At 38.7% G+C, this 576,716-nt stretch overlaps 12 protein-coding genes across 24 annotated transcripts in view; 9 read left to right on the top strand and 3 right to left on the bottom strand.

The window, feature by feature from the left end:
* The window catches only part of plch2a (phospholipase C, eta 2a), a 153,798-nt gene extending 42,440 nt beyond the window's left edge, over window positions 1-111,358 (top strand). The window contains exons 3-23 of the mRNA XM_056246782.1: window positions 66,245-66,391; window positions 69,751-69,994; window positions 70,614-70,743; window positions 76,563-76,733; window positions 79,156-79,249; window positions 79,372-79,575; window positions 79,788-79,908; window positions 81,958-82,129; window positions 87,817-87,924; window positions 88,885-89,037; window positions 90,667-90,765; window positions 91,076-91,176; window positions 91,288-91,373; window positions 92,940-93,125; window positions 93,407-93,514; window positions 94,504-94,628; window positions 95,784-95,868; window positions 96,939-97,085; window positions 98,447-98,526; window positions 102,221-102,551; window positions 109,169-111,358. Of these exons, the coding sequence (XP_056102757.1) occupies window positions 66,245-66,391; window positions 69,751-69,994; window positions 70,614-70,743; window positions 76,563-76,733; window positions 79,156-79,249; window positions 79,372-79,575; window positions 79,788-79,908; window positions 81,958-82,129; window positions 87,817-87,924; window positions 88,885-89,037; window positions 90,667-90,765; window positions 91,076-91,176; window positions 91,288-91,373; window positions 92,940-93,125; window positions 93,407-93,514; window positions 94,504-94,628; window positions 95,784-95,868; window positions 96,939-97,085; window positions 98,447-98,526; window positions 102,221-102,551; window positions 109,169-110,778 (4,502 nt within the window). The 3' untranslated portion in view covers window positions 110,779-111,358. The remainder of the gene's footprint in view (window positions 1-66,244; window positions 66,392-69,750; window positions 69,995-70,613; window positions 70,744-76,562; window positions 76,734-79,155; window positions 79,250-79,371; window positions 79,576-79,787; window positions 79,909-81,957; window positions 82,130-87,816; window positions 87,925-88,884; window positions 89,038-90,666; window positions 90,766-91,075; window positions 91,177-91,287; window positions 91,374-92,939; window positions 93,126-93,406; window positions 93,515-94,503; window positions 94,629-95,783; window positions 95,869-96,938; window positions 97,086-98,446; window positions 98,527-102,220; window positions 102,552-109,168) is intronic.
* A 13,174-nt stretch (window positions 111,359-124,532) lies between these two features.
* si:ch211-251b21.1 (uncharacterized protein LOC571720 homolog) lies at window positions 124,533-155,072 on the top strand. The gene is made up of 9 exons (XM_056246760.1): window positions 124,533-124,617; window positions 132,045-132,076; window positions 132,177-132,356; window positions 141,606-141,832; window positions 141,983-142,080; window positions 147,998-148,215; window positions 148,962-149,181; window positions 149,493-149,737; window positions 154,817-155,072. The coding sequence occupies exons 1-9, from the start codon at window positions 124,557-124,559 to the stop codon at window positions 154,910-154,912; spliced, it is 1,377 nt and encodes a 458-aa protein (XP_056102735.1). The 5' UTR covers window positions 124,533-124,556; the 3' UTR covers window positions 154,913-155,072.
* A 6,385-nt stretch (window positions 155,073-161,457) lies between these two features.
* On the top strand, window positions 161,458-192,431 carry dpp9 (dipeptidyl-peptidase 9). 2 transcript variants are annotated; one of them, XM_056246756.1, is made up of 21 exons: window positions 161,458-161,616; window positions 167,004-167,094; window positions 167,192-167,430; window positions 168,462-168,574; window positions 168,702-168,875; window positions 168,983-169,151; window positions 170,132-170,242; window positions 171,738-171,866; window positions 174,159-174,220; window positions 174,304-174,404; window positions 177,839-178,016; window positions 181,335-181,494; window positions 184,152-184,231; window positions 184,319-184,471; window positions 185,626-185,761; window positions 185,846-185,991; window positions 186,650-186,796; window positions 189,920-190,072; window positions 190,428-190,570; window positions 191,558-191,669; window positions 191,750-192,431. In XM_056246756.1, the coding sequence occupies exons 2-21, from the start codon at window positions 167,039-167,041 to the stop codon at window positions 191,840-191,842; spliced, it is 2,655 nt and encodes an 884-aa protein (XP_056102731.1). In that variant the 5' UTR covers window positions 161,458-161,616; window positions 167,004-167,038; the 3' UTR covers window positions 191,843-192,431. The 2 variants fall into 2 exon arrangements, with proteins under 2 accessions (XP_056102731.1, XP_056102730.1); XM_056246755.1 differs by having other exon boundaries at window positions 161,459-161,616; window positions 168,980-169,151.
* Window positions 192,432-199,463: 7,032 nt separating this feature from the next.
* Window positions 199,464-221,447, bottom strand: kank3 (KN motif and ankyrin repeat domains 3). The gene is made up of 11 exons (XM_056246749.1): window positions 221,239-221,447; window positions 210,946-211,027; window positions 209,236-210,867; window positions 208,718-208,826; window positions 208,217-208,441; window positions 205,740-205,830; window positions 205,394-205,613; window positions 204,080-204,222; window positions 202,569-202,769; window positions 200,254-200,352; window positions 199,464-199,765 (listed from the first exon to the last, which is right to left on the bottom strand). Exons 2-11 carry the CDS (start codon window positions 210,980-210,982, stop codon window positions 199,721-199,723), a joined length of 2,802 nt encoding a protein of 933 aa, XP_056102724.1. The 5' UTR covers window positions 210,983-211,027; window positions 221,239-221,447; the 3' UTR covers window positions 199,464-199,720.
* Window positions 221,448-223,657: 2,210 nt separating this feature from the next.
* On the top strand, window positions 223,658-228,095 carry ndufa7 (NADH:ubiquinone oxidoreductase subunit A7). The gene is made up of 4 exons (XM_056246775.1): window positions 223,658-223,823; window positions 224,161-224,210; window positions 225,895-226,032; window positions 227,972-228,095. Exons 1-4 carry the CDS (start codon window positions 223,773-223,775, stop codon window positions 228,045-228,047), a joined length of 315 nt encoding a protein of 104 aa, XP_056102750.1. The 5' UTR covers window positions 223,658-223,772; the 3' UTR covers window positions 228,048-228,095.
* A 1,135-nt stretch (window positions 228,096-229,230) lies between these two features.
* Window positions 229,231-267,193, top strand: ppih (peptidylprolyl isomerase H (cyclophilin H)). Its single transcript, XM_056246774.1, has 9 exons — window positions 229,231-229,383; window positions 249,947-250,011; window positions 250,203-250,226; window positions 250,483-250,527; window positions 259,317-259,359; window positions 265,262-265,354; window positions 266,118-266,205; window positions 266,293-266,333; window positions 266,672-267,193. Exons 1-9 carry the CDS (start codon window positions 229,318-229,320, stop codon window positions 266,738-266,740), a joined length of 534 nt encoding a protein of 177 aa, XP_056102749.1. The 5' UTR covers window positions 229,231-229,317; the 3' UTR covers window positions 266,741-267,193.
* Window positions 267,194-268,494: 1,301 nt separating this feature from the next.
* On the top strand, window positions 268,495-278,013 carry ybx1 (Y box binding protein 1). Of its 4 annotated transcripts, none has more exons than XM_056246767.1 (8): window positions 268,495-268,757; window positions 271,065-271,128; window positions 271,342-271,375; window positions 271,468-271,557; window positions 272,862-273,185; window positions 273,272-273,369; window positions 276,609-276,876; window positions 277,692-278,013. In XM_056246767.1, exons 1-7 carry the CDS (start codon window positions 268,649-268,651, stop codon window positions 276,844-276,846), a joined length of 957 nt encoding a protein of 318 aa, XP_056102742.1. In that variant the 5' UTR covers window positions 268,495-268,648; the 3' UTR covers window positions 276,847-276,876; window positions 277,692-278,013. The 4 variants fall into 4 exon arrangements, with proteins under 4 accessions (XP_056102742.1, XP_056102741.1, XP_056102744.1 ...); XM_056246766.1 differs by having other exon boundaries at window positions 276,606-276,876; XM_056246769.1 differs by having other exon boundaries at window positions 268,496-268,757; window positions 273,272-273,357.
* Window positions 278,014-278,152: 139 nt separating this feature from the next.
* arhgef16 (Rho guanine nucleotide exchange factor (GEF) 16) lies at window positions 278,153-300,399 on the bottom strand. Its single transcript, XM_056246777.1, has 15 exons — window positions 300,259-300,399; window positions 297,565-298,158; window positions 295,893-295,944; window positions 294,269-294,429; window positions 293,801-293,857; window positions 290,909-291,069; window positions 286,122-286,274; window positions 285,867-285,996; window positions 284,431-284,505; window positions 283,883-283,975; window positions 282,550-282,704; window positions 279,526-279,675; window positions 279,107-279,174; window positions 278,852-278,953; window positions 278,153-278,295 (listed from the first exon to the last, which is right to left on the bottom strand). Exons 2-15 carry the CDS (start codon window positions 298,063-298,065, stop codon window positions 278,156-278,158), a joined length of 1,998 nt encoding a protein of 665 aa, XP_056102752.1. The 5' UTR covers window positions 298,066-298,158; window positions 300,259-300,399; the 3' UTR covers window positions 278,153-278,155.
* Window positions 300,400-303,069: 2,670 nt separating this feature from the next.
* espn (espin) lies at window positions 303,070-384,231 on the bottom strand. Of its 5 annotated transcripts, XM_056246750.1 has the most exons (16): window positions 383,997-384,228; window positions 383,453-383,911; window positions 379,979-380,172; window positions 354,322-354,508; window positions 353,218-353,400; window positions 349,826-349,957; window positions 348,994-349,225; window positions 347,006-347,277; window positions 333,419-333,580; window positions 325,932-326,157; window positions 320,851-320,922; window positions 316,381-316,526; window positions 314,030-314,389; window positions 304,745-304,824; window positions 303,487-303,498; window positions 303,070-303,329 (listed from the first exon to the last, which is right to left on the bottom strand). In XM_056246750.1, the coding sequence occupies exons 2-16, from the start codon at window positions 383,744-383,746 to the stop codon at window positions 303,182-303,184; spliced, it is 2,700 nt and encodes an 899-aa protein (XP_056102725.1). In that variant the 5' UTR covers window positions 383,747-383,911; window positions 383,997-384,228; the 3' UTR covers window positions 303,070-303,181. The 5 variants fall into 5 exon arrangements, with proteins under 5 accessions (XP_056102725.1, XP_056102726.1, XP_056102727.1 ...); XM_056246751.1 differs by lacking the exon at window positions 303,487-303,498 and having other exon boundaries at window positions 383,453-384,227; XM_056246752.1 differs by lacking the exon at window positions 320,851-320,922 and having other exon boundaries at window positions 383,453-384,226.
* A 10,678-nt stretch (window positions 384,232-394,909) lies between these two features.
* Window positions 394,910-396,072, top strand: hes2.1 (hes family bHLH transcription factor 2, tandem duplicate 1). Its single transcript, XM_056246772.1, has 4 exons — window positions 394,910-395,214; window positions 395,327-395,422; window positions 395,535-395,622; window positions 395,738-396,072. Exons 1-4 carry the CDS (start codon window positions 395,011-395,013, stop codon window positions 396,052-396,054), a joined length of 705 nt encoding a protein of 234 aa, XP_056102747.1. The 5' UTR covers window positions 394,910-395,010; the 3' UTR covers window positions 396,055-396,072.
* An 18,348-nt stretch (window positions 396,073-414,420) lies between these two features.
* On the top strand, window positions 414,421-415,379 carry hes2.2 (hes family bHLH transcription factor 2, tandem duplicate 2). Its single transcript, XM_056246773.1, has 3 exons — window positions 414,421-414,668; window positions 414,784-414,871; window positions 414,986-415,379. Exons 1-3 carry the CDS (start codon window positions 414,486-414,488, stop codon window positions 415,303-415,305), a joined length of 591 nt encoding a protein of 196 aa, XP_056102748.1. The 5' UTR covers window positions 414,421-414,485; the 3' UTR covers window positions 415,306-415,379.
* Window positions 415,380-416,750: 1,371 nt separating this feature from the next.
* acot7 (acyl-CoA thioesterase 7) lies at window positions 416,751-546,375 on the top strand. Of its 5 annotated transcripts, none has more exons than XM_056246763.1 (10): window positions 416,751-416,930; window positions 423,652-423,769; window positions 424,670-424,826; window positions 435,432-435,523; window positions 436,540-436,654; window positions 437,101-437,115; window positions 437,312-437,398; window positions 490,267-490,383; window positions 521,471-521,655; window positions 545,996-546,375. In XM_056246763.1, the coding sequence occupies exons 1-10, from the start codon at window positions 416,884-416,886 to the stop codon at window positions 546,092-546,094; spliced, it is 1,032 nt and encodes a 343-aa protein (XP_056102738.1). In that variant the 5' UTR covers window positions 416,751-416,883; the 3' UTR covers window positions 546,095-546,375. The 5 variants fall into 5 exon arrangements, with proteins under 5 accessions (XP_056102738.1, XP_056102739.1, XP_056102736.1 ...); XM_056246761.1 differs by lacking the exon at window positions 416,751-416,930 and adding an exon at window positions 417,649-417,768; XM_056246765.1 differs by lacking the exon at window positions 416,751-416,930 and adding an exon at window positions 422,666-422,824.
* The last annotated feature ends 30,341 nt before the right edge of the window (window positions 546,376-576,716 follow it).

The raw sequence follows: 576,716 nt of genomic DNA, 5'->3' as shown, positions 1-576,716 counted from the left end.
AACTGATTTTAATAATGCTGATCGCACGGATTGAAGCGCCGGATCCGCCAGTTTTGCCCCCAAGTCCCTACTGTTAGACACCAGCTTGCGGGCTCGGGGCCACACGAGAGTCTCTGGCTGGATGGAAACAGTGGTGACGGGACGTGCAGACTTGGGAAGACTGATATGGGATGCAGGCTCGGTGGGGTTGGCGTGGATTTCAGGCTGAATGTCTCCCACGGTGAAAGTTGAGCCGCTCAACCAAAGGGCATGGTCTATGTATTGAGCCAGAGGAAAATGACTCTTCCCACCTGGCAAACAAGACCGGATAGGTTCATTTAAACCTATCCTAAAGAAGTCCTTAAGAGCCACATCATTGAAGTCTACCAGCTGAGAGCGTTCACAAAACTCTCCTACATAATCCTCTATGGTGAGGTCTCCTTGACGCAGGTTCAGGAGAAACAGAACTGCTGGATCCATACCGTCAAATATCTGTTTCCTTTCCTCTTTTGTAATGGTTGGTCGTTCTGTCAGGTTGCTGTAGGCTGCTGAAGACGAGGACACGGAATCTGCGATATAGGTATTTATTTACAAACTTCACTTCTATAAACATACAAGGACAAAGGAAAAGGAACTCCAGGACTTCAAAAACACACAACCGTACATGGACGACGACCAACAAACACTGAGGGAAAACACAGGGCTTAAATGAACAGGGACTAATGGGATGATTAACAGAACACAGGTGAAGGGAATTACTAATCAGACATAGCGGGAAAACTAACAGGACTGAACCAAAAATCACAAAAGACGGGGGAAACAAGATCTCAAAACAGAACTAAACACATTGAAACCGTGACAGTACCTTACTATAGTGGCCTTCTTAGATTTCAATTCAACCGGTGAAGACACTCTATTGCATGTCATGAATTCTCAGAAACTCAAATATAGCCAAGTTTAATTGAATCTTTTTGATGTTGATAAATTCCCGTTCAGCATATTGTTTGGCTTTGACTATATTTGGCAGTCTAAGTGTATTATGTGGGTAATACAGGAGGCTGGTTAGTCAAATGGATATGTCTTTAAAATCAATATATATTGATATATATAATCTATTTACAATAATGCACAGCTCTCTGAAATAGGTCTTGTACCAATGAGCCAAAGTATTTTGACCACCTGCCTAATATGCTGTTGGTCCTCCGTGTGCCTAAACAGCGCCGACCCACCGAGGCATGGACTCTACAAGGTGTCCTGTGGTCTCTGGCACCAAGACGTTAGCAGCAGATCCTTAAATTCCTGTAGGCTGAGAGGTGGATCGAACTTGTTGGTCCCACAGATGATCAATTGGATTGAGATCAGGGGAATTTGAAGGCCTGAGCTACACCTTGAACTTTTCATCATGTTCCTCAAACCATTCCTGAACAATGTGTGCAGTTTGTTGTCAGCGATCATCATCCTGCTGAAAGAGCCCACTTCCACCAGGCAACACCACTGTCATGAAGGGGTGTACCTGTTCTACAACAATGTTTAGGTAGGAGACACGTGTCAAATTTACATCCCAGGGTTCCCCAGAAGAACATTCCCAGAGCATCACACTCCCTTCCACAGTGCATCCTGGTGCATCACTTCCCCAGGTAAACAAGTCAAGTCAAGTCATCCTCATTTATATAGCGCTTTTAACAACGTAGATTGTTTCAAAGCAGCTTTACAGAGATAAACAATTTAAGGTAACAGAGATTGGTTTGGTTTTATTGGGGTTCTTGAATAATGTTATTTTCCAGCTAAAGTTAGTTTTGATTGATTCACTTCCGTCGAAATGATCATTTGTTATTAAATCAGGGGCCGCTAAGACGACACCGTTCTCTCCAAACAGACTTTAAACGCGAACCTGTGATAAATGCTGATGGCGTTCACATGTGCATTAAGAATTGATTCTATAGTTATGTGCGTTTGAATATATGTGCGCAGGTTTGTAATTCCCTACAAACCATGCCTAAACAAACTACTTGTCTTGCCTATAAATTTTGAAACACAATTTTATCACTTGGTACATGAACCAAATCTCCACAATGCTTTATCTGTAGAGTGGTATAGGGATCCTCCATAGGGAGAGGCTAGTTGGCACTTCAGCACTGCGTTGTCATCGGGTCCAGGCGAAGGTCCTTCATCAGATCTGGAAACGGCCTGGATCCGGCAGGCTGCGGGAAAACCTTGGGATAAACAAAGACACTAAAATTAGCGTAGATGCCATTCTTCTTATGATGTAACGAGTACATCAGGATTTAAGGGAAGTGTTCCCAGTTCCAGCTGACCTAATCTATGCTGCCTAAAATTGAATTATAGAAGTCTATATATAGGTAAAAGAGATGTGTTTTTAGTCTAGCTTTGAACTGACAGAGTGTGTCTGCTTCCCGGACAATGTTAGGAAGACTGTTCCAGAGTTTTGGTGCTAAATAGGAAAAGGATCTACCGCCAGCAGTCGATTTTGATATTCTAGGAATTATCAACTGGCCGGAACTTTGAGATCGCAATAGATGTGACGGACTATAATGCTTTAAGAGCTCGCTCAAGTACTGCGGAGCTAAACCATTTAGTGCTTTGTAAGTAATCAGCAATATTTTAAAATTTATACGATGTTTAATAGGGAGCCAATGCAGTGTTGATAGAACCGGGCTAATATGGTCATACTTCCTGGTTCTGGTAAGAACTCGAGCTGCTGCGTTTTGAACTAGCTGTAGTTTGTTTATTAAGCGTGCAGGGCAACCACCCAGTAGAGCATTACAATAATCTAGCCTTGATGTCATGAACGCATGAACTAACTGTTCCGCATTTGTCAATGAGAGCATATGGCGTAATTTAGATATATTTTTAAGATGAAAAAATGCAGTTTTACAGATACTAGACACGTGACTTTCAAATGAGAGATTGGTATCAAAGAGCACACCCAGGTTCCTAACCGACGACGAAGACTTGACAGAGCAGCCATTAAGTGTTAGACAGTATTCTAGGTTATTACGTGTGGACGTTTTTTGTCCAATAATTAGAATCTCTGTTTTTTCAGAATTTAGTAGTAGGAAATTACTAGTCATCCAATTTTTTATATCAGCTATGCATTCAGTTAATTTTGTGAATTGGTAAGTTTCGTTATAGGTTTTGAAGAAATATACAGCTGAGTATAACAGTGAAAGCTAATTCCAGTGCAGTAAACAGTGCACATGTACACTGCAGTCCACGTGATGTAAAAGAAAACGGGACTCAGTGGACCAGGCGAGATTCTTCCACTGCTTCAAGGTCCAGTTTCGACGCTCGCGTGCCCATTGTAGGCACTCTCAACTGTGGGAAGGGATCATAATAGGCACTCTGGTTGGTCTGCGGCTACGCAGCCCCATACACAGCAGAGTGTGATGCACTGTGTGTTGTGGCACATTCCTCCCATAACCATCATTAAAATGTTGTATTCAATGTGTGAAGTGTGGCAGCGATCAAGATTCCTTCACTTGCTGAAAGAGCCCACTTCCACCAGGCAACACCATTGTCATGAAGGGGTGTACCTGTTCTGCAACAATGTTTAGGTAGGATACACATGTCAAATTTACATCCCAGTAGAACATTGCCCAGAACATCACACTCCCTCCACCATCTTGTTGCCATCCCATAGTGCGTCCTGGTGCATCACTTCCTCGGGTAAAACAGTGTACATGTTCACGTGATGTAAAAGATAACAGGACTCAGCGGACCCGGCGACCTTCTTCCACTGCTCCAATTTCCAGTTCCAACGCTTGTAGGTGCTTTCAACTGTGGACAGGGGTCAACATAGGCACTCTAAATTGGTCTGCGCATACACAGCAGAGTGTGATGCACAGTGTGTTGTGACATTCCTCCCATAACCATCATTAAAATGTTGTGTTACTTGTACCACAGTAGACCTTCTGTTGGCTCAGACCAGACGGGATGCTTTAGTTGCCCTCGTGTATCGATGAGCCTCGGGTGCCCAACACCCTATCGCCGGTTTGTCTCCCGGGTCACTGTTAGTAAATTCTCATCACTGCTGACCAGGAGACACCCACAAGCCACTCTGACCCAGTCGCATTGCCATAACAATTTGTCTCACAGTCGCTCAGATCTTTATAACTGCCTTTTTATCCTACATCCAACATATTGATTGCGAAAACTGATTGTTTGCTTACCATCTAATCTACCCAGACCTTAATGCAGTATGTGGCCTTGTTAGGAGATGATCAACGATATCCGCTTGACCTGAGACTGGTTATAATGTTTTGGCTCATCAGTGTAGGTCTCTAATATCAATCTGCATTCTTCAATAAGTTTCATTAGTTAACATTAGTTAATGTATTAACTAACATGAAATAACAATGAGCGATACATTTGCTACAGTATTTATTAATCTTTGTTATTGTTAGTTAATAAAAATCCAGCTGTTCATTGTTTGTTCATGTTAGTTCACAGTGCATTAACTAATGTTAACAAATACAACCTTTGATTTTAATAATGTATTAGTAAATGTTGAAATGAATATCAACTAAGATTAATAAATGCTGTAGAAGTATTGTTCATTCTTAGTTCATTCTTAGGTAACTAATGAACCTTATTGTAAAGTTTTACCAACAAAAATCTACTCAAATGAATACTGTCATGGTGGGTTGCAGAGAGAAAACAAAGGAGTATTCAAATTCTGTCTATATTACAATTTCAGTCATATCCGACTCTTGGTGATTCTATGGCGATCTCTTGCCATACGCGAGAGACTGTCCATGAATTTTCTTGGCATTGATTTTTCTGGGGGTAGGTTACCCGGTTTTTCCCTAATCCTTGTATTCAAAATATACATTCTTTAGTAAATCCAACAAGAACACACTGGAGATTTCAGGAGTAAGAGTATTACAGAGCATAACCGCTACAAATACATTGTGTTGAACTAATGATGTTTTATTAACAAATTTTGTGAGGAGCACGTTCAGATGGGGTGCTCAGAGCCTTCCCCTCGGACAGCATGCCAAATATGAATAACCTTTAATCTATCTGATTAAATGTAAGTGTAAACTCGTAAATTAATTTATTCATTTATTAAGCAGCCATATAATAAGCAGGTTAATATCAGCTTACATTGCATCAATAATTATAGGACTGTGCACCCCGCTTTTGTTATAACAAAAAGCCACAAACCTGCTCAAACTGTTTTCACACAGTGCTTGTCTGAACTCATGTGATATTTGAGTTATATGAGTTGAGTTCATATGGCTGTACAAACAACGCTGTATTCAATTAAAGCCAGCTCAGATGAGTCACTATATTTATTATCCATAAAGTATTTATGAAGCCAAGGCTAATAAGGTTTTAGAGAGCATCTTTGTGGCTTTTGGCCTTTCTGTCAGTGCTGGTTTGCCTCTCTTTATGCTGTTGTTAACCCACACTCAGTGTACAGAAAGGTCAAGGCCTGCACTGCTACAGAAAGGTCACGTGAGCTCTTTGAAGGTTAAAGCTTTGAGTTATAGCATCAACAAGGATGTTACAAGGGAGGACATGGCACTGAAGTCTGAAAGTGGGAAACAGTGGCGGGGAACGGAAACGCTGACTTAGACATTTTGTGTAGATCAAAGTTTTCAAATTTGGGTTGGAAAGTTCCCCAGAAGTTCTAAAAGAATCATTAATGGAATAGATAACATGAGGGTGAGTACATGATTACAGATTTTCCATTTTTTTAGTGAACTATCCCTTTAAATAATGTATGGACATGATTTTTAATGCAATTCCAATTAACCCTTGTAGAAAAGTTGTTCACTTTTGCATGCATCGATTACTTTTTACTGATATAATTTAAAGAATATACTTACTCTAAGTGTGAGCTGAATGTAATGTTTTCTAACATTTAGCTGTATGTTAATTGCTATTAAATTAAAATGTATTATAGTTGAACTAGGGCTGCACGATTTGGGGAAAATGTCATATTGCGATTATTGAGGTCAATATTGCGATATGCGATTGCGATATAATAAACAAATGGTTTCATGAGTCAACTTGCTTGGTTCTAAAGCAAAATGCACACACAGATTAGTGATAATTCTGAAATGTGTATTTCTCAACTCAAACTAGCAACAACAACTAAATGATTGATAACACCTATGATCAATAAGCCATTGATGTCTGGATAAAAAATTATTTAATTTTAATTTAAGTGAACTTCAAACAATCCTCACATAAACCCATAATAAATGTCATATTTACCTGTGCTCTTCCTGTCTAACAGGTATATACAGAAATTGAATAAAGTTATCAAACAGTCTGCGCTGCATAAATGATAAATTATATGGACTAAAATCCTATTTAAAGCTACACAAGTTCTTTGGTCAAGAGCAGTGAGTGTTTTTCTCTGTTTCCTTTGTTCTTTGATTAACTTTACTGACAGAAAGCATTATTGGATGCTGGCCCTTTAAGAGTTGCTGACAGAGACGCGGATCTCACACGCGCCTTATTCTATCACAACTCTTTACGACCATCATAAGACTGCTCTTATGTTATGAAGACACTCGACAAATGATATTTTGGCATAATTGTGTGGCTTTATGCCGAGCGTCACGTGACCAAGCCGGAAAACAGATAACATTGCTTCCGATTCAGGTCTTTTGTATGTGCTTCATGAAATTTTTTGTGGCTTTACTCAAGATAACTTAAAAGGAGCAAGCAAAAATGAGCATAACCAATGTCCCTCGCATGTGCAGATTGATATTTAAAAGTTTTTTAATTTTTCTTCTTCACACTAACGTTTAGATATTTAAATAGCATAAAACACCAATAACAAAGTGAACTTAGTAGGTTAGCTGATTACCTTAAAAATCCATAGATATCGTAGTTAGTTCTTACGGCCGTTAACTCTTTCTCTGACAAGCGGATGCAATGAGACCTGTTTTCCGGTTTGGTCACGTGACGCTCGGCATAAAGCCAATTGTGTGTATTTGTTCGTTCACTTCAAGCGGAAAGAGAACTGTATTCTGGCGCGCGGTCTGTGCACGCGCATGATACTGGCGGGCGTCTTTCAGTCAGGACATTCACAGGCAGCGCGCTCTCTTTTGACTTGTCTCGCTGAATGGTTTAAACTTTAAAGCATTCGCATGAATAAGAGCGGGATCATGTTACACTAGCCAAAGGATGACAAAAAATAACAGATGCTGCGTTAACAGCCCTAATTTGTTTATTTCATATAAAATCGCAGTATTTTGCGTCAACTTTAATGTCATTTATATTGAAACTTGTCATGTATTTAATTTTATTTGGTAATTAATTACACATTTGTAATGATCAAGTTGCAATTTAGTAATTTAAAATATATTAACTTTAAATGTAATATCAAATAACATAGTTCAGTTAAAATTATAATCAGTATAGGCCTACTTTACATGTGCTTTAGTATTGTACTTTAAAGCATAACTTAAAGATTATTAAAACATTGATTTCAATGTAACTTGATTTAAAGTGAAACTTATGGCGCTTTTCCACTGCTGGTACGGCTCGGTTCGGCTCGGTACGGTTCGACTCGGCGCGGAACGGTTCGGCTCGCTTCGCTTTTCCACTGCGTGGTACGACTCGACTCGGTACGCCGCGGTTCGGTTCGCTTTAGCTCGGTTGCTTTTCCACCGCAGTTAGTACCTCTTCAAAGTGGGTGGGACTGATCGTTATTTTGTCCCTACACTTGTAGGTCCGGTGATAGCCGTGTGCGGCTAAGAGCTGAGCTACTTCTTGGAACACTTTTTCATTCCGTTTTGCCCCATCCAGCTCTCGCTGGATCCGCTCCTCGGCAACCAACGAGAGGAACGTCTGCACCTCGTCCACTGACCACGATTCAGCCATTTGTTTTTAAAGTTTAAAAAACAGATGCTACCGCGTTGGCTGTTGTCTACTGGTTATTTAAATCTAGCGGGTTTAGTGTCCAATGACGCTGGTAGTGACGATTCTGTCTGACCAATCAGTGATCTGCAGTGTTTTTACGTCACATTTTAGTACCGGTACGGTACGCAGTTGGAACCTCAACAGACCAGGTACCATTTAAAGCGAGCCGAAGCGAGCCGTACCGTACCGGACCATGCAGTGGAAAAGCACCACAAGTGAGCCGTACCGAACCGGACCGTACCGTACTATGCAGTGGAAAAGTGCCAAAGCGTGCCGTACCGAACCGAACCGTACCGTACTATGCAGTGGAAAAGCGCCATTAATGTGACATTATTACAAAGTGCACTTTTTAAGAAACAGTCATGAACGTGTACTCTCTTTGAGTACACTTAATTGACATTGTATTTCATTGTTATTACATTATCTGTAAATACAGTTTTTAAAAAGATAGCCACTACTAAGATTTAAGAGTATAAGTGCATTTCCTTTAAGGCCTCTAAGACTCTCAATATAACAATCAATAGAATGTTATAAAATATATTGTAAATTCCTATGTGAGAAGTTCTGTGGATATATGTCAGTACACTCAACACCATAGAAAGAGAAACTGCAGTGGTTTCATAGCAGTGAGTTGTTATTTATATAGTGCTTTTTACAATACAGATTGTTTCAAAGCAGCTTTACAGAGATAACAGGAAAATAATGCAACAAACCTTGTTTTGCCTGTACAGCAGATCTAGAAGAAAATAGTGGACCTGACACAATGGTGGACATCTCTGTTAATCAGTCAAGTCAACATTATTGGTGGTGAACAGCGATTATTTAAAAATGGCTAACTATTGGGATGTGTTTCCCGTACAACAACTTACAGTAACTGCTTAACCACTGTAGAACAATCGCACGCATCGTCAGAGAAATTAACTAGCTAGTCACAACTGTCTCTCGAAACCCTAGTAACATGGTCGAACCTCTATCATTTGAACCACATTGGTTCAACAATATGACTTTTGTTAATGACCACAGTTACGTTTTGAGTTTGTTTTTTGATCTGTTTCTCTGTTCTGTTCATGTTTGAGTTTCTTTGTTAATCTTCTAGTCTGTTAATTAGTTCAGGTCTCCTCCGTTCTCTCCCTGTTTGTTTCTATGGTTTCTGATTGATTAGGTTCCAAAAAGTTTGCGATGGTGTTTGCAAATGTTCGTTAAATCTATAGGCTCTGGAAACACTAATCATTGAACTATGTTGGTATAACAACAAAACTTGCAATCATAGTTGAATACATTCATCAGTCGACACATTCAGAAAATACACCCCTGGTCAATATAATGGTCTGTCGTTATATTTAAGAAGGTCTTAATCATGACAATACCTTATCATGAATTCTCACTCTCAACAAAAAAAAAAAAGAGTTTGTAATCAATAGAGCCTTATCTAGATCCTGTACTAATATTATCTGATATTTTCATAATCTGGTTGAGTCTGAAGGGGTGACCTATTGAAAAAAGATGAACAGGAGGAAATGACCTTAGCTGTGGACAAATTTCAGGAACACCTCTGTGTTTTGATGTCCATCTGACTGCAAATAGTCATCAGGAAAGGAAATAATGTCTGTGACACCTTCTGGTGCTGACAGATATCTTGGAATCCTAGACCTAGATTCTCTTCAAGAGAATTGTATTAGGTGCTCTCTATGGATTAGAAGATGAAAAAAAACAGGCTAATGTTTGTTGGAGGTTTCTCTGCAAATTCTGGCTGTTCAAACACATGCTCTCTGCAGCTGTGCTATATTTGAGGTTGATATTTATGCCGGTAAAATTGAAAGCTCATGCTGTGTAATATATTAAGCCTTTGCCTGGTTTGCAGAGAGGCGAGAAAACCAGTTTTAAAGCTGCCGTAGCTGCCTCCAATCCTGCGCTGAAATGGATTTGAGGTTTTGACTCCCGGTGGCAACGCTAATAAGTCCTTGAATAAGGAGTATAATATATTCTCGTTCTCGTAATGATGGAAATTTTGCTTAAATGTGGCTTGCTTGTTTGTGTCGCCTGAAGTCAGTGTATTTTTGCTTACTGATGCATAGCTCATATGAAATGGATATTCCACAATTACTGAATTTGAGCTCTTCTATCTGGTATGATTTTTAACGGTGTTTGTTCAGGCAAGCATCACTAATGCTTATGCATGCTTATGCTTATGCGTTCATACATACAGCAGTTTTATCGCTGGAGGTCGCCAGATAGATACTGTTGGTTGTAGTTGGCGTTTCTACTGCTACTGTACATGTTCTAATGTGATTAGTGCCCTGTGTAACTGGCCTTAGCTTTTGAAATATGATCACTAATGAGAGCAACTGACTGTTAAAATAATCTGATTCCAATTTAAAATAATTGTCACAGTGTCTGGTTTATGTTCCTTGGGTCACCACTAGATGTCCTCCTTCCCCACGGTGTCCATCACACTCTTGAACTACATCCCCCATGATCCTTGTCTTTTCATTGCACTCAGCTGTCTCTTATCACTGATTATTGCACTCAGCCTGTTCCCCATTAGCATTGTCATTTCCCTGTGTATATAACCCTGTCTGTTTCAGTATGTGTCACGGAGTCCTTGTTTGTATCACACCACTTCTTAGGTCGGTTGTTGACTGTGTCTTGTTTTGTTCTTGTGTTGGATTGCTTCTTTGGATTTTGACCTCTGCATGGACTGGATTATGATGTAACGGATTGGCCCACAATAAATATACTGCGCTTGGATCTTCTCTGTCTCCTTGAGTGTGGATCGTGACAGAAGGACTCCGTCACACCTAATCCAGCGGTATGTTTTGTAACATCTCTTCCCCAGCCACCGAGCGGGAGAGAAGGGAGTTTTTTAAGGGGACCCGATTGGTCAAGTTTCGCGGGACCCGTGGAGGTCGCAGTGGAGGAGGTGGTCGAGAGACTGTTCACGTCCCGTCTGCCCAGCCAGAGACTGTTCACGTCCCGTCTGCCCAGCCAGAGACTGTTCACGTCCCGTCTGCCCAGCCAGAGACTGTTCACGTCCCGTCTGCCCAGCCAGAGACTGTTCACGTCCCGTCTGCCCAGCCAGAGACTGTTCACGTCCCGTCTGCCCAGCCAGAGACTGTTCACGTCCCGTCTGCCCAGTCAGAGACTGTTCACGTCCCGTCTGCCCAGTCAGAGACTGTTCACGTCCCGTCTGCCCAGTCAGAGACTGTTCACGTTCCGTCTGCCCAGTCAGAGACTGTTCACGTTCCGTCTGCCCAGTCAGAGACTGTTCATGTTCCGTCTGCCTTCATGGACCTGGATTATCTGGAGCGTCTGGCTCGGATCCTGGACATGCCCGTGTCTGCTGTTCCAGAGCCGGAGCCAGTGTCTCCTGTTCCAGAGCCGGAGCCAGTGTCTGCTGTTCCAGAGCCGGAGGCAGAGCCAATGTCCGTTCCAGAGCTGGAGGCAGAGCCAGTGCCCGCTCATGAGCCGGAGCCAGAGGCAGAGCCAGTGCCTGTTCCAGAGCCAGAGGCAGAGCCATTGCCTGTTCCAGAGCCGGAGGCAGAGCCAGTGCTGTCTGCCTTCATGGACCTGGACTTGGACTATCTGGAGCGTCTGGCTCGGATCCTGGACATGCCTGTGTCTGCCGTTCCAGGGCCGGAGCCAGTGTCTGTTCCAGGGCCGGAGCCAGTGTCTGTTCCAGGGCCGGAGCCAGTGTCTGTTCCAGGGCCGGAGCCAGTGTCTGTTCCAGGGCCGGAGCCAGTGTCTGTTCCAGGGCCGGAGCCAGTGTCTGTTCCAAGGCCGGAGGCAGAGCCAGTGCCCGTTCCAGAGCCTGTTCCAGCGCCAGAGCCGGTGTTTGTTTCTGTGTTTGTTTCTGTTCTTGTGGCTGTTATAGTTTTTGTGTCTGATCCTGAGCCGGTGTCGGTGTCTGATCCTGAGCCGGTGTCGGTGTCTGATCCTGAGCCGGTGTCGGTGTCTGATCCTGAGCCGGTGTCGGTGTCTGATCCTGAGCCGGTATCACTGCCCTGGCCGCCCGAGGGGTCTTCTCCGCCCTGGCCGCCCGATGGGTCGTCTTCACCACCCTGGCCGCCCGATGGGTCGTCTTCACCGCCCTGGCCGCCCAAGGGGTCGTCTTCACCGCCCTGGCCGCCCGATGGGTCGTCTTCACCGCCCTGGCCGCCCGATGGGTCGTCTTCACCGCCGTGGCCGCCAGAGTGGTCGTCTTCGCCCTGGTCGTCCAAAGGACCTGTCCCGTCCCGGCCGCCTGCACTGCCTGATTCGCCCTGGCCGCCAGATGGACTGTCGTTTCCACCCTGGCCGCCTGAAGGGTATTCACCGCCCTGGCCGCCCGAGGGAAAGTCTCCGCCCTGGCCGCCCGAGGGAAAGTCTCCGCCCTGGCCGCCCGAGGGAAAGTCTCCGCCCTGGCCGCCCGAGGGAAATTCTCCGCCCTGGCCGCCCGAGGGAAATTCTCCGCCCTGGCCGCCCGAGGGAAAGTCTCCGCCCTGGCCGCCCGAGGGAAAGTCTCTGTCCTGGCCGCCCGAGGGACTGTCGTCTCCGCCCTGGCCGCCAGATGAACTGTCACTCCCTGTCCCCGTTTCTCTCCATGGACCTGGCCCCCCATCCCTCCCCCTGATCCTCCACCAGTCCACCTCCCGCCTGGACACTTGTTTGTCTGTCACGTCTTGGAGCGTCTGGTAGCCGCTCCGTAGAGGGGGGGTTATGTCACAGTGTCTGGTTTATGTTCCTTGGGTCACCACTAGATGTCCTCCTTCCCCACGGTGTCCATCACACTCTTGAACTACATCCCCCATGATCCTTGTCTTTTCATTGCACTCAGCTGTCTCTTATCACTGATTATTGCACTCAGCCTGTTCCCCATTAGCATTGTCATTTCCCTGTGTATATAACCCTGTCTGTTTCAGTATGTGTCACGGAGTCCTTGTTTGTATCACACCACTTCTTAGGTCGGTTGTTGACTGTGTCTTGTTTTGTTCTTGTGTTGGATTGCTTCTTTGGATTTTGACCTCTGCATGGACTGGATTATGATGTAACGGATTGGCCCTTAATAAATATACTGCGCTTGGATCTTCTCTGTCTCCTTGAGTGTGGATCGTGACAATAATAGTAATATAATTAAAAATAATTGGAATCAGATGTTTGCTGCTACAACACTCTGGAGGGGTTTGGTATAAATTGTTTCCTTGATATGTTTGATATAAATTGATTTGTTTTGATAAATTGCAACATTGCGTCGTTGTTCATTTGCATGATGTATGTCATAATGCTGGACAGTAAGTATTCAAATTTTTGCCAGGCAGATGATAAAATGAGTGGGAAAAAATAACAGATTTACAATGAAGGAGTGACTAGAATGTCCTAGCACCACCTAGCAACCAGCCAGAACAACTTAGCAACTCGCAAGCGGCATCCAAAACCCCCCATTTGAAACAGTAGTGTCTGTAACTTGGATATCTATATAGGATCCTCATCTGTCCAGTTTACTTCTATTGTGTGCAGTAAGTTATTTAAAAAACCACTGAGAACACCGTTTACGCACTTGCTGGATCACCAGGGCAGAAATCTGTGAAAATGAATCAAATGGTTGTGTTTGTTGTGTTCCATCTTAATATTAGTGTATTCTGTCATGTTTGGTGCTTTATCTTTAAGTATTTGCAGTCTTTAGTGTGTGTGTATGTGTGTAGGATGCTGTATCAACAAGCAGTGTTCTCTCCAAAACTCCCTATCTGCCACCTCTTTTCATTTGCTTTTGAAGATACAAAAAGAAGTGTGTATTTTTGGGGGATCACTGATGAATAAGTTACAGCTCCAGTGGAACTTCAGGGCTCCATAAATCATTCACATCCAGCATTAAATTCTGAAAGACTGAAGGCTCTGTGGCGCAGATGTTGATATTGTACGTACATGTGTTCAACTAAAGTCCACCACACACACACACACACAGTATCAGTCTATGCATTTTCTAGAGCTGCCAGCTTTGGTTAGTACGTTTCCTCTAAGCACTAAACCACACTTATTATCTTAGAGCTTTATTTCTCAGTTTCACAGTAATGGGAAATATTGATTTGTAAATTAAATGCATTTTAATTTGTTCGAGCCCCTCACCCACTATTCATTAGGGGCCAAACTGGAGAAGGCCTCTAATGGCACAATACTAAATTTATACTAAATGTGCACAGAAAGGTTAGCCAATTCAGGGATTTGAACATGTCAGTCCTTCCAGTGTTGTCACTGGGATCTCATCCAAATCCTACTACTGACTCCTACATGCGTTTTTTGTGATTAAAAGGGTTCTATTAGCATATGAGTGTTAAAATATGAATATTCATGATTACATTATTAATGCATATAAACAATTCAAAAAGATCTATGCTATCTGATGCTATCTATCTGTCTGTCTGTCTATCTATCTGTCTGTCTGTCTGTCTGTCTGTCTGTCTGTCTGTCTGTGGTAATCAAATATTATTCAAATCAGTTATTGTAACTATAATGTAAACCGAGGTAATTTGGAATTATTCACGATTTATCACCTCTTTCCTCAAAAACAAAATTACATAATAGTATAACTGTGTAATAACCATGTAATAGCTATGTATCAACAGTAAAATGTGTGTCTTAGAGAATGCTATCTTTCCCATGGTACATTTTTTACAATGGTTGGTTTGTCTTAAAGCTGGGCCATGTTCTTCAAATTAATCTTTATCATGTACAGTACAGTACGTTGCGATTTATTTACAACGTACAATAATTTTAAAATGGCAGTGAAAAAAAATGCACTGCAGCTTTAAAAAAGAGAAGTTCATACAAACTAAAATAAATGGCACACCTAAGGCTGAAATTATCTACAAAAAAAAATAGTAATGGAGCAAAATCATGTTAAGCAGTTTGAGCTGAATTAATTGCAGTAAGTTTTGAACAAGAAAAAAAGGAAAAAGAAGAGAGAGGAACTTCAGTGCAGTGCTTCAATATAATGACAAGTTCACAAACACACACACGCACACACACACACACACACACACACACACACACACACACACACACAGAAAACGAGCCATTCATTCCACATTCTCTTATCTGTCTTCGGTCAGGCCTTTAGTTATGTGGGTGACGAGTTACCGACTCTATAGTTTCTGCTAATTGCTCTCATTGAGTATAGCAGCACATTGCAGTATTGCAGATGAATTACACAACCATGACAGAAATGTCTTCTCTCTAGAAACCCTGTTCTACACACCACAGCACTAATGAGACTTCCTCTCATTTCCAATGGTCATCTGTGTAGTGGTTTTGGCATAATGCAGCGGTAATGTGCAGCCGGATGTCAAGTGTTTGCGCTTGCAAATGTTTAGGGGCTGCTGAATTATTTGCTTTCATTTTGTACTGAATTACTAATTGTCCAATTTAGTCAAGGTCTCTTGCACTAAAAAGCGCTAATTTAGTTTTTATCAACCATTTTACAGCTTCTTCCTCTGGTGAGAAGCACCAGACACTATACAAGACATGACACAATTTGACAAAATCAGTCATACTTGCAACGAAATGAATAAGTACCAGGGCTTGGTATCGATACAGATTCAGATTCTCAAGATCTCGATTTGATTCAATATTTTCTATTTGATTCAATGATTACATTTTTACTGGCCCTACCAAAAAAGGTAATAAATTAATACAATAATTTTGTTGTTGTTGTTGTTGACCCATGTATCCTTGTATTTAAATATACTTATTAAAATAAGTAATTATTGGCTTTATATAAGCCAATAATTATAGCCTCCTTATTATTATTATTTAAGCCACCTTACTAGGTTATGACACCAAAATTTTAGATATCAGTGAAATTTAACAATTCTCGATTACAATTTCAATACCACAGCTAAAACTAACTAATATACATTTCAAAGATTATTAAAGCCAAGAAAACAGCCATCAACTACAAGCAATAGCACAAATAAATAAATATAATAGAAAAAATATACAAATGAAATAATCAGTGTTTTTCAAATTTTCCAGGTAGGTCCCACAGTAGTTTTCAGGTAAAGAAATTGAATAGAAAAGTAATCAAATGTAAAATAACACTGCCTATAATCTTCACTGTATAAATTAAATAAAGATTATTCCTTATTAAAGTTACAAACGTTATTCAGTGAAGAGCAGTGAGTGATTTCTTTGTCTCTTTGGTAGTTTGATTAACTTCAGAACAGACAGAACCAGGTAGATTAGGCTGCTGTCACTTTAAGACTAATGCACAGATCCAATATACTGGTACACAAGCATTGTCTTTTTCTACTTTTTAAATTACATTCACTTAAGCCATATCCGACTATGTTTACTAGGATACTCGCATGGAAACCGTGGAAAAGATACCTTTTATTGTGTCGTGCTGTTGCATTGTGTCTGGTAAGGACAAGGTGTCGAATAGGAATAGGATTGCTACTGCAGCTTTAATAATTTAATGTTTTGCATATTCGGAAGAAAACCTGATTGGCATTTTCTCAGAAATGCAAAGTTATGTCATGAATCTCTAGATGGTGCAGGCTGATAGGTCCTTAACTCAATCTGCTTGCAATCAGATCATTCTCTATAGGGTTCCTGCGGTATCAGTAGCCAATGAGCATGTGTCCTCAACCTACAAGTACTTGGTCAGCATTTGCTGTAGAAGTGTAGCACACTTTCAGAAACCCTCCACCGTCCCCAGCTCCACCTGTATAGATCTGCTACGGGTAATTCATGCTATATTGTGCAGCAGCAGCATGTCTTACTTGCTCACAGCAGTGTGTCATGTATGTTGGCAGTAGCAAGTCCTGTACTTGCTCTATAGCAGCAGCAATAACAGCAGTAGCAGCAGCGTAGCAGATCTCTTCTGCCAAGACCAAACATATAACATTGTCATATCTATTACCATGCCAAACAAGCCGAGAGTTGTCATGACAGAACTATGATGCTGTGCAGTTGCATAATGTGTTTCTTGCTTTTGTAGACTGAAGTAGACTGCTGTAGCCAAACCATGTTATTGTGTGCTTAATCTCAGAAAGAATGAGAAGCTATGGACTAGCTATCGAGGCCCATTGGATTTAGTTTTCATTGTGTTTGCTTTAAGTGGGAGCAAGAAAAGACAAACTTTCCCTGAGCCACTGACAGAGGATATTTATATCGTTTAGAAGGCCCCTTGAATGTGCCACACTGAGGGCGGTAATTGTGTAGGCCTGTTAGAGTTGATTACTAATTAATTACCCGGCACTTAAACACAATTGAGAGCCGATAGGATTCAATACCAATACCAAAGGCCTGAAGAGTTAGTCAATAACTGACCCTTGCTTTGTAGCATGCAGTGTGGGTTGGAATGCATTGACCCTTTCCGTACTTCATGCTGTTATGGTTGGCTAATTACTTTGCATGTGAAATTAGTATCGAATAATGAAGAGTTGAAGAATGAAGACGCACAAATATATTTAAACGTGCATACCTATAGACTAAACACGTAATACGCATGTGCACGGCGTCAGCGTTTTCACAGATTTGCGTTTTTGAAGTTTACGCGGAGATAACGTTTTTCAAAAATGTTAAAAAAGTTTACTGTGATAGTGTAGACCAAGTGAAACAGCGCTGCGTTACCTCACAAGTTTAATTCGTCAAATAAACTGACCTGTGTGAGTAGTAATTCTGCACTTGTGGGTAGTTCGGTAGAATGAAATGTCCTCATTCCTTTATATCCACGAGACTCGCGTGTGGCGCTGATATCTGTCTCTCATTAGCAATCGTGCCATGCTTCATACCACAAACATCAATGTATTCACTCATCCATAAACATTATTAGATCCATCAGCATGACGACAAGTTCCATAATTCCGCTTATGCGTCATCAACCTATACGCCTTTGTTATTGTAAGAGGTTAGCAACCCCTAGCGGTGAAAAAAATGACATATTGTAGCTTTAAGATAAAACCACTCAATAGACATTTCACTTCAATTGAACAACTGTCGCGAAATGTGCAAGAAGTAATGAAATATAATTTTGCACAAAAGTCGCCACAGGCACGTTTTTCCAATGAGCCTGTGTTGCTATACTCAGGCAGACAATAATTTGTGTACACAAAATTTTCTCTAAAGAATGATTACAATGAACATTGCATAGCTACATCCTTAATTCTAGCCGAGAACCTCTTACTTAGAAAGGAAGCACAAATTATAGCCTAGTACCTTATAAACACAGCTTTGTTTTCTGTCAGACTGACTCCCCACCATGAAATGTTGGGTGGGTTTAAAACCTGTGCATCATGATGCCATTGTTTAGAGCTTGCCAATCAGATCAGAGTTTTATCATTTTCAGGCCATTTTTGTGTGCTAAATGCATCTGATGATCAGTGAAGGGCCGTGAGCCATTTACAACACGCTTATGCACTTGCTTCCATCACATCCAAAGGCTTTTTGCCCTCCTTGAAACCCTCTCTTTATAAACACTACATGAAAAAGGAGAACTGACAGTTATTTGAAGGACACTTCTCATGCTCTGGCGATTTGCTCAGGGTTATTAGATATCGGATGTATGTTTCTCTCTCAGCAGGCAGAGGTCTGTGGGGATATTTCACAGTCCATTAGTGTTACTGGACCGTAGAGTATGTCCGATCTGACAGCTCATCACTTCGTATTAAAGCATCTATTGAGATGGCCATTTCTGAGATGTCAGCTAATGAGCTGCATCTCTATTCTCATTCACTTCATATGTGCTTTGTGTAAGAGGACGCTGGTGTTCATAAACCTCCACACAGGTCCAGTTTTAATGGCATTCTTGCTTCCTTTTCTCTCTCTATCTCCCTGCCCACCTCCATTTTTAACTTTCTCCACATGTCTTCAGGATAAACAATCATTCCCAAAAAAAGGCTTGGAATTGCCCTGACCATGTAATTTTCTGTATTGGCCCCTCTCTCCGGAGAATAGAGGTGGCCCAAGGTGAGAAAAGACAAAGGAAAAAACAGAAGCAAAGACAGACAGTCTCTTCTCTGTCTTCGGGCCTTTCTCTTTCTCAAATCACCATCAGTTCTTCTGTAATGATTTGACTGTTGACACAAGATCTGTTTCAAAACCTAGTGAGCTGTCTTGCCGTGTAATATTAATAGATCAGTATATCTCCTTAAATTGGCCATTTCGAGATTATTGCATGGTTTAATAACTGTACCCACTTGATCAATTAACCGAAACTTTAACTCTCTCCTGTGTCAGTTCCAAAACCTATTTCAGTGGATAATGAAAAATCTAAGAACATAATGGCCTCAAACATAACATGATTTGGTAGGGAACTGTACAAAACCTAAAAATCGAAATTAGCAAATAGATCTTTCTCTGAAGTATAAAATGCTGTCTAGGTAAGGTAGGCATCTCACTTGTTTTTGGATCAAAGTTAAAATGTAGTTTCTTTCGGTTTTAGCCTGCTGCCTGTAAACTCGATTCCTCATTAATGTTCATTTTAGATGAATGCAGGTAATAAAAGTGAATGTGCGGCCCCAAACCTTCCCAGAAATCTCATTTACAGTAAGTCAGCTTTATTGCGATGTCATGTATGCCTAAAGTGTTTAAAATGCAATTGAGCTCAAACTAATGAGCTTTAAATGGTTGCATTCATATTGCAGTGCTACTAAAGTAATAGGGATGCTGTTTATACATCGCATGGGCCGTGATACCATTAGAATCTTCATAGTAAACAACCTCATTCAGCTCTGTGAATCAGACTGTAATGGCCAATTCACACACCACACTGACAGACGCCAACCAACGGCCACGGACACTTCGTTGGGTTTTGTCGGTTACCACTGTCCAAACCTGTATGACTTTGTTTCTTCAAAAGGAGATGTTTAGAAGAATGTTCAAGCTGCTCTTTTCCATATAGTGACCAAAAATAAAAATGTAAAATGTGAAGCTATACAGATAATATACACAGTAATGCTTGCATCCGAGTTTCTTGTGTTTTGTGTTTTAGACCTGTTGCTTGTTTTTTTGATTGGTTTGGTTTTCAAAATATTGGGCTTGCTTCCAGTTCATCGCGTTATGTTGGTCGTTCTGTTTGTTATTCTGATTGAAAAGTATCCTGAGTATTTTGTTAATCTTTAGTTTGTTAATAAACTTAAACACTTCTGCAATTAACACACAGTTAACACACCTCCCAAGGCATATGCTTTAAGTGCAATACTCCCACTGTTTAGTGCAATATCCTACAACTCAGGTGATACTTATATGTAGATTTATTTATTCATAATATTCAAAACACTGTAATATATGTGATACTTGTGACAACTGTGATACTTTTATTCTCATATATTTATATTTATATTTTTTATTCTTAGAATTTGTAGTATTATGTTTCTTGTTGTATTTGTATTTGTATATGTCCACTGGAAGCCTCAGTACCAAAACAAATTCCTTGTGTGTGCAAGCACACTTGGCAATAAAGCTCTTTCTGATTCTGAAAAAAAAAAAAAATTAGATCCATCTATAACTGTGACAACCATTTGTTGAGACTGTGTTGCCTCTATTCAGACACTATATATTTTTTTCTATTTCGATCTATCATTGTGGTATAATAGCCTGGGCGTAAATTACATAAAACTAGACCTTTTATATGTATAAATTTGTTGTAACATGTCAATCCGACAGGCTTTACCTCTTTAGTGGGTGTTTCTTGGCCAGAATAAGCAGCAGTCAGTACCAGACATTTGGACGCAAGTAGCAATCCAACACCCCACTACTCGCATATATAGCACTGAATAAATTACTACTCAAGCTAGTGTATATCCAAAAGTGTGTTGTGATCATGTGACTTCAAAAGCACTCAGCTGCAGTTAGATGTCTTGTTACATAATATCAATGTCTGGGGCTTTATTTTTTAAATAAGCGAATTGAGGCACAGAAACCTCACTTTTTCTCTTAACCATGAGCAAACTCCGAGATAGATGACACATTGAAGTCAGAACAGTGTCTGTAACTTGGAGATCTATATAGGATCCTCATCTGTCCAGTTTACTTCTATTGTGTGCAGTAAGTTATTCAGCTTTCCTAGCTAAACTTATAACAGATTACATTTGCGGAATGGTTTCTGATTATCATGAAGGAAAATTAATAAATTAATATTTCTTTTAATAATTAATACAATAAATAAACAAAATCATTTCAATTACCAAATCCCATTCGCAAGCTGCATTATGGTGTTAAAGGGGCTCATTTTATTGGTGTTAAAGGTGTCTGCTGTGTGGAATATATCCACACCTCATTATCAGCTCTTTTTTTAACTCAGGATGACAAGCAGGTTGTATCTCGAGCAAATCCTCACGCTAGAGTCTATTTTAAAGCAGCAGTCCTCTAGAGAGAAAGATCCTTGTTTGCCCGCAGCCCATTAGGATGGCAGTGGATTATCCGAAGTACTGTTTGTTTCATTTTACATCAGAAAACATGCAGTTTGCGTAGAGTTTGGAATGTATCTGCGCACCTTATTGTTTCTTGGGACACTTCAGTGACCAGACCATTAAACCATAGCTGACATACAACTGTTTACATTTTCCTTCAGTTCATCTTGTCTATGGGAGGAATGTTTGGAAAAATGACAGTAAAAATGACAGTGAGTCCAAAGGAACAGTATTTAATTGGGGATTTCGCACCGGAGGAATCTTTTCATAGTTCCCAGAACTATTGGCAGAAGTACCCATTTTTTGGGTGTGTTCGCAACTTCGCAACGCAGGTGTAACGATGCGGCAAGGACGAAGCGGAGAGAGAGCATCCACATGCAAGCACTACTTTAATAAAACAAACATGTAATCCAGGGCAAACAACGGAACACGGAACTCAGGACAGAAACATGGAGTAGGAAACAGTATAGCAACAACGACCGACAAACAACAACTAAAAGCACAGAAGTTTAAATACACATGCAAACAAGCTGAACAAGATAACAAGGGGGCGGGGCTAATTAGAAACACCTGGAGAGACTAATAAACATAACGGGGAACTGCTAACATGGGACAAGACAGGGGAACACAGACATGAATCATGACAGCAGGAACTATGAACAATTTTAGTTCTAGGAACTCCTTTTGGAGGAACAAATTTTGCTCCTACTTCAGAGTAGGGTCTAAACCAGCAGTATAGGAACTATCAGTGACGTTAGTGTACGATGATTGTCAGAACACACGCGAAACACCAGCACCCGCCATTTTTATAAAAGCTGTGTACACACACAGATTATAGCCTATATATTTACTCCACAAACTAACTCTACGAACACGGAAAACAGGGATAGATGGACCTCTCAAACTTTACGCTAAGGAGAAAATCCAACGCAACTTTGAGGGCACCAAGAGAAACATGATTATGTATTTCTGCTCAGCTAGCGACACTGGACATCAACCACACGGCATATGCTAATAACGTTTCATTACTGTCTACTCTCTCTATGTATAACATTTCTATCTAATATCGTATTAGACAGGACTGTTAAAAAGATCGTAAACTAATGAACACGGAGAATGCGAGCACTAAGTGCTCAGCCTCTGGCGTTCTCAGCGCAGTCAAAATAAAGGTCCGCAGAGCCGTTAAAAATAAAGGTCACACCAACAAGCGCGGCTAGATCACTTCAGAGTTCCTACGGGCGGAGGGAATGCAATCAGGAAAATGTTCCTTGGGGAACCATTCGTTCTCGGGGCACCACTCGTTCTCAGGGAACCACCCTGGTGGCTAGTTCCTAGAACTAAGTTCCTAGAACTACTCGGTGCGAAAGCCCCTAATAAAGCAATAAGCCACTCGAGGATGTGTGCCAAAGTAATTTTACCAGGGTAAGGGTCTGAAACCCCCTTAACTGTAAAAACACTGTAACACACGGTGAAGATGAAAAATGTACTGTTTAATGTTATTTTTTTAGTATTTTTTTTTACATAAAGGCTTGAGGGGGTGAGGGAGGAGAAACACAGAGAAACCATTTACAGCTGGCATGATGGGGTGAGGGGATAGAGAAATGGGGAACAGAGAAATCTGGAATGAAGACCCGCTCTGTAGCCTTATTCTTATATGCCTGTTTCTCTCGTTTCTCTCCTATGTCTGATACATGTATAACATAATAAATAAGAGATCTCTTGGCAAAATATCTGGTGTAGCTTCCGTGATTCAACAATAAATGGGGAAAAGCATGATTTTCAAATCTACACAGTACACACGGCCTCAAGTGGCCCATTGCTTCTATAAAATGGCAGTACCACTTTTTTTTTTTTTTTAAGAAAATGTGTTAATTTGTCCTATTGACTTTATTAAATTAAGGAAAACTATTCCATGCAATCAGTTTAGGTCAGTAGAGCAAGAACAAGCTTGTTTAAACAAATAATGTTATGTTGAATCAACTTAATAAACTAGTTCCTATTTCAACTAGCAATAGCACATGTTAGTATGCTAAAGTCAAATTTGTTTATTATTATATTAAAGGATGAACAAGTAAGAAGTGTCTGATCTCAGAACTGACTTTAACACAGTTATTGCTCAATGAATGAAGAAACACACGCCATGGTCGTCATTTAACCGGCCACAGCCTAAGCACATGCACCACTCTTCTACACACTGGTAACCGTAAAACGCCAAAAACATCTTTAACATAACTGAATATTAAAAACTAGCAAGTATTTTTCTTTACTGAAAAACCTATAAAATAACACTTAATTTCAAAATCTTCTAATTCAGTCCCATGCAAAGCAACTACAGTTGAGCTGCCCAGTTAGTTATATCAACAAAAATGAATCGTGTAGTCCCAACACAAAATGATTAAGTTAACTTCCATTGTTGACAAGTTATTCTTCCGTAAGCCTGGCTTTACACTGTTTATGGTTTCTACACAACGAAGCAAATTGAAATGTGTGTTTATCTGCATTTTACAGCTTCAAAATGTTGCTCATACAATTAGAATTTACAGTCAGAAGTATGTTACGATGCAAAAGTACCATATTCTATGAATAAACTTAATAAATAAAATAAATTGGTTGTAATTATATTCACCCTCCCCCCACAATGCATTTGTCCCTTAGATTACAAAGAAAAAGGCTTATCTTTTTTTACTGTATTCTTAATTCATTATAATACCACTCATAATGTCAAATAATACAACCGAATTGTTGTATGTCCTCGTAATAATGGCGAGGAACATGAAACATCCACACAATGTATTGATTTGAACTTTCGGGCGTGTAGTTATCTCACCATCTACCAAACAGAGGCTGTTGTAGATGTGTCTCTAGATAAATGAATGCTGTAATAGGATTGAGGCTCGCTAGCTGATATATTCGCTTCTTAATTACATCCCTTACATTGTGGGCTCTGCCTGTACTATCTCAACAAGTATGATTCTGAACTGGATCGAAGTAGCAACACTGGTTTATAAGGAAGAATTCCTGCAAGACAACAATAGTAGTGATTTATGAATTTGATTTCTTTTTCAGTAGTGTTCTGGGAATATTGGCTCATTTTGAACTGGGAGCATTGATATTCTGCAGTAAAATCACCATAAGGCATTTCAATGTTCATTTTTCATATTTATATGTACAGACACAAATATACACACTCAGCTTCTTCAGTTTGCTTCAGTTCAGTTCCAATATTAAATTTATAAAGCATATTAAGCTGAGGAAAAAAATCGTTCCAGTTGCTAATTTGGAAAAGATGATCAGTGAAGCATGGAACATGATGGGACATGCTGATGTGACGGCATTCAGCAGAACGGGATTGTGATAAAGATCCATGACTGGCACAAAATCAAGCAATACTGAACGATGAATGATTAATCACTCAGTCTCACAACACACACACCTAAATGGGGACATACAATATTGTTTTCATGTAAATTATAATAGAGCGTAGCCTAAATCCTAACCCTCAAAGAAAACAAAAAATACTCAAAAAATGTATAAATCACTCGATTTAATTTTCCAACATGACAGTGCATTTATGTTTTAACCAATTAACTCCCTCAGTCACATCATTGGCATTCTAGTTTAGTTTTGATATGTAGTTTTGTCATATTTTGTGATTTTCCAAAGGCTTTTCTGCAATGTTTACAGTATATTGAGTAGAGATTTTCTGACTGATGCAAACTTGGCAAAACAGCATTTTGTGCAGAGCCTCTTTTGTTATGCCTGCACACCCATGAGACTCACTTTAACTCTTATGTAATGCTTGGCTTCTGTGCACATATTTACAATAACATATGGAGTATAAACTATAATATAAAATGTAAATGTGCAGAAAGTCACCTGGATGAACAAATATTTCTGTTATACATTAAATTAAATGCATTACACTTTATAAAGTGTGATTTAAGACATGCAATCACCAAATACATGCAGGCTAAGCTACTTTAGATGAAATGGTGTAAATAAATGTCACAGTTAAGGGCTAATAAGGGCATTAGAGGCAGGGTGAAATAATTAAAAATTACAATTGCTTCATAAAAATAGCATTATTTTATTGCTTGCTTGCTTGCAGTGTTTCGTCATTATAAGGCTATAATGATTATGATTGCTGGACACATTTCCAGTGCTGTATTATACTTTCTGACTGCATGTAAATGCTCAGACACACAGCATGATTCTGCATAATGGCTGAACAGAACACAGCTGGGTTCCTTAAACCTTCTCTGTATTGTTGTGTTTATAACTGCATTATAAAATAATATTTGAGGGCTACTTTATTTTCAGATCTTCTGAATCGTCACATTACATTCTATTATGCAGGACATGTAGCCTACATGTATTTATTGGATTTTTTTTTTTTTTTTTCAAACATGGAAAGCATATTACAAATCATAGTTTTGTTTTATTTTATAAAATTATTAAGTAAATGAAGTGGATAAGTAGTCCTAGTGATGAATTATAGGAATTCAGTAATGTTTTCTGGTATTGGTTTGTTTGTCTCACAAAACATTTCAGCTTGTTAGATACATTTTTTAATCTGTATTTTCACCCATTTCAAAAGATTTTTTTCTAAATAATGTCAATCTGTCAATCTCTTACTGCTCATAATGAATAAAGCTCAAGTGTCTGAGCCTAACCTGAGCATATTTCTGAATATCTGGTATATATTCTCCCTAAAATTACAACACAAATCATTACTATTATTATTAGTAGTAGTTTTGCTGTTGAAAGGGTGTAATAGCCTTACTGTTAATATTTTCACATACTCATTTTTTATTTTAAATAGATGTGTATGGGATTTAATCGCCCTTGTGGACAGCCTTCTCCACCCCATCACTCTTTAAAAATATCTATGTATTACATGTTTCTGTCTTTCCCAAAAAATTACATTCTTGACCATGCAGTTTAAATTTAGATATTCCAAAATAATTGAGTTCAGAATAAAATCTCTGTCAAAGCAAATATTTACACCTCTAATCTTCTATCTAAGAGACTGAAACGCCAGTAAATTCCAGCTGAAGTGTGATAGAGAAGGGAAATCTGTGATTGAAGGTTAAATTGAAGTCATACTGGGATTGTGAATTGGTATGTGAGATATTCAAGGAAATGTGACAATCAAGCTATACCTTATTTTCTCATCCATGTGTCACTAGACACGTTGACTGCAAGCTCTTACTGAGAATTCAACATGGACTGAAAACCTGGCCTTGAAATGTATATGTCTTTCAATAGTCACTGCATGGCCTTTCAATAGAAGAACTGTCGCACTTTGAGTCCTTGAAGAAGACTAGAAGGATGGCAGTTCAAATAACTGCGAAGCTTTACTTAGAATAAATGAGACATCCACTAAACAGTCTGTAGAAAAAAACAATCAACACCAGACAACGAACACAGAGAACGGAAGGTCTTAAATACACCAGATAACAAACTCAAATGATAACAGGTGTGCATTAATTAATAACGTAATGAATAACAATGACAACAAATGATGAGCGGGAACACAGGACACAAAGAAAAGCAAACTAAAAGTCTTTGAAAACGCAGACAAAACAGACTAAACGTGACATGAACAGTCTGGATCCTTCAGTTTCAATGGGTTTTTCACATTCTTTACATCTTTGTTATCATTCCAGGAAAACAATTCACGATAAATTGCTTTTAATTCAAAGTCTATGATAAATGTGGCTTTAGTCAATAAATGAGTGTAAAATTGTGTAGTATTGTAATGTCTCTATAGGTGCAATATACTTATTTTATATAGCCTATATACTGTATATATACATATATATATATATATATATATATATATATATATATATATATATATATATATATATATATATATTGATTTTGCAGACACTTTCACAGCAACTGCAACCAGTTTTATCATGTGAGTTCCTGGAAAATCAAATCAATGACCTTGCGCTACCGAGGTACAATTACTAAAGTAAAATCTCAGCTACTCAAGTCAAATTAAAAAAAGGATGCTGGCATAATGTTAGAATATTACAATATGAATTCAATAAGAATATTGGTAACACTATAATAAGGTTCATTAGTTAACATTAGTTAACAACCTTTTAACATGTACACTGTAAAAAGTGCTACACCCACAAAGTAGGTTTTATATATTTTAAATATTTGTAATCTAGTTTATTTTATTGGTTTTATACAAAAAGAGTATCAAAATACTTCCTCTTTACTTAAAATATATCAGTTTTTATATAACAATATATTTTAAATAAAACCCATGCAATTTATTTGGGTAGTTATTTGTATGTGGTTGTTGTGTACAATAAATGTTATAAAAGTGAGTTGACAATGCACAATTTATTTGAGCAGCTGTCGATGTGACAGGTGTGTTCATCAAACGTAAATATTTTAAATTTTATAAGTTGGCATTATCCCTTTTTCACTGGCGGGGACTGCAGGCAGATGCAATATCTTCCTCGGTACTTCAACTGTTTGGTCGCTGCAGCAGATCTGAATTTCAGGGTCTGATTAACACGGTAAGTTGAGCAAATTTAGCCGAATGACTGGTGATGTAAACTAAAGTCACGCAAAATCGCTTACTCCACTAGGGAGCTGAGTTTAGGTTTGCAAATTGTATAGCTAGCTATCCTGCACACATGGTAAGCTAAGATGGCTGCACAGTGTGGTCGATCGGCAGACAAACAGCAGCAGTGTTTAAAAACACATACAAGTTACGTATGTAATAATTAGTTGCACAAATGCCCTCGGTTATATTTTTAGATTGCACAGATTAAATTTCGGGATCATATGCGATCGAAACGGTCGCAAATTCGAGCCTTCAGGCAATAGTTGTGCGGGCAAATAAGGGAAAGTAAGATGTGGTGTTTTATGGACAACACTTTGTTTTGTGTGTTGTGTGTCTTTGACAGAACTCAGAGATTATGTTATTATACTTTTGCATTACTAAAGCAGATGCACAGATTAGACTGTAGAGATGTATGTTTAGTAGTCTGTCTGATTTTAGAGATTTGATCCACGATATTTTAATGCTGCATTGTCAATTAATGACAGATTTTTGGTCTAGATTTTTAAACTATTTCTAACCTATTACCTAAAGAAGTTTACAACTGATTTTTTTCTAACATCTAACATTTTCCTGGTCTTTAGATACCCAAGCACTTTTGTTACCTGGGGTCTTCGAGCTTCACATCCAGGTAAGACAAACTTCAGAATAGATTCAATTACAATTTGATCAGATTATACGTGTTCTGTAAGTCCAATAGACGTTCAGGGAACCTCCATACAAGGTTAAAAACTAGTTCAGATGTGGACATATTTTATGTAATTTAATGTCTCATTTAGACAATTTAAACTTTTTCTGGACCAAACACTTTCAGGATGCATTAAATTAAAACTCATGTTTATTTCAACGTAATTTCTAATTGCAAAGCAACTCTCAGACAGTGTGTGTTTGTCCAAAAATCATGAAATCATTACTGTCTACTTAGGGCAGGCAGCTTAAGGTCCCTGGTTCGAATCTGATTTCTCTCACGATCCAAATATGTATAAATGACAGATGCTAAACTGTCTAAAGGTGTCAGTGCGTGTTTGTCCAAAAATCATGAAAATAAACTTCACTGTCTGTGAATTGCTTTGCAATTACACATGAAAATTACATTGAAATAAATGTGAGTTTTAATTTAATATATCCTGAGAGTGTTTATTTGGTCTAGAATAAGTATAAATTGTCCAAATGAGACCTTAAATGATGTTGAAAATTGTCCAGATTGTCCACATCTGAACTAGTTTTCAACCTTGAATGGAGCTTCCGTGAACGTTCATCACAGAACACCTCAAAAAAAGTCGTAAAAACTTTCATTCTGGCTCCTCAGTGGACGTCTTTTCAATGTACGTCTTTGTGACAAAGACGTTGAAAAGATGTCTTTTGGACATAATTTTGTCTGTAGCTTAATTAACAGTAATGTGATGACCAATCAGGTACAGGCAAGGACAATTGCATTTGTTTTATTGTAATGCATCCTTTGAACCAGAAAAATACAACACTCATGCTAGAGTAGATCATGATATTTTAGTACCCATGGCATTGTCATGGTAGACTTCACTCTGGTCACATGTTCTAGTCACAGTCTCCATCTTGTATCCACCACCTTTAGCAACAAAAGTACAATTTGGACTTTGTCTCTTATCTCTTCTACCTGTCTGCTAATATTCATCTCATTTCCTATGTGTCTGACCAAACTCTTGTTTCTTTTTTGTCTCCACCAATAGAGTCGGGCTGAAAAAGAGGTGCACGCTGAGCTTGGCAGTTGCCCACTGAAAATTTACATGTGCCATCACCCCGACACGATTGGGATTATCATATAAGGACAGCCCGTGGTCAGAGGTGTGCCAAACCTGTCGAAAGCATGCTGCCTCCTGTTGCTCCTCCTTACCTATGCTCTCGACCTCATGTATCCCTCAAAACTGGTGTATACTTGAGATATATCAGAGGCTTTTTGTAGGATTGGACCCTGTGCGTCCTAAACTATCATCATGTAATTTTTGACATTGCAGTTCCAGTGTGATACAATGTGATGTTATGGCTCACTTTACCTTGATCCAAACATTTCAGATTGGGCAGTTTGGATATTTCACTGTACTGTTCAGAACAGGTTGAAAATACACTTCTACAGTGTTTGTTTTATATTAGAGTGTACATGTGCGGCCACATTTATTTGCTGTTTTGTAGTCACTGTTAAAAGTGACACTGGTTGACATTGAATAAATTATATATTGTCTTCAATTTATCTTCTCATCTTTTTATTCTTCAATTGAATTTGTAATTGTTATTGACAATTAAAAAAATATATTAAAATGTTTATTCACATATGATTAAGTTAATTTTACTAAGAAAATAAAGTTCATAAAACCTAATTAAAATGAGTACAGGTTACTTGTAGCAACCCATAAATAAGTTACCTGTACCAAGAAAAGTAGGTTTATCCAACTGAGTAATACTAATACTATTAGTTAACTCAACTTGATTTTTTTGCGTTTCTATAAAGTAATGTTAAAGTGTTTAATATACTTAAAAAAGGCTGCAAGTTGAATCAACATAAAACATCCAATGCAGCCACTTGCCTCACTTTTTATAAGTTAGATCTAGGTATTACTTTTTACAGTGTACTAAGAATGAACAATACTTCAGCATTTATTAATCTTAGTTAATGTTAATTTCATAATTTCCTAATACATTATTAAAATCAAAGGTTGTATTTGTTAACATTATTTAATGCACTGTAAACTAACATAAACACTCAATGAACAGCTGAATTTTTATTAACTAACATTAACAAAGATTAACTAATACACTAACAAATGTATTGCTCATTGTTACTTCATGTTAGTTAATACATTAACTATGTTAACAAATGAACCTTATTGTAAAGTGTTACCAGAATATTATGTTGTATGTATGTTACAGACCTTTAATTACATAATTTTATTTAATTTCATTGTCTTTTATTTGTATTTTTAGCAGGTTTGAGACTTGGGTGTGGGCTGGTGACCAACCTTTTCATTTTGTCCCGGGCACTTTGAATTTGTAAGTAACTGACTCGCCTTGAAGGGACTGTGATAGAACCACTGTCAAGTTATTGCTATACCTCATTGAATTAGTTCAACCAGGCAAGCTAACACTTAAATGTCTTTGTAATCCATATTATTGATTATATGAATTAGAGAACTAATGAGCATGAAACAGCGACTCGGCAGAACACAATCAATCTGATGAGCCGTAGCGTTGAGCGCTGAGCTCTGTCTTATCAGCTGAACATAACAGCATCACATCACTCTGAGACTCGCTCCAGCCGCTGGCTGATCCTTACGCTAGGGATGTGTGCAAACCCTATTACGCTGACAGACTCACTGTGTGTGGCACCATCCTAAATTAGCCTGTTTTCTCCGTGAGAGAGCAATTACAGTAAACGCCCAAAGGACTTGTGCTACAGGAAGGCCAAGGGGACCTAATTCAAACCTGAAGCACTGCTGCACTCTTCACCCAGTCAGTCCTGTGCATTTGCTCTTGTCGTCACTGTAAATAGCATTACTGATAAACGACTGCTTGAAAAAATGAAAATCAATAGATTTTCACAAAGCTACTGATGTAAAGACCATAATCATAGTTTATTCACCCCCAAGTCAACAAAATACCCAATCTATTTTACATTAATAAAACAGGATGTAAATGGACAGAGCTTGATTTTATGCATCAGGAATTGACTGGATTAATTGGGTTTTTGCCTAACTCATTTCACTCAGCGGCCATCTGACAACAACTTTTGTTTCTAGACACTCAAATCAGGACAGAAAAAGTGCATGTTTCAGGCTGGACCAGCCGTTGCGCATGTTTAGTCATAAGCGCAAGCCTCGAACACTGACTGTTTCTATAGCAACCAGAGCTTCTAAGCCAATTGGCGATTGGCTCTTTAATTTAGAAGGCGGGACTTAAGCCATATTGCACATTGCACTTTCTCCCATTCATAGTTATATTAGTGTACCGTCTCTGTATACCTAAAGTCTTTGGTGTTACCTCCAGAATGGAGCTGAAAATGGGTTGAGAAAAATGAAGGACGGGTGATGTCAGCCTAAAAACAGAAGTCAGTAGTTTCAGCAGCGGAGCGAGTTACAAGTTAAGCAAGGGGTTTATGAAGACCAGTGATGGGAATAACGGCGTTATAAATAATAATAAACATCTGCAACATTTTATAATAATAATTTATTCTATTTAGTGTCCATTTCATTCATTTAACCTATTTAATATTAGGGGCATCCAAGTTATTTGATATCAGCCTGACTTTGTCATACTCATATTCTAGTCAGAATGTGAGTCTGATACTGCTCCATAGGGCTTTGATTATGAGGCGTGTCTTAACCGAACCAGGTAAAAAAAAAAACTCTGCACTCAATTGGATAGACCTACAACCAATCAGAGCAATGCAGTAAGTCAGCTACATAGTTGCATAGCATAGTTTCAACAGAACTCAACTGCACGCACACTGGAAGAAGTAGTAAAATAATGAGTGTTGCTTCTTTTACTTGGTCCTCCATGAGTGCGACCAAAGGAGAAACCACAACGACCACAGGGTTTTCATTGCGTCCCATCTTCTTAGCGACCATCGGAGCCAGCTGATAAATTAAACTTTCGCTGAATCCCGTAGTAAGGACGGCAAACACATCTTTCCGATCGACAGATGCCTCGATTGCAGTTCTCTGTTCGTCTTTTAAAATGAATGCGCTGTCGATTTCTTTTACAACCGACGCGATAGTGGAATCTCTACATCTCAATTCTCCAGCTGCAGTCATCTCTGAGGGAAACCAGTTCAACCCAAGCGCTCTTTGATAACGTGATGATCACGTAACTGCAGATCATCTGTCCATCATCGTATAAAGCCCGCCCTGGCAATTTGATTGGCCCGACTAATTCTGAACCGATCATAATTACTCCTCAATGGATCGAGTCCAGACCGAACTTCCTGACCAAAAAATGTTGTGGGCGGGGTTCGGGCTGGCATCCAGGCTAATTTGACATAGGCCTATTTGAACATTTAAAATAAAGTAACACAATAGTTACTTTCGCTGGTAATTAGTTACTTTTATAATGATTTAACTCAGTTACTATTTGTGAGAAGTAACTAGTAACTATAACTAATTACTTTTTTTTAAGTAACATGCCCAACACTGATGAAGACAAACATTTTTCTTTGGATGAATCATTCAGTATAAGATCAGGAATGTGTATTAGGATTCAAATTTCATGTTGACCTTAATAGTTAGAAGAAGTAGATTCTTGGGGCACACTAACGCTCCCTCTTATTGTATTGCCTTCTTCCTTGTTTCCACAGAGAAACAGGCCAAAGATTGAATTAAAGCAGGAAGATCATGTTCCATTTCTTGCATTTGTGCATTTGTGCACCATGTGGAATAGAATGAGTGCACTCGTTGTTTCTGTGAAAAATGAGACCAGGGCCATTGTCTCATGTTCAAATTCAGGGTTAAGATCACAATCTCTTGAAATGGAGAATTGAAGTGCCTTCTAGGTCACACTGCTTTTTTTAATGTGTGTAGCTGAGAATTTCAGGTGAGACAGTCTCAATTCTATATTTGACTCTCAAAGGAATTATTCATCCCAATATACAAATATTGTCATCATTTTCAACTCCCATGTAATTTTTACACCTGTATAACCTTCTTTTTCTGTAGAACACAGAAGTAGATGTTCGGAAGAATGTTCACGCTACTCTTTTCCCTGTATAGGCTCATTAGAAATAAGTTTAAAACTCCAAAAGCATACCTACTACACTAGTGGCAGTAAAGCACCAATAACCTTTTTTCCTTTTCACACAAATGTTGATTACTGGGCAAATTATCAGGTAATAAAGCCTTATTTTTGTAATAATTATTGTATATTCTTGATTTGAAAACTAAAACATTTTTACTTTTGCATTGCATAAATATGGCTTTCCTGATGTAGTCAACTTGCTCAGTAGTTCCCATTGTACAGAATATAACAATATAACATTACCAGATTCATGTTCAAACAGAACACTCTTTTAGCTCCTCTCTCTGCATATTCCACTTTTGAAAGTGTCACAAAGCATGCAAAAAGCAACGTAATATCATTTTACAGTGTCCAAAGGTATGATTTTCCATTGAGCCTGTGTTGTCCTTTCCGTACAATGAAAGAATATAGTGACCACGGGCTTTCAATATCCAAAAATGACAAAAGCACACAAAAATTGCCATAAAAATAGTCCATACAACACATTTTCTGATGTTTTATGGTAGTTTTGTGTGAGGAACAGATTTATATATGTAATTTGATATTCTTGAAAATTCTCTGTTGTTCCATATCTCTCGAGTCTTATTAACACTTTTACATTTACATTTATTCATTTAGCAGATGCTTTTATCTAAAGCAGCTTTTAACAGACGCTTTTTATCTATTCAGACTTTATACCTGAAGACGAGTCATGGCAGATTTGACATCAATGATGCCAAATTTCACTTGGTGACTCATAACCAATCCCATTTGAGAGTTACAGAAGAGAGTTTTTTTGTCCTTCAGTGACAAAAACTGAACATCCGTTTTTGGGTCATGTGTAAAGAGCTGCTGCTAATGTACCAAATGCCATTTTGCCTACAGACATTAAAGGGTTAGTTCTGTCACTGGTAGCTGGGCTGAATGAGGCGCATGACATGAATAGTCCAAGGAAATAGTATGTTAATAATCAATCCAACACAACCACGTAAATCATAGATGAGAACGGACAGAGACTAAAGGAGAACTCAGAGTTTAAATGCATGGTACAAACAAAGGGAACTAATGAAATGATTAATGAGGTGAACATGATAATTAACTAAGCCAGGGGATACTCTCATGAACACGAACACAGACCAACTGACTGAAACAAAAAAATAATGACACTGAGCATACATGTTACAAGCTCCCAAAAATCATCATTTACTCAACCTCATGTTGATCCAAACCTGTGTGAGTTTCTTTTTTTGTGTGTGTTCAGCAGAAGAAAGAAACTCATACAGGTTTGGATCAACATAAGATTTTTGGGTGAACTATCCCTTTAAACACCACTAGAGGACAAAGAATCTGGAATAATAGGAATTTTGTTGCTCTTCCAAAACAAAAGATTTCAATCTATAGGCTATAACATTGACACTATAACTATGACTATACAAACATTGAGATACAGACAGAGGTAATATGCATACAGAAATCTTAAAGGTCCAGACAGTAGCAAAAACAGCCGTTTTAATTCTAAAAGTAAGAGTGAGGGTGTGAAATGGCAATAAAATGCATATGACCCCTTTATGTCCTCCATGTTTGACTTCTGCTCTAATTCATTTTGTTTCTCAGTTCAACATTCACCTTTCTGAAGCAGAGGTCACGGAACTGTGGGCGTAAATCAATGGTGCTCATAAGTCTTCTCTCCTCCTTTCTCCCCAGAAAAGTATTATTGCAGTGGCAGTTAACCGTGTGTGTATGTGTTTGTGTGTGTTTTGTAATTGCCCAGGTCTTCCCCTGAGTTCCAATTAGCATTTATATCTGTGAAACAGGTATGACCCAGGGGTTTGATAAAAACCGATGATGGTGGCGAGACCACAAACTGGATGCTGTATGCAGAACTAGCAGTATTATCATCACAACCTATTACAGCTTGGTATTATATATTAACTTCATGTTGGAAATAACAGTATCCTCTCCATGAGGTCCGTCTGTTCATGTAGGTGCAGATAATTGCTATCGGATACGGTTTTCGCATTATATATACATTATATATAATGATGATATACTGTATGGTTTTCGCTATTGAAGATGTATATTATGCAGCATCTCTTGCATAATGCATGTGAATACTCATCAGCACTCAACAGAAATTAGTTGCACATCTATGGTGTGAAGGTAACAGTGATTTTAACTAGATTAGAGTACATTTTATGGAGAAAAATTTAGTGACGCTTGGAACACAGGCTCATTGGAAAAACGTACCTGTTTGCAAAACGCAAAATACGTACCAATACGTACATATCACTGCAGTTTCCAACAGAAATGAACACTAGTGGTAGTAAAACACCAAGCACTTTTAATCGTTTTCACACACAATTATGATTACAGGGGCAAATAATGGATTAATAAAGACTTGTTTATAGGCGGCTCCTTGCACAATTATGTTATGACCTTAAAACACTTTTTACCATAGTGTATGATTTGTGTAAACGAATATATATTTTGGAGTTTGCATCACTTAACAAGCTCCATATGTTCTGTTTTACTGGTGTACTAAGCTTGCTCGGTAGCTCAGCTGGTACAGTATTGTACTTGTGATGCGGAGAGCTCGGGTACAAATCCCATGAAAGACCAGTCATGATAAAAGAGCTAGGAAACTAGTTAAAGGAATAATCATCCCAAAAATGACAATGCTGTCATCATTTGCTCACCCTCATGTCGTTCCAAACCTCTACGATTTTCTTTTTTATTTGGAACATAAAAGAAAATATTCTGAGAAAGGTCTCAGTGTTTTTGTCCATCCAGTGGAAGTTAATGGTCACCAAACTATTTGGCTACAAACATTCTTCAAAATTTCTTCTTCAGTGTTCTACAGAAGAAAGCTATATAGGTTTGCAATATCACAAAGGTGAGTAAATGTTGACAAATTCGACATTTTTGGTTGAAATATCCAAATATTATTACTGTAACTAATAACTAGCTTAAACTTGAGATGCATCCAGTGCATCTATCGTATCCATACTTTCTCTGTCCATCTTTCCATCATCCCCTTTTGATCCTCCACGTATTTCTTATCTTTGCTCACCAGGACTAAAACGTTATTCTGTCAGTGCAGATCTTCACAGGTCTGCTAGCTGATCTAAGCTCTATGGCTGTAACTATTCAAGCCCCAGGGGACATTTCTCCCTGAACTCTTGTCCATCAAAGGATGTGCTTGGGCAGAGTAGCGCTGACCAGCCAAACCTCATTATTTTACATGTAATGTTGTCACATATGACCCTTGCCCTACAGTGTGTCTCCGCTCTCTCTGATCATCTTTTGCCTTTGAAAGTAGTTATTTTGAAGAACTAGAATGAATGTGTTCACACTAGGTGGTGCTGCTTGCATTTTAGTTAGTTTTTCTTCTTCTTTTTTAGAATTTTTTCAATTAAAATTTAGATAGAATTTTGAAAGATTTTCTTGTTATTTTCAGTGACTTACTGCCAAAAAGATGCCACATGCCACTGCTTTTTCCAACTGCCAAGTCTCCAAGCCCACATCCAAAATAAAGTGAAAAGTAAACCAATAATAGCTAAACAGGATCATATATTTCCATTATTCATATCTTGTTTCCTTCGTTGTGGATTCTATATGCATAACAAGCATATAAAGAATTGAGGTGAATATGAATGTAAATAACCCGTTTAATTTAACCCCAGTGCCTGGGGATAAGCACTGGGTTATATTGGATCATTCTTATTAATCCAGCACAGTGAGCATATTTTGTCTTCGTCTGTAGTATATCAGCTCTATCAGCTTCCGTGGAACTCCTATAAATATTACAACATAGCCAGCCAGAGGCACTTTAACCGCTCATTATATGATCATGCAGCTTTGAAAAACAATGCCCAGCCTTTCTGTGTTGGGGGAAATGCAGATCAGGTTGTCACCAAATGTGTCTCATTTTGGGTCTTCTAGAAGAGAATCTACTGAATCTAAGCTTAAGATAAAATCGACCTGGTGAAAGACGCTTTTGTTCCCTTTTCATCTCTTCTTTTCACTTTACTTCATCCCTTATCTTCCTTTTGAGGCAGAGAACCTATAGGATCCATCGCCGACAACTTTAGTACACACCAAGGTCTATCATTGATTAAAACCGCATGGAGAGGGTAATACCCAATTCAGGTTTAAAGGATTTAGAAATAGCCTCTGAAATGAGATGAGGATTATGGGAACTCTACAATATTTGAACCGTTTTTTTGACGTGATATTTTAGGAAACTAGATTGTTACACTTTATTCCGATAGTCCACTTTAGACATTTCTACTAACTATAAGTAATATTGTAACAACATGTCAACTAACTCTTATTTGAGTATTAGTAGTCTTTTAGGGTTACGGTTAGTATAGTCTCAGCCTAAGATGTCATTCCTACGGACCGTTGGCTGAACGTCTGTTGCACAAGGCACACAAAATGGGAACCACTTCAGGAGTTTCAAAGTCGTCATCTACAAGATTTCAGGGAGACTTGTGTGTCACATTCTTTAATGGTCCACCTGGAAACAAAGCCTTCGTGATGACAAACCCCCTCATAGAAGAAAGCCGTTTCGTTTACAACTGTGACAGTGAGCGCTTATCAGAATCAACTAAACGCTGGGTTTTCGAAAGTATGTGAATTTCACAGCACCATTGTTGCAGTAAACTTGCATAACGTTCTGGAATTAATTATTTAATAGATGCACGCCAGTCTGTTATCGTAGGGACATCGACTTTACATCTTCACGCCCCTAAACATAATGCGGTTGCTTTGGTTGCTTTACATGTACAGTAGGTCAGAGGTTCTCTTTGGCGGTCCTTGGCCAGTGAAATTTGCGATGGTGTCCAGACCCTATGCCATTTGTTTAAAGGTCTGGCTATGTGAGACTAGGGTAAGTAGAATAAGTTGACATACTTGCAAAGTTACTTATAGTCAGTTGAATTTCTGTTGGGGGACCATCAAAATAAAGTGTTAGCATATTAAGCAGACAGTCTATTAATACTAATGACTGGTAGATGATATGTAGTTGTAAAGTTACTTATAGTAAGTGGACTATCAAAATAAAGTGTTACCAACTACACTGAACAAAATTATAAATGTAACACTTTTGTTTTTGCCCCCCTTTTTCATGAGCTGAACTCCAAAGATCTAAGACTTTTTCTATGTACACAAAAGGCCTATTTCTCTCAAATATTGTTCACAAATCTGTCTAAATCTTTGTTAGTGAGCACTTCTCCTTTGCCGAGATAATCCATCCACCTCACAGGTGTGGCATATCAAGATGCTGATTAGACAGCATGATTATTGCACAGGTGTGCCTTAGGCTGGCCACAATAAAAGGCCACTCTAAAATGTGCAGTTTTATCTCACAGCACAATGCCACAGAAATCGCAAGTTTTGAGTGAGCGTGCAATTGGCAGGAATGTCCACCAGAGCTGTTGCCCGTGAATTGAATGTTCATTTCTCTACCATAAGCCGTCTCCAAAGGCGTTTCAGAGAATTAGGCAGTACATCCAACCGGCTTCACAACCGCAGACCACGTGTAACCACACCAGCCCAGGACCTCCACATCCAGCATCTTCACCTCCAAGATCGTCTGAGACCAGCCACCCGGACAGCTGCTGCAACAATCTGTTTGCATAACCAAACAATTTCTGCACAAACTGTCAGAAACCGTCCCAGGGAAGCTCATCTGCATGCTCGTCGTCCTCATCAGGGTCTCAACCTGACTGCAGTTCATCATCGTAACCGACTTGAGTGGGCAAATGCTCACATTCAATGGTCTATTCACGGATGAATCCCGGTTTTTACTGTACAGGACAGATAGCAGACAGAGTGTGTGGCGTCGTGTGGGTGAGCGGTTTGCTGATGTCAACGTTGTGAATCGAGTGGCCCATGGTGGGGTGATGGTATGGGCAGGCGTATGTTATGGACAACGAACACTGGTGCATTTTATTGATGGCATTTTGAATGCACAGATATACCGTGACGAGATCCTGAGGCCCATTGTTGTGCCATTCATCCACGACCATCACCTCATGTTGCAGCATGATAATGCACGGCCCCATGTTGCAAGGATCTGTACACAATTCCTGGATGCTGAAAACATCCCAGTTCTTGCATGGCCAGCATACTCACCGGACATGTCACCCATTGAGCATGTTTGAGATGCTCTGGATCGGCGTATACGACAGCGTGTTCCAGGTCCTGCCCATATCCAGCAACTTCGCACAGCCATTGAAGAGGAGTGGACCAACATTCCACAGGCCACAATCAACAACCCCCTTTTTTTGGGACCCCCCAATACATTAAAACTGCACATTTTAGAGTGGCCTTTTATTGTGGCCAGCCTAAGGCACACCCGTGCAATAATCATACTGTCTAATCAGCATCTTGATATGCCACACCTGTGAGGTGGATGGATTATCTCGGCAAAGGAGAAGTGCTCACTAACACAGACTACGTTTACATGCAGCCAATAACCCGTTCAAAACCGGGATATTAGCAATAACCCGGTAGCGCACGGCCATGTAAACACCTACAAAAACCCGAATATGCTTATATCCCGGATTTTAAAAACCGGGATATGATACCTGGGATACCCCTTTTCTAACCCGAATTTTTGGTCATGTAAACGCGCATCGGCATAGATATCCCCATAGTGATTTGTGTTCTGCGTATGTTCTATTCGCAAGGAATCTTGGTCTTTTGAGTAGAGGAACTTCACGGCGCATACAGAAACCTGCGTGCAGTATACCGGAAGTAAACATGGCGAGACGCAGCACAGCATACTTTTGGAGCGAGGTCAGTACCAGCACCAAAGCGCAAAGGCGATCGCTATCTGCCCCGAACTATTCATTATCCGCGTGCTGCTATTGTTGTTGTCTTTGGATACAGGAAGAAGAATCGGAAATGACGCATATTGCGTCTTAAGGTTGTCCGTACGTCTTGACGCTAACCGTGCGTCGCCGTTTACATCGGGATATTGCAATTCCATGTATACAGGAGAAACTCTCTCTGCTCACGCATGTAAACGGGTTATTCCTAATGTTTCAGAAACCTGAATAGTGACCCTAACCCGACCATAACCCGAAAATTGGCTGCATGTAAACGTAGTCACAGATTTAGACAGATTTGTGAACAATATTTGAGAGAAATAGGCCTTTTGTGTACATAGAAAAAGTCTTAGATCTTTGAGTTCAGTTCATGAAAAATGGGGGCAAAAACAAAAGTGTTACATTTATAATTTTGTTCAGTGTAGATTTTTACATTTTCCGAAAAGGTCAAAAGTTCCCATCTCTAAGTCTCTGTGAAATTCTTTTCTCTATATATGGCTCAGTTCCATTTTTCACTTTAACAGTATTAAGAGTCCAAACAGTGCCAGTGGTTATGGCTAATCCTGAATCAGCAATAATATTAGTGATTCTTGCCTTAGCAAGCACCACTAATTTTACATTTACCAAGTGCCCTTCTAGTGAATGTACTTTTCATACATTTTCAGATGTTTTGTAATTAAAATATGAATTCGATAATATTAATTTTACTCAGTGCTTTTAGTCAGAACTGTTTGTCATCAGTTGAGTTAACAAAGAGCTATGCAAAGAGGTGTTTTAAATGCACAGATGGTCCAGTTCAGTTCAGTGTGCCTGTTCCTTCCCGTTGGTCTCTTCTGACCTACTTTCTTTGAGCTAAGGGTGATTCCCATAGGCAGACTGCTGGAGCTGTCAGAACCACGGACAGCTCCTGAACGCATCCGCACACTCTCACTGCACTTCTCCTGGGCTTTGGTTTCCATCTTTAGAGTAAACACATCCGATAATTCTGGGTTCGTTTAAAAGCAGAAGCAGTCAAAAGTACCCTCGTTCTGTTCTTGTGTTTAATTGCATCTTGGGGATTTCTGAGTCAATGTCTTGTTCTTGACACCATCCAATACCCGTCTTTGTGTCCTTTTTGTTTCCGGCCCTGTTCTAGTTAAGAGCCATACATATAACATATGGGATCTGTCTTCTGTTTGTGGTTTAGGGTGGATAAAGCTTTGATGATAACATCTCAGAAAGAGGCGAAATAAAGGAATGTTTTTTGACAAGTGCTGTTTGTTAGGTACTCTTTTTCACTATGTGGTTGTCATGATGGGACAAAAGGTGTCAGTGCTATTTCTTTGCTGTCATGCCAGATTTCTGTGGCATGCAGATAACTATTTGTTTTTATTTTGTGTTTTGCAAAACCACAATTGGACTTATAGTTTGAAAAGAACGAACTCTAACACTGTATTTGAAGCTAGTTGTGCATTCTAGAGCTCTATGCCTTAAACTGCACTTTGTAATGTTTAATGCATTTAACATTTTCATAAATAATTACATTCAGTTATAATGCATTATTAATGCATATAATATATAATGCATAATATATTTATTGTGATTTTTTGGGGTGTTGATCATGTGTCATCTGTTATTACACGTTGTAATATGAATCCTAATAGATTACAACTCTTTGCTAGAACACGTGGCTTAATAATATATCAAATAAAAATATATATATACTAATGCATTAAGTAAAGCTTTATTCTGTAGTGGATTACATATACAGGCTTCAAGAAAAAATCTTAATTTTTAAGATGCAGAAAATATGGTTTTAAAAACAGCTCTGTTTAAATACCGAATACAGATTTAATTTCCAATCTACTTTTAAGCTTCTGACATTTAAATAAAATTCTTATCACATCTGATGCAATAAATGTCTCCCCCAAAAAAGGATTAATGTTCCAAACCACTTTAACAATGATATAAAATTACTTTAAAATTCAGTTTGTCTCCATCTTCTGTACAGGAGAGACAGACAACTGGCAGCCTTTGTTGTGTACTTCAACAAATGTGATGGATTATGCAAAATTGTATAAGTGAATTTTTTCTTGTTACCTTGTGTATCATGCCTCATTGCATCATAAGTGCACTGATGTTTAAAAAATTGGAAGTGAGTTTTTTTCCCCCACCATTGTCTGGAAAGCTTTTATATGATGCACCCAACCCATGTATAGCAGACAAAAACACCATTATCATCTCCTAAAGTACTTAAGCGACTCAATGATTCTCATTGTCATGCCATTCAGGGAAAACTTCTTTGATGCACTTTAAAAAGCTCATTCTTTACACACTTTTATCATTTTATGTAGTTTTACCTTGCTTTTATGCAGTTGTTTTTCATTTTCCTAAAAGCAAAATAATTATGTCATCAGTTACTCACCTTGATGTCATTTCAAACCTTATAACTTTTTTTTTTTTTGTGAACTAAAGAATTTTAACTTTAGTTTCAACTGTTCATCACACAAAAGCATTACAAGATTTCAGAACTCTTGGAATATAGTGAATATAGACTGTATGGTGCTTTTTGCTCTTTTTGGAGCTTGACAGACATGGATACTATATGAAGTGTCATTGTATACAACAGAGCAAAAAGGAATCTATAAGGAAGTTCCCCTTTTTCTGTGTTTAACAAAAAAAAAAAAAATCAGCCTACAGCTTTGCAACAACATAAGCAAATACTGACAGAATGTTCTAAAATTCCCTTCATATTCCTTCAATATTCTCTTCTTCCCTCCCTCTTCACATTCTTCTGTGTCACTGGTTTCCCTTCACCTGTGTTTCCGAAGCTTTCTTTCCTTTGCATACGCACCCATTCACTCTCTCTGAGCAGAGCACCACTGAATAAAACATGAGATGGAGACAGAGACACTCCACTTCTGCAAATCACCATCACCTCATGCTACTCCGTCTCTCTTTGTCTTTCTCTCTCTTGCCATTTAAGTTTACTGGTCATCCCTTGGTCTTCTACCTTAAAGTACTCACCAAGAATGTTTAAAGGCACCACTGAACCGGCCACACACGTGGCTCAGCTTTCTGAGCGAGCTCTTCTCGTATACTCTCAGCAGCGTGTGGAGGGAAAGAGCACTGGATGAGAAGGAGGAGGAGGCAGAGAGAGATAAAGCAAGGGAGGGATAATACAATCAAGGCAGAAACACAGGAGCAGGTGCTTTGGTTTCCCATCTTTAGGATGAGACACAAGAATATGAGTATTCTTCCATTCTCATCTAAAAAAGCAGCTCATGGGATTGTTCTCCTGAACAGCAGCACGCATCTCGCCACCTATTGTTAGCACATGGAGGCTTCTCAGTTTGAATTATGGAGGATTTTTGCAATATTAGGAGTCTCAGTCCGGAGAAAGGTAAGCTTTCACACTCTGTTATTTCTTTTGAGAACAAAAAGAGTGTTTTCAAGTGAAGAGGCAAATAAGAAATAAAAAAATGGTGGATTTTTTTTAAAGTAGGAGTTCTTCTGGACACCTCTCTCTTTCTCAAGGGAGAATTTCTGTCTTCAGTGTAATTTCCGATTTTATCTTATGATGTCCCTGTGGTCCACACCATAAAGCCTGTGTAAATATGCTCTAACATTGTGTGTCTGATTTGTATGCACCATTCCATTGCCTCATGCACAGACAAAAAAAAAAATCTGTCCAGGCATTGTAAAAAGTGAACAAGTGCAGCCTTAAAAAAGACTTTGATTAGTGAAACTTGATTGAGTCATATTAACTCATATTTTTAACTCATTTAGATTTGAACACATAAAGCACATTTCTTACTGAAAGAAAGTGGTTTTATATTGTGCAGACATTTGATGACTGTACTGGTTAAAGCATGAGATAAGGCATGAGATGTGCTGTTTTTGCCAAAAGAGGTGATTCTGCAATATCATTTTAATTACATTATTATAGGAATATGAAAAACAAAAGTGCACAGCAAGCCAAGCGAAAATCAGTTTTGGAGAAATAAAAGAATTGATTTATGCTGGGCTTTTCAGAGATAAGTTTAACAAAGCATGCAGTTTTCTAGACAAGCTGAATTTGCAATTACATCACAGGCATCTGTGTGCAACAATGGTCACCTAATGACATCTCAGGTCTTGATTGTATTGGACATGTAAATAAAGTATGACATAATAGCAATTGCAAGTACTGTTTTAAACATAAACGCAATCATAAGCAAAAGCGTAATTATTAACAAAATAATAATCATAAGCACAATTGCAAATATAATCATCAGAATAATCGAAATCATATAAATAATCATAACTGCAATTGGAATTTTTACCATAACAGCAATTGTAATAGCAACAGAAAAAAGTTGTTAACGTAAGCATCGTTAACATCAGTAATCATAAACATAATCTCAAAAATAATCAGAAGGTTAAGTGTAATCTGAATTGGGGACTAGGGATCAGAATTAATGAGTGAATAGGTTAAACATGATATATAATCGCAATTGTATTTATTTATGTATTTATTACCTTGAGAACAAACTAGTTTGAGATCAATGCGACAAAACTGGAGAAAAAAAATCACTCTTGCATGCATTGTTGAAAATAGAGTGTTGATACTGTTAGATTTTCTTGCTCTACTGCAGTGTTGCGACTGCAGTGCTTCACTGTAACCTACCTGTGATGCTCTAATGGTGCACACTATGATCACTAGCTTAAAGAATACTGCAAGCATCATCGCCTTGCACAAAACCAATCCAAAATAGAAGTGCTCTGACATCCTGAAGTTTTGAGCACCCTTCATCCTGTTATCGCATACCCGCTGCTTCACATCCAACTGTCACGCTTTCTCCGGATTCCTTAGCCTGTACCTGTGGCCCTCGCCAGCTTCCTGTCAGCTGCATCTGCACACTGTGGTCATGGCGTGACTCCAGTCTGAAAAACAGAAGCAGCTTATGGACAGTTTCTCCCATTATGTTTCCATTACTTACAGCTTTTCGAAGACTCTGGTGATGCCTGTGTTTTCCCTTTGAGGGTCTATTAAACATAAAATGCGTCATTTTACAGTACAGAGAGTTTACATATCACCGTGGCAGTACATGCAATATTCTCTTTCTTGCTCTTAAGTTTTCCTTTTTAAATAATTGATCACATGGGATTATAGGGCTGTCACAAAAGAGTTTTTGTTGAACACACAAATCAGTCTGATATCATTTATTTGTGGTGAAAGCTGCTTTCTGAACTTGGGTGAGCACCAACAAACCATTTACATGTCTGCTTGAAAAGATGGTGTGGAGTACCTTTCATTTGGGAACCATTACAGTTCACTATTAGTGCACAAGTACTGTAATGTCAGATCTCGTGAAATGGCGTATGTATGACACGCCAATTCGTATTTCCATTTTAGGCATGCTATCAACACGCATAATCGCTTTTCAGCGTGTTTATCAACGCCGTTGACTTAACGTTACATTACTGTATATGTAAATATATGACCTACCCCAACCCCGTCCCTAAACCTACCCGCCACCGGGGTTAATACCATTTATGAGTCTTCCCCTACCATCCTAGGAAAAAAAATATCGCTCCCCAGATGTAGATCTACATTTTGCTTCGTTTCGCTCGGACATTTAACGGCGTGTACATACACGCGGAATCACTCGGACATTTAACGGTGTAGACATAAACGCAAAAGATGACGGTTCGTTTCGGCGTGGACATACACGCGGATAGCTCAAAATGCGTATAGATAACACGCCACTTGACTTGAAAGTGGCGTGTATGTTTACGCAAAGTCATGATGTCATGTTGGTAATGTAGCCTAGCATGCATGTAGCCTAGCATACATTTTGCCTGTTAAAAGCAAGGGAAAATTAACGGCTAGCAGTGTATTCAATTATTTTAATGCACGACGTGGAGGCAAAGAACCTCCGTGAAGCATTGCTGGCATTGAAAACTTAAAGCTGTTATTGATGTTTGCAGCACCATATTTAACCGGAAGGGTAAAATTGACGGTTATTTTCGTCAGTTACGGCTCGTTAGATCTAGCATACTGCCCACTTTGAATCAGACAGAGATAAAGTAGTGTGTACGATTACATGTATTTGAATGAATGAATTATAACATTTATTTGAATTAATTAGCAATTCAGTAGCAAAGCTATTTTATTACTAAAAGTCATGGGGCAGCGTTGATAACAAGCTTCTGTGCTCCTGAATGTTTCTGTGTGTGCGCAGCGACAGTGACATATGTGTGTGCACTTCAATGAAAACAGCGCATTATTATAAAACGGTGATTAAACTGACTTGGAACTACCTGTGCATTCATTTATTGCACAACTTCCAGCCATTCAGAATCGAGTATTCAGACAGACCATGGTATAACACATTTCTCTTTGCTGCATGTCCAAGCACAAACTACCTGTAAGAGAGCAGCTTAAATCCTGAATCTCTCGCAATACATCCACAGCAGACAGAAGCACAAGTTTGTATGTGTTAAGATTTGCTTGTAATACCAAAGGGCCAAAAACATAATTTTAACGGAATGGAATCAATGGAATCAAACTTGAGTTTAAACCAAGCATTTAAGTGTCTGAAAACATCGACAATTCAACAAAACCTTTACCTTTTGTCTGCACTGATATAGCACACTAATATACAGAATCCTCCAAAGCTACAACATATTTAAAGACCTTCTACATCACAAGGTCTTAAGACTAAGCTAGTCTTATCGCTCATTAGATGCAAAGACATTTTGTAAGTGGATAGTAATGTGAAATTGTTGCTGCCACGCTTACTGAGGGCACAGTGAAAATATACGAGGAGCAAAGTTGCTTGCTATTTGGAGATAGTTTTGATTTGTAGACCAAGAAAGGCAGCGCTGTTTCACTAACAACCATTTTGCTATGGGCACTGTATTTAACTCTGAGGTTCAATAGCAAACTGTGAAGCTTAACTTTCATCTCTGAACATCTCTCAGGGGGACTAGTCTCAGCTTTCGATTGCATTCCTATGGTTCGCCCACTGACCATCTACAGACTGCCTGATGCATATTGCACTCAAAAATGGCAAAAGCTTTCTCTAGGTGGCAAGATCCAAACTGATTGGGTGGTGTTACACGTATTTAAGAGTAAAAAAAAAAAATTTGTATCAGCTTTCTAAGAAACAAAGTTGTATTTTAAAAATTTTCTAGCTGCTTCTGAATAAGTGCTTGTCACTGGATTTAACGGTGCTTATCAAAGCTATCAGATATCAAAGATATCTTAGATATCAAATTGTTGTTGTTGATGTTGTTGTTTTTTATTTTAGGTGAGGGGGGGGGCACTTAATATAATTGCAAGTAAACAAGGTGTACTCGAACACTCTTCTAAGTTCTGCTTTAGAGACCTGCTTTTTGTACCAACCGAAATGTTTCTTTCAAAGTGGGAAGGTCTGCTAGAATAAGCTGTGTGGACCAGACTTTGTACTCAGTGTCTGGCTAAGCAAGACAAACAAAGATGGAGCATTAATGGTTTGGCATGTATAAGGTTAGGACACCCTGAAGAGATTTGGACGTTCAAGCTGTTTTCAGGTGAGATCACAGTAATCCAAGGCCTTGCATGGGTGAATGACAGATGTGGTACTTCTACAGACAAAGCAAATTCAGAGTAAACATGGGATCTGATCAAATCCGTAAAAAATTTTAATGTCAAATGCAAAGTCAAAACCATGATGACACCAGGGTTTAAATTAGACTCAGAGCAGCTACCACACATTCATGCTAGACAACAACTCTCACAAAGTATTCTGCTTCCATTTGTTTGTGTGTTTGCCTGTCCTGAGATATTGCTTTTGAAGACTTCATGCAAGTATTTCATTAGAATGTCTCTGAGAGAAATTCATCTGTGCAGAGGATGTCAGGCATTGGCATTTGAAAACTACTTCAGGCATTTTATAGACTGAAAATACCCAGCTGAAGACATGTTAAAGGTGAGAAGCATCACTTAACCAAAAATCATTGCTCAACCTCTTCTGTTGTGCTTTGAGGAGATCAAGCTCTCTTCAGCTTTTCCTGCCTAACATGACATCTCTCTCTGATAGTGAAGAGGAAGAAGGGGCTGTTTTGTACCTGAGCAATGGTGTCAATAAAATTGACTGTGGAGAACAAAGGACTTTTTTTCGGAGGTTTTACCTCTGAATTCTAGTCAATCAAACGTTAATTTTAATCCTGTGCTGCCATTATTGTTAATCTTGTCATCGTAATCATTATTTTAAAATGCGGGATTCCATTATTTTATTTGAAAGGCTTGATACCTCATTGAAACCTCTGTTAAAACTTCTTTTCAGCTCCAAACATAGATTAATTCTGGAAATATAGCAATAATATAATTCTTAATATAGCAATATTGAGAGTACCACTAGGTGCCTGTCTTTGAAACTATGGTATATAGAATTGTACAGGAGATAGCTTTAAAGAAAATTATGGAATTTAGAATTCTAAAAACCCTTTGTGGTTCGCTCCTATGGTGAGATACTGAATGATTTGTGCTTTTTTCCCCTTAAATATGGCAGAAAAGATTGCTCTTGCAGAGACAAAGCTAGCTGTATGTGGGAGGTGTTCTTTTATGCTGAAGACAGTGAAACGCGCTGGTGTGTTTGTGCATGGTTTTTACTCTGTGTTAGTACTGTAAGCTGTAGTCACAGGTAGAAGTGTAGAGTGCAACATTTTGGTTTACTATGACAATTCATAGTCAGGCCTGCACACTTGCCATAAGATCGCAAGCCACAAAGAAGCTGAGTTTATTGCAATGTCCAATTGTCTGTGTGGAAGTGAGCGTTGAAATGTGATGCCTATGCTTTTGGTATCGTGCTTTGAGATCAAATTGGCCTGATTTTGTTCATAGGCCATATAACTAACATATATCATTACCTATGGAGATGTTTAAAATAGCTGAGCCATCATGTGTGGGTTCTTTGTTAGTTCTCTGAACTTTTTGTCTTCCCAAGAGATCCCTAAAGAAAGACAATACAAATTTTGATAGACAGGACATAAATGTTCTGCTTTGTGAAATAAAAGTTAGTCAAATGTAAGAGCGAATTATTTTACAGAAATAGTACATTTATGTTTATTTATCTGGGTTACCATTCGTAGATTATGGATCAAATCCAAGAGCTGCTTAATGGGTGGAAGTGAGTCATGGCACATGTTGAGTCATGGGATTTAACCTGAATCTCAGGGGGACAGTTTGTGCATTTAGATCTCCAATTAAAGAGCACACCAACACTGGGGTCAATGTTTCTCTGGTTGGCTTCAGATAAACCCCTGCTAACTAATGCTGTAACTACCTTGTTATGGTGGCAAAAAGCATCTTTCTTCAATAGCAGCCATTTAGAAGGAGCTGCATGTTCTGATTTCAGCTAATCAGTGTTTTTCATGTAATTTTTCTTCAGCACAGAGTAATTAGTATAGCATTCTTTTCAGCCCAATTTGTTTTTTAGAGCTAGGTCAGTTATGGACTTAGAGATTTGGTGACGTTGATCCAGAAAAACTGGCACTTGGCAAAATTATGGTCACCCTTCACTGTGCCAAAGCAACATTTACGTATTAGTTCAGTGGTTGATTTCTATGCTGTGCACAAACTGTACCTAAATGTATGAGTGCTATCATTAGCATACAACAGACATGGAAGGCTCTAAGTCTTTTGTAAAAAGTAGCTTTCTTTCTTTATAATACAGTAGTAGTAGTAGTAGTAGAGTAAGTGCAACAGGGGTTAGCAGTAAACACAGAATACATATGACAGGGTAAGTTTTTCATTTCAGTCAGTGCGTCCATAGGCACAGGATAAGATAAACCAGTTGAGCTCCCTCCCTTGTCAAGCCTTCACCCTGGGAAAGTTTACCAGCAGGGCACTGTATCCTTTCCCCTGTGTTGCCATCTGTTCATTCAGACTCCCTTTCTCTCCATGCTGGAGACTGCCCTCTCTGTGCCGCTTTTGACGCTTGTGATCCAACCGGAGCGTTTCCTGTGAGGGGTGTGTGTAAGGGGAAGAGCAATGTGATTTCACTTTCATCTGAGATACAATTAGAGATAATTAAAACAGACCTACTTGCTTTTGAAAAGGACAGACCACAATCTCAATACATGCAAATTAAAGTAGAGTTAATCTTTCAACAAAGCACGTATATACTGTACTGTATAAACTATAATATTGAGTCAAAAGTCAAAATCCCTCTAAATGTAATTTTTTTGTGTGAATTCTGATAGTAAAAATATATAGAGCCGTAAAGTACAGTAAAATAACTAGAGTGTGTTGTATACATTACAACACACTTCAGGCGCTGTAGATTTTGACCCTGTATAATTTGACCGATTGTAGAGAAAGAGATTGAGCAATGTAAATGGGTATTTAACATTAAAATTGTCTTTCAATATTATGAATATTTAATCTGTTTAAAATACACTACATGGTTGATAATGGGTTAGCCATGGGATTTTTTTTCCAAAAGGTAAGTACTGATGAAATCCATTTCCTGTGCTGTTTGTTCACTCTAGAGAGTCTTTTCAATAAATGTTCATTGGAAACATGCTTCGACCTACATTTTTGCAAAACTCCAAAAACTTCCATATACTATGATGTACTGCTGTTCCAGCTGAAATTAACACAGTGACAATAAAACGGCAACTATATTAGTATTCGTATAGTTTATATGTAAATAAGTCACTCAATTGCAATAGTTAATCTATTTACGTCAAAGGTTCTATAGCAGTGTGCAACTTCATTTGGATTCTCTAGTAGTTTGTGATTTTGTTTGGCATGGGTAGTGGCCATACATTTACCCAAGAATGTAATCACACATCCAGAAGATGTCATCCCAACATCCCAATCTTGTGTTAATATGCAACAATTGAAGTCAGAATCACTAAAACATCATACAAGTTAATGCTGGCTTCAAGTCTTCTGAACGATCACATTTATGAGATGAACTCACATAAACATCGCATAAACCACAATGTCAATTACTAGTGTGAAACATCTTTTTTTTTTTATAAGCGCAGACTGTTTACATTGGAAACATGCCAATTAAAGAGTCATGCCAGAATATTTATATGTGGTAGAAATACATTTTTGTACGGTTGTTTGCCAGGAAATAAAAGTAATTTCTGATCATTTTCTGCCAGCACAACAATGTACATTGTTAAAGCATCAGTTGCATATGTGCATCTTTTTTCATATTGTTGCAACAGGGCTAAACTATAGTTTCCGGTCTTCGTAAGTGAAATATGAAATTGCCCAAAAAACATTTTTCTTGACTTAAACACATTTCTTCCCAGGATGACTTGAAGGAATAAGACTGAAGCAGACAAAACATCTCATTAGTTTCCTGGTAGGTTAATATTGCTAGTGAAAAACACAAGGCTCACCGAACCCAGATGGTTACTGATGAGGGCTGTCTTTTCCTTTTCACACTTGTTCATTTTGGACAATGTGTGTTCAGATCTTGCACCCAGAATAGAGTAATAGGCGAAGGCGGCATGGTATAGCTTCTGCGTGTGTTGGCAAACAACATTGATTGTTTAACCAGACAACCATATGGCCCATCTGTTGAAGGTGAGCTTCCAAAAGACTAAATCCTTCAAGAGCCTGAAGTCCCACAAAACCATCCTGAGTCTTGACCTTCCACAGAGCACATATTGCCAGCATGTAGAACCTATGAGTGTGGCATTATGACCACTTCTCATCTGTTCATCTTGATGGCAACATGCCAGTTCAAATTTTCAGAGGCACTGAAGCTACTCCTCTAGCCTCTCAGCTTGGTCAGCCTCACAGATTCAGAACAGGGCATTTACTTTTTGTCAGGAGAATTTGCTTTCATGACTTCCACGAGATGTCACCATAGAACAGGGGTGCTCAATCCTGTTCCTGGAGATCTACATTCCTGCAAAGTTTACCTCCAACTATGAACAAACACAACCGAACCAGCTAATTAAGATCTTCAGGAGCACTTGATAATACAGAGAGGTGTGTTGGAGTAGGGTTGGAACTGAACTCTGCAGGTAGATCTCCAGTACCTGAGTATCTTATTATAGGAAACAGGCATCCAGTCCTGTTCCTAGAAGGTATCCAAAAGAGTTTAGCTCTAGCCCTAATTAAACACACCTGAGCCAGCTAATCAAGTCTCTAGGATCACTAGAAACATCCAGGCGGGTGTGTTGGAGCTAAACTCTGGAGGAAAGTGGCCCTCCAGAATTGGACACCTCTGTTATAGGGGAAAGACAGCACAGTCTTATTGGAAAGACGTACCTTTGGCAACATTTCTGCAAAATACGTACCAATGCATACATATCACTGCAGCTTCCAACAGAAATGAACACTAGAGGTAGTAAAACAGCAAGCACTTTTAATCCTTTTCATACAAAATTATAAGGACAGATTATTGATTAATAAAGACTTATTTTCACGCGGCTCCTTGCAAAATATTATATTATGACCTCAAAAATGTTTTTACCATAGTGCATGATTTGTAAACGAATACATTTTGGAGTTTGCATCACATACCAGCTCCATATGTTTGGCTTTTCTGACATTCAAAGCTTGCTCGGTAGCTCAGCTGGTACAGAGTCCCGTGAAACACGAGTTATGACAAAAGAGCTGAAAGACTTCTAGAAACGAGCTAAAATAGCATGGTAACATCATCAGTTTAGGGTTTTGTGTAGGTGTACGTTATTTAAAAATGTGATGGAGCATTAAAGGTTCACCCAAAAATGAAAATTCTGTCAGTAATTACTCATGTTGTTCCAACCCCGTAAGACTTTCGTTCATCTTCGGAACACAAATTAAGATATTTTTGATTAAATCTGAGAGCTGTCACACTCCTCCATAGGCTTCTATGTAATTGAAACTTGCCGGCCCAGAAAGTAAATAAAAACATACCTCAGAGTGAGTTCACTGGTCATGAGTGTGATGCTGGCCAATAGTGAGCCTACGTTCTGACGTACTTCTGGTATGTTCTGACGTACCTACGTTCTGACGTAGCGCTGCGCTGTTACACTACGTGAACTCACTCTGAGGCCCACATAGAAGAAAACGAATAGTTGAATAAAGTCGTTATTTTTGTTGTTTTTTGCGCACAAAAAGTATTCTCGTCGCTTGATAAACTTAAGGTTGAGCCACTGTAGTCACTTGGACTATTTTAACAAAGTTTTTATTTACTTTCTGGGCCGGCAGGTTTAAATTACAATAGAAGCCAACATAAAAAAAAAAAACATTGCCAGATTCACATTCATCTGTTTCGGATAAAACTAAACATGCTTTTTTGCGCCACTCACTGGACATTTCACTTTGAAACTGTTGCGAAACGTAATATACTTTTGTAGAAATGTTGCCACAGGGATGTTTTTCTAATAAGTCTGGACTGGGGGAAAATCCCCTGGAGCATCCTAGAGTTGAATGTCTTGCTCAAGGGCGCAATGGAGATGCCTCATGCCACGGTTCTTGTGGGATCAAACAAGGAACCTCATGGCTTGCAGCCCTGGACCTTACGTGTTTATGTTCAACATCAAATATCTATATACTGTACACATGTCAGCAAGAAACCTCTCTTTTTGTTCAGAGACAGAAAAAAATCTTTAGTTAGGCAAATCTAACAAAGAAACTGTAAAAACCTAGATCTTAATTTGCACCTGGAATTAATTTACATCTGTTTTTTGACCATTCATAGCATTCATGCTAGCATTCATAAGAAAAAAAGTAAAAAAAAAAAACAATGCCCAAATTAATTTGTTGCAGCCAAGTTTATTTGTTTTTTTCTCAAATTATATTTGGTTTAAACCTTACATTTTGATTTAATATTATTCTAAAACTTTTTTTTCATAAAGACAAAAACATGATTGCTGGGTAAAATAATGATTTATTATAAAGACCATATCTTACTTAATCAATATATTTTCTTTAGACTGTGGCCAAAATGTTCATTAATATGTAAACGGCTTGGATTTTCTTTATAAATTAGCTATAATATGATATGTTGTTAGTCAATGTTTAATATAAATATGAATAAAGACAGGAATATTCTCTTTTGAAAAACCTTAATGTTTATTAGTAAACATTTTGCTAAATCTTTTTTGTTATGGACTAATAAATAAATAAATAATTAAATATCTATAACCCATAATAATTTCTGCTGTCAGTAAAGCTAGCAAGTATGTGTTCTAGGGCTGCAACTAACGATTATTTTAATAAATCGATTAATCTGTCGATTATTTTTTCGATTAATCGATGAAATTATTAATTTTCTCATTAATTTCCAACCCTTTGTTCAGAAACAGAAATGAAATTCACAATGCAAAAAAATCTTCAGAAAGTGCACAAACAGGTTGCTCCTTGAACATCCCTGAGCAGTTAAAGGGACCATCAAAATAAAGTGAAACCTAAAAAGGCACTTTAAAGGGGCTATATGTTCATGTAATAATCATTTGTTTATTGCCAAATGATTGTAAACAGCTTCTAATGAAACTTGACAAAATGAGACCTTCCTCGACTTCCTAGGTTGTCTATGAAAGCCTGTAGACTGATTTTATCTGAAGGATTCTGAATGCTGGGAAATCAAAAGGATGTGACAGTTACGCACGCTCCCAAGAGCCTTTCTTCTGTTCAGTGACACATGAAATGAACAAATGCTTATACAATGTTCAGGATAATGCCAAAAGAGCCGTTCTGTACTGTAATGTCAATGTGTCATGCAAAGAAAAGGGATTAATTCAAACTATCGTCTCACATAATCAGATCTAGTCTATAGTCTCATATATACTTTATAATCAAACGATCATAACAGTGTAATTTCAATAAGCCTACCTCATCTGTCGCCATGCTGCTTGTGAATTACAGAGCTGGTGCAAACATATCCACATCTCTACGGTCAGATGCTTAGCTGCTGCTTTCTTACCGCTGTCATTTTTTCTGTGTTTATTTTGTTATTGAGAGGCTAGCGTGCAGCACATATGTACATGCTCGTCGAAACATTGCTCTCAGCAGCATGGACGGCGTTGTGATGTTCGTTATAAGTATATCCAGGGGCGTAGCAGCCATTATAAAAGTGGGGGGGACAAAATGGTGTGGTGATGTGACCCAAAGGTCAGTCCTTCCAGAAAAATGCGGAGTTTTTTTGTGATTGTTGCGGGCAAAAATCCTTGATTATGCGGCGATGGAATATGCAGGATATTTGCAATTTTATGTGATGAAATTGCGGGAACATGTAAAACCTGCGGTTTGATGAAAAAGAGAGAAAAAGTGATTCCCCAACACCCTGTTCTCACTAGGCTCCTACCTTAATGTAAAGAGTCATTTCTTATTACTTCCTATGATAAGCAAACATACTACATCACAGAAAGTGCTGGAATATTTAATCTTGTTTTATTTCAGACCTTAATAAACACATGGCTCAAACTTACAAAACATTGATGAGTCAAACAAGTTCTGTAGCTTTACAAAAGGAATATGCTACAACTTCTGTAAAAATAAATAAATAAAATATGAAAAAAATGTTTCCTGTTTTACAGCTTTTCAATGATGTTCATGTCACGTAATTACGTCACTTCATTACGTTCCCATGGCAACAGGGGGAAACGGCTGCTCTCGTGTGAAGCAAACGCAACATTTTTCAACTTTCTGCTAAGATATATGTGACTTTTTTTGCAACAAAAATGCGGGGATTATGAAATCATATAAGCCCCGCATATTTTGCGTGGAAATCGGCAATTTATACATCAAAAGTGCGGCGTATTTTTTTTAAAAATGCCCCCGCATAAATATGCGGACTTTGGCTGATTATGCATTGAATCATGCGATCGCATAATCACGTTTTTCTGGAGGGACTGAAAGGTGATGTTCATAATAATAAATTCTAGATGGAATAGCAATTGGCATTTTACAGCACCCTAGTGCTAATTTTGGGAACATGCCATGATAGTTTACAGCAACCTATTTTTGTGAAATCATACTCGAAATAAAAAAATATTGCAGGACTTGGGACTTTCAGACAACTGTGGACATCTAAACTTTATTTTTATGAAATAAAGATATTTTATGATATTTACAATATTTCAGTTAAACTACACTTGAACAATAACTTTTATCTTCTTAACAGTTGGACCAAAAAAAAGTGTTCAATGAGTACAGAACAGATTACATCTAGCCTACAGTAATTTTAAACAACAGACAATTTATAAAAATATATCAATAAAACCTAAATCAATGTATTCGGTATTGGACATCAATTTAACATTGACATTAGATGTTGAATTTACATTGAATTTTGGTCACCCGACGTCGCAACCAAAATTTAACCAAATATCAACATCTTATGACGTTGTGTGCCTGCTGGGAATAATCTGTTATGTTTCATTTAACAGACGCTTTTATCCAAAGCAACAAGTAGGAGAGCATTTAACACACACTCGGCACAATCCGGCGCGACGTGACGAGGTCCATACGGGTTCTGTTGTCTTACACGTCTTACAGCGTTACAGTAGGTTAAATCATAACAAGGAAACTTTACGTGTGATTCATGTCATTGCGACATACTGTAACAGTGTGTGTTTGAAAAAAATGATGTAGTCCTCTGCTTTTTTTCTGGGGTGCATTAGACGGCCAAACAGCAAAGCGACTAAACAAACACGAAAATTCGCAAGAGCAACAAAAGATTTGAAGCTCATGGCAGACGCGCCCAATAGATGCTTCGCGCTGTGATTGGCTGAATGTTAGCTCACTCAAGTCTAAGTAACAAATCAGAGAACACGGGCAGAAATATTGGCGCTGAGTCAAAAAAAATGCGGGGGACAGAATCACCTGTTTCTAAAAGTGCGGGGGACGTGTCCCCCCCGCCCCCCCCCGGTTGCTACGCCCCTGAGTATATCACTGCAAAGATATTTCCAACTTATTTTTCAATTCTAAGCAAAGAACAATAAAAGAACTTCGCCGTGAATATATCGGGGCATTGAATCACATTCAGTCTCTTGTATGTTATGTGTGCACGAGTCAGTGGCGGAGCCAGGATTTTTTCATAGGGGTGGCCAGGCAGGGGCCAGCAAACAGTCTGGGGTGGCACATAAATCTTAATTATTTTAACATAATAATTAGTTTAAATAATCTATTGGACTGTTCCTACACAACTGAATACAGTTCATTTGTATTCAATTGTAGCTAATTGAGAGAGTATAGTGAATTAGGAATCATGGAATACTGAGTGAATTTGATTTTTTTTTTAATTATTATTACTTACCACCTCCAGGAATAATAATAAAGGGGACACACACTATAGCTAAAGTTATTTAGTCATATAGTAAACTTGCTCAGTTAGCATGGTTCTGGTTCACAAAAACCCCCAACATTGTTGCACCTTCATGGATGAGACATGCAGATAACTACTGTAGTTCAAAGATTATACCCTTCATTGAATTTTATATAATCAATTAACTCTTCAACTTTCTATATTAGTAGTCAAAATAAAGAATCTAAACCGTTCTATCATACCTAATTAAAAAGGGGGGAAACATCTCTTTTGAATCGCTATGTGCAAGAATGTGAAGTCAACATGCACATAAATGGCAGAATATAAAATTAGTTATTTTATGGATTTAAAAATTATGCATTTTATTTTGTCCTTTACAAATTAACGCAAAATTAACGCCTATCTTCTAGTACAAATGCACAGTGCTCACATTTATTTGTACATTAAAAAAACACATAGCCTGTCAGTTTGTGCCTTAAACATGGCAGAATATTTTAGTCTAGACATATGTGACGCATATATAACAAATACATACATGCATGCAGTTTTGACACAGATTGTATCGCCTTTTTGATTATTTCATGAGTTAATTGACAACAGAACTACGGCTACAGCACGCCACATTTACGCGTGATGTGCAAGTACAGTACAACGTCTGACAGGACAGTAAAAAGTTAGTTTAACTGACATTTGTTGACCTTGCAACATTCATCTTACAGCAGATAGCCAACTGATTCAGGACAACGCGCTTTTCTCCGCATCTGACGGAAGTGTCACAAGCTTTCACACAGATATCTTTCAAAATAAAAGTAGAATCAGAAAAAAAGAGAATTGCGTTGTTGTTTCTTTGACTGGACATATGCGACTCACTCAAAACGGTCTTGCAACTCACCAGTTGAGCAACATCAAATCTATATTTACTATGCTCCGATCACTGCTGAAGCTGATTCGGCACTTGTACATTTCCGCACTCGTTTGACTTGCGCCTGACGCTGAGGTGAAGTTGGAGTGCGCGTTTGAAAAGTCTCACGTTTTTTGTGGTCGTAAGATACGGTTCTGTGTTTTAAAAACGCAATTCTTGTAAAAAAAAAAAGAAAAAAAGAGAGAGAGAGACAGAGACAGAAACGGCAGTTGTGAGAGGGGTGGCCAAAGGGGTGGCCAAGCTTAAGCCAAGGGTGGCCATGGCCACCCCTGGCCACCCCCTGGCTCCGCCACTGGCACGAGTGCGAGCACAAGAAATAAGTTGCTGGCTGCAGTTCACTCAGCGGCCACCGGTGTCGCTAATAATAAGGATTTTTGAATTCTACATGTGCCAGAGAAACAAGCGCGCAGCCATCTCTAGAATTTTGTCTTTGAACGTCCGTTTTTGCGGTAGCTCTGTATATTTCTATGGCATCGCTGTCGGAGAGTATTTAGCTGGTGAAGTGGATTTACTTATTGTAGAGTTAACGAAAGTTATAATGGGCATTGATTTGTTTGAAGCAGATGTCATAACAAATGTCAGTAGACCGGGAAGTTTTTAAAACGAGTGGTTCATTCATTAATCCGTAAAACATTACCTTCATGCTGTGGAAGACAGAACACAACGAGTGCAGCGCTGAAAAGGGGTGGGGCTATAATAAAATGCAACTTTTTGTACATTTCATTGGTTTAAGGAAAATGCTTGAATCAATAAAGCATGTGAAGGTGGTTTGGTGGAAATGTGTTTAAGTATAACCCATTCTTGCCTTTGAAAACAGATTGAGTGCTTTTGTTGACCCCATCTTGTCCTTTATATTGACCGCAGTAGCCTGCAGTGTGCTTGTGGGTGAAAGGGTTTCTCAGGTGCAAGCTGGGGTGGAATTTTTATACATAGCAGGGAATTCAAGCAGCCAGAGCACTGACACTGTGCCTTTCACCAGGCATTTGCTACTGTATCACAGTGTGACCTCTGCCTTTCCTTTAACCCGCAACCTGGTAGAGTCATTTGTACATGCAGAACCATTTAGACATTATACAGCGAATCTTGTTTATTCCTAAACCTACATGTTTTAATGATCTTTTAGCATTTTTTTTCCATCTGTTTGTTAGTCACAGTGTACCCTGACACACATAAAACACTTAAATAATTGTGGATGCTTTCAAGCTTTTTAAAGTGAAAGATAACCTGTGCTACCGTATAATTTCCTCTGCCTGTTTAGACAGTGAGGCAAAGAAGGACTCCTTTCTCCTTAACAGCTATCAGAGAAGCCTGCTATAGGCCATTTCCTTAAATATGTCCAGTGCTTTCATAAAAAACAAAAACAAATCCTTTAAATAATACTTAATTAGACATTAGGTGACGTAGCACACTTTCATTCCGGTACTGTTGTTCCAAACACTGAGCCAGGAAAAACAAAAACCCTTGTTTGACTAATACATGCGTTACCTGAGCTACCTACGCTACCTGGCTCCAAATAAACGCTTGTGAAGTAAAGTTGTGTGAGACTGAGGTGGTAACCATAGCAACAGTACTCAGCTTGAGCGCTTTCCATTAGCATCAGTATGGGACATACAGTAGGTACCGTCATTATTTATTACTTTATTACAGATTTATGCATCACATTTATATTACAAAAACTTTGTTTTTAAAAGGACATTATGTAGATATTATAGATTCTTTAATATCTACATAAAACAATAACATGCTACAGCTCATTTACCTGAAACAAGTTTTATCCCATTTAGCAGTTAACTTTATGCAGTATAAGGTTAAGGTTATGGAATCATTTCTTCTTTGTTGTCTATCAGTTCAGTGGATATTCCAGGTAATATATATAGGCTAAATATTTTATCTTCTGTTAACTTAGTTGAATATCATAAATCTAAACTCTAATAATCAGGGTTAAGGATTGGTTTATATATGAGCAATAGTAACAGCGATGCTTGCTTTAGCAAGAACCACTAAAAACCTGTATGATCTTCCTGTTTATGGGAAAATATAATTACATTACATCATTACTTTGATGTTCAGCTGTTAGAAACAATCATGTAGATGCTTTTATGATTATAGGAAGAGCTGATAAATGGAATAACTCTCTCTCTCTCTCTCTTTCTCTGTCTCTGTACTGTCTCTGTGGTTCTGTGCGCAATAAGCTACCTAAATCCCCCATCCCTGGATTACAGTTCTGAGGGGATTTAAGTGTCAGCTTGACAGGTGTTGGACAGTCAATAAGTTAGCATCTTTACTAGTACGGCACCTCACAGCATGCCATCAGAAAGACAGCTCCACCCTAGACTGCCGATGCTAAAACTGTTCTGATGTCTGCAAGACTGTCCATCAAATCCTGTGGGTTTGGACGTGTAGTTTGTGTTCTTGCCGTCAGATTTTCTCGGGAAACGTTGTTGGATGGAGGTTTGCCTAGGGCTTTGTTTGAAAGAGTGATTGTAGGGATATAAAGGCAGGAAGTCAGAAGAAGCAAAGCACGAGAAAGAAATCAAGGACACGCTTAGTAAGTCGGCAAAAACTCAAGAGCGATGTGCGCCGCTGTCATGCCTGCCAGTTCGGTCACTTCTGCCGGGATGCCCCCAACATTAGCGCTTGAAATGAAGCCAGTGCCTGCCGCTAAGCGGGCAACACCTCTAGCCCGAGTATCAACCCAAGTGGCAGCAATTGCCTGTTCTAAGGCTCTCCACAAGCTGACCCTGTCACGACTCATGGCGGGATTCTTTTGGACTGGGGATAAAACTGTGTATGGATCCAAATGGAAGCTAGGCTTATTCGGTAAGAGATCAATGAAATAATTTGATTATTTCTGCCAGCTTTGTATTTCTTCAAATTATGTATTGAACCGTTTCAGTTTAATGAATCTTGACAGCTTGTGTATTCATGACCTATTTCCTGCATTGGCCCAAGTGTTCAAGTGGGCGTGAAGACTGCAAGTGTGTGTAGAACTTTGCATTACCCAGTAGGACGCACTTACGTCATAGTGTTGTAAAACTGTAAGTAATATTTCTACAGAGCTTTATTTACACATTTTGATTTTCAAAGCACTTTGAAATAAACATCTAAATGTCGGTTCAGTAGTCCCAGACAACACTATTTGTGATGCTTAAGTGATAAAAAGCAGTTGCTGCAACATGCGTTACAAATACATTGTTCAACATGGTGGTTTGGTGGAAGTGTGTGCATAAATACAAATACATACTCAAATCAGCACCAATAAAATGTGCAACACTTTATGTTTTACTACCAAGTTATATGTAATATCTAACTGGAAATTTTCCTCAGAATCGTACAATTTTGGAGCAAATTAACCTGAATAATGGGATACTCTTAGCCTCAAATATTGATTTGAAGGATTTTTTGTCCATTAAGGGCTTTGAACTTTGAACCTTTCCATGCACACACTCTCAAGTGGCCAAAACCACAAGTGTTGGTATTAGGACAGGCCCTTACTAATCCAGCTGTGGGTGTAGAATACACAGAAAAGCTTGGGAAACTGATCTAGCTCATAGAGTGACATCAAAACAGAAGCATCTTGTCCATTCATTCAAATATTTTAATTGATTTTTTTTTTTAAACAGTTTTCCTCTCAAATGAAAACTGCATTAGCAGTTAGCATCATGCTGTCTGAAATCCTCCATTGAAGTCTAAATGTAATTAGTCGCACATTCCACTGTAAAAACTTGCCTTTTTCATTTAATTAAAATGCTGATCACTGACTGTCAATTTTAGTTGAATTTTTATTTTCTTTATAAAGAAACAAGAAATGGCAATATGCTATATGGCTGGAATTTGAACCTGTACATCTATCACAAAATGTATAGTTTTAATATGTTTAATGGTCATGGTCATATGTTATCCTGTTAACTGTCAGTATCCTTGTTGTGGGACACTTGGCACACTTTTTTAACACATGTATTTTATCATCATTCGAAAGCTTAAACAGTCGAGAGAGAAAAAAACGTTTTTAATTGGACATTGCATGACAATGGAAATGGTACTTTATAACCTTTTAGCTGGCTTCATTTTTGTGATATCAACTTCAAATTTGGAAACAACTTGGTTAGAAATATACCTTTGATTTTCGAGCAGTTTTCGAGTCCAACTTATTTTGTAACATATTTATATAAAATGGAATATTTTCAGTACATTAGCTTTACAATAAACTTCTATAACCTTCTTTATCATTATTTAAAGCTGCTTTCACTTCTGCAATATTATAATCTGCTAAATGTTTTCTTTAAAAAAAAACAACCTTAGATGTGTATCCCATAGCATTCATAAATTACAACCATTTAAGTTTAGATATACAGTATGCTCAGAAAGGGTTAGACCAGCATTTGGAGCCTCCTAAAAGAAAGAAAATAATAAAAGAAAGAAAAAATTGAAAAATATAAATAAATAAATAAATAAAACATCACTATACTGAACATTCCAAACCTTGAATTGAATGTCATTGCTGTCTTAAAATATTAGTTCTTTACTTGCTCTCCAAAATTCTGTCCTGGTTGTTTACAACATACCAGTGTGACATTTGGCTCCATCGACGCATCGAGCCGTCAAGAATGCTGATTTCTTTTGTGTGGCATGATGAAAAGGCACCTGTTTGTACATGGAGTGACATATGGGCAATCCCTTTAAGCTTTAATTCCCTGATGGATGGTGCTTGAGAGGTTTACCTTACTTTTCTCTGGCACACATCCTGTAGACAAACCCCTTTGACCTGCTATGTGGCAGCATTAGAGGCTCAACTCTGATAAATGGGCTTACAATGGCACCAATTAGTGCATCTTCTTTTGACATTTTGTTGCCAAATATTTTCTTGAGCCAACTAGAGTGTGTGAGTATTCAAGCTTGTCAATGAACATCATGGCTAGTCTTGTTTTCTTAAATTTCCATTTAGGTTTCTCAAACGTTTCAACCATGAACCTGGTTTCCATAGCAACCATTTCAGACCCACTAGAGGAGTGTTTTTGATGAGGTACCACATGGGAAACGCTTGCGTTAGACTGCTTTTGCACAACATGGGATACATTCACTAAATCACTCTTCTTTGTTTTTGGTATCTACTGTTCTAACAATCAAAAAGCAGTTTGGCTTAACCCCTATTGATTCTTAACTTCCTGCTGTGTGTTCAGCAATAGAGATCGGATCAATTTAAAAGACCACAGCTCTTTGCAAGCATTTTAGGAAAAAAAAAAAAACGGCTGGCTGAATTTATGGTGCATTGAGCTGGCATTATCTCATAGAACTTTTGTTAAAGCAGGCTACATTCTATTTAAGGTTTATCTGGCAAATCAGCCACGAAGGTTGCTGGATCCATTCCACATTTTTAAAATAAATGTTCTTCAACAGTTCTTTGTACCTCTTTGTATCACAAACCATTTTCCGTTGTTCTTGAGTTTAGTTCTTTGATGAAAATAAAAAGCTCTAGATGTTACTGTACATTTCTTCAAATCAGCATTTTTTTTTTTTTTTTTTTTTTTTTTTTTGGGTGGTTTAAACTCTATTTTGACTCTATTAACATTTGTAATGCACATTCCTGGTCTTATAGTAAATGATCCATCAGTGCTCGTTATTTCAAAGAAAATAAATGTTTGTCTTGTTAAACCCCTGAAAAAAAAGAGGCTGAAAAACAGTGCCAAAATTATACTCAGCCATTTTTTTTTCCTATATTAATTTTTTTTTTGCCTATAGTAATAATTCAGTGCAGTTTAACATTAAAGCAGATGACTTGTATTCTGGTCCATTCTGGTATGGAATGGCCACCTTTTTATAATCCGGTATTTCCCAACATATGAAATCAAGCCCCATCCTACATTTTTGCTTCATTAATATCCTTTTTTCACTCAGAGACTTGTCACATTACAAATGTAAAATCCATCCATCGATGTTCCAAACCGCTTGTTTTATGTACAGTCGCAGGGATGCTGGATCCTGGATCGATGGCCAGTCCATCGCAGGAATGCAATTTCATGTTAACCATAAAGAGATAGCCACTTAAAAAAATTCATTTTCTGTCATCGTTTACTCACCCTCATGTTCTTCCAAAGGCGTATGCATTTCTTTCTCCTTTGGAATATATTTTCGGAGGTGAACACTATCCTTTTAAAGCACCTTTACATGGTTTTCTACAGAGCTAGAGATCTCCTATGTATGAGATCAGGCTGTAAAGCATTTCTGGTTCTAATTGGAACTAAAAATTGTGGATTTTTAGTAGTTAAAATACTGACGATACTGGATCTCATTGAGTAACTGGGATCACCGCTTGGCCTTAGACAAGGTACTTTAGCCATGCAATCAGTGTACAGTCATTCTGAATTACACATAAGCGTATACACCAATCACTCAAACCTGGATTTAGCGATCTGCTCAAATCTTCTTATATTACATCCTGTCTGTCGATGCTCCCTGCATAATTGTCAAATAAAGAGCCACCTCAGATGAGCTCTGCCAATATTAATACCGCATTAATACTAAAAGATGGAAACGTAGAGCAATGGCACAGTATTGTGAACACTTCGCTGATTATTATATAATAGTCTCTCAGCTCATCTGCTGTTTATGTAACAGCGGTCTGTTCTCTGAAGAAACTTCTTTATCAAAGCCAGATCTGTGTTGTCTTAAGTGTTACTTCACACTCTTTCTGTTCATAAGTGCATGAATAATGAAAAAACAAAAAGCTTGCAGTCATCTCTGTTCCTGAAGGCAATTTGGTGGAGTAAAGTCGGCTGGGATTTTGTTCTTGTTAGTTTTTTCCCTGCACTGTTATGACACTTTAAGTGCCGTGGTTATAGTATGTTTTAGCACAGTGATGCAATGTAAATGTCAAAGCATCACTGTTCCATGGTACTGCTACCATTTTTTTATTTTTATAAGGAGAACAGTAAATTGGAAATGTTGTTTATGTTGTAACAGTGCTTGGTTATTTCAATAAATTCCACTTTCATCACAGTGTTAAAACATTAGTCCAGCAGGTTTAAACATGTCACATTTCACAAACATTTCATGAGCCATTTGGAGAAAATTTAAGATTGAGAGAATGTGGCAGTTATGTTTCCAACTAGCGGTTGCTTTCATAAATGCAGTATATGAACAGAGAAATGTTCAATCTTGCCAAACAATTGTTGTATTGTGAAGGAAGAGGGATGTTTGAAAATAATTTTGGATTTTTATCAGGTACATAAAGGTCACAGTATTGATTGCTGGCCGTTTCAGGAGCATGTCAGATATTTTGATGGATTGTTAGTCCTCTGGGTAACGTACACATACACAGGAAAAATGCTGAAAAATGCTTGGGTGGGGTTTACCAATAATATCATGAGTAGCAGACAACTTAACCTCTTCCATTTGAAATGATACAAATATCATTGGTGTATGTTTGCTCTCATACACCAAAAACATTAGAACATTATCATGTTTCATTTATAGTTTTGGGGACGGAAAGGGAGTGCAATATACAGCCATCTAATGTTTTGTTATTATTATTGTTTCGTTCATTCATCTGTTTATGAATTCTATTACTATTTTTTCATTGTATTTCTTAATGAAAACAGTATATACTGTACAGTAGACATGCCTGAAATCATCCCTGTCTCTTGTGTCTCTGTTAGTGGAGAAATGCATGAGCTCCATGCAGACGGGCACTCAGATGGTGAAACTGCGTGGAGGATCCAAAGGCCTGGTGCGCTTTTTCTACTTGGACGAACACAAATCCTGCATCCGCTGGCGACCGTCTAGGAAGAATGAGAAAGCCAAAAGTAAGTCTCATTTTTATTGCTGAGGTTATGCCTGTTTTTATTAGCCCTCTCTTTTACGGACCACAATGAAAATCTCAGATGTGGCTCTTCAATAACTCAGAAGACTTGTTGATATGTTCTATGCAAGTATCAATCTTGTCTCAGATGTTGTCTCTGAAGAATAGGGCTATCAAACTAATGTTGCAACACTAAGATAATGGAGATCTCAGTCATATCTCACTTAAAGCTGCAGTCCGTATATTTTCCTCTTTGTCGCCATCTCTCTGTTCGAAATCTGTAACTGCAGTGATTCGCGGAATTATCATCTTTACGTGGGTTGTAAATCGGCATGAAACAGCGCGGATGAACACAGTGCTTTGAGGCGAGTGCTGCTGTCAGTCACCGCGCTGTGTGGATACTGTCATACAGAATCACAGATTCACTTTTTGAAAGTTTGACCAACATAAGAATTTTCATAAGAAAATGTCTTCTGAACAAGTAAGTAAAATCCATTTTTGTTCTGACCAACTAAGGGGGAAAAAGCATTCGACATGATAAGCTTCGTTAGATTTAATCAACGCGATTTACAGCAACCGTGCAAATTATAGCCTACTTTGTTCTCAAATTGTTCATGTTAACAACATCAGCATTGCGTGACTAATGTTAAATTGAATGTGTTTTATGGTTACCTGTGTAGTTCAGAATTCATATTCTCCATAATAGCAAAACGAGAAAGGCACAAGGAAACTCCATAACTGTGTGAATTAAGAAAACGTACTGTTACACGATTGAACTATTGAAATGTCTTACTTGTTCAGCAGAAAAAAGCCGTCTCTTCTTCCGTTTTGAACCCCTTCAAAACACGGAGTTCACGCACTTTTCAAAAGCCCCGCCGACGTTTAAATCCTTGTGTTCGCATGAGACGGTTTCTTTCTCTTTCTCTAGCCACCTTAAATCCGAAGTACGAAGTCTTTTGGGTTTTATAACTGCTGAATCTCCAGTTGACACTGATGATTGTTGTTTGGATCTTTCTGGATGCCATAAGTTTAATTATGTAAAGTGCTGCAGAAAAGCCTATACATCTAAACATCTCGTCACGCGCAGTATAGCCAGCTAGCCGAAACTCCTTCTTTATGTGTACGGGTGTGACGTAATGACGCAAAGACATGCTCGAATTTCCCGCGGAAACCCACCAGTACCACTGGAATTAAAATCATTATTACAAGCTAACCGTTTTGAATCTAGCTATGGCAAGCAGATAGTTTTGACCACTGGCAGAATAAGTTTTTTTTAATATAATTATTTTGGATTATTTTTAACTTAAAAAAGTTACGGACTGGAGCTTTAAGTATCAGCTTTAAATTTGATGAGAACAGTTTGAGTTCATATTGAGATCTGAGAACTATTGAGCACTGTTGAAAGCAGAATTTGAGGTAAATTGCTATGAGGTAAAATGCTATGAGGTAAATCTTAACATAGTTTGAGACATTGTTTGAGATGTCCTCTGAAACTCTAGAGGAGACACATGATAGATTACTCTTTTCTTAAGAGAACAAAAATGAGAAGCGGGATACTTAAGAAAGAAGAGAAACTAATCTACACTACATTGATTTCATTCATTTTTCTTTCTTATGAGGATCATTCAACAATGAATACTTCTATCTATTACAGATGTAATTTGATTGCTCTAACTGCCATGCATAGCGTGTCTGTGTCTTGACCTGCCTCTCTTGCCTTACTATTTCCTGGGGATGTCCTCAACTATCATGAGTTATTGACATTACGCCTCACAGGGGATGGTTACTTCAGTAACAGCCGATGATTCATGTCTAAATGACAGCGCTCATTGTCTCTCACGAGGGGGGATAAAGTTCAGAGTCCCGACATTCCACCGCAGGCTGGGGAATTAATCAGCTTCTTAAGTTGACTCAATTATTCATCAGTCTTAACCGGAAAGATTTCAGTATGCACCAGTTGGTTCATTAAAAAAAATCAAATTCATGTGAGATTCATTAGGTAACTTTGAGTCTTTGAGCCTTTGAGTATATATACTTCAACAATAAGATCATCTGAGATTCTGCTACCACCTCAATCTGCATTATTTAGCAGCCTAGAGGTCTCCTAGTGGAAATCGCACACAGATGGTACTTTTCATGCTTTTTATACTCGTGTTGTATCTGCTAAATTATAGATAAAAAACTCTTATCTGTATACGCAAAGTTTCACTTTAATTTTAAGTATTTAATCCACAAGAAACCTATCCTTTTGAAAACATAGTTGTATAACAACATAAAAACAAAAAGATACTTACTATCTTTAAACTATTTAGGGTATAATATTTTCCAGTATTTTGAATACTGGTTTCACTTTATTTGAAGGTGTAATTGTTACACTGTAATTATACATTTATGTACTGAGCAATATTAAGTAACTACATGTACTTATTATAGGGTTAGGATTAGGGTTTGGTTTAGGGTTAGTTTATAGTTATAGTATAGTAACGATAGTAACATGTTAACATATGTAACAATGACACTGTAAAATAAAGTGTTACCAATATACTTTTAAGATTTAAAGTACACTGCAAGCTAAAAAAACGTGTGATGAACAGCAGCATTTTAATATATATATTCCATCGGGTCTTTCTTGTAGCTTATCTTTCTTAACTGCACTTTCTTGTTGTTTATCCTTCTTTCTTTCTTTCTTTCTTTCTTTCTTTCTTTCTTTCTTTCTTTCTTTCTTTCTTTCTTTCTTTCTTTCTTTCTTTCTTAACTGCATCAACAATTTGTACTGTATAGTACAGTTTACAGTTTAACACACATTAGTATCATTATACAAGAACATGTGAATGAAATATACAGAAAGCCATGACTGACCAATCAGAATCAAGTAATAAACAGATAGGTTGTGGGTTTTTTTCTCTAAAATCTCATCTTGATATGTTACATTTCAAAAATGGGTGCTTGAAAACAAGCATGTGTTGAATCAGATGTCACTCCAGTAGTTGCTAGAATTGCTTTGTTTTGGGGTGGAGGAATGTGCTATTGTAGCATGCTGTTCAGATGTGGCTACTCTCTTGGCAGACATGATCTGGTTTAAATGAGCACGAATTGACGAATTAAGTGTTTCTAGATGTTGTACATTGGCATTGGAGAATGTTTAATTTGAGGTAGCCATCTGCTCTTCTCATTTACATGATCAGTTCTTGAGGGACTTCATTACACACATTCGTAGCATTAGGATGTTGGTGCAGGATGATGTTTCTTTGAGGTTTTTGCAGCTTGACGGAAAGTAGAATGTTAACGAACACCTCAGGATTATAGCATAAATGTCATCTCTTTCTTTAACTACTCAATCCCGTTGTCTTTTTCTCCTCCCAGTCCCAATCGACTCCATTCGGGAGGTGTGTGAGGGGAAGCAGTCTGAGATCTTCCAGCGGTATTCTGACGGTAGTTTTGATCCCAACTGCTGCTTCAGCATCTACTATGGCGAGCACATGGCGTCCCTTGACCTGGTGTCAGGTACAGGAGAAGAAGCTCGCACCTGGATCACTGGCCTTAAGTACCTTATGGCCGGCATCAGCGATGAAGACAGTCTGGCCAAACGACAACGGACTCGTGACCAATATCCTTTCTAAAGGAGTTTCAATGACAGAAACTCGATAAAGATGATGCTATCTACCTTACTATCAATCAGATTTTTAGTAGATTGGGAAATATGAACTTGTTGGAACTGTCAGCAGAGTTAGATTCCCTGTTGAGGAAACTCCAAAACACAAGTTTCTCATAATTTAGTATTTCAAGCTATGCTTTTATAAAAGTAGTTCACTACCGTCAACCTATCCTTATGTGAAGACATAGTTACTGTCAAGCTTTCATAAAAAAGAAGTTAGCTAGAGTCAAGCTACCTGAATCTTCCCAAACTTGTCTTCCTTATCTGGGAGACGTATAATGCAGTTCAGGATCTTCTTCATGGGAATCAAATGAATCAGTGAATAGTGACATAGCCTTTTTTTTATCATGCTACTCTTTAAAAACGAAAAGAAAGGTAGATCGTTACGTGAAAAGATACCCAGTTTTGAAAAAAATCTGAGCTATTGTCATACTACTGGTTTAAACATAGTTTAGCAAACTCGCAACATCAGCAGTTTAAATTCTTGGTATGAAACAGTGCTGAACATAATATTTTGTTGGTTGGGGTGCTTGCCATTCTATGTTCTCAGACCCTTAACTCTTCCCATTACATGGCTGAAGCAGACCTTCGCAGAGGCAGATAAGAATGGAGACGGCTGCCTCAGCATCAGTGAAGTCCTACAGCTCCTGCACAAGCTCAATGTCAACCTGCCCAGACAGAAAGTCAAACAGATGTTTAAGGTAAGCTGACCACCGGGCCATTACGATCAGGAAAATTGGCAGTGATTGATAAAGACAATAGAACCCACTTGCCAAATATTGCCAAATCAACTTTTAAAGGTACAACATCTGCAAAGCTACCACAGGCAGTGAAAACTAACTGACTACTTTTCATGAACCGTCAATATATTTTATGGTTTTTGTTATACTTTTTATATAACTAGTGCAAAATGCCCGTGTAAAATAATTTTTTTGTGTGTGTTTTTAGCAATTGTTGGTTTGGTGTGTTTGAGTGCTCATTGTTACAATTACACAGCAAAAGTTCAATGACATTTTTATTTGTGCATGGTAGAAAGCATACTAATACTGACATAATGATGCATTGGAGGATATATTTAGAGTGGATACAGATACATGCCCGTGAAAGATAGCGATAATGTTAAGCATGACAGTAATATATTTACATGGCCCTGAAAGATAGCGAAAATGTTAAGCGCACCAGAATTAAATAATATATTAAGAAGTAAAAACAGCTACGCTGTTGACTTCTTAATATCTATTTATAGATAGATAGATATTAAGAAGTAAACAGCGTAGGTTTAAAGAAACATATTAAACTTTTACGCAGTTAATCTGTTTTGCAGTTCCTGCCTCTGTTGTTTTCGGTTGCAAATTGCTGTTCACAGGCTTGCAGTGCTTTTGGCCGCATTTGTGCGCAAAAGCCGTGCCAAAAGTATAAGCGCGGAAAAATGAAAGTTTGAAGAATACAGATCCTATTTATTTTGCGGCCGATTTACACCTTTACAAATCTTCTCTTGCACATGCAAATTTAATTTACGCTTGCAATCTTATGTACGCTTTCACAAATCTTACCCTGTGCATGCGATTCTTGATGTCATCATTTTACCTTCATAGATTTGCTGTCACACGATCGGTAAGAGGATTACTATACTCGTTAAGCTCGTTAAAGCCTGCTATATACTGTTGAATAGGCAGGGCAACTATTTACCATAGCATATTAAACATCACATAGTTAACATATACATGCTAACTTCAGCGCGCATGACACATAACGTTAATAGCATTTACTACAAATGATGGCCGTGAAAGAGACTGCGAACGCATTAAATATAATATTAAGAAGTAAACAGCGTAGCTGACTTGCAGATTCAGTTAACAAATGAATAAGCGCGACGATTCAGGGAGCAAATCTGCTTTCTTCGTCCCTCTGTCTCTGGTCCTGCGCTGTGCTCACTCAGTGTGCAGTGTGAGAGGGGGAGTGGCCAGCGGCTAGAGCGGCCAAAACCAATGTGTGCTTCTTTTAGCGATATATTTAGCGATATCTTTTGCATTTCTAATCCAAACAACGTCAAACTCGGCACTGCACTTACTCGTGCCCGTAGCAAGACACCTGTCAAGTTTGAGATCCATCGGACTAACGGTTCGAGAGATATGCGATTAACAGACAGACACACACACACACAGACAGACAGACGTTCCTGTAATTTATAGATAGAAGTCTAGTCACATTGTAGCTTATTCTGGTCAAAAACTCCCACTTCGCCTTCTTAGTCTGACTGACATGTAAAGTGACCAACCACAGTCTACTTTTTAGACTGTTAGGATCCTAACAGCTACTGTACACCAAAACTATTAGATCCTGCTGGTTATGCTACCAACTATGCCAAAAATGTTGCCAAAACTATGCCAAACCACCAGGAATATTGGATCCAATCTCTTCTCCAGATCCCGTCTGAAGATAGCAAAAATGTTAGATCCTTCCAGCTATGCCATGTTGGAATGTTCTGAAATGCCAGAAATCAAATCATCAAATCAACTTTTATTTATATAGCACAATAAAAGCAACAGTAGCTGGCCATTGTGCTGTACAACAGAATAAATATCTAAAATACAAGAAAGACTATTTATAAAGGACGTTTACATCAAAAACACCAATCAGAAAATTCAAGGTTTTTACCTTAGATTTAAAATCAGACTATGTGGATACTAGTCTTAGAGATAGAGGAAGACAATTCCAAAATTTTGGACCAACAATGGAAAAAGTACGGTCACCCCTCGTCTCAAGTCTAGATCTGGGAACCATCAGCAATCTTTATTGAGACGACCTTAATTAATGATCTAGCAGAGTTATTTCATTTCAAAGATCAGAGAGTTTTTCTTTAAGGGCAAATCAATCTGGGTGTCATCAGCATAAAAGTGAAATGAAAACAGAAAATGTTCTAGCATTCAGGTAGGACTTAAACCAATTTAGAGTGCAACCTTCAATACCCACACATTGTTCAAGACGTAAGATTTTATAGTCCACTGTATCAAAAGCAGCACTTAAATCTAAGAGTAAAAGTATCACTCTTAATAAAGAGCCATGGGAGGAGGGCTGTGAAGAGGCTCATGAGAGGAAGGCCTTGAAATATCAGCCTTTAATCCAGGAGTGCAAAGACCAGGGATGGCAGGCATGCAGCAAGGGTGCAGAGGCTTTCCTGGCCTATCCTTGCATGGCTGCTGTTGTCAGCTTTAGGCATGGACGAGAAGACCAAAACGAACGCTACTCATAGAATGGGAGATGAGGCTGAACGAGCTTTTTGCTGGATATGGAGTAAGAGAGAGGAAGACAGCTGGAAGCCAGGAGCAGATGGGCAGTGATTTGGCCACCACTGCCGATCCACCAACTGGAGAGTGTTGTGGTTAAGGGTCGAAACACTCAAGGAAGGTTGGGCTGCTTCTGGCTGAAAGCTACGGTTACCTTAAGGGTAATCGATGAAAGCACACAACAGGTGTATTCCACAATGTAAAAAACAACAACAACAAGCTGACTTGTTAAGTGTGACTTGAAATGTCAGGAATATTGGATCCTATCTGTTCACCATATCCCATCAGAACAAAAGATGCCAAAAATGTTCGGTCCTGCCAGCTACTCCATGTTGGATTGTTCCAAAATGTTAGGAATATTGGATCCATCATTAATATTAGTTTAATATAACCCTGAAAGCAATGTGGTGTGTTGGCACTGTATTACTTAGTACTAGTTGGTATTAAGTGTACCAGTTGGTATTTTCCTCAGCCTAGGAAACTCAAAATCAGCCTAGGAAGAAATTGCAGTAGTTAGAGCTTGGTATTTTGAAAAATCACTTACCATATTTTGAATGTATACACACGAGACAGTCCTGTATTATCATTGGTCGCATATATCTAGACTAGAATTATTCTAACTTGAATATGAAAATACAGATAATTGGTCAGCCCTGAAGATTTTAGCAAAATGCATAATAAACAGTGTTTGACATATCGACATTCCTTGTTTTGTTTTTTTGTTTTTCTCGGCTCCAAAGCATAAAAATGGCCACCTGGATTATTGTGAGTATGTGATCGAGACCTCACCTCAGCTGTTTGCAGGTCACTAAGCTTCACACTTCATCAGCATCCACCCCATCTGCTGTAAATGGACACAGATGGCCTTTAGTGTAAGACACAGTAAACCACAGGGGGGCAATCTGGCCCTGCTATCCAACAACAGAGAGTGATGTCACCTTAAGTCTTTGGCCCTGATTTCTCTGGCTTAACCTCATAAACAACCTGTGTGATTCGCGGCATATTGTGTGCTGAAAATCTGCTGTGTGTTTATAAACTGAAATCAAAATTCGTTTGAAATAATATATATTAATTAGAGAACAATGTTTAGTAATAAGTCAAAAGCCAGTAAGATTTTTTTGAAAGAATATAATACTTATATTCTGCAGGGTTACATTAAATTGATCAAATGTGAAAAAACTCAATTCCAAATAAATGTGCTTTTGAACTTTCTATTCATCAAAGAATCCTGAGAGGACAATATATCACGTTTTTTTATATTTTAAGCAGTATGACCGTTTTTAAATGTGATAATAATTACTACTAATAATTATTCAAATAAAATAAAATAGAAATTACTTGAGCACAAAATTATCATATTAATCAAGTGGCACTGACAGGATTAAATTACATTTTAAAATATATTAAAATAGAAAACAGTTATTTTTAATTGTAATAATATTTTACAATTTGACTTTGACATGTAATCTGCTCCGTTTGTTGTATTGATGTGAATTATACCTCAAACAATTGGACTGGCCTGGCCGATAATTTTTTTTTACATCTAGAGAACAGATTATCATTATGGCTTTTTTGACAGTAAATAACCTACAATCACGAACAACCCTATGGCAATACCCTGATTTTTTTTTAAATGTAAAAATGTAATAATGTTTTACAATTTAATTATAAGTATATTTATTGTATAAAAAGTTCCATTTTTAATTATGTAGTGTATTTATTTGTAAGGTCCATAATTTAGATACCTCAGTCCTGTACTCAGAGGAAGTGATGCCATCTCCTCGGAGGGAGCAGTGTGAATGCGGCTCTTCTCGGCATCTTCAGTGTTTGTGACCTGTTTTCACGCTTCTCACAATAAAGCACCAATTCTCGGGCGCTTAGCTCAGGGTTTATTACATCCTCCACGGCTCGGCTCACCGCAAGCCTTTGTTTGTGTGTTTGACTCAGCAGCTCTCCGGATCAGCGCTGGCGTCTGAGTCTGGGATTCAGTGAGCTGAGAAAACGGTTCTGGGCTCTTATGGGCTGAGAGCTGTAGGAGAGATGTGGAGTCGCTGTTGTTTTTTAGGGGTTTGACTTCTCAGCAAGGCAGGGGTTTAATTGTGATAGTGGGTTGCTGTTATTGAATGATCCATTTCTCCAGTTGATTAAAGAGCTGCTGGTTTATCCTCCATCATAGCCAGTGATCAGTGACTGAAGTCATGCTTTAGGAAGCAAATACCCACAACTGTGCATTACTCTATTTTCACTCAAGAAATGGCACACGAATTAAAATGGTTACAGTTCATAAACCTTTGGATTAGAGGCATATTTGTGGTATTTTCTGTAAGAGGATCCCTGGATGTAGAAAGTGATGAGCAGTTTATTTGCATGAAATACCTTTACAAAAATGTGAAAGCCTGACCATAATCTGTTTCAGATATGAGGAGGCTAACTCTAAAAAATATATATTTTTTAATCAGGAGAATATGCCATATGAATTTTTATAACAAAATTAACAGTATGTAAAAAGTCATCCAAAAAGAATTGTACACTTATTACAGAAACAGAACAGTTATTACAGGTACAAGCAACCAGGGTTTAAATGAATAGTTAATCCAAACATGTATTTTTTCCCCATTATTTACCTAATGCGACTCTTTCATTTGTGGAACACAAGAAGTTGATTGGCAAAATGTTCACATTTGCTCTTTTCCATATAATGAAAGTAAATCGATATGCTCACGGTCAAACTACAAAAATTACAAAAAGGCATAACCTGTACACTACATTCCAAGTCTTCTGAAGCGGTACAATAGCTTTATGTGAGAAACTAAAATAATTGTAGTCGTTATTTACTGCAAATATTCCCCTCCCCCTCACAGTTACGAGGCATGCAAGAACCTTGCTGTTTGGCATCATTAACATGAAAAATGGAATCGTGATATTTGAATATGTAATGCAAGTAAGGTAAGTTGTAATCTGTTTCTCCCACAAAAAGCCTCATAGCATATGACTTCAAAAGATTTGGAACATAGGCTACTTTGATGGTTCCTTCATGGTGGTTTTCCCTGTTTTTCTGAACTTGACAGCCCCTGGACACTATATGCTTTTGTTGTATGGAAAAGAGCAGCATGACATTCTTTTAAACTTCTTTTAAACGTTTTTAAAATTCTTTTATAATGTTACTTCAATGGCAAACAGTTTGATTCACCTTGATGTTCTTTCACTCCAAATTTCTCCATCTCTGATTTTAGGAGGCAGACACTGATGACAACCAAGGCACTTTGGGATTTGAGGAGTTCTGCTCTTTCTATAAGATGATGTCAACGCGGCGCGATCTCTACCTGCTGATGCTCACCTACAGCAACCATAAAGACCACCTGGATACGGATGACCTCAAACGCTTCCTTGAGACTGAACAAAAGGTGAGGCGTGGTTGGCAGGTCAAATCCACTAGTAAGATAGAAATACCCCAAAAAAAATGCAGCAGGCACTGTGAAGCATCTGTCATGCATGTTGTTTTCACGTCTTTTTAGCTCAGGCACTTTTGATAAGCTCAATGAAAATACAATGTGACCTTTCCATGCTAATGTGACCGTTTATAGGCTTTTTCTCAACATTTTGGAAAGACTGTCCTCACACACCCTCAAATCCTTCTCTTTTATGGTCTTAAAGAACAGCACAGAAGTCAATGAAGCTTTGCTAAGGGGGGCAGCTTAAGATTTATTTGAATTTTTATTAGTGGCCTGAAACACTACTTAACACATTAACAGTACATTAACACTACTTAGTACATTAACAGGTTATTCACACTGAAAAACAAAATGTACATTTGCAGTGGTTATGAAATTCTCTGAATTTCATAAATGAGTGACCTTGTTTAAACATAAATATTCAAATTTGAGTCCTCTTTTTGGAATAAGTATGGACCGTCTGCAAATTATGGGCATCTATGCTGTCAAATGATGAATCAATTGATTATAAAAATTTAAATTCTAAAAATATAAAACACTGATTATTGTTAATAAAGAAAGAGTTGCTTTACCAACCGTGCATTATGTGTGACATTGAGAGACTACTTGGTATTATTGAACTCTATTTGAAAAATTATCACCATATCTCCTTTTAAATTTAAGTTGTAAAGGTAATATTATGGTGTTAGGTAAATGCTAAACTGAACTGGGGTGCGTTTCCCATACAACAACATAACTCGCTGCTTTACTGCCATAGTACGATGCATCGTTGAAGAAATCAACTAGCTTGTCACGACTGTTTCCCCAAACCGTATTGTCGCATATTGGAAGTTCAGCCACGTTGGTTAATGATGTCACACAGGTTGTGGAGTAATAACTACTTTTAATGTATATGTTTGAGATTTAATTAATGCTCGATGTTTTGCTATAAATTACGGCTCATTTTTCTCAGTTATTTTGCATTATTTCCAGATTCAATCATAGGCTCATTCTTACGTACTAGAGCACGTTCGCACATGCACACTTCAAAAACAGTGCTTTAAATCTCTTGAAAAACTAAAAGACGGAAATGACATTTATATGTATTCTAAATAAAACATACAGATTTTACAGAATGTCAGCTTGCTTATTTGGTTCAAGATAAGGATTTATTGAGTCCACATGTCATGCAAACAAGAAACTCTGCTTCTTCAACCACACAACTTTGCGATGCTGTTTGCGAATGTTCGTTTGAACGATGGTTTCGGGAAACACAGACTTGTTGAACCGCTGATAACGACGGAACTTGCCATAGTTGGCTAACGATGCTTATGGGAAACGCACCCCAGAATGGTGACAGATAAAGAGATGATGGAAGTGTTATGCCTCAGCTAGCCATTAACATTTTCCCATTTCATAAATTGTTTATAGAAACATTCAGGAAATGATTGTATGTTCACATATCATAATATACAATTGATTGCATGTCATAACTGATTTATGATTTAAATATAATATTACATTCATCTCAAGTGAATTGATATGTTAACAACTATGAATGATAGCTATTTAATTCTATTCTAATGTTCATTAACCTATGGAACCTCATTTGTAAAATCAACTCTAGTGGTACATTTTCATATCACTTCAACTAGCAAATCAAAAATCCACGTGATGTTTGATTCAAGTGGTGTTTCAAGTAAGTGGTTGACAGAACGCTGATGTTTAAGGCGGTCATTAAAATCTCATTAAAAGTTTAAAAGCATTCATGTACGGCATTATAAAGTACTAGAATGCAGTCAAATTGAAATTAAACATACACCATGAACTATATAGAATGAGGAAATTAGCATTTCAAGCAAATGGTATCACTCAGAGTGACCTTTTCTTCATGATAACACTCCACTCTCATTTGTCTCAAGTAGAGGGAAAAAAAAGAAAGAAAAAAAAGTGTCTCTTATCAAACAGCATCGTTAATGGACTGAGCAAAATAGAGCTGAGAATAAAGTAGACCCATCCCTTTAAGTTCCACTAGCAGCTAATCATTCATCAACAATGATGTTGATGTACTGCGCAGTTTACTCCGTATCCACAGCTGGCAGTGTCCCACCATCCTCCACTGCATTAGCTGGAGGAAATATCTAACACTGATTAGCGTGGATGGGAATCTCGTCGACTAATCAGTCCATTTAAACGCCAGCTGTCAGGCGTCACAATCGACTCCAGAGCGGAGATGGGCGAGTTGTGTGAGGATGGCTCCCTGTGGCGTTATTTATCACACATTTGATATATGAATAAAAATTGGCTGTAACTGTATTAAATGCATGCTTTTCGCATTTGTACGTGTTTAATCATTCATTTGTTCATCTTTCTTTTCTGTTTGTTTGTGTTTCAGATGACCAGTGTCTCAAAAGAGCACTGCCTCGAAATTGTGTCCAAGTTTGAGCCTTGTCCTGAAAACCAGACACTGGGTGTCCTGGGGATTGACGGTACGGATGTTTTATTTCTAAAATTCAGTTGCTGAAATGTTACTGAAATGCTGAAATGTTCTTTGTACTGCATCAACTAATGTAGACAGGAATTCACAATCTCCTCTAAATGTACACCACAGGTTTTACAAATTACATGCGCAGTCCTGCTGGGGACATCTTCAACCCTGAGCATTACGAGGTAAACCAGGACATGACGCAGCCACTCAGTAACTACTTCATTGCTTCCTCCCACAACACCTACCTGATGGGCGACCAGCTCATGTCCCAGTCTCGGGTGGATATGTACGCCTGGGTGCTTCAGGCCGGCTGCAGATGTGTGGAAGGTAAGACTGGCCTGATTTTCCTAAAGTGAATGGATTTCCACAGTTTGTGAAACTATTTATGAGAATCAAAGCTCTGTGTGTGATTTGTAAAATATGCTTTAGTTTTCTTGAGAAATACAAAGGAAAAAGTATCAATTACATGTACATTTATTTAACTCATTTAAATGAATCCATTTAATACATTTTAACTTTGTTTTATTATCATCCTTTAGTGGATTGCTGGGATGGGCAGGATGGAGAACCAATCGTACATCATGGCTACACCCTGACTTCCAAAATCCTTTTTAAAGATGTTATTGAGACCATCAACAAATATGCATTCATCAAAACCCAGTAAGAGACATCGGATATATTGGATATTGACTGATTCAGAAGGTTATAGGTAGTGGTTGACAGATATAAACAACTACCAACTTTTTTTAAGCTGAGAAGAGCAAAACAAATGTATGTATAATTATTTTGAGTCAGTCTTTTTGTTATAAAATGCAATTTCTAGTGTACACACATACAAAGTTATTATGATTACGGGCCAAGCACCGATGCTGCGTCTTCCGCCATGAAAGTCTAAGCTAAGGAAGCCCACAGAACCACTTGTGAAAAAGTTGTGAAATTTGGCACACAGATAGAGGAAAGTCTGAACAGGTACCATAGCAAATTGGGAGTCTCTAACTCAAACCCTCAAGCGCCACCAACTGTCCAAATGTTCACTAATGTTTATGCTAATAACTTTTGAAATGTATACGGGCTAGAAACAAAATAGAAAAAAAAATGTTTCCTCTGATTCTTTGGCTCAAGACAGTTCAAACGCAACCTATGATGTCATTTTCCATCATGAAAATTATTCCATAATTTTTAATTTCATGAAAAACCTACTTTTTCAAACTCCTAGACCGCTGCTCCAAATTTCACGAAAATCGTATCAGATCAACTTCAGACCATGCCGACAAAAAGTTATGGAGTTCAAGTTGATTTCGTCAAACCGTTCTTGTTGATGGCTTTTTCTTATTCTATTTAGTTGTACAATTAAATACATATACAATTTTTTTTGTACAATTTCTGTATCTGTGAATAAATTACAATAATGAGATAATTAAACAGAAATCATAAGAAGCTGCTAAAACACTTGAATCAGTTTATTATCTTGCCATATATAATATATGTATGCTTAATATATAGATGTATATACAGTAGATGTATGCTTAAATTCTGCGTCTATATACACACACACACACACACACAAACACATACATATATATTTTGCTTTTCCGGGGTATATACGAGAAACGACAACTATTACTCTGAAGTTTCAGTCCTGAAGGTTTATGTGCCTGACAGCTGGCAGTGAAGGACAATCAATGCTAGCCCACAGTCACGTTGTTTTTGTAATATCCCATTCTCTGAGCCTGATGACAGCACTGTTGAGCAGAGGGTCTAGGGAACGTGTGAACATGTGTGTCCACATGAACATTTCACACTGACAGCTTGTTTCTACATGACTTCCTCCATCGCTATGAGTTTCAGGTGTTGTTGTTGCTAAAGGTCATAATGCAATGAAGCCACACACTGTTAAGGGTTCTTGCAGGTCGCAGTAAACAAAAAGCTATTTTTTGACAATGTCTCACTCATATGTCAGATGTGATATGCATCTGTTATGTGTCTATTTGGCTTGCCATATTAGCATGTTTGTTTATAAATTGCAATGGCAGTAAAAGTACGCATTTACAGCAGTAAAAAATCTGTCAGTTACCAGTCTCTAGGGCTATTTGTTTTCACTTATGGATCTAGGTTTCTTGTACCAAAAATAGTGTTTTCCACAAAGAGAGTAAGAAATAAGACTTGAAATCACTGAAAATAATGATTGCTTAACCACCAGAAGTGTGTTTTTCCACCTCAGATAAGGATACAACTAAATATTAAATGAGCTGTTTAATTTTATATTAAGCCATAAAGAATGTTAATTTGTTTTGAAGATTTCTGCATAAGTTATTTGAAGCTTTGGTCACCTTTTTTTTTATTGTAAGCTGTTGTTTCAAAGGTACATTAAGCGATTTCTGAGAAACACTGTTGTATTTTAAATCAACCCACACACACCCCTCCCTTCATTGCTCCGCCCCCAAACTGCACGAACACACAATGCAAGAGTGGATGTCTCTTTATCATAGCTGAAGCGAGGCAAAATAATGCTTAAATAAAGTGAAGATGACCAAAGAACGACAAGGAAGAAGAAAAAATGAACATATAGTAGATTGACTGTTTTGGTTTCTCAGAAAACGCTTACTGCACCTTTAAGCCTCAAACCTGAAGGACATTTTAAGTCTTTTTATTAGCCTCACTATTATCATAGATCTGTAAATGCTTGTTTTTGGACCATATTTCCTCCAGGTATCCAGTGATTCTGTCCATTGAGAATCACTGCAGTGTCCCTCAGCAAAAGAAGATGGCTCAGTATCTGACTGAAGTGTTTGGTGATAAACTGGACATATCCTCCATCCCCACAGACCCACCTGGACTCCTGCCTTCACCTGAAGACCTAAAAGGCAAAATACTCATCAAGGTAACTGTCTAAACATTTTTTTTGTACAAATGTTCATTCAAAAGCAGCACATTTATGGTCATTTTCAGATGATGACTGCACTCATGATGTAAAACATATACAGTATAATTAACTAAACAACATGAATTAAGCTACTAGAATAGAATATGTAAAAATATGCTTTCAATTCAAAAGTGCATGGTATTAAAAAATTTATATTTTATTGTTTTTGTGCTTAATATGTTACTTATTTTTCTCTGAAAATTGTATCATGTGTAATCTTTTACCAAAGAATAAGAGAAATTTCTGCTGTTGTTGGTCAAACATCTAGCAAAACCGTAGAGTCTTATTGATATAAAATATATTTGCTGAAGTCCAGCCCTCTCCTGTGCTTTTAATAAAGTGTGAGGTTTGGAAATTGGGCCGTAGATAGAGCAGCTCGGCAAGCGAGTTGGCGCTATAATTGGAAGGCAGACTGACGTTCCCACTAGAAAGTGAATACTGAACTGCAAACTGGGCCAGCCGGTCGTATTGACAAATTGCTCGGCACAGGCTGTGAATCATGGAGCACGTGGCTACTGGGAGCCCAGAAAACAGACTGTGTGTTATAATGCACTCTCATCGAAGCTCAATCGTTGAATTTGACTGGAATTTTGCTTTGTTACTGTTGAACAAGGCTATAATAAATATCTAAATGTTTTCAACTCTACCCAAAAATGAAAATTCTGTCACCCCCCTAATTTCGTTTCAAAAATGAAAAATGTTGGTAACGGTTCCCATTGACTTCCTTTTTTATGGACAAAACAATACAATGGAAGTCAACGGGAACCAAAACTCTTTGGCTATCATCATTCTTCAAAATATCTTCTTTTGTGTTACGCAGAAGGAAAAAAATTCATACAGGTTTGGAACAACATAAGGGTGAATAAATTATGAAAGAATTTCCATTTTTGGGTAGAGTATCCCTTTAAGTTTAATTGCTGAATTTTGTTTCATTTTACGTAAAAACAAAGTAGTGCAAAAGGTTACAATACTTTGAATTTAATCCCTGATGATGAAAATCAAAAACTCAAAAAACTTGGGTTGAGAGTTAAATGGATTTTACAGTGTGTTAATGCAACAGCCAATAAAAACAGCAACCAACGGCACACACTAAAACTAATTACATTGTTTGACCCTTTATTGATTTACCCATTTCTGTCTATCTATCACTGGCCTCTTTCTGGTAATGTCCCTGTCTATGTCAGTGCTGCATCTCTGTAGTCAGTACACATAAGTGCTGTTCTGTGCGCTTCAATCATTTTACTGATAAAGCCCTGTAAGAACCGGTATGTCCCCTGGGTTTTAATTGTCTTGTAAGATGCTGTTACTTCTATAACACCCTTGGGCCAGAAACATCCTCTACAGAAATGCAGATAAAAATGCATTTAGTATTGCAAGCAGGCAGTCCCATTATATGTACTTGCATCATGCGTTCGTGCAGTAGCAAAGCTCAGTACTCAAAGGGCCGATAACGTTTCTTTCAAATGCCTGGCTGCTTCCAAAATAGCATAAGTTCTTTTGAATAAGTAATTACTTAGAGACCGCTAAAAAAGTATGTTTTATATAGTATACATGTGTGTTGTCTGAATGTGATCTGGGCACACTACATTCGCCTTGTTATCATTGTCATGTGACCTTCCAGCGTCCAGCGTTACATTGCTTCACTGCCATTCCCATTCCAATTATACATTAGATGCTCACTTCAGAATCTCATCGGAAGTCATCCCAGTATTTTTCTCCTATACTGTTTTATGGATACTATGGGCCCTATCTTGCACCCGGCGCAAATGACTTTGTACACTGACGCATGTATCATTCCTATTTTGCACCTGCGCAAAGCGGACTTTTCCCTCCACAGATACACTTGCGCTCCCTGGGGCGGTTCAGCGCAAAGAGGAGGCATGTTCCGGCGCAAACTTTCCCTCATGCTATTTTGCTGTTCTATAAAACAATTGTGCCACTGACCAGAAAAAAACCTAGTTTAAAGTCAGTGGCGCGTTGCGCGTTGTTCATTATGCTATTTTAAGAGCGCATGCTTGGCCATAATCAATGTAGCGTGTGCACAACGCGCATACACTTTGATTCTCTCATCTAAGCGGCAGTTTTCATTTTTGCAAATCATACATTATTACGATAGATAGATAGATAGATAGATAGATAGATAGATAGATAGATAGATAGATAGATAGATAGATAGATAGATAGATAGATAGATAGATAGACAATTTATTATAAAAGCATACATGTAGCTTACACATTTACTCAAATTATCATACGCCTGTTTAACAGAAGTTAATTTGGGTGGGTTTCTCCATCCCCAATGTCACTTCTCTGTGTTTTACGGCCCTGACGAGAACGTTGCTCTCCTCGGCTGTGAACCGCTCCTGGCGCGCGCCTGGCAAATCCGCCGTTATAATAGGAATCCTCTTTAGAACAAGCGCGCCTCCTCTTAAAGGGAATGTGAGATGACGCTCTGATTGGTTTATTTCACGTTACGCCCAAACCACACCTATGAATAATGAAGCTACTTCAGACCAACCCCTTTTAGATTTGCGCCAGGCGCAAGAGGCATTTATCCCGCCGGGAAAATAGCAACAGCGCCGGGATCCGCCCACAAAGTTACTTGCGCTTTGCGCTTTGACACTTGCGTTTCAGATCGTTAAAATAGGGCCCTATGAATTCAGACATAATACTAAAAAAGTGACATAATAATCTTTATACGTAATAGGAAATCAGACATAATAATCTTTTCACATACTGTTTTTCACCTACTGTATAGTAGGGCAGTTTGCGGGGAATGCAGAAGAGAAAACTAAATAAGAATAAGACAATTCACGTTAATAACTATTATAGCTCCCCTTGTGGTAAAACTGATCATGCAACATGTATTTGGTGTTGGGTTATAAATTGCATCATGATGAACACAAACATGAAATCAAGCTTTGGTAGCTAAAAACATTTGCTTGCAAACATTTGTGTATAGATGCTAGTAGAGATTTTTTTGCTACAAGAAACCAAGGGTCAGATTTACTAACAGCTTGCGCCAGCGCAAACCCTTTTTTGGCGTTAAATAACTACTGTCAGGATTTACTATAGGCACGCAGTGAAAAATTTGCTCTGAAAAGGCGTGGGCACACGCAGCTGACCTTCTTGCATATGCATTTGTAGGAGTTTCCCATTCAGACGCAAAATTTATGGGTGGAGAGTTTTTAAATGTATCATGCAAGGTGATATACTAAGGTTTGCGCTAGTCACTGTTTTTTGCGCCATTATTCACCGCCCGAAGCATGTCTTAAACCAGACGCTAATTTGGGCTGCTCTTGTGTTGGTCATTATGGAAATGATCCGGCTGCGTCTGTGTTCTTTAATTTGTCGTCAGTAGATCGCGTGCAGAACTTTCCATTCCCATCTGCATTTTTTTGGGGTTTTTTTTTTGGAATTGCGCTCTCACACTAATTTGCCCTGTTTTGTATATCTGGCCCCAACTCTTCCTATTACTGCCAATGTGTCCTTACACTGTATTCTAATGTAATCACTCTGGTTCTACTTGCACCACTCAGAGCGGGATTCAAATCAGCATTTCTGGCATGGAAGGCTAGCGTGCTAACAAGGACGCTAAAGACCACAGCGTCTAGAGTCAGACGCTAATTCGCCTCTTGGGGCCAGGGGAGTGAGGTATACTCGCACAGCTCTTACTAGCTAGCCTCTGTTACACTCGCCCCCCTAAACCTCACTCCCATCCGGGTCACGACACCAATGTAACCCCTTCATTTCTACTCGCAACGCTCCAAGCTTGATACCAGCTGCCGTATCTGGCATGGGAGGCGAGCGCGCTAACAAAGACGCTTAAGACCGCAGCCTCTAGAGTCAGTCGCTAGTGCGCCTCTTGAGGCCAGGAGAGTGAGGTTTACTTGCACAGCTCTTTCCAGCTTGCCTCCGTTACACTAACATTTCCTGAATAAAATATTTTTCTATCTGCACTTAAACAAAAAATCAGTTTGAAAATAAACAACAGCCAATCAGGGTTAAAAAAAAAAGAAGATGTGTAACATACAGCTGTGTGGAACACGATTTTGGGCCATGTTTAATTTCTTAAAGGCCACATATGTTGTTCTGCAACATTAGTGTCAAAAAAAGGGATTACAAAAATACTATGTGTGTTCGACTTTGTGCAGCTAATCAGTGTCTAACTTAAAGCTATGCATGGTAGTTAAAATTATGCAGACAGCGCCAAAGCCACGCCAGTGAAAATCTGTTTTCATGTTATAGTCATGTTTATCTAAATAAAACTGATGCAAAATATAGATCCCACTTTATTGGTAAATGGTTATGTTATTGTTGTACATACAGCCTCTGTATTAAAGGGGTCATATAATGCCATTTTTGTACAAGCTAGTATGATTCTTTAGGGTCTAAATTAAAAGTTTGTAATATACTTTAATTACAAATTCTCATTAGTATTGTAAGAAAACACTTATTTTACTTGGTCAAAAACAGCTCTGTTTTCAGCACGCCGTTTCAGTGCATATGACTTTAAATGATAATGAGCTTTGCTCACCCCGCCTCTCTGTTCTGTGCTACACCGTTTGTAACACAATAACACAATAACCATAACGCGTTGTTCAGTATAAACGTGGGATTATGAATTATATTGAGAACGTCGTACATAGAAAACATGCCGTAATGTACCGTGAGTGTAAACCTTAGACGCATTCATTGTGAAGAGTGCAGCTAGCGATTTCCAAAGATTAATATAAATATTAATATAAAGTTTAATAAAACGTTACACTCACTTCAGTTGTTCTAGAGGTTCAGCCGGAACACGAATAGCTGGTACCGATCCTTTTTTCATGAGCAGCTTCTTAGCAAAACCAGCTCATACTGACCCTCGTTTATAAAGCAGTCTGGTGTGTGAAATGATTCGCGCAAACATGAGAGCATTGACGTTGCTCGTGGGGAATATTCCCTTCGAAAACAAACTCAGCCACTGCGTCTTCAGCGGTTCGGATTTAGGAACATTAAAATGACTGCTGTGTTCGTTATTACACCCAAGAACAGAACACCACAATCGCTTAGACGCCATTCTGCTCATAGACAGTGCTCCAGCATATCAACAATGACCGCGCCGGTCCGCGCCGCGCAGACTATGATTGACAGCTGGCTCATGAGCGAGGGCGGGTCTGTGTTGAAACGCTGCTGTCAATCAACAATCGTGGGAGGGGCTTCCGAGCGTGCGACGTCACAAAATCGAACGGCTCAATTTGAGGCAGGGGAAAACAAGGAGATTAAAACAAAAACACTGGATGGATTTTTATCATTTTATGATGGTTGTGTACAGGCACTGCCAACACACATTTCAGAACAATCAACTTGTAAAAGTGCATGTACCATTATATGACCCCTTTAAGCAGTAGCTGCAGTCCTAAATTAAGTTTTGTTGCTACATGTCTGAAACATCTGTTTATTTGAAAAATGTTGCATTTAATTCACTTTATCTGCGATAAAGAAAGCAAACACAGTGCAAGCATCCCTACGGGAAGCAAGCAGAAATTGCCTGACTTATCTGCTCCTTTTTTCAACTCCTCCCCTGACTGCAAGTGTTTATACTGCACTAGTGTTAAATATGAATCAGGACACATTTCACATGTTTTCTATATGTTTCATAGGGTAAGAAACTGGCTGCAAATATAGATGAGAACGCAGAGGAGGGGGATGTGTCTGATGAAGACAGTGCAGATGAGATGGAGGACGACTGCAAGCTGATGAATGGAGATGTAAGTAATGTTAGATGATTATATGGTGTATTTTAAATTATACTTAGTGGAAAAAATGTGTTAACTTTAAGTAATCCGATCAAACGATGAGAGAGTAGCAAATGTTCATTCAACACACTGAAAATAAAAGGGCAAATCGAGTGCATTGTGGGATATAATATTCAATGCTGTCCGCTGTTATATTATATAAACACTGCGTATTTTGGCATATGTAGTAGGTCATTCATATACAGAATATACTATATCATTTATAAATATAAGATGTTAGTATTATGAACTCTGATGAAATATTTCTTTCTTCAAGAACTCTGTTTTTTAACTAAAATACTAATACTACAAAAACTATAGTTATGTTTTCTTATAATTGTCCTTCACAAATGTTTTTTTTCATACTATAGTAATATTTACTTCATATTATAATAAACATTATATAACTATTACTAACAGTTGGTGGAGAGATTTAATGTGTTTATTTATCATGGAAATAATGTCATAAGTCTTCATTTTCTAAATGCTAAATATAATGTTTTATTATTATTGTTTCATTTAGGGTTATAATATCCCCTAGACATATTCTTGAGAGTTTCAATGAGAAACACCCTAATCCTCAATTCTTCAAGTCCTTCTATGTCTGGCATGTTATTTTAGCAGCACATTTCAATTGTACTGCTTGCAAAGGGCTCTTAGAGAAACCTCAAAGGCTCATGCATTTTAGATGAAAGCTCCTCTCTCTTTTAAGTGGCGTAATGTAAAAATAAAGCAGACATTTTTTTAAGTGAATATTTGTCATGAATTTTTCTGTGTGTAAAATTGGGTCAAGGAATTATGTTGAACTGACCTGGATATTTTGATGAATGGTTTTGACCTTGATGTTCTCTGTAGAAAGTTGCAGATGTTAATTTTAAGGCGTCACATGAGGTCCATTCAAATTCAGTTCTCTCTGTGTCTACTCCTTTACAGACATCCATGAACAGGAAGCAGGCGGAAAATGTTGCAAAGAAAAAATTAGATAACCTCATGAAGGAGTCAAAGATTCGTGACCGGGAAGATCCAGACAGCTTTACCATGGCAGCCCTGCCGCCCACGGGAAAACATGACAAATCACCGCAGAAGGTTAATATGCTGTACTTGACCCAAACTGCATTCATGGAGAGGAAATGTTACCACATTTACACACTGCAAAAAAAAAAAAAATCGTTCTTACTCAGTATTTTTGACTTGTTTTCCAGTAAATATCTTAACATTTTTAAATCAAGATGCATTTACTTGAGAAGCAAAAAAATGTAGTCACACAATCAAAATTAAGCGAGTTTATGTCTAAAATAATAACAAATATCTGCCTGTAAGGTAAGAAAAATAATCTTGTATTTTTGAAGTTTATTTTTTTCTTATTTTATTTTATTTTATTCCTTTTTTTTATTTTTATTAATTTTGCTTCTCGAGTAAAATGATCTTTTATTTAAGATTTTTTTTATATTTGTACTGGAAAACAAGACAAAAATACTGAGTAAGAATTTTTATTTATTTTTTTTGGCAGTGCAAACCAATTCACACTATTCACTTTTGTTGCATTACGTTCGATTTTCTATTCTATTTTAATGCACCTGGATCATTGTAGTTTGGTTATTCATTTCTCAGATTTTTTTTTCAATTGAATTAATCATCAATTTATACACTTAATATTAAGAGAAAAAAAGAAAAGAGACTATAACCTAAAAGCCAAATGACATACTGTAAAGCAGCTGATCATTTTTAAAAGTAATCTTTAAAATAATTGACCATGATAATTCAGTTTCAGTTTATTTATAAAGCACATTTAAACACGGCCACTGGCCGACCAAAGTGCTGTACACATAGAGAAAGAAACTAATGCAATTTAGAGACATAAATAATGACAAGCAGTTCAGAGTAGCATGATCATTCTAAGCTAAAAGCGACCGAAAATAGATAGGTTTTAAGACAGGACTTGAACTCAGATAGAGAGGAAGTTGTTCTAATATAAAGTGGGAGCTTGTTCCAGAATGTGGGACCAGCCACCTCAAAAGCTCGGTCTCCGATATATTATATATATATATTATTATAATCATAATTTCTGACAAAATACTGTTGTTAGATCTATTACCTTTTACTCATTTAAACGGTTCAGCGAGTGCTCTAATTAGGTTAGTTCTGCCCTTGTACAGATGTGTATAGTGTGGTTATTTAAGGAGTTACTTGAGGCCTATTTAAATAAGACAACTACACAGAACTGCTACACCGCCGTCCTTGGCGGCCCACGATACCCTCTCCCTGACACTCAGTCTGTTTAAACACTTTAAGTCTTTAAATATAAATGACCTATGTTATAACTAAGTAGCAAAGTTAGTTCACACTGTCATTCATCAAGGTGGACCAATTTTCTAAATACTGAATAATGGGTTTATGTGTAAATGTGGATGATCATATCTTATTTGCAGCTTATTTGTTTTTCATAGACACTGAGATAAATTTATTTTGTTAGTGTGAGAGTATGTCTATAGCACAATCAACCATTTGGAAAGAGCGAGAACAGTCCTGTTTGAATAGGTTGCTACCGCCACCTAGTGATCATTCTGTCCATCCGCGGCAGAAGTGTATCTATTGTTACTGTAACTGCCCACTGTTTAACTGTCATGATATGGTATATACATATAATGTATATTTGGTATATTTAGTGTATACTGTCCAGATTTTCACTGCTATGCATCTATATGTTGAACTCAGGGGAAAGCAGAAGACAGCACTGACACTGGAGATGAGGCCAACGTCGGTGGCAACAAACGTGTGTCTAAATCTTTCATGGGGAGCTTTTCCAAACGCAAGGTACTTATAGATTACTTCGCAAATGCACCCACATTCAACAAAACAATGTTTCTTCCCATAACAACACACTGCACACACTGAAACAGACATCCTCTGCGGCATAGATCAATTATTCATACTGAATGAATGATTAATAGAAATAATAAAATGTGTGTATGCAGCTCTCTGGAATACTTGATTCAGCTGTGTAATAAATGCTTTGTGAGTCCTGATCACCCATTCGAGGTTTATTTTCCAATAGTGTTCGGCTATGTCTTACGTATTGACTTAATTAACACTGCATCACCTCAACTCCATTTGTGCACTGTAGAAAAAGACGAGTAAACTGAAAAAATCCTCCAGTTTTGAGGATACGGACACTGATCAGGAGAGCTCGAGTGGCGCGTCTAAAGCACCAGCGCATCACAGCAGGTACCATGAGAATTGCTCATGTGCGAATTTATACAATATATAGTCAGTTAAATATTTTGTGTGAATATGCTTCAACCTTCATGCAACTGTAACTGTAATCTGTTTTAACAGAAAGAAAAAAACCATGAAGTTGTCAAGAGCACTTTCTGATCTGGTATACACAAAATCTGTCGGCATACCAGACTTTGAGGCACAAGGTGAGAAGAACAGAAAATATATGTGAAAATCTCTTAACATTTGCACACCGAACACTACCTGTGAGATTCAGTATTACAAGGTTGATGAAAAATATATCCTTTATTTAGGCTCTAGAGTGATACTACATTGAACACTTAACCAATCGAAATCCATCAGAAATGTTTATTTTATTAAAGAATTAGTTCACTTCAGAATTAAAATTTCCTGATAATTTACTCACCCCCACGTCATCCAAGATGTTCGTGTTTTTCTTTCTTCAGTCGATAAGAAATTAAGGTTTTTGAGGAAAACATTCCAGGATTTTTCTCCATATAGTGGACTTCAACGGTTATCAACACTTTGAAGGTCCAGATTGCAGTTTCAATGCAGCTTTAAAATCACTACATGATCCCAGCCGAGGAATAAGGGTCTTAAATAGCGAAACGATCAGTCATTTTCTAAAAAAAAATTTAAATACTTTTTAACCACAAATGCTCGTCTTCCACTAGCTCTGCGATGGGCCACGCATTACGTAATCAGGTTGAAAGGTCAAGCGTGATGTAGGCGGAAGTACCGACCTAGTGCTTACAAACCAAACGTGCAAAGACTAAGTCTAACGCCCTTTACAAAATAAATAAATAAAAGGTATAGCAACGATGTCAGATGATTTTGAAGTTGGAGGAGAAAATGAGATTTTTTGCCCTACCCTACATTTTTTAACCGGAACACGCGTGACCTTTCAATGTAATGCGTGGCGCATCGTAGAGCTAGTGCAAGACAAGCAATTGTGGGTAAAAGGTTGCTTTTTTTTATTTTATATATGACCGATCGTTTCTCTAGATAAGACCCTTATTCCTCAGCTGGGATCGAGTAGAGCCTTTGAAGCTGCATTGAAACTGCAATCTGGACCTTCAAACCGTTGAAGTCCACTATATGGAGAAAAATCCTGAATTGTTTTCCTCAAAAACCTTCATTTCTTTTCGGCAGAAGAAAGAAAGACATCAACATTGGATGACGTGGGGATGAGTAAATTATCAGAAAATGTTTAATTCTGAAGTAAACTAATCCTTTAAGGTTATATTAAAATTCAGTTTAAAGTTCATTACACATAGAAATTACACTGAATAAAAAAAATGGTGAAGGATTTACTTTGAAACAATTTTCATTCAGAAATGTCTAGTAGATTTAACAAATAATTACAAAGAAACAGCAAAAAAAAACAAAAAAAAAACATTACATTTAATTAAACATGAAATATTAAAGTGGAAAGACATATAATATTTTAGTAGTATTATTTCTATTTTTAAAATAGTAAAAAGTACTCCAACAATCTTTGTATTATATTTTTATCAAAAAACTCATGTGATCAGCTGTGCAATTTGTAACTCATTTTTAAAATGGAGTAAGAAAAAACACTTGGTAAATATGTCTGTTTATTTTTTGTATTTGTGATTTTATAATTGACTGATATTTGATTACTTCATTATTTTTAAGTAGCACTCATCCTCCAAATTGCTCCAGTTGTTCAGATGGGTGTAGTCCAGTGTTTATATGCCAGCACCTCATGCATGTGGTTTGCTCTGCAGTGAGCAGCTGCAGTTGGCAGGTGTCGTCGATGAGCGAGACCAAGGCCCATCAGTTAATGCAGCAGAAGCCAGTGCAGTTCGTCCGATTCAACCAGCGCCAGCTCTCCCGCATCTACCCCTCCCCTTATCGCGTGGACTCCAGCAACTTCAACCCACAGCCCTTCTGGAACGCTGGCTGCCATCTGGGTACGCCAGTCCACCCACAAACAAATATTTATGTTTATTGGAGAGACCAAGAATAAACCGTATGCCTAAACATACTGGGAACCTGCTGCTCATTATTCAATTGCAGCATTTAAATTTAATACGACAATGGTTCAATTCTTTAAAGACACAACTAGATTTACAGGAATTATTTATAATAAAAAAGGTACATTTTTATTTTAATTTTAATTGCTGGAATGGCCCTACACCACAGATATGCTAGTAAATATAACCGTAATTGTCACTTCTTTTTTTTCTTGCAGTTGCTTTGAACTACCAGTCAGAGGGCAGAGTGCTACAACTCAACAGAGCCAAGTTTAATTGCAACGGCAACTGTGGTTACATCCAGAAACCTGCCTGCATGTGTGAAGGTGAGTTTCTGCATTCCTAGGTTGATAGTTTTAAGTCAGTTGTATTGTGTATGTCTATATGTGTATAATATCTTCCTGATTTTGTTATATTTCACTATAGTGTAGCTGCATTGTAATTTTTTTTTTTTTTCATTATATATTATACAGTCAAACCAAAAATTATTCAGACATCAGATATAATTTTTGATATTTGTTTACTACTAGGTGCAGGACACTATAGTTCATTTATGTAAGTGAGGATAGCAAAATAAAGTAAACTGTGACATATTATACACAACATTTCTACATACGGTGGACTACCAGTAAAAATTATAAAAATTTGTGACCAAAAATTATTCAGACACTTTGACCTGACCATGTTTTGTCTTTAATTGCTAATGTGACCTATTTACACCACAGACTGAACAAAATTAAGCATTGCTTGGTAGTTGGTTGACCTAAATTGGTATTATCTAATTGTGAACTTAAATTTAACAGCTGTCAGCTATTCAACCGAATTCATTTGTGAGACCGTCTAACAGAAGGATGGCCAAAACCAGTGAAATATTGTATTACCATTTTCTAAACTATAGCGAATAAACTGTGATTATGTGAGAAATGTTGAAGGTGTCTGAATGAATTTTGGTTTGACTGTATATTCCATTCAGGAATATTCCATTCAGATTTTACTATTATATTAATCACAAAATCAATATAATACAAAGTTAATGTCAACAAATTACATTTATTGTTATATAAACAAAATAATGCCATTTATTAAAGAAATGAACAAGAAACATATGTCCAATAGAGGCAACAATGGACAACAATGAACTCCATTGACTCAATGAACAATATTCAATAGATCAGTTGATCATTCCATAGACCAAGTCAAAGTTAAGGTTAGCTATTCAAAGCTAAGTAAGCAAGCCAAACTAGGAATCTATTTCTCAATAGAGTTGTTGATGTTCTGAGATATGGAATTTTAAATATGGAATGTTTGGTTGCAGGTTCTTTTAATCCGATGGCCGAGGATCCTTTACCAGGTCGGTTGAAAAAACAATTGGTTCTTAAGGTCATCAGTGGCCAGCAATTACCCAAACCCAAAGACTCCATGCTGGGTGACCGAGGAGAGGTAAATCATGACAGTGCTTAAATAGTCAACTTCAAATGGCCCTCTTAGCATGAACAACAAACATCTTATTGAAGTTGTTTAAAGAAAGCAAGCAGCATGAAGCTGTCTCTCACTGCGAGTTTATGCTGTTTCGTGGGATTTCACTGAGCCTGCTGTTCAGACCGGCCTATAAAAGCAATAGTGAATTCAACCACAATCTCAACCCCATCTACTCTACTGCATTGCAAGCAAGCAACACAACATGTTGCTTATCCTGAAAAATTCTGAATTATGCAACCTATAAGCTTCAGATCTAAAGTTTAGCACACATTTTAAGCACACAAAAGAAGTGAAATATAAAGGCCAATTCACACTGCACTGACAGTCACAGACCAACGTGGACAAGCCACAGATTGCAGTACGTCACTTCTCAGACGTTCCGTGACCCGTCAAATGGCCGAATCAGCATGTTCAATCTGCAATAACAAGCTTCGACAGACACCGACAGAGGTATCACACTGACCCGGAAAATAACCCCGACGAAGTGTCTGTTGCAGTGTGAATTGGCCTTATAACATTCATCAGATTGCTTAAAGTTCACTCATTATGAGCATTACAGATTGGACCGTTGCTGATTCAAATGCCTTTGATTTACCCCTGCAATTCATACACACCATAGAAATATTTATGATTTGTTACAATGCATTTAACTTCCATAATGTGAAGAGTGAAACGGAATATTCAGTGAGGAATAATGCCTTCTATGCATCAGGATTTGAAGGGATTGCGAAACAAAAGCTATGATATCCAAAAACATTTTCAGGAATAATGTGCACTGATAACTAGTTTCATTTATTAAGGAAGAAAATGCAGTCTGTTAGCCTGCATGTAATCAGGCCTTCTCACAGCATGTAATCATTCCCTAAAAATTATACAATCATTAGACCATAGCAAATCACCATAAAGACAAGGTAATAGCCTACAGTATGCTTAAACTCTGTATTTATGTGCAAATCACTACCTACAAATGACACAGGTATGAAGCAAATATGTGTCCCTTAGAAGTTTTGAGGAATATTATCTTGAGATGTTTAAACAGGTACTGTAACAAATAACAATAGTTGCATAGTTTGATTTTGGGTTGTTTTAAATCTTTTTTAAATGCTTCTTCTTTAGATAATTGATCCATTTGTGGAAGTGGAGATTATTGGTCTACCAGTGGATTGCTGCAAAGAGCAAACCAGAGTGGTTGATGACAACGGTGAGAGAGCAATATCCCATGACATATTCTATATTATACACACAAACAACACATTTAACCTTTAATTGTTGGGGGATTGGTCAGTAAAGTGTCATTAAACCGTGAGGCCATTACTTGGAGTGTTCATTTGTATGTGTCTTTGTTTGGAAGAGGTGCAGTATATTTATGCATGATACTTGTACTAGATCTCACCTCAAACTACATCACTCGGCAACCAAACAATTCGATTTACATTTGCATTTGCATTTATTTTCTGATTCACTGTGATTCACAGGTGCATATAAAGCGGTACTGAGATAATTAAAGTTAAAAAAAATAAACTGACTGAGATTTGAAGTGTCATTAAGTGTTATTTGAAAAGTGGAAGTTTGATTTAGTGGTGGTGTATAGCATCATTTGGAAATTGGAACTTGACAGCATTTTGGATGTTGTCAAATGCAGACTATTAAGGGATATGTAGATGCAATCTTGTAAAGAGATAACCTTCTCGGATATGTAGATGCAATCTTGTAAAGAGATAACCTTCTCGGGGTGTCTGTGTGCAATTGAGATTTGGCAATGGGCTGATTTTCTTTATGTTATGGAACTCAAAGTGTCATGAAGGGCCATCATTTTGGAAGGGATTGTTGATTAACTGCTCACTCTTGTCTGGGTTGTTTTTCATAATGACACCAGGTAAAAAAGAGAACAACATTGGCCCAAGAATAGAGCCATGTGGGACCTCAGACTCTATCTATAGGGTACAGGATATTGAAAATGATCTATGTTAGAGCTTTTTGTCTAAGAAGGACTCTATATCTGTTGATTAACTGTGTTAAAAACAATGGACAAGTCCATGACAATACCATTTGAGTGTAACGGTACTCTTGCAAGTTTAAGTTATTCAGCCACTCTGAGGAAAGCGATTTCAGTTAAGTGGCCTATTTTGTCTGGTTTGGGAATGTCAAGCAGGTAATTGTTTGAGTGAAAAAGGTAGGTGAATGTGAATTATCCTCTCATCCTTTCCATTATTTCTGCATAAAATAATCCTATTTAATTCTAATACCCCATCCTCTATCTTTCTCTCTCAGGATTTAATCCTATGTGGGAGGAGACACTCGTCTTCACTCTTCACATGTCAGAGATTGCTCTTATACGCTTTCTGGTTTGGGATCATGACCCGATTGGCCAAGATTTTATTGGCCAGAGGACCATCGCCTTTAACAGCATGATTCCAGGTACCAATTGAATTTTAAATATATATATATACACTCACCGGCCACTTTATTAGGTACCCCATGCTAGTAACGGGTTGGACCCCCTTTTGCCTTCAGAACTGCCTCAATTCTTCGTGGCATAGATTCAACAAGGTGCTGGAAGCATTCCTCAGGGAGTTTGGTCCATATTGACATGATGGCATCACACAGTTGCCGCAGATTTGTCGGCTGCACATCCATGATGCGAATCTCCCGTTCCACCACATCCCAAAGATGCTCTATTGGGTTGAGATCTGGTGACTGTGGAGGCCATTTTAGTACAGTGAACTCATTGTCATGTTCAAGAAACCAATTTGAAATGATTAGAGCTTTGTGACATGGTGGAAGTAGCCATCAGAGGATGGGTACATGGTGGCCATAAAGGGATAGACATGGTCAGAAACAATGCTCAGGTAGGCCGTGGCATTTAAACGATGCCCAATTGGCACTAAGGGGCCTAAAGTGTGCCAGGAAAACATCCCCCACACCATTACACCACCACCACCAGCCTGCACAGTGGTAACAAGGCATGATGGTTCCATGTTCTCATTCTGTTTACGCCAAATTCTGACTCTAACATCTGAATGTCTCAACAGAAATCGAGACTCATCAGACCAGGCAACATTTTTCCAGTCTTCAACTGTTAAATTTTGATGAGCTCTTGCAAATTGTAGCCTCTTTTTCCTATTTGTAGTGGAGATGAGTGGTACCCGGTGGAGTCTTCTGCTGTTGTAGCCCATCCGCCTCAAGGTTGTGCGTGTTGTGGCTTCACAAATGCTTTGCTGCATACCTCGGTTGTAACGAGTGGTTATTTCAGTCACTGTTGCCCTTTTATCAGCTCGAACCAGTCTGGCCATTCTCCTCTGACCTCTGGCATCAACAAGGCATTTCCGCCCACAGAACTGCCGCTCACTGGATGTTTTTTTCTTTTTCGGACCATTCTCTGTAAACCCTAGAGATGGTTGTGCGTGAAAATCCCAGTAGATTAGCAGTTTCTGAAATACTCAGACCAGCCCTTCTGGCACCAACAATCATGCCACGTTCAAAGTCACTCAAATCAACTTTCTTCCCCATACTGATGCTTGGTTTGAACTGCAGGAGATTGTCTTGACCATGTCTACATGCCTAAATGCACTGAGTTGCCGCCATGTGATTGGCTGCTTAGAAATTAAGTGTTAACGAGCAGTTGGACAGGTGTACCTAATAAAGTGGCCGGTGAGTGTATATATATATATATATAAATGCATTAGTCTTTGGCATATATATTTTTGTCAAGTATTGAGTCCATCATTAATTAAAGTGTACTGCTTATGCCTGATTATCTGTCTATATTTGATTGTCAGGTTACCGGCATGTGTATTTGGAAGGCATGGAGGAAGCTTCCATCTTTGTTCATGTTGCAGTGAATGACATCACCAGTAAGGTGGGCACCTCATGTGGTTAACAGAACAAATATTTTGGTGCTGTTGTGTGCCAAGGGCCATATCTGGCATTGTTAATCTGCAATTTAAAAAGACTGTGTTCTGATAATGTGTTAAAAGACTGTGGAAAAAAAAGTCTCTAACTTTCTAATATTTATTCTGGTCATTAGGCATTGCACATTTACAGTAAATATGCCATTTTAATAATTTGTTGAAGATTGTCACAGTAGGTTCTTAACATAGCTAAATGGTATCGTAGACGACTATACTCCATCAAAAACAATTACTTAACCTACTCATTTAAAACACTATTTTTATCAAAGTATTTTTATATATTTATATATTTATAACATCTATATAATACAAAACAGGACCTGAAACTCTTTAAAAAAACAAAGTAACAAATGATCAGTGAAAGGATTTCACAAAATATAGATTATCAACCTCATGAAGTCAAAATAAATATTATATGTTGTTTGCAACTCCGTAACCCAAATTGATGATGATAATCAGATGAAAATCCTGATTTATGTGATTTTACTACTTTCTAGCAATGCATATTAAACAAACACCATAAACATTAAATAGGCAAAAGTTATAAAAAAATATAATAAATATATGATATCAGTAAGTAGGAGCTAGCTATAAATATATATAGTAATATATATAGTAGGAGCTAGCTTTATATATATATATATATATATATATATATAGAGAGAGAGAGAGAGAGAGAGAGAGAGAGAGAGAGAGAGAGAGAGAGAGAGAGAGAGAGAGAGAGAGAGAGAGAGAGAGAGAGAGAGAGACCTATATCTAGTGTCATGATTCCTGTCTTGTATTCCCCTGGTCTTGTGAGTTTTGAGACTCACTCAAAACTCACTTCAGTTTTGAGTGAGTCTGCTTTTACTGTGGGTGTCGTGGAGGATGAATGTGATATTCATGATGTACCTGTCACTCACACTACCCACAGTAAAAGCAGACCCATTCAGCAGCAATGCCAGGTTGATATAAAATCCTAGAGTCCAACTAGGATCCCATAGGGGCATGATCAAGCTGAGCGTCTCAGATAATTTGTAATGGTGGCAGAGGAACAGGTGTAGGATCCAAATGCAGCAAACATTTATTCAAACAAACATAACAAAAGTAAATTCAGGCAAAACTGATAAATACAGACTCAGGCAAGGAAGGCAAACAAAACTGACAACAAGCACGCATAGACGTAAGATCCATAGAAGGACAACACAAGACAAGGAACATGAGGAACCCCCAGTGGTATATATGGTATACATACACAAGGGGTGATTGGCAAAAAGACACACCTAGGAACAATCAAAGAACTAATGAACAATGAAAACTACAAAGGACTACAAAACATGGCACAAAACAGGAAATAACATAAAAGTCCATACAAGACCAGGGGAATACATGATAGGAATCATGACAGCTAGCTCCTACTGACTGATATCAGCAGTGATACCAGCAGTCTGAATCTGCAATCCTGTTACCCATTCCGATATGCGTGTGTTTTTCCAATAAATTGTTTTCCAATTAAATATTGTTTTCTTAATAAGTCAGCTTGGTAACTGGGTTCAATAGTTGTCTTAATTAAAGCAGGCAACACTACAGCTATTTTAATTGTTAATTACCATAATAATTGTTAATAACCATTTAAATGGGAGTGATACAGACCTGTATCTACTACCTATTTTTCATGCTATAGGTTCATTTTATGTTAGATTTATCAAATATATCTATATTTGCACCTCTAATGCTATAAAAAGTAATGAGAAAGTTTGTACCTTATTCATACAAAGTGACACGTGATGTTGTAAACATGCTCACTGCTTACTTATGCCATGCTTTTGTCCATAATTTGTCCCTTTAACATTCGGCGTCAACAACAAATGTTCTTTGTGTAGTTTGTCTGTTTTTTCCCCTCTCTCTCTCTTTCTCTCTTTCTTACTTCTCTTTCTCTTATGTTTGTGATTTCAGTGCACCCATCTTAGCTGTCTATAGAGGCAGGAAATTATTAGGATCCTCGTTCAAAACTCAGGTGTAGTGAGACCCAATCAGCACCCTGCATGCTCCTTGCAAACCCCTCCCGTTCCCCCCAGTGAGCGGTTAAGCCCTGATTCATTTGCTAGCTTTCACCATGCCAACTCATGCAAAATGAGTTGTGACATAATGTCAATGTGACTTCCTTCCTTGGCTGCATTCTCATTGACCCCTAAAGCAGATCCAGTGTCCATGTCCATATAGCAGGCGACAGCGTTCACTCCTATTTCACTTAACTCAGGGCATTTAAGGGCAATGATAGGGCTTTGGATGGCTTGTTCGCAGTAATAGAGCTCTCAAGCAGTAGAGTCCATGAGAGAAATGCGTTGATCTTGGTTTGTGAAGTGCGTTACATATTCTCTATTCCTATCCATGACTATGAGGGTCTACTATGAGAGCTGGAATTTAGCAGGTACTTTTTTACATCCTTTTTTTAGTCAAAAAATATCGTATGTTCTCAAAAGCTAGCTGTCGTAACTGTGTGGATTAGCATAAATGCACTACATTTACTAACAAATGCATGAAGTTATTTGATGCATCATTAGTGAGGAGATCAGATGGCTGAACTCTCACATGGATCTACTTGAACACGGTTCATGAAATGACACTGGGTGTTATGCAGAGAAATGGCTGTTTATTTTGAGAAAAAAATATTATTTAAATATCTCTGTAATTATTAACATAATGTAATAAACATTTCAATACCTTGCTTTTCTATTCCAAACAAGCTAGGCATCACCTACATTGTTTTAAGAGATAATCCAGTGTCATTTTTTTTCATCAGAGATGATTGGACATAAATGTCCTGTCACCTTTCACTTGACATTTATTCACATTTCTCAGTTATTAACGTTACCACTACAATTTCCCAACATTGTCTGCATCTTCGTGTTTAAAGGTCTGTGTTGATCACCCACATTTGTCTGATGATTCTAAATTCTGCTACATCTCTGATAACATTTGTTATTTAAAATGTCACTGCTTTCTAAAGGTAACACATTTAATACAGGAAGTTGTTGCATTATATTATAACAGAATTTAACTGACAATTTGTGTATAAATCTTGGTAAATGAGCATGTTTCTTAAACTAACAAAACTAATCAAATGATGTTGATCATGTAGCAGGTAAGAAAACAAAGTGTTTTGTTATGTTTTTGTGTCTCTATTCTATGCTGTAAAAAGCTTAAACCAACCCAATATGATTAGTTGGCCACCAATCTCGGCTGCGTCATAAGACAAAGTAGATCAAATAAGTCATTGCCTTTTGATGCATTTGGAAATGCAGCCCTCATTTCTACTTGTCAGACTGGTCTGATTTGATGGCTTTAGAAGGAACTTGCCAGCTGGTCAGGGTTGGCTTGGCTGGGTGGCCACCTAAGGACCAGCAAACAGCCTTAAACTGGTTTAAGCTATTTTCCCAGCTGGGCAGAAGTCAAAAGTGGTTTGGTACACATATTTTGTTTGGTTAATAAGTTTGAAGACTTATTATTAATTGTGAACGGGAATAAAAGAGTAGCTCCCCATATGTTTTAAATTGTAAACAATTCAGTGACAGCCTAGTTATTTGTTATAGTGTTTAGATGATTCCATAAGTCATCTATTAGATTCATATTGCCTACCCACTTTCTGATTTCCCATTGCAGGTTCGAGCAGTCAGTGGTATAAAAGGACTGTTTCACAGAAACCCAAAGCAGTCGTCTCTCGACAGCCATGCTGCTGCTCTGCTCAAACGTAAGACTACCTTCGGTGCTCACCTCCTGCGCCGCACAGCCAGTGCCCCCACCAAGGGCCAACCCAAAGTCAAGAGGGGCTTTCCTGATATCTCCATTGACACAAAAGATTGCAGCTCGGAGGGTGCCAGTGAAGAGCGAGAATCGGAAGAGGGGCCACTTGTCCACCACAATGGAGATAGCGCATCTGGCAAATCATGGGGTCATGGCACCAACGGGCAGCTTCACCCTGACGACAGTAAAGGTAAGAGTACTTTCTTTTATCCTGAGCCCCGTGCTACACCTTACAGAAACAGGGGTGCAGTGAGCGAACCTCTGAAGCGAGCCAACAAGTTGCGACTCCAGGATCCACTGGATGAGAAGCCGGGTGTGTTTGCACGTGTTGCTATCAACAGCTACGGGCGGGTTGGGATGACTTCCAATTGCATTAAGTGTGTAATTGGTTCCAAGGAGAGTCCTGAATTGGAGAGGAAGGATACAAGCACCTTCATCCAATGCACTCCTGCTCCCATTAGACCTGAAAGGGCATCTCGGTCTCCAACAGCTTCCAGACAAGTTCAGCCAGAACCCATACTCAAACCACAAGCCTTGGCCCAAACTGACTCAAAGCCCAAATCAGACCCCCATGCTCTACCGAAGCCTGTACCCTTACCTAGATCAAGGGCAAAGCTCCGGCAAACATTGGCTGCACAACCCCTTCACCCCACTGAAGACCTAACTGTCCGAAATGCTCGCTCATGTAGCGTTCCACGTCGATTCTTTCAGTCCCCATGCACCCCACCTCCTCCAATTCCAGACGACAAAACTAGCCTTTGTCGGCAATGCCCTGCCCCACCCAACTATGGCAGCAACTACAGCAAGACTAGATCTGTTAATGACGTAAAGAGATTGTCTGACAGTGACTCTAGCAGCTTTGACAGTTTGACCAGCCTTGATCTACCCACCCTCTTTCCACCACGGGGAATGGAGAACCGGAAACGGGCCGCGGGGACACTGCAGCGTGAGATGAATGCTCTGTTTGCCCAGAAAATGGAGGAGATCCGCAGTAAATCCCCATTGTTTTTTGCTGGTAAGGTCTACACAGTTAGATGGATCTTCAGTTTTAGAATGTCCCAGTGCCTCAGTAATATAGATTTCAGTAGGTTGTGATGGAACCCAACAAATACCCTCCAAAGACCTTGCAGGTGGTGTGGATCTCATTGAAGGCTCATCTCCACTGTGCAATGTCATCAATGAGAACCTATCACAGTATTTTAAGAATTACTGTTGGATATTGTTTTATTGTGCTTTTGCCCACCATTTCCTTTAAGTTTATGTGTCCTTAAATATCCTAAAACCAGATTTGCAGGCAAGACAGTGGGGTCAAAACTGACACAAAAAGGCATACATCAATGTTTCTTTGTGATTTTGAAGTAATTGATTTGTGAAATGATTGTGGAGCACGGTTTTGCCAACATTGGCATTAATTACTGTGATATGTGATCCGTAATTCCCTTCGTAAAACCTCATTAGCTTTTTGACCTGATAACAACATAGAATTCCTTAAAGGGATAGTTCACCCAAAAATAAAAATAAAATTAGCCCATGATTTACTCACCCTCAAGTCATCCAAGGTGTATATGACTTTCTTCTTTCAGACGAATACAATCAGAGTTATATTAAAAAATGTCCTGGATCTTCAAAGCTTTATAATGGTAGTGAATTGCTGTTTCTGTTTTTAAGTCCATAAAAGTGCATCTATCCATCATAAAAGTGCTCCACACGGCTCAGAGGGGCTAATAAAGGCCTTCTGAAGTGAAGCGATCAGTTTGTGTATAAAAAATATCAATATTTAAAACTTTATAAAGTAAGATAACTAGCTTCCGGCCGAACGAACATATAGTACGGATTCCACTTAAGTCTAAGCGCAACTTATGCAAGTAATGCGACATACTGCTGATATTTACGCTACGCCATGATGCACCACGCTACTTCCGACGTCACAAGTTGCGCGCATTAGGTGCAAGTAGACTGCGTATGGCTGTTTGGCTTCACTTCAGCAGGCCTTTATTAACCCTGCGGAGCCATGTGGAGCACTTTTATTATAGATAGATGCCCTTTTATGGACTTAAAAACAGAAACAGCAATTTACTGCCATTATAAAGTTTGGAAGAGCCAGGACATTTTTTAATAGAACTCCGATTGTATTAGTCTGAAAAAAGAATGTCATAAATACCTAGGATGACACGAGGGAGAGTAAATCATAGGCTAATTTAAATTTTTAGGTGAACTATCCCTTTAAAGGTCCCCTGACATGGGGTTATTTTATTATGTTATAATGTTTCCTGGGTTGCCCTTATAATGTTAGTATGTTTTTTAGATCAAAAATAGTCATAATTTAGAAATAAAAGGCATTTTTCCTAGCCTGATTTTAGCCTCTGATTTGAACGCTCTGTTTAAAGGGGCGTGTCTGCTGTGGGATGTAGTGTAACCGGCCACTGCTGTGATTGGCTGACATGCTTGCATATGAAATAGCTATGTATTACATATGAAACTCTCTTGAATACTTTTACTACAGCTATTATAAGTTTTTACTATTACAGCTATCGAGATTAACGAATTGTGAGAAGTTTTTAAAGTATTTAGATCAATTCCCATCACATAAAATGTTGCCGTGATGAGCATTGAGCAAGCAGATGACTGTGTGTTGATCGCGAGAATGAAGATCTTATCTTTGCAACGCAGTTTCTGCACTCTCTCTAATGCTTTCACCAATGCAAACACGATGATGTACATACAGTAAGAACTTCGTTGTGCAGTGTAACGTGCGTCATTGATTTTATAACGAGTTGTCCAGATAAACTTGCGCTGTGTGGAAAGATTGTTCTTTGATCGCTTTCTGTATAATTTGTTCACAATTTAAATAAGATTATTTTCATCCTACTAAAAGAAACGGTGTGAAGTTGATATTTTAGTCACTGGCTTGACTTATGCATGAACAGTATTGAACGATTTTGAGAGAAAGAGTACCTGTCTGAACTTGAACAATTAGGCTACACATCAGAAATTGATGCTTGGTAGCTCGATCGATTTATTTTCAGACGTTCATCGAGGCCAGCTCTGTATTGGCCCAAGTTGAGGAAACAGTCGTCGGTGAAATGTTTGGACCATACAAAACTTTGGGAAGTTGTGTCGGCGCATTTCCAGAAAAAATTTAATTAACCCATTGTTTCTTCAGAGGCTCGGATCAGTCGGATGAAGGAACTAAAAAATACTTTTGTGTTCATTTGTACATCCGAACACTGATCAACTGCCATGGTTCGCTCGTTTGCAAGCCATGATATCTCTCGAGGAAAAACTCAAATCGCGCTCGCATGTTCGTACTTCCTAGCTCATTTTCTCATGGGCGAGCCAAATTCTCGGGCAAAGCAGAGAAAAAGGAGGTTATCTTTCCTCCGTATGACGTCATACGGAGGAGATTCAAGATCAGCTCCTCTGAGCTTTCATTTTCTCAAAGGCAGAGAAAGATAGCCAAAGCTCGGTTTACACCGATTGAAATTTCTAGCCACTGGGAGACCATATAGGCTAGGGGAACTCATATTAATGTTAAAAAACCTCAGAAAGTGAAAATTTCATGTCAGGGGACCTTTAAGGAGGAAAATTTGTTTTTCTTATAATTCAATGAGATTAAATAGAGAGCCATTACTGTAGGAGAACTCCCTAATGTCTCAGATTTGCCAAGATAGCAAAGTCTCCAATCAGTTTGTTTGTTTTGCCTCCAATAGGAAAAATAGGAAAGACAAAGATAATTTGATACTTTAATGACAAATTCGCTAAACATTCTTAGCTATAAAAGAGCAAACTTTGAGCAATAACAATTTTGTCTGGGATCTCACCTTACTGGGCTCCCCAAGGTCATGGTTTATCTCAAAATATAAGGGAGTTTTAAAATGGTGAGTTCCATGCCTGAAAAAGTCTTGGAAACTAATGAAATAAAAATAATAACAACTAAAATTTATATAGTGGATAAAATGAATATATATTTCTGAAATGCCATTTTTGTATATGTAAAATTGAAATTCACTGATCAAAAGATGTGGTAACACTACTGGTAAAACTGTTCATGATTCGTTGTATACATTTATTTCTCTAATAATGCAGCCAAGTAACTGTAGTGCTGTCACAAGACTGTGAGGGTCACAAGAATCTTATATAAGTATGTACACTACATACTTATGTGTTCCTGTCCCACGCACTTGAGCAAACACAAACCAGATGCTTGGTGTTACAACTGGGGCAGGTCTAGAAATGTGGGGAATATTGACTATAGCTATGTTCTTGCATATTGATGTGTGAGTTGGGGGAGTGGGGTTTATCATATGATTTATGAATGAGAGGGTGCAGCTGTGTTTTCTTATTCCTAAAGGTATCACACACATTGTAGGTTCTCAGCTCCTTATGATGTTGGTGCTAACCCTCTTAGTCCTTACAACTTTGCCAAGATAGCAAAGTCTGCAATCAGTTTTTTTTTTTTTTTTTTTTTGCCTCCAATAGGAATAGACAAAGATAATTTGATACTTAAATGACAAATCCGCTAAATATTCTTAGCTATAAAAGAGCAAACTTTGAGCAATAACAATTTTGTCTGGGATCTCACCTTACTGGGCTCCCCAAGGTCATGGTTTATCTCAAAATATAAGGGAGTTTTAAAATGGTGAGTTCCATGCCTGAAAAAGTCTTGGAAACTAATGAAATAAAAATAATAACAACTAAAATTTATATAGTGGATAAAATGAATATATATTTCTGAAATGCCATTTTTGTATATGTAAAATTGAAATTCACTGATCAAAAGATGTGGTAACACTACTGGTAAAACTGTACATGATTCGTTTTATTTCTCTAATAATGCAGCCAAGTAACTGTAGTGCTGTCACAAGACGGTGAGGGTCACAAGAATCTTATATAAGTATGTACACTACATACTTATGTGTTCCTGTCCCACGCACTTGAGCAAACACAAACCAGATGCTTGGTGTTACAACTGGGGCAGGTCTAGAAATGTGGGAAATATTGACTATAGCTATGTTCTTGCATATTGATGTGTGAGTTGGGGGAGTGGGGTTTATCATATGATTTATGAATGAGAGGGTGCAGCTGTGTTTTCTTATTCCTAAAGGTATCACACACATTGTAGGTTCTCAGCTCCTTGTGATGTTGGTGCTAACCCTCTTAGTCCTTACAACTAATTAGATCTCCAAACATTAACCTTACCATGCACTCCTTTATTGTGTATCTATCTATGGGTAACTGACAAAGCATTCATGTTGTGTCAGCGCATTTTCCTGGTGTACCATCTCCTTTACTACACTGAGTCCTTCTGTTTCATTCTGCACTTCTCCTGTTAAAATGCCTGTTTGTTCCTTCCTTCTTGCATGCTTTCTATCCTTAGTGCAAAACTGAGGGGCTGGCCAATTACCAGGTAAAAATACTTTACAGCTTTTTGCTTAAGCAAGTTTGACTTAATGATTTAACATTGTGTTCATCATCATCATGTGTTATATTCATCATACATTGAATTTTAGTGTGAATGATATGACTACTGTATGTGATTGTTATTAATGTGTCATCTTGTTACGCAGCTTCAAATGTGTGCCAAGAACAAATTTCCCTTTAGGGAACAAATAAAGTATTATCATAATTATCATAAATCATACAGCAAACTTTAGCACATAACTCACGTTGTTTACATTAAAGGCATGATGATCAAATCAAGCAACTTGTTGAGGAAAGGTCTGCCATTATTTTATGAAATAGATTGGGCTTTATATATTTGCATTTGGGCTTAAAGATTTTTTGGTAACACTTTGAACTAAGTTTAGTATTGTTACTTTATAAAAAGCATTTATAAATCTTAGTTATTAATATTAATTTCAACATTTAATAATACATTATTAAAATAGTTAATGCACTGTGAACTAATATGAACAAACAATGAACAGCTGTATTTTTATTTACTAATATTAACAAAGATTAATAAATACTGTAACAAATGTATTCAAACAAATTATTATTTAAATGTTGATCATCTATGACAGAGGAATTTGCATGACAAGAAAATTGACTTAATATAAAGCCCAGAAACATTTCCATTTACAAATGCACTGGTCACTTATATTTTGGTTGAACAGTGGAAGTCTGATGTAACTTTCCTGCATGCCCAGCCTTTGTTCTGTATAATAACAATATGTTTTCTTGAGCATTCAATTTTGCATTACCCACACAGTCATATATATACACACCAAATATATATATATATATATATATTTTTTTATTCATGTATTGTTTTGTCAGTTTCTTTTAAATCATTGTATTATATTTTGTTTTTATTTAAATACAAACGTTTGTGTCTAAATATTTGGTTTTGTTGAATTGTGCTTAAAGCTGAAGTGTGTATTTTTTAAATGATAATAGATAATAGAGTTTAATATGCAGAGACAACTTGTAGGTTGATTTCCCCCAAAAGTGCAAATACCATGTCTCTGTGGGTCTATCAAAACATTACTCTTAAACAGCAACATTGGCTCAACCAATTGTGTTAATTTGAGGGCTGGTCTATGTTTTTTCTGACCAATGGCAGACAAAAACACGTGTTACAGAAATTACACACTTCAACTTTCTTTTATTTCTTTCCTTTTTGTTTTGCAGTCAAAAATGTGCATTATTTCATTCATGAGCAAAACCATGTTGTTGGTTTTGTTTGACATTCATGATATATTTTATGCAGTCTCATTGTGTTTTTTCTTTCTTTTCTTATTTCTAACAGCATTTTGAGTGTCCCTATTTGTATCTAATATTTTTCTGCTTGTTATGTGCTTCCAGAAAATTCTGAAGTGCAGAGTCCAACTCCATCTCTAAACGCCTCATGTCTGGAATCCATTACTGCGCAATTTCAGGAGAACACTCCTTTGACCTCAACACAAAGTCCTCTGGATACCTCATCACGTTGTCTCTCCACTACATTGTCTTCACCATCCTCAGCAATAACAACATCTTCCAATGGGGAAAATCGTAGCACTATGAAAAATAATGAGGACATTCTGAAATCATTTGCACTAACCGAGTGTATTGGTCCATACAGCATCAGAGGCAAGGATTCTTGGAACAGCCACATCAACTCTTCACTTTCCACAAATTACCTTGACATTGGATGTGATACGCCCCCTCTACCAGACCAGACAGATGGTGAGGTTGTGCAAAAAGCAGATATTAACCCCAACATCGCTGAAATAAAAAGAGGACAGACTCTAGAGATAGATGCTGTAAAAGCAACAACTGTTATTCAGAGCTCTCAAAGGATTCAGGCGTTGAAGGGGGTGTTTGACAGAGACATTGGACGAAGCCTGCAAACAGGACTGAGGACCCCTGTCAGAAGAACCAAAAGTGAAGGACAAATGAAGGCGGTAAAAAAAGCAGACGGCCCATCAGTGGTCCCCGAAGTCTCTATTGACGCCACATTAAATGACAGGCTCTGGAGCAAACTCGACCCCAGCAGCCATCGGGATAGTGTGTCATCGTCTTCCAGCATTTCATCCAATGACACTGTGATTGATTTGTCCTTGCCCAACCTTTCCAGGAAAAGCCTTACCTGTCTTAGTGCTGCCCGGGACTACTCGGACAACCAGGTATCGTTGCCCAACAGGACCAACCAGCCTCGGTCAACCATTGTGGCATGCAGCGTCTCACGCGTCACCAAGAGCAAGTCCAACCCCAATCTGCGGGATGGTCAGATGTGCGAGCCAGAGGACGAGTTACAGCCTAGGCCTCTGGTGGCCGAGAAAGACCCTAGCCGGCCCATGCAGAGGCGCCACACGTGGAGCAGGTTGTACATGGAGGGCTTAAAGCAGTCATCCACGCTTGCTGCAGCTGTCTCCAAGAGGTCAACCACCCCCTCAACAAAAGACATGGACAGCAACTCAAAATCCAAAAGTCTTGGAGATCTCACTTCAGATGATATTGTCTGTAATTTCGAGAGCAAGTATCGCAGCATTAGTCGCAGTTTCATTGTGAGGCCAAGCCGCCATCAAGGGAAAACTCTAAGAAAACCCCCGAATGACCTAACAGAGCAGCTCAAGCAGCTCACTGATGTGGAACCCCTTACAAGCAAAGACTTTGCTCAGTGCAGGACCGATTCCGAAGTGGGACAGGAGGAAGAAGAGATGCCCTCTTTGCGGAGGAGTTCCTCACGGAGCCAGAGTCGGGTGAGATACATTGCTAACCGTGCCAGGCAGGCCCAAGAGAGGCAGCGGCTACAAAGCCTGACCAGGACATCTGGGAGCCCCATCGAGGAGCGTGGCAATCCTGAAGGAGCTTGTAGTGTACCCCACAGTCCTTGTGCAAGCTTGGATCTTTTGAGCCAGCTTCCACCAGGACCGCCCCAACAAAGCCCCTTGAGCCCAGACAACGAGGTCTTCTTTATGCTTAAGCTGTAAAAGGATGAGAGTGTGTTGAGTGTTTTGTGGGAAGCAAATGGACACAAGGTGGCCACCCCCCACCTCTCAATCGTTCAGATACTCCTGTGGATATGTTGAGCAGTCAAACATTTCTTATGTGCACTTACTGTAACACCTTCCATTTGTGGCTTGAGGAAAAAAGTTAAAAGCACACACTTTTTTTTAATGTCCATTGTTGACCTACTCCCAACCCTGTATAATGAGCCGTTAAATGGGATGCGATGCTAAGCTTTAAACTTTAAATTGGATGCAACCGTTTGCTAGTTTGTACCAATTATTTGTAAATGTGCATGCATTTGTTGAAAAAAAGCCAAAGGTGTAAAACCAGAGGATATTTTTTTCTGGTGTATATAAATATACAAGGTTGCATTTAGAAATGATTACAAAACAGAAACAATCTAAATTTAGATTATGCCTGTGGCATTTGTGGTACTGTAATATTATTTGTTTGTTTGTTTGTTTGTTTTTAAGATGCAACCTAGTGCAGCAATAGATAAAAAATGTAAGCACTACTGATTCACCACAATAATTCCCTGGATTAAAGGGGTCGTAAAATGCAGTTTCAGATGTTTATATTATGTTTCTCTAAGTTAGTTTATAAAGTTTGTCAACTTTTTTTGCACAAAAAAGGTCTAATATTTATAAATGATTTTCTTTCCTCATTTTCACTCTCTGTGAAAAACACTCATTTGTCGTATTATAAAATAATCAACAAGTTTAAAGTCCCCCTGTGGTGGAAATCAAGTTTTTAATGTTGTTTATTTGTCTATGATGTTTTTAATATGATTTAAGACAAACCATGTGCAAATTCATAAGTCAACACCATTGCTGAGTATTTTCTCTTTAAAACTGCAGTGAACCAAAAATGCGGTTTGAAATCGCTGGTGTTTCTGACGTCACAAACTACCTTGTAATTTGATCATCAACGAGTGGATCTCTGAGCTAATTTTTTGCATATTCATAGAACTGTGTATACTAAATGAGGCAAGAATGTAGAGTAACATTCAAGCCATTTTAAGGCATGAAGAAGAAAAAATCAAGAAAAAAACTTTTACATATATAATTTTGGTGATCAAAGATGAGTTTTAAGGGATACAATTATTGACTACAGGGGAACTTTACATTGTTTCTCACTCTTGCCAACTGTTAAGCATTTCATTTAATGGCAAATTTCATTCTTAGTGGCAACACTTTGTCATATTCTGGTCTGATGTAAGATGTATAGTGGCGTACAAACTGCTGAATAGTTGATAACATTTGCACCCCTATGTGTTTACCCCGAGATTTATAACATGCAAACAAAGTAAGAATTCCTCCAAGAACACATTGCACAAAATGAATTAAAGCATTTAAGGTTAATCAAATGGAAAAGCAACATAAATGTAACCAAATATCTATATATAATGTTTAATAATAGCAACGGTAACATACACTATAATAAAATGTATTCAACTCAAGCAAATATTTCTGATTCGAGTACGTACTGATTTTCTTAGCAACACTCAAACAATGTAATGCTTGGAGTCTTAATAGCATTAAATGCTGGTTTGACATTTAACACACTTAACTGTAAGATTAAAAATAAATCTGTTTGCCGGCGTTTCTTCCTTCCTCCTAACATAACAACGTCTGAGTTTGACCGTCTTACTTGACATCTTTATCCAACAGCAGTATTGCGTGATTGATGGACTGAAATGAGTTGTTCAGAACACACCACCTTGTTTACATACGACAATGTAAATGAACGTGTCACATAGAATCGTGACATCACAATTCTCCCGATTTCAAATCCAAATGTTATAGAAGGGTAGAAAAGAATAACTCATATTTTGAACTGGGAAGTTAGTTTTGAGTTCTGAAACGTGCAGTTTTTTTTTTTTATTCTAGAGTAACCACTTATGTGTGTAAATATCAATAACATTTTGATTCTCCATTTCATGACCCCTTTAAAATGTGTATTAGTCTGCAGCCAAATACAAATGCATTTTGTCTGTAGTTAATGGTATGAGAACAAATGTTGTAACCAAGCATGGAATGTATTTGTCACAATAATTTATTGTCCCTTGAAACTATTTTTAAAATAGTTTTAGATTTAGTAACATTAATGACTGCTATGTTCTGTTGTTTTAGTTTTTAATTTAGTAAAATTACAACGTACAGTATGTTCTTTAGTTAATTTAGTTACTAATGAAGTGTAGCTCTAAAATACAGTAATATAAAATTGCATATCTTCACTTTATGTACAGTAGTTTACCTTTTTAAATTTAAAAAAAAATGTCACTTCTCCTTTGGTCTACTGTATTTTTGTTTCAAAGGTTTTATGATTTAAAAATGTACAGTCTATTAGAGTCTAAGTGTGAAGTGTTATTCAATGTCATTGTCCTACTAATACCTTTTATTACTTTTTTAAAGAATGCTACTCAGTTACAGGGAAATAAATTTTTACCAGTTGTATCCTTCTGTCTTTCTTTCTTTCTTTCTTTTGTTTACTGCATTCTGCTATCTGAAGTTAACAAACACTACAGTTTCTCTTTCCAAACTGTGAAGATATATCACTTTTCATACAGTGTATTTCTTAAAATCATTCTATTTGTTAAACAGCTTTAATTTCAAGACTGTATAGTGAAAAGTCACAAATGTATCAGGTTAAAAGGTAATCATGATATTAAGAGCATTCCATCAAATTCAAGTTTCAAGAATATTTATATAGGATATATACTTTATACAATACAGATTGCTTCAAAGCAATATTCTCATGAATCAGTCATTTCAGTTATGATTACAACTATAAAGTGGCTCTACAAAAGATAATATTGTAACATTATTCAGCTTAATTCAATTATGTTATTCGGTGACCTAATTCGATAGTGTCAAATACAGATTAATCAATACATTTTACTGAATATGAATTGTCTTTAAGCCAATTGACAGTGACAGTATGAACAGTGTGATTGATAATTCTAAGATGCAGCACAAGTCAATGTTATTGTAAAATTATGGTACAGTAGTAATCAAAATTATTCAACCCCCATTGCAAATCAGGTTTATTGGCAACATTTACAGACTTTCAGCGGTTTGCAATGAACAAATCAAACAAAAGTAGTTGAAATGGCTCAACACAACAAATGTTTCAAGTGGTTTCCCCAAATTCAACTGAAAATGCAACTTTTAATGACTTCTGCAGTCTCAAAATCATTCAATCCCTTCATGGCAAGCATCTTTAGTACTTAATAGAAGAACCTTTTACTGTTATGACCTGCTGCAAATAAAAACGTTTGAGAATTCTGCTGGCTACTGTATACAGGGCACCATAAAGATTTTATCAAAGAATTTGCTGATCAGAATTAGTATTGGCTGCAGATAAAGTACTAATTGTTGGTGATTTTAATATACATGTAGATAATGAAAAAGATGCATTGGGATTGGCATTTAAAGACATTGTAAACACAATTGGAGTTAGTAAGTAAGTAAGTAAAGTTTATTTCTAAAGCGCTTTTCACAGATAAAATCACAAAGTGCTGTACACGAGAAAGATAGACAACACGTGTCAGGACCTACTCACTGTCGTAATCATACTCTAGATCTAATATCACATGGAATAGATGTTGATGCAGTTGAAATACTGCAGCAGAGCGATGACATCTCAGATCATTATCTAATCTCATGTAAATTACATTTAGTCAAGGCTGCAAAGCCGACTCAGTGTTATAAATTTGTCAGACCCATCACTTCTGCTAAAGATTGCTTTATCAATAATCTCCCTAATCAGTTTCATCATCTTAGCATCCCGGATAGCTTAGAAGAACTTGATATTGCAACAGAAACTTTTAACTCTCTCTTTTCCAGCACTTTAGACACAGTTGCTTTGTTGCGCTTAAAGAAGATTAAAGAAAATAGTCCAATGCCGTGGTACAACGAGCACACCCGGGCCCTTAAGAGAGCAGCCAGCAAAATGGAGCGTAACTGGAAGAAAACTAAACTAGAGGTATTTCGGATTTCATGGAAGGAGAGCTCGATTGCTTACAGAGAGGGTTTAAAAGCTGCTAGATCTGCTTATTTTTCAACCCTATTAGAAGAAAATAAACACAATCCTAGATATTTTTTTGAAAAAGTGGCTAAACTAACGAAAAAGAAAGCTTCAAGCCCAGAAGTTTCCAAGCAACACAGCAGTAGTGGCTTTATGAACTTCTTCACTTATAAGATCGATAATATCAGGGACAAAATTATAACTATCCAACCGTTTATTACAGTATCGCATCAGGGAGTGCATTGTAGTATCCCTGAGGAAAAATTTGATTCATTTGTTGCTATAGGAGAGGAATAATTTTGCAAACTCGTTAAATCATCTAAATCGACAACTTGTATGTTAGACCCTATACCGACTAAGCTACTGAAAGAGATGCTTCCAGAGGTCATAGATCCTCTTCTTAATATCATTAATTTGTCTTTGTCTGTAGGATACGTACCAAAACCCTTTAAAGGGATAGTTCACCCAAAAATGAAAATTAAGTCATTAATTGCTCACCCTCATGCTGTACCAACCCCGTTCATCTTCGGAACACAAATTAAGATATTTTTGATTAAATCTGAGAGGTGGATCACTCCTCCATAGGCTTCCTAAGGGAGTGAAACTTGACGGCCCAGAAAGTCATTGAAGAAAATGTTTAAATAGTCCAAGTGACTACAGTGGCTCCACTATAAGTTTATCAAGCGAAGAGAATACTTTTTGTGCGGAAAAAAACAAAAATAACGACTTTATTCGACTATTCCTTTTCTTCCTTGTGGGCCTGAGACGAGAGTTCAAGAGATTTCCAGGACGCATGCGCGAGAACTGACGTTCTTCTTCTACTACTATGTACAGCGCGCGTCTTACAAGCAGAGGAAGACGCGCGCTGTACATAGTAGTAGAAGAAGAACGTCAGTTCTCGCGAAGTATTCTCGGTTCGGGAGCAACTGAACTCTGACCACCTCCTCCAGGTAGTCTCGGGTTCGGTACCCCAGTGCGCACCTGGGTCCCATGACAGCGTTCACATTAGCGATTTTTCATGCGAACTTTCCGTTCCGAACTAAACTGCCAGTGTGAAAGCCCCCTTAGACTGTACCATAGTACTAAGACTGCTCTCATTAGAGTCACAAATGATTTGCTCTTATCATCCGATCGTGGTTGTATCTCTCTATTAGTGTAGGCCTACTTGATCTTAGTGCTGCATTTGATACCATTGACCACAACATTGTTTTAAATAGACTAGAAAACTATGTTGGCATTAGTGGAATTGCACTAGCATGGTTTAAATCATACTTATCTGACCGTTATCAGTTTGTAGCAGTAAATGAAGAGTTGTCTTGTCGATCACAAGTTCAGTATGAAGTACCACAAGGCTCAGTACTAGGACCGCTGCTGTTCACTCTGTACATGCTACCATTAGGAGATATCATTAGGAAACATGGAATTAGCTTTCACTGTTATGCCGATGATACTCAGCTGTATATTTCTTCAAAACCTAACAAAACTTACCAATTCACAAAATTAACGGAATGCATAGCTGTTATAAAAATTTGGATGACTAGTAATTTCCTACTACTAAATTCTGAAAAAAACAGAGATTCTAATTATTGGACAAAAAAATTCCCTCACGAAATAACCTAGAATACTGTCTAACACTTGATGGCTGCTCTGTTAAGTCTTCGTCGTCGGTTAGGAACCTGGGTGTGCTTTTTGATACCAATCTCTCATTTAAAAGTCAAAATTTTGAAAGTGTCTAGTATCTGTAAAACCGCATTTTTTTAAATCTTAAAAATATATCTAAATTACGCCATATGCTCTCATTGACAAATGCGGAACAATTAGTTCATGCATTCATGACCTCAAGGCTAGATTATTGTAATGCTCTACTGGGTGGTTGCCCTGCACGCTTAATAAACAAACTACAGCTAGTTCAAAACGCAGCAGCTCGAGTTCTTACCAGAACCAGGAAGTATGACCATATTAGCCCGGTTCTATCAACACTGCATTGGCTGCCTATTAAACATCGTATACATTTTAAAAGATTGCTGATTACTTACAAAGCACTAAATGGTTTAGCTCCGCAGTACTTGAGCGAGCTCTTAACGCATTATAGTCTTTCACATCTATTGCGATCTCAAAGTTCCGGCCAGTTGATAATTCCTAGAATATCAAAATCGACTGCTGGCGGTAGATCATTTTCCTATTTAGCACCAAAACTTTGGAACAGTCTTCCTACCATTGTCCGGGAAGCAGACACACTCTGTCAGTTCAAAGCTAGACTAAAAACACATCTCTTTGACCTAGCATTCACATAATACATTATCGACTTCTATAATTCAATTTTAAGCTGCATAGATTAGGTCAGCCGGAACTGGGAACACTTCCCTTAAATCCTGATGTACTCGTTACATCATAAGAAGAATGGCATCTACGCTAATTTTAGTGTCTTTGTTTATCCCGAGGTTTTCCCGCAGCCTGCCGGATCCAGGCCGTTTCCAGATCTGACGAAGGACCTTCGCCTGGACCCGATGACAACGCAGTGCTGAAGTGCCAACTAGCCTCTCCCTATGGAGGATCCCTATACCACTCTACAGATAAAGCGTTGTGGAAATTTCGGTTCGCGTACCTAACCCGAAGTGATAAAATAAAATAAATTCTGTATCAAAATTTATCAGTAGCACCTCATTGCAGTACACGAGATCCAGGGGGCGGAGTTGGATCCAATCTAAGGGGTGGAGATGGGTAGAATTAGGGGTGGTGTTAGGGATCAGGGGGCGGAGATGGGTAGGTTTAGGTATATGTAAGGTGGGAGGAGTTGGATCTGGATCTCTGGATCTGGATGTCGTGTTCTGCAGTGAGGACCATCTCAAATTTATAGGCAAGACAAGTAGTTTGTTTAGGCATGGTTTGTAGGGAATTACAAACCTGCGCTCATATATTCAAACGCACATAACACTAGAATCATTTCTTAATGCGCATGTGAACGCCATCAGAGTTTGTCACAGGTAGCGTTTAAAGTCTGTTTAGAGAGAACGGTGTCGTCTTAGCGGCCCCTGATTTAATAACAAATGATCATTTTGACGGAGGTGAATCGATCAAAACTGACTTTGGCAGGAAAATAACATAACCGCTATAAAGCCAAACCAATCTCTGTTACCTTGAATTATATGTTTCTCTCTGTAAAGCTGCTTTGAAACAGTCTACATTGTTAAAAGTGCTATATAAATGAGGATGACTTGACTTGACTTGACATTGTCCTGTTGGAAGGTCCAATGATGCCCAAGCTTGAACCTACCTTGTCAGAAATCTGGTTGCAGCAATTGATAGCTTCCTTTTTATCCCCTGTCCAGGTAGTTTAACCACTGTTCCTTTAACTTTGAACTTGAGAACTATGCTTTCAACGGTGTCTCTTGGAAAATTTTGTGCCTTCGTTATCTTTTTGTATGAAGGGCGATGGTTCCTTCTCTTAACTTTTTGGACCATTCTTTTGACCTAGGCCATGTCCAAACTAATACGTTTTTGTTTGAAAACGCTTCTTTTTCTCTCCATTTTGGCCTTCCGTCCACACCGAGACTGCGTTTTTATTCATGAAAACTAAGCTTTTTGAAAACGCACTCCAAAGTGGATAAATTTGAAAACGGCGTTTTCGCGTTGTAGTGTGGACTGTGAAGTCGGAGGTATCTGAAAACGATGATGTAAGTTTAGTCACGTGACTCATATTGTACCAATAGATATTCATGTTTATACCGGCAGTATTGTGCCTGTTATTCACTTTCACACAGTTAGCTAAAATATGTTACTTTGCACACTCTTCATATCACAGTTCTTCAAAGATGCCAGAAAGTTTACTCACATTTGCTTTCCTGCGGCAAAACACCTGAAGACGCTAGTGTGGTCGGAGAGCGTTTTTAAGCGAAAACGCCGTTTTCAAATGTATCCGGATTAATGTAGACATATTTCTAACATGTAGTCAAACATGAAACTCAACAAACCTAGCCAGCTCAGATATGTTCTAGCTCAAGCACACCTGGTGCAACTAATGAAGCCCTTGATTAGTTGCATCAGGTGTGCTTGAGACAACACTTGTTATGCAGATTTATTCTGTTGTGATGGATTCTATTCAGGGGGTTGAAACATTAGTTTTTAGCTATTTCATTGTTTGACTTGTTCATTGCAAACAGCTAAAAGTCTTTACATTTTGCCAATACACCTGATTTGCAAATGGGGTTGAATAATTTCGATTACAACTCTATTTCAATTTAAAGCAGCTCTTTCTGCTTGGAGAGGACAGTGATGGACCTGACTGAGATCATTGAGGTAGAGCAAAGTTTCTCGGGGGAACGCAATACATTTGCGAGAGAACGCAATTATATTCCTCATTTTCTAATTATATAGAACTCATATTCCTCCATTTTTCCCTTTAGGGGCTCCATAATATTGTGTTCCTTGTGTTCATGTGTAGTGAGTGTATGACTACTAAGATTATACTGTTAAGAACTTCCTGCAGACTTCAGTTTCCAACCCTGCTCAAACACACCTGCCTGTAATTTTCAAGGGCTGCAAAGTCTTTTGTAATGAAGCATGAATTTAATTTATACAATAATTTGATCTGCTGGATGAGTTTCTTTATTTCATAGAACAAATGCAAACACTTTCCTATTCCTTGTAAAAACCTTGGCAGTCCAATAAAGATAATATTAAGAGAAGCATGGTGAGTCAGAATGTGTGTGGAAAGTAAAGAATATAGAATAGAAATAGAATCAGTTTCCCTTACAGCTGCTTGTAACTAATTACTGAGTAAATCACTGTACCCTTGCAAGTCAAATTTTGCTGTTAAAAACTGCCAAACATGAACACATAATTTCTCTAAAAAAATTCATGAGAAATGAGAAATTAAGGCTATCCCAAGCACTTTTACTGTAAACTGTAAAAGGCTGAGTTTTATACTGACAAAGAAGGAATGGGTAGAGTAAAGTTTGTATGGTAAATGATTATGGATGGATAAATCTATTTAATTCAACATTATACAGCTTGTAAATTTGCTGAAGTTTCATTGTTTGCACTTGAAATAAAATGCACTTAGGTACATAATTCACGTGATTTTCTGGAGGTTTTTTTTTTCAGCATTGTGGGAGATATGTATTTGTTTCAAAGTGAATTTCCTAAGTATTCATAAGAACTATTCCTAACCAAATAGTTTTGAACATGAGGGTGAGTAAAATTATGACCCTTCTCAGTTATTTGGTGAACTTTCATGAAAATGTCATTCTAAGCTAGCTATTGTACATTATATATCATTGTGATTTGGGCACCTACAATCCTTTAAAAATGATATTTTCTACAGCTTTGAAAGGAAGATTCCCCTAAAGCACTTGTGGCAGTTATTGATGAATTCATATATCTGTTTATAAATGCACTATTGAGTGAAATATGAGATACATTTTTTAAATATAACAGAGATATTAAAGTAATTTCATTCGCATTGCATACAATGTTTTTGTCAGATTTTGTCATCTCGGGGGTCGGGGGCTTCCAACTGTTTCTTTGAAACGGGCCTTCGAATTGCAAAGGCCGCCTATGGCTCTATGCCCGACTCTAATTCTCGTTCTCCTGGACACTCTCCACCTGGATATAAAAGCTGCTGACGGTTCATGGATTTTTGATGGACGACCTCGCAGCATGATTGGACTCTTGTGGTATCAAAACTGATAGGATCTTTTTATGGACATTGCCATCTTTGACATTACTTCGGTCATGGTCGATGTAGAAGAGAATACAGGCTTGACTCCTGTTGAACGTTCATACAGACAGTATTCGAGACGTTACTTTAAGCTGTAAGTTGTTGAAACGGGACATTTCGAGAATCACACCTGAAGGTAAATGTGGTTGTCAATCCCAATATCTGACCAAAAATGTACCCTAAGTAAGTATGTTTGTATTTGTTGTCATAGTGATTCATCAGTTGATTTATTAGTCCCCACCTGTGCCTTTTTTCTTCCTCAGTTATCCTGTGTATATATAGTCATTGGTGTCTGTTGTTATTTGTCCGTTCTTGTTGTTGTGTGGTTTGCTTTACGTTCACTGTTTTCTTGATTTTCCTGTGCGTTTGTATTTCAGTGTTTTTTGATTAATAAATAAAACTGCTGAGACTAGATCCTGCCTCAACTCATCCTCCCTGCATACATTGCTGACAGTAGGAGCAGCTTGCGCAAATGTTATCACATTATAGGTGAATGTTATCCTATTAACGATGATATGACCACCATTTATGCAAAATTAAATAAACAGGGCTTCAGTCATGTTGTGTAGATAACTGGTACTGGATGCATGTTTCGGATTGGAACTAAGCACTTATAAAAGGTCTGAACACACAATGTATACAATTGAAAAGTTGTAGTAAATTATAGTTGTTCCTGGTACAGAAAAAAAGGACCGACAGGGCTACCCACTGAGTTACCGTACCGTTCTTAGTGGGTGTCCCAGAAGAGTAACCTCAGGTGTAGCTTATCACATTAACTATGAACATGTTCCACTAATGTCTAACTACAAAGTTGACAACAGTCAATCAATTCCTTCATAATTTCAATCCTACAAACTTCTTTTTGCTAAATATTTTGCTTGTTTATGCTATCTTCCTTAAAAATACATTTGATTTCTAGTGATCATAATGACATAATTCTCCAGATATGCCCATGATATCATAACACTAAATAGATTCAGATTCGGCAATAGTCTTTAAAACCTCTTAACCTTCTCCAGAGCGTCGGCGCACTGAAGCGTTTTTTTTTTTATTTAGTTCAAATATACTATCAGATTTAATGTTATACCTTGACAAACTATACATCATTAAAAAGATATAAGACTCAAGATTCAGTATTTGACCACTATTGTATTCTGAGAAACTTATAGTGACAGTTATGTCTTAATTTGTGTCAGGAGTTATGAAATGAAAAAAATGAGTCGATACCTTTAATATGAATTATGAGCGTCAGCCGGTCCATTCATAAAAAACACTCCGTGCTGTCGTCATGATAGCGATTCACAAAACAACGTCCCTGAGGGCTTTTAGCTCAACAATGTGCAGATGTGGAGAAATATTGATATATTCTCATAGATTCACATCATATTTCTATAGACAGGAATAATATTTATTGAATTTATACCCAAATGCGTCGATGTAATCATAATGATCGCTTCTTACTGAGATGTGCTGTGTTTTCCATTCATACCAATAGCATGGGGGCGCTATTATGTCCAATAAAAGTCCATATATGGATCATGAAGAAGACCCATAGTCATGTGACATTCCAGGACGTCACTGAGTGATACAGAAAGTACAGAGATCGCTGTAACATGCAGATAAAGATGTTTTGAAGACAATAAACATGATTGCAATGATATTTGAGTTACCTGTGTTCTTCAAGCCATGCCAGGTATTTCATAATAATAGATTATATTTATAATGTAATGCTAATCGATATAGATTTCATCATCGTTCAGAACACTAAATAATACATTTTCTGTCTGATTTTTTTTTTATCTGAAGCCAAGTTAGATCACAGAAGATTATTTAAAACACTAGACTTGCGTTATATAGTGAGTTTGGAGCGCAAACATAGTTTTAATCTCATAAATGGTCGTGTATTGATGGTGTGCTAAGCTAACATGCTAGCGAGCCCAGGCGCACCTGCCACGAGCAGTTATTGTTTTATGATTTTTTTCTAAATAGGAATGCTTACTGAAATGTTTCAGTGCATTTGATACCAGTTTCAAATATTTAGTGAGAACTTTGATAAAAGAAATTAGGGTTTGAAACCCTATGAATAGCTTGTGAATAGCCAGTCGTTAGTAGCTATAATGCAGACAAAAGAAATGCATATTTAGAGCCATAAAAACCAGTCTGGAGAGGTGTAAATGTGTGCAGGGGAGACTGAGACTGAATGGGGCACCACAAAACAATAGAGACAATAGACTGAATAGATGACTCAGAAGATGACTAAACATCAGTTTGCTAATAGAGTCTAATCAAAATAAAGTAATTTGACATGATCTTGAAAAACATTGAACTAAATACAGAGCTTTATACTTATCATTTTCAGATTTTAAATATAAAATGGTCAGACATGTGGCTTTAGCTGCAGTGCATTTCTAGATTGCTCCAGGGCCAACTTCAATTTTATTTTCATGAAGATGTTTCATAAAAATAAATTTCTAATAACTTTACAAAACTTTGAAGCTATTTAAAATTGTTTTTTTCATTATGACAATAATTAATTCTACATTTACAATAAACAACCAGGTGTCAGCTTTCAAATGAGATCATACTTGTGCTTTTAGTGCAAAGGGTTCATGAACTGTATCTGTTTTAGTTTGGGTATGTCATTTCTGGGGATTTTTCAAAAGTGGGCTTGAAGCTTAACAGGTTAAAGCTGACATCTAGATAAAGAACAGATGTTTTTCCCTGTGCTGTAATCTTGACCCTTTCTGAGAAGACACACTTGTATTTGCCTTCACTCTTCCCAACCTCTTTAGCCTTGCACAGAGGACTCCCGCTGAGAAAAGATGTCACAGAATAAAGCCTTGCCCCACACTAGATGACCAATTACCTCTCAGGCCTAAACACAATGACATGTTTTCTCACTTTCATGGTGCTAGCTTTTTACTGGAAATGGTTATTGTCAAAAACCAAGATGTTGCAAGGATTAGCCCCCTTTTTTAACCCTTGATGAGTTCATAAACACCATGACCTATTCATCATCACTTATGACTGACGTGTTGTCTAAAAGCTTAGGCATGCCGAGGGCCATGGTTACCAAGACTATAGCTGGTGAAAAGGACCATAGTCAAATCCTTCTGTGCGGCAAAAAAAAAATTCCCTTGGGATTTACATGACACTTTGATTGACAGAGATTGTAGGCTGTTGTCTCTCTTAACAAAAGTTCACTTCATTAGGATTCGAGTGGCAAAGCCGCTCGCTTTGGATGTATTTATCACGGTGGTTTAGTTTCACTTCAGTTTTCAAGTTGCCTCATAGAGCCATTTTAGCTTGTCTATAGTGGAGCCATGCTGCAGAGGTTGAAAAAAACCCTATTCACAATGCCAGAGTCAATTCTTTGAGGTTGTAAATTAGGATTAGGCCATTTTAGAGAGGTAAAAAGAAGTCTAACAATAAAATCCAGCTATTCATTGACTTTTCTTTAAGCAGCTGCAGAGAACCATTTCTGCATGCCCTGTTTATTGAACGGCTCTCAGATCCCTTGTTTACAGGGTCACATGCATCTTAATCTTTGTCCAAATTCCAATCCCCATCATCTATAAATCCTTGTGGATTTGTTATGGTCAGACACAACCACCCCTTTCCCTCCACTCGAGAACGGCCCCTGTTCTCTTATTGGCTGTTTTCACATTCTTGGGTGTATCTGTAAGCTTTATATAGTGTGTTGCCTCATGCACTGAGCAATAATAAGGGGGTGACTGCAGTTTACGGTAAGCTTGCCATGTATTTTCTCATTTCCAGCTGCTTATAGTAAATAATATTGTTTTCTTTGAGCATTTGGATCTTGGTTTTGTCTGTATTGTACTTTTAAATATTGGGCTACTAATACTTAAAAGTGTAAAATTATATCTTTAAATAAATCCGCTGACTTTCAAATTGAAAATTTTACTGTATCTCAAACAGATTCTTGAATAAATCATGTTTTGATAATTGAGCACTATCTGTATCATTCCAGTTCAGGTTATTGGCAGTAAAATGGCTCCATTAGGACTCATCTTGGTCTCATCAGCACTACTGGCTGGGGTCTGGGCAGCAGGTAATATCATTGCATAATGTAATACCAATTGTAGTAAGACTACTATTAGGTCAATGTGTAGCTATAAAAAGAATACTGTTTTTATTATAAAGCTTTTTGCTTAGCCTTATGAATGAACCTTCTCAATTTTATATATTGTTTGTATGCATTTTTTTATCCAATGCCTGATATTTTGTTGCAAATGGAAATTTGACTTTCCATACATGTGGTAGTCCATCATCTTGTTCATCAGATCATCATAAAGTCCTTTTTTGGCTCACCAAGTATGTGTTTAACATAAAAAACTTTTTTTTTTTTTTTATCATCGTAATAGAAACCTAATACAATGAATATTACTTTTGACAAATTAGTTTAATTTGAAGCAGATCACAACGTCCTGGTCGCAAAGTTGAGATTACATGACCATCTATGTCTTGCAATTCAACCGAATTATTAAATTCATATTTAGTAAAAACAGAACATATCTCAAACATTTTTAAGTAAATGTCAACATGTGGACTGGTCAATCTACAATAACATGACATAAACTCCATTAGTGCTCCAGAGCTGGTGGGGGAGGCAGAGAAGTTAATATGTTTATAGGGGTAAAAGGTACGTAAGATTTTTTTATGTTAAAATGCATCTTCTTAAGTTTTTTGATTATTGACAACTATTAGAATGCCATTAATGGGTTTATCTACCCCAAAAGTCTAAACATTGAGCCTCCTAGGCACCATTAAAACAGTCTGCTCAGATCCGTTGATCTCTTACCAGCTCAACCCATAGCGATAGTTTGGTGTGTGGCTGCTGAGGGTGAGACAGATTGTCTTTAGCCAGTGTGGGACCACGGCTGATGTGTTGCATTGGAAAGGACATCCACCTTCGGTTACAGAAATGCAAACCAAAATACCCTTAAAAATTAAACAGGTTCAATACCATACAGCATCATCATGCACCTGTTCAAAAAGTTTATAATGTCTATTCAGCATCAAACAGTTGTGGTGCGTCCTGCCAAAAAATGTGCCCAGTGCAGATACTCATGTAACATGTCAACACAGAAAAAAAGTATTCCTATCAAGTAGCCTACTTTTACCCATTGTACCTGTAAGAGCTGTTTGTGATGATTGAGTTGTGGAGGTGCGATGCACGAAAGGGGTGTTTGCAAGGTTGCTAGTTTTTCATTCTGCTAGGTGCCACTAGTGGTGCAGAAGCTACAGTAGTAATCAAAATTATTCAACCCCCATTGCAAATCAGGTTTATTGGCAAAATACAGACTTTCAGCTGTTTGCAAAGAACAAATCAAACAAAAGTAATTGAAATAGTTCAACACAACATTTTTCAAGTGGTTTCCCCAAATTCAACTGAAAGTGCAACTTTTAATGACTTCTGCAGTCTCAAAATTATTCAACCCCTTCATGGAAAGCATCTTTAGTACTTAGTAGAACACCCTTTTGCTGTTATGACCTGCAGCAAATGAGATGTATAGCCAGACACCAGCTTCTGGCAGCGTTTCTGAGGAATCTCAGCCCATTCCTCATGAGCAATGGCCTCCAGTACAGTAATCTTGGGTCTGCGTGCTGCAACTGCCTTCTTAAAATCCCACCAGAGATTTTCTATCGGGTTCAAGCCATGTGACTGTGATGGCCATCTTCCAGGACTTCTTCTTCAACCAAGCCTTGGTGGAATTTGAGGTATGCTTGGGATCATTGTCCTGTTAGAAGGTCTCATTACGGGATGACGTTTTCTAGAATTGCCTAATACTTCAATGAATTCATCTTGCCTTCCACACACTGCATGTTTCCAGTGCCAGTGGATGTATGTAAAGCAGCCGCAGAGCATCACAGAGCTACAACATGCTTCTGCTGACAGTGTGTTCGTTTTAGCATATGCTTCATTCTTCTTCCTCCAGACATACCTCTGATCCATAGGGCTGAAAAGTTCCAGTTTTGTTTCATCGCTCCACAGAACAGAATCCCAAAACTCTGGTGGCTTATTTATATGATTTTGAGCACTTTTATTGTTCTTTTGGGTCAGTAGTGGTGTACGTCTTGGAGTTCTGGCATGCATTTAGTACGTGATTACTGTGCAAGCCGAAACCTTGCTGCAAAGTCTTGCTGCAGGTCTTTTGCAGTCACTCAAGGGTTTTTCTGAACCTGCCTTCTCAGAAATCTGGTTGCAGCCGTTGATAGCTTCCTTTTTTTGCCCCATGCAAAATTCAAATTCAAAGTTTATTTGTCACATACAAGTTATAAGGTGATAAAACAAGCAGTGAAATGTAAATCTGGCAATTTTCTGTGGACTGTGCCATAAAAACACACACAAATACTTTATATAAAGGATGCGGTAACGCTTCCTTTTACAGTCCTGTTACCCATGTACATACTATGTACTTATTATAGTAATTAATTACTGGTTAATAACTATAACCCTGAACCTACCCCTAAACCTACCCCTAACCCATGTACTTACCTTATATTAGCCAGTACTTTCTAGGTAAGTACACTGTAAGTACACGTAAGTACTGTACTGTAAAAGCAACCGTTACCAAGGATGCAACTAAAATAACCTAGCAGTGTCCGTAAAGTGCAGTGCAGTGTACTAAATAACTTATCACCATCAGTGTCCTTAAAGTGCAATGTTTTTCATGTTAGAGTCTGATGGCCAAGAAGCTCCTGCTGAGCCTCTCAGTTTTAGCCTTCAGACTACGGAGGCGTCTGCCTGATTGCAGCAGGTTAAATAGTGAGTTTCCAGGGTGGGTGGAGTCCTTGAGGATTGACAGCCCTAACTTTGCATCGCCTGATGTGAATGTCGTGCAGAGAAGGGAGAGCGGTTCTAGCTATACGCTGGGCTGCGCGCACCACTCTCTATAGGGCTTTACGATCCAGGGCTGAGCGGTTCTCGTACCACGATGAGATGCGTTGAGTCAAAATACTTTCTATAGCCCCAGTACAGAAAGTTTTTAAGATTGCAGAGGAAACCCTAAATTTCCCCAGTAGTCTCAGAGGGTACAGCCTTTGCCTGGCTTTCTTTACTTGGGCTTGAATGTGATCAGTCCAGGTCAAATCCTCAGAGATGTGCACTCCGAGGTATTTGATAGGACTGGGATGATACACCTATCTCCCGATTCAATACTATCACGATACTTGAGTGCCGATACGATACGTATTGCGATTTTTTTAAGAATTGCGATTCTACAAGTATTGCGATTCGATATTGCAATATATTGTGATTTTTTTTTAACACTAGACCATGGGGAAAAGTTCAATCATACACTTATACAGACTGTACATGATTTATAAGATTTCATATTTACAAAAACAATTCATCACATCTTTCTGACTTTTATTTCAGAAGCATTGACTACATACTACAATGATCCCTACATACTACATTCTCTTGAATAAATGATTCAATAACAAATTAAAATTTTAACAGTCACCTAGTGGCGAAACAATGTAATCGATAAATGTGTTATTTTAAGTGCCAAGTTTCTATCAAAAGTTGATTTACTCTATTTTGACAGTAGACATCTGTGTTTATATTTTAAATTTTAAATTTTATCCAATTACTTCTATGATAATTTGAACTAATGTATCACAGAAATAATGATACTATATGGTTGAAAAGACCTTTTGTGAAGCTGTTACATGACAACTCTCTCTGGGTCAGCGGCAGCGCCAACACAGATTTGAATGTTGCAATATGATTTTGTCAAAGGTTTAATAGACCGATGAAATTGAAGAACATCGCGTGGGTGTTTGAATCGAGATGAGTCTTTTAAAGATTAATCGTCCAGCTCTACTGTCTTATCTCACTCTCAGCACATGAGTAGCGCGAGGGCTTTTCAGTGAATTCAGTCTCACGTCGCTTCCACGCGTCCACTTGAAAGGGATATTACGTCACTCAAAACTCAAAGATAACGACACATTTCATCCTCTGTTGGAACAAAAGTGTCTACTTCTGTCAACTTCGTCTATAAGCAAGGACGAAAATAAAGCAATTTAATTTGAATTAATATCGATTCTGTAATAAAAAAAATTGAGATCGCTAGGTGAATCGATTTTTTTCTCCCAGCCCTAGTATTTTAGGTATTCGAAGTATTCCAGGTAGTTTAACCACTGTTCCTTTAACTTTGAACTTGCAAACTATGCTTCCAACATTGTCTCTAGGAACATTTAGTGCTTTCACTATCTTTTTGTATCCTGTTCCTTGCTTGTGAAGGGTGATGATATCTTCTCTTAACGTTTTGGACCATTCTTTTGACTTAGCCATTTTTACAACATCTGTTTAGCAGATTTGTGCTGTTGAGAGGGTTTCTATTCAGGGGGTTGAATAATTTTGAGACTGCAGAAGTCATTAAACGTTGCATTTTCAGTTGAATTTGGGGAAACCACTTGAAACATTTGTTGTGTTGAGCTATTTCAATTACTTTTGTTCGATTAGTTCATTGCAAACAGCTGAAAGTCTGTACATTTTGCCAATAAACCTGATTTGCAATGGGGTTGAATAATATTCATTACAACTGTACATACATATTTTGTTGATGTTACTGAAAAAGCTTTTCACTCTTGTTGTATTTTATGTACCTTTTATGTAAGTGTTGAGGTCTGCGTGTGACCATTGAAATCATTTCATGAGTCTACTTGTGATGTTGTCATTACAACAAGGATTATAGGGGGCTGAGGTGTTAGGGTTTAATAGGGTTTAATAGCGGCAATAACCAGACGGTCTTTGGACGTGCCGTCTGAGGAAGAGACAAAGCAGGATGTATATAGAGCCAATATTAGTCTGACACGGCATGTTTCAGTCTAAGCCATGGCACTGCGCTGGCCCTGTCTCATGACATCCCGCCAGGCATGGAGCAGCCGGCATTCAAAGCAGAGAACAGTGCTGCTATTCACTATAATGAGTGTGATTAATCAATTAGCCACCACTAACCAAGCAGTCACTAATGTAGGGCAGCCCATGACATGACTTCAGTTTTGATGGCATGTACGTTTTTCATAATTTGAATGGGAGGATGAGGGGTGTCAGTGATATGCTGTGACACTGATGGAGGCCTGCTGTGTGTCCTGCACAGATCAAACTTAAACAGCACATTCTCACCAAAAGCTGGCAGAACTTAATCTAGATTACTCAAGCAGTTTAACTCTAACTTTACCTAGAAAACGTATCTGGTTAGATCCGGTTTCTTCTAAAAATCAAGAATATTGTCAATGACAATCATTTAAAAATATATAAACTATTTTCACTTATGTTACCATCATGTCGCTCCAAACTTTTATGACTTTTTTTTTTCTTAGATCCCAAAAGAAAAAAATCTGAAGTTTTTTTTATTACATTTAATAGCCAAAGGATCCTATTCACAACCCATAATCTGAAAAGAGATCAGACCAACCAAAGAAGTCGATGTTACCATGGTAATGGAAATTGTGCAAAAAAGGCAACAGTGGTCATTCATTTCCATGAAATGTTGTGAATGACGTAACTGAGTATACTGTTAAACATCTAACATATTTGTAAACACTATTATTATTATTCATATGAATGTGTGAATAATTCATTTAAATTACCGAAGACATTTAGGAATGCATGGAATGTCAGATGAAAAGACCATTTAAAATACAGCAATCCATGTATGATTTAAAAAAACTACTCTGATTCTTGATTTGATTCACTCACACACATTCATGCATCTATCAACATGTCTGCTGGTTGATGTGGACTGGTCTGCATGAAACAGGATCAAAACAAAATAGGGAGCAACTTCCAAGTGGACTCAGATGCTGCAGTCAGAAGAGTGGGGCACTTTCCCATCATTTTGTGAGCGCTTTCTTTAGAGAGTAACTGGAACTTTCCCAAACTCCCACCCCATCCGTTCCGCTGCAGGAGGCAGTACACACTCAAAAGCAAGCTTTTGTTTACTTCCAACTATCTCCTTTTAAGTCTCATTTAGTCAAAGTAAGATTAGTGGCCATGAGGCGACCATTTCACCATAGTGCTGTAGCACAAATGGGACATTGTCTACATCTGCTAAATTTGGGAATATTAGTGGGTGCTTGAAGAAGAGTGCAAAGTACATCTCAGCATGACAGAAAGCTTCATTAGCAACCAGGAATGCCATCCAAATGTTCTGCCCTTGTCAAATTGAGACAAGCATTGCTTTTTTTCCTAGTCCTGTTTCTACTCACTGATTTGAAAATTGGATTAGCTCACAAAAAAAACCCTGACATCAAACAACCAATTAGACAAAAAGAATAATCATATTGTGTAATAAAAATGTAGAATAATTAGTGGGGTTTACTAACTCAAGCATCACTTTTTATTACTGCTCATACTTAAGTATGGAATACACTACACAACTTAAAATCCGACTTTCTTGACTTTCATAATTATCTTTTAAATTGAAAAACATCATATGTGTAATTCAGGGGGCACAGTTCAGACGGAATCAAAAGATAAGTTGTCTCTCGCCATTGACTACCATACATATTTTTTCCGAAATAAGGTGCCATGAGCCGGAAGCGGAGGGGAGGGACTTAGGCTCTCTATTGCTTTTAGTTTCAGAAAGTGAAGTCCCACCCACTGATCTGTAATAGGTCTGTAGCGTGAGTGGGTCCCATCCCCTGGGAAAATAAGGAACGAGTGTTTATAGTCTCAGCCCCTCTACCAAGATATGGGACTTCCTGCTTAGAATGACTCAAAATGACAATTTTTACATAATTATAAGCAGGAACTGCAACACTGAAATCCTTATTTCTCTCGTCTCGGGGAAAAATTAGGGAATAATGCACGACCATTCAAAAATATGACTGGGTTTCTAAGGGCCTGCTCACATATCGCTCAAGTTCGTTATTTCAAATGTAGGCACGCGGTATGTGCGCTCATAATGGAAGTGGTGCGACGCGCTCGTTTTTTCCATGCGCGTCCGCGCCGCATCGAGATTAAAACATCTCAACTTTTCAGAATGCCGCGAGCGCACCATAAGCGCACCGTAGGTCACGTGACAAGAACCAACCGGAGCGCAACCGCCCTAACGCTTTGGAAAAAGGAGAATGTGGCGCGCCTAGCATTTTCTACGCGTTTTTAGGCACGAACGCAGCCTAACGATACAAAGCTTAATGCAAATGGGTGAAGTGTCCCTTTAAGGAGAGTTATAATATTACTTTTGTGATCAGATTTATGATTTTCATCTGGCGATTTGGGGTGGGTGGACGCTTTCGACTTGCTAGCAATCACCCAGAAAACCCTAGCAGAATAACAATGCAAAAACACCATTCAGAATGCCTCAGCCACCACATAGAAATGTCCTGGGAACCCTTTTTTTTTTTTTTTTTTTTTTACAATGATTAACCAAGAAATGAGTCATTCCCTGTAGTAATGAATAGTTAGAAAAGGATTCTTATAAATTTGTAACAAGTTGAATGAAATGTTGTTTTATATTTTAGGACCACAAACATTAAGAGTTACAACCATCAAGGTGAGTTAAATTAATTATATCTGGGCTACTTATAAATACATTTTTTGTAATGATTTGTAACTAAATAAATTTTTTGACACTTACCCACAATTCCATGCAGGAAGAACCGTATACAATGTCTAAAGGATCCGAACTGGAGGGCTTTTGCATTGACCTGCTGTCAGCTGTTTCTAAGAAATTAGATTTTAAGTATGATATTCATATTGTGAAGGATGGTCGATATGGCAAAACAGATGACAGCGGCAACTGGAACGGCATGATTGGAGAGGTTGTAAGAGGGGTGAGTATTACAATCTTTGAGTAGACAAAACCTGTTCCATGTCAATGTTTATATGTTCTATTTTACAAATGTTCACACAGAACATTAAAATCTATTAGTTGTTTGAACACCCTTTTATAATTGGGAATGTGGCTGTGTTCAGAATTAACTAATCATCAAGCTAATGTGAAATAGTAAACACCAGTCTTCACCTGAAGTGACTGATTAACTCCAAATAAATCTCAGCTCTTTTTGTAAAAAAAATAATTCGACACCATCTTGATTGCATGCAACTACAAAGAACTTAAAGCATCAACGGGATCTCATTGTGGAAAGGTATCGCTCAGGTGACGGGTGCAAAAAAAATCGTGGAGAAAGTATGGCACAGTAGTGACATTATCAAGAACAGAATGTATCTCCATAATTGACGAAGACAAAAAAAAAAAAAACTGGTCAGAAAGGCTGTCAACAAGCCTACAGCAACATTAAAAGAGTTGATTGCTCCCTACATGTGACAACTACGTCCCGTATTCATGGGGCAGGGTGGCAAGACACAATAATAAAACATACAAACCCAGCTAAAATTTTCAAAAGCAAATATCCGATCTCCCAAAGCCATGTGGTAAAATGTGTTAAAAGAATACTATACACAGTGAATAATGTTGGTGGCAGCATTATGCTTTGGGGCTGCTTTTCTTTGGCTGCAACTGGGGCTTTTGTGAAGGTGGAGGGAACCATGAATAGCTCCATGTGCCAGTCAATTTTGGCACAGAACCTTCTGGTGTCTGCTAGAAAGATGAACATGAAAAGAACTTTTACCTTTAAGCATGGCAATGATCCAAAACACACATTTAAATAAAATAAAAAAATCTGTGGGATGAACTGAAGAGGACCATGCACAGGAAACGCCCTAGCAATTTAATAGATCTGGAACGTTTTGCAAAGAAGATTGGGAAAATATTCTCAAGACAAGATTTGACAAGCTTAATAAAAGCAAAGAGTGCTATTAGGTATTAGTTCAGGGTTGTCCACATTTATGCTGTTATTTATTTATTATTTTAAAACTTTTTTTTTTTTTTTTTTGAAATGTGTCACTTTGGTTTCTAGTGGCATTGCATAGGTTGTAATTTTTACATTAAAGGAATACTTCACCCATAATTTACTCACCCTCAAGCCATCCTATGACTTTCTTCATTCAGCCAAACATAATAGGAGTTCTATCCGACTCCAGTTGGTTAATAAATGCCTTCTGATGCACGGCCATTGTCGGAAGCCAGTCATTATAGTTTATAACGTTTTAAATATGGATATTTTTCTTACAAAAACCCATCGCTTCACTTCAGAAGGCATTTATTAACCCACTGCAGTCGTATGGATTACATTTATGATGGATGGATGAGCTTTTTGGAGCTTCAAAAGCTATTCAATGCTATTACAAAGCTGGGAACGCCCCCATGATATTATTTAATATAACTCTGATTGTGTTCGGCTGAAAAAAGAAAGTCATATACACGATGGCTTGAGGGTGAGTAAATTATGGGATAATTTTTTTATTTTTTAACATCACAAAAACTTTGCATTTTAACTGGGGTGTGTAAACTTCTTATATTCATAAATAGATTTCTATTTCAAATAAATGGTGTTGTTTTCAACTTTCTTTTAAGAAAAACGCACTCTTTGATGGGGAACGGCGGAGCTTGGCCTGCCTTTTATCTAACTGTCAGTGCAGACCAGTGTTACCAATTTAGCAGCTTTTCAGACCCCTTTAGCGACTTTTGTCCAAAAAAAGCACCGAGCGACAAATCTTCCGACTTTTTGGACAACCCTTAGCAACTTTCCAAATGTCACTAGTACTGTCATGCAAGCGCTAGGTATTGCTTTCCCGCTGCAGTCACGCCTCTGTCTGCTTCTGCTCTGTTCAGTGAGTTGCTGAGAGGAGCAGTGCATTTCAATTGACCGAATGGCAGCTGACATAGACGTGAAAGAGCTGTGCATGTGCACGCTGTGTTGTCACAGACCAATCACTTATCAGCTTCTCCATTGTTTTAAATTTTAACTTAATTTCACCATTTATTCTTGTCATGTGCTTATATTACTCACTATCACACTGCAGACACACGTTTCAGAACGTCGGTGAGTACAAGCCGAACAGATTCCATATTGGTAAGAAGTTTAAGGATAAGTTAATCACACGTGCCAAAAGGAGTTGTGGCGACAATGTGCCGTCAGCACCAACCCCTAAGAACTGTAAAACACAAAGTATGACATTAGCTATCTTCCGTTTGGCTTTAACGGTAGCTGGGACCCAGTGTGTTATATGTGCAGATTTCCAGGCAAATTATACCATGAAGCCATGCAAGCTCAAGCGCCATTTAGAAACTAAACACCCGACACTCAAAGACAAACCCTTAGATTTTTTTCAAATTAAAGTTCTTGCCTTGCACAAAAAAAAATGCAACATCAGCAAACACACATCAGTGTCTAACAGGTGTCTAGAAGCATCCTACCACGTCTCGCAACAAGTTGCTAAATTAGGAAAACCTCACACAATTGCTGAGGTGCTAATCTTCCCTGCTGTCTGAGGTATCTGTCAAATCATGTTTGGAGAGAATTTCGCACAACAGATTGGTGACATCCCTCTTTCTAACGACACCGTTAGCCGCTGCATATCTGACATGGCAAGCGACGTTAAGGAGCAATTGCCAGCTAACATCATGCTGATGGTAATATAACCTTTGAGTGTGGCAGAGTATCCTGCTAAAAGGCGCTCTTGTAGAAACTTCAGAACTCAACCAACCAGGCAGTAGACTGGGTCCAAATAATAGCTGTTTGCACCATGAAGCAAAGAGTTGCCATTTCTGGGCATACAATTACCTAAATATAAATTTCATTCACATTAATCAATACTAAATTTCAGAATTAGTAACTTACTTTTCAGTCACGCAACTTCAAGCTCAGGCGATATCCGGCTCATTTTGATCAGTTCATTAAATTAGTGAGTTGTTAACTTGAGAACGTCTGCAATCAGTGTGATTTCAGGTTCATTGGAAAGGATCAGCTCGTTCATGAATCGGACATCGCTATTGTGTTTTGGGACGGGTGTCCATTTCTTCAAAATAATGAGGAACTATATGTTTTTCGGAATTGCAGTGGAGTAAAAGGTACAATATTGTGCTTTGGAATGTAGTAAAGTAAAAGTTTCCCCAAAAATAAAAATACTTTAAAAAAATGTACTTAAAGCTGCAGTCCAGCGTTTTTCCTCTTTGTCGCCATCTCTGTTCGAAATCTGCAATTGCAGTCATTCGCGGAATTATCAACCTTTACGTGAGTTGTACTTCAACACCCTCAACACAACACAGCGCGGATGAACACAATGTTTGAGGAGACTGTGAGGCTGTCAGTCACCGCGCCGATGTGGATACTGTCATTCAGAATCACAGATTATTCTTTTTGGAAGTATGACCAACATAAGAATTTTCACCGGAAAATGTCATCTGAACAAGTAAGAAACATCCAACTTTGTTCTGGTTCTGACATTGCAGTAAATCGCACTGATTAAATTTAACAATCGCTTATAAGTTATCATATCACGCAAAACCGTGCAAATTATACTTTGTTCTCAAATTGTTAATGTTAACAACCAACGTCAGCATTGCGTGACTACATGTAATGTCCTTCCGATTTTTATCCTTGTTTTCGCATGGGTCCGGTTGCAGTCTCTTTTTTTCTGTAACGTTAGCCACTCCGAAGTCCGAATGAAGTCTTTTGCATTTTACAGCGGGTGAATCTCCGGTTGTCACTGGTGATTGTCGTTTGAACCTTTCTGGATCCGCCATCAAATTGATACGTTTAAGTATATCAAGTGCTGTGAGAAAAGGCTATAAATCTCCACCTCCAGCATCCTCACACGCAATATAGCCTACTAGCCGAGACTCCTTCTTTATGTGTACAGATGTGACGTAATGACGCAAAGACATGCTCGAATCTCCCGCGGAAATCCACCAGTACCACTGGAATTAAAAACATTATTACAAGCTTACCGCTTTGAATCGAGCTTAGGCAAGCAGATAGTTTTGAACACTGGCTGGTTATGTATTTTCTCAAACATGTATTTTGGATCATTTTTAACCCCAAAAAAGCTACGGACTGCAACTTTAAGTACAGTAACGAAGTAAAAACTACTGTCAACTACTGATGCCCAAAGGGTGAAACCTCTGCTCTGAGTCACCATAGCAATATGCTTCTACTTAGGCTATAACTGGGCAGCCATTCAAGACCGCACACCAGCCCTGAGGGGAGAATCCGTCACAACACTGGTAACATCAACATGCCCCAAGCGGGGGACCCAAAGTCTACACTGGGGTCATACCACAGAGAAAGGGTACAAATGCCTCAGCGCGTAACTCTTATGACTCGCAATACCCGGACAGAGGAACCTCTACTTTGAGTCACTTTTGCAATATACCTTCTACAGAGGCTATGAGCGAGGTGGTCATCCCAGACCATACCCTAGTCCATGAGGGGGACATCTGTCATAACACTGGTGACAGCAACATCCTACAAGGGTACAAATGCAACTGCGCATATCCCTTGTGACTCACAGAGGGATTCCCGGAGGCCGAAACCCCCGCCTTTGAGCCATCATGAAAGTAGCCCTGAAAAAGGCTAAACAATATGCCCTGGTCTAGCCAGATATCACCTACAGAGGCAAGGATCGGCAAAAACATGCAAGGAATAGATAAGCCAGCATTTTAAATGAAACGGCCAATGACATGGACCATTTGTTTGGTGGCACTGAAGGCTAAATCTGTGGCCCAGCAAAGTTCTTGGGTTAGTCCTTCGCCATTGAATCTAATTCTTTCAGGAGGTCAGCCTGGTATGCCTGCAAACTCCTGTGGTGTGCAGAGATGCACCAGCCTGACCCGCTGCTGAATAAGCTTTGCTAATCAGACCAGGTGTGACTTGACAGGGTCTGGAAGGCAAAGCAGGGCCCCTCCAGGATGATCCCAAAGAAGGGAAAAGATAATTGGATAATGTCTCTTCAACCCTGGGCATTACCCCATCTCCATGCCCATGCAAACCCATGATAGTCAAATAACTCAACATCACAGGACTAAAAACACAGAATTTGATCTCTACCCCTCAGTGTTATTTTCTTTTTTTAAAGAGAAAAATTTCTGTGGGGAGGAGAGAGAGAGATGCTCCTTGAATCAGCCCGCTTCAAATTTACCGGCATTCGGTTCTTCAGAGCAGACTGTGTGCTGCGGCGGTTCGTGTGAAACCAGACTTCATTTGCCCCAATGGAAGGCATATTTACACTGTCTGAATCGTTCCCTATCCCCTATACCAGTGTTTCTCAACCAGGGGGTCGCGACCCACTAGTGGGTCGTTGTTCGTTCTATAGGGGGTCGCGAGACTTTCTCTGTGTTAACCGGCACAGCCAATAAGTGGGCTTCACAAAAGGCTCATTGCAACAGGCTACGTTTACATGCAACCAAATCCAAATAATCCGTTAGTAAACGCATTGACGGTTCAATCGGACTAAAAAGCCTTCATGTAAACACCTTAATCGATCCGATTGAGCTCGATCCGAATAAAATTTCAATTCGATTGAAAGGGGTGGTTTATTCCTTTTCTAATCCAACTGGGAGGACATAAACGCTTGATCGGATTGAAAACCGAAACTAAAGGACTGCGCATAGCATAATGATGTATGACGCGCTGAACGAGCTGTTCTTCCTTTTGAGTAAAGTGTCGTATAAATGAGCGTACCATCATTCTAAAATTCTCCTTTCACTCAGCGTCTGTGAAGTGGAGCAGGACAACATCCCACCAGTCCTTGTTTCAGACTCTCATTCACAGACTGGTTTTGGGTGCTGGGCATTTTTACTGCGTGATAAATAAGCAGCACGGGCACGGCACAACGGTTCATATCCTCATTGTCTCCAAATTATGACCAGCAATGGATAAATATTAAGTCTGCTGTTTAAAACAAATAAAGAACCAATGTAAGAGAATAGTTAGTATGCGCAAACAGCGGGAAACTCTATTCGTGCAGTGTGCGCATGTCAAAAACATATAATTCGATTTGAATCTTGTGACATATAAACGCGCACATTAACCCCAGCACGTTTAGCGTTCATGTAAACACTACATTCAGATTCATCAATCGGAATTAATTCAGTCCGATTGAAACAAAAGTTGTGCATGTATAAACGTAGCCGATCCTCCGACGAATCATAGGCTATTTTCATTGCTTGGATTCAAACCAGAAATTAATATCCACAACTTGCAGATTGTGCAACGAAGTTTCTCTTCCCATTACCACTACTACCGTAAAACTTCAAATAATAGCCGAGTCCCGAATACTGTCTCTTTTACACGCCTGGTGTGGCGACAGGTTTGGGTAAATAAAGGCCGGTCTCAAATAGAAGCCGGGTCTGTTTTTTAGTTTCGGGTTGTATTTAATCTTCTAAAACCCGTCAGAGCGTCCGCTTGCTGCGCTTGACAGTGCATAACGCGCAGAGAGAGAGAGAGAGAGAGAGAGAGAGAGAGAGAGAGAGAGAGAGAGAGAGAGAGAGAGAGAGAGAGAGCGCCCCGGCCGCGCGCGCGCACTCACGTCTTCAAACAACACGAGCGCTGTCTTGCTCTCTATCCCTCGCGCATATTAATCAAAATCAATTGACACGATAGTAAAAGGTTGGAAGACCGCAGTTTCACGTGGAGCATTTGGAGATTTTTAGAGATTAGAGACTCTAGGAACAACATCTCAATGAACAACATCTCAACACTAAATTATAAAGGCCTGTCTCAAATAGGCCTACAAGCCGGTGCAGTTCGACGATTTGGGAAAATAAAAGCCCGGGCTATTATTTAAAGTTTTATGGTCTCTTTGTGAGTCGGGATTTTCAACAGTGACTGCAACGAAAACAAAAAGCAGGAATAGGCTGACAACAGTTTGTGTGCGACACTACGAGTCACACTTTTCCAAATTCCACCAAGTCTGGCCTGATCAGAGCGGCAGTCTCAAGGCTATCACATTAACGTGAGTAAAAAAATCAGTTTGCCTCATAGTCTGCCTAATTATTGAAAATGTTTGTGTGTTTTCGTGATTATCATTAATTATAATAAGCATATAGGCCTGCGTTGTAGCCTATAGATCTAAAGAGGCATTTCAGTGATTCAAGATTTATTTAGTGGGTCATATGACTGGCATACAAAAGAAAAGTGGGTCGCAGTAGGCAAAAGGTTGAGAAACCCTGCCCTATACAGCGCACGTTGTGCCATTTGCCATATAGAAAATAGTAGTTGTGTTAAAGGGGTGGTGAAGTATGATTTCACTTTTCTAACTTTAGTTAGTGTGAAATGTTGCTGTTTGAGCATAAACAACATTATCAAAGTTACAACGCTCAAAGTTCAACGCAAAGGAAGATATTTGCTTTTAAAGAAAAGGACTACAACAAACGGCTGGTAGGGACTACACAACATTCCTCCCGGGTTAGTGACATCACCAACCCTAAAATGTACATAAACCCCGCCCCCGGGAACACTCAGTCCATGTTGAGAAGAGGAAAAGTTGTTGTATAAGAGTACATTTGTGAGTCAGCTCAAACTTTAGCATCCATCTTTTCACATGCAATAGAAAGTCTCTCAGTGTGCATCTCACAAAAGTTCCTATATGAGCGATTTATAGATTACCATGACAGAATATCCTAATTGAAGATAGTTAACTCAACATCAGCAACATAAATTCACCAACTAACCATTCAGAGACGTCCTGTTGCATTCTACATGTTGTCACTTCTTCTTGAGTCTCTCCATCTTTGACTGACTCTGTTTTAAAATTCAAAACAGTTTCTGTCATTTTAGTGTGTCTGCGTGAGGTAATCGCAGCTGCTAACACCATAGACAGTAAAAGAAATGGACACAACGACCCAATAGATTTCAAAGGAGAAAGTTGAAGCGCATTAGAAGCACTCACTTCCTGATAGCCAAGCGCACTGCGCAGGCTCAACCTGAGCTTGACGACTTAGATGTGACGCGAGCAACCGTTCTGACCTTCTAGTAGCTGTGCCGAGACAAATCTGAATTGAAATCTGTTGTTGAAATATTTTGTCCCGTTGCTTTTATGAACTCTCTATCTATGGGCTTCTCCCTTGACTTAATGCCTCCATGTCCACCCGATTGCCTCATAGACAGTAAGATTGCCTACGAGCTTCTCCTTCTGTCTATACGGTAATTTCTCTGTGCGACAGAGTCCTGTGGTTATGACGCAATCGTTAGCCTATTTTTACAAAAACGCCTTCTACGGGGCCATAACGTAAGATACAAAGTAATGAAGCCTTTTATACATTGTCCTGTTTCTTAAGAAATAAATAATGGACAAATGGAGTCTTTGGACGCCTCAGATGTAAAGTTATTCGCTGTCAAAGTGACGCCAAAATGAATGGGAGTCAATGGAATGCTAACAGCAGGTGATGGTCTGCTACAATGGCGGCCCCCAAGCGAAGCTTCAGTTTCCGGCTGGTGGATTACCCCCTTGGCTAACACACACGAGCTCTTGAAACCCTGCCCTCTGCAGCAGCTCATTTGCATTTAAAGGGCCAGGCACAAAACGGTGCGTTTTTGCAAAGCCTCAAAAAGTGACAACTTTAACATGCTATATAAAAATATCTGTGGGGTATTTTGTGCTAAAACTTCACACACACACTCTGGGGACATCAGAGATTTATTTTACATCTTGTGAAAATGGCATTTTAACACCCCTTTAACAAGTGACTGATTTTAGCGCAGCTTCAGAGTCTATTTATAGTGTATGGGGCAGGATGCTTCAGATTCTAGAGAGCATTTCATTGGACAGATAATCTGATCTGATGAGAATCTGAAGTCTACAGTGATATCATCAAAATCATTGATCCATATTGGCAAAACTGAGAGACTAAGTTTTGAATGCTTATATCTTCAAAATGCAGATTTTGTAATTGTTTTGACGCACACTAACTTGATAACAGTAAGGTTAACATATTCATACTAAAAGCCAAAAAACTTCAACTTCTATGATTTCATGGGGATTTTAACCTATATAATTTATTTCTGTGTTCGTCTTATCTGAAAATGTGAAGGTCTGCCTTTCTCATTGAGGCAATACTTTTAAATCTACACTTATAAATCTACACATGTTTCTACAAAGTTTTACCTGTATTATGTAAAAATAGTCCCAAGAAACCTTCCTTGTGTGTGTCTCCATGTGTATGTTGCTGATTTCTACAGGAAGCAGACATCGCTGTGGCGCCACTAACTATTACAGCTAAACGTGAGACAGCTGTGGAGATGAGCAAACCCTTCATGCAGACTGGCCTTAGTTTCATCCTAATAAAAGACTTGGCTTCAGATGACTCGCAGTTCCTGAGCCTTCTTAACCTGTTCTCCACTGAGATGTGGATGGGTATACTGGTCGCCTACCTGTTGACCTCTGTCTGTATCTTCTTTGTGTCACGGTAAGGGTGGGATGGTAATACCATGGCACTTTGTAATGTAGGATGATATATCATATGATATGCCATGGTATTTAGTTGGTGTTCCAAGATCCTTCAAATTATCATGATATCCAAAAAACTGCAAAACCATGCCTATGGTCTGTTTTTCAGGATAAGCCCCAGTGAATGGGAGCAACCAGAGGAAGAAAATAATTGCTTCACGCTCTCACACAGTTTATGGTATACCATGGGAGCACTAACTCTTCAAGGTAGCTTACATAGCATGGATAAGTATGCTTACAAGTATTTACACCCTCACACACTTTACAATACAACAAAACAACTTGGCTAATCGTAGGCTGTTTTTTAAACTGGATTTGGATTTACCTGTATCACATTAAATGGTTAAGAGCCAGTTCATGAATAGACATTGGCAATTGGTGTATGATAAATTGGTATGATTTAATTTTGTTTAATAACATTGCAACAACCATAAAAGCATCATAGGCTCACTGGGGAAACACCGCTATCCTTCAAAAACATACATAGGCTACATACATATGATTCACTACACTGTAAAAAATAATCGTGATTTTAACGGTAAAAGACTGTTAATTGGTTAACAGAAAGTTTCCGTACTATATACGGTAAATAACTGTGATAGATCTAATGGTACATTGGCGGGCGATCGGGAGGAACATGGCTAGCTTGGTCGTGGCTGAACGCCATCTCTGGCTGAACCTCACCAACATCAAGGATTCTGAGAAGTCCAAGTTCCTCGATGCACCGGTCACCAACACCGGTCTCTTCGGCCCAGCGGTGAAGGGGTTCGCGGAGCGATACACCGAGGCACAGAAGGCGTCCCAGGCCATGCGACACTTCCTGCCGAAGCGCTCTAGCTCTGCATCGAGCAAAACTAAACCAGCTCCGTTTACGCCTCAGCCAGCGAAACCGAAACAGCAGGCCTCTCAGCCCCGCCCTGCGGCTGATGCCCAGCGCCAGACAAGAGCTGCGAAGCGCTTCCCAATGCCCCGGCGCCAAGGCCCGCGGCCCAGCGTTGCGCCCGAAGCAGCACCGCCGAAGTCGTCCTAGCACGCAGCATGAAGAAAGAGGGCGAGTGTCCCGCGCCGGCCGGACCACCCTCGAAAATGCCAACGAGACCTCCCACAACCCCCTGTTCAGTTCGGGTGGATGGGGATTTTATTTCTGTAAACAGGCCCGCAGTAAGCGCGTCTTTACAACCAAACGCCGTTTTCACGGCGACCCAAATAAATCACAAAAAGAGCATGTTTCACAATTACAATACACGGGTTCACGGCCCCCCTCAGATAGGGGGCCCCTCCCCTGTGGTAACACTGACTTCCCCACACGCATATGCCTGTACAGTCGGTCAAACATTCAATGTATGCACAAATCACATTATAAGGGTTTCAGATCCCCCTACATTAGGTGGCTCCCCCCTTTCAGTGTGTCAGTCCCTAGCCACACGGGTTCTAGCCTGGCAAGCTATCTCCGGTGTGTCGAGTTGGGTCATAAACATTATAAAGCGAGGCTACTCGCTCCAATTCGCTCGCAGACCCCCAAAGTTTCAGGCGGTTGTCGAGACCTCGGTGAGAAGCGACGTGGGTCACGTGCTTCGCACCGAAGTGCAGAAATTATTAGCAAAAGGGGCGATAGAATTAGTCCCCCCTGCGCTAAAGCACGCGGGTTTTTACAGCGGTTATTTTCTAGTTCCGAAGAAAGACGGCGGTCTCAGACCCATACTAGATTTGAGACATTTGAACAAGGCGCTCATGCGACGTCCCTTCAAAATGTTAACTATCAAACAGATCCTCGCGCAAATTCGCCCGGGGGATTGGTTTGTTACGATGGATCTGAAAGATGCTTACTTTCATATTCAAATAAACCCTCGTCACAGGCCATTCTTGAGATTCGCCTTCGAGGGACAGGCTTATCAGTACACAGTTCTGCCGTTCGGCCTGTCTCTGGCACCTCGCACTTTTACGAAGTGTGTGGATGCAGCGCTCTCTCCTCTGAGACAGAGAGGAGTGCGCGTACTGAATTACCTCGACGACTGGCTGGTGCTAGCGCAGTCGAGAGGCGAACTGATAGCTCACAGAAATCTGATTCTCGGCCATTTGGAATGCTTGGGTCTCACGATCAATGTTTCAAAGAGCAAACTATCAACCTGTCATAGTGTGATCTTTCTGGGCATAGTTTTAGACTCGGTGCCAATGAGAGCGCGGCTCACACCAGAGCGTGCGCTCTCAGTGCGTGCGCTGGCATCCTCGTTCAGAGAGCGAGAGTGTGTGCCTCTGAAGAAATTTCAGAAACTACTGGGTCTTATGGCAGCAGCATCACCAGTGCTTCGCATGGGACTGCTGCGCATGCGCCCGCTGCAGCACTGGCTGAAACGCCGGGTGCCAACGTATGCATGGCAGTCAGGCAGCCTACGCATCAGAGTGAATCACGGTTGTTTAAGGACCCTGGTTCCCTGGCGGGCTCAGGGCTGGTACCAAGAGGGTGTGAAAATGGGGACAATTTCCAGAAGGAAAGTTGTCTTTACGGATGCATCCAACCTGGGTTGGGGGGCATTACACGAGGGCATGCCTGCTTCCGGCCTCTGGTCGAGCGCGGAACGGAGCTTACACATCAACTGTCTGGAAATGAAAGCAGTTGGTCTGGCCCTGAATGCTTTTCTATCGAGCCTCAAAGGTCATCACATCTTAGTCCGCACAGACAACATGTCAGTGGTGGCCTACATAAATCGCCAAGGGGGCGTCAGGTCAGGTGGCCTGCATGCTATGGCAAGGGATCTCCTCTTGTGGGCACAGAGAAATCTGAGCTCTCTGAGGGCTGCACATATCCCGGGCGTCCAGAATCTGGGCGCGGATATGCTCTCACGGGACAACACTCCCCTCGGCGAGTGGTCCCTAAACCCACAGACGGTCAGTCTGATATGGGAAGTGTTTGGCAGGGCCGAGATCGACCTGTTTGCCTCGGAGAACAACACCCATTGCAATCTGTTCTTCTCGAAAGACAGGGATGCATTGGCCCACGCCTGGCCCAACCGCCCCCTGTATGCATTTCCCCCTGTCTCGATGATTCCACAAGTCATCAAGCGGGTCAGGGAGTGCAGGTGCCCGGTCCTTCTGGTGGCTCCTCTTTGGAAGTCCAAGCTGTGGTTTCCGGAGCTGGTTCAGATTTCGGATGCAGCTTCATGGCCTGTCCCGATGAGGAAAGACCTCCTCACGCAGGCAAAGGGGTCGTTGTGGCATCCGCGACCCGACCTGTGGGCCCTACATGTGTGGCCCTTGAACCGGTATCCGGGGACCTTCCTGTGAAGGTGCTGAATACTATATCTGAAGCTAGGGCCCCATCGACTCGGCGCCTTTATGCTTCGAAATGGGTTTTTTTTTCCGGCTGGTGCTCGAAAAACCGTCTGAATCCGGAGTCATGTGACATATCTGTGGTTCTCTCATTCCTACAGGAGCTGTTGGACGCGGATCGCTCCCCGTCCACACTCAAGGTGTATGTGGCAGCTATTGCAGCACACCATGTTCTGGTAGCTGGCCAGTCACTGGGAAGAAACGACCTGGTCGTGAGATTTTTGAAGGGTGCTAGGAGGATTAAACCCCTCCAGACCTCCTTCTGTGCCGTCCTGGGGCCTATCTGTGGTCCTAGGGGCTTTGAAGGGTCCACCTTTTGAACCACTCCAGTCGGTGGATCTTAAACTTCTCTCGCTGAAGACTGCTCTCCTGTTGGCATTGGCATCTATTAAGCGAGTGGGAGATCTGCAGGCTCTTTCTGTGAGCCCGGCATGTTTGGAGTTTGGTCCTGGTGATTCCAGGGTCATCCTCAAGCCCAGGCATGGTTATGTACCCAAAGTGCTCTCAACGCCGTTCAGAGCACAGGTGGTGACATTGTTAGCCCTTACCCCTTCCACGGAGGGTGGGGAGGTTAACTTTCTCTGCCCTGTCAGGGCGCTGAGAATCTATCTGGAGCGTTCTGCATCGTTTAGGCAATCAGAACAGCTTTTTGTCTGCTTTGGTGGTCGATCCAAAGGGGATCCTGTCACTAAACAGAGACTGTCTAGATGGATAGTGGAGGCCATTTCGACGGCTTATACCTCAGCGGGTCAGGTTTTCCCTTTAGGTGTTAAAGCCCATTCGACCAGAGGCATGGCCTCGTCGTGGGCGTGGTCGTCTGGTTTTCCCATCCAAGACATTTGTGAGGCGGCCGGTTGGGCCTCGCCGTCAATATTTATGAAATTCTATAATTTGGAAGTACCCTCCCTACAGGCAGGGGTGCTTTCTGTATGATTAGGGCCTTGACAGTGTCTGGTCTTTCATCATTTGTTCTGTGCATAACCACATTCACATATATATGTATATAAACCCGCTTCTGGCCGGTAAAAATCTTTATATTATAAACCCGCTAAGGCTGGTGGTATTTTCATATTCTTGACCTTATCGAGAAATTCTGATGTATTCACCTGGACCTGACGGTGTCGGCTCTAGTGTATACATATTAAGTGGTTTATAGCTTGTTCTGTATGCTCAGGGTTCCTGAGTTGCAGTGGCAACCAGTTATTCAGTGCGGCGTTTTGCATAGCGTTCCCACTGCGTATAGCTACGCAATACGAAGTGACCGTTCGAAAGGGAACTACTTGGTTACTCACGTAACCTCAGTTCCCTGAGTTAGGGAACGAAGTATTGCGTAGCCGGCCGCACTATTTTAACTGGGTATTTGTCGCTTCAGTCGTATAAACCTGCTATTTTGGCGAGTTCAGGGGCTTATATAGGCTAGGCCTTGTCCCTATGACGGGCTCTGACGTGTGATGACGTGGAGCGATCTCATTGGTCGAACGTCAGGAGCGCCCGCGCCATTGGATGTGCAGTTGCTGCAGCACAGCCTATAAGCGAGCGAGACGCTATATGTGCTAGCTGTGCAGCTGCAAATGCGTTTTACATAAGGTTCAGTAGAATCGAGGAAAAGGAGTTTTCCCACTGCGTATAGCTACGCAATACTTCGTTCCCTAACTCAGGGAACTGAGGTTACGTGAGTAACCAAGTAGTTTTTGAAAGTGAAAAAGAACAACGCATTGTATAATTTACAGTGAAAACCCGTAAATTGACATTCCCACAATTCCCTGTGTGACACTTCACATTTTATGTATTTTTGTTAAAATAACTGTTTCCTCATAGTTTTCTTAGTTTTTTTCTAATCAGTTATGTACATTAGGGTTTTATGTTACATTTAATGTTGTTAAATTAATGTTTATTGCATTTTTTTAATTTCATGTGTGTTACCATGATGGTGTTTAGTGTTTGTGTGAATGACACTGTGCAGCTTCTATATATTAGTATTAACTTTCTTGTGGAAGAGCTGCTTGTTATAAGCTTTGATTCATCATGTGACTCATCACTGCTGTGATGATTGTTGGTTCTCAGTATATTACAATGGTACAAAACAGATATCAATACTTCAATAGGTTGGTAAATAAACATAATATCAGATAATCAAAAATACGGTTTACTACTGTAAATTTTAAGTTAAGTCTGTAAAACCAATAACATTGCTACCGTATTTTTGACGATAAAGTTCTGGCAACCACAGCTGCCGTTTTTTTACCGTAAAGATTACGGTTTTATTTTTTACAGTGTACGGTTTTCAGCTAAAATGAACATCTGGAAACCTAGGTTACAGCGCTTATGATAGGGCAGCATTGCAATTGTTTAGATATGAGTTGGCATTCCTACTGTGAAACACGAGTCATGATAAAAGAGTTTATAGACTAAGCAAGCTAAAATTGCATCTTCAGTAAATGCGTTTTTAATCTATCGCATTATTTAGCATTTGTTAAAACTATTGTTTGGGTTTAGGATCAAGGTGGTAGGCCTAAATTATTCTATTCAAACGCGATTTAGCATTTAGAGTCAAGCACTGGAATTTTATTTTTCGAACTGCCACAATAAGTAGCCTACATCAACCAAGGTAATAAAACATTGCCACATTCATTATGTTTCATTTAAAACTGAACATGCTTTTAGTGCCACTCACTGGACATTTCACTTTAACTTAATATAATTTTGCATAAATTATGCCACAGGCACATATATCCAGTGAGCCTGGGTTGCCAGATTAGTAAGTTTACTAAAAGGTTTGCTATAAATTTTTCCGCAGGTGCTGGTCCTCACCCAAAGGCTCTTTCGGGAAGGGTCATTACAGCTATCTGGTGGCTGTTTTCATTAGTGTTGCTTGCTTGTTACTTTGCCAACCTTAGTTTATGGCTGCATTCAGACAACCAGCAACTGTCAATCAAGAGCTTTGAAGACCTTGCTAATCAAAACTTGATTGAGTATGGTACCATTAAAGATTCTTCTTCTTTTGCATTCTTCAAGGTAAGACAGAATTTATTCAATATAATAATTTCATTTTAGTATATAAAATGATTATTATTATAGTTCATCAGAAAACTGAAAAATCTCAAACTGTCAAATCACTCACCCTCATCTCATCTCATCCCAAACCGATAAAACTTTTGTTCATCTTCTGAACACAAATTACATTTTTAATATTTTTTCAACTATTTTTGTCCAGTAGGCCTATGTAATCAACATTTTTTAACTTCAAAAAGTACATAGTAAAAGTATATGTATTGAGCGGTCTCCTGAATATACAGATATACAGAAACACATTTTCTTTAGGCTTTTATTCACATATAAAAATTAGTCATCAGCAGCTTAGTTTACTTGGTGAACCGAGAACCCGTTCACCATATAAATACAGAAAACTTAGAATAAAACGTTTGATCGGATTACTTTAATGATGTCTTAAATTACCTTTAGAAGCTTGAAAATGTTGATTACAACTTCTAGTTGATTTACAAAAATCGAGAGAAAATATCTTAATTTGTGTTCCAAAGATGAAGTCTTATGGGCTGAAATTGGAACAGCATAAGAGTGAATAAAGGATGAGATTTAGATTTTTGGGTGAAAATATTAAACATACAATACTTTTAAGCTGTGTTTGACCCGATTTAGAGTTGATAAAGATCACTGAGCATGGTAAGTATGCATGACTTTAAGCATTATTTGAAAAACAGCTGCCAACTACTATATGTTTTACTGTTACTCGCCTTTGACAGAACTCAATCAACCCCACATACAACAGAATCTATGAGCACATCAAGAAAGCTCAGAGCTATTCACTCACTGCAGAAGAAGGTTTCCGCAAGGCTCAGAAAGGCAACTATGCTTTCATCGGCGAGTCTGTGTCCCTCGACCTGGCAGTGGCAAGATACTGCAACCTTACACGTGCCCCAGAAATCATCGGCATGAGGGGTTACAGCATTGCTGCTCCTTTAGGTATGCTCTCTGTTCCATAAAACTATAGATTTTTGCATACAGAAAATTAAGTCTCAAAATAATTGAGTAATGCCATGGATGAATGGTTTAATGTTCAATGATATTCCTATAACTACAGTTCATTTACCATATAAAAACCATGGTACTTGAATATTGTAATCAGTAGTGCCATGGTATTAGCATCTACATCTCACCGTGTGTGTGTGTGTGTGTGTGTGTGTGTGTGTGTGTGTGTGTGTGTGTGGGTGTGTGTGTGTGTGTGTGTGTGTGTGTGTGTGTGTGTGTGTGTGTGTGTGTATTAATGTCCTCAGGCTCTCCTCTACTGAAAAACCTAAGTGTTGCCATTCTCCATCTGAGTGAGTCGGGCGAGCTGGAGTACTTCCGCAGTAAGTGGTGGGCTAGCAGTTGTGTGGCTAAAAATGGCAAGAGTGCTCCACTGAAGCCCAGCAGTCTGAAGGGAATCTTCTTATTACTGGCACTCGGTCTGGGACTGGGGCTTTTCTTGGCTTTGATGGAACTGGCTGCCAAATCACGCAAAATCGCTAACACTCAGCAGGTGAGAAGCCCATCTCTCTATCTCTCTCTCTATCTCTCTGTATATGGACAGCGTGATATTGCCAAGTAAAGCCGCCTTCACACTAAGAACGATAACTATAAAGAAAGATAACTATATTAGCATCCACACCAGTGGATGATATTGTTCCTTTTAATCTAAGTCCGTGCTTGTCTGCCACTTTAAATGATTGAGCTCGTTACAGCAGGATGAATTCTGATTGGCTGTCAGTGTTTTTATCGTTCATCAGCTGCAAAAAAAATCGTTCTGAAAGTGATTCCAACAATATTGTTTCTCTGTGCCGTTATTGTTATAGCTGTGGTGTGGACTCTGCTATTCTTTGATATTGAGAACGATTTTTAGAACTATATCTTTATAGTTATCGTCCTTGGTGTGAACAGGCCTTAAGACATTAGTGCAAAAAGACCAACGTTTCGACGCACATGCGTCTTCTTCAGAGTCAAAACGTGTTTTGTGTTTTGACTCTGAAGAAGACGCATGTGCGTCGAAACGTTGGTCTTTTTGCTCTAATAAATTTATTAAAACGTTCTGTGCTCCGGTCCTGCTCCTTGGTCCCATAGACCTTGGGTCCTTTTCTCAAGATTGTTGTGTCCTGTTCCGAGAGCACAGGCTAGGCTGAGGCGCAAGTGATTCCTTTTTACAGGCCTTAAGACATGTTCCTGGATCCTGGAACAACATTCCTGTCTGAAAATTTAGTCCTACTCCTAACCCTGTCCCTATCCTAAACCTAACCTAAAGCCTGATCAGAGGAAAATGATAGGTGAACACTGATGTAGAAGCACCTAACCCTGATTGTAAGCCTAAACATGACATAAACTGTAAAACTTGTCCCTCAAATCTGATTGGTTGAGATTGGAATGCTGTTCCAGGATCAGCAAATATGTTAAAATCATGGTCATCATATCATATATATTTATTTCTAATTCAAAGGCATGTTTTTAGATGTTATTCGATCTGCGTCATCAATGTTTGCGGCGGCCATATTGTTGACATAGAAACCACGGCAACTGTCAGTCTGTCAATTGACAAGCGAGGCAGCGTCGGTATTATCCACTGTATTTTTTTTTTTAAACAGCGTGATGTTGTGTTGTGTAATACACGGCTGTTCTAACAACAGCAAGAACCCCGGAGTTAGTTTTTACGCGATAAGTTACCGACTGTCAGAAAACGTGAAGGGAAGGAGACAGAGTTGAGCCAGCGCAGGAGAGGCGAGCTAGGATAAATAGGCTAAACTTTCAGCCAACTCCCCACAGGAAAGTCTGTTCCCATCATTTTACTACAGGTTTCACACATAATCCGTGTGCAATGCGTGTGCGGTGCGTATATGGTACAGAAGCAGGACGCGCTATAGTGCTTTATATGCTGCGTTTGCAGTGCGTAACTGATCCGCGGCTGTACCACAAACACCCCGGTACTCACTATTTTTATTTTAACACATACTCACTATTTTAACAACATAAGCCAATTATTCCATGCATTACTTCTATATATTAAGTTGCTCAAGCAAGTGGTCAAATATAACCATGTACTACTATTCGCAAACATTTTAAATTAAAACTTTAAATTGACAAAAACAACCGACTCTCATGCCTTTTCTTTTGCATTTACATTTTAATACAACAAATCTTGCATGTCACAAAGAACTTGTTTTTCCACCTCCACGAATGAGACGAGTGTCGTTCATTATGTTGCCTTGTTGAGGTAAATTGTAGTTTGTATACGGATACTGTATGAACGAGATAGTTATAAATATCCGGATAAGTTACGGCTGGCAATAAGGACGGATCTTTACTTAATGCTATTGGGTCTATTTGATGTGGGTCCACACCAATCAAGCTTATCTTCTCTTGATACCGACGAGATGAAGCCATTAGGCTACTGCTCCCCTCAACTCAAATCTGCGCGCGGGCCGGCGCGGCTAGGGGCAGCAGGACAGATGTCATGTCAACAATATGGCCGCGGTTAGCTACTTCCGGTGTTTGCGAATAAGGTCTATAAAAGCTTCTTAAATGTCCTAAATTAACTAAGGCCTAATCCTGGCTAAATCTAAGCCCAGTCTGTGAAACCAGGCCTTATAGCTTTTATAAATGTGCCTTAGAAAAATACATTACTGGTGTGCATCCTGAGATAAAAAAACAATGGCTGACGTATTTTAAGATATGTCAGTGCAAGTTGCTTTCAGTTATAACAGCTCAAACATGCATTTTAGTCTGGGACTGAGTTTAAGCCTCGTCTGTGAGAGCAAGAGCCTAATTTATCTGCCAAAGATTCAAACATTTAAAACAATGTAGGATGATACGTTCATAATTAATTCATTAAATACTATACACTACTAAGAAAAAAATGGACCATGGTATTAAAGGTGCTGTATGTAACTTTTTCACTCTACTAAAGCATAAAAATACCAATATGTTTGCAGGTATTTAGGAAATATCTAAGTGCACATACTTGTTTCTTTGAAAAACACTTCTACAGCCAGTTATTTTACTTTGAAATGTGTGTTTCTGATGGAATGTCTGTTTTTGCTTTGGTCTGTGTAATATCACACACAGTCAGTTTAACCAATAGTATTTCGACACCCCGGGATTCCAGTTGGCAGGAAACACGGCCTATTGCAGCCAGCAAACAAACTGGGTCAGAGATTGCAGATTCTACTCAACCTTAAAAGCCTCAGTATCCATCTAAAAATCAAAAAAACGAGAGCATATTAAAACGCGGATAAATGAACTCATCAAATTAAAAAGTAAGTCTCATCGGCAGTTTCATTGTCAATAGCTGGGTTTCAGTCACGTGATTATGATGACACGGGAAGGCGGGGCGATTTCAGATGGAGGGCAGGAAGTAAACATGAACAGAATACGTCTATGGAGGAAACCGTTGCGGAGAGTCCGTATTCAGTCTAGGGCTGCCCCCGAATATTCGAAAATTCGAATATTCGTTCGGTGGGTTGGTATTCGATTTGAAAATGTAACATTCGAATATTCGTTTTTTTTTGTTTCGTTTTTTTGCACACCTGGCATCCCCCTCGAAACGGTTCTCATTCACGCTTGAATATCTTTTACACTATAAAATCTGGTGAAATATAATACTTAACATATAACTTCGTTATAGCTACTTAATAAATATATTTGCTTCTTCTTGGACTACTAAAAGTGTTCCTGCAACGAGAGTATTCTCTGGCTAGAGCGCAGAACAGCGGAGTTTGTATCATGGACAGAAGTGCCTGAGCTTGTGTTTTTGGGTTAAGCTGCGTTGCTTTGATATTGTGGAAAATAGAATAATAGAAACAAAATGTATTATCCTTTTTACCCGTTATTATCAATCTAAATTAATCTACTGCGAAATATAAATTGAAATTTGTGATGTTGTTATTGAAATTGTTATTGTTATTGCTACCGTGTTCTTTATTTAGGCTATTACAGTTTATTTATTTTTCGTTTTTCTTTATTTAAATTTCGTTTTTCTATATTTAAATTTCGTTTTTATTTATTTAAATTTCGTTTTTATTGATTTAAATCTACCCTACTTTGTCAGTGAGAAAAATATTATAAGACATACCTTATTAAAAATATAGCTTAAGTTAAAAGACGTGTGTGTTTTATATCACGAGTGCGTGCAGTGTCTGTTCTCGGAGCATTTAAGCCTGCTCGCGTGAGGCGCGCCGCTTCTTTAGGCTATTTAAATCTACCCTACTTTGTCAGTAATTTGTTAGTGAGAAAAATATTAGACTACCTTATTAAAAATATTGCTTAAGTTAACAGACCTGTGTGTTTTATATCACTAGTGCGTGCAGTGTCCGTTCTCGGAGCATATAAGCCCTGCTCGCGTGAGGCGCGCCGCTTATTTAAATCTACCCTACTTTTTCAGTAATTTGTTAGTGAGAAAAGCAATATTTTTAATAAGCTAGTCTAATATTTTTCTCACTAACAAATTACTGACAAAGTAGGGTAGATTTAAATAAAGAAGCGGCGCGCCTCACGCGAGCAGGCTTACATGCTCCGAGAACGGACACTGCACTCACTAGTGATATAAAACACACAGGGCTGTTAACTTAAGCAATATTTTTAATAAGGTTGTCTAATATTTAAGTTAACAGACCTGTGTGTGTGTGTGTGTTTTATATCACTAATGCAGTGTCCGTTCTTGGCATATAAGCTCTGCTCGCTTGAGGCGCGCGCGCTTCCCGCTTGCGCTGTTCTGTAGTTTAATAAAAGTTTATTAATTCTGAACGTGTCGCGTCTCGCCTGTCTATCTATATTGCACCAAATACGGCACTGCACTCCTTGTGAAGTCGTTTGGATGAACGGTTCTCGAAATAATCAAATTGCAAACGGACAGACAGACATATAGAGATTCCGAAGCTTCGAATATTCGATGTTCATTACTACCGAAGCTTCGAAGCTCAAAAAATGGTATCGGACCAGCCCTAATTGAGTCTAATTTACCTTGATCATTTAATGTCCCATTCCCACTGATCCCCTGAACGACAACCTAATGCTATATAAACACAGACACAAAAAAACACGTTGGCTAGCTAACATACCGTCGGTGCAGAGACACGGCATTAACAGACTCTGCTCCTCCAAAACCGCAGATGTAACATTACGTTAAAAATCCACTTTTTACAGCGTTGTTCTGTGAGCTTTTTACATTTCTCACCTTTATGAATGACAATCTTTGGTACTCTATAAAAACCCTTTCCCTTTTCTCGATTCGAACGATTGGAGCCGCCGTAAACTACACAAAACATTGATGGCAGATCCTCAGCTATTTCACTTCCTGCCCTCCATCTGAATTTTCGCGCTCTCGCGATGCAGCAGCGTAACGTCACGTGAAACCAACCTATTGCGCTCGCTCCAGTCGCGTGTCCTCAAACTGGCAACCCACGTGAGCGTCGGGAAACAACTATCTCCGATATTTTGGAATTTGGACTGCAGTACCTATTTCGAACACTAGCTGTCATTCTTACAGACTGCACCTTTAAATTGTCCTGAGAGAATGGTACACACACACACACACACACACACACAGAAAGTGAAAATGACCTACTTTTTTTTTCAGAAATCCTGCTGCTCCGTGATGTCAGCGGAACTCACTCAGCGCTTCAGAGGTGGAGAGGTGACGTCACCGGAATCCTCTGAGAAAAGCAAAGCCTAAACCCCATCAAAGCATTGACACATGTATTTTACCACTTAATCTATTAAGTTCACATCAAAGTTATTCACTACTAACTAAACAGGGTGGGTGAAACTCAAAAAAAAAGTTTTTTGTTTTTCACACTTGCATCGAAGAAGAAAATAAATTATTCAGTGCATTGCGATTTTTAAATTCCAGTATTTTTTGTTTTGTTTTTGGTAATGATTCACCATAATAAACATTACCATTATGTAAAAACACTTTTCAGTTTAAATATTATATTATTATGTTTTTATATTACGGTAATGAGAATGAGATTTTTCATATTTCACTTATTTTGGTGTGAAATATGTTTTTGAAAGGTTTCATGAGATTCACCTGGGTAGTCAGCATTGTGTATTTTTATACACAAAATGTGGTTCTATCAATTACTAATCAATTTCATTTATTTTATTAAAAAAAATCTAAGGTTAAGTTTTATTTAGGTTTAGTTGGATGGGAGGATACATCATTATTTTATTAACATCTTATGTTATGTTCTTTCAATACAAGATCAATTACAGCTGTTAAGATATAACATTTATTGGGAGAAAATAAAGATTACCTAAAATTTTGAAAACAGTTGTCATATTCAACCTTTTTATTTCTTGATTACTGAGATCAACCCTTATGCTATTTTAATAGCATAACAATGTGTGCCATGAGTAAAATTGTGATATTTCTAAAAATGAAAGAAGAGATAGCATAAATATTTAAATGTTTTTTTATTCCTATTATAATAAAATGATGCATGCAACATTTCTGCCATGACTAAGCTTTCTCTCTCTCTCTCTCTCTCTCTCTCTCTCTCTCTCTCTCTCTCTCTCTCTCTCTCTCTCTCTCTCTCTCTCTCTCTCTCTCTCTCTCTCTCTCTCTCTCTCTCTATCCATCTATAGTACCCTGTGAATAAATCAGTTCCTTCTTTTATGCACAGTTTTATTTTAGAGAATTTTCTTAACAAAATAAAACGCTGAAATATGCTGTTTGCATATAATTCTTGTTTCCAGTATTATTTTTGCATATTAATAATTATCCACAGATTCTCTATCAGATCCGATTTTGACGTGACTATTGCTATTGCTATTCACCTGTTTTGTTTTTGAGCCACTGCAGTGTTCATTCGGTGAATGGGATCGGCTTCTTTGCATGCTTCAGTTCTGAAACAGAATTAAACAGGGTCTCCTGAAGTATTTCACTATATTTTGCCTCAACCATTCTTCGTTCTGTTTTTAAAAGAAAGTCCAGTCACTAAAGAGGACTCTGGGGTGCAAGTTTAAGATTTGGATTTGGTGTAAAAAGTTCTTGGTCTCATCCAACCACAAAATCTTTTCCCATGAACTAAATCACTGTTTTCTTGGCAAATTCACATGGTTCTTTTTGAGTAATTGCATGTTTGTGCCAGCCTCTCATAGCAGTGTTATTCACAGCTCTTCATTTGGTCAAGTGGGTCACCTTTACTCTGTTTTAGCTATTGAACTACAGCTCTTACAAAGTGAACGATGGCCTCTCTGTGGCTTCTCCCACAAATCTCCTTCTTCAAGTGCTGAGCAATGTTCCCTCTGTTTTTTTTTTTTTTTATTCTCTATTGGGCGGACATTTTGGCCACCTGAGCAAAAACATTCTTTAAACCAGACCCGTACAGCGTAACACACATGAAGTGGTTACATCATGCAGTTGTAACTTTTAACTTTAATATGCTATTTCTATTTTATTTGAACCTTGATGTAACTTAGTGATAATAAATCATATTTTTATTCAATTGTATTTTATTCTATTTAAAAATCATTAAAAAAATATATAATAATATAATATAATAATGAAGCAGTTACTTGAGATTTGGGACAGCCATAATGTGTTATTGTACGGTCAATTATTGGCAATTATAAGTCAGACAGCATTAAACCATCAAAAATAAATGTTTGTTTATTGATTATGAATTTGCAAGATGGTCAGGTTTTTTTTAACTGTTTAATGACAAGGAGCCCTAAACAACCCCCTTGTGCTATCAATTCTTTATTAGGTTTATAATATAATATAATATAATATAATATAATATAATATAATATAATATAATATAATATAATATAATATAATATAATAATTTTGAGTTTGCACGCTATACCTGTGGTGGGTCTGTGATTGTAAATCAGGGTGGTTTGAGGAACCCTGTTGTAAATGTCTCTGAGTTTTGTTACCGTGCTCTATGGCTCTGTGCCCAGCTCTTCTTTAAAACATGATGGCGTTTGGTTTTATCTTACATGTCTTTGTTTTCCGAGTTGTCTCTCGGAGTTATTTATTTGGTCCGCGAATGATTTGGCTCACTGCCGTGCTCATAGACATAATATATCTATGGCCGTGCTACCGTTAACGCGCTCACATCATTCTCTTTCTATGAAACCTGAAAACCGCTTTCACCGTTTCTAACTCAATAGCGACACTAACTCTTTAGCGGTAGACAAGAGCGCTGCAATTATTTCTCATTTAGATTATTTTATTGCGATTTTTACAAACAGGTGACAATAACATACAAACACTCTTTCAAACATTAAACACGTTATGGCTTAATAGTTAACCAGAAAAAGTATATAAAGAATTATTCTAATTAACCTATTCAAAAATATTTCCTAAGAAATTAAAGAGAAAGAAAAAAAGGGTAGGGGACAAAAATGAATAAAAGCATATTAAGAAAAAATTTTAAACATGGCACACATTCTAGATATATATAGCTTTCATATAACAGACATTGAGGTTGTATTTTAAACAAATTTAATTGTTGTTTGAAGATGTTAAAGCGGGTTTTACTTTTTGTATATTTACATTTATGGATATAAAACTTTCCAATAAATAAAAGAAGGTTTATTCAAAAACATGCTTTGAGTAGATTCTTGTCATTAATATAAAAAGAATATACTTCACAGGATAAAATCTGTAAATATTTGTATATATATAAAAGATATTTCTTTAACTTTATTTGTTTTATATTTCTGAGGGAGTGACTCAACATATATGTCACTTAATATCATCAAAAAATGTTCCAATAAGAAATTATTGGTAACAAGGTTCAAAAATAAAGACCTGGTTTTTCAATTGGATTTTTGTACAGAGAAACAAATAGAACGGACAAACAGAAATCTATTATTGTTTCTGAAGAGCAAATACATTTCCAAAGAGATGGCCTTGAAAACTAGATTAAATTGTTTCACAGATGGAAATTAGTGTCTCGGAATAAAATCAGAGTAGCTGAATTAATTACCATCATTTCCAGACAGCTGGTCTACTAACAGCACTCCATTACTGAACCAGTTTTCAACAAACAAGGATTTCCTCTTCCAAATAAATAAATTGTGTGGCGAGAAATTGTGCTTGTAAATAAGTCGCCAAGCCAAAAGTATTTGCTGATGATAATTGGCAAGTTTACTAGGAAGTTTACTAATAGAATAATTGCACATTAAAAGGAAATCTATACCTAATTGAGAAAAGACATGTTGTAGGATTACACTCCTAATTGAAGATTGATTGTGGAGCCAATTTTCTAGGGTATAGTCAACATCAATACAATTTAAGCCGCCCTTGTTTATAATATAACTGATTTTCTAATATAGTGAGTTTTATTTTTCCATGAAATGCAAGCAACATTACATCATTCTACTTGCAAGACCTATCCACAAATAAGGACTGAGCAGCACAGGACATCCTGATGGAGATAGAGTTCTGTCTTTCAGTGATAAATCTCTTATAACCAAATATTTATTTATTTCTGTTTTTCTTTTCTTCGAGAATTGGGTGAAAATTCACCTGACATCTTAATTTAGTAGGCTATTTTTTTTAATTATTTTTTTTATTCCTAAATACATTAAACTTTCTTTAATTTGAATATTACAGAGAGTGTAGCCTATGTTTTTCAATCGGGAGTAATTCATATTATTATTAAACATAAGGCCGCACATGGATTCCTCCACACGTTTTGCGTCTGTCCTCTGACAATGCTCTTGGGAACATTGGAGAGATGTTTTCAAAGCCAACAGTGCCCACCCAAGGACATTAGCCTACAACACTCAGGTATTGTGTTGTACCAAATTTATGAATCCGTTTTGAGTTAAAGTAGCCTAAGGTAAAGTATGAGGGAATAATATGGAAGTCAATGGGGCCCAGAAACTGTTTGCCCAGCCAACAGGGAACGTTCCCATAACTTTCACTTACGTTATGTAAAAGTTATGTAAATGTTAGTAAAAAAAAACGTTCCTAAAATACTGTTTCTGGAACAGTCTTATAAAGTTTTCATAGTTAAAATACATTCACGTACGTTCCGTCACGTGAAAATGTTCTTAGTAGAACAACATTCTTGGAACGTCTTTATGATGTTATTTGTATTTGACTGATGTTCTCATAATATTGAGAGAAAACGGTCTTAGAACAACATCCCCAGATAACAAAATATACGTTCTTAGAATGTTTTGCTAACATTCCCATTAAGATATGAAAACGTTATTTCTGAATGCTTTCTGAACGTTCAAACGTATTAAGAACGTTTTTTTCTTGGTTTATGTGAATGTTAGAGGAACATTCCATTCTATCATTTTGGAAAGGTTATGAAAACGTTATTTCTGAATGTTTTTTAAGCATGTTTTAATGTTTTTTAAGAACGTTTTATCCTCACAATTACATAACTTTTAAAGAACGTTAGTGAACGTTCTGGGAAGGTTCTCTTTAGGTTATAAAATAAAACCTAAAAATAACCTGCAGGGAACTTTCTGGAAAGTTCTCTTTAGGTTATAAAATAATAATCTACAGGGAACGTTCCTAGAACGTTCTTATATGGTTCCCCAAAAAAATAACCAAATGGGAACCATATGGGAACGTTTGGGGAACGTGATTGTTGGGTTCCTTTTTGAACCTATGCATTACACTAATCAATCAGGACTTTGAATTTCCCTTCAGTAACAGCATTTCATCTGATTCTAAACTAAACTCTCTCATTGTCTTTCTATCACTCACAACTCTGCGCATGCGCTCTATTCCACGCCATTTTTAAACCAAACATCCAGCATCTCCAGACAACCGTTACACTGGTCTCTCGCAGCTTGAAGCATCATTGTAAAATGACAATGTTTGAAACTCCATGAAACAATTCATATAGGCTACACAGAACACAATTTTGTGGTTGTTTTTCACATGACTTGTTAGATTTGTTAGATAGAGTTGTATGTTTTAGTTTGTGTTATTTTTCCCCTTGTGGTAGGGTTGTGTTTTTGGTTTAGAAAATGTAATCTTTGCTCTTTACGATGCCATGTTTTGGACTGTGTACTTCCCAGACTCTTACAAAATTTAGTGTACTACTAAAATGTGAATCTTAAAGTTAAGTCTTATCTGTTATTTAATTCAAATATTTTAATGCACTTAGAAACTTTTATAATCTGGAAAAATGTGTCAACACAGTTTTTGGTACTCAAAAATCCTGTAACTTTGGCTGTAAGAAAGTAATATGTAAATAAATATAAACAGGGCAGCACAGTGGCTCAGTGGCACTATCACCTACTCGAGTGTCTGTGTGTGAGCCCGGTGATGGACGTTTGGAGGTGATGGACGATCAGGATGTTTTGAGCGTTCAGCAAACATTCAGAAATAACGCTTTCATAACATTTCCAAGATGATAGAATGGAATGTTCCTCTAACGTCCACATAAACCAAGGAAAAAACGTTCTTAATACATAAAAAAAAAATGGACGTTTTTTAACGTTTTCATAACCTAATGGGAATGTTAGCAAGTTCCCATATATTTATGCATATATTTTCTTAGATATATTTATGCTAAGAACATATTTTTGTTAGCTGGGTGGTTCCCAACATTCTTCAAAATATCTTCTTTTGTGTTCAACAGAACAAAGAAACTCAAGTTTAGATACAATTTAAGAACAACTTGATGGTGAGCAAAGGAAAGGATGACAGAATTTTTATTTTTTGGGTGAACTACATCTTTAACTTTTGGAATGCTCTTTGGTCTGATTTGTATGATATCATTTTTTATTTTTTTATTTTTTTTTATTCACAGAGGCCAATTGTGAAGCTGATATATATTATATATGCTATATAGGCCTATATATATATAACTATACCACTTTTGCTGCACTGGGGCTGTACAGCAAATAATTGACCTTTGGATGGGAATAATTTGTTACATACAGTCACATTAAATTATTTGAGAACAATTATCAGAATTTCAATTCTTTATTCTTTCAATGTTCTTTATTTAAATATTTTATTTTCATAGCAAACAAATAATTTTGTGAGAAATGATAGGACTTTTAAATATATTACATTTTATACTTACAGTAGCCTAAATGGTTATAGTATACAGTTATCTATCTGCCATAAGCGAAAACTCTAATATAATAATGTGATATAATTTTATTCAGTATATAATATGTATATATATGTATGTATGTTTCGGATTCGTGTATTCATTTTGAAAGTGTTTTAATGTAATGTAACTGAATGCGGCTAGACGGAAAGCGGATGTAGGAGTGTGTCGGCGCTTCCGGTGTGTCCGATGATGTTCGGTTGGTTTTCATCAGCACTCATGACTGTCGCTTTGTGCGGTTCTCGCGCTTATGGATTCTGTTTTTACCAGCAAATACGTTTAAGAATTCAACAGGTCACAGATGAGAGTTTGCTTTGAGGGTCTACCTGTAAGTACACACATGCGATGTTGAGCGATCATGAGTTGAAATGATCATGTTCATAACAAAGCGGTTTGCTGTGAGCGGCCCGTCAACAGAGGCCGAGCAGACATGAAATCAGCTGATGATCTCTGACAATCACCCGCACATAACGATTATCATATTTAATAATCTTACGATGAGCTGATGAAGGTGCTTTAGTGTTTGACGGCATAAAGCTCATCGGATAGACCTGGAAAAAGCAGAGAGATATTTATGCTAACATGATATTATCACCTGGTATTATTATTAGCATTACTAGTATTATTAACTGCTGACTCTACGCGAGGTCTGTTGTGTAGAAGACATGATTCACAAGTAATAATACAGTTATATATTAAAAGTGTAATTTTGTGATTGATTTGACTTCCCGTCATCTAGATTTGTAGCAGCTCGGCTAACTGTTAGCACAGGCAACACACACATACAACCGGTCAAACATGTCGTTGACTCATCAGCTGATTCTGACTCCAGTGATCTAAAACATATGATAGCTCACACAAATCACATACAGATCGGTTAAAACATGTCACTTTTCAGTAAATGTGTGTTAGTTGGTAGTATAGGCTGTTCATCTGCGCTAATGGAGTTAAAACATGAATGTGTGTGTCAGTGTGTGACCGTCGTTTGGCTGTCAGAGGGGAGTTCGCTACTTTTTCCATCAAAGAAACGTCCCGACCGCAAGTTACTATAACCGAATAGAAATTGAGAAAACACCCGTTAAGTCCGAACAGTGCTGGGTAGATTAACATTACCTAAAAAATGTAGTCAGTTGCTGATTCCAAATTACAGGACAACAATTGTAGTTATTAGTATTGTAAACCATTACAGCACAAATTTAAGGTAATATAATCTGACTACTTTTAGATTAATTTTAGATTTCTTATGACCTAACTCGTTTATCGCGTTGATTTGAATAGGATAATCTTGAACCATATTAATATAAAAATTCAAATGAAGAGAAAGTATAGTATAGTCCATTCTTTATCAACAAAATGAATTGCATTAAATATTACGTTAAGTCAGGGTTTCCCAGACGGGTTTGTGGTGTAACTGAAGGGGGTTTGTGTGTGGTTCAACGAAAAGCTATTCATTAAATCATACAAAAATTAAATAAATAATTTTAAATTAAAAACTATGAAAATAATACTTGCTAAAAAAAATTTGTTTACATGCATGTCATCTTAACCATTAACCAACATCAGAGAACTGTGAACTTAATTCTATTTATTATTAATATTATTATTATTATTACTGACTTAATTGTATTATTGACCTAACTTATTAAATTAAAATCTAAGGGTGTACTTCAAGTAAACATATTAGGCCAAAGAGGTCCAGCTGACAAAAAAGTTGGGGAATCCCTTGCATTGCATTCAAATATGAAATTATGTGAATTTTAATGTTTGAAAGACAAAAGCCTTCCAAAAACAGTATGCATTGCATGGTTAAATGACTTACTGAGTGATGATTCAAATAATAATTAATGTGTTTGTCAGGATCTGATTAGATATGCAAATGCAATGGTGAGAAAAAACACTTGTTAAAAGTGAAAGTATTTCTGTAAATCCAGTGATCATATGCTGTGTGTGTTTTCAGTGGGCACATCATGACTAGTATCTGGTCTGTGTGTGCAATTCCACAAACCTGGAAAACCTTCTGATAAGTAGGCTTTTTTGGAAAGAAAACATTAAAATATAAAAAAGTAGTAGAGAGAATCAATGAATTATGAATAATATACTGTCATTGTGAGATTAAAAAAGTAATTGTAGTCGAGTAGGGATGTGATGGTGAGGACATTTTCCCACCGGTTAATCTGTGTGACAACACCGTTAATACCGGTACCGTGCACAATTGAACCTTGCACATTTTATTTTCGCTCAGCGTAAATTTTTGGATGGCAATTGCTTGAATGGTTTGTGGGTTCATTATTATTTTAATGAAAAGCACATCAACAAAACAGTACAATCAATGACAAAGTCGCTTATGTTAAACGTAGATCTTTTATTAACAAATAAAGTGCCCCGTTGGGCAAGTGATATAATCGATGTGAAGCTAAACACCGTGTATCACCAACTATCGCAGCAAGCCTAATTACTATGAGTATTTTAAAATGTAATATAATCTAATTACAAGTACTTGATTTTTGGATTCTGATTACGTAATCCAGATTACGTGTTATCAGTTACTACCCAAATCGAATTGCACGTTTGGAACGTGGACCAACCCTTCTGAACTCGCCTGTAGCGGCAGCTTTAGGGATTCCTAAACCTAGTTTTGAAATGCAACAAGTACAACCTGTGGCACTTAAACTGGTTCGACAAGAAACTGCCAAATGACAGTTCGTGACACTGCAAACCCAGGTTTACAGTTGAATAATATTGAGATCAGCTGTTGTTAGATTATGTCTGTAATACAAATCAAGAGCTGCTACCTGTATGAATCTTGTCCTCATACGTGTCTTCAGGAACTCAATGATAAAAGCTCAATTTATTATGTTTTTACAATGCATTGAGCAACACCGTATTTCCGAATAAGAAGAAAGGTTTACAGTCATGTTGGAAACATTGTGTATTTTGTCCTTTACAAGCAGGTTCAAAACCTTTCAAATCGGCTTGATAGGATCATGGATGACTGTTATTTGTATAGCCTAGCTTTTTGTTTGTCAGTCAAATGTTGTATTTTTAATGGGCCATACAGCTAACCAACCCACACACACACTCTCTTTCTTGCAAAACAAAACATTGTTTAGTTTTCCATTACAGATTTCACCCTTTCTCTAACCCTTATAATTAAACAAGCTGTTTTAGCTTCTATACCGTTTGGACTTTTTTATGATTATTGAATCTATTCCCATGTGAAATAAGCAACACTACTAGCTTGCAGGTTGTGGATCCAATTTATAGTTATCTTATCCTTGACAACCTCTTCAACCACATCAACATTTATGGTAAGATAAGCCCTATATAGAGACACCACCTGGAAAAATATTATCAGCATCACCTTTTTTGGAATAATAGCATCTGTCCTACTTCCTCCTCAGTGACATCACTCTTACCAACCTCGGACTCTCTCACATAGAGCCGAGATTAATAACATTCCTCATGCTAATGCTTAGTTAGGCTATCTCTGAAACCTCAGTGGCTTGTATTTCCCTCCTATTGGAAAGTACATACCGACTGCTCATAATTTCTGCAGTAGATTTTGCATACAGTGCTTGCATCTGATTAAATGCAAACTGTATTATGTAATTACTGTATATTACATTTTAAAACGCTCATAATTAGTGACTTTTTTATTACATAATTGCATGTTATTCACAATTTTTTACTTTTTTCTGTCTTTTAAATATTTGCAAAAAATCCTACTGCAGTGCTTTTATACGGGACGGGGCGGGGGGGCTGGAAGGAAGAGATTTACAGTTATCATGTTTACTCAACATTTTTAAAGGGGTCATATAATGCCATTTTTGTACAAGCTAATATGATTCTTTACGGTCTAAATTAAAAGTTTGTAATATACTTTAATTAAAAATTCTCATTAGTATTGTAAGAAAACACTTATTTTACCTGGTCAAAAACAGCTCTTTTTTTCAGCACGCCGTTTCAGTGCATATGACTTTAAATGATAATGAGCTTTGCTCACCCCGCCTCTCTGTTCTGTGCTACACCGTTTGTAACTCAATAACACAATAACCATAATGCGTTGTTCAGTATAAACGTGGGATTATAAATTATATTGAGAACGTCATAGAAAACATGCCGTAATGTACCCTGAGTGTAAACCTTAGACGCATTCATTGTGAAGCGTGCAGCTAGCGATTTGCAAAGATTAATATATTAATATAAAGTTTAATAAAACATTACACTCACTTCCGTTCTTCTGGAGATTCAGCAGGAACACGAATATCTGGTACCGGTCCTTTTTCATGAGCAGCTTCTTAGCAAATCCAGCTTTATACTGACCCTCGTTTATAAAGCAGTCTGGTGTGTGAAATGATTCGCGCAAACATGAGAGCATTGACGTTGCTCGTGGGGAATATTCCCTTCGAAAACAAACACAGCCACTGCGTCTTCAGCGGTTCGGATTTAGGAACATTAAAATGACTGCTGTGTTCGTTATTACACCCAAGAACAGAACACCACAATCGCTTAGACGCCATTCTGCTCATAGACAGTGCTCCAGCATATCAACAATGACCGCGCCGGTCCGCGCCGCGCAGACTATGATTGACAGCTCCCTCATGAGCGAGGGCGGGTCTGTGTTGAGACGCTCCTGTCAATCAACAATCGTGGGAGGGGCGTGCGAGCTTGTGACATCACAGGCTCGAACGGCTCGATTTGAGGCAGGGGAAAACATATAAGGAGATTAAAACAAAAACACTGGATGGATTTTTATCATTATATGATGGTTGTGTACAGGCACTGCCAACACACATTTCAGTACAATCAACTTGTAAAAGTGCATGTACCATTATATGACCCCTTTAAATGAATATCAGCTCCTGAAAAAACACATTGCAAAATTCTTTATATTATGGCTGCGAGTTTTAAAGAGATAGTTCACCCAAAAATGAACATTCTGTCAGTAATTACTCACCCTCATGTTGTTCCAACCCCGTAAGACTTTCATTCATCTTCGGAACACAAATGAAGATATTTTTGATTAAATCTGAGAGCTGGATCACTCCTCCATAAGCTTCTATGTTATTGAAACTTGCCGGCCCAGAAAGTAAGTAAAAACTTAGTTAAAATAGTTTATCATAAAAAAACAAGTTTTATCAAGCGACGAGAATACTTTTTGTGCACAAAAAACCCCCGACTTTATTCAACTATTCATTTTCTTCACTGTTGGCCTCAGAGTTAGTTCACGTAGTGTAACTGGGCAGCGCTTCTGTGTTGTACGTCACACGTAGGCTCACTATTGGCCGACGCTGGTCATGTGTGTGATGCGTGTGACGTACAACACAGAAGCGCTGCGCAGTTACACTACGTGAACTCACTCTGAGGCCCACAGTGAAGAAAATGAATAGTTGAATAAAGTCGTTATTTTTGTTTGTTTTTTGCGCACAAAGTATTCTCGTCGCTTGATAAACTTATGGTTGAGCCACTGTAGTCACTTTAATCAAAAATATCTTAATTTGTGTTCCGAAGATGAACGAAAGTCTTACGGGGTTGAAACAACATGAGGGTGAGTAATTGCTGACAAAATTTTCATTTTTGGGTGAACTATCCCTTTAATCTAATTGCATGACATGCGATTTATTAAATCAAATAAATTGCTTATCAGTTTTTCATGAGAAAAGTCCTTAATGAAAATAATTTAAAGACATTACAATTTTCTTCTCTATCCTGCAGGTTGCCAGATCTTGTTGAGGGTTGTATGCTGGTTAATGCATAGAGGAAAAAGGGTGAAACTTGAAGACGACACTGAAGGTAGTTGGAAAAGGTACGGCAATGTTTTTTTGTTTTTTTTGACATTACCCCATTTGATATAAATCAAATGTGTTTTGAGCGTGTGGCTGATGGGTCGCTCCTGTGCTCAGTTTTGCAGCTGTCAGAATGACCGCGGTAGATGACATCTCGGACAGCACAGAGGTTGTGGAAATGGAAGACGTCCCCTCCCAGTTTTTTGTGGAGAAGCACTCGTGGGATGGCTTGCGTGACATCATTCACGGCAGCCGGAAGTATTCGGGAATGATCATAAACAAGGCACCCCATGACTTCCAGTTCGTTCAGAAGCATGATGAGTCCGGCCCTCACTCGCACCGGCTCTACTACCTTGGTACTCTTTTCTCGTAGTTGTGAACACAATCAAAACTTTTCATGAGAATGCAGCTTCTTGTATCAACATATGCATCAGTTCCTCATTTCATTATTAAAATATAGGTGTTTTTTTTAGCCTGTATGTTTTTAAATGGTTATGCCGTCAGTGGTTAATGATAAAGAAAATGATCAATCTTTTTTTTTTAAACACATACCAAGTTGTTAGAAATGTATCTTTATAAAACAACCTGAAGCAACCTTGGCTTGTCATAAGTCAACTTACCTGATGTAATGACCTAGACACAGTCATGAGGATCTGCAGGGGGCCTCTGATGTCATTTCCTGTTTTGTTTTTCCCCTCATGCATGTTGGTTGGACCACATGACTTTGTTGTTCGCACCACATGACCATATACACTACTGTTCTAAAGTTTGGGGTCTGTAAGATTTATTGTTTTCTAATATTCAGTATACAGTAAAAACAGCAATATTCTGAAATAGTTACAATTTTAAATAACTGTTTTTTAAAATATATTTTGATATATTTTTCCATTTTAATAATTAACTGCTTTCGGATTTGTTACTCCAGTCTTCAGTGCCAAATGATCCTTTCTTATCAGTGTTAAAAAAAAAGAAGATGTGCTGCCTAATATTTTTGTTGAAACTGTGATGCATTTTTTTTCAGGATTCTTTATTGAATAGAAAGTTCCAAAGAACCACATTTATTTGAAATCTAAATCTTTTGTAAGATTAAAATGTCTTTACTGTTACTGTTTTAATCAGTCTAATGATGAATAAAATTCAATCCTTGCTGAATAAAAGTATTAGTTTCTTAAAATTATTAAAAGAATCTTACCGACCCTAAACTTTCGAATGGTAGCGTCTTTTCTAAGAAATAATAAATTATTTGAATCAGACTTTTTTTCTTCATTATGATGTCAGATTAGTTTTCTCACAAACTTTTTTGATGTTTTGATTCTGATGATTCTGTTCAAATTGTTCCAAGTTTCTTTCATTTCTATCATTTTCCTAATGTTTTCATCTTAAATAGGAATGCCCTATGGGAGCAGAGAAAACTCATTATTGTACTCTGAAATCCCAAAGAAGATACGGAAAGAAGCCCTCCTGGTGTTGTCATGGAAACAGATGTTAGATCACTTTCAGGTATAATTTCTTCGTTTTGTTCTAGGAATATGATGCTAACATCAGCATAACGACATATATGAGGGATTATAACATATTCATAACATAAACATATTAATTATATCATTCATTCGTGTTCTTCCTGTAGGCGACCCCGCATCATGGTGTATATTCTCGCGAGGAGGAGCTTCTCCGTGAGAGGAAGCGTCTGGGAGTCTTTGGCATCACGTCCTACGACTATCACCCACAAAGCGGCCTTTTCCTCTTCCAAGCGAGCAACAGCCTTTTCTATTGCCGTGATGGCGGCCGCAACGGATTCATTGTGAGTCTAGCTGTTTTTATTCTGCTTCCCGTGGTTTAATTCTTCTGGGAAATAACTTCATAATGCATGTGTGTCTCTATGCCTGAAACTCATGTGATGTTTAGCAGGCTGCCCCAATGAAGCCTGTGGAAATAAAGACGCAGTGCTCAGGGATTCGCATGGATCCCAAGATCTCGCCCGGTGATCCCAGTTTCATTGCCTTCATAAATAATAACGACCTGTGGGTGACGAATATTGAAACCGGAGAAGAGCGAAGACTTACTTTCTGTCATAAAGGTTTGTTGATCTGTTAATATAAAGCAGCTGTTATGTTGTTTACCAATAAGGGTATAATCTGGGTTATTTTCAATTTAAAGGATTAGTTCAGTTCAGAATTAAAATTTCCTGATAAGTTACTCACCCCCACGTCATCCAAGATGTCCATGTCTTTCTTTCTTCAGTCGAAAAGAAATGAAGGTTTTTGAGGAAAACATTCCAGGATTTTTCTCCATATAGTGGACTTCAATGGGGTTCAACTGTTTGAAGGTCCAGATTGCAGTTTCAATGCAGCTTGAAAGGCTCTACACGATCCCAGTCGAAGAAAAAGGGTCTTATCTAGTGAAACGATTGGTCATTTTCTAAAAAGAAATTAAACATTTATATACTTTTTAACCACAAATGTTCATCATGCACTAGTTCTGCGATGCGCCACGCATTACGTAATCACGTTGAAAGTACCAACCTCGTGTTTACAAAGCGAACATGCAAAGACTAAGTCAAACGCCATTTACTAAATAAATAAATAAAAGGTAAAACAACGATGTTGGAGGAGGAAATTATTTTTTTGCCCTACCCGACCTTTTTGAACCGGAACACACGTGACCTTTCAACGTGATTACATAATGCGTGGCGCATCACAGAGCTAGTGCAAGATGAGCATTTGTGGATAAAAAGTATATATATTTTAATATTTATTTTAGAAAATGAGCAATCGTTTCTCTAGATAAGACCCATATTCCTCGCCTGGGATCATGTAGAGCCGTTGAAGCTGCATTGAAACTACAATTTGGACCTTCAAACCGTTGATAACCGTTGAAGTCCACTATATGGAGAAAAATCCTGGAATGTTTTCTTCAAAAACCTTAATTTCTTTGCGACTGATGAAAGAAAAACATCTTGGATGACGTGGGGGTGAGTGTATTATCAGGGAACTGTAATGTTATGTATTTTCTTAGACAATTTTTCTGAAATCTGATATCACTTCTACACTTGTCCAGGATTGAATAATGTCAAGGAAGACCCGAAGTCTGCTGGTGTCGCAACCTTTGTGATTCAGGAAGAATTTGACCGCTTCACCGGGTACTGGTGGTCTCCGGCTGCTCCTGAAGGTTTGTTGAACACCTAAATCAGTGGCTTTCAGCAAAAAAATTCACTATTTTCATAATATTCACAATCAATTGTGATTAAATGAATTAACCACAGTTTATTTTGCGATTTCCCGAATTTTCAAGAACGGTATGTTCTTCAATAAATACAGTAGTTAGTGAGAACCACTGACCTAGAGAGTTTATGGTGGTTTTATTTAGCTTGCTGAAGCCTTGTTTATACTTGACGCGCTCGCCATTGTACTATTCTTTAAAACGACAGGGGTCGACTTGAAGTAATTGTTCTCTAAACCATCAGGAAGCAGCCATGAGAAGTAAGGTACACACAATGTTTGTTTTTAGTACACTTCACCAAAACCCACACTACAAAAGAATCAAAGAATCGTGTAAAAAAACTTGAGATATTAGAACAAAATCAATGGATATTAGAACATTTGTATAAAACTAAATGAAACGACAATCTCTTAAACATTTTCATTAAAAGAAAAACTTCAGTTGGAAATTGACAATGTCAATGTAAATCCATATTGAATCTGTTATTTACGCATTCGTTCCATTCCATTTGCCATTTTTTGTAAATGTACAAACTATATTAGGTCAATCCAGTACTAAATCAAGGAGTTAATTGTTATTATTTTGAAAATAGATATGACCAGATTGTATAAGCGAGATGCCGCATTAGACATTGAAGACTCACTCATTCATATTTATTGAAAGGGGATGAGAAACCGGTTTGTGATTGTGTAAGAATTTAAGAGTGTAAACCATATTTTAATAGAATGTCCTTTTTTTAAGTATATTAGACAACGTTTTTATTCAGAAAATATATTAATGGACATTTTTAAAAAGATTTCTCCTGGAATAATTTTAGAATTTCTATCAAATATTAAATTGAAAGATTCTATGTAATTGTTATTACTGTTTTTGTTATTGATATATGTCTGATGTTGTATATTGGTTGTTTTTTTAAGACCAAATTGTTAAATTATTGTAATCAATGTATTGAAGTGACTGTAATCATAATTATTTTTTAAAAATGTTATATGGTTGATTGCCATGAATATAGCCATTGCTGCTGATATGCCGTTAAATCATAAATAAATTAAACATTTTCATTTAATTTCCCAAACATCTTTATTTAACATGGACCTTTATTTTCATTAAAAGGGTTTATTTCTGCCACTGTAGGCTAATTTTGTAAATGTAAGCAATTTAGACGAGCGCAAACTGGGTGCCAGAATCGCTTCAAAGTTGTGCACCTTCAGAAGTGGAGAGTTACAAAGTTACAAAAAAATATTGTGCGCACACCACAATGATGTCATTTTTTTCTGCATGCACTTTCGCACTTGTGCCGATGCGGCGGGTATAACCCAGGCTTAAAGTGTTGTTTTTGTTTTGTTTTATTTGGGTCAAAATCTATTTGTACATTAGCTTGATTGGACACAAAATGCATCAAGCACCTGCTGCATACCCTTATTCTGTTTATGTTTGCTTGTAGATGCAGATGGAGGCAGAACGCTCCAGTTGCTGTATGAGGAGGTTGATGAATCAGAAGTAGAGATTATCCATGTGCCCTCACCAGCTTTGGAGGAGCGGAAGGCAGATGTGTACAGATATCCTCGCACCGGTAATCACAAACACAAACTGTTCAAAGCAACACAAACATATGGTTGAGAAACGAGAATCAATTCCATTTAAAAAATCCATTTAAAATAAAAATACTACAAACATACAGTGGAACCAATGGAGTTTGTTTTGTGAACAAATGACTCCTGGGTTGCTAAAGACAACCTATGAATAAGTGAACTGATTTCTTACTGAATCAGTTTCAAAGAGGTTCTTGACTTAACTATTGGACAGCAAGTCATTACTGTCACCATTTCCAACTCCCCTCAACGTCCTCACAGTGTTCATTTTGACAGCAGATTATGATTTAGTTTTAGTCAATCTTTTGACTAAAATGGTAATTAGCTGTAGTCATATTTTAGTCATCTGAATATGTTTTAATAGACTAAATATCATAAGATCTAATAAGTAAATCTAATGGGTTTAGTTAAATTGTAATGCATCAATTAAGCATTTCTCTAAAATGTCCAAACTCATGGAGAAAACATCTCTTAACCTGTTAATATGAATGATAGTAAGGTTTGAACATGCGATAAGAGACTGATTTAACTGCTGTTACATGTCTTTATTTATTTTAAAATTTAAATAAAGCCACTTCTCATAAAGAGACAAGAACATGGTCTTCTTTTTAATTAATGATATGATTCTTTATAACAGTTTGCATGCAACAGTCTTCATTCTTTCAAGCAGACAAATTTATTTGTATAAAGTAAATAATCCTTATTAAAGCTATTCAGTCAAGATCATTGAGTGGTTTTCTGTTTTCTTTTGTTTTTTGATTAACATTAATGACAGACAGCAACAGGTTATTAGACTGCTGTCACTTTAAAGCTGAATGCACGGATCCAATACATTGACACAGATCCGATATTCTCCCAACTGTTTACATTCAATTAAAGGGATAGTTCACTTTGAAATAAATTTTTCGTATGTTTTAGCTTACCTCAAGGGCGTCCAAGATGTAGGTGTCTTTGTTTCCGCAGTAGTTTCAATTTTGATATTGTTAGGTCAAACCGTTCTTGTCTGTCAGTCATATAATGCAGGTCTATGGTCACCACCTCAAAGAGCATGCACAGAGAAGTCCAAATTAAACATGATTTAATGACTCGTAAATGTAAGTACACATTGATGGCCTAAGACACGAAACGAGCAGTTTGTGTGAGAAAATTTACAGTATTTAAACACAACCACGTCCAAGTGATCTGAGGGCGTGGGCGCTTCGGTCTTTTCCGGCAAGCGCTGGAAGTGATCTCTCGCGTGTGTACGTCACTCATTGTTTACACAGAACAGAGATTGTAGGTAAGACGGCTAATTAAAATGGTACTAATTTGCGCTTATCCGGGATGTTTACACCGTCGTAAAAGAAAACAATTAAAAAAATAAAACAATTGTATGAGTGACGTACACGCGCGAGAGATCACTTCCGGCGCTTGCCGGAAAAGACCGAAACGCCCGCGCCCTCAGATCACTTGGACGTGGCTGTGGTTACAAGAGGTAAAAACGATATAAATACTGTTCGTTTTCTCACACAAACCGCTCGTTTCGTGTCTTAGGCCATCAATGTGTACTTACATTTACGAGTCATTAAATCATGTATAATTTGGACTTCTCTGTGCATGCTCTTTGAGGTGGTGACCATAGACCTGCATTATATGACTGACAGACAAGAACGGTTTGACCTAACAATATCAAAATTGAAACTACTGCGGAAACAAAGACACCTACATCTTGGATGCCCTTGAGGTAAGCTAAAACATACCAAAAATTTATTTCAAAGTGAACTATCCCTTTAAGACAAAACCGACTGTGTTTACGTGAATACTCGCCAAAACGGACATTTTGACACAATTTTGTTGCTCAAGCGCAGAAAGACACGAAAGAAAGGTCAAGAGAGGCGGCTTTTTGTTTGCGCACAGAAAAACGGATTGAATTGAGCTCTTTCGCATCTCGTCCCCTAACATTTTCGCCTCGTTTTTATTCGTTGACGTTGGCGTTTTTCGTCATAGTTTTTGTCAATCAAAACTAGTGTTTATTTAGTTATCGTCTCGTTTTCGTCAGTGAAAAAATGTCGTTGACAAATAATTGTGAAACTCGGTTCATCATTAAGTGGAAGTGTAATTGAAGCCAGAATTAATGGCATAAATATGTGGAAGTGCAACACTTAAATTAACACTTTTATTCTTAAAAATACAGGATATTCTTTGCGTCGTTTTGTTTACTATCAATATTTTTTCAATGGAGTTGTGCTTGATGTTAATAATTAATGCTGATGATCCCCTCTCGATGCTTTTAGGAAGTAAGAACCCTCAAATTAGCCTGAAACTAGCAGAGATTCGAACTGACCAGAATGGAAAGGTAGGTACCTGTGCCCAAGCTCACTTTTTCTTTCTTTATATTTGGCTAAAAGGCTTTATAATGATCTCTTATTCTTTTTGTAGATTATTAGCGCACAAAACAAGGAGCTTGTTCTCCCATTCACAACACTCTTTCCTGGGGTTGAGTACATTGCGAGAGCTGGATGGACAAAAGATGGCAAATTGTAAGTAACAACAAATAATTGCTTTAAAGAAATTCACTCTCATGTCTTTCCTTTATACTGATGAGCCAAAACATTTGAACCAATCACAGGTGAGGTGAATATTGATCATCTCCTAACAAGGCCACATATTAAGGTCTGTGTAGATTAGATGGGAAGCAAACAATCAGCTCTCTTAATAAACGTGTGGGATTCAGGAGAAATGGGCAGTAATAAAGATCTGAAAGACTTTGACAAAGGGCCAAAATGTTATGGCAAGGCTTGTGGGTTGAAGAATTTACCAACCGTGGTCCGAGGAGGGACAAACCGGCGATAGGGTGTTGGATGTCCAAGGCTCATCGATGCACGAGGACACAAGGCTATCCTGTCTGGTCCGAGCCAACAGGTCGTCTACTGTGGCTCACAACATTTTAATGATGGTTATAGGAGGAATTTCACAACACACAGTGCATCACACTCTGCTGTGTATGGGGCTGCGTAGCCGCAGACCAACCAGAGTGCCTATTATGATCCCGTGCCACAGTTAAAAGCGCCTACAATGGGCACGCGAGCGTTGAAACTAGACCTTGGAACAGTGGAAGATTTCTCATGGTCCACTGAGTCCCGTTTTCTTTTACATCACGTGGACTGCAATGTACATGTGCACTGTTTACCTGGGGAAGTGATGGCACTGTGGGAGAGTGTGTGATGCCCTAGGCAATGTTGTGCTGGGAAAACCTGAGATGTAAATTTGACACGTGTCTCCTACCTACACATTGTTGTAGAACAGGTACACCCCTTCATGACAGTGGCGTTGCCTGGTGGAAGCACACACACTGCACACATTGTTCAGGAATGGTTTGAGGAACATGATGAAATGTTCAAGGTGTAGCTCAGGCCTTCAAATTCCCCTGATCTCAATCCAATTGATCATCTGTGGGATGTGCTGGACCCAACGAGTTCGATCCACCTCTCAGCCTACAGGAATTTAAGGATCTGCTGCTAACGTCTTGGTGGCAGGGACCACAGGACACCTTGTAGAGTCCATGCCTCGGTGGGTCAGCGCTGTTTTGGCAGCTCGCTGAAGACCAACAGCATATTAGGCAGGTGGTCTTAATGTTTTGGCCCATTGGTGTATAAAAAAAAAAAAAAAATCAATGACTAGATGATAACTACACATAAGCTACATAAATTCATCAACTAACCCTTCAGAAATGCCCTGTTGCATTCTACATGCTGTCACTTCTTCTTGAGTCTCTCCATCTTTGTCCGACTCCGGTTTAAACATAAAAGGCTAAAGGTTTTTGAAATTTTCACACTAGCTCTTGAATCTCCGCCCTCTGTGCCGAGAGCAGCAGCTCATTTGCATTTAAAGGGACAGACACAAAAATGGTGCGTTTTCTCTCTCCCTCAAAAAGTGACGGATTTTAACATGCTATATAAAAATATCTGTGGGGTATTTTGAGCTAAGAGACTTATTTTACATCTTGTGAAATGGGCATTATACCACCACCCCTTTAAGACACTAACAGATTAATGGGGGTAGACAATTAAGGTCACGATTTCAAGAACTTGGGACACTCAAGAGACTTTTCTACTGACTGGGATAAACAGCAGGAGAAAGATGGGTTCCTGATCACCTGTATGAACATGCCATAGGCTGCAGCAGAAGGCATGAGGACTGCAGATGTGACCAGAGCAATAACTGCGATGTCCATAATGAAAGACGCCTAAGACAGAGCTAAAGGAAGGACAGCTGATCGTCCTTGCAGTGCCAAACCACATGTTACCAGATGTGTTTGAGAACTTGCAAGGGCCTTGCTGAAAGATTGGAAAAACATCTCGCAGCAAGAACTGGCAAATCTAGCTCAGTCCGTGAGGATGAGATGCACTATAGCACTGAAAGCAGCTGGTGACCACACCACATCCACTCTGTTATTCCATTTCTGTTCGTCAAATGTCTGTAAAAAAAATTCAGTTTATGTCTTAGTTGCCGAATCTTTTTATGTCCATACAAATATTTACACACTATTTACAGCTTTTAAATTTGCTGGGAAAAAAATTTAAGGGAGAGGATTTTTTTTTTTTTTTTTTTTGGGCTGAGTTAATATCTTAGTATAAAAGGAATACCGTGAAACACAAAAAGACAATTCTCTTTCCCATATAAAAGTGTTAAGTGGTCAGGGACTGAAAAGCTCTGGAAAAACGAAACACAATAAAAACAGTCCATAAAACAAGTCGCCTGAAGTCAGTCTATAGCTTCAGCTGGGTTTGAGCAATAGGTCAAAATTTAAGATATTCATCACTAAAAAATGTGATTAATACTGTGATTAATTCCACTGTGGCATTTAAACCTCATTTGCACATAGAAACTTGGTGTCTTGAATTTGAAACCGGTGCATTTTTAATGCAATATATTAGTTAGTACTGTTAGCATTAGTTAGCATGTTGGCCATTTAATTGCTATGTTTTATATACATGGGTTTATTAACTAAAACTAAGGCCCGGTTTCACAGACAGGGCTTAGATTAAGCCGGAATTATGTCTTGATTCAATTAGGAAATTTAAGGTGTTTTCATACCTAGTTCATTTGAGCCCTCCAAACTCTTTTATACACATGCCGGTAACACTTTACAATAAGGTTCGTTAGTTAACTACATTAGTTAGCATGAACTAATAATGAACTGCACTTATACAGCATTTCTTAATCTTAGTTAATGTTAATTTCAACATTTACTAATACTTTATTAAAATCTTGTTAACATTATTTAATGCACTGTGAACTATCATGAACAAACAATGAACAGCTGTATTTTTATTAACTAACGTTAACGACGATTAACAAATACAGCAACAAATGTATTGCCCATGGTTTGTTCATGTTAGTTACATTAACTAATGTTAACTAATGAACCTTATTGTAAAGTCTTACCAACATGCCTTAGAAAAAAATACATTACTGGTGTGCATCTTGTGATAAAACAATGGCACTGACATATTTTAAGATATTTCAGTGCACATATTTAGTCTGGGACAGGGGTTGTCTGTGAAACCGGGGGTAAAACCATCAAAAACAGTTCCATTACTTAAATTCATTTTACTTCAGTCAAGGTTTATTTTAAGTATATATAAATGTATAATTTATGTAAAAGTATATGTAAATAATGTTGTTTTTTTATTTCAGCTAGTTGCCAAGGAAACATCTTTTTAGTTTATCTTGATGTACTAAAGTAACTTAAACTAAAACTGAAATAAAAACTAATGAAAACTTAATTTGAAACAAAAACTAATAATTTTGTTTTGTCATTTTTTACTAAACTAAATAAAAATAACAAAACAACTAAAATTAAAAATAAAACGGAAAATGTGCAAATAAAAATTAATTCAACATATTAATAACTATAATATTTCAACGATAATAAAATAACTATCATTCGCTTCATTTTCTCTCTTTCCAGTGCTTGGGCAGTGTTACTAGACCGCAGTCAGCAGAAGCTTCAGTTAGTGCTTTTACCACCTGCACTCTTCATACCCGTGAGCGTGGATGATCCGCAGTGGGAGGAGCATGTGGAGGCCATGCCTGAGGGAGTCCAGCCCTTCATCATCTATGAGGAGATCACTGACATTTGGATCAACGTAAGACCCTTCAATAATAAGTGTAGTGGTGCGCTGATATCGAAGTTAACGGACCACAGATTGGCTGATAACCAAAATGATGGTCAATATTTGGCCGGGGGGGGGTTGAGTGAGCTGTAACATTATCTTGCCTAATCAGAATATAGCAGAGTGCAGACCAAAATTAATATTGGTTGATAGTGCTCTAGTCACTGACTAAAGCAAAAGAAACAACCATGAAGCTGTCAACATATCGCGCATATGTATGAAAGATATTTAACACCATGCCATATAGGCTGCGTTCACACTTAATTCCGAATTATGGCTCAGATCAGATTTTTTTTTATAGTTGTTCACATTGTTGTTTTAAATGTGGCCAGTATCAGATTCCAGTGCGAACTGACCCACATGCGCAATAGACCGATAAAAGGCAGCACGCAGCACGCTGTCATACAGAAGTAAAACACATAGGACTTTAAAGTAAGCGATTACGTGTTTGTTTATAGTGCTGCTGAAGCCAGCGAATTTATGCACACAATATAAAAAATAAAAAGACGAGGATGCGGAAAAAGACAGCAGAACTTTGAAACGTTTATGATATGAACCCTCATGTTTTGCTTGTATATAGAGCTGTCATCGTAATACTAATGGGTTACACATCACTGACCTTCCACTGGCTACCTTTCTTGATAACTTCGGGTATGTAAAATCTTTGAAGTGACTCCCATGTGTGCAGAATTGTGACATACCTTGATTTACAGTGATGTAAAAGTCGAATGAATTCCGATATGACCATTGGCAAAACATCTGACCTGTATCGGATTTAGGAGCACATATGGCAGTGGCACAAATCTGTATTGAAAAGATCAGATTCCATGTGGTCTGTGCTGTGTACACTGTCATGACAAAAACAGATCTGAGTCACATATGAGCAAAAAAATGTCTGAACGTAGCCATTTTAAAGTTTGGGGTCCGTAAAAAAAAAAAAGTGAATACTTTTATAAAGAACGCATTAAACTGATCAAAAGTGACATGTTGTAACATTATAAATGTCTTTACTATTTAAAATAAATGCTGTTCTTTTGAATTTTGTGTTCTTTAAAGAATCCTAATAAAAGTGTCAAATCACCATTTCCACAAAAATATTAAGCAGCAAAACTGTTTTCAACATTGATTATAATGAGAACCAAATCAGCATATTACAATGATTCCTGAAGGATCATGTGACACTGAAGACTGGAGTAATGGCTGGTGAATATTCCGTTTAATATTTTATTAATAATAATTAATAATAATAAAAATATTAAAATCAGGGTTCCCGCGGATCCTTAAAAAGTCTTAAAAAGTCTTAAATTAGATTTTTAAAATTTAAGGCCATAAAAAGTCTTATAAAGTCTTATTTTTACTTATGAAAGGTCTTAAATTTTAGATGACACTTTGACTTAGACATATCTAAAAGATTTCCAAATTAAAACCATCTAATTAGCGTACGTATTTTTATTTATTTATTATTCTATCTTTGTGGATTTGCTAGTTCACGTGACATTTCGCGTCACTCGCGAGTCGCGGCAGCATAACTGTCTCCTGCACGCGAGAGGAGAGAAGGAGAAGAAAGGTCGTAACGTTAAATGTCAGTTCAGTTGTAAGTTCATTCTTTATGTGCGTATGGTGTGCGATGTGTATTGTCTATTATGATATTGTAATCATTGTTTTAACGATGTACGAGGCACTGCGAGCTGACATCGCATTTGTCTCGTGCTTTCACTGCGTGATGTGTGCAGTGTAACTGTTATGTCCCCAAATTAGTTTTTGTCTTATATTTATATCATATTATGTTCTTATATTAGAATATCACATCAGAAAGAGTGCCGTTTTCCCATGCACAATTCCAAGTGTGATATTTATGTTGTACAACAGTTAAATTAACAATAAGTTAACATTGAGTTACTTGTTAGACGCAATATTGTCAATATTGTTTGTTTTCCCTTTATTTCGCCGACTATAATTTCAAAATGAAACCGTAGCAGAGTCTCAATGCAACACAGCGATGATTTCTTGACTGAAATCCGCGTTTTGAACGAATCACTTGCTTCTTTCCCGAATGAATCAGCCGTTTGAACGAATCGGTTGAATGAATGACTCCCTCAACTCACTTATTAAGACAGTGATTTGCCGCTGCGGTTTCATATTTAAAGTACCCTTTAAATAAAATTTTAAAATTAGAAATCATTTCATATTTAAATATTGAATATTGATTTAAAAATATATATCTCATAGCTTTTTTTTTATGCAGTTGTAAATGGAGTGTAAATATATTAATGCCACTTCTGATGCCGCTTCTGTCACCTCTGCACTGCAAAGATGGATTTTGATTGAATGATTTAATTTGACAGGTAACAGTGGTACTGTATGATTATTATATAATTAAGTATTATTGTATAATTACTGTATAATTTAATTTGAATGATAGTATTTGACATTAAAGGTGATGCATAACTCTAAATAAGTTTAGAAAAAATGTCCATATATAGGTGAAAATGCCCCTGAAAAAATCAATTTAAGGTGGCAAATATTGCCCCTTAATTAAAATATTAATTTCTGTCACTGCTGTGAACTGACCACTGCATAGAATATGAAAAATTTGAATATCTTCGTGAGTCAGCTGTCAACAACAGACCTAAACCAGCCATGGCACCAGCACAAAAACACAATCAGTAAAATATCATCTAATTATTATCAACAAAACGTTGAAAATATCAAGATATTTTTTTGTCAATACTGCACAGCCCTAATGTATGGTATTAATTTTGATTTCTTCAGGTCTTAAAAAGGTCTTAAAAAGCCTTAAATTTGACTTTCAAAAGTGTGCAGGAACCCTGTATTAATAATAATTTGTATTAATACAAATTTAAAATATGAAGTTGTTTTAAAATGGTAATATTTCAAAATATTACTGTTCAAATGAATGCAGCCTTAATGAGCATTAAATAATAAATCAAAAAATCTAATTGAAAAAAAATCTTACCAACCCCCCCAACTTTTGAACGACAGTCTATGTATTCTGGAATGTTATACTAGAGGATTAGTTACTGCAAACTGCACAAAATACTCAGGGTGAATCTTTTAAAAGCAGGATGTGAAACGGTACACATAATGTGAGCTCATTTTGGGATACATTTTCCATTTTTCCAAATGTAGATGGTCATGAGGGTCTATGCACACAGAACATTTGCGTACTATATCATTCGAAAATAGTATAGGAATGTTATTTCAAACATGACCAAAGTCTTGGTTTATTTTGACTGTTTTGTATTAATTTCTTGCCTTATTTCCCAATAGGTCCATGATATCTTCTATCCCTTCATTCAAACAACTAATGACAAGATCAGCTTCCTGTGGGTGAACGAATCACAAACGGGCTTCTGCCATTTGTACAGAATAACCAGTCTCTTACAGCCAGGCTGCCAGCAGTGGTCCCGAGAATACAGTCCTTCAGAAGGTCAGTGTTAAAGCAACACCATGTGATTTTTCCTCAGCGGTCGCCCTACAGTTTGGAAGCAGAATTGTCCTGCTGTCGTAAATAATTTAGCCTTCCGCAGCCGACTGTCGCACGCGCACGCTCGCTGTTTATCCAGCACCGGCTTTGGAATCAACAATGGCAGACATCCCAACCTGCAAGAAGTCATTTCAGGGAGGTATATCTTGGTGACTGGATTGTTGACGGGGGGGGGGGGGGGGGCGGCTGGTGGCGGGTTGACTAGCTTTCGTGAGGCACACTCGCAAGGTCTCTCGCTCTCTCTCGCCCTGCTCGCGCTATGTATGTTATGCGCGCAGTATGTTCTGTCTCGCATGCGCGCTCTAGATTCCGGCAGATCTGAACTAATTTGCGGGCATCAGGGAGACGCAGGAGACTCCCGGGAGACTTGGGATGTCTGCAATGGCCACAGACAATTTGAGGAAGTGGTGGGGGAAGTGACGTATGCCGTAAAGCAGTCGAATTTTGTAGTTCTTTTTGTGCACGGGTTCCTACCCGAAACCCGAAGTTACATAGTGCCAGTAAAAGCGATACAGACCACGTCAGGCTATGGCAGACGTGTCATTTAACTTATTTTAATTCGATGTACCATCACAAGGGTCTTGGAAATATATTATGAAGGTTGAAAAACTACATAGTGTTACTTTAAACATGCAGTTGTGTATGTCTCTTTGCCCAGATTTGATCAGAAGTGCAAATATGCAGATATGATGCAATGAAAACGACACTGCAAATTAAAAAAAATTGTGAAAATGTTCTGACACCCAGTCAAGAAAATTATACATGATACTAGGGCTGGGTAAAAAATATCGATTTCTCGATATTAATCGATTCTCATTTTTACGAACAGATATCGATTCTTAAATCTCAAGAATCGATTAGTCATCCTGTTTTCATTTGATGAATGAATGGAACATTGTAGCGCGTATCCAATATATCGCAATAATCTTTGTGCTTTGTTACTATTGATACTAAATAAAGTCTCAAATTTCAAATTACGTCCATTTTCTTACGAAATTCAAAAACATAAATACCGTTTTGGCGCTGTGGCGTGAGATCGCTCTGGCTCAGCTCAGCTCAAGAGAAGCAGCAGCGCGGAGCGCACATGATCTCCTCTTCTGCCTTAATAATACCAGTTACAGCGCGAAATAAACATGAATGAACGTCTGAAAGTGTGTTAAAAGATGGAGTACAACTTATCGAAATCCGTATCATGTCACATGGAATCGCTCAATCAGTGTTTCAACCGTGGAAAGACGTCAGTAAAACAACTTGTAAACAATGTCATGTAACGTCACATTTACCTCAGAAAAACCATATGTGACCATAAACTCGTTAGTCAGCTAGAAAAATTAACTCTAAAGAGGAGCATTTTGCTAAATATATGCACCATATTACATATTCATTATAATTCTTAATGTTCTTCGATATTTAATGCATGTTTGAATAAATCTGGCAAGTTTTTATGACAGCCACCATTTAAATGTTTATATTTCATATAACTTTATTATTATAAAAATAAATGAAAGTGTAATTTAAGTGTTTGTATAGCTACAAATCAGTTAATTTTTACCTTCAATATTATAGTAGGCTAATGAAGCCTAGTAGGCTACAACTGACTCCCATAGTATACAGCATTAGTTAAGAGATTTGTTTTCCTTGAGAAAATTTGCCATGTATTGTACATGATATCCAAAATAATCAATATTGAATCGAATCGGAATCGAATCGAATTGCAAGCTTGTGAATCGAAATCGAATCGAATTGTGAAATTTGTGTCAATACCCAGCCCTACATGATACCATTCAAATAAAAAATTTGTAAATTATGTTTTACCCTACACAGAGGCTGCTTTTTTTTGCTTTCCATGCTAGTCAATACATTGAGGAAAAAATGTGGCACCAAGCCATGGCAACCCTGACTGATCACCTTATGAGCATAAATATATTGAAAAAATATTGATTTTCTCAACACCATATTAAAAACTTAATACATCATTATCAAACATTATACAATCCTTAGCCAATCAATTAGTTCATGAAATTTTACTTATAAAAAAATCAGTAATTCAAAAATAGTTTTTAAAATATTATAAAGCATAAAAACAAAATCTGTTTTGTGAATCATATATAACCTACCTCTGTATTTTACAAGCCCTACTAAGGTTAAGTACTGAGTATGGATTGAATATGGATCTGTGATATCAGTAAAAAAAAAAACATACTGTACATCTGTCCAGTTGATCTGCCACATCCTTGTACACAATTCCAATCTATATCACTAGATCTAATGTTTCTATATGTGAGCTCTCAACCACTGGAGCCTCCCTCTTTTCCAGAAATAATAAATAAGAAAAGAATTTCAAAGAATAAAAATAAATACAAGAAAATAAATCAAAATAATAATACAAAATAAATTCAGGATTAATTTTAACAAAAAAAGTATTATTTGTTTTATCAAGTCATTTATTATTTTATGTATTTTCTCATTACATTTACCTATTTATATATTTATTTAAGTATTTATTTTTAATTTCTGCAGGTTTGGGCCTCCATATTTATGTGGTCACGTTTTTGGCCTTGTAATATGAATGACTTACCTTTTTTTTTTATCATTATTAGATGATTTTAAATGCCAGATAGAAGAGGAGGTGACTATTACGAGTGGAGAGTGGGAAGTATTGGCTAGACACGGATCAAAGGTTTGCTGTATTATTCAACAAATTCAAAATACAAATGTCTTGCACAAATTCCCGTTCTTTACATTTTTCTTTCATCTGTATTTGCAGATCTGGGTCAACGAAGACACCAAACTGGTGTACTTCCAGGGCACAAAAGATACTCCGCTTGAGCACCATCTTTATGTTGTGAGATACGAATCTCCTGGAGAAATTGTCAGACTTACTAAGCCGGGCTTCTCTCACAGCTGCTCTGTTAGCCAGGTGTGTGTGTGTGTGTGCGTACCAAATCATTGGTGACAAAATGGCTTTCTGAAACGTACAAAAATAGCAAATGATTTTTTACAAAAAAAGGCTGAAGCTTATTTCTTTCTGGCAAAGAATCCCCTGGAAATACGCTACCGTTCAAAAGTTTGGGGTCAGTGAGAATTTTATTTTTATTTTTTGGAGGAAAGAAATCAATACTTAATTTGATCGAAAGTGACAGTAAAGACATAATGTTACAAAAGATTCTATTTCAAACAAATGCTGTTCTTTTGAACTTCCTATTCATCAAAGAATAAAAAAAATAAAAAAAAACTACAACTGACAGACCAACAACTGTTTCAACATTGATAATAATAATAAATCTTTCTTGAGCATCAAATCCTCATATTATACTGATTTGTGAAGGATCATTTGACACTGAAGACACTGACACTGGTGATGCTGAAAATTCAGCTTTGATCACAGGAATAAATTACACTTTACTATATATTCACACAGAAAACAGCTGATTTACACTGGAATAATATTTAATACTTTAACTGATTTTTGTTGTATTTTTAATCAAATAAGCGCAGCCATGGTTAGCAGAAGAGAATTCTTTTAAAAGTATTTAAAATCGTACCGACCCCAAACTTTTTAACGGTAGTGTATAGCCTGAAGAAAATTGATAGTTAATCTCATATTTTGGCTTAGAATATCCAGAATTTGTAACTTTTTTTTTCCAGTTTTAGTCAAGAGTTTCATGTCGTTGCATCATGGGTTGTATCTTGGGTGGGGAAAAATAGATGTTACAATTCACTAACACATTAGAATACGATTGAAAACTTTGATGTTAGTTAATAATACAGTAGTACTGTGAACTATGAACAATACTATTACAGCATTTATTATTCTTGGTTTGTTAAATTTAATATATATTTTTTTTCAAATTGCATAAACATTAGTGTTAGTTAAACAAGCAAACATTTTTAATTGATAATTGTTCTGGTTATTAAAAACCATACACGTGTCTAAACACTACTGATGCAGATAACTGCAGTATAAAAAAAAAACTGAAGCTTTATTTTGCAATATCTTGCAGAAGCAAACCAAGCAGTGTTCCATGACCGGCAGTCTCACTCTGACTATCTGTTTCTCCTGTTTCAATATAGAACTTTGACATGTTCATCAGCCACTACAGTAACGTGAGCACCCCTCCGTGTGTTCATGTCTACAAACTGACGGGTTCTGACAGTGACCCCATACACAAGGAGCCGGAGTTCTGGGCGAGCATGATGGAGGCTACAGGTGAGGTCAGGTTGATGTTGCACAGCTGTTGGAAAGAATAACACATGCTCTAATAACCTGTTTGCTTTTGTCTTTGGTGTGCAGGTTGTCCAGCTGATTACGTCCCTCCTGAGATATTTAGCTTCCCTGCCAATTCCGGTTTCCGCCTATATGGAATGCTGTACAAACCACACAACCTGAAACCAGGCAAAAAACACCCCACAATCCTGTTTGTGTACGGCGGCCCACAGGTTGGTTTGGCTGAAAAGTATCCCTATAGATTTTTTTTTGAAAACTGCCCATTTAAGATTTAGTAATAGTTTCACCCAAAATGTAAATTGTGACATTTGCTCACCCTTGGGATGTTCCTTTGGCTGGGTCTTTCAAAGCTCCAAAATAATAACAATAAAAAAAAAAGATATATTTGGCCTGTATAACTTGTGCAATATGTGATTTGTTCATGAAACTTAATTGGTTCAGTTAACTGATTAATTGATATGGTTTCAGGCGTTCACAACGCATTGGATGGAAATATTTAAATACAAACTGTTTTTGCTCTGCTTCTCTATGAAAACTGTTGTATTGTTTGGAATGTGGTGCCATTTGTTCTTTGAAAGCTCCACTCACCATTTATTGTAACTGCATGAAAAAAAAGCAACTGGTACATTTTTATTTAAAATATATTTTATATTTTTATATACTGAAGAGGCAAGGGATTCTGACCCTAACCCTACATTTTAAATACAAAAAATGTGAGTGAGTAAGTGACTACACTTTATTTTAGGGTGGGCTATGCCTTCTAAATGCAGTACTGAATTGAATGTCTTTACATTTTGGTTTGTGACACAGCTAAAAGTTGCATTGTAAATTCTTTAATATGTCTATTTAATTCCTTTTCTGTTTTTTCAGGTGCAGTTAGTAAATAACTCCTACAAGGGTGTGAAGTATCTGCGTCTGAACACGTTGGCATCTCTGGGTTATGCAGTGGTGGTCATCGATGGAAGAGGGTCGTGCCAAAGAGGCCTTAAGTTTGAGGGGGCCCTTAAAAACAAAATGGTAACTAGAACTGACAGTCTACAATTGTAGCCAGACATTTGACTCTGAACAACATCATATTAACATATAGTTGCTGTCGAGTGGAAACCTTGTATCTCCAATAAATGCTACTTCTCAGGAAATGGAAAAACAATATTTTTTAAATAATTCAACACCACATTTTCCGAGTTGATATTGTGGCTTTATATATGGCCAGAGACTTATCATTATTTAATTAACATCAAGTAAATGGAGTTACAAGGTTTTTGACAAGTGAATTTCGGACACGTGTGTTTTGTTTGTCATTAAAACGGCGGTCTGAAGGCTCGTACACACCGGGACGAATATCGGCGTGCGTTATTCGCCACCGTTTTTCAACGTGTTTTTTGTGTTCACACCCAAGCGAGCTGACGATGAGCCGAGTGAACATGCCAATTCATTCCCTGACATTAGATGGCGCCCATTTGCTCTGCAATACCACTCCATAACAGTTCTCTTTTATCAAGATTTTTGTAGTCGCTGTCGCGTTTGTCATATAGTTCTTTATGTTCCGACACCAACGAGACCAGCAGCTCTACATTCATCTTGCCTTGCATCTTCCGGCAGTGTAGACGCTACTTGGCGTATATCTTCTTCGCCGTCACGTATGTGTGCTCGGCAAGACCGTTTTGTGTTTGAGCGCCCCCAAGTTGTGTTTTACTGTAACTTCAGAAGCTCCAGACACGTGAGCAAAAGCGCCAATCTCATTGGTCGGATGGTTTTTGACGCGGTGCGTCAAACTATAAAAACGAACCCGAGGCGGTTTTTAAAAAAAGGACCCTTTTACGCGTGGCGTTTTTCGCGTCGGTGTGCACACTCACATTGGCGCCCTTTGTTTAGTCACGAGGCGTTAAACGTCGGCAAATATCGCGCGTGAAATTCGTCCTGGTGTGAACAGGCCTTGAGGCGGTAAATGCATCACATTACGTTTTCATCAACTTACAGGTTATAAAGTTTATTGTAGCTATGCGAGTGCTCAGCTTTTTCTTTCATTTGGCCAAAATCCCATGTTATTAAGATGAAATGCATGCACATTTATTTGAGACTGTTTTGGCTTTCTCAACGACAGATGCTAGACTAAGACACTCCTCGCATTCTAGCTGACAGTCGGCTGTAGTTCTCTCGGTGTGTTCAAGTGTAGCTTTTTACCCCGACAAGAGGCGACAACACAGTCGGCTTTCATCAGCGCTAGTTCGTCTGCGTCGGCTTGGTCTGTTCCAGGCTTAACGCGTAATAATTATTATGGCAAGTGCGCCAGCCAGACGGAATTTCAACTTTTGCTGGAGACCCAAGTTTGATTTGAAGACGGAAAATGTACCAAGTGCAATGTTCTCTCACCATTCCTGATTTCTATCACACACTCACAGAGTTCGGCTGGTCTGAAACGAAAGTTGCAGCACTTAATATTTTTTCTGTTTTCTCCAGGCGCATTCATATGTAAATTATGTGAGCTTATTTTGTCCATCAGAAAGAAAGATCTGAAAAGTCCACACATTTACCTGCCCATAGACCCTCCCCTCGAAGAAATCAGTACAGAAGTGGTTGAAAGTGGACAAGAGGTATTAAAACACCAGGTGTAAACGGCCATGTGTCTCTCTACGCAACTTTTGACTCAATCTACCAAATCGCATCTTAATACCAGGTGTAAACAGGGCCTTAGACACCGTTTACACCTAGCGTCGTCCACTTGTGATCCAATCGGCCATAACACATCTTAATGCCAGTTGTAAACCGTTGCCTCACATTTAACACATTATGGTCTGCTTTTAAAAGGTCAGCCAGCATGTGTTGAAAACCAGTTGCATAAATGCTTTATATAGACACAAATGTGATCATGCTGCAATTTAAGTGGCTGGAATGGTTGGTCAAGAAATGTTAAGGTGTTAAAATGATTACTGAGTGACAGCTCACACTGGTTCTGACATATGATCCCACTTGTTACTCAGTCAAAGACTGAATTAGACACCTTCAGTTATGTCCAACTCATTTCTATCACTGCTCATTAAAGGTTACTTATGTGTGATATGAAGTCAATTTGTATGATGACTTGTATTGGGACATGACTACTGCTTATTAATTACAAGTTAACGTTTTATAAATAAAGGAGAGGCTGATTTGTCTCAGAACAGTAAGAAACCGCCTAACATTCACCCAGAACAAAGCCATCTAGCAACGCTTGTATATACACTATGGTTCAAAACTTCAAATGTTTTTTTTGGAAATGAATACTTTTATTCAGAAATCCATTAATGAAAGGTGATCAAAGACATTTAGAATGTTATAAAATATTTATATTTCAAATAAATTCGGTTCTTTTAAGCTTTCCATTCAGCAAAGAATCCAGAAACAAAGTGTATCATGGGTTTCCAAAAACAAATGTTAAGCAGCAAAACTGTTTTCAAAATTGATGATAAATGTCAGCATATTAGAACCCTAAGGATCATGTGACACTGAAAACTGGAGTAATGCCAGTTGAAAATTCAACTTTAAAATCACAGGAATAAATTCTATTTTAAAATGATTTAAAAAGAGAAAACATTTTTAACTGTAATGTTTCACACAACATTGTTTTACTGTATTTTTGATCAAATTAATGCAGCCTTGGTGAGCATAAGAGACTTCGGTCACACTTTAGATTAGTTTCCAACTCTCACTATTAACTAACTTTTGCCTCAAACTCCTAATTTCTGATTATTAATAGTTAGTAAGGTAGTTGTTACGTTTAGGTATTGGGTAGGAATTGGGTATAGGATTAGATATGTGCAATAAGGTCATGCAGAATAAGGCATTAATATGTGGTTAATTACTAATAAACAGCCAATATCCTAGTAATATGCATGTTAATAAGCAGCTAGTTAATAGTGAGAACTGGACCCTAAACTAAGATTTTTTTTTAAAAAACATTAAATAAATCATTCTAACTACAAACTATTGTAAAAAAAAAAAAAAAAAAATTGGATGTATTTGAAAGAAACATTCAAATTACCTTGAGTATTTCACATGGTTGAAGGTAAAGATAATTGAATGCAGCATGCAGGCTTTAGTATAAAACATGGAATATGGTACTCTTTATTCATATTCCTATTATTTTCTCCTCAACCTCAGGGGCAGGTGGAGATTGAAGATCAAGTGGAGGGGCTTCAGTTTGTGGCAGAGAAGTACAAGTTCATAGACTTGAGTCGGGTTGCCATCCATGGTTGGTCCTACGGTGGATTCCTCTCTCTCATGGGCCTCATTCACAGGCCAAACATCTTCAAGGTGAGATTTACAGCTGCCCCAATGTTGTCACCATCTTAAAATGTCTGTCTTTCTTTCTTTTTTGCTCAACTGTCCCTCAACCCCACCCATTCATGCGCTTTCACCAGCAGGTGGCGTCTCAAATGCACCTTACTAGAGATTGAATTGCTGAACTTTGTTGCTTTTCTGAAATTGTAATCATGGTCAATTAGCTTTTTTATGCTTTTGGAATTACTACAATAGAAAATAAGAGCTGTATATTGGATATAAGGGAAGAAACACTTTCAAACGTGAACTTTGAGACTAAAATTAGTATCTGACATCTGTATGTTTGTTCTGATCATGTGTTAAGCAAGTTACCCATTCTGTGCCCCAGGTGGCCGTAGCAGGAGCTCCTGTGACGGTGTGGATGGCATACGATACTGGCTACACCGAACGCTACATGGACGTGCCTGAAAATAACCAGCAGGGATATGAGGCGGGCTCCGTCGCACTGCACGTCGACAAACTTCCCAACGAGTGAGTTACTGCGGCTCAGGCCAGAGGACGTGCAGCGTTTGTTTCACCCTGATTATGTGTTCTTGGCATACAACTTCATCTCAGTGAATGTGTCCTCTAACCTTAAAAAAAACCCAGCATCTAAAGTTGCTTGGATCTTGTTATAATAGTCTGAATTTTTATAACAAGTTGAAGTTTGAGCGTTTAGACAGGATTTTGCATGGGTTTTTTTGTCGTTGTTGTTGAGTATCATATTTAATATTATTTGAGCCATGAAAGCCTGATGGATGAGATATGAGAATATGGAGGTCATACTTGAGGAGAGAGGGAAAAAAACACCAAAATTTTATTCAGATGTGCCAACTGAGCAAAAATAAGCTGATTGGTGGAGATTCTAAAATGTATATGGCCAAAATTTAAGATGAAATTATAATAGCTTGCAATGTAAACCAATGAGATCTTTATAACAGTATAGCACTACTTGCAAAAAATGCATATAAATATAAGTTGTCACTCTATATCTCCCAATAAGATGATATTTAAATGCTTGGTTTTATGATCAAATCTCTGTAGTTTTTATTGTGGTGGGGGGTTGCGTCGCTTTAAATATAATGCAATGCAATACAATTCAATGATGATTCAAAGATGTATAAGTAAACATTCCTCAAAAGCCTGATGTATTGTATTTGATCAATTTTTTATGTGATTTTTCTTTTTAAAAAAATGTATAAATTATCAATCGAGTTGACGAAAGAAGGCCCGTCGAAGATTTTGTACTACAGGTTTTGATCATGTTGATAGATATGATACAGTAGGCTTTATAGGGTTAAAATACCTTCTCAAAAGTTTCTCCCTATTTTGAATCTAGGTAAATCTCATCTTGAACATATGAATCTCTCCAGTTCGATCAAACCATATAGTTAACTCCTCTCAGAATGTATTATTTGAGCAATTGGTTATCTTTTCACTGTGCTAACTAGACACTACCTTTATTTGTTTAACCCCAAGGCCAAACCGATTACTGATTTTACATGGGTTCCTTGATGAAAACGTGCACTTTTTCCACACCAACTTCCTGGTGTCTCAACTCATCCGTGCAGGAAAGCCATATCAGCTACAGGTTTGAAAACAGAGTATTAAAAATGTTAGTATTTTTTTTTTTCCCTCAACCGAATAATTCATCATACTTTTTCTCCATAGATCTACCCCAATGAGAGACACAGCATTCGCTGTCCTGAGTCCGGAGAGCACTACGAGATCATGCTACTGTACTTCCTCCAACAGCACCTCTGATCAGGGCCTTCTCCAGTCCCACCCTCCTCCACTTCCTTCAGCAGGAATGACTGGTCCCTGAGCCCATCTTATGCTTTCTCGCACTCTTTCTGGAAGGAGTGTCTTTGCAGCAGCCAGAAACAGACTTGTCCCCAAACTTCGTGTAATTTTGCGCATGTCGGCACACTTTTAACAGAAAGGACACGTCTGAGAACGGAGAAGAACCCAGTAGCTCATTAACCCCATTAAACAGATTTTGGATTATGTGCCACACCTAGGTAATGTTTCTTTTCCGGCTCCCTTTGGAACACTGATTATTTTGCCAAATGTGTCTTTATTTTTTAAATTTGTAGTTAGTGGCTTATCAGAATACAGAGACTGGATTTCTACACATACATACAGATATGCTCTTATCACCCCATCCCCCTTTTCCTGTTAACTGCTCATTTAACTTAAGCTTTTTCAGTGCTATGAATGCAGTCGTGTATCGGTCCAACATGAATTCCAGCGTCACTGTTAGCCATGCTCGTGTGGCTCTCACGTAAGGACACCACACTACTACCTGCAGTTCATATTTTAAGTGTGTATTATTAAAGGAACATATTTTTTATGAAGGTGTGCCCATCTGTCTTGTATGCTGTTTTATTCCAAATAGCGTATTTTCATTTCAAGACTTCTGGTATTTGTAGTGTATTTCCAAGGGACTCAACATATTTAATGAGGAAATGTATAGGGTGGGGCTTGATTTTATTCTATCAGGAATTGGTTGGATCTTGAAAGGTGAGTCTAGTCACATTTATTTAAATAGCGCTTTATACAATACAGAAAATAAGTGTTAATGTTGTAAAATTCATGTAAAGCAGCTCTACAGAAGGTAATAGTGTCATTACTCAGCTCAGTTTAATTCAGAGTTTCAGTTCAGTTCAATAACTGTCAGTGAAGTCTGTTTGGCTAGTGATGTCAACTGGGAAGGAATATCACAGGTGGATCAAGATATTATATTCTGACTTTATTTAGATGGTCAGTTCTTCTGTCCACCCATTTATTGAAACTTAAGGGTGAGTAATTGATGACAATTTTTTAATTTTGGGGTAAACTAACCCTTTATGTCGTTCCAAACCCGTAAGACTTTTGTTTATCTTCGAAACACAAATGAAGGTATTTTAAATGAAGTCTGAGATTTCTGTTCCTCCATTGCAGGGGTGGATTACTGACCGGGCCTATGGGGCCAGTGCCCAGGGGCCCTTGACTACCAGAAGCCCGGGGGGGCCCTGGGGTTTAAGGCCACGCAATCCAGTTTGGTTCAGAAAACCCATTAACAATGAAAACAAATATTTATTATGCTGTAATATATGTGTCCCATAGCCTACACAAGGGCTCTTAAACAAGGCTCTTGGACTCTGAGGGCTCCCTGGAACTTACTGTTGGGCCCTATGTGAATATGAAGGCCCCAAATCCTCTTATAGAACCACTCTTTGAGCATATTTTTGTGTGTGAAAAGTATTGGAAAAATAACTATTTATTATTACATTATAACTGCCCATTTTCCCTAAGTTGAAGTGAGACTACATTTTTAAACATTGCCTACTTTTTTATTTGCCTCATTTGCATAATGTTTTATTGCCTAATTATAAATGATCCAACAAAAAGGGCCTAAAGACAGCAATACAGTATGTTTTAGTTATTACATTTGAACTGTAAAAAGTAAAAACGTACACCCTTCACTCCACAGTTGTTTGAACGACTGTAAAAGATGCACCTTCAAAATAAAAAAGTAGATATTCGAATAAATTGCTTGATATTTGATATCCGTTCAATTTGATTTTTCTCAAAAGTGACAGCCCTAATGAGGGGTGGACCTCAGTTCTTCTAGATCCAGGGGCAAGAAAAGTTTTCTACATTTTAAAGTTAAATGCATTAATCTGAACTTTTAGAGTTCAGAAATATAATATAATTATATATAATTTTTATTGTTAATTTTTTTTTTTTTAAAGCATCACAATAAGTGTATTGTGATTCTGAAAACATTTGCTGACCAAACAAAGTTTAGTAACAACATGTAACAATGTTTACATCAATTAATTTGGATAATTATCAGGTAGGCTACCTTATAAAGCTACATGTTAATTTTTCTGAAAGAAAAATCTCTCACTAATGCTGTAAATACATGGAGTTGGTATTATTATTAAAGGTTAAAATTAACAAATCAAATATAATGCGGTTTTTATAATATAATCTTTTAATGATATGAGTAAACTTATAATATGTAATAGTGCATATATTTAGCAAAAATGATCCTCTCTATATGCCTAGTTCATTTTTCTAGCTAGGCTGTGGTCATTAAATGGCTTTTCTGAGGTAAATGTTAATTTACGTGACAGGCTATTGTTCTCCAGTTGTTTTATTGACCTATTTCAGCGGTTGAAGCACTGATTGAGTGATTACATGAGAAATGACACATTTCAGCAAGTTGTAGGCAAGTATCTTCCATAATAGTTCTTTCGAATTGATTTACTAGAAGAGCTTTAGATCAGTTCACAGCACGTGCTGCTTGAACCGAGGTGCTGATCTGGCACGTAATATTAAAGAGCGCCAAAACCGTATTTATTGTTTGAATTTCGTAATAAAATTGACATCATTTGAAAGCTGAGACTTTGTTTCATATAATAAGTAACCTGCCTTATTTTGTCTATCGATGTCAATATCCTCTTTGCCTCAGGATTTTTCATTGCGTGAAAAAAACGGAGAACATCAACACGACGCGCGAGATTTGGCAGCGTCAACACTGTGCTTTATATTTATTAAAAACCGAAAAAAATTGCTGCCCTTGCGAGATTTTATAATCGCACTGGGAGGGGGGCACTGGCGGGGGGGCCTTTGGAGATACCTGGCCCCAGGGCCTTGCAAGTCATAATCCGTCCCTGCTCCATTGACAGTCCATGCAACTACCACTTTGACACTTCAAAAGAGATCGTAAAACTAATCCATATGAATCGAGCGGTTTAGTCCAAATTTTATGTAGAGACTCGATTAATTTTATGAACGGATATGAATTTAGGCTTTTATTCTCATATAAGATCAGCGAACATAAACAGAAGCTCAACTGTAGACTAAAAAAAATCTTAACCGTATGCGCTTGATGCGTAAGGGCAAACCTCATTGGTTCTCATGGAAGCTCATGTGCTGCGTAACACGAGAATGAACGCAGGTCATCCACGCATGATTGAGATTCAGTTTAACATAACTCATGTGTGCTTTGATGAATGTTTATATGTGAATAAAAGCCTAAATTCAATCTGATGATCTCTATGAACTTTTTGAAGCATAAAAATGATTGTGTGGACTGTCAGTGGAGGGACAGAATTCTCTCACATTTCATTCAAATATCTAAATTTGTGTTTCGAAGATGAACGAAAGTCGTATGGGTTTGGAACGACATGAGGGGGAGTAAATAATGAGAATATTTTTATTTTTGGTTGAACTAAACCATTAACTGCAAAACTGATTTGTATTTTTTCATGTTTGTGATGTCACTGTCAATCTGTTAATATTTCCTACAGCTATTATTTACATGCAAAGAGGCTAACGTCTCTGGTTACTCAACATAACCATGGTTCCCTGAGAGTATGGAACGAGACATTGCTGACGCTTTGGGGAAACTCCTTTCACAGAAAATACTGAAGCCTGTTTGAATCGCACTATTGCAACTGCAATAGCCAATGGCGCTCGCGCACTCGAGCGAGGGGCGGAGTCGATATAGTTTGGTGCCGAGCGCCATTGTCTCAGAATCTTTCTACGAGAGAGAGCATACATGCAAAGACACAGGAGATTTTACACGGCAACTTACGCAATATCTTGTTCTCTACTCTCGGTACCATGGTTACATAAAGTAACCTGAGACGTATAAAATCCCTGCCGTTTAAAAAAAAGACAGTCCCCAAATCAAAAAAAAAGAGTTGAAACTGAAAAGAGATAAACACATGACATAGCAGGTGTGGCATAAGCGGGTAAAAGAGTGCCGAGCGCTCCCTAGGTTGGTCACCGGACCTAGTGGAGACACTCAACCAGTCAGTTCGCAATCAGCCAAGACGGCACAGGGTTGAAGCCACGGCGTAAGACCAGTGAAATGCAATGAGAGGAGAATATGCAACAATAACACATTGGTGCATTCATAACACACGATCAACTCAGACGAGCAGATCACTGACTGAACACAGCCCATATAAACATAATACATAAGCACAACATGGGTAAAAATGATAATATCACACACTTTGCGAGGCAGGCAGCCAACAGCTGGAGCCTCGTGAAAATACCAACGCAGAACACTGCAGTTTGTGCGATTCAATATATTTGTTAAAATAATTTAGGATGTATATAGAAAGCCAGCACATCGCGGGACCGAGCAATGATAAGCCAGTTATCGAGAAAATTTGAAATGCGCATCCCAGTCTCAAGTCTCAAGGGGGAAAGGGCTGCATTCACACACTTTGTGAACATGCATTGGGGCCAGAGCCAGCACAAATGGCAGGAGTTTGAACTCTCAGAAAGCGCAGTAATAAGGAGCTATTTGGATGGGAAAATAAGTGTCCTTTAGGTCACGTGTCGTGCTTGTCCGGAGGCTTGATGGGCCCGCCACGCATGCGGCACATTTCTTGCAGAAACATCTTATCATCTTCTCGCCGGATCGCTGCTTCTGCGTCGTCTACTCGGGTCCACAGCAAAGTAGGCTTCAAAGTGAAGGAGAAAGATTCTGCGGCATTGGCTATTGCAATTGCTGGCTTCAGTTTTTACGGTGTAAGGAGTTTCCCCAAAGCGTCAGCTAGTGACGCAATGTCGCGAGACCTACCTCGAAAGGGAACTGATCACAACAGAGCTTATTTATTAGAGTCCTAAATTTACAGGAGGCAACGAGCAGCGAGTTTCACTCAAGAGAGAGGGTGGAAAATGGCCATACAATAAATTCAGGAGGAACTTCAGGAGGAAATGTGCATGACCTCTTGAAGATTTGTTTGTTCTTGAAACATGGCTGTGCTGCCTTTTATTTGCATCCACTGCGGATCTGAATGCAGTTTAGCAATGTGAATGGACTTGTTTCCTTGGGGAAACAAAAGGAATGAATAGCTGGTATGATTCACAGCATTTTCCAAACAGGCTTTCAAAGTGTCTTAATGCAGATTTTTTATTTGTATTCATTGAACTTTTATGGTAGATGTTAATAAATCTTTTTACATTTTAATTATGTTTAAGTTGGCCGCGCTTTATTTCGATAGTCCCATTTAGACATTCTACTAACTATAACTTTGCAATACGTCAACTAACTCTTTTTACATGTCAACTAACTCTCAAAGTATTAGTAGACTGTTATTTTAGGGTTAGAATAATTTGACTTGTACTTGTCTGTTGTGGGACCATCAAAATAGTGTTCGCCGATGTAAAGCAGACAGTCTACTAGTACTTTAATTACTGTTAGTTGTCGTGTCCTAAGTAGAATGTCTAAAGTTGATTATTGAAATATTGTTACCTTTAGATTTAGTGCTGCCCAACACTTTAGCAGTCCTCTACAGTCCAGTTTAGATGGTTCTAATATTGAGAAATGTAGGCGTCATTCTGGTGCTACACTGATTTTAGCAAGAATTGTGCTCATGGTTGTGAACATCTTCCGTACATTTAGCTTATTGCACAAATTTCCACTAAAAGTTCTCATATTTAAACACCATTTTTGTCTTCTAACAGATTTCTGGTGCATATTTGTCATGAACCTACATCTTTGAAGAAGTAGACTGAAGCTACACAGTCAAGACAAGACCTACTAAGCCCCAGATCTCTTAGTCCAAGAAAAAGTTCATTTTAATTGAGTTGAAATGGAGAAAAGGCATACATTTCAAAGACAGAGCCACGCTGAACAGTGGCTAAGCAGCCGTTCAGAACCATGCAATTCTTGAGAATTCTATGTAATGAAGATACCGTGCAGATTAGTGGTTGAGGTAATGATCAACTTTAGTACAGTAGAAACAGACTGTGGTCCAGCCTGAGACCATGAGTTAAGGCCACATTTAGGTGCAAAATCAAGACTCCTAACTATGCCAAAAGGACACAGTATTCTTTAGTTGTGATCAACTATTCTTCAAGCCTATAAAGCAACAGAACTCATTTTTACTATTATTTCGCTAACTGTTCACTACTTTAGTGACATATATTTTGACTGGCTGGTGGCCATACAAATGCAGGTGGGTTCGCCTATTGACGGCAAATGTTAATGTAATGATATTCTTTTTGTATTTAGGTTTCTCATGTTTTAATATGATCCAGGCTTTGATATATAGGTCAATGTGATGTTTTATATAACCAGAATTCACTATTTTAGTGTAGGTGCATTCTCTTAATGAGTAACTGGCATTTAATAGTGTTCCTTTAATTGTACATTTAAAAAATGCTAACTTAAATAGCAAAAGCTGCATAGCATGATACAATCAGTTAAACAAAGCATTGATACCATATAAAATAGACAATAAACAAAAATACTGACAGACCTAAAATGATACAAAACCATACTTAAGTATGGTAAAAAAAAAATAATAGTACAATTGAATACATCAAAATATGTTTAAATGAGCAACTTAAAGACGTTTGCCTGCTTACAGTGTTGCTGGAGCATCTTTGGACAACTTTAAAGATAGTCTGTATTTGAAATCTACAGTAAACATTCTAGTTTAGTTTAAGACTTTTACAGGTATTTAACTCAACACCTGGTTTCTTAATTTGTGTAAAGTGCTGAGTTCAGTTATCAGTGTATTGACGTTAGTGAACCAAGCGAACTCTGACGGACAGCAAATAATTATAAATGGAAAAGAAATCTTACGTAAGTGTCCTAACAGATTAGTTAATCACATTAACTATGTCTATGAATATGTTCTACTAACATTTCACAACCACAAAATATCATGATTTTAAGCTTAACATCTGAAAAGTGCTATTTTTCTTTCAAATTTCACTTGTTTTGATTCGTCTAAATATGTTTTGGAGCTATTCCTGACTGATATCATTTCTTCAGTTTTTAGGTTCAATTCTGTTTAACCCTTCTGTGATTGGTCCATATCTCTCTTTTCAAAAGCCAGACAATGTCCTTTTAGTTCAAAGAACAGATCACAAGGGAAATACCACCATCAAATCTAGACATGACAGATTAATGTTATGGCTGACTCTGAGCTTTATCCAATTAGATTGGAGGATAAAAATAAATGTAGAACTGTGGTAGAAAACAAGGGTGGAGTCCATGTAGGTGTTTTCTGCTGCCCTTTTTCAAACAGCATGTAATTACAGCGGTCACAGGTTGCCCGCATTATGAAGCCACAATGCGTGAGATTAATGATTATTGAGGGGTTGAGTTTCTCAAACGTAGGATGAAGGATTCACCCTAATCTGCTGCAATACCTCGTCCTCATATCTGAACAACAGGACATGAACAACAGGACACGTTATTATGTTATTATGATTTGCACATGAGTATTTCTGAGCAGAGCCAAAGTTAAACCATTAATCAAATCAAATGTTCAGTTTGTGACCTATGTAATCACATTACCATTACAGCTAAGCTGTGATCATCCCAGATACCTTGTTTGCTTATTTAAACACGATATCATGGTAGAACAATACATTTACTATAGTAAATACACCTGTTGCAAATTAAAAGTAAGTCAAATTCTTGATCTTACGTACATTAATGTTTACATAATATTTTACATAGTAATGTTGCGGTATAGAGCATAAAACGTGGATAAAAAAAGTATTCAGTGAATAAATACAAACTTGTTACATAGACATTATTAATCTTCTATAGTATGGCTGGTTAATCTTATTTTTATATCCTTTTTGTACTTAATGTGTCCATACAGTATGTCACTCTGAGGGCCATGTTTTTCTAGGACTGGCTTTAGGTGATACCTAAACAAAGAACAAACACAAAAGTTATGTTAGTTACCACAATGCACCACAATGGTAACCTTCATATTTCTCACCAGAATTATACAATTTGAATTATTACATTTTAAATGAATGTACTAATTTTTCAGCACATCCAATTTTAATAGTACATGAAATCTGAATGCACACTATTTACATTCTGAAATGACTATCCTTTTAATCTGATGTCAATTAGGTTGCATGGACTGTTGGGTAATGTTAACCAGTAATCAAACAACTATTTAGGCATTGCTTCAACAAACTCCCATTCACATCTGGCTCCATTTTGGTGTGTAGCATTCATGACACAATCAATCCCAAACTGCTCAAATCAAGTCTCGCCCTACATTTTACTGAATTAATATCTTTATTTTACTTACATCACTTTAACAAGTTTTGTAAAGTGACCATTAAAAGTAATTAAACTGCTTGTTCTACTTAACATAAATGGTCAGTGGGAGAGGACTTACTTCCGCCTGCGTTTTAGAGTAGTTCATGTGGGCATACAGTAGAACTGCAATGTCATTGTGGGATGCCTCCAGGGCAATGGAGAGAGCATTACTGCCATCCTAAAGGAAAGGGCATACATTTAACCATAATGCATTATTGGGTAGAATGCTTTAACACTGGATACCAGGACCCACAACATTAAGGGTGTGACTTATTCTGTGACATAATTTTCTGGAAAACATACAGTAAAATATCCTACTATAACGGAACAAGCGACTGCACTGGATTTCAAACATACACAATTACTTTGGGCCCCACATACTGTATATGGCCAACAGGAAATGACTTTAGAACAAAAAAATCAAAATCTTAAAATACACACCATCAATCTTCTTCTTATGGAAGCTTGTTTCCGCCACAGAATAAAAAATGACAAAAAGTCATTTTTAGCAAAGTACAGTAAAGACTTTTTATCTCACAATTCTGACTTTTTTCTCACAATTTGATATAAAGTCACAATTGCGTGTTTTAAAGTCAGAATTGCGTGGTATAAAGTCGCAATTGCGTGTTATAAAGGTCAGGGGTCTCATTTATAAAACTGTGCGTAGGATCCTTACTAAAAGTGTACGTGCGTCCGAAAGCCAAAAATGGCATACGCAAACAAATATTCTGACTTATAAAACCGTGCGTACGCCAGAACCTGCGCAGAATTCACTTTATAAATCCCAGTCAGCGGAAGATTGTGCGCACATGCGTCTCCTCCCGGAAATAACCATATGTGGAGCTTACAACACCTAGTTTTACTATGCATATCCTCATCTGCATATCATTTGCATATGATTATTCATCCACGTGATAACATGTTTAACGGTACAAGACATTTGGAAAATATGAAATACGGATGTGCCGTCACATTAGTTACATTAATAAAAAATTATTTAGTAGCCTATATCCTTGCGTTGTTTTTGAATAAATAAATCAAGTGTAAAATACATTTCAGAGAAAGTTTTTCTCAATCTTTTCCACTGGCCAAAGAGTATTTTTAATTGATTTATATTTTTAATGGAAACAGATAGACCTTGTATAGTGCATTATTTGCACAAAACTATTTTCTCAGACAATCTGCTATTATCATGATGATAAGCAATTATCTCTGTAGTTAAAACATTAAAACACAGCATGCCAGAGGAAAAGTGTTTGAAAGCATTGCATCCACAGCAAATATTTCTATTTATTGAACATACATTTTTTTTGTAACTTCTCAGTAATGATTTCATGTACTTTCATATACAAGTGTCTAACTCCATTAATCAGAATGGCATATTTAATCTAAATGTTTATATCAGAAGTAAAACATAGTTTTAATTATTTAAACTGTTATTGTGAACATATTTCACAGAACACTGTATTTATGATTATAATGAAGATTTACGGTTTTAGATAGGCTGCGTCAGTTTCACTTAAGAACAAAGGGATGGATATTTAACAAAGGGATGGACATTTAAAAAGGGATGGATGTTTGCTTCATGTGATAGGCTTGGTGAGTGAAATTATATTTGTATTATCTTTCTGTATACTGTATGTATAATTTTCTTTAGATTTTCGATCTAAAAGTGACCAAAAAGACATTTAGCTCCAGCTCACCATCGGTGTCGCCAAACTGCTCCGTCTTCAAAACGTGCGTATAGATCACAACCTTTGCGTGGAAACTGGCGTACGTACGTTTCCAGCCCCGTTTTGTGCGTACGCACGCTTTATAAATGAGACCCCAGATTTGTAAGATATAAACTTTTATTTTATTTTTTATTCTGATGCAGAAACAAGCTTCTATAGCATTCAATTATAATATTGAAAATAAAAATGATTATTATGCATTTTTAACCCAAAGTCTTGTTGGTTCAATCAAGTAAGACAAGCTCAAGGTGGCTTTATAATAAGAATATAACACTGAAACATTAGTCATAAGGAACGAAAAATAATCATGGCTAAAATTTCTTTCTCTTTATTTGTCACACTAGAATTGGAAGGTCAAGCTAAGCTCATTGCATTGTGGAATAAAGTATTTCAAATGTACTAGGTCATCCATGTTTTCACTTCAGAAATAGTGTGTTCACCTTCATTTGAATGTTAGTGTGACCAACAATTTAATTAATTATCCCAGACAGCAACATAGTGTCGGCCAACATCTTGTACACGTGGATTCCACAAGGCCCGGATCTGGGCCGACACTATGTTGTTGTCTAGGATGGCTTTATTTTAGGATACAGTATTATGCCGAAAGTGTGTCATGTACAAATACATCATGGTTGTATGAAGGTATTTGTGGTGAACTCACATTGTCCACAACCGAAATGTCACACCCCGGCTGCTCCAGCAGCAAGGACACGATCTCAGCTCGACCGTGTTCACTTGCACACATCAGAGCAGTGGAGCCCTCGTCATCTTGGATGTTCACGTTTGCACCACACTCAAGCAGCGCTCGCACCATCTCCTGCCGCCCATGACTCACGGCCAGCATCAAAGCCGTCTGTCCTGCCTAACCACACACAGGCCGAAAGATAAGAGCGTTTAACTATAGGGTTTTTTGTCTGGCAATCAATGCATCCCTTTCATTAACTTACACTCTAAAAATGCAGTAATCTGTTTTTTTTTGTTGTTTTTTTTACTCTTTTTATGCACAAAAACTGATATATAGTAGCCCCTAAAGATTATAAGCCAGACTGAATGTAATATCTGAATTTCATTGCATTACATACAATATATCAAACCAAGTGGCAAATGTTCCAAATCTGCAAATGTTCTCAGAACTTAGCTTTTCTGAGCCATTTTGCCTGTGATTAACTTTCTTTAAAATGAATTCCACTTGTTTTTTTGTTTTTTTTTATCTAATGAAATGACAATGACATCTATACATTTTTAAGTGTATAAGACTTGAGAGTCCAAACTGTTGCCTGATATCAGAAAAAACTTTTGAATGGCACACTACCGTTTGAAAGTTTGGGGTTGGTACGCTTTTTTAAAGTTTTTGAAAGAAGTCTCTTATGCTCATCAATGCTGCATTTGTTTGTTCAAACATATAGTAGTATTGTGAAATATAAAATATGTTTTAATATATTGTAAAATGTAATTTATTCCTGTTAAGGCAAAGCAGAATTTTTCAGTCTTCAGTAAATGATCCATTCAGAAATCATTCTAATATGCTGATTTGATGCTTAAAAAGCATTTCTTATTATTATCAATGCTGAAAACATTTGTGCTGCTTTTATTTGTGTGGAAACATTAGGATGCTTTGCAGAATAGAAAGTTCAGAAGTACAGTATTTACTGAAATAGAAATCTTTTTAAACATGTCTTTACTGTCACTTTTGATCAATTAAATAAAAGTATTAATATCCTAAAAACAAAATCTTATTGACCCCAAACTTTTCAACGGTTGTGTACATGTATTTCATATTGAATGGAGAGCATTCTGTTACCGTTTTATCTCCTTTAGCAAATCTTTCCACCAAATGAGTTTAGAAATCTACAAAAATGGAAGCCGGCCACTTCAAAAATAAAAGTTCAAAAAAGGGGTTTTCAAAGTGATGCCATAGAAGAACCATTTTAGGCTCCCCAAATCTTTCAGTGAATAGTCCTTAAAAGAACATTTTCATATTCTGAAGAACCTTTTTCCACTAAAAAACAACCTTTCTGCAATGGAAAGAATCCATGGATTCTAGATTCTTAATGGAACAATAGTTAAACCCAATAATAAACCTTCATTTTTAGGAACGTAACTTGAAATGTCATTCTCAAATTAGCAGAGGATATAATGGCAGATGAATATCTAATTAACCGGGTGACTTACTTGGCTCGCCTTGGCATTGACGTTGCCCAGACGGAAGAGTTTCTGGACGACTGCCATGTCGTCCTCTTCCTTCACCGCTGAAAGGGCTGCCAGCATCACAGCTGTATATCCGGCTTTATTCTGCTGATCAACATTGCACATGCCTGCACATGAACACACACAAAGCTGAATATGCATTGAAGTTGCCTGTATTGTAACAATGTCCCAAACATTGGACAACTCAGAACAGCTCAATACCATATAGTGTATAAAGATGCTAAAAGATTATGTGTATTTCAGTTATCTTTAGTCAGATGCATTTACTTTATTACAGTGCCAAAGATGCTATCAATTGAAACTGTGTCTGTAAAGGTGTGAACCAAAAAGCCCATACAAGACGGTATGGCCCATAGAAACTGATAGGTGAATCAATTGACCTATACCGCCAGACAGTACGTCCAAATGGCCCATAGAATTAGAATATCTAATGGGTGTATTGCAGGATCTCCTGTGGAAGGTCCTAACAGCATTGTATCTATTGTTTGTAGCAGGTATAAAGTTCTAGCCTGGTTAAAACCAGACCATTCTCAGTTGTAACTAAGTTATGGTCTGGCAAAGCGTCATAGACAAATCATTTCCAGAGGGGCGTCACCAACAGACGTCGCGGATAGACCTAAACCCAATCAGAGCGATGAAGGAGATGACATATGCAGAGCGGGGGGAGAAACATCTCCGAGTGTTGTTCTTTGCTCGGTTTTTAACAAAAAGGAAACGTTCAAATCGCTTAAAACAGACGCGATAGCTGATTCGAACGGGTGATGTTCGACGGCGGCATCCATCTTTGTAATGTAGGCTACAAAATCTGCTTCAAAATCCCAGCGCTGTCGTCATAATGTAAAGCCCACCCCAACGTTTCTGATTGGTGCCTCGATTTGGACGGATTGGAAATGGGTTTGAATGAGCTCTTTGCCAGACTAACTTTCAGAGCAAATCTAAATTTGCCGGAAGTTGTCTGGGTTTTCCCAGACTAATAAAGTTCAGTTCCACAGACAGAACTTTGGGTTAAGATTCTTCGAAGGCCAACATGCTAACATTGTTAACACATCGATTTTTTGAACTATCTCTTTATCATTATCATTATAGTTATTGTCCTTGGCACAAACGGGCCTTTATTCAACTGTGCTAGCTGTATATTTTAAGGACACCAAAAGTTGATGAATTCTCAAACTTACATTAATTTACTACATTACTTCCTTTGCAAAAGAATGAATTCAGGAACACTATTAGGTACTGGTTGTTATAATCTCATGTTATTCTGAAAAAAATTCTATTAACCTGTGTCAAGCAGCAAGTCCACAACAGTGAAGTTGGAATGGGAGACGCTGTAGTGTAAAGCAGTGTTGCCGTTGCCGTCGGTCATGTTGACTATGTGTTCCAGAAGGATGGGGGAGACCTCTGAGAAAGCCATCAGGTAATTTGACACACGTAATGGCTGGATCATCTTTGCACTGGAAACTCGGAACCACTCCAGCTGAACGGTATGAGTGCTGGACAACTGTGGACGTTAACAAAGCAACAATAAACTTAATAGTTCATTGTCAAGTTTGACTGGAATGAATTGATTCGTTTGGAATGATAACCACAATGTGAATAAAATGTAATATGTGTAATTTGATCCTACCACTTCTTTACTCTTCACTGTTTTGGCTCCATCATTAAGGTGGTTCTTCACAATTAGACAAGCCTCACGCATTTTGGCACTTAGTTCAAACCTGTAAGATAATGTCCATTTAGTATATACTATATATAGACATATATATATACACTCACCGGCCACTTTATTAGGTACACCTGTCCAACTGCTCGTTAACACTTAATTTCTAAGCAGCCAATCACATGGCGGCAACTCAGTGCATTTAGGCATGTAGACATGGTCAAGACAATCTCCTGCAGTTCAAACCGAGCATCAGTATGGGGAAGAAAGTTGATTTGAGTGACTTTGAACGTGGCATGATTGTTGGTGCCAGAAGGGCTGGTCTGAGTATTTCAGAAACTGCTAATCTACTGGGATTTTCACGCACAACCATCTCTAGGGTTTACAGAGAATGGTCCGAAAAAGAAAAAACATCCAGTGAGCGGCAGTTCTGTGGGCGGAAATGCCTTGTTGATGCCAGAGGTCAGAGGAGAATGGCCAGACTGGTTCGAGCTGATAGAAGGGCAACAGTGACTGAAATAACCACTCGTTACAACCGAGGTATGCAGCAAAGCATTTGTGAAGCCACAACACGCACAACCTTGAGGCGGATGGGCTACAACAGCAGAAGACTCCACCGGGTACCACTCATCTCCACTACAAATAGGAAAAAGAGGCTACAATTTGCAAGAGCTCACCAAAATTGAACAGTTGAAGACTGGAAAAATGTTGCCTGGTCTGATGAGTCTCGATTTCTGTTGAGACATTCAGATGTTAGAGTCAGAATTTGGCGTAAACAGAATGAGAACATGGAACCATCATGCCTTGTTACCACTGTGCAGGCTGGTGGTGGTGGTGTAATGGTGTGGGGGATGTTTTCCTGGCACACTTTAGGCCCCTTAGTGCCAATTGGGCATCGTTTAAATGCCACGGCCTACCTGAGCATTGTTTCTGACCATGTCCATCCCTTTATGGCCACCATGTACCCATCCTCTGATGGCTACTTCCACCATGTCACAAAGCTCTAATCATTTCAAATTGGTTTCTTGAACATGACAATGAGTTCACTGTACTAAAATGGCCTCCACAGTCACCAGATCTCAACCCAATAGAGCATCTTTGGGATGTGGTGGAACGGGAGATTCGCATCATGGATGTGCAGCCGACAAATCTGCGGCAACTGTGTGATGCCATCATGTCAATATGGACCAAACTCCCTGAGGAATGCTTCCAGCACCTTGTTGAATCTATGCCACGAAGAATTGAGGCAGTTCTGAAGGCAAAAGGGGGTCCAACCCGTTACTAGCATGGGGTACCTAATAAAGTGGCCGGTGAGTGTATATATATATATATATGTCTATACATAGGCTATAGGGTTTCTCTGAAATTGCTTACTGCACATTTAAGACAAACTACTTTTTTATTGATATTTTTTGCTATTGAATTAAGTATATTTCTTCATCCACCATCTTGGATATAAAAAATAAAATCACTGAATTCAACATAAAACATTCTTAAATTGCTTTTTTCAGGACACATTTGATGCTCATTACTTTTTTTTAAATTGCCAATAGGCTTTAATTATTTCATAGCACTGACTGATGATTAAAAAAAAATCTGTAGTAAAAGATGAGTCATCAATATTTTAGGACCTCGTTTTTTTGCTTAAAATTAATTTTTAGGAGTGAGCTAGCAAAGAGATTAATTTAAAGCCGAGACATGTGGACTAGACAAGGGGGTAATCCATCGACCGGAAGTTGAAGCCGGCCGGGTGCCGCCATCTTGTAGCAGAACTTCACTTGCGTTAGCATTTCCATTGACTCCCATTCATTTTGGCGTCACTTTGACAGCGAATAACTTTACATCTGAGGCGTTTAAAGACTCCATTTGTCCATTATTTATTTCTAAAGAAACACGACAATGTATAAAAGGCTCCATTACTTTGTATCTTACGTTTTGGCCCCGTAGAAGCAGTTTTTTAAAAACTAGGCTAACGATTGCGTCATAACACGCGACTCTCTGGCGCACAGTAGAGAAAATTACCGTATAGACAGAAGTAGAAACTCACGCGCAATCGGGGGGACGTGGAGGCATAAAGTCAAGGGAGAAGCCCATAGAGAGTTGTAAAGTTGCTCCTGCTGCGAGCTCATGGACAGCTAATACTCACGATCTCCGGCTCTGCAAGTTTCGGAAGGGAATGATTCAGATTCCTCTTTGCACAGCCACTAGAATATTTACGTCTGTCAGACAGGTTGCTCACGTCATTAAGCTTAGTTTGAGTCGGTTTGAGTCTGCGCGTCAGAAACGGAAGTGCTCAAAAATCGCTAAAAATGGGCTTCAACTGTCTCAACCGAGTTCCAATGAGATAGATCTGTCCATTTCTTATACTGTCTATGGGACTAGAAGACAAAACTGTTTTGTGATATGTGACATCTCTGTCATCACAAAAATCTACATGAACTTACTTTTCCTTCACTTTGTCTGCCTGATCCTTTAAATCTTCAGTCCCAGCTGGCATGTTTTCATCACTATCAGTTTCATCCACATTTATATTCATCTCTTCCTCAGATGTATCCTCTAGAGCTGCCTCTTCTTCCACGCTGCTGTCTGAACATGCACCAGCCTCACTTCCATCAGAGGAACTCTCTTCATCCTCTTCTTCATCTTCTTCACTAGAGGTCGACTCATACCTGCAAGAATTTAGGTGGAGAAATTCAGTATAGTATCATCAAGCTGGAAGAGCCAAGTTGAAAGCCAATGATATACATCCATTTGTTACTTGGCATAATAATTCTTTATTATAATTCATAAAAGTAATTGTCTTTTATCATATTGCTATTGTTGCCATTTTATAAAAGCAATAAGCCGTGAGATGCAGTCGGTGACTTTGATGTTATTATAGTAAAGGCATTTTGTATCATGCCTAACAATATTTCATTATTTAAAAATCTGTTCCAGCAACTCACCCTCCATTTAGAATTCCAACGAACTTCAAGCTCTTTTTGCCACCACTGGAAGCTGCACCAGCACCACTCCCATCCTTCCTCTTCATGATAGATTTCAGAGGGCCTGCAACTTTATTGCAAAGAAATCACTCTTGAAGGGGTTTTCCAGATTTATTTAAATCAACTAGAAACATTCCCAATACTTTTGAGATAAATGATATTACACAAGTAATAAATGTATGGTTGGATTTGATTTTATCCATTCTAAATTGACTGGATTGTGCCGTGACTTGTTGTGATTGTGATTGTGATTACATGAATGCCAAGAGGCTTTAAATTATTGCTGTTTATTACTGCGTTAACTACTGGCAACATGTTAGAGAGGCTGCATTACCTACAACAGTACAGTAGCACTGCAAAAGCGGAGCAATTATCTTAACAAGGCAATTTTTTTTCTTTGGAATAACTGTGCATATGAACATAAACAAGCTTTAAGAAATTAAAAAATTCTGTTGACATTTAAAAATAACAATGCTTACTCTCTGCAGAAGTTGTCTGTTCTTCACTGTCTTGTGTATCAGTGACGTAGAGACATTCCCACTGGATACCAATGCTTACTAACTCCACAGTTTTTTCCTTTGAAGATTCCACAGGATCTGTTTGAATGCTTTGGTCATTTTTTGAAATGTACTCCGGGTCAGTCACATCTGGAAACAACACTCCGACTGAACAAACTTCAGCAGGACATGTTTGCATTTGGGTATTGACTGTCTCTGGTTTTGCTATTGTCTCTTTGTCCAACATAATCTTGGACGTCCTCTCAAGTTCCTGAGCCCTTAAAGTTTCAAGATCTTGGCTAGTCTGAGTTAATCTTGTCTCAAGAACCTGGATTGACTCTTGTTGAAATTTGATTGTGTGTTGCAGGGTATCAATTTCTTGTTCTGTCTCACTTTTTAGCCCTAGAAATGACTCTGTTACCCAGACTGCCACATCTTCTGTATCCACTCCAGTCTGAATTCCCTCATCATGCATGACAGTAGCCTCAGTCGCAATAGCTGCATGACAAACATCAATAGTAGTTTCGACAGCAGCATCCTTGAGTGCTTGACGATTGAAGACTACCACAGTCTCAAGAGGAATGTCACTACCTACTGCTATGGATATTTTTTCTACAGGAGAGCTGGTTTGCTTGTTATCTTGTTCATCACTTTTGCTTTCTGGCCTTTTATTCCAAAGGGAAGGCGATGGTAGGGATCCTGGTTTAAAGGCTTCGACTACTGCATCAGTGGAGACTTGTAGTTTGAGCGTTGAATCAAGTTCTTCTGTTTTCTTTCGAAGTTCCAGAGCCAACCTTTCCTTTTCTGCACGGAGCATGGCAACTTCTCTTTCTAGAGCTGCTACTCCTTTCACTCTCTCTTCCATCTCTCTCAGCTGCCGAAGGGCTGTGGCCATCTGTTCCCGCACTGTCTGAAGCTGCACAGGAGGCAAAGTTCCTGAGTTGGAGGCTGGAGTGCTCCTTCCAGATGTCTGAGGACTTGCTCTGGTCCAGATCCCAGAAAGGGGGGTCTGCACAACAGGGGATATCTGTAGCAAGTGAGCATCTGAAGCAAGCTGGGTAGAAGCTACGGAGAAGTCCCTATTAGATCCACTGGCTTTGGAACTCACTTTGGAAAGGTCGGACAAATTGGAGCCTAAACCATTTGAAAACTGACTCTGCTCCTGTTGCAGACGGAGGCTAGTTTCAAGAAGTGTTCTCTCTACCCTTGGGTTGCGTGGTGGAGGTGGTGGTGGCACTTTGGACCAAGTAGTTTGACTGGGACTGACAACTGGTAATGGAGAAAGTGGTTGGGATTTACTAGGTGATGTAATTGTGCTCTGGAGAAAAGGTTGGTTAGTCTGGCCATTCTCACTGGTTGTTGAGGAAAGGGATTCAGTGGAGGTCCAGCCACTGGTCCGACCCCCAATACCCAAATTCCGCTGGTGCCCACGGTCACCCCGAGATCCCCTCCGAGGGTTCACATTAGCTCTACGAATGCTGTGTCCACTCTCGATTTCTTCAACATACTTGAGAAAATCAAGGTCCAGCTGGAATCCGTAGGGTGTCTGTACAGAATAGGAGCCACCTTGATCTGTTTCTTCCTCAGTAGAGCAATGAAAAGGGGCACTCAGATCTGCAATGCAAACATAGCAGATGCTTAGTTAATCTTGAAACAGTACTATCTATCGAGAGCAGCAAAACATGTACTTACTTGGCAGTTTGGAGGTTATGTGCACCGATTGGGTCATTTTAGGGAGCCTTCTGTTGCCCCTCCAAAAGACAAATCAGCACACCTGCAAACAACAGACAAAATTGACGTGCCATAGAAACATCAGACTAATGAAAAATAGATTGGGAGATGCAGAGCTGGTGACCTGCAACTGAACCTAAAAGCATCTCTAGACTGTTTGATTCTACAACATGCTTTTGATCCATATATGTAAGGGTTGAGGCAATGGTAGGTCCTAGATTGTCATAATTGACATGGGCTGATAGGTAATGGTGTCGATGCATGTTGCATTGCATGTTTATTCAGTCACAGCAACGATGGATAAGCCAAGATGACATTTTCTAGCTGAAACATGCTCTGGTCTTACATCATTGTAATAGTTGTTTTTAGACTGCACACATAGCCCTGAGGTTTTTGTGATCATCTGAATATTGTGACTAGCTCTCCAGCGAATCATTCATTTCAAAACAAGATTTGGCTGAGAAAAAATACTGCTTGTAACAAGTAAATTGTGTGCCTTATTGTATACCATGATCTTTTTATTTTTGTAGTATAATGGGTTATGCATTACTGTTAACACTTAGATGGCCTTTGTGCTGTTGTATGTATAGTGTTTCATTGCTTATGTTCCCAGACATTTTATAGAAAAATTATGCATTGTTCTGCACACCTGCTTTTCTCTTTCTCTACTGTTCATTTTCTTTTTTTGCTCTGTTTAATATTCTGTTTTAAATTACAAAATTGTAATTGTAGTATTGCACACTTGTAGCGTTATTCATTTCGCTGACTGATAAATTGCTTGTCTTTTTCTTAATTTCTTATTTTTATACAAATTCATCTGCAAAATAAATAAATGTGTAATTTTGTTACTTTAAACTCATTTAATGTACTATAATAATTTATCAAGTTTGACCAATTTTGTACTTCATTCTTGATTATGATTGTAAATATCATTATACAACCCCATATAAAGCCAAATAACTTAATTACTTAATTACTTAGCACTGTTTTCAGACTAGATGATACGCAATGAAATTGAAAAAGTATAAAATTCTGCTGTTCAGTGCATCAACAGAATTAGAATAAAATATTGTTGAGAGGGAATACAGAGGTTTTCTTTGGGCATATTACCAAGGTAATACTACAAATTATATTATTAACTTGACACTTTTAGTGAAATCTTGACTTTACAATGTCATAGTGCTCAGTATGTCATCATAGTATGTCACCCTTTTAGTTTAAAGGTACAGTAAGCAATTTTTGAGAAACGCTGTTGATATTTAAAATCACCTAAACAAACACACCCCTACTCAAAAGGATCATACGTCTATCTTGATAGCTCTGCTCCCAAATTCACTAATCACGACCACCATGTAGCACAGGCACCTCCTTCCTTATGAGTGTATACACCCCTTACTGCTGATTTGCTACAAGTGTGTTTTGGTGCTCGTTCCGATCCACTTTCAGTGAAGCTGAGCTGACATGAACAAAACCCGATGATCATATTTTCCAGCATGATATAAGAATGATAAACAGCATTTTGCATCTGAATGAAGAAAATATGACTTATTGTACAAAGAAGTTCACTGCTCAATGTCTTAAATTTGCTTCTTTGATCAGTGACCTTAGAGCATAATCTTAAATATTTCTCATTCATTAATTATTTCTGAGTTTTCATTGTGATCCCGACAGTAATTATTACCATCCAATATATTGTATCGCTATATCATGTCACCATTACATTAATTTGATAAGATTTCAATAAATAACACAACCCTCACATATTGATATTAACTCATATTCTGCACATCCTTTAGGATGCAAAATTTCAATACCAACAGACAGAGCAGGCCATGGAAATATTAAAGCACACGCGCACACACACACACACACACACACACACACACACACACACACACACACACACACACTCACACACTGTCCCTGACAGAGGAGGGGGAAGCATGTTACACATAACTGTTTTCACAGAGCCCCAGGCACATTCCACCAGACACTTCCTATTTCACACAGTGCTAATATGACCAGGCTCGGACATGTCATTCAAGCACAAAGACTCCACAAAGGCAGCAAACAGCTTGAATGCAGGATATAATGAGCACACAAAAAAAAAAACAGAAGCACTACACTGGTTAAAGTGGTGCTGGCAAAGGCTGCGTCTAATTAAAAGCATACTGAGTACCGTTTGATCACATTTAACAGGCCAACGCTGTTTTTTCCACTGACTGAGCAAAGTAACGGTACCATGTGGAGACTGAACCCGAATGCTTCAATATGTTTTGCATTGGACAAACTGACTGTATCTGGCGCACTGCAGCATGTTGTGCATGCAGCTGACCAGGTTTCCAGTCCCTGCAACTACTACAGTCTAGCCTGTCAACTCAAAGCGTGTTCTCTTGATTTGCAGCTTGCAGGACTTCCCCGTCCCTCCAGCTGTGAGCTGAGAGGTATCACTGTGTTTGCCTGCTGGTAACAGCCTAATTACAAGGCAAGAGGGGAAAAACACATTCCTGTCTAACTCCAGCGCCTCTTAACCAGCATGCTACAAACATGCCAGGCTCACAAAAACAAAAGCGTATCCAGCATTAAATTTGACAAAGAACTGAACATTTACACTACAAGATGAAAGTTTGGACACACCTACCATTTTTTGTTATTATGTTTTTCCACATTTTGGAGGGGAAAAATCCACATTTTGGAAACATCACGACTACAAAATAACACAAATGGAAGTATGGAAATTATGTATCGACTAATTTAAGCTTCTCCGAAGTCGCCATCCCCAGATTCCAGTTCGGGACACTTGGACATTGATCCAAATTCATGAGTTAATTCCTGGGAAGCATTCTGAAGATTATAAAAGAAGTTTCCACGTATGCTGGACACTTGTTTATATTTGTCCACAACCCTATTTTAAGTGAGAAATCTTTCGATTTTTAAGAAGACGAGAAGCATAAGCTCAATCGAGTTCAAACGTTTGACTGTTTATCATCTATGTCAGTGCTTGTCAAGTCAAATCAGAAGAAATCTGTGTTCTAACCCTGTCACTTTCATTCAGTTCTGGTCCATAAAAAAATAAGAGCTTTGTGAATAACATTCAACACTTTGAACATGGGGACAGTGACTTCTCAGAGCAGGCAAATAACTGGAACAAATCTTTCACTGTGGCGTTGTCTGAATGGGAGTCATGTTTTGAAAGTGACCTCATAGCACTCCCTCCCGTTTTCCTGCAGAGGAAGCAGGAGGTCTCTATTCCCATTATATGTTATGTGAACTCTGCAGGCTTGGCAAGGTCACATCTTACTTATAACAGGGCCATTTTTATGAGTGGGCAGTCCCATAAAAATATTTGACAGAGCCTTCTGACGCCAGCCTTAAAGCACTGTCAGGAAACTGTGTCCAATCACATGACTTTTAGGAATAGTACACCAAACAATTGTCATCATTTATGCACATTCAAGTTGTTTGAAACCCATGTGACTTCCCTCAATAGAACACAAAATTAGATATTTAGCAGAATGCCCAGGCTTCTCCTTTCCATATAATGGAATCATAGTTACCAGAGGTTTTCAAGCCCCAAAAAAGAAACCACCATAAATGTAGTCAAATGTACAACTTGTGCGCTATATTTCATATATTCTGAAGCAATATGATGGGAATAGATAGATGGGAATAGTTAGAAATACAGGCCATTATACTATGTTTCAGTAAATTACTTCAATTTTGTTGTTTATTGGCTCTCAACCTCATGGGTTCTTGCGTGTCACACGCTCACATTTGAGCTTCTGTCTTTACCACATTTGATGTGCTCTATGTGTGTTAATCATTGTTTAGATGTGAATTAAATCTGTTCACCATATAAAGCAATCATATATCTTCACAAGGCTTGGATTAATCTGCTCGATTCATATGGATTAGTTTTACAATGACCTTTTTGTATCGCCAAAGTTTTGGTTGCGTGGACTTTCAGTTGAAGAACAGAAACTTCTCTTTAAATGATGACACAATTTTCATTTTGAGTGAACTAAGAAGACTTGGAATATAGAGCACATTTATATGGAAACATGATTATTTTAGGGCATTTGTCATTTTGGAGCTCTGTAATTGTTTTATGTAAAAGCATTCTGCTAAATATCTCTTTTTTTGTTCAACATATGAAAATTATTAATCTTTGGAATTATTGTACAGTACTTCATAGTGCCCTTTGTCTTCATGAGGTTAGAGTCTTCATTTTTGGGTGGACTGTTCTTTTAAGCTACAGAAAATTGCATTATTGTTTTACCAGTGTCCCAGCCTGCGTAGCAACACAGCTGCTCTTTCCTGAAGGGAAGTGGGCCTGACAAGACCCCAGGGTCTCCTGGAAAAGCACCCATTGTCTTTCAGGACAGTGAGAGACATTGCTAGACATTTGATTAATATAGCGAAAGCTGCTTCCTCAAAGACCAGGCTAGGAAAAATAAACAAGGAAACGAAACCAGTGCAAATGGTCTAAAAACGACATCCCTAGTGAAATTAGCTAATTTTTCAGGATACAAAAGCTAATGTTTAAACTTTGTAGATGCTCCAGGAAATAAAATTTTATTTTAAAGACCAAAACATGTTATTCAGTGAACATCAATCACATTTATCATGCATATGTGCACGTCTAACAAACTTCACTCAACGTGAATTGGCTTTGAAGATGGCTGAATCCTTCTACTGTAATCTCATATCAGTTCACATCTATGAAAAAAAATATTGATTAAATGATAATAGGGTTACATTTTTACTAGTCTCAGCGTCAAACGGCACACCCAAAGTCTGTTAACTGAACATCTGACTCATATTGCACACAAAAAAAGCACACAAAGAAATAGAAATAGTTAGTTAAAAAAACTGCCAGTTCAAAACGGATTAGTTTCGAGGGGTCAATGCGCGCCATTTACAATTTAGAAATGTCGTTTTAACCAAACATTTGCAAGTTGTTGCTACAATAAACACTTTTGAAATACAGCTAATCGCTAGATTTGCCAGTTTGAGATTCGTGGCATCAAATATTTTAAAAAGATTCAATTTATTTTGAAGCACTTACTAGTAACTACATCACATATTGAGAGAAGAACGGTATTTTTAGGTTTAGTTAATTTTTTGTAAAATAGAGTGGTGCAGGTATGACGTCAGAGCCTGGAAGACTACTGTAATTCGTCGCTGTGGGATCCTATGGGATTTTATAATGGGGTTTTTCGATTTATTTATGTGTAAAATAAAGCCTGTGGTAAACATAACTTGACTATACTTTGACGTTTCGTTTTTGAAAATGTACGTTTTTAATAAGTACGCTAACTAGATAAGATAGCTTGGTGTGTGAGTGTGTGCAGTGTACATTGTAGAACAAAACATCAAAGTATCATCAAGTTATGTTTACCACAGGCTTTATTTTACTCATAAATTGAAAAACCCCATTATAAAACTCCATAGGAAAATCAGCGAACCAGCGGGGGAATTCGACTTCCGGGTTCTGAAGTCATACCAGCACCACTCTTTTGAAAAAAGCATGTTATGCCACACACAGAATTATAAAACAAAACTGCATTTATCTTTATATAAAATGAAACAGCATGCCAACACATAGAGCATGCAGCACTAGACATGTATCAACAGAATCACACATATCAGGACACATTCAGTGACATCATAATAAAGCTGAACAAATCTGGCAAAACATGAGAGTGCTCTTGCAAGATCAATAAGTACATGTAGAATACATGTTTTAATGACTGCACAACAAGGTTAATGCTAAATATTAATATATTAAGAGGTTGATCACCAAGAACATTATGCAATTGTTTTAGGATGTTCCCCTGGGTAGTATGGCTTGAAAAAAAACTTTATAAAATACCGACTGATGGAACAAACTCTCAACATGGTTGCACTATTTGACACACTTACATAAAAAAAAGCTATTATTTAGTTTTTTGGTGTACAATTTTAGTAAAACACTACTTAGTGCATCTTTAAAAAAGCCTGATAGAGGTCAGCTGCTGTGACACAGTTTGGTCAATAACAGCAACATCCTTCCATTGTTTCTAAAAGCTGCTTCAGAAAATGGACTCTTCCTGTGAAAAAAAAGCTAATTTTAAGTAAAAACAGATTCTCAAGGCCAGTAACAGACACTAGCGGATTCATTATTTAGTGGTGCTTTCTTCAGCAAGCATCACTGCTATTACTGATCATCCTCAAACATCGGGTTATGTAAATTTCCCACACTGTGCGTGCTATAAATAGGGCTACACGATATTGAAGAAAAATGAAATATTCGATAACTCATTAAATAATGTGATATTCGATATGTGATGATAATACTTAAATGTGTGTCTTTAAACATGACCGTGCTTAAAGTGTGTCAAATAAATAAAAAGTGTATTTCAAATGTATTTAAAATTATATAACCAACATACATTTTTTTTTCGCATCCCTACATATTCTGAAAGTGAACCACAGTGTTTTACTGTAGCATAAGTAAGAGTAATTTTAACATCAGTGTAACCAGGGGGTTTAGGGTTTCAGGCAGGCCTACATTAGGTTTATTTAACAGCAGAAACTGAATAATCAAATGTAAAAAATAAATAAATAAATAAACGCTGCGTGCTTAGTCTTCACTGTATTAAACATACACTGATTCTTATTAAAGCAACAGAAATTATTCAGTCAAGAGCAGTGAGTGTCTCATGTCTTTTGTTCATGACCCCAGTTATTGCAAGCCGTATGTTAAATAGCTCAAACATGAATAATACCTCAAATTGTGCAGCTTGTTTAGGAGAAGTGTGCTATTACTTTTAAGAGGTCACTTTTGAAGGAGGGACCCCAGTCACAGACACCAAAATGTCATAGATACTTGAGGTTGGGCACTTTTGACTTGTAGCACTATAGGCAACAGCTTAGCAAGCATAGTATGTGTCAGTATTCATTATGACAAATCTATATGTGAAGTTGTAATCAAGCTCACCTCTGCATATAATGAACAGAATGTTCAGTTCATTATATCTAGCACTTTATGTGTTTATTCTGGGGTATTCTTGGCCTTGACAAGCAGAAGGTTGATCTTACATGAGTCTATTTACAACTTGATCCTGTCAAATTCAGTGTAGCTCCCCCATAACAGTACATGACAGTATGTTTCTTCCACTTCATAGATCATTTGAAGTGTCAAGTAGTGCAAGAGAGAAAGTTTGATAGTCGCTAGGGGTGTAACACCACACAGGAGTCACAATTCGGTACGTACCTTGTTTTTGGGGTCACGGTTCGATATGAGTTCGGTACAATACAAAAATTGGTCACACTTAAATTTAGTGTCCAACTCTCACTATTAACTAACTACTAACTATGACTTTTGTCTCAATAAACCCATAATTACAGCTTATTAGTAAGTAAGGTTGTTAAGTATAGGATTAAGGGATGTAGAATAAAGTCATGCAGAATAAGGTATTAATACGGTATGCTTTATAAGTAACAGCCAATATCCTAGTAATATGCTAATAAGCAACTAGTTAATAGTGAGTGCGAGCCTTTCAAAGTATACTCCTTTGTCCGTGAGTGCAGAAAGATGCATTCGACACATGCACACTATCTAGGGGACTTGTTTTCAAGCGCTCAAGTCATTCGCACATGCGCTGTTCTTCTTCTGCTCTTTTTCCTGTTGTGGCAGTTAGCAAATAGCGTTGCATTACCGAGTGCGCCACCTTTTGGATAGGAGTGTGGATTCTCCAGTGATGTGTGACTGACTGTATTCTTCGTCTGACTGCATGCACCGAACCATGGTGTTCTTACCGTGACTGTTCGGGACGAACGCATGTACCGTTACACCCCTAATAGTCACACATGAGCTTGTTGAATCAACAAAGCCATTTTGCTAACTTCATGCCAGACGTAACTACTAAATTGATGTCCCTATCCCTTCAACACACACACACACACACACACACACACACACACACACACACACACACACACACACACACACACACACACACACACACATACTTCATGTCTGCCAACCCGATGTCACTAAAGCCTAGATCACTAAATTCAATAATAATAACTATGCAAACTGTAAAAAATTGGCTGATTTGAAAGGCTCATACTCCCACAAGTTTCCTATACATCCAATTGTATTTTCTTCATACTGGCTACAAAATGGTTCCTTTATGAAATCACTTTCATGTTACCTTTCTTTTTTAAGAATTATCGCAGTCATTATTGTTGTGCTTAACATTCAGATAACTTCATGTGGAGACTAAATAATACCCTTCACTGACTTTCATTGAACTCCATTGTATAATTTACCTTCACTGTCTTCTCTGCATCTCTCCTCTTTCCTAGCTTACCTCCTCGTCTAGCTGTCTAATAAACCTGGCATTTTATATTACGAATATTGTTGGCTATTTGACTAATTGTTTTTGTTCCTCTTTTGTAAGTCGCTTTAGATACAAGTATCTGCTAAATACAAACATATAAATGAACTGTCACAGAACAGATAAAAACAAACAAAAAACTAAGTCAAAGACCGATTTAAAATGTTCTGATGCCTGTAAACATACAGATATAAAGGCAGTGACTTTGTGATGTGCTAATTGGTGTAACGTTTTCAGACAGAGCTCTGTCTCCCAGGCTGGTACAATGTTCGGTATTATCCACACATACCGACAAATAATGTGATTTAGAGGAAGAGAAAGTCTCTAGAACATGCTGCTGTGAACACTGCAGGCTCTATTCGCCTGTAAACAACTTATACATATTCGGATGAACAAAGAACTATTGTCAGGGAAGTGAGTCAAATCATGTCCCACTATTTAACTATATTAGATTAAGGATGAGATTGTATTAGACCACATTTTATAGTGAATCAATGCAAAGGAGCAAAAGCCAGTCTTACTTAGTATGGGGCACACAACAATCAGTTTTTACTATTATGATATGAAAGCACAGTATATGTCAGCATTGTTCTGAATGTAACTCTTTACATGTATTCCACTTAATATGTAGAAGGAGAAGGGCAAGTGGAGGGGCGACCCAGACAGAGGAATGGCCCATAAATAGAATCATGAGATCTGAAGCATGTGATTCTTTAGTGTTTTGGAGGCAAGTTTAATTTTCAAGCTACAGAACTTTTTTGGGACAACAACAATAATAATAATAATACGTTTATTTTATATAGCGCCTTTCTCAAACCCAAGGTCGCTTTACATAGTGGAAAGGCACAACCAAAACAATACAACAAAGACAAGTAATCTGTGTGAAGCTATGAGTTTGGTGTGGAAAAATGTTCCTTAAACAAAAAGGTCTTGAGATGAGCTTTAAAGAGGGAAAGTGAAGGACAGTCACGAAGAGATTGAGGGAGGCTGTTCCAGAGTTTGGGGGCCAAGACACTGAAGGATCTGCCACCCAGGGCAACAACTATTATTGTTAATAGTAGTTTTGTCTGCAGAGAACATTATGCAATGCCATATTTTTTTTAAATTTGAACTGTTTTCTCCCTTTGTTCATATAGCATTAATAATTTTTTTTATTAATAATATTTATTTATTCATTGCATTCCAAGTAATGCACAAAGAGACTTTGAGTATGCATGGTACAAAACACATATCATCTTTTTTTCTTTTTTGTATTATCATACATCTTTTTTTGCAATACTGTTAATTTAGGGCATGTTTGAATGCAAATTAAAACCCTGATTTCTGTGACATTATTTTTCTTACTCTAAATAAATCAGGTTAAATGTTTTAATAAAAGAAAAAAGGCTTCAGATAAGGGTTTGAGATGAGATTTAACCCTTCACTATAGTTTAATCACTCAATAGCTTGTTTGGCACAAATGTTTTCTGTAGTTATATTGATAAACCTATAATCTTCCCATGAATTTAATAATTAATAAACAGGGTTAAATGGTTGAGCTGAACACACAAACTAAATTAATTTTAGCTTATATATGCCTAAGATATCTAACAGTTCTCCTATTAGATAATAATAAACGTGCCAAAAAAAATAATAATAATAGTCAAAAAGGCATAAAGTCCCGTAGCCTATATCTCTCATATTGCGATACAACGTATTAAATATCAAATTATAGCAGTGACAGCCAAGCTTTATCATTGTTAAATCGATTATGTTAAACCAAAACCTTTAACTATCATCAAAGTAAGAACAATCTGGTTATAGAAGAAACAGCGCTCTCCATATTGATAGTCTGCAGACTTTTCGGAAGTCAAGAAAATGTTCTTACCCTTTGGGTGAAGTTTGCTATTTAGTTGTTTTTTTTTGCGCTATAACAATCCGGATATGTGCTGATTTATTTTCATCCGTCAGACGAGCAGTAGTTAGCGTTCATTCCGAGTTGGTGAATTATTAACGGTGTGTGGCGGGATCCAGTTGAAATAAAGTGTTTAACTGTATCGCTCGCGCTCATGGGCGGCGCTCGTGTCTTCTGCTGGCATCGCTTTGAATGGGTGGTCCTGATTTCTTCCCACCCATGTAACTACGTCGTAATCTTCATGTTCAAGAGCTCTACATTTAGACCGATCTGAGTCAGGCACACATATTGAATATCCCAGACTGGAATTCCCCAAGAAACCCAATTATTGAATGCAAGGGGCCCAAATTCTCACATATTAAGACAGACATGCAGGCAGATGTGCTCTTATGTGTTAAGTAGCTATGGTTAGTAAATGTGCATAAAAATAGCTTTTTAAAAGTTGATATATAGGCTAGGCTAGGTCTGAACACAATAAAAGCCTGTAAAATGATTGGATACATTAGGCCTATATACATATTATGCAGGGTTTGGCCATAATATTTATATATGGCATTGTTCCATGTAGCCTATGACAATAGCAACAGATCTAATATGGACTGTATGTGAACTGTATAGACAGATTTCAGTTTTTTTATATATACAATTAATTTATAAAAATATTTCTATTGAAAATATAGGCTACTACCGAATATTGTGTTAATCCATTACAATATATTGAATGATAGGCTACATACGAAAATGCTGCTTTTATTTACTCAAAACTATGTGACAATATATTTAGGCTACTTATTGTAATGAACACAATTTTATATTCAATATTACACTTCATAATATATGTAGCCTACTTGTAATAAAATATGGTACTATTGAACATATACTGTAGGCCTATATGTACCTACTCAATATAGGCTTTCACCTCCTCCCCACGCCAGCTCCCAAGTAGAAGGAGTTGGGTGAAATGTTCTGGATGATATCAATCCACAATCTGACTTGTGTGATGCAGCCTAGAATCATAATTCCATTATGTTCGTTTGTTTAGCCGGAGGACTGGTCCCCCATGGTGTATGGTTTGCAAGTTTTTTTTCTCTCCATTTCTGTCACCTGTTGAAGTCTGAGTTCCTTTCAACTGTCGCCTCTGGCTTGCTTATATGAGAACAATATTATTGCTTTGACTGCACTGACACTATTGGACGAGAGCTGAATTGAGCTGCATGATGTCATCACTGTTTTCTCCAGAGCTGCTTTATCGCTAAATTGAACTCATTTCATACACAGTTATTGAACTGAACTGAATCAACACTGAACTGACTTCAGCTGAACAATGACACTTTTGTCTTTTTAGCGCTGCTTTACAGCAGAATCGAATTCTGTCTACATCATTGATTATTATTTTCCTATTTATCACTGTAAAGCGTTGAAACAATCTGTATTGTATAAAGCACAATATAAAGGTAAATAATATGGCAACATGTGCAATATGTACATAATTATGAGGAAACTATATATTTTGATATATATTTGTAAAATCTAATTTTTCACATGTTCCCATGACTTTAAGACAAAAAGTTTTAATTTTTCCCTAATACCATCACACATAGCCTATTTTCATTTATGAAATGTAAAATATGGAAACAAAAACAAACACTAGTTTCCCATGGAAATGTATTATATTATATTTTCAGTATATTCCCATTTATGCTATACTTTTTGTTTTGTAAGGGATTAGCATAGGCCCTATTGGTCTCTCCTAATCTGTTATTCACCTATATCTGGTTCAGTTACATCTATCTAGTGATTTAAATACAGCTAAAAAACTATCCTTATTGAGTCATTAAGTAGGCTACTCTAAACGTTTTTAAATGGTTAAAATGGTGATTAAATTGGTGTTTCCTTTCCACCTAAATTCATTAAAGGAATAGTTCACTTTAAAATGAAAACTCGGTCATAATTTACTCAGACCTGTATTAATTTCTTTCTTCTATTGAACACAAAAGAAGATATTTTGAAAAATGTTGGTAACCAGATTGGGTTGCTACACCATTGGCCTCCATTGTATTTTTTTTTTTTTCTTCTATGGAAGTCAGTGGAGTCCATCAACTGTCTGGTTACCAACATTCTTAAAAATATCTTCCTTTGTGTTCGGCAGAAGAAATAAACAACTTGAGGGTGAGTAAAAGGACAGAATTTTCATTTTTAAGTGATTCTTTTAAGCAGTCAATGGCGTTAGTTTGCGTTTGATTCGACAGGTGGCGCGAATTTCTGCAGCTCTTACGGATGTGACGACGGTCACTGAACCAGAGAATAAGAAAAAGACTTCCGGCCCGCTGGTCCTTTCCTTCTTTTACTGTCTATGATCCTTTCCTGGTCCTTTCGATGCTGCTGCATCTGACCCAGGATCAGCTTCACTCCCTTACATTCTCTTCATGGTTGTGGGGTATCGTTCAACTAAAACTGATTCAGCAACAGACTCGCATTGAACAGTCGATTTCACCTTGACACCAAGTATGGCGTCGGCTACGAAAATTATCCAGAGACTGAGGAATTATTTGTCAGGGGTGAGATGATGATGATGATGATGATGATGATGATGATTTTAATCGTTTATCAGTCATGCACTGTTCGACGTACATTATGACAACGGGTAGAAAAAAACGTCCGTGTATGCATGTGTGTATTTGCTTGCTTGTCTCTTGAGTTGGTAACCAGAGGCTACAGAAACTTCACATCATAATTCTTGACTTAAGGTTTAAAAAGATTTATTTCCTCAGGGAAATTATCATCACCGTTACAGATAAGATTCTGAGTTAGGATGTTTCTGTAATACAGCCACAGCCATTTCCATGTCTATATAATACTTTGTTCAGTACATTGACTTTTCTCGTTCCTTAACAGCAAGATCTCCAATCAAAACTACAACTTCGGTACAACGAAATTGCAAAGAGGTAGATATATTTGCATATTTCACATAATACTTTAAGGTCTTGAAATGGATTATCACTTTATCAGTAACACTTTACAATAAGGTCTCATTCATTAACATTAGTTAATGTATTAAAGGGGTCATATAATGCCATTTTTGTACAAGCTTATATGATTCTTTAGGGTCTAAATTAAAAGTTTGTAATATACTTTAATTTAAAAAAAAATTCATTAGTATTGTAAGAAAACACTTATTTTACCTGGTCAAAAACAGCTCTGTTTTCAGCACGCCGTTTCAGTGCATATGACTTTAAATGATCATGAGCTTTGCTCACCCCGCCTCTCTGTTCTGTGTGTACACCGTTTGTAACACAATAACGTGTTGTTCAGTATAAACGTGGGATTATGAATTGTATTGAGAACGTCGTACATAGAAAACATGCCGTAATGTACCGTGAGTGTAAACCTTAGACGCATTCATTGTGAAGCGTGCAGCTAGCGATTTGCAAAGATTAATATAAATTTTAGTATAAAGTTTAATAAAATGTTACACTCACTTCAGTTCTTCTGGAGGTTCAGCAGGAACACGAATAGCTGGTACCGATCCTTTTTTCATTAGCAGCTTCTTAGCAAAACCAGCTCATACTGACCCTCGTTTATAAGCAGTCTGGTGTGTGAAATGATTTGCGCAAACATGAGAGCATTGACGTTGCTCATGGGGAATATTCCCTTCGAAAACAAATTCAGCCACTGCGTCTTCAGCGGTTCGGATTTGGGAACATTAAAATGACTGCTGTGTTCGTTATTACACCCAAGAACAGAACACCACAGTCACTTAGACGCCATTCTGCTTATAGACAGTGCTCCAGCATATCAACAATGACCGCGCCGGTCAATCAACAATCGTGGGAGGGGCGTGCGAGCTTGTGACGTCACACGGTCGAACGGCTCGATTTGAGGCAGGGGAAAACATATAAGGAGATTAAAACAAAAACACTGGATAGATTTTTATCATTGTATGATGGTTGTGTACAGGCACTGCCAACACACATTGTAACTTGTAAAAGTGCATATACCATTATATGACCCCTTTAACTAACATAAACTAACAATGAGCAATACATTTGCAGTAGCCCTATTTATTAATTTTTGTTAATGAAAAATACAGTCGTTCATTGTTTGTTCACGCTAGTTCACAGTGCATTAACTAATGTCAACAACTACAACTTTTGATTTTAATAATGTATTAGTAAATGCTGAAATTAAGGAAGATTAATAAATGCTGTAGAAGTATTGCTCATTCTAAGTTCATGTTAACTAAAGTAGTTTACTGATGTTAACTAATGAAACCTTATTGTAAAGTGTTACCGGATTATCTAACTGAAACCAACGTAATGTATTTTATTATATTAATATTTTATTGATTTTTATGAATGGGTAGTTGACAGATTTATGTAAAAAAAAAAAATCATTTTGTCTTCATTTCAATGGTTCTGCAGTGAAAACAAATACATTTAGTTTCTTTGCGGTCTAGAAATATAGACTGTCCTTTTTCTTTGAAGACAGTAAAGTTGTTGTCATGTGAACTACCCAATATATTTATGTATTTATGTTTACTTTAATAACCTTATTTTCAAAATAAGTTCTGATGACAGTGAGTGCAATCATTAATCCATAGTGAATATTTATTAATTTCATTTATGGTAGGTCTCAGCCACCTCCCAAACTGCCTGTTGGACCCAGCCATAAATTTGCAAATAACTACTACTGTCAGAGAGATGGACGCAGAGAGTCTATTCCACCGTCTGTGATCATGTCTTCCCAGAAGGCCCTAACAGCTGGAAGGTGGGTTGGCATGGCTTAATTTACATTATTAAAAAATATTTTGTACAGTGTATATTTTATGTTTTCTAGTAGACTTTTCTTTACACAAGCCACCTCAATAGAAAGTACATAATAGGCAGCTAAACAACAATCGTTAGATAGGCTGTGAATACCTATTTTGGAGAAGCTCTTATGTAAATACAGTGTTATGAACCATTTGTGTATCTAGATTTGGTAAGATTGCATCTACTCCGTTAATTGATATTTAATTTGTTCTGAATTAAGTACCTCAGTCTAAAAAAAAAAGTAATTATGTTCCTTGACAATGGAATTCATTATTTGGTTTGTTTTATGAAGATTTTGCTGGCTTGTTATTAACAGTTGGGTGTAATGCATTATTAACAGTTGGGTGTAATGCATTACTACTAATTAATTAATTACTTTTCCCTTGAAAAAGTAAAGTGATGGATTACTCTTATTTTTTCTGCAATTTACTGATGTGATTGCATTTAATACTTTAATGCAAAAATCTAACATCTAATGTTAAAATGCATGTTTTTAATGTGACCTTCACCCTTTCAATGCTTTGGTCAGTTCAATAATAATGTATGCATTTTTTTATATTATTTATTTGAAAGAATTAAAAGAGCAGTATCCTGTATTGTCCATCCTTGTATTGTTAAACTGGTCAAGGTTGATATGGGATTTAGAAAGTAATACGTAATGAAATGCTTTTTACAGAGAGTGGAGATGTAATTAGTAGCTAGTAATTAATCACTTTTTAAGAGTAACTTTACCAACACTGGTTATTAATAACCCAATACATAGAATAATCCCAAAGTTATTAGCAAGTTAGTTTTTTTCCCAGGCATGTATTTTATTCTTTCCATATGCATAAAAAGGAAAAGTGATTGTTGTGGAACAGAATTTCTTGACATTTTCTGTGCTAACATGATAATGCTATATACGGTTCTCCTCATAAGTTTACATACCCCTTGCAGAATATGCAATAAAAGCTGGGGGTGTAAACTTTTTGAATTGGATGATAGGGGTAAATTGTACTTATTTTGTTTTTGGGGAAACAGCTTTTGAAGGGCATTGCAAATTTTTTTTTTTTTTTTTTAAAAGGATCTTTAAACAATATACGAAAAAATGTACACATGGCCAAATCCATGGCGGCTCCAACTTGCAACTTCCAGGAATGCTAACATCTTGGTGCCAGATACCATAGGACACCTTCAGGGGTCTTGTAGAGCAGGGGTTCTCAAACTTGTTCTGCTGGAGAACCCCCATCCCAGCGCATTTTTTTATGTCTCCCTTATCTGACACCCAGTTCAGGTCTTGCAGTCTCTACTAATGAGTTGTATCAGGTGTGTTAGATGAGGGAGACATTTAAAAAATGTCAGTGCTGGGGTTCCTCGAGGACATGTTTGACAACCCCTGTGTTAGAGTCCATGCCTAGGTGGGTCAGCGCTGTTTTGGCAACACACGGAGGACCAACAGCATATTAGGCAGGTGGTCATAATGTGTATGACCATCGGTGTATGTAAACATCTGTTATGAAAAACAGCTTATTCAAGACTAGTAAAAAAATAACAGGCAATTTTTATGATCCCTCTAATTTTCTTTTAATATTATTAGCATCTTGCATATTCTTCAGGTGGTATGTAAAGTTATGAGCAGAACTGCATACATCTATAGCACTTTGTCATGGTTTATTTTGGTGCCTTAGTCAATACGTGCATGTATTAGCCAGGGTATTAACATGATAAATAAAATATGAAAACATCTTAAATTATATATTCATATTTTAATGAATTTTACTTGTCTAAATTTCAATTAGATTTTTTTTTTTTGTGAAAATGGGGCAGAAATTGACAGAATTTTAAATTCTGTCAAATTATGCCTTTCCATAATAATTGTCATGAATCTCTTAATATTTTCTTTTTTTGTTTCACAGTGAGGTTTCTGGAAAACTCAAATGCCCTGTTGTCCCCGGGCCCCAGGCGAAGGAACTTCCAGTGAGCGCTGACTAAATGTATAGTGTAAAATATGTGTAACTCTTAATAAAGGATGTGTATATACAAGAAACATATTCATTGTACTATTTTTGTTTATTATGATTTTTATTTTTTTTATTTCATGTGTTCTTCACAGCTTTACTAGTACTTCCTGAGTAATTGATGACCATAAACAAGGAGGTTTTGGTTGTTTTTGTTTATCTTTTTTATTAAGTAAGTTTTCACAATGCAAACCTTGTGACAACCTACTAACAGTGATTGGAGAAGGATGTCTTTTAAATATAAAATACAATCTAAAGGGAAAATCAATCTTCAACTGCACATCTGTTAGGCTCTTCACCGATATGTGCTGTAATTATGAAATCAGCAGAAATTAAATGAAGTGGAATAAAATGACATTATATAAAGCACAACATTCAAATTGCCCCATTATAAATGTAACTGCTCTAGCATGCCCCGTTTATTAAATAATAATAACCTTGTCCTAAAAACACAGTGCCTTACTGTATTTAAATGTGATTTTATTATATTCATGTTAATTAAACATCTATAGCAAAAAATATTGGACAGTATTCACAGAAACATAAATAATATTTAAGTTTTGATCTAGGTGTTTGAAACTAACATACGACAACTGCTGGAGAAAAATCTTTTGTGTAATCAAACGTAATTGGAATGTATAATACATAATTATATATAGACAACACAATCAGACTAACACAAACGATTGTAACTTTCAATATCTTTTGAGGACTTATCCAAGTTTCTGAAGGCTTATATCAATGAATTCATGTTTCCGAATCAACTAAACGTTTAGTCAAAGAAGCTAGCTGTAGAAAGCTTCTAGAAGCAGATGTAAAGCCAGCTGCTTTTATGTGTGAACCCAATCTTTGTGAACACGAGATGGCAGTAACAGAGCTTAAATATGGCAGGGTAGGGTTGGTAGCATAGGTTGGTAGTGGTACACAGTGTAGGCTACTAATTTATACTATTTGACCCTTTATTAAAAATGGTCTGGATCTAATTATATTTCACATTTTTTATTTTTTTTGGAACTCTTGTAGAGGAAAAAAACAATAATCCCGAGGTCCAAATGCGGTTGAATGGTGGATTCGGCTCTCTGAGTCGTAATTGTCCCTCGGTTGTATCCGTAGAAAGTTCTCCTGGTTGCCGTAGTGACGTCATGGGTGAACGTTTTTGAATCGTAAACTCATGTGTGTAAAAATTGGGAAACATTAACAGCTCATGTTTTTGCAGTTTGGAGTGATATACGCCTGAAATAGCCATGAACGTCCAGCCTTCAAATCCCAATAACCCGATAGTGTTTTTCGACGTCACCATTGGAGGGCAAGTAAGTTTGAATTCACATTGTTGTCTTCATTAGCAGATCAGCTAACGTTAACTGACACTACATTACACTTTTAAACATGTGCGCTACCTACTTAAATAGAAACAAATAGCATTTGGGGCATCAGAGTAAGCTGTCAAGTTGGCCAAGATGCTACTCTCGCTTGATTTCTAAAAATGCTTATGGTCTCAACTTTACTGATTGATTATCAAGTGTCATTTCATCTCAAGCGGTCCAAATATTTAAACGTTGGTTGCCTGACCATTTCACTTTCTTCTTTTTTATAATCTTTTTTTCTTTTTTTAACTTGTTTGATTGGTTACCTCTAATTTGGGGTACTTTGGACGATTACAGAAACCTCAATATGACAGCTGAGGATGCTCCTAGTTTCTTGACACAAAAACTGATTTTTAGAGCACATTACATATTACATATATCCAGAGGTGGGCTGTCAGGGCCATCAGGGCCTTCTCTGCTGGCCCTGTCAAAATATAATATAATATAATATAATATATAATTAATATATAAAATATATAAAAAAAAAAAAAAAATTTACGATTATATTTCCTGAAAGAATATGGTTATTTTTGTTGAGGCTGAGCTGGATATATCGATATATGCAATCAAAATTATTGAACGTCCCTGAACGGCAAGACAGTCTGGTTTTGTGAAAAATGTTGTATGAAAACACTTCAACTGTGGCATCAGTAAACCATCATAGAATGTTTTTTAATACACATTTGAGTGATTCTTAGAACATGATCGAAGTTAAGTGAAAAAGAAACAAATCAAGTTGGCTCTAAAATTGGCCCCTAAAAGTAAAATTTTGTGGAGAATCCTTTATTCTTTATAACCTCAAATAAATGTTGCCTGGAAGTCCTTAAAAGCTTCTGACCCCTCTCTACTGGAATCTTAGGCAAAAAGCTTCCAGCTCACTGATATTCTTTGGTTTTCATGCTGGACTGCTTTCTTCAATTCTCACCAAAGTTTTTTAAGGCGGTTTAAATCTGGAGACTGATCAGGCCACACAAGAACATTCCAGGGCCGATCCCTGAAATATATTTTGGTACATTTGGATGTGTACTTGGGATCATTGTCCTGCTGGAATGTGTCTAAAGATCCAGTGAAGCTTCTGTTTATGCACTGAAGACATCATCTTTGCCAAAATGGCCTGGTACTTCAAATAATCTATGGCGTGCTGGTCACATGGTCAAGATGCAAGCAGCAGCAAAGCACCTTATAACATGACTGACGCACCTCCATGTTTGACCATAGGGACAGTGTTCTTTTCATCAAAAACCATAGGCCTACCTTTTTTTTGGTGCTAGATGTACTGCTGATCCATGGGTCCAAAAAGTTTCAGTTTGGTCTCATCAGTCATCACTCCATAAAATATTCTTCCAGAATTCCACAGGCCTATCCAAACCCCTTTTGGCATGTTCAAGTCAGCCTTTTGTGTTCTCTTGGTCAAGAGTGGTGTTTGAGGAGGTGTCCGCCGGGCATGAAGTCAATGCTTGTTTAGTGTTCTTGTAGTCTGCTAATGTATGTGCCATTGTTTTGTCTCAAGAGATGCACACCAGTAATTAGGGATGCACGATATATCGACCACATATCGATATCGGCCGATAAATGGTCATTTTTAATTTTATCGTTATTGATCTGATGAGAAAATTAGGCCGATATATTAGTCAAGTCACCTTCATATTTCGTATGAATAGCAATATAGATTGTTTCAAAGTTTTAGAAATAACCTTTGTGCACAGCCGGTGCCGGCCTTGTACTCTTCCAGGCTCATTTGGGTGGTACTGTTCTAGAACATTGTTGTAAATAAATCTTAACCACTGATTCCTAATACCGTCCACTTCCGGAAGGCCAAATAAAGCACTTATTTTGCTTTCGCGCATAGCGTCTCCACAACATGGCAGCAACAACACTACTACGATAACTAAAGCACGCCTTTGGCCACGCCTTTCTTTGCATATGCATGTAGGTCGGTGAAGGAGAATTCGATCGAGGCGTTTTAGCTTGGTCTGGTTCTGCCTTCTCTCTTAGATATAATAAATCTTTTTGTGGTAGACTTTGAGCTAGTATTCAAGTAAGAAACTAAATAAACAAATGTAAAAATAAATCCCTACATAGACTTCACTGTATAATTTACATTGATTCTTATTAAAGCTACAATATGTAATTTTTTTTCGCCGCTAGGGGTCGCTTACATTTTACAATAACAAAGGCGTAGGTTAATGACGTAAAATAAAATTCCAGCGGAATTATGGAACTTGTCGTCAAGCTGATGGTTTATGTTTTTAACATGACTGTAGGGCTGGGCAAAAAAATGGATTTTTCGATTAATTGTTTTTTTAAATGTGGTCGATTCAAAATCGATTCTCAACGGCACGAATCGATTTTTTCCATATTCAGGGCTCGCGTGCTGCGTCTTCTCACTCTGCACAAGGCAAGCGTCAAGCGCTGCAGGCGTCGATACACACTCGTGTTTAGGAGTCGGGACATGATTCACTTGCACAATCGGGCCAGCATTGCATCGTAACTAACGTTTTTCATTTTCACGTCTTTTTTCAAGCAATTTTAAACTATCCTGTGCTCGCGCACTCATGCATGTTTTTCATTGCGTGCAGCCTAAAGGCCAATTTATACTTCTGCGTCGAGTGTACGCCGTAATTTACGGCGTAGGCTACGCACGTAGGCGACGCCGTCATGAGCATTTATACTTCTGCGTTTAGGTCTGCGTTGCTCTGCAGTACAGCGCCGAAACGCTAGTTGGCGGCGGAGGGTTTTAATGTTCCACTGTGTTTAGATTCCTCGCGGCAAGAAGAAGAAGATTCCTCGCGGCTGTTTTGAGTTTAGGTTACTACAAGCAATGGCGACTGAAAGAGAGCAGATCATGTTGGAGTTGGAGCTTATCGAGGTGGAAAAGGTAAATTTTTAGTTTTTTTAACAGTTTCGCTGTACTTAGAATTTAAAAATGGCGGGCGGTGCAGAAGAACACGCCGGAAATGCATAGGAGGAAACGCGATGCTACCAAGCCGACCAATCACAGATCTTGCGGTCCGCGTCGTCGCGACGTGTAGTTAAATTTTTGAGGAGGTGCGCATCAGGTTACGGCGAAGGGTACGCCGTATGGTACGCGTCTGTGCGTATGCTACGCCGTACCTACTGCGCGCACCCGACGCAGAAGTATAAATTGGCCTTAAAGCCTTGTTTATACTCGACGCGTCCGCAAGAGCGCGAAGGTGCGCGCGGCAAAAATGACGTCATTGCGGTGTGGGCGGTCGTGCGCGGTCGTGCGCGTTGGGTGCGCAAGACCCCATTTCGCCTGGCGGTGTGCACGGCACTTTTTGTAACATCGCGCGCGGCGCCGCATCCGAAGATGAACGACTTCGAGCCGAACTGGTACGACTGTACCAGCATGTTTATGATCCTTCTATACACAGAGACATTTGCCTTGGTGGGCGACCATAAAAGCCTCTCATTTTGTGAATAGGAACACATTTGCATTAAGCACCCAGTTTGCACTTGTCTAAACTGCTTATATTTACAAAATAAGCATACAATAGCAGAAGTAAGCCCTGCTGATGAAGTTAAGGTTTAAACACTCTTCAATAAGGCTTCAGCTGTTTAACTAGTTTACATGCAGTGAAAGTACAATAAACCCACTGCATTTATTACTCTTTTTATATGAATCAGCAATTAATAAACTACCGGTACTAATAAACAGCAAACTACTTCTTCACTGCTGATTCCTGGTGTTTTAGAGGAGAATTACTCGGAGTCGCCCCCTGTCGTTTCACAGAATAGCACAACGGCGAGCGCGTCAAGTATAAACGCCTCGTCCGTTTGGAGAGGTGCGCGCGCAGTCAGCGGAGACTCGCGCTCGTGCGAACGCGTCGAGTATAGCCTAAACAAGGCTTAAATCCGCCTCACAACAAACAGCTCGTCAGTAACAAAAGTTCTTTTTCGTGGATTATATCGCTCTAACAGTTAAAAACCCGCAAAATGATGTCAAAACTCTGGTCTTGGTGAGTAACCTCGTAAAATAAGCATAAAACGCGTGTGACAGACAGTATAATGAAACTAGTAGTGCACTAGTTCTTAAAGTGAACGCAGCCATATGTGTCTGTCATTAATTTTGTTGTCAAAACAACATAATATAGCATTAATTGTAAGGAATCAGAATTAATAGCCTATGTATTTAATTCAGTCAGGACTAAAAGACTATCCAGTGTTATTTTACATTGGATTACTTTATTCAGTTTCTGTAGTATTTCTGACCTACCCAAAAACTTTTCTTTTTATGTCTCTTTATTTGTCTTTTTAGGCCTATTCTATTGTATTTATTTGTGCTACTTTTTTCAATTTAATTCAAAGATTGAAATCAAGCTTCCATGTGTTGCATAAACTCTTAACAAAAAAATTACCCCATTGTAAAAACAAACATTTAGGTGAGATCAATGTAATAAAAAATTGTCTAGAAAATGATAACTGATATTTAGACTGAGATTTGTATTACATCTATATTCATTATAGTCGAATCGAGAATCGAATCAGGAATCGAAATTCAAATCGAGAATCGAAATCGAATCGAGAATCGAAATCGAATCGAACTGTGAGCTTGTGAATCGAAATCGAATCGAATTTGAACATCTGAATCGATACCCAGCCCTACATGACTGTGGGATAAAGTAGGGCGCGTTTGCTAATGAGAGACAGATATCAGCGCCACACGCGAGTCATAAAGGAATAAGGACATTTCATTCTTCCAAACTACCCGCAAGTGCTGTATTAATACTCACACAGGTCAGTTTATTAGACGAATGAAACTTGTGAGGTAACGCAGCGCGGTTTCACTTGGTCTCACGTTACACTATCACACTAAACTGCATTTGAGTGTGGTGAAAGTTATAATATTATTCTATGTGTTAGTTTGTTGACTTTATGAGACTAGCAGTAAGCTAGATCAACATTAGAATGACATACAGATCATATTCTATATCATCATGTCGAACTATATAACATTGATTAGTTTTATGTACATTTGCTCACCTGTCTAATAAAGTAAATACGAGAGTCTCTGTCAAGTCGAAGTTTGTCACGGACGTGGAGCTCTCGGCATCTCGAAAACGCCACGCTGATATTGATCCTCGTTTTAGTTCTCCTTTTGTCACAAAGTCTGCTTGCCATGGTCCATAATGTTTGAACGAAACCGTGTGAGCGTTAGATGTAACTCTGTTGTCCACGTCTGTCGCCATGGTTACTATGGCAGTACGAGTGGAAACCAGGGATAACGCGGATATTACGTCAATGACAGGCGACAAGCGAACAGTGAGTCAGGGACGGCACATTTATTTAAAATGGAAAAAAATCTTTGGGAACTTTTGGGATATTGTAAGTACACAACTGCAGGAAATATGTACTGTGCAAGTGATTTTTGGATATTTTATTACAAAATTCTTACATATTGTACCTTTAAAGCTAAGTTACTCAGTGAAGAGCAGTAAGTGATTTTCTCTGTCTTTTTTCGTTTGATTAATGGATTAGTTCACCCAAAAATGAAAATTCTGTCATTAATTACTCACCCCCATGTCGTTCCAAACCAGACTTTCGTTCATCTTCGGAACACAAATGAAGATCTTTTTGTCTTCTTTTTGTCTTGATCACAGATTATGACGGGTCAAATTCATACCGAAAAATGTGACCGCTCTTTATTTCTTCATAACTGACTGTAATGTTCAATAAAGTGACTCATGACCATCTCCCATTTATATTTTATTAAGCATATTGATCAGATATTGATAGGTAGCTAGTAGCTACAGTAGGGTCACGGAATCTGACGGGTCAAATTCATACTGAAAAATGTGACCGCTCTTTATTTCACCATAACTGAATGTAATGTTCAATAAAGTGACTCATTTGATGTGTAACCATCTCCTCTTTCTATTTTATAAAGCATATTGATCAGATATTAATAAATATATAGGGTCACGGAATCTGACGGGTCAAATTCATAGAAGACTAGCCTTTTTTGGGTGAATGTGGAGCAGGTCGGGGGCTGGTAACATCATCGTCTATAATTCAGTGTCTAATATTTTAAAAGCCATAGCAGCAAAACAGCTCAAACGAAGCACAAACAAACGAGACTATTTTGCGTGGATTTGGAGCATGTGGGGGGCTGAGTGACCTCAGAATGACCAATAAATATTATTCTAATATCTAAGAAACCAAAGCAGCACAAAATAAACGTTTACCGGCACAAACGATTGAGCCTATTTTGGGTGAATTTAGAGCAGGTCGGGAGGCTGGTGATGTCATCGTCTATAATTCGGTCTAATGTTTTAAAAACCGAAGCAGCACAAACAAAACTTTAACCGGCACAAACCAACACAAACGAACAAGACTATTTTATTTGGGGCATGTGGGGGGCTGGGTGACCTCAGAATGACCTAAATATTCTTTTAATATCTAAAAAACCGAAGCATCACAAACAAATTTTTAAAAAATGTAATAGCCAAAATAGCCTATTTTGCCGACGTTTTGGATTGGGTGGGGGTGGGGGCGGGGCCAACTACACGCAGTGATTGACAGCGGGGCGGGGACGTGATCGGCACGGAATGCATTTTCAATTTGCACATTGAATTTTGCTACATTTAATGAAAATGCAATCGCAAGTGTCTTAACTGAGTGTAAATGCAATTAAGAAAAATAACATTTAAATGATCATTTTGCTACAGTTTTTGCTTGAACATGTTAAACAGATCTAATAATTTCTTTAGTACATTTTAATTTTGCAACTTATAAACCATTAAAATATGTATTCAATTTACATATTAAACCTAGTGTATGAAATGGCAAATTTAAATTAGATAATTGAATTATCATTTTCATTTTGCACCAAACATTGCACGAATGTAATGGAAAATGTAAATTTAAATACAGAAATGCATTGCCATTTTACATATTATCAAAATGTTTACAAAAATCCCATAGATAAAAAAATAACATCGCCATCTAATAGCCTGGCAGCAGAATACAGTTTTTTTTTTCAGTCATCAGAATTAAGAAATTTTTCCCCAAAATTTGTTACTTTAAAGATGCTTTATTTTTTCTATTTGTTTTAGTACATCTCATTACTTTTTATAGCTTCATTCACACAACGCTTTAATTCTGTGAAATTCCTGGGAGCCTTTTGCTTAAGTGCCATTCGGACCAGAACCATGCAATGTAATTGTTTATGAGAAGGCAACAAAAAATGAATGAGAGGGGTTTTTCTGTGAGTCTTATTTTCTTTACAGGACTGTCTTCGATGTGTGTGAACACAAGTACAGAATACGTGTAAGCTCAGGCAGTGTAAACGCACAAAATCAAGAAATCCAGTAAGGTTACTGAATGACTTTTCTGTAGATGTTTTGGAATCTCTGTGTGAAAGGGTCTTATAACGTATCCTATTAGACTCTCCTTACTGTAACAGTCACTTTTACTTCATACAGTAGACTATAGTAATCAGAATTTGGAATCATCATACTCTTTTTGTCTACAAAAGCGTATCTGTTTCATATCAAAATTAATGTGTAACTACCGGTAACCTAATAATAAAATGGGTTCAGTACAAGTTGAGCTCAATCAATCAAGTGTAATATTGATTCACACAACAATTATTTTTGTCTTTAAAAAACAAAGCAAAAATCTGGGTTCCAGTGAGGCACATACAATGCATGTTAATAGGGCCAATCAGTAATGTTAAAATACTCACTGTTTCAAAAGTATAGACAACAAATGTAAACAATAAAACAATATTATTTTAGTGTGAATAAAAGTCACACCAAAAACCTTAAAACGACTGTAAAATCTACAAGAACGTATTTACAGCTTAAGTACTACAAAACACACACTTAAAAAAAAGAAGAAGAAATAAGTAAAGAAATAATGTCAGTTTTTTTTTATATAAAATCATAAGCTTCACATTCCTTCATTTCAACCCTCCAAAAAAATAAAATAAAAAAGTCTAAAATAATGGACTTTTGTTGCTAAGGGACATTTAACATGTTTTTACACATGCAGCCCAGTTTACTGTAGTGTGATGTATTTGTGGAAAACAGGCATTACCAGATCAGAAAGGAGACAGGTGAAAAAAGAAAGAAGGGTTGATATCAGCCAAAATATAATGGAAAGATAGTGTGAAGATTAGTGTCCACAATGTTGTAACTTGCATGAAATCTTGAAATTTTTCCCAAAAATTCAAGCTCTACTCCAAATCTTATAGTAACCTTGCTGTCGACTACCTACAGTATCAGCATCCTTTTCCATATACATTAACATGTTGCTAATATAACTAACACTGTAAAGCCCCTTTCACACAGAGATTCCGGAAAATACACGGATAAAGTGACCCGGGTTCGTTTGATTTTGCTTCATTCACACTGCCAGTGATTTGCCGGAATCAGAGAGCGCGTTCACAATAGGCTTGGGCGGTAATACGGTAATATCGTATACCGCGGGATCTAAAAATAGCAACGGTATCAGTTTAAATATCGTCAATATCGTCATACCGTCATAAAAAAAATCCAATGCACTTATATAGGAGACAAGGATTAAATATTAAATATAATTTATTTAATGGCTAAAAATGCTTATGTGTGGTTGTCATCACGTGACAGAGTGGGGGAGAGAGGGGGAAAGATGGCAAGTTGCGCACCGAGTGACCTGGTCTCGAAGAAGAACACGACTTCTGCAGTTTGGCAGGGATGGGCATTTCAAGCAAAAATAATATTTGAAGATCGCCTGGTATTATTTGATTATTATTCGAAAATCGCACCCCTCCACCATATGCACGCACACATGCATGTAGGCTACACAGGGGAGCGGTGTGACACTTAAATAGGCTATAAGTAAAAAAAAAAAAAAAAAAACGTATTTATTTTCACATTTATGTTTAATAGTATAATGTTGTTATTTTTTTTTTTTTCATCTGTTGATTATATGAAAAGGAAACCGCATGAGATGAATAAGATAGGATCATAAGATGCCCAATATCGGAAAACATTTGGAATGGGTCAGACATGATTTTTGACCACTTATTACGTTTGTTTTGTAGAAAGCCTTTCTTTAAAGTGAATTTCGTTTTGTATAAATTGTATCTTCATTTTAATCAATGTTTCATCAACGAATTGCCTGGATTAATAAATAAGAAGCATATAAATATAAGCCAGCGCGTGAACTGGAGCGCGTCTCCTAAAAAAAACGAAACTCAGCGTATAAGATAGATGCCTTAAATATCTGAGAAGTGTATATATATAGTAAGCTTGAAATGTCTACTTTTAAACAAAACAATTAAAAACTAAAAGAAATGGGCTGCTCTCTGTAGGCTAATTTATATGAAGTTTGCATTTCTCTCTATGCGCGTTCACTACTGCGAAGATGCGAGTCTGCATCGTAAACTTTATCTGTGCAGCCACTGACATAGAAAGTTTTTAATCAATAAACAATTCAAATGTTTCATGCATAATTACTTTTGCCGGTTCTTTGTGGCAAGCTTTATGCGTGCTTTGAGATGCAGAATAGGCAATATATTACGAAAACGCTCATTATGGTTTAGCATTCTCTCCTCTATATAAGTAATTTAATCAATATAAATATGTGATTAGACTAATGGCTTAAATCAACTACTACTAGTCAACTAGAAAAAAAAAAAACTTTAGTCGTGCACGGGCAGCCCTACTTCACATGTTTTCTAACCCGCATGTCACTGCGGGCATTCTGAGCGCGCGACACTGAGTGGACTGAGCACGCGGCGCGTGGTCTTCAGAAATGCGCTCTCTGCTCTGGAGGAAATATTACCACTCCGCTCACATGCTCTGGTGTGAGACAATGTGCATCTTCTCCTGTTGTCTGAGAGTTGATTGACAGCTTTTAGATGCATTATTGGCATCGCCACCCTCTGGTTGAACGTGTCACCACCGCATCAGAACGGAAAACATGGGGATTTTTTATAGACAATAATCCCACAACCTATTCCATTTTATATAATAAAATCAAATTGAATATTTGAAAATTGTGACGCATCCCTGCACAAACCAACAGTTTCGTGATGCCGTCTGAGCCTTATGTCATAGTTTTTAATTAGTCATGCGGTAATACCGTATACCGCGGTAAAATAGGGAGGAGGTTTGACGGTATCAAAATTTGGATACCGCCCAAGCCTAGTTCACACACAACCCGTGTATGTTCCGGAAAGATGCGTGACGTTGGATGTGACGGGTCTCTACTTCAGTCCAGTTTGCAGAAATTTTTTCATTCTTTCTTGTATCGATGACGAACACAAACTTTCTTCTAGAGTAACTGAGCCGCACGATAACTACGTCATTGCAAAGGCTCGTGAATCATCACTACGACATAGGGGTGGGCGATATGAGCAAAAATTCATATCACGATATTTTTCACTGTCCGGACGATATCGATATTATATCGCGATATGAGAAAAAAAAAATAGAATCACATTTTAGTACACCTTAGTTAAATTACAGGCAAAATATGTATTTTAACACTAGATAGCTAGAAAAAGGTGAGGCATTTCATTGGACATAGACCTGAAAAATGTTTTTTTATTGTGCCATTTTTTTTCTCAAAAAGTGCAAACGTGCAACATGAGGTAGGCCTGAATGCACTTGTTATGTCTTTCCACTTTTTGCTCGTCTTGTCATAATGAGAACCGGCAGCGAATGAAGACTTTATTGATTTCAGAGTGAGAGCCGTCTTCGGGTGTGCTCTGTCTCCGGGAATATCTGTTGTTATAGTTTTGCTTTTTTAAATTAGTTTTTATTTTAATATCGTTTTCAATTTTGCTTTAAATTTCAGTTTAGTTTTAGCTAGTTTCATTAATGGTTTTGTTAGTTTTTATTTAGTTTTTATTTTGCAAACACATTTCTATATAGTTTTTATTTTATTTAGTTTCAGCTTTAGTAATAATAGTTTAGCTTTAGCAGAGCAAGCAGAACACTTCCAGTGTAGACCAAAGCGAGACGTTTAATTTAAGTTCAATGTTTGCACAGATTACAGTTAACTCTTGTGCAGACATCTTAATAATAAAAATAAAATAATGGGTTGAGATTGAACAAAGCACCAAATAAATAGAACTTAAAAGTATACAAGAAAAAAACAATGAAAATTTTCATACAAAATAATTCATTAGTGTAAGGAGACAGAATAAAGGCCTACAGTTTGTACAGTATAAAACCCATTACGTCTATGGAGAGTCCCCACAAAGATAGTGGACCAGTGTGTGTGTATGCGCGCGCGCTCATGTGTGTGTCGTGTCCTGTTATTCATAGCCTAACGTTACATTGCGGGGAAATGTCTCCACGTGGATAATATTATTAGCAGTAAATGTTTTGTAAAAACAAAGATAATAATAGCAGCTTTCAGCCTTTCAACCTTCATGAAAACATGACATCTCAAACATACAGTAGCCTGGAACTTTAACGTTTTTTTGTGCTTGAGGAACTTGTTTTGGTGTTGCACCCGCGTCTCGCAAATGAAACGGCATTCTAAAAATGCTGCGCTCAAGTTAAAAGACAAACTTGCGTTTTATTACCTTGTTATTTCCCATTCCACCGCAAAATATGCATCCTTTATGAACAGCCGCTTAGCACTAGCGATGTGTTCTACCGTACGTTACGGTCCTTCATTGAACGCGTCACAGGACAGCGGTTAATCGCCTCAGCAACTTCACGCGTATGAAGCGCCAAATCAGCCACTTCCTTAAACAGCGTATTCGATTCTGTATCGTCATTAGTGTTAACAGTTGTAAAGAGTACCAAATTGAACAAAACAATATAACTGCAAAATTTGAATTTATGAATACGGTATCCTCGGTATCGCAAAATCCATATCATGGCACAACATAATACCGGTATTCACGTTCATACCGGTATAGCGCCCACCCCTACTACGACACACCCCTTATACGGCATTGGTTCTGGCTTTTGTTCATACAGCGCGCGTTCCGGGTCTGAACACGGCAATGTTACTAGGTCCCCAACCCGGCATCGATCCCGGCATCAATCCCGGGTCGTGTTTGCGTTCACACAGAAGGCACTCTGGCAATTTGCCGAGTTCAAAGCGCTGTGTGAAAGGGGCTTAAGTCGGTGGTTTTCAATCCTGCTCCTGGGGACCCACCTTTGCACATTATGTATGCCTCCCTTATTTAATACACACTGTAAAACCCAACAAGATAAGCCAACTAAATCCATTTGAGGAAACTAATTGCCCAAACTAATATTTATGAGTACTGTTACTGTTAATTTAATTTGAGTCCACATAATATTATATTAAACTATAATTCAACTTGTCTTATATACTTTGTGTAGCTAAAACTTTGGATTCTTCTAAAGAATCAGATTCTTTAATTTAACTCAACTCTTTTACTGTTAACTGCTATTAGCAATAGCACAAGCACAACTGCACTAAAGTAATTAGCATAGAGACTGTGCTGAATTGCACAGCCATTGCTTTTTAAATAAAACAACATATAGACTTAATGTTATTTGGCCAATCCTCGTTCTAATTTCAGGCTCTACTCTTCAGCACAATGGTACCTCCCAAAACTCCCAAGCATTAAACACTAACAGATCACCTCCTGTATTGATCCTGAGCAAAAACACATAATATAACACTTTAATTTTAATATTTACTCTTGCTTTTAACAGTCAGAAAAATAGCATGATGGAAACTCTCCTGATGGATAAATCTCCCGTAACTCTTTCCATTTGAGTTCTGCTGCTTAATATAATCAGTTATTGAGTTCACGTAACTTTTTTTCTAGCACTTGCCAAACAACGATTGAAAGTAAAACTCTGCATTGACAAGCATATGAAATGGTGTTGATAACCAGTTGGCCGGTAACATTTTTTGAATTCTAACACCACATTGTTGTGAGAGTGATATGTTTTTAAAGATTAGGCTATCTCTTTCTATTTTTCTGACGTTAGTAAATCAAATGTTTGTTTTTTCTCCTAACACCCGATCTCAACTTGCTCATAACGTATGTTTGTAAGAGATATCATACCAGCCTTGAAACTTGTTAGACTAGATCTCTTGAAAAGGCGTATAGTGGGCTTGTGAACAATTACTCTCGTAGGCAGCTTTGTGTCCACTGTCCACAGTTGGTGTTTCTTTGCTCAAGTGCCAGTAGGTGTTCCAAATACAAGTGTCATCTGGGAGTTTGCTGTAAGGTCCAATCTTGCCACTTCTGAACCAAAAGGCAATGCCAACCAGTGCACTGTTGGCACAGGCCATCCACAGAAGGTTGACACTGGCATAAGATGGCACCAAAAAACCCACTAAGGCACATGTCAAACACATCAACAGGTAGGGCATCCAGTTCACAGCAAAACCTAGAGTCAGACTGACAAAGAGACGGGGGGAACTTTCTTGAATTCCTGATTTTCCATATTCCCCAAAATGAATATAAGTGAAGTCTTGATCGGGAACAAACTTTGTATTTGTCAGCTCTGACAATTTATTGGCTCTACTGATCCAACCAATCAGTTTCTTAAAATGAGGCAGAAGTATGAGACCCACTGCAATAGATATCTGGATACTAAATTGACTAACTACGTTAGATCCGTAAACGGGACACACTAGCACACTCAACATGTCTTTGTAAATCTCTATAGGTTGTGTGTCTGTGTAGTGGTAGGTGAAAACAAAGGCTGATGCCCACATAAACACAATCGTAATGCAGTAACTAACAAGCCTGCTCCGAGAGCTACGGGTAATGTCAAGGTTTGGGTAGCTAGCGTAGTCAAACGCCCCAGCGATGAGAATGAGTAGAGGAAGCAGGGCGTAGACAGCCGATCCGTGAGCCAGGATGAAGCACATCGAGGTAGAGGTGGGTATGTGTTCTTTGAAGAGCCATGCGCCAGAGACCGCACAGACCGACAGCACGTCTGCCACGTATATTGAGACACTGCAGAGCCCCAGGAGTGACTTGAGAATGCTATGCCTCCAGAAACACAAAACAAATGTGTTCAAAGCTACTTTGGTGCACAGAATTAACAGGTACTGCAGGGTCTCATCATGGGGAAAGTTCTCATTTATCCCCTCTGACAAGATGACAGCCATCATTATCGCTGATGAGTGCATTTTCAGTTCACCCTGAAAACACAAAATAATCAAATGAATGGTCAAAGTTAATAAAATAGATCTCCCTTAGTCTAACAGTGACACTAAGCAAATGTTTTGAAGTTAAAATTCATCATATGCACCAATGTCAAATTAAAGACCCCCCTGTGGTGAAAAATCAAGTTTTTAATGTTTAATTTCTATATGTCTATGTGGTGTTGAAAATGAAAATTCTGTCAGTAATTACTCACCCTCATGTTGTTCCAACCCCGTAAGACTTTCGTTCATCTTCGGAACACAAATTACGATATTTTTGATTAAATCTGAGAGCTGGATCACATAGGCTTCTTAAGGGATCGAAACTGACCGGCCCAAAAGTTATGAAATACATTGTTAAAATAGTCCTAGTGACTACAGTGGCTCAATCTTAAGTTTATCAAGCGACGAGAATACTTTTTGTGCGCAAAAAAAACAATAAAAAATAACGACTTTATTCAACTAATCATTTCCTTCTCTGTGGGCCGTGATATTTCACGTAGTGATATTGCGCAAAGCATCTAGGTTGCACGTCACACGTAGGCTCACTATTGGCCGACGCTGGTCATGTGTGTGATGCGTGACGTACAACCTAGAAGCTTTGCGTAGTTTCACTACGTGAAATATCACGGCCGAACAGAGAAGGAAATGATTAGTTGAATAAAGTCGTTATTTTTTTGTGTTTTTTGCACACAAAAAGTATTCTCGTCGCTTGATGAACTTAAGATTGAGCCACTGTAGTCACTAGGACTATTTTAACAATGTATTTCATAACTTTTGGGCCGGTCAGTTTCGATCCCTTAAAGAGGCTATATGCGTTTTTCTGAAATTTAAACTCGCGACTGACACCTGTGGCCAAAAAACAGAACTGCTCTTCCTTGCTCGCTCTCGTACGTGCACAGTTCACAAGTCATCTGCTGCAAGGAGGTCAACATTATGTTTACAGAGGTAAGAACAGTCAAATACATATATTGTTTGAGATAAGTGCTGGCAAGCGGTGGTGGCAGAGTGATCTGAAACGTTTAACATGAACGCGCTTGACGTCACATCCGCCGACAGCGCGGGAAAAATCCGACCCGACAGAAAATAGGAAAAATAGGATACAGGCTTATAGGTGCACCCACTGTGAGCGGACAAGGTGTCAGTATGCTCAACAGGAGATGTTTGAGTCATAAATGGTAAAATAAAAAGGCTATTGTTACGTTTATTTTGGGGAAAAAGTTATATATAGTCCCTTTAAGAAGCCTATGGAGGAGTGATCCAGCTCTCAGATTTAATCAAAAATATCTTAATTTGTCTTCCGAAGATGAACGAAAGTCTTACGGGGTTGGAACAACATGAGGGTGAGTAATTGCTGACAGAATTTTCATTTTTGGGTGAACTAACCCTTTAACGTTTGATAACGTAGTCAAGCCAAAAGCTAATCATATTAATTACTGTTATGTGTCCGATGTCGTTGAAAGCGATTCATAAAACACATTACTATTCTGATACATCGACTTGTAGATGACCCTGTATGAGTGAGTGGAGACGGGCCTCATTTACATATTCATGGATCCCCACGTATACTAAATGAAGCAAGGCTGTAGAGTTACATTCAAGCTATTTTATTTCACAGGAAAAAATTGTTTAAATATGCCATTTTGATGTTGAGAATATTTGACTACAGGGGGACTTTAAGCTATAGACAGTATGGTTGGTAATTGCATCTTGTATATTTGGTGCACTAGTGAGCAGACATGGAGTTGTTTGTGGTGCTCTCGATAAGAGCACGATATCTCGATAAGATAATTATATTGTTGGCGGACTATGGTTTAAAACAGGCAATAAAACCTTTTTTTGTTAATGTGACTTGTAGACGGCAAAAAGTCTGCAACAACACAGGAAAGAACATTGTGAATAGGCCTGACATCACTTGCAGTGTCCAGAAATAGTCAGAGAAGCAAACAGAAATGATGGATATGAAGAGAAATTATGTCGCTGATAAAAAAAAGCTGCAACAGTAGGGAGGCACCGATGCCACTTTTTCCAGAATGAATCCGATACCTGTATTTTCACTGCATTTGTAATTTTTAAATATATTGGGTAGAGAAACCAAAAGAATATTAATCATATTAGTTAGTTGGCTTAATTTGTTTAGCAAATATAGGCTATATTTCCTTCAGTTATTTTCATGCTAATTAATCCTGATAAAATGTATTGTATGGGCTTCTGTTATTTTCACTGTTCATTTTATTGCTCTATCATATTTAATCTTTCATTTACTAGTACAGTGCATATTTAGAGCTGCAGCAGGGCTCAGTGCTAAGGATTGGGTCAGTGTATAGGGGACATTTAATATTCAACAATATTATTGATCTGCCTTAAGGTGGACGATGACGCAATTTTCTTCTAGAAACAAACTTTGTTGTATTATTTTCATGTTATCACTGTGAAGCTGCTTTGATACAATCTGTATTGTAAAAAGCGCTATATAATTATAAATAAAGGTGACTTGACTATATAGCACTGCATATTTATCACTGTATAAATTAAATACAGATGGAATTTTGTAAAGTTACAAAAGTTATTTAGTCAAGAGCAGTGAGTGATTTATTTGTCCTTTGTTTGATTTACATTAAAAACACAGCAGCAGGTTTAATAGCTGCTGTCCCTTTAAGACCAATCCCATGGATCGCATTTGAATATACCGACTTTGTTTACTTGAGATATAACCGACTTTGTTTACTGGGATACTCGTCAAGAGAGGTGTTTAACAGCCAGCAATCAAGAGCATGTAACAGAAGTTCTCTCTCTCTCTCTCTCTCTCTCTCTCTCTCTCTCTCTCTCTCTCTCTCTCTCTCTCTCTCTCTCTCCTCTCTTTACAGTCAGTTAACGTTAACAAAGTGGTGGGATTTCCCATAGGCTTTTGGATTATCTCTAAAAACAAGCTCTGTGACCAACAAAAGTTTATGATACTTGCACGTTTTGTCCATCAAGATAGTTATCACAGATGAACACAACTTTTATGAATTTTGAAGCCTAAAAAGGCTAAAGGTAGGCTTTAAACGAACTACACCACGGTCCCACGAATTCAGAAGATGGAACCGGAAGTGCTAAAATGCTAACTCGGTTCCGTGGTTTGGCCTTCAAAGTGATGTCGTACCTGCACCACTCTATACATACCGTACCTCTTTTTACTTTCTTTGCCATTGACACATCCGACCGAACTACAAACTTTCTGCTGATGTGATAATGGGATGTGCGCTCGACAAGCTTGCGCAACTGTTCCTCTGTGCCGTTTATCAGCTCTCCCACCACAGCTATATAGGCGTTACTATATTTTGTTTAATATTCCACTAATTAAATACATTTACTTTAGTCAAGTCAAGTCAATGGGTCGTGATGGGTCAGTAAATGACCCATCATACCACTGATCAGCTCTACCAAACTTGGATGTCTTTTCCAGTAATAAACAAACACTGTTAAGTTGTTTTGATTGATACTGTGAAGCAGCTTTGATACAATCTGTATAGAAGCCTTCTTTTTTCCCATTACATACTCTGTTATTAGTGTTTCTTTGTCTGGACACAAACACTGTACACATGCTGCGTGGTATCAGTATCGGTGCATCCCTAAAAAATAACCTTTCTGGGAGCGTCCATTCAAGTACTTAATGAATATATGTCAATTTTCCAGCTGATTACAACATGTAAAGTATTTTATGCATCTACCTTTATTTTATATTAACTTTTATTATTTTCAAAGAAATATTATTTATTTATATTATTATATTTATTATTTATTATAGTTACAAAATGTCATACAATTTTGATTCTTTGTTAATGATTAAAGGTGGTTATAATGAAGTGTTTCCAATATGTTGGAAATAAGTCCAATATATTCCAATATAAGTCATGGGCCGCTGTTGGTTGATGCCACAATCTAAACTTTGATATTAACATTAAATATGAACAACAAGCCTAGTTTCTAAACTTTGAAAGTAGTTTCCCAATGCCTACATGTTTTGTTTTTTTGTTTTTTCCAATGCCTACATCTTTTGAATAGTAAATGTATTGATGTAAGTCTTTAAAAAAAAACTTAACTGGTACGTAAATGTTAAACTAGAACACTGCTGTGGTGATGAGTGATATGAAAATGCCTTTGCCTCTGGTCAAACTTGACAAGCAGGATTTTGTTGTCTGCCACTTTAGTTCTATTTACAAATGGACAGAGGTAATTCCTTAAAAGAAAATTGTAAAGATGTTGTTTAAAGCAGTGTTTCTTTCTTCAAGTTTTCCAAATAGCTAGATCTATCATGGGATTTAGAACAATTTACAGTCAGTCATGTAATATAAAAATGTTCACATGACAGCACAGCAGTATAATAATATAATAAAATAGAGTTAAATACCTTCTGAAATTGTTGTTGTAGTGATCTTGATAAACATTCATGAGCTCCATCCTTAGCAAGAGAATCTTTAACTGAGTCTGTAACCTAGTCTTGTTAGGTGAGAAAATGAAATGTCAGAGCACACTCTTTAAACCACACCTATTTACCGGTACATTCATTCTTTCCCTGGACAATAGCTTTTTTGGACTTTGCTCATGTGACCCAACAAGACAGAATATATTGCAAGTTGTGTTGCCTTTTTACAGCACTCATATCTGGTTTTGCAATCCATCTGAAGATTAACATCTTTAAGTGAGGATTGAGTGTGTTTTTGGTTTATGCTTTTCTTAATCCTCTATCTATATTATAAAATGACAGCTGAGCCGGTAATTAGATAATTGCTTGTGAGATTGTGTAATTTAACTATAGTAACGCAACTTGTAATGCAACTTGATGTCTTTGCGTTTCTGTCCAGACTAGATTCACTTCCTCGAAAGGTGGAGACCAGAGCTCGAAGGATTCTTTGAAGGATTTATATCATGTTTTTTTTAAAGCAATGTTTGGAATAGCTACAATGCTACTTTGGCACTAGCCTATTCACTTTCTACCACTCTGTCTCTCCTAAACACACTCCGACACCTCTATGTGTGTGTGTTTAGGAGAGACAGAGTGGTAGAAAGTACATATTTTCATTTTATCCCATTTTTTCTCATAATAATCTTTGTTTTGTTGTGGTTATTTCGCTGCTGGCTGTATGGCTCTACAAAATATATAAATAAATTGTGGTGACATGATATGGAACTGTATTGCTTTCCAGACCTGGAGTTACTTTAAAGTTGTGCAGTTATAGAAAGTTATGAGTTGTAAAGTTACAGTATGCATCAAAAGTGACACCGTGACATTGGCAGAAGTGCATAAATATTAGTTAGTTAGTTATAGTTAGTTACCACAGTCATAGTTGACACCGTGGCAATGGCAGAAGTGCATATATATATATATATATATATATATTAGTTAATTATAGTTAGGTACCACAGTTATAGTTGACAGGATAACTTGTGGTGTTTCGTGTGAATGTACCATCGTTTGTTGCACTGTCATTATTAATCAGTAAACTTTCAGTAAAGTGAGTACATGTCAAATGATTTGTAAAAGCAAAACAATAGTGACACGGTAAAAGCACTATTAATCAAACTTGTGTGTTGTGACATTACTGTTGGATTCAATATAGTTGGCACTCCATCAACTTTTATTTGATGAAAAGCCTGCGTTGAACTGTGTCTTGTTTAAAACCGATTCACCAGTATGAAAATGAACGGTGTCTTACTGATGCAATCTGGAATTTTCGTAAAACTAAAGTTCAGGATGGCAATGGAAAGACTGATTTGATTTCCACAACTTTGCACTGCAAAAGGTCTTGTAATCCTCAGATGTATCCTTTGTTTGTGAATCTCTGGTATTTACTCACCTCCTACATGGCAGGCGAGGCTAAAGAGGTGCAGAAACCTTCTAGTAATCATTCTAGTCAAACCTGTTACTGCTCCTAATCAATGCTCCATGTGCAATGAAACCCATCTTCCCTTGTGACAAAACTGCATGGAAGAAAATCCCATAATGGCAAAAGAATTCCCAGGCTGTTGGAAACAATGTCTCCATGACCATCACAAACGTTCTCAGCTATGGATTTAAACATGCAGCTCTTTTAAGACCGAGTGGGGTACCACCCTAAACCTGGGGGGAATGGGCCGGTTCAGAACTTGTTCGTTTCATTTCTCTAAGTGGTTTTGTGGGACAACAACATTCATTCATTCATTCATTCAAAGCACACAGCAGATGCCTCCCATCCTTTGTTTAAATTTTGTGTTCTTGTTTGTTTGATTGTATGTCCCCCCCCCCCCCCCCATGCATACACAGAATGCCATATCTTTTGATTGTTTGAATGTGACTTGGTCAATGTAAATGTGAATATTTGCCTCTTTATTTGGAGTCAGCATTTTTTTAAATTGGTTATTTCAAAAATTTTAGGAAGTTGGCAGAATGAAGATAGAGCTTTTTGCTGACATTGTTCCAAAGACTGCAGAAAATTTTCGGTAAGAAGATTCCTCAATCCATTTATGTATAAACACTAGAAAACACTCTGCGTGTGTGCTATGTAAAATGTTTAGGCCTAACCCTTTTCTTTACTACTTGCATGGCAATTTATTGGTTCTTCTAAATGTAAGTTCTAGATTTTGGTTTATTTGTGCCAGTTTACATGTGAATCTGTTTTTCTGTCTTTCAGGCAGTTCTGTACTGGTGAATTCAAGTAAGTCAGTCTCAGATTTCAGTGGGTTAATTAAGGGTTGTTCTACTTTAACCACATGTATGATTGAACGTATATTACCACATACTCATATTACATTTTTCTTTTATGTGTTATTGTGACTGATGCTTTTGAGTATGTTCAAATCATGCTATAAGAAACATGTGCTGGATAAGGCTACAGATTAAACGGCTCTTTCTCTTTCTGGTTTTGTTGATTTGCATGTATTTTGACCATGTGCTGCTTTTGTCCAATGTAGGAAGGATGGAGTTCCCGTGGGCTATAAAGGCTGCACATTTCATAGGTGAGACACTTTACTTGGTATTGCTCACAGATACAAAATTAACAAAAATGTAGATTGCAAAATTTATTAGAATATTCACTACTTAAAAAGCCATTGCTGTCTCACAAAACAAAACAAAAAACACGTCAAAAAACAGAATGAAGTTTTTGGCAGAATAAGGAAAGTTGTGTGTGGTGCATGGTGATGCTCCAGAGAGCTGTCTTTAAAAAAATCTGCTGAGAAATATAATAATAAATGCATTTCTAGCTAGGTGAAGCATGGAGGAAGAGTGTGGGGAGCCTCTTTAGCTTCTGGTATTGGTGAGTTGCTTCACTGTGAAACGTCATTTAATACTTTGGAGTATGGAGAATATTGCAGAATGGCTTGCTTCCCACAAATGAAAAGTTATCTAAAGAGGAATGATCAGATGTTATTTTTCAACAAGACAATGCTCCTGCCCAAATTGCAAAGACAACCAAGAAGTGGCTTGAGAACAAGCCCATCAGGCACATGTTTTGGCCTGGTCAGAGTCCAGATTTGAACCCTATTGTGAATATTTGCTCTCAATTTATACTCAAACCAACTGGGAGACAATTTTTCAATGTTTTTTTAGTTGTTTTTTTTGCCAACATATTGTAGAAATTCAGTTATTATAGGTACTGGCCAAGCTATTACTGTTGCTCATAATTAGAATTAGAAGTTTGTTCAAATCCATACTTCTAAGTATAAAGCTTTGGCTTTTATTTTTATGTCCTGCAGACAGTATTCAAATGTTTAGTATTTTTTTCATTGATCAAAGTTTCAATGCAAATACACCTTGAATGATGTTTTGCAATTCAAAACAGTACTATGATATTGTCGTTTTCAAGTCACGCTTAAGTTGAGTCAATTGTCAGGTGGTGAACATGATAGACCAAAATAATCAGAGGGCCAGGAGTGTCCAACTCAGTTCCTGGAGGACGGCCGCTGTCCTGCAGAGTTTTGCTCAAACCCCATTTAAACACACCTTAACCAGCTAATAAAGGTCTTCAGGATTACTAGAAACTTCCAGGCTGGTGTTTTGGAGTTAGACTCTGCAGGACAGTGGCCCTCCAGGAGTGGAATTTGACACATGTGTCCTAGGCTATTGTTGGGGACAAAACCGTTAAAGACCCAGGACCAGATATGATGAATGAAGACCCAGAGTCAGAAGTTCAGTCAATTGAAGACAATTTTAGATACTAGAAAATTCTATAACTACATACATCTCATAAGCTTAAAGAAGTAATTCAACTCATTTGAAAATTAGAAGGAAAAATATTGATTAATACCTTGATTATAATCACTCAATTGATATGCATTGAAGCGGCAGTGGATTCCAGAATCCACCCCCTTCAGTCCCCTCTTAACCCTTTAAGTGTCACCCCCCTTTTTTTGAATATACATGAAAATGCACATTTCAAACTTAAATGGTTGTAATTCAAGAATGCTTTAGAATATAGACGTAAGATTGGTCTCGTTTTAAAGAAGACATTTGGTAGATTTTTGTAGAAGTGAAATAAATTAAGAAAGTGAAACAGAAAAAAAGTTATAGAAGTTTGAGTTTATGAAATGTACAATGTAAAAAAAAACTAATTATTCATATTTTATAGAAAATATATATTTTCGAAACCTGGGCGAAACCTCTAAAACTGCAACAAAAAAAAAATCAAAATCAAAAATCTGAACAAGTTGTGTTTAAAATTTTAGGTTGATATCTCAAAAAATGAGTTTTCAGTGAGATTTTGTTTGGGCGCAGTACCAAACTTTTTCACTAGATGACAACCAGACTCCATTACTGCCCATATAAGGGCGCCTCCATTTCCAAAAGTTTTTTGAGTGATATGAACCATTATTTCCACAATTTTCATACAATTTATGAAGTAGACATCTATTCAGAAGTAATATGAGAAGTTTGGCAGATTTTGATATGAATTCAACCTCTAACAAACACAAAAAGAACAAGTATGTGTGTTAGAGCTTCCTGCCACATCACAAATAGTGAATCTATAATTTTTTTCTTTATCCACCGTATTCCTACTTCCCATGACGCTTTGCGCGAATTATGGGTGTAACTTCCGTTAAGCTGTAAACAATCAGTGAAAGGCTCGCTCTATGAACGAAAAAGTGTCACAATGAGATGACATTAATCGACTCACCCTTCAACCATCGAACATTAAAATTAAATTTAAAAGTTTAAAAGAATCAATAAGGTACTTTCAACAGACCAAAAATAGCCCCAAAAGCGCAAGTCTTTGGTTAAACATCACAGGCAAATATATCTGTAGCCTATTGTATAACAAGCCTTAATCAAAAATGTTCATTAACTTCAGCATTACGTGACACGATATCAAAGTGATTTCCGTCATTTTGACAGATTATAAATTGCATTTACGTGTGAAAACAAACCTGGAAAGAGACGTGAGGATTTGAGGAGAATAACGAGAGATTCTAAGTGCATTCCAGTGAATTATTAATGGAATATCGTAAATTAAATTCGGGAGAACAGACCACTAATGTGCCGTATATGTTGTCCTTTTTCATACTTTTATAGCGGATTGCAAAGGAAAAAATAAAAATCATCATGAGGAAAAGAAAGCAGCGACTGAAAAGAGCTCTTTCCATAGATATTCTTGTTATAACATGTCACATTAAAATACCAAGTATAACGTTATTCTCATGATGTCTGAAAATAAATCATGAAGGAAAATTAACAGCTCATCCAGTCAAACTGACGGATCAGCTTTATTTGTAGGGCAACCTTATGATTTGAAATGATTCGTTTCAGCCTTTTTGAATGGAAGTTCCCCAAACCGGAAGTGCCACCCATAATTCAAAACGCAGTAAGGTCGTCAGGAATAAGGTGGATATTTAAAAAAAAAAATCAGACCTTTTTTTAAAAAAAAAATTGAATGGATGCTATCTTTTGACCTCTTGGCATGAAAACAAACTGAGGTTTCTACCCTTCTTTCATGATTTTTCATGTTCATCACTATTTCAAAATAAAGGTCTAAACACGCCTCAGGAGTAGGAAAATATTCTTGTTGCAAATTGATAAATTATGGCTCCTCTGTAATTCATTTTGAAAATCAATCACCAAATATGGAAACAAGAGATTGTAAGCTTTCAAATGATATATAGTATGTCAAGATTAGTTTAGGTTTAGTATAGGATATTACTGTTTTAAAAATGTAATGGATTTGGGCCCACCGGTGGGCCGGTGACACTTATGCCTCGTTTCCACTGAGCGGTACGGTACGGTACAGTTCGGTTCGGTACGCAATTATTTGCGTTTCCACTGTCAAAAGTTGTGAATGGTACCAAAAAGCCGAACCGTACCGTACCACTTTTTGGGTACCCTTCCGTTGTGGTACCTAGCACAGTGGTACGGTACTAAAAGGTGGAGCTAGACTCACTGCAGAACGGTGATTGGTTGACAGAGTATCGTCACTTGCGCGTGCTACAAGGGCATTAGAAGCATACAGTTAAAATATAATACTACTGTTATTGTGTCACGAAATGTAGTTTTAAGAGTTTTTCAGGCGAGAAAGTAGTTTTTTAAAGCTCAAATCTGTGGTTTATTTATAGATTTATGACAATTTGAAGATCCATTCCAAGCAATCACCGGGTGCTCGGCGCTCGTGCACCCCGCCTGGAGCAGCCTTTCCCCGGCTAGCCGTTCTGATGTTTGCCGCTGACTCTGACGTCTCTGTAGTGGTTAAACATGAGATATAATTCGCCTTGTACAGACCTAACAGGCGATCTTTGGTCTCGTGAATTTATAATTCGTTCCCTGGCCAATAGTTTTGGCAGAAGGCTAAGTGAAGTTTCATATATTTGAGCGCTGAATTTGTATATTTGACTGAATTGTTTGCTTTGTTATTAAAGCTTTACTGTATATATTTTTGTACCTTTTACTTATACTTTTATAATGGCTATTATTGATAAAACTGAAATTCAACAAAAATTGATAGTTTTGTCATTTATTTTATTTTATTACAAGATCATCTGTAATGTTGTTTATTGCAACATTTGCACCAATGCAATATGCAATTCATTGCCTGGAATATGTTTAATATTTTTAAATTGAAACGAAAAGAGGCAGGATTGTGTTTTATATTTAGTTTTGTTATAAATATAACGTTACATGCAGTGAATATAATCAATATAGGCTATGCGTTGCCTGAACCACATTTGTGTGCTTATAATGTTTAAAATGTATTTAAATTAAATCGAAAAGAAGCAGAGTGGTGTTTTATAACATATTTCGTTTTATTGTTGCCTAAAATGTACATAACCGGAGTAGCAGAGCGAGCTGAGTGGCGCTTTCAAGAACACGCTGTTCCATCAGCAGAATTACTGGACTCGCGTCCTCGGGATAATTCTCCTGAGTCGGACTTTGCGTAGGCTACTTGGTATTGAGAAACGCCTAATGCCAGCGCTTGTTTCTTGTGACAAACATCCCGAGAAGCAAGAACAAGATCTGCTGTCTGTCATCATCCATTGTTGTTTACTATGTCGTTTTTGTTCGCGCGAAAATGACGTCGATCGCTTCTTTCCGGCAAACACCACGCCTATCAAGTGACATTATCACTACTTTCCGGCATACACCCACGCCTATCAAGTAGGGTACTGTTGGCAGTGGAAACGCGAGCCCCGATCATGGTTTAGCGACCCGACCCGAACCGTACCGTACCGTACTGAACCGTACCGTACCACTCAGTGGAAACGAGGCATTAGACCAATTTGGGGTCCTAAACACTACATCTGGTCTACCAATTGAGGCTGCTTCAAAATTTTAGATGAATGCTCTCTCCTGGAGCAGGACTTTTTTTTTGTTGTTGTTGTTTTAAACTATGATTTCCAATTTATTATACAATACAACAAGATGGATTTATAAATCCACTTCGTTCACTATGTAAAGGATCTACTGAAGGCATGTTGTAGAGAGGAACCCAAGTGCAGTTTATTACAAAAAAACTAAACATGAGACAAAAACATGGTGTGGCATGAACTCAAAACAAAAACGTGACGCTTACCAACAGTGGTTACAGGGAAACAAAACTTGACAAAGACACATGGCAAACATGAGGGCTTAAATACACACAAGACTAATGATAAGACAAGGGACACCTGTGAACAATGAACCAATTACAACATGACACATCAGACAAGGGAACACATGGCAGGATCACATGATAAACAGGGAATCGCATGACAAGACAAAGAAACATGACAATGACATGAACAAACCAAACCGTGACACACTACACCCCTTACAGACCATTTTCAGGTTCAAAACACAATAATGGTCTAACTAAAAATAAACTGCGAAAAAATAAGACAAACCCATAATATTCCATCTAAGCACTTTAAGTCTTGTGAATGCATCCTACATTTTACAGTTTACAGACATATAGCATGTACCATATTGATTTCAGAATATCGTATAATTTACCAAATTCACATCATCATTCCAATCATTATTTCCACTAAAACTTAATAACCCTTTTTTGCTAAGCTTTCGTTTCACCACAGACCCATTTACAGTCATTATAGCCATAAAATAGAACATAAATGAACAAACTTTGTTAATGTTAAAACATTTCATCAAAATGACATTTGTATCAAAGCATATAAATTCAATAATAGTAGCTTGTTCAGCACTTATCTTTACATTACTGTTAATGATAGTCAATACCGAATTATTTTTAATCTAAAACTCACTTTTCATAGAATTTCACAGTACTCAGACCATGTTGACTGTACAACATTCAAAATCAAATAATTAGTGCTTTCTGTAAAGTAAATTTTTTTCTCAATGTCTTGTCCGTTAAAACTCCTTAGGTGCCATCTACAAATGACCAAAATCTTAAACCCCTTCGTTCATTTGTGTCATTTGGCAGTAATATTTCAAATATAGTACATCATATATATATATATTAAAAAACTGCCACCGTCACCAATAGCATCCAGCTGCAGACCCGCAGCACCACCAGTTTCAGAACCCCAGCGCCAGGACCGGAAGTGAGGGGCGGAGCTTACGTTCTAAACCGAGTAACGTCGTAATTTGCTTAGACACCAAACGGCATGCTTTTATTACACACGAGACGTCATACTTGATACGTGTGTTATGATACATTAAGGTACAGTACAATAAGCATTTTAAAACATTGATTTTGCGTAATATAATTGTATATAGTTATCCGTTTCATTGTATTATGAGAGTTACTTCCTGATCATGATGGTGAAAAATAATGCTTGACACTTATGGGCATTTTATATAAAATATACTTTATTTCACAAGAACATGTGCAGCTTGCATTTCTCTTTATGTAAAATAATGTCAAAAATCTAAAAAAAGAGAGAGAAAATTCGGCATTGTTTTAAAAGAAACAATAAAAATGTATACAACATGACCAATTCACCCCTAGGCCCATTTTATCATGACAATCCTGTATACATTTAACTTACAATGTATCAAATGAGGAACTCACTCTCAGGTCCATTTTGTCCTTACATTCTTGCAAAAATAACTATAATGCAATAATAATAATTCCGCAATAACCCTCACTTCCGGTTCTGGCGCTGGGGTTCTGAAACTGGTGGTGTTGCGGGTCTGCAGCTGGATATATCTCACCTTCACAGCCCTACTCAGATCGAGTCTCTGTTACACTGGCAGTTTCAGCCACAGCACATCAAGTCATGGTGGGGGCCAGATTCAGATAAGTGAATTGTTTCATTACAGCCAAGCACAGGCTTATCTTTTGAAAGCAAAACATCTCTGACCACATCGAAAACATTCTATGTTATCTAGAGCAGCAGACGCTTTGCCTATAGTTTGATCATTAGCCGCGTTTCCACTGCCGGGCCAGGGCTAACAGCGAGCCGAGCCGAGCCGAGCCAGTGGCCTCGGGCCTCAAGCTTGCGTTTCCACTGCCGGGCCAGTAGCCCCGCAGCGCTGCCCTAAACCCCGCCCCTAACACGCCTTTCTGGATCAAACGTCATACAACCCAACCCATTTCAGCGGGTATTATGAATTTATTTATTTTTTAAGTTAGGAAGATAGCATGTATATTAACTCACCGGCCGTGGCTGCAGCCTGCAATAGTGTCCAGATTGTCTCGCGAGTCGCCACTAACAGAGGGCAGTGACCCAGCACACCGTCCATCAAGTCGAACCATGGAATTTGGAAAGTTCCTTCTCTGAGCTCCGCTTTGTCCATTGTGCGTTTGAATCGCCTTGTACAATACTGCGCCCGCAACTTTTTTTTTTCTGAACTTGAAGCGTTGCTCGCTGAATGCTTGAATGCTTAGCTTAGAAAGTTCAGCATCGATGAATTTTATAACGTCTTCGTTTCTTCACACGCCGTCAAATTGACGTTGTACCCTTTCTTCTGCCCAAATGCTTAGCAGAGCTTTGGTATCTTCGACAGACCAGTACAGGCGATTCACCATTTCGAGCAGCGATTATTTTGCGCGATATAAAAAAGAAATGTGCATCTTGCTTCAGATCATAACGTTCCATAACACCGATAAACTCCGCCTTTTACCTTGACCACGCCTCTAGCCCGAGCTGGCCCGCTTTGGCCCAAAGTATTCGACGGGCCAGAAATCCTGGCCGTTGGCCCCGAGTAAGCCCCGATCAAGCCCCGGAAGTGACAGTGGAAATGCGACTGGCTCTGGCACGCACTAGCACGGCTCGGCCCTGGCCCGGCAGTGGAAACGCGGCTATTGTGAGCTTGTAAACGGCTCCAACTTACAGCACACCGTCAAATCAGTGTGTCGCCATTAGGAATGTATGCAGTGCCACTGACAAGCAGTTCTCTGTATACTTTTGACAGTCCTCCGGTGGCGGATTCAATCACAATAGCCGAATCATTATCCTCTTCACTATTATTAGCAGCACAGTCATTTTCATACGCTGTACGGAAACGCTTAACATATTCTAAGGGGTTTTCACCAGATTTTTGTTTAACTTGCGTCACACTTGCCTCCAGGGAAATGATCCCCGACCTCCGAGGTCACAGAACTACGTTTCTAGGCACCAGCATATCGAAGAAAACAAGTCATTTCATCTCCCCAGGGTGCCAGTTGTCCACTCTACCAATACAGGACCTGTAACCGAGAATACTAGAACACACACAGATACACAGGATACACGGCTTCTCCAAGGGTGGGGTTGGTTGAGCTCTAACTATAAACAATATTCAATTATTCTTATTCTCTAGTTTGAATAGTGAAAAGTGATGCTTTAAGTCTACGTGGCCCTGTGACCTCCACTGTCTTGGTCAGCTAGAAGAGTAAATTTGTTTTAACATGTTTTATGTGCCCCTCAAAAATATGGAGAGTGCACATTCCATTAAACAGACATTTAATTCTATAACTACATAAATCGCATATGCTTAAAGAAGTCATTCAACTCATTTGATATTTAGAAGGAAAAATATTGCACCTTGATTATAATGACTTATTCGATATACATTGAAGCGGCAGTGGATTCCAGAATCCACCACCTTCACTATATTACCTCTAGATCAGAAATTTATAGCGAACAATATAAATGTTAAATATCACAATCAATGTAATAAATATAATGACAAGAAAATCACAATTACATCATATATTTACTGGAGTGCCCCTGTTGCTGCGTACATTACATTAAGTGTACGATATCACAAAAACTGTTTAAAATCTCACAAAAATTGCCTATGTTACTTTTAATTTTCAACCTGCTAGTAAATCATTATGTCCATCACACTAATTCTAATGTATGTTCTGTTCTTTTGGTAGGGTGATAAAGGACTTCATGATTCAGGGTGGAGATTTTGTCAATGTAAGTTTTGCCTTGTGATCCAGACAATGGAGTTGAATTCATCTTAACAGGTGTTTCGCTTGTTTGACAGTATAGAAGATTGTTTTTATATGCAAACAATGTTTGCACTCTGTGTACTGACTGCCATGCATGACATCCATCAAATCAAATAACGATGTGTCCTTATAGATAGGAAAATAAGGTAAATAAGGATGTGCCCTTATATTTGCAGTAATCCAGCTTTTGTATTTGTTTGATATTAATTTCCCATTAATACACAAGCAAACTATTTCTGACATTGTATAGATCAAGGAAGAGCTGATGTAAAAAAACATGTCAGGTTTAAATTAATTTAAAATCAATATACATTAATTTTTATGTTCTGACATGGCAAATTCGTTTTACATTTTCACTTTATTTCTTAAACTAATACCAATTTTTTTTAGATTTTAGGGTTGAGCAAGGCCAACAACAAACAGAAATAACTAGCTTTCAAAACTAAATTACCTGTAGCTCAAACATTGTAGATGTGCATGGCACTAGCAACGCCAAGGTCATGGGTTCGATTCCCATGGAATGCATGTATGGATAGAATGTATACCTTAAATGCACTGTAAACCACTTTGAATAAGCTGCTGAATAAAGAAAAATACTATATGCTCCCTATACAACCCTAAAGCAAGAATAAGCATTATATACATCCACTAAAGTTTCCCAAGTCAGATTAATATTTCCAAAAGTTGTTTTATTTTACACTCAGTCAGTGCAGACAGGTAGATCAGTGGATCTGCCAAAAGTGCACATTTTGTATGCCTCCCTTATCTGCAGTTTCCTACGGCCCATGACTCTTTGCGTGAATTATGGGAGTAACTTCTGTTAAACTGTAAACAATCAGCAAAATAGTTGCTCTATAACGCAATGCGCATTTTCAAAAGCGGAGTACAATGAGATGATATTCTACTCAACCGTCGAACATTAAAAGGACATTTTAAAAGACCCCTGATTATTTCCACAGCAATATTACAGACATTAAATATCGCTGTATAATATACACTGAACAAAATTATAAACGCAACACTTTTGTTTTTGCCCCCATTTTTCATGAGCTGAACTCAAAGATTTAAGACTTTTTCTATGTACACAAAAGGCCTATTTCTCTCAAATATTGTTCACAAATCTGTCTTAATTTGTGTTAGTGAGCAGCTGCGTTCACAATACAAAGCGACTTTATCGCTGCAGGTCGCCAGTGGCTGCGCTGGAGGGCGTTCCCACTACTGGATGCCTAGTAATGTTTGTGAGTCACATTCACGGATGTTACTCTATGTTAGACAACAAATACGTTTTCTTGCCGCTACAAACAAATATTTCGGAAGGAAAAGTCTAAATATAAATGGAATCCGTACATAAAATGCATAATATTAAAGATGAATGAGAAACAGTGAGTGCTCTTTGCCATCGCGGCTATTTAACTGCAGAAAACCGGTCTATCTGGGTTCCCGAAACCATTCAGGCACGGAGTCAGTACGGTGAATACCACTGTATGTACACGGAGATATATCATAAATAATAGGACAGTTTCTGACTGCTAAAACGACCTTCTCGTTCAACTTGCCTCGGTCAGACTCAGCACTGAAGAGTGACGCGCTCCACTGACTTCACTCCTATTGGTTGTCGCTCCCGAAAGTCGCTCTGCATTTGCATAAAGTTAAACAGATCTCAACTTTGTCGCGTCGTCAGACACGCCCCATCCAGTCGCAACCGCGCGTGTCGCCGGAAGTCGCCCGCTCTCACCATTGAAAATGAATGGTATCGTGTCGCGTGTAGTGTGAACGCAGCTTTCTCCTTTGCCGAGATAATCCATCCACCTCACAGGTGTGGCATATCAAGATGCTGATTAGACAGCATGATTATTGCACAGGTGTGTATTATGTAACACAAATATGCCTTGTATGTATTATCCCTTAGTCAAATATGTTCTTTAACTGGAACATTGAGTGACAATAATTCAAAGTGCTCTCCGTCATTGTGACGGGCAGTAAATATTTTATGTACCTGCTTTAGAAATATAAATGAAAAGGGGGGACAATTACATTTTAAAGCATCCGTGTGAAAACAAACCTGGAAAGAGACGCTTGAACATGAAGGAACTTTTTCATTTAATTTAGTCAAACTGACGGATAAGGATTATTTGTAGCACAACCTTATGCTTTATAATGATTTGTTTCAGTCTTTTTGAATATAACTTCCTCCTAGAGATGTTCCGATACCCTTTTTCCCTTCCCGATACCGATTCCGATACCTGGACTCAGGGTATCGGCCGATACCGAGTACTGATCCGATACCTGAGTGTGTCTCTATAGGCTACAGCTGCAATTCATACTAGCCCTGTATGAATTGATAGAATTATTTTATGGTGTGCTTCAGACTTATCCCTTAATAAAACATGAACAAATACATATAGTGAACTATTTATGAGTATTTTTATTATCTGACATACATTTTACAGCAATATATATTTATTTTTTTCTTAAGTGAAAAAGAACTTAAAATGCAGCCACACATGTCATACTTTAAACTGAAAAAGGTATTTTAGATTTATAATATAACTGTATAAAAAAGTGCAACAAATAAATCTAGGAATCTAAAAAATGATATATGAATAATATAAGAAAATAACCTCTTTATAACTTAAAGTCCAGAAACAATTTTGTTAAATACACGGCATTTCGGTTTTGACAGCGGCTGGTCATCCAGAACAAAAAACTTGATAATTTTGTCGGTTATATTTATCGCTCGTTGGCTGTCTTTTGAAAACCTTTCTCTTCGTTTGAATGAAGCTTCCAGAGATTGTTGATTCTGGCGCGGCTCATCCTCTTCTGCCCTTGCCATCGTGTTCTGCGGGGTGACGTGTCTTCAAATGCTTTATTAAGTGTTGAAGCTGCTAATCTTGTGCCACCCCTCGAAATTGCAGTATGATATATGAGACATGTCGCCATTTTACTGGCTGGTTGGTCCAGTCTTAAAGGTGCCTTGTGTAAAAAAAACAATTCAAAATCCACATATTCCATACCAGATGGGGGCAGTATACCTCCAGAAAGTTGGCCTACTCTAGTCTGTTTTTTAGTTTCGGGTTGTTAATCTTCTAAAACCGTCAAATCGTCCGCTTTGTCCCACCAAAGCCTATTTTGATCGGTGAGTGATGTAGAATAGAATGACTGCTGCGCTTGACAGGGCGCATAACGAGCAGAGAGAGAGATAGCGCCCCGGCCGCGCGCGCGCACTCTCACGTCTTCAAACAACACGAGCGCTGTCCTCCTGCTCTCTCTCTCCCTCGCGCATATTAATCAAATCAATTGACACGATCGTAAGATCGCAGTTCATTTGGAGATTTTTAGAGATTAGAGACTCAATGAACAACATCTCAACACTAAATTATAAAGGCCGGTCTCATATAGACACGATTGACATCAGGTTCAAGTACGCCCACAAGCCGTGCGAGTTATTCGTGTATTGGAGTTTGGCTGGTGGTTATGTATGTTGCCCGCATACCGCCTCCCATGGCCGAAACTGGTATTATGACACCGGCCGGGCCGCGATATTTTTTTTCACAGGATGGTAGGGGAAGACTCATGAATATTCATTAGGGAACTCATCCCTGATTGGTCTGATGACCTACCCCTAACCCCGCCCCTAAACCTACCCGTCACTGGGGGTCTGATGACTTACCCCTAACCCCGCCCCTAAACCTACCCGTCACTGGGGTTAAGACCAATCAGGGATGAGTTCCCTAATGAATATTCATGAGTCTTCCCCTACCATCCTGTGAAAAAAAATATCGCGGCCGGGCCGGGGCTAGTAATTTAGCATGCTAATTCAGGTTTATATCTCGGCAGCACTATAACTTGTCATTTTTTTAATGACATCATTGCATTTATTTCTTCTCATTCTTTTGATACGTGTAGCTCATTTGTTGGATATTTTTACCTCAATTTTTACATATGGCACCTTTAAATACTGCCAAACAGCGGACATACTGCTAGCGCGCGCTTTCTTCTTCGCTGCTCTAAACAGTGGTTGTTTGTGGCAACAGTACAACTTCCTGTGTCGCCACAAGCAACCACTGTTTAGAGCAGCGAAAAAGAATTGATCTCCGATTTGCAGCGTTAAGCAAAGCTATTGTTTAAGAAAAGGGTATCGGATCGGTACATGGGTAGAAGTACTCGCAGATACCGATGCCAGAATTTTTATTGGTATCGGCGGCATTTCCGATACTAGTATCGGAATCGGAACAACTCTACTTCCTCCCATAATCTTAAACACAGTAGGCTTGTTAGGAAAAAGGTGTATATGAAAAGCCCATTTTTAGTCTATTAGTGAGCTGACAAGTTGAATCGGGTGTGTTTGATTAGGGATGCATACAAATGTGCAGAGTTGGCGGGACTCCAGGATCCGAGTTAGGAACCACTGTACTAGTAGACCAATCACGCGCCCAGTACTGCTCCACACACAACAAGAGAAACAACAAAACATGCAGAGAGCTCCTCCCAGAGGTCTTGCAGTTGCCTTTAAACTCCAGGTGCCTTGCCTTACCAGTCACCAGCAAAGATTAATTAACTTCAGGTCCAGTTCTGAGAAGCGGGTGAGACAGGACAAGGAAGGAGGGGGAACAAACAGCAGCAACCACAATGCAGCACTATGTAAAAGTTAAGCTCAAATGACAGCATTTGTGGCATAAAGTTAATTATAACTCTGTCAAATTAATTTCCATACTTTCTTCAGTGATCTACTGATATCATCTGCACATTTTCTGTTTTCAAATATTTTAGGTAATTGTAAGTATGAACAATCTTTACTGATTTTTATAAAAGTGAACATAGTCATTACTTTTATATTGTTATTAATATTTTAAGACGAACACTTACTGGACTGAAGCAAGGTTAGGTTTACTTGATAATCCATATTATTTTTTTTTTGAAATAAAAGTATCAGATATGATACATCAAGCTTTTGAAGAAAATTTGGGTAACACTTTACAATAAGGTTCATTAGTTAACATTAGTTAACTACCTTAGTTAACATGAACTAAGAATGAACAATACTTCTACAGCATTTATTAATATTAGTTCATATTAATTTCAACATTTACTAATACATTATTAAAATCAAAGGTTGTATTTGTTAACATTAGTTAATGCACTGTGAACTAACATGAACACACAATGAACAGCTGTATTTTATTAACTAATGTTAACAAAGATTAATAAATACTGTAACAAAAGTATTGCTCATGGTTAGTTCATATTAGTTAATACATTAACTAAAGTTAACTAATGAACCTTATTGTAAAGTGTTACCAAAATTTGTGTTCATCTCTCAATCATCATTGCATTTCATTTTATGTTTTTCCACCACAATAAAAACTACTAAAAACTAAGCATTTAAAATTCATCTTACTAAGACATATTTGGAGATATAGTGACAATTGATGTTTATATGCATTTTTGTAAATAGTCTGCTATACTGTTATAAAGATCTCATTGATATACAGCACAGCTATCACAATTTTATCAGAATTTAAAATGTTTTCAGCCATATAAATATATAGCTGCACCACTAAATTGTGTATTTTTGATTCATCTGAGCCTCTGAACAAGTAATACATGTGTTTCCTCGAATATGAGTTCCATATTCTGCACATGCAATGTCTTTATGACTATGACTTTGCTAAAAATGGTGTTGTAAAAAAGAAGCCTACAGACAGTCCAGCACATTCCTTGTGTCAGTTTGTGCCTCTAGTGGTCATATGAACCTACCGTAGTGTAGACACACAACAGCTATCTCTTGACACATAGGTCTTAACAATTTGAGTGATTCAGATCTTCTGAGTGTGAATGGTTTTAAATGCTACATTTTTGCCCATCAGGGTGACGGCACTGGCATCTGCAGTATCTACAGGGGACCATTTGCAGATGAGAACTTCAGAATGAAACACTCTGGCCCAGGACTCCTGTCACTGGTAAAGCTATACACACTGGCCCTGTAAAGAAACTCATCCTGTACCTTTACAGTATGCTTTATGCCAGCATTATCAGCAGTGTTAGATTAACAGTGCTTAAATTCTGTTTAAGTTGACTCTCGGTCAGAGTGCTGGTGTAACGTCAGTGTCCCAAAATCTGATTTTCCATTTCACTCCAAATCTAATGCATGAAAAAACTCAAAAAAGGAGGGTTATTAGATTTTTTTCCGATATACTTTATTTTAAGGTGTCCTTGTTACATTGTAATTATATATTTAAGTACTGAGTAATATTAATTAACAGCATGTTCTACTTACTATAGGGTTTGGTTTAAGGTTAGTTGCATGTAATAATGCATCATTTTCTGTTATTACTACAGTAAGTACATGTAACGTAACAAGGACACTGTAAAATAAAGTGTTACCTTTTTTTTCTTTTGGTTTTAGGTTAAACATGACCCGGACATAATCTTGACCAATTTTGAGGGATTCGCCAAATAAGGCTGCAGAAATGCTTCAAACAGAACACTATATAGACATATACAGTATAATATAAAGCCAGTTTAATGTTTAATATAACTTTAGAATTTGTTTCTCATTTTCCTGACAAAGTGACTGACGACCTTTAGCACCTGAGAAGTCAGGCAAACTTACAGTACAAATATACATTGATATTATAGGATAAACACACTCCATCTACCCATCAGATTCTTTATTCTGTGCTGTTTCCAAACGAGACGTTAATGTTTGTTTTTCCCCGATAGGCCAACAGTGGACCAGGAACAAATGGCTGTCAGTTTTTTATTACCTGCACAAAGTGTGACTGGTTGGATGGGAAGCATGTAGTATTTGGTAAGTCTGACAAGTCCTGTGTTGATTCTGTCCTGAGAGAACTCAATCACTGGTTACACCATTAACTGCTTTGGGTTTTCCTTACAGGAAAAGTGGTGGATGGTTTGCTCGTCATGAGGAAAATTGAGGTGAGACGATATTTTATAAGTTTTAAGTTGATTAATTTCAAGTTTCATAATCCTTTCAAAGGAATGTATTAGTGATCCTGTTGAAGATTTATAAGTTAACCTGTGTGGCAAGAGAATGAAGAAATGGGATATGTCAGTACTTAATTGGTTTCTTTGAGTGTTTAACCAATAGAAAAGAAATCTGGAAATATTCCTGAAAATATTCACTTAAATGCAGCCGGCTGACTCTTAAAATAAAATGATAATAATGAAACTACATCTATAGTCAGATAAATAGATCTGGGACCTGAGTGCTTTTTGTGACATTAATCGTATTTCTCCTTAATTCTCCATTACAGAATGTACCAACAGGACCCAACAACAAGCCCAAGCTGCCCATTGTCGTTGCCCAGTGTGGAGAAATGTGATATGTGATATATTTTGTACTGTTACACATCAGCAAAGACACATGACCTTTGCTTTAAAGTAAATAGACAAGCCATTTTGGATGACTTACCATTCATGATCTCCATTTGCAAATCACATCCTTTTGAAAATTTTGTAGTAATTTTGTGGGATTAACTGATTATTTGTGAAAAATTATTGGTTCAACAAGGTTGTTTTATTTTGTACAATGTTAATTACAGCAGAAGTGAAGGTTTGAAGTCGTCAATGATCCAAAACCGATTTCATGATTAGCTCATGTCACTTGCAAATGTCCATAAAAGACGAACTTGACATTCAAGATAGAAACAAACATGTATTCTTTATACATTCTGAAGAACAAGGCTTTTTATTGTTGATCAGCCTTTTAAAAGGGCCTTGTTAACCCTTGTTGAGGTTTTTTTGTATCCTTCAATAAATTTTGACCCATGTTTTTTTTTAAAGCTTGGAACATTCTTTTTAATTTCAAATTCAGAGAGAATCGAAATCAGGACATTTCCTGAATCACAAAGGGCTTTTCGAGTTTGATACTAAACCAACACCTTAAAGGGCACGCCACTCAATGCAAATTCCTTATGAGTGTACTCCCTTTGTCTTTTTATTGTTACTTACCCTAACCCACATCCTAACCCAGAAACCCCTTCCCCCATCTCTTGGACCGTGTCCCACTCAGACAAAAGGGCTCTTTCAGCTGAAGTGCAGGAAGAGTTTGGGCTCGGTGGGAGGCTTCTAGGGTCAATGTTAAAGCCTGTCTTTGTGTGGGACAACAGGGCCGAGCCATTAACAATAAAATCACACTTCAACCAGGTCTCCTCAACAGTGCCAAAAACATATTTACATGACAAAGGGGAAGGGGGTAGTTTGGGTCTGTCTCACAACTAGCCAGGGTCTGTCTCATCTATGGTCGTTGAGTGCTCCCTTTATAATGTTGTGGGAGAAGTCAATGATGGGATTTATCTAAAAAACACATTATCCTTGCATTGAAACCATTCCTGTTCCGAATCTCTCACTGATGAATAAAGCCTGCTTTATTTTTGTTGTGTATACCTTGTAGGTTTGGTGTCTGTTAAATATTTTGTTCGTGAGATGAATGCTGGAGAGAATGTTTTGACAGTATAAAATGAAGACATTTAGATATAAATGGGATTTTAATAATATACAGCTTTGTATTTACATATACACCAATTGCCAAAATTATTATACCAAACAAATAGAAAGAAAAGAAATATGCAATATAGCAATAACAATAAAATAGTATTGCAATAGGGTGCTAAGTGATTAATACAATAGGATATAAATGAAATATACACTTAAAATAATATATATTATTTTATGTATATTTATCAACTTTGTACTTAATTCAATTCAAAAGAGCTTTATTGGCATGACTTAGGGAATCTATTTTTTAAATAGCTATTTAAAAATAGCTGAAATGTACATTATCGTTCATGTTCTGGTCAGTATTTTCTTTATGTTTGGGTTTTACACATACGGTATATATATATATATATATGCCAGAATGTCTGGAAGGTGAAATGGGGTCTTGAATTCTGGGCGGTGGTAAAAAAAATGATAACCAATCATGGCAAAGCTTAATGTTATTTCCATTTGATTGACAGTAATTGTATCCAATACGCATCAGTGAAATAATTGACGTTGACAAATCACAAGTTAACCGACCAATTGGATTGAGGAATGGGTGGAGAGATGTGACAGAATATCGTCCGGCATCTTTACTCAGTCCGTCCAGTTCGATCGGCAACGGGAGCGGAGAAAGGAAAGCGGAGAGCCCGAAGGCAGCAGCCCCCACCACCGCCGGCCCAGGTTACCATCTAGCACCGGGAAAAAACACACTAGAGAGCCACCGCCGGCTTTAACAACAAGAAAACAACATGAGCAGCGAGGCCGAAACACAGCAGCAGCCGCCGCAGCCTGCCGCCGACGTGGAGAGCCCGTCCAGCCCGGCAGCCGCAGCTACCGCGGGGGATAAGAAGGTCATCGGTAAGCCTTAGCCCATTGGCCTACGGTTTTCGTTCCTTCAAAATAATATATTTTCTTTCACGGTCGACGTTTCAAGGTTTGATTAACGTTACACTTTTACGTTAACGGATTTCTCAGTTAGGGAAAGCGTGTGGCCTCACCGAGACTGTGTGGTCTGGTGTCGTTATTCAGTATCAAACTTACTAGTATTGCTGTATACCCGTGGCCACCTGTCTAGAGTTTTTGTTATGGAGTTGTCAGCCTCAGTCTATTTCATACATAATATTTTTTAAATAGGTTAAACTTTAGATGTTAAACGGTCTCAGTAAGTTTAAATGTTCGCTCGCGTGCCGCGTTCCAACACATCCGCGTGTGAATCGATAACCGCCATGACGCGTGTGCTCGAGCCCGCGGCCTACTAAATTGAACAAGAGTCTCAACGCGGTTCTCGCTTTATAGAACTAACTTTACTATCGCGATAGAGCCACTATCATGATTATTTACTACACCACAAACCCCCAATACGATTATATTGTTGTAAGTATACGTATTTGTTTACTAATAAAGACTGTCCATGAAACGGACCCTTGAGCTTGGCCTTGAGCGTGACATGATGACCCAGATCATTTTGAGCTATTCGTATAAAACTCATACGAGTCTAATTGTCGCGGTCAGTGCGAACCGCGTCGGATTTTAAACCTAATGGATTAGTTTGAGGGTTGGATTCTTGGGTAAGCGAATGTAAGCCAGGTTAAGTGCTCGCTTTCTTTCCCTTTGTTCGTGCGTGTGGTGCGTTTGACGCGTCGTGCATACGTGTCCTCATCTCTATTAACACCATCAACGCCGTCCCCGGAAGATCCAATCATCAGACAGGCGATTTATTGTATAGATTACAAAACGATAGTACTGTGGATCGGGATAATCTATATCAGTCTCGCAACACCAGATATAAAATGTCCGCCGTGGTGTTTGGATGATGGACGCTTCTTTTGTCTGATCTGCTGATACAAACCCAGAGCGCTTCGGACGTTTAACTTGAAACGCTAATCGCCGGTCAAATCTAGATCTAAACATAAAGATGTGGTCTCGTAGTGTCTATCGTGTCCTGTAGTGAGGATGGAGGATCAGGGCTGTTTGGCTTCAATCCGGCCACATGTCTGAGGCTAATGTGCTAACTGCAGTTAGCATCTCAACATCATCACTTCCTACTTCAACAACACATTGGGCAAATGAATGTGCTTATTAATATACTGCAGTGTAAACCGAATCTATTGAACCAACACCTGTTCTTCTTTCACACAAAGATGTTTAAAGACCATTTAAAAAAAAAAGTTGTCTTGTAACAGTTTTGTGAGAATTTTTTGTTTGCACATTTTCTGTTTTTTTTTTTTTTTTTTTTTTTTTTTTGTAATTCCTATCACCATCAGTGGTGATTTCTTATTACTGTAATTAAGGGACTTTCTTTGGTAATGGATTTTTGGAATGATTGTCAGGGAAATGTGAAGCAAAACCAACAGGTTCATAACAAAGAGATTTTTTTATGCATTGCAAAATTTTCATTTATAAGACTTATAGAGCTAGTTTATAATCTCACAATCCTTCTTTCCAGTCTCATGCAACATTTTTTCGCCTCAGCAATTTTTCCTTCTTTTAACTGCCACAGTCCCCCAGATATGAATATCCTTGTGCAAAGGACTCCCATCCACAAATCTAAAAGGCAGCCATTTATTTTAATTTATAAGGACACAATTTACACCGTGAAAAACAATATAAATGTGTAAAATATATTTGGAAACTACTTTTCTATTATGTTTGCATTGCATTTTTTTTCTACTCAATATAGTACTGTACTGTTAGATGTTTAATTTATTGTATTTTTACACTGTCTCCCTTGCGGTTCCCCGGGGGTGCCCCGACCCCAGATTGAAAACCCCATGTTTTAAACCATTTGTAATGTCTTTATTTCTTCTTTCTCTTAATTCTGTAATTGGCATGTCAGTTATCATAACTTGAATAAGATGTTAATAATGTGTACTCTGAGGGTCAGAGCCTTTCATGGTGATGGAGGTTCTTCTGATAAGAGCAGCTGCTTTTGCATCAGTCTATTAAAAGCACCACAGTTGGAGGTTATAAATAGGACACAAAATGAACTCCACTCACAAAGAGTTGCGTTTAAATGGCTTTGCTAGTTTAATGCATCTTTTTCGGTCAACAGTTGTAATTTGATTCTTGAAAATACTGTTTTTTTTTTTTTTTTTTTTTTTTTTTTTTATACACATGTTGGATCTATCTAAACAATCTGTCTGTGGTTTTCTTTTCTCTTTGTAGCAACAAAAGTCCTGGGGACAGTTAAATGGTTCAATGTAAGGAACGGCTACGGTTTCATCAACAGGTAAATAACATTCAGCCTCTAAAGACTCTCTCTAATATAATATGTGGGTCAGGGAACATCCACAATCCTATTACAACGTTTATGTGCTTATAAAGCTAGACCTGACTTGCACGCTAGTATTTATTCAAATATTTAACTTGCTCTTCGACTCTGCATGCTTGTTTATTCTCCATCTGTCCTCAATTATTAACATTTCATTCTTAACTTTCACAGGAATGACACCAAGGAAGATGTCTTTGTCCACCAGGTAATTATTTGCTCTGATTGTCACCATATTGACATACCAACTTGGTTTTTGGGGGATGATTTGTTTTCTGATTGCGTTTGCTTTGTATCCAGACCGCCATTAAGAAGAACAATCCAAGGAAATATCTTCGTAGCGTTGGGGATGGAGAGACTGTGGAGTTTGACGTCGTAGAAGGGGAGAAGGTGAGCTTGAGTTTTCTTTGTTGATTTAGAGTTTCACCGAAATACTCAACTTTATAGTTCCTCACATAACATTAGGGTTGGGAATTGAATCAATTCAGTTTAAAATGATAACAAATAAAATGTTTTCTTGAAATTCATTAAAGGGACAGTTCACCCAAAAATGAAAATTCTGTCATTAATTACTCGCCATTATGTCATTCCAAACCTGTAAGACTCGTTCATCTTTGGAACACAAATCAGGATCTTTTTGATGAAATCTGAGTGATTTCTGTCCTTCCATTGACAGTCCACACAACTTCCACTTTGATGCTTCAAAAGGTTCATACAGGGATTGTAAAACTAATCCATATGAATTGAGCAGGGTAGTCCAAAATTTTCTGAAGAGACACAATCACTTTATATGATGAACAGATTGAAGTTAGGCTTTTATTACATATTCATCAACTCACACATCAGTTGTGGATAATGGAAGTTGATGTGTGAGAACCAATAAGGATTATTTTCGTGTTGGACTAAACCGCTCGATACATATGGATTGGTTTTACAATCTCTTTATGGACTTTTTGTGGAAGTTGCGTGGACTGATGAAATCTGAGAGCTTTCTGTCGTTCCACTGACAAAGATCTTCATTTGTGTTTCAAGACGAATGAAAGTCTTACAAGTTTGATGCAACACGGGGGTGAGCAATTAATGATTCTGGTGCAGAATATCTTTTTATATATTATATATATATATATATATATACACACTATCAGTCAAGAGTTTCTTTGGATATCTTTAATGCATTTTGTTCTTAAGCCTTAAATTAAAATTTGTTTTGGATACAGAAATAGAATTTCTTTAGAATATTAGTTTGAATACATGTGAACTCAAGAGGCTGGTTGAAAGAATGTGGAGAGACTAGATTGGCAGCTTTAAAGAATATGACTGTTTTTAAATTACAACATTTGCTTGTTCACTACTTAATTCCAATACATCCATTTATTTCATAGTTTGACTTTGTCTAAAATAACAATTAACTGTTAACAATTTTGACTGAATGTATAGTTAGGACATTAGGGTTACTTCCTCAATGGTGCTAAAAGAATTCTTAGTGGATCCAGAATATAAAGGTTAAATTCTCTACTTTAAACTATATGAAGGCGATATTGATTAAATATCACATTTCTGCCCAGACTATAGTAGAGCAGCCCTTTCAGAGTGACTTACAGGAAATTCCTCCATTCTGCGGCCATTATCCAAACTAAATGTGCGTCTATTGAATTAGCAGACATTTGATATACATTTTGTCTTCATTCTATCAGGGTGCCGAGGCAGCCAATGTTACCGGCCCCGGTGGCGTCCCTGTGCAGGGTAGCAAGTATGCGGCTGACAGGAACCGATACAGGCGGTACCCACGCAGGAGGGGCCCCCCTCGTGACTACCAGGACAACTATCAGAGCGACGGGGAGGGAGAGGTACGGGAGAAGAGAGAAGGGGAAGAAAATCCCCCTGAGGGTGATATGGAGCAACAGGAGCGTAGACCCACCTACCCCGGCAGACGGCGCTACCCACCATACTTTGTGCGGAGACGTTACGGCAGACGTCCTCCCTATTCCAACACACCCCAGAGAGGAGACATGACAGAGGTAGGCTGACAAAGAAAAGTTATAATATTGCAAAATCAATATTGTTGCAAGCTCTTTGACTGAGAGATGCTGTTCTTGGCTTCTAGGGTGGGGAAGTTGAAGAGAGCCAAGGTGGTCCAGACCCAGGCAACAAACCAATGAGGCAGAACTACTACAGAGGCTTCAGACCAAGGTTCAGACCCAGGTTTTCATGTTGTGTTTGCAGACGTGAGGCTGTAGCAATTGTGAGAGAAAACAAAATATTTAAAATAAACTAGCAATTGCGAGTTTGTTCCACTATTCGGAGAAAAAAAAAGAATTGCTAGACTCGCCATTGCGAGGGAAGGAAAAGGTAGAATTGTGACTTTTGACTTGTAATTCTGACATTATAACTCACAATTGTGAGTTTATATTGCACAATTTGGAGAGAAAAGTCGCAATTACTCTTATTTTGTTTATTCAGTGGCGGAAACAAGCTTCCATAAGGTTGAAATAAAAAATGATAGTTCTAATTTAATAGAATATTAGTGTTTATTATAAAATATTTATCCATACAAATTTTTCTAATTAATTCATGTGCCCTCATAATCTTTAATCAAAATGACGACTACTCTGATGTGTTTACTGTTGTGATGGCTGGACAACCTGTCACTCACAGGAGATTGACCAATAACAAACCACATCGATTCAATCAATTCCTCATGGACAAAAGTCCCACTCTACTACTTTTTTTTCTTTTCTTTTTTTTGATCGAGAAGCAGTTTCATTCATTGTATATGTCACAATAGGGATGACCCCCCATTTCATTCTGACTATAACTCTCCTAAATCAGAGTTCCTCAAATCCTCCCCTGGAGCCACTGCCCTGCAGAATTTACATCCAACTCTAATCAAAAACACCTGAGCAAGCTGATCAAGGTCTTCAGAGTTACCGGAAAGCTACAGATCTGTGTTTGATCTGGGTTTAAACTAAACTCTGCAGGGCTGGATTTGAGGAACCCTGTCCTGAATACTGTAATTTGGCTAGTTTTGCAAGTTTTTTTGAGTCACAAGTATGAGTGACAAGAGTCTGATTTTAAACCTCAGTAGCAAAAATGTAGTTGGCAAGTTTGGTATAGTTCTGTTAAAGGAACACTCCGACTTTTTGGGACTTTAGCCTATTCACCTTATCCCCCAGAGTTAGATAAGTCCATACATGCCTTTTCCATCTCCGTGCGTGCTGTAACTCTACCTGACGCACCCACCGCTAGCCTAGCTTAGCACAAAGACTGGATGTAAATGGTTGCAGCTAGCATACTAATCCAAATAAGTGACAAAATAACGCAAACATTTTCCTATTTACATGTTGTGATTTGTATAGTCACAGAGTGTACAAAAAACAAAGTCACATGAGACACAGAGATATTTTAACCGTATAAATACTGGGAACTATATTCTCTGAAGGCGAAGCACTGCTACTCGGGCGGAGTGATAACCGCAGCACCTGAGACGCGCCGTGGTGAGGAGCAGAGAGCGCGTCTTTGGATTAGTATGCTAGCTGCAACCATTTACATCCAGTCTTTGTGCTAAGCTAGGCTAGAGGTGGGTGCGTCAAACAGACTTGTAGCACGCACGGAGATGGAAAAGGCATGTATGGACTTATCTAACTCTGGGGGATAAGGTGAATAGGCTAAAGTCCCAAAAAGTCGGAGTGTTCCTTTAATATCCAAACTGTCGGTTTTAAAGAATTCATTTTAAAGGTTTATTCATCACTCACGTCTGCATGGCATTATGCATATTAAAATGTTTTGGAAATGAACAGCATTTTATGTAATTACACTTGTATGTTTTCGATGTTGTTGATATACTGTATAATAATGCTGAAAACGTGCCTTTCTGCTTGCATTTATTTTTTACCTTTTTTGTGAAATTCAGCTGCAAACCCTTGTGGAAATTAATGCTGCCTTCACATGCTTCACATGAGTTTCCTAGTGTGAAATTGGACATGAACGCCCTCAAGTTGTATTTGCAACTGAAAACTCATAAGTTTGAGTAAGGCGGCCCATAAACTTTAAACGTGCAGGGGAGAATTACTGTGCTGTGACTGGTGTTCTTTTTTCCAGCTACATCACTATATCTCGTCTTTAAGTAGTGCATATGTCTACCATTTGAAGCATATTGTATCTTTTATAAACTGAAAAATAAGTTTTTGACCTTCGTTAGCAAGCCATCTAGATTGTACTGTGAATGTTAATATGGTTGTCAACGAATGGGACGCTACATTTGAATTAAAATTAATATGTCCGGTTAATTTTGGCTTTAATACGATTTCCTCAAGAAATAGGCAAGAATAAACCTGGTGTCCTCCATGATTCCAATTCTTTCCAACAACAAAGCACTTGAACGAGACGAGCTCGTAATCCCGACTTAAGTGGAAAGTAGGAAATTCCCGATAGCATGTGAAGGCAGCATATGTAGTCAAGCATGTTTAAGTTCTGGGGCCGTTGCACAAAAGACAGCTAAGACTAGTATTACTAGTTAGTCAATGTATATTGTTTCTTTGAAGGTATGGTTCAGCCAAAAAATTCTTTCATTAATGAAATGACATGAGGGTGAGTAATTAATGAAAGAATTTTTGGGTGAACCATCCCTTCATAGAAACAATATACATAGACAGCTAAGACTAGTCTTACTAGTTAGTCAATGTATATTGTTTCTTTGAAGGGATGGTTCACCCAAAAATTCTTTCATTAATTACTCACCCTCATGTCATTTCAAAACTGTAAGACTTTTGTTCATCTTCAGAACTCAAAGGATGTTTTTGATGAACAGAGCTTTCTGTCCCTCCATAGACAGCTACGCAACTGATACTTTCAAAAAGTTCATAAAGGGATTATTAAATTCATAAAACTAACCCATATGAATAGAGCGGTTTAGTCCAAATTTTCTGAAGAGACTCGATCACTTTATACTCTAAACCGATATAAACATTGATACAAACGGAAGCTCAACCGAACCCGCTGGATCAGTGAAAACAAACTCTTATGGAAGCTCAAACGCGCTGCGTAACACGAGAATGAACCTTGTTTTCTTGCACATCAAGCGAACATGCTATAAAAACAAGTCTTGCGGGTTTGGAACAACATTAGGGTGTGTTATTAGCCAAAAATTGACCCATTTGATTACCCATAACTAGCTGCTAGTTGGTCATACTAGTTATTAACATAATAGCTATGTTTATGCAACTGGCCCCTGGTCCCTTTTAATGGCTCATATTTGGTTCGATGTACCTCTGAGAACTTGACCCTGGTTGATCCTCTACTGCAGCTTCTTTTGTGGCCATTTCTCTTATTTGAACCTTTAGGTTTGTTGGGTCTTTCAAGCTTCATGTGTAATTGAATATGCATTAGATCTTCATGTACACCCAGTTCCCAGCATAACCAGAAAATAAATGATTTTTTAGCAGGGGTCCCCCACGTCCCCGGCCAGTGCGGGAACCTCGGGAAGGGGAGGAGGATAAGGAGAACCAGAGCGAGAGTGGGCAGAGCCAGGAGCCCCGTCAGCGCCGCTACCGTCGCAACTTCAACTACCGCCGCAGACGGCCCCAGACAACCAAGCCTCAGGACGGCAAGGACAGCAAGGCAGCCGATGCATCAGCCGAAAAATCAGCCGCTCCCGAAGCCGAACAGGGCGGAGCAGATTAACCGGCTTGAACATCTAGACCATCCGGCCGGGTGGGTTAACCTAACCGCTTCAGATGAGAAGTTACTGCATGTAAATTAACATACTTGTTTATCAAGTGTGTTGTGTTTTTTGACTGTAGCGCTCTTTCTTAGGGTGAACTAATAATCATGGTTCCATTCTGTAGTAGTTTTTTCTTTTTCTGTTTTTCGTTGTTTGGGCTGCTTTTTCTTTTCTTTTTTGGTAAATAACATGAAACGTGAACATGTTCAGACCACATTTAACTCCCAAAAAAAAAAAAAAACTAAATGCAGAAAAAATATTTAACAAGAAAATAAAGCCTATTTGTTTGAGCATTAAGATTTCTCTTGCATTGCCATTATTTTCATGACAATTGAGCACATTTTCACCCAGATTTTTTTTTTATTCCATGTCATGGTAATGTTTTACTGGGTTTTGATGCTGATTACAAAATGTATAATTTTACAGGAAAAGTGCTTGATTGTCAGGAAAATGTCATTATTGTAAAATAACTTGTTCTTAAAAATAGCCTTCAATTTATGCATGTTCGTTTGAAGTGACTAGGATGTTTTCATGTGATTTCCATTTGATCAGATTCACATTTTCATTAGCATCAATTATATGTGGGGTGGGGGTGTCTGCAGATAATGGATGGTGTTTCAGCTTCTGTTTGCACTTTTCTTTGATGGAAGACTAGATGATGATGATAATGCAGTGGATTTGATTTAGCAGACTGTCTGCTTTGTCCTGGCAAACACTCTTGTGCTTATAGCAACTTCTAAAATCGATCAACCAGTAGCACAAGCATGCTAATCTCTTTTTGTGTGTGTGTGTTTGCCTTTTGCAGTTTTGTCAAGAAGAAACATCCAAGATCTGAGCAATAAGAAACGGATATGATCGTCTAAGCTTGCAAAAATGCATTTCGACCAGATTACCACCGATTGCCTGCAGACTCTATGCAGACCTGTTTTCTTTTCCATTCTTTTTATGTGACAGCTAAAAGTTTTGGGGAAACGGCAGATGTTTTTCTAAATCGGTCTTAAGTTTTTACACCAAATGGTTTTTAAAAGTAATTTGATATCTGGTCAGTTTGACATTTTTAAATAACTTTTTATGTATCCAAACATGAATTTTAACAAAGGCAAGCTGAAATAAAACCAGAAACAGTTCTTCTAGTGTGAGTGGTGTTTAACTAAGTTCATGCTGACAGTGTTCATATTCACATTACAAGCACTTTAGACACTCGGTTTACAGAGATCCTAATGTTTTTGGTGTCAGAAGCACAGTATGTTCCATGTAGTCAGATTCCGCTCAGACGTCGGTCTCCTTGCGTAGTCGAGCCATGCGCTGTATGTTGTTCTCCATCGCAGTGCGGTTCGTGATCTGAGTGGCACAGCTGGCAGGAAACCAACCCCTCTCGCCATCTCTCATCCGCTCTCCATGACACCAACCTACAACACATAGAACAATTAAGTGAATGGCTATGTACACATGAGTCAGAGTATGTAAACAGCTCTGAGTAGAGGCAGAGTTGTCAACTCATACTTGTTATTCTGACAACGGCTGCATCCAAAATCGCTTGCTTGCTATATCAGTAGGCAAAATAAATTTCGTGACAAAAGAAAAATTTCCAAATTCACAGAACTCATAAGAGTAGACAAAAGGCACCAGGATAACCAACTTCTGAGATTCTGAAGTGAGCATTCGATGGACCCTTTACTATCCCATAAGGCAACAGGATAGGATTTGTGAATAGGAGTGAAGTGATGTAACTGATGCTGGTAGGGTAGGTCACATGATAATAACATGGCAAATGCAGTATGTCAAGAATATATACTATATAAAATGTACTTTTTTTGCGGTCGTAAAGTACTTACTTGTGCCAATAAGTGCCTACTTGAGAGTATGCAATTTCAGATGCAGCCAAAAAAAAGTGGTGTTATGAGGAGTAGGGTTAAATGCTCTGCCTGGTGTATGATTGAAATGACAGAAAGCCACCATGCTCACCGTCCAACTCCTGTGAAACGATGACCACTTCTGCCTGCTGCAGGCTCAGCTCATCTGGTGCTTTTGGCATATAGGCTTTAGTAGCTTCATATTGAGGCAGATCTTGGAAACCCCAAACAAAATTAAGTGCCAAAGTTATAAGGTGTGCATAACATGACTAGCTTAACCAAAAAGTGGTTTCCAAACTGCATTAATGTGCACAAAAATGAAGTTACAAGGCTTTTAAATGACATTACATTCATTGATCAGACTCACTATCATTAGCAATGCTGTTGCTTTGTTTGACATCACTGAGTCCTGTGACCCATCGAGCTTTGTCCAGCCTACAAAACATTTCAGAGCAATAATCTATCAGAATCAATCTGACACAAGTAAATAGGGCAAAAACAAAATATTATGGTCTAATATTTAGTGTAATCCTGGTGAAAAAGTTATAAAGTACTCTGTATAATTACCTAGTTAATATGGTTTAAAAAAAATAATCATGCATATATAGCCTTACACACACATTCACTAAGTGATACATTAGTTTCATGTTATGTTTAACCCTGTCTATAAGGCTTGAGTCATATTTGATGCATACATTTCTAGAGTCTAGATTATCAACATATTCAAAACTTGAACCCAAAAGTCGCATAAAAACAGGTGGATGGAAACAGCTATTGATAACTTACTTGCTTTCTGCAACGAATATCATCTGTTCACAACGGCCTTCGCTGTTGGGACTCATTATCAGTTTCAGATTGAGTTTGGAGTCTGTGATTTCCTCTTCCACCTCCACCTTCTCCACAGTGGCATAGTCCAACACAACATAACTCTCCTCACTAAATAAAAAAGGAGTGTTATAGATATACCAGCACCACCTAACCCTAACAGCCCATCACATAATGACGACGCAAATAAACCTTGAGGGGGTTGTCACCCAAAAGTACAATTTCTGTCATCATCTACTCACCCTAATGTCGGTCAAAACCCATAAAACTTTGGTTAATCTTCGAAACACAAATTCAGAGATTTTTTAAATGAAACCTGAGAGGTTTCTGTCCCTCCATTGAAAGTGCAGGTAACCAAAACTTTGAGGATCCAAAAAGGTCATAAGAGCAGCGCAAAATGAATCCATATCCATATCCCTTCTTGTGAAGAGATGTACAATAGCTTTATATGATCAGCAGATTTAATATAGGCTTTTATGTACATATAAAAAGCACACATACATATAGCACATCATCACATAAAGTAAATGAAATCTGTTCATCATATAAAGCGATCTTATCTCTTCACAAGACTAGCTCGATTCACATGGATTCGCTTTACGACTCCTTAGGACCTTTCAGGATCTTACAATTTTTGGTTACGACTTTCAACGAAAGGACAGAAACCTTACAGATTTTGTTAATAATATATTAACTGACGTTAATAAAGTGAACCAAAGTCTTATGGGTTCGGAATGACATGAGGGCGAGTAAATGATGACCATTTTCTAAGCCTTTAATGCAAGTTACTCCCCATTAACTGAAAGTGGCAAGGATCTGTCTACGTTTGGCAAATACTGATCAATAATATATGTTTACATTTTGAAATGACTAGATGAAAGTCAGTTTTTAATAAATAAATACATAAATAGGCTACATACAAGGCCAAATTTGTATTATTTGCATGTAGGACAATGTGTATTTCTCAGCAGTAAGAAGCATGTAAGAAGTTTGCAGTTTGCAACTTAATGATGTTGAAATGGTGTCTAAATAAGCTTATTGACAGCTGAAAGTATTAGCAAATTATCCTAAATATGTATTATACCAACACGGAAGGGGTCTTGAATTCTGAATGTTTGAATTCTGCAAGGCCAGATTTCAGTGCAGGATCGGTCATGTAAGAAACAAATCGATGATACGCTTCTGTTGAATTATTTAAAACTAATGCACATTTGTGCACATTAACTGCACAATTCAATCCAAGTATTGCGGGGTTGTTCGGCCCAAATAGACCCTGAATCATTCAAATAAAGAAATGTTAAAAATCACAGCTTCTTCGGAATGGTCCGAAATTTGGTGACTTTGTTGGTATTTGGTATATGAACACCCAAAAAAATTGGGGACAGGATGTGAACAGTCTAAGTGGTTGTAAAAAAAATAGTCACACTCAGGACCTTCGGGTCCAAATGGACCCCCATAGGAAATGAATGGGAAATTGGCAAAAATGTGAAAAAACATAGTTTTTTGGTGCGTACAATCTACAAATCAGCCACAATCCATAAAAAAAGCACACAACAGTGAAGGGGTGAATCTATAAAACATCAAGAGTGCAAAACAGACACATCCACACACACACACACACACACACACACTTTTATACACATACACACTCATAAATTCAGATTACATAAATCTGTTTTGAATTTTTAAAAATCACAGCTTAATCGGAATGTTACGAAACTAGGTGACTTTTATGGTATTAGGTATGTGAACACACAAAAAAATTGGGGACAGGATCTGAATAGTCTAAGTGGTTGTAAAAAAAATAGTCAAACTCAGGACCTTCGGGTTAAAATGGACCCCCATAGGAAATGAATGTGAAATTGTCAAAAATATGAAAACACAGACTATTCAAATAGAATAGTCTATTTGAATAGTCTAAGTGGTTGTAAAAAAATAAATAAAAATACTCACACTTAGGACCTTCGGGTCCAAATGACCCCCATTGGAAATGAATGGGAAATTGTCAAAAATATGAAAACAGTTTTTTTGTGCATACAATAAACAAATCAGCCAGAATGCAGAAAAAATGACTCAACAGTGAAGGGGTAAATCTCTAAAACATCAAGAGTGCAAAACAGACAGACACACACACACACACACACACACACACACACTGTATTATATATTTATAATACAGATTTATTATAAAGTAAAACTGGCACTTCAAATTACCATTTAAACCAACCAAACAAACAAAAAACTAGACAAAAATAGTCTTTGAGAATCTGTTATTATATTTTAAAAATCAACAACCTGAAAGAAAATTGGTATATATTTGCAAAAATCACTAGAATCCCCAAGCCTTTCTACAGAGAGCTGTAAATCCACTAGTGGTAAAAATGTGCTATTGCGTGATAAAAATGCTCAGTGTGTCCACCAGATGGCATCTATATTTTTTCAAAAATTGCTTTCATGAGGCCTAGGCTTCACTCTAAAATGTAATACAGCTTTGATAAAAAAAAAAAAAAAAAAAAAATCTATTATGTTCAATGGGAAAAAATGGGTCATAATCATTGCATAAATATTAATTATAAATCATAAAATATCTCAAAACACCAAAAAAGAAAATAATTTTTTTTATAAAAAACAAGTAAAAAAATAAAATAATGATTTTTTTTTTTTTAAATATGAATCCTGCCCGTTGGGTCCATTTGGACCCGAACACCCCAAGTGTGACTGTTAAACGAACAACCCCAGAGGGTTAATGTTGAATGATTCAGCAGTCCTGTGTCAATTAACCACGTTTGAATTCTGTGTACGTCAATGTTATGAACAACTTCCTATCGCCACGGAATAAGCGTCTTGATGAAAACAGCCCAAGCCACTGGAACTACTTCAGAAACAGTCACATGGAACTCGCATGTGGTCAACGGCAGAATGAATAACTGAAAAGAGTGCTGTGGTTTGACTGAGTGGACACTGAATGAAGTACGGCGGTCTGACCTCTTTTTCTTCGTGACGATGAGCACATCATTGAAGAGGAACAGGTAGAAGCTCTTGTAGCCGAAAGCCTTCCTGAAAATGCTGAGATCATCAGTGTACGCAGCCAGCTCGCCACTCTTTTTCAGCCAGCGAGATGACGACACTAACGGGAAAGGCTAAACACATACACGAAGTGTAAGAGACACACTACAGGATTATTAAAACAGTATGATAAAGATTAGGTTCGAGAAATAATCCTTTCTTTCTTAAAACACATCCCTGATCTCACGAGTTTGTCTTTGCACTCGTCTATCCAATTGACTTGCTCCACTTCTTCCGAACTCACTCTCATTTTCCAACCCTTTACCTCCATAAACTTGGGATGTAATGTTCACTTTTTAAGATCCAATCAATTCTAGATGCATAAAATCAATCAATTGTTTTCATGGTAAATTTATTTGGTAACACTTTACAATAAGGTTCATTAGTTCATGTTTTAACTAACATGAGCAAACAATGAATAACTGTATTTTTATTAACTAACATTAACAAAGATGAACTAATACAGTAACTAGTTAATGTAAGTTAATAAAAATACAGCTATTCATTGTTTGTTCAAGTTAGTTCACAGTGCATTAACTAATATTAACAAATAGAACATTAATATTAACATTAAGATTAATGAATGATGTAGAAGTATTGTTCATTCTTAGTTCATGTTAACTAAGGTAGTTAACTAATGATCCTTATTGTAAAGTGTTATTTATTCAGTCAGAAATAAGTCAAAGTGGTTGCAAAGGTTTTAGTTTTCTTATATTTAAAAAAATCTCAAAAGAATGCTGAAGTATTTTTGGGGGACAAAACCTGGAAACAAGAGCGTTTTATCCCTTCAGGCCCCATCGTCCTGAAGTCAATGGTTTTTTAAAAGGGTTTTTAGTAAAATGCTTGAAATAAGGTCTGCGGTGGTGAACACAAGCTCAAGATATATTCACGTTTTATTCTATGATATTCAATACATCAGTTATGCCCTCGTGTCATTTTAAAAGCTTTTGCTAGTCTTGATGATTAAAAAGTGGCGGCTGCAGAGGTTGTCGGGGACATTAGACGAGTTTTCCTGTTCAGGTGATGACGTTTGACAAAAGACAAAAGGTGTAAGAATCATAAGCTTACTCACAGACCTTATTTTCTGAAATAATCCAAAAAAGCCAATGGAAAAATAGTATTTGGTTTTTGTCGAGGGAAACGGGGTGATTACTGCAGAACCTTATATCAAAAACTCTGCCTCAACTGGGTCAGAAAAGTGAATTTCTTTCTTTAAATGTGTCCTTTATCAGCCACCTGCGCAAACACGTACCTTGATTTTGCCAAACTCCATCTGTTTCTGGATGGTGTACATCTGCTCCGTCCGCTCCATCCTCCGCGCTCCATCATTACAGTTCTTCACCAGCTGACAGGAGGAAAGAGAGAAAAAGCTCGAGAACTGAAAAACTGCTCAGGTACAGTACAATTTGTGCTACCAAATCATTTCTGAGAAACACTCATGAGCACTGTCATATTTTAGGCAACTGGAAGTGCAACAGTGACTGCCAAACTTTATTATATAGGGGTGAATTCAGGTTGATTGGGACACTTTTTGCCACTGAGATGACTCGATCAACCTGAATTCACCCCTATAATAAGTAAGCTGCACTTGAGTAACTTGTCGCTTCAACAATAGCATATATCAGTTGTTAACCACCGAGGTTTTGTTGAAATTTGTTTTGGAACAACAAAACGTTGGGTTATTTATCTAGTGGACATGACTCTAAACCAACTTTCACTCTTGTTAAGTAGACATCCAGACATTTTGAAAAGGTGTAGTTTTTCACATCCCGGGTTGATGGATAGAGAGTAGCACCATACCTTACTGATAGCTTTTAAAGCCCAACGGGCAGCATAGTATTCAGCTTTGTCGTGTGGGGTTTTCTGACAGATGGTCTGTGTAGGTATGGAGAGACAAACAAAATAGCACACAAGTTCAATACAAATTCTGAGGGTCTTCAGGCTCACTTGGAAATGACAAGTACCCTAGGTTTGCTGCAGTGTGCTATGCTGCTTTCTAGATGAACACCAGCAGCAGTTTATTACAGCCTACAAAATCATTCTCTGTGGCAGCACGTCAAGGATAAAATACATAAAGCATTCATTAGATTCCTCATTTACAAAACATTAGCCAAACAAATCATTCATAAAACCATGCGTTTGTAAATTAAGTTTGGATGAATTAAGATAAAATCGTTTTTTAATTGCTCACCAAAGCTACATTTATTTGATCAAACACAGTAAAAACGGTAATATTTAGAAATTTTAAAAAGTGCTTTTTTCTATTTTAATGTTTTAAAATGTCATTTATCCCTTTGATGGAAATCATTCTAATGCGGATTTGGCGCTCAATTATTATACATTTTTTTTATTGGTGCTCAATTTTAAAAAAAGTCTCTTATTATTTTCTCAATGTTGAAAACGTTGTTTTTAACTGTTTAACACTTTTTGGGAAACCGTGAAACATTCATGAGCTTTTGATTGGTAGTGCAGCACATTCCCTAAAAATATTAAGCAGCTGTTGATAAACATTAAAAATGGTAACACTTTACAATAAGGTTCATTAGTTAACATTAGTTAACTACATTATGAACTAATAATGAACTGCACTTTAATCTTTGTTAATGTTAATTTCAACATTTATTAATACTTTATTCAAATCTTGTTAACATTAGTTAATGCACTGTGAACATGAACAAACAATGAACAGCTGGATTTTTATTAACTAACATTAACAAAGATTAACATGAACTGACATGAGCAATACATTTGTAACTGCTGTGTTTGTTAGTTAATACATTAAATAATGTTAACTAATCAGAATCAGAAAAAAGCATATTAAAATGTTTTTTGAAGGATCATGTGACACTGAAGACTGGAGTAATGGCTGCTGAAAATTCAGCTTTGCATCACAGGAAAAAATAACATTTCAAAATATATTCAAGTGGAAACGGTTATTTAAAAATGTAACAATATTTACAAATAACAAAAAAAAAAATTTCTTCTCTATTTCTTATCAAACAAATGTCTTGGTGAGCATAAAATACTTCTTTCAAAAATCTTATTTATAACTTTTGACCAGTAGTGTATTCCATAAGACTAACTGCAATAATGCAATCTTTAGTTTATTCACTAGCCATAAACAACCATCTTATGGCTGTTTGCAAAGTGAAATGAGAAAAGCGAGATTTTATTCCAATTTCCAAACTCATAAACTCATATAAAGCTGTTGGTAACAGGAGAAATGTGTCTCTTACGTCCAAGAGAAGTGGCAGACGGGTAACTCTCTGCATGGGTAAGATGAGGAAGGAGATCATAGGCAAACCTCCACACTCTTCACTGCCTTCAATCTGCTTCAAACTCTCTCGAAACGCAGTGTTGCTTGACCTAAAACACAAAAATACATCACAGGCCACCACAATGAATTCCACCTAAACACTTTTTTCCAATCTATAGCGCTTTGGTAGCATCTGCTGTTTATTTAATACTGTACTGCGTGTATTGGCACTTACAGTAGTTTCTGGAGCGTTCTCTGCTGGAAAGTCTCATTGGAACAATACACAATATACGGCTCAAAGTGGTGAGTCGCATGATTCTGCACTATATCACTGATGTCCTGAATCACAGGGTGTTTTTGGTGACGCTTTTCCAGATCTTCAAAAAACCTGAGAAACATTAGATATGGTGTAGAGAGTTCATTAAAAATATGTGGGTCATTCTATGCAAAGTGTTGCAAACCATGTCAAAATAATACCATATTTACAAATAAAAGTAAATAATTATTAGGTGATAGAAATAAATAAATAAAAAATACTAGGATGTGAACCTGTTTTGAGCCTAACTCGAACCAGACCACCAGGGGGCGTAAAAGCAACATGTAACTCTCTACTCCACACCCTCTTGTGTGTTTTTTTGTTGTGAGGAGAAACTTTTAGTATAATTGTAAAAACGTCAACATTTGGGTCATGGTGCAACGTACCTATTTGCTTTAAATTATTTACTGATTTTTTAAATAAAGTAACATGAGGATACAATTTATATTCTTAGTAATATTTCAAGATGAACACTTACTGGACTGAAGCAAGGTTAGGCTTAGCCTACATCATCCATGATTTTGTTAGGAAAATCTTGTTAAAATGATAGTATCAAATATGATACATCAGGCTTATGAGGGTTTCTACATCTCCCAGTCATCATTGTATTGCATTTGTATGTTTTGCTCGCAGAATAGAAATCCCCAGAGCTTTGATGCAGTCAAAAGTGGGCCTTCTAAATAGAGGTGTTTTTCCTCCCCAGGTATGAGCTCCATATTTTTCCTATATCATACTATATAAGCCATGAAAGACTGATGCATCAGCCACAAAACAAGTTTTTTTCTTTTTTTATTCTGTCTAAAGGTTAAATGACCCTTCAAATATATTGGCATGACCCCAACCTGAGTTCAATCTGGTCTTATTTGATATTTTATGTTAATTCCTGTTCTGCACCATGTTTTTTAGTCCTTTGTAGTTTTTTTTTTTTTAATTATTGTTGACAGTTTTATTGTTCATAAGAGTGTTTCTAATGCTCCTTGTCTGGTGTTGTCCTTTGTTGGAGGTTTCGTTGAGGTTCTCTTTTCTGCTCCCTGGTTTTCTCGTGTTTACTTTGGTTGTTATTGTTATTATTTTAATAGAGTTCTCCAGCACATGGATCCTGGCTTGACTCATGTCTGAAAGCACTCTGCGACAATACCAGTCAAAAGTTTGGACACACCTTCTTATTCAACGGTTTTTCAACATTGTATATTATACTGTATATTAATACTGAAGACACTGAAATTATGACACAACAAATATGGAATTATATAGTCCACAAAAAGATGTTAAATAACCCAGAATATGTTTTATATTTTCAATTCTTCAAAGTAGCCACCTTTTGCTTTGATGACCGCTTTGAACACACTTGGCATTCTCTCAGTCAGCCTCATGAGGTTGTCACCTGGAATGGTTTTCCAACTATCCCAGTTCTCAACAGTTCCCAGAGGTGTTGATTACTTTTCCTTCTCTCTCCGGTCAAACTCATCTCAAACATCTCAATTGGATTTAGATTGGTGGTTGTGGGAGCCAGGTCATCTGGTGCAGCATCACTCTCCTTGGACAAATAGCTCTTACATAACCTAAAGGTGTGTTTGGAGTCACTGTCCTGTTGGAAAACAAATGATGGCCCTACTAAGCGCAAACCAGATGGATGGCATGTCACTGCAAAATGCTGTGGTAGCCTGGTTAAGTTTGACTAAGTCACTTACAGTGACAGCAAAGCACCTCCACACCATCAGACCTCCTTCTCCATGCTTCACAGTGGGAGCCACACATTCAGGAACCATCCGTTAACCCTCTCTACGTCTAACAAAGACTCATCAGATCAAAGGACAGTTTTCCACTGATTTAATGTCCATTCTTGGCCCAACAAGTCTCTTGTACTTGTTGTTCTTCCAAAGTAAGAAGCTTTTATGTGGACTGTAATCTGAGGTGCTGTGAATAGGTGGTTTCTGAGGCTGGTAATTCTAATAAACGTATCCTCTGCAGAAGTAGCTCTTGGTCTTTCTTTCCTCATGAGAGCCAGTTTCTTCATAGCGTTTGATAGTTTTTGGCGACTGCACTTGGGGATACATTTAAAGTTCATGAAAGTTTTCGGATTGATTGACCTTCATTTCTCAAAGTAACAATGGACTGTCTTTTCTCTTTATTTAAATGAGTGTTTCTTTGCATAATATGGATTTGTAGTAGCACTAATAGAGCCATTGACTCTACACAAGACCACTGATGGTCTAAAGCACATTAAGAAGGCAAGAAATGTCACAAATGAACTCTTGACAAGCCACACCTATGAATTGAAAACCATTCCAGGTGACTACATCGTGCATCTGATAAGAGAATGCCATTAGTGTGCCAAGCTGTCATCAAAGCTAAACGATAGTCAAACTTTACACTATCACTTTGAATCTAAAGCTGTCACGCACAAAGACTTCAGGAAAATTAAAATAAATAAAGTAAATAAAATGGAATTATTGAGTATTGACCACTTGGCTGATAAGTTTGTAAGATAATATATGGTTTGACTTGAATTGCAAGAACAAAGCTACATAATTCCATACATGTTCTTTCATAGATTGTACATTCATACTGAAGACAGCCAATGTTGAAAATAATAAAAAATAAAGGAAACCACTGAAGGAGAAGGTGTGTCCAAACTTTTGACTGGGGTGTCACACAAGACCCACACTAAATGATTGTTTGAGAAGAATGGACTTCTCCTAAGAGACTAGCTTAACCGCTGGCTCACCTGAACACGGTTTCATTTCGCATCAGTTACTTGCCTCTATTTTCTATGGAAGCTTGTTTCCACCACAGAATAAAAAATAAAAAAGGCAATTGCTACGTTTTATCTCACAATTCTGACTTTTTTTCTCACAATTGCGAGTTTACATCTCGCAATTCTGACAAAAAACAAAACAAAAAACAAAACAGTAATATTGTGAAATATTATTAGAATTTAAAACAGCTTTTTTTTCTATGTGAATATATAGTAAAGTGTAATTTATCCCTGTGATTTAAAGCAGAATTTTCAGCATCATTACTAAATTCCCACGAGTTCACACTTACATACAATTAGACTAGAGGGAGGAAAGTTTAATGCGTATTTTGCGTGCTGTCCGGGGCTCCGAGCTCGGAGTTTGGCCCGAACCCAAAGTACTCCCCCCTGTATGTAAATGGTTAGGACTAGAAGAGTGGAGAAGGGGTGGTGGAGGGGTGCTGCTAAACTGTCAATGGATTGAGGTGAGACTGCTGAATATATATACACCTCTTATCTGATTGCGGAGTGCTCTCCACCCGTGCTAATTATCTGAACGTGCTCCTCCCGAACTTTGTTAATAGAACATCATTTCTTCAGTGTCACATGATTCTTCAGAAATCATTCTAACATGATGATTTGATGCTCAAGAAATATTTCTCATTATTATCAATGTTGAAAGTCAGATTCTGAAACTCGCAATTCTGACTTTTTTTCTCAGAATTGCATATTTATATCTCTCAATTCTGACTTTATGACACGCAATTGCAAATTTATAAATCACGCATTTCTGACTTTATATATCTCGCAATACTGAGAAATAAAGTCCCAATTATCTTTTAAAATGTTTTATTCTGTGGCAGAAACAAGCTTAAATAATACAAAAAAAGGTAATACAAAGTTTAATTGTATTTAAGCTATTTGTGAGATATGCATATCAAACAGAACATTTTAAGTATGTTCTTTATTATCTATAAGGGCAACTCCCAGACTGGAAGGAATCACTCCCACAGTCAAGCTAATTTAGTGTGCTTGTTTCATAAACAACACCAAACTGCATGACACAACATGTTTCGAAACTTTAGTATATATTACAGCCACTTTACTTTAGTCTATAGAGCCACACCATACAATGCTTACAGCAGAACACATGCACAGCTTCTGGGGAAACAGGTATAAAGTTTCATTGTAAATGTGTGCAAGACCATGTTTTGAGAAACATGAATCCAGGCAGCAGCAAGCTGCTTAACCAGTTCAACTAGCATGTTTGAACACGTCCAGCAGTGCATTTACTGCACTCAGGTCTGCTGGAAACTCCTGCATACAGTTTTTTAATGGCCTGTATTAGATCTGGCTCAGAAAGGTGCTGAACCAGTAATTCCACTATTAATGTTACTGTATTGTTTTATATCTAAAGCTGTCATCCTCAAAGACTTCAGGAAAATTAAAATAATCACAGATGTTTATGCCACCCTAAAATGAGAAGAAACAAACCATATGAGATAGAAACTAACTTGTGTTGAGTAAATAAAATGGAATTATTGGCCACTTGGCTGATAACTTATTGGCCACTTGTAAGATAATATATGGTTTGACTTAAACTTAAAGAACAATTGTCTGACTGTCACTATTGAATATGATCAAATCAGATTTAAGAAACCGAATCACACTCTCGACATGCATATTCTAAAAACCTTTACTACTACAATCAGATGTTTATCTACAATGCTTCACAATAAGACATCATGCTGCAAGAGAATGACCTGCACTTGAAGAAATAATATTAAAGTCGCAAACCGGAAGTAGCAACAGATTTAATATATAAGATTATAGAACTCCTTAAAAAACAGTTTCTAGATTGTATTTCTCAACAGTCGTCGTATCAATCCATATTAGAATTTAGAACATAAGAGGATATTTCTACCATTTGATCCATATTAAAATTTAGAAGGTAAGAGAATGTTCATACCGTTTGCTGACTTCCTGGATGACAGATATGTTGGAGAACAGGTGATGGTGTTCCGTTGCTGTCATGGTCTTTTTCAAATCTGCACTGTCCTTAAAATGACGCACCAGGATGCTTACACTGTGCTGGTAGGAAAACTCTGATGTGATGATTTCAAAGATGGCCTGCACAAATACAGAGACACAATATGAACGGTTTATTACCGGTACACAGGTATTACAAAATACTGAATAGGTTGTATAACTTATGCTGATCTTTTCCCCTCAAATGCCAGGAACAAGATGCCAGGAACCAATAGACTGATGTGATGTAGAAACATCAAGAACGTCTAAGAATCGTTCATGATAAAAAGAGGATTCTATGAAGAAGAACCTGAGGTAAAAGTAAGTTGTTTAATAAAAGAAGGAAGAATAAAGAAGAAAAGGAAAGAAGAAGAAGGAGAAGAAGAAGAAGAACGTTAAGAACGTGCTAATGTGCAGATGAAGTTAGTCATTTAAACAATTAATATTTGGCACGTGACCAACTGGCCCAAGTTGTGTTGTGAACTTGAATGCACCTCAGGTCATGTGGGTTAAGGAGAAGTGTGCTTTTCTAAGTGGCAGACCTATGATCTCCACCCACTGGATAACGAAACCACACAGACTTACTGAAGGATGACCTGAACCATATGTTGAGACAATATCATATGCAGTACTAAGAACTATAAGAGACCTGCCGTGTTTCTTTTACTCTCCTGAAGAGACTTCTTTTATCCACTAAAACATGTTTAAAGAGAAGTTGAAAGTTAATGGCCTAAAAGCTTTAGGAATGAATGGCTTTTCCACGAAAATACACAACACAGCCTCATTGAAGGCAGCAGGTGGAACAAAAGAGCAGGTAAGAGTCAGATGTCTGGGTGTGTCTCTGTGTGGAGTGCACGAAGTGAACTTTAGTATTTACACAGCCGTGTGAGTACACATATACTACAGCCATCTGACGATGACTACATGAAATGACTTCATTTACTAGTGCTAGTCATATTGGCCCAAAATATATTTGGATACACTGATAACTTGTCATTTTATTAGATTGGTCTTTCTCAATCATGTTTCCTGAGGACTCCAAACAGTGCATCTTTTGGATTTAACACACCTGAACCGACGATTAGCTCATTGGTGGAGCTCTTAATGAACTGAACTGGGTCAAATGGAAACATCCAAATTGTGCTACATCCAATTTTGCAAAAACCTATATTCAGTCTCCCAAAACTACATGGAAACATGTTTTTTTTTTTTATTGTAAAAGGTATGTTTGAAGCAAAAACAACATCACATCAGCAAAACACCACCATACCCACGGTGATGCATCGTGCTGGCAGCATAATGTTTTGGAGCTGCTTTTCTTAAAGGATTACTTCACTTCAAAATTAAAATTTTCTGATAATTTACTCACCCCCACGTCATCCATGTCTTTCTTTCTTCAGTCGAAAAGAAATTAAGGTTTTTGAGGAAAACATTCCAGGATTTTTCTCCATATAGTGGACTTCAATGGTTATCATGGGGTTGAAGGTCCCAATTGTAGTTTCAATGCAGCTTCAAAGGCTTTACATGATCCCAGCCGAGGAATAAGGATCTTATCTACTGAAACGATCAGTAATTTTTTTTATTATATATATATATATATATATATAAATATATATACTTTTTAGCCACAAATGCTCGTCTTGCACGTCCACAAATTCACACATTACATAATCACGTTAAAAAAGGTCAGGCGGTAACCTGAAGTAGGCGAAACATGTAGGGTAGGGCGAAAAGCTCCATCTCATTTTCTCCTCCAACTTCAAAATCGTCCGATTTTCTGTTTTACCTTTTGTTTTATTTTATTGTAAAGGGCGTTTGATTTAGTCTTTGCACGTTCGCTTTGTAAACACTAGGTCGGTACTTCCACCTGGCGTGGCGCATCGCAGAGCTAGTGCAAGACGAGCATTTGTGGTTAAAAAGTAAATAAATTAAAATGTTTTTTAATGACCGATCGGTTTGCTAGATAAGACCCTTATTCCTCGGCTGGGATCGTGTAGAGCCTTTGAAGCTGCATCGAAACTACAATTTGGACCTTCAAACCACTGATAACCGTTGAAGTCCACTAAATGGAGAAAAATCCTGGAATGTTTTCCTCAAAAACCTTAATTTCTTTTCGACTGAAGAAAGAAAGACATGAATATCTTGGATGACGTGTGGATGACTAAATTATCGGGAAATTTTAATTCTGAAGTGAACTAATCCTTTAAGCTGGAACTGAGGCTTTAGTAAAGGTGGAGGGAATCATGAATAGCTCCAAGTACCAGTCGATTATGGCATCTGCTAGAAAGCTGAAAATCAAGAGAACTTTCACCTTTCATCATCACAATGATCCAAAACACATCTAAATCAACAAAATAATGGCAACAGCAAAGAAAGATTAATGTTTTGGAATGGTCCCAGCCAGAGACCAGACCAGAATCTGTGGGGTGACCTGAACAGGGCCGTGCAAATGCACTTTATCAGATCTGAAAGTTGGGTAACACTTTAGTTACACGTTGCTACATGTACTTACTATAGTAATTCACCTTAAAAAAAAATGTAACCAAACATTGTTGCAAAGATATATTCCCAGGTCAAGATGAGCCAAGCTGATAGACTCCTATCCAAATAGACTAATAAAATCAAGGGTGCTTCAACTAGGTATTAGTTCAGGGGTGTGCAGGTAGTTATTTCAAGTTTATTCTTCTTTTTTTTTGTCTGAAATTTGTCACTTTGGTTTTCGGTGGCATTGCATAGCTTGTCAATTTTGCATTAAAGGTGCAAAAGTTCTGATTTGATTTATATTTGTTTCATTTTTTACATCACAAAAACCAGTGAACATGCCGAGACTCACTTCTTGTCTTTTGCGTTCTTCAGAAGAGATGATATCCAAAATGCCCAAATCCTTCACCTAAGTTTGAAATAAGACAATAAAAGTACTTATTAGTTCTTATAAGCCTAGTTATTTTGAATTAATAAATGCATTTTCCCCATTTTTGTCCTAACTTGAAACAATTCATAAAATTGGTTAAGTCAAGTCAGTCACCTTTATTTACATAGCGCTTTTTACAAAACTGATGGTTTCAAAAGCAGCTTTACAGTGATAACAGGAAAATAATGCAGAAAAGTTTGTTTCTGCTGTACAGCAGATTTAGAAGAAAATAGCGTTATAGTCCAGCTTAAGTTAGTTCAGTGATTAAGTCTCTAAATGTTGTGTTACTGGCAGTATTTCACAGCCACGGCATTTTCTCCCTTCACAGAGGTTTCAACCACAGCTTGATCTAAAGCGAGCAACTCTTCAACAGCATTTGACCCTCATCACCTGTTGTAGTTGACTCCATGTCATGTACGCTGCCCTGTAGTTCTTCACCACAATGCCCTGATCCTCCTCTGGTGGCTCGGTCGGTGTGAACTCATCATCCTCGGTGCTCAGGTTATTGGCGTTCAGACCTCGCTCCCTTATTTCCTGGTAAAAGCGCGGATCTATAAGAGAACGATGCACAACTTACAACTTGCTGTAGTTCAGACCACAGCTTCTCCTGTTTTGTTTTTTGTTTTTTTGACAAGCACTAGTACAGTACAGTTGTCAAGCCTACAGTACAGGAGAAAATGAACTGTCAAAATATGTCAATATCTAGTTTTTATTTTATCTTATGATTCACAACAAATATTTCCATTTTTACAATCGCTAGGACACATTTCTCAATACTTGGGTCACTTTTTCAAAACTCTTCACACAATGAAACAACAGTCTATGTGGGCTAAACTGTGAATTATTTATCATTGCTTTAGCACAAAATGAATTTAATGACTTTATCATTTAAATGACTGAATTCACATTTCTCTCTTAAACACAACCACCGGCAAAACTCTATATACCTACAAGGCCAATTTGCATGTTTACATACTCTTTTCAAAACTGTTAAACTTAAGTTCGAAACCTAACATAATACAAAATTGAATAAGACAGCAATTTGTTGCATTTACAGTAAAAACATATTGAAATATTTTCTGAATCTAAAAAAAATGTATGAAGTGTTTTGGTTTAGTTTTAGTGCATTTTGAATTAGATGAACTAATTCAGGTTGAAAGTTGGTTAGGAGAGTTTTGAAAAAGTGACCCAAGTCTTGAGAAATGTGTCCTAGCGATTGTAAAAAACTGTAAGAACAGTTTTGGCCGTTAAAAGTTGTACAACAATCCCTGAGGGAGAAACATTCCATCTCATTTTATTTATGCGTTTTCAAACCAAAATCTAATTTCTTGGAAGTCAAACTGCATTTATAAGTACAATAGTGACACAGAATGAAGTAGAAAGTTAAAGGTCCATATAGGCAAATTAGAATGTTGGTTCGACAACTTCATCACTTTGCATATGCGTACAGTGCTTTCCTGGTGACCCACTGCTGTGCACATTTTCTCTGTTTCCCTTATTTGACACACTCAGTTCAATTCATGGAGCTCTTTCCGGTCACACTTTATATTAGGCGTCTTTAACTACTATGTACTTACATCAAAAAATATGTACAATGTGCTTATTGTGTTCATGTGGTATTGCAAAACATGTTTGCTGCAGGTTTGGTGGTCTGAGTAGGTTTAAGGGTGGATTAAGAGGTAGGGGAAGGGTCAACAGTATTATTATAATTATAATTACTGAAATTGATTACAGATTTAATTACATGCAGGTATTTTTTTTTTAAATAAGTAAATATTTATAAGTAATACAAGTAAATATATATGTGCATTGTACCAAATGGTTAGTTTAAATGTTAGTACACAGTAGCTAAAGACACCTCATATAAAGTGGGACGCTCTTTCCTACCAAACTAATGATCTGAATCAGGTATGTTAAATAAAGAGTAAGACGAGAGACAAAAATGTGCAGAGCAGTGTGTCCCCGGGACCGGAGTTGAGAACCAATGTCTAGGGAACAACAGTGAAGAACAAACCATCTTTAAATGAGCCAGCATGTTTTCTGTTCCTCATCCTCCCCAATGTTCTCTGTGAGGAAACACAGCATATGACAATGTGATATCAAAAAAACCTTATCTCTGCGTGCTTAAAAATGTAAAAGGTTCTTTGATATTTGATAACTTGAGAATTATTACCACTCTTAGTTTATCTTATCTAAATTGATGACATTCCACATAAACATCCCATGAAATTACAAAAACTCTTTTAATGGTTTGAATGAAAACAGATTTTTTTTTTTACTGACAGAACAGCATGAATGGAAAGCTATATTTAACATTGCTATAATCCTGTATAAAACTGAGTTTGATTAGGGCTTTTTACATTTGAAGTAGGTAACCCTGGGTCATTGTAAACTGAACCCTGGGTTATCTTGCTTCACGTTTCACACTGATCATAATTTACCTAGGGTTAACAATTAATCCTGGGTATTCATAAGATGCAGTTTCACACTGTACAATCCTAAACCCTGGTTTAATGTCCTTATTTGCGGTTCACTGATTTGAACATGTCTACATACTAAACGCTTTACTATCAAGATATACTGAATAGACTTTTCGAACTATAAAAGGGTCTCTTTTTCACTCTAACTGTCACGTTTTCTATCATCATTTGATACGTTTCCTCTCATACACTTAAAGGCCCCCTGAAATCAAAATGTAAGTTTTTTAGCTTTTAGTATGAATATGATACCCTTAAGGTTATGAATAAGGTGGTGTGTTCCAAAACAATGACAAAATTAGCATTTAGGAGATATAAGCATTCAAAACTTACAGTCTCTCACTTCTGCTAAAATGGATCACAGATTTTTATGACATCACCCTGACTTCAGCATCTCATCACATCTTCTGTCTAATCAAATGCTCTGTAGAATCTAAAGCGTCCCGCCCCCTATGCTATAAATACCACCTGGCCAAAGCGAACGTTGACACATCACGGAGCAATATGGGTTGGAGATGTGTGTTCGGCTGCTCAAACGCTCGAGTTTTACTCCGTTGTCCAACTGTACGTTGGTTAAGAATGAAATGGCTAGAATTTATTCAGACCTCTACTATTGAATCCAACGTATCATCAGCGCTTAGATTAGCTTCCAACGTGCTGTCAAGTACGACTTGCAGTCTGTGAGGTAAACTAAACGCTATTGGCTATTTGAAAAGGGGGAGGAGCCATTCAATATGTCCCACCTTAGCTTCCCGTTTCAGTGGAAATTACGTCAATGCATCATACAAAGCTGCGCTTTTGCACTTCAGTGGGCCTTTAATTTACCGTTTAAATACAAAGCGCCGTGTTTCCGTGACTGTCCAAAGCACGTGAATATGAGGCATGCGATTGGTTGTCTGTTGCCAAGCGTCTAGCTGTAACATTCTAACATCGGATAGTTTCACACTGTACAAGTTTGCCACCGTAATGAGGGGTTAACAGCACAAAAACAGTGCAGGGTTTCATAATCCCGGAGTAAAAAGCTATGCTAACCCCGCTTCTAAATTACAAGTGTGAAACGTTCCTTTACCCGGGGTTAAAAGCGGTGTTTAGAACGGCGATAACCCAGGGTTAAGCGCAGTCTGAAAAGCTCTGTTGTGAATTCAACAAACTACATTAATTCAAAAGCATCCAAGTGATAACAGAATAATCTGAGAGGAGGACACTTGCCTTGCGTCCCGATTTGTGTGCTTGCTTTTGGTTGGCCGCCTTGGCTTCACTGACCAGTGTCAGCGTTTCTGTTTGGAGTTCGGTTGGCAAAGCATCAATATTCAAACTGGTGACTGCAGCACGGTAGGACTGATTCCTGCGGTTTCTCCTCAGCGAAAACCCATCACCTGCATCGCTGTCATAGTCCTCCCAGGAGATATCCGTGGCCTGCAGGGAGACGGGCAGGGTCACAACGGTCGTGTGGTGGCGGTTTTTTGGGCGGCTAGTCACAGCCAGGTTCTTGGGAATGAGCTGTTGAGTGCCCAGCTTCCGAGCTGCATTACTCTGAGTGCTGAGCACTACAGTTCTCCTATCATCTTCTGGTGAACTGACAGTGGACAGGTTGATGCTCGAAGCCGAACGACCTGGAGGCTGGTCCAGCGTAAGGGCTGAGCTGAAATAGCCCCCCGGAACAAGAAGAGACTTGTCACCCATGGAGCCATCAGATTTTCTGTTAGACATGGTACCTTTACTTGGTTTCCTGTTTGGCTGGTTGAAAGTGTTTTTCACTTATAGAACATCAGCTTGGGGTTCACATTAGACCACTGCCAAAACCTGTAACAACAGAGATAGATTGTTGGTGGCCGATCTGAATTCTGACTTATGATGCAACTTGAATCATAATAACACCTTGTTGGTTCGTTGGCCAGAGGAGAACTGGCCCCCCGCCCCCGACTGAGCCTGGTTTCTCCCAAGGTTTTTTTCTCCATCCTGTCACCTGATGGAGTTTTGTGTGCCTTGCCACTGTCGCCTCAGGCTTGCTTATTTGGGGACACTTAATATTCATCAGAAATGATTGATCTGACTGTACTGACACTATTGTATGAGAACGGAACTAAGCTGGATGATGACTTTTTTTTCTTTTCTTTTTTTGCAGAACTGCTTTATAGATGAAATGAACTTATTTAATAATTGATGAGAATTATAACAGACCTGAATCAACACTGAACTGACTTCAGATGAACAACAGTTGAAATGCATCATTTTCCTGTTAACAAAGCAACTGATGCAACTAATGCCTATTCGCCAGCCTTTTTCATTCAACAAAGTACTTAATGAAAAGAAATGTTATTATGAACTAGATTTTGCTTATACTGTTTAATATAAATACCATCTAAAGTTAATGCAGCAACATATCTAGCTTTTCACTCCGAAAACAAAAGAAACCATTATTACATAGGCCTAAGTATTTTTTTAGACATTAATTATATTAGTGATAAATCAGCATACACTTTAAACAGTATAATAAATAATACCATAAACACACACACAAAACTATACACACACACACACACACACACACACAGTCAAGTCACGTTTATTTATATAGTGCTTTATACAATAAAGATTGTTTCAAAGCAGCTTCACATTAATAAACAGGAAAATAACAGTGTTAATGTTATAAAATCCATCAATTATGAAACAAATTCAATTTCAGCTGTAAAGCAGCTCTACAAAAGGTAAAAGTGTCATTATTCAGTTCATTGTTAATTCAATTAAGTTCAAAACAGTGTCAATGTTGCAAAATTAGTGTCATTCTCCAGCTCAATTCAGTCCAAATTTTGTTCTCATCCGAGTGTCAGTGCATTAAATCGATTACTGAATACTAATTTTCTTCTAAAACTTTAAAAAAGTATCAAATAATATATTTATGTACAAATAATATATGAAAAAATATATACAATCTTATGATGAGAAATATTTTATGATGAGTAATGAGAATTATGCAATAGACATGTCTTTCAGTTGTATGCCACACCAATGTGGGTTTTATTTTAAATTTTAGTTCACAGTCTGAGTCTCCCTGTTCTTGTGCATTGCAAATAAGAAAAATATGCTGCATGTAGATCTGTTTATTTATTTTATATGTTTCAGCATTGCCAAAGCATGATACTGCCACTGCCGCTAATAACACTGCCTGTTATTTTTCCAGGAACCCTGTCTCGCATCTGCTTGGAATGTCCCTTGATCACGGAAACAGGTGCAATCATAAAAAATCAAGGGAAATATTTGTAAAGCCTTGCATAATAGCCTCACATAAACAAGCAATTATGCCACTTGGGCAACAGAATTAGTTCAGTTGCCATTTACACTAAAAAATAAAGGTTCCAAAAGGTGCTTTTCACAGCAATGTCATAGAATAACCATTCTGGGTTTGGGTTTCTCAAAAGAACCTTTCAGTGAACATTATTGTAACTTCTTTTTCTCAGTGTGAAGATGAAGAAAATTTTAATAATATGAAGATCTTTTATTCCCCCTCCAGTGCAAAGAAACTTTTGTGCAATGCAAAGCTTCCATGGATGTTAAGGGAACCATAGATACCAACAAAAAAACATTTTTGTACAGCTTGACATTATCAAGTAGCCTGTGTTAATGGCACATGGGGTCAAAATTACATACGCTTATAACATTATCAAAATGTAATAAAAAGTCCAAACTGTTGGTCTGACTGAACTTTGTTCTTCAGAGACGTCTTGACATAGCATAACGTTGGATAAAACTATATAGACACGGCGGGAATCTTTTAACACACATTACTGCTCGCAGTCACCTGAATAAACAACTCAACTGCATTTCACGCCCGGACAGACTTTCTCAAAACAACAGCACTTACAGTCTGTTTAAAGGTCATACATAAATAATGGATTGACTTACCCGGCTAATTTCACATGCAGTGTGCTTTTAAAAGTGTGAAGATTTCAGATTTCCCTGCCTACACGGACCCAGAACATATTATATATATATATATTTAGCAGACCTTCAACACATTCCTACGCCGTCTCTGTATTACAACGCAATACGTCACTCCAGGTGAGCCGAGAGAAACACCCACCGGTGATTGAGCTTATACTTCCTCAAACTCTCACACATTGCAGAATCTTGAAAACTTAATTATTTTCGGACAAATTAGATTTTAATTTGAGCACTTGAGACCAGACCGAATATGTGTTTAATTTAATTGTACATGTATTTTATAATCTACCGGTTTTCCAGTAGCGTACTTCAACGGCAAATATGCTCATTGCGTCATCTGTTGGTGAAGTTTGACACTACATCAACACTTCGTTAAACCCCGTCCCCATAGTTACTGACTGTTTCTGATTCCGAATTCATGAAGTAAACCTTCAGTGAACAAGATTGTGTTTGTGTTTTTTGTCAAATTTCCCCTGAGACTGTTAATTATCTATTTTGGGAGTGTCCCAAGATCCAAATATTTTGGACTGAATGGAAGTATTAGGCCTACCTACAAAGAAAAGCTCTGATTACTGTTAATTTTGAAGAAGTTGATGTTAACTAAAATGTTTTTCATTTGATGGTGATACAAATCTTTTGTTTATATTTTATTTAATTATTATACTTGCCCGTTACTATATTCATAAAGTCAACTGAATGAAAAAATGCCACATTTTGAACAATTTCAAATTAATAATAAAATATATTTAGAAACAATATCAAAATGTAAAAACTTAAAAACAAGGAAAACTAAACAGCTGTTTAATAGCTACAAGTTTTTTTCTGTAAAATGCCTTTCTTTTTTTTCTCTTTCTCTCTTCGTTTTTTCCCCTTTTGTTTGCCCCTGACACATGTATGGTTATGTACTCCTGTATGTAAATTATGTTTTGTTCTTATTTAAATGCAATAAAAAAAATGAAGTAAACCTTCACTGAAGTGGATTCTTCTGATAAGCGTTATGCTATAAAATACTGTCGTTAAGTCTGTTCAACGTTCACTTGTCTTGCTATGCCTGTTCAAATGGATAGGAATATTTTCAATTTACACTAAACAATGACGAATTCTACTAACTTCCTGCAATCAAGTTTAAATATTGGAGGTTTAGGATAATTATATAGGCCTACTATAGGCTGTATTTATAATGTTTATGTACTGCCTATAGCCTCCTATCACATTAATGTTAAGTTATTTCTTGCTTGCATTTATTTGTAACATTCAGTCATGTAACTTCATTTGTATTCATGAACATTCTGTAAAAAACAAATACATTTAAAAAAGATTAGCCTATATCAGCTAGAGCATTTGAAATGTCACTGAATTGATATTTCCTTTGTTTAACAGTTTAGTCCTGAGCAGCTGAATTCTCATAGGCCTATATGGATTGGATGTGTTTTTTGTAATGTATATTAAATATTTCACAAGCAAACATTATTTACATTACTTTTAATTATTTTTATTACATTACTTGTTTTGCCACTGGGAAAATTAAAGTTTACAATAGTCTGCCTATGAAAGTCAGGCTGAAAAACAAACAAACAAACAAACATGTAACATGTTATAGGGCCGTAGGAGTTTATAAGGATTTCTGTATGGAGTAATTATGAATAGAAAATCTTCGAATGGCAATGGCGATCACATCTTTGATTTCAGCATCATTATGGCATCTGATAAAAGCAGAATGTTCCCAAACTCAAGGAGGGCCATGCATTTTTTTTTTTTTACAGTTGTACAGGAAAAAAACAAAAAAAAATACATCAACTCTAACCAACGCACAGTGTATGACACAGGATAGACAAATGACATTTATATGCATGTGTATGCACACACATATACTTTCTCACACATGCACGCACACGTACAGATTCACATCCGGCACTTTTCTGATGTCTAGTTACTCTAAACACATTAACAATAGAGAATATGCAGAGAAAAAAAAAAAAAGCTTATTTTTGGGGGACCACAGTATGGCTGAATACAAAGTCATGATCTCATGACATATTAAGCTACCAACATCATTTCCCAATGTAAACTTCCTATGTAAACCTCAGCACAGATGACTTTTAATTAAAGATGCAATAGCGTATTTAAGACATTGGCTTCTTATGGGTTTTAGCGCTGGTTTGATGGATAGGTCTGATAAACATTGTCTGGGAAGACTTGCTATGGCCAAATATCAGTTATGATCTCTGACACCATCTTCTGGTGAAATATTGCTGTTGCATTATGTACAATGAACCCATTGTTCTAACATCCAAAGAAACTACTGGTAAAATATGGATACTTGATATTTCCAAATTGCACAATTATTTAATATAAAGAAATAAAGATGTACCATAACACAAAGCATCACTTATTTTATGCAAGAATACACCTGTTCAGAACTATCATACTTTGTAGATTATGAGCACATGAAGTCAATTTAAAAAAGCATTCAAGCAGAGTACATTTCCTTGACATATATTATCTATCTATACATAAAAATACTACTAGAGATTTGAAATGAGACGTAAAACAAGTATGTGTGAAGCTGGAAGTGTGAAGCTAACATATCAGGTGGGGAGTGCTAAAAAATATTTTCTGAAAAATAATTTACAGATCTTTTTAGTTCTCAAGACTGCTAAATAATCATATACATAAGACCTGACCATAAAACATTAGTTGAATTCATTTTCACTCTTTAACGGAGCATCTTCAGGGCTACATAACCTTAGGAGACTCTGAAGAAGTGGTGATGATGAAGTGGTCGAGTGGTCTGCTGACCCGTCCGTGGTTTGTGTCTAAAGGGTCTGGCAGATTCTGACCCGTGTCAGCAGAGAGTTGTGCAAGAGTGATGAATGTGAGTTTACTACTGTTTCGCTATGTCGCCTTTCTTTAAAATGATCTGCCGTTGCCACGGCGCCAGCTTGGTTTCATCATAGCCTAGTGTTCGTAGTCGCTCCTGTTCCGACTTCTCCTCGTTCTCTTTCTCTTTTCGCCGTCGTTCCTCCTCTTTTCTGCCGGGATGAGAAAAGAAAAGTAAAGGAGGGTACATTAACATGTTTTAGATATAATGCACATTAATACAATCAAAATGTAGCAAAGTCTTGATTGAATAGAAACTGCTTCTACAACTACTATTAGTACTGCAACTATCACTAGCGAAAGTCTTACCTTTTCTGTTCCCTGTCCATCCAGGAGTGAATAAAAGAAATTAGAGGATTACACGTATGTATATATATATATATATATGTGTGTATATTTTAAAATGTTTGTACAGAAGTCACTACACTACAACAGAAAATACTTTACAGTTTTACTTACTTATTATCACTTTGGTATTATAATCCACAAAAGATATTGAGAGTAAAAGACAGAAAATTCACAGATTTGCATGGAAGAAACTTCAGGTATAACTTTTAAAGGCAGTACTATCTGTCTTATTCATTAGGTTTGTCATAAATAGAAAAAAACAAAAAAACAAAACAAAGCTAATACGTTTTGATATTAGAAATGGGCAAAAGTTCCAGTTATCTGTAACCCTCTGGTGCTCTTCACGTGGCACAAAAAAAAGACTCTTTTTTTTTTTCACTGAAAGGAATGCACTATATTTTAGTTTGATAATGTTTTTTGATTTAATATTTTGTATTTTTAAGGGATTTTATGGTACTACATTATATTTACGCAGTAGTTATAATCCATTTATTCACGTTTTGAGCATAGACCTGAAAATTAAATTTCCAACTTAAACTATCGTAAATCTTGAATGCTTTAGTACAGACTTAAATTTGATCTCTTTTCAAAGAAGACACTTGGCAGATTATTGCTGAAGTGAAAAATGTTGAAACTTAAAAAAAGTTACAGAATTGTACGTTTATTTTTATGAAAAATGCATAAGAATACCATAAACATTTTTTATATGAAATCTCTATTTTCGAAAACACGTTTTACTCTAAAATTGCAAGAAAATCAAAGCCATAAATCTAAACAAGTTGTGTTGAACCTGATATCTCAAAAAATTAGCTTTCAGTAAGATTTTGTTTGGCCGCAGTACCAAAAGTTTTCACTAGATGAAATTCGTCTCCCATTCATTTCCAATGCGGCCAAATTTTTTTTTTTTTATGCGGTCATTTTTGACCGCGATGAGCACAAGTGTAACTATTTTTTGTGTGTTTACAAAGCAAGTGCCAAAACCTTTACCAAGTTTTATACCATTTCGATGAAGTAAAAAAATATATAAATAAATATATTTATATATATAAAGAATTTCAGTCAAAAAGGACAGAAGAGCACCAGGGGGGTTATGATTGTTCATAGTAATGAAATTAACACTAATGTGATGAATGAGGTTTACAAACAGTAAACAGAAAAACACAGGAGACAAAAAGAAGGAAAAAGAAAGCCAAAAGCAAGAGCCCAGGCTTTAACTTACTTTTCTTCATCCATCTTTTTCTTCATAATATCTCTCCTCCAGGCAGGCAAGGAAGCCAGACGGGCCGCCTCTTCGTCAGTCTGTCAGAAACAGGAAAGAAAGACACATAGCTGAGGATGAGATCAGCAAAGCTTTTTTTTAGGTTAATAACATTTTATGTAGACAACTTCAAGGTCATTTTTGATGTCACTGCAAGTAACCTCAAAAAAAATAAAAAAATCACAAAGCATTGGAGTGCATACTGGTACTGTCATATCAGCCAGCTGGAGTGCACATGATACCCACCAGAGGGCACTCCTCCCTAGTCCAATACTTTCAGATCATGAACTTCATTTCCCATAACTCATTGCCTGGACTCATTATGTTGTGATTACATTCAGCTGTGTCTCATTACCTTATTAAACTCTGCATATATAAGCCCTGTATTTGTCACTTATTCTTTGTTAAGCCTTGTTAGTGTCACACTGTATTTCTGTGCGTACATGGTCTTGTGTATCCAGTCTTATGATGATTCTGCCCGGTTCTCTGGATTTCCCTGTATCTTGGATGCTGTTATTGTTTAGGTTTTGATCTTTGGCTGTCATTTTGATTTCGATTGTGGATTACCTTTAATAAATGGCTGCGTTTGGATCTTCAACCTGCGTGTGTTAGAGCAGTTCATGACAAGTTCACTCTCTGAATAAAAGGAACAAAAGCTGTCACTGGGGTGGGACCCTTTCAAAAGATACTAATATGTACCTTTATGGTGCTAACATGCACCCCTTTGGGGGTAAATAAGGTACAAAGGTGTAACCCTTTGAAAGGGTACGGTCCTAGTGACAGCTTTTGGACCTTTTTTTGGTGAGTGCATGTACAAGTATCTTGAATGCTAGAATACTGGAAACACTATAAAGCTCAAGAACTACATTTTATAATGTGAAGTACAATACATAAATCTAAAAAAATTATAATAATAATTAAACAGGATATACATTTTTTGTATAGGCCTACATGTGAAAAGGAGATCCTGAATGTTTCCATCAGGCCATGCCACATATGTTCAGGCTGTACTGAACATAACGACAATATAGCAAAGCAACTCATACTATTGTGCTTATTTACATTTACAACCAGTCTAAACTCGAGGTGAACTCGGGTGCTCCAGTGCAACCACAACTCCTCATACATGGTAGCATCCTACTATTTAAACAAATTCCATGGTTTGTACACAGAATATGCCACCAAAACCCTTTAACACACTCTTAAAAAAAAAAAAAAAACATTTTCTGTATACACTTCCCAATAAAGTGTTTCTTCTTTTACTCAGACAGGTAGTATGTGTACAGTGTGAAAAGGGATCTTCTTCCTCCATTCAGATGGTAACTATATCCCAGCAGAGGGGGTGGCCATCTTCAGCTTCTCATTTCCCCTCCAAACGGATTGATTACCTCAAATGCTACAGTGAAATGCTATTGGTAACAGCCAGAGTAAACTAATCCGTGTATTAATATTTCATTATTCCCCTGGGAATTATATGCCCAAAAAAAAAAAAAAAAAAAAAAAAAAAAAAAAATGCCAAAGATGAAATGCTTTGATAGAAGCATCAAATGTTCTTTCATCATTACTTCCATTAATAATATAGTATTGCTTTTCTTTTAAATGTTGGGTAGCCTTTGGATTTTGCCTAATAATTCGGAAAATTTGAAAGACATTAAATGACAAAATTGTTATTGAACCTTTTCAAGAAAAAGGCTATACTGCATCTATAGAAGGAAAGGGAAACCCATTGCTGTATAGAACACAGTTACTATTGAAAGTTTGTATTTGAAAGATAAGTAAAAAATTACACACAAAAAAAAAGTTAGTTAAGAACGATACTTCCAGAGATAGGGCTACTCCAACAGAGAGATATATGTATTCGTACAGAGAAATATTTTGGTCTCATTAAAATGTCATATTTGACCTGAAATCAAAAGAAATTAAATTTTGCATAAAAAAAAATACAGCATATTTTTGTACCATTTTGCATTTACATTATTTTACCCCAAAACTGTCATTATGGTATGTATCCAGATGATTTCGATTTTTTTTTTATCATCAGCATTAAGGTATAAAAAAAGCTTAATTTCCTTTAATCAAAATATAATATTACTTTTGACATTGGGGGAAATATGACCTGAAATATGGCAATTAAATTATTTGAGTGTCTGATATAATCAGAAATAAAACATTTTACTTTTACCTTAAAATATACAGCATGGTTTTAACATGGTGCATATTTAATATGTGTCATTATATACTTTTAATTGACATACTTTCAATACTGCTGGTGTTCACATACACACTTCCTACAGTCCTGCCTTCTTAAGAAAATGGCTGCTAAATGCCCTCAAGAACACAGCTTGAGCTTGACTCCAAAAATAGCGTGATGCCATAGTTAACTCTCTAATTCTTATTTAACTCTTTAGCTAAGTAAGTCCATGGAACCTAACAAGAGTTAATTGTAGGGCAATAAATAACTGTACTAAGCAAACATTAAATGGTCAATTTAAGTCACTAAGTAAAATATATGTTCTCAATAAGGTGTTCAATCATTTTAATAATGTTATAACAGGAAATCACAAATGAAATGATCTCGACTTATGTACCCAATGATGAACTTTAGATTGATTTATTTTGTGTAAATTTCTCAAAAAATAAACAAACCACCAAACCGACACTTCAAACATGGCTAGATGGAACAAAACTGTAACAGTTGAATAATTTAAACCTCAATGTTAGGTGTAAAAAAGAACAAACAAACAAAAAAACAACGTATGAATATCAATGGCAATAAAAACTTTTGCAGTTAAGTAGAAATCCATCTGCTTTTTAAAACCTCTCAAAAACAACATTGCCAAACACAACTGCTAACAAAAGACAATAAAAAGGTCAAGAATGCTCATACACAAATGCATCATGGTTGAGTAAATAAAAACATTGATTATGTTCAGAAACTAAGAGCTGTGTATTCTTACCTCAAAAGAACACTAAGAAAAGAGGGAACACATTCACTCCTATTCTAAAAAACGATTCTGATACTTTCCAAATAATTACGCAACATGCAAAATAAAACCATTGAAAACAGATGATGTATTGTAACTGTAATTTATGATAATGGGCTTATGTTATAGCTTCTGATACACTCAATTGTAAGTCATACAAATACCAAACAATAGTTCAAAGTTACAAAATTCAAATGGCTTCTTTCAATGAATGAATCAGAAAGCAAAATGATGTTTAAAAAATGGTCAGAATAGACTTACACTTTAATTTCAAGAAAATGTATTTTGTGCTTCAAAGTGTGAGCTGATTATTTTATTGTTTTATATATATACACTCACTGAAAAGTTGATGTTTTGCTAAAAAAGACTGATCTTTCCTACACTTCACCCAGTGAGATGAGATGCTATGATATTTCTATGTATTTATTGTTTTATCTGCATGACAGGACTTTCCAAAACGTCAATATTGAGTTTTTACACCCCAGCTTACAGTTGGTTGTAAGACATCTGATGACAAATGATGACAGGACAGGTTGTTGCTTAAATTCAGTTCGGCTCAACATTTGATTGTTTCTTTTAACAATCAAGACCTCAACATTTTCTAGAACTAAACTGCCTTTCTGACCCAACTGTTTGCTGATCTGCTTAACACAAGCATTTATTCTGTCTCCTTATAATTGTGTTTCATCCTTCAAATAACTTGACCTGATAAGTCATATGTCAAACATCTCAGCTTCCTTCTCTTTCCAGAAGGCGAAGCTTCGATCAATATATCTAATAATTTCCTCATTGCTAAACTCTTTAAGTTCATAAATAAGCTTGATGGAGTCCTCATTGGGCTCCTCTTTGGTATTTGCTGGGCCTTGTTTGTTCACAGTGTGTGGGGCTTCCGTCTGGGGGCTTTCAACTGTTATGGTTGCTTGCGTTACTGTGTTTTCTGACTGTGGTGCTGCAATGGGTTGTAGTTGAACTTCAGTACGACTCTTCTGTATTGCTGAATGATTTTTAATGTTCTCCGCTGAGTCTTCGGAAGAGCCCTGTTGGGTGGCCATAGCGCAGTCATCCAAAGTTGGTCCTGGGTGTTCAAAGGGGACATCTGGTGGTGAAATACCTGAGAGACTTGCATCTGGAGCCCTTTGTGGTATGCTTACGGATGCCTGCAGAACCTCTGGAGGGAGAATGAGCTCAGCAGCTTCCAGCAGCCCACCACCCTCAACAGAGTCACCAAAATACTTCACCTTGATATCTTCAAATCCATCTGACCAATCACGTTTCCCTGTCTCAATACTCTCCATCACCTCTCGGTGGAACTGGCGGATCACTTCCCATGGGTGACTGCCAAGTCTGTCAAACATTTCATAGCAAAGCAAGTGGCGGAACTTCCGCTCAGTGCGGGGCATGTTCATTTCAAGAAGCTGGAAGTAGCCAAGCATGAAAAGGTCAAGGGTTAGACTCTCATATTGAACAGGTGACCCGTTGATGTGGGGAAGGAAGTGCTCAGGCCAGTAGATCATCTGAGCTCGACTGAGTCTCCGGATTTGTCGCGTGGGCACCTGGCTCATAATGGTCCTCCAGTGGCCAAGAAGATTTCCCACAACTTGTCTCTGTTTCATGAAATACAGCAGTTGGTCATCTTCAGTTTGCATGGTACCATCTGACTTAGCTAGGTTCTGATAATACAGGGAATGACAGTCATTCTCTTCAACACTTAGAGTCTTCCCTCTTCCTGAGCACTTGTAGGATTCAGTCATTGTGTACTTTCTCCAGTGTTCCAGGAACAGAAACACAATCCTCTCCTTTCGCATCTCGATGCACTCCTGGACGTAGCTCAGGTCCGTTTGCACCTCTAGACTGCGGGTGAGCTGTTCTGAGGTTAGTGGATTCGTAGGGATGTCAGGGTGGTCATGGTGTTCTGAGTCAGATGGTCCTGTTCTTTCAGACCCAGTGTACATCAAAGTTGCGTGGGACTGTGTTATAGGTTCCTCATTCACCAATGGTAAATTTGGATCTTGCTCTATTGGTGACCCATCTCCGATTTGTGAGTTGCTCTCACTGAGAGAGAAGAGAAGCTCATCCTCCAAGATGGGCTCTGATGGGTAGCTACATTCACTAACTGCCGGCAAGGACCTTGTACGTTTGTATACGCGGTTCATTTTGTCATCCTCATACTTTGACGTGCTATGAATTTCATAATTGGCTTTCAGGTTCTTCACAGACACACCACACTGCTTAATCTCCTTCTCCACCTCCTCTCGAGTGGAGAATGATTGCGATCGACCAATGTTTCCAGAGGCCACTGTATCTGAGATCCCTGTCTGGCCACTCTTCAGACCTTCGTACGTATATCCTTGAGTGATCATTTCCAGAATATCGATCTCCTTTCCACCCAAAGTGGCAAGCAAAATGGCCATGCTTTTGAGCAGTGTCGAGATCTTGCTGCACCAGGCAGGCAAGTCTTCTGCTTGCCCATGAACCTGTTTGGGGTTGACAGAGAAGTGGTCTTGGTTCAAAGCTGCAGACACAGGCAAGAGTTGCTTCAACTCTTGCTCCAGCTGTTCCAGATCTTTCTCCACCTCTGTCACTTTGTGCATGACCTGGAGGTTCTCAATCTGCTTCTCAATGCGGATAAGGTCGTCCTCTGTCATTAGTTCTCCAAATGGACCCAGAATAGCATTGTGCACATGAGAATAATGCCAGTCTTGGGCTTGATAGTATCCACTGCCAGCAAACTAAAGTAGGTTCAGAGGAGGGTATAGAAAGGAACAAAACAAAGGAGGGGGTGCCCTTCAGCTTGTAGATCCGATGCGTTACATACACGCTTTTAAAGTCTCTTCACCCCAAACGTTTCAAACTTTACATGAATTTAGTGGTGCGATGATACTGCCTTGTTTTCACTGAGTTGACTTGCACAAGAAGATTCAGGCAAAAAAAAACCCCCCGCAAAAACAGCTTATTTGTCTTAAAATTTATTTTATAGGGTTTTGGTTAGAGTCTATTAATTATATTAAATGAATAATCTGGGTTACTTTCAAATGATTGTCTATGGATACAATCAGGGACATGCTATTGAATACCGAATATTAAATACAATAATTTAAATGCAATTCAGATTGTAAAAAAAGAAGAAACAAGCAAACAGGGCCTATAAAATGCATATTATGAAAGTCTGGTAAGTAAGTGGGCCAGTGGATTTAAAAGCTCATATTTTTGTAAAAGCACTTGAATTCCAAGAGCCATAAAGTTGCCTTAACTGTCCCTGTGGGACTACTTTTCAAGGCAGAGTTATGAGTTACCAACATAATCTTTGTGGATGGAGTGTGCATAACTCAGTTCCATGTAAATACTTTTTGCTGTCACATTAAGCTGATAAATGTGTTATGTCACTTCCCGGTATACTTGTGCAGATACCATCAAACTGGGTTTATTTTTAGCTGGTGGTCATGACATTAATTTAAAGATTACCGGTAGTTACAACTTTGTACAGGCAGGTTTGGTAAGCAATTCTATCACACCAGTTTCATGATAACATGTGTAATGTTCAAGACTTGCTGGCCACTTTTCTGCTGGACTTCCATTGTAGGGGTATTTAGAGTAATATAAGTGTTGTATATTTTAAGTGTATTTACAGCACGTTTCCCATTCACTTTGATGAATACAAGTCTAAATTTAATGCCGGTAATTCCACAGCCTGCCATAGATGCTGTCCATACAGACATTCATTTGAAAATGACCCAGAAGTTTCCTTACTTTATCTGTAAATTATATTTAGCTTGTGTTTCCAGGGAACTTGACCAATTTCCACTAATCTAAAATAAATAAATAAATATTGAGAAGCTTTCTGAGCGTTAACAAGATGTATGAAAGTATAAGATAAAAATAAAAGCTTAATGAGTAGAATGAGCAAGATGACCAAGCACCAGTCGCAGTGTGAAGGGGCTTTGCATCACACCACTGAATCCCCATGTAAAAACTTAGAGCTGTCGTGCACCATCGCCAGTAAGCCACATTAAACTAATACTTCCTTAGTAAATGTCAAACACACTTAGGCTTGTCTTTGGATAGTCACAACAGCCCCAAATTAAACACTGCATCACTCAACACAAAGTATAGAAAAAGCCAACCAAATGTCACGCTGCTCGATACTCACTATGAAAACCAGACCAAAACTAAAGATTGAGTATTTTTAAAGTGTCTTCGCCATAAGCTGAAACCTATGTCTGATCAGTAATATAAAATTCTTTACACTTTAAGCTTTTTCAAATCAGTCAACTCTTACATACATGTTTTTATCCCCAGCTATTTGACTTTGCAATCAAGTACATGCCAGAGGGACACATCGATGTATTCACAATAATTAAATAAATAAATATGTAGGAACAAAGTAGCCTGTAATTGTGATTCGATAATACCATCTAAGAAGTAATCTAGCCTAGCTGACTGATGCATGCTGTCATGTAAAGCAATGTTCCCTGGATAAAAACATATACACATATACTAGCCACACGATATTATTGATTCAATCACCAATTAATATCTCACCCAACACTAATTCTCAATTCTTTCATCTATTAACAACATATCTCTAGGATTTATGTACGGACAATTCCTGCTAACCCGTAAATGGCCGCAGTTATGAAATAATTCAAAACTGCACAAATGTTTGCTCATTCACACAACACTGCTATGGTTACCCAAAGATCATAAACTCATTAGCCAGTTTCTCATTAGGGTCTAATGGAGAAGTGAATGACCACAATTAGTTTTAAATTAATAGATCTTTCCTAAATGGTTGGATATAGTTTTCTAAAAGAGTGTACACTCAAAAATCAGTCACACTTTAGATTAGGGTCCAATTCTCACTATTAACTAAGTATTAACTAAAACTTTTGCCTGTAATGTCCTAATTACTGCTTATTAATAGTTAGTAAGGTAGTTGTCAAGTTTATGTATTGGGTGGGATTAAGGATGTAGAATATGGTCATGTAGAATAAGGCATTAATGTGTGCTTTATAAGTACTACTAAACAGACAATATCCTAGAAATCCTAGTAATATGCATGCTAATGAGCAGCTAGTTAATAGTGAGAATTGGACCCTAAACTAAATTGTTATCCAAAAATCACCATGCAGAGACTCATTGCTTAGCTATCCTCCATGTAGAAACTGTAGCTCAAACCTCAATTTTACATTTTAAATCATAAGCCTTCTTAAATTCTAATGAGGTGATACTATAGCTCACACTACTAAAACTACAGGAGGATACTGTTGATCTCATAAGCTGAGAAAGTGCACTCATTTCCAATTATTAATTGTAAATGTTAAATTGTTAGTCATATTTTTTATAAACAGCAGTTTATATAAACATTTAAAAACAATTAGACATGAACTGTGAGATTGGCTATGTTCAGAAGTGAATACTAGCTGGTTACTTAGAGTGCACTGTATACTGCATACTATTAACAGCAGTATGATACATTGTTGTCACACAACCTCATCATGTTACATGTGAGTGCCAACCAAGTATCATCTTGAAAATAAACATGGTTACTTTGTATTTTAAATGATATACTATCTTAACATGTCATAACTTTTGGAAGCCCAATTAAATAAGTCAAGAAATCACACCTTATATTACTTTCATTCATCACAATTAAAATGAAAGGTCAAGTGAGGTGCATTCTATGTATAAAGACAATTTGCATACTGTGCACAATATTCATGTACTGCAAAAACAGTAGTATATTAGTATGCTATTCCGAACATAGTGATTATTTAACATGCTTAAGGACCCCATGAAATGCCTTGACATGCAGTTTTTTCTCTTGTGCTGACGGATATCCTACTGAAATGTGAGTAGGGCTGGCACTATTGAGGAGCTTATCCCCTTTTTAAAAAATACCAAATAGCCTTTAGTTGAAAAAACATTAAAAAAACATTGACAAAAGAGTTTTAGAAAGAATAAATACCACCTACTTCCTTTGTAACCAATTAATGTATGGGAAAGGAAATTGTTTTGGGATGTTGAAATTGCATTCAGGTTTTGTCAGCTCGTAGGAATGTAGGCCTACTAGCTTATAGATGACCTTAAACACATGGAGTCAAAGCCGAAAAACTCAATTTGTGATTCTGTGGGGTCTTTAAGTATGTTATGAGGCTGGGATTTGAAAGCTTTGGTTAAAGTGTCTAAATGTTGAAATTTAAGCTGGATAAGAGATGCACTGCCTCAGCTTATGTTTAAAACACCCAACTAATTCATCACTCACCTTTCTCTTGTTCTCTTCCTCCTCCTGCATCTTGACTTGTAGTTTCCTCACCATCACCTGTCTCTTCCACTCTGGGATGGCTCGGCCCTGCTCGTCATGTGTGGGCACCAGATTCTCAACATCCACCACACTGGATTTGCTCTGGCCAACAGCAGTATTTCCATTGACGGTGGCTGCAAGCTGCTCACTGCTCTGTGAAACGGACAGGTTCTGGGGTGAGCCACCACTGGTGGTGGGAGTGGGTGGCGTGGGTGGACAAACAGGCGGTGGAGATTCTGGCTTCGTGGATTGGACTGGGGTTGGACAGTCGTTGGACTGGGGTTTTGGCAGAGGCTGTGGCGGCGATGATGGACGTTCTTCCTGGAATTCAAAATGATCAATCAGAATTGAATGTTGCAGAAGAAAATATAGATATAGTGTCTGGCTGTCTGCTGAATTGAATAATAAAAAGACACTCTTAAAGACTCTTGAATGGTTTTTCGTAGCATCTAAGGGTAGCGACACAGCAAACTGTCACTAAAGAACTAGCGCTGATAAATGTCGACTGTGTTGTCGCCTCGCGCCGCCTGCGTTGGGGAAAAAAATCTGCACTTGAACACACCAAGTAAACTACAGCTGACGGCCAACTAGCATGCGCTTTCTGCGCCTGCGTGTAAATGAGACAACTGTCTATTTCGGCAGATTTATTTGTCTATATTCGTCGTTCAAAAAGGGAAACCGACGCTGCAGGTAGACAAACCGTAACACAAATCGCCCAGGAGCACTCAGGTAAGATGACGTAAAATTAGAACAGCCTTCTATCTGTACCGTTTTTATTTCTTTGCCCGCTGTTTTGCTATTATTTTAGTGCACTGACTCATTATAAAAGCTGAACAGCCAATCAGAGTTCTCTCTCTCACCGAATTGGCCCAAAAAAAACCCAACAGCGTCCGACTAGAGCCAACATTACAGAAAACACCGAAAAAATTGAGTCGGCTGGAAGTTGTTGGCCGATCGTCGGCTTGGTGTGTCCCGGGCTGTCTATATAGTTCATGTTAATGTTAATAAATGTCACTTATCGTATAGACTTTTTTGTTTATTTTTGTACAATAAACCTTTTCTTTTTGCATTTGCTATTTTATGTTTACTGTAAAATCTGATTTTTGAAGCAAACTTGAGAGTCTCTGCTCTACTTTTTAAGAACAATTTTTCTTGTTGGTTCTTTGGAAAACATTGTATGTCGCATACATTTTAAACAATGCATTACAGAATTAGGATGGAATTTTTGAATTGCTTAGTTTATGTCTTTGTCAGACTCAAAATCACCGTTCGGCAATTCAGAATTTTTTGACAGCTCAGAATTACCGTTGTTATGTAATCAAACCAGTACATTTCAACTTATTTTCAGTTTATAAGCGATGTAACCTGGTGCTCTTTATTAGGCCCATAATATAGAATATAGAAAATTTAGAGGAGAATAAATGTCATCAACATAACAACAGAGTCATCTTGTAATTACGATACTTGTAATAGTTACTCAACATTAAACTTTGGAAAAATTGAAACATTCATTTACATAAGCAACCATACATTCGTCAGACCTCTTGTTCTAGTCAAGAAATTACTGGTCAGCAAATTAAGTTAGATGAAAGGATTCGAACGCTCCAACTGTCATTTCCTCAATTACGTAACTTTGATAAATTGTGCTATTGTCTTACAGTACCAATAACTGAGTTACACAAGCATCTCACTGAACTGGCTGAATTATCCCGGACAATAGATTTGGGGCCCGATTGCTGAGCTGCACTCCAAACTACAACTTTATACACGGTAACTGTAATTTAGTTCTGAATTTCATTACTTTTGTGGCCCTAGCAGTTATATTTTTGGAAATCTATCTCCATAATAATAACTGGAATTTTTTTCTATTCGTATCCAATACATTATTCTTTTCTCATGTATTTAAAGAAATATCACTCCATGTCCATCCTGTCCATTGGTGTCTATGTGACATATCTGATTTGGCTTTTGTTTCTATCGATAAGCATCAGTATTTCTAATGCAAACAATATTACTTCACATCTCAAGCCAAACAATGGCAGTGACACCCAAATGAGAGATTACAGGTTAGAAGTAGACAACAGCTGTAACTCATATCATAAAATAAAATACTTTTCATTTCTGAGAAATCACTATTAATAATATACATCGTACAAACTTATGAGTATATAAACAATATAAACTTGTAAAACATTACAGTAATAACAATGCTCTTGTCAGGCTTCAGGAAATTAAGTGTTTTCACTTTATACGTAAGAACTAAATTTATTAAGGAAAAAGTAAAATTAAAAAAGAAAGGGAGCGTGACCTACGTTGTTCCCCGCTGGGCCGCTGTTAGAGAATACGGTCGTGTAGCCTTTAGTCTGAGGTGTCGGCTTCAGACTCTTCCCAGCTTTAATTTCGGCCAGAAGCTCAGAATTATCTCCAGTGGGGGACATCATGTTGAAGGATTTATTGCCTGAGATAAAGACAGAGGGAAACTGAGCCAGGATGAATGGATGCGTGAAGAGAAAGAGAGAGACACACCGGACAAGCTTCTCCCCTAAATATTTCATTTAAAACCCCAGACGTCTAAACAAATGTCTAAAGCACTCAGTAACTGTGCTAGTACTTAACAGTACTGATTAAAAGAATCCACTCACTAAATAAAGTTTTAAAAAGAAAGGACCAAAAGTAAAGAATATAAAAAATTAAATAAAAAAACATTCAGGCCTTTGTTGAAGTTTCAAAAACGTTCATGACATATTCAAATAATTTGACCCACTGCTGTGTAGAAAATACTGATTGAAAATTCAAATATATTACAATAATAATTCTAATTACCATAATTCTTTGCAGAAATTTGGTGAATTTGAAAGAGAACGATAGGATAGTGGCTGGCAAATGAGGCCAAATGGGATTTTATGAGACTTGTGGTGTGAAAATATAGAACTTATTAAATTTAAGATTGTTATATAACATAATCTACTTGACCAAATGTGGCCTCTGCTCTTTAAGTTTTAGTGCCATAATACATTGCAATGCAGAAAACAAAAAAATTTGTTGTACACAGTGTCTAATAACAATCTCTAAACAATCAACAAATGTTACTGTTAACATGATTTTATCCTCTTTAATTATGGAAATGATATAAAGTGAGAAAAAATACTTTTAACCATAACGTTTAAACCATAACGAATATAAATGAATGCTGACAGCTACAGGTATAAATAGAACACAAATCTACTCTGCAAGAAAAAATGTAAAAAAAATTAAATAAAAAATACATAAAAAAATCTGTATTTAAAAAGTATTCCTAGACCACTGGACTACTCAAACTCTCAATGTAATTTTTCAACTTCTTACATATATAAACTGAAATAAATTAACGATATTAAAGAAATAATCAAATAATGTACATCACCTGGTGTTCTTGATTTAAATCTCCAGAATGCCTCGTAACAGACGTGCTATTGTTTTGTCATAGCTGTGGTTATGAATAAGTCTTCTCAGACCGAGAGAACCAGTCAGATCTACAACCCTCCTGATTCAAACTCTCCTCTCCTCCCCCAAGAACAAAAAAACGGCATTTGCTTACTGCCGGTGGCTCATCATAGTTGGGGGAAGTCTGAACGGATCAGCGGTAATCAACTCTGACAAGACACGGCTGCCAAATTGGAGCTGGATTTGAAGTCCACTCACTGACCCTACGTCCTCTCCTCACTCTCACTGACCCTTCTCCTTACTCACAGTTCTGTCCTCTGATCAGCCACCCTCTCGCTCTAACTCTCCAACTCTTGCTCAGCAACCAGCTGAGTGGATTAACAGGAAAGAGTCTCACACATGCTGAGCAACACATAAAAGGTGAATAACACGCCTGAAAAAGATGCTTTCTGTTGATTTTCTTTCATAAGATGTCGATAAATCCACCCATGTCTATAAATTACCTTACAATGACCGTACAAATGACCATTGTCCGCTGAAAAATAAACAACTTAAACCAGCCTAAGATGGCGCCTTAGCTGTCTTAGCTGGTTAAAACTGCTCTACTTGGTCTTCCGTCCTGATCAGCTTAAAGTGCCAAAAAAACCTTCAAAACCAGCAAACAAGACGATAAGTCATGACAGCATGGCTGGGAGCACCAGACCAAGTGCAACAATGAGCAATTAATAAAAAATTTGGCTGAAAATCACTAGTAATATGATTTAATGGTTTATCTCTTTCGACCAATATCGCTGTGACCAAATTGATGTGGTGTGGTCAGAGGTGATAATGACACAGGTTAGGCATCATGCCATCAATTTGTTGATGTGATATACGAGAACTGTTTCGTCTCGACAAGAAATCCATGAAGATGATGTAATTGGATTTTGGTGAAAATTGGACCACCGGTCTAGAATGAGTTTGAAAAAGTAGGTTTTTAAAGATAATCAAAATGACGAAGTTCGGCCGACTATGAAAAAATTGGTTAGACCAGATCTCTGTTAAGACCAGTTTCATTGCAATAGGCTAATTTATTCAAAAGTTATTCGCATTTTTGGGAATTTCATACCCTTATGCTTACGGAGCACAGCGAGCATTTCAAATTCATTCCTATGGAAGTTGTTTGCAGGTTCCATATATTAGCATTGTGTTTAAATCCATAATATTGCCAAATAGGCGCTTTAACATTTCGCTTTAAAACCAAATCTTTCGCCATTGTCTTTTCAGTCAGCTCACATTTAGCTCGCCTCACTCGTCATGTGATAAAAGAAATCTGACTCTTGCTGCTGATCAGTGTTGCGACTCTCGTTTGCGTTCAGTTTTTAATTATAGTGTCTGTTCTCTAACTGAACAAAAACATTTTTTACTATAAAAAATGCAGCGATAGGCAAGTGATGTAATCGGTGTGCGGCTGAACACAGTGTAACCGACTATCGCATCAACATAAGTGAAACTTTGGACAGTTGGTGACGCAAAAGCAATTGAGTTAGAGACTCCAAAATCACTGTAATTATTTAATTTTCAGACTGTCCTCTATCTGTGTGCCAAATTTCATAACTTTCCAGCAAGCGGTTCTATGGGCTGCCATAGACTTCAAGAGCAGAAGAAGAATAATAATAATAGGAACACTACGCACCTTCAGTGCTTTGACCCTAATAATAAAATGCAACTTACAACATGTCATTTGCATAGATACGACAGCAATACTATATGCTTAACAACTTTTAAAGGGATGTTTGAGCAAACTCTACAGTATTTTGGAACAAATATATTATATTATAATAAAAACATTACCAAAACAACAAAAGAAAATATGGGCTTGCCAAATGATGTCAAATGTAAAATCTAGGTTCTGAAGAAACTAGTTGAGAACCCCCATTGATTATATTCAACAAATAAAAATTTAAATAAAATGTTACTTCTGCATTTGGGACATCACTTAAAATGTCAACGTGTTTAGGTAAAAATTGCTATTAATTACTACTGTATGAACTGATTTATTCATGCATATAAATGAAAATGACTATATATCACTCCTACCTTTGTTCAAGTATGGAAAAAATTATGTTAATCATTCTTTACTTTGTTAACACTGACCATTTACTTGGTAACAATGTCTGTTTGGTTGAAATAAAGTAAAAAAAAAAAGATTATTGTATTTCATATATAATTTATATTTCAGCTATTTTGCCCAGCATTAGCTATTAAATAAATCATCATATATCTCAGTAAAAACACACTATACGTTACCTTCAACCTTGACTTGACAAATCTTCATTTATGAACTGTAACTAAATATCACGTTAATAACTTAAACAAAGGCAAACAGAAGAACTTGAGCCTGAATACGAGCAGAAAAAAAGAGGATCAAGATGTTAACAATAGCTGTGCATAGTGAGGAATGATGTGACGTAGGTTGAAGGTGTTGCGTTGACGGGAGGGCAGAGTCAATAAGGCCGCCCACTGTTTACACACCTTTATACTCATTTCACTACAGTATGACTCTGCAGACCAGTGTCAAATGACAGCACTTTAATAGATTAATTGACGTAAATTCAATACATTAATCAAAATTCTAAATTACTTTTATTCCAGAATCGATTTTTAAGAGGATTAGTCAACATGAAAACAAAAGTTCCTATGGTTTTATTGTACATAATTAATCAGTGCATTTCATAATCTTTCATCAAAATATAACAACTTGCTCTGTGTCTGAAACAACTTTACTTATCCGCTGATGTCATCAAGACCTCTTGGTTGTCAACCAACCACCTGGCTCCCTTCTGGTATGACACGCCCACTTTTTATAACAATTTATCATTGTCTATCCTGTTTCACTCAGAAATATATCAGTAAAATGGGGTTGTGAATGCCATTTCATGTTGACTTTTTTAGATTTTTGAATGTTTTGAGCCACAAAACAACCTCACCCACAGCACAATTTCATCAATCAATATAGCTAAGCTGTATTAACAATCACAGCTGATGTGCCAGAGAGAGTCCCCACAGCATCTGGGAAGCCTGTGGGCTGATTGAAACTGGAATCACAGAAAAACTCACTCTGGGTGCTGTGGTTTCTTTGGCTATCTGAAAGTGACTAGAATATTCAGGGTAATATTGAAAATGATTGTTCATTGAAAATGAAAATGATTACTTCAGCTTGTGGTCCAGTAGCCAAACAAACAACACAGTTAATGCTCTCAATGAAGGGAAATTAGAAGAATTAATGTAAAGAATTAAACATATAAATGCCAACACACACACACACACACACACACACACACATACACAAATAATGAGGTTTGGGGAAAAATACTTACTCTTCCTCTGACGTAGTGTTTCTGGAGCCGGGTTGACAGAGGGAGACAGATGCGTAGAAGAAAGATCTACTTCTTTAGAGCGATTGCGTCATAAGAAGAGAATAATATGGAAAGCCAGAAGGCACAGCAAAGTGTCCATGCAAAGCAGACAGCCAGAGAGAAAGAGAGACAGATCCCAGCAGACAGGTGTTCAGTAAGACAGGTGTGGTGAAGACAGACACAGAGGATGATGGGATGACAAATACAGTAAGGATATGGAGGAGATGAAACAAACAAACAAACAAAAAACGAAACACAATGAAACACAATATTGTTTTAATAACCTGTTTGCCTCTTCACCTATTCACTAAATAAAACAATTTTAATTTTTAAATCAATTCAAATGGCAAAGAAAAAAACGCATCGATTAATTGTGTTCATTGTGATCTATAGATGCACTGAACATATTTGATTGAAAACCTTTATTAAATTCCTAAACCAGTAAAATGGAACAGGGCAATAAAACACTGGATTTTTGTCTAAAGTGCTTGCTCATATAAAACTTGCCCTCTTGATGGTTTGGTTGCTAGGTATTTGCTATGCGGTTGCAAATGTGTTCTGAGGTCTTTTGGTATGCGCAGTAGGTTGCTAGGGTACTCAGGTGGCTGCTCGGGGGTTTTGTGTGGTTGCTAGAGCATTGCTAGGGGGTTTCTAAAGTAATCTGACTGGCTACCATGGAATTGCTAAGGGAGGTTGCAATGGGTTGTTGCTACAGTAGCAAGTAAGCAGGATGTTTGCTTACTTGTCTAAGCCATTTCAGCCTTTTCTCATCCTTTGGCGTCATACATGTGACGCTTTGGACATTTCATTGAAATCTTACGCACATGGCATCCTTTAGCATCAATAAGAGACGCAGAACCCAAGGCGTCATAACCGTACCCTACCCCAGACCTAAACCTACCCATAACAGTGCGTGTTATATTGACGCTATAGGATGCCATGTGCGTAAGATTTCGACGAAATGTCATATGGCGTCACCTATATGACGCCAAAGGATGAGAATGCGTTGGCCATTTTTACCCATTTTATTATCTGGCAGGTGAAAATTGGACCTCTCCTCATCCAATCATACGAATTTATCAAAACTGTGGAGGACATGTCACACACTTAACATTTAATTCACATGGTTATGAGTTTGTTCAAATGTACAATCAATAAAAATAGTGATACTTGGCTTAGCATACAGTACTAACTGGATCTGTATTTATCATCCTGCATAGCTGTCACAAATATGACGGAGGAATTAGAGATTCAGCTTTTGAATTGTCATCATGATTCCAAAGCCGGTGCTGGATAAACAGAGAGCATGTGCATGCGTGCGACAGTAGGATGCGGTATATAGGCTAACTTATTTACGACAGCAGTAATGGACAATTACGCTTCCAACCTGTAGGGCGACCGCAGAGGAAAAGTTACTTGGTGTTGCTTTAAAACACCAATTCTTTGGAACAGAAGAAGGAAATCAGGTGTCCAGCCAGATAGTGTTGGGCTTTCTGTCTGTGTATTCACTGCTTTTGTTTTCTCTTTCACAGGCCACCATAGATGCAAATGGACGGTGTAAATCAACGGCCAGTGAGTCTGTATAAAGTGTTACATTTCCCTGACATATCACTGAATTGTACAACACATCATGGATATTGTCCTGTCCTGAAGACATGTCAGGTATCCCTTGGAGGAAGAACAATTAAGTAAATGGTAGAACACTAAACCCGATTTCAAAGTAACAATAGCCCATGCGCATTAATTCGTAAATAGACTTTGGAATGAGCAGGCAGCCAGCTCTCATGTTAACAGGCTAGAACTTTGTAAGATTTACCTTGTGGCCGTTTCTAAGTCTTCATTCTTGTGCTCTTGGAGAGCACTTGGTGATATCGAGAGTTGGACTGAACATGGACATGTCTACTGATATCCACAACATCTGGTTTAAATAAACGGTTTAGGATTGCAGACTAAACAGCATGAATATTTTAAATTGGATGTTAGATTGGTTGCACATTCACCCATGGCTGAAGATCCAAGCAAACACAAATACGCAAATTGAAGTTTGACACCTATGCGCTCACACCAATCATGTTATATTTCATATTAAACATTTTAAAGGAATATTCTCTGTTAAAAATAATTTACAATCTGTCAACAGCATCTGTGACATACTGTTGATTACAACATACAATTATTTTATTGTTTGGCTTTAGATGGTTATATTATAACTGAAACTAAAAGAGCTTGAGAGTGGCTTTTGCGTAATAAAGAGAAAACTGGAGAATCCATACTATTTACAATATTTCATAGAGATAATTTTTCCAAGGTCTGGCTCTCTAAAATATACCCTAACATTGATGACAAATGCAACAGATGCCTGGCTTCCACATGTAGTTTTAGTCACATGTCAAAAATCCACATCAACGTTCATATTTTAAAAACGGTCTTTGACGTGAAAAAGTGCTTATCACCATGTCAGTTTTTAAACAGATGTACGCACTTTTCCTAGTGGCACAGAGTCGGAGTACTGCAGTTATTTGGGAATCTAAGCAATTCTCGCCACTCGCCATTCTCAATTAAAGTATTTGGACGTTGACTGGAGAAACCATTAAACTGTGCAATATTTATATATATTTTACATATTTTTTTGTGCGTACATTCGTTCTCTGAATCACACGTATGCTCATTTGAGAAATTATTGTAATATCAAATATAGGATATTCCAATGGTCTAAAGAGTTTGGATGAATTACTTTGTCTAAAGTACTTAAATGCAATGTACTGTAGCTATTTGCCCTGCTGCAATTTGTTGGTTTCCCAGTATCTGGACTTTTAGCCTTTATCTCTGCATTAGCTAGATACTGTATACTATTTCACAGGATATTTCTCAAATCACCAACTATTTAACAAAGGCTTTTAGATAGTCTAGCTGTGTTCTGATTGACAGGGTCCCTATGCAGGGTTCACTGCTTCCGGTTTATCAGGATATCAGTAGAAGTTCACCTAACTTAAAACAATTAAATGAATGTGTTCATTCGGATCACCCTGCAACATCATCACACAGGCAAACCTTTAGTCATTTATATTGGGGGAGTTGTATATAAGACTATACAAAACAATTTTCTGTGGTAATCGACATCCTGAAAAAGATGCCGTCAATAGCCCTATACTTGTTTTTAGCCAGATTTCATCCTGGATTTTGGCACAATAAAATGTACTTGATAAGGCCATCTTGGGAGTCTTGTTCCTTAGTCTTCAGCTTCTTATAGACCTTTTCTGCACTCATTTGTACACTTTTGAGGGCTTTTGAAGACTTGCATGCATGAAAATTGAAGAGTGGTGACCTTACGTGTAAATAGCAAACGTGAAACACACAAATCTACTGGCTTTTATAAAAAAGGCTAAACAAAAGTATCAAAGTATTAACTCATTTTGTACAATCTGTCAAAGCTGTGGCATAGCATGGCTGTATTTGTCATCACTTTCTGGCACTAATAATCTGCCCTCTAGGGATAGGAGAAGATTAAAGGGGTCAAACTATGAACAAAGGGTCAAACTAGTGAAAGGGTCAAATACATAACTCCTAAGTATTGCAAGCATTGTTACTTATTTCACAAGCAAAGAGGACAGCTAAATATAACTAATGGCCTTCACATAGAAGTCTTAAAGGGTGCTTGCATTGTCAATGGTTAAATTCATAAAGTAGATAGACAAATCTCACTGCTATTAGGCTAGTATGTGTTCCTTCTCCATCACTGTATCCAACTGTATCAGGCTAAAAATCACTGTCTACACTCCCATTAGTAGTCACCGCATTGCACTGCTGGTCATTATGCAACTTCATTTGCGTAAATCTGAGCCGTGGTCAACTTTGTTGCATTGTCAATGGTTGCTGTCACTCATGTTGCCTCAACTCATAACTAAATCCCTTTGTCATTGCACATTGCTGTTAGTATGAACTCCCTTTAAAGTTACCATAATAAAAACAGCCTGGTTAATTGTAAAGCCTGTGACACACCAAACCAGTGATGTCAAAAAGGTGAGATTAAATACATCCCAAAGACTACTAGTACGTATGTTCTGTGCCTGCGTGAGAGGAAATAACTGTTTATACAGGCAGTATATAATATAGTACATATATGGTATAGTCTACCTTTGTATGCGGGTATACAAACCGTAAAAAAGGAGAACTTGCTTAACATTTTGAATAATATGTTGATCAGTTGGTTTTTACTTTCTTCATTCCAGATGTCCATGCTGTAGTGAAAATATTTGCATTGAAATGCTCAGATAAGTGAAGATGTAAAATTAAAAGAGCAGTCTGTACACTCTTAGCATCACATTTTTCTTGCTTTCTTGCTCTGTGCACTCGTTCAATAAGGTGAACAGCCAATCAGAGTTGTCCTTTGCACCAACTGTCTAATGCCAATTCAACATACCCAACCGGCCAAAAAGTCACAGACGGAGTCCAACAAGTGCAGACAGTGTGGAACAGACCACAGAAAACTAGACTGACAGCCGCTCAACAAAGGCTCGACTTTGGCCGATGGCTGACCGTCGGGTTGGTGTGTTACAGCCTTAAAGGGATAGTTCCAAACCTGTTTATATGTCTTTGTTCTGCTGAACACAAAGGAAGATAGTTTAAAGGATGTTGGTAACCAAACAGATCTCGGGCCCCATTGACTACCATAGGGGAAAAAAATACTATGGTAGTCAATGGGGCCTGAGCTATGCTTGGTTACAAACATTCTTTCAAATATATTCCTTTGTGTACATCAGAACAAAGACATACAGGTTTGGAACAATTTGAGAGTGAGTAAACAATGAAATTATTTTTATTTTTCGGTGAACTCTCCCTGTAAGGACTGTTTAATTGAAAGGCACCAAAAACAGAGTGTAACCGCAACAGCTGGCTTGTGTTGTGCTTTCATATTGACAGTATATTGTTACTTGGTATGAAATATACAGTACAATGAAAAATGAATGCTGTTAATGCATGACCCCTTTAAACACTTTATATCACCATTGTGAAGTTCTGGATGAGATGGTGTCAGTACTCACTGCTGGAGGAGGAAGACATGCGACGCTGGGAAGGGGCTGGTGTGCTGGTGGATGGGGGAGGAGGGGGCAGATCCGATGGAAGAGGTGGAGGAGGAGGTGGAGGAGGGATGAAGGTGCTGCTGGGTGGGGGAGGTGGTGGAGGAGGAAGGGGTAGATCCTCTGCGGTTCCTGTCCCGTTCTCGGGAGCAGGGGCTTTGTCTGCAGAGTCCTCCAACAGTGCAGAACCCTGTAGAGAGAACAGATGAGCATGGAGCATTCACATGGACTCCACGTATTTTTTTCTAAAAACCTTAATTTGTGTTCAACTGAAGAAAGAAAGTCATATACATCAGGGATGACATGGGTGTGAGTAAATGATTAGAAAGTTTTCATTTTGGGGTAACCTATACCATTAATATACAGAGACCACTGCAATTGAGTAAGGTATTTGTAAAACTGTTTGCCTGAAAAGTGTGAACAATGTGCAACAACCCTTATGAAAAAGAAGTATACTTCGAGTTCATTTTATGATGTATACTTAAAAATATACTTGAACATTCCTTAAGTATATGTAGTAAGTATTCTAATATCAATTTACTAGTAGTAAACTTGTAAGTGTACTATTTCAATTCTGCTTGGGATTAAATTGGCTCACTTTTTAGTATATAAAAATATACGTTTGTAGTGTAGCCTACTATAAGTGTAACAGTAGTAAGCTTTAAGTGCACATCTAGTTCACAACTACATTTCTCGTTTGTACTGCATCTGTACTACAAGTGAACTTATTATTTACTCTTTTAATGCGTGTAGTACTTTTTTTAGTTTATGAAAGTACACTTTGTAGTTTTATACTGCAAGTATACTTGTACGTTTTCTTTAAATAAACATAACATACTTATAGTTTATTATTTATTCATTATTTTTGCACTTAAAGTATACTACTGTGTTCCAATTTAGGTATTCATTTTTTATACTTGAAATATAACTGTACTTTAACTCTTTCCATTTTAAAAACATGTCATTCTAGCTTCATGCATCCTTTTTTTATCACTACTTGAATGTGGGTAAGTTTAATTAAAAAAAGCAACATTTTAAACAAAAAGATGAGAAAATCGCATATTTTGGTCAAAGACTACGTCCGGATCGGATTCAGAACGATGATCAAAACACAGATGGAGTAGATCGAGTCCATCAACACCGCCAAAGCTTCACAGTCGTTTCCTCTTCATGGTTTCAACATTTCATTCGGTAACATTAGGCAGTTTTGATTTATATGCTGTTTAATGTTTGATGATCGCGTTGTTTTACATTTGCGTAAGTAAAGTATACTTTAAGGAAAGAGGAAAGTAGATTTGAAGTAAACTCCTACGTACACCAGTGGACTAGCCAACACAAAAATTCAGAAGCTCAGAAATATGAACATAGGAACTTAGGAAGATATCATTATAAATCAATATTTTCAATGTTAGTAAATAAGACCGTATGTAAAACTATGTGAAAACGTAGTTTATTTAATGACTACTCATTCAAAAGATTAAACACACCTACAAGCCAAGTTTAGAATACTTAATTATACTTTTAAGTATAGTCCTGGATGTTTAAAACAATGGGACGGTACTTCTGCCTACGTCCAGCGTGACCTTTCCAACGTGATTACGTAATGCCTGGCGCGTCGCTGACCAGCACAAGACCAACAATTGTGGTTAAAAAGTATATACATTTTCATTTTTTGCAAATGACAGATCGTTTCGCTAGATAAGACCCTATTCCTCAGCTGGGATCGTGCAGAGCTGTTTGAAGCTCTTCAAAGCCCTTTGAAACTGCATTGATTTGGACTTCAACAATTTGGTTACCGTTGAAGTCCATTGTGTGGAGAAAAATCCTGAAATGTTTTCCTCAAAAAACGTAATTTCTTTTCCACTGAAGAAAGAAAGACATGAACATCTTGGATGGCATTGGGGTGAGTAAATTATCAGGAAATTTTCATTTTGGGGTGAACTAATCCTTTAATGCACTTTATGATTTTTGTGGCATCTAAATTTTTAGTTAAAAGTGTTCAGTGACACAATATGCACTTCAGTGGCACAGTGGCACTTCACTGTTCAGTGCCACTGTGCAATAATGAAAGTTTTTATTTGTCTGCTGAGTTATCAATATGCAGTCATGTGATACACATACCAGAATACCCCAGGTGGTACACAGCAAGTTGTATTTTCAGCTATTTAAATTATTATTATTTTATTAATTATTAAATAATTATTATTATTTAAGTGTTGCAATATAACGCAAAACCTATAGCGTTTATCGTATAGCAGTATGTATCATATCGTCAGGCCCTTGCCAATACCAGGCCCTAATCAATGGCTGATTGGGCAAAATTGAGAATTTTTTTAAAGTTCCCCTTTGGTGAAAATCAAGCTTTTAAAGTTGTTTATATGTCTATGTGGTGTTTTTAATGTGCTTTAAAACAAACCATGTGGAAATGCAAAGTCAACACCATTGCTGAGTATTTTCTGTTTAAAACTGCAGTGAACAGTCTCAAAAATGTGGTTTGAAATCATTGGTGTTTCTGACCTCTCAAACTAGCTTGAAACCATTCACTACAACGTGTGATTGTCAACGAGTGGATCTCTGCGCTGGTGTGAGTGAGTGGAGGCGGGGCTAATTTGCATATTCATAGAACCGTGTATACTAAATGGGGCAAGGGTGTAGAGTTACATTCAAACTATTTTAAGGCATGACGTTTTTTTTTTAAAGGGATAAAATTATTGACTACAGGGGGACTTTAAAAAAAAGTGCATTACTTTTTGTATTTAGGTGACACAAGTGGTAGAAACTAGCCAGAACATTTTCTCTGTCATGTTTTGAAGTGGTCATCTGTCATCTATGCCTAATTTTATTTACCCTCTAAATTATCAACATGATCAGGGTACATGCCTTCAGGCCTGTAATTGATACTTTTTTACCAAGTACTAAAAGTTCACTAAAAGTTCTTTTAGTATAATTCTAAAAATGTCCCCTTTCAGGTCGTGATACACACATGTTTTTCCAGTGAAATCTTTAATGATTTGAACATAATTGAACTTATTAAACATAAGAATAACGTTTATATTGTTAGTAATATTTCAATATGAACACTTGCTGGTCTGAAACAACTTAGGTTTACTAGTCATCCTCATTTATATAGCGCTTTTTAACAATGTAGATTGTTTCAAAGCAGCTTTACAGAGATAAACTTAATATAATTAATACTACTTAATACTAGATTCTAGTAGTCTGCTGTACTGTTATAAAGATCTCTGAATTTCGTCTTACAATTTAGCTATATAAATAGCACCAAATTGCATATTTTTGCTCATTTTGGGTCCCCCCCCCCCCCCCCCCCCCCCCCCCTCCCCTCTTCAAGTGTGAGCTCCATATTGTCCTACTGTATATCATTCTATATGAGCCATAAAATAATAATGTATCAAATTTGATTTAAAAAAACATGATATTTTTATAACTATTATTTCATATGTCAGGCTTTACAATTTAAAAATGACATTTTGGACACTAAAATGATCATAGGTCGAATAAAATAATAAATATACTTCCCAAAACCACTTAATCTGACCGACATACCTCCCACTGCATCCCGCTGTATGCATTACCGCTGGTGAATACACAATTAGATCTAATTGAGTGGTTTGCTGGAATGACAGGACATCTGCTAAGCTAAGAGCGGCAATCCTTTACACTCAGAATCTCTAGAGACCACCCGCCCCTATCGAGTGACGCCAAGTAAACAAGCCCTGACCTTTCACCCCATGCACCCCCACCTCTTGGACGCGTGGCACGCACGTGCCGGTTATCCCCTCCCCTCCTCCTCATCATCACTATCTCCACCATATGGTGCGTGTCATGTCCCATGCATGTCCGTGTTAATGGGTCATTCCCCAAAGAGACATGTGGAGTGCCATCTGGTTCAATCAAGTGGCCAGATGCCCCACTGGGCATCTAATTGGCTCAATGAAGATTAGATCCAATAGCAGAGAGGGGCCATATGAAATGCTGATATCTTGCAAATTATTCTTTCTCTAGATATGAAAGATGTTTCTCCTAAAATTCCTTAGGATTAATTCAAATAAACAGAAATGGCACCTTTTTGGGTAACACTTTATTTAGATAGTCCACTTTAGACATTTTACTAACTATAAGTATCTACGCAACCTCGTGTCAACTATACTATATTCATACTATTATAGTATTAGTAGATTGTCTGCTAAATAATATTAACACTTTATTTTAAATGGTCCCCCAACGGACTAAAAGTAATTTTATTAACTTTATTTATTAACTTTATTTCAGTTAACTTTATTTACTGACTGTCAACTTATTCTACTAACCCTAACCATAATCATAACCCTAACCTAACAGTCTATCAATACTCTAAACGTTAGTTGACATGTAGTTGCAAATTAATGAGAGTTAGTTGACGTGTAGCTACAAAAGTAGAATTCACTTAATATTCAACAATATTATTGATTTGACTGCACTGACACTATTGGATGAGAACTGAACAGAGCTAAGCTGCGTTTTCCAAGAGCATCGTAGAGACCATGGTTCATGGTTCTGGCTTACAATCAACTTAGGCTTACAGTGCTTTTGGGAAACGTAGCCCTGGAAGAAGACATCACTCTTTTTCTGCAGAACTGCTTTATAGATTAAATTAACTAATTTAATAAAGGATGATCTTTACAACAGAACTGAATCAACAATATTTCTAAAATCTATACTTAAAATGTACGATAATAAAAGTGGACAGGAACTAGGAGCGTATGTGGTCACTGTTCACTTTAATTAGGAAAAGAGCAGCTTCAACATTTCGCTAGAAATCTCCTTTTGCATTCCATGGAAGAAAGAAAGTCAGAAATACAGGTTTGATACGATGTATTTTGTTGATCCTGGAACAACATTCCTGTCCAAAAACATAGTCCTAACCCCTAAATCCCTACCCCTAAACCTAACCTACCCATAACTTATCCCTAAAATCAGAGGGAAATGACAGATGAATAAGAATGGCGTAGAAGCCCCTAACTCTTGTTTTAAGCTTAAACTTGACTTTAACTCTAAATCTATCTCTCAAATCGGATTGATTGATTGAAAGGTAAATGTAAATTTTCTTTCCCACGAGTCATCCTTCATATATAATAGGAGAAATCTGCGCTAGTAAATGCAGAGTTCAGGAGCAAACACAATACTTCTAGGACCAGCCGTCAGACTTACATAACACAATAAAGAAAGGCAGTACTGTTTACCCAGTAGCCCAATGTGTTTACAATAAATGTTGAACTGCAACGCTAGCTCTGGGATGCCACACCTTGCATGGATTTATGTTGCAATGTGACAGGTGATGAAGTGAAACCAGCTTCATTTAGAAAGAAGACAGCTGACTGGACAGGAAACAGCTGCTTTGTGTTTTGGCAACCATAATGGTTGTGGTTTTCACATAATGTAAGACATTGTTTCCTGCTATCGATACATTTATCATTCAATTATTTTTAAGTGTGAGCATTTTAGTGTAGAAATGCATAGTTTTTAATAAGATTCTAAACATTGCAAAGCACAAACACTTTGTCTCTATGAAATACAAGCATATAAAGCTTTTTAAAGGGGCCCTATTATGCGTTTTCACTTTTTCAATTTTACTCCCACTGCGCCCACGAAATACGCAAAAAAGGGGACGAGGCCTGGCTGAGCTGCTGCTATGTCAAAGAGATGCTGTTTTTTCCACTCCGTTTCCAAAACTCATTTGTTTGACCTTCCTAAGGCTGACATTATAACCCCAACGTTTATCTGTGCGCTGCACATTTTTACAGAGAACAGCTTCCAGAACCACAATAGGCTATAAGCACAAAAGCTTCTCCTGAAATGGAGCAGTTCCCACTTTGTCGGGACCATCTGTTGTTTGTTCATCTGTTCTTATTATTTCTAATTGTGTTTTCTATTAACAGTTCCAATAATAAGTTTTATGTAGTTGCTATGATGTAAACAAAGGGCAAAGCTTTGCATCTGCTCGCCTGCTAGCTAACATTACAGTATTGATGTAGTGTTTACTGTAGCATTTGTAAGCTCTCACTTTTGTAAGGCTGTTCACCGGCCCTTAGGAAAATTAACTATGGTTTTGGAAAAAAACTAAAAACAAAGAAGTTTGCTAGGTTTCTGAAGATCCAGACATATATTCTGTCCAATGAAGACAAAAAGTATTAGGTTGTGTTTGTCATACGTTGGTTAATGTAATAAATCAGACATGTGGACACCTGTACATCTGATAAAAAAATCGGCGTAAAAGCAGCATTTGTTTGCAGATGACACTTAAAAGAATAGTTCACTTAAAAAGAAAATATTTTGAAGAATGTCGGTAACCAAACAGTTGATGGACCCCATTGACTTCCATAGTATTTATTTTCCTATGGAAGTCAGTGGGGTCCATCAACTGTCTGGTTACCGACATTCTTTAAAATATCTTCCTTTGTGTTCAGCAGAAGAAAGAAATTCATACAGGTTTGAAACAACTTGAGGGTGAGTAAATGATGACAGAATTTTTTATTTTTAAGTGAACTATTCCTTTAATATTTCATTATCTAATAAAATGACATTGAACGGTATTTAAGTCTCCAAATACTTGTTGGGGTCCTCTGTATACCTGAGATCACTAAAATACTAAACACATGCCTAATTATAACCTTTTCACCATTTTTTTTATTTGGTAGCATTGTTAGTCTTACAGATATTATTTGACGTCCAAGTCCTGAGTCCAGACTTAAAGGCAGGGTAGGTAAGTTTAAGAAACTAGCAGAAAACTGCTGGATTTTGAAAGTATTCACAGAGAAACTCCCACCCCCTCCCTTCTGGGCTCCTTCCAAAGCCACGCCCCCAAAACACATGAACGCGTGATGCCGACCGCTCAGCTGGAGGACGCGTTTACCAGCGCCGAGCGGAGAGGAGCGCAGTGCATGGAGTGACATCACCTTTTTTTGCCTTGTTTGCCAGCACTGACTGTATATGCAGGTAAAGGTGGTACTGGGAATTTTGACTGCTCTTTCTCTGCCATTATTGTGAGACTTCCTAGCTTCCAGCCGGTACGTGCCTCTCCTCTTTCGAAATGAGCGAGTCAACCGGGTGCACGCATGTGGGCAGCTCCTGTAGCAGCAGGGGTGGTAGCCATGGTAGCGAGGGAGAGTGACAGTCGCCCAGCCAATCATTGCATTCATTCCGAATGGAAAGAGTAGCTGTGTTTATTGCAGCCCTGAGAGGACTACAGACACTCGATTTTTATTCTCTCCTTTTCAGAGTACTTACATTTTAGATTTGTATTGGTATATAAAGACAGTTTAAACAAATTTGGGAAAAAGTGTTTTAGAAACAAACTGCCTACCCTGCCTTTAAGATGTAGCAAGCATACAGATAACCATTCATACTTTTACTGAAATTGGAAAAATATGAACATGAAAATGTAATTGCGTTACCTCCTCGTTGGGTGCCATGGCTCTGTTGGGGTACTGGTCCGTGGTATCGCTACCCAGGGTTTTGTAGTAATCCCCAGTGCTGGGCTGCTTGCTGAAGCTACGAGACTTCCGATTAGAGTCGACTCTTCGAAGTCTTTCGTGGCTCTCGCCAGGATTCAACTCCTGCCGAAATGAACAGCACATGTTCAGAGATGGAAACAAAATAAAATGCAGAATTTTAACATTCAGTCATTGAAAAAAAAAAAATCATACGAATCAATCACTTCATTTCAGTGTTGGGGAACGTGTCTATGGTCTACGGCCCTATAGTAATATTTGGATATCGGTTAAATCCTAAGAGTTAAAGTCACCAAGAAATCAAAATTGAATTTTTTGCATTATTCTTCAATAATAACTCCCTTTTGCAACCAAATCTCTTCTTTTCGCGATCTGTTGTTTACTGGCGCAAGGGCGGGAAAACCTGTCACTCACATGAGATTGATGCAAACAACAGTGATCCAATGATCCAATCAATTCCAGATAAACAAAATCAAGTTCTGCCCTACATTTTTCAGATATACATCACAATTGGGAAGAAAAGACTATTGCAACTTCTGTTTTTATGCAGATTTTAAAGGGTCAGTTCACCCAAAAAAAAAAAAAAAAAAAGAGTCATCAATTACTTTGGTTACATCAGTAATTGGTTACTTACTGGTTTGGAACAAGTTCCAAGACTTTCATTCATCTTCGAAAAACAAATTAAGATTTTTTAAATTTTAAAATTGTCCCTCCATTGACTGTCCATACAACTACCAATTTGTTGCTTTAACTAATCAACTAATAGTAAAACTAATCAATATGATTTGAGAAATTAGAAATTTTCTGAAGATACTCGATCGCTTTATATGATGAACCAATTGAATTTAGGCTTTTACTCAAATATAAACATTGATTAGAGAACATAAACAGAAGCTCAACCGTACTTGCATGATGCATAAGAACAAACCTCATTGGTTCTTGCAGAAGCTCAAACTTGCTGCGTAGCACATGAGAATGAACCTCATTGGTTCGCACATGAGAATGAACCTCATTGGTTCGCACATGAGAATGAACCTCATTGGTTCGCACGCGTCAAGCATACATGCTTGAGCTTCCGTTTACCACAACTGATGTGTGAGTAGATGAATATTTGTGTGTGAATAAGCCTAAATTAAATCTCTTCATCATATATAGCGATCATGTCTCTTCAGAAAATTTGGACTAAACCACTAGATTCATATGGATTGGTTTTACGATCTCTTTAAGAAGACAAAGCGACAAAGAGGTAGTTGTGTGGACTTTCAATGGAGGCACAGAAATGTCTAAGATTTCATGAAAATATCGAAAGTCTTATTGCTTTGAACGAGGGTGAGGAATTGATGACAGGATTTTCATTTTTGGGTAAGGTACATTTTTCGTTTCCATTGAAACGGTTTAACCATTGAAGTTTAAAAAACAATATTTATGAGTACTGTGGACCTATTTCAAGAGTCCATTAAAAATAGCATTTTTATAATTAAATTACACTATAAACTCTACTCAAATACTTAAAGTGAATCGAGTGAAATCCTTAAAATTAGAAACATCATTTTAACATAAATCGTTTGCAGTCAATTACTAGCTAGCAGTAGTGCACATGCATGTGCTAACATAACTAGCAGATTATCACTGTATTAGTTTGTGGACAATTATTGTGTTTTAAATAAAGCATCACGCAGGGATGGGTCAAAGAATATTGTGATTATGTTAATCATAATCACAATATTCTTTGACCCATCCTTGACCTAACCACAGACTCTACACTTCAGCACAATGGTAACCCTTAAGACTCCAACATAATAGACACAACTTTAAATCCTGACAGAACATTAACATGGACACATCTCCGTCTATATTATTCTTGTGCATTTTTTTTTTTTTTTACATTTACACTCCTTATACAGTTTCAATTTTTAAAATGGTATATTTTAGGGAACTGGTCAACATTTTTGACACTCTTTTTAATAAATGTGTATAGGTTTTATTTTATTTTTGGAGGAGGGGTGTAGCAAATGAAATATCTAAAATATTATGTTTATAAAAACCATATGAATAATAATTCAAATACAAGAATTATAAAAAATATTGTTTACATTTGTTTTAGAAGAAGTCGAATAAGTAGAAACTTAAGCAACACACTGTTGAAGCTGCTGTCACTTTTTTAAATGACACGTCACCTTACATATTTGAATACTGACTTCCCGCCCCCACACGAACGCCATGAAAAGGTGGTTATATTAACTTTGTAAGTGACAGGCTTTAGTGTCAGTGTGAAATTTCTCATTTAATTTGTCAGACAAGATTTTGACTATTCCTCTTCCCACTGTTGATAGCACTGCTTAAAAATGCCACAAACCAATGCCAGATCTTCTGTTCTAGGTAATCTGAAACAGACTATTAATTGAAATTTCATCCCATATTAAAGTTGCTCCACTTTAGAAAAACCTGACAAATTAAGCCACATAAACTCTCAATAATTCCTCTTGAGTTTATGTGGAAAAGCCTCATGTGACCAGCTGAAACAAAAAGACTTTTCATGGCACAAAAGCTTAACTGTAACATGGATTTCTAAGCCTCATCGTCTTAGTAGAAGGCAAACAACACAGCAGACTAAAAGAGAGACTGTCTGACCCCTTGTATGTTGTTTCAGTATCAATGTACTGAACGGTTTCACTTTCTGCAGCTGTCACTCACTTGTGTATGATAGTGAATCTTCATCACTGATCTAAAACCATCACCTGCCTTTAGTAAAGGCTTAACATCACAAGGACAACAGAAATGACATTAGAGCAATCTCAGACGTGTTTTCAAGACTTTCTAGAAATTTCCAACACAAAAAGGCAATGCTTTGTTTTCTCTCAAGATTTCCCTAATGCAAAGTCCTTGAATTTGCATAGTAATCAACCTTATGCAATGCAAGTCTAAAGCAAATAATGTCACAGAATAGTTAAAGAAAAGCACCAAACGTGAGACATTAATCAATTGTTTGATGTTATATTGTGATTTAAACATTAAAGGTACCTTTCATAAAATAATTTAAAAAATATATATTTTGGATATTTAAAAAAAGAAATACAGCATGATCTCTGCCAGAAAGCATATCCGCACATCTACAGTATGACAATGAATTTGAATTCGGTCATGGGTTTTTATTTCCCATGCCAGCTCTGAGGATGGTATTATCCATGCATGTTCTTCCAGCATCCAATTTGCATTGTTGTCTAAAGCACTGTCCTCCATGCAGAATTACTCCCAGTGTAACTGGATTCATCCCAGTGCAGATGGTTTGATTATCATACCTCAGAGAAAACGCTGCTTGAAAGGCTATAGCTGACCTCTATACAATGTGGACGGACCTGAGCCTATTTAAAACCTGCTGAATTTTTCATCACCAGTCACCAATACTTATTCTTCAGTTGTGACTGATCTAAAGAGTGTGCAGTAAGGTTAGATGAAGACAAATTGAGTGAAGAAAATGAAGGCAGTGCAGTTGAACGTATATCTGATTATGCATTCAATGCATTTGAAAGGTTCTCTAGGTTATCACAGGTTACTAACCAACCAGAGGTTACATCATCGTATAATAATAACTAAACATAAGTAATAACTGAAAGTCTGGAAAACATTCCCGACAAAAACGTCCATTGCAGCTGCAAAGACAATTACATAATTACACACAAAGCTCGAGTATTTACAAGTAAACCAAACCAACACAGTTTTAATGCTTGCCACCATCATTATTTCATAACAAAATAACACTGAATAGCAGTCTTACCCTTTCTGACTGCCCTTATTTCTTTCCACAGTGCTGTCACCTTACGCGAAGGTTTAAACTGAGAGCCGGTAGATGCACAGGTGTCACAGGATCTCCATTCTACTGTGAGTCATTCTACCTGACACACGACTTGCCTTTCCCCGCCCCTTTCAAACAATCACATCCCAGAGCCATGACTTCACTGTTCACCTGTTAACCAACCACAGGTCACAGCGCTCATGGGCTCTTATGCAAACCATTGTGACACAGTGGCTAAGCATGGCCGTTCCGACTCGGCTTTCTCACCGGTCGAAGGATTGCATTATGCACACCGGCCACCGAAGGGAATCTGATTACAAATAAAAGTGGAGATCTCTCTCAAAGGTAGTTGATTTACAAAAATAACAAGTGGCAGTGGGTGACAAGAGTGTAGCAGAACAGTGTGAATTAGAAATAGAACATAATGTGAATCTTTTGTGTATAAGAACACAAAGTGTATAAGAATTATGTTGAATGAAATGCCGATCTTGGATTAAAAATAAGCCTGAAAGTGAACTCAGGTGAACTTATATAACATTCTAGTGTAAGTCGAACGAATCATAGCCTAATATGGGCCTGAGTTACTAAATGGTGTGGTATTCAAATATATTAGAGCTCTATACACAAACTAACCTTGAGCGAGGTGAATAGACTAAACACAACCCAGAACTGTCAGTATGTGGTTGCTATGCATTCTTGTTTTACCATGGTATTCAAGCAAAGGGATGTTTTTTTCTTTAATACACATTGTTTCTTCCAATGATTTCCCCTCCAAACTTTGATAAATGTTTGTGTTAGAATAAGCGAAAAAGAAACAGTATGTATTATATTTCTTTATACGAGTATTATTCACCTCTTCACGTAACATGAGCATTACAAATCTGATATATGTGATTATTACAAATGCATATGAATGTTATATCTCTCTCCATATCTATGAGCATTACACACCTCACCTATAAGGTTGAAAAAAATAACATTTCTGATATGCAGTAAGAATATAGAGAATAATGTTAATAGCAGCACAGAAAATTTGATGAGATGTTCAAATTGAAATATTTTGATTGCAGAGTTTGACAAATTGAGATCTCTACTGAAACTTTAGATGTTACGGTCTCCCTTTGCTCTTCATTCAATCCCATTTCTGTCTAGGAGAAACAACTTAGATAATGAACTCTTGTATGCGATTTCTCTTTTTAAAATAAATTCAATCCTGAAAGGTTCCATCTCCTGAAAAGTACATGTAATCTGTTAAGTAAGTGTATGATTGTCATCTCTAAATCCCGCCTCACGATCACCCCCGCCCAACAGCATTACAGCAGCTCTGCAGCATAAAGTCTTTGACCATAAAAGGAAAAGCAGACTGCATGTGATTTGAGACGACAGGTTCTAGAGGATTTCTTCATGTCTTATTAAAGTATTTATTTTCATTAGAAGGAGACTACATTTTTGCTCTATGAAGTTAATTATGTACGGAATTAGTCATGATTTGGTCATGAAATATTTATATAAAGTACTTACACTCTATAACATATTTTCCAGTTTACGGAACCTATTGAGTCACAAATATTTAAGAAATGTGATTTACTTGAAACTACATAAAAACCCATGTTAGACAAGCAGAATTCCCAAGTGTCAAGTGCTGAGTTATATTTACAACCTTTAAAAACTATATCCCATAATCCTTATTATATTACATTGTTACATAATTATATTATATCATCATGTGTTACTAACAACAATTATTAAGACAGAAGTTGAAATAACTTAAAAATATAAATGCATCATGTTGACTCGACGTTTTTAACTTTTCATCAATTCCTTTTTAACAGTGCAGTTCAATAGAATTGCAAGGCATTTCAGAGGGTTAATGGCAGAAATTCAGGTTGTATTTTTATTTAAGTACGTATATTAATTCTTCCATACAAAAATGTTTATTTGGACCTGTCTAAATCATCATGAAAGGAATTATATTGGATAAAACTGTAGACAGACAACATAAGTAAGTGATTCTTATAAACTAGTCTTATAAAACTAAGATGCTATATTTTCAAAAATATGCATATTTTAACATGTATTATCCATAGACTGATGTACAGTAAGTGCATTACTGTAAACAACACATTTTTTACATGTATTCAAATTTGAGGGATATTTTTTCAGCATCTGTGCTACTGAATGCCTAGGAATTATTATCTCCTAAAAAGTGCGGGAATTTCTAAAGTTGCCACATCCCTAGGATACACTAAACATACAAGGACAATTTTTTCTTCTAGAGACTAATCACCGTCTCTGCTCTATGGCCCAGTGGAAGAGATACTGTCTGAGAGGAGAGACAGGGATCAGGCAGAGGGTCATTCTGGGGGTCAGAAGTCATAGACAGGGTCTAGCTGAAGGTTTAATTATGTTTGGTGGATAAAGTAGTAATGGATGCCACTGAAGTGTTGGGGAAAATTACTTTCAAAAGAAATGGATTACAATATTGCTTCACTCCTTAAAAAGTACTAATTGCATTACTCAGTTAGTTTTTATGGAAAGTAATGCATCATGTTACTATTGCATTACATTTTCTCACCTGGGTTGAGGTTGCTTGTTTGTTTTTTAATAACAAAAATAAAAACAAAAGTTCTATTTTGGCAAATGTAAAGACCCTTTCACACCAAACGTGAAATGAAAAAGCCTCAGGCTGAAGGAAATGCAAATTCGCGCCTGTACAGAAGAGGGGGCGCAGCTCAAACAAACCTTTCAACTGTGTGGCCGCAGGAGAAGAGAGTTTGGTAACACTTTATAAGAAGTATACAGTAAAAAAGTACTTACAAACTATTAGTTTATAGTTAATTCATTGTTCATATATTGTAGTCTCTACATTGTTAATATATTACAGTTTTTTTGAATTGCTAAAACACTAAATCCCATTCTTTGAACCAAATTCTCAAAAGCCTAAACCAATTTGTCGAATAAATCTACATAAATCTTTTTGCAAAACTCTAAACACTTTCTCACTCACTAAAACACAATTTCAAAATGCTAAACACAGGCAGACAAAAGTTAAACACAACTACAACAGTTGTCATCGTTTACACACAACGACTGAAATTGTTCACACTTATTTCTAATGATGTGACCAAACCAACTGTTCAAAATACAAGTCAGTTCAGAGTGCCAAAATTGACTCAAAATGTTGCACTGAATGTTGATAAAAAAAAACAATGTAAGATTTATGTATTTGTAAATATTTTAAGAAACACTGAAAATGATTGCAATTAATGTCTATAAAGGATGGTTTAAAGCACTAAATTGAACATAACATTTTCCCATTTTCCCAAGTGAGAACTATTTACTTGTTATACCCAATGAACAATTCCTTTACTATGAGCTAATTAAACAATACTAATTGTGTTAAAGGTACAATCGGTAATTTTTTCGCCACCAGAGGTCACATTTTCAAAACAATAACAAAGGCGAAGCTTGATGACGCTATGAAGGAGAGTGGAACTACGGGAGATGTCGTTTTCACCATCCAGAGATGTATCGAATTCACGAATCACAAAAACTAATTTAGCTATGATTTATATATTACCTGTCCATTTGATAACACTATTTTATGTCATCGTAATGAATTAGCTGCAAGGCACGTGAAATGTGTAATATGTGACTATTTGTCGAATGATTTGGTGGGTTAATGCTGCGCAGTTTTACACGTTTAAAACAATCGTTCTAAAAGTACATTTGAACAAACCCACAGTATTTGCAAGTAATGGCTAAATATTTTTGTGCAACACATACTTTATTTCACTGCCATAGACATGGTCACCAGACTTGATAAACGTATAATGTATGTGTACAATAAATCATATTTGTTTACCTGTCTATTAAAACACATGCGAGAGCAGAGTCTCTGTCACGTCCAAGTTTGTCGCGGAGATCTCTCCATCTCGAAAGTGCCACGCTGATATTGATCCTTGTTTTATTTCTCCGTTTGTCCCAAAGCATGCTTGCCTTAGTTGACCAACGTTTACGTTTTTTTTTTTTTTTTTTTTCTGTACTCGCCAATCAATAATCGTGAACCATCACATGATGACTGAACGACACAACAGCGGGGTGCGCAATATTTGTATCATAGATATATATTGATCGCTCATTAGCGGCCCATTGAAACTGCCGCTAATGAGTGATCTATATATTATATCTATGATTTCTACAAGCGGAAACTGAGGATAGCGCAGATATTACGTGATTGATATGCGACAATGACAAGGGACGAGCCATTATTTAAAACTGGAATTTCTCTGGATTTACAAATCCTTAGGAACTTTGGGATAATGTAAGTACACAACTGCATGATATATATTACACCGTGCAAGTGATTTAATTATAAACTAATAGTTTGTTAATGATTACTGTATACTTATTTTAAAGTAATACCAAAAGGGTATTGCTCAAGTAAGAGAAGAACCCTCTTGTGCAATAATAATAAAAAAAGTAACACAAATGTGATGTTTATAAAGTCATTTTTTGTATGGTCAAGTATGGTTGAATTGGGTCATTAAAGTTGAGCAGCAAAGACAATGGTTAATAAAGTAAGATTAAATACAAAAAAATTTGATTATTTAATAATTTTCTGAGTTTGCATTTCACTGTTTTTATTCATTTTGAGGAATACTGAATCTGTTTATGTGCAAGCAAGATGAGTAATGCTCACATTTAGTCTAAAACTACAATCATAATATAAACTGAAATGTGTTGTGAAGCAAGCTAATGAAAATGAATAAAAATTACACTCAGACATTTTAAGTGTATAGATAATTTTTGGAGCCTCTGAATACATATATTTATTGCATACTAAGTGAAGTGTTAAGTTCTGATGTTTTTTTTCACGAGTTAGTCCACCTTAAGGTACAATGGTAATCATGAAAACAAGGTTTGATGGGAAGATACAAGCTATTACTTCAAATGCTTAGCAAAAAGGCCTGGCAAACAAGTGCATTATCTGCTCTTCATATTCCAAAGATGCCATTAGTACAGTTCAATTCCCAGTAATAATCTGAGAATTTGTGTGTTGGGATGTGCTGGCATATCTGATTTAATTAGTTAAATTAATGTCAAATCTGTCATGCAATGCATCAATAGAGCCTTTGGAAGGTCAGCTTGGCTAATGGAAGCCCTCATTAACGAGAACACAAAAGTAGCATTGTGTTTTTGTCTATACGAGTGTTTGAGTCCATATCGTGTGTGTGCACCTGCTCTGGGCTTAGCCGCATTGTGTTTATTAGTGTGCACAGGGTCGTGTGTATTTTTTTTAGAACAGATTGAAGTTTGTTGGCCAGACAACAGAAGATGCACTGCTGGTCTGATTATCCAGCTTTTCTAATGGCCGCTGTGCACCACTGTGTGCTATTTGTGACAAACCGCTGTGATTAAGTTTATGGATGATTAATTAGAACATATTGTGTTGCTTTACTGTCAAAGCTAACTAAGGTGTTATCTTACACCTACATATGTATTTCATGCCAATTAAAAAGGGATGAGATTGTGGTAAGTGTGTGTTAATTAGATGTAAAATCCACAGGGAATGCTTTCCTATTATGGGCCTATACGCAGAATAACTAAAGCTCTGTGGAATATTTAGTTACACAAGACTCAGATGGGATGCAACTAACTCGGCAAGCTGATCTTTGTAATTAACTGAGCTGTATCATTATATCATATTGCTTGAATGCATTTATTTTAACTTTAAGATGTTAAGTCATTAACATCAGAATAGTGGTTGAATATCATAAAATATTCTGGAATCTTTAGTTCTTTTCTACAACCTAGTGAGCTGAATATCTAGTCAACTCATGATTTTACCCATTTTATTTCTGTATTGTGAAGTATTTTACAGAATGCATTTCGAAAAGCTAAGAAAATAATTTAAGATGGAGGATGAATCAAAAGAAATGTAAATATAATATAAATATACATACATTTGATTCAAAACTTGTAAGTATTGAAAAAAATTGAGACATATTACAATTATTACAAGTATTTAATCCAAAATGTATGTGTGCTGTGTATTTTATGTGTTTTTATGCTTATTATAGGTCAAGTCTAATGTAAGTGTATAGCACTTTTCACATTACTTCGAAGTAGCTTTACAGACAATCATTATGTTAATGTTTATAATATATTAATATCTTTATGCCTTGTCGCATTTAGCAGATTAGAACTGGGCAATAATATAGATTACATTTTTAAAACTATACAACCAATCAAGAAACTGGGATTTGCTAAATAATATATCTCACCCTACACAAGTATACTGTATGTTTGCGGATACAGCATACTGGTGATATATGGATATAGTAAATCAATTCAGGAAGTTGTGTCTCTTGTGCACTTCACATGAATAGCGCTATTTTGCGTGCCATGCAGAGTTGCCTATGTAAAGCAATCAGTCTCCATTTCATTTGGGCTGCCTTTTGTGTTGTGGTACATGTTCATTTGCAGTTCTGTTCTGATTGTGAGCCTTACATGCATAAGAAACACAAAAATGTATGAGTCCTGTATATAAGCATACAGGATTATAGCTTTACTCACTCTTGTCCACTATTGTACAGCAATTTATGTAAAGGCTTTTATTCTATACTGTCCATTAGTACAAATAAGACTCTTTTATGTTCCATGAATAAACATTGTGATTCAGGACTTTAATCCTCATGGCTTCATATCTGTTTGATGAACAGAAACACACTGCAGATGATGACTCACTAGAGGCCATGTGCTCTGCACTCCGAATGGATGAATTTTCAGTGTAGCTCTAGATGAAATAAACAATGATCTTATTTTTAAAAGGGTCATGAAATGCATTTACAGATCTTATGTTGTGTTTCTTGACATTAGCTTATCAAGTTAAGTCAAATTCTTAAGTCAAGCCTTTCTGTTATAAGGGCTCAAAAGCCAAATGACTTTCTAAGACGAAGAAGAGGAAAACGTCTAGGTTATCTATTGTAATCTTTCGTCAGTGACTGACAAATTGGGATCTCGCCTGAGAGCCCTATCACCTTCAAGTGTCAACAGAACCGGCCAATGGACATTGGCGAGTGAGATTTGCATCACGAACCACGCCTGTGTTGCGGGTATAAGGAAGCGTGCAGTACTCACCCATTCAGTTTTCGCTGAGGAGCCGAGCCAGTGCCCGGACGCTCAGCGATGGACACAGGGATTGTGGCGACGGGATGGAACGTCTCCGTTCCCTCCTTCATGTTATAATAGGTAACCTAGACATTCCCATTCAGTCAGTCACTACGAGTTACGTCAGTGACTGTCGAAATGGGGTGCCGTGCCCTGTCCCTGAGCAAAATGATCCAGGGGAATGAGCCTGGGAGCCTGATTCCCAGAACTCGCGAGAAACACGAGTTCTGAGAATCAGGTCCGGATTGGCCAATACAGCGCAACCAGCAAGACCTGCTCCTCGTCCTCCCTGACCTTGCACAGGGTCTGGGCGAGTAGGCTCACTGGGGGAAACACATACTTGTGTAGGCCCCGGGGCCAGCCTCCAAATCAGCTGGATCACCTGGGGGTGGAGCCTCGAATCTTCCGCGAGTGTGAGCTTTCGTGAGAGCGTTTCGGCTGCATGATTGAGCTTGTCCGGATGCTTGTCCTGCAGCCACGGTAGAAACCGGCGGAGGGCAAGGAATACTGCTAGCAACTCGAGGCAATAGATATGTCAATGCAGTCGAGGTCCTGTCCACGAGCCCGAGGCAGAATGCCCGTTGCACACGTGGAGGCATCTGTTGAGACAACAACATGCTTGGACACTTGTTCTAGGGGGATTCCGGCCCATAGAAAAGCAAAGTCTGACCATGGGCTGAAAGCTTGGTGGCAAGTCGGAGTGATGATCACTTGGAGCGAACCACGGTGCCATGCCCATCTCGGGGCCCGGTTGTGTAGGCAGTGCTGAAGCGGTCTCATATGAAGCAAACAGAGCGGCGTGACCGCGGCTGCGGATGCGACATGCCCCTGGAGCCTCTGAAATCATTTCAGTGGAACTGCTGTCCTGCCTTTGAATGAATTCAAGCAGTTCAGCACTAACTGAGCACGCTCGTTCGTGAGACGACCAGTCAGGTTGACCGAGTACGCGTCCTTCAGGTCGATTGCTGCAAACCAATCCTGAGAGCGAAAGCATTCGAGAAGGCGTTTCTGCGTAGCATTTTGAACGGAAGCCGATTCAAAACACGCAGATCCATGATTGGTCGAAACCCACCACTCTTCTTGGGTATCTTGCACTAGCAAGGCTCCCAGACACCGAACAAGCAGGACGAGAGGGACCACTGTCGATAGAAAACGGGGGAGGAAGCGTCGTTCTATGATAATTTGGATAAAATGGATAATTGGCGCCAACATGCTTCCATACTGACAAAGTTCTTTATGCACATCTGGGAAGAAAGGCACATCTGGGAAGAAAGGCACAGGGTGGGGTAAGGCGCTTTCCATGTTGCGCTCCGCCCCCAGAAACCAATCATACAGCAGCGATCGCTCAGAACGAATCCGAATGCGAATGCGGCCCGGCAAGTATGGCTGTCAACTCAATCTGATTCAGCATGAGCACAAACCATTACAGTTTACCTGACGGAAGCGCCCTCGCTGAATCCTCGGTCTTCCCAGGTGTTGAGCAGACACACAGCTGTGTTTTTACACACAAGCAGCAGCTGGGCAACAGCAAAGGGGACTCGAGCCTTTACGAGAAAGGTGAGTCGCGACCAGCGTGCCGACATGGTCATGTTCTCATGCGAGAACATTAATTAATGACAGAAATTTCATTTTTGGGTGAACTTATATGTATTTGCTGATCATTTTGTCAACTTTTTAAAGTAAACTTGCATATAGATGCCCTAACAGACATGACCTAAAGTCACTAAATTACAGATTTTGAGAATGAGTCGTTGGGAACTGAGGAGGACATTCTGAAAGTACATTAAGTATAGTATATTTGCGTATAACGTTAAACTCTTATATTTTATAAGACTAAATAAAATGCAATTTTTTAAAGATATTACAACAAGATCAATGTCTTGAAAACATATTTCCTTGAATTGTTATCACTGGTTTACAAATTCTGCTTTGTAGTATTAAAGGGATAGTTCACTTTGAAATTAATTTTTGGTATGTTTTAGCTTACCTCAAGGGCATCCAAGATGTAGGTGTCTTTGTTTCCGCAGTAGTTTCAATTTTGATATTTTTAGGTCAAACCGTTCTTGTCTGTCAGTCATATAATGCAGGTCTATGGTAACTTCCTCAAAGAGCATGCACAGAGAAGTCAAAATTAAACATGACTTAATGACTCGTAAATGTAAGTACACATTGATGGCCTAAGACACGAAACGAGCGGTTTGTGTGAGAAAACGAACAGTATTTATATTGTTTTTACCTCTTGTATCCACAGCCACGTCCAAGTGATCTGAGGGCGCGGGCGCTTCGGTCTGCGCAATGTGTACTTACATTTATGAGTCATTAAATCATGTATAATTTGGACTTCTCTGTGCATACTCTTTGAGGTGGTGACCATAGACCTGCATTATATGACTGACAGACAAGAACGGTTTGACCTAAAAATGTCAAAATTGAAACTACTGCGGAAACAAAGACACCTACATCTTGGATGCCCTTGAGGTAAGCTAAAACATACCAAAAATTAATTTCAAAGTGAACTATCCCTTTAAAGGATGCACAAAACAACTAGAAAATGTATAGCATACCTCTTTTTTGACAGCTTCATTCTCCACTCTCCGAAGGTTCCTCTTCACCTTCAAGTATTCGGCGGACGCTTCCTCCTCAGGTGGTTTGGGTGGGGGGTAGGCAGGTGGCGGGGGTGGTATATGGGAGGAATCGGACGGAGGTGGGGGTGGGGGAAACGTTGGAGGGGGTGGCAGGTGTGAAGGGTCTTTTGCATTCTGGGAGCTTCCTGCTACATCAGGGTTCAGCATGTCCATATAGGTCTGCATGTCTGTAATTGTCGAATCTGCACCTCCTGCAATCAAACATGTTTCTTTAATAATATATATTGATTTAGTCAAACATCAAAAAAATCTTATAGAGTAAATAAAATATAATGTAGTGTAATGTAAAACATTTATGTTATTACCATATTATTATAAAAATTATATTTTCAATGTGATATTTACAACATTATAAATATAGTCTCTTATAATCTTGTCACTAAATTGTTTGTATTCACTGCAGTTTTTTCTACTTTTACTCAGTTAGATGGTGTGTTATTTTTCATGTATCTATTTATTATGTAATTTTAAAATTCTTTCTTTCTTACGTGGATATTTCATTTTAGCCACAGAAGTGAATGACTAACTATGGTAACTGTAATTGTTTCCCTCAATACTAATCCACGCCCACCGAGGCAGAGCTATGGATACTACTATGTTGAGAAATATTTTATATAATATATTATGTAATATATTTTACATAATATCTAATATATTTAACTTATTATTATTATTATTATTATCATTCAATAATATTATTAATTTTCAGTTCTTGTTTAATAAACGTGTTCATTTTATTTATTTATTTTAGTCCTTGGAGTCTGCCACACTTGGAACAACTCATTGCATCTTATTTTAAAGATTAGCAAAATGCATTCTATATTTATGAAAGGTATTCACAGTGCTTACTCCAATCACGATGTCCACCTAATAATTAATATTCACTATACCTATAATAGTCGAAAGTCTGGACACACCTCATTCTTAATTGTTACCACTGTTCGACATTTTAGAATAATAATCATTATAAGTAATCAAAACTATAAACACAAAATGTAAGTATGGGAATGTTGTAGTGGTGAACATTTTTTAAATAAATCAAAAGGTTTTATTAAATTCAGTCATGTGTGTCCTTCAGTCAACTTCTGACTGCTAGTGAAAGTATAAAAATCTATACCACTGTTTCAACTATTCCTGTTTCAAAATGTGTCCACTAGAGGACATTACTGGGAAGGCTCACAGCATGTTTCCTGGGCAATGCTATGGCAACATGGTTCTGAATGAGTTCTGCTTCAGCGAGCTCAGCTTTTCCCACCATTGTTAAGACAATGCTTCAATCATACTGCACTGAGCAAATATGCGCAATGAACATGGGGTATTTTCATTTTAAAGAGAGGAGTTCTATTCAAAACACAGGAATGCAGGAAATGTGAAGAGAACATTTTGTATCAAGTTAATGATACATATGATAAATGGTTCAAAAGGTTCAAAGTATGGGGTTGGTAAGTTTTTTGTTTGTTTTTGAAAGAAGTCTCATATGGTCATCAAGCCTGCATTTTTATCAAAAATACAGTAAAAACTGAATTTATTTTGAAATATTATTACAATTTAAATGAACTGTTTTCTATTTTAATATATTTTAAAATTATTCCTGTGATGGCAAAGCTACATTTTCAGCATCATTACTCAAATCTAGTGTCACATGATCCTTCAGAAATTATTCTAATATGCTGATTTGGTGCTCAAGAAGCATTTTTTAATGTTATCAATATTGAAAACTGTTGTGCTGCTTAATATTAAACCGTGATGCATTTTTTTCAGGATTCTTTGATGAGTAGAAAGTATAAAAGAACAGCATTTATTTGAGACAGAAATCATTTGTAACATTATAAATGTCTTTACTGTCACTTCTCACAGTGTCATATCAAATGACTGATATGTTGGCTATAAATGTGTGTTTCTCTGACCTGTCGGAACTCTTGAGGGAGGCGTGCCACTCCTTTTCTCTCCAGTACTGGATTGGCTGGAGTTTGCAGAGTCGTAATTGGACAGCGAGCTGGAGGGCGAGCAGATGTCAAAGTGGGCTGCAGGGGGGGCTGGGGTGGGCAGGGTGGCGTTGGGAGAGGAGAGGCCCGAGTCAGGTTGCTTATACTCCAGATCTGCCGAAGGGTCGCGTGACAAGACTCTGTGTTCCACACTCTGAGATGAAAGCTAGTGTTATTGTTAGGCATAGATTAGTGGCACTTATTTGGCAGGTTGACCTTAAAGATGCCTGTAACTCTTTAATGAACTCTTTGAGAGTGCTTAAAGGAATAAATTCCTTTTGATAAACAAAAAGTTAATTACAGGCAGTAACAAATGAGATTGCAGCTGATGAGGTGGCAAGAAACCACATCACTACACTGGGGACATGCAATTATTCTCTACACACTCACAACAATCTACTTATAATGTATAGCCTACATGTACAATTAGAGGTGCACTTTGTTGTTCCTTATTAAAGTTTTACACATACAGAAAGGAATAGTACTTAAAATGTGGCTAAAGTTTTGTGCACACAATAAGAATTTAATCTTTTATATTGGTAATCCCATAATTGAACACATTCATTATTCAAAAAATGAATAAAAAGGAATTTACCAGAAACAATATATATATATATATATATATATATCATATTTTGTAGTACTAAGATTGTAAACAGAAATATGAAAGCATATGTGATGAGAATTTAACATTTCTTTTGTTGTACATCCCTTGTTTAAGACTGTGTGTGGTTGTGTTTGTACTGTATCTCACCATGTTTTCGACAGTGCGGAGGTACTTGGCACACTGTTGATGCCCGTTGTATTCAGCTAGGTCTGCTGCTGAGAATCCATCCTGGTCCCGTAATCCCATATCCACTCCATTAACTACCAGAATTTGACAGCACTACACAGAGAAAAACACATTTATATTAACACCCAGATAATCTGGGACTGCTTTATTAAATATATTTACTGCTGTCTGCTAAAGCAAACATTACTACTTCTATTGCTCATTCTTAAGGTTAGGGATATGAACAAACCCTTTTTTAAATTATGGAGCATAATTGGACATCTATATATTATACACCGAGTTTTGAGAAAATGCTGCTTAAATATATAATATTTTTGACTGATTTGATAATGCTTCCAACTATCAGTACTTAGTCAAGTCACCTTCATTTATATAGCGCTTTTTACAATAGAGATGGTTTCAAAGCAGCTTTACAGCGATAATAGGAAATTAATGGAACAAAGATTGTTTTAGTTGTACTGCAGCTCTAGAAGAAAGTCATTGTCCGTTTTTCATTAATTCATTTCAGTTGTAAAAATCATTAGTTATTAACTTAGGGGCAGTGTACACAACACCGTTTTCAACAGAAAACAGATCACTTTTAATTCTTTCTGGCCATTCATTTACATGACAACAGTAATTTGGTGGCCTGAGAACTTAAGTTTGAAGTAGGTTTCAAAGTGCACATTTTTGAAACCAAGTTTTGAAAACGATACCGTCATCATCACCGTGTAAACTTCAAAAACGTAAATCTGTGAAAACGGTGATGGCATGCACATACGTATTTCGTGTTTAGTCTATAGCTATGCGTGTTTGAATGCATATAAGCGTTAGAATTGTCTTTCTTTACAAAGTGACATTGCCAAATTACTTGTCTGGCATGCATAATACAGTGTTTTTAGTCGTTTCCGCAGATCCATGTGGACGGGAATCATTTTGAGAATGTTTTTATCTGTAGAGGGAAAGGGAAGGGGAGGAAGCCAGAGGAGGCCTTCGCAGGGGATAGTCTAGTTGACACGGTCTCTGCTGACACTTCAGGGCTGCGTTGTGTTCGTGTCTAGGCACAGGTCCTTCATCTGATCTGGATACTACAGTGCTACTATCTATATCAATACTTCTATCGATACAATAGTACTCAGCTCTGAGTATTCCACAGCCTCTTACACAGAATTGTGCACATATTTTCGCCTAAACATCATCAGTTAAAAGAGTGTGTGCTCTTCCTGTAGGGTGTGAATGTTTGTCTGTTGACATTTGAGAGTTTGAGAAAGACAGTTGAGTAAAGTATTAGTGGTTTTAAAATATATGCAGTAAAAGGGTACTTTTAATGACAGCTGTCATGCGTTAAGCCCTCAGGTGGAAAACAAGAGACAATACTCTCTGACTGTTTCTGTGCCTCACTTTTTCTGTCAACTACCCTCAGACGGATCATGTTACAATGAATAGTATGCCGTGCTTCTGTGCAAATGTCTATGCTTTCTGCAACCTGCTTTACAATAATCTCATATAAGTTATGACATAAAAACACTTTTGTTTTACTTTTTTTTTTTTTTTACTAATTCTGTATTAAGAATGTATTTATTTTAATAATAATAAATTGTTATTTTAAAGGTTCCTAATTTTGTTTTGGAAGTCTCCTACAATTGTCAACTTGATGTGGTAAACAAAAAAACACAGGAACACAGGAAATAGAAATACAAGCACAAAATGAAAAATAACAAGTGCACTAACAAATCCTTCTGAAAGGCAAATCCCTGCACCACAAACAGTGCAGCTGTGTACAGTGAAGGGGGGTTCTTGGAGGTGGATAAGTAGCTGGCGATGTACAGGGAACTGGAGAAGCCGGCAAAGGGGGGGTGGAGTCCTGATGGACATTTCAGGCAGTGGCTGGGGGCCGACTGACAAATGCAAAGTCAGAAGAGGTGAAGACCCAGATGGAGCTGATGGTGCGACAGCCCAGGGCGATATCGCAGCCCCAGAAGTCCAAGGCCTGCGGACCAAGGTGGAGACGGGAGCCCAGAAGACCGGAGTGAGGACATAGGAGGAGCTGGAGGGAAGGAGGAGCCCAGCAGAGCCGAAGGGGTGGAGGGCTGAGGCACAGCCGGAGGCCCGGAAGTCCACGATGCAACCAGAACCAGGCCCTAGGGATGACGGATCACAGTATAGTCGATGGAGCACAGAGCCAAGGCAGAGCCGACAGGCCAACCTGGAGCCATGAGCCTAGAGGCCTGAGGTGCAGCCTGGTGATCAGCAGCGAGGGCGGAGCAAAAAAGCAAAGCAGGTGAGTCCATGGATGTGGACTGTGCCAGCGGAGAGGATGAGAACAACAGGATGGGCAGAATATAGGGAGGGACTGGGTTGAGAAGGAGAGAATCCGGGGTTGGGGACATGGGTGGGAGCTGGTTCCATGGTCCGAAAGATAATGAGCCAGTGCTCCTTCTCTGGTTCTGAGCTGGACTGCTCAGACGGCGCTGACACCTGGGTGGACCTGTTGACAGGCTCTGGCCTTGGGACGGATCTGGAGATTGGCTTTGGCTCCAGGACAAATTCTGTGGCTGGCTCTGTCTCACTCTGGGCTGAGAAGATGAGTCCCATCTGGACCGGTCAGAGAGATGGCTGGTGGAGGTTGTACTGGTTCCGGGGAGTCGGAGATGATAGTGTATCCTTCAACGACTCCCTCGATGAGGGAGGATCCACATACCCACAAGGCGTAATTGATGAAATCGACGAAGGGGCTGTGATCCTCCCTCAACAGCAGCATCTGGCCAAGGATGTCATCTGCTCCGCTCCAGAAGATGTATTTGAGTGTCTTCATCATCCCAGCATGCCTTGTGGTATAGTCCTAGAAATTGCTCCACATATTCCTCCAATCCTCCCCTTATTTCTTCTTTTTTAAGGTTAGATCTTCTGTCACAACTTTTTGTGGTAAGAAATCATGCACCAAAAAGAATTTAAGTTAAATCGTCTTTTAATAATCAAACTAAACGCGTGTGGAGAAATGTGGAGATTCCATCAAATCCACAAACGAAACAGACGAGAACCGAAAAAAAAAAACTAAAAACTAGGGCCGCCCCCTAATAGTTGGCTAAATGTTAGTAGACTAGAAGAGGCTTAATCGACCAAAATTCTATTAGTCGGTTAGTTGCAGGACAAAAAAATCTTGTGGCGAAGTCACACAGTCTGTGAGGAACAGATAGTTAACGGCGGGCCACATTATTTCAGATTAAACAATTTGTAAGGTTGGTTGCTCTAAATTTGTACCACAATGACTCTGTTATCATATGTTGCATTTAGTTGCATCATATGTTGAATGGCAAGAGAGATGTAAGAAACATTAATGGAAAGTAATTTTCATGGTGATTTCTTTTACATACCTCCAGCTCTCCATTCTCAGCAGCGTCATGAAGAGGCGTACCACCCCAGCTGTCTGTCACTATTTCCCCTCCATGCAGGAGGAGCCAGCTGAGAACCTTGGAATGGCCACGGCTGGCAGCAAAGTGCATGGCACTGGCCCCATCATTGTCTCTGTCAGCTAGACTGATTTCTGTGAAACTCATCTATAGAAGCCAAAAAAAGTGAAATTCACATGAAGTCAGAAGTAGTTTGCACAGATATACTAAAATGTCTCAACACCCCATAAAACACGCCTGATCAAGCATCTACAGATATGATATTACAAATATTGAGACAACCAGCTTAATGGGACTTCAGAATCCTGCTCATCATAGTAGTCCATATGGCATATATGCTATAGTGGCTCAAATGATGCACCTTTAGGTTCAATTCTCAATAACGACAGGAAATGACTGAGGTGCCTTTGAGCACATAACCCCCAATCGCAGCAAATGGCTGCTCCAAATTTTTACAAGTAATTATACAGAATGAAGGATAAAGTAGTAGGTTTTTTTTACAATATAAATCCTTTCAAAGCAGCTTCACATTAATAAGTCAGTAAAATAGCAGTGTCAAAGCTGTAAAGCAGCTTTACAGAAGATTATAGTGTCATTATTATTTAGCTCAATGCTGTTTCAATTCAGTTCAATAACTGTGTTAGTATTGCCAAGTCCATTAATCAAGTTCAATTCAACTATAAGCAGCTATCCATCTCAATTCATTTAAAAAAAAAATTCTCCTCCTATAGGAAAACCACAGAAAACTCAGGAGTTCCTAAGGAGCTAAAGCAGTCCAAAAATGTGAAGTTTTAGTTGTACAACAATAACGAAACAAATAAATTTCTATATTTTTAATTTGAAATGGTCACAGATTTTGATGTTTTTGTAACAGTTGCTTATTTTTGCTGGAGAACTTGTACGTATATGTGGTATGTATGTTTTCAGCAAAGTGAAAATAATTTTCTGTAATAATCAGCATTTTCTCGATAAAGCTTAACTTGTGTTGAACCCGGGAAAATTATATAACAACATATTTTAAATTGTATACATTAAATAATAAAGAACTCATCTAACAAGGCAGCTCACCAGCCAAACAATGACAGTGTTGTGTCCCATTTGGGCAGCAGCGTGCAATGGTGTCATCCCATCATTGGCTCTGATACTTGGCTCCGCCCCACAGTCCTTCACTAGGTACTGGACAACTTCCAGGTGGCCCTCCTGACATGCAAGGTATAGTGGTGTGGCACCATTCTTGGTTTGAAAATTGACAACTCTAAAACACAAAGAAAAACACAAAATCAAGGAAATTATAGCCCTACAATTAAATAATAGGTGATTAGAGATACAAAAGAATGTTTAATGTTGTTTCTATATAAACAGTACCTCTATCTTAGTCACATAAACATCCTTCTTGGTATAAAAATGTGGAACAGCAGCAAAAACCTAACCCATCATAATTATGTGATTTTATGACACGAGACTCTTCAATGTTTTCAATTGCAGCATTGCTGCACATTTTTGTATACTGATATTTCTGATGACAATATCCAGTTAAGACAGCTCTAAGGGCCAGATGATCGACAACAGAAAGCAGCGAGGGGGCCCAACTAGCCTTACAGCTAATTGGATAATATTTTATAATATCTCACCACCATGATACTAGAATATTGTGAGTGTTGAGCCACTGGTTGCTAGGTGGATGCTTGTGGTATTCTGAGTAGTTGTTAGTGTCATGTCTTGTTTTGTTTTTGTTTTATGGTCTTGTTTCATGTCTCTGTCATGTGATTCCCTGTTCTAGTCTTGTGATCCTGCCATGTATCCTGTCCAATCATTGGTTAATTGTCTTGATTATGTCCACAGGTGTCCCTTGTCTTGTCATTTAGCCTTGTGTATTTAAGCCCTCATGTTTGCCTTGTTCCTGGTCAAGTATTGTTTGGTGTAACCATTGTTGGTTAGCCCCATGTCCATCCTTTTTTTGTGTTTGATCGTGTTTTGAATAATATTAAACTGCACTTGGGTTCTGCAAACTTGCCTCCAGTGGATCAATGTTACAGTTAGTATGGCAGTACACACCACTGTGGTTCCAGAGGTCTGGACCTCTGTATTTTTCCGAGGTGTATAATAAAAGTCATAAAATAATTGCCTAATAATAACTGTGCTTTGGTGCTATAAGATATTTTATAACGCCAAGATCTAATGAGCTGATCAGCGCTTGTCAATGTCCAAATTACTAAGATGCTAATGACAATCAAATCAAAGATGGAGGTCATTAGTGTTACTTTACACAGAAGAAGAGCATGAATTCCAACATGCTTCCGTTTTAACAGCCAAAAAGTGAGATGTAAGATAAAACATTTAATATTTGTGTTACAATAAAAATGTTAAACAACCAACAGCGATATCCAGGCATGCAAACAACTCAACAAGAGACATTTTTAGCATACTGGGCATAGGTTAAGAATGAACGTGTGCATGAACTAAAAGATGGTAAAAATAGGTTGACTGCAAAAAAATACAGCATTACTGGTCACCACAAAAAGGTATGTTTTGCATGCTGGTTGCTGGTTTGCTGGTCACCAGCATGGGAAGCAGTAGTGTTGGTGAACCAGATACACCACTTCAGTTTTGCTTGAGAAGAGCACAACTAGTTTATCAGCTACACCAGCACTATAACAGCCCTAACCAGCATAAATGAGCCTGGACCAACATTGAATTTATGCTGGATTTTCCGCAGGGTTATGGTCAGGCACATGCACAGGGGGTGGCTTGGTGGCCAAAGCAGCCGCTCCTTTGCCGTCCTGGGCTAAAGATGCCCCTATGGAAAAGCATTCATTCTCCCAGGTGTGCCTTGTTGTCTTGTTACCCTTTTTAGCCCTGTGTCTATACTGTACATAGCCATTGTCTTTATTTTGTTCTCTGTCAATTGTTGTATGTAATGGTTGCCTTGCTCTCGCCGTGTTCCTAGTTTGGCATTTTGTACCTAATATTAAAACTCCTGCAAATAGATTCCAGTTTCTGCCTACTTTCCATTGTTCCCCTGTAACAATTATCTTTTTGTATATTCACATTATTGATGACAAGATGGCAAAGTCTAAATACCTTTAAATGCTCAATCACATTTTATTCCAAATTTCAAAAAAGGTCCCAAAGATATTGTTGACCCACTGAGACAAATTGATTCAACAGTCCAGTGTTTGCCTTTCTGAGGGGAAGCATCCAGCATTAATGACTGTCCCAGATCCTTCCTCAAAGTCACAAGCAGGAGTTCCAGGAGAGAACAGGATTCTTCCTATAAATACCATAAAGCTCAGCTTTATTTGGACACAGACTGACAAGGCATCAATGAGTCTTTTAAGAGGATCAGCGCTACTTCACTCTCTGTATTCATTCGCTGTAATCACCAGCTCTTTACAAAGGACAAACTATGAGGATTGTTACCAGAGGAAAAGTGATTGTTTTCTCCGTGGCTCATGTCCAACTTTACATAAGTTGCTCTTGTATCCCCTCATCCCCTAAAACAGTGTTTCTCAACCTTTTTGGAGTATTGGACCCCTATAATATCTGAAACCAGCCTCATGGACCCCCCTACCCCTGTTCTCACCCGCCATCCACTGTTTTCTTTCCTATCACAATGATTTTCACAGTTAAACGCTATGAATGCAATATCAGTGAATGCAAGTTAAGTAATTAATATTTTTTTTAATGACTGGCAACTAGAATTGCATCTGGCCATTTAATTTGATTGCATTGAAATGGCACAAAACATTACACAATCAATCACAACAACATTGTCAATTTCAGAACAATATTCTACTGCATTCTGTAAAACATCACATGTCCATTAATGTCCAATTTGAGATTAATATTTTAACAAGATCCATTTGAATGTTACTTTCTTTTGTAAAATGTACACTTTTTTAATACTAAAATTTCATTCTACTGCATTAAAATTACACAACACATGCTTCATATACAACCAATTCTTTGGAACAATATTCTCTTTCAACACATGGAACAGTTTCAACACTGCCATCTATGTAATTTGACATGTCCATCTGAATGTTATTTTACTTGAATCTTTTGTTTAATGTGAAATTTGCACCTGTTTATCACAAATAAGCTTGTGCATCCTGGGGTGAAGTGTAGCAACAGCAGCAATAAGGTTCCTCTCCAAGCTGAGTCTGTTTCTCTGTTTTGTCTTTATGTGTGCCATGGCTGAAAATGTGACCTCACACAAATAGGTTGATCCAAAAGGCAGCAGTTCATACAGAGCTTGTTTCCCAACATCAGGGTACTCCTTTTCAACATTGCACCAAAACTGTGTCAGTGATGTTTCTGAAAACATTATTTTCAAACCCCTATCTGAGGACACATCAATAAGTCTTTCCTGGAGAGTAACAGGAACGGTCTGTGTGCAGGTAGCCACAAAAGGGTTCCTTATCCAGTCAAGTGCAGAATTATGAACCTCAATGTCAGGAAAATATGATCTGAACTCAGAGGAAAGTTTGTCCAAGTGTGCCTGTACTGTCTGCAGAATGCTCACTTTTTCAGATCTCACATTAACAAGGCACATGTCCAGCTGAGGGAAACTACTGACATCCCCATTCTGGCATTTCCGACACCAGAGCTCAATTTTCTTCATGAACCCTGAAACTCGATCATACAGGTGTAGGACGGTTGTGTCTTTACCTTGCAATTTCAAGTTCAAGTCATTCAGCCTGCTGAAAACATCTGCCAGGTAAGCTAAATATGCCAGCCAGCTGTTGTTCTTCAGCAGTGGTGCAAGTGAATGCAAGTGCTCAGAGAGAAAGTCACCGACTTGATCCCATAACTCAAACAGTCTCTGGAGTGTTTTTCCCCTTGAGAGCCAGCGTATATCAGTGTGAAGCAACAATTGCTGGTGTTCAGAATTTGCTCCATCACATAGTTTTTCGAACAGTCTGGCATTTAGAGGTCGGGATTTAATGAAGTTTATGATTTTAACAGCATCATTAAGGACTTCGTGTAATTTGGGGCACATACGTTTTGAAGCTAAAGCTTCTCTGTGAATTATGCAGTGAACTGTCTTAATGCCAGGGTTTACCTGTTTTACGCGTGCGAGGAATCCACGGGCGCGCCCCGTCATTGACGCTGCACCGTCCGTGCAGATATGTGAGCAGCGCTGCCAGTTCAACGAGTGCTCCGTGAAAAAAGAATCCACAACATTAAAAACATCCTCGCCGGTGGTTCTGGCCAGCATTGGCTTGCAGAAAAGAATATGTTTGGTGATATTATCTGTGTCCTTGAAGCGAACAAACGCTACCAGTTGTGATTTGCCACTAACGTCAGTTGACTCGTCTAATTGTAAAGCAAAACAGTCAGACCGCTTTAATTTCTCCACCACTAGCGCAAGGATATCCGCAGACATATCATCAATCCGACGGCATACAGTGTCGTTGGATAAAGGCACCGTTTTAATTGCATCTGCTGCCTTCTTGTCTAACATAGTTTCTGCTAGGATGGCAGCTGCTGGCACAATTAATTCCTCAGCAATTGAGTATGGTTTTTTCGATTTGGCTACAAGCAAAGATACCTCATATGAAGCAAGCAGGGAAGAACTGGTCATCTGTGTTGCCTCTTTTAGTGTGTCTTGACTTTTCCGAAATTCAGAAAGTTTTCTGTAGAAAAAGTCTGCAGATTTACCTACATATGAAGCATGTCTCGTTGTCAGATGTCGCTGTAAATGGGATGGTTTCATTGCGTGGTTAGACAGGACCTCACCACACAAAAAACATAATGGCTGTGGAGGCTCAGTCGTTGTTGTGGTAAACCCAAACATTTTGTAACTGTCTTGATATTGACGTGCTTTTGTTCTGTCCTTTTTAATTCGCTTTTCTGGTGGGCTGGAATTTACTTGTCTTGTGTCAGACCCGCTGGTAGATGGCCCATCATTTTTTTTAAGCCACCTGTCCATGATTGCTGCTCTCCCCTATGCGACAGTTCTCTGACTGAAATCAACGCGCTGTAAACTGGCTAAATTGAGTAAAATGGCGGCAAATCGCGGCAAAAATGAAAATGCACATGAGGTCATTTAAAATAATTTGTAATTTCAACCTTAATTCTGGTTTTAGTAATACTAAAGTAAACAATAAAGCTAAAAATAAATTTAGGATATTTAAAAAAATATATTTTTAAATGTTTTTTCGGACCCCCTACAATTATGTCACGGACCACTAGGGGTCCGCGTACCCCCGGTTGAGAAACACTGCCCTAAAACACCTTTCTCTAGAAAAGTAATGAAAAGAATACAGTTACAGTATGTATCTGTGGCAAGCAGGACGAGGCCAAGGGCCGTGAGAGAATGGCGCAAGGCCAGTGGCATGATTGCTGATGAGCGCCACCTGCTCGCTGCACCGGTCTCATATCTCGTCCGGAGGAGCTTCGGAAGCATAACCGGAGGTGTGACGACAGTGAAGGGACGAGAGATGACCAGGCCTGGACTTTACATTGTGTTTTATGATTTTTAAAATACGTTGAACGTTCGCCGGTTCCCGCCTCCTTCTTCCCATAACAACATACCTTGCAACAGTATCTTCATGTGGATTCAAGATGGACTGTTCAGAATAGCATACTGCCATACTATTCTATTGTTCCAGCAATGTAGTGTATATACTGTGCAAAGAATTTCTATATAACCCTAACCTAACATTTCTATAGTAACATTTAAATCAGAAGTAATGTTATGTAAAATATTTTTAACAGAAAGTTGAATTCAAATTGCTAAATAATATTTACGATTAGGATTGGGCGATATACTGGTAGACACGATTAACCGATAGAAATTTGTCAGCCGGTAGAGATTTTGGACTATCATCCACATTTAAATGCAGGATTAAGTCCATTGAGTAAATTATCGTTCCACGCAACATGACTCACTCCTGAAACTGTTGATTAGCTGCTTTTCCATTGTCTGGGCAGTGCGAGCCAGGGCTAACAGCGTGCCTCAAGCACAGACCCCAAAATCAAGTTGCGTTTCCACTGTCGGGCCAGTACCCCCGCAGCACTACCCTAAAACACGCCCTTAACTCTCCATGGAACAGACGTCACACAACCTCACCGCTTCAACAGCTGACTGAAAACTAGCTAGATCACAAAATAAGCAAGACAGAAGCAAACGTTTGGTCGTTACTTAAAGACTTAAAATTCCAGCACAGATATTTGACCAATGTTTTACAATAGAATTTTAGAGAGACAGTAATTTATTAATTTGTGTGAGGAGTGCACATAAATCATGCTGAATCAAACTGGTATTTACCATTTCACATAAAAAGAGAACACATACCTATTCAGGTGCACCTACTTCAATTTATTTGCGATCACAAGAATGCACAAAACAAGTCCATTAAGGCTTTTAAGTCCAAAGGCTTATACATTTAGAAACATATTGATAAAATATCATGTTTATGTCACATTTCTTTAGACATTTAGAATGAGTGAACATTTATTAATTTTCCACGAAATTATGTGATCTGAGGAGGTTGAGTAATCTCTTCCGTCTCACTATACTGTTATGCTTTCAGCCAGAACAACAGAGGGAGCTCACAGACAGAACGGAAGAGTGTAATTTATCATGTAGATGCATTAGTCGGGTATCAATAAAGGCACAGGGAAGAGAGAGAGAGAGAGAGACGGATAAAACATTAAACCAAATAAATACATGATTATAATCATATATGATTTGTCTATGTTCTTCAAGCAGTCTCTGGTATTTTCCACAAACATTTGTGTATTTATTATCGCAATGGTTACGCATAAGTAGCCTTCAGAATCCCATATATTTTTCAGATATTTTAGTCTTATCTTCAGCATAAAGCATTTGGATTTATTTCGGTTTATTGTGGGCTTTTTTGCTATATTTCTAGCATGATCTGGCAACATGAATGAGTTTTCATCAGGGCTTGTGCCGCTTTTCCTGTGATTTCTTGCAACGCACATTAAAGTAAATGGGCTTGAGCGGCTAAATACACAGTCTCTTCAAGTATTCTAATAAACACAGTCATTTATGTCTTAAGTGAACGTAAACAGTTGAGAAAGAAAACATCTCGGGTTACTTCACTGCAACCCTGTTCCCCGAAAAAGCAAAAACGAGATGCTGCGCGAACAGCGCTATGGGGAAAACGTCTTCATTTGACCGATTGTGAACACGTGTGTGGCAAACACGCCAAAGAATTTGGCTTAAATAACCTCTGATGATGACTTCATCAGAATGCGCACGTCAGAGGGTACAAATAGATGTGTGACAGGTGCGCTCATCAGGTCATTTTGTCTGAAGAACATCCTGAACATGCCCTCAGTGCAGCAATGAAGCACAGCATCTCTTTCCCACTTTTTCAGGGAACAGGGTTACAGTCAAGTAACCCGAGACGTTCCCTTTCAAAAGCTACACTCAAACCGAAATAGTGGCCACAGATACTCTGAGAGTAGCAGGGCATGTGCCTGCTGACATTTTTTTCTGCAGAAACTCCATCACTGAAACAATCTGGCAGTGGACTAGTTCTGCATGATGTATAGTACACCACCTTTCAAAGACATGCCACTTAAGGGCATACATTCTTCTAGTGGAGGGACTTACATCCACTGAAAGTCCAGCATCTCTTAGATGCTTAGATCTTTGAAGATTTCATAACTCAGGCCAGGGATGGAATATCGTCCCCTGCGCCTAAGACAGGAGATCTCTCCTGTTCAGTATCACCCAAGGAGAGCCGTCCGGGGATTATTTCTGAGAACCAGGCTCTGGTCGGCCAACAAGGTGATATCAGCAATAGGCATGACCCTTGTTGACAGACCTTCGCCAGGACTCCCAGGAGCATAGCGATCGGTGGAAACGCATATAGATGCTTCCTGGGCCATGCATGGGTCATGGTGTCCAGACTGGAGGAGTCAACAAGTAGTACAGGGAACATTGTTTCGTAAAATCTTTCCCAGATCTGACTGACTACATCGGGATGGAGCTTCCAATCCCCATGTGTGACCTCCTGTCTGGACAATAGATCTGCTCCCACATTCATGCTTCTGGGAATGTAAATCACCCTGAGGGACAGGAACTTGTCCTGAGCCCAAAGCAGAACCTGCTGCACTTGTTTGTTCAAACGGCGAGAACGCAGTCTGCCCTGGGGATTTATATAAGCGACAACTGCAGTGTTGTACACCCGTACTAGGACATGGTAGCCTCTTAACTGCCAGAGGAAGTATTTCAGGGCCAGAAATACAGCCATCAATTTGAGGCAATTGATGTACCAATCGAGATGACAGGCTCTACAAGATCCCTTGGGCTGGACGGCCATCTAAGACAGCTCCCCAGCAAGTCAGGGAAGCATCTGTTGTTAGCATCCTGCAACGACAATACGCACCTAGAGTGGGACCCAAGGTGAGGAACCGGGGTCTGAGCCACAAAGAAAGGGTACCAAGCCTGCAGCACGTAACCCTTACAATAAACATAGATTTTAAAAAAGTGCACGAAGTGCTCAACTCGTGCGCTTACCATAAGCATGGATTTTAGAAAGGGCACGAAGGTCACCATGCGACTGGTGATTTCTTTGGGCCTTCTGCACATTAGACGTTTCTGTTGTGGCGAGCCAGGGGATTTCCTCCAAGGGCTAATCCTGAGTGCTTCCATAACACCTAGAACACTTTGAAAGTGATGTAAACTTCAAATTTCCTGACCTAGACTCGACACCTGTGGGGGACAGCTGTGCCGCATGGTGAGAGAGTCCTAAACAATCCCTAAATATGTTGTCCTCTGGGCAGGAGAGAGAACGCTTTTCTTGGCATTAAATCTCAACCCCAGAAATACAAGATGTCGAACATCCAATGTCGAAGCACAAGATCTTGAGACTAGGCATGTGCCGGTATCAAATTTTCATGCTACGATTAATTGATTGAGCTTTTATCACGGTAAACGGTATTATCACAATATTTTAATTGCACAAGAGAAGTCAAGTCAAGTCATCTTCATTTATATAGCGCTTTTAACAATGGATTGTTTCAAAGCAGCTTTACAGAGATAAACATATAATTTAAGGTAACAGATTGTTTTGGCGTTATAGCGGTTCTTGAATAATGTTACTTCCAGCTAAAGTTAACTTTGATTGATTCACCTCCGTCGAAATGATCAGACTTTAAACGCGAACCTGTGATTAACGCTGACGGCGTTCACATGCTCATTCAGAATTCTATAGTTATGTGCTTTTTAAAATATGTGCGCAGGTTTGTAATTCATACAACCCAGCCTAAACAAACTACTTTTCTTGCCTATAAATTTTGATACAGAATTTGTTTTATTTTATCACTTCGGGGTACGCGAGCCGGAATTCACAACGCTTTATCTGTAGAGTGGGAAAGGGATCCTCCATAGGGAGAGGATAGTGGATACTTCAGCACTGCATTGTCATCGGGTCCAGGCAAAGCTCCCTCGTCAGATCTGGACACGGCCTGGATCCGGCAGGCTGCGGGAAAACCTCGGGATAAACAAAGACACTAATATTAGCGTAGATGCCATTCTTCTTATGATGTAGCGAGTACATCAAGATTTAAGGGAAGTGTTCCCAGTTCCGGCTGACCTAATCTACACTCACCGGCCACTTTATTAGGTACCCCATGCTAGTAACGGGTTGGACCCCCTTTTGCCTTCAGAACTGCCTCAATTCTTCGTGGCATAGATTCAACAAGGTGCTGGAAGCATTCCTCAGGGAGTTTGGTCCATATTGACATGATGGCATCACACAGTTGCCGCAGATTTGTCGGCTGCACATCCATGATGCGAATCTCCCGTTCCACCACATCCCAAAGATGCTCTATTGGGTTGAGATCTGGTGACTGTGGAGGTCATTTTAGTACAGTGAACTCATTGTCATGTTCAAGAAACCAATTTGAAATGATTAGAGCTTTGTGACATGGTGGAAGTAGCCATCAGAGGATGGGTACATGGTGGCCATAAAGGGATGGACATGGTCAGAAACAATGCTCAGGTAGGCCGTGGCATTTAAACGATGCCCAATTGGCACTAAGGGGCCTAAAGTGTGCCAGGAAAACATCCCCCACACCATTACACCACCACCACCAGCCTGCACAGTGGTAACAAGGCATGATGGTTCCATGTTCTCATTCTGTTTACGCCAAATTCTGACTCTAACATCTGAATGTCTCAACAGAAATCGAGACTCATCAGACCAGGCAACATTTTTCCAGTCTTCAACTGTTCAATTTTGGTGAGCTCTTGCAAATTATAGCCTCTTTTTCCTATTTGTAGTGGAGATGAGTGGTACCCGGTGGAGTCTTCTGCTGTTGTAGCCCATCCGCCTCAAGGTTGTGCGTGTTGTGGCTTCACAAATGCTTTGCTGCATACCTCGGTTGTAACGAGTGGTTATTTCAGTCACTGTTGCCCTTCTATCAGCTCGAACCAGTCTGGCCATTCTCCTCTGACCTCTGGCATCAACAAGGCATTTCCGCCCACAGAACTGCCGCTCACTGGATGTTTTTTCTTTTTCGGACCATTCTCTGTAAACCCTAGAGATGGTTGTGCGTGAAAATCCCAGTAGATTAGCAGTTTCTGAAATACTCAGACCAGCCCTTCTGGCACCAACAATCATGCCACGTTCAAAGTCACTCAAATCACCTTTCTTCCCCATACTGATGCTCGGTTTGAACTGCAGGAGATTGTCTTGACCATGTCTACATGCCTAAATGCACTGAGTTGCCGCCATGTGATTGGCTGCTTAGAAATTAAGTGTTAACGAGCAGTTGGACAGGTGTACCTAATAAAGTGGCCGGTGAGTGTATGCAGCCTAACATTGAATTTATAGAAGTCTATAATGTATTATGTGTATGCTAGGTCAAAGAGATGTGTTTTTAGTCTAGCTTTGAACTGACAGAGTGTGTCTGCTTCCCGGACAATGGTAGGAAGACTATTCCAAAGTTTTGGTGCTAAATAGGAAAAGGATCTCCCGCCTGCAGTCGATTTAGATATTCTAGGTATTATCAACTGGCCGGAATTTTGAGATCGCAATAGACGTGAAGGACTATAATGCGTTAAGAGCTCGCTCAAGTACTGCGGAGCTAAACCATTTAGTGCTTTGTAGGTAATCAACAATATTTTAAAATTTATACAATGTTTAATAGGGAGCCAATGCAGTGTTGACAGAACCGGGCTAATATGGTCATATTTCCTGGTTCTGGTAAGAACTCGAGCTGCGGCGTTTTGAACTAGCTGTAGTTTGTTTATTAAGCGTGCAGGGCAACCACCCAGTAGAGCATTACAATAATCTAGCCTTGAGGTCATGAACGCATGGACTAATTGTTCCGCATTTCCCAATGAGAGCATATGGCGTATTTTAGATATATTTTTAAGATGGAAAAATGCAGTTTTACAGATACTAGACACGTGGCTTTCAAAAGAAAGGCTGGTATCAAATAGCACACCCAGGTTCCTAACCGACGACAAAGACTTGACAGAGCAGCCATTAAGTGTTAGACAGTTTTCTAGGTTATTACGTGTGGAAGTTTTTTGTCCAATAATTAGAATCTCTGTCTTTTCAGAATTTAGTAGTAGGAAATTACTAGTCATCCAATTTTTTATATCAGCTATGCATTCCGTTAATTTTGTGAATTGGTAAGTTACGTTGGGTTTTGAAGAAATATACAGCTGAGTATCATCGGCATAACAGTGAAAGCTAACTCCATGTTTCCTAATGATATCTCCTAATGGTAGCATGTACAGAGTGAACAGCAGCGGTCCTAGTACTGAGCCTTGTGGTACGCCATACTGAACTTGTGATCGATAAGACATCTCTTCATTTACTGCTACAAACCGATAACGGTCAGTTAAGTATGATTTAAACCATGCTAATGCAATTCCACTAATGCCAACATAGTTTTCTAGTCTATTTAAAAGAATGTTGTGGTCAATGGTGTCAAATGCAGCACTAAGATCGAGAAACGGATGGATGGGGGGTATCTAAAAAAACAACAACTTGCATTACAATGTGTAATTGTGATTGTCAAAACATTTGCTAACTAAACAGAATTTTATTAAGTTTAGTGACAACATGTTACAATGTTTACATGGTACAATGACTGGTAGGCTACTGTTTGTATTATTGCTTAATGCAATTTTCACGATTTCAATTCCATTCTTGGATTTGATTTCAATCTTGACTCATTTGGATAAATATTATGTAGGATACAGTAGATAGCCTGCATGTTAATTTTTCTCAAGAAAAATACACTCACCTAAAGGATTATTAGGAACACCTGTTCAATTTCTCATTTAAATTATCTAATCAACCAATCACATGGCAGTTGCTTCAATGCATTTAGGGGTGTGGTCCTGGTCAAGACAATCTCCTGAACTCCAAACTGAATGTCAGAATGGGAAAGAAAGGTGATTTAAGCTATTTTGAGCGTGGCATGGTTGTTGGTGCCAGACAGGCCGGTCTGAGTATTTCACAATCTGCTCAGTTACTGGGATTTTCACACACAACCATTTCTAGGGTTTACAAAGAATGGTGTGAAAAGGGAAAAAACATCCAGTATGCGGCAGTCCTGTGGGCGAAAATGCCTTGTTGATGCTAGAAGTCAGAGGAGAATGGGCCGACTGATTCAAGCTGATAGAAGAGCAACTTTGACTGAAATAACCACTCGTTACAACCGAGGTATGCAGCAAAGCATTTGTGAAGCCACAACACGCACAACCTTGAGGCGGATGGGCTATAACAGCAGAAGACCCCATCGGGTACCACTCATCTCCACTACAAATAGGAAAAAGAGGCTACAATTTGCAAGAGCTCACCAAAATTGGACAGTTGAAGAATGGAAAAATGTTGCCTGGTCTGATGAGTCTCGATTTCTGTTGAGACATTCAGATGGTAGAGTCAGAATTTGGCGTAAACAGAATGAGAACATGGATCCATCATGCCTTGTTACCACTGTGCAGGCTGCTGGTGGTGGTGTAATGGTGTGGGGGATGTTTTCTTGGCACACTTTAGGCCCCTTAGTGCCAATTGGGCATCGTTTAAATGCCACGGCCTACCTGAGCATTGTTTCTGACCATGTCCATCCCTTTATGGCCACCATGTACCCATCCTCTGATGGCTACTTCCAGCAGGATAATGCATCATGTCACAAAGCAAAAATCATTTCAAATTGGTTTCTTGAACATGACAATGAGTTCACTGTACTAAAATGGCCCCCACAGTCACCAGATCTCAACCCAATAAAGCATCTTTAGGATGTGGTGGAACGGGAGCTTCGTGCCCTGGATGTGCATCCCACAAATCGCCATCAACTGCAAGATGCTATCCTATCAATATGGCCAACATTTCTAAAGAATGCTTTCAGCACCTTGTTGAATCAATGCCACGCAGAATTAAGGCAGTTCTGAAGGTTCTCAGTTCTCACATAATGCTGTAAACATACAGAGAGAAATTAAATATTATGGGGTTTTTATTATAATAACAATTATGTGATGACAAGTAAAAATATAATAAATATGTAATATAGTGCACATATTTAGCAAAATACTCCTCTCTATAGCTATTTGTTCTAGTCAACTAGAGGGATTTAATGCTGGTCATTAAATGGCTTTCCTGAGGTAAATGTAACGTTCTCTGACATAATTGTTCTCCTGCAGTTTTATTGACCTCTTTCCGTGGTTGAAAAACACTGATTAATCAATATTATGTAAGAGGCATATTCCTTTCAGTAAGTTGTACTCTATGTATCTTTAAATAAAAAGTAACAGATGATCGGTTTACTTGAACTGAGGCGCTACAGCGATCTGTCACGTCACATTTACAAGCGCAAAAACGGTATTTATTGTCTGAATTTCATAATAAAATGGACAGAACCTGAGAGGTGATATTTTTTTCATATCAAAAGTAACCTGCTCTGTCTAGTGTCTAGTCTGTCAGTGTCAGTGTCCTCTTTGCTCCGGGATTTTTCTCTGCGTGAGAAAATGTATGTGTGGCGTGAGAGCGTGTGAAAGGTGTCATTTAAGTGAGTCTCAAGCTGAATGCGTGAGAGTTGGCAGCCCTGCTTTTAGAAGGGGGATAAATCGTCGGCAGCGTTCCTCCTTCCGCCATGCTTCACACAGTGCTTATACATGTCGGGATTGTTTACATCAGAGTGTGCATGTGTTTTGCGCAGCATAGATATATGCAGTGTTTTTTTAAGCGTTGATGGAAAATAAGATAATGCGCGTTCTAAAAATCTAAATTCGGATCTATTATTTTTCACGGTATTTGGAAGTGTCCTGGATAACAATATCGTACATATTCATTACCGCGATTTATCGCATTACCGAATACCGGCACATGTCTACTTGAGACTGGACCAAAATCAGCCACAAGATTCTTTATTGACAAGAGAACCTACGAGACGGGAGGACAATGTGATCTGAAGAGAGAACGAGAGAAAGGGAAGGACCAGTCTACCACTCCTCAGCCAGATTGACTGCGATATGCAAGACGAGCTCGAAGCACTTTAATGGAGAACTCCATAGTGTTGTGAACGCCATTCTCTCGACATGATTCTCTTTTTTTCAACTGTTTGTTATAGAGTGAGAAAGTCTTTATTCCTGCCTGACAAAACTAACTCCTAGCAAAAGGGATAGTTTGAGAAGAGGTTGAAAAGCACACGGCACACAAAGCGGTTCTGAAGACAAAAGAACCTGATGAGCGCACCTTTCACACGTCTATTTATAGCCTCTGATGTGCAATTTCCAATGACACCATCATCAGAGGTTATGCCACATGTGTTCACAACCGGTCAAATGAAGATGTTTTTCTCCATAGTGCTGTTTACGCAGCATTGTGTGTAGCTTTTGAAAGGAAACACATGTGTAACAGTATATTGGATCCGTGGATTATGTCTCAAAGTGACAAATGTAACAGTTATTGTTCAGTTTGGTTTCATTACCTTCATCATCGGACTAGAACGTGGCAGAAAACTGGACCTCAAAATAAACTAAGTCGCAGCTATCAATGTTGCGCCACAGAGCTGTAAGAGACCGAAGGAAGGAATCATCATTTTTATTTTCCAGGGTGGACGAAAGTATGGAGGACTACGTGGAGAAGTTTCCTAACATCTGCACCAAGCAACGTGCAATGACCTGACCATAATGGAAGGTTTTCGGGAGTGGCTGGGTGAATACCTCTGCTTCCTGATGTCCAAGGGGTACCTGCTGGAGTTTAGATGAATAGGTGAAGCAGATGATGTTGACGAGACAATGAAAAACAGCTGTGATGGGTGATCAGCTTCGGAAGGCCATGGCGGAGACGTTCTGGCCACTCTGGCAGAGGACGTATAGCTCCCCCCCCCCAAAAAAAATAGCGGAGCTATGGGCACAGGCTCAGGGACAGGCTTTGAGGGTTCAGGCGGCGAGGCGGCCATCTTGGCTGGAGGTGAGGGTTCAGTGGAGGCTGACCAGGCGTGAACAGTCTCTGGCTCGGCGGGTATGACGTGAACAGTCTCTGGCTCGGCGGGCATGACGTGATGCGCAGGCTCGGCAGGACTGATGTGAAATGCAGGCTCGGCAGGACTGACGTGAAGAAGCTCAGGCTCGGCAGGACTGACGTGAAGAAGCTCAGGCTCGGCAGGACCGACGTGAAGAAGCTCAGGTTAAGCAGGACTGACGTAACGAAGCTCAGGTTAAGCAGGACTGACGTAACGAAGCTCAGGTTAAGCAGGACTGACGTAACGAAGCTCAGGCTCGGCAGGACTGACGTAAAGAAGCTCAGACTTGGTAAGACTGACGTGAAGAAGCTCTGCAGACATGAAGTGAAGAGGTTCAGGCTCGGCAGATATGACGTGAAGCCACTCAGGTTTGATAGACATGAAGTGAAGCCACTAAGGCTCGGCAGACATGACGTGAAGAATCTCAGGCTCGGTGTCAAAGTCTATTAAGTTAATTTCCTCCAGACCTTGGACCAGGCTGAGAAGATCAGGCTGGTCAGGCAGGACGTGAAGATCAGGCTGGTCAGGCATGACGTGAGGATCAGGCTGGTCAGTCATGACGTGAGGATCAGGCAGGACGTGAAGATTAGGCGGTGATGGTGGTTGAGTGGAGATATCACCTTCAGCCTCACCCACGGTGAAGGTTGAGCCACTCAACCACAGCACATGATCCAGGTACTGAGCAAACGTACCTGGGATCACTGCTGCTGGGGCTTGCTGGTGCAGATGATCATCAAGCCTGTGCCAGAAAACGGTCTTGAGGATGTCATCTGCCCAGTTTACCTCATTTGAATTCTCCAGGAAATCTTGTACGTACCCTTCAATCGGACAGCCATCCTGGAAATAGGTTATCAGCCGATCGGCTGGGGTTAGAAGGAAGCGGGCAACGCCCATGCTTTATGTTATGGTCCGTTCTTCTGTCAGGGCATGGTGCAGGCAGAAGGAGCAGAGGAGTCAGACGTTCCAATAGCAAAGTGTTTACTTACAAATACAACTGACACAGGTACAGACGGGCAGAAGGTTCACACACACTTGATACAAAGTAGAACGGACAGAGGCTGACTGAACAGAAAGGAACTAAATACAAACACAGATAAACACTGGTTAACAGAAAACAGGTAAAGCAGATGATGGTGACGAGACAATGACCAACAGCTGTGATGGGTGATCAGGTGATGGCCGATAGTGTGCAGGTGAAAAACATGAGGGATGCTGGGAAGTGTAGTGCCGTAGAGGTGACAGAGCTGGTGACCGTGACACTTAAGAGTTCCACAACTACTGAAGAACTTTGTTCTCTCCCACCGGACTTGTGTGTGCAGATGAGGTACATGGGGAAAGCAGGCAGTGGACCAAAGCATTGTGAGGCAAGGGAGGGGGGACTCAAAATGTTTCTAAACTTAAAACAAATTTTTGCGTTTGCGTTTTCATTTGTATTGTTGTACAACTTACACAATTATTTTAAGTATAAATCATTATATAGTTTACAATACACAACGTGGTTTTTAATTATATTTTTATGGGGGGACAACCCTCAGAGATCCCAAGCAAGGCATGCTGGGAACTACACTTTCAGTTGCGTCAACATCAAAAATAATTTTCGAGCTAAGCTTGATTGGTCCACATTCGCCCTTCATAATACGTAATAAATAATATTTTAAAAATGCACAGACTTTCATTAATAACATTACATTTTTTGTGTGGTTTTTTACAATTTAATTTTAAAGCTAAATTATAATTGAAGAATTGTGTAAGTCAATTATTCATTTTGCTTACTTATCATCAATAAAGACAACTTCAAAGGACCTTTTTAAAGTATACATCACATTTTTTTGTAATGCACTACAAAAAAACTACCAGAAAAGCTGTCAGTAAAGCTAGCCAGTGTGTGTTCTGCCAATATGCCAGTATGTGTTTCACTCTGTCAAGTGAAAATACAATTTAAACAAAATTGTTTATTTAATTTTTTTCTTTAGAGAGTGTTATTTGCTTTTAGTCAAATCGAACAAATCAGGTTGAATGATTTGATTTTGATTCAGGTTGCATTGTGTTGCTTGCTCTCTTTGTTGACAGAGTACACACAGTCACACACAGGATTAAAGAGCAGAATTTAAGCCTGTGAGTAACCAGGTAAACAGTCTGACTGTGGAAACATCTAATTCAGCAATCAGACAAAACAACACAGCCGCATTAGATATTCAGCATATAATTGGTGTTTAAAAAAATATATGGACAACATTAACAGATGATTCAGATAAGAATGGGTTGTTAATCTAAAAAAAATAAAAAACATTTTACTGCGGTGGAGGGACTTCCAAAAGAAAAATAAAGAGATGGTGAATTTTTAAAACAGGAAGAGGAATTAATCAGGGACTCAGTCATTAGGAAGTGATCAGACATGTGAATCTTTCATGAGTGTAACCCTAACAGGCTCAGTCATCCGTGCCCTGGGGGGGCACACACACACACACACACCAATAGACTTATGTAATGACCACAAATACACATACACATTATTTATATGGCTAAAAAAAAATTACAAATACATAAAATACATTACATCTATAATTTATATTCAAGGGAAGCCATTGTTTCACCAATGAAACCAATAAACCAATATAAAGTATTGATGGTGTATCATAATCAACATTATTTTCTAATTTACTATATTCTGTCTATACAACCCCAGGACTTCCTCATCTCTACATAAACAATGTTTGTAATGACATCATAACACTATTGTATGTTCACAAAGATCCCTGACCTGATACAGCCTTATTTGAGGCACAGCTGTCCTTCCTGTCTGAATAATTTAGGCTCGAGTGAAAAGGTAACAGAAGCAGCTGTCAGAAGATGTGGCAGAGCAAAGCACTTCAACCAACAAAGTCCCACTTGACCTCTTTTTCACAAGGCTCAGTTGATCAGCTTTTTTTAAATGTAACAGTAATGTTCTTACAAGAGGTAGACCTTGATAAAAGAGAACATGTCAGCCAACTTTAAATGATACTAGAAAGTAGCCTAATGGAAACACAATGAAATTGGACAAAAGGACACATTTAGAATTATGTACCAGTAGCTTTATTCCTTGCAATTACAGTGAATGTCCTGCAACCAGATCATTAAATCAGTGAGCTGAATATGAGAACAGGACCAGTCTGAAAGAATCATTCACATTCTGTTAACTGAATGAACAGATTAAAAGAATCAGACTCTGCTACTTCTCTCAGAAGAAAGCTTATGGAAAGTGCGTAGCTATCAGAAGTGTAGATGGGACAGTCGCATATTTCAATACCTTCACATACTTAACCATCACTGTTAAAAAGATAGGCCTACACTTACGTTTTACACTTCCAGCAATGGCCGTACGTGCATTCACAAGAGAGTCGTGTTCTGGCGGAAGGGTGACCTCTGAAACAACTTATATTGAAATCCTCTGACATTTTTATTTTAGACTTCTAATTCGTGACTAGCGTTTTGTCTTGCTCTATCTTCTGCGCTATCTTCTTCTTCGCCAATTCTCACCTAAGCTTATGCTACGCCTACATCATTCATCCTACGTCATACATCAGGTCAGAGGTCACCCTTCCGCCAGAACTCAGAAAGAAGAATGTCATGTACACCTAGGATGGCTTGAGGGTGAGTAAATTATGGAATCATTTTTAGGTGAACTATTCCTTTAAGTATCAAATTAAGGCCTATACAATCCTAGTTACACCACTGGGCCAGAGTCAAGATTTGTAGTGAATAATGACTGTCCTGTGATACTATTATGGTGGGTTTTTTTGACGGATATCAAAGGGTGAACAATCTGAAATAACTTGACTAATATATTTAACAAAAATATATCAACAGCACTGTCACTTTGGATTCTTACACTTTATGACACATGAGGTAATTGAAGCAAGTTAATGCCCCTAATCTGTATTAGCTGGTTGTGTAACTTCCCCCACCCCACCGCCCCTTTGTGGCACCTTATGTTTACATTGAGTTTTATGACCAATGCATTCATGTCATTAGCTTTATCACCAGAGGACCATGTCCTCCTCGGCCTGTGAGAACATGATATACATGAGCAAGCAACACCCCAATTTGTCCTCTTCTCATAAATCACTGGTTCATTCCCTTATCTACATCTGTCCCGGCACATATTCTTCTTTCACAAAAGACACTGATACCCTAATAATGCCAACAGAGCGCTCCATTGAGCAGTCAGTCTGACATAAATTGATAAAGCTTGGTGTGTCCAGCCATGTTCAAAAGACAGTGAGATAGCATTAGACAAAAGACAAAATTGTGCACTAGTCTTCTGCTTTTTTTATGCTCTATTATTATATATTGCATGGTAAATGAAAGTTTCCTTATGTTTTCACATATCTGCAACAAGATATGTTGTGTTATTAATCTGTTGTTTTAACTTTTAACAGCAGTAATACAGTGTCTTTGAATTTTATATAATTTTATGTTATGTTAATTCTCTTATTATAGTAGTGCAGGATGACGTCAGAACCCGGAAAACTAATTCGCCGCTGGTTCCTTCAAGATTGTCCAATGGGGTTTTATAACAGAGTTACTCTTTCAGTGCAGTGATTGCGTATTTTTGTAGGCCAACCTGGAAGTTAGCATCATCCTGGTTCCCTCGACAAAAACCCAACAGGATTTTTCAATTGGCTTTTGGATTATAGCAGAAAATAAACTGTGACCAACAAAAGTTTATGATTATTAGACATTTTGTGCATCATAATGATCTTCACAAATGAACATAACTTTTATGAATTTTTAAGCCAAAATTGAATTGCCAGAAGTAAAAAGCTAAATATATGCTATAAAAAAATCCATTGACTTCGAGACGATTGCTAAAATGCTCTCGTTTCCAGGTTTTGGCATACAAAAATACAATGTTTCAATTGCAAAATAGCTAGGTATGCAAGGAATCCATTACTAACTGGGTCCATATGCCTCGGACTTATCCACTTTGATATATACACCTCCGCTGATTCCTATTGTTAAGTTTACACATGTACAAACCTCTCTAAGGTGTGTCACCACCATTAGTGTCATTTTCTGCACACCCCATTCAGCCATAGTGTTCTTGTAGACAGCTGTGCTATGGCATTATCAACATCAGTAAGCTGCTTTGCTATAAATCATCACAACACTACTATGCGGCACCTACGTAATGTATCAGACATTTTAACCACCATGTCAAGATTCATGACCCCTGACCAAGAGACATTCCCTGTAATAAGAAAAGGACACAGATACAATACACCTGCCCTGACCCTCTGACATGAGAATGTTATCTCTACCCTCCAAAAGCAACCTTATCATCACAATGCAGAAAACTCCTACATAGCAGACCTCTATTCAAGAGTATTTGTTTACCTCATTAGTTTATCACTTGTGTGATACTGACAGTCACCATTGAGACAGGAATACACCGTGCTGAATGAGCAAAAGCAACATCTCTCTTACTGATTAAACTTTCAGGGGGGTTTACTAAGGATTAACTGATAGCATTGTTTATTTGCAGCCGCTGTCTGTGTTGTTTTAGCGCCCAGTACGCTAAATGAATTATGCAAATCAGATAACAACACAAACTGCTGAACTTCAATTTACACAGCACAGTGCCCCATACTATGGGTCAGTTTTAAATGCTAGGTTGTAAACTGTAAGAAAAATGGAAAATGCACTGGTGATTTTCTGTCTGGAGGACATTATCCGTTAAGTTTACTGACATTTCCTTTAACCCTAATACACTACACAATGCAATGTATAATTCAAAATTCGGGTGAAACCTTAACCCTATCCTATGAAAAATCAAGATGGAAAATTCCTTTATATTAACCCAATAATATAAGTATGTGTTTTTGCCCTATGTCACTAGGACAGTACATTTAAAGGGATAACTTTTGTACCTTATCTTCCCCTAGAAGGTGCACCTAAGAGTGCGGCAATATGTATCCTTGAGGTATACAGTTATGAACCATTTAGGTTCAAGATATAAAGATGTAGCTTTGAGGGAACTGACAAGCTGTCATTCCTCTAAAGGTTAAAATAGCTTAATTTTATATGCCAACTCCTAAAAGTAAAGGTTCTTTATTAGCATATGATTCCATGAAGAATCTTTAACATCTATAAAGCCTTTCCATGCACAAAAGTTTCTTTATAGTGGAACAAGTTTCTTCACACTTTAGCAAAAATGATTGTTCTAAGAACTGTTCACTGAAAAGTACTTTGAGGAAGCCAAATGGCATTGCTGCAAAAACTTATTAAAGTTATTAAACTAACTTAACTATTGCTATTTCAAAGCATTTAGAAAATGCTTAAACTATTTTGCAAATGTTTGTGATGAAATACCACACGCAAAAGTGAAGCAATTTGTTTAAATTCAAAATATTTAGTGAAGTTGCGCCTCAACAGTTTTGCATTTATCCAGCTTAAAGTCAATGTGACATCAAAACTGACCTTATTTACTTAAAGCTGCAGTCCGTAGGTTTCCCTCTTTGTCGCCATCTCCGTTTGAAATCTGCAATTGCAGTTATTCGCGGAATTATCAACTTTACGTGGGTTGTGCCTCGGCATGACAGCGCGGATGAATCCAATGTTTTGAGGAGAATGTGCAGCTGCCAGTCACCGCGCCGGTGTGGATACTGGCATTCGGAATCACAGATTCTACTTTTTGGAAGTATGACCAACATAAGAATTTTCACCGGAAAATGTCATCTGAACAAGTAAGTAACATCCACTTTTGCTCTGACCCGGTTGCAGTCTCTTTTTTTCTGTAGCCACTCCGAAGTCCGAAGTCTTTTGCATTTTACAACGGGTGAATGTCCAGTTGTCACTGGTGATTGTCGTTTGAACCTTTCTGGATCCGCCATCAAATTGATAAGTTTAATTATATCAAGTGCTGTGAGAAAAGGCTATAAATCTCCACCTCCAACATCCTCACATGCAATATAGCCTACTAGCCGAGACTCTTCTTTATTTGTACAGATGTGACGTAATGACGCAAAGACATGCTCGAATTTCCCGCGGAAATCCACCAGTACCACTGGAATTACAAACATTATTACAAGCTTACCGTTTTGAATCGAGCTAAGGCAAGCAGATAGTTTTGAACACTGGCTGGTTATGTCCTTGCTCAAAAAATGATTTTGGATAATTTTTAACCCAAAAAAAAGTTACGGACTGCAGCTTTATTACACATTCTTGGTCTTACTGTGCATGGTTCATAATCGTACCTTATTCCACATGATCTTAATATCAAAATGTGTCAACTTGTTCCATTTCTGAACTGATTTAACCTTTTGAGATGGTGTCACAAGTCCCTTTCCCTTTTCAACATCTCCCCTCTAACCACTTCCATTCTAGTTTACAACACACACATTTTACATAGAAAATAAAAACCTATGAAAATTTTATAAAAATTATAAAAAAATAATAAAAACACATATTGTGCAGCGTTTACCTCAGTAAGTTGGCCGAGTGAATCTGTGAGCGAGTGAGTGGAGGCCGGGCTAATTAGCATATTCATGCTCCACGTATACTAAATGAAGCAAGGGTGTAGAGTTGCATCCAAGCTGTTTTAAGGCATGAAGAATTTTCTTTTCACTAGAAAAAACGTTTAAATATGTCATTTTGGTGATCAAAGATAAGTTTTAAGGGATACAATTATTGACTACAGGGGGACTTTAAGTTCAGTGCCTGTTTGCCTGTGTGACCCAGTTTTTTAATGTGTGCCAGTTTGTTCCCTTGATTGTATATCCCATTCACCTGTTGCCCATTAATTAGCTGTCTGTATTTAAGTCATGTCTTCATTCAGTTCATTTTTTTTCAATCAATCAATCTTAAGGTGTGATTTGTTCATTTCCCTTGAGTTCTCCTGTAATATATTTGGATTAAATAAGATTTTGTTTGAATCTTCGTCTTCGTGCGCTTCCTGGTAGCAGACACCTGAATTATATTTGTATTCTTATGAATTTCCTGTTTCACTCACTCAGCCATATCAAAGACTGTAAATTACCAAGTCAGATCACTTGTATGAATGGGAGAAACTGCAGCTCGCAATATGGCGGCTCTAGAAAAGGAAGTCTCACTTTCTAAATAAAAGGGCCAAACACCAAGTACAGTCATCACATCACTGCTGATCACACACTTACCACCTGAAATATATGCTGGTTTTAATGTTATGAGTGAGAAGGTCTGCTCACACCATCACAAAAATTCAGTGTGATAAATAATTTCCTAAATATCTACAATATCGACAGAATCAATTGTACCACTTAAAAGGGACATCCAGCAGTAATAGCTGACTAAACTCAGCGTTCAATGATGGTGGACATTGATCTTGGCAGCCGGCTGCAGTGCAGACTGTATAGCAATAAACATGACAGTCCTCATATACAGCAGGAAATGAAGTGTAATCATATCTGTCTTTACAAATAATTACACTCTTTTGAAGCCAAGAGCCTTTCCTGAAAGACTTAACCATTTTTCATATAAAAAGTGTAACATTGCTGGACTGAATGTTGGATATGTTGTAGTTAGTGTTTACAAAGGCAAGCATGCAGCACTATTCCTATTGCTCATATTTACGAAAAAGCTAAAATCCTAATTTTTAATTGTCGGAAAATTAAATGGGCAAAAAGAAATCCCATTTACTGGCATTACATGAAAGACCAGAGCCATGTCTAAAGACCAGAATATCATAGAGACTTAGTGGACGGACTCTTTTTACTCTTTATACCAGCGTACCAAGCAGCCATCAGAACATTCTAGTAACCCTGTCAATCATCCACAATTCCCTAATATTGTGAGTTTCGCATGGATAAGCACCACTCACATTTTCTTCTTAAAAAAAAGTAAAACTGTAAAGGTAAAATCTGATTCTGCTATTGAACTGTAAGGTCAGGAAGCAATAAAAAAATATTAACTTGACATTAAACTATTAGATACATTCATGAGGCAACTTCCTTTATTGTAAATTGATTGGTTTAAAGAATACCAGGATGTCTCGAACCTGTTTGAATAATAACGCTTATAATACCAGTGTTGATACCAATGCACATGATCTTAAAACAATGCATGTGTTATCTCAGTAAGAAGAAAAGAAAGTCTGTTGCAAAGAAATTATGTTAAAGGGATAGTTCACTTTGAAATTAATTTTTGGTATGTTTTAGCTTACCTCAAGGGCATCCAAGATGTAGGTGTCTTTGTTTCCGCAGTAGTTTCAATTTTTATATTATTAGGTCAAACCGTTCTTGTCTGTCAGTCATATAATGCAGGTCTATGGTCACTTCCTCAAAGAGCATGCACAGAGAAGTCCAAATTAAACATGATTTAATGACTCATAAATGTAAGTACACATTGATGGCCTAAGACACGAAACGAGCGGTTTGTGTGAGAAAACGAACAGTATAATATAGTTTTTACCTCTTGTAACCATAGCCACGTCCAAGTGATCTGAGGGCGCGGGCGCTTCGGTCTGCGCAAGCGCCGGAAAGCACTGTGAAGATCTAAACATATTTAGATATACAGAAATCGCAAGCGCCCACGCCCTCAGATCACTTGGACGTGGCTATGGTTCAAGAGGTAAAAACTATATAAATACTGTTCGTTTTCTCACACAAACTGCTCGTTTCGTGTCTTAGGCCATCAATGTGTACTTACATTTACGAGTCTATGTGTTTATACCTAAGGGCCACTTGTTTAAGAACATTCACTGATCTTAAAGTCCCCCTGTGGTGAAAATCAAGCTTTTAAATGTTGTTTATATGTCTGTGTGGTGTTTTAATGTGCTTTAAGACAAACCATGTACAAATTCATTAGTCAACACCATTGCTGAGTATTTTCTCCTTAAAACTGCAGTGAACCAAAGACAGTCTCAAAAACGCGGTTTGAAATCGCTGGTGTTTCTGACGTCACAAACTACCTTGTAACCAATCACGACAATGTGTGCTCATCAACGAGTGGATCTCTGAGCTGGTTTGAGTGAGTGGAGCTAATTTGCATGAAGACATTATTTTCAAGGACAAAACATCATTTTGTTGATCAAAGATGAGTTTTAAGGGATACAATTATTGACTACAGGGGGACTTCCTGTCTAATGACAATCACTAGTCTAATAAGATTGTGACATGTTTATGAAAATGCTTGGACGAGAGTCAAAAAAGGAAAAAACAAAGTCCTGCTACTTTGGATGAATTCTACCAAACACAATTATTTCACACTCCCACTATTACACACTGTATGATCTTACTTTGGGCTGTGTTCCAGTAGCAGCCTGAGCGAAGGCAAGTCCCCTTTAGCTGCAGCATAATGAACAGGCAATGCCCCCGTATCCGTGGCAACAGTAGGATCCCCTTCCCCACTTTTCAGCAACCATTCAATGATCTCATGATGGCTGAAGCGAGAAGCCAGATGCAGGACAGTGGCCCCTGAGCTGTCCTTATCCTGCAAACAACACAGTACATAATAAATAACATATGTTAAACTATATCATACAATAACTAACATTCAGCTGGAATTCAGAAATGTAAATCTATGGTAAATCTCTCTATTATTCAAGGGCAAAAACTTTCATGCTACATGTTATAAAGCACTGACAGGGAACATGGGTGCATTTTAACAGATTTATTAATATGAGAGACTATATTTTTATTAGCTAATCATTTTCAGCACATACGCTGACCCAGAGTCTCTTCTGGATCATATTTAACTGGCCAAAGTTTTGTAGTCAATCAACTTGCTCTGCAGGTATGAAACACAATAATGAAATGTGAAGCCCTGCTGTAGGCGTCCCGCTCCCCATTGATGGCAGAGATAACTTCCACTATTGCATTTACAAAGAAGGAAAAACGGAACAACAAGACCTCTACTTTCTCATTACGGCAGTTACATTTTTTTGGTCACATTTTAGTTTAGTTTAGTTCAAGTTCAATTCTCACTAATAACTAACGATTAACTACAACTTTTGCCTCAATAAAATTACTGCATATTAATAGCTAGTAACCGGATGTAGAATATGGTCATGCAGAATAAGGCATTAATATGTGCTTTATAAGTACTAATAAACAGCCAATAGTAATCCTAGTAATATGTATGCTAATGAGCAACTAGTTACTAGTGAGAATTGGACTCTAAACTAAAGTGTTGCCATTTTTTTTATTGAAAAAAAGATTGAAGTGATAAGTTTACAGTTTATTGAAGTGATAAGGTGAGGTGTACCACTAGATCTAATTATTGGGTATAGACTAACAATATTAATGTTACTTTTACATGTAATTTTTTAGTATATCTAGTATATATCTATATCTAGTATATCTGCATTATAATGGCAGGGGGGAAAAATACTACATGTTGTTACTATAGAGTTAGGATTAGGGTTTGGTTTAGGGTTAGTTGCATGTAATTATGCATAATTCATAGTTATTACTACAGTAACAACATGTACCGTGTAACAAGAGCACTGTAATAAAAAGTGTTAACAAAATGTTCCACCTATTGAGAATGATGTAGTGTCATCGACACTGTTCTGTCATTAATTACTCACACTCATGTCATTCTAAACCCATAAATCCTTTGTTCATCTTCTGAACACAGATATTTTTGATGAAATCCGAGAGGTTTCTGAACCAGAAATGATACGTCATTGCAACTTTCAAGACCCAGAAAGGTAGTAAAGACATAGTTAAAATAGTCCATATGACTGGTTCAACCTTAATGTTATGAAGCGACAAGAATACTTTTTTGTGCACAATAAAACAAACTAAAATAACCACTGTAGTCACATGGACTATTTTAATGACATCTTTACTACCTTTCTGGGCCTTGAAATTTCAATGATTTTGCTGCCTATGGCTGGTTCAGAAACCTCTAGGATTTTATCAAAAATATCTTACCGGTAATTTGTGTTCCGAAGATGAACGAAGGTCTTACGGGTTTGGAACTACATGAGAGTAATTACTGACAGAAATTTCATTTTTGGGTGAACTAACCCTCTAATTCACGTACTTTCAAACTACATTATAATCTCGTACTATACATGTGCTTTAGTATGTTAGTTAACACATCTAAATATGTGTACTACTTTAAAGCTAAAAATTTACTTTAGTAAAACTTTTTGACAATTATTGGTGCTCTTTTTTTTAAGTGTGTGTTAGGAAACATAGTTATGAGTAATTTCAGTAAATATTACATTATATACAAGAATTCTTCTTTTTCACAAGGGACCCAATAATGCTTCACAATCACAACAGATTATTGAACAGGCGATTTTCTGACGCATTTAACTGCAAGATGTATAATCTGTATAACTCAATTCCAGTGACTCAAAAAAAAACTTCTTGTGGGCCTGTGATGTTTATGGAAGCTATCTGAGACTACCTTTTCCTGAAAAGAGCAATTAGACAAACACACTAACATGGCCCTACTATCTCATTCCACTGAAATCTTTCCTTCCTTTTGTTTTGCATTGGCTGGTTATATCAGTCTAAACGCTCGTTGCACTTACAGAACACACTGGCTTCATTCCATAATTATACTCACTGCATGAATCACACACTTGACTCCATGAGGACGGTATTATCCACAGCCCGGGTCAAGCGGCTAAACTGAAGTCACACTCTTAAAAAGACCTCAGGAGGAACACTGTTGAGTAAATTCTTTGACCATGAGACTTAGTTAGATTAGTGTTAAAAGGATCTTCTATTAATAAGATGGAATTTCTTAGCATACGAGGCGACGATTAGGCCATGAAAGCATTTTATGCACCAGTGTGGATGCTGAGCATACACTGATGGTTGTCTTTCAATGCCCCCCCCCCCCCCCCCCCATAACACTAAATAACATCAACGGCATTTATGTTACGCCTGTTTGAAACTAATTACTGCAAAATATATTGATCCATGACTAATTGTGTGCAGTGATTAAAGACTGAGGTTTAGGTCATTTAACTTAACATTATTATTTTTTAAATGTTGCAAGTCTATGCTGCTAATGAGAATTCCTGAAATTATCTTTATTAATTTTGAGATGGACATGATTTTCTGATTTGTTCAAGGTGATCAATTGTTGACATTGTAGGGATAAAATATGCAGTGGGGCAAATTTATATAAAACATATTAACATAAATTAGTTAAAATACTGTACCTATGTCATGGAAGAATGTTTGAGATTAAACAGAAATTGTACACCCTTTGCTGAAATGTAATTTGATTTTTTATTGGTCTTGCTATATCAGAAGTATTCCCTATATGCCTTTTGTGTCATGTTCCCCACAGTTTACTCCAAGTGAGTAAAGGCCCTTCTTTGCTGCCTTAAAGGGATAGTTCACCCAAAAATAAAATTGTGTCACCATTTACTCCCCTTCATGTTGTTCCAAATGAGTTTCTTTATTCTGTTGAACACAAAAGAAGAAATTTTAAAGAATGTTGTTGATGGCACCCACTGACTTCCATAGTATTTTTTTCGTAGGCTACTATGGAAGTCAATGGGTGCCGTAACAGTCAAATGTCTGGTTACCAACATTCTTTAAAATATATTATTTTTTGTTCAACAGAAGAAAGAAACTCATACAGGTTTGGAACAAATTGACGGTGAGTCGCCTAATGACACAATTTAAATTTTGGGGTGAACTATTCCTTTAATGTTAACATGATTTTAAATAACTGTTTATTATACATGGACGCTGTAATGTAAAGTGTTACTGAAACAAGTAAGTTAGATACTCACGGCCGCTCGACATCCTCCGTGCGTCACGAGCCACTGTAGGCAGGTCAGGTTGCCCGTGGCTGCGGCGTCATGAGCAGGACTCGCGCCGTTTCTCGCCAGGCTGTTCGCCGGTAAACCCGCTTCCTCAACCAAATACCGCAGACAGGTGAGCTTCCCTGCTCGAGCGGCGTGGTGTACGGGAGTCGCTCCCAGCACATCTTTCACATCGCCGTTGAGTACTTTCTCCGCTAATTGTACTTTCAAAGTTTGTACATCCCCTTGCCTTGCTGCGAGAAGTGTCCTCTCAACCACCATGATGATGTATCCTCCAAACAAATGACTATTAGCGCACCATTAAGCGTCAGTTAGAAGTCCTCACTACAGAGAGCGTTCTCAGCGCAGCCTCCCGTAAGCGAGTTACATCGTTCTGTCCATCCCTCTTTGTTTGAATCACCAGACCATACCGGTATAGACATATATCTAAGAAATATATTCAGATGATATAGTATTAATCAGTATATGGCATTTTGACAAAAATTACCTTCATTTACCGCGTAGCTCCTACCTAAAGAAAACCAGCCAAGCATTTCTTTACGGTCTTCTTTGAATGTATCCACTGGCTATACTGAATATTCCACCTGTTATGTCCCTTAACTAAACATAGACACAGGCTAAACTAAACAATAACACCGCAAAACCAATGCGTCTATAGCGCTATATATTTGGCTTGTTGTCAAACGGTTCGTTCAGAAGTCTTGAGGGACTGAACTTGTGAATAATCCATTAAGGGGAGGAGAACTGTAACATGTTGGCCCCACTCAAATCGGCTCAGGTGTTAAAGGGACAGCGCTTCATGATGACGTTGTTTGGTTGTAGCCTTCGAGTATCTCATGTTTTCTAAAACAAAGGATAGGCCTATTAATTTTATGCATATTATAGTATTTCTTATTGGTTTGTGTTGTCATGCGTATGTTTCTTTAATCGACATGATTATTATGCAGCAGAAGAAGGCATAGTAGAGATAGTTTATTTTTCTCTACTCTTCATATACTCAAGTATTCAATAGAAAAAATGTAGATTGCAAACTCTAACACAGGCTACTCATTTATACTTGATATGTAGGCTATTCGATATTAATGTTCGTATCTATTTTGGAACGGGCAGATGCAACCGACTGATAGGCTACCTCAAAGGCCTTACCTTACCAACAGATGGCAGGCTCGCACAATATTTGTTGCACAGCGGTAGCCAAAATGTCAGCAATATAAAACAGCCTATTTTCTTTTACATTTTAGGATCAGTTTGTTCCCATATAAAGTTATTGTATTGTCGTGGAGACCTGATAACGTTATGCATACGTGTTCTTCACAAATCGTTCGCACATTATTTTCATGATCACAAAATGTGTGGCCACAAATAATAAAATATAGACCATGTGGATTTTGGGTTCTCCAGACACTTGGATTTGTGCTTGTTTGGTTGGTCACTTAATTCTAAGTTAACGGTGCATGTGGGCTAATCATTTATCACGTGTCCACTTAGGCTAAATCTTAGACTATAGGTTACATGTTGGCTTAACATCATGTGGGCGGCGGGCCTAAGGGTAAAACTGTTGCAGTGTCTTGAAAAAGTATTATTAGCAATTCGTCTGAACATAATGTTAGTGAGATTTATGTGAACACTTGATCTACAATCGCGAGTCACTGAATAGTGAAGCTGCGACATTCTAAACGGGGTAATGTGTTTTCATCAGAATTGGGTGGAGAAAATAAACAGGCAGTTGTTCGGAATAATATTATAATTGACAAATTATTCATGATGTTTATTTGATTGATTAATCAAATCTCAAATCTGAGGTGTCAGTGGTGATATTCAGTAATTAATTAATTATGACATATACCTACTTTTAATTAAAATATGGATGCCTCAATATGTAATTCATAATAATTGTACCTTTCAGAAGAATCTATTTGACTGTGATTCTGTTATTTGATTTAAACTTGTCAAATATGCCTGATTTAATATTGTACATTAAAGTCACCTTTAATATGTATAATAAAACACATTAATAAAAACTACATCAAATATAATGTATACATTCTGTAAAATTAGATGACTAATCTGCTTCCTGGCCACAGCTGGCCCTTTTTTCGTTTTCTTTTTCCTTATTCTTTCTTTCTTTCTTTCTTTCTTTCTTTCTTTCTTTCTTTCTTTCTTTCTTTCTTTCTTTCTTTCTTTCTTTCTTTCTTTCTTTCTTTCTTTCTTTTTGTGCCATGACAATTAAATAAGCAGATGTTTGTAGAGTAGCTATCTCCAATAATATTGACTGTTTTTCCTTAAACTTTTGTAAATGCTCATTGTTCTTAAGGACATCTTTCTTATATTACTCATGCATCTATCACGTAGATGCACATCGTCTAGGGCAGGCCACCACTTATTTATTTTTTATTCTCGAATAGGACTTAAATTCTTTAATAGCGTTTACTTGGTGTTCCTTGCTTCCGATAAACTCTGAAAATACTTGAGAGAATTAAATTTGCCCCCATTGGATTTACTAGAAGTTTGATCCTCTCGTTAATTTACAACATTTTACTTAGATTTAGTTTAAGAAAAAATAAGAAATTAACTAGGCCTATAGGCTATTTCGTGCGTATAGGCCCGTCTAGCGCTCCAGCCTACTTCTTTTAATGTAATCGAAACACAACACCCCACACTCAGTCTCCATATGCTGGACAGCAATTGTTGCAGCTGGCGCGTGATTTATGCTGACATCTCCCATTTGGCGTCAGTCTCGTGCCTGGCGCGTGCCATCCTCATCTATTTAACTATACAGAGACGCACGAGCCAGGCTTATTAATGGATAATCCCTCAGGGGCTGTGCGCAACATGTCTCACAGGACAGCTTAGATCTTTGCTTGAGTGATAGTTTATTGTTGAGCAGTGCTTACAAATAGTGTGTGTATATATATATATATATATATATATACACACACACTATTATATATATATACTATATATATATATATATATATATATAGACCTACCACAGTTGCATTTACCTTAGACAACTCGGATGTCATAATTATATAGCCTATTTAAAATGCATTTCATCAAACTTATCTTTGTAAATTAACTATGATTAATCGTGTGTATTAACTTTCCAACAGAACACTGTATAAAAGTAGTAACCTGATGCTTACTAAGCTATTTATAGCCTACTTGATTTAAAATTTGTAATGTAGGCCTATTTATGTTGGGGGAAAAAACAATAAACTTTGATATTAAACACATAAAGCTAAAAAAAAGTACATTTTCAGTGTAGCTATACCAGTTGTTTTAGCAAGTATAGGTTATATAATTGTCACAATTAAGTGCATATTTTAAAGGTGGTGTTCCTTTGACCCTGGTTTTCTGATTCACTTTCATTTAGCATCATGTTGTGAACATCTTTGTGTCAAAAAATTTAGGTCACGTCAACCGTTAAATGAGCTTTGTCTTCTCTTCCTCAAACGGATAGCTATTCAAATTCCTCACAAATTACTCGTGTGAAAATAGGCTACCAAGTTGTCCTACAATTCAAATAGATAATCTAACGGTCACTTTCTGAAAAGCAGAGGGCGTGGGAGCATGGAAAAAAGTGGAATATAAACTGCACGCGTCGAGCGTGTGACAGTTATTCAAATTTCCCTCCAATTAGGCCAACCGAAACTCTATTGTGTTGGCCATCTGCTGCCAGTGCCAGTCCCGCATGGGACTGTTCTGAGACAGTTTTTAACCTTATCCATGAAGAGTTGGAAAACTAGCTGTATGGACAATCTGCACTTCGAGCCACATTCGAGCCACATTAACATGTTTCACATAAATTACACTCTGATTCATAATACTATCCCAGTTTTTATGAAAGGATATGCTATTTTCCGATTGATTGAAATGCAGTGCATGCAACATCTCCTACATGCATTGCACACAATATTTGTTTGTTTATTTATGTTTTTGTATGTTTATTTTGTCTATTTATTTACTTCCTTTGAATTTAACGTTGGTACAGCGCATGGTGGATTTTAATAAAACAAGATAGATGATGTAGGCCTATTTTTTTATTTTTTATTTTTTTATTTAAGATTATGCAGCCTAAAGTATATATTTTGGTAGTTCTATTTTCTAGTCTATCTCAGAATTCCTACGCAAGTTGTTTATTTGCCGTTCCTTCACACCATGTTCCACACTGGGCCATCTGCCACCCCTGCACGTGCCATTCATTAGCACAGGCTAGACTGCGTGGATTAATATAGAAGACTTTGAGTTTGTGTTTATATGTATGCATATGCCCCTATCATTGTTTGAATTGAAGTTAAACAGGCCTATATGCAATTGTTCTCTATTTCAACAATTCCTCTCAAAATAACCATAATTGTTGTATGCAGTGGTTGATTCTGCATCTCATATCAAATGTTAATATTTTTTTAACAGAAGTACATTTCAGTTAATTCTGTCACATGCAGGTTATCTTACTGACAAAACATTTTACAGAGCATTGAGAACAACAGCAGACCACAACCTCGTTGGTGCAAATACAAGATTTAAGATTAGCTTTATGTTAGTAGCTAATACAGTAAAATATTATGGAAACAATTAAGCAGAGATTTATATGAAAGAAGACAACACAGAGGATAGAAAAGTACTTTATTTTGTGTGCATGTTTATTTGATATGATGTTCATGTTCGCAATAAAGACTCAGAGGCCAGGTGGTAAAGTATGTTTATTTCGCAATCTCTCTGCGCACGCGCGTACGCACGCACGCACGCACGCACGCACGCACGCACGCACGCACGCACGCACACACACACACACGCACACACACACACACACACACACACACACACACACACACACACACACACACACACACACACACACACACACACACACACACACACACACACACACACACACACACACACACATCATTGTGAGGACAGTTATTATATTGTACAAACTGTACATTCTATCCCCCTGAAATTACCATTCCCTGTGATTTTAAGCCATTTTAATACGAAGACTCAGGAAATTTCCTCATAAACCAAGTTTACGTTGTAATACCAGTGTAATGTGTGTAATTCATGTTTTATGGGAACTTTCCATAGACATACTGTATATTCTATTCCCTAACCCTAACCCCAAACACAGCCTCACAAAACAGAATTTATAAGCTGTTTTCATCATGGGGACCAAAGCAATGTCCCCAAAAATGTCATCCTTGTGGGGACATTTTGTCCCTACAGAGATAACCCAGATCACACACATATGAATACTTACCTAAATGGTGACATACAGTACCCTACTATAGATTTCTGGTGTTTTTAATCTAGGATACTGTTATTTTACAGGCTAACATCACCAGATTTCCCCAAATGAGGTTTTGTCAGACGTAGATCACTTCTTGGGTAAATTTTTCTTTAAGGAGGTACACATAGGCCTATATTTAATCTAGAGCAGACCTTCTAGTAGGAACTAGTCTGTATTGTTGGTCTTAGTAGGCCTAAATGCAAAGGCTTACCATATAATTGCAACTAGTGATTTGATATCTCTGCCATAAAATAAACAACTCATTCTTCTTACATTGTTTGAGAGAGATATTAATTATAGGCTACAATATAATAGCAAATGTCCCAACTTTGGTGGTTATTGCGTTAAATGTTTATTCCAATAGAATACATGATGTTAAAATAAATGTTAGAATACACAATATTTGTGGCCAATAGCTTTTGAGTAAGAATTTAAACATTGTTGCAGTTTGCTATGTTTAATTTTCTCAAATTCACCTAGAGGCGCAGTGGTTAGTGGAGCTTCAGGGGACAGTGGAAACATACTCTGGAGTTGTGGGAAGACTAGGCTATATTATAGGCTATAATTCAACGCTATGCGCTATAGTTGTCATGCGTGACCGAAAGTGACTGACATGTTTTTGTATCAGCCTGCAAATGCATTTGAACATTTCCCCCATAGATGTAACATTGCCACTATCACTGAATTTCATTTAAACAATTGTCTGCAATCAATCATACAACGTCCATTTAAATCTGTGTACTTTACTGTACACAGATTTGTGTACAGTATTTTGCCTACATTGCATGAAAAGTACGCGTAATAACGGTACTACTAAGTAATTTTGTGTTATCTCATGCCTACTAAGTTACGGGAACCAGCCTAACTAAGAACACTGCATATAAAACCTTACAGTAAAAAAGATTAATTGTGCTGTGGTGAACATTTAATTGAAATCCAAAGATTCAGTTAAAACGCCAAACTCAAGGTGCTGCTGGCAATTGCATGTATACTTTTTTAACGTCATAGCTGACGAGTTTTATGGTAATGCATTTAGAATCGATAGCAAGTTATTTTTGCGAAACGTTTAATCTGATATTTATGATCATTTATCTTAATTACAGTTTAAAATAATTTAGAATTTTTTACAAACCAAATCACTGTTTGAGCGTAATTTTCTTTATGATATTTGAGCGTCATTTTCTTTATGATATTTAATAATGTAATGATATTATAATATCGTGGATGATCCTGATAACATTTGCATGCAACACTGTTCAATCATCATAACGTTTAATTTGATCAGAGTGGAACGTGACGGTAAGTCGAATGTTTTCAATGTAAAGAATAAAGGTAAGCCTATTTAAATACTTTTTAGATTGATTGCGATATGAATGCCATAATCTCACAAGAAAAATGTCACACAAGACAGTTTTTATATGAATCAAAAAGAGATAAGTTTTGCTTACGATTTGACATTACAATGATCATTGAAATATCTCCATATACTTTAAAGGTATATTTAACAATTACATTATAGGTAGCTACAACATGTAACAAGTATAGAAATCAGACTGTATACCGTGGTTGGTCATTACGGCTTCTTTGTCAGAATAAGAAGCTGTTTTAGTAGCCTATTTGTATAGGAAAACATGCAGTTGTTACATCAAGGTAAAAAATTACCTGACTCTTAAATGAATACAGCTTCTGCAAATATTACATCAACGAAACTCAAGTCAAAGTAGCCTTTAAGCTATTATTATTTGACTAAAATCAGTTCATTTAAGATATTACGCGTAAAACACATTGTTATCTGACAAAGCATTTTACAGTTAACTAATCTGTCAATTAACAAAGATAGTAGCTAAAGTATCCTTCAGTAGTCTATTTGCAAGATTTCTTTCATATCAACTATACTGTCATTGCTTTGAAAAAAAGAACCACTTACCCACACTGTTACTTACCTGCTTTCAAACGCGAGCACATTATTGCAGGTTTTGCGGAAGCCTCTGGATGGAAGCGTATTGTTAAAGCTCAATCGCGTGCTTGTATTTAGCGCCCACTTACGCGGAGAGTCTGCTCGCAAATGAAGAGAAGGCACGCGCTTTGTGGGCGTGGAGGGTGTCCGCCCTTTCTGAGGTCGCCATGCTATCAAACTCGTGTAGTGTCTAGCGCGAAAACTGAACAATTCGATACTTTACGCAAACACTATGTACAATTTTAGCAGCTATTCGAATAATTGCACTACTGTAGATAGCTAGCTTACATATAGGTGATATGCCACTGCTATCAAAAATGAAATAATAAAATTGTACATATGATCCATAATGTAAATTAGATAACAAACCAGCTCTTTCGTAGCCTATCTATAATTCATTATAATCGCACAGCCATCTGGCCTTTTGTCCCCATGGCTCGTGCCATTCTCGTGCCTAGCGCGAGCGGGGACCCAAGAGCCCCATGCGCACATTTACAAGGAAAACGCGCCTTTTCGTTGTTTTTCCCTGGTCTTTTTCTTTAGGGGCCGAGGAAGTTGCTAAAAAAACACGCTTCTCACATCTACCGTGCTGTAGGCTATGTGCTGATGCAGTTCTCACTCAAAGTATTACAATGGGGAAGCTTTTTTACATAGTCTACTGCTACGTCACAAAATCATGCACTATGGGCGAATCGTTATGGGGAAAACAAGTCTTTGTGTGAAAAGTTACATCACCAGATGTGCATTCATTTGGCTTGGCTTTTGGCTTGGGTATTTGAATTAAGACTTGATGTTGTTTGCTAGATATGTTATTGATGGGGTTTCGATATTTGGGTTGATATTCACCTACGAATAGCCTAATTGTTTTGCTGATGGACGCGCATGTTCATCTTTCAGCTTTTGTCTGGGTTCTGGTGATCGCAAACACTTTAGACTGTTTATTAGTTTTGGTAAATTGTTTGGGTTGTCAATGTGGCACATTCTACTTGTTACAAGTTAAGTCGTAAAAAGCACGAAGAAGGCTATTTGAACCAGAGTGCATTAAGATTGTATTCAATATACTCAGAAACATAACGTTGAGCAAGATTTGTCCATGATTTAAGAGGAAATAAACCTGTGCAATCTCAATGACTCTTGCTCAATTGCTCCATTACATATAAAATGACTCACCCGTGATTTTAACAATTTTACTAATAGCCTATTTAGTTTTTTTTTTTTGTTTTATGCAATATGCGATCAAAACGACTACCTACGCACGCACAGACAAACAAATACTTGGTCTGGATTCTCAGCGTGATGCTGAGAGAGACGCGCAGCTTTGCGAAACACCACATGTCTGCTCATCCGATCCACACGAACTTATTTGGTTTTAGGTTCCAAACAACACAAATTATGTAGTGATTGCTAGTAAGTCTATGCAATATTGCGTGTCAACAGCTGTTTGCAGCCAGCGTTGGTTTTGGCTTGGGAAGCATACTTTATTTGGGCTTTGTTTCATGTCGCTCTGCAGCGTTTGCTTGTTTTTCAAGTGAAATAAATAATATATGTGTATGATTTAATCCACATGTTCCCGAACATAAAGCTTTATTAAGTTGATTTTGTAATGTTTTGTAGCTTCAACATGTTTATCTACGGATCATTTAGAAGTGATTATTTGGAGGATGAATTTTATTATCAAACATTATTTATTATTACTTGATGTCATGCTTTTTGATGAAATATCTATCTTCACCTGTTTATGAACTTATATATTACAAACTTATGTATGATTATAAGCAGTTCCTTAAATGAATGAAGAAAAGCAGGACACACAAAAGAAGGAAAGTCACCATAAATGTAATGTAGCCTATGTAGATAAGCGTATTAGTAGGACAGCATACATCACAAATGGAAAGAAAAATACCCTAGGGTCAGCTGATACTATTTTGTAGCATTTGAAATATATCTTAATATAACTGTTTTATCTAAATGACCTTTACTGATGACTGGTCAAAAATGTATAGGACATGCTTTAAACCATGAAGCTTTGTGGTCATTTTAACATGATGCAATACACTTTAAAAAGTACATTTCTAAATGATATTTTATTAACAAAGTACATTTCTAAATGATATTTTATTAACAAAGTTCGGGAGGCATTTAGCATTTTACTGCTCAGGGTGTTTTCATATTCATATTTTATAGATTTAAGATTGTATATAAATGAGACCGCAATCATCTGAGCTATAAGATGATTTCAAATCACCATCATATTTTTTTTCAGCTATTCATCATAAAATTGTTTAAATCTTCCTTATGAATATTTCTAAATATGTTACTTTTTATACGCATAAAACTCATTTTCCAATCAGCTTTCCAAAGCAAGCTATAGTAGACTGTTGATTCGTTTTAAGCAATAGAGCAAAATATATTTTTTTTTTCCCCAAGGTAGGTCGTTAACCACGACATATTTGAATTGGTGTAAATTAAGATTTAAGAGATTGCGCAAAACATATAAATAACGCTTATATAAGCACTAAAATTCGTCTAAAAAAAAACATCAAAAAAAGTGTGACCATCTCGATGGCTCTTGATGCATTCAAACAGCCTAAATGTAAAATGGCCATTTGACTCACCAGTGATTTTAGTATAATATTTGAAAATTCTGCTCGACTACCCCGCATTAAAAAAATACTCGATCTGCTGCTGTATGAGTTCAGTGTTTACCCTTTGGAATATATATATGGTCTGTTTATTCAATTTATTCAGCTTTAAAGACGACTCAAACGGACAAGACCAGTAGCTACAAGCCAACAACATGAAGGTTAATTGATGCGCTCTTGGAGACAGTGACGCGTGCCTGCCTCTGATGGAACATTCAAAAGGTCTTCAACGCACAAATAACAGCTTTTGCTCTTATCACTTTCATAATGTGTAGCCAATAAATAAATAAATAAAAGCAATAAAAATAAAGACATGTACGAGATTGTTCTAGACTTTCAGTTTCACCAATCAGTTTGACTGTTATAGCTAGTACCGCAGACAACACACCAAAAAAGGCAAAAGCTGTCGAGATACATTTTTGATGGTGGTAGGCCTATATAATTATAATTTTGTATGCGTGTCACCCTATTCCATACTTCCCTCAGCCCCCAACAAAGAAAAAAGAAGAAGAAGAAGGGGGGAAAACCCTTCTCTTCGTGTCACCCCGTGAAGCTTTATTATCATATTCGGTCATATGGCTCAGACACAGACGCCAATAGATTGAAAAGACACGCCATAAATGCAGCAACGTGATAGGGTAGTAATATAGCAAACAGGTGACTAAAGAGTTAGGCAGTCTTTACTCAAGGGAGTTGGGATTCAAACTAGTGGCGCGCTTTGTTGGGATTGGAGGAACAGACATCCATCTGTTACATAGTAACGGCGCGTGTCAGGCGCGTGAGATCACCACTGATTTGAAATATGAAGTTATGCCTTTAAAATAAACCACTGAACAGCTAAAATGTGTGGCCACTGGAAAATAAACCAGAAATAAATGTTTAGGGGGGAAACATGCAAAAGCTGTTCTATAACATTAATAAAACCTTATTTTTAAACCCATAGGCCTATAATTTTTTATATATAAATATAATTTTCCTTTTTATGTAGGCTATTGGTGATTTAAACTATGTTGTATTGCAAACCACCCTACTCTTGAATTATACCCCAATATTGACTTAAATGTAGACTACTACTTGCCAACGTATTGCTTTATGACATTAGAGTAATATAACTTATAGGCTTTCCAACATGGTCCGAACGTAAGCAGATGTTAACTATAGCGTGGCTTGGTTAATTATTGCGTGCATCATGCTGTATTATTTATCAGTATCGGCCAATATGGCGGATTTCTTTGTGAAACAAATATCTTACAGCACAATTTTTTATAGACCAATGCCAAGTCAAAATGAGAGTAAACAAATAAACTTTAAATGTATATTGTAGGCTATTGTAGTTTGTTTTGCAGTAAACATTAAACCAGAATGCGATATAGAAAACGAACTTGTATTTTGTAAATTGTTTTAATCTCCACGGTTTATTGTGAATTACATACGAATTTGGCTTGTATAGTTTATAAGCACATGCAAACACATGCGGAGATCTATGAAACAAGGAAAATTGTTATCAATGACATGCGAATACCAGTGGTTTAGATGAAGCTAACATCAATCAACAGATGGTAACTTTCGGGACAGTCAGATCAGATCTCCCTATGGCATCCAGCATCCCCCTCTGCGTCAAACCGAAGGCACAATGGAACAGAAGCCCTCCCTCCACGCCAAAGAGCCCTATAAAAGACCCCTCTCGCCCAGCCTGAGCACAAAACTCTACTCCTCTCTCTTAGAGACACCAACAGATCAAATCATGACTCCAAACATTATTACCGAAGCTCATTCCCACTCAATCGGTACTCGAATGACTGTAGCTCAGAGAAAAGAGGCACATGAATTGAGAAAGGTGAGGACGATTTTGAGTTCCTTTTAATGAACACCCCTGAACCATTTTAATAGACCTTGTAGTCACTAAAAACTCACACTTACATTAACCGATTTCTTTCTTTTTTTTCCAGACTCTCAAGCCATTGATGGAAAAGAGAAGGCGGGCTCGCATTAACGAGAGCCTCAATCACTTAAAAACACTAATACTCCCTCTGGTCGGCAAAGACGTAAGTATCTTAACTTTGGAGCTTGCATGGTATTATTATACTTGCCATACATCCAAGTGTGCGTCAGTGTCTGAACAATATCCTAATGTGTCAAATCATTTTCAATTTGTAGGCTTCACGTTACTCAAAGCTCGAGAAAGCTGACATTCTCGAAATGACTGTCCGGTTCCTCAAAGATCTGCCTTCCTCATCGGCTAAAGGTGAGTGATCTATAGTGATTTACTTTTGTTTACACCATTCTCAGCATTTAATTGGAATCTGCGTTATTTCAAATGGGCCAAGTATATTTAATGATTTTATTTTTTCCCCCCAAAGGTCAAACAGACAGCTATAAAGAGGGTTATAAAGCCTGTTTGCAGCGCATCTCTGTGATGCTGCCTCAGTCTAACCTAGGAACAGAAACCTCTCAGCGCGTCAACGAGTTCATTCAGCACTCGATGGTGTCTGCGGCATCGTCCTGCGAGAACTGCTGTGGTCAGAACTCCAGAATGATTTCACAAATGCACCAGAGACTTGTGAGCTTGAGGAACAACAACTCTACGATGGAGAACCACTCCACCGGTAACGCGTCAGCACCCAGCCAAGCTCAGCCTGCGCCACAGGCAGCTGTGGACATGTGGAGACCGTGGTGACCAAACACGCAACAGGAGGCTTCAGGGAAATTGTTTATTATTAACTTTGTATATTATTTATTTGTCGTAATAAGCTTGAGAAATGTAAAGCCTGTTATTGAGATTACATGTAAGGATTTTAAGTATTTATTACCTAAAATATGGCTACTTTGTAAACGAAAGAGAGCCAGCGAGCACAGATCATATTCTATGAGCATAACGTTATGCAATCCTCGTTGGGGTTTAAATATTATGCGTTGTAAACAACAAAATTGTAAACCCCAAGGGTTAAAATGTATTTATGAGGTTTGCACAATTGACTTTATTTCATTTCTGTGCAAAGAAGTTGTAAACACTGTGTGTTAATTACTATTGGCAAAATGAATGTCGCTGAAGGAAACATAATCACAAAAATGTTAAACATTGTGAAGCAAAAGAAGAATAAAATCATTTTGCTTTGAAAATCTTGAAATCTTGTTTTTTTTTTTCTTCAAAATGTCTTACTGGGGGAATAAAGCAACTGGACGTTGTAGACGAAATAAAGAAATATGTTAAATGACAAAAATGTCGAACACATGAATAGCAAAACTTTCGTTATTATATATAGGCACACATATACGCACTGATGGGTAAAACAATCGTCGATTTAGCATCTGTTATGACGAGATACACAGGGGTGACTCAAATGTTTCCTCCAAACATTATTTTCTTCAGTATCAAGTAAAGCAACATTTATGATATGGCACAAACAGCTTAATTAAACAGAATTAAGTGCAAACAATAAACTCTAATGCAGGGATAGGGTGAAAGATGCTCGGGACAGTTGACGGAGCTACATCAACCCGATCTCATGAAATGCGTCTCTAGCACTCGTTGTATTTATCGTGCAATTTTACACGATAAATGAGACGTATAAGATCAGGCTGCATGGATAATTTCAGATACCTAAATTGTCTGTTACTTTGAAGGGTTGTAAAAAAATCCTTATAATCTATCCCGTCATTTTAATTTTCATGTTTTAAATATAGCTGAGCCATTTCACCCAAGACGTCATACGTCTGACGCTTTTGACCATACGTCAACATCCGACGTTTTAGGCACGGGCGTCAGTTTGGTTTGAAATGTGGTGGGGACAGAGACGCATTCGGAAGTGCATTTTCAAAAGTGCTGGGTACAAATTCTGCAGCCTGTTTAACACGTAAATAAATGCATCGGCTGGACGGTCTCTGGCTGGACGGTCTCTGGCTGGACGGTCTCTGGCTGGACGGTCTCTGGCTGGACGGTCTCTGGCTGGACGGTCTCTGGCTGGACGGTCTCTGGCTGGACGGTCTCTGGCTGGACGGTCTCTGGCTGGACGGTCTCTGGCTGGACGGTCTCTGGCTGGACGGTCTCTGGCTGGACGGTCTCTGGCTGGACGGTCTCTGGCTGGACGGTCTCTGGCTGGACGGTCTCTGGCTGGACGGTCTCTGGCTGGACGGTCTCTGGCTGGACGGTCTCTGGCTGGACGGTCTCTGGCTGGACGGTCTCTGGCTGGACGGTCTCTGGCTGGACGGTCTCTGGCTGGACGGTCTCTGGCTGGACGGTCTCTGGCTGGACGGTCTCTGGCTGGACGGTCTCTGGCTGGACGGTCTCTGGCTGGACGGTCTCTGGCTGGACGGTCTCTGGCTGGACGGTCTCTGGCTGGACGGTCTCTGGCTGGACGGTCTCTGGCTGGACGGTCTCTGGCTGGACGGTCTCTGGCTGGACGGTCTCTGGCTGGACGGTCTCTGGCTGGACGGTCTCTGGCTGGACGGTCTCTGGCTGGACGGTCTCTGGCTGGACGGTCTCTGGCTGGACGGTCTCTGGCTGGACGGTCTCTGGCTGGACGGTCTCTGGCTGGACGGTCTCTGGCTGGACGGTCTCTGGCTGGACGGTCTCTGGCTGGACGGTCTCTGGCTGGACGGTCTCTGGCTGGACGGTCTCTGGCTGGACGGTCTCTGGCTGGACGGTCTCTGGCTGGACGGTCTCTGGCTGGACGGTCTCTGGCTGGACGGTCTCTGGCTGGACGGTCTCTGGCTGGACGGTCTCTGGCTGGACGGTCTCTGGCTGGACGGTCTCTGGCTGGACGGTCTCTGGCTGGACGGTCTCTGGCTGGACGGTCTCTGGCTGGACGGTCTCTGGCTGGACGGTCTCTGGCTGGACGGTCTCTGCTTTCCGGATGATGGGTGGCGTGGTTAAGATGGCTGGTGTGTGTGATTGAGTGGTGATGTCATCCACAACCTCACCAACGGTGAAGGCCGATCCACTCAACCACAACACATGATCAAGGTAACTGGCGAAGGTACCTGAAAAAGCTGCTGCTGGGGCTAGCTGGTATAGGCTCTCGTCTAGACCGCCCCAAAACACCGACTTCAGGACGTCGTCTGTCCAGCTTACCCCCACAGAAAGCTCCAGGAAGCCGGTGACATATTCTTCTATGGAGCAGCCGTCTTGAAAGCAATGGATTAGACGATCGACTGGGGTGAATGGAGAGTGAGCTGGGTTTACCGGGGTGAGAAGAATTCCCATGCTGACTCTTGTTTTGGGTCGGTTGTTCTGTCACGGTGTTGTGCGGGTAGAAGAAGATGGCTGAGTCAAAAGCTCCAAATCAAACAGTTTTACTGATCAAACTCACAGGTACAGACAGGCAGGCAGGCAGAATGACGGGCAGAAACACACACTAAACACAACCATATAACTTTAACAACCGACCAGGACAGACTGAACAGAAGCAAACTAAATACAAGCATGAATCAAACATAACAAGGTGAAAACAGGTGACACTGATGATGATAACAAGGGACAGGCTGGTAAGTGAGGGAGTGAGTTCAGGTGTGGAGACAAGAAGGATTCTGGGAAGTGTAGTGAAGATGACTAAGACAGACAGGTGCAGACGAAGACTGTGACACATATAAAGGGTTCTTCGTGTAAAGAACCTTTAAATAACCTTCTTTTTATAGCTTTTAGACTAGATGGCTAAAAACAATATTAATTAATAATATATAAAAATAATAGTAATAATAGTAATATTAATAATATAAATATTAGTACAAATAAACTAATATTAATGAAAATAAATATTGGTGAAAAGGTTATTTATAACACCATTAAGGTCCTAGCATTTGTTTAAAGCATGGTTCTTTATGGAACCTTATGGGTTCTATTTAGCACCAAAAAGGGTTCTGCTATTGTTACAAGCCGAAGAACCCTAATTTGGTACTGTTTAGGAGCCTTTTTCTTAAGAGTGTATATTTAACACAGTATAGATTCTCATGCAATGCCATCTGAGGGTTCGAAGATCACACACATTCAACAGAGGTTTCCTTGCCCTACACAGACTGAGATTTCTGGATTCCCTTAATCTTTTTACTATGTTATATGGTAAATGGTGAAAGACCTAAATACTTTGCAATCTTGCATTGAGAAATGTGATTTTTGAATTGTTTGATAATTCTCTCATGAAATTTGGCACAAAGTGGTGAGCCGTTACCCATCTTTGATTGCAAAGGCTGAGCCTTTGGTGGATGTTCATTTTATCCTTAATCACTTTTTCACTTTTATTTTGCCTCTGTCCCAGCAAGTGTGTTGCAGCAATTTTATTTTCATATTTACAATATACAATTAATTTGGCCAGTGAAACCATTGACATTTTTTTCTTTGTACTTTTGTCAATTAAATAAAGGTTCAAGAGAGGAGAGGTGAGGTATCCAAAGCACGTCAACTGACCACAGGCGTTCCTCAGGGTTCAGTTCTCGGACCGCTCCTCTTCTCCATTTACACCACATCACTGGGACCTATCATACAGGCACATGGTTTCTCTTACCATTGCTATGCTGATGACACCCAGCTCTACCTCTCATTTCAACCAGATGATCCCACAGTAGCTGTACGGATCTCAAGCTGTCTGGCGGACATCTCGGCATGGATGAAGGAACATCACCTGCAGCTCAACCTGGCAAAGACTGAGCTTCTCGTCCTCTCTGCCAATCCGTCTCTACAGCACGACCTCACTATCCAGCTAGATTCTTCCTCAATCACCCCATCAAGGTCGGTCAGAAATCTTGGAGTAATCTTTGATGATCAGCTGACCTTCACAGACCACATTACAAAGACAGCTCGATCATGCAGGTTTGCTATGCACAACATCAGGAAGATCAGGCCTTTCCTAACTGAGCATGCAACACAGCTTCTCGTCCAGGCCCTGGTCATTTCTAGGCTTGATTACTGCAATGCTCTTCTGGCTGGACTTCCATCATGTGCAACTAAACCTCTACAAATGATCCAGAATGCTGCAGCTCGTCTTGTCTTCAACGAGCCCAAAAGGGCCCACGTCACTCCTCTGCTCATCTCTCTGCACTGGCTACCACTCGCTGCTCGCATCAAGTTCAAGGCTTTGACGCTTGCTTACAGATTGACCACAGGTTCAGCTCCCTCCTACTTCCACTCACTACTACAAGTCTACACCCCTACCAGAAGCCTACGATTGGTCAATGAGCGACGGCTCCTGGTACCATCACAGCGAGGCACAAAATCACTCTCCAGAACATTCTCATTCACGGTTCCATGCTGGTGGAATGATCTCCCCACCCTCATCCGGAATGCAGAATCCCTGACAACATTCAAAAGACAACTGAAAACTCATCTCTTCCGGGAGCACTTAACATAAAAAAAATAAAAAAAATAAATACAATCCTCTAAATTTCCTCTAAATCCTCGCTTGCCTGGCTTATGCTACTCCGAGCTATGTCTGAACTTTGTATTTTGAGCACTTCTTGCGTTGCTTTTGCCTCTTCACGATGACTCGCTTGGTTTAGTCCTCAGTTGTAAGTCGCTTTGGATAAAAGCGTCTGCTAAATGACTAAATGTAAATGTAAATGTAAGAGACGTAACAAATAACAGATTCTTAATTTTATTGTCTTTTACGAAATGTCCCAACTTTTCTGAAATTGGGGTTGTATGTGTTACTGTCCACCTGGGGAAATCTAGGTTAGCTAAATAAATAAAATCAAAATCAAATCAAATCAAATAAAATGACCAGTACAGCTCTCCTCAGCAAACTGAACGATTTCAACCATGTCTTGAGCCATAGCCCAAATGGTGTGGGACCAGTCAGTTTAATTCATAGTGTCAGGGTTTTGTTCAAATCATTAACAGCAGTAATTAATGCTTACACTAATAAAGACCGCTATTTGTCAAAGCTTTTATGTACATCCATGAATCAGAACTGACATTGAGTAACACAACTTTGAACAGAGTAGATTCTGGTTATGACTGAATGTAGGCCTAATTACTGCTTGGGCAAGCATCATAAATATTGTTGCTCATACTTAAAGATTTGAATAACCACATAACCCTAAGTTTTAAACATATAAATCATCCCACTCTGCTTGTTCCACAGGCAAGACTGATGCATCAAATAATGCAGCTTGTTTAGGAGATTTGTGACAGTTGTCAGAAAACTGAAGAAAACTTTGGACAGTGGTCCGGCTTGTTTTGTAAGTTGTTGATTAATGTCATGTGTTGGACAACAAAACTGAGCAATCAAAATCTCATAGACTTTAATTAATGGCGGGACCCAAGCAATATCCAGAGACCAGAGAATAATAAAGGAGGGGACTCTTTTGGCTTCACGCAACCATCCCAACAACAGCAGTAACACTAGCAGAACACCCATTAGTGGCTTTATTTAAGTCAAAATATTATTTAATATTGCTGAATCAAACTAAATACAATAAATTACACTAACAAAATTCATTTTTATTGGTTAAATGAAGTAAAACACTGATAAGGTTATCACTTATTACAGTGCATAGTATTTCAATAGATAGTTTTTTTTATATGTTCAAAATGAAGGAATGGCCAAGCTGAGGGGGGGTTATTGTTGCATATGGCAAGTAGTTGCTAATCCTCTTGAGAGAGGGGGTTGTCTTACTGAAATGCTTGGGTTGAATGAAAGAGAACAATGAGTTCATAGTTCAGACAATTTTGGTAAGGATGTCTAGTCCCAGTACACAGCATCATGTCACAAGCATGGAGGAGGGTTGAATTTAATGCAAACTACATCGCACAACCTACAAAGTTTATCCTACATGCTTAAGATAAAAAAAAAAATCATGTTTTTGAGAAAGATTTGAGAAAAAAATTGAGAACAAATAATAAGAGCTAATTGTTTTAAATACTCAAAAGAATAAAAGCATAAATTAATAATTTAGACAAACATTCACCATCCCTTTATACATGTAGAAATCATTGAATTAATGTGAGGAACTAAATAAAGAAATATAAATCATCATTACATTATGCACTAATCTAAAAAAAAAAAAACACACTTTTGAAAATGAATACTCTCTCTCTTTGTAAATTGAAATTGCTCCTGAAATTGGTCAAGTCACCTTTATTTAAATAATGATTTTTTCCCAATAGGCTACAGATTGTTTCAAAGCAGCTTTACAATGATAACAGGAAAATAATGCAACAGAGTTGGTTTCATCTGTACAGCAGATCTAGAAGAAAATAGCATCATAGTCTAGTTTAATTAAGTTCAGTGATGGTTAATTTTTGTTGTAAAAAAGTTATTAATTTAGTTAATTTATATATAGCCGCTCTGGATAAAACAGTGATGTCATCATCCAGTTCAGTTCAGTTCTCATAATGGTGTCAATGCTGGCAGATTAATAATATTGTGGAATATTAAGTGTCCCCAACTAAGCAAGCCAAAAGCCAAAGGTGACAGTGGCAAGGAACCAGAATGGAGAAAAAAAACTTGGGAGAAACCAAGCCCAGTTCTTCTCTGGCCAATGAATGAACAGTGTATGTGTCACAGTTCTGTCACCCTTGTCTGGGTTTTCTCTTGGTATAGTGACAGAGCTGTGACACTCCCGGTTTGTCATGTGTTTGTGTTAGTCTGGTCTGTTGTGAGCACATGGCTGTCATGTTATTTCCTTGTGCCATGTGCTCTCCTGTCAATTGTCAAACCCGCCCATCTTGTTATCTCGTTATTGTTTAATGTCCCTCACCTGCCTGCCTCGTTATGTTCCTTTGTTTGTTCCCTATTTAGTCTCCCTGTGTTTGCAGTCCTGTGCTGGTTTGTTGTCTATGTTCCCTCGTGTTCTTCTTGATGCCTGCCTGAGTTCTCTCCTGTTTTCCCCCCACGGGGTTGTTTTGTTTGTAAGTTTGTTTTGTTTATTAAATAAATTCCTTTCACGCACATGAATCCTCGCTTCCTGTTGTACCCATTCCGTGACAGAACGAACCAGCCAAGATGAGGATTCAGCGGAAGGATTCACACCAGCCACCAGTCTCTCCTATTTCCTGCCCGCATTATGAACGCATTATTAGGTTCACCGCCTTGAGTTCCCTTCGACAGAAGGGGACGAATGTCAGAAACTTTGCCCTAGAATTCAGCTCCGCTGCAGAGGGGCTGGGGCTGGGTGAGATGGCCCTTAAGGACCTGTTTAATTACGCCCTTGAGGAGCCTGTTGATGTGTGGACAATGACAGGGCTGGAGCGCTTGACGTTCTGGAGATTCGTTGACTTTCTGGAACGACGAGAGAACCCTCCAGTGAGGCAAACTACAGCGGTCCCAGTGGACCTCGGAGAACCTGCAGCGGTTCCAGAGGCGGAAAGCTTGGCGCCACCACCTCACCATCAGACACGGCGGAGGAGGAGGAAGCGGGAGCCAACTGTCCCCCAAGTCCCGGAGGCCGTCCCTGAGCAGCCCGCTGTCGTCCCGGAGGCCGTCCCTGAGCAGCCCGCTGTCGTCCCGGAGGCCGATCCTCGAGCAGCCTGCTGTTGTTCCAGAGATGCCCACTCTCCCTATTGAACCGCCAGTGGGGATCAGAGAGGCTGCAGCACCGCAGAGACCTCACAAACGGAGGAGGAGGAGAGGGGCGTCTGCGATCCCACAGGGCTTGGAAGCCATCCCCAAGCGTCTCGCCTTGACGGCGCCACCCAAGCGTCTCGCCCTGACGGCGCCACCCAAGCGTCTCGCCCTGACGGCGCCACCCAAGCGTCTCGCCCTGACGGCGCCACCCAAGCGTCTCGCCCTGACGGCGCCACCCAAGCGTCTCGCCCTGACGGCGCCACCCAAGCGTCTCGCCCTGACGGCGCCACCCAAGCGTCTCGCCCTGACGGCGCCACCCAAGCGTCTCGCCCTGACGGCGCCACCCAGACGCCTTGCCCCGCCGGCGCCGCCCAAGCACGTCACGTCTGCCGATCCAGAGACTGTTCACGTCACGTCTGCCGATCCAGAGACTGTTCACGTCACGTCTGCCGATCCAGAGACTGTTCACGTCACGTCTACCGATCCAGAGACTGTTCACGCCAAGTCCGCCGAGCCAGTGTCTCCGGACAAGATGGCTGCCGCCGAGCCTGTGTCTGCTGCTGATCCTGAGCTGGTGTCTGCTTCTGTTCCTGAGCCGGTGTCTGCTTCTGTTCCTGCGCCGGTATCTGTTCCTGCGCCATGGCCGCCCAAAGGGTCGTCTCCGCCATGGCCGGCCGAAAGGTCTGCCCCATCCCGGTCGCATGCTCCGCCCTGGTCGTCTCCACCATGGCCACTCGAAGGGTTCTCTCCGCCATGGCGGCCCGAATGGGGTTCACCGCCATGGCCGTCTGAACGGGCTTCACTGCCCTGGTCACCTGCACAGCCGGATCCGCCCTGGTCGCCTGCACAGCCGGATCCGCCCTGGCCACCCGATGGACTGTCTGAGCCACCCTGGTCTTCAGCCTGGAGTCGGGACCCGCCCTTCCCCCCCTGGCTCAACCCTCCCATCCCTCCCTGGCTCCCATCGCTCCCTGGCTTCCCTCCCTCCCCTCTCTGTGTATGTGTTCTGATCTGCTTGTCTTGTCTACTCTTTGGTCTTGCACGTTTGATGTTCTTGACTTGTTTTTGGTGTCCCTCCTTGGGAACGCCAGGTGGCGTTCCTTTGAGGGGGGGGTAGTGTCACAGTTCTGTCACCCTTGTCTGGGTTTTCTCTTGGTATAGTGACAGAGCTGTGACACTCCCGGTTTGTCATGTGTTTGTGTTAGTCTGGTCTGTTGTGAGCACATGGCTGTCATGTTATTTCCTTGTGCCATGTGCTCTCCTGTCAATTGTCAAACCCGCCCATCTTGTTATTGTTTAATGTCCCTCACCTGCCTGCCTCGTTATGTTCCTTTGTTTGTTCCCTATTTAGTCTCCCTGTGTTTGCAGTCCTGTGCTGGTTCGTTGTCTATGTTCCCTCGTGTTCTTCTTGATGCCTGCCTGAGTTCTCTCCTGTTTTCCCCCCACGGGGTTGTTTTGTTTGTAAGTTTGTTTTGTTTATTAAATAAATTCCTTTCACGCACATGAATCCTCGCTTCCTGTTGTACCCATTCCGTGACCGTATGATTATGATTCAGGCCAGAAGTCAGAAGTCAGAAATTGGTACCATGGAGGTCGCAATTTTAGGCTTGTAAAAACAGAAACAAATCTTCAGCACATGGTCAGTCCTTTCAATTAACATATAGGGGCCTACAAGCCATCTGGCATTGTGAGTGAACATGAACTTTGCCTTTTCATATTTTGACTTCTTTTTGTTTAAATTTTTATGAATTCTAAAGAACTGAAGCTATATTCCTTTCAAATCACAGCAAGAGCAACTAAAGAAATGATTTGTATGCCAACTATTTAATTTTCAGGCTATAACCCATTATGACTCCTGATTATCTTTGGGAAGAGGTGAAAAACAAAAGCTAAACTCCCTGTTGAAATGGGTGAATTGCGGTTCCAATCTGCCTCGCTGCTGAGTGTTTTGCTATTGTAGCTCTGTGTAACGTTGTTTTTGAATCTCTATCTTACTATCATTCTTTGTCTTTAAACTGCTAAATATAACTTAATCATTGCCATTTATCTCATATTATCTTACACATTAATATGACACCTGTAGCTTTTAATGTTAAACGCTATCCCTAGCAAAACAAGTTAGCATTTCGCTAGCCTGTTAACTTGTTGTGTGTGCTTACCATCTCTTTTCTCTCTTGCGCTCCATCTTTTATGAGTCCATCAAACAACTGTGGTAAGTCGGAATCCATCAACAAACACGATGAATCATGGCATCTTCTTTGCTTTTGCACTGCTTGCCACATGTTAAGTGCAGCCTTCTCTGTCAGCGGCGTGGGATTCTAATGTGATAAATGCAGGGAAATTGTTAGGCTGACAGAGAATATTTAAGGATTAGAGACACTCATCTTTAGATACGATTTTGGATGCAACTAGTTTATCGAGGCCTGTAAATTGTTCTGTTCCGTTGTTGTGCCTGATTTTAACTCCTTGTCAAATTATTACCCCCTCCCTGAGGGAGGCTTAACATTAATAGATTGTTATCCGTGCTAATGATGTCTGACATCATCAGTCAGAGTTAACTAAAAAACAATATTAAATAGCCTAGGTGTGTGAACTCGCAAGATACATAAACTGCTCTGGCCCCCTCTCTCCTTAACGTTCTGACGAGATAGCAGCCCTTGTCACTCAATTGCTGATGTCTAAGTGGTGTCCACAGAATTACAGGGTTTCATTGGACAAATTTAGGGCAGACCTGCATGGGCTGGATTTCCCGATAATGTTGTCTACGAAGACTCTAAAGATATAACTTAACTAAAGGTATACCATTTTCTAGGCGTGTTACCTGAACTATACCTTAGGATGTTGCTTAAGATATACCTTCTTACATGCAACGTTACCAGGTGCTGTCCGTGGCGATGGTGCTGAATTTGTTGATATCGATGGCTCGAGAATCAATTATTCACTCATGTAGGGGCTGTTTCACTGCGTTATGTGAAAAAGCGGTGTTCTTTATAAAAGAAGCACTTCAGAAATAGTGGAAATTGCATTTATTAAGATTAATAGGATATTTAAAAAAAATATTCCAAACTATAATAGCCTAGCCTACATATTTTAAAATTGTATCATATATTGCTGCCACAATAACGGCCCATTACAACTGTTTACCTGCTTTCTTCTTTCACCTTTTTTTTTTAGTAAAACAGTAAGTAATTTGGCCGGGGATTTTTACGCGGGTGGTGGGAGAAAAACTCTGACATTCTGGATTCGGACGGCAATAAAAATCACAGACTAACCCCTGTAAATGTTGAAAATACCATACGACCCCATGAGAAACAATTACCGTCCGAATAAGACTTAACTGACTGTATGCTTTCTCTGGCCTTTGAAATAGCCCCGCGGGCGGCACCATTTTTTAAAACAACTATTCGCTGTATCGCTGCTATAGTTTGAGCAAACTCCCCACCACAACCATTTCTTTAAATAGACTCTAAGCCTTTACTACCTAATGGTTTGCCAGCAGATGTACCATTGTATAATATAATTATCTGATCGATTGTCTGCCTTGCTGCCGTGTGGTTTGCGTCTTTAAGCTCCGTATAGCTTTCCGTTTTGAATCTCTATTTACTATCATTCCTTGTTGTTTATGTAGCGGGACCTCACTCTTCCACGTGAGGAGCAACTATAGGAACGCCACCACTAGCTTAGGCATGACTACGCCACCCTGTTTACCAGGGAAGTGTTAATCCTATGGATTTAATGTTTTACACAAAAGACACACAGGAACGTGATTGTCAAAGGAGGGCCAGAGACGTGGATACTAAATGTACAAAAGTTTTATTTTGATACTCGCAACCATTTAAAAAGGCATTAAAAAAGGAACTGGGTCATCAGCATTCACCACAAGAGAGACCAAGAGATAAAGGAGACCGAGGCTTAACGGCAGATACACAAATCTCAGTGCGCACAAGGCTTCTATATCACTCTCAACACCCCGTGTACAAGCATCAACACACACACTGCAATCCAGTCCAGCACAGCACTCTGTGACGAGCCCACCACCGCACGTAAGGGCCTACTAGTGGCCTGCCCTGAAGCCTCGGCTCCTGTAACGAGAGTAAAAATTACTACAGGTCTCAACACGCAAGACACTTAGGCTACTCCAAACATGCACACATAATAAACATTTAGACAAGTAAACAAAAAAAACATATTACAAAAAAAATGAAACTCAAGGTTTGATGTCACCACTGGATTTCTATTAACCTCACTGACCTTCTACCAGCACGTTTGAGGGAAATCAGACCTCAAAACAAATACAATACTGTAAAACACTGAAAAAGCAAAACAATCAAAACATTCAGTTAGGAAACCAATGACAATTGAGTATATAAAAAAAGATAGATAACAAACAAACACACAATTTGAAAGACTAGTAGTAAAAAACGTCCCGCGATCACAGTGACACTGGAAAACAAGCGTCACACAAGTCTGTGCACTCACGCGTTGGGAAAAGAGTTTGTTATATAAATAATCTGAAGGTACAAGCAGCAGCGTCAAACAGCGTGGCCCACCAGGTGCCGCAGAACTTCTATTACTCCTTTAACTCATAAACCGTCGCCCATCCACGCCACTCCGAACACCACCATCCCCCAAAGCACGGGAATGCGAGAGGGACATGCAAAGGTAGAGCGGCCGCCGCCCAGAACCCACACAGCGAGCTGTCCCCGCAGCTTAAAAGAATCAGGAGACACGGGACTGCAAGAGAGGCATGTAACGGGAGAGCCGGGGCCGTCAGCAGCCGCGAATTATCCCGAAGCTCAAAGCGGAAACCGCAACGTAAACCAGAAGGGGCGGTCCCCGAGCAATGACGTGACCCAGACGGCAAGCACACGCAAAAGGTGACTACACTTCCTTTTTATACCGTCCCTCCTGTTCGTGATTGGACCCTCACTACCCCCGGCACATCAGTTTAATTATAGAGCCACAATAAGTCCCACTACATTTATATCGCTAAATATATTGTTCTCATCAACCAGATATCTGATATTATCTCATTTTGTCTGTCACATTGATCTGACTTCGCTTGCTTTAATCTAAATCACTATCACTCGCAAAACGCGGTAGCCTTCCGCTAGCCTGTTAATCTGCCATTCGTGTTTGCTGTCTTTTTTTCTCTTGCGCTACCGCCTTTTCGAGTCCATCAAACAACTGTGGTGAGTAGGATCAGACAACAAACACGGTGAGTCCAACCCGATCTCACGGCAATTCGTACAAATTTTACGGGGTGGCTAATTCGTACGAATTCATACGACTTCACTCATATGAATTCGTACGATTGTGCTAAATCTTACATATTTTACGAGTTGCCCAATTTGTAGGAATTCGTACGAATGACCTACCCCTGACCCCGCCCCTAAACCTACCCATCACGTGGGTTTAGACAAATTGAACAAATTCGTATGAGTGAGGTCGTACAAATTTGTACGAATTAGCCACCTTTTACTCACTCATACAAATTCGTACGAATTGGTCGTGAGATAGCGTTAGTGAGGCATGTCTTCTCCTATTATTGTCACTTGCACTTCATGTCACATGTATAGTATAGCCTTCTCTGTCAGCACCGAGGGCTTTACATGTGATAAATGCAGAGAGATAGTCAGGGTGACGGAGAAGATTTCAGAACTAGAGACACGCATCCAAACTTTAATCGAGGATAGTAAGAATGCAAGGGCTTTGGATCCTGCTTTGGATGCGACTAGCTTAGTGAACTCTATACATTGTTCGGTTCTGGTTGTAGAGCCCGTGCAGCAGGGCAACTGGGTGACCGTGAGACGCTGTAGTCGCGGGACAAAACACCGCTCTTCCGTTCCGATAACAACAATAAACAGGTTCTCTCCACTCAGTGAAGCACCCACTGAAAATCCTGTTGAAAGTGCCCTAGTTATTGGCAACTATATTAAACGGTACGTAAAAATAGAGACACCTACCACCATAGTCACATGTTTGCCGGGAGCCAGAGCGCCTGACATCAAAGCAAATTTAAAAGTCTTGGCTAATGTAAATCGAAAATTCTCTAAGATTATTATTCACGTTGGCACTAATGATGTTCGACTTCGCCAGTCAGAGATCAAAATTAACATTTAAGAGGTGTGTGAACTTGCAAGTACGATGTCAGGCACTGTAATTTGCTCTGACCCCCTTCCTGTTCAAAGGAGTGATGAGATATCTGGCTGGGTGTCTAAGTGGTGTCCGCAAAATAATATAGGGTTCATAGACAATTGAAAAAGTTTTTGGGGCAGACCTTACCTGTTGAAAAGAGATAGTCCATTCTGTAACGTTATAGCATAAGTGATAAATCCCGTTTGACATTTGTGCTGGCTGCTGTATAGGTCACCAGGGCACCATACAGATTTTATCAAAGAATTTGCTCATCAGAGTTTCTATCAGAGTTAGTACTGGCTGCAGATAAAGTCCTAATTGTTGGTGATTTTAATATCTATGGACAACGCTAAATATGTGGGAGCTAAATAGTAAAAGGTCTGCTACCTGCAGGTGATTTTGATACTCTAGGTATTATCAACTATCCAGAATTATCAGGCCACAATGAACTACAGCTTGACCAAGTACTGAGGAGCTAAAACATTCAGGGCATTATATGTAATCAGCAAGATTTTAAATTGTATATAATGCTTAATAGGCAGCCAATGCAGTCTTGATAGATCCGGGCAAACTATGGTGATACTTATTAGTTTTCAATGATCCTTCCACAAGATACTCATACATCTAATCGGAAAGCCATAGTAACATTGGATCTGTTTTCCAGCTTCTCTCAAGGAAATGACTTGATTAATCACATGGTCATTTAGGATGACTCATTTCATTTAAATTTTGTCTTTACCTTCTGTTTCCCTCCTCTTCCATCCTGCTGTCCCCTTCCTCTCTGTCCATGTCTTCGTACCGTTTCTCCTTGTGCTCTTTCCACAATGCCTTCCACTCTACTCATCTCTTCTCCCCCTTGTATTCTTCCATGCCCTCTCCTCATCTTACACTCTTTCCTCTTCTCTTTCTCTTTCAACCTGTTCAACTCAACCTCTCCCTCTCATCATCATTCCATGTGCACTTGAGAGTTTTGTTTGTTGATGTGTTTGGACAAATGTTACATGAATGTTTGTGATTTGTATAAAACCAACAAAAAGAGCTGCAATTGTTTTCACTGATATATAAAAGTCTCGGTTGGCTGTGTGAATTACTGTAAATTGTGAAAATATTTGAAAATGATGGATATGATTTGTAATTTGAATGAAATGAATGAAAACTTACATGTTTACAACAATTACGTAGTGTTCATCCCATTGTTTGTTATTGTAAGTTACCTTAGTGAAAAACTGCAAATGGTTAACCATCGCATTATAGCCTATAATTTTACTGTAAAATACTGTTAAATTTATAGTTTTTGTAAGTAAAACTATATGAATTATATAATTGATGGTGAAAAATAGGAAAAGGACATTTCCAGGAGCTCCTGTGTGACACGATATCAGACATGATATTGTATATAAATTATTTTGCTTCTTCTCATTTATGTAATCAGTAATGTTTTGTGTTATGTTTGTGTTATGTTACTCTGAATTCTATGGACTCTGATGTGACTTTCTGTTGTACCACCTGCCTTTTTGGTGGTTAACAGGACATTTTAAGGTAAAAAGCAGATTTTAGTTTATGAAATAGATGGTTGTAAAATATACATTAATATGCCATACCATAATTCAAACATTGTCACCAATTTTTTTTAATGAATTTCTGGCAACCACAGCTGACAGTATTTACTGTAAATTGATGTGTGGACACCCCCTTCTATTTGGCTATTCCAGCAATTGCTGTGAAAACATCTTAATATTATTGTAATGCTAAATACAGTGGCATTATTAAGAATTATGTGTTACACCTTATTTTAAGATGTCTTTGTTACACTGTAATTATATATTTAAGTACTGAGTAATATTAAGTAACTACATGTACTAATAGGGTTAGGGTTTGGTTTGGTTTAGGGTTAGTTGCATGTATTTATGCACAATTTATAGTTATTACCATAGTAACTACATGTAACATATGTAACAATGACATCTGTAAAATAAAGTGTTACCGAATTATGCACTCTCTGAAACTTGTTTTAACAAGTTTGAACCAGACTGAAAGTTGAAAAATCACAATTCTCTATAATGTCGTTCTATGATGTTGCAACATGTTCTCACTCGCAACTCATCACATGGACGCTTGTCGGGAGCGAGAGCGTGTTGGGTAGCCTATATACTATAGCATTAAGATTTGTCCTTAAAAGAAAAACTAATTAGGCCTACTGAAAACCATTTATCAGAAGAGGTTGTCCACATACATAAATGTGTCCCTAAAGAACGAGTATATGACATTGTAAAAAGACTATGTTGAATTGAAATAGAGCACAACCACATAACCAAATTCTAATGAGTATCCTAAACATATTTTTCAATATAAAAGCAGCATTCAAATGTTAACAGCATGTAGATATTCTTCTGAATAAGGCAACATACTACACTATTTCAGTTAGCATTTATCTTCAGATCTATGGCAGACGAGAGACACAGACAGACCAAGTAACAAATAAGAAGAGTGTCTAAACATGCTAAATACCGTTAACTGTCATTAGTAACCTCCCCCACTCGTATATTCAAATGGTTTTCGACATGGGGTTTTGTGCAGCTTGTGCAGCTCATCTTTCTGGATTTTGCTCCTTAAAACTACCTTGTTCCCACGTACTGGATTGAGTTTAGACAAAAGGTCTCTATGTGAGTGTACGCTATGATGCCACAGATGGGGCACCCACGCTAAAATACAAAAAAGGATCAAAAAGAGTTGTAACTGAACGCATCTTAAGTGAAACATTGGCTGACACGCTCCCTAAAGGACCCTTGGGGGAACGGGGCGCGTGCAGGGCACTTACTGATTACCAAAAGAGACATCGCAACTCTGACGCTCCCTTGTGTTCATTTTATTATTACAAACGCATAGCTTACCTACATGTGTAAAAAGAATAAAACAATCACTAAAATAAAACAAATGTCACACTACTGAAATTGCATATCACTAGCTGAAATAAGATTAAATCTGTTGACATGGGTAGGTTTCGCAGCCCCCGTTTCTTTTTTCCTAGTCGTATTTTGAACACGCTGCATCAGTTTGAATATAATAAAATGGCTATATCTGGTATATAAATTATGCTACAAGACGCGTCTCAAGCAGAAGAATAGCCTATGAATGGCGCTTGTAATATTCACCGAAATGGATATGGAAAAAACAGCGACATGTCTGCGCGCAAAATAAACGAATAACGATCTCTTTTGTTAGATCATTTGTAATCCAAAACCATTGACGTGGCGCATACAGATGGGCCAACGACGCCAAAAATGCTTTTAGAAAACAACGAAAGACTGGAACTTTAGAAAGATGAGGGGCACAAGTTACACCATCATTAAAAGGGGAGTTGGTTGAGGGGAGGCCATCTGGAGACCTCTACATGACGCGTGCAGGACGCGTGGATCCCATGGGGCTCCAAGGTCCCCTAGCTGAAAATATTTGACAGCCCGATCATGGGTTAAACGTCTGTTTGGTTTTCATGCACATAAACATAGTCTAAAGGAAAGTATAACATACAACAGGCGTGCGTACGCAAACATTGCTTTTTGCATAGTCCACGTCCTATCATTTAAAACAAACAAATGAACATGGATTATATACTTGAAGACAAGCACTGTACGCTAAATCAATGTTTGTTGAATGTAGTGATCACATATTGGTTTGCATGGCAACTTAGCAGTCTGCTGGGGGACGCGTGCGCTCAACCCCTCCCTATGAACGCCAGCGGTATAGCTACAGGTGTAAGACCCACGTCATCATAAGAGAGAGAGAGAGAGACAGAAAAGCTATTGTTTATCACAATTTACAGACAGATGTTACTTTAAAACGGCGTGGCTTGGGAATCTGTCTGTTTTATTTAAATTATGAATGCTTATCCCGCCCTAAACTGGATCCCAATCCCGTGTCCTTACGCGTCACCAGCTTCCCTCTACTTCTCATTAACATGTTTTCTTCGCAAGCCTCTATTTGAAAGAACAATAGAAAAAGTATTGTCAATAAGATATAACGTTAAATAATAGATATAAATTGTTCCTAAACAGTTTCAGGCTTTTATTCCGTTCAACAGTGAAAAAGACACGTAAAGACGCATTAACATATGTTGAAAGATTGGGTAAATTAGTCAAATAATAAATATAAATAAACTAAGGTAGTTTAAATATATAATAGCAAACATGTCAAATGTCTCAGTCTAAATATAACATGATGGGTGAACGAGCAAAAATTAAATTACAGCAGGCTATATCGAACCAATATATGTTGGTTTATAGATTTTCAAACTGAGATTAAGATTGGAATATAATGTGTACACGCTACAGACGCGTCCCTTTGTTCAACAGTCTAAAGTTATTTGACCAGAGGAGTTTTCTGAGGCGTGGGGGCGTTCCCATGACGCGCCGGTCAGGAATATAAACCCCGCGAGGCTCCTCGATCCAGCATACGATCTTCCCACAGCAACCTCAACATGACTCCCAACGCCACTGCTGTATCTGCTCTATCTTATGCGCCCCGCACCGTGGCCATGAGAAAGGAGGCAAACGAACTGAGAAAAACCTTAAAACCATTACTGGAAAAGAAACGACGAGCGCGCATCAACGAGAGCCTCGACCGATTAAAAGCGCTCATTCTCCCGCTCACAGGCAAAGATGTAGGTTTTGTTTACGCATATGTTAAACGCATTATATTTGAATAGTCTGTCTTCAACGTGAAGTGCTGATGTGTTACGTTTTTTTTTCCTTACCGTTGCCTGTTCTCTATTTCAGAATTGCCGTTATTCTAAACTGGAGAAAGCTGATATTTTGGAGATGACCGTTCGATTCCTGACTGATATTCAATCCACTCCGTCTAAAGGTCAGTTTTCTTCAGATTGGCTATCCTTTCCATTTCAATTCATATTATGTCATTCTGATATAAAATAGTTTCAAAGTAAACTAAACTGTATGTCTATTTATTGTTTGCTTACAGATGGTGCCGTTAGTTTTAAAGAGGGGTACACGACCTGCATACAGCGCGTTTCAGCTCGTATACCGCAAACCAACCTCGACACAGAAACGCGCCATCGCGTCAACGAGTTCATCCAGCGTTCGACGATGTCCAAGACACCAGCCTGCCAGAACTGCTGTGCACAGAGCTCCAAAATGATGTCACAAATCCAGCAAAAACTTCTGAATTTGAAATCTAGCAGCTCAAGAATCGAAAACCCCGAAAAACGCAACAACGCTGATATTCTCAGTCAACAGCCTGTGCCACTGATCACCGATGCCGAAGTCTGGAGACCTTGGTAGATCTAGGCTACCATACAAATGACTGTTATGATCTAATAATACAAGCCTTTCAGAATTGTACATATCGGCAACCTATATCTGCTACCTAAATGTTGATGCTACCTAACCTAAATGTAGGCTACTTGATGATGAATACGAGTCATCAAATAACATATAAGTATTGTATACTTGTTTTTTCCCCCAGTCCAGTGTATAGTAATGGAACAGACCCGTTCAAATAGTTTTGTTTTCATAAAGATCCTGCGCGTGACCTGTACATAACGTGGTTATAGATTTATTCCCCATTGCGGGTTAAATCGTCGGTGGCTCTTGAAAACGCCTTGTAAAACCCCAAGGGTTATTAATGGTAAAAGATTTGCTCCTCACACTTCAGTATCCTGAGTTGGTGCGGATTATTTAATTGTAAGCACTGTGTTGTTCACTGAAATCTCTTTTTTGGGGGATGTGCTATGTATTTAGACTACTTGTTTATACATTTATGTGTTGTGCTATACACTTTATAATAAAAATTGCGGCATACACAGATGGTTTCCCTTGCATCATTCATTCTTTCTGAACAAATAGCTAAAGTAAAATAAAAATGGGTTTAAGAGCACAAACAGTCCACAAAGGAAAAGCATGGACTCACTATAAAAAATAACAATGACATGATTTGGGCGCGCAAATGAAGACAATGCGTATGATCACATAGAATATCAGAGATTAGGCCTACTGATAAACCCATAGGCCTATGCTTATACTTTGAATGATCCATGAAGCACAAAAAAGCGTCTTCTAAATCAGCCTGCCCTGATCATGAAATGCGTCTCTAGCACGCATTATATTTCGTGCAGTTAAATATGCGAAAATAAATATTTACGTGCATAGGATAGCCTACGCAGTTTTCGCTTGCGATACGCACTTTATGGCGTACCCCACACCACTAATCCTACGGGGTTCACAGTGCGTATCATATGCACGTAAAAACTCATTCGCGTAAAAATTGCACGATAAATACAAAGCGTGCTATAGAGACGCATTATATTGCAATAAAGAAATGCAAATAATCAGTGACAGCTGCTTGACACCGTCCTCTTTATGAACGCTTGCAGGAAAACCTGGTCTCTGCTGCCACCTTTCGGTGGTTTAGTTCAACTGTGGAAAAAATAAATAAACGAGTTTGTGTAAAACATTTACTATTGATACTCATTTAAAAAATGTATAAACATGATGGTAAACCTAAAGTCCAGAATGTAATCGGTTGATATTTTTTTAATATAAAAAACGTTTCTTTGCTTTATAAAGAACAACAAAGTAACAGTTTAAGCTAGTCTATCTCCACATACTTCCGCTAATAAACGAAAGCAAACTTTCTAAAACAGTTTATGAATCGATAAACGATTCGCGCCCCGCACTTAAGCTAAATGATCAACAACAGTTTGATTTTCATCATGTCTTATAGGCTACCACTGCAGTGGAAGAAGCCTGGCCAATCGATTTACCCTTCAAACCTGCAGCTTTCGCTCCGCCTGACTCAGTCTATTTCATTACGACACACAGAACCGGGGTTTAAGGCGAGCCTCGACGCAAGCTCATATAATGTCAATTTCAAATGCACAAGCGACATCATCCATCCAGATATGCAGGTAAGACGCTTTTATATAGCTCTAACCTTTAGTGGCTCAATGAATGGATCTCAATTTTACGTCCGATAAAGCGGCCCAATAATCCGCCTGCTCCACAAATAGAATAAGATCCTTTTCGGAGATCACTAACACGTTTTACAGAGAACGAAATACGAGGACGTTACTTTAGTTTATTGCATATGACTGAAAACAGGTTTCGGATGCTGGAGCTTTTTTCTCTCTCACACCTTTCATGCCCGGCACATCGTATGTCGCATGTGATGACCTCAACAGTGATGCTGACGTAGAGCCCTGAAGGAAGCAAGGTTATCTAGGTGGTCAAGAAAGAACATTTATATTCAAGAGATATACGGGACTTAAATAGCGTGGTATAGCCTATTAGATTAAGCTATGATGATAGTTCTAGATAAGCGGATCACCAAATAAACTGTTAAATAGAAAGTAGAAATTAAATCGAAAGGGTTGTTATGCGTGATACTTTCATGGCATAAATGTTGGTGCTCGTGTGTTTATCCCTTTGTTTCAGTAATCAGGATTAAATGTTTAAAAAGCCTCGTCTGTGGATAGCCGATAGCGCGGTGACAGAGGCTACTTCTTGCCATTCGATGCTCAAGCGCGACTGCCCTCTCGTGCTTGTAAATGGTATGCAACCATGTGCAAATTTTTATGAGATTTTGACGATGTGTCGCTATTTGTTGTCACTTGTCACGCTCGCATAAACGGCAGTTTGTGTGAATTTGCTAATCTACATGTTACTAGCTAATGGTGCTATGAGACACAAACTCCAGCACCTGTGGAAACTAAACTGGGGGGCCAGAAAGCCGAATTCTACATCGAGGTTTGTTTGTATTTTTTTTTTATCATACTGGAAACATGCTGCTAAAACGTATAATCGTATAATTCTGTTTATTGCTAACCTGATTTACAGATGAAAATCCGCGTTGGTAATCTCTATAACATAACTTTAATCCAAACGACTGTGATTGGTTAATCCTGATCAACGCTGAGAAAATGAACATGTATCATGTGACAACAACACAGTAGTGTTGCAGCAGTGGTCTGGACAGTAACAATGACACTGATACTTTAATAGTCATTGAATTGTCAAGTTTCGCATAGTACAATTGTACAGATATTTAGAATAGAAGATATTTTGACCAGTATTATTCTTTTTAACGTTTTCCACGTTTCCGTCAAATCTGACTCAAATAGTTGTCCGGCTGAGTTCGTAAGTTGAAAAGTTTGATAAATCATTTGAACTACCAATGTTTTCCCGTATGCTTATGTGGTGAAAGAAAGACTGAATGATAATTTTGATATTTTTTTTCAGAGTGCAATAAGCAAGTTTTGTCCCTCTATTGTGTTAGTTTTTGCTTGTGCATTTCACGACGAGAACCTGTTGTAGACTTCTATGGCTGGATGTTTGGTGCATTAAAGGGCAAGTTCACCCAAAAATGAAAAATAGGTCTTCAATGACACCCTGGTGTCGTTCAAAAGACTTTTGTTCATCTGTCCCTCTCTTATGTTGAAGTCTGTTCCCCCTGTTCCCCATATGTTTAAGTTGGAATGTTACAGGTATGTTTAGGATTAGACAGTCCATAGGAAACAGGGGATACAGACTTCTACACAAAACCTCCTTTGACAGTCCATCCATACAACTATCTAGAGCAGTTAAGTCCAAAATATCTTAAGAGACAATCGCTTTATATGATGGAACAGATTGAATTTAGGTTTTTACTTGCATATAAACATTGATCAGCAAACATAAACATAAACTCAAGCGCACTTGAGTGATGTGTACAAATGTCATTGGTTCTTACGGATGCTCAAACGTGCTGCGTAACACGAGCATGAACCTCTTTGGTTCTCGCACACGTCAGTTGAACATGCTTGACTTTCCGTTTACCATAACTGGGCTCTATACCATTAATGGTAGTTGAACAAACATATGTGATATAGTTTCAAAACCAGACAAAAGTTTTAGTTGACAAAACCAAACCAATTCAATCATGCTTTGTTTGTACCATAACACTGATCATCAACTTTCTCTGTCAACTCAGGCTTTGATCCTGAGGTCATGGAGCGCGTGCTCCATGAATGTGACATCAGTAGCGAACAACAATCACATGCTTTGAAACAGAAAAACTGCGATTCACTTCTCATGAAAGAATCATCAAAATTCTTTTTTCTCTTCTGCTGAAGATGAAGAGATTAAAAAATAATATGATGTACATAAATTAATTTACACAGCATGAAGAAAATATCTTGCTTGGCTGCGGATAATCGTATTGATGGCTCAATCGTACTGAAAAGCCTTCATGTAAACACCTTAATCGACTCGATTGAGCTCGTTCCAAATGAAATGTCTCGTTCCAAATGTCTCCTAATGAGGATCTGAAATAGATACATATTGAGTCTGCTCTTTAAAACAAAGAAAAGCAATGTAGAATAGTATGCACAAACAGCGGGAAACTCTGTTGGAAACTCATGCAGTGTGTGTGCGCATGTCAAAAAATAAATTCTGATTAGAAGCTTGTGACTCATAAACGCGCACATCAACCTGATCACTTTATTTATCACACTATGTTCGGATTCATCAATTGGAATGATTTCAGAATTGATTAAAAAAATTCATTCTGATTAGAAGCTTGTGACATATAAACACGCACATCAACCACCAGATCACTTTATTTTCGTTCATGTTACTATGTTCGGATTCATCAATCAGAGTGATTTCATTCCGATTGAAAGAAAAAGTATCCATGTAGATTGAACGAAAAAGTGTCCATGTAAACGTAGCTAGTGCAAGTGAAAGTTTGTTTGTATAGTTGACAATATAGCCTAGGTCTGGGAGGGGCAACTTTGGCCCTGGAGGGCTACAGTACAGCAGAGTTTAGCTCCAACTCTGATAAAAAAAAAAAACTCTGCCTGTAGCTTATTCATAATCTGGAAGACACTGATTAGCTTGCTCAGTGTTTGATTAGGGCTGGAGATAAACTCTGCAGGACAGTGGGGGACCGGGACCGAAGTTGCCCTTCCCTGGCCTAAGTATTCAGAAACTTGAACATGTAAGCTCACATGTAGTCATTTTAAAAGCTTTATCTATCGATTCCAAATCTTATTTATATTACACATCTGTATATAATTTTGTTCATTTAAACTAAATGTTTAATAATTATTAAACTAAAATTGATCTTGTGTAATGGATAAGGGGTATAATAGTTATATAAATAATAAATCTTATAAAATAATTATAATTATAATAAATAATCATCTAAAAGCCAGACAATTTTGTATTTAAAAAATCTTTTACTATGTAGGCCTAGTGACTTTTAATTTGCAGCAAGAGAAGCTGTGGGAGTGACTTTATTGTGTCAGACGTTTCACTTTGCTCACAGCTGATTGGTCCAATTTCTGTTTGAGATCTCCCACCTAGAACATAACCAGCCTCGGAGCAGGTTAGACGGGAAGCGCAAGTTACTATGGCGATGTATGCTGCTAAAAGATGAGCCAGTTTCATGGTGCCGCAAACTAAACTGAAACACACCTGTCTAACCACCTTCATGGTATAGAGGCACCTAATGTGTGTGTTCATGAAAGTTTGTATGTGAATAAAGGCCTAAATTCAATTTGTTTATCATATAAAGCAATCGTGTCTCTTCCAAAAATTTGGATTGATCCGCTCAATTTATATGGATTGGTCTTACGATCTCTTTATGACCTTTTTGAAGTGTCAAATAGTTGCGTGGACTGTCAATGCAGGGACAGAAATCTCTCAAATTTGATTACAAATACATTCATTTGTGTTCTGAATATGAACTAAAGTCTTACGGGTTTGGAACATGAGAGTGAGTAATTGATAACAATTTTATTTTTATTTTTGGCTGAACTAACCCTTAAACAAACCAACCCTTTAACCCCCCCCCCCCCCCCCCCCCCCCCCCCACCCCCCCTTGTATTGTGTTCCTGTGTTCCTAAATATATGTATTTTAATTTATATTTGCTTATTACTAAGTTTACAGAGTAAATCATCATAATTGTGTGTGACATATGGTTTATATTATAATGTAGTTCATTTTCCTTCACATTGCATTTTGCTATAACTATAGTGAGTATAACCAAACACATTATATTCACATGCAAATGTTGCGCAGATACCACATTTACTCAGAGGTGACCAAATTTACTTAGCAGCCAGGGTGAATCACTTAGTGTGGTTAGATCCATTTTGTTAGGGCTTAACAAATCAGGTCATTTTGTTACTGTGTAAAAAAGCCAATATGCTACATTTTATTGAGCCTGGCATTTTGTTTCTGAGAGAGATCAGACGCTTTTGTCATTATCCTCATATTCCAAGGTAGGATATTTGCTGTTGTGCTTTTTGTTTCGCAAGACACAATTAAAGTATCAGTGATAGGGGGAAAAAACAACTTGAACCAAATTACATGTTATATACTCTCTTTTGAGCTATTTTAGTGAACTAAAGCAGTGCAAACTGAATACAAAAAAAAGTTTTTGAGTGCGATGTGACCAATATAGTTAAGACAGTTGACAGTATGGCATAGACACAACAGCATGACACCAAAATAACTCAATCCTTGATACTTTGAAACTTTTCATTACATTTGTACAATTTTTCAATATCCAAAAGTGCAACGTTTCTGGTAAAGTTGAGTGTAATCAGTGGGTGAAGGAACAAGAGATTTTTCCTGTTAATGATAAACTGTGGTTTGATCAATCAGTCGACAGAAATCTAAACTTTCTCATTCTTGTGGTTACTTTGGGAAATCCTGTACCGGTTGTTTAGATGGTTGGCATGAACACATTAAATATTGTACTAAGCAAAAGATTCAAAGTGGGTCCTTTTCACTACATTTTCCATGTCTGCTCTCTTATTGGGTTACCCGTTACCTGTCAATAATGTATTCGGATCACATCTATCCTCAAAATCAGAAATTAATAATATTTTTCCTAAAGAAAAGGAAGCCAATTGTTAGACCTTTAATTGTATTTTATTTTATTTTTGCATTGTGACACTTTAATGACAGTTAAGCACCTTTTTACTTTAATGCGAACAAAAATAATGACATTTTCTAAATTGTAAAGTATTTTTTCATCATGGTAGTATTTGTTCATGTGTGTAAAGAACTTGAAAAATACTTCATTACTTGAGAACTCTATTTTGGAATTCTTTTTTTTTCATGTCTGTCAAGTGCTATTGAAACATAATACTTTAACATTTAATCCTTTTACCCATGGTAAAAACACTTAATGCAATCATTTGTATTTATTACTTTTATACAACGGAGGCATTAGCAATATGATACAAGACATAACTGTTTAATAAACAATTATTAGTAATTATTATGAATACAAATCAGGTTAAATAATTCTTGTACCAAGAATTCTTGTAAGTATTAGCGTAAATGTAGACTGTCTGCTGTTGCTAAATAATGTAGCTTTGCACATAATTATAGAATGTGTCATCGTGTTTATTTTACAACAGTGTCAAAATACAGTCAAGTCAAGTCAAGTCAAGTCAACTTGAATCCTAACTAGCAGTTGAACAATTTTGGGTAACAGGTTTAGTACTAATATAATAGTTATTTTCCTTTTAGTTAACATCTAGTGTGTTCTAGAGCCTTGTACTGTATGCTATTCAGGACAAAATTGCAGTGAATTGCTAGTGAATTGATTGAATACGCACTGAATTTGAATGAAGGTGGTGGGTGGAGTCTGAGTCAGTGTGGAGATGATGTCATGAATAAGTTGATGTGATGGAGGAAATGAAAGAAAGGATGTTACTATCGCTGAAAGTCACTGTTGTGTTGGGAACTTCTCAAGACTCTCTCGTCTAACTTTTAAGTCATGGCTTCTCTTTATGAGCTCAGCAGGTAGAGTTGACTAACAGACACATTATCATACTCTTCTAAACACACACTTTTTCATATTAATCCAGACATAGACACCCTCATGTTCTTCCAGATTTTCAGCTTTGTGTGTTTGTAATATTGTGTTTGACATGGATTTTTATGTTCAACAAAACAATTAAGTGAACTTGTCATAACTTTAGTTTGTTCATGGAGGTTTATAAGAAGTTTAATATGATAGGGTATGTTTTTGGTATAATATGACTTGGCAGAATTTCTTCCCAAACTGGTTGTGGATGTTTTTGTTTCACTGTATGTGGTCATTTGTTGCGTCATTTGAACTTGAATGCTTTTTTTCCCAACTTATGTCTTTTATGATGACACCAATACACCTCCTACTGTATGTGACAGTCCATTTTTAGAGTAGTTATAAATATATAATCCCTCTAAGAATAGATAAAATATATAGGATCAAATGTTGCATCTCCGACTGACAAACTGTTTGGAATGCACAAAGACAGAAAACGAGTGATGTAAACAGCAAAAAGTTTCAATACGGCTAGACAATAGACATGGGAACTTATATAAATATAATTATTGACTATAGTAATGCTTGCAGTCATATACTGTATGAATTAATCGAGTCTTGAAGCCTGTAATGTAATTTAATAATATTGTCATATTAATATTTTTAATAGATAAAATCTGTGAGCACTTGAATTGTTACAGTAATTTATTCAAAAGTATACATGTTGGTCAATACTGAATATGGACATCAATAAGTAAATCTCTATGAAGCCTAGAAATGATATGTAAAGGTTTTTAAAAAACATTTTTCATACATCTTTCAGGATCATGCGTCCTGATGATGCCAACATTGTTGGTAATGTTCATGGTGGCACTATCCTGAAGATGATTGAGGAAGCAGGATGCATCATTGGCACACGCCACTGCAATACTCAAAACGGGGTGAGTTCCTCTTCCTGATACCCTTTAGTCTTACAGTTCAACATTGGAACCACTATCTTTTTTATATATAAAGTGTGATGTGTTTTGTGCTTTTCTAGAACAGATGAGCATGGTAAAGATGTAACTGATGGACATTCTGATTTTGATAAGTGATAGGTGAAACTCACAAAGTCTCTCAAGAAACGAGTAGTCATTTTTGCTGCCATATCAGCTATGATATGACATAAAAATGATTTGCCTTTTATCGCACAGATTCTCATTACATTAATGCAAAACAATATCTTTCTCATTATTGTAATGTGAAAAAAATTATATATTATTTACATAGTAAAGTATTTATACATCATTTTAGTATAAATGCTTAAATATATCCTTAAATCTTTAAAAATCTATAAATTGTGATAAATATTTTTTTCTTTCACCTTAAGGAATAGTTCACTTAAAAATTTAAATTCTGTCATCATTTACACACCCTCAAGTTGTTTCAAACCTGTATGAATTTCTTTCTTCTGCTGAACACAAAGGAAGATATGTTGAAGAGTGTCTGTAACCACCAGACAGTTGATGGACCCCATTGACGTCCATAGAAGGGAAAACAAGTACTATGGAAGTCAATGGGGTCCATCAACTGTTTGTTTACCGACACTCTTCAAAATATATTCTTTTGTGTTCAGCAGAAGAAATAAATTCATAAGTAAATGATGACAGAATTTTCATTTTTAAGTGAACTATTTCTTTAAATCAAGCCTTTTGCTAAAAAATGGCCATTGTCTGCTGTAGCCAGTAGAGGGCACTACATATATGTAGCACAATGCACACACACAATTCAAATGTATCTATTGATTCAGACACTGAGTTGTAGTATCCTGCTAATAAATGACTATTTCTTTTGACAAATAGGATCACTGTTTAGCTGCTTTGGCCCGGGTGGAGCGCACAGACTTCCTGTACCCAATGTTCATCGGTGAAGTAGCCCATGTCAGCGCTGAGATTACCTACACCTCCAAACACTCAGTCGAGGTGCAGATCAATGTTCTCTCAGAGAACATAGTCACAGGTCAGTGAAAGGTCATAAAGGATTGCTTAATGGAATAGTTCACACAAAAATGAAAGTCCTGTTGTGGAACAAAATGTATGTTCATGTTCCATACATTAATAGCATATAGTGAACAAAGGCTGTCAAGCTCTTAAAATAACAGAAACATAAAAAAAAAACCTCATAATAGTTTTCCATATAGTAAATGCACTATATTTCAAGTCTTTAGAAAGTATGTTATTGACTTATGTGTGGACCACACAAAGTTGTTATTCATTAAAATGTCCCCCTGCGCCACAGCTGTCTTAGCTCATTCACAGTTTTTGCATAATCAAACCAAAATCGTGCTATTAAATATGATTGACATAAAACCTGACATGATCCATCTTCACATCTACTCATTTAATAATTAAGAAAAGTATAAACACTGTAGCTCTGAGGTGTTAAGAAAACATTGTTTTTTTTTAAGCAGCTGTACTGTCAGCCTCTGACTATTTTTTTTATATATTGATGAATTTATTTATTTTAAATAATAAGTATGTAGTCCTCACAATTACAATTACAATTAGTGTAACATAAATTACAATAGATTAAACTAAATAAGAATGCAAGACTAAAAACCTTAAAACCTTTATAGATACCGACACAAAATGCAAGGAATTTTGTTTAAAGCGATAACTGTATGATAACATCTACATTGTACATGGACTAAATTAATCTAAAGATGGCATCAGCTTGCATGAATTTTTGAGATTCCATTGAAGCTAGTTAAAATAGGTGTGTTGTCATCGTGTACATTCATTTTTCTGGGTAAAAGGTTATCTTTTATTATTCAAGAGTCCTGTGTCAAAGTTCAGTGTGGTTTGAGACACTGCCAAACAACAGTCAGCCCAGCATATCTCATTATATATGTAAAATGAGCTGCAAATTTCATGTTGACTACGAAAGTAGCAATTTATAGCTCATTTCAAAAGGGCCAAACACCCTACTGTTGGAAATACTAGGTGCTTTGCCATATTCATGTGAGTAACATAGTTTATCACTGTTAATTGAAACAAATATTGCAAAAGCTGATTCTTGATAATTCCTCTTTCTCATCTCATCTCAAGAGGGAGCTATAGCTCAATTAACACTTTAACTAATCTGAATATAATGTGATGCTAATGTGAACTTTAGACGCATATAGACAAATATGGTGCTGAATTATAATAGAAAACCGACCTGATCACCTTGAAATGTATTTATTTGACAGATAGTGTATCAAAGAAAAAAAAGCAGTATAAGAGAAGAAGAAACTGTACGGCTAAAACAAAGGCGCTATTCCCAAGACACATGTTGTTACCACAGCAACAGGGTTGTCATGTGGCAAAAAGTGATCCAGCTTGGCGTGGGCGAAGTACCCAGTTAGTAGTAGTGGAAGTGACTGCCGAAGCCGCTACAAACAAGACACCTCTGGGCTCCCTCCGCTTAGGAGTCGCCACATTTGATAACTTGGAATTGTAGCAAGGCCCAACAACTAGGATTAGAATAATACAGCTTTAAGAGAACTGACTACGCCACTCTGACATCTCACAGAGAATGACTGAAACTAAATTTCACACAAAAAAGGAATCACAGTTAATCAACACATAAACGATTAACATAATAAATCAACGCAGAAAATAACAAAAATGCAATGAAACAAACACTCTAAATATATATAAGATAAGGCTGAGGGCTAAGGACAAGGAAAACAACCTCTCACTTCTAAAAAAGAAAAACTCTTGTCATTCACACAATTTCCGTGGTCCTCACTGCACACAGCACACATTGCTCAACCCACCACCAGCACGTGGAGGAAACAAGGGAGGATCCCTGCCTGAAGCCTTCAGCACCTAACAAAAGAAAAATTCACAAATGCCCACACACATACACAATGAACACACAATTAACAAAAAGAATAATTATCTAATAAATATAATTCATTCTGAATAAATTATCTGCACAAGCAGACAAAAAACAGAGTAATACATTTACTCATACAAACTCACAAATCAAAGAAAAATAATAATAATACACAAACAGCCAATACAATCTTATAACTGAAAGACTTGGGAATAATAAATTACATATCCCACCACTCAGAGTAGTATCAAAGTATCAACAATGAAAAACTTAAAGAAACAAATTAATACCACATTATAGTTCAAATCCACACATAACGGTTACATACAATCAACATGTTAAAGTGAATCAATGTTTGCGGGGGAATTTCCCGCATTATAAGTGGTAGCTGCGGGAATTATTAAAATACTATTGTAGTAGCTTCCCTTTTTAGGTGTTAAATCGTCACCGGAGGCTGACATGCTGCTCTTACTCTCAGACAGGTGTTGTTGTTGTGCGCGCTAGGGAACGTAAATGCGCCATACGTCATCGCGTCGCTATATCATTGATATCGCGATATGACTTTTTTATCATGTAAAAATGTATACCGGTGTTTACGTGGACGGTATGATACGGTACCCCCCAATTAAGAAGAGGATATGTGACCTCTGGAAGCATCTCTTTCAATAGCTTAGTCGGCGGGTATAGGGTCTAAAATACATGTTGCCGATTTAGATGATTTAACGAGTTTAGCAAATTCTTCCTCTCCTATAACAATGAATGAATCAAATTTTTCCTCAGGGAGACTACAATGCACTGTCTGATGCAAAACTGTACTAGGCGGTTGCATAGTTATAATTTTTTCTCTAATAGTATCAATCTTGTAAGTAAAGAAGTTCATAAAGTCATTACTGATGTGCTGCTTGGAAACGTCTGGGGTTGAAGCTTTATTTCTCGTTAATTTAGCCACTGTTTCAAATTAATACCTAGGGTTTTGTTTGTTTTCTTCTAAGAAGGTTGAAAAATAAGCAGATCTAGCAGTTTTTAAGGCCTTTCTGTACGCAATCGTGCTCTCTCTCCATGAAATGCGGAAAAAGTTTTGTTTTATTCTAGTTACGCTCCATTTTTCTGGCCGCTCTCTTAAGGAGCATCCTTAAGCTCTCTCCAGGCCGTATCCAGATCTGATGAAGGACCAGCGCCTGGACATGACGACAACGCAGTCCTGAAGTGTCAACTAGTCTCTCCCCTGTGAAGGCCTCCTTCCCTTTACCTCTGTACAGATAAAACTTTGTCGGGATAATTCTGGTTTGCGTGGCTATTCGGAAGCGATAAATAATTCTGTATTATACATTTTTAAGGCCAGACAAGTAGTTTGTGGACGGTTGGTTTGTAAAGGACTAAACGCCTGTGCACATATATATTCAAACGCGCATACCTATAGACTAAACACGTAATGCGCATGTGCACGCTGTTGGCGTTTTCGCGGGTTTGCGTTTTTGAGGTTTGCGCAGAGATAACCTTTTTTTTTTCCAAAAATTTTTAAGGCTTGCACCTTGGAATCTATTTCAGGGTTTGCGTTCTCGAGCCACCAGGCACTGTTTTGTGCGGATGAGCGGGCTGGAACGCGTTGAGTGTTTTCTGTTAGAACAGTGTCGTGTTAGCGGCCCCTAAGTTAATAACTAATGATCGTTGCAACGGAAGTGAATCAATTAATCAAAACTAACTTTAGCTGGACAATAACTTTATTCTAGAGCTGCTGTAAAGCCAAAACAATCTCTGTTACTTTAATTTCCTTTTATCACTGTAAAGCTGCTTTGAAACAATCTATATTGTTAAAAGTGCTATATAAATGAAGGTGACTTGACTTGACTTAAGGGCCCGGGTGTGCTCGTTGTACCACGGCTTTGGACTATTTTCTTTAATCTTTAAGCGCAAAGGAGCAACTGTGTCTAAAGTGCTGGAAAAGACAGTCAAAAGTTTCTGTTGCAATATCGAAAGAAAACAAACAAGAAACTATTACATCAAAGATTTTCAATGAAACCTAATTTTATGAACAATAATTTTGTTTCGTTTCCCCATTACTGTGACAATACTTGATTTATTTGAATTCCCCCCAAAATTATCATTACAAAAAACAAAACAAAAAATTAGGAAAAAAAAATATTACTTGAATCAATATCACAATTGTTGCACTGTCTCTTGATGTAAGTGGATTAAAATAAATAACTGTAATACAGCAATCAAAAAATCTAATAGGAAAAATAGCATTAAAACTATTTACTATTCAAAATAAAACACCATTATGGCAATGAGAATTTTCCCACCTAGTTGAGATTTGCTATATACGGTAGTATGCTTTGTCAGTATATGTATGGAAGTAGAATACTATACATCCAACTTTTAATATAGCTGGGCGATAATATAGTTGTCATTTTTCAATGATATAACAATCAAGCAGCTCAGATTTGCCATTTAATACACAACGTGAGTATATCTGGGTAAGTTTGGATAAAGTAGGAACACTTCACTGAATGTTCATAATGCCTTAATTTATTATGCCTTTACACCTTGTAATGCATAATATCATTTCATAAATAATTCTAACGACAATTGTAATACTTCATTATTTTAATTGTATATCCTGGCCAATAATATAGTTCACATTTTTTTGACAATAAAAAAATCAACCAGTTGAGAATGTATGCAGTAGTCAACATTTAAAGTGGATCAAAAAAGTTCATCAAAGTTGTCCTAAGACGAGAACGGGTATTGTTCAAAATTCATGTGTAACTTTGATGAAAGGTTTTGATCCACTTCAAATGTTGACTACTGGTGTATATATAAATTCTCAACTGGTTGATTGTTTTTTTGTCGAAAAATGTGAACTATATTATTGCCCAGGATATACAATTAAAATAATTATAAGTATTACAATTATTTATGAAAAAATATTATGCATTGCAATGTGTAAAGGCATAATATATATATATATACACAGTATATATATATATATATATATATATATATAGTACTTAACGTTTAATGGGTCTCATTCATGAAACATTCGTAAATATACGAGTAAATATGCGAGTGATTTGCGCGTAAAGAGACCTTCCCGAAAACTCTTCTCCTGATTCACAAATACTTCGTAAACGTCAGATGTGATAGTGAAATGTGTGTGTGTGTTAATGAATTCCAATCAGTCGTAAATGGGATGCGCGTGCACGTTCATTCTCAATTACCATAAATCCCGCCCATTAAATCCGACTGACAACTATATATGGGCATCAAATTATGACATGAATGCGAATGAAAAAAAAAATTTCTCAGATGCAGAAATTGAAGTTTTATTATCAGAAGTTCATTCAAAACGCCACATTTTATTTTCAAGCGTACATAGTGGCGTATCGGGTCCTAAAAAAAGGAAGCTTGGCAGCATATTACAGATGCAGTTAATGGAGTTTCATCTGTTAATCGAACATTCCCAGAAGTGAGAAGAAAATGGTTCGACATTAAGCTTGAGAGCAAAAAACGAATTAGTTCACTTCGGAAAAATAGTATTCAAACTGGAGAAGGACCACCATCCAGATGCTATTACTGGCTCTCATAATAAGAAAAACCATATGTAATTACTATATATAATATTTTTTCAAAATGCTGTGCAAATATGTACCCGATTAAGGTGAATTAAAATGCAGCCTTATTAATGAGCAAAACGTTCGGGTGTTAAGCGCACTATTTACGCGTGGCTGGGAGCAGGTGTAGATTTCTTGTGTACCAACTAACATTTGGAAAATACGAACATTTTAATGAATCCGAAAATTAACGCCAGAACCACTTTACACACGATTTACACAAAAATTCGTTCTGCTCGTGTTTCATGAATGAGACCCAATGTGAGTGTGCTGTACGTACCTGGGTAATGTTTCATAAAGTAGTAACAGACTTCACTGAATATTCATAACACTTTAACTCATTATGTCTTTACACATTGTAAGGCATTATATCTTTTTTAAAATAATTGTAACGGCAGTTATAATACATTTTAATACTTATTAATGCTTACACCTTTATAGTGTATTATAACACATAAGATTGTGTGTCTTACTGCATTATACTATCAAAAAGTGTAACTATTATTTATAGACGAGCACTTCTGGTTGAAGAACTGATTATTAAGTGCATTATGAATGCATTATATTGCATTAAGACCTATATATAATGCATTGTATACAGAGGCTTTAAGTGAAGTGCTGCTGTTAAAGTTACTCTTAAACGACTGCTACATTAAAGCTTTTTAATTATTCCATGACAAGCAATGGCTATATTCCATAATTTATCCAATGTAAGCAGCTCTGTACATGTTAATCAGTCATTGTCCTTAGCGTGTTGTGTTAAGGCGGCTCTGTGGAGTGTTCTCAGGCTGTCTCAGTGCTGCCCCTTTAAAGGCTTGTGCTGAGCCGCAGGGAACCGAGTGGAATGGGGGCATACTTTATGTGCTTCTGTCATGTTAAGTTAACGTCACGCGTCACCAACACAGGCAGCAGTTGCAGAGCGATACCTGCATAGGAAAGCAGTCTACTCTGCAAACGCAGTGTCTACCTCTAGAATTTAAACAGAAAATAGAGAAAAACCTTTGCCCTTTGCCCACCGAAAGCAGTACCTGCATGTATAGACAGACAAAAACATATTAAAGTTGTTTTGGTTGTCAATAAATATGCATGCATGCATCCAAGAATGTAAATGAACCGTGGCCTGGAAATCACTTCCCCTTTATGCCCTCGTTCATACACTCTTTGCGCTATTATTGGCTGGCTTCATTAACATGGTTAATAATAAACTGCTGCCACCTAAGTGCATAATAGCAAGTAGCAACAGTAACTATCATGATAGATGGTGTCGACAGTATTAGTTCTAGCCCTCAATGTAACTCTCTTTTTGCTAAATATACAGTTTTTTTCCCATACATTCCATTCATACATTGTCTTCAGCATTACATATCCTTTACATAGCTTCAAAATACAGCAAAGAGGCAATGTTCTTGCAAAAAATCTTTCCATAAACCTTTGTTTCCTGGTCTGACACACATTTAAAGGCTGGGTATGTGTTTGTGTCTGTTTATATACATGTGTGAACTCAGGCTAGGCCATCACATGACTCTTCTCTTGGGTTACACATGCACACACACACAGTCAGGGCCAATCTTGTCAGCCTCGGCTCGCTCACACTCCTTAGGGGTCTCCAGACTCGGAATGCCAGGGCCGTGATGATTGCATCGGCAGGGCAGCCATCTACACACGTGTTTATACAAATGCAAAATCGCATTAAAATGAACACATTTGCTCTCAGTCCATCACTCTCTCTATTAAACAAACACATTTACCTACTTATCTAAATAAGGACATACCATAGACTTTGATTATACACTATGTTTTATATTCTCCCACTTTTTAATTATACATGAAGCTAATTATAAATGCTGTATGAAACTAAATATAAATACTTTTAATTCCAACACAAACCATACATAACCCTAAAAGACCCCCCTAATCCTTTTATGGTTTTATAATTTAAATATATATTAAGCATTTATGAATTGGATTTCCAATTGACAATGTCCCCAGATGGTGAAGGATTTAGCTTGCTTCTTGCAGATGTGTATCTTTAACTATAAATTTGTCAAATGAACAATCAGTTAGTAATTAGACTGATGTACGTTTAAATTGACATTTTTTACATTGCAAAGCTACGTATTCCTTGTAAAAAAAAAAGTACAAGTTTAGCATACTTTTAAAAAGACTTCTTATAAGTTAAACTGAATGTAATGTTTCCGGACACTTAATTTCATGTTAATTGTAATTAAGTGAAAATGTATTCTAGTTTATTAAATGCAATCAGTTGAACTGAAGAGTGTTTTTGAACCACTTAAGTAAGACTTAATTACGTCTTTGTATAAATATGATGTAGCTTTATATTGTCCGCACTTGTGCCAAAGTGCCAATGCAGAAATTGACTTAATAAACCAACCCTAATGAAATATTCATTAAAGTAAAAAGTCATAATATCCCAGTCTTTTTTATATTAAATAAACATTGTGGTGTAGGAAAACTGATACAGAATATACCCGTTTATCACTTCATTTAATCAAATGTATAATACACATAAACCACCTGTCCTCAGATAAAAATATAATTTAATAGTTAATGTAGATTCAAATCCAAATTAAACTTGAGAAAAGTTCAATAGGTGGGTGGGTATACTGCAAAAGGTGGGCGAATGCGGGTTGGCAGAACCTTTAAAAGCTACTCCATCTCTAAACAATGTGTACAGCACACCTGCAATCACTCAAGGTTCTGTACGCACTTGTACTGCACAACGTCTTTTCTCTTGTATCTGACCAATGGCTCCATATCGAAACCAGTGATTAAAATGTTGGCTGGCAGTAATGGAAAATCTAAGATAGTAATCAAGAACAAACTATTTTGGTAGACGCAAGTCACTAAAAAAACATTTATTAGATAACTCTCAGCAGAGTTTTTTCTTATATAGTCAGCACAGTCTGCACAAAGGAAATGCACGTATTAGTAATTAGATAAAATACAGTCGAATTAGCAGTGTAAATCAGCATATAAAACCACCAATCTTAAAAAAGTTGTTAGATGGAATAATGTTTGTTGCTAAGAGACAAATTTGCCAGATAATTGTTGGATCAGAGTTTGACTAGATCTATAGTACACTGTAGCTATTTCCTTAAAAAAGCTATTCCTTAAAAAAGTATTTCATTTGGTGTAACCTAAGCTACTTTACAGTAGGCAGCTACACTACTCACTACAGTCACTACTACGAAGCTGAGGATTAACATTTTTATTTGTTATTATATTATATGATATTTTTCTCTGTAGTATACTAGACCTAGATTTTACCCTGTACCAGATATTTAAAACTTTGTAAATCATGAGGTGAAATTTTTAAATATATTTACAATTACTATTTTAGATTCTACATCAATGATGGGCAACTTCAGTCTGCAGAGTTTAGCTCCCTCCAACCATATCATGCACACCTAAACAAGCTAATCAATGTCTTCTGTATTACTAGAAAGCTACAGGCAGGTTAGTTTTTTTTATATATATATCAGGGTTGGAGCTAAACTCTCCAGGACAGCGGCATTCCAGGGCTAAATGTGCCTATTTCTTCCTGTTCTACATTATTCCTGTTGTGCGCTTTGCGTGCATTTACTTGTCATCTGGTTACAGATGGTAACTGTGTATACCTTGTCTGTGCCACTACCTTTTCAAAAATCATGGGCCCCCACCTATAAGCTTGCTTAGCTTCTTTGGGAGACCCATTCACTATACCCAATTGGTTCTGTACCCCTAACTGTATTATTGTAACGTCTGAAGTGGTATTGTGAATAAACTCAAACATTTTTAAATTCTACCTACTTCAAAGTATTTCTGAGTATAAAGCAGTTGAGTTGCTGATAGTAAATCTACATTTTACACTTTTACTGTAAGAAAATATTATTCAAAATTAAAAATGATATACTTATACTATGGTATCTGACTTTATCTGTCCAGTGAGAGAGCTATTTTTTGCCCATGATTCTTTGCTTATGGAGAACATGTAAATATCCTGCTGTGTAGAACCATTAGACAAGCTGCTGTGGAAACCAATTAGAGAAGTCATTCTCTCGCCATGGTAGCCGCAGAATCCCTGCATTGTTGTCATAGCAACCGGCTTGTCTGGATGACTTCAACAGTGTGTAAAATGCAAATGATATTCCCAAAAGCAGTCTGTCAGAATGAATCCTCCTCTTTCTGCTGAATTGGTACAGTTCAGTTTTAAATAATTTGTTTTGTGTTCATAAAATGTAGAAGAAACAGCTTTTATTTATCCGCCATATTAGTCTCTGTATTGTAGCCTTGCAAGTTGCAACGTTTGTCAAAATTGGGTATTAAAATAGACAGTCTATGGCCCCATGCCACTAAGAGTTTAAAATTATAAATTGTTTCTATAGCATCCAGGCATTACTTAGAAAACAAAATGATTATGAATCTTAGCTTTGAAGGAAACCAAACCTTAAAAATCTCAAGATTTTAGAATGCTAATTAAATCCAGAATTTTCTTAAGTTTGGTGTGTCATTATCACACTCATTGATAGTTTCATTAATTCAAGGTTTGCCATTCTCGGTGACGGCCTTAATTGTGTACTTATCCGCTCAAGCACATACTTTTCCTCTCTCAAATCTCTCTCGTGTCTAATAAACACAGCCTACCTAAAATAGCCTCACTTGCTCTTTAGAGAGCAAACCAGCTTCAATATGAGATGCTGAAGTCTCCATGACAACACCAGAAACGTATCACTTCCCTAAGAGTTTTTTGGAAGATATTGTCTTTTCCGGTTATTGGAAATGTTTTCCAGTATATTTTTTGGCGGTAACTTTTTATGACCTTTTAGAAAAAATTCTCAGCAGCTCCTGTGCTTTTTGGAGAACCTTAAATGCAACAAATTTGTCACAATTACTATAACTAGGGTCTCCTAGGGCCCCCTTTAATTGAAATCGCAGGGACCCCCTGAAAGCTGAGGGGCCCTAGAATCGTCACCACCTTTTGCCCCTCTAGCGATGGCCCTGTTTGCAATTACTATACTTTGTTTTACTTTACATCACTCTTTATGTGATAAATGCACTGAATTTGAAAAGATTTTTGAGTTCATATTCACTTCTGATTATGCTGATATTATTTTTTGCATTTTCGTAGGTGCCAAAAAAGTGACCAACAAGGCAACGCTGTGGTATGTCCCACTATCCCTTCAAAATGTGGACAAAATCATCGAAGTTCCTCCTATTGAGGTAAGAGTCTGTACATCAGTAAACACATTGGGTCTCGTTCACTAAGCATGCGTACGCACACATTTGTGCGTGAAATCTGTGTAAGAACGTTTTCATGAACAAATGATGATCCACCAAAAACTTTAGTACTAAAATTTATTCTAAATGTATGAAAAAATATAGGAACAACTGAAACCACACGTATGCAAAAAGCACTTACTCTGTGCGGCCTTATAATCATGTTAAACAAATTATATTTAATCTTAACACAACTATAATTATATTGTATTATTATATTATATTATAAAATAATACAATTTAATTTAATCTTATACTGCAAAAGAGTAAGAAAAGCAAGGTTTCTCTGAATAAAGCAGCAGATATATGCATATGTACAGCTGGCTAATCAGAGGTCTGTACCGGTAACATGGGTCTGTATAAAATATGTTTATTGTGTTTGCACTGGTTTTGAGAATCGCTCTCTTGGCATTGCTCGAGGATCTGGCGAGAGCGTGTTTGCAGAGAGCGACGAAAGGCTGTAAAGGAAAGGTTGTGCAGAAAGCCCTAATATGGATATGGTTCATAACCATGTGCACGTGGTCACACTTAGAATACTCCAAATTCACTAACATTAGAAGGAGGATAAGAACAAATTCATGTGCATACACATGTGTTGTGAATTAGGCGGGATTTTCTGTGCATACAAATACGAAATAATCCACAAAATTATTAGTGAATGAGACCCATTGTGTCTTCTCTAAGGAGTGACATTAGGACACACAGTTTGTATCGATTCAAATTTCAAGATTGATCTATTTTATTATTGTCACTATTCACATATTTTCAAGTACAAGTAGTTTATCTCAAAGTTCTCTGGTAGTTTACGTCAGAATGTACAATTAGACATTACTCGAATGTTATTTTGCCAAATAATTTAGCTTATATTCACTAACATTTGTCAATCTTGTTGACTTTCTTTCTTTTTACAAATGAGTTACTTGTCAATCCTTCTGCTGACATGTTTTTGTCCATTGCAGTACTCCAGCTCAGAGCAGGAGGAAGCAGGAAAAAAGAGATACGAGGCTCAGAAATTAGAGCGATTAGAGACCAAAGAGAGGAATGGTGAGATCATCATGTCTGTCTCTCTTCCAGGTAACACTTCCTCCTTCATGTCATTACACATCCTTATCCTCATTGAACTCATGTGTTTGATGTGTTAGTCATGTCATGGATCGACCACATCCGGGTCAATATTTAGCAGATGTGAAACATGTATCTTGCAAAAAGCACTGGCAATAACATGGTACAGTAATAGTATCAGGTGGTAATACCATGGTACTGTGATACCATAATATTGAACGATTAGAATAAAAATTTACAATGGTACTTTAAATGATACTATTATCTGTATATTCAAAAACATGGTGTTTCTATAGTACATGTCCAACAAACATCATAATTCCTTAGCATGTTTAATATTTTTGTTGTTGATAGTGAATACTGAGCAGGTTAGACATCTATCATCTATCACTAAGAGTTTTATGAATAGAGTCTCATTTTGACATCATTTTACGCTATTTTGCTCTGATGCTGCACAGATAGACAGACAAAGGGTATGTATACATTTTATTTCCAAAGAACTATGAAGTTAATTGTCAAATAATACATCCAGGAGTATGTATGTATGTACTGTATGTATGTATGTACAGTATGTATGTACGTATTTATCTTTAAATAGGATCTTTATATTAAATTATATGAATATGTGTGTATTTTATTGTTTTTACTCCATTTTCTCTTTTTCCTTAGAGCCCTACACTGTTGCATTTAGTCAGTCAAGTCTGATCCATCTCGTTGGCCCATCTGACTGCACGCTGCATGGCTTTGTACATGGAGGTAATCAAATTAACCCTTTATGACCTGCCATAGAACAATTCCACCAGAGTATATCTTTGTATTTTTACATGCTGTGCTGTCATTCTTTTGAGCATTTTCATATGCCATACATCAAAATAATCCTTACTCTCCCAGTTTGAAGGCAATGTTTGTAAAAAATCAATAGTAACTAGATAAATATCTCAAAAGTGCAATAAACAAAAAGAAAAACAATTTTAATTATTTATTTTTTACATATTTAATTCAATACAAAAAATGGATAAATGTCAACCTCAAACTTGTCAATGTGAAAAACATGCATAAAACAATTTAAAACTATACAGAATTGATTTGAACTGTTTACATAAATTAGTTTTTAAGATCCACTCATTTTTACACTCATTCAAAAAAAGGGAGGGGAAATCCCATGTAAAATATTCAATTACATTGTGGTCAAACAGATAACATTTTGCTTTTGAATATTGATTGAACATTGAATTGGTTAAAATATAAAATAAATAGATGAGCAGACGTATAGTTCATCGTCATCGGACGCAATTAGTATTTCCAAAACCTCCGCGTCCGTGTACTTTCGTTTAGACATAACGTTGCGTGCGTACGCGTGTGTGTGTGTGTGTGAATGTGCTTGTATTTGTGAGTGTCTAAAGGAGAAAGAAATGATAAAATAAAGCAATGGTAAAAAGACAATAACGATAAGAAGGAACATATAGCAAATGGGAGTCAAACGGGAGTCAAACGGGTGATTTTTTTCCCCCAAACCACTTTAGCGGATATCCCGCCCTGCAGCCGATTTCATTGGTTTCGGTTACAGTGACGGGCAGGTTTAGGGATCAGTGTTTGGTGTAGGCAATCTGTACAGTGATTGACATGACCAATGAAAACTTTAGAATCGGCTGCAGGGCGGGATTTCCGCTGAAGTGGTTTGGGAAAAAAAATCACGCGAGTCAAACGCATGGTCAAATGACGCAGCTTGTGACGTCACAACATGCGACACACCCGGGGGTCATAGTGCACAGAACGTGATACGTCAATGAGCCATCGGAAGACGTAACTATCAATCGCAGATCTACAGAACATGTGTGCAAAGACGTGCAATGCATTTTTGTGTGTTTTTTTTGTAAACGAATATTACGCAGTTTGTACAGACTGATTAGAGGGTGAAAAGAACGCAACATGGGCATGTTGGAGGCTTGATCTGAACATGTTACATCTCTGGTTTTGTATGCAAAAAGAATGATTGAGCTAGCAATTTGGTTTCAGTTTCTATAGGCTTTTAAAGGGTTAATGATTATTAAAATGATTATTAAACACTTTTATGATTATTACACTTTATTATTTCTATTCAAACGGTTTTAAATAGTTCTGACAAAAGTGTTTAGAGTCATGTTAGAAACATGCTAACATTAGATTGTTGTTATCTACTGTGAATGTTAGTGAAGTCTCTGGTGCACTATTTGTCTGCCATGTATGGGTGACCCTTGGTAAAGTTGCTTCCCATGACAAGAATTTCAAATCGGTCACTTGTTAGGTTCTATTTCAGTAAGAAATTTGTCGTCTTGTTTAAATCCGAGAGTGGTCTGGTAGTAATTATAACTAAAACCTGGCAATCATCCATATGTATGAATGAAAATTTACGAATGCATATGTGTCATATTTAACAGAACTTGGAAAATGATTGACTAGTGGTAATGCTTAAGAAACTATTGGTCATGCAGTGTGTCTGTAAACTAATATATCTAATAGATTATTCAGACTAATAATAATAAAAAAACGAAACAAAAAAAGAATGGCATTTTCATTTAGCGCATCATTCTATGTGTATGTAAGACTCTCTTGCTTCCTCTCTCTTTGCAAGTGGGGGAAAAAAACAGTCATTCTAAATGAACGAATCGTTTATGAGCGACCCATCACTAACACTCAATCAGAGTGTTCTAGTGTAGGCGGTCATATGATACAATATGCAGTGAAAATATATGTTCTAAACGTGTTCCTATCCTCTAACACAGTCACTTGCGAGTGAAATCGAACAATTTTTAGCCTGTGGCTAATGACAGACATTATTTAGAAGCCTAGAAAAAAATTTAGTCGCATTTACTCGCAATGTAGAGGGTTAGCTGTAACCACCACTGTCCCATTTATACATGCATGACAAGAAGTCAACTCACTGACCTGAATGAGTTACATAAACACAAGAACATCAGCAGCACAGTCCATGTAAATGCTGTAACGGAATATTTGACACATACAGTTAAATCTAAACCTTAATTTTAGATCTTTAAAATGTCTCCTACCAGACATTTTAATTAAATTTAATTTATTGAATTTAAAAAAAAAATGTGGACACTAAGCTCAAGCCCAACAATTGAGGTTTTAAAACTGGTATGCTATATGCACACACACACACACTTACTGAGCTTTTGATGTCCGCTGAACACCAGACAGCTTCATAGCACAATTAATATGTGGTGGATTATGTGCTATATAGTGGTGCATCAATAATGTGAGAAAGGGAAAGCAGAATAAGAAATGGGAGGACGTCTGTAAATGAGAGAACTGAGTGCTCACTAAAAACTACATCAATCACAGATCAGTAATTCAAGTTCATTTGATTCAGATGGGGCTGAAAGTGAGTGGGTGAAGTGTTTACTTTGTAATTAGTTCATTTCTGCCAGTCTGACCCATTGAGGTTGATTTGTGGACTGACTGTGAGCATAATAGGCAGGCATTATTGCATTGTTAGGATAATCAGCCAGTTGTAGTGCAATGGAGACCCAGTTTCTAGCAGTTCCCTCTCAAATTCATGACATGCTTTATAAGAGCTCACTGAGAATACAATGATCTCCAGGGAGGCAAAAGTGACATTACCTTTCTCTGATATTTTATTTGCTAGTGTAGCTGTTAGACAGTGATATTTTAGATATGTTTTATGCAACATAAAAATAAATCATATTTCATAATAAAGCAAGAAAACGCCCTTGCTAGTTTGTTGGCTACTAAGAAAACACCCTTGCTACTAGTGACATGGATATCATACAATCTTGGAAGTGAACCATAACCACTATCCCAGAACACACTAGCATCCACACCGCAATGCACCAACAACCACTCGGAAACACATTAGCAACACCCTGAAAACCATTCAGAACTCTAGCATTGCGGCTGCAAGTTTTGCATGAGCAAGCTCCTAGGTTTTTTTTGTTTTGTTTTTGAATTGATGCATGAAAGTACCTGGATGTGTTTTGATATTGATGATGTGTCGAATGCAGACTTGAGAGAAGTGTTAGTAATCCCAGAATTCTATTAAATAATATAATAAATAATGACCTGGAGAAAGCCTGCAGTACATTTTATTGGCTTATTAAAAATAATATTTTTTTGACAAAACATGAAATATACACATTAAATATACACACTCATTTACACACATGTGGTAAAATAAAAGGATAAAATTATATGAAAATAATATAAATATTTTAGTTGGTTATGACATTTGTTTGTGGTGTTATGTGTTATTTATTGTGCAATGGGTGGTGCTGTCACACTACTTAAAGAGATAGTTCATCCAAAAATAAAAATTCTGTCTTCAATTACAAACCTCATTGGATCTTGCAGAAGCTTAAACATCCTGGTGTGGCACACAAGAATGAACCTCATTGGTTCTTGCTCATCAAGCATGCTTGAGCTTCCATTTATCAAATTTGAGTGCTCCATGTATGTTCGCTGATCAATGAATAACAGCCTAAATTAAATGTGTTAGTCATATAAAGTGATTGTGTCTCTTAAGAAGACTGATTAAACCGTTAGATTCATTTGGATTTCTTTTACAATCTCTTCATGAACGTTTTTTGAAGTGTCAGTTTTGTGTGAATACACTTTCAATGGAGGGACAGAAATCTCAGATTTCGTTAAAAAAACTATCTATCTTCATTTGTCTTTCAACGATGAACAAAAGTCTTTAGAATGACGTGGGTAAGTAACAGAGGCGGACAGAGTACAGAGCTTTGTTACTTGAGTAAAAGTACAGATACCCCTTGCTAAATTTTACTCAAGTACAAGTAAAAGTACTACATTCAGATGTCTACTTAAGTAAAAGTACTAAAGTACTTGTTTTTAAAAGTACTTGAGTATCAAGAGTACAAGAGTAAATTTTCTAAATATTGCATACTAATCTACTGCCACAGTGCTTACATTTATGCACAGAAACGTCCTACATGGAGTTATGAAAAATGTTAATGTTAATACCTTGGAGAATGTAAAAGGAATTGAAAGTAAAATCAAGTCATTTTCATCTTTTTACCATGTTGCTTTATTTAATTTAATTAATTTTTTGGGAGGTCCCATTTTAAATGCGGGGACAACACACACACACACCACATGTAAGGGTGGCGCTGCCAATAAAGCACCTAAAAGCTGTCACAAAGAACCGGCAAAAGGAATGATTATGAATATGTAAAATATAGCAAGGAGATATTTTAATTGTTTATTAATAAATACTTGTTAAATAAACAAGTGTTTTCTTTGTCAGTGTCGGCTAGATGAAGTTGACGATGCTGACTCGCGATCTTCAGTAGTGAACACGCCAGAGAGAAATGCACATTTCATACGGATTACATAAGCAGAGAGCAGTCTGTAGTCTGTTTTCTTTCGTTTTGAATTTTTCTGTTTAAAAGTAGACATGTCTGTGAGAGGCAAGTAGGCTACCTTATACACTGAGTTTCGGTTCATTTATGAGACGAGATCCAGTTCACAGGCCGGCGCCTCCGTTTCTTATCTATCGTCTGCTATTTACTTCTTATTTATTAAACCCAGGCAATTGGTTGATGAAACATTGATTAAAATTAAGATACAATTAATGCAAAACAAAATTCAGGTTAAAGAAAGGTTTTGTGTTTTCTGTTTGATGTCTCTGTGAACGTTTTAAAGCATTTTTTATGCCGCTTTCAGAGCGCTCACGTCCGTAACGGAGAACACGTCCATAACATTGTTTTTTCCTCATAAAAGCAAACCCGAAAAATAAAATAAAACAAAATTAATATTTTATGTACTGTGGAGACTGAGCGCCAACCCTTCTTTATTCGCTGGGTAGTAGCCTACTTTGGTTTTCGCAGTGTAATTCACATAATCAGTAAAAATATATTTTGCCTCCTAAAGTTTTTTTTTTAAGAAATCAGAAATCCCTCGTGGCTACACCACTGCCACATCTGTGTTAAACACACCACATACTCAAGAACATCAAACCAAATGCTTGGCTTACATTAATGTGTAATATAAAATCTGACCATGGAGTTGACTTTGGCGGAAAGCTGAAAGTGATTGCTGATAGGCTGTCCCAATCAGTGTGCCTGCACAATCCAATCACGTTTGAGAGGGAAACAACAAATTGAGGGTGTCCGAGATTTTTCTTTTTTTTTTTTACTCGGGTACTCACGGTTATGGATAGAAATGTATTGGAGTAAAGAGTACAATATTTGCCTCTCAAATGTACTTGAGTAAAGTCATGAGTACTCCCCAAAAATGATACTCGAGTAAAGTACAGATCCCTCAAAATTGTACTTAAGTACTGTACTCAAGTAAATGTACTCCGTTACTGTCCGGCTCTGGTAAGTAATGACAGCATTTTCATTTTTGGGTGGACAGTCAGCATCAAGATCACAGCACATTTCAGTTCTCACAAAGATGCGTTCTGTGTCCTTCCGAGTTCGTTCTTTCAAGGTAGCATAGACCGGTCTCCACAAGAACTCAAGTCCGTTCTTTGCATTTTTTAAATTGAGAAAAAGCCACACATAATCATAACAAGATATAACCAGCTTATTCCAGGTCATCCATGTATCACCTTTCACTGTAGCCATAATCAACCTTCTTTTCCATTTATCTTTTATGGGAGAATATCCCTTTATCATTTATGAATCTGGTTCTCTGAGACTCTGCCATGGAAAACTGTTGGATGACTAAGAAATGAGTGCTGTGCTTGCCCTTTCATTCTCAATGCAAATGTGTTGTTATTATAATTATATGTAAATGCTAATTTTAGCAATGCAAAAACATTAGATCTTGCAATAATTAAAACTCTATCATATTGTGAGATGGGATATTCATGTCCCTAGTCAGTCTAAGTAGTTTTCAATAAAGCAACTCCCAGCCTGATGTGGACTAAAGGTGTTTTGACTACATTGCAATTTAGGTAGGTATTTAGGCAGACTCTAGGTCTAGGCTCTAGTTTATCATAAACATTTTATAAGCTTTATATTCTAACCGCTGAACACTCTTGGCAGAGGTTGCGTTTTTCAGCCTGAGGGTGGTGCTCTAATGTTAATTGACAGGCTTTAAGCACACACGTGTCACGGCACATGAGAATGCTATCTTAGAATTGCCTTAATGCAGTGTTTGTTGCCTCTGAGAGTTGCTTTAGAATATTACTAGTTGCAGAGGAATTCAAGAGAGAAAAATAGTCATATCTATTCTCAAACATAAAACAAACACAACCGAACTATTCACATGAGCAGATTTAAACTAAAGGATTTATACATTCATTAATTTGATATGCTGCTCCACATAGGAAGAACAGACATGCCAACTAGTTACTTACATGATGCAGACCAATATACACATAGCTGAAGCAGATTGATATTGTCTTGGTCTGGAGCAAGGTTTACATAAGGTAACGTTGAAATAAATAAGTGGGGCAGTCTTAAATCTGCCCCAAAGGGTCTCAATTAGAGTGCACTGCAGTTCCATTTTTCACCACAGATTTACATTGGAAAATGTGTGGAGCACTATAGAGTTAGAGGGCTCAGAGAACCGCTGCCCCGCTTGGCATCATAATACATGCCTGCCGAAAGCCATATGTTCAATTTTAATATATCCTGCTCATTTTACGACTTAAAATAGTCTATAGAAAATCCGAAAAATATTTGTTGCACAATGCTAAACACATTTACAGTTTATTAATTGATTCAGTTTATATAGAGATCAATGTTTTGGATGAATATTTTCACGTGGCAGCTGCAATAAATGCAGCTGCAGCTCTGCCCTTACAGACGAGCATTTACATAATAACATTTAGCATTTGAAAATGTTTTTATTGTGTACATTGTGACAAGGGTCCCTAGGTGAGGAGAGGTTTAAATTGCCACAAAACAGCAAAAAATTGCAGAAATTCTTTTATTTAGTCAAGAACATTGCAATTTAAACTGGAACTTAGGTTCTTCCCGATCTAAGGTATCTGTTGTGGCTTTGTTACCCACGTCTGTTTCAACGCTAGATCACCTTAAAGGGGGAAAACAGAACAGAAGAAAGACTAAGTTGTTAAAGACAAAATTGCAAGGTTAACTCTGTCTTTTTACTCTTCAGCCGGTTTCCCTCTAAGCCACTGAGTGCTTCAGCACCTCGTCATTGGGGAGTCTGTACCCAGGACCATCCAAACTTTACATCTAAGAATACATCTGAATGTTGGCTTACTAACTCCAGAAGTTCTTGTTTTTGGTTTGAACTCCCATCTCCACTTCCATAGGCACTTGGGAAAATACTTGGGATGACAGGGTGGACAGCAGATCGTTCTGGGTCATACCACTTCTTGAGTAAATTCAAATGATAGGGGCGGCAGTGGCTCAGTGGTTCATGTAGGTTGTCTACAAACCAGAAGGTTGGTGGTTCAATCCCCGGTTCCACCTGAGCAAGTGTCGAGGTGTCCATGAGCAAGACACCTAACCCCAGATGCTCCCGACGAGCTGGATGGCGCCTTGCATGGCTGACACCGCCGTCGGTGTATGAATGGGTGAATGTAAGGCAATATGTAAAGCGCTATAAAAATGCAGTCCATTTACCATTTACCATAGGTCTGGTGGATCCGGCACTGGCAAAGCTGCCTTACCTTATACTTCACTGGACCAACTCTTTCAATATTTACAACTTGGACCATGCCACTTGTTGAGAAACTTGCATTCGTGGGTTGAGACCAATTGGTGCATCTGCTCCACATGTTCCACCATAGAGTGATGTGGCGACGGTTGGTTCTCCCTGACCTCTTTAGCAGTATCCATCACACCTTTGGGCCTTCGTCCAGAGAAAAGTTTGAATAGGTAAAATCCTGTAGAGCTCTGTGGTACTTCTCTGATGTAGAAAAACAAATAGGGCAGCAACTGATCCCAGTTTTTCCCATCCACCTCAATCAGTTTCTTAAACTTTTGCTTTTAGGTCTGATTAAACCTCTCAAACAACCCCTCTGTTTGTGGTTGATAAACAGAGGTAGAAATCTGGCTCACCTTTAACAGTTTTCACATCTCTTTCAGAACATTGGGCATGAAATAGAGACCCTGGTCTGTTAGAATCTCCTCTGCAATGCCTACTTGGCTAAAAAGCTAGAATATCTCTCTGGCCACCACTTTAACAGTTGCTGCCCGTAGGGGTATGGCCTCTGAATACGGGGTGGTGAGATCCAGTATAACCAAAATGTTACCCACGATGTCCATAGCAATTCTTTGGAAGGAAATCTCGATAATGGGTAAAGGAATCAATGGGTTGCTATAGATTACCTTTGGGCTGGTCTTCTGGCAGGTTGCACACTGTATACAGGAATCTTCAACTCCTCGCTTCACCCCTGGCCAGTAAAACCTCCTCAGTATGCATTCATATGTCTTCTCTGTTCCCAGGTGGGCACCCAGAAGGTGCAAATGAGCCAAGTACACTACTCAGGAGATATAGGGCTTAGGTACCAGCAGCTGTTCAACAACCTTGTCTTCAATCTTAATGACCTGAAAAATAAAGGTATTTTTTTAAAATACAAAATGTGGATAGGTTAGTTCACTTACCCCCTCCAGTAATTGGTCGTCAACAACCTTGATGCATCTCCAAGACTGTTCGAGATTAGGGTCTTGTAGCTGAGCTGTGCCAAACTGCCCTGGCCAGTCACTTTCATCACTTCTGCTTGGGGGAACTCAGAAGTCTTTGTTGGTGGAGTGATTCTCTACTTCATTTTCAGAGTGCCATTTACCACTACTTTTTCTGGGATCACAGACTCACTCCCTGATTCCTGGCCCTGGATGGGACTTTCTTGGAGCTTTGCTTAACTTAACTTGTAGGCCTTTGAGAGGGTTTTCAGTTGACTAGAGGCCAGTAACGCTCATACACTGGGCAGTCCTTACCTACTTCCCCCATCAAAAAAGGTGCCAACAGGGCACCCCAATTTTCTTCAGGCCAGTTGCCAACAGGGCACCCCAATCTTCTTCAGGCCAGTTGTGGTCCTCTCAAATACCTCCAGGTAGGCTTCTACAACATCCTCTGGAGTCTGCTTAGTGAGGACCCGCCCTAGGTCTAGGATTCCTCTGGTTTTGGACATGACTTGACATATGGTCTTAACTGAAATCCCTAAGGGCACTTAGCTCCTCCCTCTGTTTGGCATGACTGGTCAGCAAGGCATTAATTGCATCTTCCATTTCTAAGAAGGTTCAAGGTTAACTGTCTTTTTACTCTTCAGCTGGTTTCTCTCTAGGCCACACCTCGTCCTGGGGGAGTCTTTATTCAGGACCATTCAAACTTGAGTGAAGCAGAGTTCCCAGATTTATGGTGACCTCCATTAGGCCATCATTGGCTAGAGCTGTGGGTAGTTCCACATTTGGAAGTTGAGCAGGTGGAAATACTCATAATTGATGACTTTTCCTAGCTGGAACCTGCTCTTTTGGTCCTGGGCTCCTCTTTTCAATATTGGATTGTCACAACAAACATGTTTTTCTCAGATTTCACCAGGAGTTTGGCTTAATACTCAGCAATATTATTGACATGATTATTGACTGCACTGGCACTATTGGATGAGAGCTGATCTGAGCTGAATGATGACATCATCTGGATTTTCTGCATCAGCTACTTTATAGCTGAATTTAACTAATTTCATAATTGAATTGAGCTAAATCAACACTGAACTGACTTCAGTTGAACAATGAACAATTTTTAGAGCTGCTTTAAAGCAGAATTAATTCTGTTTGGATCATTGAGCATAATTTTCCTGTTTATTACTGTGAAGCTGCTTTGAAGCAATTCGTTTTTTTACAACCCCAAATCAGAAAAAGTTGGGAAATTTTGTAAAATGCAATAACATCAAGAATCTGTGATTTGTTCATTCTATTTAACCTTTTATTAGCTGACAAAAGTACAAAGAAACGTTTTCCAATGTTTTCACTGACCAACATAATTGTATTTTGTAAATATGACAAATTTTGATTTTGATGGCTGCAACACACCCCAAAAAAGTTGGGACAGAGACCAAATAAAAGTGAAAAGATTATCCGAATTAGATTATCCAACTATTTTGAAACAGTCCACAATGAGCAGGTGAATTGGTAATAGTTGAGGGTATCATGTTTGGGTGTAAAAGTGCTTCTCAGTCTTTTTAAGCAAAGATGGGTCATGGCTAGGGATGTGACGGTGAGGATATTTTCCCACCGGTTAATCGACGTGTGACAACACCTGTAATACCGGTATCACCGGCAGGGCCATTTAAATAGCTAATTTAAACGTAAACGTAAAATGCGCGCGTTTGCACGGGCAGAACAGCACCAGTCACGTAACTGAAAACTATGAAAGCCGTGTGACCGGCCAACCAGTAAAAAAAAAAAAAAATTCATTAAAGAAATGATTCCCTCTGATGAAGTTAACGAACAACCTCGATCCATCAGGGTCGCTGAATTTCACTGCGCTTCATGAAGAGTTTTTCTTTTACGTGAAGAAGCCGTTCGCCGGAGATGTGTTAAAGATAGCGGAGTGCATTCATGATTATTAAGCTACCAGTATAACAATCCTCCTGGCGTCGGGTCTGAGTGAGTAATTTACTCTCTTATCGTTCTTTGATTAACATACGGTAATGACACTTTAAGACCAGCCGCTGCTGACACGCAATCTGAGGCCTTGTCCACACGGACACGGGTATTTTTATAACCGGAGTTTTTCCTACAGCGTTTTAAAAAAAATCCCGTCCACACATGCTCGGTCTCCGTCTACATGAAAACGCAAAAACACGCTATCAAGCGCGGTCAAGAGCATGCCACGCCAGCAGGCGGCGATATAAACCTTAACCGTAAAGCCACGTTGGCCAATCAGAAGCGCAAATCTGACGTCAAACACAGCGGATAACGGCACACACTCTGACGTCACAAGGCAAAAACCCCGGTTTCACTGTCTACACGACAACACTGTAACCGGCGTTTCTGAAAATCCTCACCCTGGCAGGGGTTTTCAAAAATGTTCGGTTTCAGTGCGTTTTCGTGTGGACGAACGGCCGAACCGCGTAAAAAAAGTCACGGTTATAAAAATACCCGTGTCCGTGTGGACAGGGCCTGACACTCGTCCCATTTTCTCACAACTCTCTACGTTCATTTAAGACTTTATTTAAATCATTTAAGACTGATCTTATGAGGACACTCGACAAATCCGACTTTTTGGCATATTTTGTGTGTTACGGTTTGTTCAAGCCCAAAAGAGAACTCGATACTGACGCACGTCTTTTCTATTTGTGTGTGTGTGTGTGTGTGTAATAAGCAGGACATACAGCGCGGTCTCTTTAGTCTTAAAAGCATCCACATTAATAAGAGCGTGATCATACAACGCTAGTCAACGGGTAACAGAAAAAAACGGATACTGCGTAATTGCGTTAAATATATAGGCTATATATATATATATTTTTTTTTTTGCGGTGCCGCGGTGGGCAAGTGATGAAACCGGTGTTGCGACTGAACACCGTGTAACACCGGTAACACCGACTGCCGTAGCAAGCCTAGTCATGGCTCATCACTTTGTGCCAAATATTTTGAGAGAATTGTCAAACAATTAAAAAAAATCACATTTCTCAATGCAAGATTGCAAAGCATTTATGCCTTTCATCATCTTCAATACATAATATTGTCACAAGATTCAGGGAATCCAGAGAAATCTCAGTCTGTGTTGGGTAAGGCAGTAGACCTCTGTTGAATGTGCGTGACCTTTGAGCCCTCAGATGGCATTGCACAAGATACCATCATGCTACTCTGTCAAATACAGCCACATGTGCTCAGGAGTAATTTGGAAAACCATTTTCACTGAACACAGTCTGACACTGCATCAAGAAATGCCACTTGAATCTCTGTTACGCAAGGAGAAAGCTTTACATCAGTTCTATGTGGAGATGCCGGCGAGTTCTCTGGGCCTGAGCTCATCTCAGATGGTCTAGAAGAAAGTGGAAATGTCTGCTGTGGTCAGACGAATCCATGTTTCAGCTTGTTTTTGGGAGAAAATGGAATCGAGTTCTCAGTCCCAAAGACGAAAGGGACCAACCAGACTTTCACCAGCGACAGGTGCAAAAGCAAACATCTGTCCTGGTATTGTGGTGCATCATTGCAAACGGTATGGGTAACTTGCATTATTATGAAGGTACCATTGACATGGAGGCATATATTTGTATTGTACAGAGACATAAACTGCCATCAAGATGACATCTTTCATGGGAAGCAAGACAATGCCAGGCCTCATTCTGCACGTGCTACAACTGAGTGGTTTCTAGACACTCTGCACCATAGAAGGGATGTGCCTGCCTGTTTACTGCAGTCCAGATATGTCTCTTATGGAAAATGTATGACCCATCATGAAAAGGAGAATCAGGCAATGATGACCACAGACTGTTGAGCGGCTGTCTTGTATCAGACAAGATTGGGCAAATATTCCACTAGCAAAACTCCAACAATTAGTATCCTCAACTCCCAAATGATTAAAAAGTGTAATTAAAAGGAAAGGTGATGTGACACAGTGGTAAACATGTCTCTGTCCCAACTTTTTTGGGGTGTGTTGCAGCCATCAAAATCAAAATTTGTTCATATTTACAAAACACAATTATGTTGGTCAGTGAAAACATTGGAAAACTTTTCTTTGTACTTTTGTCAGTTAATAAAAGGTTAAAAAGAATGAACAAATAACAGATTCTTGATTTTATTGCATTTTACAAAATGTCCCAACTTTTTCTGATTTGGGGTTGTATAAAGCACTATATAAATAAAAGTGACTTGACTGTCAGTTACATATTTAATTACATTAAGGTAATTCGGCTCATCCGACCTTCGGATGAGACGTTAAACCGAGGTCCTGACTCTCTGTGGTCATTAAAAATCCCAGGATGTCTTTCGAAAGAGTAGGGGTGTAACCCCGGCATCCTGGCCAAATTTGCCCAGTGGCCTCTGTCCATCATGGCCTCCTAATCATCCCCATATATATATATACACTGATTGGCTTCATCACTCTGTCTCCTTTCCACCAGTAAGCTGGTGTGTGGTGAGCGTTCTGGCGCACTATGGCTGCCATCGCATCATCCAAGTGGATGCTGCACATTGGTGGTGGTTGAGGAGATTCCCCCTTCCATGTGATGCGCTTTTGAGTGCCTAGAAAAGCGCTATATAAATGTAATGAATTATTATTTATTATAATTATTATTATTATTATAAGGTATTAATTACATCAATGTGAGTGAAATTTAACTATGGATGTACATAATAATCATATTGCATCAAATTTTTATGCAAGTACATAGTAGTTAAGACACCGAATATTAAGTGGGACTGGTGGAGAGGACAAACAATTATGTTAAGAAAAGGGGAATAGAATGAGGAGATTACACAAGCAAGACTCAAATTCACATAACCACAATGTGTATTAACCGCTAGGTCATGACTCCAAAAATAATAGTGATGTCAATAGATTGGCACATGGTTAGTGGTTCACCCTTCATAGCATCTACATGTATCACAATGTTTCTTCTTCAAATTAATATGCGATATTATTGCTATAACCTCTATTATGTTAACATTATCTGGCATTAAATTATCATTAGGTTTTGACAAGATTTTAGAAAGATGGTATTACCTACAACAGGTACTCAAAACAATGGCTAAATAGCTAATTGGAGAACATTATTTTCTCTGTCCTTATAGCTAGGTGACCTACTTTAGCTTTAAAGGAAAGTTTTTTTTAGAGATAGGGCAAGCAAGTTTTTGTCAATAATGACATGTTGTTTCTTCATGATTCACCAATGCATTTTCTAAATAACGTGCACAGGTGAATCATACATAATACTGTGGTAAATAAAACAGAATAAAAACTGATTTCATGTTAACTTTAAAGGGGTCATCGGATGCAAAATTCACTTTTATATGGTGTTTGCATATAAATGTGTCTTTGCAGTGTGTGGACACAACCACCATACAATGAAAACAATCCATTCACTCCTTTTTTTTAATCCTCAAAAAGCCTAAACACTCTCAATAATCAAGCCGTTTGGATTTTCTGAGCAATATGATGTCATATTGCTCATGCACCGCCCACGACAGCTGACAGACTGTCCCGTATTAGCATATTTCCGCCCTCAGCCATTTGTGTACTGTCCACCAAGGCAGGTTGCCAAGGCAGCACTTTACATGTCTTGTGTCGACATGCCCCATGGAAGAGAGGGGTGGGGTGAGCAGTTGCTCATTATCATTTGAACAGAGCTGTTTTTGAGGAGGTAAAAAGCGTGTTGTTTTACACAACCATTGAGGAAAGTGTGTTTCAAACTTTACATGAAGACCCTAAAGATGACCCCTTTAAAGGCAAAATAAGTGGATTAGAGCACTCATTTGGCATTAAAGGTCGGCATAAAGTATGAATTAATCTTTAGCTTTTTCAGAAGACTTCTTTGAGCATTTGGTGTTGCGAGCTCTTAAACTGTTTTCTAGATAAACATGCAAATATTGTTTTCCTAGATTAGACATTTACCATGCAGTTGTCCTTAAAAACAAGCAATAGAGCTATTGCTTTAGGTATAATATCTCATTTACACATGGAAAGAGGCTTCAGAACTGGTTCTGTTATTGTATGTCTTTTGTGTTTTAATTTACACCTCATTGTGGAACCTCAGGCCCCGTCCACACTACTGCGTTTTCGTTTAAAAACGGAGACCTTTTGCTACGTTTGCACCTCCCGTCCACACTAAAACGGCAAAAACGGAGACCCAAAACGGAGAAGTTTAGAAACGCTGCCGATCCGTTTTTCGTTTTGAATCTCCGGAGGGCGTTTTAGTGTAGACGGGTCAAAACGGAGGACTTTAGAAACGATGACGTAGTAGAGGCTCACGCTCGGCTCTATGATTGGGTGTCATCAGTCATGGCGTATATCTTTGCTAGCAGCTGTTGTACAAGTAAATTCTGCATTTTACAATGCTATAACTGCCAAGCTATTATTCGAGCGATCTGTGACAATTCCCGTGTGCAGCGGCGGCGTCGACCGTACATGGAGCGTCGGTTTGGGGTTAACCCAGAGCATGGTGGGATAATTTTATCAATGAAGTTGTGTTTACACCGGCACGCGCATGCCCAGTGTTGATCCGCGTTTTCAGTCGTTTTAATGTGGACGGAGATCAATTCTAATACGCAGCTAAAACGCTGGTGTGGACGGAGATCGTATTCGTTTTAATTATCCGTTTCTAAACTAAAACGCAGTAGTGTGGATGGGGCCTCAGAGCCCAGGGGCCGTATTCACAAAGAATTTTAAGGCTAAAAGTAGCTCCTAACTGGCAAATTTAGGAGCAACTCCTAAAAATAATGGGCGTGTCACTCCTAACTTTAGGACTCCTAATTTTTTTCACTAAGAGTAATTCACGAAGCATTTTAGCCCTAAAAGTAGCACCTAAGTCTGGGACAGCTTAAAAGAAGTCGAGAGGACTCCTAACTCACTAAGACCTATTCACAAAGGATTGTAGCGCATAGCCTACCACCGCCTCTCGCAGTCGCCCGGGGTCCGCGACACAAGCGGGAATGCTGCATTGATCTGCAAACAAATCCTCTCCCATGTGTTTTGCTTGATATCCCAGTGCCGAATTTCCCATTTATCTTTTTTTTTTCAGCACCAACTGAGCCAGCAGCAGTAATGGTGTGTTCACACCGAACGCGAATTTAATTATTTGCGCGAGTAGATTATACAAAGTCAATGCGCCGGGCGTTGCGAATGACGCGAATTGGGCGACGCGTTTGCCGCGAATGTCTTCCGCGCAAGTTGAAAAATTTGACCTCGAGCGAATGTTCAAGTGTCACTAGACGCGATAGACGCGTATTTGACGCTCTATTCGCGTTCGGTGTGAGCACACCATAACTGATCCTGCGTCCAGTTGGGCTTTCTTTTCCGTTTTGGCAAGTTCATAATCCACCGTCATTCAACTATTACATTACTTCAATAGGAGCAACATTTCCTTGCTTTAAGTTGTCTATTTAGGCTAATGTCAATTAATGTGTTTATGCAAAGTGTTAATGCAAGTGTCGTTTTTCATTATTAGGCAAGTGGCTGTTTTCATTAGGGTATTAGGCTACCTTGATTTAATTTAATTCACGACTTTTTTTTCTCTCTCTCTGCCTTTTTTAGAATTACACTTCACTAGGGCATGCACAAACATGATATGCATTTCGATGGCATTACTATTATTATTTTGTGTAGGACACAGACATATTTAATGTCGTAGTCCATGATTTGTTGCGTCTATGTTATGTTCCGCATGATGGCCCTGTCATCTAACAACCAATCATCGTGATCATTGCGAGGAAGCTCGTGCATGAGAACTGACGTCTCACGCAACAAAGACTCACTCTTAGTTTAGGAGTTGTCATTTTTCCTTACTAAGAGTAGGTCTGAAAGGCGTTGTGAATAACTTAAGAGAAAACTCCTAGCTAAAATATTTTAGTGCGATTTAGGAGTACTCCTAGTGGTAAGATAAAATTCTTTGTGAATACGGCCCCAGAACTGTATTTTTTCCCCCTTATTTCTACACGAATGTGATTTATTTTCAAAGTGCTTGGTTTTTGCATCAATGTTGTGTCTTAAGAAAATATTGTTACCTTATTGTAACATTCAAATACAGCTTAAACAATTCCAAGGTGGTTTGCTGGTCTCAGCTTGTTTAAACTGATTTAAGCTAACCACTAAAGTGTATTAAATTTTAAATAACCCTATGTGTATCCTCAAGTTACACTTAAAAACACTAGTCTTCCTATTTTGTACTGTGCATGTAGCAAACCTCCAACCTCCAAACATCTATAAAGTGACTGTGTTTGCGCATCAGTAAAAACATCAGGGATAACGAATGGTTCAGTTACACAACTTATTATTCTGCTAACAAGGAACGTCCAGGGTAGAAAACACTGAAATGCCTTCTGGCTGAGCTGGATCCATCAACAGCAAATGTTTGTTCTTATCGTCTCCTGCACTAATCTTTCCCCTGCTGTTTCTGCCTAATGATGTTCTTGAGGATGGAATGATGGTGGCTAAAATTGATCTAATCATTTGCCCTTGCTGAATAGAGATTGGTATTAGACAAATTGAGCCATACTAAGGTAATTATGTTAATGGTTAGTTGAAAAGGACAGAAGAGGTTACTCCAGGGGCGGCAGTTTAATTTTTATGTAAGATGATAAGGTGAGATAATAAAGTGATTTGAGTCATAAAGTGTGAGTTGAATGAAGGTCAGGGAATAAGCAAGTGAAACCTATCGCAGGCTGTAAATGCGTTTAAATGTTTATTGCTTGTTAACAGTGCAATTAAAACGATTATGATTTAGTGTTGGATGGGGTTATATGTCATTCTACACATTTGGCTATAACATCTTAAAGGAGATGCGTGCAGCTTTTTTTAGTGTAAAGATTAGCCAGCCCAAAGTATATGAACTAGGGGTGGGAAAAATGTATTTCTTAGTTTCTGCATGTGCAGAATTGAATTGAGAATTGAGTGATATTGTTTCTAGTCATGATACAGGTTTGTGTTGCCTGACTTTGATGGCACGTATCGTCAGCACAGTTTGCAGTGAAGGCTGCAATATTAATAATATTACATGTTTTGTCTTTTAGAAATGCACATTTGACAGTAGCTTGAATTGAGATGCATATGTAAATTTATGTTCATTAACAAAAACAGTAACAGTCCAAATTGTTGGAAGTGAGAGACAGTAAGTTTTGAATGCTTATATCTTCTAAATGCAAATTTTGTCATTGTTTTGGAGCCACCAGCTTATAGATAACAGTAAGGCTAACATTTTCATACTAAAATCCAAAAATGTTATGGTGACTTTAAGTATAACAAAAATTAGGAGATGAGAAAGTATCATTGTCACAAGCTAAGCTTTGTGACCGAAAATTAATTACATGGAATTGACACACATGCACACATCACTACCTGATTATGCCGGCATTTACCATCTTTTAAATCAGAATGGTGTTGTGTAATTGTTTTCCCTATTTGAAATGAGTCTGATATATGTATATATATTTGTCTGCTTGCTCCAACATGTTGTTCAATTCAATTATTCCTTTTTAGAAGAAAACTTCACAACCCAGTTAATTGCAGTCAGAATTACCTTTTATTTCTTGTAAGAATTCCCCCCAAAACTTTGTTTTGGCTGTTGGCCTTCTAGTCTCATGCTGCACCATCAAACAGTCTGTCTGATTCAAACAGGTTTTTGTAGCATTAGCATAGCCCTAATTGGACTGATCCATTTGTAGTTTTGTCTGGGGGAGGGGGAATTGCAGCTAAACAATTTTTTCCTTTTCATTTCCTTTTTTTTGTTATGTTTTCTTGTGTGTGTGTGGTTAAGCACCCATGGGTTTACACAGTGTTATTTGTGAATGTTTAATGTTTCATTATTTTTATTTTTGTGTATAATGTATTGTATGTTTGGTACCTGCTTGTTCATTTGGTACAGGCCGAGGGTGGAGTTAGCCCATATAAATAGGGAGCTATTGAGCTTATCAGGTCAGTCTCGGTTTGTTTAAAGGTCCCGTTCTTCATGGTTTTTTTTTAAGCTTTGATTGTGTTTACAGTGTGCAATATAACATGTGTTCATGTTTCGCGTGTAAAAAAACACAGTATTTTTCACACAATTTACTTATCTGTATACCGCTGTTTTCACTGTCCAAAAAACGGCCTGATGACTTCCTTGTTCTATGAAGTCCCTCCTTCAGAAATACGTAACGAGTTCTGATTGTGCCAGCGGTTCCTGTGTTGTGATTCGACAGCAGCTTATCGTACATTGCCCGGAAAGGTCACGCCTCTTACCATAAATTGGAGATGCATGCGCAGCTGAAGTGCTTCTTCTCCGTGGGAACGCAACAAGACCACGCCCCCTTTTTTGTGTATTCCTGTGGGCGGAGATTAGTCAAAAAACTGTTCTAGTTACGTCATTAAAAAAGGAAGTAGAGGGATGTAGTCCAAACCGGCCGTTCGCTGTATGCTTTGAAAGGGGACTTCTGTTAAATAAAATATCTCGCTAGGCATTGAACTTTGAGCTTTATAATTTTACAGGTATTATTTATGCTCTAACAGCAACATTACACGCTAATTAAAGTTTGAAAAATGGAATCGCGAAGAACGGGACCTTTAAGGCCAAAGGTAAGACCCTGTTGCAAATTGGACCAAATTATTTGGTGTAGCTGTTTTTGCACATTGTTGCAGTTTGTTTTGTTCAGTTTGTTTGTATTTCAGTATGTGACCATGTGCATATTTTTTTCATTTTTCATCATAATAAACCACCTTTTGGGGATCCACTGAACCTCTTTCCAGCTTCTATAAAGTTATCCTCTAAGACCACTGGGGCCATCTCTTACAATCATGAATTGACAACTCTTTATTTATTGGCAAGCAACGTGTGCAACATATTCCATTCCCTCTCTAAGAGGTGATAATCAGTTTAGAGCTTAACAAATAAAGAATTCCTGTGAAATAAATAATAAAAATGAAAAACAGAACTGTCTTCATCAACAGACAGTAATCAAATGTGTAAAAACTGCATAGTGTCTTCACTATATAAATTAGATATACTTAATCCTACTAAATCTACTAAAGAGCAATGAGTGATTTTCTCTTTGTCTTTTCTTGTTTGATTAACATAAAACCCTCTATTTGTGCTTATTTCGGTTACTTATAACATTTTCATGGCTAAAGTCTGATTACTCTGTATTCAGCACAAACTTTGCTAATAATATGTGAGCAGCATGTATGTAAAAGGTTGTAGTTTTGAGAAAAATACGTTTATGCGTGATTTGTGAATTTTTTTTATAGTCACTTAAATAAGGCCATATAACCCATACTGAATATTTGTTCACAAGACTTTTGAGAACTGGATCTTGTAGCCTAGAATTTTTGCTTCAAAACTATGTGAAAATCATCCTGCCCACTCATAAAACACAATATAGTGATTTAAAATTTGTAAGAAAAGTTTTGTGTCAGAAAGCCGGTATGCTGGGAGGCGTGAATGATCATGAAAATGTATGTGTTTCACACCTGGGAAGACAAAGACAAAGATTGAGGCCATGTGTGACCTCCTAATTAAACTCAATTCCACAAATTGAACATGGCAATACAAACAGTATAAATAAGAAAAATAAATAACAGTTTTCTCTTAGTCTTATTAAGTGCAAACAATAAGGGCAAGTGCAACCATAATCAAAGTACTGTAGAGCACAGACTCTTTATAATTGTTGTGAAATTGCTGTTTTACTTTGCACTGGCAGTTATAGGGTTAATGCGGTGAGTTCGGAAAAAGGCTGGGTAGAGAGAAACCAAGGGGGTAATCCACCAGCCGGAAACTGAAGTCTCCCCGGGGGCCGCCATTGGCTAACAAGCCTTCACCTGCTGTTAGCATTCCATTGACTCCCATTCATTTTTGCGTCACTTTGACAGCGAATAACTTTACATCTGAGGCGTTTAAAGACTCCATTTGTCCATTATTTATTTCTAAAGAAACACGACAATGTATAAAAGGCTCCATTATCTTGTATCTTACGTAATGGCCCCGTAGACGCAGTTTTTGTAAAAATAGGCTAACGATTGCGTCATAACACGTGACTCTCTGTCGCACAGTAGAGAAATTACCGAACAGACAGGAGTAGAAGCTCGCGCTCAATCGGGGGGCGTGGAGGCATAAAGTCAAGGGAGAAGCCCATAGAGAGTTGTAAAGTTGCTCCTGCTGCGAGCTCATGGACAGCTAATACTCACGATCTCCGGCTCTGCAAGATTCGGAAGGGAATGATTCAGATTCTTCTTGGCACAGCTACTAGAATACGTACAACTGTCAGACAGGTTGCTCACGTCACATCTACGTCGTCAAGCTCAGTTTGAGGCTGCGCAGTTCGCTTGGCAATCAGAAAGTGAGTGCTTCTAATTGACTTCACTTTTCTCCGTTGAAGTCTATGGGGTCGCTGTGTCCATTTCTTTTACCGTCTATGAGAGAAACGAGCGAGTGAGTTATGCCGAGTTCACACTGAATGATTTTAGGCCCGATTTTCGCTCGCCGACAGGTTTTGTGAGATTGCTGACAAATGCCCGAAATCATAGGCAAATCGGTGCTCGTTCATGCGAGTGACAATCAAGCAGTGTGAATGATCAAAGACGTGATCTGAGAGAATCACTGACGAGTCACCGATGCCTGTGAGATATTTGACATGCTAAATATCTGGACCTGTCGGCGATTCAAAATCCTGCTGTGTAAAAGTGTTCTGACTGAAAATTACATCGGTGATGACCTACAGCCAATGAGAGAGCAAGATACAGGCCAGCGGGGAAAAGTTATAGACCAGAATATCAGTATTTTAATAGATATATTTATCATTATATCAAACAGAAACAAAGCACAGACATTTGCTTAACCAGCAGCACATTGCAAAAGTATTTATTTACCCCCAACTCTCTTTGCAGAATATCTTTTGATACATCTTTTGCAGTTATTATAAATCATCCGTGAGATTAGTCTCTCTATATAATCTAAACCCTTTTTAAAATGTTTAATTAAAACACAATCATCCTTTTAGTTACTTTTATATATTTTGCAACTCACATTTGTTGGAGTCATTCATTTTACATCAAACTGTATTCATCAATTCACTTATAAAAATTACTATTATAGATCTTTTCTTCAAAAGGATTCACTTTAAGACTTAAATCTTTTGACCTTGTTTTTCATCTCTTATTCTTTCTCAGTCGAAAATGTTAATATCGTCATTTAAACACTGATCTACTTGCAAACCCACATTAATACCAGAAATTTTTGTCACTTTATCACATTTTTAAACACCTACTCGGTGGGCATTTACAGTTACGTGTTAAATGGCCCTGCTGACCATAATCAAAACACTCTCTGTCATCTGGTGGGGTCTCAACAGCATCAGACACCTTGACTATAGTTTGATCACTGTGAGCTTTCAAAACGGCTCCAACTTACTGCACACCCTTGAAGCAGTGTGTCCCATTCAGGAATGTAAACAGAGCCACTGATAAGCAGTTCTCTGTATTCTTTTTACAGTCCATCAATGGTGGATTCACTCACAATAGCCAAATCATAATCTTCATCATTATCATTGGCAGAACATTGATTTTCATAAGCTGCATGGAAATCCTCAAAATATTCTAAGTTGGTTTCACAAAGTTTCTGTTTAACTTTAGTCGCTTGTCCAGGGAAATGATCCCTGACCCAGAACTTATTTCACTTGCTTTTTGTAATCATCGTAAGCAATACGAGGCTAAACATTTTAATTTTCCAGTTCCCTTTCAAGGGAACTTCGAGCTGCGTCAAACGCTGTGGGAACGCCCCTGCGTTGTGCGTCATGAAGCACGTATGGAATCAGCCCAATGGAGAGACGGAATAGGCGGGTGACGTCATCGACCAGGAAACTATAAAGCACCCCAAAAACACAAGCGCATCAGCTTCTGTGCCTTCAGTCGCGCTATATGTGAATCTGTCTGAGTGTAAACACTGTGTCTGTCTTTAGTATTTGCTAGGCAGGAGTTATCACATTTACACCACACAAACATTTTTGTATGAGAGACTATGGCGAGCGAACGGCATTTAAGAAGTGTGTTCCTCCCTGCTCGCGCTATCTAACGGGCGGGGATACACACGTTCTTTGTGTTGTTTGTTTGGGAGTGCAGCATGCCCAGTCAGCTCTCGAGGGGGCTGGCTGCGAGCATTGCGAGCGTCTGCCTTTATGGACGCTCCGCTCCCGCCGGGCGCTCTTTGAGGAGAGTGCTCGGTGCGCGCTCCCCGCGGTTCGAGTCCCGCTTCTGCCGAGGCTGAGCGGCGACGCTTATCGTGGGGATCGCAAATGGATCTTTCAGCGGGGTTAGAGACGGGCTCTGCCTTATCTCTGCCTTTACCTGTTAGATCCAGTGTCTCAGCCCGGTTTGGAAGCACGCTCTGCGGTTTCTTCCGCCCGGGCTGAGGCACCAGTACTGCAACTATCTAACGTTAGTTATAAAAACTAGGAGATAAAAATAGCAGTATTGACGAGGGAGATGTGGAGGACTCGCCACCTAACACTCCCGAAAGCGAAGAGCTCAAGGAGGTTCTCACTCGAGCTGTATCAAAACTAAGCATTGAGTGGCCAGTGGCTAGGCAGGAGTCTGTTATTAAATCTAAGTTAGATGAAAGATTTCTCCCTTCCCGTGTGCAACCTCCATGCCGGTGCTTGCCGTTTTTTCATGATCTCCATACTGAGGTGTCGAGATTATGGAAGAAGCAGGCTTCTGATATAATTTTAGCCCCCAATCATTCACATATTCAGATTTAGCGGGGGCTAGGTTTTTGAAAAGAAAAGACGGCGCTTTGCCGCGGGTAGAAGAGACGCTTGCGAGCTATCTCTTTTCCGAGGCTGCATTGTCATTTAAAGCACCGGCATTACCTTCCAAGCCATTATGAAATATTTCGGCTTTGTAAAGTGTATTTGGCGGCAGGTCAGGCTGCGTCGTGTCTGCATACAATGTTTATATTGCAGGCATACCAGGCTGATTTGCTAAAGGACGTGAGCGTGAGTGAGGAGGCAGTACTGACGTGGTTCGAGGACTGCGTCAGGCTGCCGATTTGTGGTAAAATTATTTTTTCCAACATGAAACAGAAAGAGAAAGCTTTCTTTTAGTTGATCCTCTCTCCCCTGCGGGGTTATTCAGTGACTTAGTTAATACTGTCATTGATAATTTCAGGAAGAAAAGAAGCAGGCAGCAGCTTTTAAAAGGTTTCTTCCATTAAAAGTTCACGTCCACGGGGCTGCTGGGCGGGAGCAGCCCCGGCCGTTCACGAGCTCATCGCATAGGCGCAGCAAAGCAGAGTATCGCGTCTCGCGCTCCCCCTGCTGGACAGTGGGACCAGACGCGGCACTCTCAGCCAAAGCTTTTTGAAAAATAAATATAATATAATATATATATATATATATATATATATATATATATATAAAAAAATATATAAAAAAAAAAGCAATAGAACTGGTTTGAGGACAGTTATATTGGCTATGCTGAGGGCGGTCCCCACCGAAGGAGAAAGGTGTTCACCTCTTTTTACGGTGCCCATTCTCCCTCGGTGCCCTCAGGGGCCCGTTCTGCCAACCCCGCCTTCATGCCGGGGCGCAGACGGTCCCGGCGAGCGCTTTCCCGAGGGACGCTCGCCGCCTCTGACACTGAGGGTGGTCCCCATCGAGGGAGAAAGGTGTTCACCTTTTTTTTACGGTGCCCATTCTTCCTCGGTGCCCTCAGGGGCCCGTTCTGCCAACCCCGCCTTCATGCCGGGGCGCAGACGGTCCTGGCGAGCGCTTTCCCGAGGGACGCTCGCCGCCTCTAACTCTGAGGGTGGTCCCCATCGAGGGAGAAAGGTGTTCACCTCTTTTTACGGTGCCCATTCTTCCTCGGTGCCCTCAGGGGCCCGTTCTGCCAACCCCGCCTTCATGCCGGGGCGTAGACGGACCCAGCGAGTGCTTTCCCGAGGGACGCTCGCTCCCTCTGAGGAGGGTCTCAGAGCGGTCAAACCAGTTGTTCCCTGCCGGTGCGCCGTTACAGGGCGCTGTGTTTGCTGCTCAAATTACACCAGAGACCAGTCTCGAGAGACTGGTACCCTTAGTAGAATTTGTTTGGCAGAGTGGAAAAGCCTTCCAATAATATCTCAGTGGGTCCTGCAGACAGTAGTAAGAGGTTATGCGATCCAATTTAGGTGTTGTCTACCGAAACTCAGAGGGGTTCTGCCTATAGTGTGGGCCCCGAGCAGGCTCTGGTAATGGAACAAGAGGTGAAAATGCTCCTTCAAAAGGGGGCTATAGAACGGGTTCCTCCTCCCAGTTTGGAGCTAGGTTATTACAGCCGATATTTCATCGTTCCAAAGTAGGATGGGGGGTTGCGTCCAATTTTAGATTTGCGCCTATAAAATCGCTCGGTAGGGAAGCTCAATTCAAGATGCTCACTATCAAGCAGGTCGTGTCACAAATCAGGTCCGAGGGCTGGTTTGTCACGATAGATCTAAAGGACGCTTACTTCCACATTTCCATATTTCCACAACACAGGAAGTTCCTGAGGTTTGCCTTCGGGGGCGAGGCATTCCAATATAGGGTTCTTCCGTTCGGTCTAGCTATCTCCCCGTACTTTACGGAGCAGATGGCAGTTCGACATCGAGATGTCGTCCTCGCGCATATCAGGAAGTTGAGGTTGAGGCTGAACGCGAAGAAAAGTGTTTATCTCCTTCCCTGGAGACCACTTTTCTGGGCGTTGTTTGGGATTAGGTCACCCGCATCGCTTCGATTCTTCAGCCTTGAAATAGTAAAGCTAGGCCAGCTACTCACTGTAAAGCAGTTTCAGAAACTGTTGGGTTTGATGGCAGCAGTGTCCAACGTTATACCTTGGCCTGTTGTACATGAGACCGCTGCGGTGGTGGCTCAGGACCAAGGGATTCTCCCCGAGGGGAAATCCAATCCGCACGATCAAAGTCACGCGGCGCTGCCTTCGTGCTCTGGTCTTGTGGAAAGAAACTTGGTTCCTATCCAAAGATCCTGTGCTGGGGGCTCTTTGTCGTCGCGTAAAGCTAACGACGGATGCTTCCCTCACAGGGTGGGGGGCGGTCATGAGTGGTCGTCCAGCCCAAGGTCTGTGGCAGGACCATCATCTATCACGGCATATAAATTGTCTAGAGATGTTGGCAGTGTTTCAGGCTCTGAAACACTTCCTAGCAGACCTGAGAGGTCATCATGTGCTAGTTCAGTCAGACAACACGTCGGTGGTCTCTTATATAAGTCGTCAGGGGGGCCTGCGGTCTCGCCGGCTTTACAAGTTGGCCCGTCAGGTCCTCCTGTGGTCCCTAGGGAAGTTACTATCACTGAGAGCAATGTATCTTCCTGGGTATTTGAATGTGGTAGCGGACTCTCTGTCGAGGCAGGGGCCGAGGCCGGGGGAATGGAGACTCCACCCCCGAGGTGGTGGAGCTCCTTTGGTTGAGTTTCGGTCGCGCCGAGGCGGACCTATTCGCTTCCAAGGAGATATCGCACTGTCGTCTGTGGTTCTCCATCATTCATCCAGCCCCTCTGGGGTTGGACGCTATGTGCAGCCGTGGCCGAGGTCACGTCTGTACGCTTTTCCCCCGATTGCTCTGCTACCAGGAGTTCTGGAGAGGGTTCGCCGGGACGGGGTCAGCCTACTATTAGTAGCCCCGTTCTGGCCGGCCCGAGTATGGTTTGCGGACCTGGTTTCTCTCCTGGACGGCTCTCCTTTGGAGCTCCCGGTCAGGAGGGATCTACTCTCTCAGGCGGGCGGCATGATATTTCACCCCCGCCCAGAGTTATGGAAACTGTGGGCTTGGCCTCTGAGGGGGCCCAGCTCTTAGATTCCGGTCTCTCAACCGAGGTTGTTGAGACCATCCTTCACTCCAGAGCTCCATCCACGAGGAAGCTATATGCCTTTGAAGTGAAAACTTTTCACTTCTTGGTATGGAGAACACCTGTAGGACCCAGTTAACTGCCCAGTGGGTGCAGTGCTGGAATTCCTGCAGGAGCGTTTCTCCACAGGGTTATCCCCCTCCACACTAAAGGTGTATGTGGCGGCACTGGCTGCTTACCACGTCCCTTTCAGTGGAGTTTCTCTTGGGAGACACCCGCTTATAACTCGTTTCCTTCGTGGCACTTTGAGGCTGAGGCCAGCAGTTCGTGCCTGGAATTTTCGCCTGGTATGGTTAAGGCTTTTCTATACCCTAGGCCAGGTTATGTTCCTAAGGTCCCTACTAATGTTGTTAGACCTACAGTTCTGCAGGCTTTCTGTCCTCCTCCATTTCTGTCGTCAGACCAGGAGAAACTTAGTTTGCTCTGCCCAGTGAGGGCGTTAGACGCTTATGTCCACAGAGCTGCCCTGTGGAGGAAATCAGAACATTTATTTGTATGTTTCGGGCCACCCAGGAAAGGGTGTCCTGCGTCTAAATAGAGAATGAGCAAGTGGGTGGTCGAGGCTATCTCACTTGCTTATGAGTCGGCTGGTCAGCCTTCACCTTTGGCTGTACGAGCCCGCTCTACTAGGAGTATGGCTGCATCCAAAGCTTTATTGTCAGGAGTTTCCCTGAGTGAGGTTTGTGATGCGACTGGATGGTCTTCACCGTGCAGGTGCTCTCGTCCGCTGTGCGCTAGATCTCACATGACGGTCACTTGCTCCTATGGCGACGTGGGTATTCGCGTTCCCACAGCGTTTGACGCAGCTCGAAGTTCCCTTGAAAGGGAACGTCTCGGTTACGTATGTAACCCTAGTTCCCTGATAGGGAACGAGACGCTGCGTCGTTCTGCCATACTCCCGGCATTCCCGTTAAGCGCTCCTTCAGGCCTATCAGAAGCTGATGCGCTTGTGTTTTTGGGGTGCTTTATAGTTTCCTGGTCGATGACGTCACCCGCCTATGACGTTCCGTCTCTCCATTGGGCTGATTCCATACGTGCTTCATGACGCACAACGCAGGGGCGTTCCCACAGCGTTTGACGCAGCGTCTCGTTCCCTATCAGGGAACTAGGGTTACATACGTAACCGAGACGTTTCTTTGCTTGTTTGTAGCCAGTCAAGTTGTTGTTTAAATTTCCAATCAGAATCAAAACCCTGACTACCATTTACTTAATAACTTCTGCAAATTTCTTTTAAGTGAGGGCTTTAGAGCACAGCTGCTTACAGCGTTTACTTTCCTGTCTCAGTATTTGTTTCAGGACTGTTCAGGTTACTGATCAAGTTATTAAATTTTTCTGCTATATCTTAATGACGGTTGAAGTTATTGCAGAAATGGAGGCGGCGATCTTTGAACAACACAGCTTGGCTTCTGCGTGATGAAACTGCAAAGTATACTCCAAAATCACAGTTACATATACTGGTCCATGCCAATTTGGGTCAAAACTTTTTTTTTTTTTTTATTGAAATCGTTCCTGATGCCTGGCAAACAACCCTATCTTTGTTAGTATCCCTAACTGCCCGATTCACTAAATTCGGGGATCCCCTATCTGAGATGGAAGAGATCGAGCCAGTTTACGGTGCCACTGGACCTCTAGCCCAGGGACGTACTCTGCTGGGGTGGTGCTACACCAGTAATGCCTAGCGGGGCCCCCACAGAGCACGCTTCGCGCAAGTTGGGCAAGTAAAATTCTCTTTTACTTGTGCCTTCTAAAAATCTGCTTGTTTGACAAGCGGACAAGTGTTAATGTCGAGCCCTGCATATGAGATATTACTTTTATATCGTACTGTGTTTTATATTATAGAGCATAAACATCATTGTGTCGTAAATTTATATTTATTTAGCATTGAAAGGTTGCCTACTTGCCTAGATTTCATTTTTCAAAATGTTTACATCAATTTCACACATTTTAGTCTAGCAATAGTTCAACTTGTAAAATGTGTGAAAGTTTATGTAACAATAACATATTAACTAATGTAAGTGAGAATAAATTACTTGCCTCCACTGGAACAATCACGTTCTTGGGCCCAGCCATAGAAATGGCCCAATACACACCAGTCATCACACCAAACAGGAAAACTCATCTACTCACTAGTTCGCTTTCATGGCCTTGTTGTGTTTATCACGTTCTTACAAAATATTCTAACTCAAACTTTCAGGGAAAGGTTTTTTTAAGTAAAGACTGAAAGAGTTGTCTGAACCTAAGTGATTGTGACGCCATGATATCATGCGACCATATAGTTTATAGCCTACGCTTTGCATTTTGCTGCTGGCGATTTGTAGCCTACTTAGGCTTCAAAATTCATAAAAGTTGTGTTCGTTTGTGAAGATTGTTGTAATAAACAAAATGTAAGAATCAAACTTTTGTTGGTCACAGATATTTTTTTCCTGCAATAATCCAATAATCTAATACTTTTTATGAAAATATTGGGATTTTGTTGAGGGAACCAGGGTGATGATAATTTCTGGCTTGGCCTACAAAAATTTATGTGTTCCCTGCTGCGCTCTATTACAAACAAATGTGAAAGTAAAATGCACAACAATAATGTGAATTGGAGAGAAAATGTGCTGAACTGTCAAGACAATTTCACAATTCAAAATATCTTAAAGGGGTGGTTTATTATGATTTCACTTTTCTAACTTTAGTTAGTGTGTAATGTTGCTGTTTAAGCATACATTACACAAAGTTCAATGCTCAAAGTTCAAAGCAAAGGGAGATATTTTCTTTTAAAGAAGTTGCTTTTTAAGGACTACAACAAACAGCTGGTAGGGACTACACAACATTCCTCCCGGGTTAGTGACATCACCAACCCTAAAATGTATATAAACCCCGCCCCTGGGAACGCGATTTATAGATTATCATGACAGAATATGCTAACCAATGACTAGAAGATAACTACACATAAGCTACATAAATTCATCAACTAACCATTCAGAAATGTCCTGTTGCATTCTACATGTTGTCACTTCTTTTTGAGTCTCTCCATCATTGTCTGACTCTGACATAAAAGGCTAAAAGTTTTAGAAATTTTCAGTGCATGTCTGTGTGAGGTAAAAGGACACAAGCCGTAGAAACTCCGCCTTCTTTGCCGGAAGCAGCAGCTCATTTGCATTTAAAGGGACAGACACAAAAACTGTGCGTTTTTGCTCACCCTCAAAAAGTGATGAATTTAAAGGAGAACTCCGGCGCAAAATGAACCTTTGGTCTAATTACACATTGTTACCTAGTCAACCGTTATCTGAGATTTGTTTTCATGATTATCGAATGTAAATAGTTTTATCTCTAAAAACAGTTTAGCCTATAAAGCTAGTATAACGCTAGTATATTGGGCATAGTGTAATGACAAATAAAAATCGCTTGTTAATACCACTAACAAGGCTCAAAATAGCCCCACACTAGCACGGTAGCATAATGAGGGTCCCTACCTTCAAACCGAAGCATTGAGAACTTTGTCAGTGTCCAAACAGTTTAATAAGAAGATATTTTAAACATACAGTCAACTTCGCGTATACAGGCAGCTGAGCCATCTTTGAAATACAGCCTTTACCAGTCGATCTACGAACGCCGATCCAAGCCTACTGTTCGCGCTCACCTTATCACAACTTATAGCTCGTTCACATCTCACCAGCGCACTTGGATCGGCGTTCGTAGATCGACTGGTAAAGGCTGTATTTCAAAGATGGCTTCTGCCTGTATACGCGAAGTTGACTGTATGTTTAAAATATCTTCTTATTAAACTGTCTGTACACTTACAAAGTTCTCAATGCTTCGGTTTGAAGGGAGGGACCCTCATTATGCTACCGTGTTAGTGTGGGGCTATTTTGAGCCTTGTTAGTGGTATTAACAAGCGATTTTTATTTGTCATTACACTATGCCCAATATACTAGCGTTATACTAGCTTTATAGGCTAAACTATTTTTAGAGATAAAACTATTTACATTCGATAATCATGAAAACAAATCTCAGATAACGGTTGACTAGGTAACAATGTGTAATTAGACCAAAGGTTCATTTTGCGCCGGAGTTCTTCTTTAACATGCTATATAAAAATATCTGTTGGGTATTTTGAGCTAAAACTCCACATACACACTCTGGGGACATCAAAGACTTATTTTACATCTTGTGAAAAGGGCCATTATACCACCCCTTTAATGGTACAAAAACAGGCTTAATTTTGTTTAGCCAAAATATATTTTATGTTTGTTTGTGATTTCGGGACAAAATACCTTGTTTTATTAAATTGCATCAATATAATAAAAAACACCATAATAAATAGTAAAATAATAATCAGTAATAATTTTTAATGTAGTTCATTGGCACAACTTTGATATTGTTTTTTATTTTTTATTATTGAAAGACGGTTCAATCAGTCCCATGAGCAGACCAGTGCAACAGAAAATAAAATAACACATTTCCCCCCCAAGCTCTCTCTCACAGCTGTGTCTCTATGCAAGGATGTTTGGCTTATACACATGCGCACACACTTGCTCTCTGGCTTCACCGTCTGTTTCCACGTCTGCTTTTCCCCATTGTGCATGATGAAAGCAGACCAAAGCTACTGAATATCCTGAATGGGTTTCTAAAGGATCAGAGGCAGCCTGTTTGTCAGAGGGAAGGGGGAGGTCCTTGGGTTTACGCCTGACCCTTGGCAACCTCTGTTTCACGACACAAAGCAATATGACAGCTGTGATTTCCCTCTTTGAAATGGAACTTTCCTTTCCCCTTCATCTCATTTCCTTCTCATAGTATGTTTCTCATTCATAACTTTTCTGGCATTCAAGTTAATATCAATCAATAAATAATTAATAATTAATTAATTTTATTTTGTCAAGATGCATTTGATTTCTTTCTCTCTCCTTTCCTGTGCTTTTAAATGAACAGTTCGTTCAGAAATGAAAAACCTGTCATCCCATCCCCATGTTGTCCCAAACCCGTATGCTGTTATTGGTGGTTTTCCCCTTTGAACACAAAAGGGGAGATTTTGAAAAATGTTTAAGCTGTTTTTTCCCCATACCAAAACGTTTCTTAGTAGGCACAGCTGTAATGCTCAAGAAATGACAAAAACATCATAACTGGGCAATAATTTATCTGTACGACTCATGCTCTATATTCCAAATCTTTTAAAGTCACGATAGCTTTGGGGGAGGAACAAACTGAAATGTACTAAAAAAGTTCTCCATTACATCATAACTCACAAATCTCTTTATAACACTTTCACACATACAAATCTAAAAACCAATGGCATTTGGTGAATATCAATGAAATTTGTGAGCTACTGTAGAACGTCTAGGTTACGTCTGTAACCTCTCTTCCCTGAGAACAGGGAAGCTATGGGATTTCCCATGACGCTATGGGAAACGCCCTCCACCTGAACCGGTGTCTGAAAAACTATCCAATCACGGCAATCGAAATTGACCGGCGACTAGGGCTGTGCCGGTAAACTTGACAAAGGCACCACCGTGGTTGTAAAGCGCCACCACAGTGGCTCAGTAGCACCGGCGGTGGTCCGCCAAAACACATTTTTTTGTAAGTGAATGCTGTTTTACATGAATATTATGACACGAGTGAAGCACAAAGATTTGTTTACAAAATAAATAATAGGTAGCAATTAAATGTTACATCGCAGCCATGGAAACATTTGGATTCAAGACGAATGAGAGAGTTGTGCGTGAACCCATACATTTAAGCTTTGTATTCTGTTTTGTGATCTGGTCACCCGATTATCAGCGAATTTAACACTATTCCATTAGTTATTCCACTGGACATGGAATCTCTTGTTTCTTTTCCCAAATCTTCACTCACGAGTCACCCATTTTCGCAGGGGATTATAAACGTTTCTTCCTTTGGTTTGCTTTTAAGTAGGCCTATTATATTCACATTCTTTACTGTGGTAAAGTAGAAAAAACGCTGTAGGAAAGATAGTCTACCTTTTTACTTGCAAATCAAATTCTTTTTAACAGTTTGTGCTTGTTATACTTGGTAAGGCGCTTCAAGTTTATTTGTAAAGCCCGTAGAGTGGCGGCCTAAACTTTATTCTGAGAATGAAGGCCTTCCACCCAAAAGCTAGAAAGCCGATTGGGCCTTCGCCTCTCTGAACTTTTCCACCACCGTCTCAACAGAGGCGCCGAAAAGTTCAGATGGCGAAACCGGGGCATCGAGGAGAAAACCCTTTTCTTTCTCCTCGATGTCAGCCAGGTTCATGTCAGCCAGCTCGACAGACCCTGAACCTGATCCAAATCCTTCAGCAGGTCGGCTTGGTATGCTTGTAACACAGACATCGTGTGTAAAGCAGCCCAAGCCTGACCTGCTGCCGTGTATGCCATTAAAGCGAGATGTCATCTTGAGTGGCTTGGCAGGTAGGGCCGGAGCTTTCAGTGCAAATGCCTCTCCAGCGGCGAGAGTTCGCGAACGTCTCGTCGATTGGGGGCATCGACACATACCCATGTTCACTGTTGGCAATGGATGCGTGCAGAATATGGGTTCTTCCATGCCTTCTTGATCTCAGTATGCAGATCAGGAAGGAATGGAAGGCTCACGAGCTGGGGAATTATGGCCAGAAAGGAACCGTTCATCCAGCCTTCCGCGAACGGCTCCTTCCTTCACGCGCTCCCACGCTCCATAACACCCAACTGCTCATCATACGCGGGGCAGGGAGGCTGTGATGGTTCAGGTAGTACCTCTTCTTCACCCTCATCAGCCATCTCCTGCTCTCTTGGGCTAGGTGCCAGCAGAGTACTTGATCAGAGGATATAAGAGATAACACATCCTCTTCCAGCAGCTCATCCTCGCGAGCTTCTGACGGGCGTGAGAGAGAAACACCTCTCTCAAACTCATCAGCGAGCTCTACCTGGGAACCCCATGATCCGAGTCTTGGGACCCGAACCACTGGGCCCAGATGCATGTCCCTTTTCCCTCGAGAAGAGTGCCAGACAAGAGTGGAGTTTTCTTAGCGGAAAACTCTCACATTCTGCACAATCAGGTCTCTCAAGAGCTGATCATGCATGCTCTTCACCCAAACAGTAAACGCACAAGTTGTGTGTGTCATCTGGGGTCAGATACCTGAGACACGGATCCACACACTTTTTGAAACGCTTATCACTTCCCATAATTGTTTCTTACCTTTTTCAGGTTATTTTAAATCAGACAAAACAGTCCCTGAAGACGAAAATAGAGGATGTCATGTTCTCTAGGCGCCCCTTTTATACTTCCGGGTCACACTAGTAGTGACGTCATAGGCTGTCGCCAGTCAATTTCGATTGCCGTGATTGGATAGCTTTTCAGACACGGTTCACGTGGAGGGCCTTCCCCATAGCGTCATCGACGCAGTGCGAGTTCCCTTTCGAAAGGGAACTGGTTTGGACAAAATTCAGGCCACCTTCCAATTTATGAAGTCAAATTTGAATTTACCACAACACACAGAAAGTTGATAATAAGAGTCAGTGAAATTTACTGAATTATAATTCAAAGAAAATTCAACAAGTATTTGCATGAAGAAACCTTTGTCCGTTAATAGTCTCTGCCAGCAAGGCTATAAAATCCTCAAGACATTTTAAACTTTCAAACAAGGGTGTCAAGTCAAAAGTTTTTCTAATTAAAAATGATTTTTTTTTAAATTGCAGTTCTACTTCCTGTTGCTACCTCAATTGACATTCAACTAAAAATCAGGAACTGAATCGGAATAGAAAAGTGTATTCTGCATTCAGTTCTGATTGGAGTACAACCCAAAGTTTTCAATAAATATCAGCTTATGTGTTCCTCACATAAAGCTACAGTGAGACCACTTTTATTATGCTTTGTTGATAATTTTTGAGCAATTACTTTCACTGTATGAAAAAACAAGCAGCTTGGTCATTCTGCCTAACATTGTAGTGTTCCACAAAAAAAGGAAAAAATAAAATCATATTGTCTGGAAGGCGAAGGTGATTAAATGATGTCAGCTTTTTCATTTAGAGTGGGCTGTTCCTATAAGGTTACTTTATACTTGTCATTTTTAGCTCAAGTACACAAAGAGAGTGGATGTTGCTTTAAACAAAACTTTTCAAATTAAAAGTCAATACGGTGAGATATGCTTTAGTTCTTGAGAGTGAAATATGTGGAGGCTGAGAGGGGATTTTAAAAATTCAGAGCTCATATAACTTAGCTATGTGACAGGTTGCTATGAATAGCTATCCTGTGTAGGCATTATGCGTGGGATCATGTTTTCTCATCTTTTAAAGGTTTGGAATCTAAATCTGTCATCCTACGTGCCCACTGTACACAGGTCTCACTAAGACACATCTGCACAAGTTAAATGTAAATGGGTTCAGATGACAAAAAAGTTTGGTAATGATGGAAAGACTGAACATTTTTATATAGTATATTAGATAATATTTATATCATGTTTAAAGTAAAATTGTACTGGACTCTTAAAGCAAAAATTAATCAGCACCGTGTTGCAAACTGCATTACTGTTATGAGCACAAGTCAACAATGCAAATTTTCATGGTGAACGTGTACAAAACAAGTCTTTTAACATATTATTAGATGGTATATATTAATATATGAAGATCAAATTAAATTAATACTACTTGTTTTCCACCTCTCAAACAACCTTTTCTTATTTTCTGACATAGCCAAGGCTGTGCAGACAGGGAAAACATGTATATTCACAAATAATATCATTGCCTTAAATGTTCAACTTTCCAAATCACAACCCAAATCCCACTGGATAAAATCTATTATATAGTGGGTGTCCTAATTATCTTAAAAATAATATCACATTGTAAATAGGCACAAATTATTAAATATTTAAACTGTTCATTTTATTTTATTTTATTTTATTTTTGTGTAGGATGTGACGCACCACATTGAGCTACATGCAGTATAAATGTTTCATGTTGTATAAAGCAAGATGAAGTCTTAACAATAGTTTATAAGCCAGATCTTCCGATCCATGCAAATGAGTTGAAGTTTTGGTCTAGTGGCTGTTCACATGGGAGACCATATGAGATCACAGAATAACACAGACTAAAAGAGCTGCAAGCTGAATTTTAGAGGCCTTTGCAATGTGTCTTCTGAGAGAGTGTGCTTGGGGACTAGAGTATGTGTATTAATGGACAGAGATTGAGTGTGTGCATTTGGGGAGAGAAGGCATCGATAAAACTAACAGATGGGTGCATGAATGCATCTGGATTTCCTCCAGCCGAGCTCCAGCAGGAATGATTATAGAGTGCAGACAGGTTACATCCATCACAGATCAAGTGTGAGTGTTTATATCTGTGTGTGTTACTCAGAAAGAAAGGCTTTGTGCCAATATGGCACTGTTGTTTCTGTAGTAAGACAGTGGGAGTTTTGTGTGAGTAAACCCAGCTGAGTCTTTACCATATATTAAATGAGTAAATATGTTAAAGTGCCCTTTATTATGGTTTTTAGAATATTACCTTTCATACAGTGTGTAAGAAAGCTGCCTGTGAATGTAAACGGTCTGCAAAGTTGTGAAGTCGAAAGTGCACAATAAATAAAGTTATTGTCTCCCAAAAGAAAGAATCAAATCTGAACCATCAAAATGAGTCGTCAGGAATTCGAATCCCACTGCGTTACGGTTCTATGTTACTAGAAAATACATTTGTATAATTCCCGCCTATGTTGTACGTTGTCCGACTGCGAACATCTTGACTCACCCACAAACACTGTAGCTTTGTAGTGTGAAGACGCTGTATCCTACACTGTGAAAGTAAATTTGTTTTATTTTCACTTCCGAATGAAAAAGGTGCAAAGGATCAGTGGTTAAAATAATTTTTTTCAACTACACCACAGCAGTACAATCGCAATCTTTTGTTGTGTTCCCGTCATTTTACTGATGACTGCTTCTCAAATCTCTGGGAGTTCAACGCTGGATTCGTAAAACGTTTGCACTTGAATGAGGGGTCAGTACCCAGTTTATTTAGACCAGCTTGCTCCTCAGAATCACAACCTGTAAGTATGACAGGTTGTGAAATGATGTTTATATTTCCTATTGATTGTTCAAAATACCTAGTTTTATATGTTATCTTGAGTACACCCAGTGCACCTGTAGGTCTCCGGCTAACTTGCGTTGTAGTTCTGCTGTTAGCCCACTACTGTCTAAAAAATTGTCGATTAATGCAGATTGTCTGTCTGTAAACACCCCTAGTAATGTCAAGCAATGTCAAACAGTGATATAGCCATTTTTCCTTGTTCATAGTTGAACAAAGTTCGAAGAAGGGCGAAAAAGGTCTGTGTATAAGTCAAGTCACCTTTATTTATATAGCACTTTTTACAATACAGATTGTTTCAAAGTAGCTTTACAGTGATAACAGGAATATAATGCAACAAAGTTTGTTTAGGCTGTACTGCAGAGGTTTTCAGCTTTGCTTGGCATTCTGATATAGTTCCCACATGTGCACATTAATTAGAATAACAATGACGCTGCTATCACCTCTTATAACACGCTCACCACTGATAAACATCCTGCTCCAGTCATGCTTGCGATCGAGTGTCTGGTTGATCGATTCACATGTTTCATCGTCTGACTCGGGCTAAAAAGATGCCATCTTTTTGTCCATACATTGTAGCTTATACAATCTCTTGAGTATTGATAAGCCTCCGGAGCTGTAATTCAGTTTTGGCAATGGGCGTGGGATTTCTGAAACTCGCTGTAACCGGTAAACCAATTACAACAGTCAGGGCCACAGAAAAGAGGGGTTTAGAAAGACTGAACCATCGAACTGCTTCGAACAAATCGGTTAAGAATATTTAAGATATTGAATGTATAATATGAGAAAACAAAAGTGTTTTTTGACCTTGCATGAATGTAAACATGTAGTAGGAGACTCCCAAAACAATATTAGGAACCTTAAAAATGGCATAATAGGGGCACTTTAAAGTAATATTTTGGGTTAAATGCAATTCAACAGCCGTTATCTGAATGGAAAATGTTTGTATAGTGATGCACTTAAAATGAAAGCCTAGCAGGCAAGCTTGCAGCACTGCAAATATATATTTTTTAAATTTGCATAAGTGTTTGCAAAACCATAAACATTACAAGACTGATGCAAATAAATTACTGAAAATAATGACAGAGGTAGAAGTTCATCCACCCAGTCAACTTTACAACTCAAATTACACACTTCTATGTACAATGTACACCTATTTGCAAAAATATAAGCTTGTTGATAATTCAGACATCATTTGGTCACCCTCATGTCATACCAATGTTTTCTGTGGAACACAAAAGGAAAAACTTTGAAGAATGTTCTCCCAGCTCTTTTCCCATGCCAGTCTGTAAAACGTCTCAGGTTACTACTGTAACCATAGTTCCCTGAGAAAGGGAACGAGACGATGCGTCACTTGACGCTTTGGGAACGCCCCCAGCGTGAATGCGTCTGAGCATCAATGTCAACTAGTCCAATGGAAAGAATGAGCGTCACGGGCGGGTGACGTCATGACCAGGAAGGCATAAGAGCACATCCGGTGAAACGCGGCATTAGCTTCAAAAAGTCGAAGCAAGCCGATCACAGGGATGCAGGAAGTATGGCAGGGTGACGCATCGTCTCGTTCCCTTTCTCAGGGAACTATGGTTACAGTAGTAACCTGAGACGTTCCCTTTCGAGGGAACTCGCGATGCGTCACTTGACGCTTTGGGAACGAGAATACCCAAAACGCCAGAATTCCAAGTACCTGAGTGTTAGTCTGTTGGAACTAAGCACTAAGCACCTGAGAACCTGGGGCAGCATCCAGGTCCAAACTGTAAAACCTGACGAACGTGAGCGGTGAGGACCAGCCTGCCGCATCACATACGTCTTGAAGAGAAACTCCAAATAATAAGGCTTTAGAGGCCGCCATACCCCTCGTAGAGTTAGCTCTGACCACCAAAGGACACGGCTGGTCAGAGTACTCGTATGCAAGTGAAATAGCCTCAACTATCCACTTACTAACCGTCTGTTTAGAAGCAGGAAGACCCTTCTTAGGTGATCCAAAGCAAATAAATAACTGGTCGGACTTCCTCATTGAAGATGTCCGATGAACATAAGTATCCAGTGCTCGCACTGGACACAAGAGGTTCAGCCTTTCCTGGTCCGCAGATGTAAAAGGAGGACAGAAACCTGCAGCACAATAGGCCTCGGAATAATGGTAGGCACCTTTGGAACATATCCATGTTTCGGGTAAGAATGCCTTGGCCATCCCCGGTGCACTCAAGGCAGGTGGGGACCGAAAGGGCCTGAAGGTCTGACTCTAATAGGGACGAAATAGCTAGCAGAAAATAGTCTTAAAAGAAAGGAACTTCTCTGAGACCAAATCTAAGGGCTCGAAGGGAGCCCCAGATAGGCCTTCTAGAACTATTGCAAGGTCCCAAGCCAGCACCCTAGTGCAAGTTGCAGGCCTCAGCCTCAAAGTGCCACGAAGGAAACGAGTGATCAGGGGGTCTCGACCCAAAAATGTACTACCCACCAGGGCGTGGAAAGCCGCAATGGCCGCCACGTATACCTTAAGCGTGGAAGGACATAGACCTGATACAAAGCGTTCTTGCAGAAACTCGAATACTGTGTTTACTGAACAGTTAACCGGATCCCACTGACGCTGGTAACACCAAGAAGTGAAAAACTCTCGAAATAGTGAATATAGTTTCCTCGTAGCGGGAGCTCTGGAGCTTAGAATGGTCTCAACAACCTCGGTTGAGAGACCACTCTCTATGAGTTGGGCCCCCTCAGAGGCCAAACCCACAGTTTCCAAATCCCCTGCCGGGGGTGCAATATTGCATCCCCTGCCTGAGACGGAAGGTCTCTCCTGATCGGGACCTCCAAGAGAGGTCCGTCGAGGAGAAAAATTAGGTCCGCAAACCAAATTCAGCTCGGCCAGGGTGGTGCTACTAAATAGGCTTATTCCATCCTGGCGGAATCACTCCAGAACTCCTGGGAGCAGAGCAACAGGGGGAAATGCGTACAGACGAAGCCTCAGCCACGTCTGCACCATAGCAGCCAGCCCCGTGGGGACTGGTTGAGTGAGGGATAACCAGAGTGGACAGTGCGTCGTATGCTGAGACGAGAACAAATCCACTTCTGCCTGGCCATAAAACTCCCATATTTGCTCCACCGCCTCGGGGTGGAGTCCCCTGGCCTCAGCCCCTGCCTCGACAGGGTGTCTGCTCCAATATTCTGGCCCCCCTGGAATATACACTGCCCTCAGACAGCGTAATTTCCTGAGGGACCAAAATAATAGGCCACCAACGTGTTGTCTGTGGGTCAAGAACCAGAGTTTCCTCCATATAACCAAGGCGCGGGGATACTGCCGCGTGATCTTGATCGTACGGAGTGGGTTTCCCCTCAGGGAGAACCCTCTGGTCCTGAGCCACCACTGTAAAGGTCTCACGTACAGCAGGTCAAAGGGTATCACATTGAACGCTGCTGCCCTGAGGCCTAACAGTCACTGTTTCAGAACAACACATGATGGCCCCTCAGGTCTGGGAGGAGATGTCTCAACGCATTGAAGACGACCATCATCTCTAGGCAATTCATGTGCCAAGCGAGATGATGACTCCTCCCAAGCCCTGAGCTGAGCGGCCTTCCAATACCGCTCCCCAGCCGGTGAGGGAAGCATCTGTCGAGATAGCAACTCGATGGCAAAGAGCTCCCAACACCGAACCCTGGGTTAAGAACCAGTGTTTCCTCCATATAACCAAGGCACGAAGGCACGGCCGCGTGATCTTGATCATACGAAGTGGGTTTCCCCTCGGGGAGAACCATCTGGTCCTGCGCCACCACTGCAAAGGTCTCATGTACAGCAGGCCAAAAGGTATCCCGTTGGACGCTACTGCCACAAGACCCAACAGTCTCTCGAACTGTTTTACAGTGCGTGACTGGCCTAGCCTCAGCTCTTTTGTGGCTGTTAGGATAGCAGCTACACGAACGGGCGACAGAGTGGCCCGCATCGTCACTGAATCCCATACCACACCAAGGAAAGTGGTTCTCTGTACTGGAGAAAGCACACTCTTCTTGGCATTGAGCCTCAACCCCAACATCTGCATATGAGCGAGAACGACACCTCGGTGCCGAACCGCTAACTGTTCTGATTCCGCTAGAATCAGCCAGTCATCTATGCAATTCAGAATGCGTATACACTGCAGCCTGGCGGGGCCAGAGCTGCGTCTATACACTTCGTGAACGTGCGGGGTGATAGAGCTAGACCGAAAGGAAGTGCCTGATACTGGTGTTCTTTGCCCCAAAGAAAACCTCAGGAACCTCCTGTGCTGAGGGAGGATGGAGATATGGAAGTATACGTCTTTTAGATCTATCGTGACAAACCAGTCCTCGGATCTGATTTGAGTCACGATCTGTTTGAGTGTCAGCATCTTGGACTTGAGTTCCAGCACCAAACACTCCAACAGACGAAGATCTAGTATGTGACGCTGCTCTCCATCCTTTTTTGGAACAATGAGATAACGACTGTAAAGACCCGACGCAATGTCGGGTGAGTACACCTGCTCTATAGCTTTCTTTGCTAACAGGGCCTTTACCCCTTGCTCCATTACCAGAGAGATTACCATTACCCATAGAGATATATTTGGCAGTAGCTTCCGCGCTGCCAGAAAATCTACCAAGGGAACCAGCCCCTCGAGGCTGGCCTCTGGTGTAATAAAGACAGCCAGTTCGGGGACCTGAAACATACTGGCAGGAACCACCCGAACTGACTGTTTTCGAACCCCCCTCAGAGGGCGCGAGTCCGACGCAATGTCGAGTTGACGCTGCGCCAGAAGCTCGCTGGAGAACGCTGCGCCCCGAAGCACCAAGGGTGGCGGGGTTGGCAGAACGGTCCCCTGAGGGCACAGAGATGGAAAGGGCACCGTAAAATGAGGTGTACACCATTCCACCCCGGTTGGGGCTGCCCTCACCGGTCTGACGCCGTGGCGCCAGACCTTTTCTTTTGAGCCGCAGCCTTCTCAGCATGAAGAACGGTCCTCGGATCCGGCTTCTGCTTTGAAGGCTTTGGCTGCTGTGTTGTGTATGAGAAACTAGCCGGCTGGAGCTGCTCACGCCCAGCAGCCCCAGTGGGTTGGACATAGCGAGGGAGAGATTATCTTGTATCTTTCTCCATGATTCCCATCAAATTGAGCCAGAGGTGTCTCTCAGTGACCACATTTCTTTGGCTGCCATCCCTGAGAGATAAATCTGAGGCCCGACGGAGTTCTCAAACCCCATCGGGCCAAACTCCCTCACTTCTGTCCAAATACCACAGCAGGTCAGCCTGATATGCTTGCAGCACTGCTATAGTGTGCAAGCAGGCTCGTGCTAGACCCACTGTCATATATGCTTTTCCCACTAGATTAAAAAATAGTTTTCTTTAATGGTTTAGTGAGAGAAGCCGACGCCTTCAGGGACGATACTGAACCGGGAGACATAGCTCGCAAGTGTCTGTTCTACCCGGGGTATTGCCCCATAGCCATACTCTCTTAACCCCCAAATATCTGAATATACATGAATGTGGGGCTAAAAAATGAGTAAGGCTTTTTCCATGATCTAGACAGCTCGCTGTGCAGATCGGGAAAAATGGAAGGCCCCGTGATGGAGGTGGAAAAATAGAGGGAAGGAAACTCGTTCAATTTATTTTAAGGACGAGTGCCCCCTTATTTCTGCTGGCCATTAAATATTTAATTCATCTACAGCCTCAGTAAACACCTCCACCAGCTTATTATTATATATATATTTTTTTATATACATTCTTTATATATATACACTTTATTTTATATATAATATATAAACTATCATATATATATATATATGTAGGCTATATATAATTCTCATACGCTGGGGAAGAGATGGCAAATCCACTTCCCCCATGATTGTGTACACTTTCAATGCCCAGCACATCTACCTCCTCGGAGGTAGAGCACTGAAGCATTGATTTCTCTCCCCGGGCGGAAGAGACCGCAGCGCGGGCTTCCGAGACCGGAGAGAGAGCACTGGATCCCTCGTGGAAAGGGAGGAGATAAGATCCGCGGACCCGTCTCCAACCCCGTAACGAGATCCTATTCGCGATCCACAGGAATGCATTCTCCGCGCTGCCTCGGCAGACGCGTGTCCTGCACCCCGAGGATCGCGAGCCTGGCCACTTTCCTCCAAAAGTGACAGGCGGGAGTGGAGCATGCGAAGCGAAAGCTTCTCACAATGTTGCAATCAGCCCCCTCGGAGGCTGATACCGCATGCTCCACTCCCAAACAAACTACACAAAGCTCGTGTGTGTCCCCACCCGTTAAATAACGCGGGCAGGGAGAAGCACAGAGTTTGTAAAGTTGTTTCGCCATAACTCTTCCCAATAATACCGAACAGACAACAATAAATAGACAGAGACAGAGTAACACAGATCGCTTGCTGAGACACAGAAGCTAATGCCGCGTTTCACCGGATGTGCTCTTATGCCTTCCTGGTCATGACGTCACCCGCCCGTGACGCTCATTCTTTCCATTGGACTAGTTGACATTGATGCTCAGACGCATTCACGCTGGGGGCGTTCCCAAAGCGTCAAGTGACGCATCGCGAGTTCCCTCGAAAGGGAACTATTGTACTGAAGAGTTACATGAAGATTCTTCAAGAAGTTCTACTTTTGTATACCTATAGACTAAACACATAATATGCATGTGCACGTTGTCACCGTTTTCACAGATTCTCGTTTTTGAAGTTTACACGGAGATAACGTTTTTCAAAAAATTTCAAAACTTGCACCTTGGAACCTATTTCAAAGTTTGCGTTCTCGAGCCACCAAACACTGTTGTCGTGCAAATGAACGGCCAGAACACATTAAGTGTTCTGTTTTCAGTTAAAACGGTGTCGTGTTAGTGGCCCCTAAGTTAATAATTAATGATCTTTGCAATGGAAGTGAATCAATCAAAAACTAACTTTATCTGGACAATAACTTTATTCTAGAGCTGATGTAAAGCCAAAACAATCTCTGTTACTTTAATTTTCTATTATCACTGTAAACATGCTTTGAAACAATCGATATTATTAAAAGCACTATATAAATGAAGGTGACTTGACTTGTGATTTATAGAAAATAAATCAGAGCTTATGGATTTGAAAAGACACGAGATTTATTAGTCAAATAGATTTTTGGGTCAACTATTGAATATGCTACATAATGACTTTTTTTTTTAATTAGTTTGTAGTCTCCTATCTAAAGTAATTTTTTGTAGGTCAAGTTTTGACAGCTATTACAGCAAGTAAATTCACTATGACTCACAAAGGCATTCAATTCAGTAAAGCTGTTCACGCAAGAGCTGACTCTAGAGCAGCTGAAAGTACTCATACAATGTACAAATATTCAGGGATTTTTTTCTCCCCAGACCTTTGAGGATGTTCTAAAATATCACAGAAACCGTTTCTATGGTAACACTTCATTACGAAGCAGTTTTTTTATTGTACCATTGTGATTAAAAGAAAGAGAGAGGGGGTGTAATACTTTGAAATAAAATGTGGATTTTTTATATGCTGTTAGTATAATGAATGAATGAATGAATGAATGAATGAATGAATGAATGAATGAATGAATGAATGAATGAATGAAATCTTTATTTCGAACAATTAATAAAAATAATAATAAAATAAATAAATAAAGACAGCAATACGTATGAAGTATCCATACAAATAATTAAACACCAAAACAATAAAATATATATATATATATATATATATATTTTTTAGCATAATAATCAACCTGTTCGAAAAGGGATAGGTAGAAGCCCTAGGCTTATCAAGACCTACCCCCAGTAACTACCCAAACCAATTCACAATCAGACAAGATAAATCTAACATAACGTTTTAAATAATAATAAAAAAAAAATACCTGCTAAATTAAAGTAATACTTTATCTTAATATTAAGATAATGAAAAAATAAAATAAAAGCATAAAAAAAACATGATCAAACTGCATTTCCAACCATAATGAAATATCATTCACCCTCTTCACTTCTGTACTTATCAAAAATAAAACTTTTATACCGTTTTTTGAATTGCAACATATTAACACTTTGTTTGATCGAACTGCTCAGACCATTCCACAAAAGCACCCCACAAATCGAAACACACATACTTTTGAGTTTTAAAAAGTATAGAGTGTTAGTATAGAGTGAAGAGAATTTAGTGGAGAGAAAGAGACAAAAAAACCAGAACATCACGAGTGCTAAGTTTAAGAGGAATATTTAGTCATCTATCACTGTGGCTCTGAATATTTAGTCATCTATCAATGTGGCTCTAGGCTCAGCCTGTAGAGGGGAGAAATTTCGGGTAATCTTCACAAGAAATCTAATAATTGAATTGCTTGCTAGCAACAAACTGGGCTCCTCTGGGATAGGCTTTCTAATTGCTGTTTTTCCATTGAGTGTCCAGAACCGTATACCATTCTTTGACTGTGCATCTAAGCACCCTTAGGTTTGCTGCCCTGGGTTTGCTTGCCACTATGTCCATTTGCAAACAGACCCGATATTTGCTTTAGCAAGTATAAAAGTGTCCCATTGACAAGTTGCTTTTTTGAAAGACTAAATGGGCTATAAATCAGTGTTTCTTAGCTGGTAGGTCATGAAAAAATTTAAATGCAAATAACAAAATGCAACAATTCATGTAATTGTTTGTAATTAGAATATCAAAATAATGAAAAGGGTAAAACTTTTTTTTTGTTCTGTAATATTAGACAACATGCCAACATAATATAGTCAGGCTATATTAATTGAGGTTTGAAAATAAATCACACTGTTGCTAATGATGTTCAATATTCCTATTTAGTCAATATTATGTTGACAGTGTAGCAGGTTGTTGAATCTATATAATCAATGATAATATTATAAATGTCAGTGTTTCTTTTTTATTTATTTATTTATTTTTGTACAAGAGATGTGTGTTGTATCTGGGTCCTGATGCAAAACCAGTGGTTGAGATATTCTGAATTACTCAGATGTACACTTCACCAAATTATTTACTGTGCCACCAAGTTTAGATGCATTTGTCTATGCAAATCAGCCGATAGAAACCATTTTGACTGACAATAATGGAGGCTTATAAATAACTCCAAGAAAAAAGAAAAGCATGTTTCAAATGTCGCTTTCATAATTCAACTGCAATGGCGAAAACTCTCTGCCCATCATGAGAGTGAGTCAGCTTGACTTTCATTTCACCTTACCAAAGGCAGATGGAGATGGATAGAGGGAGCTTTCATGAATTTAAATAAGTGTAATGCACAGTCTCACTGTTCATAATATTGAGGAGTTATTCTTATGATACTGGAATACAAATTGAAATGCTTACATTTATGGTAATTGTTTGGTTATTTCGGTTTTATTTGGGTTAGGTGTTTTGCCTGATGTACTAGACCATGAAAACAACAGAATGGGGAAAAGCCATAAATACATGAAACAAACAAACAGTTATTACCGGTACATGAGTTTGTTCTTTGCCCACTTATCCTTTTGATTCTCCAGTGTTTACTTGCGACACTTGGCCTCCTGTGGAAGTGCCGTGGTGTATTAGGGTGTACATAATAAGAAGCGAGGTTCTCAGCTAAATCCAAATCTCGAGATCCAAGTCTCTTGGCTGACCACTTGTGATCAAACCACTGAAAATGCATCTTAATATAGGTGGAGCCTAAAATTACTGTACCAACCTGCATATATTGTGGAATAGATGCTGATGTCCCAGAATAAGGGTTCTGGTGGGCTGGTACTCCTAGCACTCTTTTTTAATTACTTTGCTGGTCAACCAGGTTCACTAGAAAGACCATGCTTGTTGGCTATGGTTTGCAACTCAGGGTAGACAGGGCTCCTTTTATGACATAGCCATTTCATGCTTCTGCCATATTTTTACACCACTGCATATCCAGAGATGGTGATTTCTCACTAGCTGAGAGTTGGGAAGAAGCCTGCCACAAATTGTCAAGAGAGAGTTTTGGGGGTGGAGTTTGCTTTCAGTGCCATGTGTAAATTGGGGGAATCTCACTTGGAGATGAGAGTCCTCAGGGTCCATTGTTAAAACCAGCTCATATACAATGAACTCAAGTAGTCAAGTCTCTGCCTGTTTAGTATCAAGGGATCTTACAAAACATGGCTCTGTGAATTAGAAGTAATCTCGGTATAAAAATATAGGAGTGTCATTCTGTTCTATATCTGTGCTATCTGCTGGCCCTCTAAATATTCAACAATATTGTTGATTTGATTGCACTGACGCTATTGCATGAGATCTGAACTGAGCTGCTGTTAATGAGTGCATCACTGTTTTTCTGCAGAACTGCTTTGTAGATGAAATGAACTAATTTAATAATTGATTATCTTTACAACGGAATTGACTTCAGGTGAACAATGATACTCTTTTCTCTTAGAGCTGCGTAACAGCCAGAATGAACTGTTTGCATCATTGAATCATTTTGAGATCATTTGAAACTATATGTATTGTATAAAGCGCTAAATAAATAAAGGTGACCTGACTTGACCCTCTTATGAAACTAATAAAATTAGGTTTTTTTTGCTTAACACTAAGTTTCCAATACTTAACTCTCTCACAGCTTTCGACTGTATTTAGTTATGATGCTTTGATAAAAATATATTTTACAACCGTATTAGTTATGTCAACTAATATTCCCTGGAGAGTGGCGCGAGGCCGGTGGCGTGATTACTGATGAACGACACCTGCGCGACGCACTGGTCTCGTATCTCTCACGGACGACTGCTGTCACATAATAAAACATAAAAACCACAACATAAGTCCAGGCATATCCTCTCTCGATCTTCACTGTCGTCGCTCCTCCTTTTATGCTTCTGCTCCTCCGTTAGAGATAAGAGACCGGTGCGTCGCTCATCAGTAATCACACCCTCCGGCCTCGCGTCGCTCTCTCACAGCCCTCCGCCTCGCCCTGCTCGCCACAGACATCAGCACAAAAGGGCTGTGTTCCCATGATATACTACTGACATGCTTAAACTGTGTGGTACACCATCGCACTGCTAGGTTTCTGTAAAAACCATCAATCCAGACTCACAATACTCAAAGCAAACTCCAGCTTGTATGCACAGCTCATCCATCTTGTTCCGCAAGGAGCGAGGATTGCAGAGTAACACTGGCGGCAGAGGTAGTTTGGTAGCTCTGCGGATAAGCTGCCTGATACTGCCTCTCTTGTCCTGCTTCCTAACACAACAAGGGGCAGTACTACGTTTCCATAGGAGTTCCTTAGGTATATCCATCAGCAAATTTGTCAGTGGTAACCCACCGCAACTCCTCAGATCCAAAAGACTCTGCAGGGCTTAGGTGTTAGATGTCGCAAATCCATAACTGGAGCGATCCTCTGCAAGGCTACATGGTGCGGCTGGCCGAACTTCTCGGTCAAGGCTGACATGGTGTCTGTGTAAGAGTTAATAATGGAGTTGGCGATGAGACAGGCCTCTTCAAGTTTCACATGATCCACAAGAATCTGATACTTGAAAAGCTCTGTAGCTTCAACGGGTAGCAGGTTTGCTAAGGCTAATTTCAGCCTAGAGAACTCCATTGGGTCCTAATGGACAAAGAGAGGAATTTTCGGTGCGGCCCCCTGTACTCCTCCCAGAGTCGCTGATACTGGTGAGAACTGTGTGCCTTGGGCAGGATGTGGTTGGATCGTATCAGGCCTGGTTGGGTACTGAGATGAGGATCCCGCTTCGGTGTGATACATACTGGGCTGTTGATGTGAGATGGGCGAGTAGGGTTTTGGCCTCGGGGTGTGGAATCAGGCGTCATACTGTTCAGGACCTCGTCTAGGCTGAGGGGGGTTCAGGCTCCGAGAGGTAGTATGTGGACGAGTGTTGGCTGTGATGCTGGACGTTACACTGTCCCTCATGAGCTGTAGCTCGCTCATCATTCGGTCTATGACGATGACCACTCGCTGCTCCTCGGCAGCCTCAGACATTGGAGGGTAATCAGACGAAGGCCATTGTGGAGGGGGCAGTCCCTCGTCATACTCCTCTTCCTCTAGGGCTAACGAGTCGTCCGGTAAAGGAAGGGGTGGCATTGACCATTGTTTCAAGAACTGATCCTGCTGCACTGCTACTTGCTCTCTGGCTGAGGCTGTTAAATCACAATTCCCTTCTAGTTTCATAAGGTGAGGTGGAACTGTACTGCATGCTCTCTCTGTGTAGCCCGCTCGGCTCTGCTCCCTCCTCAGTGTAGGGCAAAGGGGTATGTGGCCATCTAGTGTTGTCAAAAGTACCGACTTTGGTACCAAGTCGGTACTGAAATTTTAAAAATGTGACGCTTTGAGCGGGATCGTAAACACCTCTGATTTCCCATTGTGCTCACGCCCTCATCAAATATGTCTGTGATTGGCTACAATGGTCAGCGCTTCAAAAACATGTTGTAAATATACTTCAATGACGCTCTTCACTGAGCGCTTACACAGATACACACGGGAGTGTTTGTTAGCAGGCATCTATCAGCAGACCGGTCCGCTAATAGACGCCTGCTTGTCCTTTCAAACGCTCCCGCTTTCAAAACACTTTCAAACACTTCCATGTGCTCTCAAATGCTCCCGTGCATTGATCATTGTAGCCAATCACAGACATATCCGATGAGCACGTAAACACAATGGCCAATCAGAGGTGTTTACGATACTGCTCAACAACACTCAAAGCGTCACATTTTTTAAATTTCAGTACCGACTTGGTACCGAAGTCGGTACTTTTGACAACACTATGGCCATCCTAGGCTGTCACCTGATGGAGTTTTGGTTCCTTGCCACTGTTGCCTTGGCTTTTGGCTTGCTTAGTTGGGGACATTTAATAGTCAACAATATTATTGATCTGCCTTACTTAAGGTGGACGATGACGCAATTTTCTTCTAGAAACAAACTTTGTTGTATTATTTCATGTTATCACTGTGAAGCTGCTTTGATACAATATGTATTGTAAAAAGCGCTATATAAATAAAGGTGACTTGACTTGACTTGACTTGTGTCGTTGAAGCTCTCCTCAGAGCTAGGGGTCAAAATCATCCTGTGCTTTGGGGGGCCTACTCCACTTCACACGAGGCTGTGAGCTCCACTCTTCGCCTCTAGGCATGTGTGGTGCAGGACTGGCATGTGGTGGGCCACGTCTCTTCGGTTGCACTGACCTCAAATAGGATGGCTGTCTTAACTGACGCTTGGGCAGAGAGGGTGGGGCCCACGATGCTTCATCACTCTGTTGAATACTCTCAGCACAGCTGTGATCTGGCTCGAAGGACCACAAATTTAGCGAAGGGCTACCTGAAGCTGTTAGGGGCTAGTTTTAGATCACAGTGAATCAGGTGTGTCTGTCATAACACCACAGAGTAAAGTATTCATTTTAACTGATTTATTATCACGGGTATGCCTCAGAGTGACGAGTTAGAGTCGATGAGGCTTCCTTTGCGGCATCCAGAAGGAATAAATCTCGTTGGCTTAGTTTGAACCTTGGGAGGACTGCAGATAAGCATTCGAGAATTGATATGAATGATACAATGTGTGAGCAGTTTGAGCACATTCAGAGGAGAAACCTGAGGTACGGTCAGAGTGGGTTTGACTCATAAGTGTACTGGGTGCATATCAGCTGCCGTAGACTTGGATGGTATGATTTTGGTTAAGGATGTGTTTGGTTTCTCTAATAACAGCAACATCATAATATATTACCATCATTTACATGCAACTATATGTAAGCTGCTCCCCTCATACAATAACAACAGCATATTCACTTATATTGTCACCCACATTATTCAAAATAACATCTTCCATCGCATTTACTGTCATTATTTATCAACATGAATCATTAAACAATATAAACATTATAACTATGAACATCGTACATTGACAGATAAGTGATTAGAGCTAGCACGGGTGAATTAGCATCGTCATGTAACATTACTTCATACGTCATAACTGATAACGAGCATAAATCAGTGAAACATAGTAGGAATAACAGTTCTCACTTTTATAGGATGCACACAAACACAAGATACATCCAATCTGAGGCTGATAATAACTTTGATGCACGTCTTCAGGGGTCATGAACACAACAAACCCAATCGCTAGCAGCAGCTGATGCAATCTGCCGTTTCTCTCCATGCCGAATGAACTGTCTCTTCCGGCCGCTCGCGCTAACGTACTTTCATAATAAAAGTCACCACTAGGGTAGCACATCATTAAGTGGCCTATTGCACAATGCACCTGTTAATACAATTGATGTTTTTCAACCACTTTACCTGAAGGCTCACCCCTAAACCATGCCCCCTCTGGATTAGACAAATCGGGTAAAGCGTTGAAAATGCCCATCATGGTTTGAAAACTCCCCACTAATTGGTTAACACCCACTACCATTCCACAGAGATATATTTTCATAATCTTGTGGTCATCAACAACAAATATCACTTCAATATCACTGTCACACACCCATGTGTGATGTCGGCTTTCATCAAAATTTCAAGGCTGATCCAACATACTTTAAACATTGAAATGTCAATCTTAACCAGAATGATGGTTTGGGTGAAAACTCAGCATTGTATCAACGTCACCTTACTATCTTAGACATCTATTGGTTTCGGTTGTGATGGCACATCCTTCATGCCTACATAGCACACTGAACTCCTTATTTCAAAAGAGCAAAGAAAATCATGTTTTCCATGATGGTGACCCTTGATGCTGCCCCCTCAGGTCCTAGAACAATGGAAATGGCCATTAAAGACCTTATATTACATGCATTCTGCTTGTTTGTAAATGTTGGTATTTCATTCAGTAATAAAACGTCTGTAAAATAGTTCAGTCACACATAAAATGGAGTACTCCAATATTTATGTTCTGTGTGTTCGTTTTTGCTTATTTGAACGTTGTATTATTACCTTGTTCCTTACAAGTTATTACCTTACCAGTTCAGGTTTTGTTATTACACAGTGTCTGTCTAATAACTCTGTTTATTCGCGCTGTGTGCGCATGTCAAAAAAATATTCCGATTTGAAGCTTTTGACATATAAACGCGCAGATCAACCCAATAACTTTATTTAGCGTACATCTAAATACTACCATGTAAACGTCGCTAGTGATTTTAAAGCTACAGTTCAGCCAAAAATGAACATTCTGCCATTATTCACTCACCCTCATGTCATTACTTAGACTGTATGTATTTCTTGTGGAACATAACTAGAAATTCTGTAGAATCTTCACACAGCTGTTTTCCTTATGATTCCAGGTCACAGTGGGTCTGTCAAGCTCTCAAAAGCTCTCAAATAGTCCATACAACGTGTGTGCTACATTGAGTCTTGTGAAGCCATATGATAGCTTTGTGTGGGGAAAACCTAGAATTTCATCATTCACTGATAATCCTCCTTTGCGACTGCAGCTCTCAAATGTTATCCCCCACTCTGCACATTCAGACTTGCATGTCACGTTGAGCTATTACACTTGTAAGAACCAGTGGCGTTTGGTATCAATGGTGTCAATGACGTCAAATGGGCCATTGTGAATCGACAATGATCTGGATCTGAATGCAACCCAAATGAGAGTTTAGAGTTCAGGCTAATCTAAAGATTATTAGAGAATAACAACTCATCAATTTATTTACACTGTATGTTCCTCACACAAACCTGTTGGAATGGTTTTAGACACTGAAATAGTGAATTTTCCAAGTTAGACAGGTATTGTGATTCAGTGGCCTGATTCTCCTGAGACTGATGGTGACCTGTTCTGCCTAGAGAGATGTATAATTCAAAAACCCACTGAACTTTTGTCCCAGCTGTGTTCTGTGCAATTTATATGATTATTATTACAGCGCTTACTAAGCAGTAGTGTGCTGTATTGTTTGTGCTTTATGTAATAGAATTCTCAAGATTTACATTTCACCGCAAAATGTTCAGATTGAATATCTGCCATGCAATGCCATATCAGCAAAATAATGGAAGAGGATAATAAAATGGACTCTTGACTATTAGCTTGCATTAGCTTTTATGTCTCTGCTGCTGTTATATGATAGTATGCTGCTAGTTCTCTTTTGTCCTTAAATTAAAGCATTTCACCTATTTAAATATCACCGCAACACTGTGATTCTAGTGGATATCAGTCAGGCAGTCCAACTGTGGTCATGACAATTTTTTTTGTAGAGAACTGATTGTAAATCATCTTCATATCTGCCAACCTCAGGTGTGACGATGAAGCTCATGGATGAGGTTGCAGGGATTGTTGCTGCCCGTCATTGCAAGACCAACATTGTGACGGCATCTGTGGATGCCATTAACTTCCATCGTAAGATCAAGAAAGGTAATTAAAAAAATACATACATTTATTGCCTCTTTACATTGTAACAGAGAATATTATTGGTACACGGTTTCAGATTCTCACAGACATCTGATTTTCTTTATGATCCCAGTAAAGGAAAGGTAAAAAAAAAGTAACTTCTGGCAGCTGATATAAATATAAATTGAGAAAATTGTGAGCGCATGGTCTAAGCGCACGGCGCAAGTGCACTTAGGGCATGTCCGAATCCACTTTTGTTAGTTTAACGATGGGAAACGATGGGTCTAAAAGGGTTGTCCCTATCAAGGATATTTTCGTATACGAAAACTGAAACTAAGACTAAAACTATTGGTCAAAAAACATTTTCGTAAACTGAAATAAAATTAAATGCTATTTAACTAAATGAAACTAACAATAGTTACTGAAAAACTAAATGTAATAAAATAATAATTAGCAAAAATAAATAATCATTTTCGTAATCAATAAGCTCTTTACTTTGGCGGAAAATCTGACCTGTGATGGTTTATGGAAATGCCTGTAGCCTATATGGCGCTTCACGCGCGTGAAGTTTCAGATGTGATTAACCGCTGTCCTGTGACGCGCACAATGAAGGACCGTAACGTGGAACACATCGCTAGTTCTCAGCAGCTGTTCATAAAGGTTGCGTCTGTCGCAGCGGAATGGGAAATAGCACAAGGTAATGAGACACAAGTTGGACTTCTTTAAACTTGAGCGCAGCGTTATTAGAATGCCGTTTCATGTGAGAGATGTTTGAGATGTCATGTTTTCATGAAGGTTGAAAGGTGCTGTTATTATCTTTTGTTTTTACAAAACATGTACTGCTACAGTAATGATATTATTATCCATGTGGAGACATTTCCCCGAATACCAGGACACGACACACACACACACACACACACACACACACACACACACACACACACACACACACACACACACACACACACACACACACACACACACACACACACACACACACACCAGAATAGAAAAACATGTACAGACAGCATACTGTAGATAGGCTACTTCATTATTTAATCACACTGGCTTCACAGCAGGTTGTGTTGGCTGTAGTCAGATGAATGGAGCTGGGCTTTTTTTTTTTTATGTACCAGTGGTGACTCTGCTACATTGTACGGCTGAAAAAAAAGTAAACTAGGCATGTTTAACAAGATTTAATCTTTAATATGAATTAGTTTGTCTGACTTTTTCATAGTTTTTTCTTGTATACTTTTAAGTTCCATTTATTTGGTGCTTTGTTCAATCTCAAACCATTATTTTATTTTTATTATTAAGATGTGTGCACAAGAGTTAACTGTAATCTGTGTAAACATTAAACTTTTCTGAAATTAAACGTCTCGCTTTGGTCTACACTGGAAAGGGTTCTGTTTGCTGTGCTAAACTATAATTACTAAAACTGAAACTAAATAAAATAAAAACTAAATAGAAATGTGTTTGCAAAATAAACACTAAACTTAAACTAACAAAACCATTAATGAAACTAACTAAAACTAAAGGCACTCGCGCCTTGGCGGATTCTCTATTTACATGACGGAATTTGATAGTGGTAAGACTGAACGCATCTCCAGAGAGGAAACGGATCTGCTCGTGCGCAAGGTTAAAGCATGCAAGCAGACCATCTACGGGACAAGCCGGATTCCACTATATCTTGATGTACACAATAATAATCTTTTACATTGTAATCCTTTTATTTTTATGTGGCATGTTTGTGTGCTGCTGCACGTCCCTGTGTGTGTAATAAGCAGAGTGTACGCGCGTTGTGGACCCGCTTATAGGCTTACCCGCAATGCCGCACATTACTAACGAGCTCTTTAAATAACAAAAAAAAATATTGCTATTACAGTCTATTTCAGTTGCATCAAAATAGCATCAATAGTGCCAACAATGCACCTGAACACACCTCGTGTTCAGACCAGCATGCCGTTGGGCGAACAGATAGGTGCAAATGCATTTGCTAATTAAACAATGTGGCGCAGGATGTGAAAATGATAACTGCGTCGGGCTGAAACTAGCAAAAAACACTTGCGTCGCGCCTGGGGCTGCATTGCTGGGTTAATAAAGGCCTTCTGAAGCAAAGCGATGAGTTTGTGTAAGAAAAATATTCAAATTTAACATGTTACAAAGTAAAATTCTAGCTTCCGGCCAAACGGCCATACGCAGTCTACTTACGCCTAAAGCGCAACTTATGCAACTTATGACGTCAGAAGTAGCGTAGTGCTTCAGGGCGTAGCGTAAATATCAGCAGTACGTCGCATTACTCGCATTAGTTGCGCTTAGACTTAAGTCAAATCCGTATGTTCGTTTGACTGGAAGCTAGTTATTTTTCTTTATAAAGTTTTAAATATGAATATTTTTCTTACACAAACTCATCGCTTTGCTTCAGAAGGCCTTTATTAACCCCCCGAAGCCATGTGGAGAGTTCGTTTATGATGGATGGATTCACTTTTTTGAGCTTCAAACTGTTGGTTGCAATTCACTGCCATTATCAAGCTTGGAACAGCCAGGATATTTTTTAATATAACTCCAATTGTTTTCGTCTGAAAGAAGAAAGTCATATACACTTAGGATGGCTTGAGGGTTAGTTAATCATGGGGTAATTTTCATTTTAAAGTGAACTACTCCTTTAGCTAACATTCTCCAATGGTTTTATTATCATATTACAGTAGTTTATGATCATATTGCATATTACATTAGAATAGAATAAACTAAATAGGGAAAACACTTGTCACAGTCCTCGTCTGCACCAGTCTGTCTTTGTGTCTGCACTACACTTCCCAGAATCCTCCTCGTCTCCACACCTGTATTCACTCCCTCACTTACCAGCCTGTCCCTCGTTATCATCATCAGTGTCACCTGTTTTCACCTTGTTATGTTTGATTCATGCTTGTATTTAGTTTGCTTCTGTTCAGTCTGTCCTTGTCGGTCGTTGTAGATGTTTTGGTGTTGCGTGAGTTATACTGCCTGTTTGTACCTGCCTGAAGTTTTATTTGTTAGTAAAAGTATTTGCATTGGAGCTCTTGCCTTTTGTCTTCTTCTGCTTGCTCCGCACCGTGACAGAACGACCGACCAAACAAAAGATGGACTCGGCGGGCCATACCCTAACAGACTACCTCATCAGGATCCTGTTTGAGAGAGGTCTCCGCATCACCATCACCCCAGTGATGCCTCCAACCATCTTCGCCACGCCGTCCATTTTCACCCCGGATCCAGCAGAGCCCGCTGATCCTGCGCCAGAGCCCGCTGATCCTGCGCCAGAGCCCGCTGATCCTGCGCCAGAGCCCGCTGATCCTGCGCCAGAGCCCGCTGATCCTGCGCCAGAGCCCGCTGATCCTGCGCCAGAGCCCGCTGATCCTGCGCCAGAGCCCGCTGATCCTGCGCCAGAGACGATTCACGTCCAGCCTGCCCAGCCAGAGACGATTCACGTCCAGCCTGCCCAGCCAGAGACGGTTCACGTCCAGCCTGCCCAGCCAGAGACGGTTCACGTCATGCCTGCCCAGCCTGAGATGATTCATGTCATGCCTGCCCAGCCTGAGATGATTCATGTCATGCCTGCCCAGCCTGAGATGATTCATGTCATCAGGGCCGGCGCTAGCCATTTGGGTGCCCTAAGCACAAATGCTTGGTGGTGCCCCCCCACCCCCCTCACCCACCCAAGGAATAACAACCATTCAGAATTTCTTAGTCTGATGAAGCACAATATAATAATTCTGTACATAATTTGTAGGGCTGGGAAAAGATTAATCGCGATTAATCGCATCCAAAATAAAAGTTTGTGTCTACATGAATGATATATGTGTGTGTACTGTGTATAATTATTTTGTATATACACTACCGTTCAAAAGTTTGGGGTCGGTACGATTTTAAATACTTTTAAAATAATTCTCTTCTGCTAACCATGGCTGCGCTTATTTGATTAAAAATACAACGAAAATCAGTTATAGTATTAAATATTATTCCAGTGTAAATCAGCTGTTTTCTGTGTGAATATATAGTAAAGTGTAATTTATTCCTGTGATCAAAGCTGAATTTTCAGCATCACCAGTGTCAGTGTCTTCAGTGTCAAATGATCCTTCACAAATCAGTATAATATGAGGATTTGATGCTCAAGAAACATTAATTATTATTGTCAAATTTTGAAACAGTTGTTGGTCTGTCAGTTGTACAGTTTTTTTTTTTTTAGGATTCTTTGATGAATAGGAAGTTCAAAAGACTTTTGTAACATTATAAATGTCTTTACTGTCACTTTCAATCAAATTAATTATTCCTTGATAAATAAAAGTATTGATTTCTTTCCTCCAAAAAATTAAAATAAAATTCTCACTGACCCCAAACTTTTGAACGGTAGTGTATATAAATACACATTTGCATGTATGTATTTAAGAAATATTTGTTATTTATATATAAAATATTTAAATTTATATATAATATAAATTATATATAAATATATACAGTATATACATGCAAATATTTCTTAAATATATACGTGCATATGTGTGTGTATTTATATATACAAAATAATTATACACAGTACACACACATATATCATGTAGACACAAACTTTTATTTTGGATGCGATTAATCTTTTCCCAGCCCTAATAATTTGACAACTCTGTGAATATGAAAATAAACAAACACTGAGATTGTGGTTTTTTTTTTTCTAATTGCAGTTTCACCAACAGATGTCGCCCTTGGGCCTTGGCCTCTTGAAAATGAACGCATTATCCGCATAAAACAACAACGAAAAAACGTATCTAAGCGGTCTTCCTTTTCTTCTCAAACAAACTAACTGCATCTTAAACAGCCCAAGTTTAAAAAATGTCCGGGGGAGAAAGCCCCGGACCCCCGTTAAAATAAAAGATTCAACATGCAGGGCTAAAAAAGCCCCGGATCATTTGCACTACTAGCGACGCCCCCTGGACATGCATACACGACGCAAGGGCGCCCGCGCTACAAAACTAACATTTTTATTTAAAACATTGTCTTACCTGCAAAGCGACGCGCGAGTATCATCCCGCTGTCTATTCTTTTTCCTTTTTTCGCCCCCGACTCTTGGTGCCTTTCCGAGGCCATGTCTGAGGTCGGTGTCTGCCAAATTTGACATTGATTGAGGCATAATCGAACAGACCACTGGGAGGTGGGGAAGGGGGGGCACCAGAGAGGAGACGAAAAATGAGATTCACCTTTTTCTCGACTAATTTGGTCTAGGCCTATATTACTTTTGTATTGCTTTTGTATATTAACATGCTTTAGACATATTTTATTTGTTATTTATACTAGTAGCCTATTGTGATGATTTTTCACGACCCAGATTTTTTGGTGCCCCCCCAAGCACTTAGTGCCCTACGCGCAGCGCGTGATGTGCGTGTGCGGAGCGCCGGCCCTGCATGTCATGCCTGCCCAGCCTGAGACAGATCCGTCCTGCATCAAGCCTTCGCCGCTGGTCCCGTTCAGCCCAGAGCTTCCTTCGCCGCTGGTCCCGTCCAGCCCTGAGCTTCCTTCGCCGCTGGTCCCGTCCAGCCCTGAGCTTCCTTCGCCGCTGGTTCCGTCCAGCCCAGAGATCCCTTCACCGCTGGTTCCGTCCAGCCCAGAGACCCCTTCACCGCTGGTTCCGTCCAGCCCAGAGACCCCTTCACCGCTGGTTCCGTCCAGCCCAGAGACCCCTTCACCGCTGGTTCCGTCCAGCCCAGAGACCCCTTCACCGCTGGTTCCGTCCAGCCCAGAGACCCCTTCACCGCTGGTTCCGTCCAGCCCAGAGACCCCTTCACCGCTGGTTCCGTCCAGCCCAGAGACCCCTTCACCGCTGGTTCCGTCCAGCCCAGAGACTAGTAATGACTCTGTCACTCTCCCCATTAATTTTTTTGGGGGGGGCCATACGGCTCCGCCATGGCCGCCCGAAGGGCCTCCATCGCCATGGCCACCCGAAGGGTCCGCACCGCCATGGCCGCCCGAAGGGTCCGCACCGCCATGGCCGCCCGAAGGGTCCGCACCGGCATGGCCGCCCGAAGGGTCCGCACCGCCATGGCCGCCCGAAGGATCCGCACCGCCATGGCCGCCCGAAGGGTCCTCACCACCATGGCCGCCCGAAGGGTCCTCATCGCCGCCCGAAGGGGCTTCTCCGCCGTGGCCACCCGAAGGGGCTTCACCGCCGTGGCCACCCGAAGGGGCTTCACCGCCGTGGCCACCCGAAGGGGCTTCACCGCCGTGGCCACCCGAAGGGGCTTCACCGCCGTGGCCGCCCGAGGGTTCGTCTCCGCCGTGGCCGCCCGAGGGTTCGTCTCCGCCGTGGCCGCCCGAGGGTTCGTCTCTGCCGTGGTCGCCTGAAGAGTCCTCACCGCCCTGGACGCCCGAGGGTCCAACAGCTCCGCCCTGGACGCCCGAGGGTCCAACAGCTCCGCCCTGGACGCCCGAGGGGTCGTCTGCTCCGCCCTGGCCACGCCCACGTCCTGCTCTGCCCTGGCCATGCCCACGTCCTGCTCCGCCATGGCCGCCTGGACCATCCTGGAGTCTGTCCAGCTGCACCCGGTCCGCCTTCCCGTCACAGACTCCAGGATGCCCACCCTCCCACCCCTGTTCTACGGCGTGAGGTCACGCCTACCGGGAGGGGGGAGTAATGTCACAGTCCTCGTCTGCACCAGTCTGTCTTTGTGTCTGCACTACACTTCCCAGAATCCTCCTCGTCTCCACACCTGTATTCACTCCCTCACTTACCAGCCTGTCCCTCGTTATCATCATCAGTGTCACCTGTTTTCACCTTGTTATGTTTGATTCATGCTTGTATTTAGTTTGCTTCTGTTCAGTCTGTCCTTGTCGGTCGTTGTAGATGTTTTGGTGTTGCGTGAGTTATACTGCCTGTTTGTACCTGCCTGAAGTTTTATTTGTTAGTAAAAGTATTTGCATTGGAGCTCTTGCCTTTTGTCTTCTTCTGCTTGCTCCGCACCGTGACAACACTATTGTTTCCTTTATTCCCTTCTGATTTTTTTTGTTTTTTTTTGTTTAGATATTTTATTCTTATTTTATTTTATTTTATTTTAAATTTCCGTTTTTGATTTATTTTTGTCACTCTCATATTGACCAAACATGTGAGAACCATCAGTGTTTTAAGTAGTTTAACAGCATATACAGCTCCAGTCGTAAGCTGACTCCTGTTTACGGCCTGTCAACAATCTTACTCAAACTTTAGCATCCTGCCACTCTAGCTTTAGACATCAGTCAGCCACATAGCTGTACACTGCACAGTTAGCTTACCACCTCTGTACGAACTTGCATTGGCCTTTTGCCCCTTCTTCTCACCATAAGTGTGCCAGTTTGTCTCAGATGGTCAAACCGACCATCCAGATGAAAGACCTTGAGACCTGGCAAGTTATTGTGATGGGCACCCTCCAACCCAAGGCTGTCAACGACCTACAACGCCAGAGAAGGAAACAGAAAGATAAGGACACACGTTGACTCCTGATACCCAGCCTGAGCCAGAACTACGACCATAAGGAGCTGACTAACACCATCCTCTCCTTGGCCCACACCCTTGTAAGCCTGAGCCAGGAGGTAAACAGATTGAAGCCGCGAGTAACAGAATCTGACCCCCACTCAAAGCTATGTAGACTAGCGAGTGAAGGCACAGGACAGACACAAAGACTCTGGCAGAACGGAGTTACAGGATAAATTACCAGATTTCAAGATGCTCTGACGGCTGTTAAATATTGGAACAATGTGGAACCAAAAGAAAGAGACACTAGAGCCAAAAGCCAACCTACGAACATTTAGAGCTGGAATCAGAGCTCTGACCCAGCAGCTGGACAACACTAAAAACAATTTTGACATTGTCCAATTAGAACTGACACACTCTTACATACTGCAAAAAAAAAAAAAAAAAAACTCCAGCACACCACTCCAGCAGAGCAAATTCCCTCTGCCCTGTACAGAGAAACAAAGGAGGGAACCAGAGCTCTCTAAAAAAAAACACAAAACATCAGACAGTGCCGAGAGCCCCAGCAACCACAGAGAGAAGGGGGTCCCTTCAGACAATCCCTGCAAAGAGCATGGTTTGCCCCCCAGAGAGGAATCTCAACATGCTGGCTAGAAAACATTCACACCAAATCCTGCAGGAAGAAATGACATTTGCACCTACCTTTGAGACATTGACTCTAACTTGTCAGTGATTGCCAGTGTGACCACCCAAGGTGCAGAGTTTCTGACTGGATCAACAGTCAGACTCCATTAAAGCTGACTACCAGTAGCATGTTTAAACCATCAAGAAAATCAGCGTCCTGACTGCCATGGCCCATCTCACCATCGACCATCCAGGTTCTCACCATGAACCTCGATGTCCAAAAGGGGGGAACGTAGCATCTGATAGTACCACAATGTTGTGCAATGCCACCCTGAGGCCATAACCCCCTGAGTATAATGGGGATAAAAAAGTTGAATCTAATTAGTGGAATGTTAAACAAAATATAGTAACACATATATAGCTATGGTGCACAAGCTGATAAGCGAAAAACGTGCAGTGGATTGAGCCACGCGAGCTTGTCGAGCGCATCCTTTTTTCACAGACATCAGTGGAAAATTTGTAGTTCGGTTGGATACGTCAATGGCAAAGAAAGTCAAGTCAAGTCACATTTATTTATATAGCGCTTTTCACAATACAGATTGCATCAAAGCAGCTTCACAGTGATAACATGAAAGTAGTACAACACAGTTCAATAATATTGTTGAATATTAAATATCCCCAACTAAGCAAGCCAAAAGCAAGGCGACAGTGGCAAGGAACCAAAACTCCATCAGATTGGATGGAGAAAAAAACCTTGGGAGAACCCAGGCTAGTCAGGGGCCAGTTCTCCTCTGGCTAACAATCATAGGGTTTTAAAGAAGCTTTACAGTAAGTGCATATCAGAGAGTACCTGGAAAAAATACATTTAGTTAATCATGTAATATTTAGGGGATAACATATCGCCGGCGTTGAGTCGTCTCTTCGCAGGCGTTGAGTCGTCTCTTCACAGGCGTTGGTCTTCTCATCACAGGCGTTGAGGCATCCGAAATCCCCGTGAGAGGCAGGATACCAAACTGGAGCCTACGAACGCCATTTTTCTCGGGACAAGCGTCCCGAGATAACAGCAGAAAGGCAGATGGGAAATAATTAGCATAGCTGATGTTCATAATGATTTCCATTACACGGGAGTAGGTGTTAGAAAACCATAATCTCACAACTCTCCGCAACCCAAACTCTCCGCAACCCAACCGCAACCATACGGACCGACCCGTTTGTCTATAAGGCTGTCGAGCCCCACTGGTGCGTTAAGCAGTTTCAGTGGCAAACGGTTCCGTATGGCATAGCAGAGGACTAAAAGGTAAGCATTATGTGAATGCTTGACTAAAGAGACACGTCTTTAGTCTAGTTTTAAACTGTGTCAGCGAGTCAGAGCATCGGACCGTATCGGGAAGGCTATTCCAGAGTTTTGGAGCTAAATGCGAGAATGCCCTCCCTCCTTTCGTGGACTTCGATATCCTAGGAATGACCAGAAGCCTTGAATTTAGTGATCTTAGAGAACGCGGTGGATTGTAGGGCGAAAGAAGGTCCGTTAAGTACATAGGAGCTAAACCATTAAGGGCTTTATAGGTCAGTAGTAGTACTTTGTAATTGATACGGAACTTAATAGGTAACCAGTGCAGAGATGATAAAATCGGTGTTATATGATCATATTTTCTTGATCTAGTAAGAACTCTAGCGGCTGCATTTTGCACTAACTGTAGCTTGTTTATTGAGGATGCAGGACAACCAGCTAATAAAGCATTACAGTAGTCTAGTCTCGAGGTCATGAATGCATGAACTAACTTTTCTGCATCAGAAACAGATAGCATGTTACGTAATTTAGCAATGTTTCTAAGGTGGAAAAAGGCTGTTCTTGTAACAGATGAAATATGATTTTCGAAAGACAAGTTGCGGTCTAGTATAACACCCAGGTCTTTTACTGTAGTGGAAAAAGTAACAGGGCATCCTTCTATATTAAAGTCGTATTGTAAGAGGTTTTGTGTGTAGTTTTTTGGACCAATAAGTAATACCTCCGTTTTATCTGAATTTAATAGCAGGAAATTACGCGTCATCCAGCATTTTATATCTTTGAGACATTCTGTCAATTTAGATGAGGTAATGTTTTCATCTGGTCGTGATGAAATATATAATTGAGTGTCGTCAGCATAACAGTGGAAATTAATTCCATGTTTTCTTATAATATTACCAAGTGGCAGCATATATATTGAGAATAGCAGAGGGCCTAGCACCGATCCTTGCGGTACTCCGTAGTCTACTGACGTTAACTTTGATTTTCCCCCGTGTAAAGAGACAAAATGATAACGGTCAGATAAGTACGATCTAAACCAGCTTAATGCCTGTCCCTGAACACCAGTGTAGTTTTGTAGTCGATCCAAGAGTATTTTATGATCTATAGTGTCGAACGCGGCGCTAAGATCAAGTAGGACTAGTATTGAGATACAGCCTTGGTCAGAAGCTAAGAGTAGATCATTTGTAATTTTAACTAGCGCAGTTTCTGTACTATGATGCGGTCTGAACCCTGACTGGAATTTTTCATAGATATCATTTTCTTGCAAAAAAGAGCACAGTTGAGCGGATACAACTTTTTCTAGTATTTTGGACATAAATGGAAGATTTGAAATGGGTCTGTAATTTGCTAGGTTATTTGGATCTAGTTGCGGTTTCTTAATGAGAGGTTTTATTACTGCCAACTTGAATATTCTTGGAACATGACCTAAGAATAAAGACGAGTTAATAATATTGAGAAGAGGCTCTTCCACTACAGGTAACACTTCTTTCAGTAGTTTAGTGGGTATTGGATCTAATGAGCATGTTGTTGGTTTAGATGCAATAATAAGTTTATTTAGCTCTTCCTGTCCTATCGTTGCAAAGCGGTGTAGTTGTTCTTGAGGGACGATAATTGAGGCTGAATCATAAGAGACCATAGAGGATTGTACATTTATAATTGTGTTTCGAATGCTTTCTATTTTCTCATTGAAATAATTCATAAAATCATTACTACTAAACTGTAACGGTATATTTTGCTCTGGTGATGTCTGTTTATTTGTTAGTCTAGCCACAGTGTTAAATAAGAACCTTGGATTATTTTGGTTATTTTCTATTAGTTTGCGGAGGTGCTCAGCCCTGGCTGTTTTTAGAGCCTTTTTATAACGTGACATACTGTCTTTCCACGCGATTCTAAAGACCTCTAAATTAGTTTGTTTCCATTTACGCTCTAGGTTACGAGTTTCTCTCTTGATATCATGCGTAACACTGTTGTACCATGGTGCTTTAGTTTTCTCTTTAACCTTTTTTAATCTAATTGGTGCAACAATATCTAATGTACTAGTGAAAATGGTGCTCAAACTGCTAGTCATTTCCTCTAGTTCATCTGTTTGTTTGGGTTCACTGAGCAGCTGAGATAGATCAGGTAAGCTATTTGAGAATCTATCTATAGTGGTTGGAAGGATTGTTCTGCCTGGTCTATAACGTGGCGCAACATGACATATTTCAGCAGTACGTATTATGCACGTTACCATGTAATGATCAGTGACATCATCACTTTGCGGTATAATATCTATATCAGTTGGATTGGTTCCATATGATATAATTAAATCTAGTGTATGATTTAGATGAGTGGGACCACGGACGTTTTGCTTGACCCCAAAGGAGTTTAATAAATCTGTAAACGCAGCCCCTAACGCATCATTTTTGTTGTCTACGTGTATGTTAAAATCTCCAACAATTATTGCTTTATCGACATTGACCAATAGATCCGAGAGAAAGTCTGCAAACTCTTTTAGAAATTCAGCATATGGCCCTGGAGGTCTATATGCAGTAGCCAAGGCTAGAGATAATATGGATTTCTTTCTTACATCTAAGAGCGTAACATTTAGCATAAGTACTTCAAACGAATTAAATCTGTGACCTGTTTTCTGAGAAATATTAAGAATATCTTTATAGATTGTTGCAACACCGCCGCCACGACCAGTCAGACGGGGCTCATGCTTATAACAGTATCTTGGCGGAGTAGACTCATTTAGACCGAAATACTCATTTGGTTTAAGCCAGGTTTCAGTAAGGCAAAGTATATCGAAATTATTATCTGTGACCATTTCATTTACAATAACCGCTTTAGGTGTGAGCGATCTAATGTTTAGAAGACCTAGCTTTAGAAATTCTTTTTGTTCACTGATATTTAGATTTTCTGGTTTAATTACAATAAGATTTTTGCTAGATCCTGCACTAGATTTATTGTTTGGCTTCACTAAACGAGGAATAGACACAGTTTCTATATAATGTTCTTCACTACGTATATCAATTAAGTTTGGACAGCAAAGACTGTGATTTGGATTTTGACTTATTAGTCATCTGGTGCGTAACGTCTTGGAGATATTATCCGACAGAACAGCCGCTCCGGCTCTGCTGGGGTGCAGGCCATCAGCACGGTACAGCCTGGGTCGCTCCCAAAACAGATTCCAATTATTTACAAAGAGCCGTTTCTGTTCATTACACAGTGACATTAACCATTCATTTAGTGCAAATAGTCTACTGAACCTTTCTTGTCCTAGTCGGTACGTGGGAAGCGGTCCAGACACGATGATCGTTGCCTCAGGCGCTGTGTTGCGTACCGCCTCGATCAGGCTCATGTAGTCCTTCTTCAGAACCTCCGTCTGCCGCAGCCTGACGTCGCTCCCTCCCGCATGCAGCACCACAGCTCCGACGCGCTCGTCCCCGGTCAGGATTTCGGGAACCTGTGCAGCGATATCAAGAACACGAGCACCAGGAAAGCAGTGAGAGCGCACCTTACCTTTACCTGAGGTAGCACGGACATGGCGGACCATGGACGTGCCGATGATCACGGCGTCGTCGCGTTTCGACTCGCGAAGAGGGGAGAAGCGGTTCCGAGTGGAGATCTCGAAGACCGGGAGGGGCGGAGGAGTAGCTCTGGTCCTGGCTCGCGTCTTCCGCTGCGTGATCCATGGTCCATTGTGTTGTGTCGGTGCCGGAGTAAATGAAGCCCGAGATGATCGCGTCCTTCTGGACAGAGAAACACACGGAGTAGACGAACTCGGAGTTAAAGAGTTACTAACCACTAACTTGTGAGCATCGGCGCGTGCTGCTTCAAGTGCTGATCGCCGATCCAACAGCTCGGCTTGCTTTTCCAGCAGACCACGGATCTGTTTCTCCACGGATTCCAGCTCCAGATTCACCGAGAATAGCTCGAAAGTGTCCTCACCTGCACTCAGAGGTAAAGTTAGACACGCATCCGATATGTTCGCCATTATAACAAATGAGCTGTAAATTAGCAGTGATACTACAACTATCAGTACTAATTTAGGACTGCAATGTCAAATATAACTCGTGTCCTTTCAGTGAAAGGGTGTAATATTAGACGGCCGAGGCCACGCGTGAAATGTTAGCGGGCTAAAGGCTAGTAGCCGAGAATCGAAAGGTTGGATATAAGTAGTGATATCAAAGCAATCTAATTGTTTTTTATAAGGAATAGTATCGTGGATAAGTTCACATGATATAAAAATAAAAAGTGCTTGCTTATAAATGCCTGGTAAAGCAATAAAACAAGGATTAATGAAGTAATTCGCCGGAGCAACGGAGTAAGCGTCTGCCTCAGCGTCTGCCTCAAAAAGTTTCATCCAGACATGGGACAATGACAGTGGTGAAGAAAGTAAAACAAGGCATGTATTATTAACGTTAACTGATGGTGAGAGAGAGAGAGAGAGAGAGAGAGAGAGAGAGAGAGAGAGAGAGAGAGAGAGAGAGAGAGAGAGAGAGAGAGAGAGAGAGAGAGAGAGAGAGAGAGAGAGAGAGAGAGAGAGAGAGAGAGAGAGAGAGAGAGAGAGAGAGAGAGAGAGTGCACTTCTGTTACATGCTCTTGATTTCTGATCGTTCACTCAGCACACGTGTCATTTGGATTATAACTAAATCTTATATGTAAGTTAAACATGTAAGTTTCGTGATTTATGTATAACAAGTGGTTACCTACATTATTACAGGACGTTTGCAGGTCAAGAAAGTTTCATGAACGCAAACATCCGAAGTGTGTGCCCCAAAAACTGCGTCTCAGTGTTTGCTGTTTCAGACAGCGTGCCTTATGTGCAGTTTTAATAACTCTTTAGCTATGGTGTGGATTTTTAAATAACTTTGATTAATTCATTTAATATTAATTTATTATTTATTTTCAGTTTCGTTTTTTTGCCAAGTGCATCGTGAATTTTTGATTTCAGTTTCGACCCAGAATTTTCATTTAGGTGCATACCTAGTTTTGATTGCGTTACCACAAATAAAACAATTGACTCCAAGTTGCATTCCAAGTCAGATGTGGGTATTCATTGCCTGATGTCCAGAACATACTTTCTTCAGAACATACTTTCTTTTTTTTTTCTTTTTTTTGCTCGAAGTGGCATTCTGTTGCACTTTCAGAAATTCTAACTTTGTGAGTGAATAGAACATAACATTAGAGCAATATATCAGCATAATATGGCAACTGGGATTTATTGTTTACTGTTAGGGCAGCTTTTTAGAACATTTGTTTTGTAATGTTATCATTCTTTGAGTAAAGTGCTGACAACATTCAGTAGTATAATTAGACACGTTGTACTGTACTTTATGTAACATAGAATGAAAGAAAACAACAGCCTGATTGATATTCGGTACAATAAATGACACTGTGGCTATGAATAATTTCACCAAAGTAGAGAATTTTGATCCTTGCACTAAAATAAACTGCAAGCTTGACACAAACTCCTTCAGGATGCATGAAGCCTTGAGGTTTTCTATTGAAGGACAAAGATTAAATATCTATTCTATTAATTATTATGTTTATTACTTCATCCATTCATTCATTCATTACTCATCTGACACAAACATACTCTTAAAGCTATTCATGTGCTTATTCTATGAGATTTGACAAACAATCCCATGCACTATCCATGTATAATGGTCTCTAAATATACAAAAGGCACATTCTTTCTAGTGTGTTCAAAAAACTTGCTTGTAATCAGTCTTCTCAGATTAGAAAAACTTTCAAAGCCACGTGTGTCTTTCTGACATAAACTTGGTAAAGCTTTCAGGATTTTGAATTATTATAAGTCTTATTTTAGTGTCAGCTAATTCAGCTGTGTTTTAACTCATCAACATTCTTTCCTACTTAGTGTCACTAAACAGAATTGCAACAATAATAAACACGTCTGCCGTTGGCAGGGCAGACAGTAGTCCAACACTAAACTCTGCTTAGCTGGTCAGATGTTCAATCAGACAGAGCAATGATTTGATGCCACAGTCTGAAAGATCTGAGTCTGCCTATTACTCTGGAAAAGGAAATGGTAGAGTGTGATAGTTCTCTCAGAAAGACAGTGAACAGTGAGTTTAGTCCAGTGGCAGTAACAGCAGTCTTACCTGTTGATGGATTAAAATTCTGCCATTTACTCACTCTTCATGTCTTTCCACAAATGGTATTCTGATATTTTTTTCTGTGGAACACAAAAGGTGAAATTTTGAAGCATATATTCTCATTTTTCATTTTCTTTCTCTTATTGTTTGCTGGCTGGATGAGGAAGGTGGTTTGTGTGACTGGGATAAGCTTTTCTGTTTATGCTTTGTAAGGGAATGCATGTTGACTGTCTTTAGTGACACACAAGGTTGATTCTTTCCAGATGTCCTGGTTTCTCTATTTTAAACATTAGCATCCCTTCCTGGAATCACTGAACTCAACTTAAGTCAAACTTGAATGGTTTAATGACTTTAATGGCTGTAATGGTTAGGTCAGCTTTGTGGCATGCTTTAAACTTGTTTTATACTTTTCCTGGCACCCTTATATAAACGTCATAAGTGGGACTATTCATAGCCTACTCTCTGTCTCTCTGTATACTGAGACAGCCACATGCAAGCATTTTAAATTCTCTGTTAGACAAAACATATAATAAAAAATCCCAGATTTCCACTGTGGTCTCTGACATTACAAACTCAAATTAACCGTGGGAGCTACAAACAAATGTTTTACAGTGTTTTTAGATGTGCTTAAATTCACAATCCTGTTGACAGGACAGGGATTATAAATGTAATGTAATGTTAAATATAAAGATATTGACAATAGTGCTGAAATCATAGGAACATTTATTTTACACAGTATTTAGTCCAAATATTTAATTCATATAAAATGTTTGAAACCCAAAATATATCTATTTAATCCATTGATAAGAACACACTTTTGTTTATCAGTATGTTAATAAGATGCAGTTCCCTTTCAGTCGAGAACTTCAGACGTAGTCGACGTCGACTGAATGGGATCACGCCAGGGAGCCAGTCATCTTCGAGTACTATTGAACGAGCCAGTGGAATTTGGCATGCGTAACTTGCATCGCACACTCCGCCCCGCGGCCCGGGTATAAATATGGAAGTGGATGCACGCACTAGTTCCCTTTCGCTTCGGAGCCGTTCGTTTGATATCTCTGAAGAGTGCTGTTGTTTACAACGAGCAAGTGTGTCAGTGTTCTTCTGGAAGACTCTCCCAGTGCTGGTGGTTTCTACAGCGTGAGTGCAGCGGTGATCGCGAGCTTTGAGCTCTTAACTGCTGTTTTAACAGTAACAAATTTCTAAATGTTTGTGTTTGTTGACGGCTGGTTAGAGGGAGGAAAGGAGGGCGAAGCTGGAGTCCCCATTACCATGCCCCACCCCCGGGTGCCGTGTGGGATGAGTGATCGGAGGATAGTGATGGATGTCTCGCCCGGTAACCATTTCCTGTGGGCTTCTCACTCCTCCATCACACCTCTTGAACGTGCTGGTCCCTCTGTAATGGACCGATCAGCCATTTCAATTGGGGTTCCCCCAGAGGATAAGATGTCGATAGCAGCATCGGAGGGTGAGCTGGCCTCTGGAGATGACGACTCGGCTGTGTTGTCTCCCTCTGGGAGTGTAACGTTGCCCGAGCCAGATCCAGAAGTGTCAGCTATGCTGAAAACGGGCCGCCGAGGCTGGCGGGTTTGAGTGGAATCCTCCACCGTGTCCCGCTCAGTCTCGGTTGGAGGAGTGGTATCTCAAGGCGGGCCGCGCTGGTTCTCAGCTCGCCGCCCCAGTACCTTTCTTTTCCGAAGTGCATGGAGAGCTTACCAGGTTGTGGATGGCACCTTTCTCTGCCAGAAACTGCCTGAATAGCTTTTCTCCCCTCACTACCCTTGATGGAGGAGCGGTGAAGGGTTGCAAGGCAGGAGCGGTCTGTCGCACACAGGTTCATCTGTGTCCGGCGGCTGCTGCCCTTTGGGGAAAGCCTCGTCTCCCGCCTGAGGCCTGTGAGTTCTCATCCATTCCGACGGGCAGAGCTTACAAAGCCTGTGCCTTTGCGTGCCATGGCGCTGCTACAGGTCTATCAGGCCAGGGCTCTCATGGACATGCACGAGGGTAGCCCAGACCGTGCGCTCATAGGTGAGCATTACACTGCATCCAACCTCGCCCTCCGGGGCACGAGTGTCGTGGCGTGCGCGATCGGTCTGGCGATGTCCACCTTAGTGGTTCAGGAGCGCCATCGTTGGCTGAGCCTGGTTGATATGGCAGATGCGGACAAGGTTCGGTTCCTGGTCCCCCCAATTTCCCAGGTTGGGCTGGTCGGCGACGTGGCGGAGAACTGCGCCCAACAGTTCTCTGCCGCCCAAGAACAGACGGAGGCCATCCGGCACATCCTGCCCTGGCGGCCCGCTGCTGCCTCCACCCCGCTGCCGGTGGCAGTTCCTCCGTCTGCTCGTCGCAGAGGGCGTTCCCCTGTCGCCGCTCCCACTGGGCCTCCGCAGCAGCCTCCAGCCAGGCCTCAGCATGGAGCCGGCCGCAGTAGGGACGCCCAGCCCGCTCCGGGCGCTGCCAAGCCAGGTGGCAAGCGACAGCGAAAGCATTTCTGAGCGGGCCGCTCAGGGATGGAGGAGGATGCTCTTAGAGTTGGTCACCGATCCACACCCTCCCCCTGGGGTAGGGCCGGGTGGAGTCTTCGTTTGTGTGTGTGTCTGTTCCACCGCTGGCTCCCAAAAAAGCGGAGCAAGCGATACCCACACTTCAAAGAAAGAGCAAATTCCTCTGTTCCTGGGTCCCAAGAGGGCAAGTCTGTGTGCGACCCTGTTAAGCCTTGCACCCCTCAGCCCCCTCTTGTTCGCCAGCACGGCAGCTGGATGCGGTTCAAGGACCCGGTCATCCGCCTTCTCACGCATCCCTGGCCGTCTCGTGGAGTGGTAAGTGTTTTGCACCACACTCAGACCCCGCTTCGGGCCGCCTCCGGGCCTTCCGAGCCGGGTCCCTGTCCTCCACCTCGATGCCCCACCTCGGGTACGTCTGTGGTTCCCTGCCCCCTGGCCCAGTTCATAGAAGCCAAAAATGCTTCCCAACCGGTCCAGATGGCCCCAAACAGACTCGGCTTGCGATTCCTTTTCGCTCGGCTTCCGCCCAAGCTCAGTGATATTCATCACACCTAGGTGTTGAGCAAATATGCTCCTAAAAATAGTGACTTTAGTCACACCTAAGTGTCGAGCAGTGCTCCTGTTTTGTGTGCGCACATCGCAGTCTACTGGCGAAGGACACGATGCAGCCGCTCCCTCCTTCTATAAGCCCGTACCTCATTGTATCCTAGAGAGGTGGGTCACAACCATCTTGGTCCTGTGTTTATTGAGACAGGCCCCTTTTCAAAAGCCTCCGTTCAATTTGTTACACAGTGATGCATTTCCAAATGCTCCGTCCCCAAGATTTATCTGCAGCGTTCGACCTGAGAGACATGTACTTCAGATCTCTATCCTTCCAAACCTCAGGCCATCCTGTGTTCGTGCGTTCGAAAGGTGTAAGTATCAGTACAAAGTCCTACCCTTCAAGTGCTCATAGCCAGTTGGCTCCTCAGGTCAACTGGGAAAGAGTAAACTTGCCCACGGACTGAGGATCTCTTTTCTAGTTTGCAGATGGATTCGGTCCACCGCATCTCTGAAAAAGAGGGTGTGGATGGTTAGTGCTGTATAGAAGTGAGAAAGGGTCCCGCTGAAACTATTCAGAGGCTCCTGGGGCATATGGTAGACGCAGCCGCTCGGCTTCCTCCATATGAAGAGCGCTTCAGCACTGACTTCACGGCCAAGTCCCGAGGTGGACGTGAGCGGCACGCTCCGTGTGAAAGCACCCTGGCCTGCCGCCAAACCCTCAGTCCGTAAAAGACCTTTTGTTTCTCTGGGCCAACGGTCCGTAGAACGAGTGTCCAATACCGGCTGAGGGGCCATGTACAAAGGGCATGCAGTAACAGAGGTCTGGCCGGCCCTCCGACTGCATTGGCAGCCATCCATTGCCTCAAGTTGCCTTCAGTTAATCTCGCTTGAGACACCGCTACTCAGCGAATTTGTACTGGCCTGAAAAGACAACATTGCGACCGTTGCGCCAGGCTTCCCTCGCATGTCACAACTCGCCCGCCACCTCCTCCTCGGAGTCAGAAGCTTCTGAGGTCGCTTCATTCCACTTATTACTTCTGGCCTGCTCAAGTGTGCCGCTGACGAGCCTCACGACAGCCTGTGGCTCAGGGAGAGTGGAGACTCAAGCTGTTTGGGTCTACTTCGGGGCCGTACAGTTACATCTGTTCGTTGAATAGGCAAGGCAAGGCAAGGAAAGTTTATTTATATAGCACATTTCATACACAATGGTAATTCAAAGTGCTTTACATAGGAGAAAATAAAATAATCAAAACAAATAAGAATAATTAAAACAGTTTAGAATAAAAAATAAAATAAAGTACAGTACAGTAAAAACAGTCGGACGAACAGTGGCACAGTGCTCATTCAGTAAATGGATAGCTAAACAGATGTTTTTAAGTCTGGATTTGAATGTGACTACTGTAGGAGCACATCTGATCTCTTCTGGAAGCTGGTTCCAGCTGCGGCTGGCATAATAGCTAAAAGCGGACTCACCATGCTTAGAGTGAACCCTTGGTATTTCTAGCTGATGTGATCCTAATGATCTGAGTGATCTGTTTGGTTTATATTCAGTGAGCATATCTGCAATATATTGAGGTCCTAGGCCATTGAATGATTTATATACCAGTAATAATACTTTAAAATCAATCCTAAATGTAACTGGGAGCCAGTGTAAAGACCTGAGGACTGGTGTGATATGTTCATATTTTCTGGTCCTGCTCAGAATCCTGGCAGCAGCGTTCTGTATGAGCTGCAACTGTCTTATGGTCTTTTTAGGAAGGCCAGTGAGGAGTCCATTACAATAATCCACCCTGCTGGTGATGAAAGCATGCACAAGTTTCTCTAAGTCTTGACTGGAAACAAAGCATATAATTCTTGCAATATTTTTCAAATGATAGTATGCTGATTTAGTAATTGCTTTGACATGACTACTGAAACTAAGGTCTGACTCTAGAGACACACCAAGATTCCTGACTTGATTTTAGTTGTTAGACCCCTAGAGTCAAGGTATGCATTCACCTTGAGAACTTCATGTTTGTTTCCAAACGCAATGACTTCAGTTTTGTCTTTGTTTAACTGAAGAAAGTTTTGGCACATCCAACCGTTTACTTCATCAATGCATTGGCACAGGGAGTCAATGGGGCTGTAGTCGTTAGGCGATAGGGCTAAGTAGAGCTGTGTGTCGTCTGCATAGCTGTGGTAAGAGATTCTGTTCTTTCTCATTATTTGGCTCATTGGGAGCATATACAGGTTGAATAGGAGTGGTGCAAGAATTGAGCCTTGGGGGACTCCGCATGTCATGGATGTCCACTCAGACTTATGGTCTCCTATACTCACATAATAACCTCTCCCTTCTAAGTATGACCTGAACCATTTTAGGACTATCCCAGAAAGCCCCACCCAGTTTTCCAGCCTGTCAAGAAGTATGTTGTGATCGACAGTGTCAAATGCAGCACTGAGGATATTAGAATAGAATATTCTCTCCATGAGGAGATCCCAAATTTTTTCGATCACTTCAGTGTTTTTCTCCAGCTAGATGGGTTGGAGTGAGGCTGTCTCTGCCACCCTCAAAATGTATGTTGCCTCTGTATTGACGTACATCATGATGCAGTAGGGTGCAAATCCTTGGGAAGCACGATTTGATCGTCAGGTTCCTGAGGGGAGCAAGGAGAAAAAATCTGACGTTCCACTCTTTACCCTCTTGGGATTATCTCTGGTGCTACTGCACTCAGAGACCTCCCTTGAGCCTCTTCAGGCAGTGAGTTAAAAGTCCTGTTTTTAAAGAAACAGTTCTCCTGCTTGCTTGGTCTCTACTAGAGGGTAGGGACTTGCTTAGATTTCGGTCAGCGAATCGTGCCTGAAGTTCGGGCCGGCTAGCTCTCATGAAATCTGAGACCCCGGCCTGGATATTTGCACAAGGTTCCTACCTCTCCTACGGGACCAGGTGGTGAGCCTGCAAGCGCTGGCCCGGAGGATGCAGACCCAGCCCTGGCTTGTCTCTTTTCCAACCGCTCCATTGCGGTTATACGTGCACAGAATTCAAAGCCTGGACCTCAGACCAGCTCTTGTCTGTTTCGGAGACCAGCAGAAGGGAAGGCTGTTTCCAAGCAGAGGTTGGCCCACTACATGTGGATGCCTTCATCTTGGTGAGAAAGTTTTCCCAAGATGCACGTGCCCTCCTGGGTGGTGAGCTCCTCCTAAGTGAGAGTATTGCTCCCTCCTAGGCGTTGACAGAGAGTGCCTCGCTGAACAGATGTTAAATAGGGTTAGGGGCTAGGCGACACCAATCATGTTCGCTAGAGAACTAGCCTATGTGAACTTCTGCCGTACTAGACTAGCCGAACCGCTGCTTCCCATGGGCTCCCTTCACATGAAACAGTTTCACTGTAAGCCCGGTTCAAAGTGTCGGCTTGCTGCGCCATTCCCCTCCTATGGACTGGATACGTGGGCAATTCTTGCTCCAGTTGAGTTCCCCTTATTAGCCGAACCCTGTCAAGTTCCTCCACACCCTTTGGTAATGGACGTGGCGGAACGTCCAAAGCCAGGCCTATCACTCGTATGCACTGGTGGAACCTGTGCTAGGCTGGGTCCATATGTTGTGATCCCTACGGCGATCCCATATGTGTAGTCTTCCATGGTACGGCTCCCTCCGCCGAGCCCGTGTCTTCCCTTGACAGAGCCTGCTCTGCTGTCACTGTTCGGTTGATCCTCCCCCCTGTTATAGGCTGGAGTCATCCCAGTTACATTCCATATGATGTACTGCCCGGTTATCCGCCCAGTCCATATGTGTATTCTCCACATATTATCTTCCTTCGGGTAGGATGTGGTTTCCGCAGCGTCCCTTCTTTCCATTGATAGGGTACGCTTTCCTAGTGGTCCTGTGGAACAGCAGTGACTTCCTTGGCCTACGCCCTTCCATCTCCGCCTCAAGTTGTGGAAGGTTTAGGAGGCTTTTGTCCAGGCACTGGAAGGTGGCAGCACTAGTTGCGTTTTCAATTGGTGATCCCATTCAGTCGGCGTCGACTACGTCTGACGTTCTTGACTGAAAGGGAACGTCCGGAGGACGTAGTCCCCTTGCCACTACTGCTGGACCACCGCTGACTCCGAGTTACGCTCGGCTCCTCAGCAAAAAAGCAACTAGTGCGTGCATCCACTTCCGTATTTCTACCCGCGCCGCAGGGGCGGAGTGTGCGATGCAAGTCACGCACACCAAATTCCATTGGCTTGTTCAATAGTACTCGAAGATGACTGGCTCCCTGGCGTGATCCCATTCAGTTGACGTCGACTATGTCCTCCGTTCCCTCCTTCAGGGAACGGTGGGTTGCATACGCAACCAGGACGTTCCCTTTCAAGTGGAACTCAACGGTGCAACATAACTCTGAAGGGGGTCGCACACCGGAAGAGAAGCCCAGCTATGGCTCAGGACCTTGTTCAAAATCCTTCTGCGCCACAGAGCGCCATTTACATTGTTTTGTCACAAATCGTGGTTAATGTAAATAGACTTCATCCTGCGCTGCAAGATACATTTAGTTTTACATTTATTTTCAGAAATCAGCTGTGTGGATGAAAATTATTGGATTTTCAGGTGAGATTCTCAATTAATTCAGTTATTGTACGTCCTGAGGTAAACTGTTCAGACTGCAGACTCAGCAACGATTGTATTTATTTGTACAGTACAATCATAACATAGTACAGGCATTATCTTAATTTCATAATGTCCTTTAACATAATACTGCTGGCCATAAACTGAGAAAGTGCGCATCCGGTGTGCGGTACCTCGAGTTGTCCTAGACGCGGCGCTGTGCTTCTCGTCCAGTGTGCGACCCCCTTGACTCTATGGTAACGCTTCTTTTTTAGCCAGAGTGTGAAGCATGTGTGGAAACACCAATTCTATTGGCCGACAGCATGGTGAGGTGACGTAGCGTAAGTGCGTCACCAAGACCATAAATAGATGCACGTCATTGAAATGCACGTCACCAGCTTCTTTGTCTTCATGAAGCCATTTGTTTGTTTATGGAAAGTATCTGCTTGGTATCGGGGCATGCTAGATCGACTCTCAAGGGAGCCGATTTCCCTTATTGTGAGCGCTTTGAGGAAGCTACGTTCCCTCTGGCTATTTTTTCACAAACTATGTGAATCTGCACCTCGTGGTTATTTGACTATCGTGGGGTTTAGAGAGTTGGGTGTGTAGCGATTCCACATGCCGATGCCCAGGGGGATCTCCTCCCACACCTGGATCAGGGCATCAGTAAGCTCCTGGACAATCTGTGGTGCTACTTGGCGGGTTCGGATTTTCTGATACATAATGTCCTAGAGGTTCTCAACTGGATTTAGGTCTGGGGAACGTGAGGGCCAGTCAATGGCATCAATGCCTTCGTCATCTAAAAACTGCCTACACACTCTAGCCACATGCACCAGGAGTAAACCAGGCCCCACTGCACCAGCATAAGGTCTGACAATGGCTCTGAGGATTTCATCCTGGTACCTAACAGCAGTAAGGGAACCATTGGATAGCACAATGCGACTGTGCGACCCTCCAAGGATATTCCTCCCCAGACCATTACTGACCCACCATCAAACCGGTCATGCTGGAGGATGTTGCATGCAGCATAACGTTCCCCAAGGCATCTCCAGACTCTTTCACGTCACAGTCACATGTGCCCAGTGCCAATTCTGTTGTTCTCTGGCAAATGCCAATCGAACTGCACGGTGCTGAGCTGTGAGACCAGCTCCCACTAGAAGACTTCAGGTCCTCATGCCACCCTCATGAAGTTTGTTTCTGACAGTTTGGTCAGAAACATGCACACCAGTTACCTGCTTGAGGTCATTTTGTAGGGATCTGGCAGTGCTCCTCCTGTTCCTCCTCGCACAAAGGAGCAGATACCGGTCATGCTGCTGGATTGTTGCCCTTCTACATCCCTGTCCAGCTCTCCTTGTGTAACTGCCTGTCTCCCGTATCTCCTCCATGCCAGTGTTAATTTCGTTGACGAAAATTATTCGCCAACGACATTTTTTCACAGACAAGAACGAGACGATAACTAAAAAAACCTAGTTTTGAATGACAAAAACTATGACGAAAATCTAATGACATTTTCGTCAACGAATAAAAACTAGACGAAAATGTTAGATACTGACGATCTGGGAAGCGATCCAGTCAGACTCAGAACTGATGTCCTGCATTTGTGGTAGATGCGCACATTTGTACTGTAACGTGCTGATCTACCCAGCGGTCTCATAAAACATAAAAAAATGTAAACGTCTGGGAGAATGAGTAGAGCAGACATATAGATCTGAATAAGAGTGACGATGCAAAAAAGAGCTCTATTCCGTACGGTTTTCTGCGGGCACACACCCGACCTGAAGCGTGCAGCCATGCACAATAGACAGCTATACAGCGCGCGAGGACTGAATTGAGCTCTCTTTTGTGTCTGAATGGACAAATACACACAACATTATGTCTAAATGTCCGTTTTGGAGAGTATTCATGTAAACTGTGTCGGTTATGTCTTAAAGAGAGTGTATCGGATGTGCATCAGTGCAATTGGATCTGCATGTCATTGGACATGATCTGATGTCTTAAAGTGACAGTGGCAATAAACCTAATGCGGTCTGTGTCCTTAATATTCAAGCAACAAAAGAAAAAGAGAAAAGCATTCACTGTGTGTTAATAGCTTTAATAAGGATTCATTATATTTAATTCATACAAATAAATATGTCTGCTTGAAAGAATAAAGAATGATGTATGCTAGTAGTTATAAAGAATGCATATATCATTCATTGAAAAGAAGACTGTGTTTTACTTTAGGAAAAGTGGTTTTGTTTAATTTTAAGATATTTTTTATAAGTCTCAGTAGTTAAATCTGTATTGCATGTTCAAACTTAAAAATTATTCATATTAATAGGTTAACAGATGTTTTCTCTGGGAGTATATGGGTTTGGACATTTTAGAGAAATTCTAAATTAATGCATTACAATTTAACTAAACCCATTATATTTTAGCCGTCTAAATCTACTGTAGATTTAGTCGACTAAAATCTTATTGTATTTCGTCGACTAAAACTAGACTAAAACTAAAACAATTCAGATGACTAAAATATGACTAAAACTAAATGGGATTTTAGTCAAAAGACTATGACTAAAACTAAATCAAAATTTGCTGTCAAAATTAACACTGCTCCATGCTCTTGAAACTGTGCTGGGAGACGCACCAAACCTCCTTGCAACAGCACGTATGGATGTGCCATCCTGGAGGAGCAGGACTGCCTCTGCAACCTGATTGGTTTGTAGGTACTGCCTCATGCTACAGACAGTGACAAGGACCCTAACAAAACACAAAACTAAAGACAAATCTTTCAGATAGAATAAAGAGAGAACAATTGTCTATGGCCACCACCTGCAAAATCATTCCCTTTTTGGGGGGCTGTCTTGCTATTGCCTCTCCAGTGCACCTGTTGTCACTTTCATTTGCACCAAAGCAAGTGAAACTGATTCACAATCAATTGTGCTTCCTAATTGGACAGATTGATATCCCTGAAGTTTAATTGACTTGGTGTTATACTGTGATGATTAAGTGTTCCCTTATTTTTTTTTTTTAGCATTGTCATTTCTTTGAAATAGGAAAAGTTATTGTAGCCTGTAGTTATTGGAAGATATTTCTAAACAAAAAAAGTATGTAAGAACTGAAAGCAGAATATAGACATTGAATACTCAAAACCCAGGAAAATATTTTCTAGTAGATTAATTATGTCTGGAATTCTATAGGCCTACTGTTCGTTTGTCCTAAGGGACCAGATGAATTGAATGGAAAGACATTAAAGGAATGACAGAACAAAATAATATATCTGCCCTCAGGCTCCGTTTCCATGGAAATAAAGATTAGACATATACATCAAAGAGGGCAGGAAATTGACCTAACAATTTCAACCATTCTCTCTTGCTAAGCTTTGCTTTAAATGACAAATTACCATGAAGGCTTTTTAAATGTGCAACATCCACTTTTCTACACTGTACCTAGCAAATCAGGGTTCCGACTTCTTATTAAGCACCTATCTGCACCTATCAAATGGCTCCATCAAATGCGTAAAGGTACATTTAAGCTTTTTTTCTCCCAGAATCATTAAGGGAATGTGATGTATAAGGCATAATGAGGTCTGTCCATTCTTGGGCTATGTTTAACAGAGAGGACAAGTGAAATGAAAAATTAAAGGGAGCAAGTTATGCTCTGAAAAAATCTTGACAGATAAGATCAGAGTCGTCAGATAGAAAGCTGGAGGGGTAAGCAAGTGACACATTGGTTACCCCCAACCACATACATAAAGAAACAACCTTCTGCAAATTCATACAGCCTTATTAATTCTCTCATTCTCCATGCCGACTAGAATCTGTTCATCTGTATTCTGTGTTAGCTATGAGCTTTACATAAAGTTACAATTAAAGTGTATACGCTGCACAGTGCATTATGCCAGTGGTTGCCAGAGCTCATTCTGATATGATCAGAACTGATCTGTTTCAGACAGCAGGGAAAATAATTCTAAATGTAAATAATAAAATTCAACAAAAATGTTTTGATGTATAAAGGTGCAAATTATCTGTCATTTGGACAGGTTGAATGACATGCCCTCATCCTCAAAAACCATGATCAAAACTATACAAGTTAAAGGAAAATATGTCCCAGTCTACATTAATAGAGGTTGACCGATAAATCAGTAAATATTGGGCCTGTGCAGACCATGTAATGTTAACCAAATTACAGGCATTGAAAGGCATGTATATGGTTGAAATTGAGAAGAAATATTATGCACAATTTATAAATCCAACTTTGGTTAAAATGCAACAAAGCAGTTTGTACCAAGGAATTGTGTAATGTCTACGCCACTAGCAGCACCAAATATGTTTGCAAAAATCATTACTATTTTCAAACAATTTTCTCAAACACTCTTATCATCCACAGATAAATTTTTTGCTCACACACAGCTAAAATTTGTTATGCCATGGTTCATGCAGCTCAACTGATATAGAACACACAGAGTACTGATCAAATGTATACTGTAACTACAATACACTGTGAGTCGCTTTTCATAAAAAGCACCGACCAAATAAATGAAAATGTACATCTACAGGTAGTGTTGTCAACATTACCGACTTCGGTACCAAGTCGGTACTGAAATAATAAAAATGTGACACATATCTTTAAGAATGTTTAAGAATTCGTTCAACAGCGCTCAAAATGCTAGAGGGAAATGCTGGTATCGTCACATTTTTAAAATTACAGTACCGACTTGACAACAATATCTACAGATGATGAAAACGAAAATCTACAGCTATTGCAAAAATTCCAAAAGGTCTCTCAAATCCTTGTGACCAGAATTATTTTACTGTCTCCATTATTAATGTTCATTACTGCTTTACACTTTAAATCAGCAAGACAAAATAGGAGTACATTTTACTCACCAAGACGACAGAAGTGGTACTCATTAGACTTAGTACACGTACAAATTTGACAAGCGGACACTTCCCCTTATTAAATAAAAAAAAAACAAGTTAAAGAAGGACCATTCGTTAAATCAACACCAAAAAAAAAAACAAGCGGACGAGCCCCCATTTGTTACGAATAAAAATATTAACTCTACTCAAAGAGAACAAAACTACCCGTAACAATTAGCAGGGATCTGATCAACAAGATCCCTGGAGTCCCCGCTCTCACTCCCAAGGCTTCAAAAACACCGGAACACTCTTAAAGTGCAAAAAGTATATTTATTGACATAAGTAGCTAAAGAGCCACAAATTTCAGGAGGGGGAAAAGCCAAAACAAATAACAGAACAAAGCTAACTAATTTAAGAATACTAACCTGGAAATCCGATAACAAACAAAAGATACAAAAACATCCCTTCCTACTTGTCAAAACCAGGAGAAAACAAATAATAAATAAAAGAGGCACCCACCTCCCTACCATGCTCCAAAAGGGTTTAACATAACCAATCACAACTTAACATAAGGTTGTGGTTCACATCAAATGTCTTTAACATGTACTAGTAGATCACAGTAACACATCTCTTTGTAAAGGAAGCCATGAGAGCAGGGAGCTGTAGATCCATGATTCAGGACACTTAAATACCGTGCCAAGCACTCCCGTCACCAATCAGGTCACTCATTAGCAGCTCCACCTGTGAGTCATTACAGTGAGAGAGAGAGAAACGAGAGAGAAAGGCCTCGTTTACACTGCAGGTCTTGATGCCCAATTCTGATTTGTTGCCTATATCCGATTTTTTTTACCGTCCGTTTACACGTTCTTTAAATTGTGACCCATATCCGAGTCATGTGTTTACACTTGACTGAAACATCGCGCATGTTTAAAGGGGTCTTCTTGCTCAGATGGACGAACGCGCAGCGAGATCTCAGGACAGGTGGGAACATACAACACGATCTCATAAAAGTGAGTATCTATAGCACAAATTTTATTTCTCATGCCATTTATGCGCCAAAAATAGCTTTTGCTTGCATATGATACGCACTGTAAACGTGCGCATTAAACGCCATAAAGTGCGTATCATGCACGCAAAAACTATTTTTGGCGTAAATGCCACGTGAAAAAAAAATCGTGCAATAAACGCACTTTCATGAGATCGTGGCGGGCTTTAACGAGGAGCAAGCCAACCTTTGATATGTTGTGTCAGTGTGTCCACATTCCTCTCCTACGACGACACAATGTTTCGTCGGGCCATTCGTCCATCCACAGATGCGCATCGGGGTTTCTCTCGTCATTAAACCGCGGAGACACAGCCTAATGCCTCGGAAAATCCGATCTGCCTGTTTACATGACAGTCGCATTGGCACACATCCGATTTACATCTGATTTATTTCCACATATGAACGAGGCCTGAAACCGATCTCGAAATATCCGAATGCATGCGTTTTTTTCCTGTTTACACTGTCATAGAACACATCCGATCTGTGTCGCATACGAGTAAAAAATCGGAATTGGGTCACATTTCACTGACAGTGTAAACGAGGCCCAAGAAGCACACCAAGGAAAACTAGACCAATACACTGTTTCCCCAACAACACAAGGCAAATACACTTCCACGTAACAGTTGTCTTTTCAGAAATGGAAAGCCTTCTTCTACCCTTGTATTTTATGATACCAAAGAGGGGTTTGCCATTATTTGGACAAACTGGTTAACAGCTTACGCCATTGGTTAATTTATTCGGTGACATATCAGACCACACAAAAAAAAGCCAAATAGCAATGTTTTGATAGTGCCGCCCTCTTCAAGACGTCAACTTACAAATGGCATTTTTTGTAGTTGACTCCACATTGAACACAATTACACATACTGATTTCCAGACCCTACTGTTTATGTACTCCTTAATTTATTATAATAAGGAAATTGTTACATTGAATCAATAAACTATATATTTTTTTATTAGATTAGTGTATATATATATATATACTTTAGTATAGTACATATACGTTCCCACATGCTGTAACACTTAGTATTCCCTTGAAGATTTCAACATCAGCAGCATACCTGTCAAGTATCCCGTTTTGGCCGGGAAAATCCCGTATTTTACCCTTCTTTCCCGCCGTCCTCCCGTATTAGGATTTTCCCGTTAATCTCCCGTATTTTAACCTGCGTTATTGAAAAATAATAATACCCCGGGCGGAGTAAAAAAAAAAACATTCCCAATCTGAGCTCTGTCACTATAGCCTCGCGATAACTACAGGTACTGTAGGTGGCAGTTGTCACGAGGTTAGTGTGTGAGGTCAGATGATGAGTGACAACGCGGGGAAAACAAAAAACAAACAAAAACAGAGGTGGATGATGGACGCTATGACAGAGCAAGGCACTCTTGCCAAAAAACCAAACCCCTCATGTACTAAATACCGCGATCAATGGGATAGCGAATTTACTTTTCTGAAGAGGAGCAGGGTGGGGGACAGTCACACGTTTTGTAACTGCGACTTTAGCATCTCACACGGGAAAGGAATGATGTATGTCAGCACGAGAAAGGGTGTTTAGCATGGTACGAAAGATTGTTACAGAGAATAGGATGACGTTAGACAACAGAACTGTTTGCTCTACTCTCATGTAAAATTAACCACTCTGGCCCAGCCCACAAATACACTCCTTCCAAAACAGTTAATACAAAGTCTGCAGCAAATTTGTTCAATAACTCACTAAAAGAGTAAGGAAAAGTTATGTGAAATGAAAAGAAAAACTGCAAATGAAAAGAAAAACTGTAAAAGAAAAGCAATATGAAATGAAAATAATGTGTGGAATGAAAATAAAATGTAAATGTAAAGACAAGCAATGTTAAATGAACAGAAAATATGCAAATAAGCCTTTAAATAAATTCTCTTAATATATACATTTAGGCTATAACACCTGTCTTAAAATGTAAGGGATACTGGAGCTTGGTTGGGGTGGTGGGACTGCTCGCGGTTGGCGCCGGAAAATTTCCCTTATTTTCAAATCCAAAACTTGACAGGTATGATCAGCAGACTGTTTAATTCTGTAGACACATACAGTACTTCTGTCTTAGAATGAATATGGTATCATATAATGATGAATAGATTTAATACCTGACATTATGTGACCCCTGCAGGCTGTGTCATTACTGTTTCCGGGCGAATGACCTTCACCAGTAACAAGTCAATGGAGATTGAGGTTTTTGTTGATGCTGACTATCTGGCGGAGGCTGAGAAGGGAAAATATAGGGCTGTCACAGCCTTTTTCACCTATATCTCACTGGACAAAGACAACAAGCCCCTTCCTGTGCCACAACTGAAGGTGAGTAATTTAGAGCTCATGTACAATAAGCGTAATTAATAGTGAGAATTGGACCCTAATCGAGAGTGTGATTATTTATCCAAATTTATATTTAAAATGTCTTTTGAGCAAGAAAAAGATTGCTGCAGATGGAAATTGAAGGTTAAGTTGATCGCAGTGTAGTGTGGAATATAGCACAGTGTTCTCCACTGTACGCCAGTGCCTTTTGTCTACTTAAAAAAAAAAATCTGTTTGATTTACAGTAAGTTTTGAGACGTTGGACTGTGCATATACATATACCTGTGGTAGATTTTCCCCTACGCACCTGACTTAAGTTTACCTGGGGTGTCTCCAGTCGACACTTAATAATATTTAGGTATTAAATAAAAATGTTCAAGGCCGGTGACCTTTTTGAACACTATCACTCGGGAATAAGGTCTTTAGTGCTCCTCTAACTTGGTGCGCAGCATTAACTAGACAGACTCCACATTTTGCCAAATATAGTAGTTGATCAGAGTTTACTATACATGCAATTATTTTGTATAGTATACACAAAAGAAGAAAAATCTGCAGTTATATATCACTGATGAAAAATGAATCTCAAAAATGTTTTGCTCTTTGCACTTTACAGCACTTTTTTTGCGCCTTTTTGAGGCCTGAAGTAATAAATGGAGAGTTGGAGAGCTTTTGCCTTGTTCATTGTGTGCGGATCCTTTTGTCTACTTAAAAAAAAAAAAAAAATCTGTTCGATTTACAGTAAGTTTTGTGACGCTGGACTGTGCATATACATCTCACGCTACCCCATTTCTTTCACCAACATATTATACACAGAAAGAATACATACTATATATTGCAGAAATAGTAATGTAATAAATTCTGAATAAAGCCAGTCAGTCTTTCTTAAAGTAATGAATCATTCATATCCAACATTAGCTACCGAACCTGAAGCGAAACTGTAGCAGTGATCAATTACTCTGGGGTGCGTTTTCCAAAAGCATCATTACTAACTTAGTTCAACGATTTGGTTTTGGATTTTTCCAACAAACAAGTGCAGAGAGCATTGCAAGCATGTGTGGTACAGCTCTTTGTAACTACAGGTAACTACAGCTCTCGACCTCTGGTTAGAAACATAGTTTCTTGTTAGTATGCCAAGGACTTGCATAGATCATGCTCTTGGGCACAATAAGCAAGCTAACATTCAGTACATTCTATATCTTTCATCCCACATAAACATACACATTTGAATTCTATATAGTTTAGCGTGTCAACAATCAACACTGTTTTGGAAGAGTGTGCATGTGCATAAAAGTATAAGTATGACATAAGAGATGAATCAAACAACAAATAAAACAAAACAATGGTGAACAAAAAAAGTCGAATTAGTCCTCAGATGCCATGTTCATTACAGCAGCATCTCAGAGAAATGATGGTGTGGAGAAAGCTGAATGAACTAAATGGCTGAATGAACCGTAAATAAATGGGAGTAAAGTGCACGCAATACTGCATATTAACATGATAAAAAAAAAAAGATCGACTTCCTGTGGTTTCTGTGAATTGACTATAATAATATGATATTAATTGTGAACTCGAATCATTAGCAAAAGTTATTACTCCACCACCTTCGAGTGACGATATTTTTGAACCAGCGTCTTGCAAATGACAGAGGTGCGACCATGTTACTATGGTTTCGGGAAACAGTTGTGACTAGCTAGTTAGTTCCTACAAAGATGCATCACACTATGGTGAGCAGTAAGTTACGTCGTTATACGGAAAATGCACCCCTGGATGGGTGTTGATTCTTCAAGAGTGAATCTGGTAAGTGTCATGGGTTTGTGCAATATTTGGCAATATTATATATCTATGTGTTGCAAGTATAGAAGCAGACAAATGGGGCAGTAGATAAAGGAAATAGATTAAGTTCATATATCCTATATATAAAGTCAGTAGCCTCGTGAGACCATCCTGATCTCGCGAGCTTTCAAGGTTTCACTCGCAGATCAGCCTGGATACTTTCCGTTAAAGAAAATTTGGGAGCAGTTCACCAAACGAACGTCCAATCAGCGTTGGCTTTGAGGCGGGTTGAGGTGTGACGCAACGAGAAGCGCGTCAGTTCAGTCTAAAGAACATGTCGGCTTCAGCGGATGAAACTAGCATCAGCGTGGCTATCGAGCAAGTTTTATCGGAATTACAGAGTATTTCTTCACTGAAAGAAGAGCAAAACACTGCTCTGGAGGCTTTTCTCAGAGGAAAAGATACGCTCTGTTAGTACGTCATATGCTTCGTTGATCTGATTGGTTGATTTGGCCCGTCTATCACCAACATAGGCCAATCAGCTAACCAGTATTTTCGCCCCTTACCAAAACTACTTCAACGGAAGGTTTCCAGATGGATATGCGGAGCAAATCCATCTGGCGGAGTCAGGTTATAAAGTCAGGACATCAACCTCCAGACATTTTCTTTGTTGTTGTGATTTTTGGATCACACGTCACTTAAGGTGTGGTTCTGAGTTCATTAGATGACCACAATTAATGTAAACTGGTCAGCTGATTTATCTCAAAGATTGGTCAGATCATTAACTTGTTGAGCCTCTTCTGTATTATCAGCACAAGAAAGTAATACATTTTATTAACAAAAGATAAACAAGAATAACTAACACAACTAAACGAATACCATGAATGATAAAGGAATAAAGTGCATAAGACGCATAAAATACAAGTGATTAAGTTGGTTGTGGCTATGGCAGAGTTATTTTATCTTATGGAAAAATAAACTGTTGTTTCTCTAAAACTAATAAGGTGAATAACCTGTGGTAGATTTTCCCCTACGCACCTGACTTAAGTTTACCTGGGGCGTCTCCAGTCGACCCTTAATAATATTTAGGTATTAAATAAAAATGTTCAAGGCCGGTGACCCTTTTTTAACACCATCACTCGGCAATAAGTTCTTTAGTGCTCCTTTAACTTGGTGCACAGCATTAACTAGACAGACTCCAGACACTGCCTTTGAATATGCTTTAATCACGGCCGGGAGGATCTCAAACCAATTTCAGAGAGAATCCTACCAGCAAAAAGAGTACAACCATTTTTTTATAGAATAGGAGCATGGCAAAGGTGACATGATTCATTACATCATCTTTCTATTGGTTCTTCATGTGTATAATTCAGCAAAGCCTTCTGTTTCTAGGTGAAAGCAAATCTGGATATATTGATTACTTCACCTTGTTCCTCAAAGTCAGACAACTAGACAACTGTCTAGTTTAATTTCCTCTTTTGTTATATTCAGATATGATTCAGACACACACTGACTTTGGCCCAAGGTGTGTGGACATTTAGGTTTCAAAAGCATATAAATGTTAATCCTGCAAGGAAAAGAAATGTTAATAATGATTAATTTAAAAATTCCATCACAAACCTTATTATGCATCAAACAAATAAAATAAATATTTGTTATGAACTATCATCAGCTATATTACCTCTAATGTAAATTAGAAAATCATATACTGATAATATACAACAATGCCAAGGTCTCTGGAACGAGGTTTGATTAAGTGATATTTATGTTCCACGTGGTTGAGTGAGCAGTCCGATGGTGGTGACATCTTCCACTGGTTGTGCTGTGGAACAATGCATTGGGAAAAGGAGCCAGAATACGTTTCAAAAGCCTTGAACATGAAGCTCTGTGGGATGCTGATCTCCTGGAGCATCAAAAGGGTGCTAAAATATTCTGGGACACGCAGATGAGGCCCTGAAGTAGGTGCAGACGAAGGAACCTTGAAGTGAAGGTTTGCTCTCCTGAGCTTAACCTTTTTGCAAATATCTGTTTGACTTCTGCCTCTCAGGGCCAGACACTCAGAACTTGGTACATCCGAATTTGTCTCTCTGGCATGGAGGCTTGGAACAAGCTCCATCTGTTATTGTCTTGCTGGACAAAGATTCTGAACATAGTGTTTGTTAATGTCTCTTTCCTCACAGACTGGAGGCTGAGAACGTGGTTGTATCTTTTTATGCCTCACAAGCTGTAGACCCAGATCATGGAATCTGTTGTTGCCCTCTGGACAAACCGGAGTCTCAGAACGGTTTATCTGTTATGTCTCGCCAGATGGTAGACTCAGAACTTTGTTGATCTGTTTCTGTCTCACCTTTGCAGACCCGAGACTCAGAACTTGTATCTGTTGCTGCCTTCCCTGTAACGGGCCGCAGACTCAAAACAGTGGGGCGTTTCTGTTAATGTCTCTCCCCTTACAGTCGCTTCTCCATTCCAGTGCTGTGATTGGCTGCTGGCATCAGAGGGGGCACACACAGTTTAGCCCACCCTTTTTCCCCCTGTGGAACTCATTTGCATAAAGCACTTAGTTAGAAGTATTTAAAGTTTTATCGATGCATTTATCACTTTCCAAACCACCACCAGAATACCATTGGCAATATTATAAACAAATAGAGTCCAAACTGGACGGAAAAAGATTGAACTGTCATGCATTCATTTATTTATTATACATTAACAGCTGAATTTGTGTAAGATGTATAAGATGAAATAGCTGTCACTGAGAATACTTATTTCTATGAAATGGATGTGTGTAGTTTGCATCAGTTCTAAGGTTTCCAAACAGAGTTATGAATAGATTTGGATGGATTATTGTGACCTCTCTTTGCTTCACCCACTACTGCTGCATCCGGAGGTCCTGAGGAATTTTTATGGCAGTCACAGACCAAGACCTTAGAAACTGCATGAAACTGCATGCTGACCAATGAGAAGTCCTGTCCTTCTCGGGCTTGAAAGAAGTCGTGTTCTTGCCGTCTAAGAGGTGTCTGGCTGTTGTCCTAGCAGCTTTATCTGATGGCGTTGGACAGTTTGTTTGTGTTAGTCCACCAAGATCCAATCAAAATGTAGCAAACCTTTGTTCACTGTTATGGACAGAGAGGGGACCGGCCATACACTGAGCCCTGGAATGTGCTGTTCACCACAATATTAATTAATTATTTAAATGTTGCTTGCAAAAAAAATATTTTGCCAGAATACTAAAATTTTAAAAAGGTCAGCAATGGTGAAAATATGTATTTTGCAGCCAGGTGATGAGTTACAATATCTGCTGTGAAATATGTTGGTGGACTTCAGGGGGGAAATAAAATGTATACCCATTTAAAACAAACCAGTTATGGCCATATATTTCAGTTTTCTCATGGGAGATTTCAGGTCAGCTCTCTGTGTATTCTCTCTGATGTTTCTGTATCTCGCCAGTTAAACAGCGAATCTGTCTCACTGGAATAAAAGACATTTGCTGGGAGCATTCTAAATAACATTTTAAGCCTATTTTGGATAAAAGTTTTCCCTAACAACTACATGCCGTATTTGTCTGTGTTAAGGAGTCATAATGAAATGCTGGTCTTCAAAGATAATTACAAGTTACTTGAATGCATTTATTCCAATAAATTATGCCAAATATTTATGCTGATCCGGTCCAAACCCCCACCTTACCTAGGTCGTTTCCAATTGTTTTGAGGTCACTAAATCTCAAACCTCCTTCAGGGCAAGTCTATGGGAGGTTTTTTTTTTCCTCTTATTTTATTATTCATCAGGTGAAGATTGTAAGTCTGATCACAGTGCACCCACACTGTCCAAAAAGACTGTGCTGAAGTTTGGGGTTAACCCAAATAAGCAATAAGGAATTTTCCTTATGCATTACATGGTGTGTAATTTGATTGACACAAAAATCAGTCATTATCTAATAAATATTTTGGGTCATGTAATTAATTGCAAATGATATGCAAAATTGTGTGCCCCAAGACCCTCTTGAGCACATGGCTTAAACAACAAATAAGGAATTTACATAAGATTGGCCTCAGACAGATTTTCATTCTTGAACAGAAGGCCAATCAATCATCATTTTGGCTGTAAGTAGGCATGCCGAGACGCCTCCGATATGGTAGTGACAGATGGTAAGCTCCATAGGTGTTGCCATTCTCAGCTCCCTACAGAAAACTCATAATAGCCACACTGTGCACCATCAATACACAACTCTCAGCACATGCTCAGTTGCTTGTGCACATTGAGCCCAGAACCAGCTCTGTGATTCTATAATTTGGGGGTTCATTTGATGTCAAAAAATATCATCAGTTCATCTTTTCTTTTTATTTATTTTTCTTCATTAATTTGCTTTAAATAATCATTCAAAATGTTTGAAAATGATTCCAAATGTAGAATTTTAATAAAGCCCATAAAACGTTATTAATTTAAGTTTTTTTACTTTGTTTATTTTTTATTTTGCTACACTTATAAAATACCAACCATTCCCATTTATCTCAAAATAAATAATAGATATTAGCACACAGTAGCAGAACAGTAACATACAGTAAATTACTATAGGTCTTGTGTTCTACACAATTTTAAATAAAATAAAATCAGTTTAATAAGAAAGGTTTTTAAGGAAAGAAAGGACATTTTGGATCAAACTATGCTATGTAAATTATTTAAAGAGCCATGGTTGACCATACAATGCCTAATGCTGAAATGACATGCCAAAATAAATTAGGTATCACTTTACAATTAGGTCTCATTTGTTAACATTGGTTATTGCATTAACTAAACTAACATGAACTAACAATGAGCAATACATTTGTTACAGTAGGCTATTTGTTAATCTTTGTTAATGTTAGTTAATAAAAACACAGCCGTTTATATATTTTTTCATGTTATAGTTTGCAGTGCATTAACTAATGTTTAGAAATACAACTTTTGATTTTGATAATGTTTTAGTAAATGTTGAAATTAACTTAGATTAGTAGAAGTATTGTTCATTTTAGTTCATGTAGTTCATTCTTAACTAATGTAAACTAATGAACCTTATTGTAGTGTTACCATAGATTAAGATTTCAACAATGTTACCCATCAAGTGCCAGCTAAACACTGTTGGTCATATTCACAGATCACACAAACTTTTACAAAATATTACTTAAATTTATAACTTACCTGTAATTTTTAAAGTATAACTATACAATAAAGATTGTTTCTATATTTAGGGATACATCTGACATCAACCTAAAAAATGATTTATTCTTCACATTAATTTAAATTCTTCACAAAACAATCAGTGCGGTATGTAATGTGTTTGGTCAGCTATGTTACTTGTGTGCATGTTATGGTCAACTGTGTTTAACATTTTGTAATATTATATAGAATTCCAAACGCTTCGGTGACACTTTATAATAAGTGTACAGTAATAAAGTCCTTTCAAATCATTTGCAAACTATTAGTTTATAAATTTTAGTCTCTACATTAATATATCAATAGGCTATATACAAATAGTGATTGTTTAATTAGCTCATATGCAGAGAGTTAGATAATGTTTTTTATGCTTTAACAACTTATTAACCATAAATAGTTATCATTTTAGATTAAGTTTCTATTTCATAAATAGAAACGCAAATGAAAACTGCATGAGCATCAATCATAGTGTGGCTCCTCGCTCTTGGTGTTTCAGAATATAAATAGTATATTGACAGACTATTTCTGCTATTTCAGACTTCAGGTGTTTTTTCTTCCTTCTGTGAGAGATATTTCATGACTATTTTTAGGATTCCAGATTTAGCTCTTGGTGGAGGGGTGTTATGGGCTGGGGAAGGGGTGAACAGCACTGGGAATGAAAGCACAGAAATGTGGGGGATCATGGGATGGGTGGGACTACACACTATGATCACCCAGACATTCAGAGGTTTGCCCTTTTAGAGCCAGCATTATGACAGGGTCCTCTCAGGAAACATTGCAGAAAGAGACTAGATGAATGAAAACATCATGTTCTTTTGAGAACAGCATGTACAAAACGTATTTTTTTTCAGTAACAATATCTAAATAATCTTAAAATAAGGTGAATTTACATGAGAAGCTAAATATGTAAAATAATAAGACATGTTTTGAGAAAAATATATCATGAAATTAGCATAAACCACACTAAAGTTTGTTAAATCTATGTAAGAGAAATATAATTATATAGATATTTTTATATTATATAATATCTATATAGTAGTCTTAGTAGCCCATATTACACAATTTTGCATCTATGTAAATGTATCTTGGTTTAAGTATGTTTATTTTTTTTTATTTTACTCAAAAATATGACAAAAATACTGATTACAAAATTTTTTGCAGTGTATAGACACAGAGACTTTCTGGACCCATTAATGCTTTTGACAAACACTGGTCCATGCCACACAAAACAAGTTGAGTTACCCTAGCAACTACTGGGTTTGCAGCGTGATAGCTGTTTATTTTTAGAAACAGCTTGTGATGTGTGTGCAATAAAAGGTTAAAAGCGTGATATCACACATCAAACATGAATACAAACAGAAATACAAGATGTCTTATTACATTAAACTTCGAGTATATTTCTTATCTATCTTACAGCTTTTCTTAATAATTAGGGTGAAAATGTACTGATAAAATTTCCTGAAATACAAATTGTCTACATAAGCTTTGCATACAGTGTATTTGGCAATAGACGTAGGAAAGGAGCCAATGAAAATGCATTTTTTGTTAGACTCAAAGCACTTGAATTGAATATAGATTGAGTTTTCAATAAGTATCAAAGAAATAGCTGGAGCATTCTGACACATGCATGTTGCATATGCATGTTGAAATATGTTTACAATGTCCATTTTCATACAAATAAGTATATCATGTCTGGGACATCAAGCCCCCATAAGGACAAAAAAGTGAATGTAGTTCATAATTATTGTGCATTATATTCCAAGTCTTTAAATTTAAAGTCTTTAAAGGTTTTGTTCTCCATTCTGCCACCTGATGGAGTTTTGGTTTCTTGCCACTGTTTTAACATTTAACATTTAATTTAATATTCAACAATAATATGGATCTGCCTGCATTGACACTATTATACAAGAACTGAACTGAGCTGGTCGATGACCGTGATGGTTTACTCCCGAGTGGCTATATATATATATATATATATATATATGAACTAAATTAATAACTTTTTTTTTAAAAACAAAAATGAAACATCACAGAACTTACTTAAGCTGGACTGTGACGCTATTTTCTTCTGGAAACAAACTTTTTTGCATTATTTTCCTGTTATCTCTATAAAGCTGCTTTGAAACAATCTGTATGGTAAAAAGCGCTATATAAAATAATGTGACTTGACTTTAAATTATAGCTAAATTTATTTGGTAAAAACCTCCCCCTCCACCAGAGCTCTTATATATTGTAACAATCATGTCATGTTTTTTTCCTGTCTCTGTTGCCTCAGTTCTCTTGCATTGTTTGTTGCTAATTTAGTTATACACATGTTCCATGTTTCATTGATTACCTTCCCTGTGTATATAAACCTTTTGTTCTCTTAGGGGGCTTTTACACTGGGCTTGTTTGCTGCGGTCCGAGCCCGAGCGCGTTTGTTTCCGGCGCCCCCTGCAGCGTTTGGTCTGGTTTCACACTTAACTTAATTCTATCGAACCCTGCTGCGTTTGCGTGCATATTACGTCATCGCAAACGTGCACGGCGCATAATAGAAAACAGAACGCGGGTCAATATTGTGTTTGTCAGTATTGTGTTTTTTATTAATTCGCTGCTATTATGCGCAGTTGAGTGAACAATACAGGTTTACTGTGCGTGTGTAACATAAGGTGGCCTTCTGCTGCTTGCAAACGGACTCTTTTGAGGAGACAGTGAATTTCCAAATTTGTTGCCCTGATTCCACGCGCAATGCACGAATACACTGCAGGCTCACTCTCGCTCGTATCCAAGGTAAATCATCAACACTATTATCCCTTATGTGACCGACTGGCTACCAGCAAGACAGGAATCAGCCTAAACTACAGAAATAATTAGGCTATTGATATAATTTTGGTTGTCGACTACGCCATCTAGGGACTTGCACCCTAAAAATATATTACAAGCCACCGGCTTTTATGTACTCGAAGCACACAGGTCCGTTATCAGTGAGTAACTGGGCAGAGTCATGGGTTCTAAAAAAATACACTTTATTCAACAAACTTCAGACACATTATAAAAATCACCCCTCAATGGAGCATTATACAACATACTCAATTGCAACTGGACACACAAGAATGGAAAAAGAAAAAAAGAAATAATCAAAAAGCTGAATGTCCATAAACAGCAACGGTAAATCACCACAAGAAAAACAAATCAAAATAACACATACATTCCAAACACATTCATCAACACAACCATACAGGGCTGAGAACATCCACCTCGGGCACCCCCGGCTTGAAGTGACCTCCAAAGAAAGTAAAACAAGCTCACTCAATACTCCCACCACACCACACCACACCGGTGAAATACAGCACTCTCACGTGAACGGGAGACCCCACTACCACAGCCCTAGGACACCCGCGTAAGTGGCCCTCAGCTCCACGGATGACGATTTCCCTTGCGTAGATGAACTGCAGCTGGTGTACAGACGCCACTAAACGGCAACGCCACAGAACGCTGCAAGGATACACATTATAAGCGCACACACACCAACCCCGAACCCACATGAACGCCACTCACCTGAATAAACAACTGGCCAACCCCAGACTAGCTGCTCGTCAAGTGGTCCAACTGATTCGCATACTACCAGCCTATACCAGCGCCAACAAAGAATATTTATTGTCATATCCCCAGCAAACAGATCAAACACAAACACTTACGCATACCTTTTCTCCTGCAGCATGTCGAGCCGGAATGATAACCAACCAATAGGGCGGGTGTTACAACCAATCGCATCACCCCACTGGCACAGCCCATTTAAATACCCACTTCCTCATTTGATATACCCAATGGGTGATCTCTACGTCACCCACACACTACACTTACAAGTGTTTTATTTAACTGAATACATCACAATAAGCTAAAACGCATGCGCAGGTTACTTTACTTCCTGAACAAGTGCGCACCCGAGTCCGTGTTGCTTTCACATTCACGCGAACCGCTGCACGGTTCGGGAGCAACCGAACTCAGACCACCTCCTCCGGGTAGTCTCGGGTTCGGTACCCCAGTGCGCACCCGGGTCCGCATGAGAGCGTTCACATTAGCGATTTTTCATGCGAACCGTGCCCTGTTCCGAACTAAACTGCCAGTGTGAAAGCCCCCTTAGTTCTTTGTTCGGCGGCGTCCATGTTTAATGTGTAGTTGTTTGGTGATTCTCAGTTTTCTTTGAAGTCTCTCATATCCCGTTCATTCTACATATGGCTTGTCTTTGGATTTAGTTCCACAGCCTTGTTTGACATTTAATTTGCTTCCATTTATTTAAACTTGATGCATCATGACACATTGTGCAATTTTGACGTCAATGACTACGTTTACATGTACACCAATAATACGGTTATTTCGAATAATCAGAGAAAGCTCTTAATCGCAGTAAGATGTTTACATGACACGAGCAGAACTCTTCACTCCAGTTTACATGCAATTTTCATTATTCTGATTATTCGCTAATAAGTATGGTTATACCACATTAGATAGGCATAGGCCTACAGCAGGGGTGCCCAATCCTGCTCCTGCCGATCGACTGTCCTGCACAGTTCATCTCCAACTCTAATCAAACACACCTGCCTTTAATTTTCAAGTGATCCTAAAGACCATAATTGGTTGCTTCAGGTGTGTTTGATTAGGGTTGGAGATGAACTGTGCAGGACAGTCGATCGGCAGGACCAGGATTGGGCACCCCTGGCCTACAGTATGCATGTTACCAGCCATTGTTTTAATCTACTCACATCAAATTCACAATACATTTAATGGACGTACTGGATATAATTCACGCTGTGATGAACATTGCAATGCCGGGTATACCTACTGAGGAAGCCTCCTGAGTAATGAGTATTTTGTTTCGAACACGCTGTAAACGGTAGACCAATCACAACAGACTGGGGCATTTGGCCAATCAGAGCAGAGTAGGCTCATGGAATTGAGGGATTTAGAGAGATTGATTCATTATGACGAGTTATTTAAGAATCATTGAAAAATGTGGTGATGTGCAATGTACAGTATATTATGAGAATATGAAAGTGTTTTTTGACCTTTGATGCATGTAAACCTGTTGTAGGAGACCTAAAAAAAAAAATAGGGACCTTTAAAATAGCATAATTGGGTCACTTTAAACTTTGTAAGAAAGATTATTTTATAGGGAAACTAAAACAGTAGGCTTCACAAAAAGTACATTTTATTCTGTGATTTCCCCAGATTCTGTATCATAATATAATTTCAATTATTTTGTTAATTTAATAAAAGCACATATGATGGAGGCATTTGGTCACTTATTACAATATCTCTTATCTTGATGGCCAATAATGTACTTTTAAATGTCACAATTGCTTGCTTTGATAATAGCACAAATATGATACCATATCTTCTGCATAGAAAGCTGGTACATTAGCAGGCAATTAATTGCCTTCTTGATTGCATACAGATGCCACTTTGCTTCAGTTGTTTTAGCCAATATGGTTTAGATTTGTGTAATTAAGAAGTGAAAAGAGCTCAGGGACTGCTGCAAGAAAGACCCTGTGCCAGACCACATTTATTTCACTAACTAATAGCCAGCCTTTCTAAGCTTAAGTCCTCTACAGCTATTTTTGGTTGACATTGTTAAAGGAATTCATCCCAAAATAAAAATGCATTATTTTCATATCTTTCTAAACCCATACAGCTATTATTTTTTCGTGAAACACAAATGGAGAATTTTTTTAAAGATCCCTTAAAGGATAATTCCGGTATTTAACACTTTGAGTCTATTTTCTAGTTTGTTTTGGATGAACTAGTGGTGGACTTAGAAATGTTGACGATGGGCCCTGTCTCGACTTTTTGACTATTTTAGAATCGCCTCTGAGCACTTCAGAGTGGATGTCTATGGGCATGCTCAAACATGTCCTTAAAACAACCCTTAACGTTCATTTTCAAAACTGTGCAACTCACTGAGTGGTTAGTGGTGTCTTAGTTAACCGACGTGTGTCTGTGGAGGGAAAAGTCCGCTTTTCGCGGGTGCAAAATAGGAATGATACATGCGTCAGTGTACAAAGTCATTTGCGCCGTGTGCAAGATAGGGCCCTTTGTGTTTTTGTCCATTTTAGAGCTGTACAAAACATGCGATTCATGTGGTACAGCAATATCTAGATTATATCTAAAACTGGTTTTATTTAAGTCATAATACTATTTAATATGACTGGTTCACCATGATCACATTAGCTCCTTTCACATGGCAATCCCTGTAAATCACACAAGCAACAGTGTTCTAGCTTTTTACCGGTAACAGACCATTCACACATCAGTTCCAAAATACCGGTAAACTCTGTGATGATGTCATTAACCAGAAGTGACCTCTAAAGTTGTTGACTAATCTCTTCATTCGCCCGGATGAGGAGAAGCGCTTTAGTTTCGGCATCACTCCAATTTGAGGACATTTGTTAACAGTGCTGAATAAACGTGTCATCTGCGTCATAATTTTATGAAGGGCTCAGAGCCGTTGCTCTTTTAACGGTTTCTGATTGGCCCAAATCCGTCGTACGTGCAAAATAGCGGTAATCTTCGTTCTGCGTTCACACAGCGCATATACCTGTAATTTACTGGTATTTACTTCCCTTACTGGTAAATTGCCGGAACCAATTTACCGGTATATTTTAAAAGGTCCTGTTCACACATGATCTGTTACTAGTAATTTACCAGTAAAGACTGTATAAGGCTATTAAGTTGCATCGACTGAAGTATATTTTGGGTCAGACCAGGCAGAAATAACTAAGGTTAAGGTCAGGCAATTCTTGCAACCTTAAGCAGTCCAAAGACGACAGTGGTAAGGAAGCCCTTTGCCTCATGGAAGCAGACATGTTGAGATCACATCACCAGTCGAATATTACTAATTTTAACTTGCTAATACCATTGCAAATGCGGTCCAATTTTACATATATAATAGGGCTGGGTTTCGATTCAAATTTCAAGAATCGATTCCGATTCTCAAGATCTTGAATCGATTATCATTATTCGATTCGATCCGATCTGATCCAATCTTCGAGATTTAGATAAGTGTTTTTGAAAAAAGCATTTTTTTCCAGCTGTTACCTGAATTACAGGACTGTAGTTATGCAACATATTGATACTATTATTATAGACATTCAACTGCAAATTAGTGACTACATTAATTAACTGCAAGAGTATTGATGGTTGTAAAGAAGAACAATCCCCCTTCCAGAGTGTTGATACAACTGCTTTCACAAACTTGCACTGGTGTAGACGACAGAGGACGCAGAGGTATATCAGCAGCAGTAGACCGATTATTTAGACGCGAACCTGATGTATTATTAAAAATGACATTAAGAATTTTCCAAAAAGCTCCTACAGTTCAGATGCAAATGCACCTTTATTTTTTATTTTAATGATCAACATTTAGAACACATTTGTTCTAAGCCAGTGCAAATGTAAACAGATTGTTGGTTACTGGCTTCACAGTAAACAGACAACATTACACAGAATGTAAATAAAATTTGAACTTACAAAACCTTTAGAAAACACAAGTGTGTCACAGTTTTGTGTAAAACCTTCAAGTACTCCAGGTATAAGACATTAAATTGCCTTTAAAGTGTAGTTGTGTAAACTGATCATTTTAAACTAAAATAGTAGATAAAAATAAATAAAAACTGGAAAAGGCCTTGCCTATTAAAGTGCAAATAAAAATAAACTGGAAATTAAACTTGTCTTAACCCAGAGTGTGAACTGCCATCACTCAGGAATGGAAAGATTCTTCTGCAGGAACAGTAGCTCATTGACATGCCCAGGTGTGAGGCAACTTCTTTTGGCAGTAATGATATCACCTGCAGTTGAAAAAACCATAGACAGTAAAAGAAATGGAAGCAGCGACCCCATAGACTTCAACGGAGAAAAGTGAAGTCAAATAGAAGCACTCACTTCCTGATTGCCAAGCGCACTGCACAGACTCAAACTGAGCTTGACGACGTAGGTGTGACGTGAGCAACCTGTCTGACAGTTGTACGCAGTGGTGTAGTGCAGGGTATACGCAGGTATACGGCGTATACCCACTTCTTTTTCAGTCGGCATTGCGTATACCCACTTCTAAATCCCCTCAGATGCCCCCCAACCCACCTAGCAATATCATTTATGGGACCTGGGTATTTAGAAAACCCTACGTACGGCCCTGATATGCAAGAATACTAGTGATTCTATATGTTCTATTGTATTCATTATATTCGTCTTGCATATTCAATACTAATGCAAAACTAGTCTTACGTCACTGTTTATAACAAAGAGCGTTCATCCTTTGCTGGGACGCTTAAAAAAAATATTGGGGGCATAAATTAAGAGTATACCCACTTCTCCAGGCACCACTACATCACTGGTTGTACGTATTCTAGTAGCTGTGCCAGAGGAATCTGAATCATTCCCTTCCGAATCTTGCAGAGCCGGAGATCGTGAGTATTAGCTGTTCATGAGCTCGTAGCAGGATCAACTTTACAACTCTCTATGGGCTTCTCCCTTGACTTTATGCCTCCACGTCCCCCAGATTGTGCGTGAGCTTCTACTTCTGTCTATACGGTAATTTCTCTACTGTGCGAGAGAGTCGCGTGTTATGATGCAATCGTTAGCCTATTTTTACAAAAACTGCTTCTACGGGGCCATAACGTAAGATACAAGGTAATGGAGCTTTTTATACATTGTCGTGTTTCTTTAGAAATAAACAATGGACAAATGGAGTCTTTAAACGCCTCAGATGTAAAGTTATTCGTTGTCAAAGTGATGCCAAAATGAATGGGAGTCAATGGAATGCTAACAGCAGGTGAAGGCTTGTTAGCCAATGGCGACCCCCGGGGAGACTTCAGTTTCTGGCTGGTGGATTACCCCCTTGGAAAAAAACCCTCTCAGATGTGACGCTGGAGTTTTCAAAGCAACCGCTTAACGTTACTGACCGCAATGTTCGTTGTTTTAATGTCCTTCCACCTCGCGCGCATGTGTGAATTCAATGACGCGGCAAGTTAAAGTTCACGGGGAAAATGTAGTTGTAGTTCAAGCGTGCCGCACAAGCCCTCAAAAGTGAAGCCAAAACGTCTCGATCGCCCCCTAGTGACCGGTCCTAGTATAGGTCATAAACCCCGCCTCCCCATGTTATTCAACGGGCGTGAGACCAACTAAACAATTAAATTACACTTCACATATCCTTTTTCCAAAGATAGTTTCTGTCATTTACTGTAGTTTCTATCACGCTGATGTAATTTCAAGTGTTTGTTTTTAACCCTCTGGGGTCTGAGGTGTTTTCGGGGTCCTTGAGATGTTTTGGCATGCTCTGACATTTGTGCTTTTTTCAGTTGCTTATAAACATATTAATGGCACAGGTGAAATTACACTCTATATAGCACACACAGGGCTACCATAATATGTGAGCAACATGTATGTACAAGTTTGTATTTTTGAGAGAATATTGTTTATGCGTGGTTATTGAAAAAAATAAAAAATAAAGTTTCTAATATAAGGCCACAAATAACATACTAAATATCTGTCCACAAGACTTTTGACTAGTGGATGTTGTCGTCTAGAGTATTTGCTTCAAATTGATCTGAAAATCATTCTGCCTAATCATTCACATAAAACAATAGATTGTTTTAAATTGTGAAAAACATTTTTTTGTTTGCAAAGGCAATATGCGGATGGGCGGATCGGCCCAACCCCCTCATGAATAATTAGGCATATATATATATATATGTGTGCGTGTGTGTATATAAATATTTATTTATTTATTTATATATATATTGTCCTTGCATTCTTTCTTGTGTGACACCCCTGAATGAAAGGCTCATTAGTATATATATATATATATATATATATATACATATATATATATATATATATATATGTGTGTATATAAATATTTATTTATTTATATATATATTGTCCTTGCATTCTTTCTTGTGTGACACCCCTGAATGAAAGGCTCATTAGTATATATATATATATATATACATATATATATATATATACATATATATATATATATATATATATATATACAAACAATCAAAATATAAATGAAAGCCAAAAGCACATTTTTAGTCACACCTTTTAGCCATCCACATACCATTTTTAGCCATCCACCGCAAACCAGTCTCATTTCAAAGCCGTACGCGAAATGACCGCCAGGTGGCGCAAAGGGACATTTAGCAAAACGTAAGTGGGGCTAATGTCTATTAACAGTAGCCTAAGGATGAAATACTACAAGTTATGATAATTTCCAAATAAGCCTATACAAATTGTTGGTCATACAGATAAGATATAATCTTTTAAAACTGTAAAAGGCTAAAGTAGGCCTACACTCACAGGCTAAAAACAAAACGTTTTCTCGCTCATGTGAGAAACAGACGTTTGGATATTTCTCAGTAACAAAATTCATAGCCGAGCGGTAGAACTTACGGTTCATCATCAAGATGACACAGGTTCAAATCCCGCACATACATGGTCTGCTGTAAATTTTATATTTATTATTGCAGAGAGATTTGTCTAGCTCTAAAACTCTGTTACACCATACAGTTTTTTTTTTTATATAGGCTATATATATATATATATTTTTTTTATTCCAGGCTCTCACGCCACACCCCCGATTTCTCACGCTGAAGTGTCAAGTCAAGTCACCGGTCGGTCAAATTCCTGAAAGATATAGTTTATCTATAGATCTACCTGTTGAGCCATTCGTGATCGACTAGTTATACCGCAAATTAGTTAAAATATCCCGTAATCTATCTAGAGCGAGCGTGCATGCAAGACAGATATTGTGCTCCAAACCGTGCGCGCGCATGGCAGAGAGGTCTGTTCCCTACAACCTAGAGTTTTTAAAAACATGGTTTTAAGTAAAGTGTGATTTGCCAGGGGGGACTGGGATTTCCTTCTGGTCTAAACATCCCTACTTCTGCTGAATTATTTGAATCCCCACACCCCTCCCTCCACAGCTAATCAATGCTATAGGCTACTTCACCAATATCAAATATATAAAATAGAGATATGCAACAGGCACGTTTAAACGACAAACAATAAAATCAAACCCAGCGTTTCAGTTGTTCATTAGTTCCAGTGGCCTTAATGCATGCACGGCTTTTCAAAATTTCACAAAGCGTGTTGAGATTATTTTGAATGAAATATTGAAGTTTATAATTAAGTGTTTTGGCACACCACGCCGAGTGGCCCTATGCATTTTTCTAAAGTCGGGTTTTATTCTGGCATCGTGAGTTAGTGTTCGACAAACGCGGCGGCGCGTTCATTTAGATTAATTTATTTATCTCATTATTACAGCTAAAATAACTTAATAGGCGACTCCGTAATTTTTTGGTCATACAGAGTAGAGTAGCTTACATCGTTCAAAACTGTAAACTTGTATTCATATTAGGCTAACGACAAAAACAGTATATCTGTCCTCTCTGTCTCCGGGAACTGCGCGTCACAAAAATGAACCGAAAGCCACTTCAGCTCAGTCACGATAAGAAATCGGCTATGTCTAAAGAATTTAAATGTCTAAATATTTAGGCTAATAAATGTTATCTGATTATGTAGGCTAATCCATATGAAAACGAGAGGTAGGCCTACAGAGGATCTACTCAAACATGTAATGGAAGCGCTTCCCAATGAGAAAATGACAAGACAAGGGTGAAAATCTCGCTCTAATTAAATGTAGGCTAAATCGCCCTGAATTAAAATGTAAAAACATAATAATGTATTTGTCGAAATGTTGCGATATTGTTTCATTTAAGTTCATATTTATTCTATAAATGTTATTTAATTTAGCAGCATTACCACGAAGCACCGTGTTTCGATATTTATTTGAATACAAAATAAAATAAAAACTTAATTCACAAATTGCATGCCTGGTTGTAAGGATCCAAAGATCCCTGTAGACTTTAATATTAAGTTGAACATTTTGTTCATGACAACAAATTAACAAGCGTTTTTTCAGATTATATTTAGTTTTGCTTGGAAAAAGCTGCCCCAAACCAGTTTTATTTCATTAATTATTGAAATAATGAAATATTTAGTAATACACTTTTATGACAGAAATATCACTAGGCTACATGTAACTTAAATCATTTAATTCCTTCATTATCAACACTGTCTAGAATAGCGATTTAAGTGTGAATTGCAACTTCTCTTTGTGTTAAGTCAGCCTCAGACTCCGATAGCCTGTGGGGGGTTGGAGGGACAGTTGCTGGACAAAGGTGTTAATGTTCCTCTTTCATATGGAGAGTGTCGGATAGCCAGCCTGATGAGCAGGCAAAATTATTGTAAGGATAAATCTGTGTCCAAATGTAGGCCCCATATCTTATTAAATTATAAATATTGTAGTTTATTTATTGTAGCCTATTTTAAGTTTTTTTTCACACAAAATTTCAATTGAAGTTATTGTAAGGTGAATTCAACAAGGCATGCTGTGTCTTTGAAGCAACAATTAAAGGCTAAATAATTATCATGCATTGATCATATCATGCATGCGCAGCGAGGGAGACTAAATACATTTGTTAAAAAGAGTTCCAGCGCGAGAGAGGCAAAGAAAAACGCATGTTTTTAATTTAATTATGTTTCTTTGGACAATTTTCGTTTTGTACTGTTTTAATTGTTTAATTTAGCTGTAATTTCTTTGGCAATACAAATTTAAAATGTCGCAATAATAAGATTAGCCTAGTGTTTCTTATTTTGCATCGCAAAAGAAATAAACTCTAAACCCGATGCAACCCTGTTTTAAATAAAAAAAAACTGTCCCGACACTTTATTTAAACCTTGAAATGTTCGAACTTGGTTTCAAACTTAAGTAATTTTAGTGTTCTTTTACATTACACAATAATTTAGCAGACTAAAGACGAGCTTCTTCATTTTCATTTTCAGATGCAATCGGCTGACAATCTTCCTTCATCAGTTTATGTCCTTTGTGCAGCGGCTGTGGTTCTACAGGAATGTAGCAAATTTATGTTGTAATGATAATTAAACAAAACTCTTGACTTTAAATAAGTAAACAGTTATAAACAGTTAGCTATTTAAGCATCAAGGTGGTAAAATATAAACGCTGTAGGCCAACATCGGTTAACAACATGTATGCTACATTAAGATTCGATCTCGGGTCGATTGAAGCTCCTCGAAACTCGTGTTGTTGCCTTAACCACTGAGCTATCGTCTGTACGCTGTTTAAATTGTAAAGCCTCACTGATGTAGCCTAAATGTTTTTATTGCAATGTTTTATGTTGAAATGTTTTCATTATTTATTCAATTACATTTCAGTAGCCTAATTTCAGTATTGTGATTATAAAATTATTTTAACCACATTTCACTTGTTGAATTCTTCTGCTACCAGCTTTCAATCGCTCTGAATCAGCGCGGTGCGGCAGCAGATTACGCATTAGAGAGAATAAACCGGAATAAACGAACACTTTTCATAGTCTATGATTGTAGCGCCTCTTAGCGGTAAAAGGCAGCAAATACACCACACATTTTACCGCCGCGGTGGAACGGCTGATGTGGGCATTGTCATGGCTTGCCGACATTTGCGTTTGAATAGCGCGCGTCCTCCGTGGGCGTGTCAGATTAACGCGTAATGAAGTGTAATGAGCTGGGGAAAAAAATACTGACAGCACTCTCTTTTCATACAGATTGCATAAACTGAGAATATTTGTTTTTTATATAAATTACTTCATTTAAAAGAAGAGAATTCAAGCTTCATAAAGAAAAATCTCTCGTGCCTGTATGACAAGTAATCGCGGAGTTACAGTTAATCTTAGGACGCGTTTCAGAATGGACTTCACTGACAGAGAGAACGCAGAACTCGCATCATGTTTGTTTTTCTTTATTTGGTGAAAAGCACAACACTTTGTTTTTATTGTGAGCATCCACAAAAAAAATAGAAACTTAACAGGATCGATTGATGTATAACATTTGCCTGTATGACAAAAATCGACTGAGTTATTTGAGTCTCTTTTGCACTGATAAGAAAAAAAGCGAGCAGATCACGCCGGCGTGATTGCAGACCCCAGAGGGTTAAAATAAGTTTGTTTTTAGTTAGTTATTTGATGCTATAAAAACAGGGCTGTGACATCTTGATTGACAGCTGTGATTGACAGCTTCTCTGTGCGAAGTAGTCACTGAAGCACCAACGGACTTTTTTTCATAATGTTGACTATGTGGTTAGTAGTTGTATTACCTTATTTTAACGAGGTACTGCAATCAGCAGACATCATTGGAGAGGAATGGAGCAGACAGAGGCCACTTAAGAAAAGTGCAGGGGCGTGTGCTTGCGATCTATTCAGCAAGAGTGAGGGCGGGGCCTTGATTTCACGGCTTTACTTCCTGCTCACGACTGCGCATGTCTGGTCCCGAAAACGCAAGTGCGCAGACTCAAGTCCCAAGATGTCAGCGCCATATCGGGACATTGGCGGCTTCAGTTCTCTCCAATGGAAAAGAGCGAAGGGGCGTCATCCATCTTTTTTACAGTCTATGTTGTAGTTGCATTGAGCTTCGTGACGCACACTGGCTCACTCACTCGAGCGCGCACACACACACACTCAACGGGGCTTCACTCACGAGTCACGATCGCGCGTGCGCACATGTAGGCCTATTATTAAATCGATCCTCTGAGTTACGGATCGATCTTTAGAAATTAATATGAAAATCGATTCAGAATTGGTGAATCGATTTTTTCAACACAGCCCTAATATATAATGTGTTTTTTTTTTTTCTGATACTTTGGCAGAAGAAACCCCAGTTCTTAAGAAGGTCAATAGTGATATCTTCTGTTAGGTAGCTAGCTATAATAATTTCAAAAGTTTAATTAACATCCTTAGGGGTTAAAAATAAAATTCACCATGACATTACACGACATTACCTGTGTTGCTGTATATTCTCTGACACATGTGAACTCAAGCTTTCATATCTGGAAGTATCTGCATTCATCTATTTGTGTAGAGGCCTATACTTGACAACAATTCCAGTCTCTTACACATATAGGGCTATTTCCATTTGCAGTTTCCATTTAACTACTACTGTTTTTTTTTCTTTAACACTAAATTGTATGATGTTTTACACTCTGGTGGTTTCTGCTGAAGCAATCACTCTGGTCTTCTGCCAGTCACTCTCTCTGTGACTGCAGCACTGAGCATCCCTCCAGCTTAATTTAATTTGTTCAAGACAAGCACTGCTGCCATGGCCCCGTGTCTTTTCTTGGCCTCATCACAAGCCCTGAGCAACAGGACAGTCACTGACCCAGCCAGGACTTCCTTCAAGGTCACATGATGTTGTTTTCAGACAGAAATAACGGGGAGGGCTTTTCTGTTTTGCTTTTGTTGCAAGAGGCAAGTTTCATTAATTATAGAATTATACCATTTTATTAAATATACACAGCTTTATAAAATATTTCATTTTTGTCAGCCAATCAAGTCAAATGCAGTATATTTCTGTAATGAATTGACCAGTGTCCAAGGCATCTAATCTTTATAACATTTGTCTACATAATGTAAAAGTAAGCTAACAAAATTGTTTTAAGTAGCTTTGCATTGGGGTCCTGATCACTCTGTTGGGGATTATATTGTGATAAGCATCTTCTGACTCTACATTATATACATATTGTGCATAGAGAACCTGAGAAGCAATTTGAAAAACAACAAAAATTCTATATTAATGTAGTCACATTTATTAACCCATTTAACCATTCTCAGAATGTCCATGTTTTTGTTGTTCACACATTCACTGATGAATTTACAGTGATTAAAGAGGAATTATGAAAAGGATAGTTCCCACTGGTTGGATGAGCCATGTTTAAAACTGTTGTAAAAGGGTGATAAATACACCTCTATGAAGACACATTATGTATGAATGCAGTGAGATGCATGTTGCTTGGCAACTAAAAACATCCTCATTTTACACTAATTAACTATATGACATTGTGGAAGAATTGTTTATTCCAATAGTTATTGTTAAGAAATGTAACTATTCCTGGTGTCTTTTTCAAATTGCCATTAATCATAATAATAGTTAATCCTTTTTACCCTGTTCTGTTCTGCATAACACCCTTTAGCCATGGTAAAATCACTGTAAGGCACAGCCTCAAGTGTCTTACTGCTTTAATCGATCAACTGCACGCCACTTTAAAAAAAAAAGAAGCAATAATTCATATGTTCTCCATTAAACTGGGTCACCATAAAATGAACTTTTCTGAGCCTCAATATCAGTACCCCTGTGAAGTATAGTGTATGTGCTTAGCTTGTGCTTATATAACATTGCTGTGGATATGCATTCTATATCTCCGATCCTCATTTGTGCACATGCCCTCATCAGCCAGGCTGCTTCAGTCATTGCACAGTTTGTTCCCTAAGGTTGGCCGCCATCTGCCACTGCCGCGCATGACTAGCTGGTGACCTATAGCCAATGATAAGAATAGCCATGGTGTAGTGTGCAGCTGCAAGTTGAAGCCTAACGTCAACTGACATCCTGCTCTCTCACACAGTATTGTTGTTTGTCCATGATGAAGCTGTGGTCCAAAAAACAAACATCTATTGTCTTGTTTTAGATCTCCAAGAAATTCGCTCATGTAATAATGTAGCTAGCACTCAAAATAAACTCAAAAATAAGCATTATATTTTCACAGCATTATTAATCTGTTTATAAAAATACAATTGTGCATTGCTTGTACTTGTTAGTTCACAGTAAACTAATACAAATTTTAATTGAAAAAGATACTAGTAAATGTTGAGATTAACAATACGATTAACAAATTCTATACTAGCTCATTGGTAGTTCATGTTAACTAATGTACAGTAGACATTTGATTCATCATAATATACATTTTTTAAAGACAATTGACAATAATTACCAACAGTTAGTTCAATTCTGATTACATTTCAAACCACTTTCATCACATTTAGAACAATTATGCAAGATATTTGGTGGTGATAGATATTCAAACAAAATCAAGATATGGGGACTAACTGGATATAGCATGAGATTTTATATTGATGTTTTTACAGTTTCCGTACACCCAGTAACAATTAGGCAATGCTACATTCCAAGACAATCTTTTGACATGTTTCCACCATTAAAGTTCTCTTGTGCTTTAAATTCAAATAATTCATTGTGTAGTTGTGTATACAGTAGCTTCTGTACTTTACAATAACTCACATCTGCAAACATTCACTGCAGTTGACAGACATTCCATGCTCAAGTGGGGAAGCAAAAAATGTGGAAGTGTCTGTGTGTGTTTGTGTTCAAATATTCTGATAATGTTCTCAACACTTTAGTGGTTTTCCATGATATGTGTATGACCTTTAAAATTGAAGCGTTTCCAGCATATCACAGTATTCAACAGTATTCAACTGGGTGTAAAATGTCATTTATTTTCTTGCAGTTGGAAGGTGAAGAGGAGCAGAGACGGTTTGAAGAAGGAAAAGCACGCTACCTGCAGAACAAGGCAAAGAGACTCGCAGATAAGGAGTGTCATCAATGACTTTAACAACACAAACACCATATTGTGTTGTAGAAGAAAATTCTGGTATAATAGAGCATCAACGTACAACTTACTATATATATCAAGAACCGCTCTTATTCTAAATGCAGTTCACCTAATAGAAAGAAAAATATAGGTTTAATTGACTATTGGCTGCGTTTACCAAAGCACTTTGTCTATACTGTATGTATCTTAAGTGGATTGAAATATGTTTCATTGTAACAAGTTATTTGTGAAATCTGCATAAGTGTATTATGCACTAATAAAAGCCTAATAATGCAGCATCTGATTTGCTGTGAAATATCTATCCATAATGCTGGATTGACAGATTTGTATGATCAAATTGCTTTTAAGTTTGACAGACAGACAGATAGATCAGTAAAAAGACTTACAGTCGTTCATCTCCCTAAAATGCTGATTATAGAAACGGTTTATTCTTTAATACGACACATATCATTTTGTTAAAAAGACTACAATCAGCAGTTGGTACAAGCACTTAAATAGCACTCCGGATGTCAAGAGCACACAGTCACAAATATGCAGTTGAACCCAGGAGCGGGAGTTTTATAGGTTTGAAAATTAAACAGGTGAATACAATTAAAGGTATTGTAGGTAGGAATTTTATAAAAAAAACTTTTTTCCAAATTTGTTTAAACTTTCTGTATATATCAATGCATAATTAAAATGTAAGTACTCTGATAAAAAGAGTATAAAAATCGAGTGACTCTAGACCGTTTAATCTGCACTATACACAGCTCATTATTTCCTTCCGGGACGAAACAAAGTATTGGCTTATGCGACTGTCACTCTCTCGCAACCATGACAACCACCCTTTTGCCACACAGGACCTGCCCACTTGCGCGTATCCGTTTGATTTGAGAAATTCAAGAGGCACGGAACCTAGGAATAGCAAAACAATGGCAGAGAAAGACCAATCAAAATTCACATATGCAGTTCGCGAAGGCAAACCTTAACCAGGCAAAAAAAGGAAGACAGTAACGTTACTAGAAAAGGTAATGAACAAAAAGTCTTTGGATAAACAACGAAATAAAACACGTGTCAATATCGGCGTGGCTTTCCAGCGATGGCGAGAACTGAGAGACCTCAAGGGGCTGAAAAGTGACGCCTTGTGACGACCCTCCTCTGCTTCGCCCTCGACCCCGGATCTGTCCTCGAGCTGACGATGCGGTACTTGTCTCGAGTGTAGTCCTCATCAGAGTCAACAATGCTTTCATCATGGAAACTCTTACATGCAGAACACCATATACGGTATGTTATGAATGTTACACGAAATTCATCTTCATCACAGTGTAAATGATGGCAATGGAAAAACGTGTATCATGCAACCTGTTTTTAGCTTTGCCTTATAGATAACTAGCTCGTTAGCGAATCAAAATATATTTTAAACTTTACCAATATCAATATGCTAGCTTGATAGTGAGTACTAAAATACATCTTATTTGTTTATCTTCATAATGATAAAGTTAGATTTTTTTATTACATGTGATTCTGACATGATGTCACTACATGCACTGCGCTCCTTCCTCTCCGCTCGTCTCAGGTAAATAATGCGTCTTCAGCTCAGCGGTCGGAGTCGCGAGTTCATGTGTTTTAGGGGCGTGGCTTTGGAAGGAGCCCAGAAGGGAGGGGGTGGAGTGAATGGAAATAATGAGCTGTCTTTAAAACAGTCGTGAGAGGTCTACAGACACTTGATTTTTATACTTTCTTTTTCAGAGTACTTACATTTTAATTATGCATTGATATATACAGAAAGTTTAAACAAATTTGGAAAAAAGTTTTTTATAAAATTCCTACCTACAATACCTTTAACAATGAATTGAACACAATGATGGGAACTTAAATTAAATGTATGGTTTGTTTACAGGAGATCAGTCAAACAGACTCTCACAGAGATACAGGGAAACAAGGGTAACAGGAAACTTGGTAAAACGAAAGGAATGTATTTAAGAGGCCATTTACACAAAAACTGTACTAAAAATTGGAAAAGTTTTCCTTTATGTTTTTCGCATTCAGAAAAATGTTGTCAAACCGATTTGTTTTTGTTTTTTTTCAAAAACCCTTTTTTCAAAAGTTGTCATGTAAATGAAAAAAAAGTATCATGTAAACAGCCCCTAAGTTAACAGCAAGCTAAGCACTAAGGACAAATCACACACACCTGTCATTACAATGCCAAATGAGGACAGTTTAAATACTCACCACAAACACACAGCCATTGAAGCGACGCTGCACAGAAAGATCAGTGTATGACATTAAAGTAACGCGAAAGTGATTAGAGAGCAGACATCAGGGGTTGGAGTACTTTCAATACAAAATGCATTTTACGCCAGCGCTTTTACTAGCCTTTTGGCAAACATCAATTCAAAATACATCAAGCCATGACAACCTTCAGTCGGCCAAGGAGCATAAGCCTCCATTCATTATTCAACACCATAGGATTTATTATTAATAATAATCATTAGCACCTATCCTGAGGGTGCTCGGCCAAAAACATATTCTCCATCGTAACCAATCAAAAAGTCGATTGAGATTCGGGAGCCTCTCTGATTGGTGGATCTCACATCGGGTCCCGGCAGGTCATAATACACACAATTTCACTGTTATGTTTAACATTACAACATAATAGCATGAGACAAAAGCTTGTGCTTTCTGTTTTTTGCACAATAATAAATAGCATTTTAAGTAATTAACTGGCGAGAGTGCAACAGTTTTTTTTGTTTGGTTGGTAATGTATTTGCTTTCGCAAGACACAAATAACTTTTGTGTAATTCATTCATCAAGCGCACCATCGCACAGAGAAAAAGACAGTACCATGGAGAAATTAATTCAAACAAGTAGCCTAGAATTAATTGTATGGAACATGGGCTGGCAGGCAGAAACATAATTTGGCACCTATCATCATCATTATTATTATTATTAGGGGCCAAGCACTAAAAGTGTGATAGTCTTCTTCTTCTTTTTAGTCTATGGGACCCCATAGAACTGTATGGTAAAAATCTCTAACTCAATCCCTCTAGCGCCACCAACTGTCCTAAGTTTTACTTGCAGTTATGCTAACAACTTCTGAACCGTAAGGGCTAGAAACAAAGTTCCGTAGCACTTTATTCGGTTGCACTTTATTTTACAGTATTTGCACTTTCAATGTACTTACAGTGTACTTACCCACAAAAGTACTGAGGGTCACACTTTAGTTTAAGGTTTCCTTGTTACAGTGTAACATTTAAGTACGGAATAATATTAATTAACTACGTGTACTTACTATAGGGTTAGGATTAGGTAGCATGTAATTGCATAATTATAAATGCATAATTTATAGTAATTACAATAGAAACTACATGATGTAACGTGTAACAACTATAAAATAAAGTGTTACCATACTGAGTAGTGTAAGGTTTAGGTTTAGGTATATGTTCAGGGTTAGTACCTAGATAGTGTCATTACTACAATAAGTACATAGTATGTTCATGCGAAACAGGACAACCATTTATCTTACAGTCCTGTTCCCCATGTACATACTATGTCCTTATTACCCAGTTATTGTAATTACTATGATAACTAGTTACTAACTCTGAACCTACCCCTAAACCTAACCTTAACCCATGTACGTAGTTACCTTATATTAACCAGTACTATCTTAGGGAAGTACACTGTAAGTGCATGTACTGTAAAATAAAGTGCAACCCAAAATGATTTTTCCTCTGATTCCTTGATTCAATTGCATCATATGTAATTTTCCGTCATACAAATATTTCTGCCATTTTGAACTTTCTAAAAAAAAAACATACTAGCAAAAAGTTATCAAAAGTTTTTTTATAAACCCAACTGTTCTCAAATAACGTGCGGAAGAATTTGACGAAGATCAAGCCAAATTGGACGCAAGGCTATATCTCTGCAACAGTTTAGCGTTTACAGACCAAATTTGGTACATGTCATCGCAAGCATAACCTGAGGCTTCATGCTGCGTTTTGGCACAGCGCCACCAACTGGTCAAGAGATATGAAAAATGGCTATTTTTGTTTATAACTTCTGAACGGTTTGCCTAAAAATCATAAAACAGTTTTGATTCAGTGCAGAATCCTGAGTTGAATTTCCCATTTTGGCTATTTTAGGCAATGGCCATTTTGAATTTTGTCCTGAAATAATGTATTTTACAAACGCATTAATGTATCATTACGAAACTCGGTATGTGTCATTGGGACCATGCCCTGAAGGTAAAGTTTCATTAAAAGCTTTTTTATTGGCCAGTGTCAACAAATTTAATGCCATGGTCCCAAGCTGATTCTGAGGTAATAACTCATATATCATATTAATATTGATTGTATCTATGATTTTTTTGCCCTTTTGACTAAAATAATGAAGCTACCAGCTATGCTTTCATAATTCATTGGGTAATTTGTGGGTATGGATTAAAAAACCGAAGGTACGGCTTTCAAATTTGAGTGCACAGGTTGGAAATTCGTGGGTACGGTTTAGTAATCCGTGGGCGCGATTTCTTAAACCGAGGGAACAGTTTAATAATCTGTGAGTACGGTTTATAAACTGAGGGGACGAAATGCTAAACTGTGGTCAAAGATTTGCCGGTGTTGTTTTTTTTTTCTTCTTTTTTTCCTTCTACAGGTTACTTCCCAGGCTCCGTACTAAGCTACTAACACGGACAGAAGGGAGTATGGCCTGAGCGAACTCGAAACCGCATGCTCACATGAAGACAAGACAATAGGAGTGTCAGAGCTCTGTCACCAAACCAAGGATAAAACTGAAGTGACAGAATCTTGACAACATCTATATGTAAAATACATTACATACTGGTATGTTTATAATGTCTGTCTCATAATATATTATATTATGTATATGAATTGCTAAATTATACAAATATATTAAACATATGGTTTCATATATTTTTTTACATATCTTTTAATACAAGTTATGGAGATTTATACGTACAGTGTTGTAGTGCACTACAAATCCATAGACAAATCCAGCCCATCGGCCCATGAGTACACCCATGAAAATTTTGCTGGGGTTAGGGCCTTAACTTGGAATTATTAAATTAAATAGGACAGAAACAAATAATGATAGATGTTATTGCATTTACTGGGAATGCAGGTTAAAAACGTAATATTACATTTTTGTCACATAGAAATGCACTTGACAGTAAAGCACTGATTCTGAGCTTTAGATGCCGTAAAGTAAATTTACTGCTATTAAATTCTGTCATCATTTAATCAACCTCGTGTCGTTCCAAACTGGAATGACTTTCTCTCTTCTGTGAAACACAAAATAAGATATTTTGAAGAATGTTGGTAACCAAACCATTTTGGTTACTCTTGACTTCTATTGCATGGACAAACATTCTCAAATGATTTTCTTTTATGTTCCACAGAAAAAAAGTCATACAGGTTTGGAATGACATTAGCGTGAGTAAATTATGACATTTTGGGGTGAACTATCCCTTTAACAATAACATTTGTAATGAATTTACACCTAATTTATGAAAGACATTTATCTTTCATCAAGCTCTCATTACATTTATTTTATTTAAATTAAAATTCATTAAAGGTGCAATGTGTAACATTTTTGAGTATCTATTAAAGAAGTCATAACCTAGTATTACCTTGGATACCCACGCTCTATTATAGTCTTTCAGGCCCTTCTAAAAAAGAAAAGTGGAAAAAAAGTAAACACAGAGCTCCTCTGACCCTTATTTCTGAATGCATTATTGTCTCGCGAGATCTGATGCGATATTTTGGCTGTCGTGGACAGTCATTTTAATAATGCAAATGAGGGGCGCGTTGATTGGTGCCAGGAAGGAGGGGGCTTGACACCGCAGGTAACTTCAGCATATCATTCCAAAATGACATCATGGCGCAAGTTGTGAATCAACCCGACCTACGGAATTCAACCATATATGTTTGAGCCAGACTCTGAACCAGAGCTGGAAACGAAAGATATAGAGTCAATGGAAGGACGTCTACATCAACATGTCTCTGAATGGTAAAGACAATCATTTTGACTGAGACATGCATTAACATCAGTAACGAGCTAAAACGTTTGTTGCTATTTGCTCCCACATAAGTTTACCTTTTATTTAATGTAGATTACATTAACGGAGATGTAGTCTACTTTTTTTATCAGCTTACAGTGGTTATAGAGATCAACGTTTGCTATCATGTGTTGTTTTTGCCTTGTTTCACGTTGTGGTTTTTTAGACATTCAATATTTTTCATCTACAGACATGTAACGTGATGATTCCTGTGTAAAATGTTTAGCGCAGACACATGTTTAGCGTTGAGCCAGTTGATAGGGTTGTTGGAACAGCGTCATTAAAAATGAATTTCATCCACTGGTCCCTGGTAGTTTGGTCCGTTTTTGGTAGAGAAAACACATTTGAATGTTGATTCTGGCAGTCAACCACAGAGCAACTCACGTGTGCACTACATTTCTGCATCTTTCTTGACTGAATATGAGGGGGAGAGGGGCAGGGCAGGCTTCCTGCAGCATATGTCTGCGGTGTCCATATATGGTATATCCTGCCCCGTCTTGACGTCAAGTCGGGGGAGAAATTAAAATCTCGTATTTGAGTGCGCGTGCACGTGGGCTGGTTTACGAACCCTGGGGTAAACAAACGCTTCACTTTTGAATATCGGCTTCCCGGCCAATGTATAATCGTTAGGCAATCATAACATACATTGATTCTCGTGGAAAAGTGAAAATGACAGGTTATGACTCCTTTAACAGAAATGCAATATGACATCCATAACTATGAGTTCAGTGGTGTATAAAGAACTTACTTAATAAACCGTAATGTTTTTATTACCTTAGAATGAGGCATTTATATCTACATAGGCGCGGGAATCCCCTTCTATGAAGGTCGCCATATTGTGACGTCATGTTTCTACCGTAGCCGAACGCGAACAAACAGCGTTACAGAGCGCGTTTCGTCACTACCTTGAAAGAGAAGCCGCAGAAAGCTAGAAGAAGCTAGTCATAAACACCGTGAGTAGTGACTTTTCCCTTGTCAGTGGTGTAAATATGTAGTTGGATTGTTTCATGTAACTTAATTCTTCTCCCTCGCTGTGTTATGGCTTTGCTATGTGGGGATAAATGTGCTGTTTAAGTTCGTGAGACAGCTGATTAGTAGGCTACTCTTGTCATTGACCGTAAAACAGTTACAGGAATCACCAAACCGTCGATCTTGGAAGCATTTTAAGTCGATCGAGTTTCCAAAATCAGAGAAAAAAAAGCCTATTGTGTGTAGTAAGTGGTGTCTAGGGGATGCGGAGGCGCGCGCGCTGTTACAATCACATCATTTTTGCCGCACGCACCTTCGGGCTCATGCGGACGCGTCGAGTTTAAACAAGGCTTAACGCTTTAACTAGCTCAGCCACAGTAACAGCTCATATTTAGCCAGCTAAACGTCCCGGGTTACGTATGTAACCCTAGTTCCCCGAAGGGACGGACGCTGCGTGTAATCGCAGTGGGAACGCCCTCAGCGTGACGCGTCTGAAGCATGAATGAAATCAGTCAATGGAGAGAATGAGCGTACGGCGAGTGACGTCATCGACCAGGAAGCTATAAATATCCCCTGAGCACACAATACGCCAGCTTAAAAGTTACTGAAGCAGCGACCCAAGGGGATGCCGAGAGTATGGCAGGACACGCAGCGTCCGTCCCTTCGGGGAACTAGGGTTACATACGTAACCCGGGACGTTCCCCTTCAGGGACTACCGCTGCGTGTAATCGCAGTGGGAACGCAATACCCACATCCCCATACGACCAAATCCCCGTCGTGTGTCATTAGGAGACACAAACCGACGAGAGAACCTGAGCCCCGGGAGCGGAGCTAAGATCGAGGGAATAAAATCTAATGAAAGTGTGCGGTGAGGACCAGCCTGCCGCATCACAAACGTACTGAAGAGAAGCTCCTGAAAGAAGAGCTGTAGAAGCAGCCATACTCCGGGTGGAATGAGCCCTTACAGCCAAAAGTTTCTCCTGGTCTGACATCAGAAAAGGCGGAGGACAGAAAACCTGCAGAACTATAGGCCTAACAGAAACAGTTGGAACCTTAGGAACATAACCTGGTCTCGGAAAGAGAAAGGCCTTAACCATACCAGGAGCAAATTCCAGGCACGAGGGAGCCACCGAAAGTGCTTGAATATCTCCAATTCTTTTTAGAGATGAAATAGCGAGAAGAAGGATAGTCTTTAGAGTAAGAAACTTTTCCGAAACTTCCTCGATGGGCTCGAAAGGAGCAAGGGAGAGACCTTCTAAGATGATGGCCAGATCCCAAGCTGGTACCCTCGTGCGAACTGCAGGCCTCAGCCTCAAGGTGCCACGAAGGAAGCGAGACATAAGTGGGTGTTTCCCGAGGGAACCTCCACTTGAAGGGGTGTGGTAAGCAGCTAAGGCCGCCACATACACCTTCAGTGTGGAGTGGGATAACCCTGTGGAGAGACGGTCCTGCAGGAAATCCAGCACTGTACCAACCGGGCAGTTAACTGGGTCCTGCTGGCGCTCTCCACACCAAGAGGTGAAAAGTTTCCACCTCGCGGCATATAACTTCCTCGTGGAGGGAGCTCTGGATCGGAGGATGGTCTCAACGACCTCAGCCGAGAGACCAGAATCTATGAGCTGGGCCCCCTCAGAGGCCAAGCCCACAGCCTCCATAGCTCTGGACGGGGGTGAAGGATCAACCCACTCGCCTGAGAGAGCAGATCTCTCCTGATCGGTATCTCTAGGGGAGAGCCGTCGAGGAGAGACACTAGGTCCGCAAACCATACTCGGGCCGGCCAGAACGGGGCTATTAGCAGGAGACTGAGCCCGTCCCGGCGAACCCTCTCCAGAACTCCTGGGAGCAGAGCGATCGGGGGAAAAGCGTACAGGCGTGACCTCGGCCACGGATGTACCATCGCATCCAACCCCAGTGGGGCTGGCTGGCTGAGAGAGAACCACAGTGGACAGTGTGATGTCTCTCGGGACGCAAATAGGTCTACCTCGGCACGACCGAAATGTCCCCATAGGAGCTCCACCACCTCGGGGTGAAGACTCCATTCCCCGGGCCTCGGCCCCTGTCTTGACAGGATGTCTGCCCCCTGATTTAAATACCCCGGGAGATAAATAGCTCTCAGAGAAAGAATTTTCCCCTGGGACCATAGAAGGATCTGACGTGCCAGTTTGTAAAGCGGGCGAGAACGCAGACCCCCCTGATGGTTGATATAAGAAACCACCGATGTGTTGTCTGTCCGGACAAGAACATGGTGGCCCCTTAGGTCTGGGAGGAAGTGTTTCAGAGCCTGAAACACCGCCAACATCTCTAGGCAGTTTAAGTGCCACAGACGATGATGGTCCTCCCACAGACCCTGAGCCGGGCGACCATCCATGATCGCCCCCCAACCCGTGAGAGAGGCATCTGTCGTTAGCATAACGGGACGACAAGGAGCTCCTAACACAGGGCCTTGGGACAGAAACCAAGGATCTTTCCACATGATCAGGGCGTGATGACACCGTCGCGAACTCACGATCATGCGAAGCGGATTTCCCCTCGGGGAGAATCCCTTGGTCCTGAGCCACCACTGTAACAGTCTCATGTACAAGAGGCCAAGAGGTATCACGTTGGACGCAGCTGCCGTGAGACCTAACAGTCTCTGGAACTGTTTTACAGTAGATGACTGGCCTAGCTTGACCTGATCTACTGCGGCGAGAATCAAAGCAATACGAGCAGGTGACAATCGTGCCTGCATCGTCGTTGAATCCCACACTACACCTAGAAAAGTGGTTCTCTGTAATGGAGAAAGAACACTCTTTTTGGCGTTGAGCCTCAGCCCCAGTCACTTGATATGAGCAAGAACGACATCTCGGTGCCGAACCGCCTGTTGTTCCGATTGAGCTAGAATCAAGCAATCGTCTATATAGTTCAGAATGCGGATGCCCTGTAACCTCAGCGGGGCTATAGCAGCATCCATACACTTCGTGAATGTTTTGGGTGACAGTGCTAGGCCGAACGGAAGAACCCGATATTGGTACGCTTCGCCCCCGAAAGCGAACCTCAGGAACTTCCTGTGTTGAGGGAGGATAGATACATGGAAGTAAACGTCCTTTAGATCTATCATGACAAACCAGTCCTCGGATCTGATTTGAACATCCCGAGTGACAGACACAGCGCCCTGTAACGTACTGGCAGGGAACAGCTGGTCTGGGCACTCCACAACCCTCCTCGGAGGGGGCGAGCGTCCCTCGGGAAATCGCTCGCCGAGTCTCTCTGCGCCCTGTGAAGGCAGGGTTAGTAGAGCAGACCCCTGAGGGCATCGGAAAAGACAGGGCACCGTGTTCTTGTGCAGTGAACTCAGGTCTTTCACGATGGGGACCACCCTCAGAGTCCTGACGTTCAGCACGTCAGGATTTTTTTTTTTCGATGAAGTACCGGCTGTAGTATCCTAACTCCCTGCTGGGTGGGGGAACCCGTTCTATAGCCCCTTTTTGCAGCAGAGTTTTTACCTCCTGTTCTAATACCAGAGCCTTCTCGGGGCAGAACCCCTCTGAACCGAGGTGGACGCGTTCTGAACTGAATAGCGTACCCGTTCTTTATAATATTCAGGACCCACTGAGAAAAATTGGGAAGCATTTCCCATTCCGCCAGGAACTCTACTAAGGGAACCAGCCTCTTGAGGCTGGCCTCTGGATGAACATCCCGAGTGACAGACACAGCGCCCTGTAACATACTGGCAGGAAACAGCTGGTCTGAGCACTCCACAACCCTCCTTGGAGGGGGCGAGCGTCCCTCAGGAAATCGCTCGCCGAGTCTCTCTACGCCCTGTATAGGCAGGGTTAGTAGAACAGTCCCCTGAGGGCATCGAGAAAGACAGGGCACCGTGTTTTTGTGCGGTGAACTCAAGTTTTTCCCGATGGGGACCACCCTCAGAGTCGACAAGACGTGACACTCCGCTTCTGCTGTGCTCTTTTGGAAGACGAACTCGACGAAAGATTTTGCTCTGGTTGAACATTCTGCGTGACAGACACAGTGCCCTGTAACGGCGCACCAGCAGGGAACGACTGGTCTGAACACACTAGAACCCTCCTTAGAGGCGGTGAGCGTCCCTTGGGAAAGCACTCGCCAGACCCTTCTACGCCCTGTTTCGGCAGGGTTAGTAGGACGGGCCCCTGAGGGCGCCGGGAGAGACAGGGCAGCCTTAAGGGAGGTGAACGCAAGTCTCTCTCAGCGGGGACCCCCCTCAGATTTTCCTTTGAGCAGGTCGGCCTGAAAAGCCTGCATAAAAGCCATCGTATACAAACATGCAGCCGCCTGCCCAGCCACCGAGTAAGCCTTCCCCACCAGCACAGAGGTTTTTTTTTTTTTTTTTTTTGGTGGAAGAGCCGGTGCTTTAAGTGAAGACGATGAAGCAGGAGAGAGATAGCTCGCGAGCGTCTCCTCCGCCTACAGCATCGTCACATAACCAGCAGATTTAGCACCAACAATGTTACCATAAGCATTGGACTGATTTGTGTAAATTCTGCTTGAAACCGGTCTAACCCAGGTCTTTGAAACCTCAGCATGAAGATCTGGGAAGAACGGTAAGCACCGGCGAGAAGGTTGAGGTCGTGCAGACAGAAATCTATCATCTAGTTTGCTTTTAATTCTAGAATCCTGTCTATCAGCTGGCCACTCGATACTGTTTTCTTTTTTTTTCTTCTTAGCTTTTCAACAGCCCGAGATAACACATTCCATCAAACCTTCTTCATTTGCAGTATAATGTGATAAACTAGTTTCCTCTGATGCAAAACTTTCGACATCCAGCTCCTCAGAACTGGATAATCTCAATTCAACATCATCATGTGCCTCCACCCGGGCAGAAGTAACCGCCGCAGCGCGTGCTTCCAGAGCCGGGTGAGAGGCACTAGATCTCGGCGGAGATAGCTGAGATAGGGCGGAGCCCGTCTCAATGTCACCAGTGAGATCCATCTGCGAGCCCCAAGACAAGCGCCGCCGCTCTGCCTCAACAGAAGCGGGACCCGAGCCTCGGGGAGCTCGCAGCAAACCACTCTCCTCGAAGAGCGATCGCCGCGAGCGCAGAGTTCTCAAGGGAAAACGCTCGCAATGCTGACAATCGACTCCCTCGAGAGCCGACTGGGCATGCTGCACTCCCAAACAAGCCACACATAGCTCGTGTGAATCCCCACCTGTGATGTATCGAGTACAGGGGGGAACACACTTCTTATACTGCTCGCTCATATTGTTTTTTTTATATAAAATATATAGTGATAAACTCCTGACAAAACAGACAAACACAATCGACAGATTCAGACACACACAGAGCTGCTGAAGTGTCTAAAAGCTGGCGTATTGTGTGCTCAGGAGATATTTATAGCTTCCTGGTCGATGACGTCACTCGCCGTACGTTCATTCTCTCCATTGACTGATTTCATTCATGCTTCAGACGCGTCACGCTGAGGGCGTTCCCACTGCGATTACACGCAGCGGTAGTCCCTGAAGGGGAACTTTTACTACCCTGTTAGAAAAAATATATAGTTGCATAGTTTCATGTGGTTCTTCTCCCTCGCTGTATTATGGGTTTGCTATGTGGGGAGAATGTGCTGGTTACGTTCGTGAGACAATCAGCTGATTACTATTATTATATTATGTATTAAGACCCTTGATCCTCACCTGAAACTTTATCCATGATGTGGTTTATAATGGACTGTGGTACTGAAACTTGGTTTACGCTGGCTATTCTCTGCTGTCTCAGACGACGATGTTTGTCCCGTTTTAGCCACCGTAGCTTCTTCGAAAGGGAGGGGTAAGCGGTGGGCTGAGCCCTTAGTGTAAACTCGCAACCGAACCGCTAGATGTTGCTAAAAGTCACACACTGCACCTTTAAAACTATTAAAAAGTTCATAAAACATTCAGGCTTCATAGTTGTTTATTATGCTACATTATGCTTTGTTATTGCCCTAATGAAATTCTCCGAAGTTCTTGTGTACAATCCAGAGTTTGATTGTAGTAGGCCTATCATGGTATAAAACCATACTCCTTATTATGGGTGTATGGTTTCCAAAATAAATCCTAAAATAAAATAAAAATCCTACAAGCATACCAAATGTTTGCATATATGTTGTTTAAAGGGTTAGTCCACCCAAAAATGAAAATTATGTCATTAATGACTCCCCCTCATGTCGTTCCAAGCCCGTAAGACTTAGATTTAGTCCGAGAGCTTTCTGTCCCTCCATTGAAAATGTATACACGGTATACTGTCCTTGTCCAGAAAGGAAATAAAGACATCATCAAAGTAGTCCATGTGACACCAGTGGGTTAGTTAGAATTTTTTGAAGCATCGAAAATACATTTTGGTCCAAAAATAACAAAAACTACGACTTTATTCTGCATTGTATTCTCTTCCGGTTCTGTTGTCAATCCGCGTTCACGAGTCTGCAGTGACGCTGATGGCGTAAGACGCTGCTGACGTGTTATCTGGTGTATTCGGGTTCAAATAAATATGGCTGGGCAAAAAAGCTGGGCTTCCTCTGAGTCGAAATCCTTAGACATGTTTGCGAAGATTGTTTTGTTTACAGCGTGCGTCTCCCTCAGACTGTAAACGAAGCTCGGGCGCACCAGATAACACGTCAGCAGCGTCACTGAACGCGGATTGACAACAGAACCGGAAGAAAATACAATGCTGAATAAAGTCGTAGTTTTTGTTATTTTTGGACCAAAATGTATTTTCGATGCTTCAAAACATTCTAACTAACCCACTGATGTCACATGGACTACTTGTATGATGTCTTTATTTCCTTTCTGGACAAGGACAGTATACCGTGTATACATTTTCAATGAAAGCTCTCGGTCTAAATCTAAAATATCTTAAACTGTGTTCATGATTCTGTGACATAATTTTCATTTTTGGGTGAACTAACCCTTTAAATAAACTTGCATATATAAATTAGACATAATTATATTGTTAACATATATGGCCTTAACATGCATTAGCATAGTTACCACTAGTTTCCTAGTGTGTGCCAGTTTGTTCCCTTGGTTACTGAATACGTTCACCTGTTGTTTATTTAGTTTCCTCATTTCCTCTCCTTAAAGGCCCACTGAAGTGCCTTGGAACGTGCAGCTTTGTATGATGCGTTGACGTAATTTCCACTGAAACAGGAAGCTAAGGTGGGACATTGAATGGCCCCTCCCCCTTTTCAAATAGCCAATAGCATTTAGTTTACCTCACAGACTGCATGTATAATATTTGGTGTTTGACTGGTTGAGGATGAGTGCTACCAGAATGGTGTGTCGATTAGAACACAGGAATGAGTCCAGAAGTTACTTCTCAATTGATTTATTGCCATTTGGTTTCTTTCTTGGTTCTCCCATTTCCTTAATATGGCTTTACAATTGCTGCATATTGCTGGTGTCTATAATCAAACAAAGTTAACTTTACTAATACAAATTATAATAATAAGTATACATTCACATAACCATAAAGAAAATCTTTAAACAAATCAACAGTTATCAAATTAATATCAATACAGAAAGTTTGAATAAACTTACAAAGTCATAGACGCAGCAAACACATGCAGCAAGCTGAGGAGCAAACAGTCAGCACAAAGACAGACACACTAGTGAGGTTGATTTGTAAGGTAATTATCCTCAGGTGAAGGAAGTTCCAGGAAGTGGGCGTGTCTCCCAATAGAGTGACTAATTGGGATTTTTAACAGCCGCCCCCAAATATGACAATATATTTGTCCAAAGAAATCCCACTCATACAGTAGGATCAGTGGGAAAGGCAGGAAGAACGATTAATCGGCTAACTGGACGGATAAATTGTTTGCCATTTATGACGATCTCCATCAGAACTGGGCAGGACCTTAGAGACTGTCCCTATGGGCCAGGAACTACGAGGGAGCTGAGGATCCATCACCATGACCACAGCAGAAGTTGAGATAGAGGGACCATCCGTTTTCCACATCTGACGGGACTGAAGGCTTGGGAGATAATCCTTGATAAAGCTAACCCAGAACCTGTCAGCAAGGATCTGACTGTGTCTCCACTTCCTATGGGTCAAGAGCTCAGAGTCAGCATACATTACTTGTGTCTCGCCGCCCCATCAGAAGAATATTTGGCGTTATCGGATCCGTGTCCGAGAGGTTCGATGACACGTAGCCAAGGGGTTTTGAATTCATTATCTCTTCCACTTCTATAATTACAGTGTGAAGGACTTCCTCGGTCACAACTTGAGTTCCCAAAGTAACACGCAGGGCATTTTTAATAGACCTCACCTCACGTTCCCATGTTCCTCCAAAGTGAGGAGCATGTGGCGGATTGAATAAGAACTTGATCTGCTGCTGTGCCAGTTTCTCCTGAAGTGTAGGGGCAAGTAGAGCATAGGCTTCTCTGAGCTCCCTTTCGCCACCTCGGAAATTTGTGCCCTGGTCAGATATAAGTTCATGAGGACGTCCTCGCCGGGCTACGAATCGCCGAAGGGCTAGGAGGAAACGGTCAGTGTCAAGACTAGACAGGAGCTCAAGATGGACACATCGGGTGGTCTGACATTTAAAAAGAATGCCCCATCTCTTCTCATGCCTTCGGCCTATCTTGATGGTGAAAGGGCCAAAACAGTCCATACCAGTTGACCAGAAGGGGGGTTTATGGAGACGGAGTTTAGAGGCAGGCAAGTCCGCCATGCGAGGAACAGAGGGAGAGCCTTTCCATTTCTTACAATCTACACATGTTTGCTGAACCCTCTTCACAGCTTGACGGCCACGTAAAACCCAGTATTTCCGCCGAAGATGGGCAAACACTCTTTGTGGCCCAGGGTGACGCAAAAAAGAATCAATTCCCAAGATGATCAGTGAGGTAATATGATTCTTAGGATCCAAAACAATTGGATGGATAATATCAGGCTCAAGATCCTCACTCTGACGAAGTCGGCTGCCCACTCTAATCAATCCTGTAGCTGGGTCATATTCTGGGGCTAATTCAACCAGGCGACTTTGAGGAGGGACATCTCGGCCACTTTGAAGTAGCCTATATTCTTCAGGAAAATCCTCTTTTTGAGCTTGACAGAGTAGATGGAGCTCTGCTTGAACATGTTGGGGCTTGGTGGAGTCCAGCTGTATACTCTCAGCAGTAGCATCAAGTAAAGCTGTCCAGGTGCTAAACTGGGAATAGTCAGATTTTAATAAGCTGTCAGACTGCTGGACATGTCCACAGAACAGGGTTTTTCTCAGTTCTGGCACGGCTTCATTGGAAGGAAAAACTGGAGACTTTGGCCACTGATATGTGGGTAAGTACAGGAAAGATGGCCCTGAGAACCAGCGACTGGTATTGATGAGTTCTATCAACTTCTTGCCCCTTGTGATGTCATCGGCAGCATTATTGGCGGTATCCACATACCTCCACTGTTCAGGCTGAGTGTGCTCAAGGATTTCTGTGATGCGGTTTGCCACAAAGACGTTATATCTACAGTTGTCAGAGCAAATCCAGGTCAGAACGGTGGTGGAATCGGACCAAAGCATGACAACTAGATAAACTACTACACATAATACTGGATTTTCCGTGTTCATTAAGGACATTTGAACCTCGAAGCTCGCATAAGCATCTGTCGGAATGAAGCGGCCAAGAAAAGAGTTTTTAAAAACAACGGCCAAACCTCCCCCACGACCAGAGGATCGTGGAGAATTAAAAAATGAGCAGTTTTGGGGAACAAGTTCAGAAAAGGGACTTGGGTCCCCCGGTTTGGTCCAGGTTTCCGTCATAAACAAGAAATCCAGGTTCTGTGAGATAAAAAAGTCTTATTTACCAAGGACCGCACATTAAGTAATGCCATCCTAAGCAGAGAGGGATCACTCTCTAGTTGAGTCCCTCTGTTGGCAAGATGGCGCCGTTGTGTTTGGCAAGCCGTCTGTCGCTCTTCCTACTGTGGATTATTTTTAGTATGTTCTGCTTTTCTGTGATCAAAATGTGGCCTTCAACCCTTATTTATGATCGACAAATGCTGCTAGACATGAAAACTCCAACCATTGACATCGACAAGGATTTATGGAGTGGTTCTCACCCGTTTTCTTCATCGTGCTGGATGAATATTCCGGAGCACCTGTGTCGGCACACCTCTACCTCTATGCGCAAAAAACGCCGCAGAAGACGCGGCAAACGTGGAGGTGTTGCCGTCAGACTTAAAGTGAGAGTGGACTTCATTGTGTGCAGCCCTGCATGGAACAACGTTACATCTCACAGGAGCCGCTGGATTCGGCCCATCGTTCCTGACTCCCTCGATGTTTCTATGGTGCGTCTACTACCTCGGGTTCGTCGAGGTGGAGGACTTTTCCACTGCCTATAAAGCAGTTAATGAACCACTTGCTTTGAAACGGATCTCTGAAAGCCCGGATGCTGACGCGCATCTAAGTATTTTCAGTAATACCTGCTTGGACATTGTCAATAACATTGCTCCCTTAAAATTTAAACGCTCTATCAAAAAATCTTCTCCTTGGGTTAACGACTCTATCCGCTCACTCCGACGAACTTGTAGACGCGCAGAACGCAAATGGATTAAGGACCGACTGCAGGTGTCATATGACATTTTAAGAGAATCTCTTCATGTTTTTCAGAAAGCTGTTAAGTCTGCCAAATCAAAATATCTTGCAGAAATTGTCTCTAAAAATCACAATAGACCAAGAATTTTATTTTCCACTATCGACTCTGTTTTAAACCCTGTGGCTGATGTTTTCCCTAATGTGTCTGATACTTTATGTGAAAACTTTTCATCTTTTTTTGTGACAAAGACAATAAGGTTAAGACCACAAACAACACTGAATTCTCTTGTTTTCTCTGAAGTGCCTAGGTGCTCATCTACCTGGAGCGAATTTGATCCAATTTCCTTACCTATTTGTATGGATACTGTTGAACATCTAAAACCTACCTCTTGTCCAAATGATATTATACCGTCACACTTTTTTAAGCAAATTTTTGATATTATAGGGCCTGATTTCCTATTTTTTATTAACATTTGTTTGAACACTGGTACGGTACCGGACTGCCTAAAACATGCTTCAGTCACTCCCCTTTTGAAAAAATCTAATCTTGATTCATCGGATTTAAGTAACTTCAGACCAATCTCTAATCTTCCATTTATTGCGAAAATCATGGAAAAGGTCGTTCTTAATCAACTACACTCCTTTCTGAGTACAAATTCATTATATGATACCTTCCAGTCAGGCTTTAGGAAACCGCACAGCACCGAATCCGCTTTATTGAAAGTCACCAATGACATTATGCTGGCTACAGATAATTGGAGTGCTGTGGCCCTGGTCCTTTTAGATCTTAGCTCTGCATTTGACATGGTTGACCATTCAATTCTTATATCACGACTGACAAACTTAGGCATTCAGGGCACTGTTTTAAATTGGTTTCAGTCTTTTTTAACTAATAGAACTTTCTCTGTTTGTATCGGAAATTGCACTTCCTCTGCAGCACACCTTTCCTGCGGTGTACCACAGGGATCCATTTTAGCCCCAACATTTTCCTTATATCTGTTACCATTGGGTTCTATTTTTTCTAAACACGGAGTATCATTTCATTTATACGCTGATGACACTCAGTTGTATTTCCCATTTAAGCGAAACAACTCAAGCTCTCTAGAAGTTCTACTTGCATGCTTTCAGGAAGTGATGCTTTGGCTGGCACAAAACTTTCTGGCTCTAAATGAGAACAAAACTGAAGTAATGCTGTTTGGACCTTGTGATCGCTATGATTCCGGTATTCTAGATCTTGACGAGTTAAACCCTCGTGTTACATCATCTGCAAAAAATCTAGGTTTTGTGTTTGACTCAGGGCTTAAGTTTGATCAGCAAATAAACTCTGTCGTTAAAACCTGTTTTTTCCACCTACGTCGTCTTGCAAGAGTTAAATCCTTTCTCTCTCCAAAGAATTTTGAAATAGTGATTCATGCTTTTATCACCTCACGAATCGACTACTGTAATTCACTTTATATTGGAACTAACCAATCATCCATTGGACGCCTTCAACTAGTACAAAACGCTGCTGCCAGACTGTTGACAGGTAGTCGTAAGTTCGATCATATCACTCCGATCTTAACTTCCCTAAACTGGATACCAGTCAAACAGAGAATTGAGTTTAAAATTCTAGTTTTTGTTTTTAAATCACTACATGGCCTGGCACCAGGCTACTTATCTGATCTAATACACTTCCATAACCCACTGAGATCACTTAGGTCTAGTAACCTCGGATTGCTCGCAGTGCATAGATCAAAACTGAAACATCGGGGTGACCGTGCCTTTGCAGTTGCAGGCCCCAAATTATGGAATAACCTACCACTTTCAATTAGAACAGTTACGTCATTTGCCACCTTTAAATCCAAGCTCAAAAAACACTTTCTTAATGTGGATCCTTAATGTACTCTCCTATGAATTATATTAATTCTTCTATTCTTTTTATGTTTGTAATTGTATCTATTGCTCGTGCTATTCTTATTATGTTGTATTACCTTTGCTCTGATTACTCTGTCCTGTTCAGCACTTTGGTCAACCATGGGTTGTTTTTAAATGTGCTTTACAAATAAAGAAAGAAAGAAAGAAAGAATGACATCATTAATGGACAGGGTAAGTTCTCTTTGCAGAAAGTAAGCCAACTGAGACCCAGCTAAAGCCGCACACAATTCAAGACGTGGAATGGATATGGTCTTCTTTGGGGCTACCCTAGAACGGGCCATAACAAAGGAAACAGACACATTTCCATGTCTATCTGTGACACGAAGATAGGCAACTGACCCATATGCCTGTTCAGAGGCGTCACAAAACAGGTGAAGCTCTCGAGTGCCAGCCATCTCATCGGTTCCTATTGAGTTTTACCACCGGGGAACTTGGATGTTAACTATTCCCGGTAACTCCTCCTCCAATGTGGTCCAAGCCAATCTGATGCCCTCTGGGATGTCTGGATGGTCCCATTCCCTAGCCTCCGGCTCGAAGGACCATGTATAATATTTGGTGTTTGACTGGTTAAGGATGAGTGCTAGAATGGTGTGTCGATTAGAACACAGGAATGAGTCCAGAAGTTACTTCTCAATTGATTGATTGCCATTTGGTTTCTTTCTTGGTTCTCCCATTTCCTTAATATGGCTTTACAATTGCTGCATATTGCTGGTGTCTACAATCAAACAAAGTTAACTTTACTAATACAAATTATAATAATAAGTATACATTCACATAACCATAAAGAAAATCTTTAAACAAATCAACAGTTATCAAATTAATATCAATACAGAAAGTTTGAATAAACTTACAAAGTCATAGACGCAGCAAACACATGCAGCAAGCTGAGGAGCAAACAGTCAGCACAAAGACAGACACACTAGTCTTCTTCTTCTTCTGATTAATGGCAGATCATATCTTTACGATATATACCGCCACCTACTGGACTACTACACAGGAGTGTGTAAAAAGGACGTTGGCAAATGATACATCAAATCATAAAAAAAAAAAAAAAAAAAAAAAAAAAAACCCACTAAATTCTTCTACTTAAACCAGTATCATTAAGATATATAATTAAATATTTGCTTCTTTGTCCCTGCATTCCTTGTTCCTGTAAAATATTATGAATATCATTTTCTGCATCAGCGTCTTTCCATTTCTGTCTGAATTTGTCAAATTTCTTACATTTAAATAAAACATGGGTGACATCCTCCAATACTTTACATTCAGAGCATATGCCATTACTTTTACCTATTAAGGATAAAGTGGAATTAAGGCCTGTGTGACCCAACCTCAATCTGGTTATCATACCTTCTTCATGCCTATTAAGACCCAATGAGGTGATTCTTTTCCCTCCAACACAGTTCTGGTTCCTATGATAATGTCTGGCATTCTTCTCTAACTCCCATTCATCTTGCCACTTTAGTGTAATCTGTGATTTAATTAAAGCTTTAGCATCTCCTTTACCCAATGGAATGTGAATTTGTACTTGGTCTAATTCCAGAGCTTTTTTAGCTAACTTATCAGCAATTTCATTGCCATCAATTCCATAATGTCCTGGAATCCAACAGAACTGTACCACTAACCCAAGGCTTATAATATTTAAAAGAATATGCTTTACTTCTAATACTAAATCTTCACGTATTGCATTATCTGTTATAAAACTTTGTAATACTGCCATAGAGTCAGTACATATAACAGATCTCAGAGGTTTAGTCTCTTCAACCCACCTAAGGGCAGTAATTATTGCAGTCATCTCTATTGAATATACTGATAAATGGTCACTCACTCTATACCCATATCTTTTTCCAAATTCTGGAATGTAAATTCCAATACCACAATGACCCTTGGATTCTTTAGAGCCATCTGTAAATATTTCCAAATATCCATAATATGAAGTTTTTAAATAACTTAAGCAGGCTTCAGTAAAACTTTGCTTAGTGTGATGCTCACCTTTTCCCGCTAATAACTTAATATTTACCTCTGGTACAGGAAGCAGCCATGTAGGAACACAACTTAATGCTAATGCTGGGCCATACTTCAACTCTTTTAATCCATAATGGTTTACTAAATTGCCAATATTCCAACCAAACCCACTGGACTTTTTACAATATTCCCAACAATCACTAAGTACTGACAGAGCTGGATTGTTGAAACTTCCTTTTAACCTTACCCAATAAGTTAGTGATAATTTCTCATACCTTAAATTAATAGGGGTTTCCTTAGATTCAACTAATAAAGCACTTGTATGAGTTGTTTTAAAAGCACCAAGGGCAATCCTCAAAGCCTTAAATTGCATTCTTTCAATTTTCTTGAGGGATGTCTTACAAGCTGAGCTATACATTATACAGCCATAATCAATATTTGATCTTATCAATGCTTTATATATGTTCATCAGAGACAGCCTGTCAGCTCCCCAATTATGCCCAGTGACCATTCTCATAAGGTTAATTACCTTTTTACACTTTGTTTCAACATATTTTATGTGAAATTTCCATGTAAGTTTGGCATCCAACCATATTCCTAGGTACTTATATTTTTCACTTCTTTCAAGTTGCTGATTATAAAGCATAATTTTATAAGTTTCAGGGACTTTTTTCCTAGTAAAATAAACAACCTGTGACTTTGAGATAGAAAATTTAAAACCCCAATCAACTCCCCACTGTTCAAGTACATGAATGTCCTTTTGAATCTTATCATTAACGTATGAAATGTTACGTCCTCTTCTCCAAATGACAGCATCATCTGCATATAATAGACCTTCGTTACTATCTCCCAGTTTTTCATATATGTCATTAATCATTATGTTGAACAATATAGGACTGATAACACTCCCCTGAGGAATTCCATTTTCAACAATAAACTCATCAGACACTGCATCTCCCACTTTGACCCTAATTGAACGTTTAGAAAGAAAATCAAGTATATAATTATACATTTTCCCATTAATTCCCAATTTTCCTAATTTAATCAACAAACCTTCTCTCCACATAGTATCATAGGCTTTCTCAATATCCAGAAAAACTGCCGCCATTACTTCTTTCATTATTAAAGTCTTTTCAATTTCATTGCATACTTTAACCAGAGCATCAGTTGTTGACTTACCCCTCCTAAATCCAGTTTGATACCCTTTAATTGGATTTATGTATTCTAGAAAATAATTTAAACGTCCAACTATAATTTTTTCCATTAATTTTCCAAAATGTGAAGTGAGTGCAATAGGCCTATAGTTTCCTGGATCACTTGAATCTTTACCTGGTTTAGGAAATGGAAGAATTCTTGCCACTTTCCACATGCTTGGTAATTTACCTTCATTCCATACTTTGTTAAACAACTTAAGAACTTTCTCCAATATATTATCAGGTAGTTTTCTAAACATAGCATAACACAGGTTGTCCGTCCCCGGTGCAGAGTATGCAGAATTACTCAATGCCCTTTTAAGTTCTGACATATTAATTTCAGCATCCATAATAGACATATTTGACTCTTTGGTATTTAAGATATTCCTATTTGTTTCCAATACCTCTTCTTTCCTTTTCATATACCGCTCCTCCAGGTGGCTACCCTTGTGTATGTCTGCAAAAGCTCTAGCAAGCATATTGGCTTTTTCCAAATCTGAGATTGCATGGGTCCCATCTTTAATTAAAACAGCAACCTGAGGAGGCTTAAATTTGCCTATCATCTTCTTAATCATCATCCATACTTTATTTAACGTGGTCTCTCTTCCTATTGTTGAGCAAAACTGTCTCCATGAATCTCTCTTAGCCTCTTTAATAACCTTCCTGGCTAATGCCTTCTTCCTTTGGTAGTTAATAAGATTGTCCATTGTTAATGTTCTACGCAAGTTCTTAAACGCTCTATTCCTGTCCTTGATAGCCTCTGAACACTTATCATTCCACCATGGAACATTGATTTGCTTCTTTTGATTTTGACTAACAGGAACGCTTTGGCTGGCAGCAGCCAATATAAAAGAACTGACAATACTATTCATTTCATCAACTGTCTGATCATTATTAATTAATATACTTTCCCCATTCCCACAGCTTTCTACAAATTTCTCCCAATCTGCTTTTTTAAAATTCCATCTTTGGGGCACATAACTCTGTTCAATCATAAATTCAATATCAACTGCACATGTAATTGGGAAGTGATCACTACCCATGCTTGTGCTTTGATCTATTTCCCATTCACATCTACTGGCAATTTTCCTATCAACTATAGTTAAATCTATACAAGAAGTTTCATTTTTATAAACATTAATTCTAGTACCATAACCATTATTTAAACACACTAACATTCTATCATTCATCATTTCTTCCACTGCCTCACCATTCAAATTTGTCTGTTTACTGCCCCATAAACTGTTGTGAGCATTGAAGTCCCCACACCAAATCTCTCTGTGACTTCTCTTAACAATACTTTTCAATAACTCACTATTTAATGCTTTACATGGATTATAATAGTTAATGATAGTAAAATTACCACTACCTTTGTTAAATATTTCAGTTACCACACATTCGTGGGCCTTGGAATTAATAGACCTATACGGTATTCCTAATTTAATAAATGTCATACACCCTCCTCCTCTGCCTTTTTCTCTATCACATCTAATACCATTATATCCTTTCAATACAAAATCAAGGTGTGGTTTTAACCATGTTTCTTGAATGCATATGACCTCAGGTTTTTCTTTCAAATTGTGTATATATCTCTTAAATTCTTGACCATTTGTTATTAGACTTCTGGCATTCCATTGAAGAATGAAAAATACCATAAGGCTTTTAATCACTATTTTGACCCTCATATTTACAATTCAGTATCTCTTGAATTTTACTAGCTTGTGAGCTAAATCCTAAAAAGTCATTTGCAATATCCACAATTGATTTTACCGTATTACTTCCCTGATGAGGTTCAGTTGCTTTACTGATCACTGCGCAAATGAAGGCAAGGAAGTCATTTTTCTTGACCAACATTATTTCTTCTGACATTTTCTTTTTGAATTCACAGTATTCTGACTGTTGAGAGTTACATTTAGGCCTACTGACCTGTTGGACTCTCTCATTATGATGGCTCCTGTGGTTTACTCTGCTTATTGGGTTGCTAGCATTTGCTTCCCGAGCTTGCTCTGGTGTATACTGGGGAACAATTAAGCTAGCACCTTTCTTTTCTATTTCAATTTTCTTAACCGCCTCAGCATAGGAAACTTTATGAATCATTTTGCATTTCTGGACTTCTTTTGCCTCTTTGTGCTTCTCACAACCTCCATAAGCTGCACTATGATTGCCACCACAATTACAACATTTTAATACAGCATCTTGCTCACATTCACCATACTTGTGTTCTCCTCCACATTTCGCACATCTAATTTTTCCTCGACATTGGCTAGCAGCATGACCATACCCAGACACACTAGTGAGGTTGATTAGTAAGGTAATTATCCTCAGGTGAAGGAAGTTCCAGGAAGTGGGCGTGTCTCCCAATAGAGTGACTAATTGGGATTTTTAACACTGCAAGTCGTACTTGACAGCACGTTGGAAGCAAATCTAAGCGCTGATGATACGTTGGATTCAATAGTAGAGGTGTGAATAAATTCTAGCCATTTCATTCTTAACCAACCTAAGAACCTACAGCTAATTGTAACCCAGGTCATTAAGTCGGGTCTAATAGTAAGAAACTAACAGTAAGAAAAGAACATGAAGTAAAATGTATTTATTTTATTATAAATAATCCCAAAAGAAAGAAAAGGTTCCTGAACTGATTCCTGATTGGTGAGGTGAAAGGTTTGCTCCGCCCCCTGTTGGAAAGTTTCCAGAAGATTGCATACAAGCAGAAATGTATGAGAGACACGAGAGATTGCGAATGACACGAGAGTGAGAGCAGATGCGATTGAGTGATTTGAGTGAGAACAAACTGTTTAATAATCCAGCAATAGATTGTTAACAAGTTGAGAAGTAGATTTATAATTCTTTAAAAAGCTCACACAAGAGTGCGTTGGACAACGGAGTAAAACTCGAGCGTTTGAGCAGCCGAACACACATCTCCAACCCATATTGCTCTGTGACGTGTCAACGTTTGCTTTGGCCAGGTGGTATTTATAGCATAGGGGGCGGGACGCTTTAGATTCTAGAGAGCATTTGATTGGACAGAAGATGTGATGAGATGCTGAAGTCAGCGGTGATGTCATAAAAATCCGTGATCCATTTTAGCAGAAGTGAGAGACTGTAAGTTTTGAATGCTTATATCTCCTAAATGCTAATTTTGTCATTGTTTTGGAACACACCAACTTATTCATAACCTTAAGGCTATCATATTCATACTAAAAGCTAAAAAAAAAAAAAAATTGATATCAGGGGGCCTTTAAGCCCTTAATTCTCCTCAATGTTTTGTCTTGTGTTAACGTATGTTTGGTTAGTGCTTTATCATTCTTGTTCCTATGTTCTCCTGCGTATTATTTTGGATTTGCTATTAAAGATTGAATATTTAACTCTCCATCATGTTTGCTGATCAGCAGATTGTAACACATTTACAGTCAGGGTTCTAAATTAACTTTTTTTATCACCAGCCAACGTGGCTGGTAACTTTCTAAAGTTACCAGCCATTTAGAATTTCCACTAGCCAAATTTTTTCCGGTGAAAATAAGAGAAATTATGAGTGCCACTGAATGCATTTGATCATTTTATTAACATTGTTGGCATGAAAAACACATATAAAGTACAATATAACACAGAAAGTGCAAACATTTAATTTCAAGTTTGGGATCTATCCATCTATCTATCTATTAGGGATGTGCATGAATATTCGAATTTTCGATCTGTAATTATTATTCAAAAAATAAAATACTATTCAAATTTTTTTTCGCAGTTATAATTAAATGCACTGGGTGGAGCGTTTAACAAGTGGATTGTATTTGTCCACTTTTGGAAGTTTGGAATTACTTAGATGAAAATGATAGCCTATTACAAAATGGAATTACGTTTAATCAATTATTAATTAAACTGAGTTATCATAATATCACCACCACAATGAGAAATCACATGAAATCCAAAGAAACAGCAGTCGACTGAGGAAGCAGCTGTCCATCACTGCATTAACGACTGCAGGTCAGCAGCTGTACCCCGATATCTTCTGGTAGTGAAATGATTTTGAGACATATGCTTCCTTTAAGTTTTGTTGAGGGAGACAGGTTTAAGAACAGAAAAACGCATGCTGTTACTTCACTTTGCACACACACACACGTGTCTCTGCAACGTCTGTGTCAGCGCAGCGCGTTTTCTCACTCGAGCATGTGGATATTATTGTTTTTCTCAACATGAACGTGAAACAATATAAACACGATAATCATATGCTGACTCGATCATGTAGCTACGTTCTGTACGATAACTGCGCAGTCTGCTTCTTTTTTTCTTTTGAGTCTTTTCCCCGTTTGCGCTGCTTGAGCTTAAATGCTTTTGTTGTTAATATTTTTTGTTGTCTAATGTTTTCAACTAAAAGAAAACCTTAAGATATATAGTGCTTGTTGTGTATATTGCCTAATGTATAAGCTTGTTCAGAAATAATGACAAAAACCTTAAACTTAAAAAAAATAACGTATCTCTCGTTAAACGACATTTAAATTTAAACCCAGAAGTCTGTCCCAACCACCGCCGCATTTAGTTTAATCTTAACTTTTTACTTTACTTTACTAGCTCCCTCCTATTTCAGTCTATGCTCCCTGCTCTGGCTCGTTCTTCATCTTCCTTGTGTTTTCTGGTGGACGGACGCGTACTGGTGGACGGACGCGTTCGTTTCCAATTTCCATGATCATTTCTCGCGCTGGTTCTACGCGCAGCCAATGGGCGTATGAAACGTCATCACGTAGCATTACGGCACAGTGTTCATGGGAAATGTAGGAAGTACTGCCAGGGGGATAAATTACCGAGAACAGAGCCTTATGCATCACCGGCCAAACTGGCTAGTAAGTTTTTATTAACACCCGCCAAAATGAATTTTAACCCGCATTTGGCGGGTTGGCGGGTGTTAATTTAGAACCCTGTTTACAGTATGTCATATATTACTTTTTTATATGGGAATGGACTGAATTTATGCTTGTTGTCATAATTTTTACAGTATATCTAGATTCATTTGATTATCATAGCCTCTGTATTCTGCCAAAAGCTAATTGTAACCCAGGTCATTAAGTCGGGTCTAATAGTAAGAAACTAAACGTAAGAAAAGAACATGAAGTAAAATGTATTTATTTTATTATAAATAATCCCAAAAGAAAGAAAAGGTTCCTGAACTGATTCCTGATTGGTGAGGTGAAAGGTTAGCTCCGCCCCCTGTTGGAAAGTTTCCAGAAGATCGCGTACAAGCAGAAATGTATGAGAGACACGAGAGATTGCGAACGACACGAGAGTGAGAGCAGATGCGATTGAGTGATTTGAGTGAGAACAAACTGTTTAATAATCCAGCAATAGATTGTTAACAAGTTGAGAAGTAGATTTATAATTCTTTAAAAAGCTCACACAAGAGTGCGTTGTGAATCTGAACGTGACGAGAAGAAAAGACAAGATAGGATCCGAACAAAATCTTTTTCTTTGAGAAACTACTTCTTTTTTGTCTTTGATTTATATTTCTCCTTGGTGAGTACCAATTTCTTTATAAGAAATGTATTTAAAAATGTATTTAATAATGTGGATACTGTTTTTGGAATCTTAATGTGAAAAATACATTTGAAAAAGTGATATACAAAAATGATTGAAAATGCTTTAAGGGTTTTCTGATATAATCTGTGACCCAGATTTAGAGATAGAAGTCTGCCTGATCAAATATGGGTCCATCAAGCGCAACTTCATTATTGATGATCCCAACTCATAGCATCACGACAGTGCCATTGAGGAATTTTCACATGAATCTGCCATGCACAATCTAGAGTCCTCACTGCCTTTGACCATCAGAAGCACCGTAGATGCTAATGTTGTATTCCATGTGCGCAGCTTGAGGAGTGTATACTTCTGCAACAAGTGACAACGTTACTGAAGGATATTTGGAAGAACTGAAGGCCATCGCCCGAGACAGCTGAAAAAACGTGCAGGAAGTGCTTCAATGTGAGCTGCTAAAGATCTCCGCATTGATGTTTCCAGAAAATGAATCCACGAGACCTGAGCATGAAATTGAACAGCCTGCAAATGACAGTCTACATTACCTACAGCCTGCAAATCAAGAATACAAACCATCTGCTAACAGGGGCAAACAGAAACAAAAGAGATCTCACCACTACTGAGTGTTCCAATCCAAGAACCTGAAAACCCAGCCAAGGAGAGCACACCGGCAAAGTCACCTTACCATATGAGGAGTCCTGATGCCAGTGTTGCCGAGACCATGTCCTTGAACAGACCTACCAGTGCTTTGAAACCGCCAGGTATTCAACGAGTAGTGATGGAGCATGTAGAAAGGACCAGTGATTACCTGTCCTCTCCGCATGTTGCCTTTCGTCTCAAAGCCTTTTCAGGAAGAAGCCCTCGCCCAAGCCAGGAACCAGATTTCGACACCTGGTGTGCGAGTGTGGACTTCCCATTGAACAATAAGTCTCTCTCTGATTTACACAAGACTGGGAAGATCCTTGAAAGAAATGAGCATGCATCCCAGAACATTTTTGTGAATGATTTACTGTCTTGTATTTTATGTATATATCTGTGTATATTGCGTGAATGATGGGTGGTTGGGCAGATATTGTGTTTTTGCGGTAGGTGGTATGCCATACGGAACCGTTGCCACTGAAACTGCATATTAACGCACCAGTGGGGCTCGACAGCCTTAGTCAAACGGGTTGGCGCGTATGGTTGGGTTGCGGAGAGATTGTGAGATTGTGGTTAGGTCTCAGCAGCAGGAGGGATGTAGAGGTCAGTAAGCTGGGCTGAGTTGAGTGGGGGACGGAGGGGGGTGACTCTGGGACGCCAGAGTCACTGTCGAGCCCTCTTGAGGTGTCGTGGGCTAGTCGACGAAACACTGAGGACAGAAGGTGCCCACTTGAAGACCCTAGAGATGTCCCCTACTCGGCTCAATCCAGACGGTTGTCGTGCTGGTCCACTAGGGAGACCACACTGTAGTTGCAGCCGTCGTGTGTGCTGACGCGCCAAGTACACTGCAGCCGTTAGTGCCGGACAGAAGGGGAGTCACACCACCACGTGGAAAGAAGCGTAAATGGATGGAGAAGCATAGTTTACTGTAAAGCTACGTCTTAGTGTTGCTTATCTTGGCGAAAGCCGAGTACAAATCAGCATGAAGTTTTAACATCTACTCTCGTGTAATGGAAATCATGAAGATCTGGATACGTCTAGTGACTGCGGTGAATAGTGCTGCTGGCAACAAGGGAAAGACCTTGTGACAGCCTGGAGAGACAGCTGACAGGAGGAAAGAGACCCCAATGGGGCTGGTAAGGGTTAGCTACCCTTGTCGGCAGTATCCAGCTCCGTGTTTACAGGATGCTGGAGACACCCGCCCAAGGCTTCTGAGAAATTAAAGAGAAAAATACCCCTAGAGTCTGCGAGAGCGGGGGCGGAAGATGACTCAATGTTGGACAACATGGTTAACGACTTAGGAATGGAAACGGATATGAGTATGGAGAGTAAGACTAGTTCAAGATCTGCAGTTAGTAAAGTCGTTGAACTCCAAGTTTGTGTCTGTGGCTGGAGCAAGGCGACAACGGTCAGGGGTTTGAAGGTTCATCAAGGGAAAATGAAATGCTTGAGGGAGAAGGGACAAGGGCCTCGCATTGATCAGTACTTCTTACGAAGTCAGTCAAGTCAGTCGAATGAAATCCAGCGACAGGAAGCAAACCACAGCTCGCAGGATATCAGCACCCCTGTCATAGAGGAGAGGAGGGCTTGCACAGTTAGTGATGAACAAATTCATACTTGTGAACCCGGTCAGACTAACCAGCATAAGAGAGAAAAGAACCTCAACGGGCATAGGCCTGGAGTTAGATGGCCAAGAGCTTGTGAGAAAACTGCATGGGACACGGTAAACACAGATCTATGCTTTGCATTGGAAAGATTAACTGGTACAGTTGAAAAGAAGCTGGATAAATTTGGGGACATCATTTACGCATATGGAAGTGAGAGGTTTGGTGTGGAAAAAAGGAAGGAAAAAGTACAAA

Source organism: Rhinichthys klamathensis, unplaced genomic scaffold, assembly GCF_029890125.1.
Source record: "Rhinichthys klamathensis goyatoka isolate OS25496 unplaced genomic scaffold, OSU_Roscu_1.1 h1tg000040l_1, whole genome shotgun sequence".
In the NCBI taxonomy this organism is placed as follows: domain Eukaryota; kingdom Metazoa; phylum Chordata; class Actinopteri; order Cypriniformes; family Leuciscidae; genus Rhinichthys; species Rhinichthys klamathensis.
The sequence above is the reverse complement of the archived record's forward strand: the minus strand, read 5'-3'. Positions and strand labels throughout refer to the sequence as shown.

Bases quoted from the DNA above. Each gene is read 5' to 3' on its own strand.
- si:ch211-251b21.1 (XM_056246760.1), top strand. From the start codon at position 124,557: ATGGCTCCATTAGGACTCATCTTGGTCTCATCAGCACTACTGGCTGGG. The intron at 149,182-149,492 runs GTATGCTCTCTG...TAATGTCCTCAG, and splicing joins CAGCATTGCTGCTCCTTTAG to GCTCTCCTCTACTGAAAAAC. The intron at 149,738-154,816 runs GTGAGAAGCCCA...TTTTTTTTTCAG, and splicing joins AAATCGCTAACACTCAGCAG to AAATCCTGCTGCTCCGTGAT.
- dpp9 (XM_056246755.1), top strand. From the start codon at position 167,039: ATGCATAGAGGAAAAAGGGTGAAACTTGAAGACGACACTGAAGGTAGT. The intron at 185,762-185,845 runs GTGAGGTCAGGT...TTTGGTGTGCAG, and splicing joins GAGCATGATGGAGGCTACAG to GTTGTCCAGCTGATTACGTC. The intron at 186,797-189,919 runs GTAACTAGAACT...CCTCAACCTCAG, and splicing joins GGGCCCTTAAAAACAAAATG to GGGCAGGTGGAGATTGAAGA.
- kank3 (XM_056246749.1), bottom strand. From the start codon at position 210,982: ATGACCCAATCGGTGCACATAACCTCCAAACTGCCAA. The intron at 210,868-210,945 runs GTAAGTACATGT...TTTGCATTGCAG, and splicing joins CATAACCTCCAAACTGCCAA to ATCTGAGTGCCCCTTTTCAT. The intron at 202,770-204,079 runs GTAAGTCACCCG...GTGTGTGGTTAG, and splicing joins TCAATGCCAAGGCGAGCCAA to GCAGGACAGACGGCTTTGAT.
- ndufa7 (XM_056246775.1), top strand. From the start codon at position 223,773: ATGGCGTCGGCTACGAAAATTATCCAGAGACTGAGGAATTATTTGTCA. The intron at 223,824-224,160 runs GTGAGATGATGA...GTTCCTTAACAG, and splicing joins TGAGGAATTATTTGTCAGGG to CAAGATCTCCAATCAAAACT. The intron at 224,211-225,894 runs GTAGATATATTT...CATTTATGGTAG, and splicing joins TACAACGAAATTGCAAAGAG to GTCTCAGCCACCTCCCAAAC.
- ppih (XM_056246774.1), top strand. From the start codon at position 229,318: ATGAACGTCCAGCCTTCAAATCCCAATAACCCGATAGTGTTTTTCGAC. The intron at 259,360-265,261 runs GTAAGTTTTGCC...TTTGCCCATCAG, and splicing joins AGGGTGGAGATTTTGTCAAT to GGTGACGGCACTGGCATCTG. The intron at 266,206-266,292 runs GTAAGTCTGACA...TTTTCCTTACAG, and splicing joins TGGGAAGCATGTAGTATTTG to GAAAAGTGGTGGATGGTTTG.
- ybx1 (XM_056246766.1), top strand. From the start codon at position 268,649: ATGAGCAGCGAGGCCGAAACACAGCAGCAGCCGCCGCAGCCTGCCGCC. The intron at 268,758-271,064 runs GTAAGCCTTAGC...TTCTCTTTGTAG, and splicing joins GGGGGATAAGAAGGTCATCG to CAACAAAAGTCCTGGGGACA. The intron at 271,129-271,341 runs GTAAATAACATT...TAACTTTCACAG, and splicing joins GGCTACGGTTTCATCAACAG to GAATGACACCAAGGAAGATG.
- arhgef16 (XM_056246777.1), bottom strand. From the start codon at position 298,065: ATGTCTAACAGAAAATCTGATGGCTCCATGGGTGACAAGTCTCTTCTT. The intron at 294,430-295,892 runs GTTTGTTCTTCA...GTTCTCTTATAG, and splicing joins TGCTGGCTCATTTAAAGATG to ATCCGCGCTTTTACCAGGAA. The intron at 291,070-293,800 runs GTGAGTCTCGGC...GTATTTGTGCAG, and splicing joins AAGAACGCAAAAGACAAGAA to GCCATCTTTGAAATCATCAC.
- espn (XM_056246750.1), bottom strand. From the start codon at position 383,746: ATGGTGGTTGAGAGGACACTTCTCGCAGCAAGGCAAGGGGATGTACAA. The intron at 316,527-320,850 runs GTAAGTATTTTT...TCTTTATCTCAG, and splicing joins AACACTACGTCAGAGGAAGA to GCAATAAATCCTTCAACATG. The intron at 314,390-316,380 runs GTAGGTCACGCT...TTTGAATTCCAG, and splicing joins GCGGCCCAGCGGGGAACAAC to GAAGAACGTCCATCATCGCC.
- hes2.1 (XM_056246772.1), top strand. From the start codon at position 395,011: ATGGAACAGAAGCCCTCCCTCCACGCCAAAGAGCCCTATAAAAGACCC. The intron at 395,423-395,534 runs GTAAGTATCTTA...TTCAATTTGTAG, and splicing joins TCCCTCTGGTCGGCAAAGAC to GCTTCACGTTACTCAAAGCT. The intron at 395,623-395,737 runs GTGAGTGATCTA...TTCCCCCCAAAG, and splicing joins GCCTTCCTCATCGGCTAAAG to GTCAAACAGACAGCTATAAA.
- hes2.2 (XM_056246773.1), top strand. From the start codon at position 414,486: ATGACTCCCAACGCCACTGCTGTATCTGCTCTATCTTATGCGCCCCGC. The intron at 414,669-414,783 runs GTAGGTTTTGTT...TCTCTATTTCAG, and splicing joins TCCCGCTCACAGGCAAAGAT to AATTGCCGTTATTCTAAACT. The intron at 414,872-414,985 runs GTCAGTTTTCTT...GTTTGCTTACAG, and splicing joins TCAATCCACTCCGTCTAAAG to ATGGTGCCGTTAGTTTTAAA.
- acot7 (XM_056246761.1), top strand. From the start codon at position 417,680: ATGTTACTAGCTAATGGTGCTATGAGACACAAACTCCAGCACCTGTGG. The intron at 423,770-424,669 runs GTGAGTTCCTCT...TTTGACAAATAG, and splicing joins ACTGCAATACTCAAAACGGG to GATCACTGTTTAGCTGCTTT. The intron at 490,384-521,470 runs GTAATTAAAAAA...TGACCCCTGCAG, and splicing joins CCATCGTAAGATCAAGAAAG to GCTGTGTCATTACTGTTTCC.